General features: G+C 36.6%; 51 protein-coding genes and 1 long non-coding RNA gene across 96 annotated transcripts; 26 read left to right on the top strand and 26 right to left on the bottom strand.

Annotated features, from left to right (window-relative positions):
- The first annotated feature begins 4,545 nt into the window (after positions 1-4,545).
- On the top strand, positions 4,546-12,566 carry LOC140765669 (probable protein phosphatase 2C 52). The gene is made up of 8 exons (XM_073104860.1): positions 4,546-5,303; positions 9,158-9,285; positions 9,369-9,467; positions 9,589-9,747; positions 10,569-10,655; positions 11,043-11,134; positions 11,597-11,671; positions 12,142-12,566. Exons 1-8 carry the CDS (start codon positions 5,026-5,028, stop codon positions 12,310-12,312), a joined length of 1,089 nt encoding a protein of 362 aa, XP_072960961.1. The 5' UTR covers positions 4,546-5,025; the 3' UTR covers positions 12,313-12,566.
- A 561-nt stretch (positions 12,567-13,127) lies between these two features.
- Positions 13,128-19,177, top strand: LOC140765668 (DEAD-box ATP-dependent RNA helicase 31-like). The gene is made up of 10 exons (XM_073104859.1): positions 13,128-14,216; positions 15,383-15,489; positions 15,994-16,049; positions 16,161-16,385; positions 16,485-16,691; positions 16,764-16,850; positions 16,940-17,035; positions 17,121-17,336; positions 18,255-18,437; positions 18,793-19,177. Exons 1-10 carry the CDS (start codon positions 13,258-13,260, stop codon positions 19,018-19,020), a joined length of 2,364 nt encoding a protein of 787 aa, XP_072960960.1. The 5' UTR covers positions 13,128-13,257; the 3' UTR covers positions 19,021-19,177.
- Positions 19,178-19,321: 144 nt separating this feature from the next.
- Positions 19,322-25,279, top strand: LOC140765670 (zinc finger CCCH domain-containing protein 15). Its single transcript, XM_073104861.1, has 2 exons — positions 19,322-20,309; positions 24,899-25,279. The coding sequence occupies exons 1-2, from the start codon at positions 19,464-19,466 to the stop codon at positions 24,998-25,000; spliced, it is 948 nt and encodes a 315-aa protein (XP_072960962.1). The 5' UTR covers positions 19,322-19,463; the 3' UTR covers positions 25,001-25,279.
- An 8,601-nt stretch (positions 25,280-33,880) lies between these two features.
- On the top strand, positions 33,881-36,461 carry LOC140765904 (abscisic acid receptor PYL8-like). Of its 3 annotated transcripts, none has more exons than XM_073105207.1 (4): positions 33,881-34,186; positions 34,586-34,801; positions 34,916-34,979; positions 35,063-35,893. In XM_073105207.1, exons 1-4 carry the CDS (start codon positions 34,010-34,012, stop codon positions 35,134-35,136), a joined length of 531 nt encoding a protein of 176 aa, XP_072961308.1. In that variant the 5' UTR covers positions 33,881-34,009; the 3' UTR covers positions 35,137-35,893. The 3 variants fall into 3 exon arrangements, with proteins under 3 accessions (XP_072961308.1, XP_072961309.1, XP_072961307.1); XM_073105208.1 differs by lacking the exon at positions 35,063-35,893 and adding an exon at positions 35,900-36,074 and having other exon boundaries at positions 33,882-34,186; XM_073105206.1 differs by lacking the exons at positions 34,916-34,979; positions 35,063-35,893 and adding an exon at positions 35,900-36,461 and having other exon boundaries at positions 33,887-34,186.
- A 3,050-nt stretch (positions 36,462-39,511) lies between these two features.
- Positions 39,512-42,068, top strand: LOC140765335 (probable polygalacturonase). The gene is made up of 5 exons (XM_073104369.1): positions 39,512-40,115; positions 40,221-40,341; positions 40,780-40,954; positions 41,040-41,110; positions 41,249-42,068. Exons 1-5 carry the CDS (start codon positions 39,771-39,773, stop codon positions 41,878-41,880), a joined length of 1,344 nt encoding a protein of 447 aa, XP_072960470.1. The 5' UTR covers positions 39,512-39,770; the 3' UTR covers positions 41,881-42,068.
- Positions 42,069-45,852: 3,784 nt separating this feature from the next.
- On the bottom strand, positions 45,853-47,164 carry LOC140765884 (uncharacterized). Of its 2 annotated transcripts, none has more exons than XM_073105181.1 (3): positions 46,771-47,164; positions 46,446-46,694; positions 45,853-46,234 (listed from the first exon to the last, which is right to left on the bottom strand). In XM_073105181.1, exons 1-3 carry the CDS (start codon positions 47,134-47,136, stop codon positions 45,932-45,934), a joined length of 918 nt encoding a protein of 305 aa, XP_072961282.1. In that variant the 5' UTR covers positions 47,137-47,164; the 3' UTR covers positions 45,853-45,931. The 2 variants fall into 2 exon arrangements, with proteins under 2 accessions (XP_072961282.1, XP_072961283.1); XM_073105182.1 differs by having other exon boundaries at positions 45,853-46,225.
- A 2,566-nt stretch (positions 47,165-49,730) lies between these two features.
- On the top strand, positions 49,731-54,210 carry LOC140764840 (rhodanese-like domain-containing protein 4, chloroplastic). 2 transcript variants are annotated; one of them, XM_073103643.1, is made up of 8 exons: positions 49,731-50,592; positions 51,376-51,478; positions 51,577-51,657; positions 51,912-51,986; positions 52,074-52,148; positions 52,258-52,338; positions 52,750-52,986; positions 54,052-54,210. In XM_073103643.1, the coding sequence occupies exons 1-8, from the start codon at positions 49,967-49,969 to the stop codon at positions 54,070-54,072; spliced, it is 1,299 nt and encodes a 432-aa protein (XP_072959744.1). In that variant the 5' UTR covers positions 49,731-49,966; the 3' UTR covers positions 54,073-54,210. The 2 variants fall into 2 exon arrangements, with proteins under 2 accessions (XP_072959744.1, XP_072959743.1); XM_073103642.1 differs by lacking the exon at positions 54,052-54,210 and adding an exon at positions 53,452-53,802 and having other exon boundaries at positions 49,742-50,592.
- LOC140764841 (bidirectional sugar transporter SWEET3b) lies at positions 53,953-55,769 on the bottom strand. 2 transcript variants are annotated; one of them, XM_073103644.1, is made up of 6 exons: positions 55,541-55,743; positions 55,415-55,451; positions 55,094-55,316; positions 54,429-54,590; positions 54,187-54,306; positions 53,953-54,107 (listed from the first exon to the last, which is right to left on the bottom strand). In XM_073103644.1, exons 1-6 carry the CDS (start codon positions 55,575-55,577, stop codon positions 54,033-54,035), a joined length of 654 nt encoding a protein of 217 aa, XP_072959745.1. In that variant the 5' UTR covers positions 55,578-55,743; the 3' UTR covers positions 53,953-54,032. The 2 variants fall into 2 exon arrangements, with proteins under 2 accessions (XP_072959745.1, XP_072959746.1); XM_073103645.1 differs by lacking the exon at positions 54,187-54,306 and having other exon boundaries at positions 55,541-55,769.
- A 1,555-nt stretch (positions 55,770-57,324) lies between these two features.
- Positions 57,325-58,896, bottom strand: LOC140765547 (transcription factor TRY-like). The gene is made up of 3 exons (XM_073104689.1): positions 58,726-58,896; positions 58,522-58,612; positions 57,325-57,781 (listed from the first exon to the last, which is right to left on the bottom strand). The coding sequence occupies exons 1-3, from the start codon at positions 58,775-58,777 to the stop codon at positions 57,673-57,675; spliced, it is 252 nt and encodes an 83-aa protein (XP_072960790.1). The 5' UTR covers positions 58,778-58,896; the 3' UTR covers positions 57,325-57,672.
- Positions 58,897-63,346: 4,450 nt separating this feature from the next.
- Positions 63,347-65,895, bottom strand: LOC140765664 (transcription factor MUTE-like). Of its 2 annotated transcripts, XM_073104854.1 has the most exons (4): positions 65,393-65,895; positions 65,044-65,284; positions 64,784-64,953; positions 63,347-63,800 (listed from the first exon to the last, which is right to left on the bottom strand). In XM_073104854.1, exons 1-4 carry the CDS (start codon positions 65,735-65,737, stop codon positions 63,735-63,737), a joined length of 822 nt encoding a protein of 273 aa, XP_072960955.1. In that variant the 5' UTR covers positions 65,738-65,895; the 3' UTR covers positions 63,347-63,734. The 2 variants fall into 2 exon arrangements, with proteins under 2 accessions (XP_072960955.1, XP_072960954.1); XM_073104853.1 differs by having other exon boundaries at positions 63,348-63,800; positions 64,784-65,284.
- Positions 65,896-71,920: 6,025 nt separating this feature from the next.
- Positions 71,921-73,094, bottom strand: LOC140765417 (uncharacterized). Its single transcript, XM_073104494.1, has 2 exons — positions 72,831-73,094; positions 71,921-72,743 (listed from the first exon to the last, which is right to left on the bottom strand). The coding sequence occupies exon 2, from the start codon at positions 72,729-72,731 to the stop codon at positions 72,276-72,278; it is 456 nt and encodes a 151-aa protein (XP_072960595.1). The 5' UTR covers positions 72,732-72,743; positions 72,831-73,094; the 3' UTR covers positions 71,921-72,275.
- Positions 73,095-76,375: 3,281 nt separating this feature from the next.
- LOC140766192 (uncharacterized) lies at positions 76,376-82,247 on the top strand. The gene is made up of 2 exons (XM_073105653.1): positions 76,376-76,790; positions 82,082-82,247. Exons 1-2 carry the CDS (start codon positions 76,444-76,446, stop codon positions 82,083-82,085), a joined length of 351 nt encoding a protein of 116 aa, XP_072961754.1. The 5' UTR covers positions 76,376-76,443; the 3' UTR covers positions 82,086-82,247.
- Positions 82,248-82,434: 187 nt separating this feature from the next.
- On the bottom strand, positions 82,435-84,919 carry LOC140766190 (high mobility group B protein 6-like). The gene is made up of 10 exons (XM_073105652.1): positions 84,499-84,919; positions 84,268-84,402; positions 83,910-84,181; positions 83,717-83,822; positions 83,567-83,632; positions 83,413-83,478; positions 83,224-83,328; positions 83,035-83,132; positions 82,868-82,952; positions 82,435-82,774 (listed from the first exon to the last, which is right to left on the bottom strand). The coding sequence occupies exons 1-10, from the start codon at positions 84,886-84,888 to the stop codon at positions 82,640-82,642; spliced, it is 1,458 nt and encodes a 485-aa protein (XP_072961753.1). The 5' UTR covers positions 84,889-84,919; the 3' UTR covers positions 82,435-82,639.
- Positions 84,920-89,136: 4,217 nt separating this feature from the next.
- On the bottom strand, positions 89,137-93,894 carry LOC140764186 (uncharacterized). The gene is made up of 5 exons (XM_073102608.1): positions 93,469-93,894; positions 90,879-93,000; positions 90,502-90,562; positions 90,200-90,423; positions 89,137-89,571 (listed from the first exon to the last, which is right to left on the bottom strand). The coding sequence occupies exons 1-5, from the start codon at positions 93,599-93,601 to the stop codon at positions 89,517-89,519; spliced, it is 2,595 nt and encodes an 864-aa protein (XP_072958709.1). The 5' UTR covers positions 93,602-93,894; the 3' UTR covers positions 89,137-89,516.
- Positions 93,895-98,688: 4,794 nt separating this feature from the next.
- Positions 98,689-100,226, bottom strand: LOC140765038 (uncharacterized). Its single transcript, XM_073103955.1, has 2 exons — positions 98,821-100,226; positions 98,689-98,704 (listed from the first exon to the last, which is right to left on the bottom strand). The coding sequence occupies exons 1-2, from the start codon at positions 100,224-100,226 to the stop codon at positions 98,689-98,691; spliced, it is 1,422 nt and encodes a 473-aa protein (XP_072960056.1).
- Positions 100,227-101,876: 1,650 nt separating this feature from the next.
- Positions 101,877-109,396, top strand: LOC140766176 (CMP-sialic acid transporter 1). 2 transcript variants are annotated; one of them, XM_073105638.1, is made up of 9 exons: positions 101,910-102,034; positions 102,122-102,197; positions 104,450-104,533; positions 104,840-105,054; positions 106,137-106,215; positions 107,346-107,515; positions 107,649-107,835; positions 108,663-108,740; positions 108,868-109,396. In XM_073105638.1, exons 4-9 carry the CDS (start codon positions 104,897-104,899, stop codon positions 109,009-109,011), a joined length of 816 nt encoding a protein of 271 aa, XP_072961739.1. In that variant the 5' UTR covers positions 101,910-102,034; positions 102,122-102,197; positions 104,450-104,533; positions 104,840-104,896; the 3' UTR covers positions 109,012-109,396. The 2 variants fall into 2 exon arrangements, with proteins under 2 accessions (XP_072961738.1, XP_072961739.1); XM_073105637.1 differs by lacking the exon at positions 102,122-102,197 and having other exon boundaries at positions 101,877-102,034.
- Positions 109,397-110,855: 1,459 nt separating this feature from the next.
- On the bottom strand, positions 110,856-116,792 carry LOC140764749 (uncharacterized). Of its 3 annotated transcripts, XM_073103480.1 has the most exons (3): positions 116,600-116,792; positions 115,896-115,933; positions 110,856-113,475 (listed from the first exon to the last, which is right to left on the bottom strand). In XM_073103480.1, exon 3 carries the CDS (start codon positions 113,213-113,215, stop codon positions 111,212-111,214), a length of 2,004 nt encoding a protein of 667 aa, XP_072959581.1. In that variant the 5' UTR covers positions 113,216-113,475; positions 115,896-115,933; positions 116,600-116,792; the 3' UTR covers positions 110,856-111,211. The 3 variants fall into 3 exon arrangements, with proteins under 3 accessions (XP_072959581.1, XP_072959582.1, XP_072959584.1); XM_073103481.1 differs by lacking the exon at positions 115,896-115,933; XM_073103483.1 differs by lacking the exon at positions 116,600-116,792 and having other exon boundaries at positions 115,896-115,949.
- A 3,713-nt stretch (positions 116,793-120,505) lies between these two features.
- Positions 120,506-124,411, bottom strand: LOC140766232 (large ribosomal subunit protein bL21c). The gene is made up of 5 exons (XM_073105716.1): positions 124,051-124,411; positions 123,827-123,907; positions 121,118-121,219; positions 120,961-121,035; positions 120,506-120,831 (listed from the first exon to the last, which is right to left on the bottom strand). Exons 1-5 carry the CDS (start codon positions 124,366-124,368, stop codon positions 120,748-120,750), a joined length of 660 nt encoding a protein of 219 aa, XP_072961817.1. The 5' UTR covers positions 124,369-124,411; the 3' UTR covers positions 120,506-120,747.
- Positions 124,412-133,794: 9,383 nt separating this feature from the next.
- LOC140764179 (F-box/kelch-repeat protein At3g61590-like) lies at positions 133,795-137,732 on the top strand. 8 transcript variants are annotated; one of them, XR_012104996.1, is made up of 3 exons: positions 133,795-134,064; positions 135,127-136,497; positions 137,319-137,732. XR_012104996.1 is itself a non-coding variant. In XM_073102598.1 (2 exons), exon 2 carries the CDS (start codon positions 135,167-135,169, stop codon positions 136,376-136,378), a length of 1,212 nt encoding a protein of 403 aa, XP_072958699.1. In that variant the 5' UTR covers positions 133,795-134,064; positions 135,127-135,166; the 3' UTR covers positions 136,379-137,732. The 8 variants fall into 8 exon arrangements, 2 of the variants coding, with proteins under 2 accessions (XP_072958699.1, XP_072958701.1); XR_012104993.1 differs by having other exon boundaries at positions 137,210-137,732; XR_012104995.1 differs by having other exon boundaries at positions 135,127-136,611.
- A 5,085-nt stretch (positions 137,733-142,817) lies between these two features.
- Positions 142,818-157,129, top strand: LOC140766097 (uncharacterized). 5 transcript variants are annotated; one of them, XR_012105282.1, is made up of 4 exons: positions 142,836-143,086; positions 156,235-156,309; positions 156,596-156,712; positions 156,862-157,129. It is a non-coding gene; the product is annotated as an uncharacterized lncRNA (long non-coding RNA). The 5 variants fall into 5 exon arrangements; XR_012105285.1 differs by having other exon boundaries at positions 156,617-157,129; XR_012105283.1 differs by lacking the exon at positions 156,235-156,309 and having other exon boundaries at positions 142,837-143,086.
- Positions 157,130-161,385: 4,256 nt separating this feature from the next.
- On the top strand, positions 161,386-169,599 carry LOC140766248 (uncharacterized protein At5g41620-like). Of its 2 annotated transcripts, XM_073105737.1 has the most exons (4): positions 161,386-161,863; positions 166,518-166,643; positions 167,616-168,681; positions 168,766-169,599. In XM_073105737.1, the coding sequence occupies exons 1-4, from the start codon at positions 161,534-161,536 to the stop codon at positions 169,185-169,187; spliced, it is 1,944 nt and encodes a 647-aa protein (XP_072961838.1). In that variant the 5' UTR covers positions 161,386-161,533; the 3' UTR covers positions 169,188-169,599. The 2 variants fall into 2 exon arrangements, with proteins under 2 accessions (XP_072961838.1, XP_072961837.1); XM_073105736.1 differs by having other exon boundaries at positions 167,616-169,599.
- Positions 169,600-182,709: 13,110 nt separating this feature from the next.
- Positions 182,710-194,452, bottom strand: LOC140764794 (BTB/POZ domain-containing protein POB1-like). Of its 4 annotated transcripts, none has more exons than XM_073103550.1 (6): positions 193,893-194,452; positions 192,260-192,391; positions 184,858-184,994; positions 184,702-184,765; positions 183,931-184,210; positions 182,710-183,843 (listed from the first exon to the last, which is right to left on the bottom strand). In XM_073103550.1, exons 1-6 carry the CDS (start codon positions 194,137-194,139, stop codon positions 183,033-183,035), a joined length of 1,671 nt encoding a protein of 556 aa, XP_072959651.1. In that variant the 5' UTR covers positions 194,140-194,452; the 3' UTR covers positions 182,710-183,032. The 4 variants fall into 4 exon arrangements, with proteins under 4 accessions (XP_072959651.1, XP_072959650.1, XP_072959653.1 ...); XM_073103549.1 differs by having other exon boundaries at positions 192,260-192,397; positions 193,893-194,450; XM_073103552.1 differs by having other exon boundaries at positions 184,858-184,976; positions 192,260-192,397; positions 193,893-194,450.
- A 4,945-nt stretch (positions 194,453-199,397) lies between these two features.
- LOC140765250 (uncharacterized) lies at positions 199,398-203,427 on the top strand. 7 transcript variants are annotated; one of them, XR_012105167.1, is made up of 5 exons: positions 199,399-200,521; positions 202,063-202,130; positions 202,339-202,353; positions 202,447-202,586; positions 202,994-203,427. XR_012105167.1 is itself a non-coding variant. In XM_073104231.1 (2 exons), the coding sequence occupies exons 1-2, from the start codon at positions 199,770-199,772 to the stop codon at positions 203,007-203,009; spliced, it is 768 nt and encodes a 255-aa protein (XP_072960332.1). In that variant the 5' UTR covers positions 199,406-199,769; the 3' UTR covers positions 203,010-203,427. The 7 variants fall into 7 exon arrangements, 1 of the variants encoding a protein (XP_072960332.1); XR_012105168.1 differs by having other exon boundaries at positions 202,444-202,586; XR_012105165.1 differs by having other exon boundaries at positions 199,398-200,521; positions 202,063-202,353.
- A 3,282-nt stretch (positions 203,428-206,709) lies between these two features.
- LOC140765231 (ubiquitin-conjugating enzyme E2 10) lies at positions 206,710-210,227 on the top strand. Its single transcript, XM_073104206.1, has 5 exons — positions 206,710-206,842; positions 206,935-207,018; positions 208,351-208,478; positions 209,312-209,416; positions 209,891-210,227. Exons 2-5 carry the CDS (start codon positions 206,949-206,951, stop codon positions 210,032-210,034), a joined length of 447 nt encoding a protein of 148 aa, XP_072960307.1. The 5' UTR covers positions 206,710-206,842; positions 206,935-206,948; the 3' UTR covers positions 210,035-210,227.
- A 1,911-nt stretch (positions 210,228-212,138) lies between these two features.
- Positions 212,139-214,674, bottom strand: LOC140765280 (plastid division protein PDV1-like). The gene is made up of 2 exons (XM_073104274.1): positions 214,191-214,674; positions 212,139-212,818 (listed from the first exon to the last, which is right to left on the bottom strand). The coding sequence occupies exons 1-2, from the start codon at positions 214,521-214,523 to the stop codon at positions 212,300-212,302; spliced, it is 852 nt and encodes a 283-aa protein (XP_072960375.1). The 5' UTR covers positions 214,524-214,674; the 3' UTR covers positions 212,139-212,299.
- A 6,319-nt stretch (positions 214,675-220,993) lies between these two features.
- On the bottom strand, positions 220,994-223,111 carry LOC140765490 (arabinogalactan protein 16-like). The gene is made up of 2 exons (XM_073104608.1): positions 222,848-223,111; positions 220,994-221,325 (listed from the first exon to the last, which is right to left on the bottom strand). The coding sequence occupies exons 1-2, from the start codon at positions 222,957-222,959 to the stop codon at positions 221,219-221,221; spliced, it is 219 nt and encodes a 72-aa protein (XP_072960709.1). The 5' UTR covers positions 222,960-223,111; the 3' UTR covers positions 220,994-221,218.
- Positions 223,112-230,989: 7,878 nt separating this feature from the next.
- Positions 230,990-240,654, top strand: LOC140766249 (indole-3-pyruvate monooxygenase YUCCA2-like). 2 transcript variants are annotated; one of them, XM_073105739.1, is made up of 8 exons: positions 230,990-231,147; positions 231,247-231,353; positions 233,992-234,083; positions 234,245-234,346; positions 235,557-237,580; positions 238,704-238,952; positions 239,983-240,105; positions 240,247-240,654. In XM_073105739.1, the coding sequence occupies exons 5-8, from the start codon at positions 236,903-236,905 to the stop codon at positions 240,460-240,462; spliced, it is 1,266 nt and encodes a 421-aa protein (XP_072961840.1). In that variant the 5' UTR covers positions 230,990-231,147; positions 231,247-231,353; positions 233,992-234,083; positions 234,245-234,346; positions 235,557-236,902; the 3' UTR covers positions 240,463-240,654. The 2 variants fall into 2 exon arrangements, with proteins under 2 accessions (XP_072961840.1, XP_072961841.1); XM_073105740.1 differs by having other exon boundaries at positions 231,236-231,353.
- A 549-nt stretch (positions 240,655-241,203) lies between these two features.
- Positions 241,204-254,276, top strand: LOC140766250 (BURP domain-containing protein 6-like). The gene is made up of 3 exons (XM_073105741.1): positions 241,204-241,264; positions 241,617-241,731; positions 253,327-254,276. The coding sequence occupies exons 1-3, from the start codon at positions 241,238-241,240 to the stop codon at positions 253,998-254,000; spliced, it is 816 nt and encodes a 271-aa protein (XP_072961842.1). The 5' UTR covers positions 241,204-241,237; the 3' UTR covers positions 254,001-254,276.
- A 2,746-nt stretch (positions 254,277-257,022) lies between these two features.
- Positions 257,023-262,254, bottom strand: LOC140765546 (kinesin-like protein KIN-13B). The gene is made up of 12 exons (XM_073104688.1): positions 262,077-262,254; positions 261,814-261,969; positions 261,411-261,557; positions 261,127-261,234; positions 260,413-260,490; positions 260,248-260,333; positions 259,106-259,261; positions 258,727-259,029; positions 258,428-258,646; positions 257,854-258,337; positions 257,706-257,771; positions 257,023-257,628 (listed from the first exon to the last, which is right to left on the bottom strand). Exons 1-12 carry the CDS (start codon positions 262,149-262,151, stop codon positions 257,449-257,451), a joined length of 2,058 nt encoding a protein of 685 aa, XP_072960789.1. The 5' UTR covers positions 262,152-262,254; the 3' UTR covers positions 257,023-257,448.
- A 5,129-nt stretch (positions 262,255-267,383) lies between these two features.
- LOC140766073 (protein SWEETIE) lies at positions 267,384-332,778 on the top strand. Of its 3 annotated transcripts, none has more exons than XM_073105482.1 (48): positions 267,392-267,777; positions 269,238-269,445; positions 274,060-274,166; positions 276,277-276,513; positions 276,645-276,734; positions 276,816-276,903; positions 278,812-278,876; positions 279,441-279,545; positions 280,235-280,324; positions 280,397-280,477; positions 281,410-281,478; positions 283,744-283,869; positions 286,407-286,510; positions 288,271-288,403; positions 288,478-288,584; positions 290,113-290,229; positions 290,345-290,512; positions 290,689-290,775; positions 290,963-291,056; positions 295,572-295,640; positions 295,742-295,864; positions 295,972-296,040; positions 296,143-296,247; positions 298,430-298,518; positions 303,986-304,142; positions 309,424-309,573; positions 309,758-309,807; positions 309,979-310,078; positions 310,158-310,214; positions 311,020-311,087; positions 316,443-316,536; positions 321,230-321,447; positions 322,892-323,039; positions 323,136-323,204; positions 323,702-323,758; positions 323,972-324,058; positions 324,141-324,269; positions 324,403-324,603; positions 324,699-325,157; positions 325,519-325,572; positions 326,033-326,130; positions 326,301-326,394; positions 326,557-326,692; positions 329,023-329,333; positions 329,415-329,561; positions 329,626-329,790; positions 329,874-329,999; positions 331,022-332,778. In XM_073105482.1, the coding sequence occupies exons 1-48, from the start codon at positions 267,616-267,618 to the stop codon at positions 332,171-332,173; spliced, it is 7,020 nt and encodes a 2,339-aa protein (XP_072961583.1). In that variant the 5' UTR covers positions 267,392-267,615; the 3' UTR covers positions 332,174-332,778. The 3 variants fall into 3 exon arrangements, 2 of the variants coding, with proteins under 2 accessions (XP_072961583.1, XP_072961582.1); XM_073105481.1 differs by having other exon boundaries at positions 326,554-326,692; XR_012105275.1 differs by lacking the exons at positions 329,023-329,333; positions 329,874-329,999; positions 331,022-332,778 and having other exon boundaries at positions 267,384-267,777; positions 326,554-326,692; positions 329,626-329,765.
- Positions 332,779-334,690: 1,912 nt separating this feature from the next.
- On the bottom strand, positions 334,691-337,879 carry LOC140766047 (mitochondrial arginine transporter BAC2). 2 transcript variants are annotated; one of them, XM_073105444.1, is made up of 2 exons: positions 337,337-337,879; positions 334,691-335,593 (listed from the first exon to the last, which is right to left on the bottom strand). In XM_073105444.1, exons 1-2 carry the CDS (start codon positions 337,481-337,483, stop codon positions 334,898-334,900), a joined length of 843 nt encoding a protein of 280 aa, XP_072961545.1. In that variant the 5' UTR covers positions 337,484-337,879; the 3' UTR covers positions 334,691-334,897. The 2 variants fall into 2 exon arrangements, with proteins under 2 accessions (XP_072961545.1, XP_072961543.1); XM_073105442.1 differs by having other exon boundaries at positions 337,238-337,875.
- Positions 337,880-354,468: 16,589 nt separating this feature from the next.
- On the top strand, positions 354,469-356,158 carry LOC140765302 (WRKY transcription factor 22-like). The gene is made up of 3 exons (XM_073104309.1): positions 354,469-354,964; positions 355,062-355,175; positions 355,279-356,158. Exons 1-3 carry the CDS (start codon positions 354,621-354,623, stop codon positions 355,841-355,843), a joined length of 1,023 nt encoding a protein of 340 aa, XP_072960410.1. The 5' UTR covers positions 354,469-354,620; the 3' UTR covers positions 355,844-356,158.
- Positions 356,159-359,477: 3,319 nt separating this feature from the next.
- On the bottom strand, positions 359,478-378,132 carry LOC140764667 (uncharacterized). Of its 2 annotated transcripts, XM_073103351.1 has the most exons (10): positions 376,049-378,132; positions 375,363-375,961; positions 375,179-375,282; positions 373,986-374,055; positions 372,295-373,095; positions 371,350-371,552; positions 370,216-370,339; positions 361,476-361,682; positions 360,760-361,012; positions 359,478-359,940 (listed from the first exon to the last, which is right to left on the bottom strand). In XM_073103351.1, the coding sequence occupies exons 1-9, from the start codon at positions 378,087-378,089 to the stop codon at positions 360,872-360,874; spliced, it is 4,290 nt and encodes a 1,429-aa protein (XP_072959452.1). In that variant the 5' UTR covers positions 378,090-378,132; the 3' UTR covers positions 359,478-359,940; positions 360,760-360,871. The 2 variants fall into 2 exon arrangements, with proteins under 2 accessions (XP_072959452.1, XP_072959451.1); XM_073103350.1 differs by having other exon boundaries at positions 375,363-378,132.
- A 2,674-nt stretch (positions 378,133-380,806) lies between these two features.
- LOC140764818 (serine/threonine-protein phosphatase PP1) lies at positions 380,807-389,803 on the bottom strand. Its single transcript, XM_073103606.1, has 4 exons — positions 389,340-389,803; positions 386,017-386,576; positions 385,497-385,709; positions 380,807-381,128 (listed from the first exon to the last, which is right to left on the bottom strand). Exons 1-4 carry the CDS (start codon positions 389,521-389,523, stop codon positions 381,114-381,116), a joined length of 972 nt encoding a protein of 323 aa, XP_072959707.1. The 5' UTR covers positions 389,524-389,803; the 3' UTR covers positions 380,807-381,113.
- A 4,288-nt stretch (positions 389,804-394,091) lies between these two features.
- LOC140764943 (UDP-glycosyltransferase 88B1-like) lies at positions 394,092-395,932 on the bottom strand. Its single transcript, XM_073103815.1, has one exon. The coding sequence runs from the start codon at positions 395,742-395,744 to the stop codon at positions 394,317-394,319; it is 1,428 nt and encodes a 475-aa protein (XP_072959916.1). The 5' UTR covers positions 395,745-395,932; the 3' UTR covers positions 394,092-394,316.
- A 5,743-nt stretch (positions 395,933-401,675) lies between these two features.
- LOC140764257 (ABC transporter G family member 4-like) lies at positions 401,676-403,767 on the bottom strand. Its single transcript, XM_073102726.1, has one exon. The coding sequence runs from the start codon at positions 403,560-403,562 to the stop codon at positions 401,805-401,807; it is 1,758 nt and encodes a 585-aa protein (XP_072958827.1). The 5' UTR covers positions 403,563-403,767; the 3' UTR covers positions 401,676-401,804.
- A 10,704-nt stretch (positions 403,768-414,471) lies between these two features.
- Positions 414,472-415,517, top strand: LOC140765429 (late embryogenesis abundant protein At1g64065). Its single transcript, XM_073104516.1, has one exon. It carries the CDS (start codon positions 414,687-414,689, stop codon positions 415,353-415,355), a length of 669 nt encoding a protein of 222 aa, XP_072960617.1. The 5' UTR covers positions 414,472-414,686; the 3' UTR covers positions 415,356-415,517.
- A 3,523-nt stretch (positions 415,518-419,040) lies between these two features.
- LOC140765644 (probable membrane-associated kinase regulator 2) lies at positions 419,041-420,717 on the bottom strand. 2 transcript variants are annotated; one of them, XM_073104822.1, is made up of 2 exons: positions 419,586-420,717; positions 419,041-419,438 (listed from the first exon to the last, which is right to left on the bottom strand). In XM_073104822.1, exon 1 carries the CDS (start codon positions 420,625-420,627, stop codon positions 419,587-419,589), a length of 1,041 nt encoding a protein of 346 aa, XP_072960923.1. In that variant the 5' UTR covers positions 420,628-420,717; the 3' UTR covers positions 419,041-419,438; position 419,586. The 2 variants fall into 2 exon arrangements, with proteins under 2 accessions (XP_072960923.1, XP_072960922.1); XM_073104821.1 differs by having other exon boundaries at positions 419,045-419,428; positions 419,586-420,716.
- Positions 420,718-426,897: 6,180 nt separating this feature from the next.
- LOC140765018 (reticulon-like protein B2) lies at positions 426,898-428,965 on the top strand. The gene is made up of 5 exons (XM_073103931.1): positions 426,898-427,206; positions 427,857-428,037; positions 428,131-428,272; positions 428,369-428,438; positions 428,526-428,965. Exons 1-5 carry the CDS (start codon positions 426,996-426,998, stop codon positions 428,690-428,692), a joined length of 771 nt encoding a protein of 256 aa, XP_072960032.1. The 5' UTR covers positions 426,898-426,995; the 3' UTR covers positions 428,693-428,965.
- A 2,213-nt stretch (positions 428,966-431,178) lies between these two features.
- LOC140765941 (U11/U12 small nuclear ribonucleoprotein 59 kDa protein) lies at positions 431,179-442,535 on the top strand. Of its 3 annotated transcripts, XR_012105249.1 has the most exons (12): positions 431,179-431,466; positions 432,399-432,448; positions 432,540-432,620; positions 433,177-433,371; positions 433,468-433,882; positions 434,028-434,111; positions 434,527-434,592; positions 437,765-437,837; positions 438,818-439,206; positions 441,111-441,151; positions 441,860-442,007; positions 442,132-442,535. XR_012105249.1 is itself a non-coding variant. In XM_073105281.1 (11 exons), exons 3-11 carry the CDS (start codon positions 432,610-432,612, stop codon positions 441,936-441,938), a joined length of 1,353 nt encoding a protein of 450 aa, XP_072961382.1. In that variant the 5' UTR covers positions 431,179-431,454; positions 432,399-432,448; positions 432,540-432,609; the 3' UTR covers positions 441,939-442,037. The 3 variants fall into 3 exon arrangements, 2 of the variants coding, with proteins under 2 accessions (XP_072961382.1, XP_072961381.1); XM_073105281.1 differs by lacking the exon at positions 442,132-442,535 and having other exon boundaries at positions 431,179-431,454; positions 441,860-442,037; XM_073105280.1 differs by lacking the exon at positions 442,132-442,535 and having other exon boundaries at positions 441,860-442,037.
- Positions 442,536-445,700: 3,165 nt separating this feature from the next.
- LOC140766110 (S-type anion channel SLAH2-like) lies at positions 445,701-451,502 on the top strand. Of its 3 annotated transcripts, none has more exons than XM_073105537.1 (6): positions 445,701-445,933; positions 447,865-448,016; positions 448,376-448,903; positions 449,349-450,119; positions 450,597-450,628; positions 450,725-451,502. In XM_073105537.1, exons 2-6 carry the CDS (start codon positions 447,876-447,878, stop codon positions 451,071-451,073), a joined length of 1,821 nt encoding a protein of 606 aa, XP_072961638.1. In that variant the 5' UTR covers positions 445,701-445,933; positions 447,865-447,875; the 3' UTR covers positions 451,074-451,502. The 3 variants fall into 3 exon arrangements, with proteins under 3 accessions (XP_072961638.1, XP_072961637.1, XP_072961639.1); XM_073105536.1 differs by lacking the exon at positions 445,701-445,933 and adding an exon at positions 446,403-446,946; XM_073105538.1 differs by lacking the exon at positions 445,701-445,933 and adding an exon at positions 446,403-447,593.
- A 3,193-nt stretch (positions 451,503-454,695) lies between these two features.
- On the bottom strand, positions 454,696-455,948 carry LOC140765639 (uncharacterized). The gene has a single exon (XM_073104814.1). It carries the CDS (start codon positions 455,913-455,915, stop codon positions 454,857-454,859), a length of 1,059 nt encoding a protein of 352 aa, XP_072960915.1. The 5' UTR covers positions 455,916-455,948; the 3' UTR covers positions 454,696-454,856.
- Positions 455,949-463,188: 7,240 nt separating this feature from the next.
- Positions 463,189-466,551, top strand: LOC140764392 (pentatricopeptide repeat-containing protein At3g16010). Its single transcript, XM_073102947.1, has 2 exons — positions 463,189-463,396; positions 463,677-466,551. The coding sequence occupies exons 1-2, from the start codon at positions 463,282-463,284 to the stop codon at positions 465,506-465,508; spliced, it is 1,947 nt and encodes a 648-aa protein (XP_072959048.1). The 5' UTR covers positions 463,189-463,281; the 3' UTR covers positions 465,509-466,551.
- Positions 466,552-466,622: 71 nt separating this feature from the next.
- LOC140764393 (probable chlorophyll(ide) b reductase NYC1, chloroplastic) lies at positions 466,623-473,892 on the bottom strand. The gene is made up of 10 exons (XM_073102948.1): positions 473,520-473,892; positions 472,667-472,745; positions 472,419-472,554; positions 471,756-471,826; positions 471,427-471,626; positions 470,548-470,616; positions 469,816-469,955; positions 468,997-469,119; positions 467,924-468,116; positions 466,623-467,074 (listed from the first exon to the last, which is right to left on the bottom strand). The coding sequence occupies exons 1-10, from the start codon at positions 473,844-473,846 to the stop codon at positions 466,889-466,891; spliced, it is 1,524 nt and encodes a 507-aa protein (XP_072959049.1). The 5' UTR covers positions 473,847-473,892; the 3' UTR covers positions 466,623-466,888.
- Positions 473,893-478,551: 4,659 nt separating this feature from the next.
- On the bottom strand, positions 478,552-490,497 carry LOC140766087 (proline-rich receptor-like protein kinase PERK15). The gene is made up of 9 exons (XM_073105499.1): positions 490,275-490,497; positions 490,056-490,153; positions 486,257-486,823; positions 485,789-485,875; positions 485,602-485,672; positions 480,076-480,152; positions 479,724-479,883; positions 479,484-479,645; positions 478,552-479,205 (listed from the first exon to the last, which is right to left on the bottom strand). Exons 1-9 carry the CDS (start codon positions 490,379-490,381, stop codon positions 479,089-479,091), a joined length of 1,446 nt encoding a protein of 481 aa, XP_072961600.1. The 5' UTR covers positions 490,382-490,497; the 3' UTR covers positions 478,552-479,088.
- A 7,857-nt stretch (positions 490,498-498,354) lies between these two features.
- On the top strand, positions 498,355-503,828 carry LOC140764267 (proline-rich receptor-like protein kinase PERK15). The gene is made up of 8 exons (XM_073102737.1): positions 498,355-498,991; positions 500,133-500,693; positions 501,088-501,174; positions 501,258-501,328; positions 501,795-501,871; positions 502,217-502,364; positions 502,685-502,846; positions 503,328-503,828. The coding sequence occupies exons 1-8, from the start codon at positions 498,469-498,471 to the stop codon at positions 503,631-503,633; spliced, it is 1,935 nt and encodes a 644-aa protein (XP_072958838.1). The 5' UTR covers positions 498,355-498,468; the 3' UTR covers positions 503,634-503,828.
- Positions 503,829-507,120: 3,292 nt separating this feature from the next.
- On the bottom strand, positions 507,121-515,628 carry LOC140764268 (protein disulfide isomerase-like 1-5). The gene is made up of 13 exons (XM_073102738.1): positions 514,162-515,628; positions 513,620-513,749; positions 511,995-512,160; positions 511,342-511,460; positions 510,128-510,208; positions 509,950-510,036; positions 509,627-509,698; positions 509,472-509,540; positions 508,679-508,756; positions 508,427-508,561; positions 507,795-507,848; positions 507,552-507,704; positions 507,121-507,457 (listed from the first exon to the last, which is right to left on the bottom strand). The coding sequence occupies exons 1-12, from the start codon at positions 514,653-514,655 to the stop codon at positions 507,588-507,590; spliced, it is 1,602 nt and encodes a 533-aa protein (XP_072958839.1). The 5' UTR covers positions 514,656-515,628; the 3' UTR covers positions 507,121-507,457; positions 507,552-507,587.
- Positions 515,629-515,759: 131 nt separating this feature from the next.
- LOC140764269 (protein CONTINUOUS VASCULAR RING 1-like) lies at positions 515,760-523,031 on the bottom strand. Its single transcript, XM_073102739.1, has 7 exons — positions 522,696-523,031; positions 520,817-520,869; positions 519,057-519,166; positions 517,360-517,527; positions 517,188-517,285; positions 516,251-516,377; positions 515,760-516,082 (listed from the first exon to the last, which is right to left on the bottom strand). Exons 1-7 carry the CDS (start codon positions 522,834-522,836, stop codon positions 515,985-515,987), a joined length of 795 nt encoding a protein of 264 aa, XP_072958840.1. The 5' UTR covers positions 522,837-523,031; the 3' UTR covers positions 515,760-515,984.
- Positions 523,032-526,830: 3,799 nt separating this feature from the next.
- Positions 526,831-531,642, bottom strand: LOC140765947 (pentatricopeptide repeat-containing protein At2g13600-like). Of its 5 annotated transcripts, none has more exons than XM_073105288.1 (3): positions 528,707-531,642; positions 527,735-528,632; positions 526,831-526,982 (listed from the first exon to the last, which is right to left on the bottom strand). In XM_073105288.1, exon 1 carries the CDS (start codon positions 531,185-531,187, stop codon positions 528,881-528,883), a length of 2,307 nt encoding a protein of 768 aa, XP_072961389.1. In that variant the 5' UTR covers positions 531,188-531,642; the 3' UTR covers positions 526,831-526,982; positions 527,735-528,632; positions 528,707-528,880. The 5 variants fall into 5 exon arrangements, with proteins under 5 accessions (XP_072961389.1, XP_072961393.1, XP_072961388.1 ...); XM_073105291.1 differs by lacking the exon at positions 526,831-526,982 and having other exon boundaries at positions 527,006-527,875; positions 528,471-528,632; XM_073105289.1 differs by lacking the exon at positions 526,831-526,982 and having other exon boundaries at positions 527,006-527,866; positions 528,471-528,632.
- A 7,128-nt stretch (positions 531,643-538,770) lies between these two features.
- Positions 538,771-539,639, top strand: LOC140764227 (dynein light chain 1, cytoplasmic-like). Its single transcript, XM_073102680.1, has 2 exons — positions 538,771-538,998; positions 539,308-539,639. The coding sequence occupies exons 1-2, from the start codon at positions 538,861-538,863 to the stop codon at positions 539,452-539,454; spliced, it is 285 nt and encodes a 94-aa protein (XP_072958781.1). The 5' UTR covers positions 538,771-538,860; the 3' UTR covers positions 539,455-539,639.
- A 3,034-nt stretch (positions 539,640-542,673) lies between these two features.
- On the top strand, positions 542,674-545,544 carry LOC140765037 (probable disease resistance protein At1g61300). The gene has a single exon (XM_073103954.1). It carries the CDS (start codon positions 542,674-542,676, stop codon positions 545,443-545,445), a length of 2,772 nt encoding a protein of 923 aa, XP_072960055.1. The 3' UTR covers positions 545,446-545,544.
- A 3,257-nt stretch (positions 545,545-548,801) lies between these two features.
- Positions 548,802-552,002, top strand: LOC140764226 (rho guanine nucleotide exchange factor 8-like). Its single transcript, XM_073102679.1, has 7 exons — positions 548,802-549,259; positions 549,347-549,463; positions 549,572-549,726; positions 549,840-549,914; positions 550,010-550,279; positions 550,813-551,133; positions 551,242-552,002. The coding sequence occupies exons 1-7, from the start codon at positions 548,992-548,994 to the stop codon at positions 551,641-551,643; spliced, it is 1,608 nt and encodes a 535-aa protein (XP_072958780.1). The 5' UTR covers positions 548,802-548,991; the 3' UTR covers positions 551,644-552,002.
- Positions 552,003-553,506: the final 1,504 nt, after the last annotated feature.

Raw genomic sequence — 553,506 nt, 5'->3', positions numbered from 1 at the left:
CGGACTCAGGGGAAATAAGTTTCTCAGATCTTGATGCACTTGCAACTTGCAACTTGCTTTTCTTACTATAATACATGAATTAATATAGCTCTTCTTCAACAAATAATTGAGCTATAATTTTTGTTAGTTATTGCCTATTATTAGACGAGATAATGAAACCAATAAATCGATATCATTCTATTCAATTAAGATGAATATGTTAAAAGAATCTCGCATTATTTGAGTATGTATAACTAGAACTATGAATGTGCATATTAAGTAGCTACGTAGATTATTTTAACAAGGAGTTAATTACGCTGACACACTTTGTATTATACTTGATTTTCATAAAGATCCTCTAAACTTTTTTAGATTATAATATCACTCCTAAACTTTAGGAAATTTTAATGTCATCCTACTATTTAGGGAATTTCAATGTCATTCTACTATTAGCATGCCGTAAGAAAATTAGGCGAGTCAACTTACGTGGCAATTATATTTTCCTGAAATGATCTAGATGTCGTCGTTATATATTTTGACTAAATTAATAGAGATTTAAATATGTATTTCAATTAAATTAATAGAGATTTAAATACAATTTTATTTAAACCCTTTAATTATATTAGGATAAAAGATTTAATTATGCTCCCATCCTCCCCCTTCCCCGTCTTATCGTCAATAGCATTGGGTGTGAGCAAGCCAAAAAGGTGGTGCCAAAGCATTGTCCGTCAGCCTTGAGGAGCAGCTTCCGCTTGTAGCGGCCGAGAAAGGCGAGGGTGAGGGTAGCCATGGGCATTGAAGGTGAGGGCAAGGGCAGCCACAGGTGGTGAGGGCACGGGTGGCCGAGGATGATGGCACAGCATGGGTGAGGTTGGTGGAGGAATTGAATCAGACAGAGGAGAAGGGTGGCCAAAAATGACAGCGAGGATGGTGGTGAAGGTGACGACGATTAGAGTAAGGGTGGTGAGGGCAAGGGTGAGCGTGCTGAGAGTGAGAGCAATGAGAGCAAGTTTGCCTTCTTGTGGCTTGTGAAGGCTCTTAGTCATTGTGTCGTTGAAAGGACCATGTGCGCCACCAAAAGGGCCATGTGTGCTAGCGAGGAGGGCAGGGGTTCGAGGAGGAAGATGATAGTGGTTTGGGGGGAAGAGATGATGGTTTGTAATTTAATTATTTTTTTTGCTGGTTATGACTAAATTGATGACTTGTTAATTTATCAGGGATATAGTTGATCATTATGTATTTTTCATCACCGTCATTACCTGTTTTAGTTTGTCCTAAAGTTTAACGGTGACAATACAACCTAAAAAAAGTTTAGAGAATTTATGTGAAAACCAAGTATATCAAGGGGTGATAGTGTAATTAACCCTTTTAAATAAGTAGCTTTCTAGTTTATAAAGTTGCTCTCTCAGTTGGCAATTTCTATTACTTTAGGACACATTTTTAAGTCAAGATTCTCTTCTTCCTATAAAAATATGTCTTTGAAACTGATTTATCACTTTCTAAAATAGTGACTTATCTCTATGATGCGGCGCTTACAGAACAATAATAGTAGTAGTTCTGTAAATAGTACAAAAAATAATAGTAGAGTGGAATTTTTTACAGTTACTTATATTTTGATTCACTCAAATACCACTTTATATTATTTTCACTACTTAGGAAAAAGGTGGACATATACATTAGGGGTGTAAATGAGCCGAGCTGGGCCTAGATCGACTTAGCTCGAGAGGTGGAAAAAGCTCGGCCTTGCTCAAGCTGGAAAAGCTAAGCTCTGCTCGGCTCATCTCCAGCTCGATAAGGCTCAAGAGCATTGATGGGACAGTGAAGGAGGGATATGGCCTCAACATCGTCATTGTCTTCATTTTGACCTCGTTGGAAGAAGCCCTAGTGGCTGGGAGAGCTTGCGCCACGGCCCCGCTAAGGCTTCTGTCATGGCCTTGCAGAAGCTTTCACTACATCCCTACAAAGGCTTCCATCATGGTCGAAGAAGAGCTCTCACACCACCAAAATGGGCTTCATCCTCAACAACACCAATCACGCCCCACTACTGCTTCGATGAGGGTGCTCGGTGATGGCGCTCGGTGATGGCGTTCGGTGTGGCTCTGATGAAGACGCTGAGCGGTGGAGATGAGTTTTGGGTTTCGGTGGTGAGTGGTGATCGGTGAGGCAGGGAAGATGGGTTTTGGGTTTCAGTGGAGAGGGTTTAGGGTCTAGGGATGATAGGTTTAGGGAGATGAAGATTGGATTGAGATTTTTTTCTTACATTTATAGATATCATATAAATTGTTGAATCTAAAATCTAATAGTTCTAAACCTTATATATATTATACGAGTCTAATTGAGCCGAGCCTAAGTGGGCCAGTGCTGGCTCGGTTCAACTATAATTCTTCTGAGCCAATTCTAAACCTTAGTAAAGATTTTAAAATTATTTTTGTCAGAATAATTTACATGATGTTTACATGGAGCTTACATAGTCTATATGTCTAGTTCTTTGAGTGGGTGAAAGTGGTATAAAACAATAGTTAAAGAGGGTCAAGAAGTAATTAATTCTTTTTAACTCGAGAATAGTAGATTGGTCAAAATCACTGTATATTGCATCAAAACACTAACAAATAGAAAAGTCAATAACAAAGGATGTAAAGCCACCATAATATACATAGAGGATTAGTTTTGCCCCTATGCAAAATGGAAGAAAAATCAGCATGAACATGGGAGTTCCTCAAAAAAATTGGAAGCACCTAGACAGCCAATAGTGGTAAGCTAATTAGCTGACTGGTTATATTTGTGATAATTGTGGATAGAGAAGGATGATTAGAACTCAAAGAAAATGTAATATATGTTTTCAATTATGTACAAGTGGTGCCATGTATATTGCTCAATGTTGAGGATGATGAGCCAAATGGTTGAGAAGTTAACTTCGGCAATGAGATAATAGATATGAAGGTCAGCATCCAATTGAACGCCAAAGAGGAGAGCAGCTGCTTCAGTTGTCAGAAGATCATCATAAGCTAAAAGATCAAGCATAGCAGCAATGAGGTGACCAAGGTGATTACGAAGAATTATACCAATATCATCCTAGCCGGAGGCAGGCGGCATTGAACGCGCCGTCCATATTCAATTTAATAGCATTTTGAGGCAGTGGAGTCGAGAAACACATACTAATTGAAGGAATTGCAGGATGAGGTTGTTAGGATTTGTTAAGATAGTCATGCATCATCATCAAGATTTGTCGGAAGACGACGACGACGACAACAACAGGAGAAAGTTTATCATATATAGAGCAGCAATTTTATGCTTTTCAACTGCCATATGACACTAGCAATAAAAGCATGCATAAAGACAATGAAATCTTCTGGAAGTATGTCATCTACTATCAACCACTAACCAACAATCACCTCTCAAAAAAAGAAAATCAAAAGCCTAAGGTGGTTATGTAAACATCCCAAAATTGGTACTAGAATATACTTATGCCATTGGTGAAATCATTAACATCCATCAACATTCTATCATAATACTAGAATATACACTATCTAACGAGAATGAGAAAGCTTCCTATTGCATTTCTCCATCAAGTCTCTTATGCGCTTTTCTATGGGATTGTTGACAATGCCTAACAGAGAGATTTATTTGTAATGTCGTCATCCTATCTTTTCAACTTATTTATTTGAACGAGTACTTAATGTTGTTATTTACGTGATATTTTATTTCATTATTGTTTGATTAATATTCATTCAACTGTGAATTTGTTTTTATAACTATCACTTTACCACTTCTTTTTCCATAGTTAGCAGTTGATTTGTGCATAAGGGACATTTATTCATGAATTAGATTTTTTTAAAAATAGATTTTAGAACCAAACGTTCATTTATGTATATTTTTATCAAACCTTATATAAGATAAGTTACGTGACAAGTTATGCACAAAATCTTCTCACAAATGAGACAGTACAAATAAGCAAAATATTCTACCATAATTAACATATTTATTTATAATCAGTAATACAAAACACAATTCTTATATAAACTTATACAAGATAATAATCATACTGTATAACTAAATAATAAGAATAAAGTTATAAATATATCTAATTTATATTTAAGAGGTGTGCATATAATTATATTAGAGAAAATTTATACATAAACCAAACGATGTCTTAGCATAACATAACCATTTGCTTGACATAATAAATTATTTATCTACACATTTTCTTATGTTAAATACATTTTACTTCTTGTACTTTAAAATATTTTAAATTATTTTATAGACTTATGACTAAGATAAGACTGTTAATTTTTTTATTAAATTTAACCGAGTATTATTATAGTAATTTAGTTGTATTATCTCAAAATCTGTCTAATAAATATGATAGAGACATTTTAATTATTTTAATATTATTTAGTTAAATTTAACAGAAAAAATAGAAATTTTAGTTCAGTTATAAGTATAGCGATTAATATGAGAATTTTTAAAATGCAACGAGTACGGTAATTTTGGGCACAGGTAAATTAACCTAATTTTCTTAAATAAATAGGGAAGAGAGAGGCATAGAAAATCACATGGTCGTAGATAGGGAGAGAGAAATAGATCCACTCGCATCCTTCACTGCAGTGACACGTTCCGTGCTGCCTCGTGCCAGCCTCGGACGCTGCCTCCTCCACTCTCTACCACCTTTGTCGTTTCCCTTCTCCCTTCCATCTTCCAGGGCTCTAAGCCCTGCGACCCCGATCTCTTCCGATCTCGTCCGATCTATTGATCTCCTAAGTTTCAATATTTTCGGGTTAATAAACCCACTTTTGCTCGTTTCTGATCGATAAGGTTTCACCGTTATTAAAAAAAGATCGGTTATTTCTTTATCTCGCGCAAGATCTTGGTTTTTGGCACCCTAAATTTCGTCCAGAATCGCCAAAGGAAGCAACTTTATCAAGTTTTACTATTTTATTTGCTGACAAGATCCGATCCTTGTTACGGATTCTCTTTTCTTTTCTCCTCCCAAACGATATTATTGAGTGCGATACTGGCATTCTCGGCCAGGATCTACAACTAATTTAGATGGTATGCATCGCTAGTATAAGAGATTTCATCGTTCGGGCGACGAGTCTGAGGGGCTTCTCTTATAGCAAATTCGGGAGTTTTAAGATTTGTGGAAGGGATGTGGATGTAAAACCTGGGGTCTATTTTCCTCATAGTCGGCGCAAGTTTAGGGCAGCTGTAAAGATGATGGTCGACTCGGGTGCATCCCCATCGCCGGAGCAACGTGCTGTGGTCAATGTTTTGCCCGAGAAAGATCAGGTGGAAGATGGAAGTTATGCTAGTGGGGGATGGAAAAGGTAGTTTCTTTTTCGTGAATCATCTGGTTCTCATTTGTCCAGGGATTTTTTGATGTTTCAATGTAGCCACATTTGTACTTTGAAGATAGAAAATTATAGTACCTTCTGTGGCGGTTCCTGATAGCCAGTGATGGCATTTATTAGAATTTAGAATTTTCTGAATGAAGTTGCATGACATAAACTGAAACCAAAAATTTGATTTATGTACTTGATTCTTAGTGACGAATTTGTTAATCGCCTGTTGATATTAAAATTGGGTAGGAATATGTAGTTGATCCAGGCGATTAGCATATTTGTTTGAGTCATTAAAAGTAATATATATTCATCATGCCTGACTAATATGAACTGTCTGTTGCACAGATGATCTTTATCGAGTCCTCCAAGAAAATATTACGTGTGAAGATTGGTATTGTTTCCTCAATCATCAATTGATTGCTTCTTATTGTAGATCAATCAGTTGTATGTTGATTCAGGACATCTTATGATATTTACCTTGTTTTATAAATATGTGAAAATTTGGTGTCTCAATGTCTATTGATCACCTTTCTGGAGTGGAATGACATTGATAAGAAATGACCTCCTAATTACTAATGGAAATATCATTTTGAGAATCGAGATGCTTATTTATATTGTCTGAAATGTGGATGATCTACTGTTAAAGAATTGTACACTCGGTGCAAGAATTGATATTTGACCATCTTTGTAATATAGCAATCTGTCTTTGATAAATATGCTCATAAAAGGCTAAAGATTTTGAACTATGTGTTTGCCATTTACATTTCTAACCGAAAATGATATTCTTTGTTAGTAGCAGCATGCCTGCAGTTGGAGATTTAGTAGTCTAGGATCGTGCCTGCTTAAGGAAGTATAGCCAGAAACATTCTATGATCATCCTGCAGTATTTAGTCATTAAGGATAATACAATCGTACTTTGACTACTTGAGACAAACATGAAGACTAGAGAAATTGCATGCCAGATATGTGTCTCTATTATAGCTTATTCCTTTGTTGTTCTATAGAAACTTGAACTCGAGTTGCCTATATTTTAAGTTGATCAGTTTTAGTTGCTAGATGGAAAAATATCTAAGTAGGACAGATATGGAAAAGCTCATTAAACTTTATGGAACGACAGGATAGGCAACTAGATGTCTGAATGAAAGTATCTCTGCTGCACTATCTGACTAATTATCAGTTGAGATAAAGTCACCTTAACTTTAGTAATTAAGAAAAGAATGAGTAGAATATATATGTACTGTATCTTTCGGAAAAAGAAAGAAGTGAATTATAGAAAGATGGATTATTATTATGAGCAACTAATGAGGTGACATCAGTAGAGACTAAATATGGTATCGGATACTTAGCCAATGTGAATTAGACAAGAGTATAACCTATCTGGAGGCCTATATGGTTTGGCAGTAGGAAGTTCTCCTTTATGTATTTGGAGTTTAGTCTTATATAATTAAGAAAGCTCTCCAGAAGATGTAATTTGTTTTGGAACAGCATGCGGACTCAGTCAATTGTAGAAATTCTTGAAAATTTGTCATGTTCCTGAGTGTTTTATGTAGTAATTATTTTTAACATTTTATAGAAGACGAGAGGTATATATGTGTGTACGTACTTCTATAGAAATTCTTGAATAGTATCTATCAATTTGACCACTGCATGCTGTCAAGTGAGTTCAAAATTTAGTAATATCTATAAATTTGAACATACAGATACATTCATCCATGCACTCATACCATGCATGCTCATGTATATATGCTCCTGAAAATTGAAATATTAAAAATGTCAGAACTATTTGGGACAATTTCTCTATGACCTAGGAAACAAGGATCCTTTCATATTCTTACCGTATCCGTATCGGATACCGTATTGGATGTGATAGTCGTCATATCTGGTACTTCCTTAAAGTATCCAAATTTTTAAAATAAAATTATTGTTGTGGATATTGCTAGGATGCTTCTTAGATACTTCTTGTATATTTTCTGTTTTTTTGTTCTATTTTTTATCTTCTGTTTTGTAAAGAGATTGATAGGATAGAGATAGAGACAGATGCCAATTGTGAAAAGATTGAGTTTTTTTTTATGATCTATATTAAGAAATCATGTTACCATGGTCAATTTATTTTAATTTGTATAAATAACAATAATATATAATTCCTTAATTAAGAAAATTTATGTACAAAGAAATTCCCTAATATATATATCATACGTGTATCGTATCCTTATTTTCAGGATTTGTCATGTCGGCGTATCTATATCCATGCTTCATATTATATGGCTGTTAGCAAACTAGTCACTTTGAAACTAGTCAATTTGACCGCTTCTGTTGACAAGTTGAGAAGAGGAGTTATGCATGAAATGGACTTTTTTAGACATTTTCACACACCACAAGCATGTGCACACATATATTCACACATATAGTTAACAATTCACTTTGGTATTCTTTTTCTAGACTGGTCCTTTTCTTGTTAAAAGTGGCAATTCGATCTAAAGCAAGGAAATAGATTCAATGACAAGATGGCAACTTTTTGGTATTGAGATGCCTAGTTGTAAATTGCCCTTCCAAAACTTCTAAAGCCAATCTAGGGCATGCCTTTTGAATATTCTGGGATATATGATACCAGATCACTAGATCCTTGTTCACATTCTCTACCAGATATGAAATATTCTGGGAACAAAAGCTTTTCTCTCTCTCTGTTCAATCTTGTTATTATCTACATTCTACCTTTGTGAGGTTAAGGTTTCCTTATAGGAGATATCTTTCCCTTGAACATAACTTTCTATAATTGAAAACTGTTTGTTTCCTTGTGAAACCTTCTCCAAAGGATCTTTCAAATTTCATGGAAAAATCGAGCCGGTCCGGTCCTAGGAAGGTTTAGAGCTCTACCAAAGTAATTGGACTTTATTTGAAATCTTTATGTGCTTCCAAAATTTTTTATTCTGAGAGCAAATATTCCGGAACACTTTCTTGTTTCTAGCTTGCTAAAATTCTATTTAACTCAGGTATCTGGTAGTCAGGATGAGGCATGTGTTGTGGTACAGGCATTGTTTGAAGTATCAGTTTCAGCTTCTATCCCTAGAAAAAAAAATGCAAAAGAGTTGAAACAAATTGATTTCAACTGGTAGTGGTCCAAAACCGAGACTACAAGATTTTGCTGGTTTCGGCCTTTGAAAAATGAGTTCCTGCTTTAGCTATCAATGATTTTTGGTTATTACTGTTCTCTCTCGGTTAAACTTCAAACTGCACAGTGCATGTTGTCACTCAGCATGGATGCTTTATATGGCACCCTTTCTGTTTGATGGCGCAGAACAGTCTGCTGCATATCTGTTGTTACAGTTTGGATGGTAGTCTGTCTTTCAGTACCACCAATTGTCCACAAAAGGCAGTTTAAACCTCTGATTCAGTTTTCTAACAAAGTTCAACTGATCTGCCACAAGATTCTTTTAGTCACTAGTTGGGTAAAATGGTATGGTTATATTATTTGCTCTGAGAGCATTTTCCTGTAGATGATTTGTGCAGCACTCCTATCTGACTGGAATAATTTCAACCTAAAATTATCAGGTCTATTATCATGTAGTTGGTATGGTTAAGTGTCTCCACAAGGGTCAGATATTTGGAATTCAGAAAGTTTGCTGAGGCTTTAGAAACTTTCTAGCAAAAGTTATAACCTATGGTGGAAAGCCTATGAGAAATGTGTCAATGATGTTAGACAGAACTAGCATTACTAGCCAGTAACAAGGCGAAAATTATTATGACTTGATAATTAATGAGTATCCTTGCTTACTGTACTATATTTTACATGCAATGCATCCTAAGTTATTATTGCATGGTTTTCTTTGGCTGATTGGCAGTGAGGATGGAAAATTAAGTTGTGGATATTCAAGTTTTAGAGGGAAAAGAGCAAGCATGGAGGACTTCTATGATGTAAAAACATCAAAAATTGATGGGCAAACAGTCAGTCTCTTTGGGGTATTTGATGGTAGGATTTGCATCATATCTTAGTTTCCCTTGCAAATTTTTATGTCAATTTTGATTGATTCTTTCATTGACTTGGTACAACAGGTCATGGTGGTTCACGTGCTGCTGAATATTTGAAGGACCATTTATTTGAAAACTTAATGAAACATCCGGAATTTAGGATTGATACAAAGTTGGCTATAAGTATACTCATCTTTTCATTTTTATTAGTTTGATGCTTCCTTTCCAGTTCTGCACCTCTGTTAGAGGTGGACGAATAACTGCTTTTCTCATTTCCTTTGATTTTTTTTTTGACAAAATACAGGTGAAACATATAGGAAAACTGATTCGAACTTTTTAGATTCTGAAACTAATACTTTCAGAGATGATGGCTCAACAGCTTCAACAGCTGTTTTGGTTGGGAACCATCTGTATGTAGCAAATGTTGGAGACTCACGGGCTGTTGTATCAAAGGCAGGCAAAGGTAGCATTAGAAAATATACTCTATAGTATTTCCATTTTCTGAAGATACACTTTCTCCAAGATCTTGACTGAGGCCATAGTCTATGTTCTCATGCTTCTGTTCATACTCAAAACAAGCCCAGTCCAACTATTTGAGAATTGTCATTTTGTGTTTTTTACATTGTGAATATTGATATATGCTGCTATAATATTCAGCATACTGAGCATGTAATTGATTCATCCATTATTTGCTGTCCTTTTAAAGTATCATGACAAATTTCTACTTTACTGTTTACAGTTTGTAGTTGGAAATTTGTGTCTTCATTCCTAATAACTAACCAGTGTAGAACTGTAGATTAGACTCTATATTGGTTCCTCACTCTTCTCTAGCCAAAATCTAATTCATTGGCATATACTTGTATGTCAGAAGAAGCTGCAGATGGCGGAATTATATATTACATGAGAGAATTAAATTTTCTATATGTAGGAAAAACTTATCATATTTTGATCTCATTTAGGTGTATTCTCACGGTACAATGTACCAGTAAATTTTATAAGATTTCTTTCTATAAGGAGGATTCACTGACATTGGGAACACACAATTCCAGTTTTTCATGTTGCTTGTTTATTCTGTAACAAAGAAACCGCATAAGTCATTCACTCTGTTAGCTAGCAGGATGACCCAAAATTTGCTCTTTTTTGGTGTTTGCTTTTTCCTGCCATATTGATTCAAGTTTGTAGCTGCTTGTCAACTCTTCAAACTTTCATTAGCCTTGCTTGGTTACTGTAGTTTGCAAGTGATTTTGAAGCTTTATAGTACTTACTGGTTTTTCTTACTTCTAGCCATTCCTCTGTCTAATGACCACAAACCAAACAGAAGTGATGAGCGAAAGAGAATAGAGAATGCCGGGGGTGTTGTTATGTGGGCTGGTAAGTTTCTCTTTCATGGATACATATTACCTTTTGCAACATTCTCTGGCTAAAATCTACAACTTGCAAAAAGGTCCATGGATGGCATTGTCAAACTTTCCAATTTTATGCAAATTACAAGTGATGGGATTTTAACATGAAGCTAGGAACTGTTTATTAGTTGATTTTCCTGGGGCCAGTCTATATAATACAATACAAATCCAGCATTTTTTTCTGGGTGGTTGGTAGTAACTTACTATGATAAAATGTTCTAATTTTTAATGAAACACATGAGCAAGCTGGAAAATGAAATGTGACTACCTAATTAGTAAACAAGGTGATTTCAGGATATATTATGTTCAGAACTAATGTTGATTGTCAACTGAATATTTCTTACTAATTTTGCAGGCACCTGGAGGGTAGGGGGTGTATTAGCAATGTCGCGTGCATTTGGCAACCGCCTCTTGAAGCAATATGTAGTGGCAGACCCTGAAATTCAGGTTTCTAATTGTAGTACCTCGATAATTGGGTTATTTATCTTTGAGAATATTTACATGGGGCTAGCAATTATGAGGTTTTCTGGAACTGCTAATGAATAATGTAGATAGTAATCATATTTCACTGGAGCGACAAGTTCAAATTCATACTCTTTATAATATGAAAAGACCTTACATTTAAGTTTTTGTATGGTATGTATTTAAAACTCATATTTATGCCACCTTCCACCTACACTTTTTATCAGACTCTCAAGATATGCCATAAGACTAGCAGATTTAAAATATAGGTCTGCATGCATGCATCTTATTCATTCATGAAATTATTCACATTTGGAAGAATGGAACTTTTTCCATATAGAGGTGTGTAGGCTGGAGATAATACATCAGTTGTAAAGGACTCCATTTATCTAATATAAGAAATTTGTTTTGTATATGTCTTTTAAGCAATAGTTATACCTTTTATAGGAGGAAGTGATCGACAATGAATTGGAGTTCTTGGTTCTTGCAACTGATGGATTGTGGGATGTAGTGCCAAATGAGGTATGACCTTACTTACTTTACCCTTCAATAGTTTGCTATGATTTTACAACATATTTGATAATGTGTTAATTTTTTCAATAGATTAATTTGAAATATTTTGTCACGTTATTATGGAAATGCGGAGCTCATGGTAATCGCGTAGCTTTTTGTGAGACCATCAGTTGGTTAATTTCACAAACAAAATAACTTTCTTTGTACCTGATTACCTGTTTACAATATATAATTGCCAAATATTATAGATCCTATTGATAAACTACAACTGCATTAATTTACCATCCTCTATGTGAAGTTGGTAATTCAAATGTGACATCTATATCGAGGGCAAATTATGTCACCTCGCTTATCCCTTGATCCTACGAGTTAGATTGACCTTTATAGTCACATTTTATCAGAAATACCAGACTACTACGACATTTAAGTTGCTCTGCTGAGTGCTGACTTGTATTTTATCCTATGTCTTACTCAACGAGGATGCTGTATCCCTTGCGAGAATGGAAGAAGTACCCGAGGCTGCTGCCAGGAAGCTAACAGAGACTGCCTTCTCTCGAGGCAGCGCAGACAACATTACATGCATTGTGGTGAGATTTCACCATGACAAAATGGATGTAGAAGTCTCTCCGAAGACGAGTGATGAGGGTTGATTCAAAGGTATTCATGCTTCCATGTCACCTGGAACTATGATGACCTTGTTGCTGCTGTCAGAGATCAGCGTGTGGATCTGACTCTTTTTGCTGTTCTAGATATGAAGCTGTCTTCTTGGATGTTTTCTTAGTAATTTGGCTTCTTGCTGTGACTGCATTTGCTTCTTCCATTTCGAAAAGAATCAGTAGAGCTCTCACTCTAGGTTGATTTGTACTGTCAAATTATTAGAGCGGTTATAAATATTCATTTTGCACCTCTAAGTTAGTTTATGGAGTTACTGGCATCTACTCTGTCTTCCTGAGACTCATTCTGAGGAGGAAATTTAGATCTGATCAGGAGTTTTTTGCACAAACGATCTTTAGATTCATTCATATGGCTCGCATTTTTTAGCTGGATTCTGCAGAGTTCCATCTTCCAAATCGCAGGGAAAGTAAAAGGGAAATTATATTTTACTATAAATTTTATCTTCAATAGTTTATTTGTATCACGTTACTTTTTTATGATTATATTCAATTAAAATTAATTTTTTTATCATATTTGATCATTGAATTTGAAAATATTCACATAGTTGGATAAACTTTATAACTGCATTCTCTTAAAAAAGAAGAAATTAAAAACAACCAATACTAACTATCACTTCATATGCAACATTTATGCCCAAAGTAACACTCGGTAATAAAAAATAAATAAATAAATAAAATAAATAAAATAAAAGAAAAACCATCCTTCAGAAGCGGCGACGACAATTGGATCTTACCGACTTCTGTGTTCGTTGCTGCCCCGCTTAAACCCTCCTAAAACCTACGCCAACAAAACCCCCTCCTCACTTCCTCATTCCTCCGTCTTTTCTCTTTCGGAGCTCCCTTTCTCTTGCTTCCTGCAAATCTCTCTCTTCCTTTCAGGGTTAGGATCAAGGTTACTGCTTGGTCTCAGACTCGATAGCGATGCCGGGTCATCTCCTCTCTCTCCGCCTCCTTCGTTCTACAAGACTCCTCCGCTCCACTCCCTGGGTTTCTTCGATACGTGAACACCTCCCATTCCTTTCAGAAATCTCTTCTCCCGCCTCGAATCAGAGCCGATCAGACGATTACTCCCATTTCCGGTTCTTCTCAAGCCGTCCGACGAGGTCCCGCGCAGGAATTGGGTCGCGGGACTCCCGTCCGGCGAGCGCCGCTGGAAAGGGTAAGAGCTTGATCGAGGACGAGGCTGAGCTCAGCGATTGGATCAGCGACCTCAAGACCGATTCTTTCCGGTTGGGATTGAGCAGTGATGGCGAGGATTCAGACCCTGATAGGTCGAGAAGTAGTAGTAGCAAAGGAAGTGGTAGAAGCAGGAATAGGGATGACTTTAGGGGACGGGGTAGGGGGGATAGGGATAGCGATAGAGATAGATATTCTTTGTCGAGTAGGAAATTGGGATCTTTGAGGAGGCAGAGGGACAGTGATTCGGATGAGTTCTCAGGATTCTCACGCAGGGGAAAGTCGAGGAATTTGAGAGATTCAGTGTCAAAGAGGAGCTTTGACAGCGATCCAGAGGAGGATGAGGATGATGAAGAAGACGAGGTTAGATTTTCTTCAAGAGGAAGAAGGGAGCGTGGGGGCCGAGGTGGTTCATCTTCAGCGTTGACTCGGAGAGGAGGGAGAAATGGTGGTTTTAGTAGTAGACCGTCTGGAAGTGGGAGAAAATTAGATTTTAGTATATCAGATGAGGAAGAAGCAGAAGATAGTGAGGATGATGAGGTTGATGGGTTTGAAGATGATGTTTTTGGTGACAAGGTAGAGAAGAAGGGAGATACTGTATCAGACGCAGTTATGGGTCTTGGTTCCATGGGATCAGTGAAAGGAGATACTGCAGTGAGAAGAAGTTCGACAGGAGAAGGTGACTCTTACCTGAGCCAGACCAGGTAACTCTCTGATATATTCCATATGGTACATAACTACATATTGAAAAAAAAAAAATATTAGTTTGGCTTTTGAAATTAGGAGTTGGAAGTATAGGCTATGCTTCTGTCTGTGCGAATAGTTGTATTATTCTGTACTGAGTTTCTTCCTTTTAACTTTTAATCTCAATGATTTTTTTAATGGCCTCTTACGTTCTGGTGAAATTCTACACACATACATGACAATGAGTACTTAAGTCTGCAAACATGGGAAGAAATTTTTACCTTGGGTCACTGATTAATTGCTAAATGATTCAGATAAATGACAAACAATAGATATGCTGTTAATGATCTTATTATACCGTATGTGTAAAGGACGGGAGGAAGCCTTAAGAAGTTGACCTTCGAAATGAGGATCTTCTCACTTTGACTCACAACTCTGAAGATGGAGAAGGCAGAGAAGGGGGAGAAGATGAAATTGTGTTAACAGGGTTCTTCATATTGACTTCAGAGGAGCAGGTGGCTGGTGTTGGAATTGTAATGCATAGTTTTGTCCTTGAGAAACAAAGTCAATTCGAACTGTTTAGACTTCAGTGTGAACTAAATTGGACTTGAGAAACAAGTTATTGTATCTTAACAAAAAGCTGAAATGTTTCAAGAATGAAGCCAATACCAAGATAAACATGAGTTGCTTGCAAGAATTGCAATGCATAGTTTGAGAAATAGAGTTAGGCTGAACTGCTTAGACTTCAGACAGAAATTAGATTGAATTTGAGAAACAGGGCGAATTTAGTAAAAAGCTTAAATGTTTCGAGAGTGAAGCCAGCGCCAAGATGAAATTGAATTGCCAGCTTGCTTGTCTGAGAAACCTAGTAAAAAGATAGGTGTTTTAACACAAGCATTTTTATAATCACCTAATTATGTTTATGCTTTACCTATTAAGGTTTGTCTCTTCTGGTCACCTTTGTTTATAATTTTTCCCATGCTGTTGTTTCATATTGTGAGAAAGCCCTCGAGTATATGAGGATTGTCTATGCATGATGAATGAACTGGCACAAACTTGCATGGAGGAAGTAGGTTTAAACTGAGAAAATAATTCTTAGAATAATCCTGTGCCTTTTGAAAGTAACCTTTCAGAGAGTACCAAATTGTTCTCATGCAGCAGTCAAACTGTTACTTATGTTCCCCAGGTTTGATGACTGCTCTATCTCTCCTTTGACACTGAAAGGAGTTAAAGCTGCTGGATATGAAAGGATGACTGTAGTGCAAGAAGCTACCCTTCCGTTGATCCTCAAAGGTACATTCCTTTGTCATCTGTATTTCTCTTTTATCTCGTCAATATGTGCATCGGTTTTAAACTTAGATCGTTTGTTTACTGTCTACACTTCTTTAGTTGGATAAGCAGTCTAATTGTCTGACCTTTTGTAATCTAGTCAGAGAGACATGTCTATCTTTGGAAAAGCTGTGGTTGTTTCGCTTTTTTTTTTGTGTGGTTTGGTTCATGTTTCTCTACATACTTTATGCCACTAAGATTTCTTATGAAGTAACAGAGGCTCTAAACTCTAAAGCATGGGCATCTTAATTATTTAAGATGCTTGCTACCAAATTATTTTCTCTTAGACTCTTACTCTTTTAGTTCATCAATGAAATGGAAGTATTAGTCTTTGTGCTTGTACTTAACTGTATTCTGATTTTGAATATCATTCAAAGCCTTTTCCTGTTTTTTCTTATTGTTAAAAGTAATGTCATGCATTACAGAAAACCTCTGTTGGAAAACTTTATGCCATTCATCTGTTTGCAGGTAAGGATGTTCTCGCGAAGGCAAGGACAGGAACTGGAAAAACTGTAGCATTTTTGGTGAATATCTCCATCTGATTTTGCATCCTTGCAGTGGATTTCAGAAACTTAGTATTTTTCTTCTACTGCTTTTTGTTTAAATGTAATGTAGAACCTCCTTTTGTTTTTCAGCTTCCAGCAATTGAGGTAGTCACCAAATTGCCTCCTGTTGATCGTGATCAAAGAAGGCCCCCGATAAACGTCTTAGTTGTGTGCCCCACTCGTGAGCTTGCAGATCAAGCTGCTGCAGAAGCTGGCAAGCTTCTAAAATTTCATCCATCAATTGGAGTACAACTTGTAATAGGTGGAACAAGATTAGCTCTAGAACAGAAACGCATGCAAACTAACCCTTGCCAGGTAAATTGTTTTATTTTGTATTGCTGATTACTGATATGTATTGCTATATTTTTACGTTAGAGCATCTCGTGTCTATAATGTTGAAGTATGATTCTACAGATTCTTGTAGCCACACCTGGAAGGCTAAAAGATCATATTGAGAACACCCCAGGATTTGCTACAAGGTTGATGGGTGTGAAAGTTCTTGTTCTTGATGAAGCTGATCGCTTGCTAGATATGGGCTTCCGGAACGATATTGAGAAAATAGTTGCTGCTCTTCCAAAACAACGCCAAACACTTCTCTTTTCAGCTACAGTTCCAGATGAGGTATCTTTTAATTTCATGTAGTGTGCACTCAGGTTTTCTGGAGAATGGTGTAAATTCTTGTATTTCATTTAGGTCCGTCAAATATGTCACATCGCTATGAAAAGGGACCTTGAATTCATTAATACTGTTGAAGAAGGGAGTGAGGAGACGCACTCACAGGTAAAGCTGCATTATGTACTCAAACACTTTGATCAGTCTTTGCATCAATAACTAGCAGTCAGAATTATTAATGTTTTATTGTGTTTCAGGTTAAACAAATGCATTTAGTTGCACCACTAGAAAAACACTTTTCAATACTATATGGTGTTCTGACAGACCATATTTCGGAAAATGTTGATTACAAGGTAAGTTGTATTGTCTGCACATGAAGCAAATCTTTTTTTTTTCCTATATTCAATTGCAATGAGGTTTATGATGATAAATATGCAGGTTATTGTGTTTTGTACTACTGCAATGGTGACAAGACTTGTTGCTGATCTTCTTTCTGAACTAAAGTTGAACATACGGGAGATCCACTCCAGAAAACCACAGACTTACAGAACCAGGGTATCCAAAGAGTTTAAGGAGTCAAAAGGCCTTATTCTTGTGAGTTCAGATGTATCTGCAAGAGGAGTTGATTACCCTAATGTCACACTTGTTGTACAGGTAATTTTGGCACCATTTTACTCGAATAAACTTAAGGAATGAAACCCATTAATTTATTGTTAGTTTTTCTATGGTTGAAGTTACAAAGGTTCTATAGTGCGGTGTACTTGGTCCTTAAAATTATAAATTTTGGAGGTAAAATAATAATTTGTCTAGGTATACTTAATCTCGATAAGAAGATTACCTACATGCTACAGTAGATTGTTTATTACTACATAGTGCATTTCTCCAATAAAGAAAGATCAGACAAAATCCTGATGAGGTTTTCTTGGTTGCCAGATATCTTTTCATGGTTTGGAAGTGATCAAGTATTTCATCTGTCCCTTTGTTAGTAAGATATAGGCCAAAATATCTCTGTATTGTGTCTCATGTTTGTACATGCCTTGAAAAAACCTAGAATAAGATGGGGAATAGAGATGTAAGACACAACATTAAAGTGATAAACACTTCTTTGTTGATTAATATTCATATGATGATTGCAAATTAATTTCATTCTAATTGCTTCTTACTTTTTGTGTTCAATAAGCATTGGTATTGAACTTTTGGAATTGTCACCAAATTTTGTACCTATAGAGCTTTTTGGAAACATGTAAGAAAATACAGAAGGCAGGCAAATTTTCTTTTAACGTTTGTGACACCGAGTGTGCATACGCATGGATGCACAAGCACATGTCTGTGCAATATGTGTGCAATGAGTGTGTTCGTGTGCATGCATGTGTTCGTGCATGCGTGTGCATGTGCATGTGCATGTGCAGTTGTATAGTCATGAAACCATTTGGAATGCTTTTGGATGATAGTGGGATTAATCTTATTTTGTAGTAGTTCTGATGAGCTGTAACATGATATACCTTATCTTCTCTTACTGTGGATTTTCTCACTTCTCTAAGTGGTCGTGGAATGATTTTTGTTTATATACAGTTGGGAGTGCCTGCTGACAGAGAACAATATATACATCGACTTGGGAGAACTGGCAGGAAAGGTAAAGAGGGTTTAGGCATATTGATGTTGGCACCGTGGGAAGAATTTTTCCTGAGAAGCATCAAGGACTTGCCAATTACAGAGGCATCATTACCATTAATTGATCCTGACACCAGAAAGAAGGTATTTTGTGGGGGCCCTTTGGACTCTTGTAGCTGTATGTTTCAGTTGTTTGCATATTAATTCCACCTAATAAATATTTAAAAGACAAAGCCTTTAGTGGGTTAGCTATATAAATCCTTCTCCACTCAGTTCTGATTCTAGATTCTTCGACCAATATAGATGGTTTCCTATCTTGGTGAAATCCTATAATTAACATAATGTCCCAAACACCCACCCAAATCCTGACCTGTTATAGTGGACGTTGATTTCATATCTTGAATGTTTTGTATTTTTCGTTGTCGAAGTATTTGAACTATATGTTCAAATATGTTAACAGTATTTGATGTGTTATTTGTCCTTTGCTTGGTTTATGTAGGTTGAAAGAGCTCTAACACATGTTGAGATAAAGAACAAAGAATCAGCATATCAAGCATGGCTTGGCTATTATAATTCCAATAAAAATATTGGGCGAGACAAACATCAGCTTGTGGCATTGGCTAATGAGTTCAGTCAAAGCATGGGGCTCAACAATCCTCCTGCCGTATCGAAACTTGTGCTAAGGAAGATGGGGCTTAACAACGTTCCTGGTCTACGATCGAAGTAGTCCTCAGCACACATCCAGAATTCAGTTATAGTTGCACGTAACTTTGTCTTAGCTTAAAATTTGAGAAATATTCTTCTTAACCCCTCCAAGGAGGAGTCAGGAGGAGTGACATTATTAATCGATGCCTATTTTTATAGTGGTTTAACTCGGTTTATTTGGCTATCGTAGTACTATCTTTCTTCAGCCTAATGCAAAATCTTGCAAAGTTGATATCAGGGAAATTAGAGCTTTGAATTATGGCGAAGTCTGCCGACTTTAATTGCTGAAGTCGGTGGCGAAGCTATTAAGAAAGAGCTTTCAGTAAAGAAACCGATGCCGACTTTGAAAGCGGTATTGTCGTTATACAAACTCGGACTTATTTAAACCTAATTTTCCCGTCTTCTATTCACTTTCTCCCAAATCCCCATCTCCAAACCCCAGACACACCTCCTTCTTCCTTGGCTATGGCGGATCCCGGCGATGTCTGCACCTTCTTCCGGAAGCCAACTAAGAACAAGAACATCCGCAAGCGCAAAACTGCCTCCGACGACGACGACGACGACGACGAAGCCGAACCCTCCCAACCATCCTCCACCAAATCAAAGAAACCCATCACCTCCGACAATAAGCTCCACTTCTCCTCTTCTACGTCGTCCGCTAAAAAACCCGACGTCTTCCACTTCGACTCCTCCAAATCCATCCAAACCGACCACGACAGTCGCGCCACAGCCACCCTCGAGACCGAGACCGCGTTCGACCGCGACACCCGTGCCATCCGCGAGCGCGTCCTCAAGCAAGCTGAGGAGTCCCTGAAAGGAAACCCTAAACAACCGTCAAGCGACGAGAAACTATACAAAGGTATCCATGGGTACAAAGATTACAAAGCTGGGTTTAGGCGGGAGCAGACGGTAGCCAGCGAGAAGGCGGGAGGCTCGCACGGGCCGCTGCGGGCGTCCGCGCACATCCGGGTGTCGGCGAGGTTCGACTACCAGCCAGATATTTGTAAGGATTACAAGGAAACAGGGTATTGCGGTTATGGGGATTCGTGCAAGTTTATGCATGATAGAGGGGATTATAAGTCTGGGTGGCAGATGGAGAAGGAGTGGGAGGAGGCAGAGAAGGCGAGGAAGAGGAGGATGGCGATGGGGAGCGGGGACGGCGATGAGGATGATGGTGGAGGCCATGGTGGTGCTGATGATTCTGATGATGAGGATGAGTTGCCCTTTGCTTGTTTCATATGTAGGCAGCCGTTTGAGGATCCGGTGGTGACGAAGTGCAAGCACTACTTTTGCGAGCATTGTGCATTGAAGGTCTGTCTTTTGTCCTTTTCTTACTATGTTCATTACTTTTGCATTCTGAGAATTAGTGTTTCTGTTTGCCTTTTTTCAGGCGCTGAGACTATAAATTTATGCTGTTGCTTTTTATCTTGTCATATGTTTAGGGAAAATTAGATGTTATTCCTAGGTATCGCTCGAGTGTATGTTGCCTTATTTCTCACGCTGTCTCATTATGCCAAATTTGTGTTAAGACAGCATCTTTAGCAACTTTTGCTATATTCACTTTTTACGTGCATGGTAATGCACTCTTTGGCCTCTAGTTTCCATTGATCTTGAAGTTCTGACTATTTGGTACGGTGTCTTCTGTGATTGGGCTCTTTAGGTTTTCTTACTTGGCAAAAGCCTATTTTCTGACTTTTATTTTGTAGGAAGACATTTCTAAGGTATTCAAATGACTCATTTTCAGTGAGATATGTAGAAGGGAGTGGTTTCATTGGACAGCCCTTCGTGGTAAAATTCATCAAATAAGGGCAAAGGTGAGAGGGGAATGAGGGGACCAGGACGGGGTTCCGAGGGTACGGGGATGGTTTTGGATAATGGTGCAATCGATGTTGACATGAGAGGTCTTATGTGAGACATTTGAGAGGATTTGAATATAAGTTGTCCATTAAATTATGGTTTTATATTCATGGTTCTTATGATCTATCAATTGTGTCCAATAGTCTGCCCAAAATTTTGGAATTTTAGTTCTAGCAGTTCCATTAGTTTTTGGTTCATCTTTTGTCTTGGTTGGAAAATCCCATAAATTGGAATAGACTTCAGAAAGAAATATGGAAAACTAGGACCATGACATTAGGGGTGGCAAAACTTGACCCGACCCGATAACCCGACACGATAACCCGACTGTTAATCGGGTTTGGGTTTAGATTAATCGGGTTCGGGTCATAAACGGGTCAACCCGCCTAATCCGATTATTAATTGGGTCGTGTTCGGGTTTATGCCTTTGACCCGCTTGACCCGTTTAACCCGTTTAAGTAAACGGGTCGGGCGGGTTAGGTGGGTCGGGTGACCCGTTTAACCCGTTTAGTTTTAATATTGTATGAATTATTAGGATTGTATTTGTGTAATACACCATTTATATATAATAAATCAGTAAATATTAAATTTTATATATGATTTGTATTAAACGGGTTAGACGGGTCGTGTTAGCGTGTCGTGTTAACTTGACCCGTTTATTAAACGGGTTAGGCGGGTCGATAAACGGGTCGTGTTCGTGTTTACTAAATGCAACCCGTTTATTAATCGGGTCGTGTTCGTGTCAAGGTAATGTTGACCCGACCCGAATCTGACCCGACCCGAACCCGCTTAACCCGACCCGATTGCCACCCCTACATGACATAAATTTCACAATTCTCTAATATATTTTAGTTGATGGTTTAGGTCATTTCTATGTAAAGGATAGTGATTGAATGTTCACGTCGATCAGATTAGAATATTATTAGGTACCTTTATCACTAAAATCAACCAGCATTAATTCATAGGCCCTATTATAAGATTTCTATAAATCAATGAGTAACGTATGCAATTATCTACTTCATCACTCAAATACAAAATGCTTTTTTTGGTAGATCTTCCTCTTACTGAACTTAATTAGTTTGAGGTTTATTAGTTATGCACCTTAACCATTATTTTGCTAGTCGCTTCAAAAGTTTGATGCAGTAAATTTTAAGTTTGATTCCATGATTGTTTTGCAACCATACATTTTCTTTTACAGTGATACAGTTGTGTTCTTTCTCCACTCATCAGAAATCATTTGCCTTATGCAGCTTTGTGGAATAGACTAGTAAACTAAATCAATGTCATATGTTGTAAGTATCAAGATTTTAAGTATTGAGATCAAAATCAGTCGTCTAAAAAAAACGATACGTATTAGTCGTATGGGTGGTATCCGTAGTATCAGTCATTCATATCAGTTTGTATTTCAAACTAATTTTTAAAATATTAAAAATTCTAAAAATTTAAAAGAAAATAATAAGATATGAATATTTTATATATAAAATATAAAAATCAACAAATAGATACTATTTCTCAATCTCTATCTTTTTCTAGCACTCACACACTCTCCCTTATATAACTAAAAAAAATTTCTTACCCTCTCTCTCACTAACTCTCCTATCAAACTCTCTCCTACTCTTTCTCTTTTATTAATTACTTTCTCTCACTAACTCTCTCTCCCGCTCTCTTTCTTTTATTAATCTTCTCTCTTATTAACTCTCCCACTCTCTTTCTCCACCATCTCTCCCTTACCAACTCCCCTCTCTCTCATTAACCCTCTTGCTCCTCTCTTACCAACTCCTTTCTCTTAATCTCTCTCTTGCTCCTCTCTTACCAACTCCTTTCTCTTAATCTCTCCCTCTCCAATTCTCTCCTCTCTCTCCCACTAACTTTCTCTCACTGACTCCCTTTTCCCTCGTTCTCTCTACAATTTCTTCATCTCTCTCTCTCTCTCTCTCTCTCTCTCTCTCTCTCTCTCTTTCTCTGATTCTTTTCCGGCGATGCTTCTTTGATAAGCTCTGGCGAGGTATTTTCTCCTTTTTTCTCACTCCCTTCGATGAGCTCCCTTTATCCCTCATTCTCCTCTTTTTTTTTTCTTTTTTTCTCTTACTCTCCTCCCTCTCTTTCTTCCTTTCTCTCTAGATCAAGTATCGATTGATATGGCCGATCTCGACGCGAAACGGATTGAGTATTGGCCGATCTAGCCGAAACCTGGATCGGGATTGATCGAAACTTGGAATCATGGTAAGTACCTCCAGGTCTCAACATTGTTACAATCAATGCCCCAAAGGCTTATTGATCATCTACTTTCGTCTTATCTAAATTATTTTTAACCTCTCTTGATCTTTCCACAACTTTTTTAAGTTCCATCTTATTGGAAACAACTTTACCTTATCTCTCATGTTGACGGTATATAACTTTATATTCATGTACTGCCTACTCTAGATCTTTGGTGATCTTCATGGTTTTTTCATCAATTAAAGATGGTAAAAACCCATCTACCTTTCATTAACATCTATAGCATACAAATTTGCATAATTAGGATTAATGGATTTAATCTCGTGCCAAGCTCTTACCTTTGTAGTTTTTGTTCTCTTCCCCAATTGGTACAAATGTAATTTGACAAAATCTCATGCTCTCTTGGTCCCTGAGCATGTTTCTTTTTAGTCTCATTCTCCGAGTGGTTTCAAGTACTACCTATCTTTTATTTTGATCACTGTTAAGAGTCTTTTGTTGATATCAATGAAGCATAGATACGAGATTCATATACAATACGATATAGATACAGGAATATAGCAAATTTTAAATGTATAGGATACGATACGTCTATGATATGGGAATAAAGAACATTAAATAAAAAAATATACATTTATATTCTAATGACAATCTATTCATGTATATGTGCAAAAAGTAAAAGATAATATAAATATGTAGGATAAAAAGCGTAATATTACATTCAGTATATTTATTATCTACATAAGCAATTAATAGCATAAATTTTTTTATAACGGAGTATCAAAGAGTATATCAACATTTAACAATTAATAAACCAAAATGAGAATAGTAGATATCATTGTATACAACATGAGCAACTCATAGCACTTAAGTTTGTAAAGTAAAATCAACCAAATATCAAAGTTTACATCAACATTTCACAATTTACATAACACCAACATGAGAGTACTTAGTAGTGTAATTGGCTTTAATAATTTATCTCCTTCTAAGTCATCCTCATTGTGTTCATCAATGAACATGAATAATGATGGACTCTAAATCTGGTTCATCAAACGAGAGGTCAGCAAATTCTAAAATTTCCACTCTATTGAATGAATCTAATGAATCTCCGTAGTATCCCACATTTTGATCTTCCCTAACATATACTCGGCCGATTTTCTAGAGGGACTATTGCAATAGAAGAAAACAAAATAGAGAAGGGATTGAATGCAATTTAGAGAAGAAAATCCATTGAGAGGCGGGACTGATGCAAATCAACAAACAGAGATGAGAACAAAATAGAAATCAGAGAAAACGAAAGGGAAATTTCATATGATGAGAGGAGAAAGGAGGGAAAAATGGACAAGGGAAGCCAAGGGAGGAGGAGAAGCATACCTTCTCTAAGAAGCTTGATGTAGAAGCAGTCGATGCCCTATCCAGTCATATCCGGCAATGAAATTGATTTATTTTTAATTCAGATACTCGGGATACTTCTTTGGAGCAAATATGACCAGTGTACGTATCCAATATGTATCGGATGCGGATGCGAATATGTGGGTGTTTTGTGCCTATCGGAGGTTGAGAGGTTGATATTATATCTATTATTTTTCCCTAGTGATTTCTTCTCCAAGGACTGATTATGCTGGTCTTAAAGTTGGTTTTTCTCATCTTTTTTAGTTTTTACACTAATGATTCATTTTAGCTTTATCATTTTTTCTTCATCCAATAGTGATTCCTATTTCCCTAAATACAGTGTCTTTTGCATGTTGTTTCGTTAATTTTTAATTATTCCTTTTGGATTGATATATCACTTGAAGTAACTCTTAAAAGTTTTTGGCTACTTGTCTTTGCAGCATCACTCAAAGAACAAGAAGTGCTTTGTGTGCAACAAACCAACCCTTGGCATCTTCAATACGGCCCATGAGATCCGTAAAAGGAAGACACAAGAGAAATAGGGCCTCATCTGGGTACTTAATTGTGTTTGTTCCTCAACTGTAATGGGCACCTGTTTTATTTTGCCCTACATTTGTGCAATCATGAAATCCAAGCCTTTTTAGTCTTGTACTTGTTAAGAAGCTCTTGGCTACCATCTTTTTGAACAGCTAGTTCTTCAGTGACCATTGTTGGATACTTGGATACATAAAGTAGGCCAGTGCAGCCTGTGTAATTGTGGCTGGGTTCATGCAAGATCTTAATTCTTCATGAACAATAAGATCCTAATTATGCTTTTTGAATTCTTCTGTCGTTTACTACCCATTTATACCCATTTAACTCGGCGACAAATTTATTTTGACCATTCACTCTGTTGATCTTGCATTACTTGGACCGGTAATAGGATTGTTGTGCTGATAACCTGTATTCCAATGATTATTTTAACTTTCAACTGTGAATACTAATTATGATTAGCATCCAAAAAGCCTGGTGATAATCAATGAATTGAGGTGCTGCAGCATATTGGCAGTCTTTTTTGGTTTTAATGTTTAACGAGTGTAGATGGTGTCCAACAAATGCTTTGCAACGAAATTTTGGTCTGCCATCGTTCTATTGAAATTGTGATTAATAATTTAGTCTTCAACTGGACCAACAAAAATAATATTTGAAGACTTAAATATATGCTACAAATGGTCTTTAAAGCTCTGCATTCTGTAGAGAAGACATGATGGTGTTAATAGATAACCAAGGTTCTCTCTTCCATATTTGGAGTCTCACATCCGAAATTTGGAATAGGATATAACCTGGAATTGGGGTGGGCATAATTTGTTGGAGACGTATGACCTGGAATGGGAGTGATCATGTTTAATGGGTGCATGCAGAAGTATTGAAGGAAGTCAGAAACCATCGGTCTGAATATATAAGATTGAGGACTAAATTTGACTTACATGTAACTTTTGAAAATTTTTAAGGGAATGATTTTGGTAAAAGAGAGAAGAGTTTCTTTTCTGTCAGTAGTTGCTTCACTAATCTGCAGGATTATTCAACAATTCAATAGTATTTTTTGCACTATATTTATAGTTAAGTAAGTTAATGTTGCCAAATGCTCCAACTTTATTGCTCTAGTTGCATCACCTTGTTATCACATGAATGTACATTTTTGAGTTGCTACTCATGCATATAGACTTGTGGAAAACTATACACTGATAAAAGGAACTGTACTCTCTTTCATTTGCAAAACAAAAGCTGCAGGTTGTTTATAATTTCGTGCGGTAGTAGGTATTTTTAATAAGCTGAATTGAGTTTGTTTACTGACTCATTTCCAATATCATTGGTTTGACAATCTTTTCCTTTTTACTATAGAGTAATATTAGTAATTCCTGTTCTTGTTATTATATGTAATGCCAGTCTTCATCACTTGGTTTGTCTTTTAAAATATTGTTTGCATGGATACATCATATTCTGTATCGAAACTTGTGGTTTTCTGATGTCCGGATGTAGGCCGACATGCTTGATGGTATTCCACATATATATACTTGCTTTATGTTATTTGTGATCAACTTTCGGTGAGGGTGCTATGCATTCATACATATGCATTACTTTAAAAAATTTCTTCCTTTAATGAGTAGGCTCCCATCTTAGATAAATATATCTGGACTCTGTTTAGGTCCCCCATAGATGACCACCTTAGCATCTTATATCATATTTTAATATGTAGATTGACTGTAAAATTTAAAATTATTATATATGGTGATGAGTTAGTGGAGTTGAATAGCTTAAGATAGTTCTTAACATGAATACATTATCTTTTTGTTTGGATTGTAAGTTTTAATTTAATTTAATTTTTTTTTTCTCTAACGATTATTTTTTTTAATCTATTAATCATCTTGAATTCTGGGTGCCCACCTAACATCTAGGCGCTACATAATTCCTTGTCCCCTGTCCACTGCCTACTGTCTTTTAAAACCTTGCGCAGATAAATAATGTACAGTGATTCTTTTGCTGAGAAGAAGTACGGATTATATCACTAGACAAAAACTTCATTTGTTTGTTCCATTTGAGCAACTATTTCAGATTTCAACTGGCATCTATTTCCTAATACAAATTCTCTGTGACATGATTGAGTATGACCAGTTGGTAAATTTGAAGAGGTGGAGCAGTAGCAGTTTGTTTCATGCACACTATATAATACACTCGAATTTGCACATGCACGTGATTCTTATTTGATAGAATGAAACTTTGTCTGCTAGATGGTGATGCTTCATTTATAAGTTCTTATTTTTAATATGCCCCTTACTTTCTCAGTGATTCAAGTAAAGTAAAGGAGTGCAAGTAGGAATGTGATAGGGTGAATGTGGCATGCATTTGGCATTTGGTTCCATGTTCAGATCACATGAAAAGATGACTTGTTTTTGTGGCAGGTACATGCCTCCTGGTCCTGCTTGGTGGTCCGAGTTTGGATGGTGTGATTAACTTTGGACTAAGTTCATTGAAAGAGTGACGTCTGCGTATCTTTCATCACACCAAGATGTTGGAGGTGCTCTTTCTCTCTCTCTCTTTCTCTTCCTCTTAGTCTTATCTTCTTCTTCTTTTCAAATATATTTGCTAAAATATATTATCTTCCAGCAGTTCATAAAGAATTTATAAGTATATCGAAATAATATCTTCCCTAAGGTGTCCAAAACCATCTGAAGAGTATCCTAGTCAGGAGAAAGGGTATATACGTACCAAGAATATTCGTAATGCATATGAGACTTGTTCAATGATGCTGAACGATCTTTATACAAAGAAATTAGACAATCTTTAGCTTATTTCATCTTTGAATGAGCTTTTGCAAATCTTAGTGGCCACGAAAGTATAAATCTTTTTCCTTCTTTCTTTTCCTCCTTTTGAATGACTAAAAGAAGTGTTTGAAGCTTGTTCTGAAGGGTTTCAGGGCAGAGTTTGTATAATTAGGATGCAGTGTTATCCTTTCAGGAGCTCAGTAGGGACAAGAAGAAGGTCCAAATCCGAAAATTGAACTGCCATTCCAAACTACATCTAATTCAACGTATGCCATTTGTTCTGAATCCAAATTATACGAGTGAGTGAAGATGTCCCACATTCTCTTTTGGATCAATGAGTGGCCTTTTCCCAAAGAAAAAAACAAGTCACTGGAGATAGATAGTCTTTTACTACATGTCATGCCCTTCCTAGGAACAGAAAGCCGCCACCCAATTTTGGCTGCGGAAATGTGCGAGAGACCACTCAAGTTGCTGACTTATTTACAAGGTTGGGGGAAAGCCACTAATTTGAAGAACAGGGTGGTAGAAAAGGTGATCCTTTGCAGTATATGCCTAGCTAATGTCTACCTAAGAAGGTGAGGAGAATTCTTTTATGAAAGTTATAACATTGCAAGTTATGATGAACTTATACTTAGTTAAACCGACGTCGATAATAATCTTTTTAACCGTCTGATCACTATTTCATTGATCGTTTTCATTATTTATAAGTGATTGGTTTTATTTAGCTTTGTGTGGGACTATAATAGTTGCCCATGAATTTGTAATAGTGCATTCAATGCACCAATAGAGAGAGGTAGATTATGCATTTAGATGGCCGTTTGGTTTGTTAGCTTAAAACTCACTATTTGGTTTAGTGTATTAATTGATATCAACACATTGTGGTGTTTGGTTGAGGGTAAGGTGAAATCTAGTTTAGCTATTTTTATTTTCTTATTCTTAGTATTATTTGCTTTGAGATTAAGAAAAATCAAAAATAATTATTGGGTAAGTTACAAATCGCCCTTATGTAATTAAACCTATCATCAAACTATTTCCTAACCTTTTTTTATCACTTTGTCCACCATGTGATTTAAATTAGTGCAAAGTATTTGAGAGAAGAAAGAATAAAAAAATATTTGAACATATATTAGAGAGAATTTTCTCAGCATAATAAATACTATAATATCATAACTGGGCTTCTCATTCTATTTAAGATAAATACACTTTCGACAAAGAGATTTATATGAAAATGAATAATAATTCAAGGGGTTTAGACATATCTTTAGACATGTTATCTATATCCGAATTCATATACTAATGATAATGCATGTTTATCTTAAGATGTATTCACCTCGCATGGCTTAATCAATCATCGTCATTTCCCTCCTAGTTTCTTTGCTACCATAATATCTCCTGTCATTTTCCTTATAATTTCTTTGCTCCTATAATATTCCCTTCAAGCAGTCATGGCATCAATGAAGAAGACTGATTTTTCTTTTCTTGTGGACTTTTTAAGTCTCCTGAATTTTTACATCACGTGTCTAATTTATCCCGAACTAGTATATAAAACTAGATGAGTTAAAAAATTACTGACCAGAAATAAAGGTTTTCAGTTGCCGACTAGATAAGTGACATATTTGAAATTCTAAAAACATTAAGAAAGTTGCTAAGTATAAGAGAGAGCATTTCTATACTTAAAAGGTCGTTAACCATAAAAGAATTTATATAGAAATATTTTTATCTCACGATTAGTGATTTTTATAGCGGTTTTTAAATTTTTCATATAAATCGTTGATTCAGTCAGTTAAAAATTGCCATCCTAGTCAGTGAATTTTTTTTAACTCATTTAGTCTCGTATTTAAATTTTAAAATACACTACCGTGTAAAATAAATAAATAAAAAAGAAATTTGAGAGGGCTAGCTTGGTCAAAAACTCAAAAAAAGAGCTCTTTCTTCATTGTCATAGGAAGAGAAAGATGAAGGAAAGTAGCAAACAAAATTGATTAGGGAAATGGGAAGACAATTAGAATGAATTTGCAATGAGAAGGATATGAAAGAGATGGATGAAGGTGACATAATATGGAATGGAGTGGAAGCCGTCATGTTCATGGCCATCTTATTCTTTAGGACAAATTAAAGTTACTCTATAGATATGACTCCATGAAAAAGAAAAAAAAAGTTACTCTATAGATACCCCTTTTTAGGTTTTATAACCTAAGACTGGGTTTGCAAGGGAGATAAAGTTAATTGTCAAGGTTATTTCAAGCATCTTGTTAATCTTTTTTGAGATTAGTAGCCTAGAAAGTTGAAAAGAAGTATATATATTTTAACTCCGCGTGCTAGTTTGGCCAAAATTTGAAATGCCTTTCATACTTTTTATTTGTGTCATTTATCTCTTTTGAAGTTCTGATCCATTTGCGATTGTCTAATAACTATTATTTCAAAATGCTCTTTATAGTTAATCATACTTAGGTTTCTTAATTATTACTATTTTTCACACTCTTTGTATGCTTTGTCATGATACATAAACTTGAACCATTGAAAGCATTTTAAACATTCCTTTCGTTTAATTTTTGGTTATTTTTCTCATTTATAGCTATACAATAGGTTTAGCTTTAAATTTTACAGAGAAGAAAAAGGAGGAATTTCAGTCTATCAAAATACTCTTATCTCTTTATGACATTGGGGGTAAGATATTTTCAATAGTTTAAAAGAAAGTATGCAAAATAATAATAATTCAGGGGTCTAAATAATTATCTTAAAATTAAAACTATAAGGTCATTAAGTGTGACAGCTTATTGTTACAAAGGACACTTTCAATTTATATATATATAGAGTAAAGGGGAACTGTATGCGGCTACAAAACCCATCAGTTTACACCAACCGCTGATAGGTCTACACCCACTAGCTCACGGAGCTCAATTGGGAGCTCCTCATAAGCCTCCGATAAAAACGACATTGACATCATTTTGCCATGGTTAGCTACTCAATCAGTGACCTTGTTTTCCCACAAGGTGGCCAAAGGCGGCCTAGCATTCCTCCATCAAGGATTTGATCCTCCACAAACATCCCCTTTTTTTCTGGAGCACCCTAGCCAATTCAAGGGAGTCCACCTCAACCTCTAGTATGATGATCCTTTTATCTCACACAAGCCTGAGGCCTAGACGAAGGACCTAAGCTTCAATCACTAGTGTAGACGATGTCGAGCACGGCTCTCCAACAAGTGCCACCAGCACCCAGCATCCATCCAGATCACTGCACTTGCCCCTCATCAAGAGCTTATCTACGAGTAAGCATCGTAGGTGTTGAGCTTGTACCGGCCTTACAATGGCGGTCTCCACTAGGCCTAGCTTTAGCCTCGCTCTATCAACTTCGAGCTAGCCATTTTGGCATACTCCTTAGCGAGCCCAGTAACCGCTTGTGGTGGTTTCGCCTCCCTGCCAAAAACCCTCTTGTTACGTTGCTTCTAGATGCCCCATAAGGTGGTGGCACTATCCTTACCCTAGTTTGTGATAATCCAATCTAGGCTGATCTTTTCCTCCAGGTTTTGAGGGTACATCATGGCAGCTCTAACCAGCTCCCACACCTGACCACTATACTTGCAGCCAAACATAAGATGTTCGGCTGACTTGCTATGAATACCACTAAGCCCACAAAACTCTGGCTAACAGAGCTTAAGATGGCTCAATAGTTCCCTTGTAGGTATTCGATTCCAAAGAAGTTTCTAACAAAAAGTCCGAATTCTGAGTGCAACCTTTAGCTCCACAGCTCCCTCCAACCTGACCAATCCTCGCTTGCCGGCGATACGAAGGAAAGAATAAATCGGGCTCGCCTTGTCCACTCCCTTTGGGTGACAGCCACAACAAATTATAATATGAGAATAAAATATATGTTTTTTTCTAAAAGGAAAAGTACTTTTATCCTCTATCTTAATCAGCATACCTACATAGAATATTATGGTTGATCCAAACTCAGCTAAGGTATAGGCTTAGATTGACACAGCACCAAACACGAGGCTTTTTTAATCCAAAGATATTGGATTTAGACGTACTCTAAGTACTTTAATCTACGTCTCCATTAGCATAACTAAATTTGTTAATCCAATTTGCACTGAGATACATGGACATCAATGTCAGCGCGAAACACGAGGCTCTAATCCCCCTACATGTCTTGATGGCACTCATAAGTGACTTATCTTTTAAAATTAGATAAATTTATAAACAAAAATACAATCTTTATCTTCACTCAAAAAAAAAAAAAAAAAAAAAAAATCCAATCTTGCCTTGTAGACATCCTATCTGTTTGAATATTTATCATTCGATATGTTTTAATGTCTTAATAGGCACTTAGACTATAGTTTTCATAACAAGCAGTTACTGTGTAGATAAGTTAAATTAACTCTTAATAAATTTGAGTAAGATTTTTAAGATCAGATTAAAAAAAAATAGGGGAACTAAATTTTAAGGTTAAATAGGAAGTATTTTGATATTTGAGTGCTTTTGAGGCATTAAAAGTAAAATATAAATTTATTTATTTATTTTTTAAACTATAATTTTTGTTGTAATCCAACCAATAAAATATAGGGTTAACTTGAATGATAAATATTTTTATGTAATAGAGAGTGAATAATAATAAATACTTTTGTATGATATAGAGTAAATAAATAAATAAATAAATAAAAGCAAAATTTATAGTGCTTTTAATTATTTTTTCTATGAAACAAAATATAACCGATAGGTAATGATTAAAGCATGTTTTGACTTCGCTTTCCATGTTTATCAGCGTGAACTGTGTCATAGCGGCAACTAACTCTAAGGTTTTGTCACTAAGGAACATGATGGTCTATTTTCTTATTGAGGCATATGCTCTCTATGCGATGGACCCATTGCACATTGAACCGAACGCAGTTAAGTTTTGCTTTGCTCAAAGCTTGGGGTCATCACCTTTATTCGTTTAGAATTGAATTGGACTTTTCCAACCTCATCAAAATTCCATCTTCAAAGCAACTGCCATCGTGGAGGCAGCATCACACCGGGTCGGATATTCTACGCTTATACTACAACCATACTCCCTCTTAGGGCAGGAGCAGAATTTTACTTCTACTTGGGTAGAAGTGATACATATACTGCATAGGAATATCCCGGTATCTGTCTAGATACCCGAGATATTTTTTTAATTTTTTATAATAATATAATTACTTCTTTTTTTTTGTTGCAAAAAGAAAATTATTTAGATGAATAGGTGACTGACTATCTTTTGTCAAGGGCAGTGAATAAGCTTTTGACCCTTTATAGACGGAAGCTTTTCTTTTTAATTTTTACTACTTGTCACATATTTTTGTCAAATAGTTTCAAAAGCACCTAGTTTTGTAATACTAAATATTAGATGGCGGTCCACCACGACTGCGCCACGTGTATTGTTCCTGCCCGTTGATGGGCTGTGTCCCCCACGAATCGCAGCCGTCCGCAGGCGAGGGGTCTCCTCCGTCTCAGCGAGCTCCTCACCAAAAAATAAAAAGAAATTATTTTAATTTTGAAAGCTTCGGAAGTGCTCCTTTTTTTCTTAACTAGAGTATAGCCTCTTCTTGTTCTCTCTAATTCTACCACCCAAAGACACCAAAATAACGGAATTGCCACAGCCGACAATCTAGAACGCAGACACCGCCATGGGAAGGAATACCTTTCTGTACTCCCCCAATGGGAAATGGGACGACTGACGAGACTCTGAGAGCAAATGCTTTGCGATACCTTTCGATGTACCCCATCCCCATGGAACGAGAGGGGATATTATTCTATTGCATTACCCTCGCCCTCTTAGGATGTAGAAAGTTCTAGTCGTTACGAAAAGTTGGGGTACAGTTTTGGATTAGCTTATCAAACTAGGTGACAAGTGGGCCCGAAGCGTCCTGGTAACGAAACCCCATCCAAGTGTTGGCGTCCTCATGCCAACAATTTAACGCAGTAATTTAATTTAGTAACGCCGTGAGGGGCGTAGGTGGTAAGCTCACCGTAACAGATGGGGGTTCGACGGTGGCATTTGCGTAGATAAGGAACTGGATGAGGAGCATAAACGACAAAACGAACCTAGGCGGGACCCACCTCCCTCGCGAATTTGGAGTTTTCTCCGGCCTGCTATCGCATCAGACGAGAGAGCGAGCTATCGAGGTGGAGAAGGACAAAGGAGAGAAAATCGGGATAAGGGCGAGAATAGTGTGCGATAACTCCCCGGGAATCGGAATAGCGGGTCGGGGGGAAAGTGAGGTAAGAGTGGATGGTTGGAATGAAGAGTGGGGATCGTGGCGGGTGTTGGAGGTTGATGGATGAGACGGACGGGAGCGGGAGCAGGGCGATAGAGTCGGAGTACGTGAGGAAGCTCCATCGTCATGAGCCCAGGGAGAATCAGTGCAGCTCTACGCTTGTTAAGCGGATCAAGGCCCCCGTCCACCTCGTAAGATCTCTTCTTCCCCGAAACATTAAGTGGCCCGCTCTAGTTTTTGTTGGATTCTTTAGTTCGGATTCGATTTCCGACTGGTTCTTTGGGTTTCCTCATTTGGGCTTTGACTGGTTGGTGGGGCGATTTGGGTTTTTTTGGGGAAAGATGGCGTCTTTCGTACTCGATGAACTTATTTTGGGTAAAGTTTGCTTCTTTTTTCTAAGCTGTATGAAAAATTTTCTTCCGCGATCCATTTTTTTCTATCTAACTGTCCAAAAAACAAGCAGAGATCGACTGGTAAATGTCCTTTTTTTTCTTTCTATTATTTGTAGCAGGTTTAGTCTTTGGTAAGGAATTCTGCAATTGTCGGGAGTGGGAAATTGATGATGTTCTTTGTGATGATTTTGTTTGCAGGTTTGGTCTTTGGTAAGGAGGTTTGATCAGCCGCAAAAGTACAAGCCCTTTATCAGTAGATGTGTGGTAAGGGGTGATTTAGAGATTGGTAGTGTGAGGGAAGTTAATGTGAAATCTGGGTTGCCAGCCACTACTAGTACTGAGAGGTTGGAACTGCTTGATGACAATGAGCACATTCTCAGCGTCAGGATTGTTGGAGGGGATCATAGGCTTAAGGTATTCTATTCTTTCATCTCCTCCTATTAATATTGTTCTTGACTTCTTATCTTGGAACCTTCTTGTTGATCAAATCATATTATGATGTAAGTTGGCTCTTTCTGCTCGTTACAGCTAGCTTTGTCTGGAATTTTCAAGACCATTAATGCTTTCTCCATGATCGACTTTGTCTTATTCAGTAAGCTATATGTTGTGAAAGAATTTGTTCATTTTTTTAGCCACTGATGCCAAGCTCATACCTGGATGATCTTTGTCACTTAGGAACTGTCATGTCGACACGCCAACCTGTTCCATTTTCATTGGGAAAATCAAGACGATGTCGTCCCAGTTTATAATTTGGTTGTTTTTTTTGTTAGTTGCTGTCTTTGTGACTGGATTTTTACGGATCATTGATTCAATGAGTTGATGCTATTTTGAGATCTGTCTTTTCTTCTCATTTTTTTGATATGTATCTTACATTTTTACTGGTGAGTTGGATATTCACTTTGTCTAGATATTTATGACCCTTTCCATTTTGCATCGCTTCTCATTTTTCCTTTTATAATGATGGAATTTTCATAGTTTTACTGGTAAACAGAGAAGCAATGTGGATATTTCCGTTAATCAGGTGTGATGGAATTTTCAGAGTTTTACCTCAGTTTTATTAGCAAAAGTTGTTTAGTGCATTAAAAACTGTAAGCTTCATGTTGTACGGCATTATTCTTCTTTTGCTGTTCGTAGCTTTGTTCTTCGTCTGTTAGAAATAAATTTTGATTTCTGATGAGCTAGTTGCAACTGTACATTTTCTGATTTAATCTGGGAATCTTACATAGTAGTGTTATTCAAATGCTATGCATGTGGATCATAAAGGGAATGCACTAGCTTACCTTGGTGTGGTCTGACCGGCCCCTTGTTTCTGGGTGGGGTTCACAGTGACGGCCCTTTGTTTCCTATTGTAGCAATAGGAGACTCAGAAGATAATGGCATGGACTTCTATACCACAGCCAATATCCTGCCTAGTCCTAAAATGTTCTGTTAAGAACAAATATTATTATTTTATTCTTGTTTTTATCTTACTGAATTGTTTTATAATTAAGTAATCACCCTTTTATCTTGCAGAACTATTCATCAATCCTTTCAGTCCATCCTGAGAGCATCGATGGGAGGCCCGGAACACTGGTGATAGAGTCCTTTGTGGTGGACGTTCCCGAGGGTAACACAAAGGACGAGACTTGCTTCTTTGTGGAGGCTCTGATCAAATGCAACCTTAAGTCACTAGCTGATGTATCGGAACGCCTAGCAGTTCAGGACCGGACGGAACCCATCGATCTTTAACCGAATTTGGTTACACATGCATACACAAGATTGCCATGGATAAAAGCTTCAAAGGTCGAAGAATATGGAAGGTTTTGAGACCGTCCTAGTATCTCAGTTTACATTTCTTGCTCTCCTTCCTCTCTTATGTTGTTATTTGCTTCTTTACCCATATTGCTGAATCAGAAGCAATAGTAGTTTTGGTTTCTAGTGTCCAGCTAGTTCAAGAGGTCCTCAAACCTCTACTGTATGTCTTATATTGCTGTGTATAATGCTCCTGTCCCAAAATTGTGTGCATGGTTTTGCCCCACAACAGCCACACTAGTTGCAGTAAAGGTAGAAGTATTGATAGCCATTTGACTTGTTACTTGGAAACTTGTTTGAACCTTGTTTGCAGTTTGGAAGCATTGTATAAATCTGACCACTTCTATTATATTTAGATAGAGCGAGACTTTCTCCTGTCACTTTTGTTGCAATGGATTTCCATATTTCACACACATATCTTCTATTTCGGCAGCCAGTCGTCATCGCCGTCTTCATTTTCTTTGGCGTGTAAAATTAGGGGTTTGTTTTCAAGTCTTTCCTGAAGTAGTAGTAATAGTAGTAGTAGTAGTAGTAGTAGTAGTAGTAGTAGTAGTAGTAATAGTAGTAATAGACTCTCTACCAGATAGTAGAGACAAGTGAAAGGGACTTTGGGACTTTCTCCTACCCACAAGTATGACCAAGGAAGAGGAGAACTTCCTATTGCTTGCTTTCCTCTTTGTTGCTCCCTAAACTTGTGAGGTTAATAGTTGCAGTCGTAGTCATGGATTGGTGCTTTCATGTGATGCTTTTCAAGAACTCCCCTCACTGCTCACATATAGTTTTTGAGACAGATATGGTAGATGTGGTCTAAATAATTGGTGAGCCACAAAGTTTATCTGGCTCCTGTTACATTTAGTTGTCTTCTTCTAGTCCACAGATGTGATCAATTAGAGGAAAACATTTGGCTTATTGCTATGTGGCATCTTTTGGGTATATACAGAGCCTGGAAGAAAACATTTGGCTCGTTGCTATGTGACATCTTTTGGGTATATTCAGAGCACGGAAGGAGGAGGTGACGTATAAGAAAACAACCATAGTTGACCCAGATGTTCTAGAAAAGGATTTCGATACCATTTGCTACTTTGCTGATAAGTATAACTCGGGTTGTTATAATGACAGGGCTAAAAAAAACAAGAACAGAGTAATATTTTTCAAAGGTAAATAGGATTGAGATAAATTACTATTTAGATATTAAACTTGTATAGATCTTACCATACTATAATAAACTTTTGCTTATTCCACAAAGAAACAGAGATACAGAATAGATTAATTATAATCATTGCAAGTGTTAACTCTAACCCTGTTTAATTTAACATTTTTGTTGGATTAAGTTCTCTTTAACCAAAATTAGACTAAGTTTTTCTTGGTCCCTTAAAAAGGCGGATTTTCCTTTTCCTTTGTATCCATTACGGGTTTTGATGAAGCAGTTTGGTGGCTCCTAAAAAAAGTAGATGAAATCTTCCGATGATTCTCCACCCATCTACGTCTCTATCTTTTTAGAATGCTTCACTAGATATTGGCGGCCATTATTGGGGGAGGTTTGGGAATCCCCATACTGACATTAAGCGATGCATGGATTTGGCTGCTGACCCCCATGGGCGCCTCAATGCCCATCAAACTTAAATACCTAAATAGGTCTCTGTTCAATGTGTTAACGGGTAGAAAATGCCAACAGGCCCGACACCAACATGATCAGATTTTTTTATTTTTATTTATTTATGATAGATGATACGATCCGACTCCTAATCTAATACTAGTTTATCCGATTGTAATGGAATATATCCCTATAGTTTATTTGATTATAATATAATTTTTTGGGACAGCTGGTATGTCCGAAAGTAGAGGTTATTATAGCCGGGCTTTTTGGGTTGATCGGACTTTAAATGCCTGACCCACTAATCACTCGGGCCGGATCGAGTCCGGCCGGGCCAAATTAAAAAAGTATTACATCTTATTGAAGCGAGCGTAATAGACATCTATGAAGATACTTTTGTTTTCTTTCATTTGAACATATTTATATATTGATAACTAGCACTGGATTTTTTATTTGAGACTAAAAAGTAATGGGTCGAGCCACAAGTGGGATTAGTGAGTTGGCTTTCGGGCCTAGTTGGGCGGGCAAAATCCTAGCCGCGTCTCGAGCCTCAAATCGAGTTGGGCTTAGCCCAATCAAAATTGGGTGAGTTAGGACTGAACTTTGGCGGATCAAGCCTAATGATCACTTCTATCGGAAAGCCAATTTATGTACCAATGTTCTACCTAAGGAGACCTAGTTTTAGTAAAATACTTAGATTAATAATGAAAGATAGCTATATCAAACTGAGGGGAAGAAAAACTTTAAAAAGAAAATCAATTGTTTACTGGAGATCCCCACAAATGAAATAATTGAGTTAAAGAAGAAACGAAGAAAACTCTATCTGGATGGATTGAATTGAAGAGAGATGCCAATCATCTCAGCTTAAGCTTGTGAAGGCTGCCATCCTTCATATTCCATTGCACCACTTGTTCTCTTCTTTGTCCTTTCCCTGTGTAAACATGGTGTCCTTATGTATGGACAAACAAAGCCAATGCAGTCCCAAAAATTCATCAAACAAAAACAAAAATCTAAGTCCGTGCCAAGATTTGTCCAGTATCTAATCCGTGACTCTCCAATCTGGGAGAGCAAATGATCCATCTCCTCGCTCAAAGGCCACTTTAGCATCTCCACTGTTCAAATGTTCTCATCTTGATCTCTGATCAATTAAGAGGAAAATGAGCTGTTTGCTGTGTATAGTAGTAGTCATCCAACCTTTTGTAACTAGTAGCATGTGATATGTTGGTCAGCACTAACATACTAAATATCTTGCTTTATTTCTTTTTTAACGGTACTATTTTTATCCTCTCAACCATCTAATATCTCTTATCTGTCAACTTCCACTGTTTTTCTTTTCTTTGAAATAAAAGTAAAACAGTCCTCGGAACACCTAAAGTTGACATTTTAGAGAACTATCAAACCAGCAAAAGGGCATTTGAGATGTAATTATCCTTCTTTTTTCTATCACACAAACTAGAAAGACCCATCACTGAATCCACTCATAACAGCACGGTTTCCTGGTCCCTCCCAATACAAAATGCATCAATGGCATGACTCATGAACCAACCTCATCCTTTTCCAACACAAAAAGTGAAAAAATGAACAAGAAGATTCTCCACACCACTATCCCTCCACTCTCCTCTCTCTCTCTCTCTCTCTCTCTCTCTCTCTCTCTCTCTCTCTCTCTCTCTCTCTCTCTCTCTCTCTCTCTATATATATATATATATATATATATATTCTTTTCTTAGTCTAAGCAGCAGTCCTTGACATTCTATCTACCGATACCAGTGTGGCAGTGGGCTACTTCTAGCTGCCCTGACAAATTACCCCTCTGCTTGCGCTGGAGCCTTGTGGTTGTCCACATTCTTCTCTTTTCTACACCTCTAGTCTTTTCTTTCAGGGCTTCCTCTGTTTTGTATCCTTCCCCTTGGATCCTCCTCAAATCTCAAGAGTAAGTATCTATCTTCTCCACCCAACCCACCAAAAAGCTCTTCTTGGATCCGCCCGTTTGGACTTCTCATGCTTACTGCAAAGATGGTGTCGAGAATTCCGCTAGCACTAGTAGTTCTGCTGCCGTTCCTATGGCATTGCCAAATGGGGCTTGCAGAGGTGACATGCGCCGGCATTGTGCCGATGAAGCAGCGAAGAGAGGTGATATCGATCGTCGACTTCGGAGGGGTCGGCAACGGGAGAACGCTCAACACTTGGCCGTTCCGCAAGGCGATATATAGGATTCAGCATCTGAGGAGGAGGGGTGGAACAATGCTCTATGTTCCTCCTGGAGTTTGGCTCACTGGAAGCTTCAATCTCACTAGCCACATGACTCTGTACCTGGCCAGGGGAGCTGTTATTAAAGCCACACAGGTACTTGTTAATGGAGTTCAAGTTGTACTATTATATTGGGATTTTGAAGTAGAGATGTAATATAATTAGACTAGTTTCTAATTCTCACTGTCGACTGGTGTGTAGGATTCATGGCATTGGCCCCTGATGGATCCATTGCCATCTTATGGAAGAGGAAGGGAGCTACCAGGAGGGAGATATACTAGCTTCATTCATGGCAATGGAATTCGAGATGTCATTATAACAGGTAAAATTCCTACCATGATGCCATTGCTTGAATGTTACATTTTCTTTTACTGCCAACTTTAACTGTGTGACAATAAATATATATGGTTATAAGAGGATACCAGTATGGTGGAAACCTTTTTTTAAACCTTAGCATGAGGTACCTTTATTATGACTCAGAAAACAACAAGCAGAAACAGCGAAGGCAACAACTTTTTTGAGTAAAATACAAGTGGAGCCCCTGCTTTCTCCCTTGCGGGTCTCTGAGAATGCTGTGATCTGTGAAGCGTATTGCTCATAATAAGCTCAAATAATTCTTTCAAAATAAGACTCTCTTTGACAAGAATCTCTACTAGCAGAATTCTAATCCTAACCTATGTTTCTGTGTGCATGCATGTGTATCTTGACTGTTGAATTGGCTTGTAGATAATTACTTTACTAGACTGCTATCCTCTCGCAGGTGAGAATGGGACCATTGATGGCCAAGGTGAAGTATGGTGGAATATGTGGAGGCAAAGGACTCTTCGCTTTACAAGGCCAAACCTATTAGAATTCATGCATTCTAGTGACATTATCATCTCCAATGTGGTATTTCGCAACTCGCCATTTTGGAATATTCACCCAGTTTATTGCAGGTGAGGGAATTCATCCCAATTGGAATTTTAATTTTCGTACTATTGTTCTACTCTTATCCTATCTAATTAGTGTTCTTTCTTCCAGCAACGTAGTCATAAAGGATGTGACAATTTTGGCTCCTCATGATTCACCTAACACTGATGGAATTGATCCGGGTATATGTTGAACACTCTAAATTCATTTCTGTTCTAAATTTTCATGACTACTTGATGTAAGACTTGGTAGCCGTTCATAATAGTCTGGAAATTGTTTTCAATCTTCTGACCTTCCTAGATACTACTAATCACTGCCAGATTCTAGCTCCAACGTTTGCATTGAGGATTCCTTCATCTCAACCGGAGACGATCTGGTTGCGATCAAGAGCGGTTGGGACGAGTACGGCATCGCCTACGGCCGCCCCAGCTCAGGCATCACCATCCGAAGAATAGCAGGCTCCTCCCCGTTCAGCGGCATCGCAATCGGGAGCGAAGCCTCAGGAGGTGTGAATAATGTCTTGGTAGAAGACATCAACATCCACAACACTGGCATTGGCATCCATATAAAGACTAACGTAGGCAGGGGAGGCTACATCCGAAACATAACATTCAGTAACGTCTACATGAACAACGTCCGCAAGGGGGTACGAATCGCAGGGGACGTCGGCGACCACCCTGACGGCGACTTCAACCGGTACGCAATCCCGATGGTCGAGGACGTGACGATCAAGAACGTGTGGGGCGTTCATATCCAGCAACCAGGGTCGATACAAGGCATCAGGAACTCGCCCTTCACCCGGATATGCCTCGCCAATGTGAAGCTCTGGGGTTCATGGAACACACCGTGGAAGTGCACAGATGTGAATGGGGCTGCCATTGGAGTGCATCCATGGCCTTGTGCGCAGCTAACTGATAACTTCTCAAGAGGCTTCTGTTCAACTTCTCTCTAGTAGTTATTAATTCGTTTGAGCACACTGTCGTTGTTGTTTGCCAGGAAATATGCATTTTGCTCATCTTTTTTTTTTGGTTTTGAGGTTTCCTACTTAGTGCTCTGAGTGCATTGGTGAGGTTTTCTACCTATTTTGCTTTACTTTACTGTGTTTCAGCTTAATTCTAAATTCTATCCAATCGTTTATAATTTGATCTTTTTAATAGCGATGTTCAAAATAATAAATTTTAAGTAAGGTACAATTTTTACTGTTTCAGAAGATCATAAATATAGCAAAGCTAAAGAAAGATGCACACAATTTTTATCTAAAATGCTAAAAGATTAATAGATTTATTCAATTATAAGCGGCAAGGTTAATCCTAACACAAGATCTAGAGCAAACATAGCAAAATTAAATCTAAACATCGCACCATAAATAATCCAAACGTAATACTAGATATTTCCACCGAGAAGGATGACATCAGATGACTAAAATTGCTTCACGAGATTCCGTAACCGCTTCATGAAACCGCCTTCCTCCCTCTCAGTGGGCATCATAGGCTCGATCGGGATCCGACCGGAGAACTTGAACGCGTTGTTGCCGAAGGGGGACTCTATCTCCTGCAGGTCGTCGTCGTGGTGGCGTCCGAAGGGGTCGTGGTCGAAGGGGTGCTCCGGAAAGGGATGGGGTATGGATAAGCCAATACCGCGGATGGTATCGTCGGACGAGCTCCAGACATCAAACAATTTGTCGAGTGGGACGGTGATCGTCGTCGGACTGGCGGGTTTCGGCGAGTCCCGCTTGGATTCCCCGGTGGATTCGGGGGCGGCGAACCTCCTTCCGAGGAGTCGGGCGTCGGAGAGGGCAAAGAGCGCGAAGAGAACGACGAAGGTAACTGCGATCCGTGCCATGGTTAGGGTTTCCGACTCCCAAGGAGGTGGGTGTTTGGGGATTTGTAGGTGGAGAGAAATCTTTGCTTCGCGAAAGATGAAGTCGATGGATGGGCAGGTAAGAAATTTATAGGGATTATATTTCGATTTTATTTCGGAATCCACATGATTGACGGGATTTGTATGTTTGATCTTAATCAATTAACGTCCGAATCGAATATAAAGGAGTTCGATTCCACCTTAAATTCGGATAAAACCTATGTTGAAGTTCGAATAGGAAACAAATTAAATTAACCAGAATTTGAGTAGAAGTATCCTAGCAGAACATTAATCTATAATGCTATAGTAAAAAGAATATCTAGTAAATAATAACCATAATATCTATCATAAGCTAGTGATACCCAACGCTCCTACCTTCTCATAGCTGGGGGTGTTGGTAGGAAGTCTTATCTGTGATACGTGTGAAGGAAGTAGGATGTTTATATTTTAACATTTTATTAAGTCTAATCCATACCCTTCTCTGTCACGCTTAGTTCTCCTGTGCACAACTCCCTCAATAATAATGTCAGGTTGAGAGTAGAGAATTATGGATAATTGAATCAATTCTTCTCAGATAAATAGATTAGACTATTGGGACAATTCTTCAATATAAACTGCCTACTATTGGGACCTTAATTACTAGTGCTAATAGGTGAAACTATAAAAATAATTGATATAATTAGTTATAGAACTAAGCTTAATCTTGATTATAGCTGTAATCGAGGCAAAGTATTAGAAAATAACATATAAAATTATCATTCACCGATAGAGTTAGATAACTAATTGATTCAAAAACTTAAACCGAACACTTTAAACTCGTACCCTTTAAGGAAACTAGTTTCCAAATGACATAAGATTTTAGACTAATTTGTGTATGATATCCTAAATTTCTCCTTTAAAAAAAAAAGAAGCTAATCAATTAAATAAAAAAATTAAAAAAAAAAAGCTAATCGGCCAACTATTGGATTGTTCTTCCACAAGAATAATTTACCAACTTCTTATATTTTATTTCATCCATCACCTGAATTTTCTTGTGATCAGATAAATAGTAGATAGCGATGTATCTCTCTACCAAATATTCTAGAAGAACCTTCTTTTCTTCTTCTCTACGTACGTTTATTATTAATTTTTACTTGATTGTTAAGAGGTACATATAGACCAAGGATAGATAAAGAGATAGAGAGATAAAGTACAAATCTTACCAAACTATTATGAGATAAAGCTTTTGATTAATTTGCAAAAGGATACACATAAATTTGGTAATATTAGCAAACCAGTTATGGATTGTGATCTATATTATTTAATCCAATGTATGCAGTTGTTTAATAAAAAGAGGAAATTATAGTATTATCCCGCTATAATAGTTTGGTTAGATTTTTTTTTTTTTCATAATACTTTAAAACTTAATCTGTGACGTAGACGAAATTTTAACTATTAATTAGAACATAAAAAAAAACTTAATTACTTTCATATTTAAAAAAATAGTTCACTAATAAAATATTATTAAATTTAGATGAAAAATCTGACGTAAGTTAAATGGAGAATCTGCTCTAAAAAAGCTTGGAATTTCTTTTTCTTTGTTTAAAAAGTTGGACAATATGGAGACTATTGGGTGGGGTTCTCTCATGAGGATGACCTAATTCAACTAGAACTTGAATACCCTGTTTGGGATCACCAAATCGGTGGATTTTATCAAATATGTAGATTAAAACCGCTAAGTGATGAAATTTTAATTAATATCGTTGGATTTGAGGACTTCTAACTAGGAGAAGAAGTACTTTTCTTGCAAGAATCCTTGGCCTGGAGGCCTGTGAAGGTGATTGATGCTAGAGAGATATTGTTGATTGTAGTCTATTTTTATGAGAAGAGTTTTGTGATAGATTCCTGTTTTGGTTAGTTGGTTTTATATGAGAGATTTATGTGAGTTCATAGATTATGTACTCTTGGTATTTGAATTTGAGTTGGATCTAATGATTTCCGGTGAGTTTTTCCCTAAAGGAGATGTTTTTACACAAATTTTGTATTTCTTTTTATTCTTTATCCCTTTATGTAATTTTGCTCCTATCATGCAACATCCAACTGATTGGACGGAGAGATTAGTCCTCCTTAAATACAATGCCACTAGTTCAATATTTTGCAATCAATAAGGCTAACCGCCTCCTAGCGTCAACCCTAGCAAACCGTCTGCTAGGGTTTTCTCATTCTTCCCTTCTATGCTGCTCTCTACACCGTCATCATTAGTATTCTCCCTCTTCCCTCTACTTGTAAGAGGTCTTCCTCCTCGTGAGGCCACCTTCCTCTCTTTCGCTCCTTCTCTTCTTCCATCTTTTCTGAGTTCGACAATGGGTGGGTGCTTGAGCAAATCCCCACCATTAAGGCCACTAAGTCGGCTGCTTAGGGCTCCTGGCCCAACTAGTAATTATTAGCACATACATTGGGGCCCTAGTCCCAGTTTTTCATATTACTAATATACTATAGCCCAAAGTCTCACAATTTACCCTTTCAATAATTAAATATCATGTATATTCATGCAATAATCCACCTAGGGCCTCAATTCCTGTTGACACAGGCCTGCTCTCCTCCCTCCTCGTCATTCTTCATTACATTGCTACATGAGTGTGTTATTATATGTGTTGTTGCTTCGAGCTCTCTTGTGCATGTATTCCTACCGGAGGTAAATATTCTTTGATCTTTTGTGCCCATTGAACTTAGTGCCATGTCACTTTTTTACTTTTATTTAATGTGTGTTATATCCAAAATTATGGGAGCTTGTCCATTAGGTCATCACCCTACCTCCCTTATTTGTTGTTAAGCATTATGCTTACTTAAAACATTTTCCTTTGTTATGCTATCTTTTCTAGACAAGTGGGTGACTTCGCTTAACATTTCACCTATACCAGGATTAACACCCTTTCTTTTGTTATGATGTTATTGAGTGAAAAAGAAAAAGAAAAGACTAATCTATGTTCTTTAGCAAAGGCAAGCAATTGACATATATATATATATATATATATATATATATATATATAAGCTAGTTTATGTAAATTGAATCATCTAAAAACAAGAGTCAAAAGAATAAGAACATTTTTAAGAACCAATACTAGCTCATGACTACAAAAGGATCAAACTAATTCAATCCTCGGTTAAGCTTGGCTACTACCAAGAAGAACATCCTTGTACGGAGTAGCGACGGGCGGTGCGGCGGCGCCGGCCGCCGCCGTCCTCTCCTCCTCGTTCCTCCTTCTCCTGCTGCCTTCCAAGATCAGGGGAACTTGGCCTTCCCTTTCTATTTCTAACCTCTCCTGCGCTCTTCCTCGGAGCTTCTCGAGCTGCGTTCCATCCATTTGCTGCATCTTGAAGACCTTAACCAGATTCAAAAATCCTCCTACAAAGAATAGGAGGCTTCCTGACAGACAAAACCAAGCCCAATTCTTCCCCTGCATGGACTTATATTTGAATTAGCCACATCATTACAAGTATAATCAGCAACAAAGTTTTTAATACAGTGGACCAAACATCGTATTTTCCTACTAACCCTTCGTCTATAGCTGTAAATGATATAATAAAAATCAATTAAAAGATGTCTGAATTCAATAAATTGAGGTTATAGTACAATAATACAACCAATTAGGCTACTGTGTATCATATTTGACTTACTAGTATCTTGATGCTAGAATGGACCGACCCATAGATATCGATCCTATTATGAATTCCAGCAACCAAGAAGAGCAAGCTGCCCATGAGCAATGGGATCTGCACACTCTTTTGTAGGATCTGTACATGGCCATTGGCACTCTCGTAGATCTGGCACACATTGTGGATCGACCCAACTAGCCATAACACCGGTCCTGCGATCATCAGGTTGAGCCCATGCTTCTCCAATCTGTAACGATATCCTCTCTCCATCTGCATCACCCAAAGTGAAATAACTAAGACTATAAGATACATTAATTATAATATGTAGAAGTAAGCGTATCCAAACCTGGATCTCGAAGAAGAGGATGGCAACAAATGTGAGAACAGTCCCAACGCTCTGCACGACCGGAACGGCGAACTCGACGAGTGCAAGCTGGGCGTCGAACTCGACCAAGGCCAAGCAGTAGTCCACCGCAGCCAAGTGGGCGAAGAGGTCATGAACGTTGACAACTAGAAGTAATAGCAATCCTATAAGCACAAGGGCGAGGCCAGACTTCTCGTGTAGATGGATAGGCGAGAGCTGAGCTGCAAAGCCGCCGATTAGGAGAATGGAGGCCAAGAGGTAGATGCCGGAGTTGATGTACTCCCACCTATTACGAGCTGGGTATGGGCCATAACTACGAGCTTCTCGAGCAGTGGCAAGCTTAACCATGGTGCATATGGAAGGATTAGCCGATGGATCTTTGAGAGATGGAGAGGGATTTGGATTGCTGAGAGGAAGTAATTGAAGGGAGAAAGGAGAGAGAGCGAGAAGAGAGGTGGGGGACAGTGGCGTGGCAGGTAGAGAGGGAGAAGTGGGGAGGGAGAGAAGGGGAAGTGGGGGGTAGCTACGTGGCTACGTGCATGGGGTTCCAGGTAGTATACCAGTATATGATACATGGCTGTGGTTTTTTTTTTTCTTTGTATTTTGAGACTACCTCTCTTGGATGCCAGAAATGTAATAAACAGTTGAGAATTAAACATTTTCTCAAAGCTTTTAATATATAATTTTAGTCTAATTCTATGTGTATTTATAAATATATGTTTACGTGTGTATATATGACTCAACTCACTCAAAAGTGATTCTACTCTTAATGGAACCCGTAGATGTAGCTTGATAGAAAGTAGTTTTTAAGTGATTTAAACAAATTGCCACTGGAATAGGTGGGTTAAAAGGGTTCATATTATATTATAGTGTTATTGTTTTCAAATTTTATGACACTAAAATTTTTGAAGGAAAAAAATATATATACTATCTTCCACGATTATAAAAAATTCAATTAAAATTGAAAGCCAAAAACTATAGAAAGTTAGAAGGAAAGGATCCGGTCCAAGTACAATCATAACCTATAATTTTATTTTAATTAGCAAGCTAATCAGCAACACAATTAGCCTCTTTGAAGATATAAATAATTTTATAATTTTAAAAATTGCTAGTTAGTATTTCTATATCATCAATAAGAACATGAACTATCCAATGAATTTTTAACCTTGCTTTTAAGCAAGTCACTGGCAGGAGAGAGAGTTAGATTCGACGATAATGTTGAAGATGCTCTTGTTTCAGAAGAAGGAAAGTAGCGTATGAACAACTATTGCTTTTGCAATTAATATCGATGGGTAGAAGTCACACATTAACCTTGCATAGATATGAGCACAGGAAGCTATTGAACCACAAAATCAGCCCCTTCGATCTCATCTTTGTTAATGAAGGATCCATTAGTTTTAGCTTCGAATCACCTTGGGGATGGTGGTTAATGACACCGATTTAATTACCCTTTTATTAACTTATCTTAAATAGCCTTCTAAATTATAAAGCCTAATGAGTCATAATTTTGCATATCCTACATTTCTATAATTTATACATGGGGCCGGAGCTTCAAAATTATTAAATTTTACCACTAGGATACCATCTTAATGAGGACTATAAAAAGGGCATGGCATAGAAGATTTTGGTATGACTTTTTTTGAAGTAAACAATAAGATCAAGGCCATGAGTTTGAATCCCCCACCGACATTAGGGATATACTACTTCATGGATTTTTCATATGAATATTATATACATATTATTTGGGTTCATTAAACTCATATTATCCATCTCTTACTTGTATTTCTCTTTTCTTTCTCTCGCCTATTTCAACTTGTATGCACTCTTATTCGAGAGCACACCACATATCCTCAACTATGAATATTCTCCAATGAGGTTTTCCCCTAAGGTTCTTAATACTTGCAAGTTAAGATGAGACGGGACGAAGAGATGAGAGATGCTAAAAAGAAAGGAACACAAGTAATTAAGATGAAAAATGGATGAGGGAGGGGAGATAGTGTAGTCCATAGGAGAGGAAAGAGAAAAGTGAGAAGGTTGAGGGTGGAGTTAGGAGATAGAGAGGAGGGGTCGAGTTGATCATTGGGCCCAACTCGTCCAAACCCACTCAATTTCAAGCAGGCTAAGTCAAGCCAAGACCATTTTGGGCCCGACGCAAAAGCCCTTCTATGGCTCGGTCCATTATGTCTATTTATTTTTATAAGATAGACATTTTTTTATCAAACCTAGCCTCCTAGGTTAGTGAGTGATAATATATTATAATATTCTAGCCTGATCCGAGTAAAGTGATTACTGGGCTGAGCTATAAACAAACATTTAAGTCCGATTGGCCTAAAAAACCTAGGCAAAGTAATATTCTTGGCTTGGGCTATAAATATATACTTAAGTCTAATTGGCTCAAAAAGTATCTGTGACTTTACTTGAATGAGTTGTTTAGTCCACCGTTACTTTAATTTATTTACCTTACATAATAATTATGGATTATAAAAATTATAATATGGTATCTTTGATGTATTAGATCTATATTGAATGATAAATATCATAAGATACGATAAAAATGATAACAAAATAAAATATATTAGTATTTTTGATCAATTAAAAAAAAAGTACTATTCTTTGTCCGCAACTGGATCAAATATCATGCCAATGTACTGCAAAAGAGCTATCACGAGTAATCCCAAGCTTTCCTACCGACTACTAGAAAATTTGAAGCCACAAATCTTCACCCGGAAACTAAAATATCAAACGCCCATGTCTAACATCACACACTATAAGACACTCCTCTACAACTATTCTATAATTTACAATGCACTTTTTTCTAATGAATTGCTAATGTACTTCAAGAAAGGCTGCAGACTGCAGTACGTACTACCTAAAATAAAAATAGAAACCCAAATCTTCTACCCATCGCAAGGAAATTTTGAAGCCACATAAAGTTTCTAAGCCTTAGCTACAAGAAAAATATGGCCTTCATAAACTACGAGCCTTGGGAACCATTTCCATCCGCAAAAAGACCATCTCATCCTGCTGTTCAACTTGTCGAGCTCCCAGTTGCTCCTTACCCACCTCTTTCCACGCAATCCTATTGAAAAGCTTCAAGAATCCACTGAACCCAGTCGAAACCAATGTCTCTCCATTGATTTCTTGAAGACCCAACTCCCATTTCTTGTAGAATTATGCCATGGAGGTCCTTAATGCAGCAGGCGTGACTCCAGTCGCACTCCACAAGGCCACCTTCTCCTCTGAGAGGAGAACAGAACCCAGAAAGCTCTTTCCTTTCCGGTTCCCGAGGCCTTCTACTTCCAGCGTGCAAGTTCCGGCCTTCGCTGCTCTCTCCTCGGCTCTTGCTCTTGCTAATGGTGCCCTGGCCAAGGCTTTAACCTATGAGGAAGCTCTGGAGCAAAGTGCGAGCGGTGATTACTCATCGGAAGGCTTTCTGGACTTCGATATCGGGCAGTTCTTTGATGGGTTCGTGAAATTTGCATTGGAGAATCCTCTGGTCGTCGGCGGAGGGGCTGCGGTGGCGGTAGTTCCTCTACTTCTATCTCAAATTCTACAAAAGCCGAAGCCTTGGGGAGCTGGCTCTGCGAGAAATGCTTACGCCAAGTTATCTGAGGATGCCGAGGCCCAATTGCTTGATATAAGAGAAGGGAGGGACTTTAAGGAGGTGGGTAGCCCGGATGTTCGATCATTGAAGAAGAAGGCGGTTTCTATTACCTATAGAGGGGACGACAAGCAAGGGTTCTTAAAGAAACTTGCTCTGAAGTTTAAGGATCCTGGGAGTACTACATTGTTCATTCTTGACAAGTAAGTACCTGAGATGGTTGTCATTGAATCACACTTCATTTGATTCCTTTCTGTCCTTGCGAGATAAAATAGACTAGGGTAGATAATTCATAAACTACACTTTAACAAATGCCTTGTTCTAAAATAGACTAGGGAACTTCTTCTTTTTTACAATGGATCTACATTTTTGCAGCGTAACGAGACATTTGGGTTGATATAAGCAACGCATACCATTTTTAGGTAGTGTTATTATGTGCGTTGTAGTGTGTCAATTTGTCAAAGCATCCAAAAGTTCTAGGAATTTAAAGTGCCGTGGCAAAATATTGTTACCTAGTATTCCTGAAAACTAAACAAATATCTTTTGATTATGAATCAAGTTAAATCACCAACTCTTGTCTTTCCTGTTATTTCCGCTTCCAATACATTTTAGCATTTGCATATAATTCTCTGTTGTTTTTTTAACAATATAATGGCAGTAAGCATATAACATGGTTACGGTAGTTTAACATTGCAATTGCACATGTTCTATGATTCATATGAAGAGTGCATATGAAACCAAAAAAAAAAAAAAAAAAACTTCGTAGATAAACCAGATTCAGCAGTTTATATTGGGGCTTTAATACCTAGTTGCCCATTAAAAATTTCCAACTTCTTGCAGTAAAAAGAAAAAGAAAAAACCAATGTTTTCTCCATCTGAACATTAACTAGCTATAACCTTCACTTTTCTGATACACTTTAAGTGCTAGTGCACATGAAATCCTTTACCAACAGTTGTATTCTAAATTCATTATGATGATAAAACAGGTTTGATGGAAACTCTGAATTTGTCGCTGAACTCGTCACCGCCAATGGTTTCAAGGGTGCTTTTGCTATCAAGGATGGTGCAGAGGGAACTCGAGGATGGATGGTCCTTATTTCATAGTGCTTCTTTTAGTGTGTAATTTACACTCTTCATTCAATTTATGACCTACCGAAATTTTACTATGTGAAGTTATTCCTTTGCAGAATAGTGGGCTTCCTTGGTCTCCACCTAAGAAGGCTCTGAGTGTTGATGGTTTAAAGGATGCAATTGCAGGCGCATTTGGAGTAAGTTTGCCTGGTGTTGTTCTTAGATGAGTTCATTTATCTGATTTTCTATATTAGAGCTTCTCATCTTCCAATTCTTTTTAAAACCATTAATATACTATTTCTTTTGTATTATTTTTTCTCACCTATTTATGTTCTACAAATAATGTATATATTAATACTAAGCATTTAGCTTTGAAATCCGAAATGTATGCTTGGTAATGTGATATTTTAGTATGTCATTACCTACATATTAATAAATTATCTATTTACAGGAGAGTTCAGATGGTTTGCCTGTTACACTTGGATTAGCAGCAGCTGCTGGTTTAAGTATATTTGCATTTGCAGAGGTAAGTAGCAATTTCCATACTGATCTTGTAGGTAACAGCAGGAACTATTTAGACACTGTGATCCACTAATACAAAAGTCTGATGCAGATAGAGACTGTGCTCCAGCTTCTAGGATCGGCAGCTATTATTCAGCTAGTCACAAAAAAAGTTTTGTTTGCTGAAGTTAGTATCTGACACTTTGTGAATGAAATCCTCTATTTCCTCAGCAGTAGTTAGTAATGAGCAGTGATCCTCTAATTATGTTTCTTACTCCTGTTTATTCTGCTGGCAGGATCGAAAGGTAACTTTCCAACAGGTCGATGAGTTCTTGAACAACAAGATTGCTCCTAAAGAACTTGTTGATGAGATAAAGGTATTTCTCTCCTTGTTGTTATGAGGCCATCCGAATTAACCCTTCTGTTTTTGCAGATGAATCACATGTTCTGATCAATTAAGTCACACCAGCAATCCGTGGACTGGAACTATATGCTGATATACTAATTGCCACATGACATATACAAGCTGATCTGTTAATTTTTGAACTGTGTCATCATTTTCCATTATTGTTTAGCATTTCTTGGAAAGAAATTATGTCACATCAGTAATATTTGATCATAGCAGCTGAGGGACGAAAATCTATCTAAATTAAGCTATTAATTTTTTTTTTATATACTAGACTAGAATTGCATGTGCATGTTCTTTAGATATCAAGAAGATTTGGCAAAGGGTAATACATCTTTTTCTGCTGTACTGGTTAACTAATATGTTGATAAATTAACTTTAGATGATTGGCAAGGCTTTCCTACCTGCACCTAGTAGTGTCAAGACTCTACCTGCCCCAGCAGAAGGAAAGTCAGATGCTTCTACGCTCTCTGCACCAGTACAGAAAGCTGATGCGGTACTTGAAACTAAACCTGACCTGAAAGAGGAGAAAGTCGCCGATCCGCCTGCACAAGTCAATTCAGTTCCCAAAGCAGAAGTCAGCAATGGAATACCCAGAGCTCTTTCGCCTTTCCCTTACGTAAGCCTCAGCCCTATTCCGCAACTTTACATCCTTATGGACCCGTTCAACCTATTTGTCTTCTTATTGAAGCCATATGCATCTTTATCTGAGATAGAGAGTACAAACTGCTCGTCATAATAATAAAGACCCTTAATTGGCTTGCACAAACTTTTTCCAGGTTAAGCATTGCTGAATGTAAATTGTTAAGCACACCCAAATTTGATGACAAATAAAAGAAAGAAAAGAAAAAGAAACTGCAAATTTGTTTTAAATTGGTAGAAGGATCTTTTGTCATCTCATATTTTGCAATAGGAATAAGAGAAACAAGGAATTTCAGTTTAGTGTTACAAATAAAGAATTGCCATCTTTATTTATTACAGAATTTCTGCTTGCACTTTCTAATTTCTTGCTTTTTAATAATGCTGCAATTTTTCATTAAATTTTGTTTTCTCTTACTATTTGTGCATTCATTTATCTGTGCAGTATCCAGATTTTAAACCTCCATCCTCCCCTTCTCCATCACCACCATAGACACTTTCCTGCACCACGTAGAACTTGCTGGCTTGTCATTCTTGCATTGGGGTGCCAAGTAGGATGCCATTCAGCCGCATTTGCACAAGAAGAGTATGAGAATGCTAGAAAATACTGATATTTTTACAAGAGATGGTCTCTTCAAATCTGTAGAACTTACAGGTCTTCTGTATTTGAGTAAATTCTAGTGTGACTATATATTTTGTTTCTCTGCCAGGATTGGGACTCTGATTCATTTTTTTCCCTACATTTTGATCATGTAAATCTGGAATTCACATCAATAAAGCTCTGCACTTGCACTTCTTTGTTTGTTCCATCAGCATATATGAATCTGAATACAAAACACTTACTAGCTACATTTAATTTCATCTAACACGATTACGTAGTTCATCACTGGTTGTCATCTGTGCCAAGTGCGTTCTTTTATTATGGAAAAAGGATCTAAGTTCGGCTCTAAACTTCAAGATTTTGTTCAGTAACATGAATCTCAATCCACTCTTCTCCAAATCCATTTTATTGTGTTGTTCATGAGATTACTTTCTTTCCCTGTAGATGCAGTACAGAACCAATTGAAGGAGACCTATGGGGCAACCAAGGAGATTGGGTGCCTGCAAACAAAGAAACAAGATCATTAGTGCCATAAATGTTGTCTCTTATGTTCACGGTGCATAAATTTAGATTACAAACTGCGAGGAATAGATCCCTCTCCAGAAGTCCATATGCCATCCACAGAGAGCTGGTTAAGAAGGAGAAGAAAGATAAGTAGAATGGCATGAACTCCACGCTTTTGGTCTTTATCACTCGCTTCTGCGATTTTAGGGCATCAGTTGGAAGAAGTTCTTAGTCATACACATATATTCATACTCAGAGCTAATGTTGTTAAGAAAGGACAATGTTCTTAACCACAAGGACATGAGAAAAGAACCCACCACAGCTACTAATGGAGAACTGTACATGGATATAGAGGCCACTAAGCCAATGCTGCCAACAAATACTTTGCGTTGATGATGATCATGCAGCGCAGTGCTTGAGACAAGTGCAGTTGTACTGAACACTACTAATGCTGCCGCCATCATCAGAATAACTAACTTCTGCACCAGATGAGGGAAATAACAAATTGATAGTGATAACTATTCAGCTTAGCAAACAAATCAGAGTTCTTTCTTTTTCATTAAATACGATGCTATTCATGTGTACTTCAAATTGGAGGCTTCATGATAATTGCAGGTGAAACTAGAGTGATGATCAATATCGCAAGTCAGTGGAAAAATGTCATTAGGATATATCAATTGATATGAATGGCTAAAAAAGATGCCATACAGAACACATAATTTGAATTTGTTGATACTGAATGTACTCTTCATAAATATGCTTATCCTATCAAGTTTACTAGTTTTGGATACATAGTTTGCGACAGGCTGATCAAAATTCCCAGACAAAACTATTTTCTGTGTTCAATCTATTCGTTAGGTTGATGCTTGTTGCTTAATTTTTTGAAATGTCTTTCTTTCTGTAGTGTTCTTTTCAGTGCTAACTGCATGAAGGCATTTACAGAAATATAGCAGAAGGCTAAAAGGTAAAATAGTAAGCTTGCCTTTTGTACTGGCAGTGCAAACGATATGTATATGACAATGAATGAGGTCTCAAGAAGTATCCCTAAGCCATTGATGGTAACTACAGGAAGGTTTTCCCATTGGCAGCTTACTACTGGCAGACCATACCAGGTATACAAGAGGCAATTTAATAGAGCTACAGCGTAAGGAATGCAAGAGAATTCTTCTGTGCTTCCCTTCTTTATCACCCTTTTGAAAGTTAATCTGAGGAAGAATATTGTAAATGGTAATTTGGTTATATGATCAAAGCTTTCTACTTATTGCAGGAGAAAAACTAAAAGAGAAGAAGAAAGGATGAGTACATGGGTGCTGCATAAAGGAGCAAAGAAGCTCCATTTCCTGCAAAATTATTCAGGTAACTAACTATCAGGAAAAAAAAATGTTCTAATTTTTACTCTTTTTCTACAAAATGCAGAAGAGAAAATTACCCATTATTCCTACGATTATATGAATAGTATCAACCATCCTTTTTTCCCTCAAGAATGCTTCTATCGCCTGGTATAATGCTGCATGAGTTACATGATATGATGCTATTTATAGTGGCCACAGAGTGGATTAGTAAAATGTAAGAGAATGAGAATTTAGTTGCAGTAGCATGATCAGCAGCATATGGTTTCATAAAACCAGGAAGATCTTTAAATTAATATAGTTGGAGATCCACTTGGTGCCCTCTTCCTATTAAATAATACACGTTTTCTAAGCATGCCAAGAATATTTCTCTTTTTAAGTGTTTTAGGTTCCTCTTTTGTTTGCAGCTTGTTACATATGACTTCCACTAAAACAAAAGTTCCACTGTTTTCAACCGAGATAACCATGAAAACCCTTTAATCTATTGTTAAGTCTCATTGATTCTGCTGGAAGACTAGATTACAGATATGAATTGTGGGTCCTAATCTATTAAGAAATTGTTCTAAGTGGATGTGTGATGTTGGTAGGATATGTGATAAAACTATTGAGATGTAAAGAGTTGGGTTGGTGGAGGTTTGTGATTGGGAAAACCATGAAAGTAGAGATGAAAAGGGAAGTAACCTATCTAATTTATTTGGTTATCCATGAAATCCATGTGAACAAGTAAACTGCCCCTTAACATGAATTTCATCTGCCACATCTACATTATCACCAACTGTTAAAGTACTTGAAATGCATAGGATTAGGCAGGTAGATTGTCCTTTTCACATGATCATTTACTTAACTTGGGGTTTAAGTCAAGCTTGATAAGAATCTAATTAGTTAGATACGTATTGTTATCACCATCAAACATAAATCTCTTACCGTATATTTCTTTTATCTTCTTATGGTGAGCAGTGGATTTTAGAGACACATTACGTAATTACATCAAACTTTATGCATTATTTAACTAAGTGACAAAGTCTTCAGTGACTTTTTATCCTCACTTTGGCATCTACAAGTGAAAAGGTTCTCCAAAACTGGACGTCAATACCAACCTATCAAAACAACCTTGGTAAAGTTCTTTAAAAGATCTAAGAGCCAATAAAATACTTATTTGGATCCACGTCACACCACTAACTCGAGCAAATTCGATCTTAGTTAATTAGAAATGCTGAGACTGCAAGCAATCTTCTTTGGGAATAAAATGATATGCATAGGTGGTAAAATTTAGTGGATACCTCTTTGACTTTTGCCCAAAAGAACTCTACTTACTTCTTTTCTAAGCCCAACAAATAGAATTCTTATGTCCACCTTTGGAAAGAGCTAATATTAATATAAATTATTTTATTGTTTAGTTGAAGGCTAATATAAAAAGTAACAGTTACATTTAATATACTATAACTTTGATATTAAAGTAATAAAAAAATAGTAAATTTGTATATTTGATAAAAATAAATCATCAATTTGATATAAAATAGTAGTAATTAGGTGTTGTCTAATCTAGCGACAAAATAATAATTTTAAGTTATAGTATACTACAATAATCTCCGTATTAAGCATTTGCAGACATGCATTCTATTTTTTTTAAAGTATCTTGGTAAATTATAGCTTTAACCCCTCCTAATTTTCTTTAATTTCAACTTACTTTTTGTTATTCAAACTTACAACATCTAACTCGTGTGTGTGTATATATATAATCAACACTAAATTGCAACCGTTAACAGAGATATGAAGGAGACTTAATGATCTGGACGTAGATATAGTTTGACTTGTCGCTGATAAACAGGATTAATTGTACCATATTGCTTATTAATCACTATTTTGGATCAGTAAGGATGATGATTTTGGACTAATTTGGATAAGAGTTAGATGAAAAAATTAGGTACACCTCCTGTCAACTGAGATAGGATTGCTCATAGACATGCATGCCTACAGCCTACAGCCTACCTCAAAATCTAGACAGAGAGCGGACAAAATCTCTATCCCAATTACACATCACTGCCTAAAGACATTACATGAAAGACAAAAAGACTAATCTAACCCAAAAAAAAATAAAAATAAAAATAAAAATAAAAATAAAAATAAAAATAAAAATAAAAATAAAAGAAAGAAAGAGAGAGTGGGGGGGGTTGATCTTTTATCCAGAGAACTGATGAAGAAGAGCTTGATGTCATTTCTTCTTCTTCTTCTCAGTAAAACCTTCTCCATTTCTCATTATCCAAAACCTCTCTATTTCCTCTGGCTTCCGCCCTGGGATGCGTCCTGCAATTAATGCCCACCTGAGAAGGAACACATCAGTTCATATGAATTCCTTTGATTTTTTTTTATGTGCATAGAAATAGCAATCGTAGAAGACAACAAAGTCCTTGTGATTTTTTAAGGAGAATATTAGTATATTTTTTAAGTTTTTAAGTCAACCGGTTACAATAGAAACTACCCCTGATTTATTTAATTTTACAATGGAATAACTTATAAATGTACTACCACCACTGAGATTATTATTATTATGCTCTTTCAATAGTATCATCATGTTAAATTAAAGTTAACTAAAACCGAACTTAGATCTTGACAAGGACTACTTTGACTTGAAAAATTATTTTAAATAGTTTAGTTAGCCTTAACAACATCCTATTTAGAATTTCCATGAACATTCTGTTAAAATTAAGCACACTGGCGATTTAAAAAGAGTCTAAAGTTTTGGCGGTAATAAACATATTATCAAAAAAATTAATAATAATCACACTTAGCCCCCTAAACATTTTTATTAAACTCAGAAAAAATAGCTATATAAAATAATAACTATATAGAATCTCTAAACTAAGAAATTAAATTTTTTTTTCAGAACAAAAGATTTATGTGCTGAAGAAAAAAAAAAAGAAAGATTCACTGGATGTGGTCTAGATATACTTAACTCACCATAATATAAAAAAAGGAACATAAAAACACTATCAGTTTAGGACCAGTTCTACTTGTTAAGGTAATCCGAGGTATTTAAACAGAGGTAGATAATGATAATTACCTGTCACCAACCAGCCGATACATTCTATAGATGAGGTCTTCTTCTTGCTCTGTCATGTTAATGATCTCCCATTCGATGCTACTAACCTCTTCTGCACATCATGCAACACAGGGTTAATCAGAAAACCACAGATTAGAGATTAACAGAACACTAAAAACTCCTCTAAACTTAATTAAGAAGGTAGCCTTAGCCTGTTCCCCATACCTTCGGAGTCATAGCCGCATAACTTGCGGTGTTTCCTCCTGGGCTCTTCCATATGTACCACGAGACTACCTACTAGTTTCCAAAGAGCTCTGGGGGAGAGGGGGAAGAGGAAGAGAGGGAGAGTTTGATAGATAGAGAGAAGAAGGGTTAAGTGGGAGTTACGGAAAGAGGAAAGGAGGAAATGGGATTTAAAGAGGCAAGTTTGGTGGGAAGTGAAAAGTCGTATAAAAGAACGGCAGGTGAAGAGAGAGGGTAGACCAGAAGCCAAAGCCTGAAGGTCTGACGAGTTGTTTCGAGTTCCGGACCCAAAGGCAGACGGACTCTCTTGGAAGCATATCCAAACGCCAACAAAACCCACCACTTTCACGGGCCAACCGATCAAGTCCACCCCCGGATGCACCAACTGCATCGTTTTAGGGCGTCTTTTTTTTTTCTTTTTTTTCCGGAAAATCCCTATCTATCATTTACTAAAAATATCAAAAAAGCCCGTGAGAATAAGTGTTGTTTATACATCGAAAGATACCCTCACCTTATTATTATTACGTACAGGGGCATAGGACCCCACCTATTTTTTATCAATTAACATATGATTTAGTTTTACGAAGAATATTCTTGGTGGATACATTATCATTTAAGGAGATGACTCGAACCGACTTTTTGCCCTAAAAATATTCTCTCTCTACGTACTCAAAGTGCACGAGATTTGAGAGACAGACAGAGAGAGAGAGAGAGAGAGCGCGCGAATTTTAGTGGCCGTACGTTCATACATTGGTATGTCTGAAGACGGACACTGTCAGGTGCACGAGATTTTTTAGGTGACGGACATTTTTATCGGTAGCTAACCATGAGACCAGGATTTTTCCTATTACACCATCTCCCTTCTTTAGAGTTTAGAGACTCTGAAACAGGTGAACTCTTTTTAAATTGATTTTAGTAATTAAATATTTTCTAACTCCTTTTATATACAATTAAGTTTACTTTTTTAGCTTAGAGCTATATGGTCTTTAATTAACTCTATGATTCTTTAATTAAAAAACTATTTCGAAGTGTTAGATATGTGAAGAATAAAAAATCAGTAGACATTTTGAGTCAGAATTGCGAGTGTTAGATAAATCATTTTCTGAGGAAGTAAAACCGGTTGTATGGCCGATAAATCCCTCCACTCAAGTGGCCTTTTATGAGATTTTATTAATAGTTTTGGGGATCTGATTAAGTCAGTGAGAAGTCTAGAAATTTATTATTGTTGGAACTATATTATGATTTGTCTAATCCTGAAAAAGCTAGATGCTGAGGAGATCAGTGAATATAGGCTTATAAATTTCATTAGTTGTAGCTTCAAAATTTTAAATGAAGGGTTTAACAAACAAGTATAATAGTGTGATTGATAAAAAAAAAAAACTGGCATTGCTTATAAAAACCTGTTTTTATTACAAATTGATACATCATGGACTGTATAGCTAATTCTCATGAAGTGTCATTTCATGCTAAGAAAGGAAAAAGGAAATGGCTGATGTTAAGATTAGATTTTGAGAAGACTTATGATACTTCTTTCAATAGATTATCTTATTGAAACATTAAGGGGGTGAGAAGGCTATCTCTTCTAGCTCTATTGCTGTAAATTTTAATGGAAACTTAGAAAATTATTTTAAACGCAGTGAGTGGACACATACATACACATTTTCTATTCGTTATTGTAGCAGATAGGCTTAAAATAATGCTGGAGAAAGCTAAACATAATGGTCTAATTGCTGGGCCAAGTGATGATATTCTAAATGGAAGCCAATAATTAATCTTACAATATGCAGATGATACATTATTGGGCTATCCTCAAATATCTGTTCTATTGTTTTGACATATTTCAAGTCTGAGGATTAACTTTAATAAGATTTCTCAAGTGTATTTTGGGAGTATTGCATAAAAAACAAATGCAAAGTTTGCTTAACTGTAGACTTGAGAAGTTACCTGTCAAGTACTTGGGATTACCATTACATAAAAGAACTTTCAAAAGTAGGCATGACTAGTACCTGTGGTTGAAAAAATGGGAAAACAAACCTGACCAGTTAGAGCTCTATTCCATTTTACTACTTGTTCTTTTTAAGTATTCATAAATAAGTAGTTGAGAGAATTGATCAGTTAAGAAGTAAGTTTCTATGGAGAAGTGGTGATGATAATGTTGCTAGAGTTTGGTTGTTTGAATCATTTAAATTTGTAAGAAATGAATGTGGAAACTTAGGGAAGAGAGGCATTCACCTACCCACATATTCTTCTAAAGCTTAATATTTTTACATCATCCATATTTTACAATTGTCAGATCTAATGGAGTGCCCCATTTGAAAGATCCCTCTCTAGAAATGTGATATTTAATAATTGAAACTCTATCTTTCTTTTCTTTTTTTAATCTCTATAGTATCTTCTGCACACAATGTCTGTCTAGATTTTTTTATTAAAAGAGAGAAGTTTCCATCACTACTCTCCAAAAAGAGCTAATCTTTTGTTGCATATTTTCCTTGCATTTGAATACTGAAATTTTTTTCTTTCAGGACATTTTTGTGAAAATAAGAGCATTGATATTTTGTAGAAAATTTTATATCTAAAGATGCACCTCTCGCTAAATTTAGCGAGTTTGCTAAATTTCTTTATTATACGATATATCCATAGCCTCAGCAAATTAGTTTATCCTAACATCTATATATCCATCTTATAGTATTCATTTTTTTTTTTCACTAGATTTACAGTATCATTATAATAAATTAAATTATTTTCATATAGTAAGGTAGTAATCAAATTTTCAATAAGCAAATTGCTTTATCCTCATCACATCTAAATTTTGTAAATCTATACCTTAGTTTAATTGTTTTTACGCTCAGTTAGAGAAGTACCTTCCTTAGACTGGAAATGAATGAAAAAGTTTCTTCATTCAGACAAAATAGAGAGATTAGCACAAACAAAAAGAGAAAATATAATATCTATGTAGTTTGGTGATTAGCCTACATAACTGATGGCGAAAGGATTAATCCACTAAGAAGTTTCAAAGTTAAACGAGATTACAAATCCCAAATCTCTCTCTCCCTCTCCCTCTCCCTCTCTCCCTCTCCCTCTACCCCTTTCAATAAAGAAAAGCAACTAAGAACACAGATGTCTGCTTCGATGAGAATGATTCACATGAAGCTTCTGGCTGCCGTACGTGCTAAGCTTTTTATTAATCCCATTACCTAATTGGGTTAGTCTTTTATAATGGTATCTCGGTAATCTAATAGGTCTAGTATCTAATAAGATTTAATCCAATAAAGAAAAGAACTAATCCAACTAGGACTAAGAATTTTTATGTGTTTAGTTGATGAGAAGCGGTGAAAGAAAAAATTGTAAAAGTTTTTAGGAAATGTACTTCTAATAAGTAATTATAACTTATTAGTGTTTAATAAATATTAAAAAAAATTAAAATGAGTAGTTATTATAACTAATGATAATATTAATTAATATAAAAAGGTGGAGAGTATAATTATCTATTTTTAGAGTAAAAAGTGAAATGAGACAAGTTTGCGATGTTAGAGAAGTAAATAATTTTCTACTTTATTTTTTAATCCAAACACTACGTGGACTTTAAGAAAAAATTATCACTTTATTTCTCTATTTTCGATTAATTAAGTCATATCTCAACATCTTCAAATTATTATCTAACTAAATATAAATGTATACTCAATATATTGTTAATGGATCCTTGCTTTTGTTATATGTAACACAAACATAAATGACAAAAAATATGCATAAGATGGGTCTTGATGAGATTTTTTTTTGAAAAAAAAAAATCTTGATGAGATTTGGACTCATGAACTCCTTTTGGTAGGGATCAAAGCCAGTTTGGAGAGATGTCTCGTCAAGCTTTATTTAATCACTATTTTTTATGCAGCAAAGGGCATCACCAATATACCAACTACCAGTATTAGGCTCAAATTTAGCACCGATGAGTCGAGAAAATCAACGGCCTGACTTTGTGGTTCGATAATTTAATTATGCTCCTATCTACTTAGTATCAAGATATGATTTCTTTACCTCGATACTAGCAACTGAAGCAACGGTTGTGCATAAGGCTCTCACCTTTCTCCAGAATAAAATTTTTCTCAATGTTACTGTTGAAACTAATTCGCTCTTAGTGGTCAACTACTTAGCGGTCAAAGACTCCTTAGACCGTTAAGGTCTTTATTAATGATATAAAATTCTAACTAGTAATTTTTAAAATTATAAAGTTATTCATGTCCTTAGAGAGACTAATCGGGCTGCTGACTGACTTACTAATTGAGGTAGAACTATAGGTTATGATTGTACCTGGACTGAATCTTTTTCTTCTGATCTTTTGTAGTTTTTAGTTTTTATTTCTAATAAAAAGTTTTGTAACCATGGAAGCTAATAAATATCTCTCGTAAAATATATATATATATATATATTCTCTGGTCCTCTCTCGTTTCTAATGGAATGGAACACCTCCAGTCAAATCAAAGAGTGAGCAAGAATAACCTAAACAATCGATACAGCGACAAATCAACATTCATTGATTCATTAAATTAGTATCGATTTGATATTTACGTAGCAAAGGACACCATCGATATACCAACTATTGCCCATTAATTTTCTTCCAATGCAGAACACGTCCAGTTAGTATCATACAAAGAAATAAAATCGACAGTACTCTTAGGAATTAAACAAAAAGGAGTGTCACATAAAGGGAGCTACGTACGTACTAATGCATGGTGTCATGCTCTGAGTCAATTACTTGGAGTAAAAAGCAAATCAAACTCCTGATCAATTGCGTAGTTGAAGCTCGTGATATATGGACTATATATAGTGCCCATGTACACACTGGGCTCAATTCTGGTCTGGATAAGTAGATATAAATGCCTCTCACAATATTCTCCTCGATTCTGCAGCATTATTCATTACATATAACTTTATTGTGAAAAAGCTGGGATAGCTGTTAGGAATTAATGTTGCTGATGCTGTGCCTGCAAGTATGTTTACGAGAAGGTCTGCTGGATTTCTTGTACGAGTTCTTCCAGACTAATTTTGCACTCTATTCCTATCTGTGAAACAAATGAAAGAAAACAAATAGTCTTAATCATATGAATATTGACTCTAGTAAAATAAGTAGTTGTTGATAAACATATAAGAAAATAAATAGTCTCAATCATATGAATAACCAAATACAAGACGATACCAACGAATGGCATAATTGATGTACCTTTTGATCATGTTAAATACGATCAAAGTATAAGAAGCATGTTTCCAGGAAGACCATCAGTCTCAACATGCAATATTCTCAAGTACCATCACATGTTTCAAAGGAAAAAAAAAAGTACCGTCACATGATATAAGTACTTTTTGGTAGGTGAGATTTCTGATTAATTCTGGTTGCATGTGTCAAGTTCATTGAACAGCACAAGTTCTCATTATAATTAATTAATGTCAAGTATCTGAGATTTAAAGGGGTATAGACCTTACCACTAAATAATTTTCCAAGTGCATGAGTACATAGCTGCCAATCAAGGGATTTGTGAAGCTAGATCGTAGTAAAATCCAGGGACTTTTACATAATAGATATTTCACACTTCAAAAGATGTTTGTTAACTTTAATAATAATCTGTTAGAAATATTTCATTGAAAACTAATCATAATGACACTTCAAAAGAGCCACAAAAATTTTAACACCAATTATGATATTTTTAAAGAATGTAATGATAATTATTACATTTTGAATATTTTCAGTTCAATTATGTAAGGGAAACCCTGAAATCTATACTTCATATATATATATATATATATATATATATATATATATTCTTATATTATTCTGCTCCGAGAAAAGCTAGGTTTATCGAGCTCGCCTTGTTTAAACCCTTAATATAGTAACTTTGCGAATGCTATTTCCTGCTAGAATCTAGTAGGTATTTATTTGAGTCTAGTGTTCATAACTGTAAGGAAAAAAGAATGAAAAGAATCATAAAAGAGAAAGTAACAGCAGAAAGAATCCAGATAGAAAAAAGAAGAAGATAGGTATACTACATACCTTAATGGTGAAGCAGTTCATCATAGTATCATCAACAGTATTGATGCTCAGATGAAGTATTTCCAGTTCAAGGTTTTCAAGAACAGCAGCCATCTTCACAACTTGGCCAGCGGTGCGATTCGACACGGTCTCCAATACGACGTTCGACCCAGAGAACTTCACCTTCACATCTACTAATGGCGACTTGGAATTATCCACGGAAGTAGAGGATTCAAGAGAAGTTGTCATTGTGGGATACAAGTGACTTTGAAGCATCATACTTGGCTTGTAAGGGCTCCTTTGCTGTGGAGTTCTTGGGCTAATTGGCGAAGTAGTCAGTCTTGGACTCAAAGGTAGTGGCTTTGGGCTCAGTGGTGGTCTAGGACTACTCGATGCTGCACCTCTTGGGCTAAGTACTTCGCTATAAGCTTTTCTTTGCTTCTTGGCCTCTAATGACTGTAGAACTTGTTGCAACTCCTTGATGTAATCAACTACTCCTCCTATGATGGACGCTTGATCTCCCTGAAAGCAAACAAGCCATGAAGAAGATTGAAATCAGCGAACTAATTCAATAAACCTATAAACCATATAATCAGATATCTATGCCAAGTGTTTGACGAAATGCCCTACTCGTTTGACGTAAAAGTTTGGCATCAGTGAGCGTAGCACCACAAGATGCTCGTTCATTTGCTTCCTCCGGCTCCGCTCCACCGCGATGTGTGTCGTCTTGTTGTGCTGCCCTAACACCGCTCGTTCCGACGAAGCCGAGCACTTTGTCTTCTTTCGCTGTCGGCCATCGTCTTCGCCGGGCTCATGATCGATCTCACGAGTCCTCTTGTTCCCTAGGTGTGCAGGTGTGGCATCTTCCCATGATTCCAAGAGGGTGAAGAGGTCATCTTGAGAGGTGGGTCGGCTCAAATTTGACGGTCTAAAATGTGGGTTCTCGAAGAGGATCGATAGGCCGTCTCCTCCCATGTTACTAGAAAAGCTAAGAGTAAGTTGCTAAACTTCTAGCTGTATAGCGAAAGGATGGTAGAAATTAAGTGAGGAGTAAGGAGAGGAGAGAAGAAAACGACCGTTTGAGCTCATGAAACGAGCAGATAGACAGACAGACAAATAGATAGAAAGATAGATAGATAGATACTATTGAAGACTTGGCGAGGAATATTATATTATTTTGGCACCATCGCGTCGGCGCCGATGCTTAAATGGCGAGAGTTCTTGCCACCGCACACGTGGCGTTTCCGGCTGACAAAATAACGAACATTATTTGGCACACAATGTAGAAATTAATAATGTTTTTTTTAATATCCACCGCAATCCCTTATTTATATATATACTATTCAGTTTATGTCGAGTATCTCTTAAAATCTTTGTTTCTGCATATATGCCTATGAAAACTAAACAATAATTATATTTTAAATCTATTTAATAGTTAAAAAGATTAAAAAAGAAACTCAATCTTGTTTAATAATTGCTTAGAAATAAACAATATGCTTTCAGAGTATTTAGGTAAATGGCAAATTTAGAGATGTATATATAAGCAAATAAGTAGCTTTTATTACATTTTTTGACACCCTTTTTTTTAAAAAAAATCCGTAAGCTGTTCATATCATTCCATTCAGACAACCAATTATAAGTGACACAAAGAGAGAGAAGAGAAATAGGGCAAAATCTCAAGAAACAAGTCTCACAATTGGCTGTATTACAAACTGAACAATAATTAAAGTAGTATTTAAGCAAGCATTTAGGCTTATACAGAGGAGATAGAGCAAATGCTTTGAAAGCAAGCCTCCCGCTTGGCTAGCTAGCAGCACTACGCGAAGAATAGTATGAGTCTTGACAAACCGAGCACTCTATAAGGAGTAAACTCAAATAGGAATTCAGGCCCATTAGTGACAGAGTTTTGTGACTTTAATAACAAATCACTTAGAAGACCCTATTTGAGAAATTGTGAGAAACCAGAACCAGAACTTAAAGCAAAGAAAAAGAAAGGAAAAAATGGAGAGTGGTGGAGGGTAGTCGATCTACCTAATACATCATTGATACAACCTCTTAGGGCAATTAATCTTATAAAAAGAAAACAACCCCAATGCGGCAATACCATGGCAAATCTAAGCCACCAACGAAGCTGGAATCTAGATGGTGAAGTTAGAGGAGGTGAGGTGGAACTAAAAGCTGCAGAGTAGGAAACAGTGGAGCCAGAAGCAATGCGGCGAAACTAGAAGCGAAGCGACAAGCTAGAAGCAGAATAGGAGCAGCTAGGCATGGAGCGGGGTGTGAATGGGGTGAAATCAGACCAGCAATTGTTGCAGGTGGGGAGAGGCCAGGATCTGGCGAGATCCATAACACTCGGCCCAGTCTGTGGCAACAAGGAGGACCGAGGGGGGGGGATCAAGGCCATATCAACGTGCTTAGCTCCGGCAATGATGATGTGGATGGCCAGCTAGGGATTCGACGTGAGAAGGTCATCCGCAAATGGTGGTAATGGGGGGTGAAAAGAGGTAGGGTAATAGAGGAAAGAGGAGAGGGGAAAAAAAAGAAAAAGAAGGGAGGGGAGCTAGTAAACCCCTTAAAGGGGAGAGAATAGTTCTCCCATCTGCGTAGCGCTTAGCTAAGCGAAGGGAGAGGACATACACCGCCGAGACGATGGAGAAGCCCTCTTGGTGAGAGGAGAAGCTCACAAGAGGAGAGAGAAGCAGGATATAAAGGTCACCGGAGATAGCGGGGACTCGGCGAGGGAAGAGGAAAGCACCAAACCCTAGCATAGGTCTCTGCTAAGGTCGGCGCTCCTTTAAACTATCACTTTTATCATTTCACTCCTCAAATGAAGTACCTAAGTTTATTACTAAAAATCTTTATTAATATTCTATTAGTGTAGAAACCACTAATAGAGAAGAAAGAAGAATACAAAAGGAAGACAAGAGTATTTTTATCTATTGATTTAGTTACTTAAAAAAAATTTAATTATTTCTTAAGGAATTTTTTAAATAAAATAATAACTGAGGGTGCTTAATGATACCCTAAGGTGTTCATTACAAATTCTATGAAATACGAGCAAGATCCGACTGCAAATAGTGGAAATAGAGGGTTTCAACTTTCAAAACCGCTTAAACTGTAGGGTAGTATATGCAAATATGTATGTATCTCCCTAACACCTCTGCTTCTCATTTAAAGTGATCAGCCGTCATCTTCCAACGCAACTTCGTCCGGCCCCTCCTCTCCCCCTCCATTGAATTTGACATTAACGTATCTCAACTACTATAATGGCTTCTCCGTATCATTGTCGTGAATAATTATAAAAGATGCCGGTACCTTCGTTCTCGCCAATGGCTCATACAATCCTGACAACTTAATTGCTATAATATCTCCGGATCCATGCATGGAAAATAATCAATAGGGTCATGCATTTTATAGGAGTTTCAGGACAGCAACTAGCTAGATTCTTTTTTAAAAAAATATATTTCTCAATGACCTCGTGGCATTTAGAATATCATAAGGTTATTCAGGTTTAAAGGAAAAAAAAGAAGAAAAAAACTGATTGATTGAGCATATCATAGGGTTTATCTTTGGTCAAATTAATGTACTGCAACTGTGATACCAATTGTTGAAAAGGGTGTTTAATATTGGTTCAGAAAGAATCCTAAAAAGATTCTAACTTCAATTAATCTGTCAGCTTAATAAGAAGAACAATTCAAACTAGCCTAAAACCCAATCAATAACAGCAACCACTTGTTTGTAACGTATAATGCTAGCATTAATTGTAATGCATTTGTAATGTACAGCATTATATATTTTCTCATGGGCCTCATTAATATCACTCGGTGAGCAAGGCGTTATTGATGTCATCCCCAAGGCATTAAATGGCACCACGAAAGAGGTATGAGTATTAGTGTATGTCACAGAGGGAGAGAGATAAGCTATGAATCTTAGAGACAAGGCCCATCAAATACAAACACAGACAGGTTCTGAATTCTGAATCCCACCTTAAATGGGAAGAAGAGAAGGGAAGAGAGATTGGATCAATGAGTAGGGAATTGTGCGTCTGTGGATCTTGGATTCATAGGGCCCTCCTAAACTTGATGGCTGCCTGCTGGTTTTCGCTGCTTTGAGTGGTTGCTCTCTTCTCTCATATGTATATTGTTGAGTGTTGCTTGTCTTCTCTCTCTTAAATCTTTAGTTTTTTTAATAGATTATAAACTCAATAGAATAATTACAAGACAAAGAGTTTAGTCTTTCTCGATATATAAGTTATACAACTTGCTAAAAAAAATATGGTACAATGGCCCTAAATCATATGCATATAGTACTCCAATGAATAACTAGTTCCACAGACAACAAGTTCATATAGATTTGAATCTCGTTTGATTTTAGACATTTTGAAAATTTCATCCTTAACATATTTGAACGATTTTCAATATCCCAACATTTTGAAAATCTCAATTTGACAACAATCGAACTTCGTTTTCGTAGCTCTTTGTGCGGATCGATCGATCCAATCGAATACTTAGAGAGGAGGACATTTAAATGACATTTGTAGATAAGAAAAAGAAAAACCTCCCATGAACTTCTATTGCTACGAAACAACCCGTGATCTTCATAAAAATATGTGCCACTACTAAATAATTTTATTTAATTACAAATTATCAATTAAATAAACACTTACAAAAATAGTTTTTTTTTCAAAACAAATATAATTTAAGATAACAAGAATAATTAATTTTGGACGATATAAATTTAATAATTATAACTTACTCAAAAGTGTAAGGAGGTATCCTGATACAAAACAAAATTCAAATTTTCTTTCAAGATACAAAAGATAAAATATATTCTAACCGGAAAGTGTGTTTATTTTATAAATAATAATTTAAATTTTAGGTAAATTTAAAAAAATACTTTTCCTTTTAAATTTTACGAATCCAACTCCTCATTCTTGGTCGGATAGATTTGTTACAAGAACTGGCCTCTGTCTTTTTGTAACCCTAAAAGTTAATTTCTAATATAATTTTTTTTTCTAAATATATAAGGAGGTGATTACAAATAAATGAATAATACACCTAAAAAGGAGTAAATTTGCAAATATCCAAAACGTAGGTGGCGTATTGCGAAAAAAGAAATAGTCTAGCACTAGCAGAGAGAAACAAACGGGACATGGGGGGGGGGGGGGGGGGGGGGGGAGCTTTTATTATATTACGTCGGCCAACCTTTTTTTTTTTATCACGTGTTTAATTAACTTTAACATTTTAATATGAGTCTAGATAAAATTTAAAAAAAAAATAGCTGAGTAGAACAATAATTATCAAAATTAAAAATTAATCCGGTATGCCACTTATATACAAAATTAAAATATTAAAAAAATACTAAGCATGTGAAAAAAATTATAACGGTCCCGACATCATTTTATCTTTCTATACTAAAAAAGTGTATAAATATCAACTAGGCTTTTGAAAATCTATGATCCTTAGATTTTATTAGATAATAAGTTAAAATTGTTTATCTACTCTTAGACAGTATTGATTGGAGATTCTAAGAATAATTTTTATTCCACAGTGACAAAACACATCTTAGTTGATTTGGTGTTGCTATTCTTCCTACTAAAAACTACATGAGAAAAGATTGATCGATGGCTTAGGAAATAAGAGGGCGAGGCTTTTTTTAAGTTCAGTCTTAAGAATGGGAATTTTATAAAAGTAATTTAGTCTATATGAAAATAACTTATCAATCACGTTCTTAGCATGTGATTTTTAATTCATGGAAGGCTAATAAATAGATTTATTTATAGCTTTTCGAAAATTTAACTCCGAGACGCTACTATTGATTTTATAACTCACCTAGTCTATTATATAAATTTTAAAGTGTACTAAACTCGTAATAAAAACAAATAAAAATTGAGGAGGGCTAATTTGGTCAAAAAATCCTCATCTCTCTCAAGAAGCATGGTAGGAATAAGTGAGGTGGGGTCTATATTATTATATTCCAAAACCTGAGCCAGGCCTGTCCTTTGATTTGACAAGCCATCATGTACTTGTGAAAATAATTAAATGCAATTAAGAGGCATTCCCAGTGAGCTATTATTATTCACTTATTCAGGGTCTGTACAATAGTTCTTCAGCAAAGTAGCCCTCCTTATTTTTATTCCTTTTATTTTCCTTTTTACAGTGGAATATAATTCGAAATTTGAATATGAAACTAATTGTATTCTATACCATCAGCAAGTTCAATGATATAAGATGCTGATTCAATGACTTATATAATAATTTTAAGTTGTTAAGTATTAGAATTTTTTTTATATATATAAGCTAATCTTTTTATTCCATTTTATATTTAAAAGTCGATGAATTGGAAGATATATATCTCAAAGAAATCATTTAACTTTGTCATTCAAACTTTTAGGCAATCTATATTCATCAAGTCCTAAATCATGACTATTATACGATTAAATTAAAATTAAATATACCATCTAAATAAGAATATTGATGAGGGTGTTAAGGTGTGGAGACGAATCAGACTCATCTCAGTTGGTAATTCGAATAATCCTTCTTGACGTTTGAACGAAACCTAATGTACTATATTTTTGGATAAGTTTACTGTTCCAAGTGTTCGAACAGTCATCTAGACATTCAAATAATATGCTCAAATGGAGTACTTTGATTTCCAGATAGCTGTCGTTCTAGAATTGTTTGAGGGGGATTGCAACATTCTAAAGACGTTCAAATGCATCGAGAAATCCTAACGAGTTATTTTAGGTTTTCTTGAAAGACCTATATAAGGTTTGTATCGTATCTCTAAGGTGGTGTATTTGTGTAGAAATATCGTAAAAGACCTGGAGAGTTTGTAGAGAGAGAAAAGAGACGAAGAATACCAAGTTGTTAGCTTGGGTTGAAAGAGTTCTGCTAGTACTCATCACATCCACATTTATTATTGTTATTGATATGTACGTAGTACATTTTACTCATCTGGGGAATTTACAAGGACACTACAAAGTCTGCAGACGCCTTTGATCATGCCTTGAGTGAGTAGAACAAGCCCTGGCTCATTAATCTTTTATTAGATTTCTTTTGTTTTCAAGTAGTTAATAAAACAACGGCCCAATAAAACTTTGGCCCATACAAATCGCATTGACATACAATGCCACCATTATTTACAAAGCTTCCTTCGTTATAGTACTCTACAAAAGCCACAGCGTTACAAACCAAACATTATAACATTTGAAGTTTAATAACCCCATTCACATATTAACTTCTACCAGGGTTTACTTGAGAGAGACGATAGAGATTGGCTTAACAAAACCACTCTGAAGTATATATATATCCTATTAACCCCACATCCTATGTACGTAAAACTTTCATACTCGGATCCATCTCAAGCTACGTTGGCCCCACCAACTACTCCAACCCGGAGGAACCGGCACCATTTACGTAACTCTAATAGCTACAATTCAAACTCCCCTCATTTGAAGCAACCCCACCACCATAGCCAACTAATCTAATGGAGAACTCCACTTCCAATCCCATCACAACACAACCTTGAGCTGCACCACGGTGTTGGAGCTCGTAAACCGCTCCGACACGGTCCTCCTCACGACCGAGCTAATCTCCGGTGAGCCCTTCTCCGATGCCTCCGGTATAGCAGATAGACCACCCAAACTCGTACATGCACCATAGCCATACCCACCGATGTTGTGATCACTGATATAAGGTGGAAATGACTTGGCACGCTTAGGCTTTAAGCGTAACATCATGTGTAAGAGTCTGTGCAGTGCACTGGATAGTTTGGAGCGCTTCTTTGCGGCGTCGGAATAAGTCGGCAGAGACGGCTCGGATAAATGAGGCATGGATAGAGATCTCGTAGAGGCGATAGCGGAGTCGAGCTGGCTCTCGAAGGAGTCGAGCTCGAAGGAGTCGTAGAGAGAGCTACCGCAGTCCCATATAAGGGTGTTCTTTTGGATGGGATTGGAATCTTTCTGCATGCTGACTTATTCCTGCACAGATTAAGAATAGAGAAGAATAGAAAGGATGAGAGGAGAGGAAGAGAAGTATATGGGTGGGTGTAGTAGAAGAAGCTTTACAAGTGGACGGATGCGAGTTAAGACGCGTTTGTAATGGTAAAGAAGCATCACGACGATCGCACCACCACCGTTGAAATAGTGGCTACCTAGTGTAGAAAGGAAGGCGATAGGATGAGTTGAAATGGTGAATGTATTTATTAGGGTTACACCTACTTGTTTGGTGGTTGAGTGGATAAGTTTGTTAGTTGTTGGTTTTAGATCTAAAAATAATTGGAGGTTGTAACTACCTGAACATGTTGACTAATATTTTTTGTGATCATGAGGGTGTTGACCAGCTGTTCTGCATCCGGGTTACGTGCAAACAGAGTATTCCACTAGTTGCAGGAATCCAATCCAGCCACATCCCTAAAGGTGGATGTTTTGACCGCCAATTACCAAGTAATTGCAGGAAATTCCTGCACTAGGGACTGCAGAAAATCTGCACCCTGTTTCATACAATGTGTTGCTTGAGTTTAAGTAGCTAGCTATTTGCAAGTGGGTGAACAAGGATAAGTGGGAGCTATTCTTGCCGGGTTGGCTACGGTAAGATTTGGTGGAGCATATGTGCGCCACCCCTCGGGCTTAGAACTGGGAAGTTGTTGTTCACTTACCCAGGTGTGCAAATCTCAGGTCAGCATATCAGAGTAGATGAACACTGAGGGCCGGTGGAGCGTGTTAGCAAGAAACTAGGGGGTGGAAATGCAACTTTTTGTCCACAGTCAGGAGGCTAATATTGATAAAGTCCACCCTAGTCACTATCTCGATTTACTGGATGGGTTGTACATGACTCTCGGACATTGAGGCTATCTCCAAATTAGACAGGAATTTTCTATGGAGCTATGAGAAGGGCCGCCTCCACCTCCTAAGCTAGGACGTGGTCACCAGTGCTACTAAGGAGGGTGGTCTAGGAGTTCAAAGGCTAAAGGTGACTTGCACTACTCTCATGGGGAAGCTTGTTCTCAGGATACTCAATGGTAATGGAGCCCCGTGGGTGAGGATCCTAAGAAGCAAGTATGAGATTTTGGATCCCTGGTACACCAGCAGCTCGTGGATGTGGAAGACTCTTAGTAGAGCGACGGACTGCATGAAGTTGGGCTGCAGAAAATTGGTAAGAGATCGACGGCCAGACCATGCGTGCTGCTACTGAGCCATGGGTCTCCTCAATACCTTGGTGAATGCAGCCTAGAGAAATCCATTTGACCCTGCTTGATGGAACCCTACTGGTTGCGGACCTTACCTCTAGCAGCTAGTGGCAGACAGATAGGTTATTAAGCGCAGGGGGTTTTGTCCTGGCTTTTTGACGTTGCAGCACTCCTTTGGGAGATGCCACCACTTCTGATTAATGGATATAGTGGCCTCACCCAAAGGGAAGGCATGCAGCTAGCTCCATTTATGGGTTTCTTCTCCCCTCAAATGGGGACTCGTGAGATGGTTGGAGGGATCTTTGGAAGATCCATGTCATCCCTAGGGTTCCAATGTTATGTTAAACTAGCCTAAAGTCAAAAGTTGGATTCCAACCTCGGCATACCTTGCCAACCTTAACATGGGTATTTGAAGACTGTTGCAACCTATGTTGGCTTGGTAGTGAGATGGCTGCTCATCTCCTTTTCTTGTGCCATCTTAGCCGGGAGGTGTGGGTGCAGGTGGACACGACGCTGGGGTGCTCCATGGCGTTGGCCACCTCGGTGGACATGGGCTAGCTGGCAAAAACTTGGTAGTTGGCTAACCATAGGGATCTGTAGGTCAAGGAGGTGATTGCGGCAACCCTACAGGGAATTTGGAAACAATGAAATCGATTGGTGTTCAGTAGGGACTCTCTACCACCGAGGACGGTGGCTCGTCGGGCACTTCGTCTTGGTAGAGTGGAGAGCAGACCATCTCCTCAGCGTCATTCCATCCAAGTTGAGAAAATCTATGCACCTATGTATCTAAATCATAGACAATAATATTAACCTTTGCTTAAATAAATATAGGATAAATATTAAAAAGTATTTTAATATTTTTGGAAGTCTTAAAACTTGCATGTTATGCTGGTGTATTTGAACGGGCAAAACGTGTTATCTACTTTTGCGAACACCTGATTTTGCGTTTAAACACGATATGAATGGCTACATGGTGCATTCGAACGAGACTAGAGTGCGTTCGAACGTCCTGTTTAAACCACAGACTAGACAGTTGAATGCAGAGTGCTTGTTGTTACGTATTTAAGAAAAATTTCACACTTGTTCTACAATTCTAAAATCGTTTTAAATATTTAAACTTCAAAATTAATCTTCTAATTTCATATTCTTTATATTTTGTAACTTCTGCATATGTTCATACATAAAATCTAAAACACATTACATAAATAAAATTATATTTTAAAATATAATTTATCAAATATATTATTATAAATAAAACCTAACTCGGGTTGGACCAAGCTCAACTCTGATAGGGTGTGGATGTGGGACAACCGGCAAGGGGTTGCTAGAGTAGTTCTGCCGGCTAAGAATGGCAGCTAAATTGCCATTCCATGGGATCCAACACCAGGTGGCTCGGTGGTTCCGACCGAAGTGTAAGCTCATTGCATAGGCCTAAGGATGGCCTTGGCTAATGGTTGCACTAAGATAAAGGTGGAGCTTGAGTTTCTCTACTTGTCTAGATCTGTTGTAAAAAAACTGCATGCCCCTAGAGAATTAGGATGTTAGTTGGCGAGTGCTTTAGGCTTTTTTGGAGGGTTTTGTTGAGACTATTCCTATATGTATATCGAGAAGGGAACATGGTGGCGAATTGGGCTACCAACCAAGGAAAGTGTGCATCTGGTTTGCACTTGATGGGGTACAGTTAGCTAGTCTACCTAATTCAATAATTATTACTTTTAATGCGATATAAAAAAGTAAAAAGATATTAATAGACCAAAAAGCCCTCTGACTTTGATGATGGTGCTCATTTAACAAACTAAATATTAAAAATACTGCTCACCATGGTTTTGAGGATGCCGTTGGATTTACAGGCTTGTGTGGTTGTTTGGTTGTTAATATTTTTTTTAATTTTTTGAAGCTATCATATACTGTAAATTTAGAGTGCAGCCTTACGGCCTTTTAAGCCCACATAAGTCATTGTAAAGTGGGCTCTTTTAAAAAAATATTAAAAAAACTCTACCTTTACATTTTTACGGTGAGAGACAATATTGACTTACCCCTGAGATCCATTTGAATTCAAACTTAGATTTCTCTTTATTGGAGAGTGGATTTGGTTAGAGATAATCTAGAATAGTAGTATAATAATTATTTTTTATGTGTTATAAAATATAAACAAAATTATAAATAATAATTAGAAATTGACTCAAATACTCTTAATTTGACATTGAAATTTAGAATTTTTAGTAGTAAGAGAGAGAATTTTAAAATAATTCTAGTCAGATTAATAAAATTATAATTGGATTTACTAATGTAATAATTTTAGCGAATTTCTACTGTAGAGTATGAATAATTTGATGTTCTTTTTTTAATTAGAATAGCATCTGTAATCTAAATTAAAGAAAAAGATAATCATGAAAGTAACACAATTTGAAATATTAAGTCGGAGAACAAAAAAGTAGTGTTCATCGCGTCACCGAACAAACCGCGACGGAGAAGAGAGGGGTTCGAGGGGGATGCCGGACCAGCAGATGACCAAACCGGCGGCGAAGGAGCCGCCACCACCAAAACCATCTCCGCCGCCTTCGTCGTTTGCCTCGGCCGAGGCGGCGGCGAGGAATCGAGCCCACTACCCGAACCCACCTGATCTGGTAAACCCCGACGCGGCGACGCTTCGCGACCAATGGCGCTTCGCCATCCGGCAGTATAGCCGCTGGTACTCGCAAGCGTGGGGGACCGCCATCCTTGCCGGGGTCTCCTTCTTCGCCCTCGGGTGGCTCATCAAGGGCTCCAACCCACTCCCTTCTCGGTCGGAGCACCACGAGGAGAAGCCGCCTCACGCCGACGCCGCGGGAAACGAAAGGTAACAGCTCAAATCTTGATCGATTTCTTTAATTTTGCGTTTTATTGCTGTTTGCGTCAAAAGAAAAAAAATAGGGATCTTGGACGAATTGTTGCTGTTTGTGTCTCTAAAAGATGGAATCTTGGTTTGAGATTATTTCATTTGTGGTCATTTACTTGTAATTTTTGATTTATTGATATTCTTTTCTTTGGTCTTTAGAGGGTATTGTTAGAACATAACATGTTAGAATTACCTTTTAATTAAAATCCAGTGGAATTTTTGGAGCATAAAAGATTAAAACCACTCTCTATCAGCTGAAGCTTGTAGAGAAGATGGTGAGTTCACAATGGAAACCTTATTAAGGAGTGCAAGAACTGATAAATCTTGATTGAGAACTATTTTCGAGCATTAAATAGTGATGATGGAGCTCCAAGAAAGAGCTGGCCGAGGTATGGTCTTAATCTGAAGGGTGACAAAAGATAAGGAAGAACTGATCTGGAGAGTAGACTGATACTTTGCAGAGTGGCTAAATATTTCTCGTTTCCTACTAATTTGACATGCATAGTTATCAGAATCTGACCGGATATTAACATGGTCAGAGGTCTGGTCATTGGGTTATTAGTTTAACCAGTGGTTCACCCGGTCGGATTACTGATTTTTTAAAAATATTTAAATAATATATAGATAGTTCTATATAATTCTAAAAAAAAAAATCTATGGAAGTAGTATAATTGTATGTATATCCTTAAAATATATGATATCAAAGTTACTTTCAAATTAAGTCTAGAAAAGATAAAAATATTATTAACTAAGAGAAATACTTGAAAACTAAAATAAGGATATTTTTTCTTTTTTTACATTTAAATTATTCAAATTTTAATGAAAATTTATTCCAAAGAGTATTCATATAAAAAATAAGGATTTTAAAATATATATAGTTAAAAACTATGAATTTTGAGCAATATACCTATAAATATGAGCTTTAGAGGGACATAATGCAAATATCTACCTTTTTAAGGGTATATATGTAAAAAAACTAATTTTATAACACAACTATATTATAAACTAAATATTTTTAATTTTTAGGACTAGAATACCATTAGGATATTGAATAGAATAATTAAATATTAAGGATGATTGAGTAATTTTGTGAAAATACTTGACCCGGTTGATTCACCAAAAAACAGCTGGGTTGCACGGGTCACTGGTTCAACTGTCAGGTTTGTCTATTTTTAATTTTTAGGACTAGAATACCATTAGGATATGAAATAAAATAATTAAATATTAAGGATGATTGAGTAATTTTGTGAAAATACTTGATCCGACTGATTCACCAAAAAACAGCTGGGTTGCACGGGTCATTGGTTCAACCGCTAGGTTTGTTGGTTTTGCCCGGGTCGATTGCTTATTCGGTCTAATAACAAAACCGAACCATCCGACCACCCGGTCCCGTCCAGCTCGGTTCTGATAAAGATAATGGGTTATACTTACAATTATAGAGCCGTACATTAAAACAATTCTCAATTTGGCTTGAGAATATTACGATAAAAATGAGTACTAGTTGGAGCATCTTAGTTATGTTGAAAGCTGAGGTTTCCAGTTAGTTAGATTATATTACTAATATTTGTTTAAAATACTGGACTTTCAAAATAGTGTTATCTAGAACATAAGTAGTTTTCTTGTAACTTCATTTTAAGCTCTAGTACTACATGACCAATATACAATCTGCTTAAAGAACAATAGGGGATAGGCTTTTTACTACTTGTATCAATCTTCAGTTTCTATGGGAAATTATTGGTTAATCTCTGGCTAAGAGAGGTAGCGTAAGTCCCTCTTGGAACATTTGATACTTGAGTAGTTGAATTCTACAGACCTCCTTACGTTTTGGTGAATTGTGATTGTCCTGTCTACTCAAGGTGGATCATGTTGCTCATAAGCTAATCATTTTAGATGCAGTAAGCAGTAACAATAATGAGTGGATTTTTAAACAAGGTTTAAGTGCAGCAGTATATATTAGGTCCTAGCTTCCTAGGGGTACGAATCTGTGTATCTGACTGTAAAAGACACAAGGTATTCTATATTGCAACTGTGTACCATGTTTTAAAAATCGGTCGAAATTGATTCATTTCAGGCAAGACGGATCGATTTAACTAACTGGTTTCAGCCTGCTACAGTTGGTTTTAGTTGAATGGGAAAAACTTACCTGACAACAGTTTAATTGTTGTCAGGCTGAGTAATGGTTCTATCTTGTCCCATTTTTAACCCTTTTGACCTGATCATTAGCTCATCACCACCAAAATATTAAGTTTTGGGTAGTAAGATATTGTCAAAAATAAAAGATGTATTGTACAGGGCAACTCTCCCTCCCGATCCTAAGTTGTGAATAGCTAAAGGATAGTTACACTAAGATCTTCTGAACTATTCCTATTTCCATATGCGCCCCCTCATCTCTCTCACTCTCTAAAATAGAAACATGCACACAGTTTTCTGAACTATTTATATGAGCCCATTGTTTGCCCACAAATGTTTATCTTAGGCGAATTTCATGTGCCACATGATGGGTACCTAAGCAATTTATCCATTGACCTAATGTTTGTAGCAGGACATAAGCCAAATAAGTCTACAATATAGATATCTAGGTACTAAACATTCTAGTAACTTTCTGTGTTGGTTAAGTCCCTGTAAAAATGATAAATAAGTGAGCTACTATAACAGTTCAGTCATCTAAATATTTTTTATGCGTCATGTGATATCTTTGTTTTCCCATTTTTCTGGCACTCTAAAAGCATGTAGATGTTTTACATGTATGCAACACAACGGGCTCCATTTGGGAAGGGATCCAATTACTTTGTTTCAAAACCAGCACTTGGGAAACATCTTTGTGTGTTTATTAGCAATAGGGATCCATTAGGCTGTAATGAAATATAAGGTATATTTCATGGTAGAAATCAAAGTTCGAAAAATCAGAATCGGGATCGGGATCGGGATCGGCCTTCAAAAAAAATGATACGTATCGGCCATATTGGTTGCCTGGATCGGATCGGACTTTTTAATTACGTAAAATTCTAAATATTATTTAAAAATATAAAAAAAATTTAAAAATTTATTAAAAAGTTTACTAAAAATAAGAAAATAAAGAAAGAAAACTATGGTGCAATAAAAATTGGAAAGAAAAAGAGATTAGAAAGAGAGTGAGGGGAAGAAAATCAAACAAAAAAAAGAAAAACCATAGTATGGCGAAGAAGAAGAAGAAGAAGAAGAAGAAGAAGAAGAAGAAGAAAAAAGAAAAAAAGAAAAAGGAGAGAGTGGAATAAATAAAAAAAATTGAGAGAGAAATAAATTAGAAAATTATATACCAGAGTTCGCGAAGTTTGCCAAAGTTAAATTTCTCCGTAAGAGAAACAATGGTTATGTGGTAAGGAGAGAGAAAAAAAAAGAGTAAAAAAAAAAGAAAGTAAGAAAGGGTGAAAAGAATGAGTGAGTGAGAGAGAGTTCGGATCATGCTTGGATCGTTATCGAGTTCGGCCGATCCAGCGAAGCGTGGTAGAAATGTGCATAAATCTTCCAATTAGATTCCAAGATAACCGATTGCATCAATCATTGTGTCCTATACATATCGTATCATCTTCAAGATTTTCTGCAAGATTTTTACTATTGAATCATATTGACTATAGCACAATCTTTGGTGGTGATTTATATTGATTTTGCATATTTCTAGGTAAGTTAACATGAGAATGTGCTTTTGTGATAATCTACCATTTTACAAATTATAAACAAGGAAAATTTTTAATTCGCCCCACCTTTTTGCTTTATTTTTGTTTCGACCCCTCCTTGTTTTGCCTATCTAAATTCATCCTTGTATTTTTACATTTGTTATCTATTAAACCTCCTGCTGTTAGTTTTCGTCATGGAGACTAACTAGACTTCAAGTTAAACTAACCCACGATGCTCAAATTACTAGTATACCCTTAGATATTTATATCCATACCCATTAGTAAACCCAATCTGTTTACTAAAGTAAAAAAGAAGCTCTCAAGTCCTTCCCCATCCAGCTGTTCTCCTCTCAAAACCCCATATTTTTCCTAAACCCAATAAAAGCAGCAATCATCCCAAAACCCCATTTTTTCGTTTCATGAATGAGATAAAAGCCAAGGAAAAAACTAACTTTAGTAGAATACTAATGTAGAATCCACCTTTAAAAGAGAAATTTCAATTTTACAAGGCGGGGAAATGATCTTCTTCTTATTTTCCTTAAAGAGAGAAAATAGCATAGATGACCCATGGTATGGGTGAAAAATTAGGACCACTATATTAGGAAAGTATGAAGAGCATTTTTGACATTTTAGGAAGTTATATTTAAAAACAAAAAAATATTCAAAAATAGTATTTCGTCTTGTTCCATCGAGTTAAAGCTAACTTGGGGGCTTATCTAAAGACTTATAATAAAATGAATGATCGATTTAGATAGGCAAAAAAAGGAGGGCTCGAAACGGAAATAAGGCAAAAAGGAGAGAACAAATTAAAATTTTCCTTAGAAACAAATATTTTCTCTCTATTCCAATTTCGGCCTATATTTCTAGCCTCTTTGAAGGGCAAGAAACATGCTATCTTTGGACTTGCATCATTTTTGGAAGTTTCTCTTTGAAATTTCCAACTATCAAAAATTCATTAAGCATTTCTCAAAGCTAAAAGATAAAACCAGAAATAGAATGCTTATTGTGGAAGGGATTCTTATCTATGTATTTCCATCTCTCTTTATTAAATCAGCTAATTGTTCCAACTTTCTTTTGTTTTCTGCTGAGCTCATCCATTTATAATGTTTATTGCTTGCGTATCCTAGATAAATATTCCATAAGTATGATGATCTATATTAAGATTTTTTTTTTTCAATGGCCAATTTTTACCTTCATTTAATTCAACTGATATTAAATCAAAATACTGGTTGGTTTATTGGTAATCAAATGTGGTGTCTGCCTTACAAGGAAAAGAAATCATTTTTTATTTATTGATGGTCTCTGAATATAGGTAGATAAATTTTGATCAGTAAGCAGGAAATTCCAAAGAGACACTTTAGGAGATTCACATGTGACATATTATCTTTTGTTGCTATATAAGTTGTTAATAACAAGAAAATGACTTCTATGTTGCCATGTTTTTGTTATTTCTATCATGTTGTATAGAAATCCGTTCTGCATGCTTGAAAGTCTGAGTTCTTGGGTATGTTTGCATAAAGTTCATAACTTGGATTGAAATATTACTATCATCAATTTTGCACTTCCTTTAGATACTGAAAATACTTATTTTTCATATAGATAATCGGTAATCGGTGGTATGTCCACAAGCATATTTTACAAAGAGGAGTACTGTGACTGAAGTGGATCAGAGAGAAGTTGGAGGGACTCATGTGTTCTGCTGTAGAAAAATGTATATATTTGAGCAATCTAACACAACAGACTGCTTGGAAACATGACGTTTTTTTTTTCCCTGTTTCTTCCTTGCAATAAATTTTTTACATTTCCACAAATAAATATTTTTTTCTCCTTGCCAACTTGCAATAGGTGGTTCAAAATATGTAATGTATCACAAATATATCTTCTTTGTCACTCATAGCTTAGTGAGGAATCAATCACGGACTCAAAGACATCAATTTACTTTACTAAGAAGCATCACGTAAGAAGCCTCAGGATAAGAAGTGTTACAAAGAAACTATTAAGCCTATTGCAGAATCAAGACAGATTGGAAAAAAGAAGTTAAGCATCATTATCTAGGCTCCAATTCAGCAGCCACAAAAGACTATCTAATTCTAAATGTTACAAGAACCAGTCAGATGCCAAGGTGAGTTCAACAGGAACTGATTGAACTGCACAAGCTCATGACACATTGTTGGAAGTCATGCCGTTAGACATAGAAACTGTTTTGTTGTATTCCTCCATCTCCCTTTTGTAAGCTGCCATGCTCTGAGCAGCCTTGTCATTCCAGATTTGCTTCTCAGTGTCGCTTAATTCCTATGAAAAACAATATGAAATGTTATCAGGAATACAACAGAAGAAAAATCTTGTGAAGAGTGAACAAGGAAATGAACAGAACATTGTTAATACCTTCCATTTGACTGAGATAAGAGCATTTAGTGTGGAATTGCAAATGCCCGACCGCTCCTCTGCCAGTTGTTTTCTTGCTTCTTTGCTGAAATGTGATACAAGTAAAGACCACTTAGTTTTCATTCTTGCACAGAAGAACCCACTTGGAAACACCATCCAAATTTTACCTGAAGAGAAAGAAAGAAGAGGCTGGCTTCTTTGGTTTGTTTGGGTCCACGTTCTGTTCTTCCTTCTGCTTCTTCTTCTGGCGATTTTCTTTTGTTTTCTGATTCAGAAAAGCCATTAAATTTTGCATTAGAAATGGATTTAGAGAACCCACTAAGTAAATCAATGGATGCCCAAGTTTTCTTATGCACCTTAATTATGTTCTCTGTCTTCTCCTTCTTCTTAAGCAACTGAAGAGCTTCCTGCTTCATAACTTTCTTCTGTTCCTCCTCTTCCTTCTCCACGGTTGCAGCTTCCTAGATCAAATTTCAGCTTTACAGTTAAAATTTCAATCAAGTAAATAACTTTAATTCTAAAGAGACAGTTGACGAAATTCTTGCCTCAAGCTTCTTCTGCTTGTAAACTTCCATTTGTCTGGCATACTCTTCCTTCTGCTCCTTAGCAATCTGCAAGAAGGCATAACAAAACTTTAGCAAATAACCAAATGGCAGTGCTCCCTTGTACAACTTCAACAGGAAAGAGTAGTATCTTTACCTCTTCATAATGTGCTTTCTGTTCTTCTGTCATGTTCTTCCATTCCTCCCCTGCTATCTTAGCAATCTGTAAGGTAGAGGGAAACAGGAATTTAGTATATCAATATGTCTGTTAAGTTCTAGCAACAATGATTATTCTGGATTCTTTTACCTCAAGAATATTGTTGCTTTCTTTGAGCAAAGTTGTGCGGCGTTCTTTTGAGAACAGGAAGAAAGCAGACATAGGCTGCTTTGGCTTCAGAGGATCCTTCTCCTTCCTGAATATAAGAGTAAGAATTTGTATCATTTGTCTGAAGGGCATGAAGAATCCTAGAACTCGTAAAATTTTGGGAGAAAAAATTTACTTTGATTTCTTGTTCCCACTGTCAGCTTCCTGTTTGAACTGCAGATACTGTTCTAAGAGCTCCATTGCAGTCCTCTGCATCTGCTCTTCCTCGAGAAGCTTCATCGCCACATTCTCGCGCTTCTCCTGCCCAACGATCTGCAAGTAGGCTTCCTTCTCTTGCTGGTACTTCTCTTCGTAAGGCTTCCTCTCTTCAGCACTCAGGGTCTTCCACTTCGCCCCGAGGGCATTCGAGGTTTCTATGAAATCTGCATCTGGGTTCTCTTTTTTCATCTGAAACAAGAAAAAGCCCACATCAAGATTTGGACAACCCCTTGGCTTAAAGGCAAGAAAACCCACACAGTTTCTTCTCCATTTACCTCGTTCCACTGATCTTTGCACCAGAGTATGTACGCTGGAAGCGGCTTCTTCCTCTCATGGCCATTCTTGTTCTTGTTCTTCTTCGCCTTTCCTTCTTGCTCCTTCTCTCTTAGAGACATAAGAAGAGGAAGGCTCTGCAATCGCAAAGAAAAAGAAAGAAATAAGAATATAATATAAATTTACCCAAATATACGAAAAAGAAGACAATATAAGAGTAAAGAAAAATATACCACTGTGGGCTTAAACTCCTTTATCTTTTGCATCTTCTTGAGCTCCCCTTGAAGCCTTTCTTGTTCCTTCCCTCGGTTCTCGATTTCTTCCTCTTTCTCCTTGAGCATCTCATCCCTTTGCTTCAGGAGCTCCTCGGCGTTTGCCTTCTCGAGCTGCAGTTGCTCTAATCTCGCTTGCAAGTTGAGCAGCTCATCAGCGAAGGAGGTATCGGCGGCGGAAGCCGGAGCTTTGTTTTTAGAGACTACTCTCTTGGGTTTCTTAGGGGAAAGGATGGCTGCGAGGTCGCTCGCCTTCTCAGAGGAGACCTTCCCGGCCGAGATGTTCGTGTCGTTGTCGGAGACGGCATTGAGAGCCTTCCGCCCTCTTCCTTTCTTGGTCACTGCTGCCATGGCTGGTTGAGGGGAGAGATAGAGAACAAACAGGAGGGGTTTTATGTTTGTTGAAGAAGGTGAAGAGGTAAGTTTTATAAGGGGGGTGGGGAAGTTGGATGTCAACGGTAACATTTTTTCAAATTTCAAACGACCAAGAATTATAGAGCAAATTTAAGGATTGGGTTTGAGTTCCGTTAACCGTTGGGGAGGCGAGTGGTTTGGTGAGATGTACTCGCCTAGTACAGGGAAGAAAATTCTAACGAATGAATATATGCCAATTCAAAGTCTATGCCATAAAAAGAAAAAAAGAATCTTATTTGCCGGGTCTATCTAGTAAAAAAAAAGGTTAACAAGATATATGTAAAAATTGGTAATAATTTGAGGGGCTAAGTATAATTATCTTATTAATAAAAGAGCTGAAAATTAGCTCTACACTGAATAAATATATTTTTTGACTACTCTAAAAGCATAACATGTTGCCTCACAAGTCACAACCTAATAAGATTCGAACTCAAAAACTCTTCTTCTCTAATATATTAACTCACTAATTCCTCTAAAAATACAAGTTATCAGATACTTCATATTTTAAGTGAAAAATGAATTTGATAGGATTCTCAAATCTGATTTAATTTATATGCTAACAAATAAGTCTAGTGGTATAAATATTTCAAAATTCAGTGTTGTGGGATTAGATCTCAACTTGTGCACTTAAATTAATCTCATTTGAGATTTTAATTCAAAAATACTCATACGATATAGTTTGTTTTAACTAATTGAGTATCATTGAGGAATTGTCCCGAGTTAGGTACTTTAACAATCTAATCATAGTTGTCAGTTCACCCCAGCTCACGGTCTTCACCAAGGCTGCCCATTATCCCCCTTCCTATACGTTATCGGATCAAATCTCCTCTAAATCTTTCTATTTGAGGCCTAAAAGCTCAAACGCTACAGAGGCATTAAGCCGATCAGAGGAGGCCCGTTTTAATGCACATTCTATTTGATGACCTTCTCCTCTTCAACAAGGCCACTATAGTAGAGGCGGCTCATTTAAACGTCATTCTAGTCAATTACAATGAACTCCCAGGACAGAAATTAAACCTGAAAAAATCAGCCATCATATTTAGCAGGCATGCTTCCTCTCAAAGCAGAGTCGAGGTCACACAACTCTTCAAGGCTAGACCTTTAGCTCGAGGTGACAAGCATCTGCGTAGCCCGCTCTGGTCTCGGCGATCAAATTTCAAGCTCTTTCCATTGTTTTGGATAAGGCCGTAACCAAGCTTGCTAGTTGGAAATCTCAAATCATGTCCCAATCTAGAAGAATGATAATGCTTAAATCAATTCTAAGTTCTATACCAGTGTTCTTCATGGCGGCTACTACATTTCCTAAAGCTCTCTCAAGAAAAACTACTAAGTTCTGTTAAATTTCTGGTGTACGCATGGAAAAGGCTCTCATTCTTTCCATCTCAGACGGTGGGAGCTCCTATGTAAATACCTCCCGCGGCGGTTGGGGGTTCAGAAACTTAGAGATCGTAAACAAGAGCTTAATACTCAAACTTGGTTGGAGGCTATTAACAGAACCAAACAGCTTGTGGGTAATACTCCTCAAAGCAAAATATTTTCCAAACTACTCCTTTTGGGAAGCAAATACACCGAGTCGAGCATCCTAGACATGGCTGGCCATCCAAAGCATCAAAGACGAGCTTAGACACTTTTTGGGAGGTGGGCGAGGGAGACACTATACACCCCTGTTCGGATCCTTGGCTCCCTCTAGCCTGGTGCAAACTCCACCCTAACATCTCTCCAAGCCTCACGATTAAAGACCTTATAGTCAACCAAGAATGGAACCAAATTTTGATCACCTCTCTTTTAGACACTAAAGAAGTGGCCTAAATAATAAGAATCAACCCAGAGGTTGTTCACTTAGGTAGGAAAGATCGACTCATCTAGAAGCTGAGGGCTAATGGCATCTTCACTACTAAGTTAGCCTTCTGTTCCCTCTCCAAGGTAGCTAGTTAAGTTCTTCCTCTCTCGATCTCGATGGAGAGAAGCTTTGGAAGTTCATATGGGAATGCAACACCTCTCCTCTGTGTCAAAACTTTTATCTGGGAATGTGTTGTAGGTGCCCTCTCTATTAGAGTTGCGCTTCATCGTCGGCTGAAGGAGATAAACACTAACTACCCTTTATGTGGAGACGAACCGAAATCCATTGAACACGCACTCCTTTGCAACTTGGCCAGGGCAGTTTGGTTTAGCAATCGCCTGGGGTTAAGAATGGAGAACGAAGCACAAAGCTTAGAAAAGTGGCTACTGACCACTTGCTCAGCTCTTCCAAATCAAAATGATATCATCTATTAATTTTGCATACTTTGGAGCTTATGGAAAACTAGAAACAACCTCATATTCAAAGGTGAGAAGCCCTCCCCGAGGAAAGTTTTGCTATTGGCAGAGTCTCCAACAATATCATCTTAGCGCTCTCCTCGAACCCCCGGGACAATTTTGACTCCTCTTCACCCTGGGATAATTTTTTCGAAACCAATATTCAACCCAGGGACTTAGTGGGCTAGTCAGATGCAGCTTGGAGAGGCACTAGCGTTGGCGGTATTAAGCTTGCCATAGCAACATAACCCTTAGAGTACCGACCGGGCAAAGCTATCTTCCCAGAACACTGTAGCAGTGCTCTACATGGAGAATCTTTAGCTCTTTTGGAGTTAATAAAGGAGGTGAAGAGAATTGTCGGGGAAAAGAAATCTTGGCTTTTCTCGGACTGTCAGAGGTTGGTATGCATGGTTGGGGGAACGAGTAAAGTTGATGATGACCGGTCAGTTGCTTTCGTAATTAGAGAATGTCCATGCATTCTATCTGATACCCCTAGTCTAAAAGTTTGTTACACCGGCAGAAACAATAATTTTATTGCTAATCGACTAGCATCTTTCGGTTATGTCAAGAAAGTTTGTAAGGAGTGGGTTAATCACCTCCCTAAGTTTTATTGTTAACATTTTCTTTGATTAATTGAATAAGTCTGTTCAACCTCTCTCTCAAAAAAAAAAAAAAAAAAAAAACAATCCAACCGTAGGATCTTCCAAATCATAGAGAAATTGTAAAAGAAATTTTCGCTGAATATTTAATACCTGGACATAGTATAGGTCCTATGAAATGAATAATGTTGGGGGATTTGTACGTAAATACAAATATATCTGCAGTATTAACTATTTTCACAGGATGAAGTAAAGACCATATCTAATTTCTTGATGCAGTCATATAAATGTGTAACTTTGTATAGTTTGTATAAGCATATGCATAAATATTACGAAGATTGATGAAAAAAAAAAAAGGGACCCAAAATATATATATATTTCAGCCAACTTCATGGATTATTTTTAGGGCTTTTAGGACTTTATTTGAAAGAGTTATTTAAGGAGGTTCGTAGCCTAATCATAGGGAGTCATTTTGATTATTCTCGGAGAGATTTTTGATTTGATTATTGTTGGAGAGATTTTTGAAAATTAGGTTTAGACAGAACACGATGAATTAATTTTTATTCTGCGTATCTATATCAAATTCAAAAGAACTTTATTTCAAGAGTCACTGAGATAAAAGAAAACCTAAACAGTCACCTTATTTGATTATCCAAAATAAACGAGAAGTCAGGGACAAGATTGCGAAAAACAATGAAACATAGAATTGAGAAAACAAGACCTTATAAGACAATTAGTAAATCTACTTTAAAACTGCTACAATTTTACCTAAGGTTGGAGTGTTTTCACTTAAATTTTTTTGTATTTGTGATTGTCTCTCTACACTATACTTTACATTCTATTACTAATAGCATACCGTAAATCCTATCTTCTAGCACGTAACCAGAATTTTTCAAGATGGATATAAAAAGAATTGTCTAAAACTCCTTTGGCACGGCTTGCCCTGAGACCCTAACTTCGACTTATGATGAGCAAATGTGAGCTAGCCCTGCAACAAAACCGAGTTTTCAACCTCACCTTACATCCAGATTTAGCAAATTAAAGGTATCCCATTTGAGAATTGAATCAAATTCAAGCTATATTGACCATTCTAATACGCCACAGTGCCAAAAGTGGAGGTTATATTGACCAAATCTGTGCATTTCAAGAATACTTGAACCTTAGAAGAGGTATGTTAGAGAATCACTACCAGTTCAGTCTTCCTTCTTTAATTTCCTAACTGTAAGTTCTATGTGCTGTAGCTAATAAATCTTGGGCAATTCAACAAAGCAACATTATGAGATATTAGCAATCATTGCAGTTACATTGCAGTAAAGGAATTCTCCAGGGAATCAAATTCTTATAGATCAGAAAGGTTAACAACTCATACTAACATACTCACTTGGAGTAAACTCAGACGGACGGAACAAATGCGCACAATTTATAAACAAACCACTGCTTTTCGCCTCAAGTATACAACAAAAGCACTCCAAAAGATTTAAGCAGATGCAGAATAAGAAAACTTTAGCAGAAGCAAATGCAGACCATGAGAGAATATCGCCTTCCCTTGCCTGTAACAAACAGAGCTAGACTTCCCAGAAGAGCAGTAACAGCATGGGTGCAAAAAGTTTTCTTTGTGTCTCCACAACCTTCAGTGAAATGATAGATAAAAATAAGTGCAGTCACTTGGCACTATGCAATGACTCTTGGAACCCGCATGCCAAATCCATGTTTCATTCTCTCAACACTGTTTGAGGAGTTGATCATTAGAACATTTATATAAATGCTAAACCTATAAAAACAGCTCATTTAAATGAACAGTTGAGTAGAAAAATTAAGTTAAAACCATGTGAATATGCCAGTAGATCTACTAATCTACTGGTCCAGATCTTGCAGCCTTCCTGTCTTGACATGTAATAAATAGTTCATCGGACTAGAAAATTTTCATTAACATATCCAAACATCCTTAAGAACTAATTTATATGGTTGGAAAAGTGCTAATACTGATAACTACAATATTTGAATAACTAATTGTAAATTTAGTACGTGTGCTGGCATTGTGTCTTTCTTGTGTATAACTCGTTAATGTGTCTTACCGATCTCATTGATGGGCCAGTTTGATATGTTCACCAGATACTCAAGCGAAGCAAATCAGCAGACTATGCAACACATTGTAGCATAGAATTATTAATTCACAGCTTCTACTTGGTCCTAGTTAAAGTTAATTTATGAGATAACTGCTGCTAGGAGTGATTCATATGAGATTGGAATAGAAAAATACAAGTAAATGCAGCTACTTTAGTAGGAAGAACAGAACTACTGTTTCATCAAAAAAGAAAACAAAGTAGCATGCATAAAGAAATTGTGGCACTCACGTTGGTGCAAGCTTGCCAAGACTATCCAGTTCTTCTCCAGAAACCTCATCCCAAACTTTCCCAGAGATTTCAATTCTATATGATTGACCAGGAGTATCTGGGAGACCTCGACCAACAAGTAGATCAAGATCTTTCTGATGAAGCTCTCTTCCATTAACAAGAACACCAGTATTCCCACCAGAGCAATTCATGGGCATAGGATAATTCAACTCGTCAATAAATGGCTGCAAAATGGAGTTTCATCAGAAAGTATGATCATGCAATGGCACATATTTAACTAAATTAAGTGCACTCGCTCTTACTGGAATTATGCCAAGACAGTGGTGGCCCATAACACCCCAGAATCCAGCACGGTAATCATACCTAAATAAGACAACGGAGAAACATTAAACAAATATGCTCAAAAAAGGAATGCCACTTACTAATTCGTTCAGTAGATTACTGTGTACATCTAGATAGCAGCTAAATCAATGTCAAATGTGACTTGTGAGGACTCCGCAGTTCCTAAATTTTTTTTAACTAGATAGCAGCATGTCCTGCATTAGGCTTCTCTTTTGCAAATATTAAGTTGTTTTAGTAACCATTAGACCATTAGACAGTAATTAACCATAAACTCTAGTTGAAGTGTATGCATAAAAAAAATGAGGTGAAGAGTATGCAGCAGTAAAAAATAACTAACCAATATTCTCCAGGATAGATAGGCCCAGCTTGCTTTTCTGCCTTCTTAGCTACACGATCAGGAATAGAATAACCATTAACAAAAATTCTGGGTCTGCCATTTCCATTTGAATGGTTAAACCTGGGGAAATCTTTAAAGCTCTTTTTGATAAGGTTGCTGAGGAACGAATCGCCTCCCTTTGTTGTCCTAGGTTGATCTTCGTCCATCTCAAATGAATCTTGTGATAATCCAGGATCTGGGTACTCATCAGATGAGAAGTCCATCTCAGTTGCCACTGGTACATCTCTGACTGAGTTCTGCTTGAAATTTTCAGTCAACACGATCTTCTCTTGCTCAGACCGATTACTTCTGCTTCCTTTTCCAGAACCAATAGTCAGTTGGTCAGAGAGTGAGTATCCAAAGTGTTCACGAAGTGGTAAACTTGGGATACGGGAGATTACTTCAGATTCTGGAGGAATCTCTGAGGACCTGTAAACATCTTTCTGAGAATTCGCACTATCCAGGCTCTCTGCATGTCTGGACATGCTAGATGATGAAGAAAGGCCTTGCATTTTCTCTGTATCACTTAAATTTAATTGCTGCTCCTTTTCTAGCAGTTCATGATTACTGCTAGAAAAATTATAAGGTGGAAGCAGCTTCTCATCCATACTCAGCACATCATTATCCATGCTGCCATTGGAATTGTCATTTTTCCCTGTAGAACTATGTGAGATTGCTGCAGGTGCAGAGATGTCTAATCTACTTCCATCAAGTTTGACCAAGATTGCATGTGAGCATGACCCACAACGCATCTTAAATTGGTTGTTCTCCAGCAAGGAAGATTTTTCTGGTAGCTGCAACAATTCAGAACAATTATAGCATATAGTAAAAGGAGCTGCATTAGCAATTGGCTGACAAGTACGCCCCATTGTCTTGCTGAACATGGTCCTTTGGTGATCCTGGGGGAAAGTAGCATTTGTCTTTTTTGGAATATATCCTTGTGGACCAAAGATTGAGGGACCATTCATGGGGTACATCTGATGATTGTTCATAAGACACGGAGCCCTTCGATGATTGAAAACTGTTGATGCACTTTGCACAGGCATGGAGAATTCTCTATGATAGCAATACAAACATGAACAGGCAGGCTGATGGTAGAAACCTTCATGATGATAAGATACGAGAGGATCAGGATCAAGATGTCCATAAAAGTAGTTGTTCAATTGCCTCTGTGCATGAGTAGGAGGATGAAGGGGGACTGCTCTCCCATGTGTAAATAGTTCCCCATATCCAGGAATCTCATGTTGTGCAGGCATGGAAGGATAAAAGTTCGGCAGGCTTGCACTATGTCCATTAAATGGTGTTGGAGATCGCTGCGAAGTATTTCTGTTCAAGAACGACGACCCCTGTGGCAACCAATTAACTCGATCACGAGGGCTGTGGGAACTCGAAGGGGTTGTCACTCCATTCGCCGGAACACTTGCATTTGGTTTGTCCCTGACCTCACAGGATCGCTGTACCTGATCCCGCAACTCATCGAGCATTCTCAGAAGCTCTGCTCGGTCTTGTTCAAGATGCCCAACTCTGGTCGGCCCATCCATATTTCTCTTGTCATCATGCTCCCCGACGGCATGTTTATATCTTGAATTCAGATGGAAGTCAGATGGGCCCTCATCAGGGTTGGAAAAATGTCGAATGTCTTCATTTGTTCTGTTTTGCACATCAATGGGTGATCTTGTTTCCCCTTTCTCTTCTCCAGCATTCATCTTCCCCAAATCATTGAAATTGTTGCTGGCGTTACTAATGGGCGCTTTTGAGACACGCCTATATTTAGCCTCCCTCCTCTCAATACAATTTTCTCGGAAAAGATCGTCAAGCTTTGAGGAGCTGGGCTGCTTCAGAACAGCAACGTCTTCACTTTCGGGGACAGAATTATTAAGGGAAATTGCAGCTATATCTGGAAGAGATCTCTCTTCTCTCCTATGTTCGACTCTATCAACTTCCGGATTAGTTCCCTTGTTTGCCTCGGAAATCACTCCCTTCTTCTCAGAGCCATTCTCCAAAACCTCGAGGTATTTTACATTTTCTCCATCGGATTTCTCCGGCGAAGCCTCAGCCTCGGAGACTAGAGTTTCCTTTCTTGCTGAAAAATTGCCGAGAAATTACCTTAGTTCCTACTGCCTAATTAATTAATGAAAGAAGAAAGCTCGACAAAATTGATTGTTTTCTCAACTGACATCTAACATTTGTCGTTTAAGTACCTAAATAGGACTCAGAATAGTAGGATTAAGGAAGAACAACATGAATCATGGAAAAAAAAAAAGCTTTCTTTATTTCAAATGGCGCCGCAAAAATTGTTAGAAACGAATGGTACATCAAAAAAGATCGATTTTTCCAAATGAAAACCAAAATCTAGGACCAAATCACCAAAAACTCGCAAAAGAACGAAATCATAAACAGTAGAATCAAAGAAACACAACGATAGTTAGGAAAAAGCTTCCTTGTTCAAATTGAGCCGCTAAAATCTCTAGAAAAGTAGAACAAAATCCAAAAATTCCTGCTCCAAATAACCAGAACAAAAAAAAAGAAACAAAGATCAAGAAGCACGCACTTGGGTTGCCTTGAAGAGTAGCGCCACAGCCTCCACAAAGATAAACCGAGAAATTGGGCAGCTCGGGGAGAAGCTTCTCACACTTGGGGCACCTCACTACTCTAATCTTCGCCTTTCCTCCCTCATCCGCCATCGTTTCCAGAAGAGAACCCCACTAATCCTTTTAACGAGTGACGATCAAACCACCCTTAAAATTCTTGTCCTCTACCACTCCTGTGTACTACTGACTGCCCTTGTCACTTCAAGAGGAACCGATGCGAACAAATTCTCGCATTTCCTTCTCCCTCTTTATTCTGTCACGCACCCGGCATTAGAGGAGAGAGACGGTACGGAAAAGGAGGCAGAAGAGAGAGAAAGAGGGAGAAATGGGAGGGAGGAAGAGAGAGAGAGAGAAAAGGCGGGCTGTTGACAGACGTTGGGGGTAATCATAAGAGCTAAAGAGACGGGGTTTCTGCGCAGCAACTGAGGCGTTTTTATCCTTAAGAGTAGTTTTACTCGGCGACTAAATCGGGGAATAGGGTCCCGTACTAGAGAGGCAAAAGTTAATCACCCGATTAAATCGACGAGATTATCTTACTTACAGGTTTTAAAGAGTTAAACCGATTGTATTCTATAATTTATTACTTCAATTTTTTTTAAATAAAATGTATCACTCGATAATCCGTATATAATAATCTGTTTAATAACTTAAATTCATATTTAAAATTTCTGACTCATTTAATAAATAAATCGTGTTTAATCTTTCTTTTTAAAAAAAAATAAAAATAAAAAGAGAGAAGAAATGAGCTGGATGTGCTACTACTGCTCGCCAGCCCAACGGGCAAGGCGGAGTGCTCGCGAGTTAGTCGGCGATCTCTTCTGCTCCTTATCTTTTTCTTTTGTCGCATTTAATCCAATATTCCCGTAGTCTCGCTTTTGCCCTCCCCGTCCAAAAAGCAAAGGGGAGAGAGACCAAAACAAAAGCGCGGTTTCTTGCGAATCGCAGCATCCCACCTACGACGATTCGGCGGGATAACCCCCCTAATTAAAGCAGTGGGCCCCCAAAGACCCAGGCATAGGCCCAGGTTTCGCTTTTAGGAAAAGGGTTAGTGGTGGCAGACCGCAAAGACCAAACCGCCCTTCTTCCTGTTCAAGAATCGCCGTGTCGGAGGGGGTTATTTTGGGCATTGTGAGGGAGGCCAGGGAGAAAGAGGACATGGCGTTGCTTTTGTGCTCTTTTTCTTTTCCTTCTTTCTTTAATATTAGACGTGTTATTGTTTACTAGTGCTCGAGGAGGACTGAGGACTGAGGAGTACGCTGGTGGGAAGTGCAGGGCACGTGATCGGTAGAGTGAGTTTGGAGAATGCGGCCATGCACAGTGCGGAGTTGTACCACTCCAAATTAAAAGTGAAGACTGTTTGTTACACACACTCGATCTATCGATCATGCATCACGATTGTATGCCACTATTCGTATGATCAGTTGTAATAAATGCAATTCATGTGTACCTCAAAGGGTTAGGACTTAGGAAGATGCCATGCCAGGCATTGAGATTCGCGCTCATGTTTTGTCGTCCAATGCCACCTCACGTATAACATTTATGCTCAGTATCACATTATACCCCATTTTTTTAAATTTTTAAAAGAAAAACATACTATTCCATGTCAGAATATTATATATATAATAACTTGTTTTTTTTTAAGAGAAGTACAAATTCAATGGTGTGTGTGTTTGGTGTGTAGTGGAGACTGAGGGTGTTACACCATCTGTTTTAGAAGCTTAAACCAGTAGATAGAATGAAGTGAATAGATCTTCTCCTATAGAGTGGAAAAACTGTGATTTTGAAGAATCTCCATTGTGCTGAACTAACTACATGAAAGCAATACAATTAATTGCTCAGAATTTTAATCTTTCCTGGATGATGTCTATACGCAGATGCCCAGTTCTCCAGTCAAAAGAAAAAGTGGAAAAAGAAGAATAAAGTGTGGGCTCCAAGCTTAGATTGCATTGCAAATGCACCAGTAGAATTTGACAGCAGAGTGCCTGGTAGAGGAGTAGTTGATCCAAATAGCCTTTACAAAAAAGCTGGCCACTATTACCTCATCTTTTGTCAGGAGCTGGGTCTTTCCTCTTTCCCTAACTCTGCTCGAAATAGAAGAGGAGGGCCAGGAGGCAATTGAAGGAGATCTACGTGGGGGGAATTCGGAATTCCATCCACGTAAAAGGAAAAGTTCCAATAATCCTGCACGGATAACAAGGCAATGTTGGTCTTAAAAGAGTTAAAGGGAGATGAGATATAGCCAAAGTATCCTTTGTCACCTTTAGCTTTGGCCTGCAGCAGCTTTGTTAAAAGCCATTGTTAGACTGCTAGCTTTCAAGGCTGTGGAAGATGAGGTTGACCCACTGCTTTATTACCCTCGGTCCATTGATAAAAGAGATGGTAGCTTTCCGGGCATGTCTTTGTGGTGATGCCTAATGGAAGTTTCGAAGTAAACAACCAGGAAGTTTACCTCTTTCTAAGTTGATCTTCCTAGTAACTACTACAAAGAGATGTGTGAAATTAACTTTGATCTTAACTAGGCAATTAATGGTACTAGAGATCAAATGGTCAATCTATGGATCTCTAGATTTGACAAGATCTAACGTTCCTTTTGGTGTCAGTAGACTAGCTGGCTGCACTTATTCTATATAGTCTATGGATGTCTGTAGACTAGTTTGCTTTGATCCACTGGAGTGCAACTAAGAGAGTATTGATCAAATATCTCAAAGTTAGCATAGACTGTGGACTAGACTTTTAAAAATGAAATTTTGAATTGATAGATAAGACAAGGTGCTCGTAGTTTTTATTTAGCTAAATAATTTTCTCACTAAGATACAAATAAACTCTTGAAGTTCTATCTTGGGAATATAATGTCTGTACTATAAGTCTTTAAAGATTGTATGTCTAAAAATTTTGGGGCCAATCATCAACTCAACGATAAAAGTGATTAAAATAAATAATTTTGTACGAAGGAAAGATAAATCAATGAGTATGTGTTATTATTCTTTTTTAGATACTCTCTTCTTCTTTATTTACAAAACTTTAGAGATGAAATATTAAAAAAAAAAATCGTAATACGATACATCATACATGTCATCCGGAATGATAATCTTGGAACCATTTTTCTAATAAAGAGATTGTTTTTATAAAATATATTCAAACGGAACTTCAAGCATTACATAAAGTTTACTCTTGAGAAAAATTGGTTCTAATAGATCTATCTCGTTCTAATAGAATCAGATCTCGTTCAAATAAATTTCCAACAAATTTTTAATAATACTACTTTCTAATAAAAATATCTCTTTTATACATATTTTGTTAAAAATTAATAAATGATGCTAGGAATAGATCCTCCCTCACACACAAGATGGATTTCCTAATAGGATGTAAAATTACATTAAGTTACCGAGGAGATTATATGATCAACTTTAATCCAAATAATTAATGTGAGGAAAATTGTTTGCTGGCTTGGTGACGTGTGACTTGGCTCAACAATTCGGTTCAGTTTATGACTTGATGATACGATTATTTTATAGAAGTAGCTCAGTAGTGTGGCAGTTTGGAGCATTGTCTTAACGGTGTTTAATTAGGCGACACATACTACATCAATTAAATGTCTCTGTATTTAGAGAGATTAACTCCTTGTCTAACTTATATTTATTCTTAGGGCTCTTGAATGACAAAAAAAAATTGCGTTCAATTAAAGATTCTTCTAAGCGCGCGAGACTGAAACCTATTTGGAGAGTTCCCAATCTATGCAAATCCAATCTAGTTATCCAATATCACATGCATTAAGCTAAACTTGTAAGAACGGGCTATAAGAGTAGTTGCAAAAAAAATGCTGAAATGGATTAGAGGATGATCGTATGCTATAAGACCAATAGAGTGGAAAATCTGCTGCAGCAAACCTTACAGTGCTCACTCCTTTGCTCCAAAAACTTCAACAGCAGCATTAGTCTAAGAGAATTTTTGATAGATGGAAATGCCGCAGTCAGAAATTTATCAAGAGTTCGACGATATGAAGTTTATCATGCATGTTGTAGTTTGAGAAAGGACCTTGACAATATGATAACTTCATTTTTGTAGCGTTTGTACAGCAGGAGAAAAATTTCACAATAGAAGTGTTACATTAAGCAATGGTATCTTGGTACCTCTCTCACAAGTATAGTTACAAGAACTATGCTAGCTCTGAGTCTGATGCATGCCCAGTTAACCTTCGAAGTCCTCGACTCACCCGAATCCGGTTCTCAGAGTTGATCCTCAGGGTGCGTCCCTGGAGTGTTCGCTGCAGTGGTCTTATTGTTCCAGCTTTCTGAAGATCTCCTGCAATATAAAGTAGAGGAGACGTGCATTATATCTTGGTTGAAAATTTTCTCTGAGCAATTGTAACTGTGAGTATATAATGCCCCTTACAGTTTTAGAAGATTAGATTTCAGGAATTTTCTGGTGGATCACCACAGATGACATTTTACTAGGTATCATCATATTGCAGCATTTCAGGACTAACTAAAGATTAATGTGATAGTTGATGTGTTCAGTGTAATACTAGCTTAATGAAATTGTTGATGACATCCTAATTACACAAAAAAAGGAACATTTGTATGGAAAGATTAGTTCAGTTTAGTATGGCAAACATTTGAAAAGCTTCTTTGATCTGATGACAACATTCTTGGTTGCAGACTTTAGTACCCAAATTAGTATCTTTGGAGACTAATCCAATCTAAAACAAGAACGATAACTTATTGAATTAGTTTATAAGTAAATCATTGGCACTATGCATACAAAAACAGGCATATCAAGTTTCACTTCAAGAAGTAAGCAGTATTTTCACCTCCCCTATTGCCCACATACCATTTTGCATTTTGGCTTTTGAATCCATCTTCTTGGGAGTTGCTTTCTTCCTATTCTCAGAAGTAACTCGAGGCGATGACGCCTTGGAAGAAGCCGCAGGAGAAGATAAAGAATCCTCTTGAATCAAGAACAATCCATTATCATCTCCACATATTGATGCCTCCTCACTTCCTGACTCAGAACTTTTCTCCCTGAGGTTTAAACTAGTCCTGTCCCTCTCTGTAAGTCTATAAACAAACATCTGAAAGGGGATCTCAGAGACCCTAAGAGCCTCCGTCGTTGTCCATGTTGCGAATATCTTTGAAAGGCTCGTATCAAGATCGAAGTAGTCCACTGGTGGAGTCGGTGTATCAGGCTGGTTGTGATCTGGGTTCAGGACTAACAGGCGTTTGATATACCGCAGCATTCTGCATATAGAAGAGAAGGTCGGGCGATGCGAAGGATCGGTCTGCCAGCATCTTCTTATGAGGTTTGTGAGGTACTTTGGAGATGGAAATGGAAACAATGGCCTCTCGCCTCCCCTTATGTTTCTACTTGTCTTGTCCTCTTGAAGGACATCTTCTTCGAACGGCATCTTCCCCGTCAGTAGCTCGAAACAAATCATCGCGAAGCTGTACACATCTGCCTTCTCAGTGAATTTGGAAATACTAGTGTCTGGTGATTGCTCTTGCTCAGCAAGTACCTCAGGTGCATACCATGTACATGAATGAATCCGTGTTGTTTGATTTGTCGATGCTGTCACGTTCTTCGCACCCAAAAACTTCAAAACCTTGATCTTAACATGCAAATATCCTTCATTCGTAGCATTCCTCGACTTCACAAGAATATTGGAAGGATTCAGATCTCCATGATAAATCTTCCGAGAGTGAAGATATTCCATTCCTCTCGCAATTTGTATCATTGTGTCCACTGCCACCAGGAGAGTAAACGGAAGCCGCTTTTTCGCAGAGCACATCTCTTTGATATAACTGGAAAGAGCTTTGTTCATGAGCTCCGTGACCAGAAAGCACTCCTTTCGCTCTTCGTCAAAGAATGCATACATGACTTGCATTACATTTGGGTGCCTGAGTGAAGATAGGAGACATATGTCTGTTGTCAACTGTTCAATATTCTCAACAACGACGAAATGTTTAAGATAAAAACTCTCCCCCATCCACTGGATCTCCTTGCAATGGCTTCCGTTCCCTAAACGCCGCTTCACTCGGTAGTCCTTCGAGCCAACCAAAACCGAACTCGGAAGTATCTTCTTCCCCTTTGGAGCTAGGAGAAGCTCATCAAGCTGACTTTCTTGTTCAGACGCAATACCAGATACAGTTTCAGATAGAATCCATTGGTCCTCCTTCCAAACACTATCCAATCTACTGCACATCTCTTTGGAAACCAAGTACTGCCCTCCAAACTTCTGCTGAAAAAGTTGACGATCCAACCAATCTCGGTCGTACTTCTTCGTGAATACCAACCTTTTATTTTGGATCGCCTCTTGGTCAAAACCAGAGGATATCTCGCCAACACTCTCGATGGCCTCGAGCACGACAGGGAGACACCATAACAAGTTGTGCAGATGGAAATCGACGCAGTCGGTGCTCTGATTGAGAGAGATGGCTTTGGCCCACCAATCCTTTGTTTCCAAGCATCGCCTGATGTATTGCTCACCTTCTCTGAAGATCCTGCAAAGCTCTCTCAGTGGAACCTCGAGCGCATTCCATTTCGTGGATTTCTCGTTGAACTTGAGATTCTGCCGCATCTCCTCTGCGATTCCCTCGAACGCGAGGCAAAAAGATTCCACCAAGAGAAGACACTGGCATCGGTTGATTCTTATATTATCCTGGAACACCATCAAAGCATTGAGGCTGCCTAAAACCTCTGCAATCTGCCGGAACTGCTCCATTGCGAAGAGAGGGATATCTTTCTACCTATCTGAGATTAAAGAAGGCAAATTGAGTGCAGGAGAAAGAGTGGCAATCGGAATCGTGCAGTAAAGCTGGAGATGGATCAAATTGGTTGGTGGTGAAGGGAGAGCTAATTTTGGAAAGAGATTAGGTCAAAGGTTCTATTGACCACAATTACTAGCTACTATTCTTGGATAGAGGAACCGGCTATGCGTTGTTTTGCGGTTGGGAAACAAGCAAAGTTCTTCCCGGGGATTTCGAATTTTTGAATCTTTGTTTCAACGGCTATTTAAGTCCTACTCAGTGAAAAGTGGACTATTGCCACAATACTATAATTCCCCTTATCTGGGTAGAAGTAATAGTTGGGCCCCAACACCTGATTTAAACCGGGCTAAACTTCACCCACGATCCAACCCGAGCTCGAAATAGTAATTTGAATGAGCAAGACATTTGCCTATCCAACTCGTTATGCTTGCCTATAGCCCGGCTTACTATGCTCGCTCATATCCTAGCACATCAACGTTTTTACTATTATTTTTTCTTCCTACACCCACTCTCCCTTCTATGTCTCTCTCTCTCACTCTCTTATCACCGTTCGTTCTCCTCTCCTCCACCCACCACCACCAACTCATACTCCTCCTCGTCCTCCTCCACCCACTACCTCTTACCCCTCATCCTCCTTCCTACAACCATAACTACAATCAGCACCACTCCATTCCCATCTCTCTTCTCTCCTTTTTTTTTTCTCTCAAAATTTACTAAACTATACAAACATACGTTAAATTAAGCCAATTCAAGGAAAAATAGACCCATAGGATCTATTTTTCAATTCCTACGTACTAAAATTTATATACTATATATATATATATAAATGAAAGTTCTACTTCACATATCCTGTATTCCTATAAGATTATTAATTCTATATTACAAATTTAGTTTATTATTTATTTTATACTACTAAGTCTATATATGGATATCTAAATAAAATTGTATTATTATCTTTGATAAAAAAAAGTAATTTTAATGACTATTTAAAACTATTATTGATTATCTCAAACTTAAATTATATCACTAAATAACATCAAATTATATTATGTTAATTACCAAAAGTATTCCCGTTCAATTCAAAATAAACAGAAATAAAACCAAAAGTAATACAAATAATAGAATAAATTAAGGTATAATAATAGAAGAAATAAAAATGTAAACGTTTTCCAATATAAGCCTTAAATAAATTTCAAACATAAAATACTAATGAAAAGATTAAAAAAAAATCAATCTAGTAAGTAACATTGTTAGTTTGTTATAGATCCTTATTTCTCCTCCACTCTGGTGGGACGTTAATATACCCTATTTTGAGAGATATAATATTAAATTAAGACTCTTAATATTATCTATTAATTTTATACTAAATATGAGATTATATGAGATCAGCAAAGTCTTAAAACTAAATGCATCGTAGAAGTATATAAAAGTAGCGTATGGAGCTGAAGCAGCACCGACACGGTCAAAGAGAGGTCTTTTTGACAAATGCACTCACTACATCGGACTTAGTTATAGAAAATCTTATTTATAAGGCTAATTAGAAATTCCATTATTACGAGATTAGCCATTATAGAAAAATTTCCATGGTATATTTTCCCGATCCTCTCGTATTCCTATTCGATACGACCGTCTTTTCTTCCCACTATCCCATCTTGCTATTTCTTTTCCTCTTTCCGAGATTTTGTTTCCGAAGAGGAAAAGGAATAGAAGGATGCACTGGTACTTCGTCGCTGCGCTTCTCACTCTCCTCACCAGTTCCCAGGTTTGCACGAAACCCTAGCCTTTGATTTCTTCCTCCGTTCTCTTAGATTTTGCCCAGAATACGATCTTATGTTAAGGAGCTCTCCAGATCCATCCTTGAGTCGGCGTTGAGACGATGGGATCGTTGATGGAATTCATGAAACCACCCCTCTGTGATCGACGAAGTAGAACTAAGTTCTTCATTTTAGTGTTTCTTGCTCTGGTTGTTATGTTTACACTGATGATCTGAAAGAGTGAACCTTAGATACTGGGAAACTTCGTGTCCTTGATTGATGCTACTGTGGTTGAAATTTATTTGGCAATTTCTAGAGAGATGCATCAGTGGTGAGCTATAGATTAAGACTTAGACGCTTAGATAATAATGCTTACCGAGATTACCAAACGATGATAGGAAAGAAATGGATATAAACCTGAGTTAAATAAAATGATGATCAAAGCCAGATCATCCCAACCAAATACTTTGAAAATTTTATCTTCAGTAAATGGAGGGCGGATGGTTGAAATTGAAAGTGGAAAATAAGGGTATCATCTCCCAACCAAATACTCTAATTTAGTCTCCCAACCAAATACTCTAATTTAGTTTAAGAAAATGAAGGATGTATGGTCAAATTTGAAAGGGAGAAATAAAGCAATGTTGGGGATCACAAATGATTCATTTTCAAAAAAATATTGTACCCTTTTGTCAAGAGCTGTTAGGTTAACTTGGCCAAGGCATTATCTGAATCAAGACAATGGGGTTTGGTTCAGAAATGGTAAAACAGTAGGTCTGAACTAGAATTAGTTAATAATGTGGGAGCATGAAAGCAAATTTTCAAAAATTTTGTTATCAAAGTTAAAAACAAATCTAGCCAACTGGGATGGTTGGTTCGTGGGAGTTGGAATATATGCTCGTAAAACATACATAATGGTAGTTTTGAAAACCATTTGATTCCTTCGAATGCAGTTATGAGGGCATGAACTAATGCTTAGGTATTACTGGGTTACGCTATCCGATATTCCATGTTACTATTTAATATGGCACTAGAAAAGGTGATAATGCCTATGCTTTTTAAGTGGCTTTGTTTAAATCACCATCCTTTTGTATTTCTGTGCTATAAAATATTTCATCATGTAAAGAATGCCAATGAGCTGCTCCCTTGATAATCAAATGGAAGTCCATATATAAACACTGGCTAGGAAAAAGAAGGGAAATTTCTTTCTTCCAACATAAAAAGGAACTTGGTGTTGACTTTAAAATAACGCATAGATTTTATCAGGTTTTATGAATAATTGCAAGGGAATAATTCATGTATAATTTGTGACAAGAGGGTAGGGCTTATTGGGCTGTAAGGCAATGCAGAGGACTAAAGCAGTGAGGTTGCCTGGTGGAGCTTGTGCCACCTTATACAAAAAGCTCTCTGCATTTTTACTTCTGCAATTGTAGAAGTCCCAGTCATGTGAGCTCTCCTTGTTTGCCTAGAGTCCCGCAAGAGAGGTGGGTCATGCTGGTAGGTTTTGGGGACATGATTTAATTATATAGCACCAGATGGTAGGATGTTTAAAACTTTTTTTACTCTACTCTCACTAGATTATATGTTGACTTGACTTCAAACCTTGAATACTCCGTGATATCTGTGGAGTTTGTTGGAGGAAGTGGCTGCTTCCTTTGAAGCATTCTGCATTTTATTCTGATACTTCTTGGTATGTAAAGTGCTTACGTTCTCCAATCTCCATTTCTAGTTACTTCTGGTTTAAAGAAAAAGGAAGATACAACTTTCCATGGGTGAACCTTTTTTATAATTATTGTATTTTATGTCTTGTCTATCATCTTGTTTATTACGACATTTCATTAGCTATCTTTCTGGACAAAGTCAATTCTTTCATCTTCATGCTGGGAAAGAGGAATTGTCAAAATTAGTAGTACTACTTGATTTAATTGTTTTGGTTGCAGTTCATCTCTCTCTCTCTCTCTCTCTCTCTCTCTCTCTCTCTCTCTCTCTCTCTCTCTCTCTCTAAGTCCACCTCCAAAACTAGAGCTTCATATTGATCACCATCCTAGAGCTTTCTGAATTGCTACAAATGTCATGTAGGACTCTGACAACATTTCCTTTCGACATGTTAATTGGTAATAATGTATTAGTGTTAGTATTGTGTTTAGTCTATTATTCCTTTTCCTTTGTTGCTTCAGGAGAATACTATTTCTTATTGCAGTTATGGTTTCATATTTCATTTTTTTCAGAAAGTGTTTGATTATTATGTTGCCAATATTTTATATGCTTGAGTTGTGGCCATTGAGAGTTTGATACTATCATCTATGCAATTTCTGTATGATATCTTTCTGTCTGTTTCTGTTGCTCAGAATTGCTAATGTTTATGCGGACTTAATTTGTAAATTTCTTGATTGGTGCAACTCAGAGTAACTTGGTTTACATGCCAGGGAATTTTGACTACTCTTTCACAAAGTAATGGCAGATACAAATATGATTATGCAACCATTCCATTTCTTGCAGAAATCTTTAAGGTATTTTCTCAGTGAGGGTTCTGCTTTGTCTGCTAGTTGCTATTCATGGATCTAGACTTCATCATCTTGACAATGAATCCATGTGATCCTTATATTGAACTGTCTGGAAATTCCATTATTTCTTCCTAAGAATGTATTACAAGTTTACAACACTTCAATTGATCATCTTGACAATAAATCCATGTGATCCCTATATTGAACTGTCTGGGAATTCTATTATTCTTCCTAAGAACATATTACAAGTTTACAACACTTAAATTGCATCATTGTACTTGTGACATTGTTATTTCTTTCTCTGGAGTGCAGCTTTTGGTATCTAGTTTCTTTCTTTGGAAAGAGTCCCAGTCATCGTCTCCTCCAAGAATGACTACAGAGTGGAAAAGTGTGCGGCTATTTCCCATCCCCTCTATCATATATCTTGTCCACAACAATGTACAGTTTGCTACCTTAACCTATGTTGATCCATCTACATATCAGATAATGGGAAATCTGAAAATTGTCACAACTGGCATTTTGTTCAGGTTGGATCATTGATTTGATGATTTCTTTATATTGATCAGTTAATGCAATATACCTCTATTATCTCAAGATAATAGAACCACTAATTTCTTTACTGCATTGACTTTATTTTTATGCATTATTGATTCTTTAAGTTAATAGTCAGATGTATGCACTGTAATATCCCCAAGAATAAACTGGTTGAATCTAGTTTAGAGAAAATCAATTAATTAGAAAAGCAAGCTTGATTTTTCCAGTTTACTCAAGGATTGGGACTTCCTTTCCTGGCTTAAGTTGGATGTCGATTTGTAGAAAATTCCAACTAGGACGGCAAAATCGTTCATATGGCCATTCTGACATACCTCAGCACTCTCAATAATATCTTTCTCATTCTTCTAATTTACAGACTTTTGAATATATATAGATATGAATGTATTTCTCATTTCTTCTGCAGAGGCAGACAAATGCACGCATTTAACTAAGCATATGAAAAAAGTACAGAGGCACTTTACACTGTGAACAAGAAAAGGGGAAAAAACTACAAGAGGATTTGATCATGTGTCCTGCATACACAATAAGAATCCACTGACCTGATTCTTGTTACAATACCTAGCAGACTTAGAAATCACCATTGAATGTCCAACTATTTCCTCAATCAGCCATCTAGATTTTCAACTTTTCATGGAAAAGAGGCATTTACTAAACCTTCACACCTTATTCTGTCATAAATGACCATGTTATGCTTTAGAAGGCTTATTAGACATTATAATTGTGCAAATTGTAGACTATGATGTTATAGATTCTGAATCTTGGTACTTCCTGATATTGACAGTTATAGGCTTTTGGCTCAAACAGTTTGAAGTTTTATTCTATATTTTTTACAGAACATATCGGTCTGTTTTGTTTTTTCTTGCTAGAACAATGTTGACTCGTAATTGTGTATATCATCAAGTTGCTGCTGTTGTTTTTGTCATCTCAATATCTATCTTACCAATCTGATGTGTTGTACTTGTATATTCTATAAGCTAAAGTATATGTAGTAGACCAATATTATCATTATCCAATTGTTTTTGAGTAATATTTACTTTTTGTTTTGATATTATAGGCTGTTTCTAAAAAGGAAGTTGTCAAATCTACAGTGGATGGCGATTGTGTTGTTAGCTGTTGGAACAACAACTAGCCAGGTTCCTTTGTCATTCGAAAACTTTTTGCTGTTGTTACTATAAAAGGAGCTTGTGCCTTTGAATTATCAGATCTTGATCCTAGCATGTTTTGGATTGATAACCATTTGCTAAGCATATAACCTATTAAATATCGAATCAATCTGTGATAGTTCTGCTGTTATTTTGGACTTTTTTTTTTGAGGAAAATTGACATCTTTTACTTGACTATTATGTATACTACATGCAAACCTGCTCCATTTACCTTTTCTGAACTAGTGATGGGACGATTGGTACTTAGGCAACTGGAAATTTTTAGAATAGTTGTCTATGCTCATATAGCATGAATATTGCCATATGCAACACCAAATTGCTTCCCTAGTATATAGAAATTGAATTTGTTTGGCCTATTTTGCATTTTCCCTGCTCTTCCTTACATATTGGATGAAGCAGTAGTCAATGTCCAAAAACTGTGTACTCTGTAATGAATGCTATATTCTTTTATCTTTGAATATAATTTTCAAACTCTTGAACCATATTGCACAAGAATGTTACACTAAATATTTGAAGTAAAAAGAGAAAATCTCAGCGATTGCCCGCTTTCGACAATATTATTACTGATTCACAGGTCAATGCTGTTTACAGCGTATGCTGGGATTCAGAGCTTGGATGAAACTGTATTATAGAATTAGAATTACATATATATATATATATATATTAGCCACCTTTCTTCTCTGAAAACTTATTTCTCTATAGCAGCATACTATTAGACAGAACAAGGACCATTGACAAACAAGTTACCTTCATAAGAAGTTAAAAACCAAAGCATCATGTAATGTCAATGCTCATTGTTGCTTATACTAGAAACCTGTCCACTCTTCCTTGGTAGGATCATTTAATTGAATGTTATTTCAGAGAACACATATTATGAAATCAAATTTAGAAGTTCTCTTTTATTCACCTGCTTTGCGAGAATGGCTTGACCGCTTGACTATTTTGTTTTCATTTTCAGAAGGAAAAATGTTTTCATTTGTCATACCATGATTAGCAGATAGTCAGATATGCGATTGCAATTACCTTTTTGAATGTTTTGGAACTTGCAAGTAAAAAAAGTGAAGTTTAGAACGAGATTTATTTTCCTCTACTTGTTACAGGTGAAAGGATGTGGAGAGAAGTCGTGTGATTCCCTGTTCTCTGCTCCTATACAGGGTTATTTGCTGGGACTATTGTCTGCCTGCCTTTCAGCCTTAGCTGGTGTCTACACAGAATACCTAATGAAGAAGAACAATGATAGTTTATACTGGCAGAATTTGCAATTATATACGTAGGTCTTTCCATCTGCTTCTTGTACTTTGACATCATCACTAACTTCTTTTTCTAGGCATTGGAATGTAGGGTTTGAGTGGTGGACATTATGAGATAATTATAATAAATCCTGATCTTAAAAATGCTCTCAGGTGTGGTTCTATCTTTAACATGGCATGGCTTATATTCGGTGATTTTAAAGGTGGATTTGAGAATGGACCATGGTGGCAGCGACTATTTAATGGGTATTCTATCACAACATGGATGGTTGTATTAAATTTAGGATCTACTGGCTTGCTAGTCTCGTGGTTGATGAAATATGCAGACAACATTGTGAAGGTTAGTCTACATCTTTTGTTAATTAGTAATGACTCATTTTAAGACATTCTCCTTACCGCTTTATGAGTTGCTATATCATTCATATGTTTATGAGTTTCCCTGGAGTGTGCTCTTGTTGCTATTATATCAGACACAACTTGATGATCTTCCTAAAAGTATATGATCATCTAGTTGGTCGCACTGCTGAATATGGATATACTTGAATGCAGCTGGTTGCTTATCTTAAATTCTAGAGTTCCTTTTAGACTGAATTTGCTTATTACATATCTAAATAGAATTGTCAACTTATGTTCCTAATTGTTACCTTATATTCCTCTGAGCTTCATTTCTCCTGATAATTCCCCCCTAAATTCTTTTGATTATATATCAGCAGAATATGTTTAGTAAAGGAGGCAACAAGAGCAATTTTCAAACTCATTAATCTTCTGTCTTAAATTTTAACCACAATGTCATATGTGTTCCAATAAGTATGTTTACAGTAATCTGCCTAGATGGGATGACCCTACAGTTTTCAAATATAACCCTTTTGTTTTCCTTCTTCAGTGGCAAGAACTCCCAAAGCTTACGAAGGATATCTTATCGTTTGTAAATTAATGGAAGTCTTTCTTATAAATCAAGTTCTTTTAGTGAAATATCTGTAGTATTTGGCTATTTGCAAAAAAATAGAAGTTAGCTTAGTCTTTCCTTCATGACAGTATTGACATGCCGGATCTTACTCTCTTATGTAATCCTTTGGCATACTTATATTCTGTGAATTTGAAGTCTTGACTCCCATTGTGAACTTTCTCATATGGAATTCAACTAACCTCAACTATCCTTACTTCCAGGTGTACTCAACTTCAATGGCATTGCTGCTTACGATGGTTATATCAATATACCTGTTCAATTTCAAGCCCACTATACAGGTAGTTATTGCGTTTTCAGGTTCTCCCTGAATTCTTTGATTCAAATGTCAATATAGTTGTTTATACTGTTTCTACTCGGTGATAAAGATGTCTCTTATTTCCTATTCTGTTTCCACTTCTTTTGCAGCTTTTCTTGGGCATTATTATCTGTATGATTTCCTTGCATATGTACTTTGCTCCTGTGCATATGCTTGTGGATTTGCCAGCAACATCGAAGGGACCATCTGGTAGTTTAACTGAAATTTCTGTTAGACGAGCAGTGGATTCATGATATATTCCCTACTACGAATTTGTAAATTTAAGTAACAGATATCTTCTACATTGTCCACCTTTTGGAATCATAAGAATGGAATAGGGAGATAATGTAGTTCGTAATATCAGATTTGATACAGAGTAGGTGACTTCATAGGCAAGTTTCTATCCTGCAAACATGAAGCTCCTGGAAAGTGGAGAACACTGCGATTGATTTGAAGAATGATAGTCCGGCTATTATGAAGGATTGCTGCAGAAGTTGAGTTGAAACCTTTTTTGTTCCTCGTTGTCATTGATTTACTTGTATGCTTTCAATTCTCAACAGATCTTCTTTGAGCAAATTGTTGATCGATGTCCATCAATTTCATCGTTTATGATATAGTATCAATAATTAGACCTCTGGACATCACATTGACATGCCAAGGATGGCATATGAGTCAATATCTAGATTTTCTTTTGCTACCCATCAATCCAATCCACCTGAATTTGGCTTGGGGCATAGTTTTCTCTCTTGTGCTTGGCATGCTTCTCAGAAGATGCTTAATGATGACATCAAAATTTTAGACTTAGAAAAATTAATAATAATTCTTCTTTGTCAACTTATTATCTTTGTAGTTTACCTCGAGGTTATCATCGAGCGTTATTTTGCGCACAACCTATTCTCGACCAAGTACACGTGAACACACCTAAACTTGATCAAAGCTTAGGTGGTTAATTATGATTTGAGTTTAATTTCAAGCCTATTTCATTTCAAGCTTGAAGCTATTTTTGCACCAAGCTTGATTTGTCTGCTTTCATCATGGAAAATATTCTGGATTTAGAATGGGCGCACAAGGTTAATCTTAAATTCTAGTTATACAGAAATTTACAGGTTAATCTGTAACTTTTGGGTTGGTGTAGTCCTTTGATTACCACCTTTTTAAGTTTCAAATTACAGGAATTTTGTAATTATAATTATTTTAACTCATCTGAATGTAGGGTCTAATGGTCGAACATCTAGGATGTGTGAGAATAAAGACAAAATGTGCGGTGGTTTTGATAAATTTTTCAAGAAGAGATAACAAGATTGAAAAAGAAGTCTCTATCAAATTCAAGATTTCTCGGATGTCAGCCTAACCTGCTTGAAGAAGCTAATCTCGAACTATGATTATCTTCGAGAAAAATAGGGCCAATGCTGATTGGTGATTACTTGCTCAAGAAACAGGAAATTTTGGCCGTCTCAGTGCAGATAGGAGATAATATTAACGTGTCAAAAAAATATAAAGAAACTGATAATTGCCTGCCCCAAACTTGCCAGGGCAAGAAACAAGGCCATCAAAAGAGTTTACTACCATGCCACCACACCTATCCGCTTGAACATTTCCAGAAAATTCCCCTCTTATCTCACAACTAGTCCTAAATCCTAATGTGAGATGAGATTACGTGAGAAAGTACCAGAATGCTTCATCAGAAGACTCTTTCAGAGAACATGTACAGATTGAATGAGAAGAAATATTCTGGAAGAACAAAACAAACACACATATTCCCTGTAAGGCAGAAATAATTTATGAACTGCTATAAGCTAGAAGAAATATAGGGTAGAGAGATACATCGACCAACCAGAGTAAGCTCAAAACTGGCTTCTGTCAATGACTTTTCTGATAGTGTTACGGACCTGCATTTGTTTGAAGAACCATCCAGTCGCAGCATCTGGCAACTATCTGATCAACTCACGAGCTTTCTTGAACTTGATCAACTCCGAATAGCATCAGCGAATAGGTTAATTTGATCTGAATATTCAGAATACAAAAAGATACCATGGTTATGATATATAAAGCAAACCCAGTAAAAAAGTTGGCCTAATTCCCCAAGTATTCACAAAAGTTCTTCAAAGTAACCGTGTATTCACAGGAAAGAATATTTACAATATTGTTTGTCAGAACAACATAACCTACATAACCTACATATAAGCACCTAAGGTTTAATATACTGGGCATTTCATAGCACACACCGCCCACACACTTCTTTCCCCGCTTATTTATTTCATAACTGGGGACTTATATGAATTACATACAAGTTCTAGCCAACACATAAAGAATGAGGAAAAGTTGCTTCCTCATTTAGACACAAAGGAGTTACCAAACGAGAAACATGAAGAAACAGCGAGAATGAGACGACATTTGCCAGAAATAAATGAAACAAAAGGCAGGGAGATACACAAAGCATTTTTCTTCAGTGTTCTACAGCCACTTCTGAGGCAAAGGATAGGTCATTATTCCCTGCTTAGATGTACTACTGCCTTCACCTTGGCCTCCAGTGTGGGTTCGAGGACTTCCGCTGGTAGCTAGCTGTGCCATTAAACTTCCTCCATGCACCCTACCTTCTGGAAGAGAAACCAAAGGAGAATGTGGAGTACTCGCAGGATGCATCCATTTGGTCTTGTCAAATCCAGTCCAACCTAAGAGAATGTCCCTGCCATTTCCCACATTTGCAAGTGGATTTTCCTGAACAACAACCTCTTTCATCTTCTCAGAATTACTAGGTGGTGCAAACTCAATCATGCCAGTCCTCAGTGTGTACCCTCCATGGACACGTTGGTCTCCTACCGATGCAGTATGTGCAGCACAAAGGCCAATTTTCCCCCTAGCAAACCGATCACAAGGAGGGTGGCCAGCACCAAGATATGATCCTAGTTGTCCCCAGGAGCAACGTTTGCCTCCTCCATGTGCCTTGCAGAAATCAGTGCTCCCTTGTGCACTCTTGCCACACCCCTCGAACTTACAACGCTTTCCCCCACCATGACGGACGCAAAAATTTGTCCGGCCTCTTGCACTCCTAGTGCACTCTGGTGCAGCGCACCTTTTGCCACCACCATGAGCTACACAAAACTGAGTTCCGCCATGAACACTCTTTGTGCAACCATCTGGGAATGAGCAACGCTTCCCTCCACCATGCCCCTTGCAGAAGGGTGTGCTTCCTTCAGCCCCCTTGGTGCAGCCCAAAAAAGTACATCTCTTTCCTCCACCATGTGCCTTGCAATACATTGTGCTGCCCTGAGCACCCTTTGTGCACTCAGGATATTGGCAGCGCCGGCCACCTCCATGAGAGATGCATAGGCCAGAATGTCCTTCTGCACTCTTTTTACAGCCCTCTCTCCTGCACCTCTTGCCTCCACCATGCCTGATGCAACGACCAGATTTTCCTCGTGCAGCTTTAGCGCAGCCTTCAAAGCTGCAGCGACGACCACCGCCATGAGCTATACAGTAATTAGTGCGGCCTTCAGCACTCTTTGTGCATCCAAGGTGCTGGCATCGTCTACCGCCTCCATGGGCTTTACAGAAGATGGTCTTGCCCTCAGCTCCCTTGCTGCATCCTTCTTTTTGGCACCTCCGCCCCCCACCATGAGCTATGCAGAGTCTAGAAGCACCTCTGGCTCCTTTTCTACATCCTTGGAACTGACAGGTTTTGCTACTGCTACGCTGCTGCGGACGAGCAACCCCGGAAGTAGAGGCAACTGGATGTTTCTGTGTTTGCACCGTTTTTGGTATGAGATCTGAAACTTGAGGCTGATTGGAACAGCACTGAATCATATGCTTAGTAGCAAAATCAATGTTCATTTCTGATGCATACAGATATGGTAATAGATTGCTCCCACGTTTCCAACGAGAAGATGTTGACCCTTCATCAACAATTGGCACTGAAACAAAACTCATTGATGTCTCCGAAATATCATGGTATTGGGTTGATGCTGGAAAAGCATTAGTAACAGTAGATTTAGATGGGCCAACAGATAGACTTAACTGAAGGTCACACTTAGGTTCACTTTCCAATTCCTTTGGAGAAGCAACAAAATGTTTATTTGGGCTAGGAGCATTTTCATTGCCAAGACTAAGCTGAAATTTCAAACCAAGATCCATAGTAGACCCATTACCAGTTTCCTTAGCTGAAGACATGGAGCAAGGTGTAGCTGAGTTCTGCTTAATGCTATCAGAGGAACTCGATGAACAGCCCAAACACAGTGACAATGAAGCGTTTGTTAGAGATTCACCTCCAATGAAATCACCCCACTTCCTTTTTGTCCCATTCGTGGGGAAGCTGCACAAATTGGAGGTGAGTAGGGAACCACGTCGTACAGTTTTATCTGCTTGATATCCAGCCACCGTTGTAATTGTGCCGCAACTTCCAAAAGCAATTGAAGAAGATATATTGGCAGAAAATCTCAATTTTCCTGATCTGTTGTCCATGAATAGTTTGAAATTCAAACCAAATATTTTTGCCAAGTACCAGTAGCCTGACTTCTGGGTTAGACAAAATTAGCAAAACTAAGCTAAGGTTATGTCTTCCTTGCAGAAGTCCTTCCCACCTCCACTGAAAACTCCAAAGGTATCACGAAGATTCATTTGAATGAAATCATTGTACTATACACTGCTGGGTGAAAAAAGACTACAACTGGAAAGATCAGCAACCACTAGTGCCACCACACAAAGTTATTCGCAGACACCTCCTACAGTAAAATTTATAAATAAGCATATGACATAGAGAAACCAAGGAAATCAACATGAAACTAAATAATGCATAGGACAACTGCATGCTCCATGAAAACTGAAAACCAAAGTCTTAATTATGTCTGAAAACAAACTTGACATTACAAAAAGGAAAGGAGAATGAATTAACTACTCGAAAAAGTCTAAGTGAAGGATTTTGAAAACTTAGACAAGCTTGGGACCTCTGAACTTTGTGTGTGCTCTATATGCATGGCCATCTTCAGTAAAAGTAGACAAAATATTATCTCATGACAACATGTGAAACATCAGGAAGTACAAAGCAATATACTAGCCTATAAAAAGCTGATGCACAGATTACCATGCACAGAGGTGGTAATAATGCATTAATGACTAATGTAATACACAAGAGCAGTAAAATTACATATACAAATTAGAACCACACAAGATCATAAGGTGATGATCTGAGAGGTAAACATTTCATGCAATGACTAAGGAAAAACAAAAGTCATGCAAAAGCCTGTAAACCAAGCAAGGACCATAAAAGTCATACTAAAGAGGGCAACTTAACTAGCCCCAACAGGGTGGCTAACAATTTAGAATACACAGCAATTATAAGAACATATACAAAACATGAGGACAGTCTGCATAGACGAAATTGGTTGATCATATGTCTATACACTTCTTCTTGTTTAGTCTTTATATGTCAATCAAACTCTTTTAACCACTGAACTGGATATAAGGTCCCAAGGAATTAAATTCAAATAGTTTATCGAAAGTAAGTCTGTCCTGTATAGCTCATAACAATTAGCTCATCATTAACAAACCAACTAGCAAGGTAAATATTGGCTTCTATATAAACATGTCAAGCTTGAATAGAATCACATAAATCAAACCAATCATAACAGCCTCTGAGCAGCAGTTTTCCTTATTGAATTAGCTTACTAAGGTTCACAAATATTGAATTATATATTGAACTTAAGTCTTGCCACATATCCAAAAAGTTGTCGGTTCTAGTCTTGGAAGCAATCTCCTTAAATGAAGGTAATACTTCAGTTACATTTCTGATTTCCCCTCCCGTCCACCTCTGTTGGGATGCCCTTTATTCTTGGAAACAATCTCTTCAGAAATGAATTAAGGTTGTTTACATCCTCTTCCCCTTGTACTGTGTCACGTTGGTGCGAATGTAATGCTTGCCCCATGTATCCAAGAGGTTAAGTTACAGAAACAACATTCTTAAAATAAGAGTAAGGCTTACATATCCCCTCCCCAAGCGATGCATAAGAAAGAGCATCATACATTGGACACCCTTTTTATTTTTTGTGCCCAATATGAGGGTATCACATAGTATGATATTCAAGACTTTTATCATGCATTCTGATAGCATGTAGCATTGCTTCAAGTCACAGAAACCTACGCTCCAATAATGAAATAAGGTTTGCGTACATCTAGTTCTCTTTGATCAATGGAATTCAAGATTAATTGAACTTAACACAAGTCAAGAAAAGATAAACCTTAAATCATCTTCAAATCAACTAATTTAAAGAGATACTAATCCAAATTTCCAGTTGGATACTAGCAAGTACACAAATATCTTGCTTGCTAGACATCTGTGATGATTTGATCCTATCCATCCTTCCCATGTAAAAAAACATCACATAAACATGGATTCAAAGTTTCAAACAGCTCCCTGTTTCCTTCTCAACAACACAGAGGAAGCAAAACTAATAGCAAAGAAGACTAAATGAGTAATTGTGACAATTATCATGCAGTAACGAACAATTTGCTGAAAAACGAGCAAAAAATGTTGCACTTTTATCCTACAAGGGAGGAGAAATTTGTTTCAAGTGTTCTTCTCAAATCCTACTTTGTTGGATGATGAAATTTGCCAGATAGACTTGCTTTCTTGTTGATGTAATACTTTGATACTGTTGAAAAATATTCTGGCTTTATCAGGCAAAAAACCATTGAAGCATAACAGCAGGAAAAGTTTGGTAGCATTATAAGTAGATTTAAACAAAATTAGTCCAAAAGAAAACAGATAAAGACATACTAACAAAATGATGCATATAAATCTTTTGACAAATTATAGAAGACTCAAATTCCAGACAGGAAAAACTGAAAAGTAAAAAGGGGCATTATATGGATAATTAAATTCCCTACCCGAACTCAAAGTTGTCCTGTTCTATTTCAATGTTCCAATTGGGAAATGAACTTAGATTAACACTGCACCACTTAGTTAATTGCTATCAGATACGTAGACATAACACAAAATATACAGACCACAGTACCTTTCATTTAACCACAGAAACTAAAATCAACAATAGTAAAACAGCAACTGGAGAGGACTTAACATATAGTACGACAGCATACAAGCAAAGCAGATAACTATAACCATATATGCGCTAGAAGCAAAACACACCTGAGCACACTGTCGATATTGAAAACAAAGCCAACCAACTGATGAGGAGATTTATTGTACATGGAACAACAAGACAGTTAGAATTTCAAAAATCTTTACACTGCTATATATAATATAACAGTAACATAATATTTTACACAGTATTTGCTCCAAATAAACGAAATTATTAGATCAGATCCTTTAATTAATCATGAAAGTACTTCTTTAAAAGGCAATCCAACAACAAAAGATACTTCTTTTCGTAAAAAGCATCAGATCAACAGCCACAAGTACCAACATATACCTCACTCCCGAACCTAGACCATCAGATATTCTAAAATCTCCAATCAATTCAAAATAAATAAATAAATAAATAAAATATCGAGAGAAGAAGGTTGTTCCACGTTCCAGCAACAAAGAACACTCATTTCCGCTACGAATAATTCGATACTGTTCGTATTTCCAAATCTCGAACCACAAGAGTTTAAAAGCACACGAATCTTAAGAAAACAATAGAAAATTATGTATAGACCGATTACTTTTCACTTTAACGAAGGGTTCCACACCTAATAACCAATAACAACGAAATATCCTGCTCTATGGGTACAGAGCAAGCAAAACAACATAAGGAATCACTATATCCCTTTGGATAAAAAGATAAATCGGGAGGAAAGATCAAACGAGAGAAGGCCCCAGTATACAAGAGAAAGAGACAAACGCCGCACCTAGATCGAGGATTCCAAAGAACAAGGGAATCCATTTAAGATCCCAGGACCGCGATGGAGAATAGGGATAGGGTTTCTCTCTCCCTCTCTCTCCCTCTCTCTCTCTCTCTCTCTCTCTCTCTCTCTCTCTCTCTCTCTGTGTGTGTGTGTTGGAAGAGGCGACGAGAAAGCAAGGGGTGCCTAGGACGCGAGAAGAGGACGAAGTGGACGACAAGAGGTTGATAAAAACGGGGAAATTTGCATACCACCACCTAAACTATGGTCTTATTGTGTCGACATAATTGCAGAATAACCACTACCTTGAAGGCATATTTGCAGAAAAGCACCTAATACTTGCAGAACAATAGAACATCCCTGTCGACATATATGCAACAAACTCCTCCCAGAAGTTATATTTCGCGAAAGAGAACCAACCATTCATAAACGAAATTGAGCCATTGTACTCACGAAAAATCGAGTAGACTGACAATATTAATTATAACAAAGTGAGGAGTCTTTCTACAAAGTGTCAAAATAAAAATAAAAAGACGTTTCTCCGCAATAAAGCTAAAATGGTTGGTGGGGGGGATATGCAAAAGGCCCACGAAAAGAGAGAAAAAGATCGAAGCCGAGAGGTGAGGAGAGGTGGGGAATCTGGCGCACGTTAGAGTTAGAGTTAGCGGCGCAGGGTACGGGAGTGGCGATGCGGTCCGGTTGTGGGTGGAGGGATGCCACGTACGAGTGTGCTGGATATTAGGATGCGCGGGTCCCACATATATTGGGGGGCAAGATTCCTCTGTTAGATTCCTAGGATCTGATTAATTCGCACCATAAATTATGATGTATGATATCTCCACGAAATAAGAGTGATTTGGACCAATAATGCTTTTTATTGCTTTTTTTTTTATTTTTTTGTTAACTTTGAACTCATTAATTTTTTAATAAAATATCTTTACAAATCTTACACTATATTTTATCTATTTTGTTATTCACACCCATCTTTAAGTATTTTGTAACCTCACCCATATTTTTACCCTATAATTCTTATTTAACACTTTGAAGTTATTTTGACCGACTAACATCAATCAAATTATTAAAATACCTCCATCATTTTCTCTCATTTTCTTTATCCTTTCACTATCTTCCTCACTTACCTCTCATCTGCTACCACATTTCCTTGTCTTCTCTCCTTCCTCCTCATTTTCTTCTTTTCCTTCTTTTTTGAAAAGAAAAAAAGATGACAGATAGAGGTAATTTAGTTATTTATAAATTATTTTCTATATTATAACATAATATTCTTTTTTTAATAAGGAAACGAGTAACAAAATCTTTAAAGACTGGATATAAATCACAAAATAGATAAAATTTATGGTGTAATTTATAAAAAATCACCACAGTTATAAAGAGTCTCATTGAGATCACAAGCAAGTAGTTTCAAATTAAGGGCATAGTTGCCCATGGTCCGGGTGCAACAATAGCCCTAAGAATGCCCCCAAATTTGCAAATTTGAGAAATTTTATATTATTAATATTTGTGAAGGTAAACATGAAAATTAGCTACTGAAAATTACATCGCCCACTTCAAGATTAAAATTATTTATGATACCGATCAAAATGTGAGAGTCAGTCTAAAACATGTAAGTCTTCGCAGACAACGATAGTTTTAGTAGTAAAAATAGACTGAAATATGAAGCATCCTAGGAAACTTAAACCACAAACCTTATTACCTCCTATGAACTTAGGCATCAACATTTGTCTTCATTTAATTTGGACTGACTTTATTTCTATCTATGCACTATTCTATTAATTTTATCTTAGGAAGATGTGAACAACAATAAATATTTGTCATCTCTCACATTTATTGTATGTAATACATACAATACCCTCATATGGCTCCCAGGAAAATTAAAAGAAAATAGTAGGAAAAGTAAACCTAACTTTCACTCAATTGGAATCTTGTAGTAGTGACCAAGCATATTCTAAGGTACTTTGGATGTCAAAGACCAGCCTGATGGATAGGTTAAGCATCTCCTCTGATTTAAGTACTTTAATTATTCATTAATTAATTAACATAAAGTTAGATTCTTACAAGTAAAAGAAGTATAATTATGCATTTGGTATCAAACCCATTAGACTACTCCTCTATGTTTTTGACTTTAATTGAATTGAGATAATGATGGAAAATGAAGTTGGTTTTTTTAATTAATAAAAGAAAAGGGTCATTAGAGTTTTCAAAGGACAATTTCAAGATAGACAAATTAGTTAAAGTGTTAAGAAGTAGGTGATTGATGGACTATCATATAATAATTTAAGTATCATTATTATTTTCTTAAGTCAGACAAGCAGAGAAGTCTATGTGCTTCTCAATTAAGATCTAAACTAATCTATTATGAGGAAAAATGGTGACTACAAATAGAACTATGGATAATTAAACAAAAATATATAAATAAATTCATCAAAAAAAATAAAGACCGGAAATGAATACTTATGGCGTTCCAATTTAACCAGTGTTACTAAAATTTGAATCTGAGAATACTTATTTATTCAATAGATTATGAGCATGTAAGTTTCTGATATATAAATCAGATAACCAAATCATTCTTTCTAAGAAATATACCACAATAAGTTCAAGTCATACATATATATCGCTATAGATGAATACATATGAGGCGATAGAATTTATGATCTATGTCATGGGCTGACCGGACCTAATCATTTGTAGAGAACATCAAGGCAAATTCCTCCGAGAAATATTCATGGAATATTATTCCACCCACTACTTAAAAGATCACTTTCGTGGATATTTCCCATATTTCCTTGGAGTCCTTTGTGGAAGGTGCTACCTTCCTTCCCATGAATTGAAGGAAGATAAAATTAATCTAGTCTTCGTAGACTACTAGCATATATCTTGTAAATGTGTTTATAGACAAATTAATCTTAGTATTACCTTTTAATCACGAGGGATAATGGCAGTCTATTACCTAATCTAATATAAAAAAAAACCCAATATTGACCAGTATCTAAGTCTAGCAAGTAAGCGAGTATAGAATCTGAGTTTATTGGAGTCTACCTTAAAATTTATTAATTCAATTAAACTTTTTTTTAAGAATAAATTCCCACCATTTCATTTTAATCTTGCATATAATTTTCGATAATTAATTTCAAGATATAATTAAATAAAAATAGAGAGTTAATTACACCTAAACCAGTCAATAATGTGAAATATAATTAAGGGCTTATATGTAAATGAGCAATAGTCTGGGGTGCTATATGAGAGATTGCAAACTAGGGCAGTTAAGAATGATAAGAACAAAGTACCTATCTCTATTATATTTTAAAAAATGAGACCACATTGACTAAATAACTTTGACCACACATATATTTTGAGATGTCGAGGATACACGTGGAATATAATAAAAGTAGAGATTAAGATGGTCTTAGTCTTGTTTAACTATGTGTTGTGGACTAATGGACTTTGTTGTCGTTTAGAGGGAAGAGAGGCCCTGACAAGTGCTCCTCTGTAGGGCCCACGAAAGCTAACGTGGTCTTCTCGTGTACTTTGTTTAACTAACACGAAATCACGGTTAGATGCGATTAACAACAACGTATCTAGCATTGTAATTGACCATGCAGACAGAGAAAGATCTAATATATTTTTGAGCAGGTGATGTTCCCTTAACCACTTATTAAGCAAAGTAGAACTTTGAAGCTTGGGGATAATTGCATCTAGATGGTATCATGAGCTAATGCCTAATATATATAATGAAAGAGGAGGATGAAAACAACTAAGAATATATAATGATCTATTACATTGTATCAACCAATCATTTGAACTTTAATGAATCTTTATATACTCTGCAAGCTGCATGCAGGGAAAAGAAAAAGGGAACAGAGAGGCTATACTGGAGCATACGGGTAGAAGCAAAACTTTGGTTGCTCAACAATTCCTTCCACTAACAAAGCGAAAGCATTACATATAAAAAAAATAAGAGTACATGCAGCTACATGACATACACGGGAACAACCTGAATAGGATGTCCTTTTGACCAGAGAAGAGAAACCAATAATATGGTAAAATGAACCTTCAACCATTCTTGTAAACTGGCAAGCGGTTGGCGCAGTAGTAGCTTCGAGTGACATCAAGGCGTGCTACGGAGTCTTACGATTGCCCTATGCAGGGACTGTCTCAGGCATTGTCTCGGCTGGAAAGTCTTGATATCCAGTGATGCCTGTGATCCGTATCCGTGTGTTTGGCTGCAAATAGACTCAGGAACTTCAATAGAATATTTTACATCATGGACATCACAAAATGAGCGAACCAGAGTTTCAGGAGAACTCTCCTATAATGAGAATAATATATTGACAAATAATGTAAACAAGTACCTGTCGGTGTCCAATTGTCCTCCGGTAGTTCTTCTTCTTCTTGTACTTGAAGATTATCACTTTTTTATCCAGTCCCTGTGTGAGAATTGTCAGAAAAACAACAATGTCAAGCAGTTAATTGCAAGTAGGATTCCTCAAGAAATTGGAAGAGGAATACCTGTTCTTCAACAACCGCATGTACAGCAGCATTCGTTACAACTGGCTGTCCAATATATGCCTTTGTTCTAGTTCCAACCAGTAATACCTTGCTCAATATAATCTGTTGCATTATGGAGTCAAATGGGTTATGACATTTACGAGTTAGCAGGCAATACTTCGACTATATCAGGCAGAAATAAACCAATATATGTTCTATGGAGATCATAAGATGTTATAGTTACTGCTTGGAGATCGACGGTCAAAACGAGATTGATGGTCAAACGAAATAACGTAAGGCATTACTGTAGGAGCCATAAACAGCAAGGATGGCCGTGCCGAAAATTACCAACTGGCACGACACTACACAGCACATGCCGCAAGAGGGAGAGAAAAAGATAAGGGAGACTACTCACCTTCACTTTTTACTGCTCATCATTGCTGAGCTCAACTGTGAGGTTAATGGTGAGCAGTGAAGCCGCTAGGAAGGGTGCCGTGTGGGCAACCTTCATACCACATGCCGGTACACTACTGGCACGTCGTGTGCAAGTCGGCACGACCATTGTTGATAAAATGTATCGATCTTGATTGTGCAACATTGTAATGCTTTACTAAAAAATATACTAATATTGTGTCACATCATAGACTGGAAATATTAGATTCTTTTAGTTAATCTGAATTTCTTTTAGGAAATGCATGCAGATTGTACCATTGTCAATATTGCATCTGTTATCTTGACATTAAAAGGATAAAGGTTGGTGATAGGTGCCAAGGTGGTCATATGAATCTCACAGCATCTCTAAGAGATGCAAGAGAATTAGACTATAAGAATGATTTGAAACAGGGTAATAGAATCCTTCAAATTAGGTTTTTCTGAATATCGCGTGAACCAAATTCTCAAGTATTTAGTCAGAAGCATGATCATAATCCTTGCCATATTCTATAGCAATAGTAATAGGCATTATCATAAATATATGAGTGATATGGACTTGTATCAAAGGATATAAATATAACAATTCATTCCATGATACAGCAATTTAAGAGGCATGAAAATTAGACTAATAAGGATGGATGATTGACAGGAAGATCATAACAGAATCTTTCAAATTAGGTTTTTCTAGAAAAGGACTACCGTATATTGGATTACACTGATGGATATTGTGTGAACCAAAATCTCAAGTATTTAGTCAGTAGTGTGATCATAATCCTCGCCATAGTCCTATAGCAATAGTGATAGGCACTATTATGAATATATGAGTAATGTGGACTTGAATCAATGGATAAAAATATAACGATTCATACCGTTGATAAAGCAATTTAAGTATGCTTTAGATAAATTTTCTTCTTACTTGTTTATTTATATTGAGCCCACATCCAACTCAAAGCGAGAATCATGATATGATCCACAAACTACTCGAACAAAAATTTAGATAAAAAATAGTACCATTCAATTAATCAATAGAATGCTAAGTGGTAAAGTATCTTGAAGCCATTTAAAAATCTTATACAGCTAGACAATATTTAGCATTTAAACTTAAGAATAGCTTACTTGAACTATCTCAATATAACTTTCAAATCATGAAATGAAGTAGAATTTAGATCAAAAGGTTTTAACAAATAACAAAATGTATCATACTGATGAATAAAATGATCAAGTAACAAAGATGCATACTAATGAAAATAGCTAGGATAGAATCATGTGACAAGTTATTAGTATATCAGCTTATGTCTTTTGCCTATTTCTTGCAGCAAGAATTCACTCTCAGGAGTGATTTTATGTCAAGAAAGTTGAAGTATTCTCAATCAAAAATAGAACATCATACTTGCAAGTAATGATGTAAAAGGTTCAATGCTTCCGTCAGCTGGGTTGGATACTGGGGCATAATTATTGTGGAGTTTTCTCTTACCTCAGCGTAGATATAGTTTATAACCTAGGGCATTAGGAACATGGATTTCTCTCTAGAATCTTGAATTGGTGTAAATAATTCTTTGGTCATATACTAATTATATTAGTAGAGTTGGCAACCAATTGTCCACAACATATTGATCCCAGCCAACTTATCCAACAAGGTTAAAAAAAAAGTCAGGAAGCTACTTTGAGTGATATGAGACTGGAGAACTCGACATGTCTAAGCAAGAGTCAACATTACACAGTTATGAGCCAGCTAACTTTTCTCAATGTATGGAATAAGGATGCTGAACAATAATTTAGCCATTAGACGTCTACTAAGTATATTGCATCTCTAATAGAGTTTATGCTAATACTTGAACTGTGCCTTTTCCTCTTAATTTTGTCTTCAGAAATACATTTCATTTAAATATATCATAATCTTATACTGAGACTGCATCACTCCGGAAAATTATGCTGCAGAACTGAATCAACATTTGAGCAACACTTGTTTCATTAAACACTTGTTAGGGAGCGGAGCAATTAGCCCTAAGTAGTCAGGCTATCAACCAACAATTACATCATGCCCAAACAAATTGATACGGGATCCATTGGCAAGGTTTTAATTCATAATATCTCAATATTTGGATTTGGCTATGACACCATGTTAGATAATCAATTAACCCAAAAGCATAAGCAGTTATGTAGTGAACCAACAATATTAATCATGCTTTAAACAACATTCATATATGTTGTAAGGAACTTCTGTGGGAGATTCAAAATTAACAGTAAAAGACAATTGCACAACATAAACAAAACAAGGGAATATTGCAGATGCCTAACCTTATCATTCACATTGGCACCTTTCAACCTTTGTGTATAAATATATCGTCCAGGAAACACAATGTACTGTCGTGAACCTATCTGAAATTAAGAGAAAAGAAGAAGAAAAATATTCTTGAAATCCACCACAGATGAGAAAAATTCATGATCGAACACAAGAATAGAATCATAAAAAAAACCAAATTCCCAAAGAGCCAGATGCAAAATCCCAGCTTTGAGCTCACCATGACCACCGCGAAGACGTCTTCACCCTTGGCCGCCTCACTCGAAGCGGCTATCTGGGCTTCGACGGGCTCCGGCAACTGGGCCTCGACGGGCTCCAAAACCTCCTCGGTGGCAGCGGAGAGCTTCCATTTGCGGGAATGGAGAGGGGACGGGGAAGGGAAGGGAGCAGTGGAGAGGAGAGAGGGGGAAGGAGACGAGGAGTGGTGAGAGGGAAGAGAGGAGAAGGGTCGAGGCTTGTGGAGCAAAGGTAGGGTTAGGGTTTGCTTGGGGAGAGAGAGGTGGGTCGAGGAGAGCGCGGTAGCCACAGTGGAAGCCATGGCTGGGTTTCTTTTTCTCTTCTCCTTTCCGGTGGTGGATTGCGGGATAATATGGATAGCGTTTTGGATAGAGGACCAGGGGAAACAACGGTTCGGATCCCAATCGGGTCATTACAGTGCCCGCGTTTTGAATCCGATAGGGGCCATACCACTGAAATCTTTTACTAAATTATTAGAATAACCATTATGTCCTTCAAAATATATAAATTCAACATTTCAAAACTATTATCCCGTTAATTAAATATAACTTATTTAAAATAATTTTAAATCCGTATAATGTTACCAATATCATAGTACAAGAAATAAAAATTCTTATTACCTTATTATTTGTATATATTTTTTACTTTAATAAAAATATGTTAGAAATATTCTATGAATATTCGATCAAAAGATTTGATTTATTATAACATTTAAGAAGTTTTCAGCAGCAGATATGTAAAAAGAAAAAGAAAAATATATATATCATGAAAGGTAAACTATTTTGGCAAACATACCAAAAGATTAAATATATATATATATATTATATATATATATATATATATATATATATATATATATATATTGCATAAAATGAGTATCCAAAGCAGTAAATTAACTTGGGCCTATGGCCCATCCCATCTCAGCCCAGTAGCCTGCCTACATCTAGTGGAAACTTGGTTCTAAGCAATAATTTATAAACTTTTCTATAAAGCATTAGATATGAAGATTACTATCATTATATATTAGGATTAAATACATTTTAAACCCACTTCTGCCTAAAATTATTTTACCTCCATGTACTTTAAAAGGTCTCAAATTAGTCCAACTAAAGTGAGACGGATAGTTTTTTTTATCAAACCTAGTCTAACTAAAGCACACCCAAAAAAATTTAACAATTAAATGGAGCACTGAATTCATTCAATTTTTAATTTTTAATAGATAAAAATATCATTCTACATATATATATATAAGTATTTCTTTTTTTTAAAAAAATACCTACATATTTCTTCTATTACCTTTTAAATTGTGTCAAATATATAGTTTATTAAACCTGATTTTTATAAAGTCTAAAAAGTTATATTACGTCTAGAAACAAGGACAAATATAAATTTAAAAAAATTAGATAAAAAATTTATTTATTTTGCCTAATAAACATAAAGGGATATTTTGATCATTTGGGCACTCTTTGTTTGTTACAAGTGGAGAGTAAAATAATTTTAAACATAAGCACCATAAGGATAAGATAGTATTTAACCCTATATATATAAAGTAGGGCAAGAAAACTTCTCATACACGTGAAATGAATGTAACTTGCTTGGTACTGGAACTATGGAATTTCGAATGCTAATAATAATTTTGAATGAGAGTAGGTGATTGGTGGCCCGGAATTGACGCCGGTGGCAAAGCCCACGGCCCAGTCTCTGGGCTTAAGAAGCGCACGTGCGGGGGGGCGGAGCAGGTGAGGAATGGGCCGTACAGGGTTTTGGGTTTGAGGGCCCAGCCGTACTTTTCTAGAAGTCGTGAGATCAAATCAAGATCATTTCGAGATCAAATCCACTGGGGGGGGGGGGTCACCAAAGCTTGCTGGATTGGACATCATCATATCTTTTCATTCACTCCCTCCCTCTCCCCTCCTCCCCTTCGATATGACTTGATTTGAAATATATATATATATTCTTTTGAAAAAAAAATAAAAACTAGACGTCTTAAACGGCACGAATATTAAAGTCTCTTTTATTTATTTATTTACTTATAGTAATTTGTGCAGAGACCATTTAGAAAAAAAGAAGGGTAAAGTGGTTAAGTGGGGTTGGTTTAATTAGATTAGTGGAGAGATGACCACACAAACGTCATCCGTCATCCCCCTTTGGGTGGGGTTTATATTTTTGAGTTTATAGTCAGTCGTCCATTGGTTCAGAGTCCAGACTTAACTTAATAGGGAGGAGAGAATAGAGATTGTGGCCTTGGAAACATAACTCTCGAGTACATGCCATGTCTCCTTCCTCTTTTACTACTTTCTCTGAAATCAACTTCCCCACTTCAATTATCTCAACTACCGAGCCCGAGGTGGCTTTGTATTCACATCTCACCCCCACTTACCCGGCTTCTATCTTTTCCTTTTCTTTTTCTTTTATGTGCACATTTTTTATTTATTTATTTATTTATGGGACTATTGCCTATTTATATATTTATATATATATATATATATATATTGATCCTCTAAATTGTACGAAAAATCTCTCAAATGCACTGTGTGTTTCATTTATTTCATTCTTATTTTAGAGAAAAAAATAAGTAAAGTATTAAAGATAAAACAGTCATTTATTTTTTTCATGTGTAATTATCTTTAAAAAAAATAAAGTTTAGGAGATCTCGGTGTGATTAATCCTAATGTTAGCTTATATTCTGAAGAGTATATAAGTGAAAAAATATTCTATCAAAATTTCTAAAAGCTATGATATGTTGATAACTTTTTTCTTTTTAAGTAGTTAGAAAATTAGTTAGAAGAGGGAATTTGTATTTATGTTTGAAAAATTATGGAGTAGATTTATAAAAATATAAATAACTAAGAAAGTGTATCATTGAAATAAGACCAGTGGGCTATGGTATGCAAAATGTTGCTGTCGACCTAGAGTACCATAATCTAGTTAATTTGATTGATTTTGACTGGCTAGAGTTTTGAAGGTGTTTCATGTCTTTTTTGGTGTGAATTTAGGTTTTCCACTTGATTAGATGATGGTTATAGTTTTAGTGAGATGTGGCTACGAAAAATGCTCGATAATGTAGCTAGGAAATAAGTCAAATGGGCGAAAGCAACTGATCGGACTATCTTGAGATTTGGCTAGGAGATAGGTCAAATAGGCAAAATCTTTGCACAATTCAGACTCTAGAACTTTGGGTTGGTTCGGGCTTTTAGAGATGCACTATGGGGCTAAAATTTGGTATGAAAATGGGTTAGGCTCTTAGCCCTTGTGGGTTAGGTTGAGGGTGGAGATGTGATGACTTAGCAATAAATGATTTTAAAGCTAAGCCGACCATATATATGGCGGCTCAGTAGAAAGGTGGAGCTTAGATTAAGCCAAACGAGAGCTGAGCTCAAGCCGACTATATTATTTTAACAACCCTAATTGCAGAGCTATCCCTGAATGCAAAAAGATAAACTAGATAAACAATAAGCACGAAAAGTGTTCATTTTTCAAATTGACTCAACTGCACAATGGGAAAGGCAATAAAAACCCTGCTGACCCATCTGCTAGTGTTTTTAGAGCAATATAACAGAGACACCTCTGCTTACCTTTTTTTGTTGGTATGTTTTAATATCTATCATGCGACGATGATACGTTTGATATCGACTTCATAATTCGTATCTCTTTGCCCCCCTTTCTTAGTAACAAATCTATGCCACCAACCATTATCTTCTATTTTGGTCTTAATGGCAAGTATCTTTCTCTCCCCCATCCCCATTGAATCCTCTGTCCACCATCAAGATGCATGCATGGATGGGTGTTCCCCATTGGCCATTGGGTTTCTCGAGTGATGGGCTGTGGCACTCTCCACCTTTCATACTTTACAATGATTCTCTTCATTGTGATGGGCTTCTTTCTCTTTACTCATAGAGTTCACATTTACACATGTTCGTACCTCCTTCGTTAATGGTTGTAGCATTGCACCCACTACCCTTGGGACTGTTGCATATATTTCCTTCATGAAGTTAACCATTATGGAAGATAACATATTAATTAATCATTGAGGAATATTAGCCACCATCATATTAAGTTAACTTCAATTATTGAGGGGATATTAAGGGCATTCTATAATCTGTAGTTAATTATACTAAAAGAACTGACATGAGAATGTTTTTGATGTATTCAAGATAAACTACATGAGTCAAAAAATAATAAATATTTGTTTGGTAGGGTATTAATAATAATAAAGATAAAATATAAAGGTATTCTAATCCTATTCCTTTGTATGGTATAATAAATAAGAAGAGTTGTTCCCATCCCTATCCCTATTAGTACTGACAGTGCCATTAGAATTATTTAAGTGTAGAAAGTGAAGCGTGTCTGAGAGGCAATAGGCTTAGGCTAAAAAGGAACTGAGTGGATTAGTGGAAAAGCCACTACTTAGTAATGAGCCTTTCCTGTTTGAATGCCACATTTGATGGCCTCTGTTCAACCTTAATGCAATAACTCATGAATTAAGCGTAATGGTGGTTGAAATGGTTATCTTTGTTGTACACTTAATTTTGTCTCCATTTTATGTTTACCAATTAGTTAACACTCAAGCCTAATGGCATGCTTCAAAAACAACATTATATCAATATACATAATAGAAATCAGGGAGTCTTTGTTGCATGATTCATTTATCTTTCTTTGTGAATGTTGTTGATATTGTAGGGCCAAAATCCAATTTCAATAGCTAAGCACATTAAGCTTGGTGCATTAACACAGTTATTTTTCCTACAAAGTGTGTATGTTGTTTTGTTACATGGGCTCTACCTCTGGGGGGGATGAGCCATTTTATTATAATTTTTTGTGTTAATTGGCCATTTAATATGTCTATGGATGCCATAGATTTTCTTAGATGAGATAATTTTTCATATAAATCTTTAATTGTTTTTTAAAAATATTAACTCATCAACTATTATAGAAGTATATAAGATAAGTAAAAATTATATTTAAAACAACAGATAGATAGGGTTCAAATTAAACACCGTCCGCTCTAGCACCATATTAACTCACTAATATCTCTAAAATTTAAATCGATAAAAAAGAAATATAAATTTTTATATTTTTATATTTTAACAATTTAAAATATTTGCTTGGACAATACTTCTTGAGCACTGCCCTACCATAGTGATGACATTTGTTGCTCTCTTACACATGCTTGGAATGATACCACCATGCATGGAAAAGGTTTGCAAGCCACCAAGACACACTCATGAGCATATATGGGGCTAGTAGAAGAAACCATACACAAAATATGCAACAAGAGTTGGCATGTACCTAAAGTATGGCAAACACTCATTGCCACTCTAGAACCCATCTGCCCCCCCTGATCTCTAACTCCTCCTATCTAATAAGTCTCTCTCTTCTCTCTCATTCCTCAACTATTGATGAACAGTAGAAGGACACTGTGGTGAAAGAGCAGCCTCATGGGTGATGAGTGTGATGCATGAGGAGGATATGGGAGAAGGGCATGTTATGATGTAAACAAATAAACGTGAGCCACCTAATTTGAGGAATTGGTGAGTAGTAGTAGCAATGGTAGTTGTGGCCATATATCTTATGTAGGTTAGGTAAAGGGTGGTGGTGCCCCCTCCACCAATCAGAAAAGGAACCCAATCCAACCAACTCCATAGCCCCACTTTTGCCCGTCCATAAAAGGGGTGGAGAACATTAGGATACATTCATACCCCACCTCTCTCTCTAGCTTGCTTGCTGACTTTTATCTATATATATTTCTTTTCTTTTTTGTTTTAATAGATTAGAAGTCTATATGTTATATATGAAAACAGTTTGTAGATTGAGGGAAAATCTGGAAGTCAAAAACCATCCTCAGCCAGACCTTTCACAACCACCAAGCTTTCTCCACGAGATTATATATATAGGTCTCTACTTTAGTGACAATTGAGTGCTTGCTTGTAGTTTACTCTAAAAAGAGCTGAACTTGGTCTAACTCTTTTAACTTTCTCATGTTCAGTTTAATTAGTAAAATGTACAAAAGGTAACAGTTTTCGTGGCCTTGATGAGTGCACCCTAAAAAAGAGCTAATTGGTTTCAAGGTGCATACAAAGGTGTACCCTAAATGTACCTCTATATGTACCTCTATTTGTTGAAGCTGATATCTATAAAGCCAAAACATTGTACAATAATAACAACCACAGATTATTTCAAACTAAATCGTAGTAATCATATATTCTAATATTATATACATCCTCCAAGCTACCAATCTAATTTTTCCGTTGCAGAAACTTCTCCACCGCATGGTACAATAGTTAGTACTAATTCATGAGTTCACATAAAAAACTCAACGAGATGAGGTTATCATCTCTAAACCTTATGACCTCATTTGGTTTGAGGCTAACCTCCGAACTCGATTAGTTAGTTTTATTTTTCAGTCTTTGATTTTTGAAAAATAAATTTGATTAGATATAAAAAGGATAAAAACATGTTTGATTACCGAAACAATTTAGGGATCTCTGAACCAGTTCATAAAGGATCTACGTGCGAGTGCTAACATGTTGGACTTTCGTGCTGAGCTAGGTGGGCAAAGGCCTAGCACGTTACCATCTGGGCTTAGTCAGGTGACCAAATTAGTCTCAAGTTCAGCTTACTTGGTTAAAACTAGGCAAGTTTTGGCTAAACCTAAGAGAGTAGGGCCGAATGATCAATTCAACTCTCAAGTCTAATCTACTAATCTTAATCAAGTCTTATAATAATTTTTCTTCCGATCATCCACCAGCCTCAAGAGATTCTTTCTTTAAATACCATAAATTGCTCTTCATAAGCACTACAAATGCACTTATCTAAGCTCTATTCGCTAATTCTAAGCATGTTTATTCTAAACCAAGATGTTTACTTTATTGAGTGTAATCGAGCTTGCACACCAAGTCTGTGTGTTTGAGCTGTGCTCCACTAGCCGCACCACTCTATGACTATCATGTTATCATGACTCTTCTAAAAAGAGCATGCATGTCTATTACAGTCACCACATTGGCTACACCAAATTGCTTTGGTTAGTCTAGGAATGTTGAATCATTAACTCTGATACCACTTGTTGGGGGTAATAAGGGAGTCATAGTCTATGTAAAATATAATTTGACACAAACATTAGAAGCTATTAAGTGAAGGCCCAATTATCTATATAAACCTTTTCACTTTTTCTCTCTTTCTAACACATGTAATACCCGACAATCTCTCCCTTCACATTTAAATCCAACATCAACAGCTCTTTGTTGAGTGTAATTTACTATTCTTAACTAAGCCTTTTAACCAAATTTTCTCCCAGTCAGTCACCCATCGGTCTTAAGAGTTCGTCTCTTTCAATTCTATCAATTGCTCTTCATAAGTCACCGCAAACCTACTAATTTGAGCTTCATGTGCTAATTCTTCTCACATTTGTCCTAAATCTCTAGGAGTTGCACCACTTTGCAATTATCACGGTATCATGACTCTTCTAGAAGAACCTTCATTTCCATTAGAGTCATCAAATTGCCTTGTGTAGTTTATGATTGCCAAACCATCGACTCTCATACTACTCAAGAGAATCATAGTCTAAGTGAAATAAAGTTTGACACAAATCTTAATCGAACTCTTTCGCCTTTTTATACTCATTTTAATGTGGGACTATCTCGCCCTCACATGCGATACTCAACAATGCATTATAGGCTCAATAATATTATACTAAATACATAGATAATTATCACGTCCTTTTTTCCAATAAATTATGTATTAATATTCCATATATTTGATGTCATTCTGGATAGTAGAAAAAAAGATAGCTTTACCAAAACATCACAATCTTTATCATTCGATGCCATGGCCTTGTGCAGCAAGATGTCATCTGCACCCTATCCATTTTTCCTTTTCAGATTCTTATAAGATCAAGTTTCTCTCAGATATTTTTTTTAACATAAAGCTTGATTAATCTATTCTCGGTCGTCAGCTTCCAATCCTTCAATATTTCATTCCAAGCATTGGGGAAACAGTGTTGAATCTTGATTTATAATTTAAAGAAATAATGGAACCACAATTAATTACCTTATAATTAACTTTGTTTTCTATCTAATCTATAGCTATGATGCACTACCAATAAAGAAAAAACCATAATAAAAGAGATTAGATATTTTAAGCGAGACAGGCGGATTATAGAAGATGTGTGTGTGTCAAAAAGAAGGATTACTTTTTGATGATCAAAGGTCTCGGAGACACTACAATTGGTAGAGAAGATGATGCTCATTTAACATGATAAGTGTTTAAAATTATTAACGTGGTCGGAGACTTGGTACTGAAAGGAGAGCAAGGGGAATAAGGATTTGCCGTTGAATATAGTTGTAGTTATTTGGACAGAGGAGAGAGGGACATGAATAAGATTATAAAATGAAAAGTAAGTGCATATCATTTTAGCTCTACTTATTTGAATCTTCGAACTTATACCCATTTTGATTTTTTTTTTCTTCTCAATTTTTAAACTTGATTAAAAATAAATTACAGGCCTCGTAAGCCAGAAATCAATTATATTTCACTTTTGTAATTTTTTTTTTTAAAAGATGGTTTAAAGGCTCGTTTTTAAGAGCTTGGGGTTTAGGGTTTTGCGGGCGTATAAGCCACAAGCTGCATTCTAAATAGTGATTGTATTTTAAACGTATTTGTAGTCTTTTGTATTTGTACTGAAACTGGTATGTGGACTTGTAACCTTGCAATTAGCTTACAATTTCTCAACAGACACGTAAGCTCCTTCAGCCGATTTTGTAAGCCAACAAACAATCATGTTTTAAGCTGGTTAAAAGCATTTTATTTAATGTAAAATTTGAAATTAACACTCTATCTTCTAATAATTGTCATCTACACCATACATTTTTACTATTTATAAATTGAGCTCTATGATTTAGTGAATATGTACAGAAAATATTATGTTGTTAGATCAGTTACTTAAACTTAACTAAATCTCTAAGTTAAGTTAACTATACTAAAAAAATTATAAAAATACTTTCAAATAAATTATACTAAGAGCATTTTAGTTATTTTAAAAATAAAATATCTCTATTTCTTAACATAATATTCTCACGGTGTTATTAGTTTAAATTTAATCCAGAGCATTTTCTGCATATGTTTGCTAAATCAAAATGTTTAATTTGTAAATTATAAAAATATAGGATATAAACTATAATTATATTATAAAATAGGGTGCTATATACAAATTTCTTTATTTTAAACTTATTTGGGGCTTATAACTACAAGGTTTATAGGCTTACAGCTACATTGGGGTAAGCCATTTCGTTTTTTGGAATAGTGCACCCAGTAAGTAGTTATGCTTGCTTTTTATATAGTCTATCGGTCATAAATAAAGACTACTAGCAGAATAAGAGAGAAGATATAGATAATATACCAGGAAAAAAAAAGATGATATAAATAATAGATTAATATTAGAGAAACTTCTTTATCATTACTGAAACTAATTTAAGTTCCGATCCGTTTTAATTTTCCGTTTCCTCTCTCAACCGGAGTCAAACACGGCCTTGATAATTTTGAGATTTTAATTTATGAATTTTTAGATGAGGGAAATAAAAAAAAAAGTTTTCTCCTTTTTCTTTTTTCCAGCTGTAAGAGGGGAAGGGCACGACTTTGCGAGAACATCGAGCTTTTATTCTTCCACAATAAATGAGCGGTTCAGGGGAGGTAGCCATCACTTCCTTAATAAATGAGCCCAAAGAAGCTTAGGCGTCAAAGAGCAACAGCTATATATATTACTAGCCTTCACCCAAAACCTTCTCTCTCTCTCTCTCTCTCCTCTCTCCTCTCTCCTCTCTAAAACTGCCTTCCCTGACCTCTCTGCCTCCTCTGTCGTTTGGGAACTATATATTGCGTCCAAACCAACCCTACTGTTTCATCTATCCATCTGTGAATCCTTTCTTTGAGAGCAAAAGGGCCTTATACTTGGTTGTTTTGCCAATCTACTGCTTAAAATCTGAAGGAGTAGACGATTTTGGAGGTACCCATTTGGTCTTTTTTTTTTTTTTTTGGTTTCTTTTTTGCTTGGTGTGGTGGGATTTGTGTAGAATGGCCTCTTTGGTTGACACCCACATGCCCTGGCGACCATCTTCGTGCTAAATCTGGCGTTCTTTTTTAATGGATATCGAGAACCCAAATGTTTTATGAAGGGACATAGGGGTTTCTGATTGAGGAAAAGGGGAAGGGGAGCAAAACGTTTGGATTTTTGGTGTGTTTCTTTCTGTGTGCGCTGCTATTGAGGTAGAACAAAGGAAATCGTCTCTCATTCTCTAATGTTGCTAAAGATTTTTTTTTTTTTTGTTGATCTTTCTGATTTTTTTTTTACTTCATAATTTGTGGTGCTAGCGAGGTTGGTGTGGGGGTGCTATCTTGGTTTTTTTTTTTTTTAATATAATCTTTTCTTATTCGTTTGAAACAATAATGGGTCTTGGCCTCTTGGACGTATATATTAAATGCGAAAAGGTCAGCGTTAGCATTTTGCAGCTTTTTGTCGATTGAGTGGTGTTTCTAAGCTTTTTCTGCTTTTTTTCCCGTCACGTCTTGAGGTGTGGTTTTAGATGTTGGATTTTATTCCAATGTGAATGATTTCGACTTTCTAGTTTGATGATATTTTAGATGTAACAGTTATTTTAGAGGGTGTTGTTCGGTTATGGAGGTAGCGGTTTCATTTTAGTACTGTTGATTTCTCCCATCTGTATGAATGCTTCAGTGTTTGTTATATGTGATGATCGGTGTTTAATCCTTTATTTCCATGTCTTTTATTTTATTACGTTTCTTGTCGTAGTGTTCTTCCCATATCTTTGTCCTCTTTAAAGTTTTTGTTTTCTATCATTCCTTTTTTTTTCTTAGCATTACATGAGTGAAGTTTTATATGGTTTCAGTAGCTTGGATGTTCGATTTATGATTCTGTCATTTACCTTGAAGATCTAGATATTAAACCCATTTGCTGATATTTGAGTGCAGCTTTGATTCTGGTGATTTTTTTTTCCCTTTTCCTTTTGTTTCCATGTTGCATCTTCACCATTTCATCACATTCTTTCAGGTTGCTACTTTTGTTTCTGCTGGACAATCTTATCTTCCTAATGGAAAGTGAGGAGTGGGAATTCTATCCTGCTGTCTCCCATGGAGGTGAGGTTGCAGCATATAGGCTAGTTTCTGAGGACAGTGATGACCAGGATGGAGGCACATCAGTTTCCTTGGATGCCATTCTGCCTGATGACCTCCTAGAAAAAGTTCTTTCCTCTCTGCCCATTGTGAGTATAATTAGATCAGGGTCTGTGTGCAAAAGATGGTATGAAGCCGTGCATTCTGGGAGGTATACATGGAGCAACATGGTACCACAGAAGCCATGGTACTTCATGTTCACTTGCAGCGAGGAGGCCGTGTCTGGTTACGCTTATGACCCAAGTCTTCGGAAATGGTATGGGTTTGATTTCCCTTGCATTGAGAAGAGCAACTGGTCTACCTCTTCTTCCTGTGGATTGGTATGTTTGATGGATAGCGAGAATAGAAGCCGGATCTTTGTGTGTAACCCAATCACCAGAGACTGGAGGAGGCTTCTTGATGCTCCTGGTGGAAAGTCACCAGATTACTGTGCGCTTGCTGTATCTGTGAATAGGAAATCCCACAATTACAGTGTAGTTGTGGCAAAATGTAAGCAAGTGCCCGAAGAATATTACCAGTGGAACTTCTCTATCCATATTTATGAGTCAGATGGCGCATCATGGGTCACTCCCTACAATGACATTCTAGTAGGGTGGAGAGGAGGCGATGAATGTGTTATTTGTGATGGAGTTCTGTACTACTTAATTTATTCTACTGGTGTTCTGGGGAGTATTGAGCCCCGCCATTGTCTTGTAATGTATGATCTCTCAACAAGGCCGGCTCATACATCTCTGATGAATATGGCAATACCAGTGCCATGCTCTCTTACCTGCGGCCGGCTGATGAACCTTAAAGATAGGCTTGTTATGGTTGGTGGCATTGGAAAGCAAGATCGGCCTGGTATTATTAAAGGGATTGGCATTTGGGAGCTTCATAGAAAGGAATGGCGTGAGGTTGCTCGAATGCCTCATAAGTTTTTTCAAGGATTTGGAGAATTCGACGATGTTTTTGCAAGCAGTGGTACTGATGATCTGATTTACATACAAAGTTATGGATCCCCCGCTCTTCTCACTTTCGACATGAGCCAAAAACTGTGGAAGTGGGCTGCGAAAAGCCCGGTGATGAAGAGATTTCCCCTCCAGCTATTCACTGGTTTCTGTTTCGAGCCGAGACTGGAAATTGCTTCCTAGTTCTTTGTTTCCAAGAAATCACATTTACTTTTCTTTTTGGAGCCATTGAAGAATGAATCTGTGGAACACCATGAATACAAGAGAATAGTTCAATTTACAGAGAACGATTTTGTTGCTGGGTATATCTTTTTCTTTTGTTTTCCAAAATGTCGGATTGATAATTTATATAGGTGTTTTGGAGAGTTGATCCATAGAAGCAAAAGTTGAGCTTGCTGGCTCATGTTTCCTGAGAGGTCCATACCTTCATTGCTTTTTTCCTGTTACAAAGTTATGTTTCTTTTGCTCTCTTAAAGCTTCTTCTTTTGCATTACTATACTCGTTCCATCGATCCGTATGATTTGGTTGTATTCCTTTTGCTGTCTTCTTTTACTTTTAGGACATTTACGATTTACTTTACCTACTTTCTTGCACATTATGTAAGTGTAGTGGTTCTTCTTAAGTACCAGTTCTTTTTACTGACTAATTTAGGTCACATTTATCCACAAGATCATCGCTTTACGGATCTTTTTCATTAGGTTTCTAACTTATTTCATGCAAATCCAAATCAAAGAGAATTCAAAGTTTACAGTCTTCCATCCTTAGATTGGCCTGATTTTGTGGATATTGATAATGTTCCATGGACTTGTGTCAGCTGTATACTTAACTGAGATTAAAATTTTCTCAACTTACAAGTTTTAGAATCTTGCTTGAAGTCATTTGTAGCTTTAAATTACTAATTTTTGCCACCTAATGTATATCATATTATCAATCTTCAAGATGATATGCTATGAGAAAATTTTCCTTGGATTATATTTCTTCTTTTGTTTTTTAGCCTTGTTGCATATTATGTAGGCCGGAGGAGAAGTGATCAGGCTTGTGTACCCACCAGGAGTAAAATGGGTCTTCTTGCCATTAGCTGATCAGCAGCACTCATCAGTGGTTTTGGTTTTGTTCTTGACAGTGACAAGTTGTAGCAATATCTGCTGTGTTGGATTGCGTTGGCGCTCCCTGTGACTCCTCTACAGCTCCCCCCACTTCTCTGCAGGAAGAAGAGGCGTCAGCTTGGTGGCTAATGCCAGGCCAGGCCATGCCATGCCATCCCATGCCATGCCATGCCATTGTCTTTGTAGTAGACCCAAAGGTCTTCTTGTGCAGCTTGGTTTGCTGCCTTTGCTTTGTGAGCAGCCTTTTAGCATGTTTGGTTCCAGTTTGGAGGCAGAGTTAATAAGAAGGCCTCCTGTCTTTGATTAAAAGCTGTGCTGTCTCAGTTGTGTGCAATCTTTTAAGCACAAATCTTTGTGCTGTCATTGTTTGCAGATGCTCACTTCATTTATTAAAGTAGCATAAGCTAATCATATGTCATTTTCTTTAGGTATGTATGCTCTTTTGCTTTGGTGCTTTGGTGTGTTGTCTTATGTTGTCCCTTTCACTGTCCCACAGCTAAGGTTGGATGGTGTTGGTGGTTATAAATACTGTTGCCTTCTCAGATAGCATTAGACCTACCCTTGATGTTAACCATCAGGCTTGGAAGATGCCTTCTGACAAAAGAATGGTGTGTCTTTATATGCTATTTTTTAATTCTATCTCAATTTACTCTTTTTATCTACCTAATGTTAAATTTATGCCAGACTTTTACACGCTACTCTCCCTCTCTCTCTCTTTCTGTTTTTTAAAGAACAGAGAAAATTGTACATGAAAAGTTCTGAAGCTTGACTTGGTTCATTTTTGCACGTATGCCCTAAAAAGTATCTTATTTTCTTCTATGTTGTTACATGTAACATATCTCTCAAATCCAATTAAGAACTAATATATGAGCCATTAGAAAGTTAAATGATAAAAAGAAGTAGTCATGTTCGTTTTTTACATGTATAAACCTCAACTAAGGGCATTTTCTACCTTGTTACTTCAAAGTAAATTTCATAAAAAATACACTACAAATAAGTTGGGTAATTTGCAGATCGCCTCATTAGCTTAGTAAAAAACAAAAAATCTAAATACAACTTAAGAATAATTACACTAAGATCTCTAAATTATTGCCTAATTCTATGTGCGCCTCTCTTCATTTTATAGTACATATTGATCTTCTAAATTATGAGAAATCTCTTACCTCTCTAACTATGTTAACATAAACTGTCAAACTTTGCTATCTTTTTCTTTTTAAAAATAAGGGTAAAATAGTTTCCTAAATTTGATTTCGAAAGCACTAAATGTGATTGAGTGCATAGGGTAAGTGACTTTTCTATTTACAAACTTTAAATGAAGAGTAGTTTGGACTACTCTTAGAGGACATGTATAAAAGTTTTAGACCCGTAATATCTTGTAACAAAAGAACCAAATGCACATGCTAAGCACATGAGTGACCTTCACTTCTGTCCTCTTTTATTTTTCTCTCTCTTCTCTTTTCAGGTAGTCGCTCTATTTCCCCCTTTCTTCTCACTACAATGAAATATCACCGGGGTACTGCTGAAGCAAGTCAACCTCATTTTTTTGAACCGTTGATGAATGTATAGATAGTGATATTCTTTCAATTCTTGTATTTTAGCTTTATAACAGCGTTGGTTGGCTGGTGACCTTGTGTCGATGCTTTATCTTATGAAGTTCTTTCGATTGGTGGCCTTTCTGATTCTTCTTGCCCTTAAGAGAGATTATACTAAACAATTATTCTCATCGAGCCTTCAAGGATATGAACATGAAGGAGGAGTTTTCTTTTCAAATATCTTGAGGCTAACAATTTCCTCTAAAAGGTTTCTTATTGAGAATCATGAAATTATTTTAGATAATTGAAGATAGTAGCTAGCTGGAAATGCTCCACACTTATTTAAGACGGACATATTACCGCCATTAACTCTCTTTTAAATTCGATGCAAGTTCATTTCCTTTCTTCTTTTTGGACTCTAGTTTTTTCCCATGATAGGATTGCTAAATTTTCTAGAATATTTTTTTTTTGGATAAAAGAAGAGGGTTTCAAGGTTTACACCTAGTTGGGTGGGACACTACCACCCACCTTTGGCTGGATGGTGATTTGGCCATCCACCATCTTGAAATTGTTCGAATCTTCATTATAACTAAAGAACTATGCCCCAAATTCCTAATTGATATTGATATCGGACAAGTATGACTCTCCACGCCATTGAAATGCTTGGCCACACTATTGTACTTGGAGTTGGCGTATGATTTTAAGCTTGCTTATGGCCATTAGGGAAGGTGTAACATCTCTTAACAAAAAATTGGAGCGCACATACCCGCATGTGTGCCCCCGTCTCTCTCTCTCTCTCTCTCTCTATATATATATATATATATCTCACTTCTTCTTCTTCTCTTTTCCTTCTTTTTTTCTTCCTTCTCCCCGCTAACTATCTTTTTCCCTTTTTAGGATGCCGTCGTGCTAGAGCACTGCCGAGCTCGCCAACCCCAGGGATCGAAGCGTCGAAGCTCCCTCTCTCGTCAAGTAACTTTAATTTAAAATTGTGTTATTTGATCCCCATGTGGTCTTGCTGGGGATTCAACTGGCCGACAACCTCGTGCCTCACCACACTGGTCCCATTTGCTTTCCCTCATCCTTTCCAATGGTGCCTTATGTGGGCCGTTCCAACCTTGTGGAGGCTACACGTGGTAGCCTCCCCTTATCGAGTTTCGGGTGGTTTTTTTACCACTATTGTCATCGACTAGGCTACTTGACTAGCTAGCGGGTTAGCTTTAGTGGTAGGTATTTGTGTTTATATTTTTTTATTACTTTTCTTATCTAGATGGATTCCATATCCTATTAGTATTAGAAAAATGATGTCAGGCAAGTGAAACTTGTATAATCTAAAAATAGTATAAATAATGCAATGTCTTACTTTATGACATCATTGCATCCATATCATGTATGTTCATACGTTTTTTTACTATTTGTAATATATGTTGTGTGTATTAATTTTATTTGATATGTAGTAAGATTACGTGTATTATGATTTCTATGCATATATATATTGGGCATGATCATGTATAATAATATATAAGACATGATAATGATGTGTATTGCATTATGCTCATTGTGTTGTATAATACAATACCACTTGCACACATCTATAATCATAAAGAGGGTCACTTCTGCGCCTCCACAATACCAACACCTCCCCAGCTAGGTTAGGGGCGAATAATATTATTATATTTATATATTATGGCCCATGCTTAAAGTTTTAGTATATTGATCATAGATAATCAGGCAGTCATTTTACCAGACGATAGACGATTTACTATCGATTGACGAGAGTCATACCCTTTAGGGTATTTAATTTAGAAAGTGAAGGTAAAATGAAGTATACCTAGCGGTACCCGATAATGCAAGATGAGGGCACCCATAAGTGATGGCTTATGATTTTCGCATGATAGTGTGATGATGTAGAGTTGATGACTTGGATGGTAGTATCGCTGTGCGATACTAACTAAAGTGATGAGCTTACGACTGAGGTTCTTAGTTTGTAATGGTAAATAATCTACCATGTTGTTCGTCACGTGATGAGTTAGCTAATTACCGCTAGAATCTATCTTTTTTATAAGTATTGTATGATTGGGTGTAAGTATTATTGTGGCTTACGGGCATGACTCTGTATGAGCCTATATTAAAGGTTTGATTGTATAAAAAGATGTATATATATATATTCTGATGTATATTGTTGACATAGCCTATAGGCAAAGCTTGGTGTGAGCTCGAGTTTGATGACATATTAGTTTGGATTGATGCATACCATACTATAGATTACTAATACATGTGCACATTGGATGAACATGATGAGTATGTGGTATTGATGCATTGATTTGATCATAATATACATATTCATATTTACCTATTATGACATCATTATTTGCGTTACTTTTAAACTATAGTAGTAGACACTTGTTGAGCTTTATACTCATCACTTTCTGGTGCAATTATTTTTAGATTTGTAGATGGCCCCGAGCCCATAGAGGATCTAGCAAAAACTAGTTGTTATTTTTTATTTATTTTATATAAATTAAGCAATATGACTTGTAGCTCCTACGTGGGCAATTGTATATGTCTATGATTTTGTATTTTAAGGCTTGTTGTAGCCTACGGTTTTAAATGCTTCTTTTTATTTTGTATCATTTATAAAAATATGAGTTTTCCTCCTGTTTATTATGTTGAAATCTTGACCAATATGTTACTTGAAAATCATGTGGGTTCCTCCCATGTGAGTGACGTGTGTATTTGATAGTGGGTGTTACAGAATAACCACTTAAACTTATTGGTAGTAGCAAGACCACTAACATTTGGTCTAATATCTAGATTACCTTTATTTTCTTAAACAATGCCTATATTTTTTAATATCACTTACTCCTTTCCTAATAACACAATATATGAATTGATTATTAATAATGTGTGAAAAAGATGATAAAATCTTTGTTATTAATTTACCTCTCTCCACTGTGGATGGCTTTTAGGTTTGGCAGCCTCACCCATTTAAAGTTGGCACCTCTAAGTCTCTCTATTGTTTCCTGAGCTACAATTCACTGACTCCCGCACCACGCTGAGATGGATGGAGATGCCTGTAGGCACTTGGGACAGGTTATCCATTGATGATCTCCTTTTTAGGCTGCACATTGGTTCAGCTACAGCATACCCAAAATGTGGGATTGAGGAAGAATCCATCAGCTATCTTTTCTATAGCTGTAATTTGGTCACCCAACTTTGGGATCTCGTCCTAGCTCATTTTATATCAAAAACTAAGTACAACAATAGGAATTTGGGGCTTGGTTGGCCATTGGCAACTTCATATGAAGCGAAAGATTCTTCTTTCCTTGATTAAAATTCTGCACTGGCTAATCTAGAATAAGAGTCATATGGTTTTCAATGACATCAACAATAGCCCATCTAAGATTTAGAAACGTGCTTTATGCCTTATGAATATTTCGAACAGCTATATATTAGTACTACTAAGCAAACACCCCATGTTATTCTGATCATATAGGAACCACCGATGGTTTCTTCACATCCTGCCTCTGAAATATGGTTGTCGTCTTTGTGGCCTAGTGGGCTAATGGATCTCCTTTTAATTTTAAGAGTCCTTGTACAAAAATTCATCTCTGTCATAAAAGTCAAAGCTTGAGCAATTCGTGAAGCTCTCTTTGTTTCAGATAGATAACCAAACCTCCCATTTGAATTGAAACTAACTCACTTTTGTTTGCCAACACCATCAATAGGGTTCAAGACATTGGATGGTCTACCCAAAGAATTATAAATAATATTTTCCTTTTTACAAAATATTTCTCCAACTATAAAATCTTTCATGTATTACGTGTAGCTAATTGTGTGGCTAGTTGACACAAAGTGCTTATTAGGTTTTGAGCTTTTCCCGGCACCACTTTTGTAGCTTTTGATCGTTGATGTCAGTAGGGCTTATTATAATTGTGAGGTCTGAAAGATGAGTGTGAATTATATCATAGATAAATATAAGATGTTATATATAAAATTCACCAATTAATATATTTTTCTTTTCTCAGAAGAAATTGTGTTGGTTTTGAGTACGTTTTACTCCCTTTGGTTCGACAACTGTACTCTCAATCTTGGCGCAGCAACCCCTTCCCCTACCTGCAATGCAAAACACCCGATTCCTCTCTCTTTCTGCATCCTTCGACATTGCTTTGGTCTTAAGCAGGCTTTAAATGGCCATCCTTTACTCCACCAGCTACTCCTGCGGTCCTCTCTCGCTATTCTGGCATTGAAAGGTACCTCCTTTATTCAAATACTTTGATGGGTCTCTCTTACTTTTTCCTACCATCCATGATTCTTGCTACGATTAAATTCCGATTACCCATTTGGGTATTCTGCAACTAGCCTCAATTCGAGGTTTGGAGATCTTTGAATGGAAAAAGATATCTTCTTTGGTTGAAATGTGTCGTAGATTCCGTCTTTTTAATGGGAAAGGAGGGATTGATTGGAAGGGAACAGCTGTTTGCAGCTGTTGGGGAAGGAGGAGAAAAGAGGAGAAGGAGCAGGTTTAAGGCTAAGAGGGATTTGGGTGCCCTCAAGTTGCTGTTTTGGTGTTGGGTTGTATCTTTTATTCCTTCTTTTTATGGGAGATATTCTCGGCTCTTCTTTATATCTGTTGGAGTTCTTACTCTCCTCCATCCATTGCTTGTTGAATTAAATTAGCTCAAATCCAAAACTGCAGTCTGTTATTCAAGGATGAATGAGAAATGGGTATGATCTAATTAATGTCCGCTTACTCTTTTCTCAAGAACCAGCTATCTTTGGAAAACTGGATCATAATATGGTGATGGTTTTTAGATAGTTGAAAGGAATATCTAGAAACTAGAAACGGAATGCAGGGTTTACTTTCTGATTTGTTAGGTATTGAATGTTCTGCCGATTGTGACCTCGTCTAATTGACTCCTTTGGCTTTTAAATGTCTTCACAAGATTGGGTGTAATTTGATTTTGTATTTATTTATCTTGTATCTAATGTAATTTGAGCTGGGGAGCCTCAAGTAATCAACGCTTTAGATATAATTTCCACTATTAATGGTTGTTTCCGATTTTTCTTCATATGTATTATTGTGAACAATAAACATTGTTTCTTTGGAGGGCCTCATTTCATGGGAGGTTTAAAACCTGATTCATGTGCCATGTTGGCATAAATTTGAGTTATGAAAACAACTTTCTTATTAACTAGGGTAAGATAAGTGTATATGGCTGAACCTTCCTGAATACTGCACTAGTAGGAGAATGATGTACTTGATCACTGCTTTTAAAAACATTGTCTGGAGAGACAAGATAAAGTGTTGTATAGTTTCCAAGAGACCATTCTGAGCATCATAATAAATATTACTAACTCAAGAAGAGCTATTCAAAGCTTTTCTGGCTGACACCTCTAGCCCAAGTGGGAAGTAATTTTATTTAATGAGACTAATTTGATGCAGTTTGATTAGGAAGAGTTCTTGCTGAATTCGATTTGTTGGAGGCATTAAAGAATGAAATGAAAGTGATAGGTCAAGTGAGTCCTGCTTTGTGGTTTGGAACAGAATAATACCATTGAGCAGATTTGTTACTATTTCTTCTCATCCAACTTATAATGGGTGAGACCAAATAACTCAGAGACCCTGTGGATCAATTAAAACCTCAGATTCATAAATTTTTGTTGACATTACCTGGGACAAAATATCAAGAGATGGCAAGATTTTCTGGCCTTAGTTAGATTATGTCATAATAGACACTGATCCTTTATGTCAAGGACCTCTGTTTGTCTCGAAAGGTTTAAAAGGACGTGTAGTTAAGGGTCATAAAAACCTAGGGCTTATATGCTTATGGATCTCATCACGTGTTTATTCCCATAAACTGGTTGTTTTTGAAGCATTGTTTATTATAAGTGGATCCTTATAAAAAAACCGTGTTTTGCTTTTTCCTGTTTCCAGGAGGTAGATACTGTGGAACATATGCATACTAATAGGTTCGAAAAGGCAAACTCCTAGTAGAATATCATGATATGTGTCCTATATCAAATTTCTCAAAGGGTTATCTTGCATTCCTTAAGGTGGTATTTGATTTGAGTTAAGGGCTTGTCCTTGAACTCTGTTGGGGACTTCTAATCGTGTTAAGTAACCAAACACTACTTTATCAAATTATAATTTACCTTGAAATAGTTTGCATTTATATTTTACAAATTTAATAATAATATTTTGGTACTATTTGGATAACACATACTCAATTTTCCTAAAAAAGAAAACACTTTTCTTGTCACATCAAAATAATAATGATACCCTTATTTCAAAATAATAATAATAAAGATATTTCCTACTCGAAAAAATTTAAAACTTATTAAATTCATAATAAATTATATAGTGGTTGTTGGCTTGTGAGTAGGGGTGAAAACGGATCCGATACGGATCGGATAGTGCTCAACCTATATCCGGATCCATATTTTTAGTTCGGATACGGATATTGGACGGATAGTAAAAATTAAAACTATATCCTAACTAAATGGATACGGATAATTTTCGAATAGAGGATCGGATCTTAAACGGATATTAATTAAATTTAAAAGAATTATAATATTTTATTTAGATATAATTAACACAAAAATATTAAGAGTTTTACAACAATTAATTTTTTTGTATGTCAAATATGTAAAATTAGAGAAATTTATCTCTATAAATAATATATAAGGTATTATTAGTAATAATATTAATATTTACTATTTAAATAAGCAAAATAAAAACTGTAAATCATTCAAAATAATATGCGGGTAAACGGATATCCGATATCCGTATCCGAATCCGAAAAATATATCCGACCCGTATTCGAATCTGTATCCGAATTTTTTTCAAAAACTCTATCCGTATCAGAATCGAATAGAAATTTTCTATCCGAATCCTATCCGATTCGGGTCGGATTGCGAGTCGGATCGGAGTTAATCCGACCCGTTTTCACCCCTACTTGTGAGCTTTTAAGCCCGCAAGAGGTTTTAAGCTTGCAATAACTTACTTTCTTTTATAAAGTTTGCAATACTAATAACATCTTAAAAAAATAATGTAGCCTTACACGCGGGTTTATAATAAAGAGTAGAAAAAATAAAAGAAAAACAAAATTGGTAATTTTACATTATTATTTAAAAAAGAAACAATAGTAACCTTATGTTATTTTAGAAAAATAAAAAAAATACAAAAATACAAAAGAATATGTAAGCTCACTTGGCACTTGTGGGCTTACAACATGTAAGCTTGCAATGAAAAGTTCTTTATTGATAAAAGTATAATAATTTTAAATTTTAGGGCATTTTGGTCCATTAATTTTATATATTATTTATTTCCCACCAAAACCAATATATTTTTTCACTTTTTTACATCATATCAAATTTAATAATTATACTTTAGCCTAGTTCACAACCAAATACCATATTTTCTTTCTTTACTTCAAGTTACCTAAATCATGACTAAGAAATAGGGCCTAGCTATGTTCAGGACTTAGCCTCAAACTAGACACACCCTAGAGAACTTGATTCACTTGGCTTTTATAATTATCTTTCCTAGTGTAACTCTTCTTCTCAACGACACTTGCTGAATTTGATGTATTTTTTACGCTTCTTCAATCTCTTATGAATGCCCGTCAAAAAAATCTTTTTCAATGTTGTGAACTGAAAATCTAGCTAATTTCAATTTTTATTGTCGCATTATTGAACGAAAGTAAACTTTATCTCTACCGGACGTAATATATTTTGGCTATTGAGTTGAAGATAAAAATTCCCAAGAAATTGTTACTCTTTTGTTGTGACGGGCACTATGTGTAACAGAAGCAAAGCGATCCAAATCAACGATCATAAGATAGATATCTCAAAAAGAATAATCTGGGCTGTTAGCAACCAAATACAAGCAATGCAAATAAGAACAGAGTATATATGGAGATGACGAGAAGATCCACTAATAATAAAACCGAGTACAATTAGAGAGAATCACTCAAATTCACCAGATCAACAATAATCGCCCCTAAGGAAGAGCAGACCCTAACGGTAGAATCATTTATCATTATCTAACAGTAGTTGACTGATTATCTACCACTACAAACTACGGATCTCAGTCGTAAGTCCATCATCAAGAGTCAACATCACTCGATGCTATCCACCTGAGCCCTTGATTCAACATCTTCGCACCACTTGTGCAAAAATCATGAGCCACCATTTACGGATGTTCTTACTCTACGTCATCGGTTATTGTTAGGTCTACATCTTATCTTTTGATATCCAACTTAAATATGCTAAAAATTTTGACTTATTAGTCGACAGTATAATCGTTCATCTAAGCTCGATGAATGGTATGCTTGATTATTTAGGATGTATAAATTGGGACCTCAAGTGTGGGCCATACTATATTATAATATAATATAATTTTTCTGCCCCTTATCTTAGTTAGCAATGTTTCTAGTAATGTCGAGATGTGGAGGCTACATTCTTAATAGTAGTGCACGTGTACTAGTGACATAATATTATATACAACACAATTAAGCATAATAAAGAAATATCATCATTGTAAAGTAACATGGGTTATCATACATGAGCATGCTAATAGTGATATGTAAAAATTATGGTAAAGGCAGTCATATCAACCATTATGCTAAATCATCATGTGCAACTACAAATGCTAAAGCTACCATATCATATGTGAGCTATTCTAGTGTACAATCTAGCACATCATATCAATCAATAACAGTAAGGGAAGATAGTTCATTTGCTTGGATACTCTAAATTTTTCTTAGTGACCAGAATGTTCCACTTTAATTCTAATCTATCTAGGGGTGGACACTAGTTCTGAAGGGATCTGCAATAAATACTAAGTCAATATAGAGAAAACCTACAAGGTGCTTGGGCTCGGGCTTGGGCTTATCCAGGCCAGCCTAACTTACATTGGCTCGAGCTTGGCTAGGCTAGGACGGACTAGCCCAACCTGCATGGGTTTGTGCTAGCTCGACTCACCCACCCCAACTCGAACAGCTTAGGCTCATCTAGCCCGAGCCATATTGTTGGGGCTCGAGCTCGCCAACCCAACTTCCATTCCCATCTGGCACACTACAGTGATTGGAAAGCGAAAAAAATTCTCCGACCTCTTATTATTAGCCTGACAATAAGGTGTCAGTCGTGACTCACCGGAGGTTTGACGACTGCCCAACAATAGCTGGTAGGGAGAATAAGGCGATGGTAGATGACTTCTATGTCGTTGTAGGATAAAACAACTTAGTGAGGTGTCGAGCAGGGGCGATGGATGTCAGAAAATTTGCACAGTGGATTTCTGCGGTCCAGGAAGGGCCAGGGAAAGGTCCCCGATAGTCCAATAGGTGTCAAGCAAGGCACCCATTAGGGGTGTAAACGAGCCGAGCCTGAGCGAGCCGGCTCCAACTCAGGCTCATGCTTGACTCAACTCAATTCGAGTCAAGCTTAAGCCAAGCTAGATCGAGCCCGAGCTGAAATCGAGCTTGAATTGAGCCTATTATCAAGCCGAGCCGGATCGACAAACCCAAGCCCGAGCTCGAGCCTGAGCCCGAGCCCAAGCCGAGCCAAGCCTATCGAGCCAAGGCGGCACCCTGAAGGGCAATGCCGGAAACGAGGCTAAGATCGTCGGATCTTGGTTGGGTTTCCCGACGTTGAAGGAGGACAAGATGGTGTTGCAGCGGAGAGGGCGGTGGCAGAGTCAAAAAGAGATGAAGTGGAGGAGATCACGGAGGAGGAAGATGGAGAAAAAGAAAAGGAGGATGAAGAAGAGGGGGAAGACATGGAAGAGCATTGAGAGGGACCGGAACAGGGGGGAGAAAGTTGAGGACGACTTTGAAGGGATGGTAGTGGACCAGGCAGAGGTGGCGTAGCCAGAGAAGAGATCAGGCAACAGAAGAGTTGCCATCGTCGGATAAATAAGGTTCTAGCCGGTGAGCGGCCATAGATTTGTGGTCGGGATAGAGAGGGTTACGCACAAGGGAGGGCTGGAGGACGAGGATGAGCCTCGGAGGAGGAGGCTTGCTGACAGTGGAAGACTAGAGGAGAAGGCTTGCCGACGGTGGAAGACTAGAGGAGGAGGAGGAGGAGGAGAAGGCGGCGGAGGAAGTAGAGAAAAACTATCACCACTCACTAAGAGTCTAAGAGAAAGAAGAAGCTTTTTTTTTTTGAACGGTTGGTTATTTGAGGAGTTAAGTTGTGTCTGGGAAATAGGATTGATGATTAATGGGAAAGAGGAGTAATGGAGTAATGATCTATAATTATGAGGCTAGGCAAGTAGGTAGGACGCATGAAGGTTTTCCTCTTAGCCATGTGTCAAATAGAGAGAAAAAAAATATTACTATATTATATATATAGATAGATAATTTTGAGTTTCTCGAGACGAGCCTGAGCGAGCTGGCTCCAGCTCAGGCTCGACCCAATGTTATTTTTGAGCCGGATTCGATGGCTCGGGCTCGTCTCAACGCAAACCAAGCTAAGCCGAACTCGAGCTTCAGTTGAGTCGAGCCCGAGCCGCTTGTTTATTTTGACAGCCCTAGCACCCACAGATAAGACCAATTGAGCCTTGCCAAAGGTGGGGGAGGAGTCCATGCTGAAGCCCACTACACTGAGATGCTCATTGACCTCAAGGGTAAGTGGTTCGGTCGCCATTGGTCGATGGAGCTACACTTACACTCTCGCTGGTGATAGTGGCCACAACACACCCATGCCTTGGCTATGATCGAAATAAAGGAGGGGAAAGGGAAGATCACCGAGAAGATAGTCGAGGAGTCACCGTCAAGGGGAGGAAGAAGATTGCACTTGACTCGGCCACGACAAGGGTGAGGTAGAGTAAGGAGGGAGATGGGGAGAACTTCAGCCCTACCGAGGGAAGGAGAGAGATACGGTGGAAGATAAAAAAAAAAGGGTTTGCCCTCTACCGGAGGTCGAGCACCATACATGCACACTAGCTCATTGCCAGTGGCATGTGTAGGGTGGTTTCTAGGCTCTATCATGATCATAAGATCTTCTGTCGAGCAAGTAGGAAGAGGAGGAAGAAAGAAGGCGGCAGCACGTGCTTTGCACATGCTGACCTTTTTTTTTTCTTGGTGTTACAACTCCACCCATCATAAATAAATTTTGACCCAAACTTTACTTACTCGCTAGCCACATCAAATAAGAAAGGGTACATAGCCCTCACCTTCTCGTCATGCTCCCATGAGGCCTCTTACACTAGCACCTTGACTAAAGGTATGGTTTTAGCCCTCACATTCTTCACTTCTCAATCAAGAATCTGAATTGACCGTTCCTCATAACTCAGGTCCTTTAGAAGGTGAATAGATTTATACTGAAGCACATGGGAAGTGTAACAACCCAACATTAAAAATAAAAGTTAAACTTAAAAATCAAAATTTGGGCATAACTAGGCTGAATAATGTGGTCGGGCCAGCCTCATGCCAATGCAACATTGTAAACCGGGCACGCGTGCTCCCATATTCGTTGGCCCAACCAACTAGATCGAGCCAAGTGGGCGCGGGGAGCACCGTTGTGGCCGCCGTCGCCACAAATCCCTGCCCCCACCGCCTTTATCTTTCTCTCTCTCCTTATATCTCTCTCTTTTTCCCAACCTCTTGTTCCCATCTCTCCTCAAACTATCTCCTTGATTTGCTCACGCTGTCTACCTTGGACCACCGCCGTCTCTTCCATTGTCGTGCTACAAACATCGGTGAGCCTTCTCTTCTCCCTTCTTGTCGCATCCCTTCTCTCTCTCTCTCTCTCTCTCTCTCTCTCCTTTGGGCTTGGGTTCGCTGGAATCGAGCCGCCAACGAAAGGCCTATCGCTGGCTGGCTAGCAACGATCGATCCCTTCCCTGGCAGCCCGAATCCCTCTCCCCTTCCCTCTCTCTTTTGTTCTTTTTTTTCTCTTCATTTTCTTTTTCTTATTTTTCTTTCTCCTTCCTACTGCCGCAGTAGTGTTGGGTCAATTTTTGGGTTGAGCCTAGCGTTGTAGAAGTGGGGTTTGCTCCTCCTTTTATTTCAACAGCTTATTTTTATTAATGTAAATTAGATTAATTGGACAATTAAGTATTGTTAAATAATATATATGCTCATTAACATAGTTATTAGCTAAGTTTAATTAGTATAATAATTGATTAATTTTAATTATAGGTATTTGCACACACACACACACACACACACATATATATATATATTGTTTTATTGATATAATCTTATATTCATGTTCATGTTCATATCGTGTATAACTATTTTTAACATTTTATTATTCTATACCATTTTGTATAAAATGAAATACTAAGTTGAGGCAATTGAGGGTGAGACTGGAGTAGCATACAATGTCGACAGTGATTGCAAAGATGATTCAATTAACCGCAATGGTAACAGTAGTTTGAGCAACACGGTTGAGGACAGTTCCTCACAATATGGCCCTCATAGCCACAATTGTAAGCTAATCTCAATTGAAAGGAGTAGCCACCTAATTCCGAGTTCACCCAAAAAGATTCGTGTCCCTACCTTAGCCGTGCCAACTACAATCTCTCCTTATTCTGGTTTGATGCCCTCCACTCCAAAAGTTTACCTCCACGAGTAATGCTCATTCAATCAATGTGGAATAAAAAAGTGGGCCTAAAATAGACGATCATTTCTTGATATTGTCTCAAACCTTGTTGAAAATGTTCCACCTTAATATCATTACCTGGGACATAGTACGCGGTAAAATAGGAAAGTTTGTCAAAGGTTGCCTCATATTGTGCAATGGTTGTGGCTGCCTACTTTAATTCAGAGAAATCAATCTGCAGCTTGTATTTCATTGCCTTGAGAAAATATTACTTATTGAAGGCCTTTGTGAGCATAGTCCAAGTGAACTCGCATTTTGGTGTCATCCGAATCAACCTCTTTGTAGCTTGCCACTACTGCTCGGCGTCACTCTGGAATAAGAAGGTGGTGAAGGTGACATATATGGTTAGTTAGATCGGCCGATCCGAATCAGTATCAAGATCGGCTAAACCCAATCCCGATCCTAGTAAATTGACTAGGATCGGGCAAATTTGCCTTGGATTAGCATTGAGAGAGATAACGACTAAAGCAGTGAGATGAACCATATATGGACCGATTTGTTTGTAAGAAAATTATAATATTTTTATGAGTGGTAGCCTCATGAATTAAGGTTCCCTTGGCTTTAGTTTGACATGATACTGAGGTCGGGGTGAAAACTAAAATTAAAACAGTGAAGGAAGATCGAAACTGATATATTTGTAATAATCCTATGTTTCGACGATCCTCGGAGGGTGGCGAACGACCAAGGGTGGTAGAGGACGACCGTAAAGTAGAATGGCTCGTGGAGGAAGATGGTGGCTAATGTTTGAAAACTTGGAAAGGTTCTAGGGTTGGGATGTACAGATAAAAACAATCTAATGACTATAAAAGATAAAGATAAAATAATAAATTGATTATACTCAATTTTCATTCCACACCCCCAAAATAATCGATGACCTCTCTTATTTATAAGTCGTAGTGTGTGGGATCTAATTCGCCCTATTAAGTTTACATCCACTTTAATTTAAAATTAAATACAATCATCAAGATTAACTAACTAGATTTGACTTGACCCTCGTGGTCGAATCATAACAAGCAGAGGTCAGTACAAGTCATTCAACAACAAGAAATAGTATAACCATCAATACTAGCTATAACCCTGATAATCCTGATGATCCCCAGTGGTGAGATCATCTCTTTCACGTTTGCTGAGAAAAGTCAAAAATGTATAGAAATTGAAAACAGAGAAATTGAGGATATACATACATATCAGCAATCTTGTTATGAGAATGTTTCTCCCCATGATTATGGTTCATTAAATATTTATTGTTTGGAATCATTATAAAATTTATATGCTGGTTATTATCCTCAATATTCTTAGACATAAGATCCATATATTGATTATTGTTTTTCTCAGATACAACAAAATTTATTCTGATATGACTAGTACAATGTAATCATTTTTAGAGCACCAAGCCCTAAACATCATTATTTATAAACTTATGATGATAATGATGACAACGACGACTATAGAAATTTACAAGAGTCAGCTCGGTATTCTTTAAGTTTTTACTTTTGAGTAAGTATTCTCTTTTAAGTTTTTAGGGCTCATATGAGTAATATTTATTTTCTTTTTTTTCTAAATTTTTGTATTTTTAAATAATATTTAAAATGTCACGTAATTAAAAAAGTCTAATATGATCCGAGCAACTAATCTGGCCGATACGTATCATTTTCTAGAAGGCCAATTTAGATCCTGATTTTTCGAACCTTGGTGACATACTGATGCTAAGGACACTCAAAAATGTTTAAGATGTTCATGACATCAATTATCCATCTGCTGGCTTCTAAAGGTTCGGTGGTGCTACTGAACAAGGAAGGGTCTAGTTGCATAAACCAATTCACTAACGTCCCTGCTCTATTGCTATTGAGATGGTTAGGTGCCTCATTAATGCATAATGAGGCCATGTGAACATGGAGAACCTCCTCGATTATTCGCTCCTGTTGTTGGATTACACGCACAAAATCTCTATGTCAACCGTTGGTGAGTGCATATTGAAATTTCCTGCAGGGCCGATGCTCTCTCCGAAATAATGGCGTAATAATGATGAGGCGTCATCTTGGATTAGCAAAAGACATCCTAATTATTCATCTAAAAGTTGGTGTCTATTTAATGATATTGTGATTAACATTACATCAATATGTATATAGTATTCATGGGTTTGCCCAATTTTGATAACCGAACTCTTTTGCTACTATGTTGAAACATTCTCAACCCACTATGTGCCTTCTACATAAGGTTGCCCTCACATGAGATTCACATGGAGGTTAGGAGAGGTAGTAGCATACAATCAATACCGGATAAGACCAAAATAGCGGGAAACAGAAGAAGGGCATGCCACAAGTTCATTCATAATATAAAAATGGGTATAATATCTGAATACAAGAGTATATACTGAAAAGTAAGATGCAATAAGTTCATCCATGCTGAAGCCCGCTATATTGAGATGCTCACCAACCTCGAGGGTCATCAGTTCGATCACAATTGGGGAACAAAGTTGGAGCCGCACTCACACTCCTCTAGTGACAAATTGTGGCATCACCCACACCTTGGCTTTGATCGAAATAAGGGAGGAGAGGAAAGGAAAGTCACTAAGAAGATAGTCGAGGGGTTACTGATAAGGTGAGAAAGAATATTGCGCTAGATCTGACCACGGCAAGGTTGAGGCAGAGTAGGACGAGGGATGGGAACTCAAGTGCTGCCAAGAGGGAGATAATGAGGGAGGAGGCTGTCCTCTGCTTGAGGTTGGCTACCCTGCACACACGCTAGCTCATCATCGGTGATGTGTGTAACGTGATTGATAAGCTCTGCCATGATAGAAGATAACATCCTCTATTGGGCAAGTGAGGAGAGGAGAAAAGAAGATGGCAGAATTTGCTTAGCTCATGCCGACCATTTTTTCCCTAGGGCAAGATGATCCCCTCAGAATATTTCGATGAAAGAGAATATTTGGCAAAGAAGATACCAAATGGAGAGATGAATCCAATTGAAAAGCTCATCGGAATCAATGTGGTCATTTCACTTCCATATCTCATCTTTCGTGATAATGTAATGTTCCTTAACACTAGAAGGGGTGAAAGGTATAAACACTATTTCCAAGTAAGACTTTAAGTTGAAACTAGTTCATTGGGGGCGTTCATATGCTCTCGGGGGGCCATTCGAGTGCCCATGGCACCTATCTGGTTTGCCTAGGATCATTTTATTGCACTTTAAAAGATGGATCGTAGAGAGTCGCTTTGTGGAGCTGTTCGAAAACCAAATTAGCTATTCGAATGGGCTGCCCAAAACTTGGGAGTGCAAATCACTTCACAAGTTAGTTGTTGAGTATCACAATTGAAGGTTTACTCCCATGTTGGAAAATAAGAAAAATGTGAAATAGTTTATATAGACTCTTGTGCCCTCACCTAATATCTTAAGCTTTTGGGTTGAATTAAGTTCTATGGTTTGTACTAAATCATGTTTCACTTGAAATAAGACTCTTCTATCCCCTAATAAGTAGCATTAGACTTGATGGTTTGGCAATCCTAGACTACTCTTTGAAGCGGTCTGGTGCAATCAATTTGATGACTCTAATGTACATATAGACTCTTATGGATGAGTCATATTAATGCGGTAGTCTTTAGTTAGTGTGACTAGTGGAGCTAAGCCTTGAGATTAGGGTCAGGCACACGGGATTGGTGTGCAAGCTTGATTACATTCAATGGAGCGAGAATTTTGATTTCATGGAATTGATACATGGGCTCAAAAGAGTGGATTCATGGTTACTCATGAAAAACAGTTGATGGTATTAAAGAGCTGAACTCTTGGGACCTGTAATTGTTTAGAAAAAAAAAATGGCTATAAGGCCTGGTTATAAATAGTATATTGGATTTTATAGGGCCCAATTAATGTTGGGCTCATATGTGAAGGGAGAGATTGTTGAGTATCACATGGAGGGTTTAGTCTCATATTGAAAAATGAGAAAAAAAAATGAGAGGGTTTATATAGTCTTTTGGATCTTCACCTAATAGCTTAAGCTTTGTATTAAATTGAGTTCTAAAGTTTGTATTAAGCTTTGTTTCTATTTGAATAAGACTTCCCTATCTCCCAACATTCTTCGCTGAGTGTCTGAGATTGAGGGGATCCTTTTATTTTCAAGGTATCACACAAAAAGGATAAATAAATTGCTCATGATGAGTGGGAAAATCTAAAATCTATTGCTCTCCTTTAACAAACTAACACAGACTTTCTTGCTGTGAAAGCCTGGCTTTGTCATCAGAGTTAGGGAAATTATTTAAGTAAAGAATTTCTCAGATATGCTGAAGAAGCCATCATGGAACCCATAACTTGAGAATGGTGAACCACTGATACATCGGCAAGTGTATTATAGTTGACCAATGCTTAACTGAAGCAATCGTTAAGGTCTTTTGCATTGAATAGGTTAACATGTTAGCCCATGGATTGAAAAACATTTGAGCAGCCACCATTCACTCATAGAGTAGCTTTTTCTAACACTTCTACTAAGTTAGACACTCAAGAGTACTCATGCTTATGTTAGCCATGCTGCAAAATCAGAATCTGATAGTCTATTTGATCTGTTGATTTGTCTTTGTGCTTATTCAAATTGTTGGCCTTTGTGTTTATTCACTTTATTGAGACCTAATATTTCTTTGTAATGTTTTGATAAGTTATTTGAAATATCCATTCCATGAGTTCTAGATCTGGATATCTTCTGAAAAAAGAATGTATTTTGTCGTGAAATATCAACCCTTATTGGTGAAAAGATAAGCTTACTGCTGCCCCGTGCTGTACACTTGCCTCTGTAAAGCAGATTTATTTTCAGTGCTGTGTAATTACGGAAGGTGGGTGAATAGAAGGTGTAAATCCATCTCTTTCACTGAAGCAGGTGTGTCTTTACGCTTCTGTTGATGACAGTTCTAGACAATTTGAGTTACATGCATTTCACAATTCAGGATATTATCTATGAGCCCAGAGTAGCTCAATGTCTCACACACTAGCTCCTGAACCATGAACAGGGCACCCTGTTGCTGATTTAACTTGTAATTTACTTGGAACATTCTCTTCAGACATAGATTGAAACTTGACATTTTTCTATGCATTTTGTGCAAACATTATGTAGCTTCATGTCTTATATCAATAAGTTTTATTTTAAATTCTTGCTTTCCAAGTAGGCTTTTCACCTGGGAGAATAGGCTGTTTCTTTTGGTGCAGTTTCTAGTCCTTATTTGTTCGACCTCAAGGATTCCAAGTCAATGATGACTACCAACATTGCAACTGGTATTGGATAAGTAAGACATCAGTAAGCCACATTTCAAGGTCCTCTCCTTTGTGTTTTTCCATATTAAACTTTCATTGCTAGACTGTTCTTTACAAATTCATTGAAAAAAAATAATAATACTCTTCTCAAGACTTTCTTATAGTTTGTTCACGTGTACAGGGCTATTGGATTCTAATGCAGGTTATTAACTGATCGCAAGAGGAAGAATCCCGATGGTGGCGTCTCCGCACAGCATGATTCATACTGAGTTTTAGTTTATGATAATAGTGAATAATCATCCTCTCATATAAGGTAAACAATCTCTAGCTGAAAAGCGAAAAACAGAATGCCTTTGCATAGCTTTTTTGAAGCGCCAATTTGTGTGTCTATTAATTGTCTATTGTAAGGAAATTGATGTGCATATCTATTTTTATATCATTTTACCGCAGTTCTGCAGCAAGTTGTTTTCATCTGTAAGCTTTTGTTTGTTTTAGCCTTCTTGGAAAGCTATTCTGATTAGTTCCCGGCATGACAGTGACGTAGTTTGAGGATGCCAATGCCTAAAAATTATGTGTATTTTAAGAAGATTGTGTTGTGCAAAATACTCAAATGGGTGAAGGAAGCGGAAGCAAGACCTTCACCCCCAAATAACTCAACTGGGAATAGTGAAAGAAAAAACAATGCAATGTTTGAAAAAACTCCAAAGAGATGTTAATGGTGATAGAAAAGCCCTAAGCAAGTTCTAATCATAGATTAACACCCTAATGTAAACAATCATCAACAATGGAAACAATAGAGACAATAGAGAGAGACAAGATTTGCGTGGTTCGGCGATGTGCCTATATTCACGGGCGGAGCAATCTTCTTTACTATGCAAATCTTTCACTTACAAGGAGTTTAATAACTCTAATCACTCTCAATACAATGGTGGCTCAACCCTCATAAATGTTCTTCTAACAACAACTCTAAAAAATCCATTATAGTATTTATAGTCAGGTTTAAATTTGAGAATTTTTCATGTCGCATTCGAACGCCCTCGGGGGCGCATTTGAACGCGTCCAATGTCAATACAGCAGAACCAAAGGGGCGTTCGAATGCAGGAGGGATCCGTTCGAATGCTTACAGAAACAGCTGCTTTCGGGTTGGTCCGCATTCGAATGCAGCTGGGGCCGTTCGAACGCCTACAGAAAGTCTGCTCTCAGGTTGGCTCACGTTCAAATGCGGCTGGGCCGTTCGAACGCCTGCATCACAGACTGCTCTCTGTCTGGAGCCCGCGTTCGAACGCCCCTTAGGGCCCGTTCAAACGTGCGACACAGAAATACTGATACATGCTGAAGTTTTTGCTAAAACTGAATTTTAGCTAATTTTTAACAGATTGTACCAGATGGTGATGATTTGAACCTATGCTAAAACTTTTAGCAATTCAAATTAGTCCGCCCTATTATGGTTTATTTAATAGAACAACATTGAGAAATGCCAGAATACATTTGAAGACAAACCTACACCACTAGGATTCAACTTCTATTTTCTTTACTTCTTATTCTTCTTTCTCTAGTGTCTCTCTTTTCATTATTCAGCTAGTTCAGATGCAGCATTAGATCCAAGAAAGTCCCTAGAAGACCAAAAACCATGGACTTCCCCTAAATTTATATGTTTCATGCAATCCATATGGTTAAATATTTATCATCTTGTAATTAACCAATGCAGGAGTCTGACTGTATAAAACAAGTCACATGGAGTCATCATTCCTTAAACTTCTTGACATACTTAGATTAAATAAATCCTTAACGAAGAGATTGCATGGATTATGAGAATTTGGATTGTTAAATTGAAAAATCATATATAAGTGAGCCATCCTTTTGAGTTTAATGGCTCCAACTCATCATTTGTCTATGACTGAAAGAGATTTTTATATTAGGATATTCTAATTGTTTGAAGGTAAAATTTCATGAAATTTTATTCTTGACCCTAAGAATCTTTTACCTTGGCAAGATTTCATCTGTCCATAGTCTTAGAAAGATAAAGGAGTTCTCAAACATGCCAATAGCTGTGTTACTCTTAGTTTGTGACTTTTAGCCCATGGACATGGATACTGTGAAGTGATCTAGAGAAGCTACCTCCCAACTCATCTTGGATAAATGATGAATGCTATTTTATGGAGGTGAAGTTGCTGATGAGTCTCTTCTCTTGCCCCTCATTTGTAAGCTAGTTGGTGTTGCCATCTGCTTCAATAGATGTTCACTTGAGATAACTAACAAGAGATCTATTGTTATAAGCTTTTTCTTTTCTTTTGAGACTACTAAGTAGACTATTATCAGAGGAAGTTATAGCTCTTTCTACTCCTATTTCTGGTTCCTCTTTCAAGAAGGGTGAGTTATATTATATGATGTAGTTAATATTGTTTCACACCATGCTTGCAATTTCTTAGTATTCCTTGAAAGGAGGTGCAGAGCCATGTGCCAAGGTGAGCATTCATGCAGGAGTTTGGTGATTAAAAAAGATATAACACTACTTTTGACTGCTATATCCTAATGCACATTGATCATTGTATAGCATACACCATTGATGCACTTTTCTAGTTTGTCCAGCATAGAACAGATGGCAATTCATGCTCTTCAATGCAATCCCTCTTCTCAATGACAAGAGCTGGAGCAAAATGAATGGGATTATTTTCCCTATAATTCACTTCTTGGAACTAGAAAATAAAAGCTACTTATTAGTCTGTGCCATGTAGAGAAAAGAGAAGATGAATTATTATTATTATTATTATTTTTCCTTCCAATCTTGAGAGAAGGGAAGGTAATTTGCAATATGTCTGCAAAAGAGGTTAGCATGGCATGGAACAGCATCCTTCCAATTAATTTGACCTTAAAATGTGCCTTCTTTTAACCCCCTTTGACAAAAGGTCTTTTTGCCAACGTTTCATTTAGAAACTTAATTGGTTCACCGAATGCAAAACAGAGCCAATGAACATGAACCCCAAGGAGTTCAGATAACTATAGACCCCACACTTTGAGAAGAAGAAGAGCATTCTATGTATAATTAACTCACTCAGCTAACTACAACCAACTATACCAACCAAAACAATGAGGAAATTACAAGTCACAAGTAGTTGGCCAAAAGAGCAACTAAGAAGTATTTCAAGGGTGTAGAATAGCTTCAAATAATCATAACATTGACCACTAAATTTAAAATACCTTCAAAAGCAACTAAGTAATTGTTTCTATTAGAAACCCATCAAGCTTAATACCACTGGTATTTATCATGCTTATCAGTAGTTGTTCCTCTTTTATATTTCAGAATTTACTCCGGTCTATTCCAAACCTCCTTGAGATACACATCTTCAACCCACACAATGTGAAACAAGCATAGAAAAACAGTAGTCACCTTTCAGAGCTACCCCAATTTAAATCAACCTTGAAAACCCTATCGAGTCGAAGAACACCCTTCCAGAAAGACCCGAAAATGTTAAAGTTATTTGACGGATTGAGTAAGTATGCGCACTTTTCGTCATTGTCACATCCATTTTCAGCCAAGTCGGTGGCTGAAATTTTTACGAGGGATGTTGCTCGGTTATATGGCATGCCACGCATGATTGTCTCGGATCGTGATCGTGTATTTATGAATGACTTTTGGACGGAGTTTTTCAGATTGCAGGAGACTCGATTAGACTTCAATTCGGTCTATCATCTACAAACGAACAGTCAAACCGAGGTAGTCAATCGAGACATTGAGCAGTATTTGAGGTGCTTTGTTGGTATAGCCTATTAATCAAAGCATTAAAAAGTAGACGGCAGATTTTAAATGTAATGTAAAGTATTCTTAATAAACTTTCCTTTTTTTCTTTTCTAGGTACTTCCATAGTAACTTTGTAACACTCAAGAATTTAATTCTCTCTTTACAAAAAATATTATTATTATTATTATTATTATTATTATTATTTTATATATGGGAGAGCCATTCTAGTTTTATTCAGAATCCGGTTGGCAAGGCTCTCTCAATATGGAGACAGGAGAGTGTGGTGAACTGGTGCTAGGCTAAAAGGCTCCAAGACTGTATTCCTTTCGTTGTCTGACACTTTGGGCACAAAAGTGCAACGACCACTCCACTTCACCCACCCACCCACGTCAAATCGCGTTCACACCCAAAGCTATTCTAATAAATAAATTAAAATTTAAATATATTTTGATCATCTTCTTAACAACATATCATACTTTTAAAATAGACTATCAATTAAAAAGTTATATTATGCGAGAAAATAAAGTGTTCTTATAAGACATTATAAAACATTAATTCTATCAATATTTTACGTAAAAAAAAGCTAAATATGATCATCATTTTATTCTTGGTTAAGGTAAATCGCTTAACAATTGTATAGCTACAGTAAATACATCGCTTTTGGTATGTAATATATTATGATAAATAAAACCTTAAAGAGTCGAGTGTGGTCAAAACCTCAACTAGAAGGGCCCAAGTAAAATCAGGAAGTACCCCCCATAACTGCAACGAATACAGTGCCCAAGAAAGGGTATCTTCGTCTTTTAATTATTATATTGTTTGACAGTTATTAACCGCACAAGTCATCGAGTTCTGAGAGAACTTCCCAAGCAGAAACATGACGTGTAAAGAAGAAAAAAAGAAATAATATTAAATTTTGGAGGTGTTATGTAAAAATAAGAGAAAAGGAAAACCTTCTACATCTCTCTTCTCTTTTACCTCCTCGCTCTGCTCCCTAACGAAAGGAGACGCCTTTCTCGCTTTTTTGCACTCCTTCCATCCTCCTCACTTGCTGCTACAGAAGAGAGGGAAGGTTACTTGTATAAAAGGAAGAGAAGAGAGAGGAGATTACTGGATGGAAGAGAGAAATGGAGTACCAATTGATGGAGGTGGTAACGAAAAGGAGTCTTTGGGGTTAAAACTGAAGAGAGGAATAGCTTTGAGCAAGAAGGGAGGGCCTTGCACTCCAGTGCCCACATGGAAACTGGAGGAGTCCAGTGATCCTTCGGAGCTGGACGGCCTCGCGAAGGCGCCCGTGGCGGCGCCGAGGAGGAGCTCCGTGTCGGCGCGACAGCTCGGCGCCAATCTCTGGGAGATCCAGGAACCCCGGCCCCTCAATAAGATGGGCCGAAGGGGTCACCGGACCCACCGCCATGGAGAGGGCAAGGAACCCCACGACGAGACAGTAAGATTTTGACGGATTTGTGTCTTTGCGGTTTTTGGTTGATGGGTTTTCTTGGTTTTCGATTTTGGATCCTTTGCGCGTTTGGGTTTTGGTCAATTTTACGGTTTCTATTGTAGGTTATGAGATTTGGATGCTTTCCTAATTAGAGAAAAGTTATAGCTAAAATGGAAATGATGGATGACTACAGAATAAATAAAGGCATTTTTTCTCTTTGAGAACAATTAACATCCTGAGGTTAAACAAAATTGTATTAATCTCATGACTGTCTCTGGATCTCGAAGACATTAGAATGTACGTAAGAAGACCAAGTTACTTATTCTAAAAACAATAGAAATCTGTAGAAAAGGTACTATTTTGATTCAATATAAGTATGATGAACTTGCATTTCTTAAAACAGCAACACTATTGGATAACAGGGTTGTGGTATAATGTTATGCTTCATCTAAGAGACTGAATAAAGTCTGAGGCATTGTTCATAAGGATTTTATCTTTACCTTTAGCTCCTCTGCATCTGTCCATTTGTCCTGTATTCTTTAATTGTTCCCTAGTTGTCTCTTTAGACTACTAATCAATTCTGAATAGGCTCTTGGTATGGTGCAGAGTTTGATTTTTAAGTTGATCATCATTTTATATAGCACATTTCTGTGAGAATTAAATCAGTTGCATCTAGATTTGTATGAGTTTTACAATATATTTCTGTGAAAATTTCCAGCAAGCTTACTTTCAAGAAATCACAAGCTCTACTTGAAAGTTTCTCAAGTTGTTTTTTCATACTACATGATATTGAGTTATTGTTGGATCCTGGACAATTCAATCTTGGTTCCATTTCTTTAGAATTGTGGCTAGATTTGAACATACATATTTCTTCTCTCATTACTTGCAACTTGAAGATCCACCATCATAGTCCAACCATGAGAACTCAAATCTTCCTATGAGGGAAAATTCAGCAGCAGTGATCTGGTCTGGGCAAGCGCGCAAGGCTGATGGTGAACAGGGGTACATCTCAGGCTATGGGGGAGAGACCGTGGATGGGTGGTGGCTGACCGGTGGTGGAAGGACCCTAGGTAGGATTAGGTTTGGGGTCAGCTTAGTGGTTAGGGCAGACAGGGCTTGGACATTGGTGGTGCTCCCAGGCAACTAGGGTGTTGCTCGGAAGGTGGAGCTCAGCTAGGATCAACCAGTGCTGGTGATTGAGGATGGTGGCTGAGAGGATTTGGTCTAGCCAAGTAGGGCAGATGGGAGGTAATGAGCTTAGAAACGATGTGGGGATCTTGGCTGGTTGGTGGATGCAGCCAAGGGGTGGCTACGGCTGGGAGGAAGCTAGGCTGAGAACAATGGCTCTCAGCTTGGACAGATTTGGTCTTGCCAAAGATGGAGATTGTGTGAGGTTAGCCAGAGTAGGCTAAGCAAGGAAGGTAAAGAAGGAGGCCAAGACAATGGGGAGAATTCAACTAGGGATTAGAGGGGCCAACAACTAGGTTAAGGTTAGGTTGAAAGGGAGGAGGAGAGAAAGAGAGAATTGAAATAGATCAGACTAATTCAGATTCCAACTATCCTTGACTAGTTTACCATCCACATTTACATAGAGGCTAATCTGGCTAAATTGAACGAACTAGTTGACTCCACTAGGATTTGACCATCATAAAGCATAAATTGGTTCAAACTGAACCATAAATGGACTGGAACTAATACAAATAGCAAATGATTAATTTAAAATATAATAAATTAAGAACTCGACTCAATTAACCTTAAGACTCAGGCTAACTAACACTCAGACTTGACCCGAATTATAACATTCCACTGTGCTTCCCTATACTTTGTCCAAGGTGGGAACTCAGAAAACTGAGACATGTAGTTCGGCTCAACCATCCAAGTCACACAATCCTTAGAATCAGTTACATCTTACTCCTCTATCAACATGATAGCAACCGATCTTATGCACTAGTGCTATGAGACGAACTTGTTGTCACAATAATAGTGTAGGCCCTTTGTCTATTGCTCTTGACTTAGGCTACTGCACGGCACATATAGGAGGTCGTGGCTGCCCTCAAAAGTTCATGGGCCCCTTTGGATCAAATCTAGCCATGGGTGGCTGCTAGCCCGTGCATATCTGTCATGGCGTCAGGTGGGGCCACGAGTAGCTGAGGCAGCCCCTGTATGTTCATTGTTGTCCATAATGGCTTCACCCATCTTTAAATCCAAAGCTTCTCCATTGTCACCAGAGTTGTGTGTAAGACATCCGCAAGTGAACCGGGTCAGACTGCCTTCAACTTGCTTGGACATCGTGACAAAGTCCGCTAATGAATGTACTCTAAAAGGTGGAGCCTGGCCATCCTTGAACTCAATTCGAGACCCCTCAAACTCCTCTTGATAGGCTTGAACAAAGGTTGCCCAAGTGACCTTTAAAAGGATGGCCTTCAAGTTCTTGTACCTAGAGAGTTCAAATCATTGGCAAAGATCTTTCGTGAACTCATCCCACATTTGAAATGGACGATTCATTTGGGCTGATTGGAATCATCGTATTACGACGTCCTCCAAATGAAAGGAGACAGCATTCCCTGTAGTCCTCCAATATGCCTTGGTTTGATATAAGCTACTTTGTGTGATAGATCTAATTAAGTGGGTTTTCATCACTGAATTAATACATGCACATGATTCGACCTTGGGTCACTAGTCCTCATGCATCCCTGTGTGCAAACTCTTAGTAATGATAGGGCTCCTCTACTGTCCTCTAGTATAGCTGCCATAGGTCTAGTTTTTCAGTCCATAGATCGTGCATAAGATGGCACAAGTCCACGGGTGCACAGTATCTACTCATGGGTGCCGGTTGTTCCCAATCATGTGTGCTTGTGATAGCTGCTCGTGGGCGGAAGGGTCATGTCTTTATGTTAAGATAATAGTTGAGAGCGACATAGGACTTGTACTTGCGGTAGCCATGATCAGCGATTCGCTAGTAGGTTTGAATCTGCTTCCATTCATCTCAAGGAGAACATAAATGTTCTTTGAAACGGTCATCGTCAATTTGGTGGGGTTAGAGCACATCATTGTTGCTAGAGACGATAGATTAGGGGCTTTGGTGGTTGACATCTCCTCGTGGAAGCCCTCAATCTTGAGTTCCATTAGTGGCTCAAGTGGCGCCATGTTTGACATCAAAGAACTCATCTTCATGGTCTTTTTCACTGCCATGGAACAAGTGGTAGGCATGCTGAGAAACGCTGGCTCTAATACCTTTGATATGACTCGGTGATTGAGGGGATCCAATGTACAGTTGGATCAAGATCAGAAGGGGTTTAAGGCTCGGATCTAGTATGGGTGTGTGCAAAGCTGATGGCAAGGTCGTGTCTTGGGCTCTGGGGGTCGAGTCCGTAGATGGGTGGTGGAAGGACTCTAGGTAGGATTAGGGCAAAAGTCTACTCAGTGGTGTTGGTGAGGCTAAAAATGAGGTGGGACGTGGTATGAAAGGTAGGGTGGAGGTTGAGAGCAAGTGGGGGGCTTTTGGCTGGTTGGTGGGAGTGGCCAATAGGTGCTGACGAAGAGGAGGCTAGGCTTTGGGGAGGTGGCTCTTGGTCTGGACGGGTCTAGTCTTGGCTGAAAGGTGGGGATGGTGTGAGGTCAACCACAAGTAGGTTGAAGCAAGGGGGAGAGCTGGGCTTGGGAGGGGAGGGGCTGATAGCTAGGAAGGGAGGTCGGGAGCTGGGTTTGGATCAAGGTTAGATAGAGAGAGAGAGAGAGAGACTAGGCTAATTCAGATTCCAACTATCCTTGGTGACTAACTTGATTAGCCAACTCATCTAGGACCTGACCAACATAACGCATAAATTGGTTCGAACTGAATCGTGCATGGACTCGAACTAATACAAATAGCAAATGACTAATTTGAAATATGTTAAATCAAAGACCCGACTTGAACTCGATTAAATCAACCTCGGACTCACGTAACTAAGATTTGAACCTAGCTGGATAGTAACAAGAGTGAACTCAATATGCCATTAATGAGATTTGGTTTGAACAACATGTAGGATGTATTTAGTTTGATAGCTATCCAATAAAATAGATTTGGTAGGATTTTAGTATAATGTTGAAGAAAATCATGCTTTTCTTTCCTGTACGTTCTTCACCATTAGAAATATCTGGAGAATGGGCTCAATCTAGCAAGGAGAAGTTGAATGGGATTAAGCTTTCAATGAGGTTCATCTCCTTGGCCTTGCCAATGCACAAGGTCTCGCACATGAAGAATTGTTGGGGAAGATAGAAGATTTTTTTTCAAGTAAAATGTTCAATTAATGCTACAAATTATAAACTGTACAAGGTATGCTCACTTTGTTTAAGAGAAACTGACACTAAACAAACAGATCTTTGTTTTCCATTGTTATGTTCTATGCTGTCTTGTGAATCTTCAGCCAACCATGCAATATCTTGTTGTATTATCCATCATTTATGCTTTCTCTGAAATTCATCCTGCCACTAGTTTAGAACCAGTTTGTCAACTAAACTAAACAATTTAGGTTTTTGGTTTCCACTGTCAATAACTTTGAGTTAATTAAGCTCTGATTGTAAATTCAAATCTGCCACTAGTAATTATATCTCGGAGACACTCATATCCATTTCAAATTATTAAAATCACACTAAACTATTATTTTGTTCATTGTCTCAGCTCCAGAATTATGGTAGATTAAGGAGGCATGCCACGGCTTCATTGATCGATCATCATACGATGAATAGAAGGAGTAGTCAAGCTGTACAAGATCTATCTTCTGCAAGTTATTGTAGCTCAATGGGGGTAATTGTGCACAACTTCTTTCATCTTATGCAGATTACTTGACATCTCACCAGATTGTGCCAGGGCTTTCTTGTCAATTTATTATAATTTTGATATGTTCTTGGTTATGATTTGAATAAGGGATATACTAATTAATGAACTAGGTGGACGTGACTCATGAGCCAGTAGGCTATTTAATTATGTTACAGGTAATGTCCTTAAAAATGTTAGGTGGACAACATCTACATCCCAATCAAACTTTTTAGGGATGCGTCAATATGCGATGCTGTAAGATACAAGTTAACTTCAGTTTTTTTTCCTTGTAACTTCAGTTTTTTTCATTGCTAGCTGCTCTATGTTATAGTTTGGAGCATTTATAAGAAGTATGATCTTAGCAATAATATTCACACTTCATACAATGTGTAAAATGTCCAGTAGGATGTTCCTTTTGAAAATATTGAGAGATAATTAGCTCCTTGTTTTGCTAGTCTTTCTCTTTTAGATTTACAGACTTGTTGTGCAGTGTTACAGTACTAACAGTTCTACATAAAACAAGATTCTGTCATCACTTAAGATCATCAAGTATGTCAATAATGTATTAGAACTACTCTGTTGAAAATGAACATCAAAAGTAAGTCAAGTTATGAAGTCCAATATACTTTTATGAGTGAATGAATCACAACATATTTATTACTGTAAAATAGAAGTACCTCTGATATATTTTCTGGTCTTCTACAATTATCTTTGTATACCTGACTACTTGTGTTCTATGATAGAGAGAACAACTGTAACACTACAATTTAGTCAAAGCTGTTATTTCTTTCATTCCAGGTGCTTATATATGCATTTGAATTGAACTGTCATACTAGAATGCAGACAAACATTTGCATAGTATAGTTTTATATGCTGGTTTAGGGGCCTTTCTTTCTAATAGGACTTCTTGTCTCACTGAACAGTTTTGTAAGTTTGTTCATATGTCTTTTGAATTAGCAGGTTGCTGCTAACCAAGCTGTCACCCCAAGTAGTTCTTTGGATCTTAAGACAATGCCTGGGGAAGCAAGTTTTAGCATTACAACATCAACTGAATTATTGAAAGTCCTCAATCGCATTTGGAGCCTAGAGGAACAACATGCAACCAATGTATCATTGGTGAAAGCATTGAAGGTGGAATTACAGAAAGCACTGGAACGTGTTCAGGATCTTAAGCATGAGCGGCAAGAATATCATGATGAAATGGAAGCGTTGATGAGGCAAGCTTCAGAGGAGAAAGTGATTAGGAAGAACAAAGAGCAAGAAAGAATTAAGGCAGCAGTACAGTCCATAAAAGATGAACTTCAGGACGAGAGATACTTGAGAAAACGCTCTGAGAGCCTCCATAGGAAGCTAGGAAAAGAGGTATCTGAATTAAAAGCAGCATTGTTGAAAGCTGTAAAAGATTTGGAGAAAGAGAAGAAAGTAAATTGGCTCCTGGAAGATCTTTGTGATGAATTTGCAAAGGGAATTAAGAATTACGAGGTGGAAGTTAGGGAGTTGAAGCAAAGGTCTGTAAAGGATTATGCCCATAAATTTGAGAGCTTTACACTTCATATTGCGGAAGCATGGTTAGATGAGAGAATGCAAATACAAATTGCCAAAGCTAGAGGAGATTTGGCAGAGCAATGTGCAATCAGAGAAAGGTTAAGTGGTGAAATCCAGACTTTCCTTCAATCAAGGTTGTCATGTATCTCTAAGAATGATGATACATACAAGGCTAATGGAAACCGAGATGGTAACTTACGGCGCCAATCTCTTGAGTCCGTTCATTTGAATGGAACAGCTAGTGCACCTCAGGATGCGGAAGATAATGATTCTGAATCCAGTGATTTCCAGTGCTTTGAACTTAACATGGGTGCACATGATACTAAGAGCCATGACCAACTAAAAATACCTCATGAAAATGGCATAGAAAATTTTGGCTCGACAAGGAAATCAAATTTTATAGGGAAAATAATGGAATATTCTGAAAATACCAACTGTCACAGTTCATCCAGCATGCATGTGAAATTTGTCACTGGAAAAGGTAGGACAAAATCAAGTGACAACAACATGCAGCTTGTAGATGGAGCAGAGGGAGCTAATACGCTTGGTGATTCTGAACTTGCAGGATTGGGAGCAGCTCAAAGTGAAATTGCTGAGGCCCAGGAATATGAAAACTGCCATGTTCAGGAAATTGAAAAGTTCACACAACCAGAGAGTGATGGCATGCTCTCATTGAAGAACAACTCAGAATATTCTGAAGTTCATAATGGTGGTTATCTAGGGAAGTCTCAGAATCATTTTTCATGGAGGGGTCAATGCAATGAAGGCTTTCCTTCAGGAGAATTACACAATCTTTCAAGCCCAATGCAGCAAAGGAATTACCAGCGTGCATCTTTGGATATTGAGATAACTGAATGCTCTCCAAAACAACAACGAGGTGTGGAAGAAAATACTTTGAAGGCCAAACTACTTGAAGCAAGGTTAGAGGGACGGCATGCTCGATTGAGAGCTTCAAGGGTTTCCTCAACTGGAAGAATAAGGAAATGAACATGCAGCTGGTAAAATTTCAGTTTCAAGGAATTCAATGCCAATGTCTCGAGGCGGCAGACGTCTCGTGCTTTTCTCTTTTATTCCTCATGGTTTTAGGTTCTATATATCACGGATGCAGGATTTTTGAGAGAGTACCGATCTTGACTTTCTTAATATATGTTAGAAGTCTACTTCTATGAGAAATTTTGACTATTTCTGTATGTATAGGGTTGCGGAACTACGTATATAGAGCTCTTTTATGCGAATGCCACCCATCTCCTATGTATGTTGGCAAATCTTGCTTGATGCTGTCTACATGTTCGGACACTACCTTGTATTAGTCGATTTGATCTAACCATCCATTCCAATTCATTGTAATTTTTACTACATTCGGTGCAAAGAATAGTTTTGAGTTGTTTCTATGTTTGGATAACTGGGTGCCAAGAATAAGATTTCTTTCACAAGAATGTTTACTGAAAAGAACTAAAGGTCTTCAGTTAACTAGTTCTCTTTGGTCCTGTGATAGATCCTGTAGAAATCTGATCATCTTTGCAAACTATGAACTCATCACTAATTTCCTGAGAATTTTTCTAATATTGCTCGCATGAATATTTTGAGAACTCTAAATATGCATGCTGGGAGACATTTCATTTTAAATACCACACGTTCTAAGATTTATTCGTCGCAGATTTTCTCATTAGAGACCACGGAAGAGTATAAGGGTATGATAGGTCTACTGGTATTTGGAGATATCTATGATCTCTTCTACCCCTTTGGATAAATAGCCTACTTGCGAGGTGAGAATATTTCAATATCTCTATCCCCTTGAGGGATGGGATAGGGGGGGATCCATGGATATGGAAATTGCACCCCTCTGGAATTTCTATCTCTAAGTTGGCTTACTATTTTCTTTGCAAGTCTAATGGGCTCATAGTTAGCGAGGAAGGTTTGGTCCCTCCTTCCAGTTATCAAAATCTTTATGTGGAAGTTAATGCTGAAGAAAATTGCCCACCAAAATGCACTTACACGACATTTGTCTTTCCACTAATTCTGGTCGTCCCATTTGCTTCCTTGTCGTCCGTCGACGAGTCTATATCCCACTTCTTCCATTGCAGGTGGCCTTCGCCTGGTTAAATTTTGTGAGGACCTATCTTTCAGGGGACAATTGGGGTGAAGGGTTTCTTGAACCAAAAGGTTGGTTGGTTGCCTTGTTAGTTGTCATCCTTTGGCAAATCTAGAGATACCTACAATACTATTGTTTCAATGCTGAAAGGGAAGACATTGAAAAGGTTTAGACTCACCTCCATCATATTTGTTGTATGGATATCTAATTCTACTCACTTCCAAATAAAAATTAGCTTTGAATAATAACTAGACAACCACTTAGACTTATCTCATTTCACACATTCGAATTATTTTATCCCTCGATGAGATAACACCCATTAGCTTTATCACTTCATATTTTCTCTCCCATCTCTTCCATCCAAAGCATGCCTTGATAAGACAACACTTCATCTCTTCCATCCAAAGCATGCCTTGATGAGACGACACTTAATAGTAATTTATTATTTTCCATGCGGACGTGCAGAAGTTAAGATAGTACAGGAAAAATACTTCTCTTTGTATTTATATCTCTAATTTCTAATACAATTTTACTATTCGATATTATTAGTACATTAAATATACTTATCACTAATATACAACTAAATATTAAAATAAATTATACCGATATCAATATTCTTCTTCAAACATAAAAAATTAGACACTAACAGGCCTATAATTCCTCATTGCAATAGTGATTAGCTTTAAAAAAGATTCCCAAATTCACCGATTTCTCTAATAATTTAAACTTATTAAAATAGACACTACTTTCTAGAAAAAGTCGATAGGAGGAATCTAGTAACCTGGTAAAGCTACAAATTTGACGTGAAAGGGCATCAGAGCCCCTATAAATACCCTTTTAACGTTACCCATGTTACTCGGAACTAAAGCCCACTTCCAAACCACTGGGGAGGTGACGCGTGCTGTGCAAAGCTATCTTAGAGCGAATAAATCTTATTTTAAGCGACTAAGTTACAGGATTACTGGCTCCCTCAGTGGGGTAGTACTGTACAATACTCGCAGATATCGAAGACACCATTGTTTTTTTAATGGGAAAGGAGCAAAGTTAGCGGTGGATAGTATGACACCATAACTATATATACATATACATGGAGAGAGAGAGAGAGAGAGAGAGAGAGAGATTACTGCTGTACCAGTTCTATAACACCGTCAACCTGATGAATAAATGAGAGCTTGTGGAATTTATAGAGAGCTAATAAAGTTCATATATAATATATTTATGCGTCTCTCTAGTGCTTTCTATTCTGCAGGAAGAGTGATGTTTAACAAGTGCAGTGACGAAGGAGAAAGTCGTGTATTGACCAGCGTTCATTTGGTTGGAAAGTATCTGGACGCATTATATGGCATTACACAGAGATTTCATCTCGAAAGATGGATCATATTCTTTTCCATCAAAAGATCTAGGGTTGTTCAGATACATGGAAAACAATTTGGAAACACAGGTCACTGCAGCTGGTTATAGTTTACATGATTATGATGGATGTCTGTACAAGGACAAGAACACCAGATAAGCCTTCCTTTCCTCCCACCTGGAACAATGGAAAAGGCTGCAAAGGATATGATTAAAAGCGTTAATAAAGGAATAAAAAATCTAAAGATACAGGTTTAATGAGTGAAATAAAAAGCTAGCTGAAAGAATGACTAATATATAACTGAAAGAACAAGATGATCCTTATTAAAATCATAGCCATTCAGACATGAATAGAGTATAATATTTTTGGCTAAATATTAAAGCATTTATATTTATAATAAAGCTTATACAGCGTTTTTTAAGCATATGTAACAAACTTGAATAAATGACAAGCGCAAGTACCCTAGAAGAACTCTGGAAGATTTGAATGGAAACCCTAATAACTCCATTAAAGATGGTAATCAGAAGCTCAGAGAGAGGAACACTCAAAAGAGTAACAGTGGCTAGATTATCAACTGGCAAAAATTTCAGCTACAAGTTGCCCTGATAGAAGAAATTGTTCATTTAATCTATGCATCACCTCATATAGTAGATGAGAAAGGCCTGCATTCACATGAAAATAGATAACCTTTGTAATAAAATTGTAAGAACTAAAAAGAGACTTGAGAGAGACAGTAGCAGTAATGTGTCAAATATTGAGTGAAGTTTAAGCCACAAAGCACAAGGTTAGGTTAGTTGAAAATTTACAACTGCTGACAAAACATGCATAGGAACTTGAACTAAGAGCATTCCCCAAAAACTTTGGCTAAATTTTGTCGGTCTAATGTGCTGGAGATTCATGAAGTCTACTAGTACTACACTTTAGGGTTTGAAGCACTAAAAACGCAAGTGCTACTTAAGAACCGTTTATGAAGGTATATAATATTACCAAGTGGTAGATTACGCCATTAAGGAGAATCACAAAGAAAGTGAATTTATAAAACATAAAAAGACAACCAAATAAAAAGATTTTGAGACGAGAGTAAGGTGGTGGAAGCAAGGATTGAAGTAATAAAGCAGCAATAATAAGATCATGTTAAAACAAGCATATCACATACAATCTTGCAAGTTGCTCTATTATAAGAAACTAGAGACTGGAGGCTTACTTGCTTGTACGAGACTGCATGGAGGAGATTTTGGGTTACCATTCTTGTTACAAGTTTATATCCTAAAACCTAAAGAAGAAGAATGTCCAAATGATAAACGCAAGTCAGCAATTAGAGAGAATCACACACTATAGATAGACCTTATAGTTAGCAGCTAAGCACCTTAAGGATCCAACTTTTACAAAATACAAGTAGAGCAAAGTCAACAACTATGATGCAGGGCTCAAATAACACTAAGAGGAAAACCCATGAGAATAGATTTAGAGAGTCTCACTTGGCAAGACCTAGTCAAGGAAAATTAGATTCAATTAAAGTTAGACGTTCTTGTTAATATACAAGAAATCAAACCACAAGTAAACAAAACATTCAAGTCTAAAGCAAGAAAAGAATAAAGATTGGAGATCTTTATGTTACACGGGCTAGTAGAGAGAAGGGAGCTCCCTTCAGTCCAAGCAAAGATAGTGCAAGATCCAACTCATCTCCCGCATCATTCACTCATCTACCAAGTAGAGCTCAAAACTTTTAACTCCCATTCACTTGGCATATAAATGAATGAGTCGGCAGCTAATTTGATCCCACAACCACCCATGAGTGGACTGAAGGAAGCTCTCTTAGCAAATCCCATGCTCAAAAGAGAACATAACACCGCATCAAAACAAAAAGATCAAACGCTTGCACAAAATCATGGGAAAAATAAAAACAAATATTACGCAACAACAGCAACACCAAAAGAAGAGTAGGGAACTTGATGTTGGTGTCACAGTCATGCGTTGTGAGGATATATAACAAGATCTAATAGAGAGGCCATCCTCTATATTTGCTAGCTGTAGGTGTATGGTCTTCTTTCGTTCTCTCAGTCTATGGCGATAATAGAAATGAGAACAGCTATGCAAGAAGACCCTTAAATAGCTACAAGGCAAGCTGATATCACATCATGCAGGAAAATTTTGTTTTAGAAATGATATGGGTCATTCAAAGTCATGTTCTCGGTTTCTTCGATGCATAATCTAAGCCTTACCGACTACGGGAATAATTTCCTTTTTATTCTAAATATAATATTTTTGTATTTTAAAATATAAATATTATTTATTAAAATTATATTTGATACTGCACAATAATTCTATGATTAATTTATACTTTATATCTATCCAATCAACTTATTTTATATTAAATAAAGTATTTATACTAATTTTATAACAAATAATTTATTATTTATTTTATATCATATCAAAAATAATTATTATATATTTATTTCTAAAACATAAATAAATATAAAAATAATTATTCCTAAAATAAAGATCTCATCTTAATTAAAAAAAAATCTATTTTAGAACTGACGTTTATAAGGTACACTTTCTTTCCTATTAACTAAGGGTACTTTCTTCTAAGGTATCATTCCATGATATGAAGATAGTAGGACTCCCTTTTAGCAGTTTTTGACCAAACTAAACCTATCATAAAGTTAAATATCTGAATAAGTTATCCCAAATTTAATGTTTAAATAGGTTTTTACTCTTTGACAGGTCAGGTGGCAGAAATTAAAATGCTAGCATGTTCATGTCATTATATTTTGTAGTATTTTATCTAGAACACCTATTTTGTGAGTGCTTTAATTACTCATTAAAATAATGTAACGATTTTTCACTTTTTAAACTCATTCCAAATTTGATTACTTAGGACAAATTACTATTCAGTCTTTTCCTTTGGTTTAATTTATAAAATTCTTGTCTTAGTTCAGAGGTTAATTTCAGAGGGGTGCAATATGATATTAAATATCTCTCTTTAGTGTTTCAAATGCAGTATGATATCTTTAACATGAATGGCTTTTCACCTCTCTTTAGTGTTTCAAATGCAGTATGATATTACGTTGTAACTTTAACATGAATGGCTTTTCACCTCTCGATCCGAGTCTATTTCGCTAGATTGGATTTATGTAAATATGATCTTTAAATGATTTCGATATATTGGCATTCTTTCAAATAAAAAATGGGGAACTTCTAGCTTTTCAATATAATTGCCACCGAAAGTTTTGAGAATATTATAATTGTCACTATTTTTTTCTTAAATTTCAAAATTATTACTAAAATCTCTTAACTCTTTCATAATTAAAATTATTAAATATATATAAATGACTCAAACACTCTCCTTTTTAAAGTTTAGAATGTAAAAATTATTAATAATTTTGTCCCACGTAAAATAAGATACATTTCTTTGTATTATGATATTAAGTATAATCTTGAAAAAATTTTAGACTGAGGGATATTTTAATCGTGATTAGTTAGATTTAACTAATGAAAAAGTACAGTGATTCCGGTGGTAATTATATAAAAATTCTTTTAAATTGTGGATTAAAGATGGTATGAGTTTGTCAAAAATAAAATCGTAAATCTTATTTTTCTTCGAAGGATTCACCCACCTAATAGGAAGAGATAATACTTTTTGAGGAAGATGGTCAAAACCTCTATTATATTTTCAATTTCTTATTCATTTTATTAACTTGTAATTCGCTTCGTCTGTCTTGAATTGGTTTAGATAATAATTAATAGAAGATAACGATAGAAGAAGAATTATTATAATTCGTTACATTTGTACTCACATAATTGATAAATTAAGTTTTAAAATAGAATTTTATTTATATAACATGTCTAAATTTTATATACGACCATATGCAAAAATTATAAAATATTTAATAGAAAATATTAAAGTGAAATATTGATTGTGAAGTCAAGTAATTTATATATGTAAAGTGATTTAAAGATTTAAATTGAATATTTTAAGTTATGGAAGATTTTTTAAGTAAGATATTTTGAATGGAAGTTATTCAAAAGTATAGAGTCACTGTATTTTGAGAGCTCAAGTATTTAAACAAGACTATAAAGAAAAAAAAATGCACAAGTCTAAGTCCTTTAAATGGCTATTACATCGTTTGAATGACATAGGGAATTCTTTAAAGATACATTATTTTTATGAAATATTTTTACAAAATTCATGAAGAATCTTTAAAAGAATATAAGAGAATTTAATATAACCATAAGAAAGTGATTTGTGATTTTTTTTTTATATCTTTTGAAGGTTATTGGAGATCACCTCCTAACTTTAAATAAAATATGTTGAATCTCTTTTAACTTAATGCATTTACATTAGATTTAGAAAAACTATGTCTCGATAATCATTCAGATGAAAGGATTAGCCTCACAGTCACTAAGGTTTATAAATCTTTTATGAGAAACTGTGTATCTTGGGTCTAGTGAGCAGAGTTATTATAAATTAAGTCATTGAGATCGTCAGGTAATTTATAAGCTTCTTATAGCTGCTATGAATTTTAGTTATTGATTTCGATCCAAGTACGAATGCGTTATTATTTTTCTACGCGGTCTTGAGTTTTCTATGTAAATTTTTTTTACTTTTAGTATCACTGCATATATATATTAATTATCAATATGCTAGCAAATTAGGTAATAGTCATCCAAATCAAGACAACCAAAATATAAAGGAAAGGATGGTAGAACCGAGGGTCAAACTTATCGCTTGGACTTTATCCCTAACTTGCGTGGCCAATATGAACTCCTCATGCAATTAATTCACACATAAATTCTTACTATAATCCTAGCATTTGTTTGAAAATCAAACAAGCTAAAGTTCGATCATTGTGGTGTAATGAAATTTCTAATTCAACTCATTTGGAAGTTTCGATAACATTTTTGCCATGAATTTTGAGAATATTTGTGCATTGGAATTTTTATTAAAGTTAGATTGCAAATTCATCCAATTCTACATTTATGAATTCTTTTGCGGTACCCACAGACTATAACAAATAGAATTCCCTTCTTAGGCCCTTGAAGGGGATAGTGTATTTAAATACTTGAGTAGTATAAAATTTTACATTTGGATCCTCTTGAAATATGATTGGGTATTACTTATATCTCATAAGGAAAAGAAAAGAAAAGCAATACTAAGATCCCTTATACTATTATAATATAGAAAATAATAATAATTTTAACAAGTTGTCTTTCATCTTTATATATATTTAGACTGGAAAAAGAACGATAGTGGATAAAGATTGGGAGATACTGAGATTGTGAGGTATTAAAGGTACGAAGAGATTAAAGTAATATCACCTTAGAGAGGGGAAGGAGAAAGAAGAGTAATAGAAATCATGGAGGTAGCTAATAGGAGAGATAAATGTTAGAAAACGAGAGAGAAAAATAGAGAGAACCGACAAAGATTTGAAAAAAAAAAGGAGTATAAATGTATTGGTATAAGTTTGAGAGGAAAACGATAACAATTTCGATACAAATAGGAGGAAAATTCTGTGATATGTCAGTTCTGAGCAAAAAAACAAACTAATAGAGTCTTTTAATTAAAATAGTTCAATAGTCTTAATCAAAAAATATATGTGATTTTGGGTCATATTATAGGTTTAGGTATAATTTAATTATACTTCTCGTCGGGCAAGCCCTAGCCTAGTGGCAAAAGGGGAAGACGGAATTTTTCTTTATAGTTTTCTTCTCTACTCTTCTCCCTCTTTTATGTCTCTTTTGTTCTCTTGTCTTTCTTTTCCTTCTCTCATTTGGGTTTTTTCCTTCGCTCTTGTTATAGCCCCAAGTAGTAAGGTCTGTCGGTGATTCCTAATTCTTCTTTAATTTTTATTTTCTCTCTTTGTTGTAGCTCTCTTAGTTTCCCTCTCCATTTTAAGTCTCTGCTTGTCCCTTTCTTTGCAGTGTTGCCTCCTTCTTCACTTTTGCAATGTCGTCATTTTGTCATTCTGTCGTCTATTGCTGCTCTATCTTGTTTATTATAACTTGTCACATCGTAACTTTACGACACTATGCCACCCTCTCGGTCCTAGCTGGAGATTTTGGAGGAGATAGTGTTCTCTTAGTGCCTTTTTACCATATTGACAGCTATCATCAACTCTCCTTCATTGTTACATTGAGATTTTGTGGAGTGCTCTTTTGTTGTAATTATTGTGCTGCCTATGTTGTTGGCGCTTTGATCTGTTGACTACTATTCCCTCTTTCATGATGCATCACCTTCTTTCCATCCCTCATTGCTCGAATCTAATATTTTATGAGATTTTATATTTGATTTCTTTCTTTAGCTCCGCTATAGGATTAGTGTGTCGTATGTTTCTCTTCCCCTTTCTATCTAGTGTAGGTTGATCTTAGATCCTCGTGTATTTAGGGATTCTTAATATCGTGTCTGATCCGCTAGTCTTACGGAACCTGCATGCTGACTCAGGACTCTCTGCTCGTAGTGAATCTATCTGGGTTATATTTTATTTTTATATTTATTTATACTCGCGGGCTTCATAATCTATTAGACTAATTTAATATTATCTTAAAAGTTAATAATTATTCTAGCCTATGGGCTTACCCCAAACAAAATAGGAGCACGTCATTTAATCAGAACTTTATTCGTTAATGTACGATTGAAGTGCCTCAAAATTACACTCGGCGGACTCGGCGATTCACATAAGAGAAGAATTAAAATAACAAGTGTTGTTAACAGAGTTTCTTCTAAAATTATTATTGATAGTTGATGCAGCTAAGAAGATGTGGTTGGTGGTATCCTTGAGGTTGATTGACATATTACATTGCTTTGGCAATAAAAATTGAGAGTAAAACAAGATGTACAGCCAGAAATGGTCGTCTATTTAGTAGTTTGGAGCTCAAACTGATTCCCTTTGTCTCCGTAGAGACGTCAGTCCAAAAATATATCCTGTCAAGTACTCTGTACATTCTCCCAACTTTTGTTTTTTTATACCAAATTATCCTCCCCAAACTTTGTTTTTCTTTCATCAGTTTGGTGGTATCTTTATAATTTAAAAACACAGTTGCCTATATTTTACCACATCAGCAAAATCTCTCACCGATACTTCAATTTACAAATTTAAATTACAATTGCCTATATTTTTAATTTTCAAATATGTATATAACACTCTATATTTAATAATTTATGTGGTTGATAAGAATAACTATGTGTTCTTACGCTAGCTTGATCGCTCGGCACTCTCCCGAGCCGGAGAGGCTAGAAAATCATCTAGGGCATCTTAGTTTCAACTAAAATTAAGAATTTTTGTTCAAAGTTGTGTTAGACAAACTTCAAATTTGTATTACTTTACACTGTATCGAGTTGGGTCGGGTTTAAACCTCGTATATCTTGTTTGTGGGCTTCATAATGAATCAAACAAGCATCTTTTTTTACTACAAAGGATAGGTTAATTATGTTCTATGAATTATATTTAAGGGTTGCAAATTAGAAAAAATAAAAACAGTAAACTATAAAAATAATAACTATAAACTATTGAAATAAAATTTGAGGACTATAAGAGTAACGATTACACTGGAATATTATCTATTTTCCATCCACTACTAATGCTTTTTTGTTTTAACTTTTTCACATCGCATTAAAAATAATAACTATATTTTAATATAGTCAACAACCAAATATTATATTTTCTTAGTCTAATTTAAATTTGGAGCTTAGCCTTAATCCAAACTCAGCCCAAAACTCTACCAGAATAAAGATGGAATAAATCTAATATTAGGATAGCTTGTCAAATTTTTTATATCAGTAAAAGATAATTTGTATTATTATAAATTATTTTAGTATTTAGTTATATACTATTATATAATATGTAATTATATTTAATATGGTATAAAGTTGATATTAAATTAAAAAAATAAAATAAAATTGTATTTTAAATCAAAGATCAAAATACTCTTGAGTGGACAACTAGTGTGCTATGTAAGAAGACAGGAGACATCTTATCTGCACTGTGGATATATGTTTTCATAGTGCTTCTTCTAACCTCGCACTGCTAAGAACATACCCCACAATGCTAATGCTACCCTATTACAATGCACTGCTTATAAATTTCTCCACATTTATAACATATCAAATATACACAATGACGTTAAATAACGAGTGCAATATGTTCTTCTTTTTATTAATTGCACCTTCTATTAAGAGGAGAAAAGAATTGAACTGAATGATCTTGCTCAAAGAGGTGGAAGAGGAGTGTTCTTGCAATCAAGAGTGTCTACGAGCAGACTTTGTTGGAGAAGTATGGTGGGATTTAGTAGGAGTATGAGAGATCTTAGTTTAATCATCCATGGAGCTAAACCTCAACATATAAAATGAATTGATTAAAAAAACACACACACACACACGTACTGTCGTACACATACAAACACGATCCGTTCAGTAATCGAATTCATTCAATTAGATTTAAATTCGTTTAAAAATTTTCAAAATCGGGTCAAATTATGGGATCAGATCAAAAATTGAAACGGAGTATGATCAGGATATCAATAATATCTAAAAAAGATAAGTTTTGATATTCCTCATGGCCATCAACACGCAGCACAGTTCACAGCCCAGCAATAGCCTGTTCAAATGTCTAATCACCCATCAAAAGACCTTTGAAATGCCATGCCATGCCATGGCATGCCGAGAAAGAAAGAAACCCACTTGACCAAATTAGCCCCATCTAAAACTTAATACTAGTAGATCGGCATGTTTCACTATAGCCATTTAATGTTATCAGATTAGAAGAAGCTGAAATTATTAACTATTTTTTAAAATAAAATATACTAAAAAATTTAGCATTTTATTAATAGCTATAAAGAAACATATATTTGTTTATATTCGGTGGAAGAGAGGTTTAGAAGAGGGTTAGCTTGGTAAAAGAAAAGGAAAAAAAGAGTCCTAGCAAACGACGTGATCTCACTGCATAGTTTCCACAGGGAATGAAGGAAGGAAGGAAGGACGATAATAATTCGAGAGGAGTAGAGATCAAATCAAAACTTTATTGCACGGTTTTATTTTAATCTTTTCCTTCCCATCACCATCACCACCATCACCGCCACCACCACCACTACCACCCCCTCATGACCCTCGTGAGACAAAAGAAAGAAAAGATTCTCACAAGCAGACTGGAAGCCGTCGTTTCAAACTCAAAAGCTCTCAATATATCTGAAAGCTATTTAATAGTACTCGTTTTTTTTTTTTAATGAAAGAAAACTAGTATTAGTAGTAGTAGTATCTGTGACTTGCCTCACTCCACGTCCAATCCAAACTTTGTGGTCTCTTGGACTCCTCCTTTTTTAATGGATGGAATTAAGAAATCCCACCGCTTAGTGCTTGGAGTTGACAGGACAAGCACTCCACGTCTTTTGAGTCCAGCTCTTGGGTTTTAATTTATTTTTAATGGCGATGGTGGTGGTGGGGTGGGAATTTTCCCACGCTTGATTGGTTGGTGGTAGGGCAGTGGACAGTGGAGGAGGTGAGGATTTTTTTTTCTTTCTTTTCTTTGGACGTTCTCACGAGAGGACGTGGCAGATTTGGATGCAAGTGAAGTGGTGGTAGTATTGTTTCTATGCACTAGAAAATAGTCCATCATCTTGATGTTCATCTGGAAGAAACTTTCACGTAGTGGCTGTTAATTAGTATTATTATTATTTGGACTCGGCTTTTGAATAGATTTTTATATGCATTCTGGGTTGTTTGGTTGCGAGTATCAGGTCTGCAGCAGATACATGAAGCAATATAGTATCCATTTTTTTTATTATTCATTGCTAGTTTCAAGGTGCATCAGTTCACCTCGTTATTTAAACGATTTACAACTATATTTACAACCAAACAGTTTGGTGAAGATTAAACCATAGTTATATTCAAATATGATGAGATCTATAAGAGTGTGCAAGAATAAACCACTTGTAGTTTTTGGACCTGGAGTTTGCTCTGGGAAAATTATTAAGGTTTGCAATGGAGGAAATAAAGAGATTCTTGTATTTGCTGAACCCTCCCACTTAAGATGGTGATAGAGTTACGTATCGTTGTTGAATTAAGGATCAGGGAAGTTGTAGGTCAACTACTTGACAACAACTATAGATAAATGAAACAAATTAGTAGTGGGTTGTATTAATTCATATATATTTGGTGACCAACCCTTTGAGAAACTAATCATCTTGTGGTAAGTTGACATTAGTCGTTGCCCACGTTCTCAAATTCTTAGTAAGAATAGTTATTCTTATTTATTATTTTTGAAATGAGGTTTTTATTTTAGAAATAGTTATTCTTATGTTCACTGGTATTATTGAATAAGTATGTAATAATTAATTTTAATGTGATATAAAGTGAGGAAAAATAATGTAATTTAATATAATAGGATATATATCAAGAGTAAATTAGTAATTGAGTGAATGCGTGATATATAATATAATTTTAATAAATAATATTTTTATTTTAGAATATGGTTAATATAATATTTGACTATTATTTTAGAATAAGAAAAAAAAAATTTCTGAAGTGAATAGGTTCATAAGTTTTATATTGGTGTAGTTATGCAAATTTATTATACTTGTATAAGAAATGTTATATTGATATAAACTAATTTCTTTATAAAGTAGTATAATATTTAATAATTATTTTTGATATGATATAAATTAAAATAATAATTTAGCAAATAATTAAAATACTATTCATAATTGATAAGTGAGAAAAGAAAAAAAGAGAGACCGATCAAAATGATAATCAATTGCAGTAATTTCTTTTAAAATTAAAATTGTAGTTAACAAATATAAAAATATTAAGAAATAACTAGTATTAAGACAAATGATTATTTACTTGTTAAATCAGAATAAAAGCTACCGAAATCCATAAGATAAATGATTATTTACTTGGTATATTAGAATAAAAGCTACCGAAATCCACTCATTAAAGGAAATCATATGGTATTATATTGGAAGCTTATATTCATCATCCAGTCTAGAATCACATTCATCAAAGATGTCACACATCTGTTACTTCTTCTGTTACATCACTACCAATTTTAGACAAAGAACTCAGATCCTAATTTTGCAGAATTCACTTTCATTAAGTTCTATATATCTAAAACCAGGAGAGGGATTCTTTTGCCATGAACAAGATTACACAAAATGAGGTCAGTAAGCATGTGCAGATCATCAGAAGTTAGATGATCACAGTCAATTTTTTACAATTCCCCTTGAGCTGAACATATCTTTCAAGACAAACAAACAAACTAATGACAAAATACCCTTAGGTTTTCTTCTTTCTTTTCCAAACTGTCAAGGCAGGTATCAATAGCATCTATGGCCACAATCAAAGCCTTGGAGCTGTATGTCTGCATAGGCAATGCAGCACTGCCGCAGCTAATTTCTAAGGTTGCTTTATAGTCAATTCAGCTCTCAAATGTAGCACGCCATCAATGAAAAAGAGGCTATCGTCGGCCATAAAAGATGTCCATGGAGTCGCAAAGAGATTCCTGTATCCAACTGCCTTTCCCCCTGTGAAAGTGTAGTAGCCTTTGTACTTGCTCGCAAACTCCCCTGATGGCCTTGTCCTTGCAGCAAACTCGTAATCTACTGTAAAGCTTGTGGAGCCTTTCTCTTGCATCCCTAAGAAAAGACCAAAACAATGTAAAGAGTTTTGCTGATCCACATTGCAGTGGGCGGAGAGAAAGAAACCCTGTCCCCCAAGGTGGAAGGCCTGGGAATATACCCGGCCTGATGGGAAAAGTTTGGCACACTCATCCCGCTTCAGGTCGAGGTAAACAATGCATTGTGGATAGGGCCTATCAAACTCAACCACCTTCAGAGGGCGATACTTGTAAGCCCGCTCTACAAACCGCCGGTTGGTTGACTCATCTGCGGCAAGGGTGCGTTGTCGATGGGGTGCATCTGCTTTGAATAGAAGTGCCTCAGTGACAGCTTTGGCAGCAATTTCATGGTCCAGATCATTGCATGTAAGGACTTTCTTCAGTTTCCTGCAGGTCATATGAGAGAAGCGTATAAGGCGAAGCAGGCGAGAACCCAAGATCTCACGCCTTTCTTCCAACTTTGGGTACTGAGCACGAGCCCACTTGAGCACACAATCATATATCGCATCCTCCGATGCCACCTGGAGATCATTGCTTGAGAGGATAGCTTCAAACGCAGAGAGGGGGAGATTCAACACTTCATCTTGGAACCTAGAATGGGAAGAATGGCTTAGTTTTAAACTCATCATTCTAAGACTTTTAAAGTTTAATTCCAATAGTCAGTTAAAATTAACTCACTTGGTTAGATCCTTGTACTTATTAGCAAGGAACTCCTTGGCTGCATCAGTTAGTGGCTGGACTGCAGCAGCAATTGAAACACTGGAAGGGAGATCTAGGTATAGCAGTGCGGAATCCGTGGTCATAGGCAAGCTTCTAAGAACCTGACTGCAGTGCCTCATGCAAGAAACAACCTCAAACTTATCAGCAGCTAGCAAGATATCCAACAGAAGGGGAGGTGAGGTGGTTGACAACTTCCCGCTGTACATAAAACTTAAGAGCTCCATAAGAGCAGCTTCCTCTGTTGCAAGCAGAAATAAATCATAAATAATATACCAAGTGCCAAGGTAGGGCTAACCAGATCGTACTGTACAAAGCAAATTTGTCTATGCTTGTCAAGTTAACATTCAATAAAATGCTAGTTCAACATTGACTAAATATGGAGATTTCTGATGATATAGAAGTACTAAAGAGTGAATTATTGGAGCATTCGGTACAAATGAATCAATCATCTGTAAAGAAAACTTCTGTGAGTTTATGAATCTGTCACCTCAGATTTGCACAATTTATCAACGGTTTGTGGAGTCACAAGGTCAAATATAACATGCAAATCTTGTGAATAAAGAAACTTGAATTTCCTTCGATTTTTTACAACAGCAGAGTAACAATGGATTGAAGATAAAACACTTGTATATTATGAGCTTTATGATTCAACATACAATCAAAAAAATCAAAAAGGAAAAAAAAAACATAGTCACAGAGCCAAAGCTACAGAAAACCATTTCAATTTACCTGAAGCATAAATTCTTAGTGTGGCATGTCGCTGGTCAGATTCTCTCATTCCATTTGAAAAAAGCTAAAAATCAGACATGCAGAAAACTCAATTAAGAGGAAGTGGATAGAATCTCCTCTACATGCATAAAGTGAAAAACAAAGGGAATTTCATACCTTGAAGAAAAATGGGCTCTTTGCAGCCAGAATAGCAGAGCTTATATAGATTGATTTCACTCTCAGAGCCTTGGAGGATTCCGTACTCCATGATAACTCATTACTTTCTGAATCATCACCTACAGAATTATTGAGTCCTATATTTAATTAAAAGCACAAACAAAAGTAAACTACCAGGTCGAGGTAAGTTTCAGCACAAAAGTACCAGAAAAGCATATTACTAATAATTATTCTTTTACGCAAGTATTCAAGCTTCTTAGGTTGCATGTAGCAGAGATTGCCGTCACTACACTTGAAACAGAAGCACATAAGGAAGGATATTAACTTTGATTGAAGCCTATCAGGTTAAAATAGGCATAGAATCTATAAAGAAATACAGACTCATTGTCTGTTCTTCTAGGAAATTATTTAATTATGCACTAAGAAAAAATGCTTGGGGTACTTAATTGCCTTGATTTTATTGATGCATAGAATTTTCTGTGGTAGAGATTGTGACTGCAAATATGCCATAATTAATACCTACTATCTTCACATATATTACACTTTTACCTCGACTAAACACCCCACTATCTTCCCTGTTTCATAGTTTACTATGTTGAATATTGCTGTATGCAAAAGGTTAAGACTTAAAAGAGCACTTGGGACCTCCAAAGGTGAAATGAGGGGAGAAAAGGAGAGAAAAACAGACTCCCGAGTGAAGATAGAAAATTAAAGATAACAGAGAAGTATAAAGACTTTGAAGGAAGATGACACAAAAGAAAGAAGCACTTCTACATACCAGCAAGCCTATTGCAGTAGCATAAATCTTACCACATAATACTTAGGGGTGGCAAAATTTGACCTTATCTAGTAACTCAATATGATTATCTGGCTTTTAAATGGGTTTGAGTTTAGGGGTGGCAAAATTTGACCTCATCTGATATCCCAATATGATTATCCGATAACTCAATATGATTCCATCAGATCTACCATTGTATCCTCATGAAATTTGGATATGTCGTTGCTTTTGAAGAAAGCTTTTCAATAAATCCAAGATCAATGTTTGATTGGTTAGATCTTGAGATATCAACCAAGCAGTGGTCATAGGTCAGCATAATTTTTGGACAATAATGTAAATTAATGGATGACTAAGAGGAAGAGAAGATGAGTTAGAGGAGACCGACCCTTAAGAACAAGGGTGGTGCGGCCAGACGAAGAGGGTTTTGACGGCCAAAAATGGCAGTCTAGAAGAAGACGAGATCAATCCAACAGAAAAGGCAACGGCGGTCAATGAGAGGAAGGAGAAGTTGAGGACAGTGGCCAAGTTGAGAGAGGAGAAAGTAGGGGTGGCAAGGCTTGAGCCAAATAATTCTTAAATAATTCAATTAGGGTTGCGCTCCACATATATATATAGAGGCTTAACTGACTCGAACTAGGAGTTATCTTAAAGGGTTACATAACTTAACTATAACTTACCTTAAGGGCTTACATGACTTAACTAAACCAGTCTCCTCATCTTCACCAATTCAATTCTTTAAATTTGCTATTGATAGAGTTCAAATCGAAAGAAACTTTGAATATGAAAGTTCTAGATCATAACATCACTGATTTTATTTAACTGGTTTCATATTATTTGAACTTCAGATGAATATATTCTTAATATTCTCTTGAAATTGCATAACACTTAAGTTAATTTCACTTAGCTAATTAAATAAAATACAGTCTACTAGATTGTAACTAAATCACATAAGCAGATAATGTCTCAATTATGCGCTCTGACCTGACCCGAACGCATCAATCCACCATACTTCTGATCACCTTATTCTCAAGGTGTTCATGATGGTTTCCAAACTTTCCCTAGTTACCGAATCATTTCCTCCAAATCCAAGCTAAGTCCAACAGCGCAAGGATTGTGGAGGAGGCTATGACTCGGCTAAGTGTAGTCCAATGTAGCATGTTAATTGGTGCTCGATCACATAGTCTTGAGCTAGAATTAGATTCACCTACAATCCAAGGTGGACTTGGGTTTGGCCTAGGCCACACGTGCGACTGGCTTATTGGGACTTTGGCATGTCAAGGGTCAAAGGAGGCGACCGATCAGATCGGAAGGGCCCTGATAACCAATCATGACCATAGGATCGGGCCGTCGAGGCATTAGACTCTAAAATCTTTCAAATCTTTGATGTCGTCAATCGATGGCTCAAGTGGTGATCGATAGTGACCGACGGCCACTTCGGGATTCCTAGCTATTGGTGTGGGTAGGGCTTTCAAAAAAAGCCTGTGGGTTCATGAGCCCCACGGACTCGGCTTGTTAAGAGCCCGACTCGAGCTCGGCTCGAGCTGGAGCTAGCTCGCTCGAGCTTGGGTCGATTAGGCTTGACATTGTAGCTCTATATATATATCTTTCACTGTCTAAAAGGTTTTTTTTTTAGCCTCTTCACTCTCATCTTCAATCAAAGCAACTCTCGTCATGTCTTGTTTATGGGCTTCATAATAGGTGAAAGCTACAGTTAGCATCATCCTCACATTTTCCCCAATTCAGATGGCATCATCCTTATCCCCAAACCTTAACCTCTCTCTCACTCTAACACACCTCTCTCCCTCTCTTCAATCCCCTTCTCTTTCATCCCCCCCCCCCCCCCTCTAATCTCCCATTAGGATTTTGGCGCCGCCCCACCTCTTTCTCCTCATTCTTCGACAAAGCACGATTGTGGGTTTGTGCGGACTGAGAAGCAAATCTAATCTATGACGAGATGCTGAAGCTATTCCCAAAGGAAGATCCTCACGATGTTTAGCTCACACGCATGCTTCATTCTTTGTTTGATTTTTTATTTTCCCTTTGGATTGGTTTGTCTTGATTTAGAATCATTTTTTATTTGGTAAATACTTTCGGGAATTAAGGACTCGAAAATGTTCCTTGAGTAGAAACTGAGTAGATTAGCGCAAGAGCAAGAGCAAGATAATTTTTCTTTCATTTCACCATGCCAATGAAAGGGAATCTTACATCAATGCCCCCATTTGCCTCTTTTGCTCTCCATCAAGCTGTCGAGCCGAGCTCGAGCCTCATCAAGCTGAAGAAGAGCTGAGCCAAGCTAAACTTTTCCAGCTCGAATCGAGCTCCAGCTAGAAAAATCCAGTAATTGAGCCAAGCCGAGCTCGGCCCAGCTCGCTCAAGCTTGGCTCGTTTACACCCCTAGGTGTGGGCATCAAAGGCTCCCTTGGCGATGGTGTAAGCCTCAATGGTCCTCCATCATGTAGTGGAGTCCTCTGAATTGATTGTCCACGCATGGAGAACGAGGATTCAACCCTAGTTTGTCGCGGCACATTTTTAACCAGTGACTGATGTCACTGATTGAGGACCTGTAAGTGTCTCAATGTTTCGCTGGGTCTCCACCATGCTCAGCATAATTTATTGTTGATACACCTTCATCGGCTCCAAAATCTAATCTGTAGAAATGGAAGCCGGATCCGCCTCTATAGGTGTCGTGATTGTCCACGACCGCTTGGTGGAGAATAGGTGGGTGCCATGGCTGTCATGTCAGATTGTTAGGATGTCGATAATTGCGTTTTGGCCATTGTTCACAGCCAAGGACTAGCTCCAATATCAATTCATATGAATCGACTTGATCCGATTCGTAATGATTTCATAACAGATTCGAGGACGAAACTTATGAGCGCAATTCCATCATATATCTATTTGTTAGATTCTCTTAAAATTTGAATATGTTGTCGTTCTTGAAAAAAGTTTTTCAACAAATTCAAGATATCAAGGTTTAGCCGATTAGATCCTGAGATATCTACCAAACAGTGACCGAAGTTCAGGATATGCTTTGGGCAGTTATGCGAATTGAAGGATAACCGAGAGAAAGAGAAGATGGAGAGAAGGTCGACCATTAGGGACAAAAGTGGTGTGGCTAGACGAAGGAGGGTTTCGACAACTAAGGATGGCGGTCTAGAAGGAGACGAGATCAATCTGACGGAAGAGGCGGCAACAATTGAAGAGAGGAAGGGAGAGAATTTGAGGCTGCGGCCAAGTTAAAAGATAGGGGACAACAAGGCTTGAGCTAAATAATTTATATAAATTCAATAAAGGTTGCACTCCACATGTATATAGAGGCTAACTCTAAACTGAGTCAAACTAATATTAGCCTTAAAGACTTATAAAACTTAACTGAGATTTGTCTTAAAAGCTTACATGACTTAACTAAATCAGTCTCCTTATCTTTTCTTGGATTATTCTCCATTTCATATTATTTAGACTTCAAATGAATATCTTTTATATATATTTCCATCTGAAATTGTGCAGAACTTAAGTTAACTAGACTTAGCTAATTAAATAAATTTTGGCCTACTAGGAGTTTGACTAAACCACATAAGCTGATAAGATAAATAGACTCAATCTATCAAGCCCAATGTCTCCATGATGTAATTCGACCTGACTTGGATCACATCACTTTCTCATTTTCTCTCTATTGGTTTTGGTTTATTGCAGTTGAAACGACCAAAACTCGCCCAATCCAAATCAGGTATTGGTCAATCTAGTTTATACCCATCGGAACTAGTCAGGAGATCAAGGGCCAATTTGGGTCAGGATTGAGATCGACCGAGATTGGGAACCTTAGTTATGATACATTGATACTAGTAATTTGATAGCATCCAATAGCACGACAAGCATATGCAGCTAGTTCTTTAAACATTATAACTTGCTAGAAATGTACATAGTATAAACCTCTAAAGCTTCTAAGAAAATACCCCAAAAAATTTGAGCAAAGTCTAGTCATAGAAATTTATTTAAGTGTGTGCATTCAAAATGAGTTGTATTCGGGTCCCCCATGAGGAAAAAGGGAGACAAGTACTAGTGGTTAAAATGGACCGAAGTAATTTAAAAAGTATAATAACATTTGATTCGACATATGTTAGTATTCAATATACTGAACACATGCTGCAAGGAACATCTCTGTTATTTAATGAACATATGCTGGTATTCAATATATTAGATAACAATTTTACAGCTACAAGGATTCATACAGCATCAGCATGGATTAAGCATGGGCAATAGATGCTTGATTTATCTATTTATAGCTGAAATGTTAATTATAAATTTAACTCATGATGCATTTGCAGGGTGTTTCTAAATAAACTTAATTAATTTTTGTCTTAGTTTTTTTTCTTTTTTTTTCTTTTTTCTTTTTTTTTGCATGTTGGCCGGTTATGATCTTTGTACAATTGCCGGCTTGGAGCGATGTTGTTTGCTTTTGTTCAAAATATTTTTAAGTTTGTAATAGACTATGACCTTGAAACTATGCTGTATTTGTAATGAAGTTATTGTTAGTTGAAAATTGGAACTAGACTAGTACTTAGATTTATTACCTAATGGTGGCAGTTAGTGCCACTAGAATTGGCACAATATCTATATTTTAATTAATAATTAATGTTCTTTTGTATGCTTTTTATTAAATTTATGGTTGAATTGGTGAATGGAATATCATTTTTGTGTTGTATAAGTTTTTTTATCGTGATAATCATGTTGTGTTATCATGTTACCATTTTGTATTAACATGTTGCATATACTAACTCGTTTATTAAATGGGCTACATGAGTCGTGTCGTGTAATACGTCTAATAATCGAGTCGTGTTTGTATTTTCTAAATTTAAACTGTTTAATAATCGGGTCATATCTTTGTTAGAGTGAAGTTGTCCTGACCCGAATTTGACCCGACATAAACCCATCTAACTTGACTCAATTGCCATACCTAATTATACTAGTAGAATTGATGAAACGCAAGAGTCTGAGCACAAAGAGAAAAAGAGTGTATACCTTTCGAGTCACCTCCTACACTAAAATGGTGCATGCCAAGGAGTTCCTTAACCAAAAGCTATGAAGCTCAAAAGCACATATATATAAACATGTATGCAGTTGAGTCTAAGCCATGTTGCAAAGAAGCAATCTATCTCTAAGGAGAATCAAGCATTGGTTATGGAATACGACTTGAAATATGTAGGTGCTGATAGTATAGCAAGGCTAGTGTCAACAAGATCAAGAAATCACATCGTTATAGTTTTCCTTTAATACAGCAAATTGTGATGCAGCCTACCTGCTAAACACCACATAGGAGACCATATGTTTCGTTGTCAAGGACACATTACATCTAGGTCTACAGATTGGTCCTCCACAATTAGACCCAAATATGAACGGATGACTCAAGGATAGAATCTCAATCTAAAATCTGAGCCTAACTGACCCCCCTCAACCCAATCAGGTGGAGATTTATGCTTAGAATGAATTTGCCAACTCCACACCTGCTCCCGACCAAAGCAGACCTGGTAGACTTGGTTTATAAGAACATGCTTATACCATTCAATCTCTTACATTTTCCCATGCTAAGGGCTACAATCTAAGATTCTAAATCTTAAAGTATATAAAACGATTCATTTTTCTTTAATGTTCAAGATACAAAGATTTTTAGGCAATACGTTCTCTTTCATATGCATTACAGTATTTCAGGGATGAAGGCTAATAAAATTTAGCATAACTTGTATAACTTTTAAACAAATTCTTAATCCTTTACGTGGTCATTGCATCTGCAGTTTTCTTATCTAGATTTACCTACCTTTAGCCCAACAAAATTAACATGTGCTAATCCAATGTCCCACATGTTCAATCTTTTTCGACTTCAACATGATCCCAACCAAAACCCATATAAACATGTCGATCTTTTACACACGGTCAATCCAAACCAACCTGAATATCCCACCAATGGACCAAACTCGATGTACTACTATTTCATGAGTGGCGTAATAACTGTAGCTTAGTGAACACTAATCCATGGATAATATATAGATTATCCATCACCAACTAGATATCAGTCAAAGGGAACAATTGTAAAGGTGAAGCTGCTATCCATATATGCCATCAGTCATCACAGCGCATCAACAAGGTTAATGATGATTATTATATGCTTTTGCTAATTCTACATGAAGGACTCTATCAAGTAATAATATTTGCATGCATATACAATTTCTGATTAGTGGAATTGGACGAGGTGAGCGAAGTGGAAATTGTGAGTTGACAATTGATGGAAGAGTGAGCAAACTAAAAAATGTAGAGGTCAACCACATAACTCAATATGAATGGTTGACCTAAAATATTAACTATACCAAAGTTTTCTTATTTGTCAAAATAGTTCAAAGAATTTTAATTTTTGAACCTTAAAAGGAGGTTGCTTAGGCATAATTATGCATTTGTGTCTAAAATGAAAACAATATCATGAAGGGCAAATTAATTAGTAATATAAGCTAGAAATACCAAACTTCACAAATAACTTCCAGCAGAGGATCATATGAAAATAAACTAAGGAATCTTTGCTATCTTAGCAACCAGGATGTAGCATAAACAGCCAAACAGGTGATCGATTATACTGACCTTCTTGATTGAGATCCAGTGGAGATTCTTCAATCATAGCTACAGCCTCCTCGTCATGGTTTTCTTCATAGTCGTCACATTCCTCAGTTTCAGGTTGCATAAATACATGCTCTCCCATGCACTTCCCAGATTCTGTAGCTAAAGATAAAATGCAGGAACAATTACACTAGGTGTAAACAGTTTAAAGATTTTGCACTGTAAATTTTCTTTCCAGGCATGTAGAATGCATAAACCAGATTACAACAAAGTTGTACTTAAGTAGCAAAGAAACTTGTAACCATTGTAAGAACATGAACAAAAATTTAAGCACAAACAGAAAAAGTATAAAGCATTAGGTCATAGTAACAATTCTGTGGATAGGGTCTTTTGGAGGCCAAAAAATTGAAGCCATATTAACAAATAAAACAAACTAGATAGTATAAAATTCATATGCAAGCAAAACTGACAAAAATTGTGACCACAAATGTAGCTTTAAATCAATACATGATATAGGTAAACAACAGAGATGACACAGTTATTACAGATTACCATCGAGCAACACCAATAACTAAAAGTTGCACAAAGTTATGGCTTAACAGAAACAGCATAATCTAAGAAGAAAAACAATCAGGAGTAGAACAGACTTAATTATCTGAGTGCAAACTATGGCATAAACATATATGTTCATTATTGTGAATGAAATAGTACAACCTGCTATAGCAGCAAAATTAAAAGAAAAAAATTTATTCATGTTATGAAAAATCCCTGAAAGTGTAACTATTACCTCATCTACACGACTCTACACAAGAAAACTTCTCCAGCTCCAATGTTAATCATTGCATAGGTGCATAGCTGACAAAAAGGCTTCAGAAAACCTTCCAATATGTGTCTTCAAATTGTAGTCCTTGATTCACTTGGCATGTGCATTTGTCCATAATTACTTGTGTTAATCCATGTAATATACTGCTCCAATAACTATGATTGAACAAAATTGAATATTCATTCTCTTGTACGATAACTGTTGGCACTCTAGTGTCTCTGGTGGTACAACCTAGAATGTACATTATAATGTACTCATTACACATTTAATTACCAGTCTTTCAAGCGTACTCACATCAACGTCCTGACTTCACTACAATCATCCAATCCTCAGGAGCTGTTCAAGCATCCAAGAAAGGCACTAATCTAGGAAGCAATTTATATTGCTAACGTCTGGATTAGCAGTCCAAAAAATGAACTTCAAGCCAGAAAAAACCAAGGTGCCTTTTATGAAAGGTTAGAGCATTCCCACATGAAAAATGTAAATGGCAACGTTCGCACTTACAACATGGTGATGGCAAAATGCTTAATAAACCTTACTAAAATATCTCTGCACAAAGATCATTCTCCTTGTAGGTTATTTCGCAATGCTACTGCATTATTAAAAAAGCAAGAAAAGAATCAAGGAAGTAATGAACTAATTTCAATAGCCAAACGAACATTAGTAACATCACAAAGCAAGGAATATTTTAAACACTAATCCAGAAATTCGAAATCAACGAAACGTATATAATAAATAAAATCATTAGAAAAAATAATAATAGTAACCATAAGAAATTAATCAATATCAATAGCCAAAAGGAACAAAATTTCACAAAACTGAAACAGATTCTACCTTTCTCCTTCCTAATCTCCCCTCTCGGCCGCTTCCTATGCCGGGCCCAATCAGCCAGTGTTTCGCACCCGTGTCCAGCAACCCTACTCCCCGGCGGGTCCTCCATGATCTCGATCCGGAGCACGCGGTCGGAGAAGTTGACAGAGTTGAAGGCGAACTCGAAGTTGGGGCTCCCGCTGGCGCGGGAGAAGTCGGGGTCCATGATCAACAAGGGATCGAACAGGTCGCCGCCGGAGGAATCCCTCATTCCCCTCGCCCGAAGGCGCAACGCATGGGGAAAGCGCGAGAGAGGAGACCGCGAACACGAGAGTTCGGAGGAAACCCTAACCCAGTAACCCTAGCTTTGTGGTTTCATCTATCGCGAGCGACGAGATGAAGGGGAGAAAGAGAGAGAGAGAGAGAGAGAGGAGGAGGAGGAGGAGGAGAGCGTTTTAAAACGCGGAGGAATTAATTGTTAACTTATCGGGAAGGTGAAGAAGAGGAGGGATGGAGAAGAAATTCCCCGGGCGGCCGGGCAGTTGCTGGAAATGGACTCGTTCGCTTTTCTTTCTTTTTTTTTTTTCCTTTTTTATTTATTTTTCCCCCTTCCTTATTTGGTTTTGAAGAGGAGACGCTTTTTTACACAAAAACCATCGAATTTTTCTTTATTTTATTTTAATTAATTTATTTATTTTAATTTTTAATTTTGTCTCACTGGTTGTCATTTGATTAAGTTTAGCTCAAAAATATAAATAAAAAAAAATATATATATATATATATAGATAAGTTGGAAATGGAAGGAATATAGAACATAATAAATATCCCAAGTACTTCAATATCCAATTGTAATTTTTAATATTAATCCTACAAATAATATTATCCTTTTCTCTCTCATTTTAATCTCTAGTGCTAGTTTCCAATAACTATTTAATTATAAATTTAAGTACTAGAAAGTCATTAAGAAGTTGTTGCATCTATTTTCTCCATTTGAAACCTCTCTCTAATTAATATAAATTTCTTGTGTCCCATGATATATATATATATATATATATATATATATATTTCATATATATAGATAAATATTGAAAGATAGGATTCAAATGCAATATATTGAGTCAAAATCAATAGAGAGTTTAAATTAAATATGTTCACCTCTTTCTAAATATTCTCTTTAGCTTCTCCTTCTAATTCGTTTAGGAGGTAATTAGTGCAAAGTCTCCTTTACAACCTTAGATCAATCACAACTAGGGCCAAATTAAATAATATGAAAATAATAGAAAGTATACTTGTAACAATTTGTATTACTTTATGGTTAATTTAATTAAGAATTAGTCACTATGACCAAATCCATATATATATATATACACACAGAAAATTGGTTGTCCCTAGGTTGTCCTGATCTATGTGCAAGGATCAAATGAAACAGAACCCAAAATTATTCTTGCTAATGGTTTATAAGATTTTACTTTTCATATGAACTATTAACTCCGCAAGTATATTCTAGGGTTAATTATATTTTCACCTCCGATACATTGCCTTAGTATCACATTACATTCCTAAAAATATATAAAACTATACAATTTAAACATTTTAAATACTAAATGATAGTTTTGAATAAGTACACAAGGGAGTGGAATGTAAAGCTTTACACTTGTCTGCAAATTGACATAGATCTCTATCAAAGCTGCTACTTTCTATCTTCTTCAAGTAAGGCATCTTGGTTAACATATGGCAACTCTTATTAGTGATTAATTAAAAGGGTTTGCTTAAGGAATTAGATGTATTTGAGTACCTTTACCTCTAAGAAATCTTTCTCAATTTATCAAATATCTTATTGTCTCTTTGTATTAAAGTCAAACCTTCTACCTTTTAATTGTAGAGCATTGACCATTAAAATAAAAACCCAACCTTAATTAATCACCAACTTCCCAAGTCCATGTCCACCTTGATGCTTAGACTTTATAATGTTGTCAATTTTGGTAGGAGATTTTTCACATAAACATATGAAAAATAAAACATTATAAAATGTATACCTTGCAACTGGATAACTTGAAGAAGAAAAGAAAAGGTATTTGAGATAAGTGAATGCTATTCACCATTGGTATTGCAAATTATACTATAACAAATATTCCACATCACAATTTGGCCAGGGCCCTAAGTAAAAATAAATGGGCCTTCTAGATTTGTGATAATAAAAAGGGGCCCATTTAGATGACATGAAAATTCCTAGGCTAATCTAATGTGGAAGTTTGATTAGCTAAATATTAGAGATTTTTACATTATTGATGCAGAAAAATTAATATGAGAGAATGTAATTTTGTTATGCAAGACAAAAATATTGATAGATAGTTTATATTAAAATTATTCTTTTGAAAAATAACCATAATGACAACATTTGAAATAATATAGCAGTGATTATGACTTTCAAAAATTGGAGTGTTACAATTATTTAAACAACTCTAATAATTAAGAATTATTTTGGGGGTATTTCTTCAAATAACAATTGAATCTAAAACTCGAGGAATTGTGGCACTTAAGCGAAATTAGTGGCATTCATAAAAATGTAACTAAAACATAACTTACTCTGGTGCAATGAAACTTAATATTAGTGGCATTTTTTTGACTGTCGGAGTAATAAATACTGCTAACGGCTAAATTTCTTATAGTTTAGGAGGCTTCATTCTAAGATAAGCAACTTATTCCATTTCAATAGATATATTATGTTCATATTAAGTTGAAAGTTGAATTTCTTTCAAATTCAAGGAAGTCCAACCTCCTTTAGAATTAGGATTAGGTAAGATGTACTGTTACTAGTTGATAAACTGCAAGAGAACAAAGCCCATATGACTCCAAAACTAGAATTACTAGAACACCATACAAGACGGATATTTAACCATTCAGAATGGTCTATGGTAATGTTTTTAAAATTAACTATAATAACATATAAAGTAATTATAGACTCAAAAAACTGGATTATGGTGGAGACGTTAGTTTAAATGAAGTGATCAAATGACGTATTACCATCCTCCCAAACAACTACAGATCACCAAAGAAAAGAACAAAAAAAAAGGAGGCCCAGGTCAAATTAGGCAGCTAGGATTAAGACGTTGCAAGGCACTAACACTGTTGAATGAATTGAAAACGCTTACACCACCACCACCACCACCACTCCCAGATCCCTCCCTTAAAAGGAAGTCGAGGTGTGAGTTTTTAATCGACCCAAACGACTTGCCATCTTATGACAGCGAAACTCTATCCTCTTCCACCTTTAGATTAATCAAATATTTAAAAATAATAATAATAATTACGTAGTTAAAAGAGTATAAAAATAGATACAGTGAAAAGAAAAATAAGACATAAAAATTTATCCGTTGGTTAATGCAAGAAGACAAGGGAGGAGGAGGGAGATGAGATCACGTGGGAGAACATGGGCCGTCGCTCTCCCACGAGATAAAAGATAAGAGTTTTAAATGGATAGATGGATAGATAGGGGGATCACAAGTTTGTAATCTAACGGATAGTTCATTAATTTATCCACCCAACGATGGAGAATAGCTTGTCGTGGTTCCCCAAGCCAATGGTTAAATTGTAATTAGGATCGTAATGGTCCACAAGGGTCTTTGAGCTTGACTTGTGTATGGAGAGACACAATATTCTTGATAGCTCTCCATCTCCAAACCTTTTATTATTGGGCACCAGTGTGGTTGGGTTGTCATGTCTGAGCTCTAAGTTGGAGTGTGGATCATGTGGTTATATATAAACTATGCCCATTTCTTAAAACTTGAATAAGATAGCTTTAAATTTAAAGGTAATAAGTTGTATTTGGATTAATTGGATATAAATTCTAGTAGTTATGTTAAGCCCCACAACTACTGAACCCTATGATTTACTATTAACGTTACAATAGTAAATATTAGAGTCAAATTCGACGAACCCTAGTCTTCTTTGAAGTTAAATTTTTTAACTGCTTAAGATTTTCGAGTAGTTGGTGAGTTTATATTTAGTGATATTATGTTAATATTTGGTGAGCTAATAGTTTATAATTATATTGCTTAGAAAACACGTGTCAATTTGGTTGCATTGAATTGAATCCCATATTAATAAATGACCCTTTCGTTAATTTAGTGGGACTTGTGATTAGAATCATTGGATACCTATAAGGATATGTGCTTTGCCGACATTAACTCTTGCAAGTAGATTAATTATTTCACTAATTTTATTTTATAATTAACTCATTTAAAAATAAAAATTTTCTGGTAGATTCACCGTTACCCTTACACACAAAAACTAGTTGTTGCACATAAGTAAAAACTACAAAGGGATTAAATGTCACAAATGAAAGGAACGCTTTGAATTTTCATTAATCCATGTTAGATATAATATTTCTCCAATTTTAATACTGCATCTAACTCTAATAATCCGAAATTGATGTTTAACGCTATTAATAGTTGCAAGTGGAGCCTGAAAATTATAGGTAAGTGTTGGGTAGATTCTTAGCCCATCTTTTATCCATGCATGATTTTAAAGGAGAGTTATTTTCATTTATGTTATTTTCTATGTTTGGTTATTAAAATATGAATAAGGAGAAGGATTAAGGCCATCAAAAGTACACCTAATACTTTTAAAAAAGTATTAGCGTTCTTTATATACCAGCGTCTAATCTACAAGCTAGCTTTGCCATGCACACCTAAAAATTTATTATAAGACTATTATAAGTCTATAAAACTGTTATCTAAACTAGATTTATCAATTACTAAATCTAAAAGGAAAAAATCATAATTTTATAAATAAATTATTTTTAATCTCATCTTATTATTCAAAGAAAATGATCATTTTTACGATTTTCCACGTGGCGTTGAGCTAACATAAAAGTTATAATAATTCTAGAATAAGTTTAGAAACGGCAGCATTCAAGGGCTTCTTTACTGTAGCAACATAGTGTGGTCAAAAGCTCAGTTATCTTCTGCACTCCTAGTACGAATAGTACGCAAATAATTTTATCCGGCTGGAAATTTAGAGTAAAAGGTACAGACAAGCCATGTAGCTTAAATCCCATGCAGGCTTATGCTGCTTCCGGTCCACTGCTACGATATCAAAGCCGAGCCCACTCCACAGCACTTGTTTTTCTATCCCACATGAGTCAAATACTAGCCATGCATCGGGTACAGTGAATTTAAGCTAATCTAAGTCCAACTCACCTAATTAGATCACTTATTACGTGACAAACCAGTGTCACTAGTTCCTACGTCCACGTAGAATTTTTCATGATAATTATTCTCTATTCTTAATTGTCTTTGTTGTCGTATTTGTATTCAAATTATTTATATGATTTTAAAATACTATAAAAATAGTAATTGTTGTGGTTATCGCATCGTTATCACTCGCTGTCCCGACTTCTGTCGACCATTAATTAAATAATTAATTAATTAATCTCCGTTGCTCCCATAACAACATCACTAATCCTTCGTCCCGGAGTGTCATAATAAATGATTCCATTATTGGATATCCAGTGCCGACGAAAGCACTTGGGCCCCTCGTCGGGCCCCGCTTCTCGACCAACGCAACGCTCCGCGTGAAGATCCCGCACCTTCAAATGATTTAAATCCATTTCTCTTCCTCCGAAATCCTCGTCTTTCTTTTTCCCTTGCTTTCTTCTCCGATCATCGAGTGGATTTCCCGCCATTTCTAACAGGAATCCTCGACATTTGATACATTCGTTTCAGTTTCGAATTGTTTTATAATATAGTTTTCTTGCTTTCTACCCAATTCCCCCATTTTTATTTGTCTATTGTGGTTCAAGGATTTCTCCACCCTGTGATTCAGGATTTCGATTTATTGATCTTTTCTCAATTTCGTAAGCGGAAAGATTTGAACTAGACGGAGAGAGAAACGAGAAGAATGGCGGAGAAGGCTACCTTGAAACCAGCGCTTCAAAAACCACCGGGCTACCGAAATCCGGCTATGCCGCCGGCTAAGGCTCCTCCGCCGGCGCTCCGCCGCCCGGCGCAGCTCCCTCCGGCGTTTCGGCACCCCGGTAAGCCCCTCCGCCGCCGCCGGCGGAGCTGCCGCCTCCGCATCTGCTGCTGGCTCATCCTCTTCATCCTCGTCCTCGCCTTACTCCTCGCCATCGCGGGCGCCCTCGCCTACTTCTACTACCAACCCCGCCTCCCCACCTTCCACATCCAATCCCTCAACGCCACCCGCCTCCACGTCAGCACCGCCGGAGCCGGCACCGCCGTCGACGCTGCGACGGTCGTCACCGTCCTCGCCTGGAACCCTAACGGCAAGATCGGTATCGACTACGGCGATTGGGAGGGGAGGGTCGCCGTGGTGGATGAGGACGGCGACGTCGGGTTTGGGGAGGCGACGATCGCCGGATTCCGGCAGGGGAGGAAGAACGCGACGGCGGTGAGGTTTCAGGCGGCGGCGAAGGGAGTGGTGGTGGACGACGCGGTGGCTTCGAGGATGCGGTCGCGGTACCGGAGCAAGGAGATGAGGTTGAAGGTGGAGGTGAGGACGAGAGTTGGGTTGGTGGTGGGCGGTAAGAGTACCTGGAAGGTGCCGATAAGGATTAGTTGTGGGGCAGTAAAATTGAAGCAAGCCAAGAGTGGTGGCGAGATGCCCAAATGCCGCGTCTTCTTGTTTGGATGGTTAGTCTCCTCTCCTCTCGTTCTAACGTTTCAATTTTCTACTAAAATTTTCATATAAAAACCCTTTTGCTGTTTTTTCTCCATAAAATAAGCTAATAACACCTTGCCATTACGTTAATTGATACAAGTTAACCCTCGTCCTGCGTTAAAGGTAATCGTACTATTTGCCGTTTCATCATTATGAGGTAATTATGCTGTTCCAATTTTCATAATTTCTTTAATTTTTTTTTAAACAAGGGTGCGATCTATTAATATTAAGGACAATAAGGTTCGAACTGCAAAATCTGTGTTAATTTTAAAGCTAATGATTGATACGATGGATTTTTACATAGTTGCTGCTAAAAGCTTTTAAATATTATGATTACCATTATACTCTTCAAAATCTCATAATTATCATCAAAACCATATGACTCTTTCACAAATTTTATTCCATTAGTTAAATTAACTAGTCATGATTAAAACATAATTTAGATTTGAAAAATAACTATTTTTCTCTTGCATAAATTATTTAAAATAATTTATACTAGATACATATTATTAATAAATATTTTACACTCTAAACTCACAAAGAGAAATAATATTTTAGTCACTTATTAGTGATTTTAACTTTTAATAATATGTTAGGTATATTATGTTAAAAATTAACTGCAATAGTAATTCTGATATTTTAAAGAATATAATGATAATCTAATTTGAAAATTTTCAGTGGCAATTATTAAAAAAAAAACTTGATATGAAGCAAAATATGAATCCGTGCACATGGATTTTGTCTTGAGCTTTACTTAGTTACAGTGTAAGTAGAGATGCAATAATTTAGGTCTAATTAAAAATCCATCACTAGCATAAATTTACCAAAATTCCAAAATAGACAGACTAAGGGATTGAGATTTTGTGTGCATCAGTTTAATCAGTCCAAGTGATTGATGTGCATCAATGTATTAATCATATGCATCGGATAGTTATGACTGTGAATCATATGGATTTTTATATCTGATTTCAAGTGTGATTATAATTGTTAAATATACACAATCTATGCGCTGGTACATCTGCTGACGCATAAGGCCATAAGGGTTATTCGGAACGGATCGACTCAGGTAGAGATTTGTGACTCAAAGAATGATTGGACTAGAGACGAAGAGCCTTGAGGATAAGTTACTTACACGTCTGTTTAAGCCACTTGTGCTACTTGAAAATTGTTGTCACATTGTACCCTTCGTTTATTTGGACAATGAGATGGGCCTATTTTTCTCTACCTGGCTAACTACAGAGAGGGATACTCGACTTGGGATTCATAGATTAAGGTGTATTCGTTTCCCTGCGTCTTGTGGAAAATCACTAGAGAAATGAATGGCAAGAATCACAATAATGTGATACTAAAGTGATTGAAGACATTTCCATTTCAACCCTATCTGCTTGTTGGTTTATTCTAGTTTATGCCACTTGTGTTTTTCTTTTATCATAGTTGTCATCGTTTATGGTCCCATTACTCATTCGGTGATCTGTTTACTCTTTGTTGTCCGACTTATTTCACTCCATTAAAGGTACTGGTCCGCTGTGCGTCTTGAAGCCAATAAAGAATTAGATGGCAACTGGCAACACTTGCAATAATGTGAGACTATAGTAGAGGAAATTCCATTTTGCACCTCATATTATTGGCTTGCTCTTTGATAGAATTGGCTAAATTATACAGTTTTTTTTTTAAAAAAAAATTAGAATAAAGTACTTGGTAGGGTTTGGATTGAATTCTTTCTAATATAATAAATTCCCACCATCCCTGTGGCTCTGCATTTTCATCCATATCTCGGAGGGGAGGGCAGCCAATTTGGAATTTGGTGAGTAGTTGTTTAGGCTCTATCACTGACAACTGGTGGATCAATTAGTAAATACAGGCTCAATCATTTGCTTATTTATTTATTCCATAGCAGAAGCTTTAAGGTCAGCTGCATGCATCTGAATTGTGAACCATTCGGCCCCATGGGACGTGCATGGTGGGTTACTGCAGGACATAATGCCTTGGCTGGATCCTCTAAGTCGGTTAGAGTTGCTAGCCGTCGTTGAAGCATAGGTGGGTCCATTGCGGTGCTCGTACGTACATATCTTCTACATGATTGGATCTTATCATCATTCTGATTGAAATCAGAAAAAAATAGAAAAAAGAGCTTGCTTCAACACATGAATGTGTTTATTACAGAGGTTAAAATGTCAAAATTACCGTCCTTGGTTCCTTGCGGTTTAGGGAGAAATGTGTTTATTACATATAAATTGCTTCACCTCCTAAACTTATTAAGATCATATTTTTGTCTTTTCTAACACTGCCCATTAACCAACACACATTTGGACTAAAACTTAGTTGTTCTTTGTTATACTTATTTGATTTAGCCCATTGCGCGCTCTCTTTCCTTACTCTCTCCACTCCTTTTTCTTTAATGCTTCTACTTGTCACTTATTTTTTCTTTCGTCCAATGATTTCAGGTTCAATCTCAAGTGAAATGTGAAGCAAGTCCCCTACATTGCATTTTACTATTTTGGAAGAGCTATCAGTGCTAACATGTAGAAGGAATTTGTCTCTTTGTTGCTGCCTATCTTATTACAGCTGATGATTATATTTTAGTCACGTCGGTAAGGAGATTGAAGTCAATATGCATCGCTTTGCTGGATATGCTACAATCATGCATTGATCTAAATTATCTTACATGGTTTTATCATATGTGAAGCATCTGAGAAGTTTGTAATTACACCTTACGCAAAATTTCAATTCTTTTCTTGTACAATAAGGAGGTACTAATGTGTAAAATAAGATTTATGAGTTTGAATTCTGCTACTGATGTATATTTTTAATTGGGATCGGTTCTTGTTTGTATATCTTTGTAGTTGTTAATAAAGTTGAAGTTACCAAATTTTAAGCAGTCGGGTATCAATCTATGTCCATTGCTGCATATATAGTTTCTCCAACTATATTTTCAGAACTTTCTAAACGAGCAAGAGCTAATTTTCCTTTTTCTTTTTTCTTATTTGATCGTTGGAGGTTGAAAAGCTCTGACTTTGATGATTGGGTTTTAGCATTTTTTGTTTTGTTCCAGATTAATATTGTGAAAGGAAGAAGAACAAGCCTTGGCATCAAATTTTACACTACATACCATCTAACTCTTAAAGGCTCAGTGATTTTAAAGTGCCAACCTTTTCAATTGTTTTATTTTATTTGTTCTTATGTCTTGCTCTAGTGGGTTCCTGGATTGCCCAAGGGGAGGATTTTCCTCTGTGAAGGTTTTATTTTCGTTCTTTTATCTTTTCTATAATTTTGTTCTCACCCTGTGGTATTTGGCTGCGTTAATATTCGACTAACATCCACCTATTGGTCAATGTTTTGAGACATCTAGGAAAGTTCCAAAAGAGTGGTTCTAGATCCTTCGTACCAGTGAGCTGGAAAATTTGTTCCATTACTGGGTAGGAGCTAAACTCTATTATCAACTAGAACTAGAGTTGTTGACCAAAATAAATTTATTTTTTGATTTAATTACTAAAAAATAGGTTTATTTTTCTATAGCCCTAATGTACTTAAAATGTTGATCTTATTATTGTTTTCTTAAATAAAATACTAATTTTATCAGCGTTTTTATTGAAACTTTTAGATAATACTTTATATCCTAAGAAGTTAAAAGGTAAAAAAATGTTTAACAGCTAAACATTTTACTAAAAGGCATAACAATTAAGTGTACTAAAACACTTAGCAGTTATTAGTAAAATTATATTTGTATTGATATATATATATATATATACTAGTCTGAATTCAAGTAGTGAAAATAATTACTATATCTGCTAAGTACAACTACATATATAAGTCAAATATTAGATATATTCATATTATTTTCTTCGACATGTATAAAACTAATCGATAGATAATTAGTATATATATAAACTAGGTTAAAATTTATAAAAGTATAAAAAATTTGTTTACACTATCATTTTCTAATATTCTAACTAAATGATATATGATGATCGATTCAGATAATATTTTAGAAAAATTAGGGAAAGGCTAATTATATTTATGGGGGAGTCTTTATGGTTCTCTTGCTTCCTTGAAGATTTGAAGGTATAAGAAGGTGAGATTTTGTCACTGAAAATTCATCGATTGCGCTAATTCTGCAAGACCTGCCATAGTAGGTTGAGGAGGTGGTTGCTTGCCTTGCTAAGATAGATAGAAATGGATGCTCACCTCCAATAAACCTAATATGTGAAAATGACTAAGGACGTAAGAGAACCCCTAAAGGCAGGAGAAATGGATGCACACCTCTAAGAATTTTGGTACCTCATCCCAGAAAGGGCATGAGAACGATCCATAAATCTTTTCTTAGCTAAGAGATCCCGGTGTGAACTCTGTTAAAAATAGCCAATCTAATGATCGTCTTGGTATTTGCCAATAGCGATGAACTCTGCAAACTAGGGGCGTAATCTAATCTAGATGAACCCACCACCAGCGAAGAGTTGAGAGAGGTAAGGAAGAACTTAGAAAGGGAGAAACCTTCAAAACACCCTACTAAATTTGTTAGAGAGTACAAACGAGGAAAGATCGATGCAAAGATTATTAATTTAGTTGATCCCAATTGTAGTGGGCTAGTCGAGGCACCTAGGCCATCTAAGATTTTGAACATCTCAAAAGAGGACCATCTAATGAAGGGAAGTGTTGAAGGCAGACACAAATCTAAATTGGAGGGAGGCATCCTCATTGATCGATTCAACCAAAACTGTAACCAATTCTTACTTTGTAGAGAAATGAATATCTAGTTGAGACATCCCTAAGAGGGACATGACACTTATAGTAAAGGTGCATGAGCACCCTCCACAACGATAAGAGGTCTGCAAATCAATAGCTTTCACTACCAGTTGAGTAAGAGATTGTAAGTGGTTGTTCAGAGGTCTTAGATGCCCAATCGACTTAACCTTTTAGGAAGGCAGTTGAGGCCTAATTAATCTTTTAATGAAAGCCCTCGATAGAGAATTCTCCTTTGTAAAGAAAAACCTACCCGATGTAGTCTAGCCCCTTGATGATAAACTCGGGTTTAAAACACCAAGAGAAAGTAGGTTAATATGGCATAAAAAAACTAATTTGATAAGAGTCACCTTGCCCTAGTGGACGAGGTTCAAGCTTATTTAAACATTAGTCTTTCCTCGTATCTATTAATGATGAGCTGCTAACCGTGGGTTGAAAGAGGATCGTTCGATTAGTTAGAATAAACTTCTTTATTTCAAAATAAGTATACCAAAGCATGTGATAGAATTTTAGAATAGAAAAATAGAATAAATAGTCTTATTTTGAATATATGTATTTCTTGTTTTGGTTCAGATAACAAAATTCAGGATAACTCATCCACTTATTCAAAACCATGTGACCCATTTGCCATCTTTGAAATATATTATAATATTATGATATATTGTGATTTAGATTGAACAATATAACACGACTATAATATATTTATTGATATATTTAAACATGTTTGCAGTGAAAAATATTTTAATATAAGATCAACTTTTGTAATACTATGTGTGATAGTATATATATTGCATAAATTACGATGAACTAAGTTAAATTATCTTTTAGCCAAGAGTTATAAACATAACCAAGAGAAAATAATATAATAGTTGTAAAATAAAATTACATTTTTTTAAATTTAAACCTAATTTCTATCTTTTTTTTAAAAAAAATAAGAAATAAAAAATATATAACTAAATACTAACTTAGAATTGGAATAAAGTTTTTGTTTTATTATAAAATAAGTTATCCTTTTATTCCAATTCGTAGATGTCTCGTTATCAGGTGTAAGAACTACTACGAACTGGAAAAATAGCTAAAGTGGAACGATTGAGAAATAATAAAATCTTATTTCACTATGAATTGTCGCAATATAAACCTAATATAGGAGGTTATTTGCTAAATTCGACTTAGTCCCTTTGGTGGCCAGAAATAAATTATAAATCCTCGCTTTTGCAAATACCCCCCTGTATATTAGGGTAATATTGCGGATACACCCCTGGAATAAAGTACCTTCCTATCGGCTTTACGGCTTATCGGGGTGTATTTCTAGAAACAACCCTGATAATATTCAAATATAACTTACCTTTCCTCGCCTGCTATGATATAACTATGTCTCCATTTCCTTCTCTGGTCCCGATTCTTTCCCCCAAATTTTTTGTCTCGTTATCGTTAAATATTATTAATTACCACTAATTACGAACAATAAAAAGACCGAAGCTTTCCTCACCTTTCCTTTCCCTTTTCCTCTCTTTCTCCGATCTTTCGAGGCTTCTTCCATCTCGGCTCCTCGGGTGATTTTGCTTTCGATGTCTCTTTATATTCTCTTCTTCTTGTTCGTGGACTGTTTCCTAACGATCTTTGCGTTCTCTTGAGTTGGATCCAGGTCTTGTTACCGCCATGGCTTCGAAGCGGATCTTGAAGGAGCTCAAGGATTTGCAGAAGGATCCGCCCACCTCTTGCAGCGCAGGTCTGTTTAATTCGATTTCTGATCTGTTTTGTGATCTATTTCGTTCTATACGTGGTTGCCAGCGATCGATGCTTGTTATTTGGTTGAGTTTTTATCTGGATTCGTAATGTTTGACTTCGATTTGTTGTACAATGGTGAGATTTTTTTTGGAAAGATCGGATTTTTGCATTTGCATATATTATGTTATTCACGAACAAAACAGAGCCTAAGTTATTATCTGTAGATCCGGATCTACTCCTTTATTCACTTGTATTTTCTCCTGAAATAATTCTAATTTATTATGCTTTGGGGCTTCCATTCTTCATACTACCGAGTAGTTCAACCATAAATCTGAAGCAGCAGGGTCATTTTCTGTTCTCTTTTTCCGAAAATTTGATGTCATCTAGTCAAATAGTTGTTAAGTAGTCCTGCTCCTTATCATTTCAACTTCTCTCCAGTGTCATGAATCGTACTTACTTTAGGTAACCGTAAAGGGAATTCACTTACCTTTTTCATTATGAAGGGTTTTTTTTTAATCAAATGTGAATTATCTTCTAAGTGGTTCTCCTTTTACATGGATATTTTTCATTGAAATTTTATGTGGTGAACTCAGTCTATATGGTTTGTTGATAGAGCTTTTAAACTAAACTTTTGTTTTGTTTTGTTTTTTTTCTTTGGTTTCTGATTTATGCCTCGATGGTTTCGTTGCTTATCCGGTATTTTGGTCTTGGTCTGAATCAGGCCGAGTGTGTATAGTTTACAGGATATCTGTCCCTTAAGCTGTGTTGCAAGTCTAGGACTCTAGATGCCTAGTTCTGGACAGTATATGAACACATTTGAACTTATGGATGCATGGAGTTATGTCCCTAGTTTCTTGAGAGTTCTATATCTTGTATTCAAATTGTTTGTGCATGACTGATGAGATACTGCATCACTGCACTGTGATTAGGCGATTGTCGAAGTTTGACTGTAACTTGAGAACATGCATAGATTTAGGTTCGCATCTACGAGAATTTTATAGTACAATAAAATGGTAGGGAATCATGCTTAGGCTATCATAAGTTGTTAAGATACGCTGACACATGCTAATATTATATGAGGTTTTTAGCTTTAAATCACAATTAAACTGTTTTCAGATATAATTCTTTTCCTCTAAAAAGTTCCATGCTTAGTGAAACAATGCCACTAGTTTTTGATAAATATGAAAAATCAAAGTGTGCTTCTGAGGGAATTCCAACAAACTATCAGATAAGTTCCAACTGAAATTACCTACACTTTAAGTTACAGTGTGCCAACATGGAGTCATCGTTTTCAGTATCATTGATCTGCTACTTCTTTTTCCCCATTTAACAGGCCCTGTTGCGGAAGACATGTTCCACTGGCAGGCAACAATTATGGGTCCCCCAGATAGTCCTTATGCAGGAGGAGTCTTTTTGGTTACAATCCACTTCCCTCCAGATTATCCATTTAAGCCACCTAAGGTACTAAATGAAAACAATTTTAGTTTACATGATTAAGCTTCTTTTCCATGATTTGCTTCTATGAACAAAATATTTTTCCTTTTTCAAAGACTGTTCCATCTTATAAATAATTTGTCGAGATATCTACTTGAATTGCCTTCCCTTATCCCTTATACCAATCTGCATGTATTATTGTAAGAATCATATTCTCATTGACTGTCTTAATATAGTGTCATGCAACTTATAAGTCAACTTGTCCATAGGATTTTTTACAATAGCTGGTGTAGTTAGGTTTATGTTTATCCTTGAACATTTTGTGTGATTATAACATTCAACATATTTTTTTTTGGACATTATCTTGTGTAATCAGTTGGAGACATTCTTGATCTGTCACTGTCTTCGTTCAGTGACTAGTGAGTATCAACTTTTAGAACCTAGATCCTTCTTTTTTTGATACGCATTGTTCATAGTTCCAATCTAGCAATTCCTTTTGTAGTTATTGTATATATTACTCTAGTTGTTTTGATCTCATAGTAAATTATAGGTTGTCACTTCAGCTAGTTTAGTGAAGTTCATAGTCACTTTTTTGTTTCCCACTGTTTCCTGTAGTGTACCAATCGGGCAATGTTATGCCATACTCTCATGCTGGCTTATGAAATCAGGGCTAGGAGTTAGATTTTTGATTTGCCGTCTGAAGTTATACTTCTCTTCAAGGCTAAATTTGCACATGGCATTGCCAAGGTTCTAAAATGCTTTGTCATGACCATCTGTTACTGTAATGACTATTAATTGGCTATGGTTACAATTAAGAAAGGAATGATTTATCCACCATATTGGAGAACATGATTTTGCAGGTAGCATTTAGGACAAAAGTCTTTCATCCAAATATTAACAGCAACGGAAGCATTTGCCTGGATATCTTAAAGGAGCAATGGAGCCCTGCATTGACTATTTCCAAGGTATCTTTTCTTGCATATTTCATCAAATTAAGTTACATAGATGCAATGTAATATTATGCCTGGGATTTCGTACAATAAGAGAGCTCATAGCAAATTATTCTTCAGTAATATTCTCTGGACAATTTGTACAATAGCTGCAAGTTTCCAGTGCCTTTTATGGTTGGACTGGGTCTTAGCCTCTATAAGAAGTCTAGATGGGTCACAACAATTTGATGCCTCCTAGTTTTGGTTATCTCGGATGAGGAGTTTGTCCAACAGTGTGCATCCTATTAATAGTGAAACGAAGTCTAATTACTAAAAGGTCACACTTAAGAACTCAGTAATAGAGTAGTAATGAGATAACCTATTATATACCTTTTTTTACAATGAGCATCCACGAGCTCTACTTGCCCCTCTTTGTAGTCATGTAAATTCTGATACTAGTAAATGGCCTTCTTTCTTTGCTTTCTGATTGTTCTCTTGTGCTACACGTAGGTACTTCTTTCAATTTGTTCCTTGTTGACGGACCCAAACCCAGATGATCCTTTGGTTCCGGAGATTGCACACATGTACAAGACTGATAGGAACAAATATGAGACCACCGCAAGGAGTTGGACCCAGAAGTATGCAATGGGTTAATGTCGGAGGATCGGAGGTTGTGGAGGCCATTTTCCTTCCTTCTTATGTTTATGTTCCATGGTGTCTTTGCTTCTGCTGTGGTGTAATGTGTAAGATGTGGCTTTATAACTCTACTTTCTCAACTGAAGGATTGGAAAGGCCTCAATCATGCACCAAAGTATTGAAAAATGAAAAATATTGTTGCTATTCTCCATTTTCTGCTTTAAAATTTGATATCTAGATCATTGCCTCTCAATTCCTTTCTTAGCTTTATACTTATATCTGTCAGTGCATGCAAGTACTGGAATAGGTATGGACCAAATTGCTTGCAATCTTCAAGAGCTTAGGCATACATCTTATGCAAAATAATTGAGAATTTGATAGCTTATGTCCTTGTTTTGTTATTTCTCTCATGTCAACAAGAGTTGGCACCTTTTTCGTTGGTAATATATCTATACTTGACTATTATTTTCTAAGGTAAGTTTTGCTCTCAGATTAGTGTATAAGATTTTGGGATAATTATATCTAGACCCTCAAATTATCTTTCATGTTTATAGACATTTTGATTTACTTTGCGATACATTGATCCATCAACTGTGTAAAACTTCAAAACTACTCATTCCATTAGTTATCCATTATATATATATTTTTTTTTGTGTAAAAAAAGAATCATTTGACTATCCCATAATTAATTTAAAGTTTTTTAAGAATTATTTTATCCTTATTTGATAGGAAAGAAAGATGATTATTTGATGTTTCACATTAATACCTTTAGAGTAATGGATATTATTTAGCCGAGGGGGTCTTAATATCACAAAACATAAACAAAGGGGTTATATAAAACTAGGCAATAGTTTTAAGATATAAGTGTAATTAACCATAAGGTTTTTAGCACTCGGCTGGCTTAGTACCTACTAACAAATCACCAACTCTACTAATACTAATTTACATTGGCCTTTAAAAAGAGTGCAACTATTCATTAGCTTCTTTTTTTTTCATTAGCCTTTTGAGAGTGAGGCCAAGAGCCATAATCATAAATGAGTTCGTTCATTAAAGTCATTATTCTGATCGTAATTCGTCGGGTTTAGGTTATAAATAATAGACTTTGCAATAAGAAAAGGACCAGAGATTCCGAAGGCATATATGCAAATCAAAATGATTTTGTTCTAAAACTAAATTACTTACCTTTTTAGTGAAAGCCATTGGGATGCTAAAAAGATCATCTCTTTTCCTTTTGTTAACTAAAGTTGAAAGATGTAGCTTCTTTCCTTCTTTAAATTTATTCTCTTATCCTTTTCTATATTCTAAACGTGTTGTGGGTGTACCACATTTTTGTTCAGCATACTGTCTTTAGTTTTTTTTTTCCTAAAAGAAAGAAAATTAATGGAACAAAACTTTTGTTACTCATGACTAGTAAACTTGATTATGGCAAAGATAATCTATGGAAAAACCTTGGGATGGTTAGACATATTCGTATAATAATGCCAGTTTCTCAATTTTCTGCTACAGTTTAAGGGTTTTCTATCAAGAGATTAGGCTACTAACAGCAATAGATTAACGTTGCCTGCGAGATGCTTATTGGGAACTAAAATGGTGCTTTCAAACTGTATTTTGACACGAAGCTGATGAATAAAACTAATAATAGAAGGGATATATAAGCCAGAGGATACAAGTGTTAGAAATGCTAATAAAAAGAAGAATAATTAAAGCATGCCAAAGAAAGAGCTTGAGTTTGAGCTTAAGAAACGAATAAAGGGAGCAGGTGCTGTCAATGTCCGACATATTATAATATCATAGTTTGGATAGGGTGAGAAACTCCTATTCCATTTGCAAGTTTAGAAGAAGAGAATAAGAAAACCTCTAACCTCAGAATATGCTAGCAATCTCAGTAGACAAGCTCAAATAATTTGAGAAGCGAAGCACTTTTAAGTTCATAAACAGTAATCACCACCAACTGCAACGATAACGTGCATTCAGTGCTAAAAGGAGAATAACTAGTGCTTACCGTTACCTAGGACCGCAAGAGGGCACTTTCTGTGGCTTCTTTCCTTTTTTTGGAGTCCAAGTACTTACAGAAACAACCATTCTCAACTTAATTCCATGTATACAAAGTGCCAAAAAGGAATGAAAGGTAACCTAAATCATTTACAAATTTCCTGGTACAACATTTAGAAGCTAGTCCAGTCAAAAAGGGAAAGCGAAAAGAGAACAAAAGGCCAAAACATTAATTCCCTAAACGAAAAACAAAAACATGTACAAGCATCAAAGAAATAAATTCCTCAAAGCCTAACCTCTAGCTAATAGAACATCAAGATTCTTCATCTTGTTATTCCGTGGAGAACTCTCCAAGTAAGAGGTTCCCTTGGCATCTTTCCTCTGATAGAATGATTGACCTTGTACTATTGGAGTTTCACTCCTAAAACTCACTTGATGCAGCTGCAGCAAAGCAAGCATACTTACAGCAAACACCGCAGCATTTCCTAGCACACCACCAATACTCTCTAATCTGAACGAGTTCCTAGCTAAAGCCAAACTGGACAACAACATCCGTGTAAAGACACTCAAGCTCTGACCCTTGTCATCTTTCACCATCTGACCTGACTGACTTCTTGGTACACTATAACCATTTTCTTGCGAGACAAATCGGTTAACATCATGGACATCTCCAACAAAAGCTAAAGCCTCTTCGATCACTCTGTACTTTTTTCCCTGATGGTCAGCTAACCTCATTGCAAGAATAATGCGGCTTTGCTCTAGCCTTGCTATTGCAGCATCTCGTTCAGCTCGCTGTTGTGATTGCACAGTCTGCAGGGCGCCATACACATAGAATTAAATAATTGACAAATGTAGCAGTAGAGAAGTATAACATGGAATATTGAGATTGGGACTAAGCTTGTAATCAGCATCCAAACATTTGTGCAGGTCTTACTTCTTTGAAAACTATATTGAGTTGAGCTCCATTAACAGGCACATTAATGAATAAATCCTACATGCTATCACTGAATACCAAGTTTTTTCATAGCAACTTTTTAAGTCATCCAAAAATGTAATGCAGTACAAATAGGAAAAATGAGTCAAAATTATCAGTCGACCAATATGTAACACATATAGTTAATATTTCGAGTTGAGTTCATATGCAACACCAGGATAGTTCCCAAAAGCTACTATTGAGGCTTCATAGATACGTGAGCATTATACAGTGATCTTAACAAAAAAGAGGAAGAAAATAAGAGCAGATTTGCATAAGCATTTATAATTGGTTTATTAATAGCTGGTGCATAAAAACAGGGCAATAAATGATTGAACTTGGGCAGCTTACTGGATTGAGTTTTCCTCTCAATTGCAGTATGAGAATATGATAATTGTGCAGGATAAGAAGACAATCTAATCAATAGATGTCCAATCCTTGTTGGTAAGAGATACATATAATGTGTACCAAAAGTTTGTGGAGGTTTTGATTGTCTTAACAAATAAGATAGACATTAGAAGTGTATTTTCTTTCTAAAGTGAACACTGTAAAGAAGAGAAATATATGAACTCCAGACAACTGTTCAATTATTAGTACAATCATAACAATAATTTATAAAAATGCATAATTGGGCCCTCCTAACAAATTGAAAGAAACCATCCGCATGGACTTTGTTTTATGCTGATGCTCAAAGATAATAGTAAAAACAAATCAAGCAAAGGTTTGCAAGCAAGCGCCAAGCCAAATTTATACTACAAACATATTGCATCAAAATTAAGCCTTCATGGCATCTTAATATCACCAATAAACGAGCAAACATATCAACATCATGACAGCTGAGAGAATATTTCACAAGTCGTGTAATTCCCCTCACAGTTGTTAAACCGTAGATATCATGCCATCATTACATGTAGGATATGCAACCAACATCCGTCTTCCTCTATCTGGGGATACTAGTAGGGCCATTCACAGCTTCCTACCTTCAAATTTTTAGCTACCTGTTGTTTAAATTCTACATTCTAAAATGATAAAACATCTCCAGAAGGAAAAGAAAAATGAATCGTCTCAAATGATCTAAACATGGCAAAAACTATTATTTATACGAAGCTAAAAATTGCTCGCAAATTATGAATCATCCTCAAATTAGATATATATGAACAGATTAAGAGCTGCAGAAAAAAAATAAAGGAAAAATCTATAGGAACTCACATGGAAGAACTCGAGCTGGTCCTCAAGATTCTCAAGCGCGGTCCTGATCGCGTTGAGGCTCTTCGCCTCCGCCATGGCGGCGTCGTCGTCCACCTCCCCCGCCCTGAAATCCTTAACGAAGACGAACCCATTCCTCCCATCCCTGCCATCCTTCGCCGCCCCCGCCGCCGGATCCGTCTTTCCTCCGGCCTTCTCACGGAAGGGTTTGTCGGCCGCCCTGACAGACTCAAGGAAATGGGCGCGGGAGATGGCGTGGATGGCGTCGCTGATCTTATCATGTAGGTCCCAGATCCTCTCGAGAACCGCCTCCACCTCCTCCATCTCCCATCTCATGGGTTGGATTCTTCTAGGGTTAGGGTTTCGGTACTCGTTTGTTCTCGATAGAGGAGGAAGAGGAAGAGGAGGAAGCGGTGGTGGTGTTTCCGGAGAAGGAAAAGAGAGGGAAAAGAACAAAAACCGATGCAGGACAGCAGAGAGAAAAGGAAATAAAAAATTAAAAAAAAATTAAAAGAAAAAAGAAAAAAAAGGAGAGGAGAGGAGAGGAGTGGAAGGGAAGGGTCGCGAGCACGGAGATCCGCAGTAAGAGGATCGATCTCGGCCGTTCATCTCTTGTGAGCTCCCGTATTTGTCTGTAGACTGTGGACCCATTCGGATCCGATCTGTACACAAGTAATAGCCTCTCATAAAGAAAATTAGCTATAATTACTCTTAAACCTCTAAACTATTGTTATTTCTCACATCTACTCTTTTAATTTTGTTTAATTAAACACGTACATTATTTTAATTAATAAAAATATTTATATATACCCACTTGGAATTTTTTAAAAAAATGTACGGATATCTAAATTAATTATTATTTCTTTTTAGTTCAGACGATGTATGCGATAGAAAAAATTTAATAAATATATGTGCAAAATTAGTGATAAATAATTTATAGGGTATAAGTAAAATTATTTTGAAAAAACTATGGGTGATTTGCATAAAACTACATATTGTTTTCGTTTTTATCATGTGAGCCCCGTCTTTTTTTATTTTAATTTTATTTTTTCTATTTATTTTTGCTTTCAAATTTAACTTTCTGTCGCCTAGCATATTGTTAAAAGACATGATTTTGTATTTTATATTCTAATATATTTTTTGTTTTCAATTTCAATTGCTATCAGTCTTTGTACATAGAGAGGGCTTTAACTATAATTTATAAAAAAGAAGAGATTATATACTATTCCAGAAGAAAAATAAATAGATACCCCTGAGTAGTGAGTGCTAAATAATTATGAATTAAAAAAATTAATAATTGTAAATTTGTAAGATAAAATTAAATTAGCCGTCAAGTTTTTAGAATTATTTTACTTGTCTCTATTTTATGGGTATTCATCTTTCTAATCGTATCAATATTTTTCTTGGTAATATTTAATTATTGTTAGAAATAAATTAATACTAGGTAGTAGTAAAGAATTTCTTTTTCAAAAGTTGTAATTCATAGTTATTTTATATAACTCATAGTCATTTACGTAATTCATAGCTATATAAGTTTTTTGGTGTGTCGCCCTACTTCACGACGAAGGTAGATTTTACTTAAGTGAAGATGATACTTGTGGTTTTAGACGAGATTTAAGAATTTTGCCATTTACTTTTACAAAGGTTTTTCCTCCGACGAGACTATATCAGGCTTCTCTGGTTGGCCACCTAATATATTTTTTATCTTTCATATTTTGTTTCTCTTTCCCTCTTTTATAGTGTTTAAGATGTTATTGTTGTGCTTTAGAAAGATGTTAACGACTTAAAATTACTACCAACAATAACTCTTTTATGTTGGTTTTTGGGATGTGATCACCTTTATTAGTTCCATATAATGATTATCATCATAGCTTATTACGACAAAGTGCTAAGAGTTATAACAGAATTAAGGGATCATTATATTTAGCCTCCTAAACTATCATAGTTTTTCATATATATTTTTAATTTATTTTAAATATTTTTATGTAGAATCTCTGAACTAATAAATATATCCTCATAAACCTCTCAACTATGAATATTCAATTAAGAATATTTAAATCACCTTCTACAATAATAATAATATTATTCCCTTTCCTTTTCTTTTATTTTTTTAATATAGTAGTTTCTAAAATACTCTCGCCAAAAGTATCATTACAAAATTCAAGCACTTATTCTTAAAATATTCTTACTAAGGTATTTAGTATATTCCATCAAATAAAATATAGCATAGAGTTAAATAATAATTAGTAGGATATCATATAAGAACTATAAGGCAAAAAAAAGGACTAGATTATAAATCTAATATAAAAAAAATTCTCTAATTAATATGGGCTCACAAACAAGAACAGCCACTCGATATCAACGCCTCCAAGAAAGAAATAAAAGAGAAAGAAAAATAAAATAAAATAAAATAAAAATAAAATAAAAAGATAAGGTTGCTTAAGTTGATATGCTGGTCCAAAACTATATCCATTTCTTTTATCAACAGCAACGTGTGAGGTTAGGAAAATAACTCCTAATTCAAGCTTAATAGCCAACTTCTTCTAATCCAAACTCCCCGTAGATCTAGAGATTGCTGATGGACGTGCATGGCTCCAAAGTCCTCGTATCTGACTCCCTCTCCTTCACCACGTCGTCAGTTTGAACTATATCATCACACACCACCAACCAAGTCCAAACTATCTAAACAAACAACTTTATTCTTTGTGATTCTTTAATCACCTTAACTATCTAGTATCTATAGTTTTTAATGATGTTAATAGGAAACATCAAATAACTATCTTATTTTTAATTTTAATCTCTTTTTTTAAATAAAAATAAAATAGTTTCTAGAGCGTCTAAAATTAATCACATGATATTTTTTACTAGATAAATTAAAAATTATAGACTCAGAAGAGGCATTTTGAAGGCTTTACAATAAGGGATCTATGTAAAAATGGGTAATAATTCGAGGGTTATATTTAATTTTATATGCTAAATTAAAAAATCAAAAGCATATTAAATTGCAAAAGCCTCCCCTAAAAACGTTCGGCCCAATCGTGCAAACAATTAGTCATATGGCCCAAATATACCAAGCCGGGCCCAATTAGAACGGCCCCAGGTTTTCTTGCGCCGCAAGCTCCACCCACCGGAATCGGCGACCCGAAGCCTTCATTGAGTCGCCATCAGGTGCGTGCGCCGCCGCCGACTTCGTCTCTCCGCATCCGTCTTTCGTCTCTGAGTACTCTCTCAACGGTGCACACGTTGGTTAGGGTTTGGTTTCTTCTCTTGCGATGGAGACGACGACGCCGGAACCCGTCTGCGCCAAGGAAGCTCTCGATCTCCTCAACTGCGCCGTCGACTCCTCCTCTTTCGATCGGGACAAGTGCCTCCGGTTCCTGGATGCCCTGCGCAATTGCGTGCTGGAAAAGGTAAATTTAGACTGAGATCGATGTTGTGGTGCTTATGATCGGAGATTATTTTTGTAGTAGCATTCAGTTTTTGGTAGGAGAATAGAAATGTCCGCTTGCTTGCTTCTAGCTAATTGGTAGATGCAATGTCTTTTGAAACAATTGGTATCAAGGTTTAGGGTTTAGAAGGTATAGAGATATAAAATTCTTTGACATCAGCTTGAAAGTATTGCTCGCAGAGCTACCATATATGTCCTTATAAGAAAGATCGTGAAGGACTATCATGCTAAACGAATCTAATCAAGTTGCTGATTCAGAAAAGGATCTAATTGTGGAATTGTGTGGATCTACCGCCATTATGTTAGAATGGCTGAATGATATGGGAAATGAGAAGTAGGATTAATTTAACTTCCTAGATAAGCCAATGAGAAGTAGAAAATAATTTTTAATAACAGGTTAAGAATGGTAACAACAAAAATGAAATGTAATCGGCAATTGGCACTGCGAGAGAGAATACAGAAGCATAGAGCTTGACAACTATCGATCCTCAGTAGGATCTCAGGGTGACTTTCCTATGGGAAAGCTCTTAAATAGATCTTGCACATCATAGGAGTAGGATTTCTCTGTGCTGAGAAGTACTTTTGTGGAGTCAAGCCAGAACTTTTTCTAAAGAGTAGAGTGGTTTCTACCTTGGTGTAATTGTTTTGATAAGCATGCGACTTTATGTGTATGTGATTGCTAATTGACACATTGAGGACTTATTTTCTTGTGTACCGGTTATCATTGACACAACAATCTTTTGATTTCCTGAACTTGTCAATAATGTGCATGTTTTCCTGATCTCATCTGATTTGGATGAATTGGTTTTACATATATTTATAAAGCTTTTAGCTTTTCTGCAAAAAATATCTTTCCACCAATTGAATTTAAACTTTTATTTCCTTGATAATTCTTCTCTAATAGATTTTGATGGAACTTGGATGGTGTGCTGCTCTTCCAGTAAAATAGAACAGTAAAGAAACACTCATGGTGAAGAAAGAAGGAAAAGCAACATTAAGTAGACATGTGCAAATATTTTAGTTAGTTTACTCAAAATGTTCTCTCTTAACATTCATCTATCACATACCTTGAAATAATCTCATTTCTTGTGATGTTCATAAACCTTTGATGAATCGGTGACACAGCAAAGGTTTTGTTTTGCAAATTTAAATAGAGTAGCAGTGATACTAAAATAAATGAAAAGAAATAATATTTCCTGTTTTCTCTCTATGATGGAACCAGTATAGAGTTAGTTAAGGTCTTAAGGACCTTCTATAGTTAGGCTAGTTGTTTTGTGAATTCTCGTAACGGGGATTGTTTAAACATTATTTTGTTTTCTTGGGTAGTATTTCTTATTGGGTGGGTGGGCGGTATTACATAATTAGCATTACAGAAAATCCTTTTTCCGAAAAGTTTGACTGAAATCAAATATATTATATATGCAACTATATGAATTAGCCTGATTGGCAAGACTAGTCTCTTGGCTTTCTTGTCACTTAAGTGAATCAGCCACCAAGAATTTGTGGTGAGATGCATATGTTCATGTGCTCTTATGATTTGAACAGATTGTTTAATATCTCCATATAATTAGTTCGTTTTAAGTTTTTCCATATCAAATGGATATATTATATCGATTAATGATTACTGTCTTTTCTTTTGTCCAGAAAGTGAAGAAATTCTCACTCTCTGAAAGGAGCAGCCCTGCCCCTGAGGTGGCAAAAAGCAAGGACAATGCTTGAATACTCTGACATGACCCCAAGAATTATTGTGACATTTCCACGCATGCCTAAATTCTGTTTTCTTGTTATGAGCTCATGAAAGGAGTATCACTACCAAGCTTTTGATGAAGATTTTTGTAGTCAGATAACAGGACAATGTTGCTTACTCATATCTATACCTTCTACTGTTTCATCATGAGATCGCTTTCTGACAATTTATTCCACTCCTTCAATCCAAATGTGATGCTAGGCTAGGCTGGAATATCTGAAAGTGGATATTTGGAATTATTAACTGTGGATTGATAGATATATGTTGGATATTATATGGCATGCAGGTTCATAACTTATGGTTTCTTCTCATTTTACTTTATATTTCTGGTAAGGCATTATTGGGTTCCCCCTTTTTTTTTCTTTTATCTGAAAGAAAGATTAAATAACATTGTAGGTGGATAGGGGTGCAAAAATAAATAAGTTGCTTGAGCTCGAGCTCGGGCTTAGCTTGAGCCAAGCTGAGTTTGAGACTTAGCTTTAGGCTAAATTTGAACTTTAAGCCGAGTGGAGCCGAGCCAACTAGATAGGCTTGATATAATCATCTTCTAAATTCCAAGCCCTAACTTAGCATTCACAAACTCTTATCTCTAAACTAATCCTTTTCTCCTCGTCAAGCCCACCACTTTCTCCTCCTCCACCGTTGATAAGCGTCCTCCACTATGTCCTCCTATCTCCTCATTCGTTGGCAAACATCCTCCACCACCTCCTCCCCCTAAAGTCGTGCCGGCTCCGCGGTTGGAAAGCCTCTTTCACCTCCTCACCTTCCTTGCTCAGTTTATGCACTAGAGCTACTCTGCACCATTCTCTGTATTCTCTAGTACTGAATACTAGGTAGCCTAGTTACTAAGAGCATTTTTAACTTTAATTTGAATTCTACAAAAGAGATTGAGATTGACACAAGATCATGACTCTATCCTCTTAGTTGTTTTAAATGGCTTGCTGTTGTTTGTTTGTGTCAATTGTGAGAAAAAAAGCAACGTGTGATATTCTTTGAAAAAGATGAGGGCAAATATCAAGAAACGGTTTTAGTTGTTTAGCTGCTGCTGCTTTGCACTCCTTCCTCTTCTCCTCCTCCACCTCCACCTCGTCGTCGTCGATTGATTTTAAGCTTGGGCTTGACTCTTGCTCGATCAAACTAAGCTAGTGTATAGCTTAATAACAAGATTCATTCAAGATGGAGCTTCACTCAGGCACAGTGGCTCCGCTTGAGTTGAATTGAACCTAGCCTGATTCTCAAAATAAGCTCAAAATTAATACTGCTAGTTAATCCGATTCTGCTAGTTCTGGCCGGTTAAATTTATATTTTATATTGCCTTTTTAAAATAATAATAGTAGTAATTAGAAGGCACTAATTCTGCTGATTTTTTTTAATCAAAGTGAATACACTTAGAAACTTACTTACTTAAAAGGGAGTCTATTTTAGGTGGCAGATATGCCACCTGCTGCCATCTCATAAACTCCATACAAAATGGTGAGGAGATTATAACGAGGGTGTTTCGAAGATGATTAATTTAGTAATACCAAACTAGTAAGATCTTCACGGGGCCTCTGAACTATCCATAGAATGCGAATGAATCCTCGACGAGCGAGTCCAAACTTACATTACAGAGCAAAACAAGCCATATCATCTCTTTAAGAGTTGCATGGTTAATTAACCAATCAAGTGAACACGAGAGGGAGAAAGGAATAACAATGAAACAACGAGAGCAAACAAGAAAGAATCAAACAGTACTAGCGATCATTAAAAGCAATCCGATTCAGACAAGAACAACAAACTCAACCCCACCCCCACTACTACTTTCCTCACAACTAACTATTAAAGACCATGGACGACTTAAAAGAGCTTGTACGGAGAGGAGGCATCCAGAGGGTGGATGAGGTAGGTGAGGACTAAGGCTACCAGCATCAACACATAAGCAATCCCTTGGTCAATAGATGTTCCTGAAGGAAAGCAAAACATATGGTTATCAAACAAAGTAACGGAAGTGATTAAAAATTATTCAAATTACTAACAAAAGTCAACACCAGGAAACAAAGAAAAAGCCAACGCTTCTCCTTTGCGGTTCTGAGCAATTAGTATGAAGCACTCACAGTTGGCAACTCGTTGCACACACAATGACATGTGAAAAATTCAGACAAATTGCCTGGTTCGTACAAAAATGGATACTTGTTTATAAATTATATTTTATAACTAACATTCACTTAAGTATATTTTAGTGAAACTTTGTATAAAGTAAATGACTTGACAAAATAATATACTTATTCACAGTTTAATAATTAAATGCAAATATTTATGCGATCTTATTTGAGGTAATTATCACATTTTACAACCAAACAATAAATTATAAGTAGAATTTTAAATGTATCTCATTTATATTTAAAATGTGCATAAAGTTATTCTTAACAGAGTTCATTCACAAACCACAACGACCCTACTGTCTCAGTCATTTCTATCTTACACCATGTATTATTAAGTATTATGATTCAAATCCCTATCTTTCACTCTTTAAAAATTGATTCCTGCGTCTTAGTAAGAATATTTAAAGTTTAACACACTGCAACCAGTCTTTTTCTTGGGCAAACCTACCAAGTTGCCAAAAAAGACTCCAAACCAAACCGGGGGAACCAAATAAGAGCATCTCCAACCTTTCGCTCCAAATTTTAAAATTTGGAGCACCGTTTGCTCCAATAGAGCTTCAAATCAAGCTCCAGATTTGGAGCTTACTATAGCTTGAAATTTAGAAGTTGAGAGGGAGTTTTAGAGCCTAGCTCTAAATTACCGTTATATTTTAAATTACAATATTCTATCTATATTCTTTTCTTTCATTCATTAATTATTTAAATTGTATATTTTAAAAAAAAAATTACTGGGAAGAGAGGCCTTCAAAAATGAATCTAATATTAAATTATTTTAAAGTTAAAAATTAATTTATAAATTAAAAATGATAAAAATAATTATTTTTACATAATAAAATATTTAATTCTTTTACTTTTTTAAGGATCTGTAAGTGTCCCAGAATATTATATTATTTAATAATAAATAATTAAAGATAGAGCTCGGATGCATTGGAGTCCATCGGTCTCTAAAATGTGATTTGCTCCAATCCATTGGAGATGATCTAAGAGATACAAATATTAGTTAAATCAAAATTGATAAACAATCTCATCCATTTCGAGCGAGCAATCTAAGTCGGCTGTTTGAGGGGGAAGCGCAGATTAAGGATTATAAATATTCTTTTTTGAATGCCTGAAATTATGGGGCCCAGTTAAGAAATAATGAGGAAGGGATATATGAATAACTCGATAATGCAAGAAAAAGGAGTTCATCTGAGAAAAAACTACGAAGTGATGAGGAAAAAGAAGGGTTAAATCAAGAATATAGACCCCTTCAAGAAATGAAAGGAATTTAAAAAAAAAGAAACAAAAAGTACAAGTGAAAAGATCAAGAAACATGGATACTGACCATCGCTCGACGGCGCCGGTGCCGGTGCTTGTGCCGCCGCGGGGAGAACAATGGCGAGGACGACGACCGCGACGGCAACCAAAGCGAAGGGGACTCTCGGGATCACCGCCATCTCCGCCTCTCAAATGCCACCAAAACAACTACCCCGACGAGACGAGAGGAGGAAGCGGTGCGCGAATAAGAGCCCTAGTCCTCTCTCCTCTCTACCTCTCTCCTCCCTTCCAATGAAACCGTATAATTTTTAGGGTTCGGGAGAAGAGGACGGACTCTATATATAGAGAGAGAGAGAGGAAGGAATCAAGGATTACGAATTCCAAGTCGGGGCGAGAATACCGCTGCGCTTCGCTGGAGAGAGAGAGAGAGAGAGAGAGAGAGGAGAGTATATTGAGGGCCCCACCCACGTGAAGGACCAGATTGGCTGTTCGGCCCTTCCAGCCTGGACTTACTTGGTTGGTTGTATGCCCGCTCCATTGGGAAAATATTACGCAATCAGAATTTTAATTTTTCAAATATTATAATTGCCAATAAAATTATTATTCTTTCAGTTAAAATCTAACTAATCAAATTGTTAAAAATAAAATTATAGATTAATCATTTGAAATGGTTCAATTTCAATTTATGCAAAGTAATTGAAACTGTTTTAAAAGAAATTTAGCATTTATTTTTTTATATTTGGTATGTGATGAGTTGGTCCTCCAGCCCGACTAAGTTGGCTAAGAAATGGAAGGGATTAGGATCATTTTGGTAAATATAGTAAATAATTAAATATCTATTTATAGTAGTGTATAAATGATAATAGAAATAAATTTGCTACCTTTTCTTATTTAATATCATTGCAAATCACGGTGATAAAAGTTAAAAAAGATAGGAAGAGGGACAGGAGTTGGTGCAGGGCCACAACTTATTATGGAAAGTTGGAAACGCTTCTCAAAATAATATGAACGATCCAACTCATTCGCCCGTATCATTCAGATCGACGGCTATTTCCAGACACGGCAACAATCCATTATTATTAACCCTCCACAACATCCCTCCAAATTTATTCAAAACAAAGTTGCATGAGTTCCTGTCGTCCATCTATTGAGATGGCTTTTAATGTACTTTAAAAGTTTTACAGCTGGAATTATTTATATATCTGAAGAATTTTACTTTGAACACTTTGAAAATTATGGTGGTTGACGACGTTTTGGATGCATTCTAAGGCACCCAAGAGTTGGGCACAAGCAATTTTCTCCATTATTTACTCACCAATTAAATTTAGATTTTTCTATTTTATATTATAATTTATTTTTTTTGTTTCTAGGCTGAAGCATTTTGATTTAAATAAGTGAAGATTATTTTATTTTAAAATGATAGATTGATCTCCCTGCTTTGATAAAAAAAATTAATTTATTTTATATTCTGAATACTAAAAATTAAGATTTAAAGGCATCTGGTGCAAACTTCACATGGGAGATAGGGAAGTGATACTTTAACGAAGCAACCTCCAAAGTAGTTAGTTTAGCAATACTGACGGGTGGGGCAAGAAACAAAAGAAACTGCTGCCAGTTAATAAGGAATCCTATCAGGCTTCTTCTGCTCACCGCTCAATTAATGGAGCAGCAGTTTGAGGAATCTTTCTGGCTTCTATAATGAATGGCGGATTCAAGCTTGTCAGATAGAAAGCCTGCTGTTGATGAACCCAGGATAGGGGTGAAAACGGGTCGGATTAGCTGATCTGACCCGCTATCCGACCCGACTCGGATCGGATTGGGATAAAAAATTTCTATCCGATTCGGATACGGGTTGGATATATTTTTCGGATTCGGATACGGATATCGGATATCCGTTTACCTGCATATTTTTTTAAATGATTTACAGTTTTTAATTTGCTTATTTAAATAGTAAATATTAATATTGTTATTAGTAATACTTTATATATTATTTATAGAGATTATTTGTTGTAAAACTCTTAATAATTTTGTGTTAATTATATCTAAATAAAATACTATAATTGTTTTAAATTCAATTAATATCCGTTTAAGATCCGATCATTTATCCAAAAATTATCCGTATCCGTTTAGTTAGGATACGGTTTTAAATTTTACTATCCGTCCAATATCCGTATCCGAATCCATATCCGGACTAAAAATATGGATCTGGATATGAGTTGAGTACTATCCGATCCGTATCCGATCTGTTTTTACCCCTAGCCCAGGAGGATACCTATGTTAATGTTAGGGGTATTAATATTATTCCGCATGATATGATCTCTTATTAGAGTTTGATAATAGTCTAAGGAAGTCTTTTTTAGCCTCAAACTAAATAAAGCTTAAATGTATAATAAAATGATAATTATACTAATATCGTTTGAACTACTTGATATTTCCACGTATACTCTCTTACTATTTTTTGGCACAATTTGACCATTTAATTTAAGAAGTATTTCTCAACTTAATAACAAATATATTAAATAGCTATATTATCCTTAACTTTTATTCCTTTTTTTCTTCTCTAAAATAAGGATGAAATAACCATCGGGGCCTAAAACTAATCACACAAACGTTCGCATGTCATTTTTAATCAGATGATATGTCAGAGAATTTTTTTTTATATAGTTAATGGGTTAATATGCTAAGAAAAATAAATAAGTGGGTCTATATGAAAATGTGTAGAAGTTTAGAAAGTCCAGGTGTAGTTATCCCATATGGAAAAATGCTTTGCTCTCACATACTTTACAAAAATTCTCGGGCTTCATTGCATCATCCAATATATTGTAAAGTGTTTGTAAGCATATCAGTCTTTTGATCCTATTAAATTATCATCTATAAAGAAAATATCCTCGAGTCTATATAAAGAACACTGCTATGTATACAAATACTTTACAAATATTTTTGTTATGAACTAGATTTGAACAGAACTATTCATATAAAATTATGATGAGAGGTAGTCTCGTGAGTTAGGAATCTAATAGATATAGTTTGACGTGATTTTAAGATCGAGGTGAAAAGATATAATTACATGAGTGAAAAAATATCGAAATTGGACAGATTGGTAAATATCCGACGTTGTGGCGATCATTTGAGGGTGACGGACAACCAAGGGTGGTGATGGACGGCTGTAAGATAAGATGGCTTGTGGAAGAAGATTGTGGCTTGGGTTTGAAAGTTTGGTAGGATTCTATGGTTAAGATCAACTCCTACGAAATTAAAGATGATTTAATGGTTATGATAAAAGATAAAGATAATAATAATAAATTGGCCAAACTCAATATTCATTCTACAATGATAATTAATCTATGACCGCTCCTATTTATAGGAGTAGGGGTGTCAAAATAAATGAGCGGCTCGGGCTCGACTCGGCTTGGTTCAACTTGAGCCGAGCCTAAGCTTATTTTGAGGCTCGATTTAAATTACACCCTTGTTTTCAAGGGCTTTAGTGTTAATTACCTAATTAAGATTTGAAACATTCCTTCCATCTTTTGAATCCAAAGAAGGGTGAAGAAGATGAGCACCACTGCCACCGAATAGTGAACGCCGAACCCTAAATGCCACTCCCTCTACCTCTGCGACCTCGCCTCCCTTACCATTAATTTCCCGTTGCTTCGCCACTCTAAGCCAAGTCGTCGCCGTCTTCGTCCTTCATCGAGGCCACAACCTTCTCCACATTCTCTCATCCGCCTTCTATCCTCTTCCTCGATGGCCCCCATGACTTCTCCCCCGATCCTCTCCTCGACCGCCCGACTGCCTCCCAAAGTCTTTTCAAAACCCCAGGCCTTCTCTTTCCTCCACTCGCCAAGAGCTACCTCTTCTCTTCTCTGTCTCCTATCAAAATTAGGTCCAATTTTGGTGCATCTAGCGAAAATGAAATACTTCAGCAGCAAATCTCTAAAAGTAGGAGTTGGTGGTCGCTAGGGAAGAGTGGGTTGGAGGTGAGGAGAGGGTGATGTAGTAGAGGGTGCTGATCACATATCTGTCGTCGAGGGAGGTGGCAAGGCCGGAGATGAGAAGAGATTGCTTGCCCATCGGATAGATTGATGAGGAAGAGTGTGTTACTGTTTACGAGTATTGTTGTAGCAGAGGGTGCTGATCGCATTGCTGTCGCCGAGGGAGGTGGCTAGGCTGGAGATGTGAAGGGATTGCTTGCCCATCGGATATATCGACGGGGAAGAGTGTGTTACTATTTACAAGTATGGTTTCGATCAAATTTCTTGTTTATTGGCCTTCTTGCTACAACTTTGAGAAGGGATTGCTGCTGCCTCCTCCTCCTCCTCTTTCTTCGCAATTGGTCGTCGCCTTCTCCTCCTCCATTGGTCTCCTCGTTTTACTTCCGTAACCTGCCATCCTCATCGCCTCCTCCTTTGATTATGCTCGAACTTGGCTTAGGCTTGGCTCGAACTCAATTTGGATTGGCTCGAGTTGAGTTGAGGTGAGACTAAACATCAAAGTATGACTCAAAATTAATTTAGAGCTAAGCTTGAGATGGAGCCAACTCAGTTTATTTACACCCCTATATAGGAGTAGAGTCATAGCGGATCGGATACACATACGGATTACCCGCTTTATTTTAAATTAAAGGCAACAAGCAAATTAGACTAACTAGACTTAACTCGACCGACTCAACTGACTCGACCTACGTTGTTGAATCATAATAATCCACCACACTTCTGACTCTTTGTCATCAAGGTGACTAATAATAATCCACCCAATAGCCTAGTTTGTGTCACGCTAGGGCTTCATGCGAGTCCGACTTAGTCAACTAACACGAGCCCACTGGATCGTTCCACCAATCACCCTCGGGCTCCAAGCCACGCTTATTGGTTCCAACTGTATCGTGTGAGGTGATCGAGTCGGTTCACAAAAATTTAGCATATCATGAGATTCATGCACTTCATCTCTTCCACCTAATAGCTCAAACCCTAACCTTATGGCTAAAAATATTTTTCACCCTAGTGGCACCGCCACAGGCTGCATGGGCGATGTTGGTTGGGTTAGGTAGTGGGTCGCCAGCAATTGATTTGCAAGTTGTGCGAGTGGCGATGGAACGATGACGATCGGCGGTGGAGGCTAAAAATTGAACTCGGGGTTCGATCTGCTATAATGGTGACGATGGTGTGTTGCCGACATGTCCACCAACCCCTAATGGTTGTGGTTGGTAGTCATGGCCCAACTATAGTGGAGCTGCGGTAGCGACAGTCATGATTTTTTGGCAACGAGAATGACTTTCGATCTTCGCCATCATGAATAGCAGCCATGATTCTAGTGCAGGAGGTCTAAGGAAAGTGTTGGTGGTGGTGGCTTGGACCGAGAGGGCCTAGATCAGTCGGTGGAAAACTAGGATTTCAACCATTGTTCTCCTCCATGGCTAGAGAAGATCATGTCGAGGCCTTTGCTGGGGGCATCTCTAGCATTGAGTCGGTGGCATGAAAGGGTTCTAGAGATGCCAAAAGTTCCAGTGCTGTTAGAGGTGGTGCTTTGGCCGTGGTGTGACTAGCTCTTCTATTTCCTCATGGGTTGAGTTTGTCTCACCGTGGAGGACAGATTCCACTATGGTCGACGATGTTGATGGCAAATGGGGTCCTTTAGAGGTGGCATGGACTCCATTGTGACTAGAGGGATTTTGACAGTACTTTGGGGTTTTACTCTACCTCCCTTATGAGTTGAGGATAATGACTAAGATAGTAGTAGTTTTGCAGCAGCCAGTGGTGACGCAGGGGGGTGGTGCTGGGTCATGATAGCTACCATCAAGGCTTGGATAGCACTCTGCGGCGGATCTAGCGACCTCCTACGAATTTTTTTAAAATATTCGCCACCACGCATGTTGGTGACTCATCATCAGTGATGACTAGTGGTGGTGGTGGCATCAAAAAAATTTCCATATGGATGGAGATGAGTTCTTGGTCCTCCATGACAGTGATCTTCCTTGGGTTAGTTTTAGATCACGTGTTCACTATCGTTCAAGAAAGTCGGCTCTAATACCACAATTACAAACTAGATATAGAACAATTTATGTAAAAATTATGATATTTTTATAGGTGGTAGCATTATGAGTTAGAGAGCTAATGGCTCTAATTTGATATGATTCCGAGGTTGAGGTGAAAAAATAAAATCAAAATAGTGAAGAAATAACAAAATTGGATAGATTGATAATTATCCGACCAACATTGCGGTGGTCGTTAGAGGGTGGCAGATGGCCAAAGATGGTGGTAGATGATAGTAAAATAGGGCGGCTCGTGGAGGAAGATGGTGGCTAAGGTTTCGAAGCTTGGTAGGGTTGTATAGTTAAATCTACTTCTATAAAGATAAAGACGATTTAACGGTTACGATAAAAGAGAAAAATAATAATAATAAATTGACTAAACTTAATATTCATTCCACTACATAACCACTTCTATTTATAAGAGTAGAATCTTAGCGGATTTGATTCATATACGGATTATTCGTTTTAAATCAAAATTAAAAATAATAAGTAAATTAGACTAACTAGACTCGACTCGACTGACTCGATCCACGTAGTTGGATCGTAATAATTTTTATAAACAATGATAATTTGGAATAATTTTGTGCATTGGTTTTTCTCTTGCACCTCATTTGTTAAGTCTTTACGAACGAGGCATTCTGTCCTACATAAATCCTTACGCCCTTGTATAAGATAGTCAACACATTGCATGTCTTACATAGAAAATTTACACTGTATAAGTTTGAGGTTCCCCTAGCGGCAAAAGGTGGAAGTTTTGATATCTCGATCGTAGATCCAAATCTTCTTGCAATAAGAGTCTTGTAGAAAAGTAACCCAACTACTTGGTTATAAGTTGCACAAGATATTAATATGGCTAGAAAGACATTCCTTTCTAGGATTTGGTAGAAGCGACGTTGATAGTGTGACTATGATACACTTGCTACCATGCATGCAATTGCCAGTCCCCATGCACTGAACGAATCATAGTGTCCATAATTGCATCAAACTGCACGTCGGCATGGATATGTTATTATTCCTAGCTTATGATATCATTTACAATGGTTAGAAATGGCCAGTCCATAAGGTACTTATCCAATTAAGACAACCACTTGCAATTCTTGTAGGTTGACCTTGAAAGAGACTTGACATTGGTCGATAAGCTCAGGTCCATAAGGTACTTGTTAATATGGTATCTATTTTATATGGTATCTATAATAATAATTTGCGAATTTAAATATATATTTATTGATTTCTATAGTGTAGAGAGAGGAGAGTGACTCGATTGAACATGATTTATATAAAATATGAATATATTAAAGAAATAAAAAGAGAGATGAGAAATAAAATTGATAAGATATAAAATTAATTGCTTTAAATCATGCCAATCCTCTCTCAAACTCGACCACTAACCTAACTTTAATTATGACATTGAAATGGTTGCTGCAGCAGGGTTAAAAATAACACAGGCCCCCAACAAATAAATTGGTCTAGAATTATCTTAGTTGTGGACCAGCCTCAACAATTCACAACCTAACTAGCTCTCTCCATAGAACCAAGTTTTCCATAGCCTCCAACAAATAGATGCACTCCCAAATCACGGGTTAAGTTGTTGGCTTAAGAGATAAGACTGATACCCCATGAAGTAGATTGTCAAAGAATTGATGAATAATTTAATAAGCTAGTCTGTTTGTTGCCTCTTGCCTCCCTCTACTTCCTCAGGCACTAATGTTACTCATTCTTTGATCATGGGCGAGACTTTCTTTGTTAGGTTGACACCTCTTAGCATGGGGTCACAATGGCAGAGTTAGTATCTACATTAAGTGAATTTCCCTCTAGCCTCTTATCAAGTATTATTCATGAGCAGGTGTAACAACATAATCACTCATAATTTGGATAGTCTTGGATCTTGAGATTAATATTGTAAGACTTGGATTTTGATTTATATCAGGCTGACTTTTAAATGATAGGGGCTTTTGTAATTTAAATATATATATATATATATATAGTATATATATTATAAAACTGAGGGTATATATTTTTTATAGTAGAATGCACATACTTTACATTTGCAGTGCACGTTATAATTTTTAAAAAAAATGTAATTAAATTACAAAAGTCGAAAAAAAAAGGAGAGGGGGAAAAATGACCTAATTTTGCAATAGAAATTAGTTTCAGTCCAAAATTGCCAGATGGAGATAGGGCAAGTCTTCCAGGTCTGGAGAAGACATCGACCTGATTCGATTTCGGATTAATTTGGATCCGAATCGAGCGGTCAAAGCTAATTCCTCTATAAATCGTACGGAAACTAATCATCGTTTGCATTTGGTCAGTATTTCTCATGGGGATGTGTCGAAAAACATCAGGTAATTTTCCAGCACTCTCTTCTTTAGATCTCTTTCTTTTCTTTTCTTTTCCTTCAATTTGGCTCGTGAATTCTAATGGATGGATCAGTTACGGTGCAGAAATATTCTCTCCTCAAAAAGGGGCATAGTAGGCCAATGTACATCTTGATCTCCCCAAAACTAAAATTACGGGCCATCAGGATATCCGAAGGAATTGGAAGAAAGAGGTTTGATTTTAGATTTTTAGCCTCTTTTTATAACTTATTTACTTTTCAGTAATTTTGGAGTTTACAAAGTCATTATCTTTGAACAGTCTTCCTCTCTCTGTCAGTAAGATTATTCATATCCTTTTGGATTGATAGAAAAGTGAATAAAGTTTCTGTTATCAAAATCCATTGAAAACATATCATATGCTTGCTAAAATTAAATAAGTTTATTCAACAATTTGTTAACAAATACAGAGGATGCCCATGTTGTGTTCTAGCAAAATACTCCTGCAGCATTCCTCCAATATTATGAACTTTAAGTCATGCTAATGTATCTTTCTTTGGGATGAAGTATGCTTTAAGAATCCAAATGATTTCTAACGTCCGAGCAAAGTTAGAACCTGCTTGTCTATCCCACAGTAGACAAATCGATAATTTCTGAGAAATAGAGTTGTATCCTCAGATTTAAAAAGGCTTATGCTTATGGCATGCACATTGTTGTAGATTGTCAGGGATTTCACGTGTTAAAAGAAATTCTCAAAGATTATTATGATGTGCATTTCATTGCAATGATTTACTAGAAATTATCGACTTGAAGGAATCCTTATATGTCTAAGGACTTGCGAAAGAAGTTGTTTACACTACATATTTGATCTTTACCCGGAATTTGCATATGTTGGTCATTTTGAAGTAGTATTCCCGTTAGAGAACAATTTGTTTGTTTTGTCCAAAAATGCTTTTATGCACTCATTAAGAGGTTCTTGTTAGTTTTAACTGGTATCTTCACTATATAGAGGCCTATCTATTCCCTACATCTGGGCTTCTGGTTCGTCACATACTGTTTTAATATTGATTCAGTAGAATATATACTATCTTAATGCTTCGCATAGTTATGATCTGCATGAATGCATCCTTCCTGTGATTCTAATGCTAGCTATTTTCTCCCACATATATCTACAAAGAGGCATTTGTAAAAGCCCAGTGTCCCTGGTGACTCTATGGACCTTCGGATAGACTTATTTTCCTTTCCCTAAACACCAGATGCACGTCGTGTTTCAGTTAGGAATCTAGAAATTTTCAAAATTGAGAACCAATTAATTTTTAAGGGAAGCATAAAGACATTGTGATGTCGAGAATAGCAACCTTCTGAACATAAAAACTTAGTATAGCTAGATTTTAAAAAAAAAATTCTGAAAAATCTTTATTTTCATTAGACAGCCATTTGTGTTCCGCAAATATCAATTTAAACAGCTTGGTTTTCAAGTATCTGACAAACTAAATGGAAACAATGTAAAAGGAGACAGCCGCCGTCCTCTTACTCAAGTCTATTATCTTTATTTGTATAGACTTCCCTACCTATAACCATGTAACGTGTGTTCTAATATTGGATACTTCTACTGGGTTTATGTTACTAATTTAGGGTCTCTGTTTGTTTATCTGTTCATCGTTCAATTGATATTGCCATTTCATCTCAGTTTCTGTATTTTTTAAGACCTTGCTTCTCAATTTACTGTTTCATGGAATGCAACATCCCTTCTCCGTTGTAGGAAAAAGTGTAAAGGCCTACCCTTGCTACTTTCATATCAAAAGGCACTTACAGAAAAATCTTTGCGCAAGGTTCCATTAATATCTACATGTTTTTGCCTATTGTCCTATTTTGACTTGCCTCCATGATTTATAGGCATGCCATGTTTACTACACAAAGATTTACAAGCATTTAGCTGCTTTACTTGACAGTACCTGATATGTAAGTTGTATCTCAGAAGTGATACAAAACTCCGGGAAATATTTCCATAGGAATCCAAATCAGTAGCTTCATTATAAATAGATTCCCTTGTATTTCTTTTTGAAATATTTTATTATTGCACATATGAATTTTATTGGCATTATTTGTTGTTTCCCTATCATCATTTTCTATTTGAATTTGCATTATATATCAGGTGATCCACATACCAGAAAGTGTAAAGTTGAGGATAAATCCCTGTATTATTTTACGTTATGAATTTTATTTTGTATCATTATATCTCCATGCATTTTTAACTAAGTTGTAGCATTTAGGTTTTTCATCCAAAGTTAGCGATGTTCGTACCTTTTTTTATTTTCTTTTTTAAAAATTATTTACCGATTTGAACAAAAAATACTTTATTTTACTATAGTTTTGTTTTGTATCTCTACGTTACTCCATAATTTCTCTTTGATACATATTTATTTAACAAAAGCTGGGCATTTAGGTCATTTTGCCATCTCTATTAAAATATTTATTTTTTATAATTTAGTCAAAAGGAGGCATAGTGATACAAAACAAAGTTTATGGAGATAAATGATTTTAGTCGAAAGTACAAGCGATAAAATGTATTATGCCTTAGAAAGTTAATTATATATTGCGTTGAGAATTGAGACACCACATATAATGGATTGAGCCCCATTACTAGAAGACCTAACTTAGCCATATCTAGTTTCTGCTCAAGGTAGTGTGGGAAGCACTAGTTCCTGCCTTAGTTTTATGTCAAAATGTTGTAAAGCTTGAACTAATGGCCCTTAAGAAGTACATTATAGTGGAAGCTGCTTCTTTGAATTGAGAATAGCTGGTTAACTTATGACCTAACCTAGTTATACTTTTGTACTGATGCTGATTCTGTGCTTGGTCTGCTCAAAGCAGTACTCAGATATGGATATTGCAACGACCATTTTTATGGAGCACCACTGCATGTCAACGTCCTCTTTTTCAATCATCTCCATGGAACTTGAGAGGTAAATTTTGATTAGGAATCTAGGGAATCAACTTTAACTATCTGACAGTTCACATTTTACACACACACACAATTATGTTCACCAAAAGCTTTATAGAATTCTAATTCAATGGAGGAAATTGATTAAAAATTACTTATGTTCTCTCTCTTTTTTTTTGGCAGGTTGTTATTTGACTTATTTCACTGAAGCAGGGCAATTCATGCATGATAGATCCAACTAAAATTACACTTAATTGAAGCCATTTCAAACTTGACACTGGCAAGGTACTTTGAATTTGTTTCAGTTATGTTAAATGAGTAGAGCGTTCATACTCTTTCTTATACTAGTCTCTTATGTTGTTTCTTAACTCTAGTGCTAAATCACTTATTTCTTCAGCAATAATAGGATGCCTGTTATTTCTTTTCATAGGAAAATAGTCATAAGTTGATGCATTACTTTATCGATCATTCAATCTTTTCTAACTAAAAAAAATATTTGACGATCACATCGCTCTTCTTAACTTTGTTTTGGAAAGTATCCATAAATATATGTTTTAGTCGTCAAATGCTTAACTTTTCTAATATCTTTGAAGGCGACATGCATCAACATGCGCTAGTTAAGCTTTTCGTCCTTTAGAAATGCTATCACATATGTCAAAAGATTTTGAACAACAATTTCTTTACTCTACATATTTGTGCTATCGTGGGACGGAAAAGTTTCAAGTTTCAAACTCCCACAACTTCTCTCTTTAATTTCTATTGGACAAAGGAAGCCTTTCATCGACTTGATTTTTGTTTCTCTATTGTTCTTAACTTTTGTGATTTAGCAAGTGAATCCTTTTACCTATTGGATTTCCCATGTCAGACCTAGTCTTACATGCTATAGACCATAAAAGTTGAGAGAATTAGTTTAGACTATTTAATGGTAATCAAACAAGACAACTTTATTACTTACTGTATAATTCCTTTTCCATCATTTGCGCTAACAAATGTACATCACTACTACTATTTTTAAATATCGAAAAGCATGAGAATAACTTTCTTAAGTCAAACTTGATAACTTAGTTTTATCTCTTGATCCCCTCAACTTAAAGAAAGCATTAACTATTTAAGTTTGTGATACAAACATCAAGAAATCATTAAAAAAAACCTAACCACTCATAGAAGTGATTATTATGCACTAAGCATGCTCTATTTTTTTTAATTATTTTAACAAGATGGGCCTTTCAAAGGGGAGGTATATTATTACTAATTGGGAAGCTGGGCAGCATACACGTATCGTGATTCCACTAATCCTAGTTAATGCTTGAGGTTAGTGCTGTCTTGGTCGAAGAGTGACAAAACTGAGAAGATCTGACCTTTTTTTATTTATTAATGTTTGGTCACAATTTGATTGGTCGAGTAGCCAATATTTTTATGGTTCTACATGATAGGATAATAATCATTGTATTGTATAATATACTACTAATTTTCTTCTAAATTCTATCAATTTCAGTCTTGTAAGGTGAAATTATAATCCGCGGGGAGGATCAAGTTGCTTAGCTTTCTTGTGCTGGGCCTAAGAGCACTTATGATGCAGGGAAGCGTTGAGACAGAAGAACAAACTTCAATTCTGTTGATTCGCGAATGAATACAGGAAGAAAGGTTTGATCCTTATATCAGATCAAACACACCAACTTTTGAGAAACATGAAAGTCAAATACTTGAGATAGTTCTTAAATTTTCATTAAGAAGAGACCCACCAAAACTCTAGTTCCACAAAGTCATAAATTAAAAAATGTGAGCTAGATTCATAGATAGCAATCTTAACTCTGCCCAATCACACTAGAATGAAATGAATTGAACTACGAGTTCTAAACAGCATGATATAAGCATAATACCTCATTTAAATCTGAGCTCATGCCTGCATCTTATTTAAAGTTTAATATCTTCTCTTTTCAAGTATATATATATATATATATATATCCATGATTCTTCTTCTTTTTTTGTGTGACGTGTTTAGAATATATCTGATCATTATTTCTTGAACAAGTAAATAATATTTTGATTAGATCTAATTAATTTGTTTTTCCTCTACCAACTTGGACTAAAAATGTTCAAGTATATGGATGAAGTATTCTCATTATTGTTGACTCATCATGAAGTAAAATTTAGAGCAGAATACTGTAATGAGAGTAGATTCTATCTGAAGAGGCCGTGTTAAATAATTTAACTGAGCTTTAGTTACATATGAGGACCACATCGTGGTGGCTTAATACAATATCCAAGCTATGAGGACGTTAGGTTTAAAAATAACTTGGGGAGTGTTTCATTAGGTCGCTTTTAAGCTATGTCTATGTTTTTAACTATTTACTTTATCTTAAATATGTCGTACACTTGTACTTTTGGTTTTCCAGGACTTGGGTATAGTTCCCTTCTCTCTTGGGGATTAAAAAAAACCCCCTCAAGAGAAAAGGGAATCAAATTTGTAACAAAAAAATATAAAGATTTCAGGCTTAAATATCCATGTTAGGGAGGGGCATTTGCTGCATAAGAGATAATCGTGGGTGCAAAATATAAATAACCCAACGGCATAAGAAGGCTTTTAGCCGTTGCCCTCTCCTCAGTTCTCGTCTCAATCCTTTCATTACTCCCTCCGTTTCCTCCACCCGACCGAATTTTCCGACTCCAAACGGCTTAACTAAGCAAATTAGGAGAAAGCCGCATATATATTTCAGACTAATCCAATTCCGGATAAGTCCTAAATTATCCATTCCCAGAGGAATACATTACCATTAGTGAAAGTTTACAACTACTGCTAGTGAGTGTGCAACAAATTAAACAGACACTGTCATCGAGTCTATGTGTATGGATTGTAACAAAGAATCTGACTGCAAGCTAGTCCATGACCCCGTAGCTAATGCCAAGGAGTGCGTCCCCGTTGAAGGGCCCGTCATCGTCGGCGCCGGTCCGTCAGGGTTGGCGGTCGCCGCATGCCTCAAAGCAAAAGGCATCCCTAGCCTCCTCCTTGAGCGATCCACTTGCGTGGCCTCGCTGTGGCAGCTCAAGACCTACGACCGCCTGCGCCTCCACCTCCCGAAGCAATTCTGCGAGCTCCCGCTCATGCCGTTCCCTGCCGGGCTCCCGACGTACCCGACTAAACCACAGTTCGTCGAGTACCTCGAGGCGTATGCCGAGAATTTTGACATTCGACCGCTTTTTAACATGTTGGTGGTCAGTGCAGAATACGATGCTGGCTTCTGGCGGGTGATAGCAGAGGGGCCCAATAAAGGTGAGAGGTTTGAATATATCTGTAGGTGGCTGGTGGCAGCCACCGGAGAGAATGCGGAGGCCGTCGTGCCGGAGATCAACGGCATGGAGGAGTTCAAGGGGCCTGTCATGCACACGAGCTTGTATCGGAGCGGCGAGGCTTATTCTGAGAAGAAGGTGCTCGTCGTCGGCTGTGGCAATTCGGGAATGGAGGTGTGTTTGGATCTCTGCAATCACAATGCTCGCCCTTCCATCGTCGTCAGAGATACGGTGAGCTACAGCTTTAGAATCATATTTCGTACATAACCATTTTATCAACCTTTAGCTGAAGTTAGAGTTGTGGAGCTCTACTGTTATATCCAATATATTAACCACCCAAAGAAAGAGGAACTCATCATTATATATATGTTATTATTTTGATCGATCGTTATTGGCGTGAGCACTTAGAGACAAGTAAACGACAAATGCTTGTCTTCTCTAAAGCATTAGTTTCTCAATATATATACTTTTTTCTTTTAAATGTTCATGGAATTAAAAAAGGCCGGTGGATAGTTGTGGCATGCGAAGAAAGATGAATGGATTCGCCATGGCGAAGTCTTTTGTTGGTTAAAACATAAATGGAGTAGTATATTGGATTGGATCTTCAAGGAATCTTCTGTTGGTCATCCTAAGATGCGGTTTCCAATATCATACGAAGATGAGCTATATATTCTTAATAAGAAATGCAAATCTAGCCGCTCAAGAACCAAACGGTTTTAAAAGAGATTTTATACAGAGGGATTAAAGTAATATTATTTTGAATACTGAGAGATGAATATATTTAATTAAACTATCTATTGATTTTGAATCAGTATATAAGTATATTAGATTTGAATTCCATCTTTCCAAACGAAAACAAATATGGGACAAAAGAGATTTATATTAATTGGAGGATTAGTCTAGATCTGATCATTTCGAATTAACTAGATTAGATCGATTCAAATCTAATATCTTGTTAAATGATAATCTTTTATATTTAAACGAAGAAAGAAGATATGTTTCTAAAAAGAAAACATGTATGCAACTATTTCTCAATGACTTTCTACTCCTTAAATCTATAATTAAAGGGGTATTAAGAAACTGTTACCAGATATATATAAAGAAATGGGTCTGGTAGTATTCCTGCGAAGATAGGAATATTTTAGATTACTTTTTACCTGTTCCATGTTCATCAACTTGTCAGAATATATAAATTTCCTGCAGGCTGTTTCTTCTCAATAGATATCATAGATATTATATGCCAATTAAGTATTTGAGCTAATTGATGCACCAACTTGGAGTCCGCAGCAATCCACAACTCATTTGCTTTCATCTCTTTTTGGTTAACTCATGCACCAATACGTGAGATGTTCAGGTGCATGTCCTCCCACGAGATATGCTCGGCGGCTCCACTTTCCGGCTATCCATGTGGCTCCTCAAGTGGCTACCGGTGCGGACGGTGGACCGCCTCCTTCTGCTTGTCGCCCGCCTGACGCTCGGTGACACGAAGCAGTTGGGTCTCGTGAGGCCAAACCTCGGCCCACTGGAGCATAAGTCGCTCTCCGGGAAGACACCGGTCCTCGACGTCGGCACCCTTGCTAAGATCAAATCCGGCGACGTCAAGGTTTGTAATAGTGTAGCTTAGTCACTCATTACTCCAGAAAAAACTTGAAACCTTGTCTTCTTTGAGTTTCATGGGTGTCCTTTTAACTTGGCCACAGATTCCTAGCTAAGTTTACTAACCAAATAAATTTTTTTAATCTTTTTTTAATTCATAATTAAGTTCACTCTCTAATAAATAAAATATAATTTTTACTTAATTTCAATTTTCTCTCTATCTCTCCCTCTCTCTCTCTCCCGTTCTCTCATTTCTCTCCTCTCTCTCTTCCACCCAAACACATAAATTTTTATCATTAAAGAACTCACCTTTCACAATGTTTTAATTAGAGAATTCATTTTCTAAGTTTGATAATAATATTTTATACATACTCAATTTCTTTAATAAATAAATATTTTTACTTTTTCAGTCAATAATTATACCCTATTTCAAATTTTCCTCCAATTTTTTAAAATTTATTAAGTATACCATAAATTATAGACCCACTTCTTTTTTTTTTAATAAAAGTTTGCAATACAAATAATTTCTGAAAAAATATTAGAAAATTAATTTATTAAAAAAAATAATACATATTAAAAACATTGTATCGCGTGCTTATAACAAAAAACAAAAGAAAATAAAAACCAATAATCTTATATTATTATTTAAAAAAAATAACTTTATATTATTCTAAAATAATAATAGTAATAATAATAATAATATGCAGGCTTGCAAATAGATTTACACACGGCATGTAAGTCATTTGTGGGCATATACATGTAAGCCATTAATTGATTAAACAATAATATTTTAAAGTCAAAGGGTATTTTAATTCTTTAATTTTATATATTATTTATTTTCTTATAAAATCAATATATTTTTTTAACTTTTTAACTTTGCATCAAAAGTAATAATTATATTTTATCCTAATTCTCAACTAAAAATAATATTTTCTTAGCCTAATTTAAGATACCTAAACAAAAATTAAGAATTACAGTCGACTAGCTAATTAAATTCTGAGCTTAATCTCAAACCGAGATGCTACGTGGCTACGTAGGTGTTCCCTGCAATACAACGATTCACCAAACATGGTGCTGCGTTTGTGGACGGACGATCAGAGGATTTCGACGCTGTCCTTCTAGCAACCGGCTACGAGAGTAATGTGCCATCTTGGCTAAAGGTACACTCAAACTAATAAGTCATACCGCTATCAAACAGTTATCTAATATGAACAGAGTAATTAATTAGTGAGTTAACAAACTACTTCACTTAGTCTGATTTATACTATTGCTTATTAGAGTGAGTTTATTTTGATTGTTAGGAGAGGGAGATCTTCTCAGAGAAAGATGGCTTACAACGGAGGCCATTCCCCGGCGGATGGAAAGGGAAGAATGGGCTCTACGCCGTCGGGTTCAGCAAGCTTGGGTTGTTGGGTGTATCCATGGATGCAACGAGGATTGCTAACGACATTGAGAAGTTCTGGAAAGCCAACGATAGCATGCTCTTCAATCTAACACACCTCAAAGTGAGAATTTAACGAACTGTAGGTCGCGGTTTTGTTTCTCTATTTCTTTCTTTCTTCTTCTTTTTTTCCGGTTGGTAATGTACTGGATGAATTATTTGCCCGGGAGGGGAAGGTATGCTCCGTTTCTATCTATTCAATTAGATCGAATATTGGGACGTGAGATATGATGTGTTTAAGTCTTTCAAGTATTCTCTCGGATTTTGGAACCAGTGAGTTCTGGGCTTCTCTTGGGCAATTTGGTGAGTGTAGTGGATGCTCGGCCCATTAGGCCTAATCAAAATGCTAGTGGCCCGTAAGGAGATGAAACAACTATCTCCTCTCGTAGGATTCCACCGGAGTCTGGAGAATTAATAGGCAACAGTGAAGGTTGTCCTTTACCGGAGTTTGGATTCAATAACACGTGGACTCCTATAGACCGGAGAGAGATAAGGCTGCCCCAACATAATTGGATCGTTTCATAATCTGGCACGTGCTCATTAATATTGGGTAGGTAAATTAAACGTTATTATTGCTCCATAGCAGTTTCTTTTGGGTCTTTACTGCCTGAATCGAGATGCAGGGTGCATGGTTTTAGACAGTAAGAAAGATTAATATTCCTTTCGTGTCTCAATGTGCCACGTTGTTTGTCTGTTGCAGTATTGCTTTCTCTCCCCCCATAATTTTTTCTCTGAGGTGATAACCTACCTCCCTCTGTCTTCTCCCTCACTGACCTCTATAAATTCCCACAGCCTTCCTGCCGTTGTATGCATAAGCTAAGGTTTCTTCTTTAGTTCCCTGCAAGTCACCCATGGCTCGCTTTCTTGTCATCCTTTTGGTGAGCAATTAGACATTCGAAAGTCCCTCAGACTCCTTTCAGAGGAACAAAATTTATCAAGAACTTCACCTTTTTCTTACTTACTTTCTTTCTTTTTTAAAAATATATATTGGCCTTGTTGGTGAAACTAGATAGCTAGCAAAAGATCATCTGCTGCTCTAGTTGCAGGAATTTGCTGCAGCATGGCCTGTGGTTTGCCAAACGGCAAGGACTAGAATTTATTAATCTCTTGATAAAAATGTAGCGTGCAAGAGTTACTAGTCTTGGCTTTTATTATTCTCGTTATATTTTTGGTTGCTTCTTATTTCAAGGAGTTTGATGTCTAACCTCCAATGGAAACACTTGATTTCAGCTTGCCGTCTCAGCAGTAGCAAGCCATGCTGCTGCTTCACCCGCCCAGGAGTTCTGGGACGAAGTCCTCCCTAACTCTCCTATGCCAAGTGCCATCCGCGACCTCCTTTACCCTGGTCTCTCTCTCTCTCTCTCTCTCTCTCTCTCTCTCTCTCTCTCTCTCTCTCTCTCTCTCTCTCTCTCTCTCTCTCTATCTCGCTCCCTTTCTGTGTGTGTGTGTGTGTGTGTGTATATTAAACTTCTTGCAGAATTATTATTATTATTATTTTTCTCAAAATTTATTGGAGGAACGGTTGAATTTCCAAACCATTGGGAGAAATAGATGTATGTGTGCTTAGCGTGCCTAGGAAATGCTATCACCATTAGCGATTCACTTTTTTCGATTTTGCTCGCCGGTGTTCTTCAGTAATCTCGGTTATGTGGAGTTCTTCGGTACTCTAGGTGGTTTTCTCTGGTTGTAGCAACATACAGAAAAAACGGTGATGAGATTAGTGATTATTTAAGCGGCAACTAGTAAAATGTTTGAAAGTTAAACCACCATATATATATATATATATATATATATATATATATATATATCTGATACATTGAAAATGTAGACCTGCTTTCTATTAGATAACTGAGTTTGATCCAAAACTAGACAGCTGTAACACCCGTTAAAAAAAAAAAAAAAAAAAAAAAAAAAAAAAAATTTGGCGCACGCGCGTACCGCAGCGCACGCGCCAAGCGCGTGCGCTGACTCCTTCTTCCCCTTCCCCCACCTCTCGCAGTTAGTTGCGAGAGGTGGGAGAGAAGATCGCCGGAGTGGAGTAACTCCACTCCGATTCTCTCTCCCCTCTCCTCTATTTAACCCCCTTCTCCCCTAGGGTTCTCTTCTTTTGCGGAATCTCCCCATCTTCATTATTTCTCTACTCTCTTTTCCTCTTCCGAGCCGCCGAGGTCTTCGTCACGGGCAACGAGCCACCGGAACGCCGGCAACCGACCAAAACCCTCCCTCTTCGATCGCCAGGTCAGCCTTCAGCCCCTAGTTAGTTTAATTCAAAAATAGTTTAGTAAGCATGCGTATTTAGGATTTTATTTTAGTTTACCTTCGCCGGGAAATTCGCCGGCCGGCGACCTCGGGTCGACAAACCACCGGTTCGGGAAGCTTCCCGGTCTCTTCCCCTAGCTGTAGGTACCCAAATTGGGTACCCACGGGGCGCGTGGGAGGCGATGCCATGTCGCCTCCCACCGTCGGAATCCCTTGGCACTAGCGGCCACCACCGGTGGTGGTGGCCTCGCTCTTCGTTCTCGGCTGATCCACCTCTTCACTTACAAGGGTTGGGTATCCGAGGATCGGGCTTCGAGCCCATCTCGCACTAGGTTGAGAACCCCATGGCCGCCGGCCATGAAGTCCTTCAACTCACACCTCCGGCCGCACTAGCCGGAGGTTCTTTCCTCTTCTGCGCCCAAGCCGACACAGTCGACTTGGGGGTGATGCTGCTAGAGCCGGGGGAGGGGGTCTGCCGGCGACAGGGAACGCCGGCAGCATGACCCCTCTCCTCTGTTTTCTCCTTCACGGTTGTGGAGATGAGGAGAGGGTGGGGGGTTGGGTCCCCCACCGTTCTCTCTCTCTCTTTCTCTTGGACTGTGGCATGGGCTGCGTTGCAGCCCAAGCCCACAGTCCCTTATGACTTTCATAAGGGTCTCGGTGGGCTGGGCTCTCGAGCCCAATCCACCACCTTCCCTTAGCTTCTGGTAGGCTGCGGAGGGCCCCGCAGCCCACCTCTTTTTTTTGTTGTCGGACTGGGCTCTGGAGCCCAGTCCACCAACTCCCCCTGCCTGGCTGGGCTCTGGAGCCCAGCCCATTACTTCTGGTCCAGTGGGCTGCAGGTGGGTCTGCAGCCCACTCTCTCCCTCTCACCCTCACTTAAATTGCTGGGCCTTGGGCTCAGCCCAACCTTTAACATTTTTCTTTAACCCTAGTCTAATTAATTTTGAGTCTGTTATTTTCTTAAATTCTGATAGCTGCACAATTTGTAATTATTATAATTTCTCAATCATGTCATTAAGGAAATTAGTGATTTTCGCAAGATCAAAATAATATTGAATATTAAGTCTTCTCTATTATCTTCACATTTACAATGTGAACCGCTCTAATGACCATTATTATAGTAATTAGGACAAATAATATCTCGGACCTAGAAAATCAAATTTAATATACATAACAACACGATTAGTTATAAGTCCATTAACTTTATGTTTATTTATAAATTATTAGATTCAGCATTGTGCGGGAAGGATCTTGAAATTCAGGAAGAGCCGACTGATTAGGAAAGTAAGACAAATTCCAGAGATACCCCAGGCGAGTAGAATTTTATAATAGTCTTTGAAAATGCATGCTTATATCATATCTTACCTGTGATAGTTAAATGTCGTTTTCTTATGAAACTTATATGACGTCACATATTTGCATTTAATTACTTGTCAGTTTCTACCTGTATTATTTATCACTTAATGCACATGTATGATAGACGCTATGATTGTTTATAATATCTGCTATTGTGATGATCATGTTAAATAAATAATAGAAGTCATGGCACCACGTGCACATATCACAATTAGTCAAGTCCCAGTTAGGCAGTGCCCTTTTACCTACTCAACCCGGGGTTAGGGGTAGAGTGTATATTATATAGTATCATATTAGCGGCCTACACCTGAGGTCGATAGCAGGTGGAGCATTCAGGTGATTACACTGCCATAGTTGGAGACTTGACTAGTATGATATTAGAAAAGATGATTGAGAGGAAGGGATTGTAGTTCTAGCGGTACCCGAGGACGCAGGGTCAGGGCGTCTATTGAGCTGTGTGCTCTTACTAGCCGTAGGTGATGATTTCGCTCTGTGCGATAATTACTAGAACGGTGTTGATGGGCCTACGACTGGGGTCCTTAGTCTGATGGCCACAGACAACCGGTCATATGCAGCGTCGCCAGGCATGTATGGGCGATAATACCGCTAGTTGACTAGTCCCCCTCGATTTTATGATGCTATGCGAGATATGATATTGTGACTAGACTCCTGTGTGGATTTCTATGTAAAATAAGCTGTAATGATGAAAGCTATTAAAAGTCATAATGTACATTTTCCCTGACAAGTTATGAGTTGCATTTTTAATTATCATGTATTATTCTTAGATTATTATTAGACTTTACTTGCTGGGCCCTGTGCTCACCGCCATTTTTGGTGGAAATATTTCAGAGATGATTATAGAGGATGCGGACATCGAGGAGTAGCAGATTCATTCCTTATTTTTAGCATTGTTTATTCTATTATTTCAGTTGGACTTAACCCCTGCGAGGGTATTTATGTTTTAGCAAATTTGTGATGGACTTGTATTCCTAGAGGCTTGTTGAGGCCTGTGATATTATAATTCAAGATTATTTGTTGGATTATTATGGTATTTCTTGACTTATTCAGATACTTGGTGAGATTAATTCACTGACCGATCACGTGGGAATCACGTGGACATGCTCCATGTGAAGAACACGTGAATTTTGGAAGTGGGTGTTTCAACTTGGTATCAGAGCCAGGTTTACCATAATCCGGCAAGTTCTCTAGGGTATAGTCCACATATTGATTTAGGGAGTTTAAAGACCATGATAGTTGGACATAAGAATGTTAGAGACATGTAGGTGTAATTTTGAAAATTTTAAATAAATTATCTTGAACTTAACAGGAATGCCGCCTAAACGCACTAGATCGATCCGTGCAACTGTTTCTGAGGGAGCTTCTGCTCCAGTTGATGAGCCGACCGTTGATGCTTCAGCCAGCAGCGTAGAGGCCCTCGGGCGTTTGGTCAGACAGCAGGAGAGGTTCATTGAGGAACTAATTCGCGAACGCACGATGGCGGCCAGGACAAACCCGTTGAGTGGATCGTCTGAGCATCTCTCTATAGCCGATCAAGCTGGAGGGGGGTCCTCGTGGCCACTAAACCGGTTTATGCAGCTAAATCCTCCGGTGTTTAGTGGCACGACTGATCCCATGGAGGCGAACCGGTGGCTTATGGACGTGAAGAAGATCCTGACTGCTTTCAGATGTCCAGAGGATCAGCAGGTGACCTTCGCCACTTTTCTTCTTCGTGGGGAAGCGGAAGAGTGGTGGAAGGCCACTGAGCGCTTGATGCCAGATCGGCCTATGGGAGAGTACATCACATGGAAGGCGTTCACTGATGCCTTCGACCAGAAATACTTTCCAGCATCCCTCCGAGTTGAGCTGACACGGGAGTTTACCCAGTTAAAACAGGGGAATATGACTGTAGCTCAGTACGAGGAAAGGTTTAATACCTTGTCCCGCTTTTGCCCTAGAGTTGTACCAGATGATGCTGCCAGAGCTGAGCAATTCAAGATGGGGTTACGGATTGAGGTTCGTAAACAGGTGAACATGGCAAGGAACCTGACTTATGCGGAGCTAGTAGAGAACGCAGGGATAGCCGAGAGAGATCTACTGGAGGAGTATTCTCAGCGACAGGAGCGAGTGGCCAGACGTCCGGGTCGCTTGGATGGACATCCGCGAGGAGGTGGTTCGAGTTGGAGTGGACCCTCTGGATCTTATCGACCGAGGTTTCACCCCTATGCTGGTGGTGCCAGTTCTGGTGCAGCTCCGAGCAGATCCGGCTCACAGAGTTCGGGTGGACCTAGTAAGGCATCACCTTCTGTCAGCACCGGGAGGCCAGCAGCGATTTCAGGCAGCACTAGTAGCGGAGGATCTACTCGACGGCCTACCTTGGAGGAAAGAACTTGCTATTCATGTGGTCGAAAAGGACATCTATCTCGGGATTGTCCTGGTACTCAGGAGGTGACCTGTCATCATTGTGGACAGGCTGGACATATTCGACCCCGTTGTCCTCTGTTAGCTGGTGGGTCGGTCACTACCACTACGCCAGCTATTTCTGGAGCCTCAGGAGCTAGTACTGCTGCGAGTAGAGGACGTGGCGGGGTGCGATCCAGGACCTCTAACAGGGGTAGAGGCGGACGTACTGGACGAGTATTTGCCATGACGGAGCAGGATGCGGAGGCATCTAATGATGTGGCGACAGGTAACAATTAAAATATACTTCTTCTTCTTTTTTTTATTTTTATTTAGAATTTAGAATTTCTGTTTAAATAGAAGTTCAATTATTCCTTAATCCTTCTATTAATAGGAAATGATGTCATAATTATAGAAGAAGTTTTGTTTATAACTATTTATATAATGGCAGGCACTATGACATTATTTTCTCATACTGCTAAGATTTTATTCGATCCTGGGGCTACACATTCTTTCATTTCTACCTCATTTCTGAGATATGCTGATATGACCCCAGAGCCTCTTGATGAACCTCTGTTCATAGCTACCCCGATGGGTGATTCTTTGGAAATTCGTCAAATTTATAGTCCTTGCATTTTGACTTTTGGCGAATGGGAATTTAGGGCAGATCTTTTACCCCTTGAGATGCATGATTTTGACTTGATTTTGGGTATGGATTGGTTAGCCGCTTATCATGCCAGCATTAACTGCTACAGCAAGGAAGTTATTCTGCAGCTTAATGATGGCATGGAGTGTCGATTATTCAAGAATCGACAGGTGGACCACCCGCAGTTAGTGGCGATCATGTCTGATGAGTCTAGTGGGGCTCAAGCTTTAACTAACTTACTGGTGGTTCGGGAGTTTCCGGATGTTTTTCCTGAGGACATTCGAGGGCTTCCACCAAATAGGGGAGTTGAGTTTACCATTGATCTGATTCCGGGAGCAGGACCAGTCTCCAAGGCTCCTTATCGCATGGCTCCAAAAGAAATGGAGGAACTTAGAGGACAAATTGATGATTTGCTGGATCGGGGATTTATCAGGCCTAGTACATCACCTTGGGGAGCTCCAGTTCTCTTTGTTAAGAAGAAAGATGGCACTCTTCGTCTTTGCATTGATTATCGGCAACTGAACCAGCTAACTGTGAAGAATAAATATCCCCTACCTCGTATTGAGGACCTTTTTGATCAGTTGCGTGGAGCTCGAGTCTTTTCGAAGATTGATCTGAGGTCTGGATACCATCAGCTGAGGATTAGAGAAGCGGATGTCCCCAAAACCGCTTTTCGCACTCGCTATGGTTTGTATGAATTCTTGGTTATGCCTTTCGGGCTAACTAATGCTCCAGCTGTTTTCATGGACCTAATGAACCGAGTCTTTCGCCCTTTCCTAGATCGGTTTGTCGTGGTCTTCATTGATGATATTTTGATATATTCAGCCTCAGAGCAGGAGCATGAAGAGCATCTTCGAGTAGTACTAGAGACTCTGAGGAAAGAAAGATTTTTTGCCAAACTCTCAAAATGTGAATTCTGGTTGAACGAGGTGGTGTTCCTAGGGCATGTGGTGTCAGGGGAAGGCATCCGAGTTGATCAATCCAAGATCACAGCAGTCTTGGGGTGGAAGCAGCCAAGCTCTGTGGCAGAGGTGCGCAGTTTTCTTGGGTTAGCTGGATATTATCGACGCTTTGTGGAAGGATTTTCAAAAATCTCAAGTCCTCTTACCAAGCTGACCCGGAAGAACCAGCGTTTTGTGTGGTCGGGTGATTGTGAAGAGAGCTTCCAGGAGCTGAAGAGAAGGCTTACTTCGGCACCTATTCTCATAGTGCCTCGTAGTGGGGTAGGATATCAGGTCTATGTGATGCGTCACACATGGGCCTGGGCTGCGTGTTGATGCAGGAAGGCAGAGTTGTCGCTTATGCCTCGCGGCAACTCAAGAATTATGAGCGTAATTATCCCACCCATGACCTAGAGCTGGCAGCGGTGGTCTTTGCATTAAAAATTTGGAGGCACTATCTGTATGGGGAAAAGTGCGAGATTTTCACTGATCACAAAAGCTTGAAGTACCTTTTCACCCAAAAGGAACTGAATTTAAGGCAGCGCAGATGGATTGAATTGGTAAATGATTATGACTGTACTATTAGCTATCATCCAGGAAAGGCAAATGTGGTAGCTGATGCCCTGAGCCGGAAGTCTACAGGCAACTTGGCATATTTGATCACTCAGCAGGTGGACATCTTAAAGGATCTACAGAGGATTGATATCCCTATCATTTCTAGCAGAGCGAGCTCAGGACTTTTTGCTCATTTGGTGGTGAGACCGACTCTAGCTGAGAGGATCCGAATTGCACAGGCGGAGGATCCTCACTTTCTACAAATATTTCAGCAAGTCCAAGGGTCGGGTAAAGGAGGTTTTCGTATTGATGATTCAGGAGCCTTGAGGTTTGGAGATAGATTTTGCGTACCAGATGTGGGTGAACTTCGAAAGGAAATCTTGGAGGAAGCTCATCAGACTTCTTACAACATTCACCCTGGGGAGACGAAGATGTATCATGATGTTCGCAGGTCTTTTTGGTGGCCAGGACTGAAGAGGAACATAGCAGAATTCGTATCCCGATGCCTGACATGCCAGCAGGTAAAGATTGAGCACCAAAGACCTGCCGGGACTCTCAGACCTCTACCCATTCCCGAGTGGAAATGGGAGCATATTACTATGGATTTTGTGGTTGGATTGCCGAAGACTATAAAGAAGAAAGATTCCATATGGGTAATTGTTGATCGGTTGACCAAGTCTGCTCATTTTCTTCCAGTTAACACCACAGATTCCATGGAGCAACGGGCTACCTTATTTCGAGATGAGATCTTTGCTCGCCACGGGGCTCCTGTATCCATCACCTCTGATCGGGACCCTAGATTTACATCTAGATTGTGGCAGCAATTTGCTAAATCTCTGGGTACCAAATTGCAATTCAGCACGGCTTATCATCCTCAGACCGACGGCCAGTCAGAGCGGACGATCCAGACATTGGAGGACATGTTACGTGCTTCAGTTGCTGATTTTGGACTTAGCTGGGATAGACATCTTCCTTTGGTTGAATTTGCCTATAATAATAGTTACCACTCCAGCATCGGGATGCCCCCTTATGAGGCTTTATATGGTCGAAAATGCCGGACACCTATCAGCTGGGATGAAGTGGGGGAGCGGAAGATAGAGAACTCAGAGTTGATCCAGGAAACCATTGACAAGGTCCGAAAGGTACGTGAACACTTGCGGACAGCCCAGAGTCGACAAAAGAGCTATGCTGATCGTCGGCGTCGAGTTCTAGAATTTCAGGTTGGAGATAGAGTTTTTCTCAAGGTTTCACCTTGGAAAGGAGTTGTCCGATTTGGAAGGAAGGGCAAATTGAGCCCTCGATACATTGGACCTTATGAGATACTGGAACGGATAGGGTCAGTTGCTTATCGTGTGGATCTACCTTCAGAGTTGTCTCAAATCCATAATGTCTTCCATGTGTCAGTATTGAAGAAATATTTACACGATCCCTCCCATGTGTTGAAAGAGGAACATATTCAGCTAAAGAAGGATCTGTCTTATGAGGAGAAACCTATACGGATCGTTGATAGATGCGTGAAGGTTCTTCGGAGAAGGAAGGTACCGCTGGTCAAAGTTCTTTGGCGAAATCATGGAGTAGAGGAAGCTACTTGGGAGCTTGAGGAGGAGATCCAGTCCACTTATCCTCACTTACTAGATAACTCCGGTACGTAATTTCGAGGACGAAATTTTTATTTTGTTGGGAGTAATTGTAACACCCGTAAAAAAAAAAAAAAAAAAAAAAAAAAAAAAAAAAAATTTGGCGCACGCGCGTACCGCAGCGCACGCGCCAAGCGCGTGCGCTGACTCCTTCTTCCCCTTCCCCCACCTCTCGCAGTTAGTTGCGAGAGGTGGGAGAGAAGATCGCCGGAGTGGAGTAACTCCACTCCGATTCTCTCTCCCCTCTCCTCTATTTAACCCCCTTCTCCCCTAGGGTTCTCTTCTTTTGCGGAATCTCCCCATCTTCATTATTTCTCTACTCTCTTTTCCTCTTCCGAGCCGCCGAGGTCTTCGTCACGGGCAACGAGCCACCGGAACGCCGGCAACCGACCAAAACCCTCCCTCTTCGATCGCCAGGTCAGCCTTCAGCCCCTAGTTAGTTTAATTCAAAAATAGTTTAGTAAGCATGCGTATTTAGGATTTTATTTTAGTTTACCTTCGCCGGGAAATTCGCCGGCCGGCGACCTCGGGTCGACAAACCACCGGTTCGGGAAGCTTCCCGGTCTCTTCCCCTAGCTGTAGGTACCCAAATTGGGTACCCACGGGGCGCGTGGGAGGCGATGCCATGTCGCCTCCCACCGTCGGAATCCCTTGGCACTAGCGGCCACCACCGGTGGTGGTGGCCTCGCTCTTCGTTCTCGGCTGATCCACCTCTTCACTTACAAGGGTTGGGTATCCGAGGATCGGGCTTCGAGCCCATCTCGCACTAGGTTGAGAACCCCATGGCCGCCGGCCATGAAGTCCTTCAACTCACACCTCCGGCCGCACTAGCCGGAGGTTCTTTCCTCTTCTGCGCCCAAGCCGACACAGTCGACTTGGGGGTGATGCTGCTAGAGCCGGGGGAGGGGGTCTGCCGGCGACAGGGAACGCCGGCAGCATGACCCCTCTCCTCTGTTTTCTCCTTCACGGTTGTGGAGATGAGGAGAGGGTGGGGGGTTGGGTCCCCCACCGTTCTCTCTCTCTCTTTCTCTTGGACTGTGGCATGGGCTGCGTTGCAGCCCAAGCCCACAGTCCCTTATGACTTTCATAAGGGTCTCGGTGGGCTGGGCTCTCGAGCCCAGTCCACCACCTTCCCTTAGCTTCTGGTAGGCTGCGGAGGGCCCCGCAGCCCACCTCTTTTTTTTGTTGTCGGACTGGGCTCTGGAGCCCAGTCCACCAACTCCCCCTGCCTGGCTGGGCTCTGGAGCCCAGCCCATTACTTCTGGTCCAGTGGGCTGCAGGTGGGTCTGCAGCCCACTCTCTCCCTCTCACCCTCACTTAAATTGCTGGGCCTTGGGCTCAGCCCAACCTTTAACATTTTTCTTTAACCCTAGTCTAATTAATTTTGAGTCTGTTATTTTCTTAAATTCTGATAGCTGCACAATTTGTAATTATTATAATTTCTCAATCATGTCATTAAGGAAATTAGTGATTTTCGCAAGATCAAAATAATATTGAATATTAAGTCTTCTCTATTATCTTCACATTTACAATGTGAACCGCTCTAATGACCATTATTATAGTAATTAGGACAAATAATATCTCGGACCTAGAAAATCAAATTTAATATACATAACAACACGATTAGTTATAAGTCCATTAACTTTATGTTTATTTATAAATTATTAGATTCAGCATTGTGCGGGAAGGATCTTGAAATTCAGGAAGAGCCGACTGATTAGGAAAGTAAGACAAATTCCAGAGATACACCAGGCGAGTAGAATTTTATAATAGTCTTTGAAAATGCATGCTTATATCATATCTTACCTGTGATAGTTAAATGTCGTTTTCTTATGAAACTTATATGACGTCACATATTTGCATTTAATTACTTGTCAGTTTCTACCTGTATTATTTATCACTTAATGCACATGTATGATAGACGCTATGATTGTTTATAATATCTGCTATTGTGATGATCATGTTAAATAAATAATAGAAGTCATGGCACCACGTGCACATATCACAATTAGTCAAGTCCCAGTTAGGCAGTGCCCTTTTACCTACTCAACCCGGGGTTAGGGGTAGAGTGTATATTATATAGTATCATATTAGCGGCCTACACCTGAGGTCGATAGCAGGTGGAGCATTCAGGTGATTACACTGCCATAGTTGGAGACTTGACTAGTATGATATTAGAAAAGATGATTGAGAGGAAGGGATTGTAGTTCTAGCGGTACCCGAGGACGCAGGGTCAGGGCGTCTATTGAGCTGTGTGCTCTTACTAGCCGTAGGTGATGATTTCGCTCTGTGCGATAATTACTAGAACGGTGTTGATGGGCCTACGACTGGGGTCCTTAGTCTGATGGCCACAGACAACCGGTCATATGCAGCGTCGCCAGGCATGTATGGGCGATAATACCGCTAGTTGACTAGTCCCCCTCGATTTTATGATGCTATGCGAGATATGATATTGTGACTAGACTCCTGTGTGGATTTCTATGTAAAATAAGCTGTAATGATGAAAGCTATTAAAAGTCATAATGTACATTTTCCCTGACAAGTTATGAGTTGCATTTTTAATTATCATGTATTATTCTTAGATTATTATTAGACTTTACTTGCTGGGCCCTGTGCTCACCGCCATTTTTGGTGGAAATATTTCAGAGATGATTATAGAGGATGCGGACATCGAGGAGTAGCAGATTCATTCCTTATTTTTAGCATTGTTTATTCTATTATTTCAGTTGGACTTAACCCCTGCGAGGGTATTTATGTTTTAGCAAATTTGTGATGGACTTGTATTCCTAGAGGCTTGTTGAGGCCTGTGATATTATAATTCAAGATTATTTGTTGGATTATTATGGTATTTCTTGACTTATTCAGATACTTGGTGAGATTAATTCACTGACCGATCACGTGGGAATCACGTGGACATGCTCCATGTGAAGAACACGTGAATTTTAGAAGTGGGTGTTTCAACAGCAGTATTAAAAGCATCAGATGTTAGGCAAGAGACTTTAACACTTTCTACTAGTTTAATTATTTAAAGAAGATGGTAGTCGTGTAAATTACACGGTATGCATGCATTTTAAAAGTTTCACACACCATTATACGCCTATTTTATGCTTTGATATATAAATTAGCTTCTAGACTGCTAATTATAGGCAAGATGATCAAGTCGGCCAACGAAGACACAGTCGGCGGCGTCTTCTTCCTCGCGAAGAACTTGCACCCCGGCTCCAAGATGACGCTGCACTTAACCCGAACGACTTCCTCCGCCACCCTCCTCCCTCGCCGCGTCTCCGACTCCATCCCCTTCTCCTCCACCCAGCTCCCAACCATCCTCTCCCGCCTCTCCGTCGAGCCCAACTCCGCCAAGGCTGAGGCCATCAAGAAAACCCTCTCGGAGTGCGAGGAACCTGCCTTCGCCGGCGAGACCAAGCTCTGCGCCACCTCTCTCGAGTCCATGGTGGAGTTCGCCATGTCCAGCCTCAAGACACGCAGCATCCAAGCCATGTCCACTAAGGTCAGCAAAGAGGGCACACCGAAGCAGGAGTACACCATACTTAGCCTGCGGAAGATGCCGGCCTCGGAGCTCGTGGCGTGCCACGGCGCGAGCTACGCGTACGCCGTGTTCCACTGCCACACGACGAGCGCGTCGGCGTACACGGCGTCGATGGTGGGGATGGACGGTTCGAAGGTGGAGGCTTTGGCGGCGTGCCACACAGACAAGGCGGCCGGCGTCGAGGAGGCGTTCAAGAAGTTCGGCGTCGAGCCCGGGACCGTGCCGGTCTGCCACTTCCTGCCTCAGGATGACCTCCTCTGGGCTCGGAACTAATTGGATTTGGATGCCATGTACGTGGCGTTCATCCTTGGAGCAATAGCTGGAAGTGGCCATCTCACCATATCTATTGCTAGAATCTGTTGTCTGTGTGATATCTACGCTTTTGTCTTTTTTCGTTGGTTGTGGTCGTAAGGGATGTGTTGTAGCCTTATAAGGCCTGTCAGATGTTTGTGTTTCCTTCCTGTCATATTAATAAGGGAACATGCTAGTATGCACCGCAAGGCCAATCTAATTAAATAATAACTTATCTTGTTATGATATATTATTTCATATTCTTTGTCATCTTATTCTATATAATTTTTAATAAAATATTAAATAATAATTCATAATTATTAATTACATATCATCTCAGCTACGGTTAAAATTCTTTATTTCTTTCTTTCACCACTATCTATTCTCTTAAGTACCAGCCATCTCAACTACAGTTAAGATTTTCTCTCTCATTTACCTCTTCTTTTAAATATTAGTTATCTCACCTACAATTGAAATTCTATCTTTTTCTGGACTAGTAAGTTTTGCAAAAATAAAAAGGAATATTAAATTTGCACACTTTTTTCTTAGTGCGAGCTTATAATCTCACATTACTCCATAATGCGGAATTATAACCCACATTACTTTGTAGTCCCTCTCTATATCCTCTAGTGGATGGTTATTTTACATAGAGTGTATACTTATAACTTCGCATTACTCCGCAGTGACACAATCCAAAATTGGAATCATAACCGACCATATACCTCAATACAATTGAGATACATGAAACCTTGTTAATAATAATAATGTCATTTGTCTCATTTGGATTTATATCTTATGGATCTATATCAACTAGAAGTCACATCGAAATGATGCTTGGATCTTTTTCTCATAACTAATCTGGTTAGAATCACTAGGAGGTGTCACCATGTGATAAATCACATCTTATCTCTTCTACTAGCCATTGAGAGAGATTCGGCCACCTCATGATGTCTTTTGATCTAATCTAGGACTATTCTCTAACACCGCCAGAGTGACCTAAGAAAGTCATAGCAGTGATCTAAAATAGAATTTTTTCTTGAACTTCTAATTAGACTTGAGTCACCACGGAAAGTCACAAGCAATCTATACCGGGACAGTTCTCTAAGTCATACCAAATATCAGTTATGTTTTTCCCCATTAAATTCTATAATTTGCATGAAGTATAGCAATGCATTTAATTATATATTTTGCACACAGAATTATAATAATTAAATTGCACACAAAAATATAACAAATTAATTTGTACACAAAGAAATATATGGTTTGATAAAAAGTACGAAATATTATACGAATAAATATGTTAGTGAACCTACTCACCTGTGTCTAGGTAAAACAATTGAAATATCTAATCTCTAGTCCACATGCTAAAAATAACCACCTTTAATAATAAATAACAATAAAATTTTAAATTTAATAATATTATGATTTTTAAATTTAAAGCTAAATAAATTGTTCAAACGGGCCAAATCAAGCCCAATTAGTTGGGCTGGGCTGCGACTAGCCCGCAGCCTCTTTTTATATTTAAAATAATCGGGTTTGGCCAAGGCCCAACCTAATATATATAAAGGACTAAGCTGCGAGCTAACTCACGGCCCATGACCAAATACTTAGGATCGAGTCAGGTCTTCGGGTCTAAAACCCAAACCTGAACCCGGTATCTCTCTCAATGAGAACGATGAGGGAGAAAAAGAATAGAGAGGGATATGGGAGGGAGAAAGAAGATCGTTGGTGATCACGGTCGCCGACAGTTTGCCTACCTCACCAAAGCCCTCCTTAGGATCACGCGAGGTGGAGGAGAAGCCACTAGCGATGACACACAACCTTAACCCTTGGCCAGTGGCAATTCGAGCAGCGAAGGCTCCCCCATAAGGCAACCATGGCACGAGGCTAATGACGTCAAGCTCCTAAGAACGAGTGGGACCCAAAGCCGTCAGTCGACTTGATTTGTCGACGAAACAGCAAGCACCAAATTAGGTATTTCTAATCTACCTATTAAACTTAAATTAAATTTTAGGGGTGGGATAGGGTTTACTAACGACTCGCATGGTGATCTCCGATTGTTTCGACAGTCCAATTCCATGATGATGATTCTGACGGTAAAAAAAGAAGTAGAAGATGAAAAGAGAAAAGAAAGGGATTGGGGTGGGTGGATAAGAAAGGATTTAGGAATTTTTTTTATATGTTAGGTTTTAAATTCTAATTCGAATTTGATTTAGAGTGGTCGGAAATCTCGCAGCCACCCTTCCGTTGCGTGACAGAGGAGACAGGAGAGAGGTTGCACGTGCAATACATGTGCGTCCTCTTCTCTCAATTTCTTTGTTCAGTTCTTACACGTAATGACTATTTATATCGTCTAATATGTAGTTATTTTACATAAAATGAAGACTTATAACCCTGCACTATCTCTTTATTTTCTCTAGTGCATAGTTATTTTACGTAGAATGCAGACTTATAATCTCGTATTACTTCTTTATTTTTTCTAGTGTAATAATTTTATATAGAGTACAAGCTTATAACCCCCCATTACCATGCAATGTCTTTTTATATCCTCTAATACGTAGTTATTTTACATAGAGATCAGAATTATTTTCTTGTAATGCAAACTTATAGTCTGACATTACCCTACAGTGCATCTTTATTTTTTCTTATAATGTGAGTATATAAAATATTTTAAGTCCAAATTTATAATAAAAAATATTATTATTTTAAAAAATTACTATTTATTACTATTACTTTAACATATACTCAAAGTTATTTTTATTATTTGGTTTAAAACATCACCAATTTCTAATACAATTTTATTATTCTTTAATATTTTAATACCAACTTTATATCACATTAAATATAATTATTACTTCTTATACTAGTTTTGAACTAAATATTATAATAGCTTATACTAGTATTAGCTCAATTCTTTTGGTATTAAAAATTAGAATAGTTATATCTATTCTACTTTATTTCACAAGTGAACACAACCTAAGATAAACAAGTTTGCCTACACTAATTTAGCATTCCAATCTAGCCAGAATAAATCAAGCTAGCATCTTTAGAAAATAAGTGTTACAATACCAAATGCAAATCCATAAAAGCACTCCGAGACTGAGTGCTTTTGATCACTGAACGACCATAGCTTCAAGAGCTTTACAAAAACACAGCCAAGAGCTTTTAGAGTAGCAAACGTTAACAAATGGGAAAAAAAAATCACGTATAATGGTTCTTCAAGCAAAAGCAACTTTGCCAAAGTTACTGATTCACCCGAGAAAAGCTTCAGGTTTGATGGCCATGGCACTACAAACGTGCCAGCATTTTGCTTCTCAATCATGCGACTTGGAAGAAGATTTACGAAGGCTGATGGCATGATCTCACAACAGCATCAGCAATGACAGCAATACTGAGTGACCTTTGTGCGGGACAATTTGCCTGATAAAGCTCATACAGCCATGGAGGATACTAGAACATTATGTTCAGCCAAGCGCCGCTGAAACTGTGTCAAACGTGACTGCAGATTCATAATTCCTGCTGCCTTCTGGGAGAGGATGGTATTCAGCCTAATTATGTAATTATCTAGCTGATTGCCAGGTTGATCTGCTTCCTCCAATAACTTCATCTCCTGCATAGAGAAATAGTACATAATCCTCTGGCATAATAAATTACTAAGTACAGTACGAGGAATGCAATTGCTTGTACCTCCCTGACGATGTTTATTGTCTCCTCAACTTGTTCTCGATGTGCCATCACCAGATCTTCCTCTTCCTGAAATAGTGCCACTTATCATATGCCCGATTGCTTTCAGTAATGAAGCAACAAATGAACATAATTTGGATAATACTCTCACCTGCAAAAGGGCATTGAGATCATCATCTGAATTTGAACCATTGACATGTGCACTTGACAAATCGTTCCATTGCATCTGTGAACTGACACTTCTTCCCCTATCATCAATAGGTGAAGCTGAAAATGAATTTCCAGCTCCTTTTTGTCGAGATGGTTTGTCTTGCTCATATTCCCACTGGGAGAAATTAGACACATCCATCCCTGAGACACCCCTAGTCTGTTGTTTGAAATAAGTAGGATATGGAGGAGGTACACGCAACTCTTCTCTCCCACTGGATACACGGTTTATGTTAAAAGGTAAAGAAGTTTCTTTTTCAATTTGCTTGGGCCGGCCAAATCTTTGGGACTCACAAGCAAAGCCAACATTATTGCCATCAAAGCTAAGAAAAGGTGAGACAGAAGATAAGGGTGCTGGATTGGATTCTCGATTAAAGGATGCTGAAAAAAGATCCTTCTTAGAGCTACCTCTTGAAAGGCTCTTTACTCTGCACAAACAGTAAATCCGTTGTTCAGGAGATAAAAGTACTCCAATGTAATTGCTTATCCATACATGGTCAACTGAACTATCGTATTACCTATCAGCATATCTCAATGTATTGAGAGTGTGTTCGCATGAGCCAGAGTTCGGAGAAATGCATGAAATCATCACTGTGCGCGAGTCTCCAATAAATGAATCCCTCAGTACTTCAGTCAGCTTGCTCCCTCTGAAAGGAATATGAACTTGGTCGCTGTCGAGGGCTCTAATACATTCTTTCAAGGCAAGCAGACTTTTGTTGATCTCAGCACCTTCTATTCTGCAGAGAGAGAAAGATTTGCTTGTTAAAATGATCAAAATGGTTCATTGTTTAACTAACAGAAGGCAAATTTGTATCACCTCGTCTGCTTATCATTATCTGTAGTGTCTGCACCACGCTCACTACCAGCAAGGTCTATGAAGGATAACTTGCCAACAACTCGGGCTGGTTTTGACTCATTGCCTTCAACCAATTTTTTAATAGCAAGCTGAAGTATGGCATGGGATCGTGAAGATTCCTCATTAGCACCTGTTGTTCCTGTACTCCTGCTAGCATTACCTTTCTCAATGAGCTCTCTTATGATGTCAACATTTGACACTCTAAACTCTTGTAGACCAACAATGCAGACTTGTTGTTTACCATCCTCCCTCATGCAAAGTTTTCTGCAGAAAGCCAACACCTAATTATGAGTAAATTTAACAAATTTTTGCACCTTAAAAGTCAAGAATGTCTACAGACCTCTTTTCATTCAGCAGATCAAATAGCTTTCCACCATATATCTCAAAAAAGCTGACAAATAATTGAAAGCCTTGATTCTTGTATGTGTGATGCATTAATCTCAGAATATCTTGCGATGCTTTAAGAGGAAGTGGTTGCATAGTGTATGTCTTTCCACTACCTAAAATAATCACATAAAGGCAAGAAAAAGTCTTTCAGAACTCAAAATTTGATTTATTTACTCGACATTGCAAAGATCCCAGGTAAATTTATCGGCATTTATAAATAAATGTCTTCAGGTGTAGTCGTGTTAGAGTTTCCTTTAGACAACAAAATAAGCACCCTCGTGAAAAAGGCAGCTTGGCTTCGGAGATGTAACCCTCAGCCAACCTTACAAATAAGCAACATCCTCTTCACATAAATGGATATCTGTATATGTTTATCCCAACATCTAAATGAAATTGAAATGATTACAGTTGCAAATGTAGTAGTAGCACTCTCAATTGTAAAGCAAATTCGATACTGTTATTGTAATGGATATTATTTCAGTACTGAGCAATGTGACAATTTAAGTCTGCAAGTTACAGCTGATCAAAGTTGATTCACTTACACATTAAAATATAAGCAGGAAAAAGCAGCATGAAGCTTGATAAAAAATGAAAAATGTATGTTTGTCATGCTCTGAGCCCTTTATCAATATAAAATCTCAGATTTATAGTTAGTAGATAAGTTAGTTACTAAAAATATCATCATTTATGTACTGACTAACAAGCGCATGAGACAGTCAATCAGTAGTAAGAGAGAGCTAGCTGATGCCAAATACAAAATGCACTTAAATCCTAAACAGCATCCTTTCAGCAGAGCCCATCTCCTACTTATGAATAAACATGTTATTCATTCTTGTCTGATAAAGCATCTGTAAGTTAACCAAGAGTTACATAAATTAAGAAGTTAAGGATAGTTCATAACATAAATTAAGAAGTTATTAAAGAACACTGTAAATTAACCAGCATGCATATGATGCCAATTAGACTCATGCAACATGGCTATTCAAATGTATATTAAAATGTTTCTACATGATATAGATATGTAGACATGTACAAGGTCCAGGAAACTAACTGCTAAAAGTGATTCTCATCTCAGAATATCAAGTAAATGGATACTTGCCTGTTTGTCCATATGCAAAACAAGTTGCTTTTGTCCGTTGGAAAATAGCAGGGACAATGGGCTCTACAGTTTCACGATATACCTTAAAGAAGAAAGAAACACAAAGAATGATAAAGATATTACTGGCTAGTAACCTGTGTACTTTTTAATCTTGCACTTACTTCATCATTCGAAACATCCTCATCTAGCACAGCGTTGAATATAAATTCATGCTTTTCCACATACTCCGTTAAGTCAACCTGATGGAAGAAACAGCATTTGAGGATGATGTGCATTACAATATCTGTGAATTTGTATGATTGAATGGAAGTATGAAAAAGTTAATATGTAAATGCCAGAATGAAGATCTTATGCCACCCCAAAACTCAAAGCAGAGACCATGTGATTCTTATAATCATTCTAAATGCATCAAGATAGTAGGCCATATTAAAGTACAGTGGGCAGCGAATACAAGTTAAAATTTGAACTACAATTTGAAACTATCTAGTTCTAAAAAACTTATTCACTCCTTTTGAGTTTGCCTTATTTGACAAAGGCAGAAATAATGAATTAGCAGTTAAGAAATCAATTTTTAATGGTAAATCCAAAACAAGCTTCATTCTGGCATTAATCCAAAGTATAATCTATGCTGCTAAGCTAGACAATATGGCATCGTACTAATGATATTAATCACGGATTGTGGCATTAACTACAAGAAGGTAGGATATTCCAATTTAATGGTAGTTGGCCTAGCTCCCTTTCTTGAACTTCTAGATTCAATGTAGACGTGTACTGAACGATATTAGTACCTACAGGTTATAAATCTTGAACCCCTTAACATTACTGGATCGAAGCATTCACACAAAAGATCAGCAAATCACCCACTTGGCACTTACCTTGAGTTTAGTCTCATGAACAGTAAGCGAGTTGGAACTTGGTTCTATGGTGATAATATCTTCCTCTTTCTTGGATAACTCCTTTTTGTTTAGTGGCCTCTTCCTCACCTGCATTAAAAGATCAAAGTTTGCCTTCCTGAATCTCTTTAGACCATATAAATGATTTATATTCTTTTGTTCCTCAGTTCACACTTACAGGACTACTACTCATACAAGGTAACCATTGCCATTCTCGTCTAGACTAGTAAACAGTAAAACTCTACTAGCAAGGTATGAGACTGTACCACTACTTTTATCTTAGCAACCGAGCTAGCCTTCTCTTTATCAGCAGAAAAGCTCTTGGTCATCTGCTTATTTGTAAAAATGCTTGGTTCTAAATCACTAAAATTTTGGCCCCTCCCATAACTGTCGTAAGACCCTGGAATCGACATCTGCCAACATCACCAGATGAGGTTAAGACTAAGAAGTCATCAAGAATTAACATTCGTAAGTAATGTACATCAGAAATAATCTAGACAAATCCATGCTTAGGCATTCAACTTCTGAAATCAATAACGAGGAAATTAACAGAACCCATTTGCCGGGAGAAGAACATCATGCTTACAAACCAGAAATTATTCCACTAGTTTATGTATTGATTCCATGTAAGAATCTTGACTCCGACAAAAATAAGGATAGGAATTTTACTTCCGGGAGGAGCTCGGTATCAAAAGACTGGAGATCCAAAATCCCAGGACTAAGCTCACCCAGCGACAAATCCTCCACGTTCCACCTCTGGCTCGACGACGGTGTGGGCGCCCTCGACGGCTCACGCGAACTCCGCATCGTCCTCAAATTCTCCCCCTACCACCGCCACAACCAATAAAAAAAATCCAACTTTAACTCAAGAAACGACTCGGGCCGATCCATTTCCCCACCAAATCAAGATGGGTCGTCCTCAAATAGCTCACCTGCTGCGGCGATGACGAGTAAACACTAGACCGAAGCCACCTATTACTCCCTCCCATCGCTGCGCTGCCGTTCATCTCCTGCTCCTCTCAAAGCTTTGACGGCGAAGAGGAGAAGAAGAGCAAGAAGGGAGCCGGTCGTTAGGAGGGAACTTATTACGGGAATAGTAGTAATTTTGTATTAGTAGAAGAGCCAAGTGGAAAAATCGAAGCAATAAAGAAAGAAACGTGAGAGAGTTTGATAAAAAAATAAAATTAAAATTAAAAAAAACTAGAGAGAGAGAGAGAGAGAGAGAGAGAGATTTCAAATGTTTAAATGGCAGGCCGGGGGGAGGTCGTAATCGTAACTCGCACAAGAGAAGAGTAGGTGCACACAAATAGGGAAGAGACACGTGGCATAGAGAGGGGTCGCAGCCTCCGGGGGATGGGGCAATGGGTTGAGGACGTGGAGGGGAGTCATGGATTCGGATGTTTTCGGGGATTTTAATTTGTATCTATTTGTGGTTTATTGGTAGGGTCATCGCACATTTATGTACGGATAAGGATTTGAGTTTGGCTAGTCGGGTATAGTTGCTCGACTCGATTCGATGCAAGCATAGCTAAGTCTGAGCTTATTTTGAAGTTTGATTTAAATTTGTGAGGCGTGAGCTTGAGTTGAAGCTGACTCGTTTAGGCTTAGCTCAATAGACTCATTGCTTTTCTTTTTTTTTATCCAAATATAAAATAATTATACCTACTTACAAAAAATGACGTTCTCTTCTCCTACGATGTACTTGAGTCTTACCTATCCCGCCCCGTATTAGTTGCATCAACTTAGTAAGCTCAATTTCCACCACTCTCACATCCAATTCCCCTTCACTTCCTCCCACACCACCTTTTCATTCTCTCGCTCCCACAATAAAAAATACTTAGAGAGATAGAGCTTAGTAGGCTCGACTTGTGAAGAGTAGGTTTTAATGAGAAAGAGTGTTCTCACCATCTTCTCATCCTCCTACTCCGACCTCCTACTCCTTTGGCAAGCCACCGCCTCCTCTTTTGGAAGCCATCGTAGCCATTAGCTCCTCCTTCTCCTACTCCATCGGCCTCCTTCTCCTTTGGCAAGTCGTCGCGACTACCTTCTCTTCCAATCAGGCTCGACTTAAGATTGGGCTCGTCTCAAGCTGGCTTCGCTTAATTTGAGGTGAGTCGAGCCTAAAAATCAAACTAGGCTTGAAATTAATTTTGAGTCCCCCCCAGGAAGTTAATACATTAGATTATCTCAAATATGATATTTCTAGTTTATAAGATTGCAACATAATATCTCTCTAATTTATCTTATTGTAACGTATTATTTCTCAACTTATCAAATTTGAACATGTTAATCGCTAATTCAGTAAACGTTTTATTATTAGGACTGGATTGTTAGCTTTTTTACATCTCACATGTAGAACGCCAATTATGTTAACAGCTTCTTCTTTTTTCTTAACTGATGAGGTGATTAGCTGATTTTGTCCACAAGATGCCTATTTGAGTATTGTATTTGGGAGTTGTCTATTTAGATATTTAGGATGTCTAGTTTGGTTCAATACTCGAATGTATAATTTAATTTAAATTCATTTAGTAGTATCCCTATTAAAATGTCTCAAAGTTCAAACAAATCATCACCCCCACCCCCAATAATTTACACAAAATGGTGAGTTTATGACTTCTTTGCTAGTATTTTATTTTTTGCCCTTCTTTTGAGTTGGTGAAGAGTATGATATGATATAATTTCCCTTGCTATTTGAATAGTTTGAGTTCCATGTTCATGCTAAACTTCTATAGGAAGTCAACTAGGAGCAAAGCTTTTGAAAATAAACAGTCTCTCTCTTGCCATGGTGCACAAGGACGTGATTGGCAAGAGTGCAAGACTTCAGAGATTTATGACTTTGATGGCAATATATATAGATTATAACCCTGGTATTAAGGCTAAATGAGCCTTCTTAAAAATTAGTTCACCCACCAAAGTTATTATAAAATGGGAGCTATTTTTGCTAACTCAAAGGTCATGCCATAGGTCGTCTAAAGAATATTAAATTATTTAAAAAATTATATAGAAGAGAAATTATTGAATAGTTTAGCACTTTTATAAATGATAAAAATATAACTAACCTGATTAAAGAAAAAACACTTAATTGTTCGGTGTTTTACTTTGTAAATGCTAGAGGGAACATTTTACTTTTAGTAGTGCGTTGAACTCAATAACAGTTTACTTAGCACCTCAACTAATCATTCTCTTCTGAAACAAAATTTAAAAAAAAAATCATTACCTTTCCTACTTTCTTTTCATTTCCCTCCCGATACTAAAAACCCTAGCTCCTGCTTAGGTTGTTGGTAATTAGGTTGAGGGTGAGCACTAATTTGGAGATCAGCCAACCTAGTTCGCCTAGCCAACCAATGCTTTCGGTATCAAGTGGTTGTGTCATTGATCATATAAAGTTAACAGTCATGCTCCACTATTATAGTTTTATCAAGATCAACTAGACCAATAGTGCGATAATCAGATAATATTTAATTTTAATAGTAACTTGTAATATGTGTATTTACTCTGTTATATTTATAACTTTAAGAGTTACTATTTGTAGATGATATGAGAGCTATATACATAGGAAATTTTAGTTGAACTACTTGTTATATGCACAAAAGATAACCAATAAATGGAGGACAAGGATATCGTCTAACCAATAATTGAATCATTTTTCAAACCGTGTTATGCATAAGTTTTGATAGAGAAAGGAGATTTACAGATTATATAAACAAATTATATAATACAAATGATAATCTTTAATTAATTATTAAAAATGGGAAGAATATTTATGATTGACAGACTCACTATGTATATTATATTGCCATATGGAAGCAATGCGGTGCCAAGCTAGTGGATGGAAAGCACCGGTGATCATACATATGATATATTAATATCTATATGGAATAACATAAAAGGATCACACGACATTTCATTTTTCCACTTTCAGATGGGCCACAAACGTGATTTTGTTCTTCTGACATAATTAATGAGATTATGGTATGTTTATATTATGTTCTTATTTATTGTTTTTGAAAACTTGTACTTTACTAATTGATGTGGTTCGACTCAATCGAGTCACCTTATAAGGGATATTTGATTCGTTGGATCGAATCAGGTTATCATTGAGTTTTTTTTTCAACAATAGCAGTTTCAGGCTATGGCATTCAAATGATCACAACTCGACATTCAAATGCCACAGGCCCATTGAAAAATAAGTGCTCTTAGGTTTCGGCGTTCGAACGGCTGTTGCACGACGTTCAAATAATTGTCGCATGGCGTTTGAACACCACTCTCTTATTGAAGAATAAGTGCTTTCGAGTTCGAACGGTTATGGCACATTGTTTGAATATTTGAACTTATGAGTGTAGTTTGTCAAACGATATTAGAACGCTGAACACTAAAATCGTTGTGTTAGGTTTAATTTGAATTAATTTTGGATTTTAGTTTGCCTTTAGAAGTGTGGAAGATATCCATTTTGGAGATTTTTTTCGCTATTTTCTTCTTCTTCCTCTAGTTTCATTCCATTCCTTGTCTCTCTCCATCTCCTTATCTCTCAATCTCTCAATCTAGCCTGTCGTCATCTTAAAGGTCATCGTCGTCCCTCCCTCCTCATTTGCCGCACCTCCCTAGACCCGTAGGGCCAGCCCTTCCTCCCTCATCTTCCTTTCTCAATTTACCAAATCTATCAATACCACCCTCATCACCACTTTCATAGATTTGTTGTCGCCATCATGACCACCATCTATCGACCACCTATTCAATCTTAGCCAGGGACACAACACTATATATTTTGTATATGTCCATATTTTATCTGATATTCATTGTACTAGCACGAATACAATAGCTAGGAGTAGCAGTGGTGGCACAGATGATTAGTAAGGGTAATATCACATATGTGCATATTACTGCATCTCAGATGATTAATGAAACATAAAATTTATATAGAGCTGCTAAACAACCAACTCAACTTAAAGTGCATCGTCCCCTACAACCATCACCGCCTCCCATAGTTGATGTATATTCACCATATCCATTAGTGCTATCAATACCTTGCACAATCATTGTAGAGATAAAAGTAGAATATATATATATATATATATATATAGAGAGAGAGAGAGAGAGAGAGAGAGAGAGAGAGAGAGAGAGAGAGAGAGAGAGAGAGAGAGAGAGAGAGAGAGAGAGAGAGAGAGAGAGTCCGTGGAGCTGTCTTCTAAATTATCCGAACTAGACAAGAGGATATGCAAAGGAGCATGCCATAGCTTATATTGAGAAAGATTTCTTTCTCCTCGTATTCTATTCTGGAAAAGATTTCCTTTTATACATTAATACTGAGTATAAGTTGACATTTTATCCATTTAAATATATGTGCTCCTGTTCACTATATGAATAATTCTTTTTTCATTTTAAAATACAACTTCTTATTCTAAATAACAGTTAAATATTATAATAACTTTATTTTAGAATATAAATACTATTTATCAAAATTATGTCTTATATTACACACTAACCAAATTACTAATTTATCTTTAATATCTATCCCATCAAAAGATTAATAATAAAATAAAACATCTTTTTTCTCATTTTCTTTGCTTAATATAACATCAAACATAATTATTACATTATTATTTTAGAATATAAGCGAACATAAAAAAAATGATTCCTAATATAAATTTTTTATTTTTGAGAATAATAAAATAAAATATCTATTATAAAATTGACTTACTCCTAAAGTATAGGAGGCCGCACTTCAACATTTCTAAGCACAACATGTACTATATTTACTTAAAACAAGTTTATTTCAAAATTCATTACAAAGATGATTTTAAGTGTGGATAGAAGTGAATATCCTAACTTGTGGCAAAAAATTATGAACACTCTAGCTATCATGTTATACACGTAAATTCCCAATTCACACTCCCCTTTTTCTTTAACCTATATCCTTAAGTGTTTTACGAAAAGGAAAAATAGATTATAAATGCAACCGAAAACTAAGTTCCAATCTCTAGATTGAGCAATGGTTCCAAATAAAGCGACAAAAGAAGGGGTGGCCATCTATGGGAGAAAGAGGATCTATTGAAATTTTAGAACATAGATTTCCCTACTTCTATGATTTATAAAGTTCTTTTTTTTTTTTGGGGTCTAAATAGTGAATTAAGTATAGATAAATTCTAATGATACGTATTATTTTCAGGCCCAAGTAATTGAAGATCCAAGAAAATGATATGTATTATTGTTGTGGGCATCAAGAATTAAACTCAGTTATAACTTTTATTAGCAGAAAGAAATAAAATGGCCATCCTTTGAGAAATTATCAGACGATCCAAGTAGAAGATCTTAATCTTTGTTAGAACTGCAACCGATCATACTAGACAGCCCAAATCCAAGATCCAAGATCCAAAATCCAAGAGCCGAGCACGTCGTGCCGACCGCCATTCCCTCTCGAAGGCCGTTCTCGTAGATCCGAGAAGGGAAAGCTTTCTCCGCTCGTCGCCCTCCATGGCGAAGCGCGACGCCGGCGCCATGTCGCTCTCAAGATTCGGCGTCTTGGTCGCGCAGCTCGAGTCCATCGTCGCCTCCGCGGCGCAGCAGCCGCCCGACGCGCTCCTCTGCTTCGATCTCCTCTCCGAGCTCGTCGCCGCCATAGACGAGGAGCCCAAGGTCTCTTCTCTCCCCTCGCGGGATCTCTTCTTGATTTTTAAATTTGTGACGGAAACCACGGAGAGATGTTCCCATGAGATGTCCTTTTTTTTGTTGAATAGCTCCAGAGTTGAGAGAGTTCGGGTGTCTTGGATAGCAAGTGTCGAAGATTCTTGAACTAGGAATTCACATTTCTTGATACGGGTGTGGGAGAGACTAGAACGAATTAATTGGATTGTAGGGTAAACTTTCTCAGTATGATCTGCTCTTGATTTCTGTAGTCTAATTGAAACCCTGAAAATATGGCTTGGATCTTGCTGAATTCAGGTGAAGATAGAGTTCTTGAGACCTTTTTGTTTGAATACGTTCAGGATTATAGTTTTCCAGTATCTTGCATTGCAAGTGTTGGAGATTCTTGAACTTGGAATGCACATTTCTTGATGCAAAGTGGGATTTCGGCTTGTTTCTATCGTTTGATGGAGTGTAAGAGAATATAAAGAGTTATTTGGACTGCACTGTGACTTTCTCCGATCTGATTTCTTCTTCATCTCTAAATACTGATGGAAACCCTTGAGAGACGCCTCAGATCTTGATAAATTGGGAGAAGATAAGAGTTCTTGGGATCTTTTTGTTGAATAGGTATGAAATTAGAGTGTTCCAGTGTCTGGCATAGCAAGTGATGGGGATACTTGAAATTTATATTTCTTGATATGAGAGTGAGATTTGTGCTTGTTTACTATTGTTTGATGGAATGTTAAAGTTTGCAATGCATTAGTTGGGTTATAGTGTGGAAAATTTTATCATCATGTTCTCTTTGGGTTCTCTAAATTCTGATGGGAACTACCCTAGAAGGATATCTCTTACCTTCTCAACTTGGTTTAGATCTTGGGATGTTGTATCACGAAGACAGAGTTGTTCTTGAGTTCTTTTTGTTGAATATCTTCAGAACTAAAGTGCCTTGGTAGGGCTTTTGTTTTTTCCCTTGTGTAGAGTAGGTGCTTGTCGTAGCAAGCTTTTATAATTCTTGAACTCCAAATTCCCATTACTTGATACATGAGTGAGCTTGAGTTCTGACTGATAAAGTTTATGCAAATAAAGCTACTGTGATGCGAGTGGTTCAATTTGTTTGATCTTTCTAGCCTCCACTTGTATGAAGATGCATGCATAAATGGACCCGCCCTTTTTTTCTTATATTTTTAGGACAAGACCCTATCCTCCAAATCCCCATTTCTTGATATTGGAGAGGACTTTGAATTTATTTTCTATCTTTTATGCAATATCAAATAGCTCAATGAGATAACTAATTTGCAAAGAGTAAACAACTTCATCATATTCTTGGCCATCTTAGCGTTTTAGCATGATTAGCTGTATACTTGGAGACATTTTCTTCTTAATGTTGTGATCTCTGTAGAAGTGGTGCATTATGATTAGCTAGATGGAACTTGACTTGATCTTAGTTTATTGCTTCTGTTGCATTGTAGGAATCGATACAACTGTCACAGAGGAAGTGTGAGGATGCTCTCTGTTCTTTGCTTATTCTTGGTGCACGTCGCCCTGTCCGGCGCCTTGCATCGTCAGCAATGGGAAAGGTTATTGCAAAAGGTGATGGAATATCCATATACGCAAGAGCTAGCAACCTTCAGGGGTGGCTGGCTGATGGCAAAAGAAGTGATCCGCTATCTTGCGCAGGTTAGGGTGCAGAACTCTTGATCATGATGATGTCTTCTGTTGTTCTCATTTGATAGTTTAGCAGAAAATGTTGAATTTTGATTTGTTTTTCCTGTATGAACCATGACATTTATTTGCCAATAAAGACCTTATTGGTAGACTGTCATAGAGCTAAACACTTAGCAGTAAAAAGCTAAAATCTGATTCACCCAAAAGTACTTTAAGGTTTACACTCCAGAAACAACTTTTACAAAAACAGTTTGCAGGCCAAAGCTACAGCAACCCAAATTGTCACCTTGTTAGGCACATCAAAAGTCAAACAAACCCAAGAGCTACTTTTGGTGACAATTTGATGTGCATAGGGCTAAAAAACATGATCTCGGTTTGAGTTTAAAATAAACACCAAGTGAAAATGCTCAAATATGATCCTTTGACTGTTTTGTCATATAGGAGGTGATGAGTATCGTGATACTAATGTATTCCAGCAATTTATTAGCTTGCTTTCCAAAAAAAAAAGGTTCCCTAAAGAAAACTAGTATCACATGTGAGGTTTGGTCTCTCTAGGCAATTGGAGCTCAAGTGAAAATCTTTGAATATAAGCATTTGGGCCAATACATATTGACTTAAAATTTTGAGTTGGATAATCGTCTAATTTGTCCATCAATACCTCTTTCACTACAACTGGATTTACTTGTCTCCCAGTAAGTGTTTTCGAAGCCCATAATTTGACAATCAGAGACTACTTTTTAAAGCTGTTATATAGTTGATTTGGAAGCTATTGTGGAAATACAGACCTTCGTCGGATTCTGGAGTCATGGTAATGATATGGTTACAATGTAGTACAACTGGTGGAGCCAAACCTTAGTTATGTATCTGAGTATGTGGACTGGCATGCTTACTCAGTTACATGATGGTTTAAGTGTCTTGGGTTGGAATAAATGTGTTTCTAGTTGACACATTAAGTTAGACAAGTGGGTTCATGATGACTCATGACTCATGAACAACAATTAATGTGATGTAATCATGGAAGAGTTAGATTCTTTGGGAGGTGCATATTAGAAGCATGTGCTTTTCGAATAGTATTTGCACCTACAGGAACTGCTTGATTGAGAGTGGTGGATTGGCCTCAAGGGGGAGTAATTGATGTTGCCTCTCACGAGCTTGTTGAGTAATGCAAGTTTACTCCCAAATGAAGAGAGAACTAAGATGAAATAAATAGGGTATGGGGTTCAAGTATAATGGCTTGAGCTTTTGGGTTGAATAGAGTTCCAAAGTTTCTGTTCGTTAGGTTCTCTTTCGTTGAAATTCATTTCTCATCTTCCAACAAAAAAATCACAAGATGGGTTCAGTAAAGAGCCAAAAATAGATTAGCCGAAAAAGTTAAAAGAAAAGATAATCCTGTTCTTCACTATGAATATCCTAAGTAGGATAACTATTGCTGTAGAAATATTATGCAGAAATCACATATTAGTGCATCAAATAAAATTAATATCATAGTAGTCGAAAAATGACAGATTTGCATGTTCCATCCACTATAGTAGTACTATGCAGTCTTACAACCTGTAAATTTAATATGTAAAGAGAAAAATGATATAATTATTTATTATTATAAATTTATAATATTGAATTGATTGTCATGTATTAGCATTATCATTTGTGACTTGTTATGGTATCTTTGTGGTACCGTGCGCATTTCTCTTATGAACATATTATGCATGCTTGTGTTCTTACCTTATAAGTTAGATAAATGTTTATTAGATGTATCAATAACATAATTATATAAATAATGTCTTATTTATTTATTTTGCTGTGTTATATACATAGTTCTCACACTTGGGATCAGCCGAAACGGATGGGTATCGGCCCTAGTCGATCTCGATTTGACCGACGCTGGGGTATCGATTGTTTTTGCCGATCCTGCCCGAAACTGGCAGGAACGGGTGGGATCCAACCCAGACCCCACTCCACTTGCTTCTCTTTCTCTCTCTCTCTCTCTATTTTGTTTCTTTCTTTCTTTTCTCTTTATCTTTTTCTCTTCTTACTCACTTCTTCCACCGGCGACCGAGTAGATCTTCGACGACCTCGATCTCTGGCGACATTTTTCTGTCCCTATTTGGGTATGGTTCCCTCGGCTCGGGCTCCACATCTGGTCATCCAATATTATAGGAAGGATTGCCAGTAGTCCAATCCATCTGAGGAACCAACGAGTTAATTGGTACAATATAACCACTGTGGAGGGATAATTCTTCATGGAGCTTCCTGATGGGTTAGAGTGTTTGCGAACTAGAAAGGGGAAAAACCCATCTTCCAATGTTGTGAACAAAGATTCGACGATCTCGACCTCCGGCGACCTCGGATGAGTTTTTTTAATTATTTTTCAGTTTTAAATTCCTCTTATTCCCTTTCTCTTTCTCTTCCTACACCGAGTAGATTCGATGATTTCTACTGTTGTTGCTGTGGTAAAGTAGCAGCACCAGTTGCTGAGTGCCTTAGAGAGAGAGAGAGAGGAGGGAAAAGAAAGAGAGAGGGGGGAAGAAGTAAAGAAAAAATAGAAACCTTATCTATGTGAGTAATTTTTGAGTAAATTTTGAAATTTGAGAGGGGGAAGGGGAGAGAGAGAGCTCGATATTCATTAAAATTTTAAATTTTAAGTAAGTTAATACATTTTTTAAAATTTTAGGCTTTATATGTGAGTAATTTTTATTTTCTTATTTTTCTCTCATTTTTTTTTAAAATTTTAAATAATATTAGAATTTTACGTTATTAAAAAATAGTCCGATCTAATACGAGTAACCAATATAGCCGATGCATATCGTTTTTCCGGACAGCTAATATCGATTTTGATCCCAATACTAGGAGCTTTGGTTGTATATGTTTTGTATCCTATTTTTTCAAGAGATTCCCGCATCATTGTATCTGTACAGTGTCGTATCTGTGTTTTGTGTCCACATCTACTCATCTTAGGCTGCATAACCTTTAACCTGATATGTAATCCCCTTCCTCATTTTGTTATTTGCTTGGTTAAAAGAATAAGCATAAAAGATGCATGTTAGAATTTTCTAAAGCTATTTTGAGAGTCCTGTTTCTTTTTCATTTTCAGGTTATTGGACAATTCAAAATTATTACTGTAATTAAAATTATGTCAGGCTAATTTCTATTCCTTGAGATCTTGACTCCTTTATTGTCACAAGGAACTCTTGCAGATAATGCAGGGACTGAGCTGTTGCCATAGTTTTAGTCATACTGGGGTCACTAATTTTGAACAGACATGTCTCCTTTCTCTTTTGAGATACTGTAGAGCTCTGAAATTCTGGACAGAGATGTCACAGCTAGTATAAATTTGATGTCTTTTACTTAAAATTATCACTAAACCATTATAACAATCCAATCTCAATGACCAATTATGAAGTAGTTCTTAGTCTTTCATAAATTCAGTGTTCTGTTGGTCCATTATGAACCAGTGATGCTTCTAAATTACTTCTAAGATGTAAAACCACCTGAGAACCTACTCCAACTTCTGGTCCTCTAGAAAATCAGGGTGCGAAGGAAAAGAGATGGTAAAGAGAATGATGTTCTTCGTGTTTCTTCACCTTGGCGTAGGTTTCCTCTCAGATCAGATTTTGACAGACATGAAATCTTGAACATATTTGGAGGAGTTGGTTTTTTCTTTTAGGACGTTAAATATCTAAAAGTAATATTGTCTTCTTCATAGTGTAGTACAAGAAAGCTAAAGCCTACCTTTTTAGGGAAAAATAAAGAAGCCTAGTCAGTTTTATATCTTTGTTCTGATCATCCATCCTCTATGTGGGACTTTTTGTTCTGAATAATCATGGGTTTGGGCTCTGCTTGAATTTAGTGGATTTCTGAGAGTTTGTCACCAGACCTATAATTATATTGAACATGGAATGGGATCCAGAGTATTCCCCTATGACTTTTATTATTCTGTACTTGTTTCTGATAGTATCAGGTCTTCATGTTATTTCTGTTCATTGCAGTTGTCCAAACTGTTCACTGATACTTGGGTTTTCACAGATTATTAGCACTCTTGTGCAAATTTGTACCAACTTCTTAATATGCAGTGTGCGTCTAATATTTTCATTGCACTGTATAATTATTTTATTCGCAGATATGTGTTAATTCTTCATAGAATATTAGGATATTCAGATGGTCACATATAATTTACAATTAGAATAGCTGGAAAAGCTCTGATTGTCAAATGTCAATTACAACATTTGTCCCCATGTACATGCAAGCTATTCAGTCAAGATAAGTTATAAGAGGTTGAAAAGGCTGTATGCATTTTGTTTGTAACATTAGGGCCACAATTTGCAATAATTCTTACCACATACCAAAAGTTTGATCATGAATATTCTCTTCGTACCTGCTACATACAAGACAATAGATCAGGATAACTAGTATCTGTTTTGCTTTGAGTAGGTTGCCTTCCTACTTGTAACTTTTGGGGCATACCTTCCAATTTTGATCCATGCCCTAAGATTGGAGAATATTCCTCTCGGGTTTATTGTTATTAATTACACAGATCCAGATTCCAGTTAAATTTGTAATTGATGTTTCACTTTTTTCCCTAGGGTTTTGTAGTTTAATTTAATTTTTTAATCTTGTATTGGCTAATAGGTGCAGCACAATGCTTGGGTGAACTGTATCGCTTATTTGGAAGTAGGATTACTTCAGGATTGATAGAAACAACAAATATCACGGCAAAACTAATGAAGTTTCATGAGGTAATATGTTTAATTTGTTTTGACTTGCTATCTTCTATTCTTTCTTTGATAATTACTTTTATGTTTTAATATTTTATCAACATTATGTACTAGATATTAAATAGAAGCAATGAATTCCTGATCCTTTAGAAGCTGTACTTTGTAAAGTATTAGATAAGTTAACATACTTGTTCTTTGCAGTGAGCACTTGTATCTAATAACCCTGGTAATCTACACATTTCTTTTTCACATTCTCTTGTTCTTTGAAATTTTTAATTGTTAATTTCATTCGTAATAAAAACCGTCTTCTTAAATCAGATTCTTATATTTTATTTAATTCGTGGTCTTTTTATTTCTAACACGCTATATCCGCAATTTTAAGTATTCCCTGATTAAAGGTGACTTGATTTATATGCGACCCTTTTTTTTTAATATATACATAAAATTAATTGGCTGCTTTTTGTGGTCATAGTCTGAGAAAGTCACCTCAACTTCTTGTGCATACTATGCATATGCCAGTGTTGCATCACTATCTAATGGTCTTATTTAACAGACCATATAAAACAGATCTTGGTTAATGATCTTTCTTTTATTTTTCATGATGCCTAACAAATCTTTAAATGCATAGTGAGTTAATCTAGTTATTGGACCACAATGTTTCTATTCTTCCTTTCAACAGAGTGTGATTGTAACTTGTAATTTTTCCTTAATTCTTTGTCATCCTGAAATCACAACGTCTCAAACTAGGCTTGTTTAGCTTATTTCCACTTGTTTAATCGACATAGATCGCTAGGTAAAAATTAGAGTTCTTAACTCAGTTTTGATACCTTAATCTGAGTACTTAGTTTAACAGAGCTCTTGATGAATATTTGTTAATTAAATCTCTCAAAGGTCAAACCCTGTGGTTGAGCCTTGTCAGCTCTTTTATTTTCTAGATTGTTTGAAATTCCATCACGCACTAGGAAGGTACCTCCTTGCTTGCTAAGGGGAGAAAAGGTATACATTCTCCCTCTTGCTAGTTGTCCTTCACATTTTCATGGGAAGCCCTTTACTTGCCAAAAATTGCTTTTTAAGATTTGTACCATTGTTAGAAGTAGCATTAGATTTGAAACAAAATTGTTAAGTCTTCTTGATAATTCTACTATACATCTTTACGTATCCCTTTGTAATTGATTTCCCAGTATAGCTGAAATTATTGCATGACATTTATTTGATTCTTTTTTTTTTCTATTTCTTTTATTTATGTTGTGATATAGAATCATTCTTTAAACCGATTTTCTAATTCTGAATTTGCAATGAACATTTAGTTGATCAATCTCAGCAATGAAATTTTTGTCCTCATGTGGTACTAAGGAAAATGAAGCTTGATAAACTTGGATCCATGCTTTGTAACTGATCTCCCAGTATAGCTGAAATTATTGCATGACATTTATTTGATTCTTCTTTTTCTTTCTATTTCTCTTATTTATGTTGTGATATAGAATCATTCTTTAAACCGATTTTCTAACTCTGAATTTGCAATGAACATTTAGTTGATCAATGTCAGCAATGAAATTTCTGTGCTCATGTGGTACTAAGGAAAACTGAAGCTCGATAAACTTGGATCCATGCTTTTTTAATTAGAAGTCATTGGATTTACTTGCACTTACCCAACCATATTTTTTTTAAAACTTGGATGAAGTCCTATGGATTTTGGATGCATAATTATTTTAGCTGTTGCAGATATTATAGTGATTTCAACTATATGTTATATCTTGTGAAGTCTATGTCTATCTTTGTTTTGTTTCTTGACCACCAACATATCCTTTTCATTATGAATACCTGATGAGAAGGTAAATGTTCCACTGCAGTCACATTCCTGATAATGATACTCTGTCTTAGAAGTCTTAAGAAGTTAAATTCTCAGGCAGCAATTTCCTGTACATGCATGGTGGCATCACCACTTCAGGCATTTATGCAATTCTCTTATTATACATACCCATGATGTTGTATGCTGTTGCTTGCTGATTCTTGCAAACTACCAGTGAGTGTATTGTCCTTTCCATCTGCTTGCTTTTATCCTTCTCGAAGTATTCTTGCTTTCTATTTTTTAGCCTAGACTTGACCTTTTTTTTTAATTTTGTGAACTTAGGAATTTGTGAGACAAGATGCATTGCTATTACTTGAGAATGCATTAGAAGGATGTGGTGGGACTGGTGCCTTTGCAGCTTATTCGGAAGCTTATCGCATCATTATGCGCATTGGAATAAGTGATAAATCATTCATTGTAAGACTAGCTGCAGCAAGATGCTTGAAGACCTTTGCTAGTATAGGTGGGCCCGGATTAGGAATCACTGAACTTGAAAATTCGATGTCTTGTTGTGTCAAGGTATGCCTCCTCTTCTCCTTGTCATCGTAACACATCTCTTCATTTCTTGTACTCTCTTTATTTGGTATCATTGTTTTATTGTGATTCTCCACTTTGACTATATATTTACCACCCTTGTTGTTGCCAATTAGGGGTTGGAAGACCATATTTCATCTGTTAGGGATGCCTTTGCTGAGGCCCTTGGTGCCTTGCTTGCTCTTGCAATGAATCCTGAAGCACAGGTCTTTGACTTCTCATGACCCCCATTTCTTTAACAATTATATCTTTTGACAATTGTCCCGTATTGTTGGTTCTGTACATAGGTGAAGAAAAGAGGAAAGAGCCAACCTGTCCCTGCAAGAAAATTGGAGAATGGTTTACAGAAGCATCTGATCATGCCATTCATAAAAGGTTAAAGCTGTGGGATCTAAATCAGTAAATCCTTTGTTAAATACACTTCAAACAGTTTAGAAACCTAATTTCTCTAGTAGTAAAATTTTCATCTCATGTGTTTGTATGTTGTGTCATTTTTTGTTAGATGCATTAATCTTGACTTTTTTTTTTGTTGCATTTATTGGATTCACATGAGAGAGCTTTTAAGCACCGGATGAAATCATACTCCAAGCTTCAAGTCTTCAGCATATATAGTTATTACTTTATTCGAATTAGCATTATTTGGTTTCTCGTTAACTTTGGAAACATAAGAATTGTCATTTATGCGTATTGGAATCGAAACCGGGTTAGGTCGAATCACATCATGAGGACATTTGACTTTGATAAATCGAGTGTATTTATCTTTTAATTAGTTTATGCTTATCTCTTATATAAGTCCTTAAGACAGTTCTAGTTAAGTTATGTAAGCTACTAAGACAAGTTTAATTAAGTCATGTAAGCCTCTAAGGCAAGTCTTAGTTAAGCTTTTAGGACTAGTCCTAGTATGACTCATTGTACCTGATCTCTATATATATGAGGGGTTGGTTTTTCTATTTATCATCCGAACATCTATTGAAGAATTAAAAATTATATTTTAATCGTTGACTGATAGTATTACTTTTTGAGGGGTTGGTTTTTCTATTTATCATCCTAATTTCTCTACTGATCTCCCAGTAGAAGTAAATTAATTATAGCTGTTTATTTTCCTAGGAGTAAATCGAACTTAGAACCCTAATTCTACCTCAAAATTTTAGTCATCATCTTTCTTCACGAGTCACCTTATCTTATGGCTATCTACCACCACCTTTGGGGCCGTCCATCACCACCCTTGGCCATCCGCCACACTCTGACGACCGCTGCAACATCGAACAATTAATTAATTGCTAATCTGTCCAGTTCTGATATTCTACTATTTTAATTTTATCTTTTCACTCCAACTTCGGAATCACGTGAATTTTAGCCAAAGTTATTAGATTCGTAAGTTTTGAAGCTTTCTCTCATAATATGACTTATTAAAATCTACATTATAGCATTTTATTTTTAGATTATTTTTATAAATGACCTATTTTATTAAAGATAAAACAACTGTTAAATATTAAGATTATTCAACACATCATATAATTGAATACATGAATACATTTATTAAAACTAATATTAATGATTGAACACTTCATAATATTATTGAATATTCCATAATATAATTGAACACATAATATTAATTGATAATACTTTAATAATTAAAACAAATATCTAGTGAAAAGTAGCATGATGAAGGGGATCAAAAGCTTTATTTACCGGCACAAGAATAACATGAAAATATTACACTAAATACTATCGATAATTTTTAAAACTCATCCACTGATAGTATTACTTTTTGTAATATTTCACATAGTTTTCATATAAATATGAATTTTACAATTATTTTATGATATGATATAAATATTGAATATATACGAAAACTCAAGTTTATTTGATGATGATCGATGAAAATATATTTTTTATTTTAAAAAAGGGCTCCACATGCTGTATCGGATCAACATGGCTCAGCACGGAGGTGTGTCACTGGCACACCATTTATTATTATTTTTGTTAGACCAAGCAAATTATTGCCTGAACTGAGGGAATCGTATTTCTCCTTTCATTATAATTCAATACCTCTTTTCATTATAAATAGTATGTATAGGATGGTTTATTCATGAATCATCAAATAAAAGAATTCTATGAAATCATAACATAAAAGTAGGAAAGACTCTTTGAAACACTCTCTGCTAAATGTTGTGCTACTACTTACACGCAATGCCATCCTTGGTTAAAATAAAAAGAATATAAAAAATTACTATTTTTTTATCAGCTTAAGCTTTTACTGACAATTACTTTTAATTGCAGGAAGTGGAGCTAATACAAAGAACATACGCATTGGATTGACTTTCTCGTGGGTATTTTTTCTACAGGTATGCAGATATAAAGTTATCTGCATAGATTTTTGTATGCTTATAGTCTGGAACATTTTAATTACTAATCATACTGCTGATTACTCTTTACTTTGTGTCTAGCCAGCCTAATTATGTATGATACTTTGAAATGAGTGTTAACATGTGATCTCCTTTCTGCTTTCCATTTCTAGTTTATTGAATTGCATTTTCTTATTCCCTGATAATTTGTCATCAGATGTCCCAGCTCTGATATCTTCCTTATTCTCAAGAGAAGGAAAATCATTTTTGTCATTCATAGATACGAGTTTTAATATTCTTTTTTGCCTTTAGTCATTGTTGACTTGATACTAACAGTCCACTTAATTCACCTGTCATATTGTCTCTCAATATAAGTTTCAGAAACTACAATTATGGTGGTTTTTGTTCATTGTGCAAATCTTTACACTACATATTGTTTGAATAGATACTAGATGTCTACAGATAGTTTCAGGAACATTATACAAGTCACTTAACCTCCACACTTTTATGTATTTTAATTTGTTTTAATATTTTATAAAAAATGTTTAATTCTGATTTTTGCAGGTGATTCATCTGAAGTATCATTTCCCAGATAGTGAACTTCCAAACTTTGCCTTACAAGCCATGGATATGCTTCAAGGAAATGGTTCTCTGGATCCACATGCATTGGTATTCATTTTATTGATTTAGGTTTGAATTTGTCTGTTTAATTTTCATATGCTTTATGCCTTCAGAATAATATATTTATATGTTGGCTTAGTTACATTTTGCTCCCTTGAAATTTGACTCACTATCACATTGTACCCTGAAAATTAAAAGCATACACGTTGCTCCCTGAACTATTTAAAATGTTATATTATCTACTCTTATAAAATGGTGCTGAGTATTACACTTATGATATTATAAGGGATAATTTGTATGCTTTTATAGTTGAGGAGAGACAAAATAATACTGAGTCAAATTACATGTGGGCAAAGTGTCATTTTTATATGTTTGAACTAAGTTGTTTATATCTTAGTTCTCTATAACACATGTTGAATTTTTAGTTATTCTTTCAAATGAAGACTGATTATGTTGAAACCTGAAGATACTTATAGTGATTTTTAACCTTTGATCACTTGAGAATCATCCACCTCTGGCACTTGCTTCAATTAAGTTGCTTCTTGCTGTTTTATAGTATGTGTAAATATTTTAAATATCAAATACTTTGTTGATTTCTATATTATATATATTTTATAATATTCCTTTTCTTGAGATGAAGAGAATGGAAATAGAGTTAATACTTTACTAATTTTTTGTTGTTGTTTGTCTTGAAGAACCTTACAAACGCTTCTTTTTTTTATTTTTTTTATCTGAAGGCATGTGTCCTGTATGTTCTTCGGGTTGGTGTTGCTGACCAAATGACAGAGCCAACGCAGCGTAGTTTTTTGGTTCTTCTTGGAAGAAAGGTTTGTTTTGTGCTGCTGAGCTTAGAACAAATGGAGGTTCTTTTGCAGTATCTGAAAATTTTCTACTTGCAGCTGGAATCTTCTGATTGCATTCCACCAATGAGAGTTGCAATACTGCGAATCCTCTCTTACCTCTTAATAAGCTTGGGAGAGGTATCGAAGTTAAAAGATCTTTCTTCCTTGTGTTTTTAAATATATTTTCCTGATGATTTAGATGCTCTGTTTGGCCAACCCAAATTGAATGTAATGTGACATTCAATTTATTTCACAACATACATATGATGACATGTATATCAGTATCTTGCATTGAGCATATATATTTCTAACTGTCCACAGAGAACTAACTTTCTGCACAATCATCTTCTGCATTTTTTTCATGTCAATAACTAAAATAATCTGAGAGCTATCAGTGCTTGAAAGCTGGATATTTTGCATCTAGATATTCGTAGTTTGTAATGAACCTAATGTAAGTTGCAAGAATCAAGTAGCAAAATGTAATGAACCTAATGGAAGTTACAAAATCAATTTTGTAACAAAATCATTGTCTTTTTATCTACATGAAGTAGCGTAGTCAAGTACTGATGTTCTTCTATATTGTTAGAGTGATGATCCACATCTCTTCTCACAATATTATATTAAAAGCTACAGAGAGCAACCAAAGTCATTGATAGCATTTGCCTATATAAGGTACTTTGAGCCAGGGCCAAGGAATACTAAAGTTACACAGTTCTTGTTTACATTGTGCAGTAGTGCATCTGTTGTTCTTCATTTGTATTTTTTTAATAAAAGGCAACAACCAGTTTCAAATTGGAATAGATGGATGTTTGACAACCGAGGCTGTTGTATCTTATGATATGTTAAATTATTAATAGTGACCAATGAGGAAATACCTGATTGCAAGTCTCCAAATTTCATGGTTACAATGATTAATATTGTTTGTACTCTTAAGATAAATATAACTATTACCCAGTACCCTTTAACACATGATTTGGAATTTATCTCTTCCCTATTAAATTAGTTATTATGTACTTACCTCTGGGCCACATGTGTCAAAGTGATGCAGTTCATGATTTGCAATCTTGCAGGTACCAGCTGAATTCAAGGATGTTCTTGATAACACAGTTGTGGCAGCATTATCTCATTCTTCGTTACACGTATGTCATGTCTATGCTAAATTGCTAATTGTCCTGTGTTTTTCCTTCAATTCCAATTTTTTAGCTGGTTCTATTGGTAAGGTAGATTAACTAATTGAATCATATATAATTTCCAATGGACAACTCTCAGTACCTTGTATGAATGTTAAGATCTCCCTCAATTTCGATATCCCATACGAGTTTTAGTGACAGCTCTACCTCCTTTAGTGCACTTGTGCATATTTAAGTATTATTACTGTCTAAGTATAATAATAGTGAATTCTAACTATTGTTATCCTGTTAGTTACATCAGTTATCTGTTGGTTCTTCTTTGCCTTTATCTTTAACTCATGGAACTTTTAATCAAGGTTCCAAAAATCGGTATCGGGATCGGCCGTCCGAAAAAACGATACGTATCGGCTGTATCGGCCGTATCGGCCGTATCGGCTGCCTGTATCGGATTGGATTATTTTAATTAAATAAAATTCTAAATATTATTAAAAATGTTAGAGAAATTTCTAAAAATTTAGAAAAAATTATAAGAAAATAAGAAATAATAATTACTCACATATAAAGCCTAAAAAGTAAAAATATCTGTTTCTCCTTCTCTTCTTTTCTATTCATTCTCTCCCACATTCTTTTTTTTTATCTTTTTCTCTCTTTCTTTCTCACCTTTTTTTTTTAATCTTTCCCTCTCCCACACTCTCTCTTCCATTTTCTCTCTCTCATGCCCCATTTTTTTTAATCTTTCCTCTCTCTCTCTCACTCTCTCTCTTGCTCTTTCCCTCTCTCTCTCCTTTTCTCTCCCTTCCTCTCTCTCCCTCACTCTCTCTCCCTCTCTCTCTACTGCTGCTGACAGCAGCAGTTGTCAGCACAGCAGACAGCTGTCTGCTGCCTGCTGCAGCCACCTGCAGCAGGCAGCTGTTTGCAAGCAGCCACCTGTAGCAGACCAGGCCGAAACCGAGTGGTTTCGGCCTGGATCGGGATCGGCCGAAACTCAAATCCTTGCTTTTAATAGTTTCGTAACTATACTAATTTTTTAATTGTTATTTTTTTTAGCTAGCAATGTCATGAAATTGACATGCATATGAACTCAGATAACCACAGTGAGACATACCAATTTCAGGAGTTAATTTCCTCCGCTATTGTTGCAAGTCTTGTGGTCTTAACCTCTTGCATTAATAGATGAGCCGGTATAGTTGACCCAAAATAGTTGATGCTATAGCCTTGCTTCTTGTTATTTTATGAGATAAATGATTGAGAAGGATCCGTATAGGATCGAGATCTGATTTCTTTATGAACCTGGGAATATCTTCCGATACTCAAATTTGATCCAGGATCCTAGTTTATGGCTTATTCCATGCCAAAATCTAACAACTGTGGATAATCTCCATATCTAGGCAACTAAATGGAAGGTTGGCTACCTTGATGTATTGCTATCAGATCAGTTAACTCAAATTAAGTTAAATGTGGAACAAAATCATTTATAGTGAAGCAACAGAACAAAGTTGGGTGTGGTAGATCATTGATGTCTGCAATTGACATCTCTTACTAGTTACTATTGCTAGAATAATATGATCTTTCTGAAGTACTTCCACTATTTGTAACTTGTAAATCACCCAAATCAAGTCTAGGAAAGTAGCAAAAAGTTGGTATATTGTATAAAAATAAATTTCACTACTTTCTATACAAATGTGAAAAATCGAATAAGATTTAGCTTCAAGAAGTGAAATTATTTATTATTGAAGCCTTAGATGGTAATCTCTTTGAAGTTCCTCTATTTTGGCCTTTTGGGGCAAAATTTCTAGTCAAATTGGGAAAGTCTAGATTAAGAATGTACACTTGTACTATTCTGTTTTAGCCAAGCCAAGCTGGTACAAACATGAAATTCAGACGGCTGTAGGTGCACTTTGCCTGCCATGATGGCATTGTGCCAACAACACTGCAGGTTGTGTTACTGCTATGTGTCAGCATGGCACATCCTGTTGGTGCATGGTTGGTAGGTCCTTGTGGCATGATGTGGCAATCCTTGATAGTATTCTTTGGTTATTTGTCATCTCATAGTTGGTGGAAGGGAGATTTTTAGGATGCTTGATCATCAACACACTACTGAAAATAATGCATTTAAGTTTGTTAAATTGAACTAATGATATGGTGGTATTTATATGTTAGTTTCCAAGTACTTTTGCAAAGTCCTAGAAATGCGGGTCCTTTTCAGAATGATCTCAACTTTTTTCATAATCAGTATGCTAATCTACTATTTTGTATTATCTGGTGATGGTGTAGGTACGTGTTGAGGCTGCTTTAACATTGCGTGCACTGGCAGAAGTTGATCCTACTTGTGTTGGTGGTTTAATTTCGTATGGTGTGACGACATTACATGCTCTAAGAGAAAGTGCATTTTTTGACAAGGTATAGCCAGATGTACGTTAAATTTACTTATCCCATACTTCCATTGCTATTGGACTATATTGGGGCTCTGTTGGATATGAGAGTGCTTCATGGTAGTTGAACTTTATTTTATACAGAGTATCTACTATACTCTATGTACCTCCAATTTATAAGTTATTCTATTCAAAGAATATAAGCAACGAAGGAGAGTACTTATGAGTTATGACTGTTATAACCTCAGGACTATGCATTTAAGACAAATACCTGGCCATTTGTCAGACATGTCTAATGTGTATCTGACTTGCTATCTTAGTAGTCTAAATAGACGTGTGTGATTATGTTCATTTACTCTTAAGTCTTAATGTCATTTACTCTTTAAGTCTTAAGGAATGATGTCTCAGATACTATGTAGACAGGGAAAATTTATTTTACTATTTTAGAATCTTGGGCTTTCTGCTCCTTCTGATTGTTGTATCTGTTGAAATCATATCCTGGATGTCCTGGAAAAATATGTCCTGGCAATAACCACATTTATAGATGAGAAGAATTACTTTGGTGAAGTTTATATGTAAGTTTTTTCTAAAGATTAAATTATAAGCAGCTTTTCACGAAAAACTGATGTCAAAGATCTGGGTATTTAGTCTAGCACTACACTGCAGAAGTTGTGCTGCTGCAGCATTTTCATGTGATGGCCTATGCAATTGAGGGATAAAAAGGAAGAAAAGGGAAGAAAATAATAGAGATAGCAGGATGACTGGATAATTTTGCATTGAGAAATTGAACTCTGACACTTGCCAGGCCTCTGCCGGGCTTTTGCTGCACAGAGTGAGAACAGGACCTCACAAGCATGGATAGAGATCCATCATTTAATTAATACAAATTCATAATAAGTCCAGCGGTATGGCTATTTGCAAAAGATGGACAGGGAAATGATTCATACCTAACTTGAAAGTTCAGAATATTTATGGTTTAAAGGTTCTAAAATTTTCCTGCACAAGTGACCAGTGGTAGCAAAGTCTAAAACTATTAAGTTGGTTGTTGGCCATGGATATGTGTAATGACTGTGAAGCTAGCATTAATTAAAAAAAAAAGCTTAATTATACTTTGCACTCCTGTAATTCCCTCTTGTATTATACAAGTGTCTAAATATTTCTCTAGACTTTTAAAAAACTACAATCTCTTAGGCGTCATTAACAGATATCCTAAAATTACCTTTCTATCCCTCCGTTGTTGGTTATAACTTAAAATTATTTATCTACCCTTACCTGTTTCACTGTCTTCTTCCTCTTCTCATCCGATCTTTTTCCTCTCTTCTTTCCTTCTTTTTTCCTCTTTAATCCGCCACTTCCATTCCAAAACTTCCATCTAAATTTTTTCCTCTCAATTTAAAAGAATGCTAAGGTATAATTCACGCATCAGAGAAGACACAGAAGTACTAGCAACCATGAGGAAGATGTAAAGAGATCAGTTGCCTTTGGTGTTGCTGCTATTTATGTCAGAAGCCATGTGGGAAAGATGTAGAGAGATAGGATGAAGAAATTTAGGCCTTGGAGAAGAAGATGGCTTAGGAAAGAAGAGAAAGCTTTTTGTAGTTCAGCTTAAGGAATGAGGGCAAAATTGTCCAATTTTTTTTTCTTAATCTTCATGAGGGTAACGGATAAATTTAGTTGTACCTTTTTACATGCTTGGCATGTGAGTTTTAACTCATGGAAGGCTAATAGATGAATTTAATCGTACCTTTTCAGAAATCTAGGAAAATATTTAGATATCAGGCCAAAGTACAGGAGAGTAAAGCGTAACTAAGCTAATAAAAAACTGAAAAATTAGTAAATTAAATGTGCATCATAATCTCAGATTGGATCAACTTCATTCTTCTTCCTTTGACCTTGTATGTCTTGAACCAAGGTACAATTCATTATGTCTGAGTTCATATTGAACCTTGTCCAACTTTATGCTTTTGTATCATGGTCTTCATTCCTGACTAATACTTTCCCCAGTGCACTAGTTAGCAATTATTTTTGATGGTCGATTTGCTTTCTTGACCTCTTCTAGTCCCAGTGGGGTTGATTGTGCTGGCTTCCTTGAACTTAATTGTCAGGTTTTTCCACTTGCTATCTTGTATTAGTATCATTTTTGGATACATTTATCTGTCAACAGTCAACACATGTTTGCTTTTAATTGGCAGTCTTTTAGACTTAATTGTTTTCTTTCTTTTTGCTAATGCTTTTATTAGGAGTTCAATATTTCTTGTTTGATATTATGAATACTCGAGTGGTCTTGTCAGGTTTGATAGAGATAATTCTTTAAAAGGATATGTTGAACCATTCAATGGAACTTTATTTTCTTAGTTGTGCTCCCTATTGATGGGGAAACAAATTGTGAATGACATGCACAGAATATTTAATGGACTATTGTGTTTTATTACAATTTTGGGCTTGTGTTTGCTGTACTTGAAGTGCATTATCATTAGTTTGTTTGCATCAAGTTTTTTAATGTACTGCATAGATCATAATTCACGACATTTATATTATGCCTCTAATTTAACTTATTGTAAATAGGGAAATGATTTGCACCTTGAGCTTGACTCCTTGCATGGGCAAGCTACAGTTCTTGCGGCCCTTGTTGCAATCTCGCCAAAGCTTCTTCTTGGGTATCCTGCTAGGTTTGATCTCTTATGCTCTCCCTGCAATGTATTCAAGCCTTCAAGGTTGCTTCTTTTCTTAAATTGCTATAGTCCCAAATAATATCACATCGTGGAACTAGCTTAGCACTAGTTTTCCCTAAACCAGTCCGTTGTTTTTCTAATTTCTTATAATATATGATTTCAAGAACAAGAGCTTTTAAATAAATTACGTTGTTCATGTCACTCACGTTATAAATTTTCTTGCACCTCCATAATGAACTTTTCTCTCATCACTATGCTTATCATGTGGCTTGTGTTAAGAGTATAAAGAATAAAATCACCATTATCTAATTGTGTGAGTTTTGGAGTAGTTGGTGACTTAACATGGTACTAGAGCAAGAGGTCTGAAATTCAAATCCCACTAGCCCTACCTTGTCAATTAAATAGAAACCCTGAATTGTTTAGTCAAGTTTACTTCTGAGGCATATTAAAACGTTTTGAGCCTAGAAGTGATCGGTAGTGTTGAAGTATAAAAAGAATAAAAGCATAATTCTCTAATAGCTTAAGCTTTTACGGTAGTAGTTGGGAAGTTAACGTTGTGTTGATAAGCCTCTTAGATAGTCAAATAACTTTTACTTTTTATTTAGTGAACATGTATCTTTAGGTTTGTAAAATAGGAAAAGGAGCAACTCTACAGTCTACACATTAACTAGTCAATTTTTTTCTCTTGCTTTGTATCTTCCAAATAAGAATTGTTTCACTATGCTCTTTTGAGTTTTTGACCAAATTTACCCTTCCAAATATTTATTTTATGTGTCTACTACATTTTAAAACTTAATTATGAGACTAAGGGCTTTTAAAAACCACTTACTTAATTAGCAACTTCCAAATATAAGTTGCTGACTAGATTAACGACTTATGTGAAAAATAAATTGTTAAGTCTGAGTGAGAAGTTTCTATATCATTGCTGATTCAGTCAGCAGCTTATAATTTGGAAGTCATTGAATTGGAAGAAAACTTATATAAAAAATTTTTCTTAAAATTTCACAAACTTTGTAGAGGATTTGAAATTTTTATATAACTCGCTAATTCAGTCAACAACTTATATTTGTAAGTTTTTGGCTGGGTTAGCGGTTTCTAAGCACACTTAGTTTCCTATTTAAGTTTTGAAATGAATTAGACATGTAAAAGAAATTAGCGGCCAATTGAAAATATTCAAAAGCTCTGCTCTTCTTGTTTGATTAACAAGGACCTATATTAGGATCTTTAATAAATTTGGCTTCAGCTTTTACCTGTCAAGAACTTTGAAGTAATTTCTGATGTATTTCCAGATTTTGGACAACATAGTGGCACACTGTCTCAATGTCCAATCTGGTTTTCTCTGTGGGTCCACCAATGGATATATCTTTGGGTTACTCCAGATTTGAGTTCTCCTTTTGTGTGATGGTGGTGAGAGAGAAGGGATCTAGGGATTAGTTAGCCCAGCGAGTTGCAGAATGCAGACTGTTAAAAGAATTAAAGTATAAGACATGGGACTTGTTTCAAACTTAAACGTTAATAGTTGATCAGTGGCGCATAAGTTTTCAACTTGTGTGGAGCGAAAATTTTTCCTGCAAATTTTTTGAAACCACCATTGGAGCGTGAATGAACCCAACTTGATCATTCTATTATTGTAGAATATAGATCTGGTGTTAACTGAAAGTTATTCCAGAAGTCAAAACTTGTTAAGTCCAATGATCTAGAAACATGCTAATAATGCTATTTAATTAGTTATATTAATGATCCAGTACTTTTTGCAGGCTGCCCAAATCGGTCTTTGAAGTATCAAAGAAAATGTTGAGTGAATTTAGTAGGAACCCTGTGGCTGCTACTGTAGAGAGAGAATCTGGTTGGCTACTTTTGGCTTCTCTTTTAGCCTCTATGCCGAAAGAGGTGTGAATTCTTCTTGAAAACTTTAACTTGAATTCCTTTTCCTTCATTGTCATGACTCTTCTATGATAAACCAGGAGCTTGAAGACCAGGTTTTTGATGTTCTTTTACTCTGGGCTGATCCTTTTGCTGGAAATCCTGAGTCATACTTTCGTCAGATGCAGGATTGGGCATCTGAATTACGGTGGGTCTGTTTGGTAATTTGAATGTGCTTAATTTTTATTGATGTCCAGTATATAAATGATGTTGTAATTATTTTCTTGGAATGACAACCTCTTTGCATGCAAAAATACTTGTAGTCCTTTCTTGTCGTAGTTATCTTTGGAATTCGTATCAATCCTTTTGTTAATCATCTTTTATTTTTTTCAAATTAAAATGAACATTATCTTACACTCTTCTCATATTGTGTGCCTGCAACGGCAAGTGAGGTAAGAGTGATTTGATACCCATTAAATGTGCAGCATAGAATTTTACCTTTAATAATACCCATGATATCATGCTAGCTGAAGGGGCTGAGGAATCAGTTCTATACTTCATTTTAAAAATGATGGCTAGTTAAGAAATGAGGGAAGAATTATCTTAACAGACACGACACATCCTTCTTCGCAATGGAAGTTCTCTTTGCTATTTTGGCTAACCATCAGGATCTATATTATCATGATACACATGCTATACACCAGGAATTTGCTATACTTCGCCACAAAATAAGAAAAACATGTGCATCATTACTACTGGATAGTGAAATGAGATGCCTGAAGACGGAACTAAAGATATTTATTAACTATGCTCTAAGGAACTGTAGTTTCATGTATCCTGTGATATATTCTTCTTAGTTAAGCAACACATTCAAATAGTTATTATGAAGAGTATGGAGAATTCTGAAATATAGTGCTCCCTCTTTTTAGTTCTTTCATGAATCCATTCAGCAATAAACCAGAAGACAATGTGACATCTTGATGTAACCTGAGATGTCAATTGATGGAGGAGCAGAATAATTTATGATGGTGCTGTTTTCATGGTCTTACTTTCCAGATAAATCATTACAGTTTTATCTGCAACATAGTATTGGATACTACACTCTAATTTATTCTTTTGAAACTGTTAATTTTTACTATTTAGGATCTAATTCTATATTTTCATTATCTTATACACTCTAACTGCCTACCTGGAAGGCTGGAACCATCTTGTATGTGCATAGACTATATGTATCAATTTTTGTATGCCAAAGTTTCTTGTGATGATGAAGGATGAAAAGTGCAACTAAATACTAAATCCTCCCTGCCCCCCCAACATACACACACACAGAGGGGAAGATCTCCAATGATCTATAACTTAAGTTTGCAAGCATGTAATTTGTCTTTTGATTTCCAGCTGGTTTCCTGGAAGACAATATTTGACTTCAGTATTTCATGTGAAATTCCATTGATGTTATGAAGTTGACTTCAGGCACTCAATATAATTTTATCAATCCCCTGTTCTTCAAAGGTTTCTTTATATGAAGAGTGTAACACTAAATATCTAACTCAGCCCCTTGCTCCTCTCCTCCAAAGATGCCATCCCATGCATGCACTATTAACTTCAGTTCACCAGAATGTAACGCTACCTTTCTTTTGATTTGCTTCTTTCAACTGGTTTCCTGGAAAAATTATGATTTGATTTCAGTGAGTTGTCTTGAATCTGTTTTTGTAATATCTTCTTTGCTGTTCTTTTAGTGTTCTGTCTGTTGCAATTGAGGCACTTACTGCCTTCATAAGGAGCTTTATTTCTCCAACAGTAGCAGATTCTAATGGAGGAATCCTACTTCACCCTGTGTTGGCATACCTTAGCGGGTGAGTACAACATTCTCAAATTTGCTTCTCCTTTTCCTGTGTTATCTGTGCTTGCGAAAACTGAACTTAGAATTTATAATATGGAGACTGCACTTTACTAACTGATATTTGGCAGAGCATTGTTCTTAATATCTTCCTTATCTTCGAAGAAACTACCGAATGTAAAAGCTGCATTAGACCTATTCACGAGCAGAACAATAATGGCATATCAGTCTGTTTGCAATCCAATGGCATACAAGTCTGAACATGCACAGCTTATTCAGATTTGTACTAGCCCATTCAGGTAAGCTGTCTCATTCATCACTTATGCTTATTGTTGAATCTGAAATCTTGAATTGTACATTAAACATTGTTAAATATTGCACTTCCTTTTTTAATTGTCAATTCTCTAGATTATGTGTCATGTATATCTTCATCTTGATTTATCATTCTTCTCCTGGTTGATTTGCAAATGAAAAGTGATCCTTCTGGATATGAAGAAAGCTCGTGTTTGAGGTTCCTGTTAGATAAGAGGGATGCTTGGTTGGGCCCTTGGATACCTGGAAGGTATGCCTATTGTATGTTTTTAACCACTGTGAAACATTCTTCATGTAGCAGCAGCTAGTGATACTTTATAATGTAGTCGGAATACCTAAAAGTTGTAGGTATATGGATAGTTGTGGTTGCTATGTATTATATTTATATAACTTGTTTTGTTCTACATTTTAATCTTCTTCTAATTACAAATGCTCAGGGATTGGTTTGAAGATGAGCTTCGAGCTTTTGATGGTGGTAGAGATGGACTTTTACCATGTGTATGGGATGATGAGGTTTGCAGCTTTCCGCAGGTAATAATGACTCATGATGCTTTAACCCAATTTTCTTTCATAACCTTTTGCAAGATTTTTCTCAGCCTACATGCTCAAATAATTTATGCTCCTTTGACACAAATATAGCTTGACAATTGTTTCCATGACTTAGTACAACTATATTAGTGCCAATAAGGCAGTACTGCAATTCAGAATGCCAAACATGAGCAAATTTATCCTTAACTAGAGGAAATAATGTTTTTCTATTGACTCCTTATTCAAAGACCTTACTGTCATGACTTGAAATCTGAGTCATGACCGGTCGTGTACACTTGAGATACATGAAGTTTTAACAACTAATTTTTTAAGTCCACAATAACAATAAATTCAATATGAATTACTAGCTCCGAATAAATATACTAAAAAAATAACAATAATCAAATGTCACCACTAATGTTTTATACATTAGCGGTGGTGGTAGGGTCCCAGATAGGGGTGTAAAAGAGCCGAGCCTGAGCGAGCCGGCTCTGGCTCAGGCTCGGCTCGAAATTACTTTTGAGCCTCATAATGTTGCTTTAGAGGATGAGGCGGTGGCGGCGTGGGCGGTGGCGACATGGACGGCGGCTTGCCGAAGGAGTCGGAAACGGATGGAGGAGGCGACGACGAGGAGATAGTGAATAAAGGAGGAGGAAGAGGAGGAAGTCGACGGAGTGGACGAGGAGGCCAACGGAGGAGGAGGAGGAGGCCGACGGAGAGGAAGGCGTCGCGCCGTGGTGGTGGCTTGCCGCCGTTGCCGATGGAGGCCGACGGGGAGGGAGGAGGTGGCAGCGCGTGGGGTGAGGTTAGGAGTGGTGATCAGGTGGGTGAGGGTGAGGGTGAGGGTGAGGGTGGGGTAGGTGAGGGAATTGAGGATGGGGAAGGTGACGTGATGGGCAAGGTGAAGTGATGGATGAGGGTGGGGTAGGTGAGGGTGATGAATATTGAATGGGTTACGGGTGAGGATGGGTTAGTGAGAGACACGTGACAATATTTCTTTATGCCATGTGTTCTTAGTTATAGCTAGTCAGGCTATCGAGGCTATCGAGCCAAGCCTGAGCAAGCTGGCTCCAGCTCAGGCTTGGCTTGATATTAATTTTGAGCCGATTATGATAGCTTGGGCTCGGCTCAGCTCTGACCGAGCCGAGCCGGACTCGAGCTTCACCCGAGCTGCTCATCAAGCCTGACAGCCCTAGTCCCAGAGCATCTCGCTCAGTCACAATAACAATAAATTCAATATGAATTACCAGCTCCAAATAAATATACTAAAAAAAATAACAATAATCAAATGTCACCACTAATGTATGACTAATGTTTTATACATTAGTGGTGGCAGTAGGGTCCTAGAGCATCTTGTTCAGTCACTACAGCAATTATATGTTAAGGAAGATTTTATGAGCTAACAATTATAGCTTAATAAGTAGAATCTACTCTAAAGCAAACTAAATCCGAAATTCATAGACATGACTTTAAAATAAATCTTCAAATTCAATAATATACAAAATAAACAATTACACTAAGCATGCTTATAACAACAATAATAATAACTACACATGGAATAATAATGCAAGTCATATCTCATAATAGGCTTATTATTAATATGCTAGAATTTCTCAATATCAATAATGCCATATGTTTCAATTAAGTCTATGTTTTGTGCATCCACATCAATTAGAAGCCATCTTGAGATAATGCTTTGGTCTTGTCCTTATAATTGATTTGGTTATGATCACTAGGAGGTGTTACTATGTGATAAACTCACTCAATCTTTTCTACTAATTATTGAGAGAGATTATAGTCACCATAAAAAGTCATTCGATCTAGTTTAGAGCTATTTTCTAATTCCAGTAGAGTCATTTAAGAAAGTCATCCTAGTGATTTAAAATATGATTGTCCATGGATTTTCAGATAGACTTGAGTTACATGGAAAGTCGCGAAACGATATATGCCAAGACTATTCTCTAGTTATACTAATCACTGATTATGTTTTTTCACTAATGCACATAATAAATTAAATTGCTATTGCACGAATTATAGAAATGCACTAAGTCAAATAATTTGCACACAGACTATGATATTTAAATTACACACAAAACGGTATATGTATAGATTCCAGTTTCGACCGATCCCAAGTGGAATTAACCGAAACAGATCGGAATCGGCCATAGCCGATCTTGGCATCTCCTCCTTATTGTGTAATGGGCAAGAGGAGGGTGAAAGGTAGGTCATGTGCACCCCACATGGCAAAATTTTTTTCCTGGTTATTACACTTACAATCTTTGAGAAAGCAAAATTATGTGCTTGGACTATTTAATGCAGAAAGCCAAAAATATCTCGAGATTAATGTTTTTAAATTGTCTTTGAGCTTCATGATTCTTGCAGTTACTGCTTTGAAATTATGTTTGTAAATTATTAGGGTAAATTACAAAGTGCCCCCTAGTTATGCCTAAAATCAAATTACCTATAACTTTTATTTGTACTGTTGTATAAACTAACGTGAACCCATTATGTTTCCCACGTGGGTTGAAATTTCAGCTGATCCTAACCCATAAATAATACCTTCATGGCTTTTATCTCTCTCTCTCTCTCCACCCCTCTTGATTTGATGACAATGAGCGATGGCGAGTAATTTTCCGGCGCTGTCGACCTTCGGCTATGGTTTGAAGTTTCACTTGAGACAGAACAGTAATGGCTGAAACTTAATTAAAATTAAGGCTGAGACTCATTAGTTAAGGCCAAAACTATCAAGGTTTCTGGTTTTGACATTTATGTTGGACCACAATTGGCTAAAAACATTCTATTTCAGCCTAAAATATTCATTTTTCTAGGGGGTTGAAACCAAAACCAACTGAAACTGAATCTTCAAACCATGCCTCCAGCAAGTAATTTTTCGATAAAATGAGGAGTTTTTCTTTCTTTTCTTTGGTTAGGATTTTTCCCCTTTTTTTCATCTCTGTCCCTCTCTATTCCCTATCTATTCCCTCTTTCCCCTCTCCCTCCTCCCCCTCTCGTCCTTTCTCTTTATTGCTGCAGTTGCGCTGCCTTCGCTGCTACAATAGCGTAGAGAGAGAGAGATGAGTGATTTTTAATTTTTCTATTAGTTTTAGGATTTTTGCTACATTTTTTTATCAAAGTTTAAAATTTTATATAATTAAAAAATAGTTCAACCCCAAAATGTCTAATATGATGGTTGACACTACCGATACATATCATTTCTTAGTGGCCGATCCGTATTGCAAAAATGATTTTTAAACCTTGGTTTCCATCCAAATTGAATGGATAAGGTATTAGAAATTTAGAAAAAATTTGGAGGCATTTTTCTGCTAGAACGAACATTGGAATTCATCAAAATAGTCACTGTATCTTATTCTTCAAATCTGCAACATAATGCATTTTCTCCCTCTTCTATCCTCTACTTCCTATGATTACAAGCTAAAAATCTTAGTTATCTTCTCTCTATGACCGTATACCTCTTTTCAAATATATGATCATGGAATGAAATATCTCAATCATCTTAAAAATATGAGTAGAAGATTCATAATTTTTCAAACAATGGAATGATTAATATCATAGGGGTATTATGGTAATTTGATGGCTCCACTAACTGTTGTTCAACTTTTTATATTAGTCTAGACCACAACGGAACAAAGTGACACAAATAAAAGATTTCTGGTGTAGTTTGACACATAACCATGGGGGGGGGGGGGGGGGGTTAGTAATTTGTGATTTAGCCTTAATGTTAATTTTTGACTAATTAACATTGTTTGCTTTATTTGATCTAGGCAATGCTAAATTTTTGTTTCTTTACATATTTTGGTTGAACTTTCAAACTTGCAATTCATCTTGCCTGAACTTCATGTTAACTTTTGCATCTTGTCTATTTGCCATATTTTCTCTATGGCTTTTAAAAGCATAATATTTAGCATAACTCAAAGTGATGGGTTGTCAATGACCCAGTGTTTCCATAGAAGAGGACAAATATTTAGCTGCTAGAGTTCTAGTGGCATTTTACCTCGTCTTCTAAGAATTGCATTAGAAGGGCCTGTACATGGAGATTGGATTACCATCTCTGTAATTCTTCATCTTTTAGCGGGCGTATTGGATGGTTCTTGCCTGGGAAAGTAGTTTTTGTCTTCTTGAGTCGGCAGAAAAACCTTTTGTGCTTTATCTCTTCCTTCATTCGTAATTTTTTCTACTCCTGCCAATGTAACCTGGGATCTCGACGGTTGCTTCATCTATCCATTTCTTCTGGTAAGTAAAGAAGTAGTTATTTCATGTTTTGCTGATGGCTATGGCATATTTGTTTATTGGTTATTTCTGCAATCATTGTTCTTGCTTGATGCTTCTATTTTCATTAATTTCTTGTCTCTGTCTTTCTTAAGAAACTTATTTATTTGTTATATAATACTATTCTAACTTTGAAGAAGCTTCATACTGTCATTGCTATTCCAGTTTATCTAGTTCAATTATTATCAATTGAATCGTGACCCTTACTTCATTTCCTCTTTTTTTCTGAAGCCGGAGTCTATTAGCAGAATGTTAGTCAACCAGATGCTTTTATGCTTTGGTACCATTTTTGCATGTCAGGTGTGTTACTTGATTTTAACAACTTCATTTCCCTTTGAATTCTACATTTTCTTTTTCGTGTTGGTTGATCATTTGTTGTCTTAAACTATGTTTGTATACAGGATAATCGTGGGAAGTTGATACTTCTTAACAAAATTGATCAGTGCCTGAAGTCTGGTAAGAAGCAGTCTTGGCATATGACATGTATTACAAATGCATGTGTTGGCCTGTTGTCTGGGTTAAAGGTAATCTCTACCATCTTCTTGAACTGATCAATAGTAGCACAATTTCTTTGGTGCTACTTGATGGTTATGGTTATGAGTCTTGTGACATTTTATTTGTTCGTGTTCAGGCTGTGCTTGCTTTACGTCCTCAGGCATTGGCAGCTGATATATTAAGTACTATTCAGTCCATCTTTCAGGTGACTCATTTTACATCACATTGGGTGATGGTTATATAATTTAATTCTTCAATTAGAAATTTGCAACTTTATAATTTTGATTCTTGCCATCTTCTATATCAGGGTATTATGGCAGAGACTGAAATTTCTTCAGCACAACGAAGAGCAGTATCTGAGGGTCTTGGTCTATTAGCTCGTGTTGGGAATGATGTTTTCACTGCAAGGATGGTTTGTTTCTTGGATAAATCTTTTCTGAGACAACCTTTTGAGCATTATCTTTCTTGCTTATTTTGAAAATTGTCGCATTAACATGAGGAACACACCTTATATTTGATTTTTGGTCGGCTTTGCAAGTTTGCAGATCCTATCATATAAATAAATTTCCTAATTTGTAATAGTATCTTTCTTATTGTTAGAAGAACTTCCACCATCGGTGCTAATGCTATCCAAGTCATATGTTCATCCGGCTTCTTAATTTGTTTGTCTTTTTATTAGGGCTTGTTTTGGATGATATTGTGAATACATTATCACATACTCCAAATCACATTTTATCTTTCCTTAATTTCCACTTGATGGTCAGTTTTCACATTTACTGGATTGGATATACTAATATAAATTGATAGCAAGGTAGAAAGCTTCTAACTAATAGCTATATGTGTTATAGTGTATGTCTTAGACTCTTAATTTCTAAATAGATGAGCCTAATGCTAGTGATAAGAGCTTGCTTTTCACATAATTTTAATGTTTACTCTAGATGAGCAACAAGTGGTAGGTTTTGCTCAATGCTGAAATACCACTAACCGTGAAGCATGGTATGGTTCCAGATATATGGTGCTGCCTGGAGGATCTATGAACCAGTTCAGTTAAAAGATATTCCATCGAGTCAATTAAAATTTTAAAGTTGACGAGTGTGAAACAATGTTTGCCTAATAGGCTTTTCTGTTGTTGAGCTAAATGGTTAGTCGAAACTTTGTTAGCTGCTGCATCATATCCTATTAGGTCAATTAAACCGAAGAAACCAAAAACATGAACTAGTTTTAGGTTCTTCTAAATATTTTCTTGCTTTATTAGTAATTTATCTACAGTGCTTGCATTCCTTGCATATCAAGAAGTTTGATCCTCAATTTTTTATTAGTTCGATTCTTTCTGTAGAATGTTTTCAAATTTAAGTAATTCTAATTTCTAGGTACTTGTATGACTAAACTAATGAATAATTGCTTGAATTCTGTACGTCTTAGTCAGGAAAAGTCGTGAAGGCTTAGGTGCAATACCTATTGGGCTAGGCGGGATCCTTCAAATTTTTGTTGACCTATAGTGCTACGAAAGATAAAAAAGTTATCATGGAAATATACCTGGTTCAAAATTTTCCCAGAATTTAGAGGAACTTTTTGGGAAGACTCATCAAAGGGTTAATTTACATGATCTAATGTTTTTTTCACTTGTAATGTTTTTCAGAATACTAACTTTTGGCTGAGAATTTGGAAAGTTCCTTTTTCCTTAATTAACCATAATTGTAACCCTAAAGTTGGATACTTGGATCAACATACATCTGTGAGATGATGACCCATCTAAGAATAGATCTTGTTCTTCCTTGCAATGATCACCCAAGCTTGTATGACACCATGGAATTAGAGGACCCAATCAGTTGTTAATCATGGATGTATTTGTGGCTTTGTGCTAATACATGAGGTCAAACCGTCAAAGTATGCATTAGCTCATCATGATATCTAACATGCCTAGCAAAATATTTCATGACATATGTGTTTATAAGTCTCTATTTAGTAAATATAATACTAGCACGCATGATGATATAATGCAATATAAATTAATAAAAGTAAATGTCACAATAAAGTAGTGTCATTTAAATTTGCCAAACATATAAGTGTTAATTTCAGCAACAAACATAACAGTATGCCAGGTTTTGGGGCTTATGTAGGTAATATTTTCATAGCTGGTCGGAAACTATCTAGTTATCTCGTTTAGTTGTTAAAGCATTCTGAGGGAATTGGTCATGTTGGGCTGCTTTCCGTAGCAACATTGCTATTTGGGTGGAGATGTGCTAATGTTTTTGTTTGTTCGTCTGGTACCTTTAATACATAGGCTATATATTATGGTGAAAGAAACAAAAACTATGGTGTACTTTAGATTGGAAGTACCACCCTTGGAGGTTTGGTGATTGAAAAGTCATTTCCAATGACAACAAATCATGCAAAGCTATGTACACCTACTTAGGTGTCAACAAGTTGTTCTTGTTGACAGAGCAACTTTATTCATATTTAAGGTAACATTGGAAAGAGAAAAGGAAAATAAATTACATGTTTGGGAAAAAGAACTGATGGTGCACAAATTATTCTGTTTTTTGTACAGTTATATTCACTTCTGTCTAATGATATATTCTTTTGTTTCTTAGACCAGAGTTCTTCTTGGAGAGCTAACTGTAGCAACAGATCCAAACTATATTGGGACTATTGCACTTTCATTGGGCTGCATCCATCGCAGGTAGGCTCTTCATATAGCAAGGTTTCTAATAACCTATACTTTGTCTTGGAAATGCAGTTTCAATTTTGATTCTTGATTAATGTACTAATAATTGGAACTATTTGTCTTTTTGTTTAGAGTACTCCAGGTTCATGAAGGGTGCTACTGTTTATGTTGCCCTGTTTAAGCCTTTTAATCTTTGGTCGACGAATGTCATTACCTACAAGTTGTTCCTATCTTGAAATGTCTTGCAGAGTTATCATGTAACCAAAATATCTAGTTGGGAAAACTTTGATCCATAAGTTCTTTGAGATTTCATGGGAGATAGTAGTCCTAGTCCGATCATGTATCGGCAGATATGGAAAGAGAAAACCAAGTCCGAGTATGAAAACTAAAGTTGGAAACAAGAAGGAAAAAGAAACATGACAAAGACCACGACATAATTTTTTTTACATGGAAAACCTCTTTTTATCGTGGAAAAAACCATGGACTCATTCAGATTTACCATGATGCAAAAAAAGATTACTTACAACTCCTCCCAACATTCTGAACGTTTAAATCTTCTCTTGCATGTCCCAATGAATTACTCTAGTGAAGTAGAAAGCCTCAGTCTGGTTCACCCTTGAGCTACAAATTGATCTCTAGAACAAATGTTGTTGTAGATGGACAATGAAATAATTCAGCCCCTTTGATGCTTTAGATCAATAGCTGATGTTGGACAAGTGCTCAGACATACGAAGGTAGCTCTCCTCACAATAATCATAAAATATGCTTTGTGAGGGAAGCTAGAACTCTCTAAGTGTAGTACTTTGATTTCGCTTGAGTTTAGTGAAGTCTTAGCCTTTGTTCTTCTTTTATAGGCATTGGAATCATTTTTGGTTCATTCTAGGTGATTTAGATTAGGAAAATTCGAGCAAAGAACTGTTTCTAAATCTTCTTTAATCAGTTTTTGCACAGTAGGTCCCCAACCGACTTACCCGATCCACACCCAGACTAGTTACTATTTGAGAATACATGCATTGGTTGTGTTCGGGATGCCCACCACAATGTTTTGGGTGGCATCGAGTTGAAGTACTAAATTACACTTTTTGACTTGATTTTGATTTTCATTCTTTGGTTCTCATTGTACATACACTTTTTCACAAGTCATGTGTCTTAATTGTATACTAATCCTAGGTTGTACAATATATTTCTAATTGTTCTATGTCCATGAAATTCCATAAAATTGCACTAACATTCTTTTTAAGACTGATGCCATATAATAAACTAATGCTAATTTTATGGCTTGGTTATATTTTATCGCCTACTTTCTTATGTTGATAATCGCAACAAGCAATGTCAGGACATGAAATCAGAATTATAACCGGTCATATACTCCAATAAAATTTGAGATACGTGAAGCCTTGATGTTAGATTCCAAAAATCCATAATAGAAAAGAAACTCAATATAAATCAATAATTCTAAGTCGATTAATAAACTCGTTCAAAGTTTGGAACCAATATCTTTCAAAATTATACTAAAACAACTAATGCGACTAATGGAAAAAACCAAAGTCTTAAGTGGAGATGAAAGAATCCTGGTGCACCATGTTCACTCATCACATCGATTAACATCTGAAAGGTTAAAAGAGTTTTATGACTTTAGCTTAGTGGGTGAATACACCCTAACCAAATAACAAGTGAAAACCATAATCTGTAAAGTAGGATTTTAAAAATCCAAAACTCAGCAATCAATAATACGCAGACTATACCTAGTATGCTAAAATAAATAAATAATAAGATACAAGTAATAATAATGTGAGTAATAAACTGATAACATACACAAATTTCATTATGTGGATTTTCTCAATCTCAAAGAAATGCCATATTTCTTATTTTGGATTTGTGCTTGTGCATCCATATCAATTACAAGTCACCAACGATGGCCGTGCCAGTGGCACGTGCCGTGCCGTGCCACCATCGGCACGCCTCGGCATGCCCCGCCGTGCCCGTGGCACGTATTTAAAATACTTTTAATAAACTTTTTTAGGATATTTAAAGATGTTTTTTGATTTTTGATATATCAATTTTTAGTTTTTAGTTGAAATATATATATTATAATGTTTTATCTTTAAATTATTTTTGTAAATAACATATTTATTAAAGATAAATTAATAGTTAAATATAAATATTATTTAACACATACTATGATTGAAGACATTCATTAAAACTAATATTAATGATTGAACACTTCATAATATAATTGAATATATAATATTAATTGATAATAGTTTAATAATTAAAATTAATATCTAGCTAAACATAAAATGACGAAGAGAATTAAATATTTTATTTGTCAGCATAAGAATAATACGAGAATGTTGCATTAAATACTGTTAATATATTTTAAAACTCATTTACTGATAGTATTGTTCGTTGTAACGTTTTACATAGTCTTCATACAAATAGAAATTTTATAATTCTCCTATGATATGATATAATATGAATATTGAACATGCACGGGAATGAACGGCACCGACATAGGCACAGATACACCATAAGCATATGTAGATGATAGATATGGAGTATAATAATGGTGTTCTAGCTCTGGTGAGTGTGATTGATATAATGATAATTATGATGAACTTATATCATTCTATGGGTTCACCTCTTCTAATGTCCTGCTAACTACAAACTCAAGTCCTCTGTAAAAAAAAATACCTCTATGAAAATGTTGTGTAATAGAGACCTATGTCTCATCTCTATTATCACTGCTACCAAACTGAGTTTCGTTATTATCACTATCACCATTATCATCGTTATCATTTCTAATCTCATTATCATTAATTTTATCTAAGCCTTCTAAATGATCAATTGATCAGTTAATTTGATAATGACTGATGAAAATAAAAAAAAATTTAAAAAATGGCTCCATATGGCACAATGACTGGCACGGGGCTGTGCTGAACGGCACACAGCCGTGCCAACCCGGCACAGCTCGGCATGGCTTGGCACGGATCGGCACGGGGGTGTGCCAGTGGCACACCCTGTGCTAAATGCCGTGCCAGTCCATGGAAGTCACCCTCGATAGTGTAGATGATAGTTGGGTCTTTTCTTTATAGCTGGTCCGGTTAGAGTCACCATAATGTGTGACTAAGTAATAAACACGTTGTATTTTCTTAATTGTTGAGAGACATTTAAGTTACCTTAGAAAGTTTTTCAATTTAGTCTAGTAGTGTAATTTAACATTGTTAGAGTCATCTAAAAAAGTTATAATAGTGATCTAAATTATGTCTATTTTTTGGACATTAAGTAATCTCGAATCACCATAGAAAGTTGTAGAGCGATCTACACCGAAATTATTCTCTAGTCCAACCTATGTCATAATTTAAGTTTCGCTAGTTACTCATGATCAATATATTTACAATTTTGCACGAAGGATAACAATGCATGAAGAATAATGTTGCACAAAGACTGACATTGTTGAAGGTAACATAATAATAGAATATATATATTTTTAAGAAATATGAGACAAATAAAATCGTAAGTGAATTTACTCACTTGTGTCCATGTGGAGTACCCCAAATCAATAATCTGAGTGAGAAAACATCGCCATCTTAATTCATAAAAATAATATTTAATTTAAGAACATACTAGAATTTCTAAAATTAAAACTAAATAAGTTTGGGCCAAAGTGAAGCTCAAGAACTTGGGCTCGACTGTGACTAGCCCATAGCCCACTCAATTTAGCAACTCGCTACAACCAACCCCAATACGGCAATGGGGTTGAGCCCTCACCATTGGAGATAACCACTACAACAATCCTATGATAGCCAGAAAATTAGCAAAGGCACCACACTGAAGGGTAGAGGGAGTCTAGGGAAAGAAAAGAAGAGGAAGCGATTTCTCGGCCTGAGTAGTCGACGATGAACAATCCAAGCTCCATGGTTGGCAACCACGGAGATCTCCACTTTTGCAATCTGAGAGACAGGGGCTCCCCCTCAAGACATCAACAGCATAAGGCCATCAACACGATGAGATAATAATTTGAAGCCAAATTGTCCTTGATGTGGATGGTATAAATGCAAATGGTAATTGTAATTGTAAACTCCGACGATCTGACCCCTCTACTTATAATTTTTAAATATACCAAAAAGAAATCCTTTTACTTCTTCCAAGCATGAATCAATCCCATGGAGAATTGAACAGCCACCTTTAGGATTCCAAAAAGGATAAATGTTTGTATGATTGTACTCTTTTTAGGAACTCTACTTATGTAGCATATTTGCAAGACAAGCCATGCACAAATAGAATCGGGCTTGTCCTTGATCGACTTCCAGCAATGTATACTGCATAAAGATAATTTTATATTTGGATAGAGTGGAGCAAGTGAGTTATGTCTAACTACCACACTTGGATGTTTCAAAAATAAATAACAAAGGAGATAGAATAATGTGGAAAAGTAGATGTTTTCAGCCATTTTATTTTCCCTGGAAACTTTTTGCATCTTATACAGAAAGTTCAAGGCCATAATTTTATTAATAGGAGATTTTTAACTGGGAAAGAATCCTTTACTTAGTTTATCAATGGAAAAATATTAGGATGGCCATTAGTGTGGGACAGTATGTTGCCAATTGCTGTTGATTGCCTCTTATTGATGACAAGGACAGATGGTGCCACTGACACTCCTCGTGCCACATGCTAACACCTACTGATGGGGCTTGTGTTGATCGGCATTATTATCCTTGAAATATATATATATATATATATATAGAATACAAAAAAAATTCAAAACTCCCTTAGTAGGTGGATATCTAAGCTTGCATCAATTTTGTTTCTTGCAGTGCTTCAATTTCTTTTGGATCAATAGGTACCACCCAAAATTTTCATAAATACCAAAAAAGGGTTTGCCCTGGTGCTTTAATGTCTAAAGTCTAAATGACTTTAGAATGGCTCAGTTGGAGCTGCAATGAATTACACGTCTTCGTCATGCTGTAGATCTTTTCAAGCTACACAACTAAATTGAAATTAGTAACAGTATCATTCTCCACCTTGCAAAACAGTAAGCATGCAATGTAGAAGAACAGCTGTCTTCTTCATGCTAGCAGCTCCAGTCCCATAAGCCATTTCTTGTTGTTAAGTAGTGTGATTTATTTTTGTTAAGCTGTGTAGCAGCATATTTTAAAGGGAAGTAAAGGAAGGGAGTTGGAAAGAACTTGGGCATTTCTTATCATTCTTGCCTCCCCATTTTGTTGAACTTATTTATACTTCTTTCCATCTTGCCGCAATTTCAATTTCTGAAAGTTCTTTCATGGAACTGCTTACCTATTAAAGTATAGGATTATAGGAGCAGAAAATCAGTTTGATTAGATAATTAATCTGTTAATATATACCCTACTAGCTTTACCTACATATCCTTATATGAATTTATTGAGTCAACCTTTCTGTACTATTCTACATTTTCCTTTTTGCAGTATTACAAGTTTTATCTGTGGTTTTCGGTTTGCAGTGCCGGAGGAATGGCATTATCTACTTTGGTTCCTGCAACTGTGAGCTCAATTTCTCTATTGGGTAAAAATTCAAATGCTAGTGTACAACTGTGGTCATTACATGCTCTTCTTTTAACCATTGAAGCTGCTGGCTTATCGTATGTCTCACAAGTTCAGGTACCTATATGTTTATTTATGTACTTGCATAGGTGCCCTATAAATATCGAATAACTTGTTTTCATTATTAATGTCTTTCTTCGTTCCTTTGCTAATCCTTCCTTTCTCTTTGTTGATTGTTCTTTTCTAAGTTTCTTCTAGTAAGTTAATTCAAAAGATGCTGCTAAGCCAGCCATCTCACTACTGAATTTTCTAGTATGCATAATTTACTTCTACAATGCTAAGAAAGTTTCCAATCATGGCATATCCTAGGAATTCCAAGGAATGAAGTATTGTGTTAAAAGTTAACTTATACAGGAGCTGCAGTTGAATGAATTTTTCTCAAGAAACCAAGTTTGAGCTGAGCTATTCCTCACGTGATCCCAAGATCTTCATATATGGCATGGTTCCTGTCATGCCTACGTAGGAAATCACAACTAACATAGTAATTTCTGAAAAAAACAGACAATAAAGATCTGCTCATTGCTCATGACAAAGTCTATGCATATATTCTGAGAACCTAAGATATTGTTTTTTTTTAGAGATAATTAATTTTTTTACCCCTTAAACTACAATGACTATAAATCTTTTTTGGTATGCAGTGACCTTCTGAACTATTAAAATATCTCATCCTCTTGATGTCGTTGATGGAATTGGTGAACTTGCCAAATTGCCCTTCCACTTATAATAATAGAATAATTAAGTGACTTAGATAATATTAAATATTAATTTTGAAATTCTTTCATTGCCCTGACTAATGTTAGAGAGAGAAAGAGTAGGTCCCAAGCCTTCACTCTTCATTGTTTATTTATCCCTCTATATTCTCAAGCCCCTATCTTTTTCTACTTTTCTCATTTGCCCTCTGTTGAAGTGCTTGCCAAAAGGATGAATCTTGATGGAGTAACTCGAATCTCGGGGGAAAGAGGAGGAAACAAAGGTTTGGAAAGCTACTAGCTTTCTTTTGTTTTGGGTTCTCCTTCTAGTTGGTTTTTTTTAAGGTTCTCTTATGTGGGTTGGTCGGTGGGGGGGGATTAGGAGCTCAATTGGGGTGCTCTAATGGTGGAAAAGAAAGTTTGGGGCCAAAATTATTGAGAGAAAAAAAGAAGCATTTGAGGTCTATATGATTGACCCAATTGTAACTCTTTTTATTTTTCTTAGGTTTCTTGTAGATTTATTGGTTCTCTTAGTGTTTGACTTTTATCTATACTTGAGCTCGATTCTCTTGAAAACCTTATTTGGAGTTAGGGTCATGACAATACTTATCCGCAGTTTCCTCATGGCAGCATTATCAGGTAGCTCACGCCCATTGATTGAGTTGCATGTCACTGAAATTGTTTTATGGTCTGAGGCCTTCAAGGACTTGCAAGCTGCCATCATTGAGGAAGCTAGGGGACACTTTTTTTATTGGAAAGGTTACAGCAGTGAAAGAGTTGGAAGAAATTGAAACATATGTGAATAGGTTGCATGTTTTGACTTGTTATGTTGGCTGCAAATCTATCTTTTATACTCTCGTATCCATGTCCATTGGAGAATATGGTGGGATCGGGTCAACTTTCATTTGACAATTTAAGAGGAGATAGGAGAAGGGTTCTATATTTTATTCTATAGCTTGAAGAATGAAAGAAGAGGTTTTTAATGAAGGTGGGAGGTTGGAAAGATTAAAGAAGGGGTTGAGATGCAGCAGAAAGTTGGAGAAGATGGTGGGTTTTATTTGACAGTCTAAGTATATTTTTGTCATTATAAAAGCCTCTATTGAGTTGCACATGAGTTACACATGCATATGAAGGTATTTTCGTCATATTGTTATCGCATGACCATCACGTAACAATTATGGACAAAAATAGATAATATAATCTTAATGGAAGGGGTCAAATGAGATATTTTTAATAATTTAAATAGTCATCGTGGTTTAAAAAAAAGTTTAGGAGGCTATTGTAAAAATTGATGATAGTTCAAAGGGTAAAAAGAAAATTATCCCTTTTATTCTATTATCAGCCATGTTTTGACTTTTGAGGTCAGGAGAGTTCAAATATGTGTGCATTCATTGTACTTAGCTACCCAAAAAAATTGACAGAAGCATATCTATCGTCTGGTTGGTTTTGGTCAAACTGAGAGCAGTGTTTTTATATTGCTTCTCTAGATCTAAACTATGTAATGACTAACAACAATGAAAAAATTATGTTTTATGGAAACCAACAGAGTGACGCTTTATAATAATAAACTATCTATATGCTTTATTCAGTCAAGCCCTAATGAGGTCTTCAGTGCCTGTTTCTTCTCTTCTTTTTCTCTGATGGGTCTGGCAAATATGATCCTAATCTCTCTTAGTAGGCCCAAATATGCACATTTAATAAGCTTTGCAATAGATAGTAACTTACAATGCAAAAATAATTTTGTCTGACTTTTAATCTAATCTATGTTGTTCATAAGCAATCGAAATATAAAATTATCTTACGAAGAATGTACAAGCTAGTAACTCTAAGCTTTTAACATCTCGTAAAACAGTAAAAGTCATTTTGTTTCCCTATGTAGAATATTAAACATTCGTCAATTTCAAGCTTTAGAAAGATATTGTTGTAAGACTTTTAGGTTAAAGCAATATTTCTATAGAATAATGTAGAATTAGATATCTAATAAACTAAGGGTAATGCTATTCTTCTGCTTATATCATGAAACATTAGAGGAGCCTAGGCTCCTACTATATACAATTACAATTGTGTAGGCTGCAGCTCTGTGCCTCTGGTTATGCTTCTTAAGGAACAAATGTGTATTTGAACAAAAATTGAATTACTTATGGTGCTCATAAAACATGAGAAAACTCAGGAAAGTGACCTTTGTAGTGAAGCTAACCTTTACTTGGTAATTGATGTAGGTTGTGAGTGCTTCCCTGTTTGGTTTACTTACTAGTTACACTACACTGCTTAATTTGAATTAGCCTGATCTGAAGATTGCTCACATTGAATAATGTTCTCTCTTTTATTTGGAAATATAAGGTCTACTTCTAAAAAAGGGCAATCCTAGATCAGGCTACTCTGAAAATTGGCTTCTCTAAATAGTTATTAATCTCTCTATATCTTAACATGAGAGAAGCTGAATGATATTACATGTTGACAGTATTAAATGGTAGTGCTTTTGAAGTAGATATTAAGCTTTAGGTTCATTTTGTTGATCTCTATTATTTTGGCCGCAACTATCAGAAGCAAAAAAAAGTCCCTTAGATTAACGTCAATGAAATATCTTTTGCTTGAACCTCCATAGTTTTGGCATGAATTTAGAACAGATACTATTCCTCATCCAACTACATCAAAAATGTATTCTAGAACTTTCTTTCACTCTTCCCAAGAAACTAAATATTGCAGTTAAGCATTGGTTCTACTTTCATAATTTCATTTGTAACAACTCGAACATGCCATGTGCCTCCCACGAGGGGTTACCTCTCCTGGGAGCGTCACGTGGGGATTAGGAGTCTAACAACATACTAGCAATATCGAAGAAGACCAAAAATAACGGAAATAGAAAGGGGCCCATAGGCCACAGCAAATTCATCCAAATACAACAATATAGGTAAGGTCCCCCATAAAAGAGTACATACCAAAAGAAAGATACATGGGGCAACATAAAAGCCCCACACAAATAGTACAATATGAAATGAGAAAGAAAATGGGGCTTAATACGCTACGAAATAAACTGCTACTGAGCTCCCGTTAGAGTATCAATCAATTTGCATCATATATCAATTAGGAATGTACCTAACGTTCAGCAAGTGACACTATCAGTAGTTAAATATTATGGATAAAAATATACCCGTCATGGAGAATGCATGAATATCTACACAATTGATCATCGTGATAGTAAAATGAATCACGCATGTATTTAGTTAGCCGGTTTGACCTGACCCCTACTAACCCTATCCACCCCATATGCGTAGTGCACCTCATACAGACCCTACTAGCCACCATCCATACTTAACAAACATAAAAACCACCAAGTGAAGGTAGATTCTAACGGTAGAACCGTTTGCCTATTATCCGGCAAACAGCATGACCAGTTGTCCACCATCGCACACTAAGGATCACAGTCGTAAGCCCACCACATGAGTTAACATTATATACTAATACTGCCCTTCGAGCCCTCGACTCCATCACACTGCTGTGCGGCAAATTATGAGATGTCACTTAGGGACGTCCTCACCCTATGCCATCGAATATCTCTAGATCTACATTATCTAACCCTTTTGCTCTACAACTTAATATCATAAAAGATTTGACTCTCGTCGATCGATAGTAAATCTTCCATAGCCCGGCGGAACGGCTGCCTGATTGTTTGTAATCCATATATGAAGACCTCAGGCATGGACCCTACTATATAATAATAATATAAATATACTTCACCCTTATCTTTAGCTAGAGAGGTGTTGTATATTGTCGAGACGTAGAGATCACTCCTTTTACGGCAGTACATGTGTGCAAGTGACATAATATTATACAACACGAATAAATAAATGAAATAGTGTGTCATCATGTCTAAGCATGCTAATGCATAACGATCAAAATGATAGCAATTATGTTAGATAGCATGTTAAAACAAGTAGATATCCTTATGGTATTCAAGTTATCATGTCATAGACAATTATTTAGATTTTAACACATCATACCAAGCAATAACAAAAAAGGTGGACAGTCCACTTGCCAAATCTTGCTAAAATTCCTTGGGGATAAATGGTGTTACACTAATCCCAGTGGTTAGGTAGGGGGCATCATCGGCTCTGGCCATGGCAAGGGGAGAATCCCATCGATGGTCAAATGGTGAGGGAGGGCTCAGTATGTGGGAATGAGAAGAGAGAGAAAAGGAGGGGGAGGGGGAAATAAAGAGGGGAGAGGGCGGCAGCCCTCCGCCCGAGGGGTCGGACACCTTGCACGCCGTCGGTGGCGTGCGTAGGGGGCCTCTAGGCCTGCCCGTCCTCGCCCTCTGTTTGTCTATCAAGCAGGGAGGGGAGGTAAGGGGTGGCACATGCTCTGCATGTGCTAGTATATTTTTGTTTTTTAGGTTGTTACATCATTGCTAAGTGATACTCTCTACTGTTTCTCCTTATTAAATTCCATATTTTGTACTGAATATGTGTTTGCCATTGTTGTTGATTTACTCTCATTTACTTATTATTTATTAAAACATTTTTAAGGACAAAAGGCTGTTTCTTCCTAGACCACAAAAATCTATTTGACACCAGTTCAATAGATGAATGGGATTATCTGTTTATGCTTAATTCTGACCATATATTTCTTCTTTCTTCTGTGCTCCATAGGCAACACTCTTCCTTGCTATGGAACTTCTTTTGTTGGAAGAGAATGGCTATCTTGATCTCAGACAGGAGATAGGTCATCTTATAAATGTGATAGTTGCTGTTCTTGGTCCTGAGCTTGCTCCTGGGAGTACATTCTTTTCACGTTGCAAGGTTTAGCTATGAATGAACTAATAGTTTTAATGGCTTGCTCTTCTCTCCCCTAGTCAGTTCTTGTGGTATTTATGTTGTTGAGCAAGTGCTTCTTGCTTAGCTTAGAAGTGATCTGGCTTTGATCTTTGCTCTTCTAATTTCTTCAAATAGTGAAATTTGTGTTAACTTGAACTTTTTATTGCAGTCTGTTATTGCAGAAATAAGCTCCTGCAAAGAGACAGCAACCCTTCTTGAGTATGTCATTATCTCATTATCTGTAACTATTGTTTTGGATAGGGGAGTGACTGTTTTTGTTTCTTTTACATTTCTGCTCTTTCTGTATTTTATGTGCTGTAGGGTGTTTAAAATGTCAAAAAAAAAATTGTACGGTACTATGTAATAAATGACCATATGTTGTTCTTGCAGGTCTGTTAGGTTCACCCAACAGCTTGTTATTTTTGCTCCCCAAGCTATCCCTGTGCATTATCATGTTATAAGTCTTCTTCCAACGCTCTCCTCAAAACAAGTAATGTTTAACTATAATTGATATACTTGGTAGTTATGTTTCTCTTTTTTTCTTTAACTCTAATTTCTCATTGGAACAGCCAAGCCTTAGGTATCTTGCTGTATCAACGCTGCACCATCTGATTGAAAAGGATCCGGTAAAATTGCTTAATGATATGCACTTGTCTCTTTTTATATATTCTATATCACTGGCAAACCATTTTTTGTATTATCTACACTGATTGCTATCATTAATGTGACCCAATTATTTTGTAAACCTACAGATGTGTCAAAGGATGCAATGCTCTCACATAGTTAAGACTTAAATATCTAGTCAGTAGTCAAAAAGAACAGTAGAATCATTAATAGAACTGTTCAAGATCTGTCTAGTGACCCTTTAGATTTACTCTGTCAAACTCAAATATATGCCATTGGGTATGTTTCTCTGCTACTCCCATTAATTTTGGGCAGGTTTCAAAGTTTTCCATTTGTTGGTTCATAATTGTGAACTAGTGCTCTTAAAAATTCCTCTCGTAGGATAATTTTGAATGGATAGTACGATATTTGTCTTAATTATATGGTGACTACAGTATGCTGCTCTTCAACTGAGAAGTAGTGATCATTTAAGTGAGATCATTTTCCTAGTAAAGTATCTTAAGAGAAATGTTCACCCTAACAAATCATTTATTTCTTCTCTTCTGGTTGGAGATAGTCTGCAAAATTTGGACATGCAGATGGTTTAGTGTAATCTAAGCTTTTCTACTTAAAAATTAAAATAAATCAAACTTTTTCCATGGCGTATTGTACTAGTTGTGTTATGCACTAATTTCTGATGTTCACTTTGAATTAATTTATCTTTCCAAAACATGCAACTTTTTATGATTTTAATTAGCTATCTTACATGTGAAATATAATTGTGATCTTTTTGTTCATTGCTTATTTGGTCGCAAATTTGTTTGACAGATTTCTGTGATTGAGGAGAACATTGAAGAGAACCTGTTCAGTATGCTTGATGAGGAAACCGATTCTGAGTATGTATCTTGTTGGCATTCTCAATATGCAAAAAATTTCATGTATATCTTTAATTCCTTTATTTTTGAGAAGCACCATGCTAGAAAATTGAGATATAAAATAATACTCCTAGCAAGTAAAACAGGAAAAATAGGGTGTCCCAGTGTATGAGGCTTCTGCCAAGGTAGGGTCTAAGGAGGGGAGATTTGCCCAACCTTACCTCATTTTTGAAGAGGCTATTTCTAAGACTGAACATGTAATCTCTTAGATACAAAGGGAAAATGCCCTATAAGATTTCAAACTAGAACTAAGTATTTGATTACCTCACTATTCTAACTATTGTAAAATAAATCAACCAATACCAATCCAATACTAGGCATTTCAGTCTCCTCTCTTTCTTCTCTTTTTCTTGCCTTTTCTTATCTTCCTCCCACTCTTTGTTATGTGGGCATCATCTTCAATTTGACCAAAATAAAATTGCTTGAGTCTAATTTTGGTCTAATTGTTGATTTTTAATTCAAATAATCAATTGAATTAGTCAATTAATAGATATGGTAGCCTATATGCGGGAGATGTCCGCATTGAGTTATTACCTAAATTGGGTTAGTCAATTTAGGTAAGAATTAATCAATTAGGATCTTATTAGGAAATAAATTTCTATTAGAATCTTAATTTATAGTTATGGTAAGCTTATATATGGGGGATGCCCATATTAATTTATTATCTAAATTGGTTAGTCAATTTAGATAAGATGATCAATTAGAGTCCTATTAGGAAATAAGTTCCTATTAGAATTAGGTAGAATCAAAATTGTTAACCTATTTAAGAGTTATTGCATGAGAAATAAGGACAAGTTGGAACAAGATTTATTTGAGATCTCTCACTTTCTCCCTTGTGGTCTTTTTCTTCTCTCTCCCTTGCTCTCCCTTTCTCCTACTCCATCATAAGATTCTCTTCTACTTCCTCTCTAAACCTCTCTTCTTCTTCAATCTCTACTTTTTCGTTGGTTACTGTTACTATCCAGAAGATTCCAGTAGCGAAAGAGAATCTTTGAATGCCCGGACGTGAAGAGAAGGATTTGGTTTCAAAGTAAAAGCACTACTATTTCATTTATTGGTAAACCTAAACTCTAAAGTCTTTCCTTACACCATATTTTAGGCCTTCCTACTATCAATATACCTATTTGAGAGTTGAGGAAACTACTACCTTATCTGAGTGGTTTTCTCTCCTTCCATCTAGTAGTGATCTTTTTAATCAATTAACTTCTTATCAGTTATTGCTTACTTTATTTTTCTTTAATTATTTGTTTGTTTGGGTCGTTTGTTCTCTAAAACATTGCATTCATACTATATTTGCATCACTTTGTTTGGTAAAGGTTCTGCCACAAAGAACCATTTTGGCTTAAGTTTATTGGTTTCAAACGGCACATAATGGGTGCTGCTTGATACTATGCCTGTATCTCTCGATACGGGTGATACATGGCTCGTCATGGATTGGCACAATGCATGTCGATTGGCACGAGGCTTGCTGACCGACGCAACATCCTCTCTCACTAGTTTAAGTGAGTAATTTGAATCCTCTTATTGTTTGATCATTTATACTAAATTTTTTAGAATTTTCCTGCATTCTATGATTTTTTTTAGAATTCTATCTAATTTAAAAATAGCTTGATACCAAAACGGCAGCCGATATATCTCATATTTCTAGTGGCCAATACCGATACTGATATATTTGGAACTTTGTTTCTAACAAGCTCTTATTCTGGCAACTTAAGACGCATGAGAGGGGGGCAGAGCAGTAGGGAGGGCCAATTAGAGATTTTTAATGTGATTAGATTGGGTTAACTCCACTATTAGGCCTGATGAATACTCGATTATGTTAGTTAAGATTTCTCAGATATCAGTCAGCTAAAGTGTTACTATCTAGGCTGAATTGAATTGATTTACTTAAAGCTAAAAATCCCTAACTCTAAATCCCCACTCTATCATGAAGACTCGTCACCTCTCCCAATGTTGAACCATAAGTGCTATGATGGTGAATGGTGATGATAGAGGTGGATTTGGGCAATGTACAAGGGTGAAAGGCGAAGGAGGAGGTGCATTTGGATGGACATCAAGTGCTACTATCACCACTTATATATACCACAAATAGACCCCACTTAACTGTCAGCACCATGTTGGCACAAGATGTGTCGAGCTGTGCACATACTGTCATCTGAGTTGTCCAAGATGATGAACTAATAACATCATTTCTTACATGGTGGTTTTCAAAAATCTTTCTTGATAAGGATTTAAGATCCATTTCATATGGGTGGAGTGGCATCTTGTCAGCACAGACTTCCGTGAATCATATTGATACCCTACTGTCCGGCACAAAGAGAGGTTAGGGAGAGGAATGGAGGGAGAGAAGGGCACATACCTTGAGAAGTGGCATTTGAAATGGCATGTATAGCAGTGATAGGTGATTTAGTTTAAATTACAGATTGTCAGGGAAAAATTATCTTAAATTACAAGGAACTCTGACTTTGCATGTGACGACATGCTCTACTAGGATGTATTTATTGGAAAAATGATTTTTCTAATTTTAATCTCTAATGATCTAATCTAAACAGCACAGGAAACACTAATATATGTCTAATGGTAAAACAGCAGTACACAAAGGACAGGTTCTCAGGGTCTGGTTTCACATCAAGGTCCTGATTTGGTATAATTTGCAAATTTGCAATGACAAGATTGACTTAAATTTTAGCGAGTTAACTCCGTCTCTCAAAGCATATCACCATAGAATATCAAACGTCAACAGCATGTAATATCTTTTAATTGTAATTACCGAGTTTTTTTGTGAATAGTAGTAAAATATGTTGAATTTGGTAAAGATTTGTTTGAGTTTTGAATATTGAATATTCTTAAGATTTGTATTTTGTTATGTTTGTATGGATTAGTTAGTTGTTGAGCGGCAGACATATTTTCTGTCAAGACCCAAAATAGGAATCATGACCGGCCATGCATCTCAATATGCTTGAGATGCACGAAGCCTTAATAATACTCTCTACGTATACGATGACAAGATAAATAAATAAAATGAGAATGTGCTTTATTAAAATTTTATTACTAAATGTAATTGAAATAAAATAAACAATGTTAATATTTTTGAGTCTCTAAACTAAAATAAAATAAAATAAAATCTTCTAATCTAAAGCACAAAATCTAAAAGAGCAGAAAGGTAAATAGGTGAATCCTAAGTGGAGGTGGAATCCGGGTACATCACGCTCTGTCGCCCCGCTGACTATTACCTGAAATAAATAAACAAATACAAAAACAATAGAACTCGTGAGCCAACAACTATAGCTCAGTGAGTGGAATCCACTCGAACCAAATAAATTTTAAAACATATTAATGCTGAATAAATTAACTAAAAGCAACAATATCCATCATAGTATGCAATAGGCATGCTTTCTACATAATAACAATGGTAACAATCGAGAAATGTCACAACTTGTAACCTTGCACGTTTTCCAACATATTACATCTTTTTGATATTTATACTGTCATATGTCTCAATGGGTCTAAACCCTGTGGATCCACATCAACTAGAAGTCACCTCGAGATGACGCTCGGGACTTTTCTTCATAGCTGATCCGGTTAGGGTCATCAGAGGGTATCACCCTGTGATCAACACACTCTGTCTTTTCCTCTAACCGTTGAGAGAAGTTAGAGTTACCTAGGAAGTTTTCTCATTTTTCCTAAGACTGTTCCCTAACTCCGCCAGAGTCACCTAAGAAAGTCACCGCAGTGATCTAACTTAGGACTTTCCCCTGGACTTCCAGATAGACTTGAGTCACCACGGAAAAATCGCAACGATTTATACCGAGACTGTTCTCTAAGTCATATTAATACTAATCTCATTTTTCTTTTCACAAATTTCAATATTAGCACTAAGTATAGTGATGCACTGAATATAATAATAAAATGCACACAGAAAATAAAACAATTAAATTTTTGCACGTATGGATGAAATAAATAGACTTGCACACAGAAATTGCAATAATTTAATTTTTACACATGAGAGTGAAATAACTAATTTGCATATAGAAAATTTACATGGTCTGACAAAAATACAAAATACAATAAAATAAACACGTGAGTGAACCCACTCACCTGAGTCTAGGCAAGACAACCAAAATCTCAAATCTCTAGCCCACGTACTAAAAATCACCACCTTAAATAATAAATAACAATAATATTTTTTTAATCAAAACAATTATTAAAAATGTTTATTCAATTTAACTTAAGAATAATTAGTTTGGGCTAAAATAAGCCCAAATCAATTGGGCTGGGCTGCAATTGGCCCGCAGCCCACCCAATTAAATTCTTAAATGGATTGGGCCAAGGCCCAATCCAATTAGATAATGGAACCGGGTCGGGTTCCTTGGATTCGGATCCAACCCGACCCGAACCCATCACTAAAAGGGAGAAGATCAGACTCGGGCAACCCGAGTCTGTCTTCCCCAAACCGAAGAGAGAGAGAGAAAAAGAGAGGAAAAGAAAGAAGCAGAAGAAGAAGAAGAAAAAGAAAAAGAAGGCGACGCCGGCGGCCGCCACGGCGGAGGTTCGCCGGCACACTCTCAGTTCCTGACGGGATCCGGAGGTAGCGGCCGCGACTCGAAGCCACCGGCCGGCCAAATTACCGATGAGGCCGAAAACCCTCAAAAATTAGGTAAGTTCACTAAACCCTATATTTCTTAAATTAACTTTGAGGGGAGAGAGAGGGCTTACGGGGGAATCGAGTGGTAGTCTCCGCTGGTTCCGACGACGCGACTCCGTCGGTGAAGGAGGAAGAGAAGAGAGAGAGAGAGAGAGAGAGAGAGAGAGAGAGAATTAAGCAGAGAGAGAGAGATAATTAAGGTCCAATTTATAGATTAGAAGAGAAAAATCTAGACCTAATCCGATCCGGATTAGGCGTGATTTTTCTTTTTTCTCTCTCTGCGCCACGATGCGTGCTGGAGAGGGAGAGGGGAGGGCTGCACGTGCAGAGCACGTGCACCCTCCTCTCTCTCAACCCCTTTTTTTTTTTTATATTCTGGTTCTGATATTTTCTATCATTGGAATATTTTCGGAGTGGTAGTTTGAAGTGAGTGAAATTAAACAAGAGGGAGGTCATTACGAGTTGCCAGTTTTTCACTTTGTCATGTTCAAAGATAATATCCTTTTTCTTGATTCATATTTATTGTTCTTTTTTATGTTTTTCACTTTATCTGTTTCTGTTGGAATATCATTTTCCTGGCTTTTAGTGCTACATGATCTGTGGTAATAATATCTTATGTTAGCATGTTGTTGTGAATTTGTGATCTCACTAGCTAAGTTTGTTGTTTATAGGATTGCAAGTTTGGTTCGTGCAACGATCAACAAGTTGCTTTATGCTTCATGTCCTTTATGTCCATCACGATGGTTGAGAATATTGCGGAGTATGGTATGTAGATTACCCTTTATTTATACTTATAAACCTGAGGACATTGTCTTCTATATATTACTATTCTTGATCACTTGTATACAGAATTCAGTGTTTTCCCAATTGAAGACAAACAAACTAATATTATTTTATTGTTATTGCATGCAAGTCGCATTACATTATTAAAATTTTCTCATATAGTCAATGTTTTATTTCATTTTATATTTTCTGCTATTGGACAACCCAGCCATCCTAAGGAAACATACACTAACACATGGAAAGAAAAGAAGGTTGCAAAAGGAGGAAAACAATGGACTTAAATCTTGTTACTTGTTCTAAACTTCGAATGTCTATGATTAAGGACTTCTTTTTTTGGTCTTCTATAATTTCACCTAATCCATTCTTTTCTGCACTTCCATTGAAATTGTACAAGTACCTTTTTTTTTTCCGTGAGATGAAATATGTACATGAAAAAGTCAGCTAGCAATATGATATTATAAAGTGCTCGAAAAGTCAGCCACTTGCCTACTTGCATAAATAGGTACTTCAAAAAGTCACAGAGACCCCTCTAGTTTGCAAATTTCTATCCTTATGGTCTTGTCTTTAAAATAGTGATTCTATACAAGGATGGCCGTGCTGGTCGGCATGCACTATGCCGGTAGTGGCACGGCACAACAAATGGAGCCATTTTTATAAAAAAAATTTCTATATTCATTAATCATTATTAAATTAACTTTTAATTTTCATGCGTATTCAATATCTATATCATATCATAGAAGAATTATAAAATTTTTGTTTGTATGAAGATTAGGTGAACATTACAATAAGCAATACTATTAGTATTTAAGTTTTGAAGATTGTTGACAGTTTTAGTGCAATATTCTCGTGTTATTTTTATGTCGAAAAATGAAGTCTTTAATCCTTTTCGTCATGCTACATTCAACTAGGTATTAATTTTAATTGTTAAACTATTATCAATTAATATTATGTTTTGAATATTATTATGTGTTCAATTATATTATGGAGTATTCAATTATATTATGAAGTATTCAATCATTAATATTAGTTTTAATAAATGTATTCAATTATATTATATATTAAATAATATTATATTTATTTTATCTTTAATAAAATTGGTCATTTATAAAAATATTGTAAAGATAAAACCAAGGTTCCCAGTTTCGGCCGATCCCGATCCTAGTTGACTGGTTTCGGCTGCGGTTTCGGCCGAAACGGGTGGGAACGGGTCGGATCCGACCCGGGGGACATCAATAATTGATGTCCCCACCCCCCCACCTGCCTCTCTCCCTTTTCTCTCTCTCTTTCTCTCTTTTCCTCTCTTTCCTCTCTTTCTCTCTTTTCTTTCTTTCTCTCTTTTCTTTCTTTCTCTCTTTCTCACGGATCTCTTACTCTCTTTCTCACCGGTGACTGAATAATGAGTAGATCTCCATCTCTCTGGTGATCTCGACCTCCGTCGACGTTATCCGACGACCTCGATCTCCGGCGACCTTCGGTAAGTTTTTTTTTCAGTTTTTTTTTTTTTCCATTGTGCTTGCACTGCACCTGCAGCAGGTGCTACCGCGCACCTGCAGGCTGCAGCTTGCTGCTGCAGCAACTGCAGCAAGCATGCTGCTGCTGTGAGCTGCAGCAGAGACTTCTCTGCTGCTGCTGCAGTAGAGAGTAGAGACTATATTTTATTTTAATTTTTATTTATGTTTCTTAGTTGCAGAGCTAAAATATAAATGGCTCCAAAAGAGAAGTCATATGATACCGACATTGGGTGGCAACATTGCAGCACTATTGGGCAAGATAAAAGACGCGTTAAATGCAACTGGTGTGGAAAGGAAATGAGTGGTGGTGTCAGCCATTTGAAAGAACATTTAGCTGGAAGACAAGGAAATGTAGCAGCTTGCACTCAAGTGTCTTTGGAAGTTAGAAAGCAGATGTTGGCTCATTTAATTGGCAAAAAGAAGGATAAACAATCTGCACAACAAAGAGAATCAATGATTCGTGAAGAATTGATGCATAATCCTGTACACATTGATGATAATAGCAGTGAGCAAAGTGAGGAGGATGAGGATGACAGACAGATGAGGAGGGCACTGAAAGAGAGCAGAAATATGCATAGAGAAGAGGAAGAGATGAGAAGAAGCACTGGTGGTAATTTTCAGAGATCTAGATCAGAAATATCCCACTCGGGATCGGCCGAAACTCGAATCCTTGGATAATACTGATACATATCCTCCTCAACTTTAGTTTCATCCCAGCTTTTATGTACCACAATTACAATTAGCCTCTAAATCCAAGTTAATGGGGGGAAGGGGGACTATCTGGATGCTGTTATCCTTCTTTCTCTTTCTCTTTCTCTTTCTCTTCAAGTTATTCTTTCCCACTAGTTCTAGAAGTGGCAGTGGCAGTGGCAGCAACCGCGGCGAGCTTGAGGAAGTTGAAGGTGATGATGGTAGTTTTATTCCTTCATTTAGAATTGCCACCTCAATAGGCACTTAACTCCCTTATATTTCGTATCACTTTATAAGAATTTCATATGCTAGAAGCGTTGTACTATCTTGACGCCAGTGTGTCTCACATAAAGCTATACCTATGGATCAAATTGCCTCTAGGTTCTGCAAAAACACCATTAATGGCTATTATGAGCTTAGCTAGAATGAAGATTCTGAAACTCGGTATTGGTCAGTATCGACCATTAGAAACAACATTACGTATCGGTCATATCGGCCACCCATATTGGATCGGATTATTTTTTACTATGTAAAACTCTAAATATTATTTAGAAATGTAGAAAATTTTATAAAAAATTAGAAAAAGTAACAGAAAAATGAGAAAATAAGAATTAGTCACATATTAAGCCCAAAAACTTTAAAAAAAAACTCACTAAAAAATGATGAATTCCAACTTGAATCTTGTAGAATTTATACTCGTAAATTACTATTGCAAAACAATAGTAAAGAGAGAGATGAGAGATCTATCTCTTCATTTTTGTTCTATAGTAGTAAGAAAAGATAAAAGAGTGGGTGAGAAAATGAGAGAAGAGAAATGAGAGAAAAAACACTCATCTAAGTTCACCAGCATACGGAGTAGGCAGAGGGGCTCATCGAGTCGGTGATGAGTTAAGTGAAGTGTGAGGATAAGAATAGAATGTGTGAGAGAGATAGAGGATAAAAATTAAAACTTGGAAAGATGGCAGTTTAGAACATCAATTATAGGTTAAATATATTTTAGATTCAAATTGACTCTTAAAAAAGTTTAGTTTCTATCAATACAGCTGAGTTCCAATCGATACGATTGAGACGAGCTAATCGATCCGGTTGATATGACCAAAATTGGTCAATCTCATACAAAACCCAGTCACTTTGTTTTGGTCTAGATCAGGATTGGTTGTGGTCGATCTCGATCGGCCAATCCAACTCGGGATCAGCCAATTTTGGAAACCATGGTTAGAATATAAAAGAAAAAAATCTTTAACTTCCATCACCTCCTATATAACCTATACGAACCTATCTCCTCCCTTGTTCCTGTCTTGCTTTTGATACTACTCTAACTTGCCTCAGTTAGTGGATCTCAGCAAGCTATATTGGTGATTCTTAATGGCATCCCCTATCTCTTATTGCCCTCTCCCTTCTACAGGAAGGGGAGATTCCTAGGTCCTTAACTACTGCCGAATTGGGATTGGGAAGAGCTTAGGCTTTGCTGAGGTAACAATAGGAGGAGGAAGGTATTGGGGTTGCAATTAGGAGCAAAACTGGATTTGACAAAATAATAGGAGGACGGGAATGTGATTGGGATTAGGATTTGGATACAGCCTTGGGATTTAGCAATGGGATGGGAAAAGGTCTGGGATTGAGATCTAGATAGTGCTTGGGCTTTGGCAAGGGTGTTCTCATAATTGGAGTCTGTTAAGATGCAATAGTGAGATGATGGGTAATGGTGCCATTTGGCATCTTTCTTGTCAGCTATCAAATGGTTGTAAAATGGTATGGACTATAGAAGGGCTAAGTTCTTAAGTTGAAAGTCCAGTGTACCTTGATATCGGGCCTAACTATAGGGGGTAAAGTGTATTTTTCTTTTAATTCTTTTCTGTCAGAATGTAAATTTTAATCCCTAATTTCTTGTTTGCTCCGCACATTAAAGGTTGTGCGGAGTGTGGACACCGTACCATCATGTGCCTCTCATTACAAAATGATTTTCATTCACTATCTCATCATTATTATACAATGGCAAGAAACTAAGGAGTTTAAATAGTAGCGAAATGAACTCTCAAATAATGGTTGCTGCATGAATTTGGATATAAATATTTATTATAAATATTGCGAGGAAGACATTTTGATTATATTATTCCAACCTGTTTTAATGTACCATGAGTGAGTCCTTTTACCTGCATTCATCTCTTTTGAGCGAATCGTCTCTTGCATTTTTCTGTATAATAAACATTATAAGGAAAATATTTTTCTGTTGTAACTGCTATTAATAGTTCATAATACAAGGACTAATCAAGTTAAGTCTGGTTGTAATGTGTCTACGTGAACTTCTATGACAAGTCAAGAGGTGTGTACAGTTTGGTCAAACCATTTTGTTATGCCTGGTAGGTGGTAGTGTGATACATGAATACTTAATTTTGATCCTTCCATGCTTATCGAAAGAGCTACTTTTGCCAATATGTCAATACTTGTACAATTACATAGGGTGCTATGTCTAGGTTCTGGCAACATCACTAGGAAGGAATGCTTCTGTGAGTCTTTCAAGTTCAGGCCATGGTGTCTTTGAAGGTGAAACAACAGTATCTTATGGAGAAGATGATGAAGACATGATTACTAGCTCTAAAGGGGAGCAAATAAAGGGGCTTGCTTCTAGCATCAATGATTTTGCTAGGAGAAATAAACATCTTAGATATCGGACGAAGGTTTTTGCTGCAGAGTATGTCTCTTTAACTTGCTATTGTTGACTGTCAATTTGTACAAACTTTCTTCTTTTCTTGTTTCTCTGTTATGCAGTAACGTGTTAGCAAACATTGGCATGCTATTATGGATAGATAACACATGATTTACTTTAATTTGGAATTTGGAATGCAAGAGACAGATCTTTCATTCAACTATGTTCGCTTCTAGCCTTTTGCCTTCTGCTTTCTTTCTTCTCTTTTTATGATTTCCATGTCATATATTCTGACTGCATTCCTTTGTACTCTAGGACGAGGATAGACTTCCCTAATAAATAACAAAAAGGAGTGTATTACAGAAGTCCTTTTAGAACTATGTTTTGGATTTATGACTTGTGAGCTTTCATCTGATAATCCCTCAAGAAATTGAAGAATACACGGGTTGATAACTTTATAGATTATCATAAAATATATTGTCAGAACTGTTATGATGCTGACAAGGACTATTTGTCTAAGAATTTACATGTTACAGCATGCTTTCTTGCTGATACCATGTTCATATTAATCTTGTTGCTGCACATGCTTGCTGACACTTGTCGTAGTGGATATGGTCTTTGAAACAGCGCAACCTATAATAGCATGTCTTTTGCATGGCTTGGAGTTCTCTTGTTCTTTTATTTTGGTACATGTATACAGATCCTTTGTGCATGTACTTCTATAGTAACAACCATAATTGCCGACCCTTGGGCACATGTCTTAAGATGGTCTTTATTAAGGGTGTCACGGAAGCTTCTGAGCCACTCAAGCTTCGGTCATTTGCAGCTTAGCTTGAGTTTTGGTCTCATTTAATAAAGAGCGAAGCTCAAGCTGGCAATGGCCAGCTCAAACTTGAGTCAGTGTAGCTCAAATAGATAAGATACTTTTAATCGTGAACCTGATTGCATTGAATTTGAAAGTTGAAACTAATCACACTGAATTGGCTGGGTTAGGCTTGGTTTGGTACATGGTTGACACAGCTTAATATTGGACATCTATATGTAAATTCATGCATAAAAGGTGTATATCATTTAGAAAATTGCTGAATTGAATTTCAGTGAGGAAGTGACTTAAAGATAAAAAGATAATATTTAGTTTCATTCTGACAGCTGCCATATAACAGATAGGACCTGTAATTGTCAAAATAGAAAAAAATCATGCTCATTTTTTATCGTAAGGTAAGCTGGACTTTGCAATTCCCGTTTATCTATATAACCTGTATTAACCTAACTTCAAATCAGGGGCTTTGTTCACAAAGATAGTTTATTATCACTAATAAACTGTCTGATTGTATGCTGCTAATTTAGTATGTTTGGGTTTTCTGGTTACTTTTTTCTCTCATCATGAGGTTCTATCTTTTGTTAGTTTGAATTCTGAGTTGTGTGCTATGAATATATAGTTTCACCGGAAAAAAATTTGGGTCATTGTTGCAACATTTCTGTGAAATAGGTGTTTGAGTTTTCTACCAACTGCCGTTGGAACAGATCCTGCACATTTTGATCTCTCTTTAGCAAGGACCCAGATAGCTAAAGGGAACAGTATCTCAAATGATTGGCTAGTGCTTAACCTGCAAGAGCTGGTCTCACTTTCTTATCAGGTGCTACATTTTAGTTTATATTGAGTGAAAACTGCTTCCTGTTGCAAAACATGGCATAGTCATATATGAAAAGTTGACTAATATTCTGTACTACAGATAAGCACTGGAAAATTCGAAGGTATGCAACCAATAGGCTTGAGGCTTCTGAGTATCATAATGGACAAGGTATTGGATAACAAAGCCTGGAATGACCTTGTTAAACATTTTATTTAGTACTCTTATATTTATATATTGTGTGATTATGATGTTGCTTGGGCTATGACTGATATAGTATTGCAGACCAGAAATATCTATATTTTCAGTTAATGCTAGTGGTTTCACTTTCTTGCGTACTTTCGAATTGTAAAACATAAGGGTATATTATAGTGAATTCAAATGCTTCTGTTTTATAGCTTGTCCTTCATGCTTTCTAATCTCAAGTTGTGTTTTACTGTTTATATATTTGTTTATGCTGGACTTGGTGTGAATTATTATTTATTATTTGGTTCTCAAAGTACAACTTTTTAGTATATCAAATATTTTTAGGTTTTAGAGAAAAAGTTAAATTGTTGGGTCATAGTGGAAATTTCTTTTTTTTATATACTGTTGTATCTATTTGGTGGCATTCAATAATCAAAGTTTCTGGGAGATACTTCTTACTTAGTACTTAATGTACCTTTCAGTTTGGCAAGATGCCAGATCCAGAATTTCCTGGGCACATCTTATTGGAACAGTATCAGGTCAGTCCCAGATCTCTTGACTTTATGAAATGCCAATTGCTTTTGCCAGTGAGTTGTGTATTTTATATGACTTGTAGCATTTCCTGCTCTTTTAAAGAAGCACTGGCAGGTTAAACCAAGATGAATATATAACGGAAAATAGTAGGATACTTTCATATTTTCATACTTGTATAGTTGAATTTATATATTGATGTTAAGTTCGTTGAAATGCAGGCTCAGCTTGCTTCAGCTGTTCGATCTGCTATCAGCACTGCCTCTGGCCCTCTTCTCTTGGAGGCTGGTCTTGAGCTGGCTACAAAGGTCCATAGTCTCTCCTTTTATTTTTGAATTTTTTAGTCTTGCAGCTGGAAGGTTACATAAACTCTACTTTTTAAAAATTTAGATTTTGACGAGCAGAATCATTGGTGGGGATCGGGTTGCTCTTAATCGCCTATTTTCATTAATTTCACGCCCACTAAGTGATATGAAAGACCTGTATTATCCATCATTTGCTGAGTGGGTTGCTTGCAAGGTATTGGTGATCTTCTAGTAGAATTTACTGGAACTGTACTAGTTAGGCATTTTTTATTTTCTTACATTTATCATAACTCTTCAACTAGATTGTAGAGGATTTATCTTACATACACATGCATCCTATATGATAGATCAAAGTACGACTTCTGGCTGCCCATGCCTCCATAAAATGCTATGTATATCAATTCCTGAGGGAACAGAAAAATGTTCCAGATGAGTATCTGCAGTTGACACCTCTCCTCGCTAATAGCTCAACCGTCTTAGGCAAGTACTGGATCAGTCTTCTCAAGGACTACTGTTATATCTGCTTTGGCTTACATTTGAAATTTAATGTAAGATATTCTATGAACCTTCAAGTTGTGTTCTCCAATATATTTCTTTTAAAGTTAATTTTTCTTTTTTATGGCTATTTTCTTCTTTCTTGCAGCACAAGCCATTTCTTGATGGAATTCAGTCAATTTTGGTTTCATCCAAGGTTCAGAAAAATCTCGATGAATCTTGGCCATTAATTCTGCAGGCAACTGCATTAGATGCAGTTCCAGGGGAGTCTGAAATGAACAAATCTATGAACTATGATGCTGATGATCTAGGCGAGACTTCATTAATTTCTGGGCGCAGCATGGTCAAATTGGAAAGCAATGAATTTCATTTACTTTGGGGGCTGTCACTGCTTGTTCTATTTAATTTTCAGGAACCAATAGTGGATGAGCCAGCTAAGATGGTTCTTCCTCACAATAAGGAGAAACTTTGTCAATATTTATTGATCCACGGGCCAAATGATGTGAAATCATGTGAGATTGCCTTGCCGGTATTTCTATCGCTTTCAAAGGAAGTATTTTTCAGCCAGGAATTTCTTCAATTGGATATCTGCAAAGAACTCCTTCAGGTAAGATATTTTCAGGTTAAATACCTTTTGGGGAACATTTTCTTTAGCATTTTTATTTTCTGTAACTTTCCCTCATACACTATACATATATTATGAAAATGAGTCCTTTGCAAAATATAGTGCAAATTACATTTTGTATGTAGGATATGAAAACTGAGTTAAATTAAAAATATTTAGTTGCTTCATTTTTTTCTGTATCCATCTTTTACAGTGAGCAAAATTCTTGTATGATCCATATTCTATCTTTTGTAACTTTGTTGCTTCACTGTGCAAGAATCTTGTATGATTCAATACCAAACATTCTATCTTTTAGTGCTTTTTAGAATGAGTTCTTATCCTAATATTGGATCATTTGTTGCAGGTTCTTGTATATGCTGATTGTTCTGGTGGCCTTGCCCTAAATTTAGTATCTCAGGTAAACTACTATTGAGGCTTGAATAAAACTTTAGTAGTAAAAGCAGCAATTAAGAAGTTGGAAGGCTTGTTTACTATCAATGTGTTTTATATATAGCAGAACAAGGATAACATAAACAAACTCCTTATGCTTAATCTTGGAATCAGTTGGTACTCATCTTGATATATATAGTTTTTGCTGTGAGAAAGAGTTCTGTAGAATTTTATGTCTGTATAGTTGTGTGCTTGTGTAAGACCTAGGACCCCAAAATGTGAGCCCGCACTTGGACTTAATTAGATTGGATCTGCAGGGGATGGAGCTAACCCAATTCATTGCCTTTAGTAGTAATAGTTCCAAGTCTTCATTGTTTTAGTATGATGTTATTGCAAGTTATCTGCTGTATTATTACTTATTTAGGCACATCTATCTTATATCATTTCTTAGAAAATTGTTCTGGCCTAATATCCACCTTTTTGAACAGGTTGCTCAGTTGTGTCCTGAGAATTATTTTGGGGTGGAAGACTTTGCATTTGCAGTGATTGAACTATGTACCCATTACCTCATCTTGGCATTTCAAAGGTTATTTTCTTTGTATGGTATTTCCTATATATGTGTCACAGGAATAATGTCATTGACATGACGTTGTAATGATCCTTCCTGTTGGCTGCTTGCAATTTATGGTTTCATACCCCTTAAACGTAAGTCATAAAGGATTAAACTCAGCTACTTGTTTATGATTATTGATGCAGTACTAATGCGAGTTCTCAAGATTATTCAAGTGGTGCTTTGCTTTCTGAATTATCTATTACAGCTGAGATAATGGCTTGTCGAATGAAAAATAAGGTGCGTCAAAGCCAATAGCTTTCTCAGAAATACTCTCCTGCCTTTAATCTGCTTTAAAATTTGAGGTTCTCATATTTTTAGAAGGACAAGATAAGTTTTTACGTGTTACTTGTCTTTTATCTTACCATCATATCTTAGGGGATGTTCTTTTGTCTATAGCAGCACCAATGGAAATTGGCAGCATCACTTGTATCAGTCTGTTACCAATCATTCAAAAGAGCTTCAAGTAACCTATACTTGTCAAAAATAATCTCTTTTCTCCAGAATATAGCACCATTTTTGAAGAAATGTTTCAAAGGTAATTCCGATTATCATTGCTCTTCTAGTCATCATAACGTGTTATATTATTATTTTTCTTTTTATTCTAAAGCAATTTCTTTATGTTAATCCTAAACTAGGTCCTAAAGAAATATAGTCTACCTTAAATTTAATTTCATTTGTAGCAAATCGTATGGTTTCATTTGATAAAAGATATTACACTTATAAATGATGCTCAAAAGTGGCAAGGTATCACTTGACTAATTTGGTAAGTTTTATATTCCCTAAAATCAAAGGTCTTTGATGTCACCTGCAACAAACTTAACCTTTCAACGAAAAGATCATGTAGTATTGTAATGTTGTCAATTTGTGCATTTTAGCATGATTGCTATTGTCACAACATAGAGGATGCCTCACACCATTAGACCAAATAGATATGGAAATGGAAAATAAAAAGGAAGTCAATATGAAAAGGGATTGGAAGATTAGATGGAGGAATTTATAGATCTCACAGTTGCATACATATGGAGGAAAGAGAGAAACCCACTTAAGATCATACTTTGCTTAGCTAGTAGGTTGAACACCAATTCATCATATACAGCTTACATGGAAATCAGGAAAGGAAATTTGTGATTTTCTTCCTTTAACAAGATCCATCTATTCCCACAAAGTGCACCTTTTGCAGTAGTTTAGTGTGGATCACAATCGAATTAAGCATCTTTGGTGCTATTTTGCTAGGAGATTAAGAGAAATGTGCTACATGAAAGTAAGGTTCCTAGTATCGAAATCGGGATTAGTACCTATCGTCCGAAAAAACGATATGTATTGGCTGTATTAGTCGCTCATAGCAGATCAGACTATTTTATAATTACATAAAATTTAAAATATTATTTAAAAATACACAATTTTTTAAAAATTTAGAAAAAATGATAAGAAAATAAAAATTACTCATATATGAAGTTTAGAAACTTAAAAAATATATTAACTTATTCAAAATTCAAAACTATAATAAATACCAAGCTGGCTCTAGTAAATTTTTATGGTTTTCATCATCATAATCACCGTAGCAGCACTAACTGCAAACGCATGCTGTTGCTTCACCGCAACAACAGTAGAGGTTGTTAATGGATCTACTTGGTGCAGGAAGAGAAATAGTGAGGGAATGAGAGAGGAATTAGAAATTGAAAAATAAAAATAAAAATTTAAACTCACTTGGGTTCTCCAGAGATTTACTTGGTCGCCGGTGGAAGAGGTGAGAAAGAGAGAAGAAAAGAGAGAGAAAGAGAGGTAGACGGGGGTGACATCACTGATGTCGCCTGGGTTGGAACCGACCTGTTCCCGCTCATTTTGGCGGATCAGCTGATCTCATCCGAAACAATCGAAACCAGCCAACCTGCTTTCGGCCAGGATTGGGATCGTCTAAAACTGAGAACCTTACATGAAAGCATAAAGCATAATTGCTGCTTTATTGTAGCTGTTTATATCTCAGCAGCATTCCTCTTATTTTCACCATTACAAATGTGGGCATAGTGTAAATTTGATTTATGTGCTGTTGAATGGTTCTGGTTTGGCCTTATATTAGAATTTTCTTTGGCCACAGTTTTCTTTTATATATACATATTGATTAACTAGAAAAGTTTATCCAAAATTCCTTATTTCTAAGTTCGTCTGAAGTGGACCCTAAATTATGCACTGCAAGATTCTAGAAAACTGTTCAATCATGTTTCATTAATCTTATGAGCAAATATATCTAGAGCAACAACACATGAGTACATGTGAGGTGCTAGAAAATGTTCAAAAAAAGATTTCCCATGGATTGTTGTGCAGAGCAGCACCATAAGCATGAACTAATGGAACTGATACATGGGGAGGATCTTGACACCACATATAGACCCATGCTGACCTGTTTCAGACTCATGCCAACACCTTAATTCTTATCCATTCACTGAACTGGCACATATTTCTCAATACGGAGATGTGGCCTCTTTGGCGATCATGGCAGTCGACATGTATCATGCCCATGGCTAAACAATACTCCCAATGCCACTAGCGATAATCTTTCTCCTCTTCCACTTTGTACATAAATGCTATCTTGTTGCATCTACAGGACTGAGTAATATGGAGTTATATGTATCCTATTCTTCTTCTTCATTCTCTTTTTCTAATGTAAGCAAACATGTTAGTCCACCCTAATTCCTAGCTAGTCTTTTGGTTTTCCAATGAGAAGAAAGAGAAATCCTTTACATTTATGTCAAAATTTTCTTTGATTATATCCTCTAAAAAAATACTAAACGATCTATATAATTGGGATTTTGACAAAAGAAATTCTAGGAGTTCTAATAAGAAACTATATGTATTGTGGATCTGCAGATGGAGCTGAACTTAATGATGACTATACCCATAAAAAAGCAGCCTTAGGAGCTTGGACTAGTACACTTGCAAATATTTCTTCAGAGTGCACTGAGAGGATGTGCATCCTGGAGAATAAGATGAGTGACTCCTATAAACTTGTGGCAAAGATATTTGTCTTTTCTCTAGAAGAAATTGTTGCTCTTGCCAAACTTGTTCATGTAAGTGACTATCTTAGACAAAAAGAGGCAAATGGTCATGTGTTAATGTCTATTATATTCAGACATTGCATAGAGAGCATCAGTGCGGCTTTTCATGATGCCAACATACAGGTATAAGTATGTTAAATTTACTCTCTGTAAGAAATTCAGATAATCACCTTGTGAATAACTATGTCAAAGTACCTTATGCAGGTGCAAATGTTAGGACTTCATGTACTGAAAGACACTGCGCAGAGAGAACTTGTTGAAGATTCACATGAAAGGAGTCCTTCCTTTTTTCTTCTTTTAGCTGGAGAATTATTGGGAGATATATTTTATCTGATACAACTTACACTGAAGGTATTTCTCTTATTTAAATTCTTGCAGAAAAGGATATTCAGCTTTTGACAATGCTTTTTTGCAGAAATGTATATGCAGAGCATCGATCACAGTTATTAATGAATGCTTGAAATTGCTCTTCCTGGTTCACACACTGGCACAAACTAGCAATTGCAAACAAGCTGTTACAGTTCTGCTTTTGGAAGCCTTACTTATGGCTTTCTTTCTTTCCTGTGATAGTCATTCGCAGGTAGCTACAATGTGGTTATTATCTAAATATCATGCACAAATAAATTGATTGTTCTGATCCTTTTCTGATTTTGAGAATTTCAGGAACTAAGTGAGGTTAACTCTATTACAAGGAGATTGGTTTCTCATCTCGTTCAGATTCCTTCATCTGCATCACAAATCAAAGATGTGATGTTATCAGCTTCAGTCACACGAAGACAGCAACTTCAGGTATGGTGTGAGCACATCACAACAGATACCGTCTTACATCAGAAACTAATGCTTCAGTTCCTAACTACTATGGTGTGAGCATATTGCTTTTCATAAAGTTCAGGTTTGTCGTATTGTCTGCAATCTTTGACCTCTGAAATATGGTGTTACATGTATAGGACCTGCATTGATCATGTCATGTGTACAATGATAACTATTTTCTGCATTCTAATTAAATATTTAAATCTAGGAAAAATTATATTTAACACCATATATTATACCGTTTTTACCGTTTACATTCTTCGTTTTTTGACTTATCCAGTTTGAACCCTATATTTTGAATTTATTAACGAAAAAACACCCCGAGTTAAATTTAACCCAATAACTATTACCCTTACTATTTCCCTTCTTCTCATAGCCCTATTCCTACATACTCTTGCAAAAGCCTATCAGGCTACCATCCATATTCTTCTTCTTCCCCCACCATTCTTATTTTTTCTTCCCTCTCACCATCTCTGCTCTTCTTCTTCTTCTTCCCCCACCATTCCTATTCTTTTTCTTCTTCCCTCCCACCATCTCTGCTCTTCTTCTTCTTCCCCCACTGTTTCTATTCTTCTTCTTCAACTCCTAGCATATGGAGGTGATCGTTGGGTCCGGTGATCATTGACTCCAATGAGGACAAAAATACAGATCCCAAAAATCCGTTTACGTATCAAAACCCATTTGTCATTAATGGGATTTAGTCAAACAAATTGAGGGCATTTTTGTAACTTTGTACTTATGGTTAACTAAACCAGGTACTATGGTTATTTTCTATGTGGCTAACAAATATCAGAGTGTTTTTTGGTGAATAAATCCAAAATATAGGTTTCGAACTGGTAGGTAAAAAATGTAGGGTGTAAACTGTAATAACTGCATAATGTATGGTGTTAAAATTAATTTCCCCTTAAATTATTTCCTCTGATTACCTGCTAGACCTTACCATCTATTGTGGTGTTTTCACTTGCATATTGAGATAGGACTAATACTCTATGTACTTTCAGGATATGATTCGTGCTTCTGTCAATCAGAGTCAGATGCCAATGCAGGTAAATTCAAGTATGCAATCAAAGCCAAATGCTAAAGATGGTGAGATCCAATCTTCGGACTTCATGGTGACACATTCTGAACCCCATGACATCCAAGCGAAAGATGAAGATAGAAAAAGCAATAGTGGTAATGATGATGATGATAATGATGATTGGGATGCTTTTCAATCTTTGCCTGCTAGCAATGCATCTGCTTCCACAAATAATGCACATATTGGCATTGAAAAAATGGATGTTGTTATAGTTGCTGATTCTTCAAATGTGGATGATCACATGTATGAAAGTAGTCCTTTTCAGCGTAGCACATCAGATGATAGTGTGTATGAAGAGGTTGGTGATACAGAGGACTCAGCAGAAGATGCTGGTGAAGCTACAACTAGTCAAAATGAACATGATGAACCCTTAGCTTGCCGACATTCTGTTAGTGATAAAATAATAGAATGTGATAGGAATGTTGAAGAGTTACCTAAGTTGTCTAGTGAGGCTGGAGACAGAATTACAAGAAGCCATCTAGATGATGATATCATTGGCTCATTCAATCAGTTACCCGGAGATGATGAAGAGCTGGTCAGGGAAAAAGGTTTTGACGGTGATGCTTTGAGAAGAAATAAAGATCATAAAGCTGGCCCTGAGTCCCATTCTGATGATCTATTTACTCCAGCCAAAAATAATGAAGAGAAGAGTAATAACCAGGTCCTGCTTAATGAGTGTTGTGACAAATCAATCACAGCTAACAAAGATCACTTGGAAAACCATTCCAATGTTGTGAGAGATACTCTCAAGGTTGAGGTAGAGGATGAGAACCTAATTGACCATCAAGTGGGTGATGCACTAGATGAAGGTGGTGAAGGTGGCTGTGACAAGCATTTCCATTATGTTATTTCTTCCCCCCAAGGTTTTGAAGAGCATAGTGATGGTACTTGCAAGGTCAATGTAGAGGGTGACAACCTACTTCTTGATCGTCAAGATAGAGATGCATCAAGCAAAATCGATGAAGGTGGCCATGACAAGAATTTCCGTGATGTGATTGCTTCTCCCCAAGGTCATGAAGAGCACAGCTATGACACACTCAAGGTGAACATACAGGGTGATAACCTGGACCAATGAAATGGAGGTCCACTGAACGGCGGTGAAGAAAGCTGCTGCAACAAGCATTTCCATGCTGTCATTCCTTCTTCCCAAGGTTATGAAAAGCAGAGCGATGATAAACATATGAACGATATATATGGGCTGTGAATCACAGGGACGATGTGAAGATGATATGTCGAAATAACCTTCTGGCAGTTCATTAAGATCTCCCAAGGACATCGTTTAGGAGATTGGCTTCCAGAATCTGAGAGATGAACCAGAAAGTGATTGTGAATTCCAAGAACATGTAACTACTTTATGATGGCTCCGGATCTATACTAGTAGCTGCTTCACTTCCAAAAGTAGCTAGCAGAATACACTTCAGGATACCAGATTTTTGACTGACCATAGCTTGTGTTCTAGGTAAGAAGACTTTTGTATAAAACAGCTTTACTTATGTTCCACAATTTTGACATTCTCCTGGCATCTGCTAAAACCCTTCTGGAATTTGGAGCCTCAGCATCAAGTAAGTTATCGAATCATAATAGAGGCCAGCCAGGGGCACTGTTACTTTCTTCAATGTAATTTGTATTGAGGGTAGATCTTTTTGATGTTTATAAAAAAAAAAATGTGAAAGTGATATATGCAAGGTATTATTTCCAGAGGAATTCATCATCTGGCTGCAAAAAATCCTTTCATATGCAAAAGATAAATCTTCTTTTTGGAGCCAGAGACAGATCATTATCTCTGTACGAGGTTCTGAATGGCATAGGTCTGAAAAGGAATGGGGGGTAGTTAAAGACTTAAAGCCACCTTTCTAGGTCGGTTTGAGCACATTATCTATGTAAGTCAATATATTGATTACGCACATTTGGTAGTTTCGATGATGCTCGAGGGCAAATATAAAAGAAGCTGAAAATTTCAGCAAGCACATTTGAAATCTCAGATGCCCTTGAATTGATGTGGCTGCGTGTATCCTGCAAGGAGTCGGTACACAACGAATCCCAATTTGGTGTTAAAAAGTGACTTGCTTTACCCGACCTTGCTCGATGTTGAATCTGCTTGCTGGTCTCGGACTGCGTCAATGGTATGACACCATTTTGCACCCAGCCTGGTGGAATTAGTCTTGTGGTTCACTGTTGCAGTCCTTGATATTTTAAGCTGTCAATTTGAACTGTCATAAAAGATCATTTATTAAATATATTGCATCTTGAACCATTAGATAATTGTGAAGAGATGCACCATTAGATAACTGAGACGGATTGTTAAACCTTGGACTTGGTAATATTGCCTGCTCAACTTTCTAATAAATCTCTGAGTGATAGGAGAGTATATAGGGCAAGTTGGTCTGGTATTTTACAGTAAAACCTTATTCAGTAAATAATTATTAAAAAAAAAACTTAAGCCTACATATTGCAAGTCCAACAGCACAAAATTAACCCCTTTAATTTGATTTGTTATTTCATATATCTAAAGCTGGCAAAAAAATTGCTAACTGTGGGTAAAAACATTTCCTTATAAGTCGACTTTCTAGTTTACGTTCAATATGAAAATTTTCTTTTTCGTTCGTACTTAGCAATTTTTTAGCAGTTTAAAATTTTTATATAAGTTATATTGAGAAATCATTATCTCAGTTAATAAAATTTTAATACCGGGAAGAGAGCCAATATTACTATAGGCTATTATATTATTTAGTTGAATAATAGTGTAAAGAATAATAATTATATTTGATGCCGTATAAAGTTGATATTAAAGTATTAGTAAATAATGAATTTGTATTGAAAATTAGTGAGGTTTTATACTAAATTACTTTGATTGGATGGATGTAAAGTAGTAGTAATAATATATTTTTAAAATTATAATATTTTTTATCATAAATGTGACTTAAAATGCTCCAAAGTCTCTAGGACAAATACATGGCAAGTGTAAATATATAGCCAATTAGTGTATGACAATACTGACACATAACTATATAATACATAGCAGTGCAAATATATAGTTATGTATATATAACCATATAATACATGATAGTACGGACATATAGCCATATAATGTGTAGTAGTATAGATATATATATATATAATTATGTAATGCGTCACAGTACGGACACATAATCATGAAATGTGTAACAGTGCAAACATCCGACATATAACCATGTATTGCATTGCAGTGCTGACATATAACTATACAATGCGTGGCAATGTAGATTTATATCCTTTATACTGTGTTGTAGTATGAATATAATAATATATTTATATGATATAATTGCTTTTCGAAAGAAAAGAGATTGAAAAAGAGAAGTAATCTCAACTATAGCTAAGATAATATGTAATTATGTGATATCTAATATAGAGACAATATAGTAATTTTAAATTATTTTTAAAAAAACTAATGGTATAAGACGAGAAAATTATTAATTAGTATACTAGAAGAATCTAAGTTATTTAAAATTTAAAATAAAACTATTCATGTTTCACAAGTGAACAGGATCTAGTTTTTTTTTTTAAATTTGGAAGTGAATTCAACATGTGATAATGTAAATAGGCTGGCTTAAAATAATCAAAAGCTCCCCAATGGGACCATAGCACTTTCCAATAAGATCAAAGTTGAAAGAATGATCTATAAGTTATATATTTACAACCCAATCATACAGCTACATAAACCTGCTTCAAAGTATTCCTAGTGTACTGAAACATATGAATCTACTTCTTCATGTGTGAATCTGTAAATTGGGATGATATTACTGACCCACAAGAAGGCATCTCAGTTCTCCTCCATCACAACCCTCTGGTTGTTACTGCCCAGGAACCTTAAAGCCAATTCATAGGCCGAGAATATGGCTCCATTGACGACAAAGGCTCGCGCAACGGCCGTTCCAAGTCCGCGCCAAAGCACCGGGAAGCCCTCTTCTCGAACACTTCTGCGGAAGCAATCGATAATACCAGAGTACTTTAGTCCTGCCTTGTTGACATGAGAATTTGTTTGTGCTTGTATTCTGGACTTCACCACATCTAAAGGGTAGCAGCAGACCCAACTGGCTACTCCTGCCAACCCCCCTGCAACAAGCATTGTCCCCAGGGTCTCCTGGCCAGTCTTCCTGCAGCCTGGATGAAGATGCTCTCGTGCAAACTCGTAAGTCAGAAAGTAGACCCCATGGGCCGGAGCATCTCTAAGGACAGTAATGGAAAGGCCTCTGTATATCCCACGTAATCCTTCCATCCTAAGGATATTCTTGGCCATGCAAACTGGTCCTATGTGATCCTTTCCATAATGCTTATTGCCTACTGTCTGTAATTGAAGTCGAATTTTTACTAGCTCCACTGGGCTTAGCATCAAACTCTGCAGTGCACCGGTTCCAACGCCAGCCAGTGCAACACTTCCGTATGAAGGAGGTTCGTTCCTGTTCCCTGAATCAAAAGCCCTTGACAAGATTGCATACACTTGGAAAACCATAGCATTCTGCATCAAAATGTGGAATAAAGGAATAACCAAAAAGATCTTTGTGCTCCATAATTTCTAGAGACAAAAGCAAGAGTAAAGTTGACAGTATAGGAGTGGAAATTGTAGCTCATGTTATCAAATTGTATGGATTAGCACACCTCTCTGCAAGGAAACCTTTATTAACTCCATATATCTATTGTCAAAGCTCAGTTATTAATCATATCATATACACATCTTTAACTTTGAAGTTAAGATGAACATCTCTCTTTTGTTGAAAGTGAAGACAGCAATGTCCTCCATTTTACACAATATACTACTGGCAGGACTTGAGAATGTACTATTACTGCATTCTGGTAAAGCAAATTTGCATGATGGATCTCCTTCTGTTTTTGCAACTTTAAAATATGAATAAAAGATCTTTCACATTTGCTACTCAATTAGCATATATGAATACTACAGAAGTCGACATTTCAAAAGAATTCTCATTTCTCGATAACAATGTATGGAGTGCAGAGTTTGAGTATTTTTCTATTCTTAACATCACTTAACTATAAAGCAAGACAAAATTTATACAAGCAACTGCGAATTCAGACAGGATACAGTTGTCAAACAAGAAGATCACAATTCAAAACAAATTTCAAGAGCTCGGTAGAAGATGCTTGCGAATGTGGAAGCCTAAATAATATCCGAATCATACAACCAATAGGACCTCTAACGAATTCCAGTCGAATATTATCTAGAAACTAAAATCATGTTTTGTATCTAAGTAACAAGTTTCAGAGAATCTAGGTATTATAATCTAAAACATGAATATCTGATAATTGATAATTCGTCAATACGTTTTCCATATATTCAACAAAAGAAATAACAGAACATCTATATAGGTCCAGGAAGCAGGGTATATTAACTGAAGAATATGAGAAGCTTCCACTGACACCCTCTTCCGCTGTCTCAATGAAATACTTCAGTCTAAGAGACAAGTTGGTAATCCAGACTCAAGTCAATCCCTCAATGGTAGCTTCGAGAAATTTACCAAGGGACCATCCTATTTTTCTGCAATAGAATCTGAACTAAAAATTTCTCTGAAAATGACCTACCTGATTAGCTGCAAGATGCGAAGTGCAGCAATCTGAGTATTCTGAATTCTTTAAGAGGAAAACCCTTTATAGCATGATCAATACATTATATATGTACTTGCTTTACACACCTATTGATTGAAGAGAGAAGCCCAAGATTCAGGAGTCAAAACATTCTAATTTGTGTCAAAGAAGCAAGTCAGACAATTAAAGACACTTAGATGATGTTCCACAGAGTTGCATACCCATAACGTAGTCACCTAATCTGTAACTAATAACCATTTATCCAACTTGGGCCTTCAATTCTTTGGATCATCTAGCTTTCTGCTAAAGATAATTTTAATTTTGACGCAAGATGTGTTTTTGGGCCTCTGTGATCTCTGGAATTACTCAAATCAACCCAACCAACTTATAGTTATCCAACATGACTACAGACTAATCTAAAGCTATTATACATTCCAACAGATCCATGAACGATTGGAACTCCCAGCCACATCCAGTGTGATCTTGGGAGGATTCTCTAACCAAGAATCACGACATAAACTACGCAATCCATGAGTTCACGGAAGAATTCAACAACACAGACCTGGAAAGTAACGGACGCGAGCGGCGCCGCCATGCCGCGGTAGAGGGCCGCGGGCCCCTCCGCCGAGACGATGCTTCGAAGTAGGCCAACGGCAGTTACCCGGCGATGAGATAAACTGGGCTGCTGTAAACGGATCCGGAGGGTATCTAGCGGGTAGCCGGAGATAACTCCGGCCATGCCGCCCACGCCGCCGGCAAAGAACTCGCGCCCCCAGCTGCTCGCCAAGAACTCAGGCCAGAACTCCATCTAGCCCTCACCACTACCATTCCAGGGCTACCCACCTCGGCCAAATTTCTGGAAACAACCTCTCTCTCTTGTTATATTTCCAAAAAGATGTCTCTTTTAATAAAATAAAATAAAAATAGGAAGGAAGGAAGGAAGGAAACAAAAAGCTCCGAACTGAAACGTCCAGAAATGGAACTCTAAAGGCGGATGGATATCTAGGAAGAGGTGGTTACAGTTCTTGGTTATGAAGCTGAGAAGGTACTACGTATGATCGTATGGGCAATAGGAAGGAAAATAAGAGGAAGAGAAAGAAAGAGAGGAAAAAAACATAAGAAAGTACAGATCTTTGCCACAGAGGGAGGGAGATTGAGAACAGTTCTTGGCTAGAAATGCTTACGGGATTCATGTGGTATTTTGTAGATACTATTACTACCGGATAGAAAATATTGCGGATACCCCCCTACATCATTACGTATTTACGTGTTGGCGCAGAATTCTGTATTACGCTTTTTTACGTAAATGCCCCTGACACTTACTAGTAGTCTTTTAGAATTACTGTAGTGTTTGAATTTTGTCATTGGTTGAGTAGTGATGATAGAGAATCTTGCTATATATTAAAATAAAATTACATATGTAAGTAATATAATAAAATAAGTCTTCAAAATTTTGAACATGAGTATCCCAGTGAGTTCTCTGATTGTAATTCACAATTATCTTATGCAAAGTATTTTTTATATATTTTGTAGTTATATATGTATACATTTTTGCATTACTCACTTTGCAGTTATTTTTATTAGATATTGGGTAAATTCACAGTAATACATAGTGTCAATTATTTTATTTTAAAGTAACAAAAGAAAGGAAGAATTTCTACATCAGTAACACTAATAACACTAACAAAGAAGGGAGAGAGAGAGGTACAGAACTGCAGAGTGGGTGGGGGGGACTGACGGCACTGTCTAATTTGTTGGGTTTGGAGGGGCTTCTGGGTAAAGTTGCAGCGGGGCCGACCCACTGAGGGCGCGAAAGAAACGGCCAAAGATGCGCTTCCCGAGGGCGGGGCGGCGGGCGAGCCTCTGGTTGTTGTTGCATCTACCGAGAATCACTCTCTCTCTCTCTCTCTCTCTCTCTCTCTCTCCTCCACTACTCTAATGAATGTAAACAGTAAATACACCTCTGCTCTGCTCTGCTCTGCTCTGCTCTGCTCTGTCTCTGGTCTCCACTCAATGCATGCCACCTCCCTTCCCCCCCAAATGCTCCCATGCTCCTCATACATCATTCCTCGTTTCAGGATTAACAAACATTTATCTGCCATTTGAATACTTATCCCTCCGATATATCTTAGTACTACTGACTAACAAAGAGGTAATAAGATAGACTTCAATATTAAATAATTATTATAAAAAGAATTATTTAATAATTTAATGGCTTAGTGGTTTAATAATACGGTTAACTTAGAGAAGCAGTTTGGCAGCATAACGGTTTAGAATTAAGTCTCAATGGTATTTAGTTCGAAACAATTAATTAGTATCGCATATGATTTAAAAGCTAGACGATGCAATTTATTATATTTACTAAAGTTTGATATAACCTAAATATTTTTATATTTAGAGAGATTGATATTTTGTCTATTTAGTTACCGAACTCATAAATAATCAATATATATATATATATATCAATATTAATATAAGTTAGAAATTTTATCTCAAGAACTTATAATTTACTGACTTTCTATGATTCAGAGAGTTAGTCATCTTGCTAGTTCTCCGTGATGAGAGATACTGGCGTCAATGAAACACCATTAATATTGAATGAAAAAGTTAAACAGTTATAATTTGATATGGACAACAGATGAGTTAAGTACTTAGATTTGAAGTATAAAAACTTAAGTTAAAATCAAGCTAAAAATATGAAAGGAGTTAAACTATAATTTACCCTGTTATCTTATTCAATATTGAGATTTGAGTCAATAGCATTTGTATTATGATGGTTCTGCAAATCAATTACTGCCAAGTTTACCATTCGTTTAGTATCTGTATTCGTATTCAGATAAAAGAAAAATGGATACCAGAATATGAGATGGTGGATGAGAAGCAGTAACCATTTAGGATAAGACTAGAGTAGCAGAAGTTGATAAGGGAACTACAAGCTCATATAAGAGACCAACATAGCAAGCTATTATATTGGAGGATTTTGTAGAGGTAGGTGAACTTTGACTAGTAGCATGAGTCATTTTGGATAGGTTGGCCTTTCGTCTCACTCTTTCCTATTTTTATACTACCAAATGATACTATGATATGATGCCTTGGATTACAAATTGACCCCATTAACTTGTCTCAATTCCCATTCATATGTACTTTTATTCCTTATAGATTACTAGGTGTATCACCGAACTGACGTGTATGTATATCCTGCTTAGAGGATGTCACACTTTTATTATAGTTCTCAGGATACCACTCTTTTATTATAGTTCCAAGGGAATTACATTTAGACGTCTCAACTATCATCATTTTTTATATATATTATCTAAATTCTTTTATCACGTATATCTCTTGATTCAAATAGTTCTTAATTTAGAGGTTCATATAATTATTATTTTTTCTTAATTTAAAAAGATATATAAGAATATTTCTCATAATTTAGGAATGTATATGAGTAATAAAAAATTAGATAATATCACTCTTTTCTACAGTGACTATCTTAGTTGTAATATATTTGATCTTAAAAGATAGTCTCTTTTTTATGAAATTATTTTAAGTCATATATTAAGAGAACTCGTCATTGAGTGAGCAATTTTATAATTTAGTTTATAGTTTTAAAATATAATAAAATGATAATTAAGTTTGGAGAAGAATAATCGATTAGTTTATATATATATTCATAGTATTTGCAACGATAGTTTCTTCATCGCATAGGAGATCAATGCAGTATTTGTGAAATAAAGAACCGTAAGTCATACTATGTGATTAAGATCGATCTTGAGAAAGCTTACGATAAAATGTTCTAGGCAATGATCACAATGGCTCCGAGTACTACTTTTGTTGTTCGACGCTACCCTATGGAAAGTTAATCAAAAATACACTTGTTCTTTTTTATTTTAATTTTTTTCTTGATACGGGTTCAAATCTGGTTTGGTTCGGGGTCGAAGTGGTGTGTCAAGCCTGTTTACCTCTATAAGAGCATCTCCAATGCTTGCTCCATATTTGGAGCCTTTTGGGCTCCAAATATGGAGCCAAAAATGGAGCAAGAGCCCGGTGCATTGAAAATAAGCATTCGAAATGCACTAATTGAACACTTATGGAAGAGGCACGGAAATGAAGGAATATAAATTTTAATGTAATTTTTATTTGATGTATTTCATTTTTAATGTATTTCATGTTTGATGTATTTCATATCTAATGTATTTTAATTTTTAATATTTACATTGGGGATAATTTTGAGTAATTATATTTTAGGATACATAATTTATTAGACTTATTTTTATAAATAATAAAAAAATTTAAATTTAAATTAACTCAAAAATAATTTAATATTAGACTCATTTTTATAAATAATAGAAAAATTAAAATTAAAATTAACTCAAAAGTAATTTAATATTAGACTCATTTTAAAGGTCTCGGTGAGACTTTTCCAATGGTATTATTTTTGTTAAAAACCGATTAGTAAAACTAATTATATACTTAGTTTAACTAACTAAATTATTTAACAAAGGATACAAATGGAATTAAAATTATTGAATATAATACTTATTGGGCAATTTTGGCATTTTCAAAAAGTTGATGTGACAAATGGAGCCCAGCTCCATTTTCATGGTGGGGCTCCAAATTTGGAGCCCCACTATTCATGGCTCCAAATTTGGAGCCCTATATAGAGCCCGGTTGGAGATGCTCTAAATAGGTTGTCAGTCTGCATAATTAAACACAACATCAGAGAAGAAAACTTGGTTCATTTCTTCTAGAGTCGAGTCTGCATCCGAAAGAGAGTACAGCACAGTTCTGGTTCAATCAAGGCATTAGAAAGCAGGAGATCGACGTCCACTGTTCCAGAAGCAATCGGTGGAGGGCGAATTGATCTTAAGAAGATAGTGTCCAACACTAGACTCGACTATTCAGAATTCTATATTCTGTAATCTGTAAGTTATTTATATTATTTTGATCGAATTTATTGTGACTCTTTGGAATCAGATTGTTACCGCCAACAATAATCACAATCGCTACGTAGGAAATGAATTTCCCTTGACTCTTTATTATGGTTGCGCAAATCCTCACTTGCAACCGATAGTCACTTCGATCTCTTCCAATCACCACTTTCTATTAAAGCCGCCGGCCTCAAAATAGGCTGCTCACACTTCGAAAGATGAGCATATCATACTTTGAAGTTGAATCAGACTCCCAACTGCTCATTATAATATAAAGCATATTTTGCGAAAAGCTAACTTGAATAGACGTACAAGCTTCGAATGCAACCGGCAAGAGACCTAACCTGGACTCTCACTCTCCGAGTACTACTTTTGTTGTTCGACACTACCCTATGAAAGTTAATCAAAAATACACTCGTTCTTTTTTATTAAAAAAACTATATATATATATATATATATATATAACGTAGGTGCCCCTGACCGTCACGCAATTGTCTTTAAGCATTTAGATGTCCAATTCGAACACGAGAGTTCGATGTTAGAAAGAGATGGAAGACAACAAGGACAAGAGAGACATGTGAAAGAGTACTCTGTTTGTTCCCAAGGTTCCGCTTAGTCGAAAAGGATGGTCCCGAGGTTCGTAACTGTACTGTGATTGATACATGTAAATAGGTGAGTTGTAAATGTATTAATCTCACTAGGTTATTTTATCTACGTACGTATATGTCACGTTCACGTAAGATAACATACACACGTGTTAGAAACTATCATTATCTATCCTTTTCTTAACGATTTTGTTATCCTTATTCATGAAAGGAAAGAAAACCCTCTACGAAAGCTATTTCGCCCAAATGGGTAAACGAATTATATTGTATCTTTTTCTAATTTATTACACCTAAGTGAGTTGGGAAAACCAATTCTCATTAAGCATTAATATATCTGGAGCCTTTTTTGATTTGATTGAAGAATATGATAATTTATTAATAGTATTATACTTATTTTTTTAGGAATTTTGAAATTTTTTAAATATTTTCCCTTATACAAATTATTAAGAATGGTTTAAAAATTAACCAAGCATATACCCATTAATATAGTACCAGGAAGTATATCTTATTTTGTATAAGGTTAAAATTATTGATAAATGTTTTATACTCAACTTAAAAAGGGGAGAAATTTTAGTCATTGATATGTGTATATTAAATTTAATAATATCAGCTCTAATATTTTAAAGAATGTAGCAACAATTATGATTTTTTTAACAAGTTTTTAGTGGCAATTATGTAAAAATTCTTATTTTCTATCTAAAATTTATAAAAGAGCTATATATATATATATATATATATATTTTAGTATTTGATTTCAATACTAGGATAAAGAGTTCTCTCCCTTATTCAAACTATACCTAGGAATAAAAGTGTAAACAGACCGAACTTGAGTGAGGGCTCAGCTCGAGAATTGGATTTTTTTCAACTCGAGCTCGATTCAAGCTCAAAATGCCCAGCTCGACTTGCCTCGATTTATCTCCAGCTCGATAAGACTTGAGCTCGGCTCAATAGCTTAAGGGGTTAGTGGGATAAGCCTGACACATAATAAAGATAAATAATTAAAAATATAAATCCTAAAATATAAAATTAGCACATCTAACACAGAAGCAGTAAATAATTAACATAAAATATCATAATTATTTATGTGAATATATATTATAATGCATCCAACTTGGATTTAAGCTCGAGTGAGCCAATGCTAACTCAGCTCATTTAGAGCTCGAGCCGAGATCTAAACAAGCTGAGCCAACGGCCTATTTTGACGGCCCGTGGGCTCAACTTATTTGTTAGAAAAAAAATCAAGGCAATTTATTAGGAGTTCCGTAATTTGTGAAATAATGAACGAGGAGGGCAAAAGTTATACCACAGTCGGTTGGAAAGTGGCAACTTGCACCGAAATATATGAGAATTTAATAATTTAAGGTGGCGTTTGATCAATTCAAAACAATGACACTGTCTGCTACTTGTATCCTCATGCAACTTTATTGTTTAAAAATATGTGCATATAATATTGAAATCACTGGCCATCAACATTAATATCTTCTCTCTTGATTTATTTTTTATTTTTGTCGGAAAAAAAAATCCATTCAATTCTTAAAGAATAGCCTCATGAGTAGCATAAGAAGAGGAATAGTAAACATCATGGATCATCCAAACTATTGGTGATGCCACCCAGTCAAAATTTGAGCTCCATCCGAGTCAATTCGATTGCATACTGATGCACATCAGCTCATCGATTATACATCATAAGATAATTCTTACACTTAATTACGCTCACTCTTGGAAATAGTGATTTGATTGGTATACAAGTGTGTCAAAACTATGCTGTTTAAGTTTGCTAAGTGAAGGTGTTTCATTGTCCCATTAGTCGTCTGTTTTGAGATACTTGGAGAGCTATTAAAATGAGGTTTCTATGATATTTTTCTTGGAAATTATGTTTATATGTTGAAGTGGTGGATAGTATAGATGTTGGGAGAAAAATATCATAGAAACCTCATTTTTAATAGCTCTCCAAGGATCTCAAAACAGACGACTATGGGACAATGAAACACCTTCACTTAGCAATCTAGAGTAATACTTTTTTAATGGGCCATGGCTAATTCTTGAAGGATGGTTATTGAAGTTTAGAGTAGAAAGATGATGTAGATACATTAATGAGTTGCTTCACGGTTGTCTAAAACTTTGTTTTTGGAATCACTGTGTGCTTAGTGGTTTTTTTTTTTTTTTTTTGATTATTTATAAGTCCGAAGGCTAGATATGGATTGAACAAAGGGTCAACCATCTCTAGATACAGAGACATTTTTAGACCCCACCGAGCTTTTAGTTGTCTAGTCTAAGCTTCAAGCCATATGCGTTGCTAAAAAATTGTTTCGAACCAAACGTCACTGAAACTTACTCCAAGTCGTTGCATTGTCAAGTTGTTCTTCCGAGCTAACCGCACTGCCGAGTAATCAACTGAATCGAGCCAAGCCACCAAACCATCAACCACCAAATAATTTCTCCACAATATTATTTAGGATTAGAATTGAACTCATAACCACAAGGTATCGACCAACTCTACTAGAGTTGGTCGGTACCGTGTGCTTAGTGGTTAGTATACTTATTTCAAACAAGTCTTAGTCAAGGGATTTACGGATTGTATGAATCATGAGTCCTAGTTAGTGGACTTCATTATAAATAACTAAGTGGGCATTTAGTTTGCCAAGGTTATTTAGAGGAATTTAGTTAGTGAACTTCATATTTTATTTATTTCTTTTCCTTTTTTTTTGTTTCCATTAAAAAGTCCAATTTGATTTTCCTTCGAATCATGGTAAATCAAATATGTTTTTAATCGTAAGATTTCCACACTCCTTTTTCATGCAAAATGCCTTCCTCAAAGTAAGCTTAGTTTTTGGCCACCTATAATTAAAGTTTGTTGTCTTTCTCTTTTAATGTATCTCTATACAGTAAAGGATCTAATCAGAGGGGAAGAATGAAGGCATGCAATGAAGGAGAGATATGTGACTGATGATCTCTACTGAAGAAATGGCAGAGGAGATTTGGGCCATGAGCTTCTTTGAACCTCCAGAGGTGTCTTCTCTTATTTCTGTGAATGCTTCTTAGAACCCATTTTGTTCACAGATCAACTGTAGACAGTGCTTATTCTTATCTGTAATTAACATATAATCAATCTACAGGTGTTTTGCTTACCTTTTTCCTTTTACTTACAGTTAATCTCTTTTAAAATTATAAGCACTTTAATCACTCATACAGCTTCAAGAAGTGCTGCATGAAAAGCATAGTATTGGAACGCCACTTGATGTCATATTTAAAGCTGCTGTGTTTCAGTTCCTTGATGTTCTAGGTAACAAATGGTTTGGAAAAAATAGAAGACTACTCCTATTTAGCCAAAGTTTCCTTATCTGTGGACTAAAATGGTTGAGGAGAAAGTATATTCAACATTGCACTGAGGTATCAACTGACCAAGGTGGTTAATTTCTTTGCAGAGGCTTCCTAAGCTTGCCATTCAAGACTAAATAAATGTGGGCATTCATTGTTATACCTTTAGTAGTATGTAATTTCTCAGTTGATGCACTAATTATTTTTAAATAAGTGAATGTTATCCTGTCCAAATGTTTGATGGTCAAATTATTTGCTTACGATTGAGATTTTTGGAAGATTCAATACACAATAAATCTAAGTAAAATTGGCTGTTATGATCTTTGTTCAAACTTTTGCTGTGCACCAAAAGAAATAAGCTGGCCGGCCTATGTGGATCAACACATGATATTTTACAAGTTCTGAATGCAGGTTGACAAAAAGATTATTTATATCTTCCCTTTGATAAAGAAGCATCTGAATGCTTATAAACATGGTGCCTATTCTTGATGACATGAATTGTACAGTTGACTACCTTTAGATTGGGTTTCTAATCTTATCTCTATGACCTTTTTCCTGCCATCAGAGAGCTCAGAGATTCTTTCTCTTCTATGTGACTTGATTTAAAGGAGTAAAATCTTTGGAAAGTTCCCCAAATATACATCTAGAAGAACCAAAATAACCAAGGAGAAAATCTCTGCATAAGCAAAGTAGGACCAATCAAAGTCATCACTAGATAACTAGAAGCAATTTCCGCACATATATGGTGATACTTAATCAAATCCCATTGTCTGAAGCCTGAGGAAAGAAGAATTTCTACCTTGGTATCATCACATAAGCTAATCAGGCTGTGTGAAGGATGATGGCGTAGGTCAACCTTAAGCCAGATGAAGCGAGTGAAAGTTTTGCTGTAGAAAGTCCTCTTCTCATAAATCATCAAGAATCTTAATTAGTTTGTTAGTTGAACTCAAGTACAGTTCTTGACAATTATCAGATCCTTTTAATCCTCTAAATTTTCTACTAGCGGCTACATATCTAAGTGCTATTGATTAAAACTCATGAGTCATGTTATGCCCTGTCAACCATGAGTACTTAATCAAACTAGTGGATTCAGGAAACATAGTTTTTTTTTTTTTCACTTTACCTATGGAATTTGCTTATTTGTTCAATGATCTCCACAGCTCATCATACTGTAGTCATATGCTTATGTTTTTTCAGTACAGTAGTATGATTAGATAGTTGGAAATAAGATCCTTGTACTTTCACTCTGTTTTAGAGTTTCTTGAGATTGCCCATTTATGATGAGAGGAAAAGAAAAGATTCAATGAAAGAAGGTAAATTACACTTACTCGATGAGGATTGCTGACTAAGGTTTATTTTTATTTTTATTCTGGCAGATGGCCTGCAAATATTTGATCAGGACAACATGGGAAACAGAAAAAATGAGAAAGCTGGATTCCTCACCTGTTGGGTTTTCTTGGAGTTCCATTTAGTCTGGGTGACATACAAGTCAAGGTAAAGAATATATATATGTGTGTGTGTGCATCTGAAAGGCATGAAAGCTACATTATTGAACTTCTCAAAACAGAGCGAAACATATGCATGTTCTCTGACAGTGTAACTTGATAGTGGTGAACAGTGCAGCCAAATGCAGTTGCCGGCCGGTCGTTTTCTGTGCTTTCGGGACAGATCAGTGCATGGTGGAATCCATACTATAAATGGTGTTCGTGTTGTTCGATTCCTCGCCACCACCTAATTTTAAATCAGATGCCTGCTTCCAGAGAATAAGAGTGTTTAAACTACTGTTAAACAGTGGAGTGATCATCTGGGTCTTGATGTTCCTGGGCTTGATTCTCCCATAAGCCATGTTTTGTGGAATCTTACTCTATAGTTTATATAAAGGGATAACTACACTTAGACCTTCGTTCTACCATCATTTTTCACACATCTCCTTTCAATTACAGGATTCTCTTAGAAGAAGGTAAAGATGTTTATAAACTAAACTTTTTCTCTTTTTTTTTCTCTAAAATATAAAGGTAAATATATTATAAAGAGCTACTTACATAATTTGCGGGCGACAATTTATGGATAGAAAAGTAAATGAAACCTAACACAAGGACTATAAAATCTTTTTATAAGTTCAGGGGTCTGTATGTCACAAAAAAACTTGAAGGAGAATTATTCGGAGGAATATAAACAATGATGATAGTTCAGGGGCTCTGATAGTAATCAACCCATATATAAATTATGCAGGGTGATATGAGTATGTTTGGGGACTTTAAGGGTGGCTGGAAAGGGCTTCAACAGTCCCCTGCACCGAGATCATATTCTCTGCTTTCTGTGATGCAATGATTCCAATTTGGTGTTGTTATGCTGCTATCAGAACAGCATGGATGGAGGGGAAATTTGAAAACTATATAGATTATAGAAGATCTTGGGGTTTCATGGGCCCATACCCACAACATCACAACATGTATGTGTGGGGAATAAAGGGCTTAAACATTTGTTGGGTAGAATGGATGGTGGGTCTCATCTACACTTCTGATACGGCTATTGATGGAGTGGATTCTCCTTCCCTCTCTTCCTCTCATTTAATTTTTAGGCAGAAGCCCACTAGGAAGTGGTGTGCACTTTTTGATGATGAATGGATGAATGGATTAGAAAGTGATTGGTTGGCCTGTTTTTTCCATTGGAAAAAAATATATTTGGGAACATAATTTTACTAAGAAGATGCAGTGTGTTGTTGTAAAGAGATGAAAAGGAGATCAATATCTTAACATCTAGCTGAATAAAAATTGCCCGAGTTCCAACTTGAAGCCAATAATGTAACAGCCTCCTCTCATTTATTTTCTTGGAATTATCTGGTCTCTATTATTCCCAAAAGCATTCAATGGAATCTGAGTAACTCTTATATCTAAAGGGATCCATAGATGAGACCAAAGTAATCCTAATAAAATCACAGTTGATAGAAAATGCTGAGCTGATTCAATCATCCAGTATGATGATTCCTTTCTTCGCAGAATAGAAACTTTGTAGAAATCATCGATGCCCAAATGGAAAGTGCTTGGGTTCATTGCAACCTTTGAATATTTATCTAGAGAATTATTATATATCTACTGTTGCTTTCCCAATTACTTTTTCTCCGTGCAACCTCGTCGTTTTCCTTAGATTTTTCTTTTTCTTTTTCTTTAACTCTATTACGTGAAATCTAGCTACAGTAGACAACAAAGTCTTCTGCGATCTGTAACAAAAATACCACTGTAGAATCTTTTCCAAATCCTAATGGCCTTCATGCTCAAACTCTTGTTCTTGCTGCTTTGGTTGGTAGCTGGTATGAGCCTAGGCTATACTATATAGTCTGGTCCTGTCTACCTACCAATTAGAGAGTATGGCCACAGTCTGGGCGACCTGACTATAGATAAGGGCTATCCAAATTCCCAGCAAAGACTGGAATGGACCCTTGGCTGCTCGCTCGCTGTCAAAACTGATGAATTCATGGGAAATTGAGGAGCCAAAGGAGGTTTTCTTGTACCACCTCTGCCCTCTGTAATCTTAGCTTCACCCCAACACGTTAACAAGTACACCATGCAGTCAGTACACTGTGTACATATACATACGCCTGCCTCAAAATAGTCCCCAAAGCCACCCTCGTTTAGTGCCCTAAATGGAGCCTGGAGCTCTCGAGTCCCAACTATGACACTCCCAGCTCTGAACACTGGAACTGATATTATATATCATATCTCTACAGAATCAATGCCAGGACGACTCCGGCAACCCGAAGACTCCAGGGACTCCAGGGATGGTGTTATTCAATATTAGTGTACTCTTCTAAATTTACCATTTCAAAGTATAACTTTTTATATTTGTACTATATAAGTATATTTTTATCTTCTTCTTTTCTTGTTAAATGGATAAAATACTTACTCTTGGTTAATAACTTCTACACTGATCAAAAACAGAGAATGTTGCGAAGTACTCTGAGCAGTTTCCTAATTATTTTAATTTAAGATAAGTCGTAATAATGTTTTCTTTCTTCTCTCTTTTGACCATATTGGATCATGGTCCTGCGTGTGGATGTATTAAATGCCACTCTATTATTATCCTTGTATTATTGTGAATGGTAGAATCCCGAAAGAGATGGATGGATGGATGGATGGATGGATGGATGGATGCTTATGGGAGTCAGCTAGCTAATATATAGGCCATTGATCGAGTGCGTTTAGTCCTTCAACGATAACATATAAATACCAGTATCTTGAGGATATACATGTTCAAAGGTAGTTTGGATGTGGCCCTACTCAGCAATTCATTCTCGGATATTTTTGCTTATTACCACTCAGCAATCGACTCCTCCTCCAAGGTGTTAAACATATAAATCCAGAAATTGGGGGTGTTAAAAGCAAAAAAAAGAAAGAAATCCTTTTTTTTTTATATAAGAGTTTAATAGTGAAATTGCAATAGCTCAACTGTCCAGTACTTAGACAAGCCAGCACGCGTGCGAGGTCATTACTCTTTCTTTAAACACGTAAAGGAAAATAAATATTCCTTGCCGATATTTCTAACAACTAGCTTATTGGAAACATTCAAAAGGAGGAGTACGGTGAGACGCGACCCAACTGTACATCGACTGAGAGTTTTCAACACCGAGGACGTGGAGAGAGACCTACGTTTCTGTAAATAAAAGTAGAAAAGGTCTAATTGCTTTTCTTTTATATATTAATTATATGCTCGGAGACTAATTATGAACTATAAAAGAAGTTTTTTTTTTTTATCAGAATCAACCCTAATAATCAAATCCATTATCAAATTATAGTGTTCTTTATATATAGCTCAGAGTCAGAGGACCGCTGTGCCGACCAATCCTCTGAGCAATTGCACCGTAGAGTAACCGAGAGCTGAGGTTGGTTGTAAGGTAACCTCTAATTATAGTTGACCAAGTTTGTGTATTTTTATTTTTCATTTTTAATTATTTTTGAGGGATAGAGAGAGAGAAAGAGAGAGATGTGAGATGGAGGGGTGGGGCCCATGAGATCTGCGACAAAGGCTGCCTTGGCGCGTGTGTTTTACTTAATTGCCCTTTTGCCTGTGGCCTATGGGGTGGGGGTGGGGGTGGGAGGGAGGGGGGGGGGCCTTCAAAGTAGGTGTCGTGTCCCATTCCTTTCACGTCTCTCTCGAATCCTCGTTGTGCGCACGCTTAATAGTGGGCGTATCGTATTCCTACGCATCCGTGGGCCGTCGAGATTGCCGTATCTCACCGGCATCGCTACTACTATACCACGTACACGCCCATTTATAGAACCCTGTGCACGTGCAGCTGATGGTCTGCAACCCCTGTTCCGATAACTTGCTGGAGTTGGATGAGCTGCCATCCTTGACTGGAAGGGGCCATGGCTGTTGAAAGTTCCTGCTATCGCTGCTGTAGAGGAACACGCTCTTTCTCATAGAGGAAGACTAACTCTCTAAGCATAACCGACCAACTAGAATTAGTAGTAGGTATCGTTTTCATGACAGTATTTAGTTCGCAACAATAGTTCAGTGTAATTTAAAGTCTAAACTATACAGCTTAGTATATTGACTAAAAGCTTAATAAAACTTTAGTATCTTTATATCCATAGAAAATTAGCTCTTTATCTAATTTATATCTATTTAGGTCCTCGAATGATTAAAAAAAAGATATTGGAGGACAAGTTTTAATTATTTCTTATCTTAAAATTTACTGTTTCACATTAAAAACGAATAGCATATATATATACTTGCTAAATGATGATTATATCTTTTCTAAAATAGGATGAATAAATTATAAATTATATATATTTTATCTTCTTATCAATATATGTTTTTTTTTTTTTTTGAAAAGATAGTTCATAGATTCACACATTTTTATAATTTAATACAAAGATACAAAGAAAAAAAATAGAATATCAATCCTTTAACAAGCCCTACATTTGGGTGATAAGCGGACTAACCAAACAAGTAAGTACATTATCAAACCTTAAATATAACCCAAGCAATCTTGGAAAAAAACAGAGGAGATATAAAATCCATCCTAGAAACAAGCATCTCACATGGCCAAATTCAAGCAGCACTACAAGGAGGAACATCAAAAAGCTTAGGAGAAGACACAAAAATAAGTGATTCAACATCTTATGGCAAAATCAGTACCACAATAGAGCTAAAATAGCAACTTGCATAACAAACTAAATCCTTAAAAATAAAAGGGGAGCTCAACTCAATAGCAAAACCAGCTTCTCATAAGCATAGAAAACCCATAACAAGTGTGGCTAAAATAGAAATATGCAGAAAATGTAAAAGAAAGGCAAAAAGAGCTTAGCTTGACAAAAAAGATAAAAAAACCAAGACGACATCAGTGATAGCTGTCGTCACTAGCATCCTCAATGGTGGGCCCGTCCGTAGTCAAGCGTGCGATGGAAGGGCCAAGAGCTGTGTGCAATTGGGAGTAGATTCGAAATGTGGGCGGTGTGGCAGAAATCGGCAGCACAAAGGGGTGAAGGTGCAACTGCAGTTGAGTTAGCCAGTATCGAAAGCGGCTATGTCGAGGGAGTATGCTAGCTTGATCATGACTAAGAGCGGTTTGGGGGAGTGGAGAGGCGAAGGTGTCGTTGACGCACAATAGTGACGAGGGAGAAGATAGATGGATGTGGGGAGCAGCAATGGAGCTACAAAAACAACATATTTTGTGGGAGAAGAACGAAAAGCGAGATAGGGAAAGGGAAAAGGAAATAGGGATTTGCTCCACTCCCCTGGCCCATGGCTAGTTGGGGAAGAGAAAATCTCGCCGACGACACGATGAGGAAAATCCTTTTTAGAGGGAAGGGAAAAGCTCCTACGCTAAACCTTAGCAGAGCTAGGGCCAGCACAAGGAAGGCAAAGATTGAATACTCTCTCTCTCTATATATATATAAGGGATGTTGCTCGGTTGATTTGCCCTTTAGTTTTTTAATTGGCAGAAATAGGCCACTCTATTATCAAATTAGAAATTCAAACATTTTTTTAACTAATTTACCTTTTCTGTAACTCAACCCAACCGTTTAATTTCGATGCACACATTGTTAAAAATTAAAGCGTACATTTTGTATAAACGATGCATATAAATTATATAGGTGATGTGTGACATTTTTTTTAAAAAATCTTGATACGCACATCGTTGAAAATTGTAACGTATATTTTATATAGGCAATATGTATATATTATATAAGTGATTCATCATGTTTTTAAAAAAAAATTAAAATATACACTTTGCATAGACGATGCGTATAACTTACACAGGTAATGAGTTGACCTTTTTTTTTCAAAAAAACTCTATACGTATATTGTTAAAAATTAGAGCGCATATTTTGCATATGAGATGAGTATAAATTACATAAGTAATGCATAGTATTTTTTAGGACACTAGAGGTTTTTTAAAATTTGTTAGGGCTAAATTAGTAAAAAAATATCTGAAATTATAATTTGATAATTGAGGGTCTATTTTTGATAATTAAAAAACTAAAAGATTTTTTTGCTGCAAATCGGATGTTGCTCATTGATACAATATATTATAAAAGTATTTGGCAAGAACAAATTTAGGGATCCATATCCCCGCACGAAAACTGTATCTGGTTTTAAATTATTTTCAATTTATTGATCATATTCTCGTATGCAAACTGTGGGTCTAGATTCAAATAAAATACTTCGAGCATACTGAATATGGAATATGGAATATGGATACATTAAAATATTGGACAAGCAATTCTAAATTTATATTGGATTCTATTTTTTAATTCATCCTTGTTAAATTCTATAATTATATTGTAATGGAACCTTTATATCACACTATGCATTTGTTATACACTTGAATATAATATTCAATTTGAATATCGGAATTTAATATCCAATTAGAAATATTTTGAATAGATATTTCTAATGTACATATATTATAATAAAGTAAGTATATAAAATGGCGAACAATAAATATATATATTAAAATTTAAATATGAAATAAATGTAGCAATCTTTCTGCTTCTAATATTCTCAACCATCTGATAGTTTATGAATAAAGACAAGTTCAATTGTGGTTTCTATATCCCGGTAGAAAGAAAAGATTTCATAAGAAACTATTTATAATTATCTTTATTATTATTATTATTATTATTATTGGAGTGATAAATTTAAAAATTATTTGCAAAATTCTAAAAGAAAACCTTTGACTAATTCAAAAGAAAGAGGGGGAAAACAAAATAAAAGATAGTTTGAACTCTTTGATTTCATACAATACTCTGAACTGTGATTTGTATAGACAACTACATATGTGGGTTGTTGGGATGCATATGATTCGGTAGAAGCAAAATATGAATAGGTAATGGTTTTGATTTCACTTTAGTAATTAATATTTCTGGGATCCCAAATTTCTGGAGTCAATTTCTTTTTCTTTTTTTTTTAACAGAGAAAGAGGAAGGCTAATAGCAACAAAATTCTCACTGAGATTGAATCAGAACTTGCCATGTTACTAAAATATAGAAAATTAATTAGCGAGGTTAATAACATTAGGATATAATTAAGACACACGAGATTGTCTAATGTAATTAAGAACATTGGGCCTCTTCATTAAGCACAGTCACGTTGGATGCACGTGTTGCTCGGTTTGGATCGACCAGTCGAGAGTCCACCACGTGTTGCCTTCGCAGCTGCTGCTGCAGCAGCGTGTCTCCACTTTAGTTTCGCTGCAACGTGGACAGTTGCATTTCGGTCCCTCCTAAACTCCGTTATTATTTATTTATCTCTCCTTTTGTGGGCTCTAGAGAGAGAGAGAGAGAGAGAGAGAGAGACTTTTCTTTTTTGCTCTTCTCGCCCCTTTGACATTTTCCCAAAGTCAAGTGGGAAACCCGAAACCGCTTTCCGAAACCCGACGGTTTTTTTAGAAATTATAATTCCCTCTTTGTGACCCCTTTTTTAGGAGGAGGATCCAATGCCACCCCCACCCTTCCACACACACCATTTACCCACCAACCTCATACCGCTTAAGTAGTTTTCCCAATCTCTCTCTCTCTCTTGCGAAACAAAAAGTCAGCGCCTCTGCCTTATCTCTACTCCTCCCCTTTTCCTCTGAGCTCTTCAAGCCATGGAGGATAGCGGAAACAACTGGGATCTACAAGCAGTGGTGCGTGGCTACCGGGTAATGGCGAAAGATCCCTTCTCTTCTTTCCCACCTCTTCTTTCTTCTGTCCACAAGGAGGAGGAAGCAGAGGTGGGAGGAGATGGGTGGTGCTTTCCTAATCTAATGATGGAGAGCAAGAGCGGCCTTGAGGAATTAGAAGAGCTTTATAAGCCCTTCTTCTCCAAAACCCAACAGCCTTCTTCTTCCTCCACCACCACGGTGGCGGCGGCGCCTAAGGTGCGTCTGGTTCAACAGCCGCAGCAGCAAAATCGACAGCCAAACCCGCAGGTGCCAAGATCGAAAAGGAGGTAAGTAGTTAATGTTTGCTAATTTTCTTGGGTAATTCACCAACTTAGGAAGTACCCATTTGGTTAAACACTCGAATTTTTGGTTGAAATTTTGCAGAAAGAACCAGCAGAAGAAGGTGGTGTGCCATGTTCCTGCGGATGGGGTCTCTTCTGATATGTGGGCTTGGCGCAAGTATGGTCAAAAACCCATCAAGGGCTCTCCTTACCCGAGGTAAATATCAATCCTTTTTCATCTCTAATAAAAGTAGAGATTAGAAACAAGCCCAGAGATCTAAATCTAACAAAAGAATTTACTTTGGTTGCAAATGGAGCAGGGGATACTATAGATGTAGTAGCTCAAAGGGATGCTTAGCAAGAAAGCAAGTGGAGCGTAGCAGAGCCGATCCGGCGATGTTTATAATCACCTACACCGCCGAGCACAACCACGCCGTCCCCACCCACCGCAACTCCCTCGCCGGAAGCACTCGGAACAAGTCTCCCACGACCCAAACCACCACCACCACCACCGCCGCCGCCGCCACCGACAACGCCTCGGGAGGCGGAGACGAGGAGAACCCACCTCCCAAAAAGGCCGGTTTCTCGCCCACTACCCCGCTCGCCGCGTCCTGGAGGCAGAAGGGGGAGGAGGGGGAGGAGGAAGACGAGGCCGACGACGAGGAGGAAGAGGAGGGGATGCTATTAGTGGAGGACATGGAGGTAATGGGCGAAGACGAGTTGCTCTTCATGGGCAGCGGCGACAAAGCCAATGGAGTCTCCACCACCACCCAAGTGGCGCTCTCGGGCTTCTTCGATTACGAGGGCGGTTTAGAAGAGCCATTCTTTAATCCGCCATGGATGGCTAACAGTAACAACACGGCCGCCGCCGCCGGAGGCAGTTGACCACCCACTCTGTCTGTTCTTCTATTCGAGAAAAAAAAAAAGAGTTTAGATAGAGAGATCATCAGGAGAGAGGAAGAGTGGGAGAGAGCATCTCCTCCATCATTTCACATATATATTAATTACCCATCACTTTTAGTTTGCCTTGTTTTTGTTCTTTACATTGTATAAAAGAGTAAAAAAAAGAAAAAAAAATCAAGCTAAAGAGAGTACTCCACGCTTCAATTCCAAATATATGCGCTGGTCTTCTTTGTTAGCCGTTCGCGCAACAGAGCAGTGGCTGTCTTATTTGAGCAATAATTTATTAACGTTTCTATCTCTTCTGACCTTACTGCTGTTATGTTCATGGATTCCACGAGAGAGAGAGAGAGAGAGAGAGAGAGAGAGAGATGGGAGGGGAGAAGAGAGATTAGTCAACGCGTTTTGGTCAAAACGCTAAAAACCAATTCATTAGCTTTGTTGGACTACGAGTTCTAAAGACATTGCACTCTTCCAACTCCTCTCCCTTTCTTTGAATTCTTCTTTGTCATCCTTATCTCATGCTCCTCCGGGGATATATTAATAAGGCAGGCACTAATAGGCATACCATCTTAAACAGTGACCGATTAGTTTAATTAGGTCGCATTAAAGAATGTGGTTATCTTAATGTCCTTTTTTTTGTTTAAAAAATTGGGATTCGAGCTTCTCGTGTCAGAAGGGGGCGGGGGGGTGACAGTTGTCCCACTTTTGGCGGGGACCACGTGGGAGGGACTCCTCTCCTCAAAATTCGTGCTTATACGGAGAGCCGGATAGATAGATAGATGGGGGGGATGGGAAAAGATAGTGGCCCTCGATAATTCGCAGGAGCACGGAGATAAATACTTATTCCCCGACCAGAAAAGGTAAATTTATTATTAGTATAGTTGATTTATTGGCCACTAATCTTTAAGGTGGTGGTACGTAGTGGTAAAACGTGAAAATATTTTTAAGCCCTTCCTTTATAGATTGGAATATTCTTACAATAAATGCACAGGAGAGAATTATATGGATTTTGGGCCTCAGTTATATATGGTATATAATTTTATTTATTCATTTATTTATCTTATATGCGAATTAACTCTCTTATTTATAGATAACACCTAAACACTGTTCTCTCTCTCTCTCTCTTTTTCTCTCAAATTATAGTCAACTTTTATGATCTTAGATGATGCACGGTGAGAAATTTGTCACACCTATTTTCTTATCAAGATATGCATGAACTTCTATTCACATTTAAGACTTATATATACTAATCAAACTGGGCATTAATATTGAATAGTTGCTTTGATTTGATCAGTTCTTTTATCACAGTTTCTTTTTCGTAATTAAACATGCATAAAAGTATGGTATGAAAAAGGATTTAGAGGATATCATAGTTTTATTATGAAAAAGGAGCATAAAATAATGAGTTATGCATTTCTTTTTTTTATTTTAAAAAAAAAGAGATTAATATTTAGTTCTTGTGTGTAAATAAAAGAGGATTAATATTAAATAAGGGGATGGACATCTCATATAATAATATACATATCATAGTACTGTAGAAGAGAGTGGTAAAATAATCTTATCAACTGCCTTTCTTCTCTTCCTCTTTCATCAGATTTGACGTCTAGATATCTATATGAATGATAGATCGCCTTCTCCACTCAATAAAAATTACTTTTGATTAAAAGAAAGGAAAAAAAAAAATTAAAAAGCTAGTTGTGAGTGTTTAAGGTCCATAATCGATATACATTAGTTAACATAATGTTGATGAGAATATGATGGAATCCCACAGCAGTCAGAATATGACTTGGAATCCAGAAAAGTTAGAATGCGTGATGACTAAGTGTTAGTAGCACATCAAACTATCATACAAAGAAGGAGAGACATTTCATAAGTTTTTCTCTGTCATCTTTGGTGTACTCCACGCTGCATTCATATGTCAATTAACTGTAAACAACTAGGAATAAAGTCAAAAGGATATTATATATATATATATATATTTATATGTATACATATAGTGCAACTGTGGCAGTAGGAGCTTAAACTCCATAGTGCACATGGCTTTGAATGGCATCATGCATGATCAGTAGAACATGGCAGTACCCATCCCATCTTCACATAAGCTTGCATGGATATAGTCTTCTGGAGCAGGAGATTAGCACATTTTAAAAATGGTTGTGCCATTAGAGTCGGTAATTCACACTAATGATGTGTAGACTAATTATATCAAAGTCAATGGAAACAGTGAGTTGATACATGTGATGGAATTTAATGGGCATGAAGAAGTAAACGCTTTCGACTGTAGCTAACCAGCACTGCGTCCAGCTTTGAGCATTTAAAAAAGCTGGGATAATTACACCAAATCTTTGAACTATATATATTGCTCATCATTTTTCTTTAGGATAGGTGCACTCTGATTACTTAACCTCTCAGCTAACACTTGGCTATGATCACTTTATTTTATTTTAAGAAAGAAAGAGATGAAAATAATATGATTATTTGATGTTTTTCGACTACATCGATCATAGAGGAGTGGGAGCTATTCATTAGAGAAGTGTAATTGTCTCTTAAAAGCTTGGCGTGGTGTGGTACCGCAGGACCATTTGCATGAGAAAGGAAGACAAAAATGGGGAGAAGGAGGATGTTTGCTATGGGAGAGGAACACTCTTTTTTTCCTACAAAATATTCACTTACCACCATTGTCTACAGCCCAATAGAGGGCTCACTTAAAAAGATAATTTCTGGACTGAGTTATGCTCATTCACACAAGATGATAACTTACCATGATGCGTATACCGTGATTACAACCAGGTGAGGAAACGGATTGGATAATGCTTAATCTATATCTGAATTCATATTTTTTGTTCGGATTTAGATATGGATATTGGATGGATAACAAAATTTAAAATCATATCCTAATTAAATATATTGAGATAGTTTTCAAATAGAGAATTGGATAGATTGAATTTTACCGAATTATGATATTTTATTTAGAGATAATTATTAACATAAAATATTAAGAGTTTCAAAAAAATTTATTGCATGTCAAATACATATAAGATTAGCAAAATTAATCCCTACAAATAATATATAACATATCATTAGTAGTAATATCATTATTTCCTATTTAAATAAGTAAATTAAAAATTATAAGTCATTCAAAAAAAAATGTGAATAAATAAATATCCATATCTGAATCCAAAAATTATATCCGAATCCAATCCAAATATTTTCAAAAATTCTATTCGTATTCGAATCAGATAAATTTTCTTTATCTAAATCCGAAGAACAGAGAGAGCATGTTCCTTTCTTAGATCCAATGGATTGATAAATACACCTCTCCGAGGGATAAAAAGAAGAAGAAATTAATCAACTAATTCTAATTCTATCCAAGTTCTTCTCAATTGGTTTTTCCAATATGCCTCTCCTTTAGCTTCGGCAGGGAGATGATAATATCAAAATTTTCCATCGATTTGCTAATGGAAGAAGTCCTTTTTTCTCAAGGACTTGGACAAGTCCTTTTGTAAAATAGACAAGTCTTTCAAATAGATTCGAAGAAGATGTTGTGCCCAGATGGCTGTCATTTTTCTACATGACTTGGAAAAAAAAGGACAGGATATTGGGCCTCGTGTTATACTGGTAAGATGCACAACCTTTTTTATTTAGGGGTTCTTCCCCAATTTCCTAAGAAGATGCATAACCTTGTTACATAAGAGCCGAATATCAAAAAATTAATCAAAAAGCCCGTCCAACCAAACCTATACATCCACCTGTTACATATGATTACATTCTATCTGAGAAAGATAAAATAAAATAAATATAATGATGAGTGGAAAATCTCTATGAATTGCTTCTCCACAGCCAAAGTAGCACCAGCAAATTTCTTGTTCTGTATGGAGTTTACTCAAGCCTCCTGTAGATCTTCTACTTTCAGAAACACAGGCTTTGGAATCTGTAGGATGAATTGCAGAGCCGAGATTTCTGAAGCCATTTTTGTCCGGAGTACTTGATAATTTTACTCCATATGCATGTCAACTCTTTCTTGTGAAGCATATCATGCAGACTTTGTTTCTTAAGCTTTCTTCGATTGCTCCATTTTCCTGCATAGAATAGCAATTAAATTGCAGTTTTGTTGTCAAATTTGCTGATAAATAAGCTACTTTTGATACATATAGCATACATGTGATGCGAAGAGGGGCAAGTCCAGAATGTAACAAATACAAGCATCATATACAATCGAGGGAGTCGTAACCATCTGTGTGTGATATACTGACTGGTACTCCAATTACTCCCCTCAATCAAATGCATTTCTTTCAGATCTAAATTTACTCACTTAGCTGGGACTGCCAGGACGATCATTCATTTTCTTCAGATACCATAATTTGGCCAATAGGAGAGCAATGAAAAGTTGAAAAGGTTAAATAGTATTGAGCTTGCAATGTTTCAGGAGTCATGAACAGAGAAGAATTCAATAACCGCTGTTCACATTGTTTGCTAGGTCTATAATATCTATCTTCCTTCTCACATTCTTATGGTTAATCTATTTGGAGTTGAAAAGGTTAAATAGTTGAAGGCATGCATTATGGTTAATCTATTTGGAGTTGAGAAGTTTAGTGATACAAATGCCTCATTAATCTTGAGAAAAGTAAGAGATATTCTGTTGGCTTATGTGAAATTGCGATGCTTAATTAGTATATCATAACAAGGAATACTATGATTAGATCTAGGCTGCTACTATAAGAAAGTGAGTGTACTCCAGCTTCACTGAAGCAGGCAATGCAGAGAACTCAGGTACTAACTATCAAAATATTCATGGACTAGGTTGCCCTGAAATGCCACTCGGTTAATAAAACTGTAATACAATGTCATGCCATGCATTGGTGACTGAATAGATCTAATCATACAAAAGGAGCTCTTACCTCGTACATTGATCACAATCACAGAGCTCTCAAACTTTATATCTGTCATTATTGAGTTCATTGCACAGCTTCATCAAAAAAGTTAATCAACAAATTCAGCCAACTTTGACGATCACAACTGAAATATACCCAACTCCTGGCCATGCCTTGTTAGTTTAATAGTCCTTCCTCCAATCCATTGAAGGCAATAAGACAGATCAAGATTATGTAACATTTTCAGATTATCAGCATCTTCAAGTTCCCTCTTCTTATCCTGCATAGATTAAAACATGGAAGGTGCCTTAGAGCTGGAAAATAAGGCTATTGATCGCAATTGCCCTGCAGATGGCACATGACTTTCTAGAGACTATGTAGCAGAAAGTTACATTATAGAGAAAATAACGACTTCTAATAAGAAACTTATTATGAAATTAGAGGATAGCTAATAATTTAGGACTCAGAAGAAGCAACAGTTTATAGCAGATAAAATTATGGTTACTCAATAAAAACAACAGATGGAGAATAAAGGGGCAAGTATGACACATAGGAAGAATGATAAGGAAGTGTTGATAACATATCAATCAAGACGCATCAAAGGTGCACATACTAACTATAGTTTATCAATTGCTGCTTGTAAAAAACCTGACATATTACAGTCCGTGACTATTAATTGTACATGTTAAGACTTTCTGAACATCAACAAAGCAAGCATTCTAACATTCCATAGGAGAAGGTACCTCAGAATTTGCAGATTTATCATGGCTTAAAACATTTGCCATTATACTCAAACGAGAAGACTTGGGTGAAAACCCTTCCCACGGAGGAACAAGAATGAGTTTGGTGCATTGGACAGGAACAAGACTTCTGCTGAGCCTCTCCCACCAGGCAGTTCCCAGCGACCACCATCTAATCATAAATCCATTCTCAGAGAAAGCAACCAACCCCTGTTTCAATAGAGGCATTGTTATAATGTCTATCAAAGGAACATCCTAGATTAACTATTTATGAAGGTAAATAAACTGTTAGCCCCTGTTTGGTTCTATGTTTATCTTTTTGCATATTCTAAATTGAGGAACACTATTCTATATTTTTAACCAAACATCAAATTATTCATACTCTATATCAGAAACACTATTCAAATTATTCTACACATAAGTCCAATTATAGATTTTATAATTGATTTAACTAAAATTATTTCAAAAGTCATCTCGCATCTCTACTATCGCCCACCTATCTTATTCAATAAACCAAAACTTCCCACTCAATTTTTCCATCTATCTCCTCTCTTCTCTCACTCGCATATCTTTTTTCTTACTCAAGTATACAATGTATCCTATATAAGTATCCATTACATGCCTCCAAGAAAAAAGAACATTTAATTAAGATTTATATATCAAATCAAGGGTATTTGAGACAATTTTTACTTCTTATTTGTACCTTTACCTCTACTTTATGTCACACCAAAAATAATTATTACACTATTATTCTAGTTTATAACCAAACATCAAGTTACACTACTCTAAATTATATGTACAATTTTAAGAGTAACAAATTAGAATAGCAACTCTATATTTTCTTTTAACCATAAACCAATAGGGCCTTAGGCTCCATGGATCAAAATGTTATTTTGGTGTTGACACCATTATTTGTCACGTTTATTCTCGTAGGTATAAGATGACTGCATCCGTGGTCCTTTGGCTTAACGAGAGTTTTGACTAGCCTTCTAGGGCTATTATCGTCTTTTATCTTTTACTTTGTTTTGCATATATAAAGGCTTGTAGTCATCTTTTATTAGTTAATAAATATTTTAAGAGTTCACATATTGAGTATTTGTTGGTAGATTCCAATGTAGGTAGATTTCGATATCCCGGTTAGTGAATTCCCCGAATTTGATTATTTCCTACTTGTTCTTCTTAAATCTGCAATCAAAATGTTGTCTTACATCAGCTTTGGTATCAAAGTCAATTGTTTCCCGGTTTATAGATGCTCCAACGCGCCACATCTTTTCTTCATCAGATCAATCACAACAGGAACACCAGAGCGCTACGAAATCTATCGTCCGTCAATATTAAAATCTAAATCCGAGTTACACAAAGAGATAACCCTCGGGGAGGAAAACAAGAAACCATTACCATCACCAAATTTTCACATAAAGTTAGGAAATCATCAAAAGTAAGTTTTATCCAATAGATCATTTTCCGTTATAGATCCAAAAAAAGAAAAAAAAGAAAAAAAAAGAAGAGAATGTCTCTGTTGAAAAAAATCAAAATTCTAAAATTTAGTTTATTTGTTTACTTTTCTATCTCTAGTTTTGAATTTCAAAATTTTGAAATTTTGATATTCAGATTTAGAAGATAATTTTTCTTTATTTATCTTAATTAGTTTCCATAATTTTAGGGATTAATACCTATTTTATCATAACTTCCTAAGTTTTTTCGAACTTCCTAAATAGCCTTTTCGAACTCTAAATTCTGATATACTTTCCCTCCAAATCAAACACACAACCTACACCCAGTAACCCATCAACTAAACCAAACCCTTTTAAACCCAATTCATTAACATAAACCAAACTCATCATTCCAAAACCAAAGCCCACTAGCCAACTAAGCCCACCAGCTCAAACCAACCTTTCTTCCTTTAACCATAGTGGATCGACATTCTCAACCCCCCAAAAAAAATCGACCCACTTACCCATAACCCACATCTGTTTAACTTAACCCATTCCTCACAAAATCTTCTCCTAGCCGATTCCACCTCCAAATCTACTCATCTTCTCTCTCCCTAGCCCTCACCTCCACCTTCACTGACATCTTCACCATCATCGCTTCATTCGACGATTCTGCTACTGATCTCCACGGATGACACCACAGCCGATCGCCACGAATACCACCGCTGCCGATCTCCACAGACATCGCCACCCTCCACCAAGAGGGCTGATTGTCTTCCTTGGCCCTTCCACTCTGTTGCACCCTCCGACCTCTATCACCTCACCAACGCACTACCACCTTCACTATCATGCCACTGCTTCACTGCCAATGCTGCAACCTCCTACAGCCTTCACCGCCGCCGTCATCACCACCACCTCTACTATTGTCACTATCGCCACGACCACTACCATTGACGCTGCTGCTGTCGTTGACATTGTTGCCACCGTTGCCGTAGCTGCCATCTGTCGCAACCACTGCTGTCGTTGCCGCCGCCTGCTATTGTCGTCACTGTAGCCCCTACACTGCCCTGCTGCTACCACTGTAGCCCCTACAATCCCTGCCGCTATTGCTACCACAATCACTGCCACTATCACTACCATCGTTGGAGCTGCTGCCTTTCAGATCTCGTCGCCCTGCAACCCCTACCATTGCTGCTGCTGTCGCCGTCACTATTGCTGTCGGGTTACAGCTATCACTGTCACTACCACCATCTTTCAATGGACTCACAAAATTTAGTAACATCCATCCTTTCTTTAGTATTATTTGTTAATTTTTAAATAGCAACTGTCTTTCTTTTGGTGTAGATCATAATCCTATTGAGCCTGCTATTACGTACATACTTATATTCCTTAGCTAATCTATTTCATTGAGACAAATGCTTGAGTTTGCTATTGCTTATCTATTTATATCATTTGTTAAAATCAAAATAATTAATATTAATAGTAGAACTAGCTAGGTTAGAGGAAAAATCTTGACATATCTAAAGTATCCGTCTCAATCTCGGGAGCTTATACTACTGGTTTGCGACTTTCTGCTAAGTCTAACCGGCTCTTATTAAAAACTTTATAAGTGGTTGTAGGTTATTCTGTCTATTATGTTCTTATTGTTCGTTGCGATCTTTTAGTTTGCATATCATTATTCATTTATTACATTTATCCCTTTAGTAGTAAAAACACATTACATGAATCTTCATAGTGGTAGGGTAGCCTCGAACACACCATCCTAGTCTGTTATAGAACCCAATACCATGAAAGATTTACGTCGAGTTTTACAAGAGTCTCTTGAAACTATTACGAGGCTATTGATATGGGTCGTGAATAACATGAGAACAAGTGTAACATCGGTGCATCCAACACGGATGTCACGCGTACCACTCTTAATGTCAATACCCATCGACAGGCCCTACACTATCCTCACCATGGGAGATGTCATGAAAGAGACCCATAGACAAAATTATCGTGATGATGTATTCAATCTTCACAATAATAGGGGTTTTAGAGGCAATGCTGCTTTTAGAGAATTTCAAAACCACGAAGATCAAATTATTAAAAATATTAAGATTGATACCCCATTTTTGACGGCCGTTTAGATCCTGCTGTGTTTATTGACCGGCTCAGTGAGATGAACCACTTCTTTGAGTTGTATGATCTATCAGAAAAATGACAAATTAGATTTGTCCAAATGAAACTAGTCGGTCGAGGCAAATTGTTTTGGCAAAGTACAAAGTAAATTTTAGTGCGACGAAATCAACCTCCCATTATACATTAGCATGAAATGAAAAGTACTTGCCACATTCTTATCTTGGTGACCTTTTGGATGAATAGAATAATTTTAGATAAAGAATAGATCTGTGAGCAATTACGTCTCTTAATTTGATGAGTACATGTTGAGCTATAATGTTGTAGAGGATGAGAGGATAATGCTGAGTTTTAAGCATGGCCTTAATGACGACATCCGGAGAGAGTATTCCAGAAGATTACTTCCTTGGATCAGGCTTACACTTTTGCGTTAAACTACGAAATGGTTAGTAGGCAATATTTGCCTAGGTGACCAATTAGGCGACACTTCTCAATTACACACCTGCTGGCGTAAAAGCTCCAACAACAACAGTACTTGCCAAAGTACCTAAACTGTTGCACTTGTCCAACTTGACAAAGAAAAAGGGCTCCTACATGAAACTGCCCATGTCAATGACCCTCGTCGATGTTAGAAATGTAGAGCAGTTGGTTGTGTAGCCTCAAACTGTCTTTGAAATGCCCTTTACCTTGGGGAACAGGATGAGACAATCGAGGGAGACGAGTTCAACAAACGAGTTTATAAATCTGACCTTGATGACGTCCAAGATAGTAACGATGACCGTAGATATGAAAATCATACTATCGGTGTTATTCGTTGCGCTTTAACGCAATCTTGAGAGATCGATGATTGGTGAAGGAATACAATATTCCACACTTACATTAAATATAGGGCCAAAGATTGTAAGGTGATCATCGATAATGGAAGCTGTATTAATGCCTTCTCTTCTAGCGTTGTATCTCGCTTAGCATTAAAATTCACATCTCATCCGAACTCTTATATGGTATCTTAGGTCATAATTCCTCAATTGCTATAAATAAGAGATGCCTAATTCCTATCACATTCCTTTCTTATAAGGAAGACGTATGTGACATTGTGCCAATAGATATAAAGCATATTATTTTGAGCCGCTCTTGATTATTTGATCATGATATTAGCATTTTTGGATGTTCCAACTCGTGCTCCTTCACTTTTGAAGACAAGAAGATTAAGATAAATTCTATGCATCCTAAAATAATTAACAAAGATAACAAGAAACATGCTTCTAGTAAAAATGATTCGCACATAATAAATTTCAAAGAATTTGAAAAGGAAATAAACCGAGCCTCTATTGTGTTTGCCTTAGTAGCTCGTAAAGTTGGGAGCACTACCCTCATTTAGTCATTCGAAGAAGCTACTCCTATACTAAATAAGTTTCAAAATGCGTTACCAAATAATCTTTCGGATCAATTGCCTCATTTGCGCGATATCCAACATGCAATTGACTTGGTCCTAGGGACTTCTCTCCTAAGCTTGCCATACTATCAAATGAGCCCCAAAGAACATGCTGAACTACAACGTCAAGTGAATGAACTTCTTATAAAAGATTTCATCCACGAGAGCCTAAGCCCTTATGCTGTTACTGCCTTGCTCACGACAAAGAAGGATGAGTCTTGGCGTATATGTATCGATAGTCGAACCATCAATAGAATAACGACAAAATATTGTTTCCCTATTCCGCGGCTTGATGACATGCTTAACATGATGGCGAGAGCTTCAATTTTCTCTAAGATTGATTTTAAAAGTGGTTATCATCAAATTGGAATTCGTCGAGATGATGAATAGAATACCACTTTTAAGACGAAAGACGGATTGTATGAATGGTTGGTGATGCCTTTCAGTCTATCTAATGCCCCAAGCACTTTCATATATATTATGACACAAGTGCTTCGACCATTTATGAGAAATTTTTTTGTGGTCTATTTGACATTTTGATTTATAGTCGATCAAAAAAGCTTCATTTGAACTATTTGCGTCAGGTTTGTTTAGCACTTTGTGCTGCTCAACTCTATAGCAATAGGAAGAAGTGTTCTTTTCTTGTGGATTAAGTCATCTTCTTAGGGTTTGTGATTACTTCTAAAGAAATCCACGCCAACCCTAAAAAAATTAAGGCAATTATTGATTGGCTGAAACCACGAAACATTCATGATGTGCATAGCTTTCATGGCCTCGCTACTTTTTATCGACAATTCGAGGGTTTAACACTATCATGTCCCCAATCACTGCCTGAAGAAAGGGTATTTTCATTAAAATAAGTCAGCAAATAAGGCTTTTGAAAAAATTAAAAGGAAAATGATAATAGCGTCTTCCTGACTTTTCTAAAGCCTTCGAGGTGGAATGTGATGCCTCAAGCATTGAGATTGACGGTGTTCTTAGCTAGATATGCCATCCTATTGTCTATTTCAGCGAGAAACTAAATGAGGCCAAATAAAAGTACTCCACTTACGATATTCTATACGGTTATTTAAGCTTTGCGCTATTGGCGTCATTATTTACTCCCGCATGAATTTGTGCTTTATTCCGACCATGAAGCTTTTTGATTCCTAAATTCTCAAAAGAAACTAAATTAGAGACATGCTCGTTGGATTGCATTTTTACAGGAGTACATTTTTGTACTTAAACATAAAGTTAGGGTTGAGAATAAGGCGACTGATGCGCTTAGCCGACGGGTTAACCTTCTTTCTGCCATTAGCATCAAAGTCACTAGATTTGACAAAATAAAGGACCATATGACTTGCCCAGACTTTGAAGAAATCGTTCTCACTTTGTTGAATGATCCAAACATAATTTTGGACAGTTATTCCCTCCAAGATGATTACTTGTTTAAGGCTAACAAGCTCTGTGTTCCCTGTACGTCCGTACGTGACTTCCTAGTTTGGGAGATCCATGCCGGTGGCCTGTCGGGTCATTTTGGATTTGATAAGACCATCGAAGAAGTTGAGCATCAATTCTATAGGCCAAGTCTTAAGTGTGACGTAGAAAAAGTAGTTGGCCAATATAGGACTTACCAATTAGTAAATCACAAAAAACAAACACTAGACTTTACACCCCGTTACCTGTGCCTGATCACTTGTGGCAGAACATAAGTATGAATTTTGTCTTGGGATTACCTCGCACCTTTGAAAAAGATGATTCGATCTTCGTGGTTGTGAATCGCTTCTGTAAGATGGCCTATTTCATTCCTTGTGCCAAGACCTTTGATGCGTCACATATAGCAAAATTATATCTTGCTCATATAGTCAAGTTATATGGTCTTCCAAAAACTATTGTATCCGACCGAGATGTTCACTTTATGAGCTATTTTTGGATAACTTTATGGCATATGGTTGGCAGAAAATTAAAATTCTCTACGTCCTATAATCCTCAAAACCAACGGTCAAACGAGGTCATTAATCGTAGTCTTGAAAATCTTTTGTGATGTCTCGTGGGTAATCATAACAAATTGGGATGGCATTCTTCCTATAGCCCAATTTGCATATAATAACTTCATCAATAGGTTTATAGGCATGAGTCAATTTGAAGTTGTTCATGATTTTAAAGCACTAAACCTTTAGATCTGTTGCCCACGTCATCTCATGCTAAAATCTCTGAGTCTGTCGAAACATTTGCACATCAGTATAAATACATGCCGACTTGCACAAACGTGCTAAGGAGTTCAATGTTGGAGATTATGTTATGATTGTGTCAGATCCAAACGATTCCCTTCAAGCACTATTCGGAAATTGCATGCTCGTAGTGCAGAACTTTTCTAAGTTTTGAAACGTGTAGGCACTAATGTTTATGTCATTAATATTCCCCATAATTACGGCATTATTTGTACTTTTAATATTGATGATTTAGCAGCCTACCAATCGCCTATAAACATCCTCACTGAACCATATGCTACATCCACTACTCTTCCAGACATATTTAATATACCACATACTACTTCTCATTTCCTATCAACATCACAAGAAAAGATAAATGTTATTTTAGATGATCAAATAACATCTACTGTAGAAGGAGGGGTTCACTGTTTTCTTGTTCGATAGCACGGTCGATCATAGTCTGATTATACGTGGATCACTCGCGAGGAGTTACAGCAACTTGACCTTGGCATCTTGAATTACTATTAGAGCCGTTCACACCCCCACTCGACTGGATTGAGTTTCTTCCACCCCATGAGAGTTGGTGTAAACACCACTATTCATCACATTTATCCATATAGGCACAAAAGGGCTGCATCCGTAGCTCTTTGGCTTAAAGAGGGTTTTGACTAGCCTTCTAGGGCTATTCTCTATTCTGTCTTTTACTTTGTTTGCTTAAATAAAGACTTGTAATCCTCTTTTATTACTTAACGAATATTTTGAAAATTTTCACATATTAAGTGTGATGGATTCCAACGTAGGTGGATTTCGACACCCCAATTGGTGGATTCTTCGGGTTTGATTATTTCTCTACTTGTTCTTCTCAAATCTGCAATCAAGACATTGTTCTACATCATATTTCAAAAGAAGCGATGTTGCAGTTCACATGTCTATCAAAAAAGGCAGAATATTCTAATACAACTAGTGAATCTGGTAGGAAGAAAAGGAAATTAAATTTAAAATATAAAAAGGCCATATATATACACATGCTGGTGTAGACCTAAATTAAAATCACACTTGTACTTATAGTTGTTCTAAAATATAGCTAGATGATCTATTGAGTTTTCTTTCCATAACATCCAGAGGGAGCCTAGTCAATAGCAAAACATATTGTAGCCTTCTGCAATACTGTGAATTGACATCATGGTTTACTGCAATATGCAGAAAATATAATATAATGAGATATTTGAAGCATGGAAGAGAGAAAAAGGAATATTAATCTATAGCTACGAATTAGAACAAGTGATTAGAGTAGCCAGAACACAATAAAATCATAAACATGTAACTATGTAAGTGGTATATCTTAATAAAATTCCCAAAGCTAAATTAATATGGAATTTATATGACAAGATATGGATGCCAGAAATCCAATTTGGATAACAACTACATGGGCAATAGTTACTGAAAGAATAACAAACCTGCTGTAAAGTTGATGCGTGACAAATCTAGAATTTTGGTTATTGAATCATAAAGTAAAATTGAATTACTAGTTATAAGTTTTGTACAATGTAAAGAGCGGTTTAGCACACCTCTCCATCTGGGGAAAAACTCAAAGCTGAAATGATAATAGTAATTTTGGTATTTGATGCTCCTTCAAGTAAACTTGGCAGACCTGGTGGTCCACTTGCATCCAAAATCCTTATTTTTGTCACACTACAGAAAATGCACTGTACTATCAGCAGAGAAATCAAAATAGCAAAGAATAGTTGCCAGGCTGAAATTGAAAATAATGCATGAGCATCAGAAAGATCAAACTACATAAGGATCAGCATCTGATATCTGTGAAGAACTTCTCCATCTGGTTCCATATAATGTCCTCATATACTATCAAGTCTCAGAAATTCATAGATGTGTCATGCATGGCAATCATCTAAAAAGTCTAAATAAGAAACGGACGATCTTAAACTTTTAGCAAAATACAATCAACAATAAAAAATGCATTGTTAGAAATTCTGATACAAGAAGATCTAATAATCTTATAACTTTCACCCAAACAACCTATGCCTTTAGACTTAACCAGCAATTAGTAGATTATGCAATCCCAAGGATCTTAGCTCCCGGTGGGGTTTCGGTCCTTTAGCTGGTATTTCTTTGGTCATTCAGATAGTTACTGGTTTTGGTCCTCAAGAATATCAGTAAGTTGAAGAAGAATCTAAACTTAAACCATCTTTAAATTGAAATGGAGAAAATGCAATTTCAGGCAATAGAAAACCAGTGATGGAAAAAGAAAAAGAAGCCACTTGGTCAGTGGAGAGGATGTATCTAAATGGCAACACTCCCAGGTTCATCTAAAATTAGACGTGGTCCACAATTTGCAAATGCAAATCTAATCACCAGTTGAGATATATAGAGTGTAGAGATAGATAAGCAAGCCACATCAGAATCCAATATTTAATGGACCTCTAAAAGTAATAAGTACTATATAAACATTGCCTATATTAGACACTTCCACACAATCATTGAATAAGCTAAATTCTGTTTTGTTAGTTAACTGATAATTTAATGTTAGTAGCTACCTAATTACGATAATTAGTTCATTACAAGCTGAGGTAGCTTTATTTGATATTGCACCCATAAAGATGATCAGTGTGGCTAATATGATTTGAAAAACCAAATATGTTAATCAACATTTGCCCAAGAAGGACGACTTTTAAACCACATACCTTTCTATGTCGTATACTCGAATGGTACTACTTTGAATATCTCCGATCGCATCTCCAACAGCCAACCGTGTAAAAGATTTATTGATAGAAACCATCGGAAATGCACGTGCAATTTCTCTTAAAGCAATGATAGAGCTGCTAAGGCAAGCCTTACGCATGACCAGATTGCTAGGATCCATAGTCTGTAAAACATAACTTACTGCCTGCAAAAATATACTCGTCATAAGAGATATGGCCCATCAAGTAGGATAAATAATTTATTTTTCTTTGACAATGTTTACTTTCAGAAAAAAGAAGTTAATCATGTCTAAAGTCTAATTGATATATGGTAATTTATCCACATGTAGGAAGGAAGAGAATTACCTACAAAGTCTTCAACGAAATGAAGTACTACATCCAATACTCAGACTCCCATTAGAATGTTACAATAATATAATACAACAATGCATTCAACAACTTACATATGCATCTCCTACCTACGAAGTAAGTCTGAAGGTTGTAGCTATGCAATTATCTGGTCACAAATCTGCGTTTGTGCAGATTACATGCAGAACCATACACATTGGATAGAGGAAAAAAAATCTCAGCATGTCAAATCCTAGTTGACAAATTGCTAGCCAAGAAATCAACAAGTTGCTCAATGACTCCACAAAGAGAAGTACAAATTATTCTTATAGATCTGTCAGGTGGTTCATTGATGGACACCCTTAAACCATGTTTGGATAGAAGGAATAGGAGAGAAGAGGAGAAATTTAGGAGAATGATTTTCTCCTATTTGGATAGAACTTTTAGGAGGAAAATGGAGAATGGGAGAGAAAAGGAGAGATGGAGTCAAATACAAGATGGAAGTTAGCAAGTAATAAATGAGAATATAGCTACAACTATACAAGATTAATGCCAATAAAACATCTGTATTCATTGCTTTAAGCAAGTAGTGATACAAACCTTATCAAGATATGGAGCCAAGTGCTTCGGAGAGCCACGGACTACTCTAATAAGAGTTTTTAGCGATATCAGATGAACAGGAGAATCAGAGGAAGTAGCCCAAATTTGCCTTTCTACTATACCAAAATATCCCATTATATCAGCCACAGCTAAGCTTGGTAGAAGGATCCCAATCAAAGCCTCTCGGATAGTAACAGCCACTGCCTGATTATGTATTCCATTGCCAGTAGGTGTGCTACTTAAGCATTCAATTTGAAAAAGTACATCCCCAATGAGACGAGGGACTTCAGTACCTAAGCATGCTTTCCAACTGCTCTCCATTCCCTCTGCTAGCAGCTCTGCTGCAGTTGAACTGTACCGATCGTTCATGGACATAACTAACTTGATTAGTTGATTAACAACCAGACTTGCAAGCATATCATCAACAATGCTAGGATACCAAACAACTAAAGCTGCTGCAACAATTATATTGGAGGCCACCGCATCCTGACTTGTTCCTCTAATCCAAGATACCCATTCCTGAATCTCAAATGATTCCAACCATGAAGAAATACCAGATGGTGCACATTCATCTCTATCAATACTTCCATTTTTCATTTCAGACTTGCTAGTTAGAGATGCATTATGCATATTTGAGAAAAAATTCTCTACATGATAGGAGGGAGTTGAAGAAGAACCAGATGATTTGATTTTCTGACCACAAAGGGGACGCGGAACAGCACGTGGAGCTGCACAATGGAACAAAGAACGAGCAGCCATGCGCACATGTTCACAAGGATGCTGCCAGAAGCTCACCAAAAGCTGTTGACATGGTAGGACACAAATACTTTCATTATCACAACTAGTGAATCCATACAGAAGAAGCTACATCCACAAATATTATCAAACTCAATAAAATATACTACTATATTTGAAATGTGGGATAGCAAAGAAATGAGAGATTGTGGACATCCACGTCAAAGTTTTACTCCAGGAGTATCTGTGTTTTCCAGGTAGATTTTGTTACTTGAACTAGTACTCACATGTACTCATCTCACAGTACATGATAGATAAAAACAGTTGCACAGAACTGTAGCCTAAAAAGTGAACGATACTTAAGAAGTAAATCTGTTCCAATATGGCAGCAGCTAAATTCAAGCTATTTTGACCATGATTTAAGTTCGTCTACGAGTTGTGACCACTAATTCTCAATTTGGCTATTGACTTCATTTCCCAAAAAATTATAATTTTCAAAATATTGTCTCAGCCATTGTGACATATAACTAACCAAAACCACCCCATTCATATCTTATGTTGAAGAAATGTTTTTAGATCAAAGATTACAGAACTCACCTAAATCATCAGATGCAAATGTAAAGTGGCATTTAGACAAATCATTTGACTCATTCATTTAAAGATATATTTAACAGTTATGATGCAAATAGTGCAATTTATGATTAAACAGTCAAACACCAATTTTATGTATTGCAGACATCAGTCATGGATAAGATGACTCTTATCTATTCACAGATCTTTTTCAAAATAAAATATTTTTTCCTACATTTAATTTTACTACACCCACAAGAAACTAAGTTTGTAACAGTCAATGATAATAAGATACAGAATATAGACCCTAATCTATCACATGGCACATACTAGATTCACTAGTAAAAATACGGAAAATATGCCAAACAATAAGCACATGACGCAACCTGGAGTAAAGGAGGCTTTATATCTGGAACTTTCTCTGCAAATTTCCGTGTGTAAAATGCTGCCAGGGCACTGTGAAAAAGCAAACATGACATGAGCAATATCCAAATTATTAAACAGTAACCTTTTTTCCTGAAATTGTGAAATAAAATGGTGCAAATTATGATTGTACACTATATTATCAATTTTACATATTTACGGTCATCAGTAGTGGAACAGTAAGTTCATTTCACATTCCATTAGCAATAAGTGAAGCAAAGAAAAGTCCATATATCATAATTCATTTTGCAGACTTCAAGTTAACTAACTCCAAAGCATGAAATGGTTGTAGTATCAACAGATCATTACCTGAAGATATCCCATTAACTGTTGCATGTAATAATTACCTCAAGGCAGAGAGCAAGTAATGGATGAGATATAGTAAATCTGCAACTTCACTAACGCGATACAATGCAATAGCAAAAACTTGCGCTCATTAAACTCATGAACGTAAAAAACAGAAAGTACATATTCATAGTTTGGCTAACTAATAATCATTTTTATCCATAGCAACAATTTCAAACTAAGTGCTGAAAAGGACTATAGCTCAGTAGAAAGTCGAAATTACTATAGTACCAAATAGTAATAGAGCATGTAACTGATGCTAGAACATTTGCAAGAAGGATGCAAGTTAATAAAACCAATATATCAGCAACATCAGTAAATTGTTTTGACCTGATCCATCTCTTTGTCCATCAAGACAAATTAGAACTCCAAATATACAACTTAACATACTGAAAAGATATAGCAATGGGTGTGATGTCATGTTATAAAGAATCTGCAGAGTCAGCGACCACCCTTGTTCTACTAAGCAATAAAACGGTCCTCAACCTCACCATTAACGAAGAATACAACATTGACTCCAGGAGCCAAATGTCCTTGTGGCACCAAAGTTTGCTCCACAAGGTACATTTACAGGAACTAACTATGCTCAGAAAATATGCACTTGAAATTGTGAGCTAAAATTTCACAATTAAAAGAGAAAATACTAGGCCAGCTCAAAATTAGTGACTAAGACAACTTGAATAATTCTTGGCAAACTACAAGGTCTTTGACTAAAGGTCTGCCAATAATATAGTATATGAATCATCATATAAAACTTATCTGATCTAATCTGGAATAGTATCTGTGGAGTAGAAAAATAAGGAGACTTTACCTGCTAGCAGTTGAACAGGAATGCGATAAACTGATCATATGTTGGGCAAGAGAAACTATAGTCAGGGATCTCATTGCACAGAATTCTGATGAGGATTTCCAAAGCTGAAAGATAAAGTGTATCTAAGAATTTTTGCAAGTACCATTCATATAACAAGTGAAGCTACAGTTAGCAAAACACCTACCTCGAGAGTAGCCTGCATACCAGGAAACATCAATGTAATTGAGCCTCTATCTCCTGGCACACCAGGAGCTATACAAAAGCCTTCTGGCTTGCAAATATCCATCTCATCTACGAGTAATTTGTCAAGCTCATGATCAACATCCCATAAATGTAAAAAACATAAGCTGAACCGAAGCAAACGTCCTTCAAGTGATGTTTTAGAAGGACTATCAATTGGTTGGACATCAGAGATATCATTCAGAGTTCCATCTTGAAAAGTAGCTCCTTTAGATCCATGATCAGAAACATGAGCCTTCACCTGCTTGTCACAGTTCAGCATGGCAGGTGGAGACATAAGAGCTGAAAGGTCAAATCTCAAACTTGCAATGCCAGGAAATGGGCAAGAACATTTCACAGGAAGTTTTTTCTTCTGATGAATCCTCTCAGAAGAGGCATCCTTAGCAGCATTATTCCCTAACATATCATTGTGAACCTCTTGGACACCTATCTCTGGTACCTTCCCCTTACTGCTCTGTGCTAGCGAAGCACTCAACTGGAGGTTATCCTTACCTCTATGAGAATTGCCAGCTGCAGATGACATGCTTATTTCCTTCTTGTTCTCTGTTGAATGAAATTGTGAAAAGCTTTTGTCACTTATTAAAGGAAGAAGCAATGATGACGCTGAAGTAGTGCCTCCCAAAATACTACCTGTAATAGCATTTTTGCTTATTCCCCTACAGAAATGGTCGAACATTGAGAGAGAAGCCGTCCCCCGAATAATCCGTTCTCGAGCACCTGTTTTGACATCCCAAAGGTATAAAACACTAACTGTATCATCTGAAGAATGGGGACTTCTGCACAAACAAGCTATGTACCCTTTCTTGCTGTCCCAAGCTACCATCAATGGATAACTAGGATGCCCAGGAAACATTCTCTCCACCTGCATTGTATGAAGGGAAACAAGGGCCACACAGTCATCATCCCCTACAGAGAGAAAACAGTCATTCCATGGACAGTGTGTCCAAGGTGGCGGCAGAATAATCTGCCTAACTGGAGCTACATGATGGTGCATCACTGATAGAAGACTGCCTGTGTCCAGATCCCATATACGGATAGTACAATCCAGGCTTCCTGATATCAGTGCTCGACTGAACCTTTGTTCTTCTGCACGTGCATGCATGCGATGTGCTGCCAAGCAAAGAACTGCACCTGTGTGTCCTGGAAAGAATCGTTCAAAGATGTGTGGATAAGTGCCTTCGCTACCAGATTTCGCTTCAGGGAATACATTCACAAACTGAATTACTTCTATTTCACCACTGTAGAAGCCGCAAACTACAGCATATGGAGCATAAAAATCTTCAGAAAGTACCATCGAAGATGATACAATCCTTTTGCTCATTCCCAAATAGCTGTTCTCTGGTTCAACATGTAACTCATCAAAATCTACTGGGCATTTCTTGTTTACCTCTTTTGCCTCATTAACACAGCAAGAGGGCCATGTCCTATATTCTTCACCTGGCAAACCCCCTTCTGCAAGGAGCGCGCTCAGAGGAGGACTGCCCAAGCTGTCAAACACATTTGATTCCAATTTTGGAACAGCCCATCTGGACACATAAGGTTTCCACAACAATGACTCCCCAATTGCAAAGCAGTGCGAGTCCATACGAACGAGATCACTGTTCAACTGGCAAAAACGAATGTCTGCTTTCCCTTCTGGCATGGAAGTCATTGCTGGAATCTCACATAGAGGCTCAAATTCAAATATAGTACAAGAAGCCGAAATTCTATACACTATCCCTGCGCCATTAGTACTCCAGAAAGCAACGAATTTTACTGTGCTATCATCTGAATTTCCAGTTCCCAGCTCACTACCTTGAAGGAAAAAGCCACCAATGAGCCGATCCTTCGACATAGACTCCGCTTCACAAAGTGAACTGCCAACCAAAGAGATCTCACCAACAGTAATTCCATCAGATACACGTTTAAACAAACACCTAGACTCCGAAACGAGCACCAGGAGCTTCCCATCCGCAGAAACCGCCACGGCCCGAACCCCTTCGCCTGAATTCTCCCCAATAGAAGGGAAAGACGAGCTACTGTTCGAAAAGATCCCATCTTGGCCGTCTTGATCAGATTCCGAAACCTCCAAAACCTGTATCCGCCCATGCCCATCAACCAAGATCGCATCTTTTGTCTTCCTCTCTGCCTCCTCCGACGCGGCGACCACCACCAAAGCCTTCGGAGGACCAATTGATAGGATCCCATGGAACGCGGTCTTCACCACGTTAAGGCTATAAGAGTCAATGATGACCACGGCGCACCTCGGAGACCTCTTCCCAAAATCGTCGCCGTCCGCCGCCGCTGAGCTACACACCAGACACACGTGGCGCAGTGACGAAGGGAGACTCGACAAATGGGTGGGTATTCCTACCCAAGATGGTAGCTTCCTCCGGCGGCGGCAACGGCCGGCACCGGAGCTCCAGGCGCAGAGGACGCCGGCGGTGCAGACGCTGACAATAGAGGAGGCAGAAGCGCCACCGACGACGGCAAGGCCGGAGATGGCAGCGGCATGACCGCATAGGATAGCAACGGGGCGAATCTCGGAGGAGGAGAGGTCCCACCAGATAATGGAGCCGTCGGATCCCCCAGTGTAGAGGGCAGCGGGATGGTGAGGTATAACGGCGGATGCGGTGACGTGGTGCGGCGGAGCCGCCCCCGGCCATAGGCATGCGACGGAGGGGCACTTCATGCGCGCCACCACCGTGGGGTTTGGTTTCACCGAGTTCGATGGGAAGTTGAATCCGTTGTTTGCGTTGGTATAAGTAAGGTGTAAGAGAAGAGTTCGAGGTTTGGGTTGGATCCGTTAACCCCCGGATCCGAGTTATCGGGTGCGAATTTAGTAACCCGGTAGCCGACGGATCCAATTTATCCATAGATCACTTCTTTTTCTTCCGGAAAGCTTCCAAAGAAATAAATGGCAATTTATATGCTTAAAACGTGAAGTTTGTCCTCTTTTTAAGGAAATTGAAGAAAACAACAACATATCCTTAAGGATTTTATAACTCAATCCCTTATTTTCTCTTATAATTCTTATTTAATATTTTAGAAAAAATATATATTTCATCATAATATACAAATTATTTATAAATACTTAAATTATTCTGATCTTCTTTATTTTTTTTTTCTCTTCCCAATAAAGAACAACAAGAACAAGAAAAGGAGAAAAAGGAGGAAGAGAATGGGAGATGAAAAGATGAGGAAAGGTGGTGGCAGTGATGATGGTGACAGTAATGGTGGGGGGATATAGAAAATAAGGAGGAATGGTGAAGATATTTTAGTAACATGGCCGACGTTAATTAGTCAAAATAACATCAGAGTGTTAAATAAGAATTATAGAAAAATAAAAGAGATCAAGTTATAAAATCCTTAAAAACAAAATATGAATCACAAAATAAGTTAAATATAGGGTGTGATTTATAAAAATCTTTAGATTATAAAGCATATCATTTTCTATAAGCCATCTCATCATCTTCTTCATCAACACTACTTGGATCTTTCTCTCATCCTTTCACACTCTACTATTTTCCTTTCCCTTCTCTAACCTTCCACACTTTACTAATTTTGGATATCCAGAATATTATTTTAATAGGGTGGAGGATGAGCAAGAAAAAATTAGACTAGGAATAGGGGTGTAAATGAGCCAAGCCTGAGCAAGCTGGCTCCGGCTTAGGCTCAGCTTAAAATTACTTCAAGCTCTACTTTCAAGCCTAACCAAGCTTGAGCCGAGCCCGAGACGAGCTTGGGCTTGATTAGAGGATGAGGAGGCGACGGTGGCATGGACGACGACGGCTTGCCGAAGGCGGATTAGGAGACTGATGAAGGAGGAAACTAACAGAAAGGAGGAGGCGACGGCTTACTGATGGAGGAGGAGGCTGATGGAGTGGAGGAAGAAAAGGAGGTGGACATTGAGCCCAACACCAATAGAGGAGGAGGTCACCGAAAAAGGCTAGAGGAGATGGTCAATGGAGGAGAAGGAGGTTGATGGAGAGGATGAGGTGTCAGGCAGCTTGTCGATGAAGGCTGACACAGAGGGAGAAGGTGGCAGTGGCTTGCCAATGGAGGCTGATAGAGAGGAGAAAGTGGAGGCGGCTTGCCGGCAAAGGCCAATAGAAAGAAGGAGGTGGCAAGGGTTTGCTGATGGAGGCCATCGGAGAGAAGGCTGTATAGGTGAGGGTGGGCTAAAGGCAAGGGTGATGGGTGATGAGTGAGGGATGGAGGGTGAAGCGATCGGTTGGGGTGAGGGCTATGAGCGGTGGATAGGGCTATGAGCGGTGGATAAGGGTGATGGTCTATGTACCCTTTCACGAGGGTGGTGTATGTAGATCCTCAGTCAGGAACATAGTGTCTATTGATATCGAGCCGAACTGGCTCTAGTTCAGGCTCAGCTCAATATTAATTTTGAGTTGGTTTCAACGGCTCAGGTCGGCTCGACTCTAATTGAGCCGAACTCGAGCTTCAGCCAAGCCAAACTCGAGCTTTAGCCAAGTCGAGCTCGAACCAAGTCCGAGCTGCTCGTCAAGCTTGTCTACCTTAGCTAGGAAAGAAGATGATGAGATGACTTTTAAATAATATTTTAGATATTTTATTTTTTAAAATTAACTGAATATTCTATATTCAATCCACCGTTGAGTTAAATTTCACTCATTCTGATTTTGAGACATCAAACTCAAAACATAGCAGTCAAACGATAATTACCTATAAAGTATAATGTCAACAATAATAAAGTCAAAATGTAGAATATTTTTAATTAATTTTCCTTCTTTTTATGATGGATAAAAGCAAACTGATGGCAAAATATTTTGACTTTAAAAGTAAAATACAGTGTTCCAATAATAAATATCCACAAGTATAAGACATTTAAAATAATAACAAAATATAAATATAAAGTATTTAATAAATTCTCTCTTCCTTTCCTGATTACCAATGAGAAACTGGTAATAAGTTCGTACACTTTTAAGCTTGATAAGAAGTCAATCATTCACGATGCAAGAAGTAGGGGTGTAATCCTTAATCCAGCCGAGCTCAATTCAACCCATTTTCACTGAGCTTAATCGAGCTTAATCGAGCCGAGCTACGGCCAGCTTGATTGTTTTGACTGCCCTGGCAAGAAGCAGTCCGTGGGCCCATGACGCGATGGCACGTCTCTCCAAAATCGCAATCATCAGGACAGAAACAGCTCCCTAAAGTCAATTTACTATGCTACAGAAGCACAGATAAACTTACACACGCAAGATTTTACCAAAAGAAAGAGAAAAAAAAAATAAAGAGAAAAAATTGTACCTTAGTACATTGAGGTTAATTAGTTATTTAATTGGGTCTGCAAACACATCAATTAGAACAAATTAGGTTATACTCTCTGGAACAGTGGAGCTACTAATAGAGTGATAAGTCTTAGCATTCGACGAGTAAGTGAAACTTGAAACGTTAACTGATAGATTGTGCTGGATTACCAAAACCTACAAACTTCTATATGAACCAATATAAACACAGTATCATTAGCGGAAAGAAAAAAAAAAGATCATCTGACTTCCAGAATAACTTTACAAATTCTGGCCATAGCTTCAGATTGTTGGCCAAATAGAGAAAAAACACCAACCCCTCCCAGTTCTCTTGAATCGCATGACCAAGGACTAATATGCCCGATAGCTGAACCTTGATTCCACCAAACTCATGAAGAGATCCCAGAAATGCTGTCACCTCGTTCACCTTCTTGTTATCCTTTCCCACCCTAATGAAGTTAAAATTATGAAATCAGCACAATCCCCACATGTAGTACACATGCAGCACAACTTAAGACTCCAGAACCAACTTTCCAAATGTATAACATATTAACTAGAGAAAAAGGAAGGAGGGAGAGAGAGATCCGAAGTAAAGGAATGGTAAAAACACAAGGAAAAAAAATTACACTTAAACTCTTTAAACTATTGCCTATTTTCACTATACCGTCACATTTATTTTTTATCGCACATTGACTCTCTTAGCTATGTAATATTTTCGAAGTCTATTAAAATTTTCTATTAAAAGATAAGATAATTCCACTAAGATAATTCTGCTTAGACCCTGAACTTACACTATTCTACACATACACTCCCTAAACTTTTTAATTACCCACACCTCCTAAACTAAAAAAGTTATCCGCATATACCTCTTTAAACTGAAAAGGAAGATAACTGTATAGATCTCTAAACTTAAAAACTTTTTAGATCAATTGGTGTACGTGGTAAAATAAATTCAAAAAGTATATACAAAAAATAATAATAATTCGTAACGTCTAAGTAAAATTATCCCTTAAAAGATATCACATAATTATTCACTCTAGAGACTATTTTACTATTATTTTAGATGAAAGAAAGAAAAATTTAGGATAAGATGACTGCAATATTTTTTCATTAACACCATCAGATGGTGAGAAACATTAGATAGTTGAGAAGGTCAAATTATCACAAAAAAAATAATAAAAGAATCTATATGAAAATATAGCTATATTTAAGGATCTAGGTGTTAGCCTGTTAGGTGTTCTTGATCCAAAAGATAACTATAAAGGACAACTTGTGGAAGTATCAAAAAGAATCTCTTTAGCAGCTCGTGGAAATAAATGACAATCTACACTGAGAGAAAGTACTCTGTTCCCAATAAAAATAAAAGAATCTATATGAAAAAATAAGCTATAGTTAAGGGTCTAGGTGTTAGGTGTTATCGATCCAAAAGATAACTCTAAAGGACAACTTGTGGAAGTATCAAAAAGAATCTCTTAGCAGCTCGTGGAAATAAATGACAATCTACACTTCTTTAAAGACCAATCACCCAGGAATGAATTAAACTTAATGTACATCCATTTATGAGATGGCGCAATTAAGTGACAGCTCCAGGTCATGTCTGCAATTCGATAACTTTCCAAATTTTGACACATTTAATGGAAAATAACTAGTTGCCATTAGAATAATTATGCATAGCAACCGAAGCCTGTACAAGCCATTGTTTAAAGTAATATGGATGACATGGAGTATATTACTTAGCATCTAGTAAGACCTCACCAAGAGCCTAAAAGCTTGTTCCAAGAGAAGAAGCTAAAAAGACAAGGATGAAGCAAGAGCAACAAGAGAAGAGAAAATGCATGAAGAAGCAAGGAATCTAATAAACTTAGACGCACCTACAACCTATTTATATGGTCAATTCTGTAATTCAAGAAAGCATGCACAATTTTGAACTATCAATTATAAATATCAGACGATCCTCTGATGTGAAAAAACATGACCATTAGAATTCTGAAAACGATAATGGTTAGAAAGAGAGAAAAAAAGTGATTTCACATCTTCATTCTCAACTTAGGTTTCACATTGGAGATAAATCTAAAAAAAAAAAAAGTTCTTCATTAAAGTAAAAAAGAAATGGCATATATATCCTATATTTAGACCTTATAAATAACCATAAGCAAATAACACCCTGAAGAATTACAAAAAAATATACATATAGAACCCTAAACACCATAAAAGCAAATATATAATAAAACAACTGACTTAATACTAATTTCTTAAAGGACTGCACTGATACATGTGCCTATGTAATATGTCATTGATGTCCGCATCATTCTCCCCGAGTGGGAGAGAATTTGACTATGTCAAGTGTGTCCTTTGCAGTATTCATATTGCTCCAGTCCTACGATTTCCTAACACTCCAAATCACTTCATTCAAGTTAAATATTATCAGATTCAGGAATAGGTTTCACACCTCCACCCTCAAACAAGAGTTTCATGCTCAAGTTTTTTCTAATAATAAGATTTGTCCTTAGTGACTTTGAGCAGTGAAGACTTTCCTCATACTATTTTAGCATGTCGAGCTCTTACCACTCTAAGTCACTTCACTCAAGCCAAATATCATCATGCTTAGGGATAGATTTCACACCTTCACCCTCAAGCTAGAGTTTCACACTCAAGTCTTCCTGATGCAAAAAAGTTTTAAAAAGGGCACCGATCATAAGGATAAGAGAAGAAGTCATGGAGATTCAATAGGTTAGGGATTGGAGGTTATAAGCAAACGACAATAGGTAGTGGAGTTCAGAGAAGATGGCATTGGCGGTGGTGGAGAGCAACTCTGGCGATGTCACCATCGATAAAGAGTGACACTAGCGATGACAGCATCAACAGAGAGCACAATTGGCGGCGACAACATCAATAGAGAAGTTGCTAGCTGTGGAGAATTTGATGAAGAAATTGGGCTAGGGATAAGGTAGGTTTAGATATGTTGAAGTCGAAGATGACTTAAGGCTAATTGGTCGGATTAGGTTGGGTGCTAATAGATTTGAAGATTGAGTGTTGGTAAGTTGAATTAGTTTGGGTTTTAGGCTTGAGTTCAGGTGAGTTTGAGTTTAATAGATTGGAGAAGGTGAGGAAATTTTGATATTTTGAAGGAAGTGAAAATTCAAAATGTTGGTAAATATAGTAAGAAAGAAAACACATTTTGATATTTTCGAGGAAAAATTTAAATTTCAAATTTCGGGAGGTAGTCTTTGGATAGTTAGGATTTCTTAGGAGGGTTAGGAAAAAAATATTCATTGTAATCCAAGGAAAAGATAATCCATTAGAATTTGCAAATTGAAATTCAAATTTCAAAATTCATGAAATTCAAAAATTCAAAACTTTAAATTCACAAAATTCAAAACTTCGAAATACATGAATTTCAAAATTTTAAAATATCAAAATTCTCAAAATTCTTTGATATTTGTTTCTTTTTTGTTGCTCACCTATGGTAGAGAAAAAGATTGATCTAATAACGATGAATTATTGGATGATGCACGAACACACCACATCTGGCCAGATTTTGCTTCGCAACTTTGTAATGATGATTAGTTCTTTTCGTTCGTCCACAACAGTGATCTCATGCAAATGTAGTAAAGTTTGTGATAATCTGGAAGGCAGGCCATCTATACCCAGTGGAAATGGTGATAAAAGTTGAGGAAGATGGGTAGCACGAGTAAATTAATGGGCGACTAAAAGAGAAAAGATGGTTTGGAGAAGATTTGAATCCTAAAATAACCGTTGCTCTGATACCAAAATGATGTGAAACAACAGATCATCAGAATTCTAAGAACGATGATGGTTAGAAAGAAAAAACGAATGAGATTTCACACCTCCGTTCTCAACTAGGTTTTATACTCAAAACTTACATTGAGGATAAATCTCAAAAAATTTCATCTCTTGATTAACCTTGATTGAGAAAAAGATGACCTATATATAAACACAATAAGTAAATAACACCCTAAACAAAAGCAAAAAAGCAAATATAACCTAAACATCATAAATAACAAATATATAATAAAGATGATTAACATAAGACTAATTTTCTAAAAAAAGAAACTATACTGATAGATATGCCCGTGTAATATGTTATTGATGTCTGCATCATACTCAGCAATACAGAATAGGATATTTGGTAATGGATGTGCAAAAACCAAAAAGTAATAATAGCATAAGCTGGCATAGATATGGGATCTCTAAGGTGCCATTAGATAGCAATTTTGTCTTATGAGTAAGAAATCCACTCTTTGCATCACAAAAATAAGGCTGTTTATCATCACTAGACTCTAGAAAAGAGAATCAATTTCATATATTTGATCCATTAGTTAGCATCAACGCATTCAAATTGTTATGAACCTCAAATTCTATCAAATACTTTTCAAATGCTATGTGTCAAATTTCACAAATAGTTGATCAGCATTACAAGATTATTTACTTTACAAGATTAAGAAACACAAAACTGTAATTCAGCAAATAAGCTAGGTGCATTTGATCACAAGAGAGAAATGGTCATGAACTTGAAATAAACTCACATTAGACGACTGGAAGAAAAATCTAAAAAGTAAAATGGAAGATGCATTTTCATCTCCACAAGAAGAAAAGCACAAGGATTCCACATTGCAAATATATATAAAATAACCAATAAATTTTAAAGAAGAATGCAAACAGAATTTTTTTTCACCCAGTCTCAATTTTAACTAACCATCATCATGATAATGCTGTTTTAGCACTTAAAAGTAGATGGATGCTCTTATACCTTACACAGTCTTATAACAGATGAGAAGGGAATGCTAACTTATTACCTTTCTAGGAGGTGTTCCTGGTTTCAATAAATTATTGCCAAATCCCATTTTCCCTTTTTTATCAGATGGTTTGAGAATTTGAAATGAACATGTTAGAGTATCATCTATGCTCATCATGGCACCGGCATTATCAAACTCGCCACAATAGTTAGGGGCAGAAAATATGGTCACCAGCTGTCGCTTAGCAAAAAATTCATAACCATCTTCAACAACCTGTCCAAAAAGGTCATCCATGAATCACTGATATAGATATCATATTGCTAGAAATAAATGAAATAAACAGATATTCATTCATGCCTCGTGATTGACATTTTAATAAATAGGAACAAAAGCACCAGACCTATCAATTTCTTAATCACACACTGTAAGATGCTAATCTAGAGGGCGACTTGATACAACCAGCAGAGTCATTATCTCAAGGAAAGAGTAGGTCATTGTATAACCACATCATCATGTTAAAAGCATTTTACTAGAAGGTTCAATTGTGCAGAAACAAATAATGAAGGATGTTATGAAGAACCTGGTGAGCTCTGCAGATGAGGTCTAAGTCATGCTTCTGAAGGAACTCAGCGACTTTGTCAGCTCCAAAGGTAAAAGAAACACCTCTATCATTTTCACCCCATCCATCAATATCTTTATCAGGGTCTGACCATAGCAGATCACAAAGCAAACCTTGATCAGGAACATCCATAGGACGAGCAATATTCCGTATCTGATCCAAGTTCTTCAAATCTGGAGATAGCCCCCCATGCATGCAAAGGATCTTTTCATCAATAAGTGCAGCCACAGGAAGGCAGTTAAAACAATCTGTGAAAACCTTCCACAGGCGAACACTAAACCTCCTCTTGCACTCATCGTAGAACCCATAGATACGATTGATGGAAGCACATTCATGGTTGCCTCTCAGAAGAAAGAAGTTTTCTGGGTACTTTATCTTATATGCAAGGAGAAGGCATATGGTTTCTATGCTTTGCTTACCACGATCAACATAATCCCCAAGGAACAAATAGTTAGCTTCTGGTGGGAATCCACCATATTCAAATAAGCGAAGAAGATCCGAATACTGGCCATGAATATCTCCTGTATCCCAAAAAGATAAGGTCACATACACTCCATGCTCCACTAGACATTATAACCAACAAAGGCATAATATGGTTCCCGGGAATATTGAAACAAAATTGAGAGAGAGAGAGAGAGGTGCACCAATATGAATGCTAGAGGAAATTTTCTTCTCTAAAACAGTTCTTACATGCAATGAGAATGATGTGCTTGGTTCAAAGATAGAGAGACCTCCATACTAAGCTCCTTATTTTGAGTGTCAAAAGCCCTAGAATTACCTATACACTTTCTTTGCATCAGCAAATAAGAAAATAAATTCTCTCTATGTATAATATATCATACAATATAATGCCAATAAGTGGACAATGTGACTTTTAGGACCAAGAAAATTTACATATGCCTACTAATGGACATCAATGAAATTGGTCATTAAATGTCATCAGTTGAGCAGCATAGGAAAATTATTTTAAAGAAGAAACAAAGTTTGGATATGAGAAGCACATTTGTGAGCTGTCAATTTTATGCTTCATTATAGTGAAAATAACTTTAGAATCAATTTAAGGGTTTAAGTTTACAATAGTAACGAGAAATAGCTAGATTACCTTTTTGCCCCAATTGTAGACCCTTCTATTAGTTGATGAAGAGAGACAATGTAAATGTACTGAGAGAGAATTGGCCGTTGGGCATCCATTCCCGTGCATGGCCTAAAATGTCTCTGTCGGATTGTTGGGTTTTAGGGATTTTGGTTGTAAATGTAAAATTTAAATTTGTTTCCGTGAGTTTAGTTGATGCGTTGGCTATTCATTATCTTCTAGACCTTTCTTCTTCTCTAGTCTTCTGCCCTCAATAGTTACACTTCCCATTAAATCTTAAAGCAGCAATAAACTTCTCCTGCTCACAGTGTCCTAAAATCTAGAATAATCAGCAACTTATCAATTTACTGCAGTACACCACCTGACAGCGCCCCGGAAAAGTGACATTCACCAATGTACTTGTGTATTCTGGAGGATGAAAGCAGAAAGTTTCCCACTTGTGTGCGCAATCATACTTAAAAGGAGAGGTACTGATTGAAATACATACAGAAATAAAGGGTTGAATTACCACAAAAAAAAAAAGATTCTTCTTACTAAAAGATAATGATTTGATCAGGCACATTTTGGGGAAAAAGGAATGGTCTTCTTTAATTGATCATAAATAGGTTTATTTGATTAGAACATGGGAACATGAATAGTAGTGGTGGCGAATAAGAGGGGAAATTCTTGAAAGACAAAAGAAAAAAAAAATTACTTCAAAGGAGCTGCACAAATGTAAATCTGTATATAGGAAACACCTTCAAAAGAATGGAAGACGAATTTTACATAGAGAAATACATACACATGTTTGTTTCTACCTATAAAACAACTTATTATTGCTCAGCTTATACCATTGCAAATCATAGATAGAGCCAGGTATATGCATCTTCATTTATATATTTGTCATATATACACTAATGTATGTTTACTACAAAAATAAGAGTTTGATTGAATATATCATTTGCAGCAAGGCCTTAAATATGAATTTTAGTTATCATTTCATGCATAACATAAAAAAAATAGAGTATTATCCAAAGGCTTTGAGCAGGAACGTAAAACCATTTTGCATACAGAACCACTACGCATGTCAAAAACATGATTAGAGAAGAAACCATAAACTGAAGTATCCCTCCCTACTTACTGCAATCAAGAGAACTATTGAGAAATACTTAAAATTAATATGAGAGTAACACCTAGCAAATAGGGTTAATTACATTTTGACCCCCTCAACTATATTATTTTCACTGCTGCAAGAAAAAAATGGACAAATATATCCCAAGAACTATCTAAATGTATAACTATACCCCCCATAGAAAATATTTCATTAGAAATCTCGTTAGAAATAATCTTAAAAATTTACCTAACTCAATAGATAGACAAAAATGCCCTTATAGAATCTTCTTTCAATATCTCTTCATCTTCTCTTTTAATAGCCTCTACAATAACTTTTCCAAATATCAAACTCTAAACCAATCTTCTCTAATTTACTAATCTTCTCTAATTCCTTTAAAATCCACTTCTAGGAGAAGGGATGAGAAAGCAAAGACAATTTTTACCATCTAATTAGTTACTTATAATCTTTTAATATTTTCTATCAAAATGTGTAATGGAGGAAATATAGTGATACAATTAGATAATTCAGGGGGTGTATGCACTTTTTTCTTGACGGGTGAAACTGATACATTCTTGAAGAGGTGAAAGTGATTAAGAGTGATAATTGTGTGTGTTGGTGGGGGGGGGGGGGGGCGGGGGTCAAAATGTAATTGACCCTATAAAATATTATTAAACATTAGAGACGTTCGAAGAACCAAGATGGTAATTGAGTTCCTCATCAAGATTTACTTGCCCGTATTGTTGCCTCAACATACTACTGTGAAAAGATTATTTCGTAGAAGGTTAACACGTCCGAAGACCAACTAACTAGTAACAAAGGCTTGCAACTTAATCCATATCAGTTAGAAAAATACACCCCAAAAGTAATATAACAGAGCATCAAAAATAAGAAAACAAATTATTGAAGATGATCTTTCACAAACCCAACAAAAGATGATAACATAAACATAATGATAGCACTTACTGAGTAGTAGCCAAACACCTAAACCCAGGTCAAAATCCTACTTCTTCAATCGAGAACGCTTCTTGAATTGAAACACAAATTGTGACAAAACGGCACGAAGAAAAACAGAAAAATCGAATGTTATCTAATTCTTACCACAGATCTTGATCGGGGCTTCGAGCTCCAATAGATTTGGCTGGTTGAGGAAGATCTCCTTTGATGTGGCGCACAGCTGCCGGATCTCGTCGTCCTTGAGCTGCACCTGCCTCGTCGTCCTCCCATTCCTCGCGTTGACGAGCCGCCGGATGATCTCATCCAACGCCTCCTGGTCCATCGTCATCTCTAAAACCCAAATCCAAACCCTAACCCTAGCTCTCCTCTCCGACGATCAAAGGGAAGAAAGAAAACGAGACCGGAGAAAAAGGAGCGGATGATAAGTGCACTCCTCTTTTTTTATTCTCCGATAAGTGGTCAAAATGGCAACAAGGGAAGAGTATTGGAGGTGTAGGCGCGCGGGTTCGGCTCTTACCCTATGCGCGTTCCTTCCCGCCTTCGTCCGCAGGGGAAATGGAGGAGTGGTGATATCTACGGAGCGGTCATCATCCGGTTGAACCTTGGAGGCCCCAGGAGCAGATAGCATGGCACCGGCCCTAAATAAAATCCTAATCACAAATAACTCCAGAATTGACACGTTCGAATCCGTCAGAGACACGTGGCAATTTGTCTAACGATAGGGACATTGGGCCACCGGCAGTGGATCTTCCAATAGGAGCCCGATTTTTTTTGTTATAATCGCATGAACAAATGGTAAGCAGAAAGTAAGTTCACCTTGCTTTATTGATTAAGCCTAGCTAAACTTGATACTTCTTCTCCATATCCCATATATCTTTGATTTTTAAAATGTCTGTCACTAGAGCAGCTTTTCTTTTTCTTTTTCTTTTTTCTCTTTTCTCCTCTTTTAAAGTGTATGTGTTATATAATATTCTGGACTTTTGCTCATTTTTCCTATAAGACTATTTTTTTTATTTATTTTTGGGACACTTTTGACCCTTTTAACTATATAAAATCTCTCAAATACTTATTTTTCTAGTTGTCTATTTATTTATTTTTATTACAAATAATTATGAGAATATGATATCATCTTTAGGCCCCATGAAACTATTTTGCCTTTATATAAAGGAAAGAAAGTGTAAAAATTTGACAATAAAATTGTTTTGCACTTATATGTAAGTATTCTATTTATGCGCTCTGCAACACTGTTCTACTCTGATATCTCTAAAACAATCTTCTTCCTTCTTATTTCATTATTTATGTACAACTCTTAAGTTAGATATTCACTTTTATTGTCTAACTTAGATATTTTAATTTAAATTGTATCTCATTTTTAACTAAAACTTTCTACTTTTTAAATACCTCAAATCAAAAGTTTTCTAACTGAATATATCATATATGAAATTAACATAATAAAGAGTTACTAAGAGAATATAACTGAGTTAGTCCTAAATATCAACAAGTTCCAGTTTCAAGACTTTGGTGTCCTTCCAATATTTGTTGTTAAATTGATATTTTTTTCTACTTCTCAAAAATGCAATATGAGACCATTTAATTTTCGTTTGATATCATCATTTTTGTCTTTTATGTGCCCAAGTCTATTATGTCACGTCATAGTGTATATTGTGCAAATAGTCGAATAGGTGAGGAAACCGAAACAAAATCCTTCGCCCTTAAACAAATATAAATGAAATAGCAATAATTTGGGGCAAACTAAATATTAGCAAAACTAATATTAATATGAGAACTCCAAATCTAAGATGCTGGTTGTAGAGAACTTCTAATATCCAAGCTAACCACAAATAAGAACACCAAATAGATGCAAACCACAAAGAGAAAAGAAGGAGAGACAAAATTTACGTGGTTCGACGATGTGCCTACGTCCACGGGCGGAGCAATCTTCAATCCACTATACAAATCTCCAAATACAAAGAGTTTATAACTCTAATTCACTCTAAACAATGGTGGCTCTCTCCTACAAGTTTTTCTCTTTTGTAAAACACCCACACTAAACCCTAAAATCCAATATTTCTATTCATAAGACTAGTTCAAATTGGGGATTTTCGCATGGCATTCGAACACCCACAGAACGCGTTCGAACACGCCTAGGAATTCTAATGCAAAATGCAGACTGACATTCGAACGCCAAGGCCCCATTTGAACACCTACATCAAGTTTGCTCTTGGGTTCATATTCACATTCGAAGGTGGCTAGGCCATTCGAACGCCTGCATCGATAGCCTCTGTCTGGAAACTGCGTTCAAACGCCCCCAAGGCCCATTCGAACGCACTGGCACAACAAGTCTGCAAAATGCTAAAATCTGGATTTGAACCAAACTTCAACAGTATCATTAACTCCAAATAATGTTAATGCAATTACATTGTTATTAGATATCGTGTATAAGGTCCATTTATAATTGTCTTGGGCTATGACCACATATCCTTTTATGAGCTTCCATAAGTCATTAGTAAATATTATGATATGTCTTAAGTCTGACAACTGACCGATAGAAATTAAATATTTAGCTAATTTAACACATATCTTACATCTTTGTAATTCATATCTAACCCATTAGCTATCTTAACATAGTGTATCACTCTTTTAAGTGATATCACATAGTTTATCATTACTAAGACATATTTTTTTATACTTTTCCTATAGAAAGTTATAAAGTAAAGATATGTTTAACATAAGATAAAAGGATGTAGCTAAATCTAAAGTTCAAGATTCACTTTGTTTATTACAAGAAAGAATTAGTACATCATGATTTAAAGAGGATTCATTAGTTAGAATTATTGAACTCTTTTTCTAACTATATTTTGAATTGTTCTTTCTCGGTTAGGCTTCGTATGCATTGTTCCACTCTTTCTCTTTTCTCACATATTTTTTTGGTGCCCCATAGTCATCCTTGATATGCACTTTTTTGTCAAAGTTTTAACACCCTTGCAAAGGTCTTAAAAACTCTTCATTGATTTTAACAGTCTTGTGTCATTATCATTTTTCTTTATGGATCTTCCTTCATTTCAATGTTCAAAGTATTTTCTAACAACGAGATATTTTTTCTTCTGGACTCTATTAATAAAACTGTCACTATGTCACATTTCAAGCTACATAATCCTAATGAGTTACTCACTGTCATAACCATATAGTCCCAACTATTTAGTAGACCAAATAATGACAGGGCCATAACTTCCTTACCAAACTTGATATCAACTGATTTATGACAGTACATTTGGATGTTTCATTACACTACCACCTTTAGACATCTTTATGTTGAACAATTTCTTAAACTAAAGTCAAATATTTTTTATGCATCCCCATCAAAATCGTCATAAGATCTATAGTTGTTTTCCCCTTAGAGATGTTGACGCCACCAATGTTGCAATCGTAAGTCGGATTGCCACTAAAGCCTTTTGATCTAATATGTTGAAGCTCAACTTTGTATTGTCCATGTTTTTGGATTTATTTGCAATTTCATCTAAAAGGCAAATACATATCATTCAGATAGAAGTAATCTTCCATAAGCATTTTCCACAAAGCAAGGTTGGTCCATTGAACTTCTCAATTTGAGACTTTCCTTGTTCTATCATTGCTTTCACTTGAACTACAATCCAACCACTTATACTGGCTATTGGGAGACAAAATACGGAACACGAGAAAAAAAAAATAAAGTAAATAAGAATATATTGATTTTATGTGGTTCACTCAACTAGGGCTAGGAGAAATCGTCTCAATTGGAAACCTATGACTTTATGTTCTTACTCTCCTTTTCTCTTTACATTTATATTACATTGTCATTTTATAGTTTTAGACTAATGTGAAATTATCAAATTTTGTATCCAAACTTAACCAAAAAAAAAAACTTTAAATTTTTTTTTATAAAATATTAGAGGAATTTTTTCACTATAATATATTAAAATTATCATAACTACCCTATCCCTCTCTTAAATTTACTTACTATATCTTATTTTTTGAATTTTAATAAGGAAAAAAATTACACTTTACCTCCCAGTTTAAGCTCAATTTCATAAAACTAAAGGGTGTAAATGAACCAAGCCTGGACAAGCTAGCCCTAGCTTAGGCTTAGTTCAGCTCAACTCTAGTCGAGCCTGAGCTCGAGTCCGAGCTTGATTGGTGAAGGAGAAGGCGGCACAATTGTAGCTTGTTTATGTTGGAAGAGAATGCGACAATAATTACAACTTGTTAGTGTTGGAGGAGGAAGTCGAAAGAGGAGGATGTTGGAGGAAGAGGTTGGGTTTGTTGGATAAAATATTATTAGACTTAGGATTAGATAGAGATAGTGGCCATTGAATCAAAGAACTAATGGATATAAATATATAGTATATAGAAACAAATATATATTATAAATAAATATTATATTTGAAAACCTAGGTGATATGGCCTAATTTAGGCTCAGCTCAAAATTCAAATTGCGTCTTAAAATAAGCTCATGCTCGCCTCAGTTTCAGTCAAACCGAGTCGAGCTCGAACTTTAGCCGAGGCGAGTCCATATCGGCCTTTTGGTTAAGTTTAAAGTTTTTGCCTTGAGTATATCTCTTCTTATATGCAACATGTATATCAACTCTGATTTTGAGCATAAAACCTACTGTTCTCTTTGAAAAGAAGGAAAAGTTACGATTCATTAGAATTTAAGGTTCTCATACTTTTGGAAGCAAAAGGGTGCATATATCATTAATTTAAATGTTCTAAAAGTAATCATGGTAATCAAGCAGCCGAGGGACCGAGTAGTGTTTTTGTGCATGAATGTTCATAGTAGAAATAATTTTTTTTAAAAAATAGAATAATTTAGAGTATTTTCTATATATAATATGGTGGATATAAAATAAAATTCAAAAGGGGTAAATGTTATTTTGGTCTAAAGTACTTGAATAAATACGAGGGATACATTTAACTTATTTTCTCATATTTGCCCTGTATAATCAAACTAACTATTCTCTCACCTCACTATTCCAATGTTCCATTCTTATTCCTAGTATTAAATCAAACAAATCTTATTCTCCGCAAAGGACAAGGAATAAGGTATGCTTATCACATTAATAAACACAGCTGAGAACATTGCACTTATCCTACTAACCCTTTCCACTTATCAGCTACCTCCTTCAACGCCCTGTACGAGGAGCCCCCCTCCTCCATCGCAGCCCTCGCCGCCGACTTCATCCTCGCCGTCCGATCCCTCAACCGTCTCCCCTCCTCCGACTCCATCAGCCATCGGATCTTCCTCTCCACCTCCTCCGCCCCCACCACCGCTCTCTCGTACCCTTCGATCCCCACCCCGATCCCCAACTCCTCCTCCATCACCACCTTATTCATGCGCTGCTCCGCATACAGCGGCCATGCGACCATCGGCACCCCGGCCCAGATCCCCTCCAAAACCGAGTTCCACCCCGCGTGTGTCACGAACCCCCCGACCGCCACGTGTCCCAGCACCTCCACCTGCGGGGCCCACGTCTTCAACACCAGGCCCCTCCCCTTCGTCCGCTCCACGAACCCCTCCGGTAAGACCCGGTCGAGGTCCGGCTCGGCCGGCCTGTCGTAGAGCCGGGTGGTGTCGGCCGCCACCCTCACCACCCACAGGAACCGGTGCCCGCTGTTCTCCAACCCGCGCGCGATCTCTCTGATCTGCTCCTCCGTGAACACGCCCAGGCTCCCGAAGCAGAGGAACACGACGCTGCCACATGGCTGGGCGTCCAGCCACTGGGCCGACTCGTGCCGGGTCTCACGTTTACCATCGCGTATCACCGGTCCGACGCAATAAACCGGCGGAATCGTCCGGTCCGGGAGGCAACTCCCGGTTCGGATAGCTTCGAGCGCCCTCGGCTCGAGCGACTCGAAGGAGTTGACGAGGATTCCGTCGGCCAAAGGCAAGCGGGAGAAATGGCGGATAAATCCCTTATACGCAGAATCCTCGCGGTCCAATAGCGGGAGCAGCATATCCGAGGCAGGGATAGGGGGGAGGCCGGGGAATATGATGGGGGTCTTATCCATGTCCTTGAAGCTGGATGAGATTCGGGCGTGGAGGATAGGGAAGTGGAGGAAGGAGGCGAGGGCGGAGGCGTTGGAGGTGTAGAAGAAGTAGGCGGGGATGGAGAGCTGCTCGGCGACGTCGAGGGCGTCGGTGCAGAAGAAGTCGAGGATAAGTGCGCGGATAGGGGAGGATGATGAAGCGGATAAGTTTTTAAGAGTGGATAGGAGGTTGGGGTTGGATAAGCGGAGGAGGTCGAAGGCGAGGGCCTCGTGGTTGGGGGAGTTGTTTGGGGGAAGCTTGGTGATGGAAGGGAGGCGGACGAAGGAGATGGATGGGTTGGAGGAGATGGCTTTGGGGATGAATCCAGCGGTGGCGGCGCCGGTGTGGAAGGGGGGCTCGAGGACGAGGACGACGACGGAGAGGCCGTGGCGGTGGGTTAAGAGGTTGCCGAGCTCCACCATAGAGACAAGGTGGCCCATCCCCGGGGATGGGAAGAGGACCACCGTGGAATTGGTATTAGCCATTGGACTGATTCGTTGGTCTTTGCTTTCATCGAGACGGAGACGGGGTTTTCTTTTATAGGAATTTCTTGGCGCGCAAAAGTTTCGATTAATTCATTTTCTTTCGCTTAATTTATATTTAAAACTGCTACCTACCTTATCTCCTGTAGAATTATTACCGCTAGTCATAGATCCAAATTTTATGTTCCACTCTCTCTATCTCGAATAAGACGATAAAATTAAGAATTACTCACCATTTGTGATTAAATTTTAAAATTTTTATATATCACACCCTATATTTTATCTATTTTATGATTAGTACTCCATCTTTGGGGATTTTATAACGCGTCCCCTCATTTTTTTTCTATAATATTCATTTAACATTATAATATTACTTTAGCTAACTGACATTAACCATGTTATATGGTTTATGTGACTCTAGTTCAAAGATTACTAAAATATTTCTGATTTAACCTAAATCCCGACAAAATCCTTCTTCCCCAAACTAAATCCTAACCCCGTAAAATCTAAACCTCTTATCTATAACTAAACCCTACCTCACAAAATTATAATATCAAAACCCACAAGAATCCCCCAAAAATTTTACCACGTATAAATCTTAGAAGCTTCCCCCAACTTTACATATTTTTCTCCATCTCTCCGGCTCAAACCCTTTTTTTCTCTATCATTCTCTAAATTTTCTTCATCTCCCTCCCCATTTTCGAGGTCGCAAGCAACAAAATTGACTTGGCATTTAAGGAACTCTAAGATCTCCATGGCTCGGAGTTTGGAAGCTCTAAGATTGGCTTGGCATTTAGGTGGTGTTCTCCATGATTTGAAAAAAAAAATAAAAAGTATGAATGTTCGAGTTATAAATAAAATTAGAGATAAGTACAAAAATAATTTAGGAATGTTATAAATTATATAGTGAATTATAACATAATATTCTCTTTCTAGTATCATTCAGTTTAATTATGGTTAGGTTAAGTTAACTCAGGGTGTTAAATAAATATTATAAGAAAATGGAGGGGCTAAAATATATAAAATATAGTGAGTGATCGGTAAAAAATTGTTTTTAAGTTTTATATATTTAGTAGACAGTGAACGTGAAAGTGCCGCGAATCAAGGGAAAATGCATGAAACGATTGCTCTCTCTCTCTCTCTCTCTCTCTCACACACACGGAAGCAATGACGTTTCCAGAGATGAGCTTCTCACTTAGGCCCAAAGTGTCACATTCTTGTATTAGGTGAAAAAAATATTGTATTGACTATTGAAGTCCCCGCCCTTCTCCCTTCGATTGGCTTTTTATGTGGGATAAATTGGTCGTCACACCAGCATGAAGCATGAGTTTTAATTAGCCAAATTACTGGCACAGGTAGCTATGTTGCTATCTTCTCAATTCTCTTGAATTCATAGGAACTCCACTGGTATAATCCAATACTAGAATAAGTTGTCAGAAAAGTTAATGCACTATTGAGATGTTCTACCTAATTTGTCACATAATTTCAATTATCAAAAGTGACGCCGACGTTCGAACGCCAACTAAAATTAGGTCCAATTAGAACACCAACTTTTCTCTCTTTGCTCCTCAATTTCTTCATAGTGTATCTAAAAATCCAACAACAAACAGAGACTTCAGTTAATCAAAATCAACCCCAGCCAGCAAGAGTCCTCGTTGCATAAAGAAAAGGGGACCAATGCATATTAACAGAGATGGAGAAAAAAAAAATAGCTACTATTCATTTGGACCAAGAAAATTTCAATAGAAATTTACTCGGTCAAACCTCGACGTTATAATTTAATTCCATGATAAATTGGCAGATCAACTAAGTGAGAATTATAGCCCCCAATTGCATCTTGTAGATTTTCTTTTCCAACGGCAACTCCTGAGAAAGGCTTTCGTGAGTTTAAATTATACGTAATATTATTAAATATCAATTCATGATGTTTGTCATAAGCTGGGCTAGTAAGTCTCAACCGATAGCCTTCAAGATGGCTTATAAATACTATAGTTGTTAATTAAGATATTTAGGACATCATATGTCTCATAATTAATCCCAGTTTCTTTAATGAGTTATTTCGAAGGCACTTCTGTAGCTCAGCAACATCAAGAGGTTGAAACTTGGTTCATAGTTATGTGGATTTTGAAGGGCCGTTATTCCTTAAAAGTCAATTTGATAGCCTAAAATACCAGTTAGGAAATTGTTAGAACTATATATTGGGCTTCTTGGCCCATTCCTAACCCAAAATCCCTCGCTCTTGCAATCCCCAATCATTATTTTTTCTTCAAATTTATAAAATTAATTATACTTAGATCTTCTAAATTATAACTTTATATATATATATATATGTAACTCTCTTAAATAATTTTTTTGTGACACTCCTAAATTATTAAAAATGTAGGTGGAAAAGCTAGAAAAGACTAACGTTTAGGGTATATATATATATATATAATTTTCAGTTCGTGGGCCTAAAGGATACTTGAAGTTGATCAAGTATCCCAACTGAAGGAAATTCCTATATATACTTGAAGACAGCAGACGTATGCATCCTTTCAAGTTCGTCCTTCCGGATGTACACAATTCTTTCACTGCCTCACTGGCAGCAGCAACAAATTGTTTCATTCTGACACTGAGATCGATAAAATAGTCTCTTCGTGATTTGATAATTGATATACAGCACCACTACTGCAGGCATCTTTTGCATCCATCCAGCTTCCATTTGCAATAGCTTGTTAAATGGCATCCACCTGGCTATAACTATGAGAATATCAATTTGCATCCCTCGGAACAACTTGTCCTACCAATAGGATTAGATATCCTAATCTCACAGAAGGTTAGGAATACTTCCTTAAGGCAGTATTTAACTACGTAAGAAACCTAATCCTAATATGATTGCTCTGGATGCAAGTCCTACTTTAATTCTCGAAGGAGAGTTTAGCAATTTAGTAAGGGATTGGGATTCAGTGCAGTTGGTCGCTTTGATCGTGCATGTTCAAATTCTACGAACCTTTTAATAAATTGTTGGCATAAGTAGAACAGTTATATGTCAACAAGGAGGGCTAACGGGTTCAGGGCGAGATCAATTGTGGATCTCAGCCTCTTCTCACTCACAACAGTTGCTGATCTAATTTTACCCCATCCACACCTCGCTCTATGCCTAACTGTGCCTACCTTGCTTCCAATTCCACCGCCCCGCTTCCAACTCCGCCAGTGGCTTAGATCTAACTTGGTTTTGCCGCATTGAGATTTTTTTCTTTTCTAAGATTAATTGCCCTAAGATATTGTATCTAGGATGTATTAGGTAGATCTGCTACCCTCCACCACTGCTCGTTTGTTTCTTTTCTTTTTTCCTTTACTCTAGGTTCTAGTCGTGGTTTTTTAGGATTTCTCAAATGGGATCTTCTATGTGATTTGTTGTTAAAGTCACTAAACTATATCACTGATGAGCTTGAATTTTTGCCTGAGTTTACTCCTTATTAAAGTGCTCAGTATGCTAAGACTCATGCTGTTATTCATGTAGTGTTGTCGGCCGGCCAATCGGGAGACTTACTTCTAAAGCGTCTAATCTATCTCTTTTGTATTATTATGCTTAAATGTTTGCTTAAATGTTTATTTTAATTATTGTTTAGTCTATAATACAATCAAATATAAGGCTTGTCTCTAGGGCTTTTGTCTTATTTTTCCTCTTTCTCTCTTTGTATCATTTTGTAATTGGTTGTCTAAATTGAATGATATGATCAGCCTACGAACTTTCTTTAAAAAAAATTAGAACCATTTTGTATGTGATTGATTTATTAATTAACTTAATTAGCAGTAAATAACTTCCTATGGAATAGTATACTACTTGTCAAGAACTACGTTAGACTAGTTTAGACTTCCTTTTTCTTCTTAAGAGAGAGATTCTCATGCAATAAGTGGACTTTGTTGGATAGATACATGGGGAACATGCATGCCGGCAGCTTGCATGAAAGATGTCATGCTTTCCAGCTCCCATGGAATACTTGCATGTTGTGAGGTGGCAACTTTATCTCTCTTTAAATTTTGCATGTAATATAAGAAATTATTTTGTGTAAGTACCAATGAGTAGAATATCCTACATAATAGATGTATAACTAACTACATAGATAGTTTAAATAGTTATCATCACCTTATCCATTTCAATGCAATCACCTCAAACGGATCATATAGTTAACCAAAATTTATATGCAGGGTGTTATACGTAAATTCTCCTTCTCTTTCTTCTAAGACCCTATATATATATATATATAGAGCCAGCTCTTTAACAATGGAAGTATTCCTTTTATCTATTAGCCATTGGCATATATAGTATGCAAATCTTTCTGATCTGAAGACAAGCAGAGTTCACGTGAGACAGAAACCCCCAAGACCCGTGAAGAAGAGAGAGAGACGAGAGAGACGAGACGATCGAGAGAACGTCCAAAGCTCCAACTCCTCCGACATGATCACCTCATATCACCGATCCACCCACCACTCCACGACGAATGACACCTTGGATTATATTATTTTCATCTTATATTTATCCTTCCTCTTGTTCCTGTTCTTCTTGTTCTTGTTCTTCTCCGCATCTAAAAGCTAGCTCTTGTCAGTGCTGTTAATTAGCCTTTGCCTTTTAAGCTTCATGAGTACTTCATGCTGTAAGCAAAGCAGCAGCGGTGGCATTTCCAGCAGTCACTCATGGAAAAGGTTTAACTATATGTACAGGAATTTATAATTTAAAGTGAAAAATACTTGTGTACACCCTATTATATATAAATATTTATTATTCGATCTTGCATTATGATTACAATAATACAATGTTGTTAATTTTCGTAATAGCAAGTTATCATATAGATGAGTTAAAGTTATTATAAATGCAAAATAACCTAAAAGAAATTATAAATATTTGAGTTATTTTAACTTATTAAAATGATTCTCTATTGTTGCTTAATTAATATTAACTCAGGATGATTTTGAATAATTAGAAGCAAAATGACGGAGTCCAATTATATTTATATATATATGATGTGAATAATAATAAAAGTAAAATGTATTTGATAAATAATTATATAACATACGGAAAGGATTCCTGTTGCTTTCTTTCCCATCATAAACTTGATTTTACTTATAGCATGTCGAGATTATCTTAAAATGCGATGCAAATCATTGGCACTTAAAGAATTCTGCCATGAGTGGGTGCACCAAGTACTACGACTAGCTAGACACAGTTAAATAATGGAGACTAGATCAGTGGCCCACTTAGTCCTGACAAGAACATTGGAGAAAAATATTGTCTTCCATTATTGCAAACTTCAAATATAATTTGTCCTATGGGGAATTTTCAAACAGTTGAGTCACGAACTTAGGAGTACCCAAAATGGTTCACTGAGCAAGTAATTTATATTACATCTGTACTTCACCTAATTAGATTAACTGTTTAATGAGCAGAATTGGTCAAAAACTCTTATGCATGGGGGAGCACCCAAGTTGATACAAGTTTTAGAGGGGACTCTTTCACACCCAAAGTTGATAAAAGCTTCACATCCAAAGTTGATAAAGAGATCAGTACGTACGTTAACGTAAGATGGGCTCCTGTATTATTATTTTTTTACCTGCATCCACATCAATTATTATTTAGAGGACCCTGGGTCTAATATTCCTAGGTACATTATCGTGAATTAGATAGCTATAGGTGTATATATATTTACGAGTTGATATGACTGTCACGTGTAAAAGTGAAAACAAACTTGAAAGTCACACGATGTCAAAACGAGAAAGTTTTACTTAGATTTACATAGAATCTCTTTGATCACAAAGCTAGAAATCGAGTGGAATCACTAGTATATCAATCTCTTATTTAGTTGACAAATATATGGAGCGAGAGGAGGAATCAGAGATATACCTCGATGCAATAATTCCCGAGTTCTATGGGATGTTTGAAGACGAGATCAGAGATTAGACAATATATATATGTCAATAATTTTGTTAAGAACACCAGTAACTTACATGTTAAACCACTCGAATCAAAAGTATAGCTCACATTACTATTCCACAACGTCACCTTCTTCTCCGATCACCTTCGTCTCACTTCTTGGACCTCGAAGCTCTTCTCGTGAGAACGACCCAGTAGAGGACTCTATAGAGCACGAAGAACCCGAACAACACCTGCAGCCCCGTCCATTTATCCCCCTCTCTCAACCCTTTTCTCTCTAACACATCCTTTCCCTTCACCTCGCACTCTTCTCCTTCCCCCCATCCGAAGCACCTCTCCTTCGCGCATCCGTACTCGTTCGCCAGCAACGCATCCAATGCGTACTTGTACGGGGATAAGTAATGCATGAACACCCAATACGTCGGCATGCTCTCCTTAGTCAGGAAGTAGCCGGAGAAGAGGAAGAACCCCGCCAAGAACACCGTGACCAGCGACGTTCCGGCGATGTAGTCCGGCGTGAAGGAGCTGATCAGTAGAACGAATGAGTTGGCCGTGAGCACGACGAGCCATACGATGAGCACGAAGGATGCGAAGGCGGCCGGCGACGAGCAGAGCCCTACGAGGAAGTAGACGGAGGCGGAGTAGATGATGGCGACGGCGAGGAGGTAGGGGAGGAACACGAGGGTGGCGGCGGCGACGTGGGAGGAGAGGCGGTAGAGCCCCGACGAGGCCTCCCGGAGGAGGATGGGGCGTTCTAAGACAAATATGGGCAAAGTCTCGGTGGTGGAGGAGAGGAGGAAGGTGAGGGAGAAGGCGAAGAGGCCGAACCGCTTCTGCACTCCGGCGTCGCTGTACCCGGCGTTGATGTAGATGGTACCGAGGAGGAAGCCAACAATGAGAGATTCGAGAAAGTTGGTGAGGAGGAGCTGCTTGGTTCTGTACACGATCTTCCAAGAACGGCGGTAGAGAGTTACTAACTCGTTAACTCGCGAGCTATATTCGTCTGGTTTTAATGAAATCTCTTGCATCTTCTCTTCTTTGGTTTGCGGAGGTGGTGGTAGAGGAGGAGGGGAGGTGGGTTTGGGAGCAGGGAGATGGTGGAGGACCTCCATTGCGTACTCGAGAGGGTTGAGGTGGGAGGGGACGGAGAAGCCATGAGTAAGGAGGAAGGCGTCCAGGGAGGGGAGCGAGCCGTGGTGGAGGACGGAGCCCTTCGAGAGGAGGAGGAGCGAGTCGATGGCGGAGAGGAGGCGCGAGCTCGGCTGGTGGATGGAGATGATGATGGTAGTTTTATTCTTGGCGGCGACTGAGCGGAGGGTCTGGAGAACGATGTGCGCCGACGAAGAGTCTAATCCCGAGGTGGGCTCGTCGAGAAGTAGAACGCCGGGATTACGGAGAAGAGATAAGCCGATGGATACGCGGCGGCGTTCGCCACCGGAGAGCCCGCCGGAGAGACGTGTGTGCGCAACGTGGGATAGTCGGAGGTCGGAGAGGAGTCCAGAGACGGTGGCGGAGGGGGAGGGTTCCGAGGAGGAGGGAAGGAGGAGGGAGGCGGCGAAGGCGAAGGTTTCCGAAACGGTGAGCTGGGGGAGAAATGCGTCTAACTGGGGGACGTGAGAGGATTGTTTCCGATAGGAGGAAGGGTGGAGAGGGGCGGAGTTGAGGAGGAGGTGGCCGTGGGTGGGGGCGAGGCGGGCGGCGAGGATGTCGAGGATGGTTGACTTGCCAGCGCCGCTGGGGCCAACGATGGCGAGGACCTCACCGGGCTTGGCGGAGAAGGAAACGTCGCGGAGGATGTAGTTTGGGGGTTTGGGAGGGAGGCAAGGGTGGAGGAGGAGGTTGAGGTTGAGGTTGAGGGTGGGCTTGGAGTAGTAGATGGAGATGGCGGTGAGCTCATAATTGGAAGACATTGTGGTTGTGGTTGTAGTGGTACTGGTACTGGAAGGGTAGGAGAAGGAGAGGTTTGGGAGAAGGGAAGGTGGGGTTGGCACTTGGCAGGAGTTGGAGCATGCCCCTTGGGGTTTCTTGGATGAGAGAGAGAGAGAGAGAGAGGAGAATAATTGAATGGGTTTAGCTTCGCTAATAAAAGAAATGGAATCGAAGGTGGTGGGGGGAGAGAGATGGCAGATGCATGTGTTATGTGTCTGCATGCAAGGATATATAGAACGCATAGGGACAGATCGGTCCGGCCCGAATTTTTAGTTTATTAGTACAGGATTTTTTATAAGAATTTTTTTAAATCGCACCCAATAGTTTATCTATTTCATTATTCTCCGACTTTTTTTTTTTTCTATAATTCTCATCTAACACCTTAACATTATTATGATTAATTAATATAGATCAAATTACTAAAATACCTCCACTATTCTCTCTTATTTCCTATCTTCCCATCTATCTGTTCCACCGTCACCATCTCCTCTTCCTCCTCCTTATATTCTTCTTCTTTGAGAAGAGAGAGAAGATAAAGATAGGGATAATTTAAATATTTATAAATTAATTTTTATATTGTAAAAAATATTCTCTTTTTAATATTGTCTAAGTTAACGTAAAATGTTAAATGAGAATTATAAAGGAAAAGAATGAATCGTATTATAAAATCCTCAATGATATAGTGTAAATCACAAAGTATGTAAAATGTAGGACGTGATTTATAAAATTTCCTTTCTTTTTATAAAAGCCCCAAAACTATATATTAATTTTTTTATAATAATTATTTAGGATTAAAATGGACTTGGTGAACGCTTTGGTCGTAAGAGTTTACTAGTTTTACTAAGTAATTTTTTTTTTATCATTTATGAGCCCAAATGCTAAATATGTGCTAAACAAAAGGCCAACTCTCCTTAAATATAGAGAGAATTAGGCTTCACCATGTCATATTTGTTGTCGAACAGTTGCTTTGAATTAAATCAAGACTTGCTCTAAGCCGTCGCGCTGCCAAGTTGCTCTTCCAAATAAACCACACCGTCGAATCAAAGCCTTCGAGCCAAGCTATTAAATCACAAAAAAAAATATTTTCGTAATAATTATTTAGGATTGGAGTCGAATCTATAACCTTGTTGATAAGGAGAATGGATACCTATCAACTCTACTGGAAGCACAAAAAAAAAAAAAAAAGAAGAAATTGCTAGGTTGTAGGAAATTCTTACAGCCTGAGTAGTTAATAGAGTCTCAGCAGCTGGCGATGAAGATACGCAGAGACATGCATCCCGTTTTCTTTTTCCTTTTTACAGCAAGACTATTCGGTATTATCTAGTAATTTGGCTTTATATATCTTGTCACGTTGCGCGGAAGTGATCTATTATTTCTGAGAGCAATCAGGGTTGGCAACTGTTGCACATAGTTAATTCTTGGACGGACGATGTGCAATAGTGATCACTATTTTGCCCAGGGACTCGATCTGGTATCAATTTACACAGTTTATTGATCTAATGTTTAAATTATTAGTGTTTGATAACCTGTTAGATCTAAAAGCTTAAATCGTAACACGCCTCTCTCACATGCAAGCTTATTGTATATATATGTATGTGGACAAATTATAAATGATATGCCGCGCAAGGCTAACCCTACCATCTTTGGTCGTTCACTGTCATTCTACGATCGTCGTAATATCGTATATTTACTGTTCTATCTTATTCTGATTTTATTTTATTATTTTAATTATATCTTTTCACTCAGACATTCGATTGATGTGAAATTATCTAAATTTTATAATTTTCTTACTTCTTGATAGGTCCAGATTTGATTCGTAAAGTTGGTGTCAAAACTAACCATCCGATCTTCATACAATTTTTTGAATATATTTTCTAATCTAGCCATATGATTTATAAAAAGTTAGATTTATTAAAAAGATATTTTCCGGAGCCTTATCGTATTGCAAAACTAAGAATTAGGGCAATAATTAAAGATGAGCTATTGAGGTATAAACTTATAACCTCTATGTTAGTCAATCAATTAATTGAAAAACTTAAACTATAACATGCTCTCATATATGCATCCCTAGCATGGAACATAGACGTATCGATAATTGATAATAAGATGAGTGACCCATTGTATCACAATATTAAGAGTTACAAAACAATTAAAAATGAGCTATTGAAGTATAAATTGATGGCTTTCAAATAAAATATCTCTAATACCATGTTAAGATAACTAGTTAACCTAAAATTTTAAATTGCTAGGTAATTTAACAAACTTAAATTGCTAGGTAATACCATGTGTCCGATAAGCAATATCATATCTTTAACAAATTTATTTTGTTTTGTTCTTTCCATTTTAGAGATGGACACAAGTTGTACTAGGCTACATAGACACACTAATATCTATCATGACATGCATATGCTGGTAGTTCCTTCAATCATGAACTAGGCAGCTTGTTAGTTTGGCTGCCAATTAACAGTTAATAGCCAATCATATAAAGCCAAATACAGAGCATGAAGCTTAGTTTAGAGGGATGCGCAATGATTCTGAAGCATTTCATTAAGCTTTAATCTTGTCAAATTATTAGAGAATGATGTAAATTAAACAGCACTAGTTTTATCTTTTTTTCATATTAATTATAACAAGGATTTTTTATATTGTGACTAATAGATAGTTTTCTCTTGATTCAAACTATATATATATATATCCCATGGGAAAAGTTCTTAAGTATTATATATAATATTCAGTATCTTAGATGATACTTTACTCTCATTTAATAATTTATGCTTTTGAGTTGAAAAGATATTATGATGTTAACTAAAAGTTAGGGTCGAAGCTATTAGTAACTCAGACTAACACCAGGGTGCTGTTACATTATTTTCTTGTTAATAGAGTCCTCGTATTATAAATAGTATGAAAATCTATAACAAAACAATCTATATTTTATTTATTATTATTATTATTATTCACATTCTACCATATTAATACTTACAAGAATAGTTCAATTAAAATATGTAAAATATTTATAAATTATAGATCTTAGAATTTCGTTTCTCTCAATTTTAATTTTATCTTAATATTTACAAAGTAATAATAAAAATATGCTTATGTGATTTAACAGTACTCCTTGCTCTATAAATATCAATATTTTATAATTAATTTAACTTATCTATAAGATAGCTTAAAAGAAATAATGACATAATGCTTTTTTTGTATTGTATCAAAAGTAAAATGCATGGTCGACTGATGATAAAAACAAGACACTTGGGGTGTTTGTGATAAATACTGTTAGATAATCAAATGGTTGGTTAATATGAACCACAATAAATAATAAAATGGTTGATTAATTTGAACCACAATAAATCAATAAACTCCGTGGCTATATCTACTTCCACTACTATAATAGAATAATATTGTTTGCATGCATGCATGCATGGCTCACAGATCGGTTCAGAACCTCCATCGTCGTGAGGTTCTACAAGTGAAGCTCCGATCTATGGCCAACTTTCCCCTGTTTGAAAGCAACGAGTAGTGCTTCCAGGTATGAACATTTCGTGGTCTTTATCTCCACACCAAAAGCAAGAGCTTTGGAAGGAAGAAGGTGTAGGAGGGAAGCTTAGTGGAGAGGACAAAGATTGATATATTTCTTCGCCATTAATGGCGATGAGAGTGATGATCTTTTCAGTCGGAATGTTCTCGACCGAATCCTCTCGCATATATGGGGAGGACCCATGGAGTTCTCTTCAATACCTTATAATTAAACATGCTATAATTAATTAAACTTATCCATGCAGGAACTAAACTTAAAAGAAATAACGACAAAGTGCTCTTAATTATCTTATCGTATTAAAAGTGCCCTTAAATAAGGAAACGATGGGTTAATTTTAGACCACAAGAAATAATAAAAAAGGATGATTAATTTGAACCACAAAAATTCATTAAACTGTCACCACTAGCTACGATGAAATAATATTATTGTTTGCATGGCTCACGGATTGCATGGAAGTGGAGATGGAAGTGGAAATGGCTAGGGCCACAGGGACCATCGTACGAGCTTTGCTTATACTTAACAAGAGGTGGGCCCAAGCTAAGTTAAAGTGTGAAGACCTGTGAGTCCTTTTGTCGGGTTGGATGGTGTAAACAGTCACGTGACTACTTTTGTCCTCCCCCTTACGTCCATCGATGATCGATCTGCCTCACTCACTCACTCACTCACTCACTCACTCACGAGTCTACTGTTAGGGGCTGTGATTTTTTATTTCATTTAAATTAAAAAATATCAAAAAATAAAAATTATATGGAGCTTGGCCTGTAAATTTAAATCTTCTTTTATGTGATCAAAAATTGAAATTTAAAGAGTTTATATAAAAAACAGTGATCGTATGTAAGACTAGTTAACTAGGTCGATAGTTAGCTAACTTTTTTATATGATGGGGGCACACCCAAAAAGGACTTCTTCCTTTGGTGCACCGTACGCGTCAGTCAGTGTTACCGTGTACCTTATATTGATAGGGATATATATAAGGCGAGGTCGAAGACGCCCATCATGTATGATGAGAGTTCGCTATCACTTGTGTATGTGAATATGTGTGTGTGTGTGTGTATATGTATATGTGATCTGCTAATGATGATGGTGATAAAAGGAGGTTGTTACTTGGGAAATTAAAGGCCTTAGCTCTTGCACACATCTGTTAGTATTGTCGTGAAGTTTCATACCGGTAAGTAGAGGTGACTTATAACCTAACTCGCCCATGCCTGGCTCAGCTCTCAAACACAATTTGAGCCCGGCCAGGCTAGAGCTTGAATTGTCTATGGGCGGCAGGCTATCCAACCATTAGCCCACCAGTTGGCTAGACCTAATATTCCGACTTGAAACTTGCAACCATAGTTAGGCCACAACTCACATGTCTACAGTGATAATTATATTTTAATCACTAAGTAGAGGGCTAAAAGAGAAGAATCCTCTTCTTCTTCTTCTTCTTCTTTCCAACCAAATCACTCTTTCCAACTAAATAATTCTTTCCATTCTCACCGACGTCCTCACAAATCTCCATAAACAACAATTCCAAAACCTAAAGCAAATCAATGATTCCTTATAGATCCCACCACAGATCACGGCGAGCTGGTGAGTGGGATAAGAAGCAAGCAGAATACGAAGATGAACACCACGGCAACAAAAAGCCTCCACTTTTGCTGCTTTAGAGATCGCTCATGACCCCCTACTACTTCCTTATTTTTTTTCTATTTACTTCTTCCCAATTTTTTTTATCTCCACCAATGAAGACCACCCAAACCCCCACTGCCGATGCGACCTTCAGCCACCAACAAGTTGCGACCACGTGGGCTCCTAAGCCATAGTTGCTAACCCATTTCCATGCTTGGTCTTGGTGCTAGTAATTTGTAGACAAAGACAAAAATGAAGAAAGAGCTATAGAGGAATAAGGATGGCTAGTTTAAGCATCTCACTTGACCTAGCCATTAAGCTCGGCCTGACCAGCTCGTTCTCTCACAGGCCAACAAACGGTGACATGCTAGACTATTCTAGCTTGACTCGACCATAGTGCCCAATTCTATTGGCTTGGTACGTCCAACCTAAACTCAGCTCTGCCCGTCTAATGAGTACCTCTATTTTTCAATAAATATTTAAATAATATATATAGTCCTAAATAATTCAAATATTATAACCCCCAAACATATATTATTTATATAAATATCCTTCAAGCTCCTTTTCATATTAAGTTATTTAAATAGAATAAGATAAACTTACCATGAACCAACAGAAATACTTGAAAAGTAAAATAAGATTATTTTTATATTTGTTCAAATTTTAATGGTGTTTACTCCACGGAATAATCATAATATATATATTTAAAAAGTAACATATAGAAATTGTGTATTTAAAACTATATAGATGTAAATAAGATATTTAGAGAGAGGTATAAGCAAATAAGGATCGTTTAAGGATATATGTGCCAAAAAAAAATAATTTCAAAACACAAATATTATAAACTGAATATTTTCAAAAATGTTGGACAAAAATATATATTTAGGATATAAATCATATTTTTTATATTTTTACACTATTTTGTGATTCGCACTCTGTTTTTAATGATTTTAGTACCACAACCCCTCATTTTTTTTTTATAATTCTCATTTAATACTTTGAGTTAATTTAGACGGTACTAAAAAAAATATTTCACTATAATATATAAAATAATTTATAGATATCTAAATGGGTCCGGTCCTCTTTATCTTTTTTTTTTTCTTTCCAAAGAAAAAGAAGAGAAGGAGAAAAAGGAGGAAAGGCAACGGTGGTGGCAACGACGGTGGAGGAGGTAGGTGGAAAAGATTGTGAAGAAATATAAAACATAAAATAAAATAGTAGAGGTATTTTAATAACTTTATCGACGTTAGTCAAAATAATATCAAAGTGTTAAATAAGATATGAATAACAAAATAGATAAAATATAAGATATGATTTATAAAAATCTCATAATTAAATATTAAAAATAATTAGATAACTTCATAAAAGTAATTGAAACCAGCCAGAGGTGCATGGGGGCACAAATTCAACTGCCGGGTTACTTGATTTTTATGGGATGAATTACACTTATTCGATCAGATAATAAATTTGAACCGATTTTCTTGTCTCTTTTTTTTCTTTTTCGTTATAAAAACCTTTCCAAAGTTTGATAGAAAGTCCGTGCACACAATAAAGTTTGGATAACAACATACCATGGATGGCCAAAGAGCACTTTGCACTCTATATATATACTTAATAGGTTATTTTAATATTAATATTTTTAATAAAAAATATATGTTAAAAAACTCTCATCTAGATCTTTAAAATAAGATTAATATTTAATAATTTTAAAAATAATTTTAAATTATTATTTTTTAATTAAATGTATTAAAATTATATTACTGAAATAAATATCAAAATAAGCATTATATGAAATAAGTCGGTTGATGCATCAAAATTACATTACAGAAATAAATATTAAAATAAACATTACACTTTATTACTTAAAAATATTAAAATTATTTTACACAAAATAAGCAGAAGATTAATATGAGTATTTAATAGTCACACAAGGAAATAATAATTAAATATTATACTCATTTCTTGATGAGACGTTTTTAAGATACTATTATTATTAAACCGATCAGTAAAACTAATTATATATATCAGTTTAACCAATTATATTATTTGAAGTTGGGCTCTAAAATATTCGAATATCAAATGCCATTGCTCATTTTAATAGAATGGAACAAAATAAATATATACATTAAATCAAACTCAAATCATACTAATAGAATACTGCAATCGTTATGTGAAGCAACAAGGATGATGTAATACAGTAATCGACAGGTTGATTTGCAAAAGGAAATTCGAATCTATTTGGGGATTACGAACAGTAATATTTAGATATTCTGAATAAATTGTTAGAAGAACACTAGGCCCTATTTCAATTATGCCCCAAGCTGGCCCAAATACAAGGCACACTAATCAAGCCCAAGGGTATTAAGTCCCCTTTCACTTCATAGAATAAGAGTCAATTTATTCTGGAATAGATATTTTTATGCTAGTATAGTAAATAAATAATCACTTTGATCTGTACCAATATTAGTGATACATACTTCTCTCTCCTCTCCTCTTTCATCTAATATTTTTTATATTTATCAATTATAATTTTACTCATAGAAAGGTATCACTTCAATCACTCTCTTTCTTTTCTCTCTTTTCTTCATTATAAAGAATACTTTAACCATATGCTAAACTATCATCTTAATTATATGTCACATCGAGTGTATTTATTACAAACTATATTAGAATACAGTTAAACACTAGAATAACTTATACCGGTACAAACTCTCTTATGCTAGTATAAAAAAATAAAATAACTATACTAATATGGGCTTTATCCTCTAAAGTTTTTCCAATTTAGATCAAATACTTAAGATATTATTAAGTGTATCTTTTGCATGTATACTATCAAAAGCTACTAATTTGTCCATATTTTTACCCTTTAAAGTCTATTCTTGTCCATAACTGAGAGGAAATCTATATAGAAAAGAATAAGCTTATTCTGTTATCCTTTTACTTTTAAATGGATGAAAATTTAACTAATGGTCAACTGTCATGGGTATTTATACAAAAACAAAGGTTTTAAAGGCTATTCATATACAAATAAAATGTTCTGAGATGTATGCTAATAATACCTAAGTTTCTTGACATCTAAATAGCATCTATAAGAACACTATAAAGACCTTAGCAGTAGTACTCACTAAGTCAACAAGCCAGTGCCTCATTAATATGGATTGCTATCATCTTGTGCAAAAGAGTTTGATTTCTTCTGGTTGTAAGCTCTTTTCATGTATCATTTATTAGTTGGGCAATGAATCCCAAACAGCATGACAGATGCCCCAACAACTTTACTGCAATATTTCAATTAATTCATTAATGTGAAGTGCTTGTTTCACATTAGAGTGGTTGAAATTTGTATTATTGGATGAAATACTCCCAACATATTTCTATAGCTTAATTCACTTCATTGATGTTGGCTAGAAAGAAAGCTGCTATCTGCCCTCCACTCTAATGCAATGGCCAATTGACATTGGTAACCTAATATTATCCTACCTTCTCTGGAGATGAATTAATTATTCTTTGTAAATCAGGTTGACAAGTCATGATCTAGCTAAAGCATTATTTATTGCAAATAGAAGATGTAGGGTTTTATTTAATTTATAATATGCTTTAAAATATTTTTAATGTGTATATATATTAGAATTTTTGTATAGGCGTATGCATAAGTATTACGAAGGTTTACGAAGAAATTTAGGGTAGACAATTTTAGAAAGTGGTTCTAACCACTGTGAAAGTGATTCAAATTATAAAGTTCAAAATTTTTCTATGTACATATATAAGAAGATTAGTTCTAGTCATTATCACAATAAAAATCAAGAGAAAACGATTTAGCCATAAGGTCATTTAATGGCATTCAAATACACATATGTTGATGAACAATGCTCAATGAACAGTTCTACATGAACAATAGAATGAATAGTGTCATCTTGGAATAATGAATAGAGCGTTCAAATGCGCTTACTATCAATTTTGTGGATAATTTTTAGGGTTATCTAGATTCTATGTGGCCAAGGTATGTATATTAACCTTGGAGTATTATCTCTTCCTACATTATTTGAGAGATTTTTGAAGATCAAATAATGGTTTAGGGAATCTCCATAATAGAACATGTTGAAGAAATTTTTACTTATTCCATCTTCTTCATATTAGAAATCGATAATAAGAAACAGTATATACTGGGTTCAAATTAGTAAAACTTTATAGATATTATCATGAATATCCGTGGGCAATTTGTAAGTCAATCATATTCCTGTTATAATTATTTTAGGGATTGCTAAGATCTAATTTTGGATCCATAATTTTTTATTCTAGCTTCGGGGGATTTTTAATGTAAAAATTCATGTATTAATTTCTGCACACTTTTTTTGTATTATTTTTCATTGATAGTATGCAGTACATCAACCTCCTAAGACATTTTAAAATTTTCAGAAGTTATTAAATAGAAAACTATAATTTATACTTCTGTAGTTGGGCCAATTCTTTTACTATGTTTGGTTTTCGGCTAACTTATTTAGTTAGCCTAATTCTTTGGTCTTGATTTAGGTATCTAAAACTAGGCTAAGAAAATATAATATTTGGCTATGAACTAGGCTAAATATAATTATTATTTGAAATATGATATGAAAAAGTATAATAAAAAATTTAGAAGGAAATTATATATATTATCATGGATCAAAATGCCCCTGGAATTTAATGATAAAAGTTAAACGGGACTTACATACAATATGCAGGCATATTTGCTGGCTAGTATATAATTATTACTTTCTAAAATAATATAAGGTTAATAATTTTTTAAAATAATAATATAAGATTATTGTTGTCTAATTTTCAGTACTCTATAAATTATTTTAATAATTTTTTATAAAGTCTATAAATGATATTTTTTTTATTTTACTTATTTTATTATCCATATCCCGTCTTTAACGATTTTAATCCAACATTTTATTTTTCGTATAATTTGTATTTATCACCTTCATTTCACTGTACCCACAAAAAATATTTTATTATTAAAAAATATATTATATATTTTATTAAACGTTCAAATTACTCTTGTTATCTTCATCTTCTCATTCTCTCTCATTTTTCTTATGAAATTTGTAAAGAGAGAATAACGAAGAAGAGAGGAAGACGGTGACAACGGTGACGACGGTGACCACAAAGAGAAGGTGGTTGAAGTAAAGAATGTATACTTCTACTTGAATGCTTTCTGGGCCCAAAGTTTTCCCCCAGGAGACTTCACAACGCTGCTTTAATTTCTTCCCATCTTATCTAGCATGTAATGTAAATTCCAAGGAATATAATCGACATATCCCCAGCTGTAGGAATTTATTATGAAAGCACTGCTACCGATTCAATGTCGCCCTAAAAGGTTAGAGGTGTATTAGAATACTGATGTTGTAAGGAGAAAACTTAATGCGAGTGAAAATTTGGCAGTGATAGGATACCAACACATCTACTGGTTCAAATTGTGAAGGGATTATTACCACCAGAAAACAAAATAGTTCAATAGATTAAGCCTTAATTTGGATGTAATATTTTGGTTAATTTACAGATACCTTTTAAATTACTCTTTGTGATTAAGCTTAAAATTAAACTATCCTTAAACTTTTATTTGGATAAAGTTTAGAGAAATAATTTAATTTTAGATAAATTCAAGTATGAACAATTTGTAATTTACACTGAAAAGTTACAAGAAATTTCTTGTAATCTGGGATGGAGAGGATCTGCTGCTCTACTTTCATGGTTGACTGATGATGCCCACCAAAGTCTAAGACACACCTACCAATTCGTCTAATCAATTGGGAGAGAAAAAAAAGAAAAAAAGAGAGAGAAAATATTAAAAAATAATAAAATAGAAGAAAACACACATAAGGGGTCAACTATATCAAACCCTCTTTCCACTATTCCTCTCCCCCAAATTTCCGATCACTGGATTCACTCCTCTCCCTCCTCAAGTGCTTCAATCGTCATGTCCTCCTCCGACCGCGACCACGTCGTCCCCTTAGCCATCGCCACCGACCAAGAAGACAAAACCCCACCCCCTTCTCATCCTCCCCTCCGCCCCAACAGCCACCGGCGGCCCCGGCGCCGCCGTGTTCTCTGCTGCGCCGCAGCCACGATCGCCGTCTTCGCCGTTATCGTCGCCATCCTCGTGACCGTCACCTTCACGGTCTACAAGGTCAAAGACCCCGTCATGACCATGAACTCCGTCTCCGTGAAGAACCTCAACGTCAGCAACCTCCTCTCCGCGAACCTGACGCTGCTCGCCGACGTCTCCGTCAAGAACCCCAACGCCGCCCCCTTCCGCTTCGGGCCGAGCACCACCGCGCTCTTCTACCGGGCCAATCAGGTGGGCCAGGCCTTGGGCCCGCCCGGTATTGCCCGGGCCCACGGGACCGTGCGGATGAACGTGTCCGTGGACGTCATGGCCGGGAGGGTGCTCGGAGATTCGGGATTCGCGGGGGATCTGACGGCGGGGGAGGTCGGGGTTGCCACGTCGACGAGGGTCGGGGGCAGGGTCAGGCTCTTCGGCGTGATCAAGCGACACGTGGACTTGGAGATGAACTGCTCGTTCGCGATCGACGTCTCGAGCGTGTCGATCCGGAACCAGAGTTGCTGGCAGCACGTGTGGCTTTAATTTTCGATAATTTACATATATATATATATATATATATCTATCTATATATCTTCGTCATTATGGAGATAGATATATTTTCTATGGAATAGAATGGATAGACAACCTGTAGCTTTTTATTTTTCTAATATATTTTTGATGACAAAATTGATATCAATTTCCAAGGAGAGGTAGAAGAAGAAATGAACTTGGGGACAGCTACATCTCTATTTCCCATGAAAGGCCACTGGCTAACAACCAGAAGGAATAAATTGGCCAGTGGGGATATACAATACAAGTACAACTAATAAACAGTGCTTCACAGAAGTGATATGAAACCAAACTATGTAAGGGAGAAGGTTAGGTTTAGGTATGAATCTATAAAGTGGAGAAGGTAGCGAGGATGATGAGAGTGATGAGACTACATTAACTCCTGACTTGGGTCCATTTAGGCACAGTAATTTGGTAGTCCGATGAGCTTAAGAGCTTCGGATTATTTGCATCAAGATTGGTGACATCGACGTACACTTGCAAAGAGGATAGTTTCGTACTGGTACGAAAGCTAAAGAAATTTGCAAAGAGCACCCTGCTTTAGTACCTTTTGCTGATTTTTCTGTTAGAGCACAATATTAAAAATATTTACAGATTGGTCCCCGCGTTAGTTCATTTGTACGGAAACTTTGAAAAGTAGTCAGTGTTATCATAACCGGATTACTTGGTTATTGGTTCAATTTATTCGATCGGATTGCTGATTTTTAAAATATCTAAATAATATATAAATAGATCTAAATAATTTAAAATAATGATAATTATAAATCTATTTATATCTATATATCCCTCAAAATAGATATTATTTATATAGATATCCTCACTATTATTTTCGAGTTAAGTTATTAAAGGAGAGAGGGGGCCAGACTAAAGATAGACTTATCCTCATTAGATGCATCATTGCACATGGGTTTTGGCTCCTACAGAAGAGATGCAACAATATGGTTTTCCAATCAAAGCGGGCCTCCACCAAATAAGTTCTGTTTCAAGTCGTTGCAATGGCTGAGACCTTTCAGTTCAAAACTAAACCTAGGAAAGACCTAACTACAAGAAGGTGTGCAACGAAGTGGATCCCTGATAACAAAGGGATCAAACTGAATATTGACAAGGCTTTCTCTCCTAGTGATGGCTTATTTAGCTATGGCTTCACTTTTAGGGATTAGATGGGTAGAAACTTACTAGCTTGTGCTGTGAAAGGATCCTCAACTAAGCCATTCCTAGTTGAGATTCAAGCTCTTCAGGTTGCGTTGGTTCAAGCAAAGCAACACAACATATCATCTTTCTCCACTGAATTTGATTATCAAATGTTGATCAATATCTTGCAAAACAAAACTCTATGCCCGTGGAAATGACATCCTCTATTCTTAGATATTTTCTGTGCACTCAAAATCTTTTAATATTTCTTTCTTCTCCCATTGCTACAGGGAGGCGAATCTTGTTGCACATGAATTAGCCATCATTGGGAGAACTTAAAGGCTTTCTTCAAATTAGGTCCATATGACCCCGCTGTTTTGGCCAATGTATTTGCTAAGGACACTCTAGATATTGCTTTGAATACCGAAAGTGTTTTTTGTGCCCTTTTTGAGGTAATGAAGTTGCCTGTTTAACCAAAAAAAAGGTAAAAAAGGTTAAGTTATTTAATATAAAAGAATAAAAATATTATTAACTAAGAGAAATATTTAAAATAATAGTAATAATAATAATTTTATCTTTACATTTAAATTGTTCAAATTTTAATGATAGTTTATTCCAAATAGTATTCATGAAAAAAAAAGAATTTTAAAATATATACCAAACTCTTTGTATTTTGAGAGATATACATATTTTAGATATAACAAGCAAATAAGTGACTTTTAAAGGGTATATGTGCAAAAATAAAAATAAAAATTTAAAAATAGCAGATAAGTTTTAAACTAGATATTCTTAAAATTTTAGAACTAAAATACTATATAAAATAATTAAATATTAAGAATAATTATGTAACTTTACAAAAATAGTCGACCAGGCCGATTCGCTAAAGATAAACTTGGTTGCACAGTTCACCTATTCAATAGGACATTTGCCTCTTTACTCGAACTCCAAAGTGAGATTACAGAGCACCATCTTCCTCGGCTGTGAGCTAACCCGAGCAGCCTAGTTCGCAGGCAGGTTTGCTTTTAACTCTCTACAACATCCTAGACCCCCCTAACTCCGGGCTGCTCGATCTCCCCAAGGACCCCAACCAAGCTCGCGTATGTGTTTAGTATCATACGCTGTCATTTGGAAAGCAAGAAATGGAAAAGCTTTTAGATGTGAGGAGGCTAGCTAGCCCTCTCCAGATTACTGAAGCTCCTGCAAACCTTACCTGGCCTCCCCCACCAACCTCTACTAGCCGTTTGGCGAGGGAGTATACATTGAATAGCAAGCATGAAAACCCTGCTCCTGGGGGGGTTCACGAGGGGTGGCGATATTACTGCTGCATGCTTGGTGGGGTCAGATTGGCAACTTTTGTGCCTCCTTATGAGGTCTACACGAGTATGGCAATATTCCCTCCTTTTTGCAGCAGCACTCTCTTCAGGGAAGCTTACTTTTCTTTCTTTTTCTTTCTAAAGTGATAAGCATATACCAATACTGCTTACCTTTTCGGTGATTCGTTAACAAATTGTTAATGATATTAATGGTCTTAGCAAACCTGTGGACTAGTCCATCTTAGCTCCAAACTGAAGAATGCAACTTGCGTATGTGTAGGCATCTATGGATCAAAATTTGTTTCGCAAGCTGGAGTAACAATACCAACAAAGAAACAAAAAAAAGGGATAAGGATTAGGCGTTGTGGTCCTCATCTCCTGGCAGTTCCCTAATCATAGCACGTCAGCTAATCATATCTGTGGCTGCCCCACAGTTGAAGCCAGGATTATCCTAAAGCAATCTAAACTAACGATGAAGACAAACCTACTATTTTGTTGGTTCTTTTGATTCCGGAATCATGAGGACAAGGTGTCACTGTCACCTCCATGTTACAGAACTGGATTTTAAATTGCATGAGCAGTGATCATATCTTAATCTAAAAAGGAAATATGTCTACGGCCCCACATAACGCCCTTTGCCGTGCTACCTGTCACTATATGTCCATCTAGTCTATATATTGAGACTTTATGCCTGCCTTCGCATATATATATATATATATATAACACTTATTATTAAACAATAATCACAGTTTGTGGAACATTGGATCCGGTCTGGCGCGTAAAGTAGCGTTGAATTGAGCGCAAGGCGACACTGGCGCACTGCCCCGAGGCAGATACGGCGACTGTCTTTGCAACGTGTGCGCAGCCCCATGCGACAAGGTTACCAGTCGATTCGCATATCGTTGGTTCCAGTTTCTGCAGCCGCGTGCATGCATAGAGCCAGAGGTAAAAAAAAAAAAGAGAAAGAAAAAGAAAAGAGAAAGAGAAAGAGAGTTGTAGCAGTAGGCCAGTAGTTAGCAGAAGCTTTAATTCACACGGTAAAAGGATGAGAGAGAAGCAACAGTCAAAACTCCAATGCTTTAAAGTTTTTAGGAGGCTCTGATAAATAGAAGTGCTTTCATTAGAGGGGGCGTGGAAGCTAGAAAAGGTGTGTCAGTGTGATGCGTTACCTTCTTTAATCGTGTCAGTATATTTCTCAAAGCTCTTGGTCTAAGGTAGTTGCTCTTTTACTCGCCCAGAAAGACGAGAAAGGTAAGATGAGGTAATTATGTATACATGCATGCACAGGGCTCTGCAGGCTACAGCGTAGCAGCAGTTGGATGGCCCAGGCATTTGAAGCTGATGGGAGGAAAAAGTGCAAACTAACGATTGGAGAATGGGATTACGAATTAACACCTACATCACCAAGCTCATATAATTTACATAGCAAATGCTGAGCAACGAAAAGAAAAGGAGCTAAGAAGGTACAACAAACTTAATTTATTGCGCCTACGGGAGATGCTCCGCCGCTCATCCTTAATCGAACGGTTGAGAAGAGGGAACAGCAGCTGTAGCTCTCGCACATCTCCTTTTCTCTTGGTTCGTTTAGCTATTACTCGGATCCTGCGAGAGACTAAAAATCATAAATTTTAAAAAGAATATATTATCTTTTTTTTTACCTTTGAGTATAATGTAATATTTTGAAGAGTAACATGCAAATGTAGCAACTTTAGAGGGTCTATTTTGCATAAAATCTGAAAAAAACTTGAGTAATAATTACCTTAGGAAGCATTAAACGAGCGCTTGCAGTGCGCGATGGCGCTCTGGATTCCATCCTCTTGTTGTAGGAGAGAGTCGTCCCGCCTCTGCGCGGCCGGCGACGTGACGGCAGCGACGGTAGCCGTCGCCGGCCTGCTCTTCCCGAGCCGTTTGCACACGACCTTCAACACCGCCGGCACGCTTGCCTTCGGTCCCTTCACCCCGCACGTCACTACCGCCGTATTCGGCGGTGCAGCCTTGATCTCGTCGTCGTCCTCCGCAGCCGCCGCCCCGCTGTCGTCCTCCGCCGCCGCCTCGTTCGCTACTGCCTTCGAGAACCGAAGCTTCTCGATGTACGCCTTCGAAACCCTAACATACAACGGCTTGATCTTGCCCAGATACTTTTGGATCGCTTCTTTGACATGTCTCCTCTCCTCTTCTTCCTCCTCTTCCTCTCCCGTTGCCTTGGACTCGGAAACCCTTGAGCTGTTGTCTCGGGCGAAGAGCGAGATGATCGGGACATCGCCGACCTTGAATTTGATCAGGAAACTGCCCGAATCTTGTTGCTTCGGAGATCCTGGCACCATCACGGGCTTCGACTTCCGGAGCCCTAGCATAAACACGCCGTACTTGGTGGCGGATTTGAGGAAGGAGACGAGAAATTGAGGCTTCGTATCTTCCTCCGAAGAGGCAATGACGATGGAGGCCGGATCCAAGGGGACTAGATCCCCCTTGAAGAAGAGCTCGTCGGCGACATCTGAGCCGCCGGCGGAGATCTCGTCGGAGGACAACGCGAAGTTGAACTCTTCCTCCTCCCCGTCTCCGTGGTCATCGCCATCCTCTCCTTCAACGTGGCCATCTCCGTCCTCCCCGTCTACGTGGCCATCGCCGTCCTCCCCGTCCACGTGGCCCTCGCCGTCCTCGGGGACGGCGAAATCGAGATCGAAGAAGGGACCCTCGTCGTCCCCATTCGTATCGGCGGCGACGGCCGTGACGGTGGTGGCTCCGCCGCCGCCACCCCCGGCGGCGCGGCGCAAGTACTTGAGGAGGCTGAAGGATTCCATTGTTGGGCGAGCAAGAGGAGTGGAGCGATGGTGGAGATAATAGAAAGAGTTAAAAAAGGCGGGAAGCAGTGCTGCTGTGCTCCGTACGTGTCTCAGAGGAATGGACCCTTTGCTTTTGGGTTCGGGCTCAACTCTATTCAATAATCTCTTTGGAGTCCGGTGAGGGGGTATTCACTAACACTCCGTTTGGACGGAGAGAGTAAGAGAAAAACCAAACGAAAGGAAAAAAGAAACAGGAGAATATATATATATATATATATATATATATATTATTTATCTTATATATATATATATTTTATAAAGGGAACGAAAAAGAGAAAATAACATATTTACCATTATGCTCTATATTTAATATTTAATTATTAAAATAAATCAGTATAAACTTAAATATTTATTAGATTATTCTTTAAAGTAAATAGAACGAATAATAATATCAACAAGCTATACCATCTTGCACAAACCATAATAACATTTAATCATTCTCGTTTTGATTTATTTATAGAATCTTAAAAGGCTAAATAAATAGTAATAATAGCATATGAGCATATTTATAATATTAACATATAAAAAGAGTTTATATTTTCCACTTTTAGAGAGAAAAAGTGAATTGTTTGAGTTTTTTTCTCTCCTAAGAATTTAATTAAATTTTATAAAAAGTTGAGTTAATTACATTTACCTACTCGAAACTAATGTAAATTATTGAGGATTCTAAATATGAACGTTTCTAAATTATAAGTTTAATATAATACACTAGTTTTATTAGTTTAACGTCTACTATAGTAGTAAACTTACTTTTGTGATATTTATGTATACCTCTATATAAGATGTATATGTATGTGCCAAAATAATCTTTAAGATAATTTTGGGGCAAACAATAATAAACTAAAATACTAATTTTCAATCTCATCCTCAGGTCAAATAGGATTAATCAATTACTATATTCTCATATATTAGATGCCACCTCTTTATGCTCAACGAAAAAATAATAATAATAATAAGTTTGTGGGTTTTGTACGTAGTTTTAGGTGGGTGGCGCAGGAGTGCATTCAATCGTGAGAGTCACGAGCAAGGGACTTTATTAGTAATCCAGTTGGGCATGGCAAGTCTGATCAGCATCAGACGGTACGACTAGCTTTTATTTTTATTGAGGAGACAGCAAAGTCTGGTTTACAGTATCTGGGCTACAACAATCTCGGAGTTGCTGAATAAAATTGAAATCTTTGAGGGGCTTTTCTGCTGTTATGTTTTATTTTTAAATTATATAAAATTTTAATCAAGAGTACCGGAACAGCCATTTTGCATCCAACTCTACTCTGTCATTTGAGCGCACCCTAGGAAATGTTCATACATATAAAATTGCAGTTTTAGCCAAATGTATGAGGCCATTTGAATGTAGTCGCAAAACGTTACAATGTCTGAGATTTTGTGAAACCTAATTTGATTTAAATTTAATCTTATTTTTTTAAAAGGAAATTACATTATTTCTGAGAGATATATATTTTATTTCTAAGAGATATACAATCTTTGAATGAATATTCTATTAAGATAATTTTTTGGAGGCTATTAGAAATTAATTCTCAGCTTTAGACAGAATATGAATGGATCTATATCGGATCTAGAAAAACTATGTCTCGAAGGTCACTTAAACGGAGGTATCAACTTTAAGGGTCATTGAGGTTTGAAAACTTATCACGAGAAGTAGTGCATCGCGGGGTCTAACGAGAATTGATGAAAGATTTGTAAGCTTTTTGTTAATTGCTACAGTTTTTAGTGATTGGTTTCGATCTGATTTTGAATTCGTAATTTTTTTACCTGGTTTGAGGATATTCCACATAAAATTTTTTGTGTTTATAATTTTTTTTTTCACATTTTATTTTTCATATATTATTATCGATAGCGTACGGTGAATCTCATCTTTTAGGTTATTTCTTATATTTTTTAATTAGTATTATAGTATGCCTAGGAATCCAAGTAACATTATATTTTTGCCCTTTACTGTCCTGAGTTCCAAGAACCTTTTTAACTTTCAGAATATTGGCAACCCAATCTATCGTTATGTTATATTGTTTATAGACATATTACTTTAAACTCAATAAAATGGCTACGCGGTGTAATAATTAGAAGGAAAATATGGAAAAACTATGTTTTGCCTTTTTTTTAATAAAATTATCATGAATACTCTTTGATTTAATATAAAGTATAGAGATATATTTTAAGGATATATTAGTAATTTATTTGGTGTGTGGTATAAAATTTAATATTGATGAATAATGTTTGTATTTTTGAATGAAATTATTGTAATATTTAGCTTTTACTCGGAAATAAGAAAAAAGTTATTCATAAAGTTAACGGGGACTTAAAATTTTTTTATACACACTGTCTCACATAACTTAGTGTATTGTTATTGACTTATGTTTTTCAACGTTTTGACAATTCCGTGAGGCATTTCAATTTCTTCACAAGATAAAGTAAGCCCTCAAAGTAAAGTTAATATATAAATAAAAAAAAGAAAAAGAGCCTTCATTAACCCTTAAAGAAAAGCTTCTTTGATGAAGTTTCACTTTTCTTTTTCTTTTTTCCATTTACTCAAACTTTAGATCCCTTTATAAGTAGTGGGTTCAAACCCTTAGATAAGAAAAAAAACTTATCTACTAAATTACCGTATATTTCATATATATTTAGCTCTTACTCGGGAATAAGAAAAAAGTTATTCATAAAATAAACCGGGACTTAAGATTTTTTTGTACACATTGTCTCACATAAATCAGTGTATTGTTATGGACTTATGCTTTTTCAACGTTTTGGTAAGTCCGTGTAGCATTTCAACTTCCTCATAAGATAAAGTAAGCTTCAAAGTAAAATTAATATATAAGTAAAAAAAGTGAAAAGAGCCTTCATTAACGCTTAGAGAAAGCTTTCTTGATAAAGTTTCACTTTTTTTTTCCATTTACTCAAACTTTAGATCCCTTTATAAGTAATGTGTTCAAGTCTTTATATAGGAAAAAAAAAAACTTATCTACTAAGTTACGTTATATTTCATATTTATTTAGAAGGAAATTGATAAGATCAAAAAGTTGTTGTCTTTTGCCTAGATCGATCCAACAGTAGATAAACTTGATGCCTATTTAGTAGTAAATAAGCTCGAGTTGCTTAATTATCGCAGTGTCTCTTGGGTCCAACTTAGCCATTTATATTGTTTATGCCTTTGTCATTGCGGTTTCAGCTAAAATTTGGATAGGGAGTTACATTCTCTCCCACCTAATGTACGATCGTCATGGTTATGCGCTCGCAGATTTTTAGTTGCGTTTGCGGCACTTCTTACCATTGGTGTCTTGCGCATTTTGGCATGCATTGTTCTACATAACACATAACATGACTTTATTCAAGATTCTCATTGCTCCAAGATGTAGCATTAGCACAACTTTGGCAGTAATAAGGAGATTCAAACCGACGATAAGTTGAAAGTTGTCAAGGTTTGTCACTATTATGTCACTCTGCCCTTTCCATGAGCCAAGTTGGATTTCAAAGTTTTTGGCCATGTCTAAAATTGAACAAGACTTGGAGTTTATGTCCATCACTTTGCTGTTCTTATTTTCTAGCTTAAGGCCAAGTCATTTAGCCTCCGCAAGTGACATAAGGGTGTGGGTTGCACCAGTGTTGATCATCGCTTGAGTGGCTTCACCATTTACCTTCGCATTGATGTTAATTAGTCAATTCTCCTCAAGGGGCTTGTCATTCCAAGTCTGACCTTGGATGACATTGATGCGTTTAAGGACTCCAATTATCTTGTCATCGTCACTGTCCTCTTCATCCGCGAGTTGGGTAGCATACAGTTTTCTTTTGATTTGGCAAATTGTGTACCCAATGGTTATCCTCGCAAACATAGCATAGAATCTTTATATTTTTGGGTTGATATATCGACCTTTGATTCTGTTATTCAAAGTTAACATAACAAATATCTTTCCTAGATATTTCGAAAGGAATGACTAAGATTAAAGAAGTGACTTCTTTTGCTCTTATCGATACAACAGTAGATAAGCTTAAGGTTTGTCCAACAATGGATAAGCTCGAGTCCAACTTAACTATTTATATTATTGATGCGTTCGACGCTACAGCTTCGTTCAAAATTCAATGGGGGCGTCACAGTATGCTCCACTCCCTTTCATAATACGTAAGAGCTTAGGAGAGGTGGACTCCAAAATGACTCAAGCCAACTCTTCTTCTCTCACTAGTCTCAGTCCCTGTTCCCAACGCCAACTTCACTTCCACTTTCCATCTACACCAGGAGCCAAAGGTTCTCCATCAAAGTCTAATTATTCACCACACTCTACCATCGATCCGCATTTATCTTAGCCCAACCTAATAGAGGGGGAGTCCATTTAACTACAACCACCCTTTGTATGCCCATATAGCATCATGATATTTCCTAGCCATGCACAGAGTTCTGGAAGTCACCTATCTACTATCTAGACGTGACTTTGTCTCCATCTAACATCATACAGTTCCTTTGCATTCCAAATCAGCTAAAAGTTAGCTGCAATGGTAGTCTTCAGTTTGCTATCATCTGGCCATACATGGTTAGAGTTACAAGATAACCAACTTGAAATGGAGTAAGACCTAATGGTGGAGCTATTTAATGACAGTGAAAATTATAAACAATACTCTACGTTTTGAATTATATTATAAATAAAGTCATATCTTTTTTAATTTCTATAAATCAATTGGTAGGATATCTCTGACTATTTTCTCATAGCAAGTAGATGGGTCTATTTATAAATAATAAAAAGGGAGTTCTTTATTTATATTATAGTCAAATTGTAAGGTGTTAGTTGTAATTTTCTCTTAACGATAATATTGTACCTACTATACCTATTGCACCATTTATAACAAAAGCCAAATTTGAGAACCGATCCAGATTAAAGTTGACATAATCTAGTCATTAATTAACCTTAGCATGCCCATAATTTTAACACCAAATGTTTGCATTTTTAATACAATCCTACCTGCTCCATTTAAAACGAGCTATACCCTATCTAGGGTGATAACGAGTCCGATTAAATCCGACCTGACTTGCTATCCGATCTGATTTGGAAAAAAATTTCTATCCGATTCGGATGCTCATAGAATTTTTGAAACAGATTCAGGTACGAGTCGGATATAGATATCAAATATCTATTTACCTGTATATATTTTTGAATAATTTATAATTTATAATTTACTTATTTAAATAGTGCAGGTTGATATTGTTACTAATGATGTGTTATATATTATTTGTAGAGATTAATTTTTCTAATTATATATATATTTGATATAAAAAAATTTATTTTTTTTGAAAAACTCTTAATATTTTTGTATTAACTATATTTAAATAAAATATCATAATTTATTTAAACTTCGATCTAACATCCGTTTAAGATCCGATTCTCTATCTCAAAATTATCCGTATTCATTTAGTTATGATATTATTTTAAATTTTGCTATACTTGAGCACTATTCAATCTGTCCTCACCCTTACTATCTAGACATGAGTCAAAAGAGAGCCGACTCTATCATATTTAAAATAAGAATATCATTATTATCCTTGATATAATACTTTAAGTAAATTAAGTGTATGCCATCAAATAATATCAAAAATATTATTATTAAATTTGTGATTTAATAAAAAAAAAATGCTTTTTTCTCCCAATATTCTTCTTTAACTTGGCTAGAAAAAAATAACATAAAATATAGCTACTGAACAGAGATCCCTAATCAACTCCAGAAACTAAAGTTTAACAGCAAACATTTGGCATTCTTAGTAGTTAATACAATCCTACCAACTCCCCCAATTTAAAGCCACCTAACCGCTATCTAGACACGAGTCCAATTCTGAGACCCAATTATGTCTGGTTTGACGTAATCTAACTCGTCATCCTTGTATGTATAGATCACGACACGTATTAGTGTCCTAGGTGGACCCACCGATGAAGTGCGGCCCTGTGAAGCTGCCACGTGGATAGCATTTTTTAATATATTTAATTATTTTTCCTCGATAGCATTAAACTATAGTATTGATGTCCTCTGGGTACATTATAAACAAAAGCTGGCCGCTGGATATTGCCACGTCCAGTTTAACGGACGTCACCCAGAGTTTCGTACTAAAATGGGCACCGTCAGCTCTCTTGACGGTCCTTCTCCAAATATAGAATGATATCTAACGGTGCAGATTCAACTCTGATACTAAACCACTCCACGTATATAATACCCGATCGCCTACAAGGCTACAAGTGCAAGTAAGGAAGAGAGAGAGAGAGAGAGAGAGAGAGAGAGAGAGAGAGAGATCGCGAACGAAGGTGAGCTTGTTGTGGTGTTCCTGCGGAGGAGTATAGATGGCGGAGCACGCAGACGAGCCGAGCTCGGAGAGGGAGACGCTGGTGGAAAAAATCACGGAGAAGTTCGATGACCAGGATTCGTCCTCGTCGTCGTCGGGATCTGACGGCGAGAAGAAATCTCCGCCGTCCGTTCCCTCTACGGCTCCGAAGGCCAACCGCCTCTTCGGCAGGGAGAAGCCCCTACACCAAGTCCTCGGCGGCGGCAAAAGTGCGGATTTCCCCCCAATTTTTTCTTCACTAATTTCATCAATTTTTACATTTTTTTTCCGAATTATTATTTGGGTGTTTTCAATTTTCTTTCGAATTTTCGAGCAGGGCGTTCAGATTGCTTTGGTGGTATGAGCTGTGTTGATTTCTTGAAACCAGTAGTTGGTGATTAGTTTATTGGTTTGTTTACGTTTACAAGGGTTTAGAGATCGACTTTCTACTATCGGAAAGTATATTGGTTTTTGGATTTCTTGGAGGAAGTGGAGGAAAACCTATATTGTGCCATATAAAGTACTTATGGGATCTCTATGTGGTCCGCTTATACTAATTAAAATCCTAGTTGGGTTTTAATAGTACCTCCTGTTGCTATTTAATTATTTAATAAAAATGTCATTTTTGAAGTGTTTTACAAATTAGTTTTTATTAATTTGCATCGAATTGGTTGGTTTGTATCAAATTCATGTTCTCCTCGTGATCTACCGGTTAAAACTTCAGTTGGGCTTCACTTATCGAAATCTATTGGTACCATAAGTATGGAAATTTTACAACCTTCTGTAATTAGTTGCTCTACTAATTAAGTCTGACAAATTTATCTTGTTATTTAATTTATTCTAGTCTTTGCTTCTTGTAATCTAAGTCACTATCTTGCAGCTGCTGATGTGCTGTTATGGAGGAACAAGAAGATGTCTGCTGCTGTGCTTGGTGGTGCAACTGCCATTTGGGTTTTGTTTGAATTGCTTGAGTACCATCTGCTTACTCTTGTCTGCCACTGCCTCATCTTCTCTTTGGCTCTCCTGTTCCTTTGGTCCAATGCCTCCACTTTAATCAACAAGTGATTCCCCTCTCTCTGTTCATTGCTTTTTATTGCTCAAACTAACAAAATACATCAATTTAGATCCTTCACTCTTTGCCCTTTCGGTTTCAGGACGCCGCCCCAAATTCCGGACGTGAACATTCCCGAAGATGTTGCTGTAGATGTTGCGCTTTCTCTGCGTTGTGAGATCAACAGGGCACTTGCTGTTCCTAGGGACATTGCATTGCGCCGGGACCTAAAGAAGTTTCTTGCTGTATGTTGATTTCATAAAACATTCCTTGCATCGAGTCTCTGATATACTCAATGCTTGTTAACTATGATATGTTGATTGATGCCGTCGTTCTATCAGGTGATCCCCGGGCTTTGGGTTCTTTCGGTCGTAGGGAGCTGCTGCGATTTGCTGACCTTGTTTTACATTGGTAATGCATCTCTTCGACATGTGAAGTCTGTTTATACTTGTGAACTTCTTCAGATTTTAACTGAGCATTGGACTTTTTCTTCAACAGTGATTGTGTTGCTGCATTCGGTGCTGATTTTGTATGAGAAATACGAGGTCAAGGTGGATTCATGTGTCGAGAAGGCAATTGCAGCAACAAAGAAGCATTATGGAGTATTCAGTGCCAAGGTTCTAAGTAAGATTCCTAAGGGTCTAAAGAAAGATAAAGAACACTAGAAGGGCAGGAAGCATTCTGCAGTTATAGCGCTTTTTATTGGTTTGAAGTAGTATGATATAGCATAGCATATCTAATAGCCAGTGTCACCAAGTATCTCAAGGGCTTGTATATTGCATACATAGTTCCACTACATAGGTAGTTCTTGACTTGTGTTGTGTGTGTCAGGGATCAGAATATGTGTATGTAATCAGTTAATTCCTCATGACTCTTTATGTGTTCTTCAATGTGAACTCAAATGACAAGTTATACATGTCCTAGTATTTCTCTTCTTATTTTGTCACTGCAAGTTACTGCTACTCGTTGTGTAGTTTGACATACATTAAAAGTTGTGCTGATGTGTTGATGCAGTTTGATAAATTTTAATTCCTCTTTTCTCATTGGGAAATTGGTAGGTAAGTGTTAGTTGAGTAGCTATTAAAAATAGATATCTTTGATCATATAGTAGTGATATATTATTACATCTTTGGAGCCCCGCAGCTTTCAAGAAAATTTGAATTTGCTGTGTTACGTAGGATTTGATACATATTACAGTGGAGTAGTGGTCTACTTTCACTTAAGTAATACATGGTTAAATAATTATCCTTGAGAAGTCTGTTACTTGTTTGCTTTGAGTTTATGAGTTTATGGACCCTCCTTAAACTGTTTAATAACTAAACATCTATTTATTTTTTTCATATCTAATTAAGTTTACTTTAAAAAAAATTAAGGCTAAAAAATAAGATTTATTTATTAAGTTTTAAAAAATGAGATTAATTAATCGAGTTTTTAATCTCAAACCACAAACCAAACAAAAACAAAAAATTGAATTATTTTGCTACATTCATTTGTTATTTTAGTGAACTTAATCCAACAACTTTATGCTTGTTATCACACTAGTTTTATTCAAAGGAACGACATATACTTTTCCTACCTATATTGTCTTTCAATATTTGCCTATCTTATTGCCTTAACTGCATATTCCTACTAAAACTATAATAACATGAAAAATAACTTAACCTGCATTGGCATCGGCCCTAGCTCTTTGCTAGGGTTCGGTCTCTGCCTTCTCCTCCTCGAGTGACGAGTTTTTCGTTCAGCCTTCACTCCCCTCCCTTCCTCTAGTTGGTTGGGGCTTTTCTTCTTTTTTTTTTTTTCTCCCATTATAGTTTTCTCTTCTCTTCTCCCCTTCCTCGCTAGTCTCGAGGTTTGCCGGCCCTTGTGCGGCCAGGTGCGTGGATGTGGAGACAAGCCGTCTAGGCCAAGCCTCGTCATCGGTTTCTCCTTTGACTCCAGCCCTCTTTCGCTCCAACTCAATCGGAACATTGCTTCGCCCCTCCTTCGCCTCTGTCTTTGTCGGCACCTTCCTCTGCCTCCTTCTCCGTTGAAATCCTTCTCTTTCCTCTCAATGGCGCAGCCTCCAACTCGACCGCCCCTCTCCAATCATCATCTCTTGCAACGGTTGGGCCCATGTCCACTCATTCCAGCTCTGCTTCCTTCTACTTCACTCTCCACCGCCGCCATCAACCCCTATGTGTGGTGTCCATTGACCTCTTAGGTATGTCAGAAATTCTAGCAACATCCTCCTTCCACCATCACTGCCTTCTTTACCCGTTTGCCTATCCCCTTTGCTGGGTCTACAGTGTTGCGATTGCTACCCTGTGGAGAAGCTACCATGACTGCGGAAAGTTGGTTGCCCCTTCGCCTGGTAGTGGTCCACTTGCCGCCATAGCTAGCTGTTGTGTAGATGCTGACTTGGGGTTCTCAGTTTACTGCCTCAAGAATGATTTGGTGATTTGTTTGGCCGATGTTGTCGAGTTGGCTGGTCTCTATGCGTGTTGGATTTATTTCGAATGGGATGAGCCATAGGACGTCAACCCTTTGTTGGGAAGTGTTTTGAGTCTAAGTCTCTTGCAACTATTCTTATTTGCTGAGCCGCATCTGATAGCTAGGAGGGTGACTTGTTCTAAGGTCGATGCTCTATCCCTTTTGAAAATTTTATTTGCATGAGTACTTATATTGTTACAAGTTGATACTCTGAGTTTTATGTTGCTTAGCTTATCTTTCAGCTAAGAGGGAGGGGGGGCCCTTCACTTTTGTGTATCAAGCTGTAATTATTACTTTGAGGTTAATGAAACATCAGTGTATACATTCCGGTCAAAAAGACAAAACATGAAAAATAACTTGCTCAATTTTTTTATGGAAAAATTCTAAACGTGAAGAACTTCATTAATGCCATTGAAACTATTACTAGCCTAATACGGAATATAAAGAAAAGGAGATCATATAAATCATATATTTGTGTACTAATAAAGTTCCACCCAAATCTGTATGTATCTAATAATTTTGATTGTGATAGCTCAACTTTTATAGTCGTATAAATTCTTTTGTGTGCGATCATAATCGTTGAATTTATTTGGATGCATCGAACCGATAAGGGTGTCAAAATAAACGACCGGCTTGAGTTCGACTCAGCATAAGCTGAGCCTACCTTGAGATTTAGGCTCGATTTCAATTTTAAACTACTAAGTTCCCAACCCTTTTTCATCTAAGCGTTCGGCCGATCTCCTCCTCCCCCTCTTCCCCTTCCCTTTCCACCGTCAAGCCTCCTCCTCCTCCACCGTCGGAAAGCCTATTCCTCCTCCTCCGTCGGCAAGCCTATTTCTCGTTCTCCACCGTCGGCACGCCTCCTCCTCCTCCTCCTCGAATCAGCCTCCTCCATCGGGACCCTCAAGCCTTGTGTTGCATGTGAAGGCTTGTGTTTATCTCAATTCGTCGGCTAAAGGTAACTAATACGGTATGTTCTTTATCTCAAACTTTACTTTTTGTTTTTTCCACCAATTAAACTGAGATGATAATTTCTGTATTTTGTAAATCAAAGATCACATCGAGTGATTTCCTTTCACATGTTCAAAAATAACTGGTGCACTTCTAGGCTTCACCAGATTTTTTTTTCAACCGAAGTAATATTTTTTGCCGGATGATATTTTGATTACTTTTTAAAAATGAATGAACTTAGTGAAGGTTTAAGTTTATCAACGTAAGTTCTGTCCATTGACTTCTGATCACATTGAGTTGATTCTCTTATTCAAAAATAACTGGTGCACTTTTAGGCTTCACCAGATCTTTTCAACTAAAGTACTATTTTCTGCCAGATGATATATCGATGCTTTTGGTTAATTCTTAAAAATGAATGAAATTAGTGAAGGTTTTTTTTTTTTAACATAAGTTCTATCCAATGACTTCTGCTTTAATTTTCTTTTCGTTTAATAGAAGAATCAATGATACACGACTTACCTGCATTGGAACCTTTTTATAAAGTAAGATCTTGATGTATGCAGAATGATTCAAACTTTGCAGTTATCCCCTTAGTGAGATCTTTCCATTCATAAATTGTGAGCAATGCTTTTTTCTTTTGAGAATAAATGAGAAGTGTAGGAAGGAAAAGAGATTGAAGAAAGAACAATGATAGTGGGATTTCTGCAGCTCTACGGTAGGAACTGATCAAAATAGTGATTTGAGACTTTGGCAAGAGTTTAAACTTTTATTTGATGAATATTTTCCCTTTGCTGTAAGATGCAGAAATTTATATATAGCACACAAGAACACTATTTAGAGTTCACGTAAACTTGAAGGAAGGATTGCCAGTTTATCTGTATTCTACTATGTTGCAAGCTTTATATGTTTGTTTTTTTATTGAATCATTGTTATCTAATGTTTTGAATGCAGTGTCAGAACAAATTGAACAAATGGGGTCTTTGTTAGAAACAAATCAAAAGGTCAGAAATTTTTTGAATGCCTCTGACATATATAATATTCTGCTCCTGCTTTTTTCTAACTTTGAGTTTCCAATCTTTATTACTTTAACAGAAAATTGAGGATTTACAACAAAAGTATGATGCGGAGCTTCAACATTCTTCTGACCTAAGCAAAAAGCTTGATGTTTCAAAGGTAATGTTGCATCAATCCATCTAGTAACCTTACATGATCTATTATGGATCTTTGTTGAAGCGCTTTGGAGTTTTAAATCACTCGTACTAATGAGAGAGATAGGAATACAAATAAGAGAGACATGAGAGTCCCTAATACCAGGATAAATCCAAATGTCTTTACAGATTTCCTAGCGATTGATGCTTATAGGGATCCTAAGCGGTTCTCTCTATCAGCATAGATCCAAGATAAATGAATCCCTCCATATTTTTAACAGTAAATAGATCCAAGATAAATGGAAGGTCGGGTCATAACTATCAAATTAATTTTCATCAGACCTTGCAATTTCTACTTAATTTTCTCGCTCAATTATCTGATGAAAATTATTTTGACAGTTATGACCCGAGCTTCCATTTATCTTGGATCTATTTACTATTAAAAATATGTAGAGATTAATTTAAAATTCTGAAGGGTGAGTGAGAAGGCCTTTTAGTTCTGTCAGTCTGTACACTCTGTGTTCTATCTTGGGTCCATCCCATATCACTGATACGGTATAAGTTGTTCCTCTTGCTGGCAGGTACATTGTGTCCCATGAAGTTTCTTCTTTCTCCAGAATTGGCAGTATGATTCCAACACCATTATCATTTGGAACACCTCCTCAATTGCAAGCATGGCAACCTGCACAAACTGCTGGGACTTCCTTTTGGCACTCTGAAAATGTGCATGATCATCTTAGGAAGTTACAAGAAACGATTAACCTTTCGAAAGCAGTGTATGTGTTTCACCATCTAAATTTAGTGTTCTCTAATGGTGTTCCTCACTTTCTTAAAGATTTATTTCTTAATTCTGACATTAATCTCTATTGCAGGCTGAATGAACTAGAGGGAATTCTCCTTATAAGATCGAATAGCACTGACACTCGAGGAGATGATTTATCTGCTGATCACCACTTGGCAAGAAAACTGTCACCATCTTCAGACAATTCAATTCCTTCAGATGCCAGTCAATTTTCTCCGGATGATAGACTTCTACAATTTTTCAAGACGATTAAGGAAAAGAGAATTAGTCTAGATTCTCAGGAGTCTCTTTCAAAGGAAGCTGCTAATAATTTATATAGACATCTTAAAGATCAACTTTCCCCCCTTACTGCAATCACTAGTCAAGAAGGTCCATGGGAAGAAAGGTCGTTGGCAGCTAAGTTAGCCCAAAAGCTGCAAAAGTCCAGAAGAAATAAACGTTGGAAGAAGAGAAAGAGGAAACATGTTGCAGAACTACTCTGCAAGGTGGTTAATATCTGGTTTGGAAGATATGGGCTTTTCTGTGCTGAAATAACTAATAAGTTTATAATGCTAATCTTGTAAGGAACTTGCTGATGCTATGTTATGATGACATGATACTAATACTTTTGCATAATTCATTATTTTATAGGAGCGTGAAAATCATGAGAAAGCTGATCAGGCAGCGGATGAGTGGAGGGCTAGAGAGATTGCCAAGGACATAGCAAGACAGAAGGTACCATATCATCTATAAGTTTTAGCGGCTTACTATAATATGTTAGTGTCTTCATGTCAGTTATTAAGTACATTCATGAGATAGTAAGTCAAACACCAGGTACTTGCCATTAAGTGTAATAGATATTGCTCTGGTTGTAAGCATGAAATTTGCCCTTTTGCAACTAAAAAATCAAATACTTATGTAGCTGGCTTATATCTGAAATTGTAGTAGATTTTTGTACTCCTCTTTGCTGAAGATATGTTCTTGTTGCTGCAAATAACAGTAGCAAGTAAATCAATGTTTAGCTACATGTTCAATAAAATGAACCTTGATATGCCACAGTTCCTTGTTTTGTGCTGTCCGAAACTGTACAATCTTTAGTTGTTTGTTAGTTTGGTAAAGGTTAAATGGTTAATTAAGCATGCAAATTCAGGTTGAAAGCATGAGAGCAATAGCGAAATTGAAAGCTAATGAGGAGAAGAAGCATTTAGAGTCTGAGGTAAGGATTTCTGAGACTTTTGTTGTAATTTATTCAGGATGATCTTTCATTAATCATGTGTTGCACTGCACTATGTTACTTTTTCAATGCACTATAACTGATTAAGAAATTAAGATTAATTTAATAAATTTTTCTGGAAAAAAACAGAATTGTTTTTGACATAGAGTATCACATCCATAGCTGAGGCATGATCCTTGGAACTTGTTTTCCTTGACCAGGAAAATATTTTAGCATATAGTTTCTCTAGTATTTATCTGGTAGTTTGACTCAATTTAGTTTATATTTTGCCGCATTCAAGCAAAAGCAAGGACTAGCTGCATGGATCTTAACATTAAATCAATAATGTACAATTGGTCTTCTTCGATTTGCTCAATCCTCTAAATCACATATTTAATCTTCTACTGATACTAGTGCTCATAAAATGTTGTAAATTTTGACTAGTAGGTTGCAGCTCAGAAAATGTGGTCCTTTCTGCATTAATAACTCACTTCTTGTCTTTGGCACGGTAGACATTTGTAAACATTGCTAGCTTATTAGGATGACTCCAAAAAGATTTTGCATTAGTTTGAAGCTGGTTTGAGGTTTTGCCTTAAATGAAAAAGTACCTGTCAAAGTACATTGAAAACTAAGACTGAACTCAATGAACAGGCTGAAACATGCAAGATTGTTGATTTTGATCTTTGTTTCAGACTATTAATCATGGATCTAAGTTTCAACCGAACCCGACCTATGCCTAGTTTCGAGAAGGAACTGGACAGATTGGTCAAAATAGGTGTTTTTCCGCCAGGTTAGGCCAAAATAGTTGAAAGTCACTTAAAATATCGTGTCGGACCCAGATTCAAAATCCAAGCAAGATTAATTTTCCCTCGTCTCTCCATGCTCTCTTCTCCTTTTTGTCTCTCAGTCTCCCGATGCATCCCATCTCTTCCTATCGGATGACAACAAGCGATGATAACAGACAACAAGTAATGACAAGTATTCTTTAGGCGATTTCAACCTCTGGCAAGCTGTTCATTGCTAAAGAGATGTGTTTTTTTTTACCCTCTCTTTCTTTGGTTAGGGTTTTCCTTTTCTTTTACTATCTCCCCCTCTCCCTTCCTCCCCTCTCCTTTCCTCCCCTCTCCCTCTCTCCGTCTTTCCCCTCTCCCTATCTCTTCATTGCAGCAGTAGGGATAAGGCTTGCTATTGCAGCAAGGAGAAAGGAAGAGGGGGTGGAGAGAGAGATAGAGAAAGAAAAAGAAAACATCTTTGCTACTGCACACACAGAGAGAGAGAGAGAGAGAGAGAGAGAGAGAGAGAGAGAGAGAAGAGAGAGAGAGAGTAAAAAATAATTATTTTTTGTTCCTCCTAATGTTCAAACACATGGGTGTCATTTTTTATCTACTGTTTTTTTTCTCTGAATTTTTAGATATTTTTATGCATTTTATAATAGTTTTAATTTTTTATAATTAAAAAAAGTTCAATACCAAAACAGCTAACCTATGACTTACGGATATTTCATTTGCCTCTTTGTACCAGTATTTGATACATATCAGATACCAATATGGCGTTGATATGGCCTAATACGTATCGAATACGGCTGGAGTAATATTCAAATTAAAAAAATAATTTTAATTTCTGATACAACAGGATACGGCTCTGATACATTTCTTGATCATCCAATTCTTTTTCTTTTTTAATGCTAAAAGATGATATAATAATATATACTTTATATGTATATATAGTTATCCAATCCTTCACGATACTTTAAGGCTTTATGAATTAAACATATAACTTGAAAGCCATTTAATAATCCAAATTAATTGTAGATTAATAGTTGAATTTGGTTTCAATGTTTCACTAACATTTTAGGTTATTTATTAGTTTCTATTATAATATTATTCTAAAATTTTAGATATGTAGATACTAAATCTGTAGCTTTCTTTTATTTTATTTTATTTGTGATAATAATTTTTTATCATATGTTATATTGGTTGACAACAAAATTTATTTATTTATTTATTTTATGGCATATACATATTGTATCCATATCCTACTTTTAAGAATTTATTGTATCCTCGTATTTGTATTGTCATATCCCCATATTTTGTATTCGTATCCGTGCTTCATAGCAGCTGACCATTCTTGTCGATACAACCAAAATATATTACTTTTCTCGGGTGGCCAATCCTGATCCTGATGTGGATGCTCGGAACCTTGTGACTATTGGTAAAAAGACAATCCATTTTATCCCAATTTTTATATTTTATCTAGGGGTCCAAACCAAAATTGAATCTTCTTATGATAGTGTTTCATTAACTGAAAATCATGAACTGCATTAACAATTGTAATGCTGAAATCTTAAATATGAGACTCTGCCTTCTTGACAGGATTCAAATTTGCTTAAGTTAATTACTGTTTGAAATATGGCCAGTAGAAGATACCAGGTGCTCAAAGTTTATATGATGCTGCTTTCATATAAAGTTACCACATAATTGAACTGCTAGGACTATAACTTAGCTACAGTGATGAACTCTCATTCTGTGATTTAAGAATTGGTCTTCAACAATTTTGTAATGCATATATTTTTTGTAATCGATTGATGATAACTTTTCCAAGTGTTTGTGATCAAATGCTTGGGGTTGTGGTTGCAGTATGTAACTTCATTTCTTGACCTTTTTCTCACTTACAAGATCAATCTTCCTTGCACTAATTTTAAATCAAATGGTCCTTCAGAGAAGGAATTTGATTACAGCCTTGCACCTATTTCTAGAGGCTGTTTCCATGATGGATCCATCAACATCATGAACCCATGACCTTATGAGCATGAGAATGTATTCCTTGTTTGACTTCTAGGATTTCTTTTTTTAACCTTTCTAATGTGCATTACGTTTCGCTTTTCTTTACATGCTTAAAGTTGCAGTCTAAGTGCAGTTGTTGAAGGATGCAACGAAATATGACAAAGTTGCTAATATGTTCATTTTCTTCTTTGCTATATGTGCCTATATATTTCAATTTATTCTGTATTCATTGCAAGAGAATGGATAGGAATGTTGAAGGGTAGCTACTTGGCATCCTATTTAGTAAAGCTTGTGATTTCCTCTTTAGTAAGTGTGTGATGGGAAGAACTAAAAGAAACTATTTTTGGTCTTGAGGACAATCAGCTTTTCTTATGTGGGATTTTTCATTTCAGCTTGAGCTCGTGTTAGTTGTCGAGAAGTTACAAGAGCTTCGATCCATCAGAATTCAGAAGTTGAAGAAACAAGGCAAGATCTTTTTTGCTCTCATCAATTGTTCTTCCTCATTCATGTTTCAAGACTTTCTTAGCTTAGCTAGGTAGCTCTTTTTTTCATTGTTGCGTGATTTCTGTCTTATTCTTTATAGTATTTAATTTCAGATATAAGACATTTTTACTTTGCTTAAACCAATTCCATCAAGGCAGATTATTGTTGGCTCGTAGCTTCAAATCATAATCTTTTCTTCTTTCCGGGAGCCTGTTTTGATGTCATGAAACAGGCAAGGATACCACTGCATTTGACTTCTTGAACAGGATAAACTACTGATGTTTCTAATGCCAAATAATAGGAGATTTCACTTTTGGGAAATGTGTGAGAAACAAACTAATTGGTGCGTGTTTGTCTCGGATAGATTGATTTTCAATCTTGTTACAGATAGTTCATGTAGTCCTAGGGCATTAGAGAGGTTGCTCCGTTGGATGTCAGAGTTCAAATTTTGACTCAGTGATAGTTTTAACTTTCATAGATCGCTAGAAATTGTTTTGGTAGAGTTCTCTTGCTGTTAGATAGTACAGACCAGAATGGTCTTCTGCAGCAGGAGAGATGGGGAGAGGTCAAACCAGAAAAAAGAAAGGAGGGGAAAAAACAACCAAAGAGACAGGGGAGGGACAGGGTCAGGGACATGTGTTGAAGTGGAAACAACCATCCGCATGTTCCTAGTGGCTAAACATTGAGAAATGTTGCTTCCCATTTGAGATTTTTTAAGTTTTGAGTCTTGAGTAGACACCATGTGAAGTAGATAAGGGTGAACATGGATGAACAGCATCCTCTCCTTTTCTCCTCCATTTCTTTTTGCATTTTCCTTGGCATGGCCATTCCAAGTAGTGACTAGTGGGCTCCGTTACCCAGACTCCCACATGCTATCCACAGATATATAGGAAAGTGAATCAGTGGTAAGATAAGAAGAAATGATGAATAAGCTAAATAACTATATTTCATACCGCCTGCAGGTCACTTTCTTCCTGAAGAGGATGATAGTTTTCTTGACCGAGTCAGAGCTGCTGTTGAGGAGGAGGAAAGGGAAGTTATTGCTGCTGCTGACAGAGATGCTGCCAAGGATGCTATAGCAATAGCTGAGGAATCAAGAAAAGCTGTCCACATTACGAGCACTGATGTGAATGAAATCAACCACAATAGTGGTGAGGCATCGAAGCAACAAGACAAATTAAATTTGATTGAAAGTGAAACAAGTTCAAAGTCAAGTGAGAAACTGGAACACGAAGAACAAAAAGTTGACAGGAAAGGGTCTGGTGGAGGTTATGATGCTGTTGCCAATCTACCGTTTGAGTTCTACCACTATTATCATGGAAGCAACAATGATATGGGAACACTAATCGAGGTAACATGCTTCAACTCCTGAAATTACCTGTAATACTACTATAGACATTGTTTGCTTGCTTTTGGTCATACCAATATGTAAAATTCAGCATATAAATAATTTTATAAAAATCAATTTGTTAGTTATTTAGCTGAGAGTTGAGATAGTTATGACGTGGCTAAGATTTAACTGTAGGAATCTTAAAATTGTCAAAGCATCTATACGGTATATGTTAAAATTGGCAGCTTCTGGAAATCATCTTATGCAAAATCATTCTTCATTGTTTTCTTTGGTTTAGTGGAGCATCTATTTGCTTTTCAAATATAAAATCTCCTGTATTATATGATTTTTCTTGTTTCAAGTTGATGGCATCTCTTTGATCCTGCTTACAGTGGTAGATCTTTTCATGAAGGTCATATAACTACAAGAGAGTTTTAGTTTCCTTTTTGCTGAAAATTTTTAAATAGCAGCTCCCATTAGAAATTTGAAATGGAGGTTTAAGTGAAAAAGATCTTGGAGTAGGTGGAACTGCTGCTCATTGTTTCCAGGCATTGACACAATGATACATCACCTCAACTCTTTTTCTCTCAGATTTATTGTTGAAAGTTATGGTTTTAATATAAATAAGTTAGGTGACAGATAAGGTTATAATAATTTGTTTGACTCCATAGTTCATTCTTTTACAAATTTTAAATCTGGAATTTTCTCAATGTAAGATACCATTTTTTTTTCCCCAATAGGGTTGATGGACAGACTTAAGGCAAAAGAATTACCAGAAATTAAATATATTGGTGCCATATGTGCAGTCGACATTCTAGATTTTTATTTTTGTTATATTCTTCTAACTTCTGCTTCATGCCTCTTAAGTTAGATTTAATTAAAGAAGTCCTGAAGTCCTGGATCTTATAAGAGATTGAAATTAGAATACGAGAATCATTAAAGATGATGCCTTTTGTGTTATTCCTTCCAAGTAATTTCTTGCGAAGATTTTATTTTTCTTGTAAGGATCTCGTGCTCTGTAGATTTTATCAAGGGTTGTCTCGGCCTTGGCTCAGCAAAGGCATGTATTGACACATTCAATGCTAAGCAGATGAAGTGCTGACATAATGAATGACCTCAATATTGCCAGAAGACAATCCTTAAACATTTTTAGAACTTTAAAATATGTTTTAAGGGTTAAATTAATATCTTCGCATGAGTGTGGTTTTAACACATGCAAGTTCTCATAGAAAGTACTGTATCTATTTTAATCATACAATAAATTCTAATTTGATGATTTTCCCCAAATTTTCAGATCTTTTAAAATTTGGGGTAAATAACTCGTAGAAAATCACAATTGCCCTTGGATTCCTAAAATTTGAAATGCAATTTGTGTAGATCAAGGACCAAATAATAGAGTAGTACCAAAAAGGATGAAAGAGATCCCAAATCAAATCTTTTTGAAGTAAGATATGTTCAATATCTAGTGGCTCAGGTTGGCACAGGTAGGAATAATGAGTATCAAGATACACTCTGACTGGCATGACAAATTTATGGATTTCATATTAAGTATTTGGTTCACTATAATAGGTTAGAGTGCTTATTTGATAATATTATAATAATTTAATAAGTACTCCATGGAATGGGGTTGGAGCAAATATCACTAGCTGTTAATGGAAAAGTCCATTAGAATATCTAGAGCATGTGAGAATTGCTGAAATGTTCCTTCAGTTTAGTTTTATCCATTTATAACCTTTTCTTAATGTCCATTTATGACTTAATGAAGCTAACTTCTCTAAGGTCATACCTGCTAAAAGTAACACATGACATATTGATTCATTTAGATCAATTCCTATTTACATCCATACTCCTCTTTTTGTCTTTTCCTTTCCTTTTATTGTGGTTTAATGCTTATGTAGATTGATGCCATTTGATTATCATTGCAGGTTCGACGAAGATGGGATTCTTACATCAGACCTCGAGGAAGGTGAGATATAGCTTTCACTTGCTAAAAGTTAGATTTGTCGAACAGATATTATAGCAAAGAGTTCCTTTTTAGTTTATGAATCAACCAATTTCTTCAATATCAAACTAATGAGATTATGCGCTTCATTGTTTGTATATAATCAACATCCATTCAGTCATTTGCTTGGTTTTGATTTGATTATGTTTTATATATTTTTGAGAGCCATTGAAATCAGGCACGTAACTCTTTCTGCTGCATCATGTTGAAGGCTTAGTGTCACAAACCAACTTCTGCAGGATCCAACGCTCTCATTTATTTGGACACGCTCTTTTTTAAATATACATTTTTTGAAAAAAAAAAACACATCCTAGTTCATGAGGCTCCCACCTACTTGGAGTCTGGACAGTCCTTTGTAATTGTCAGTATTATTTTGTTGAATTCAGGGCTTTCAAGCATATCTTCCTTTTCTCCTGTTTGATCAGGATAACTATGTTTGTTGGTTTGAGCATCTTGTCTGGTCATTGTTCAAACATAAATCTGAGCAACGTAAGCTTGTACTCAACTTTTTTATTGATCAATCTCAAACCTTGAGTTAAGCTCGCTCATTTAGTTATTGAATGAATAAGCTCAAATTGTTGCTATTAAAAAAACGACAGTTTTCCTTTTCTTTTGCTTTCATGCAACAACTTTTTTTTTAACTGAGTTTCTAATCCTGGTATATTAATGCAGCCGAATTCCAGGGCACTGGATCCAGCCACCACCACCTGCCAATGAGGTGTGGGCATCCTATCTCGTACGTCCAAAGTAGTGGCTTATTGGATCTAGTAATGGTGTTTTCCTCACAGATGGCTTTGTGATCTTGAGCAACTTGAACAAGGTTAAATAAATTTCCAGCCTTCCGTTTGTAGATGTACTGTTCAGTTCTCCTATTGTTACTCGTGGATGTACCGGTTCTTATGGTCTTGTGGCTTGACTGATGCATCTTACTTTCTTTCCAACAGGCTTTAACTTCACAAAACCTGATGAATATTTGCTGCATCTGTTAAGTCAAGTCTTAATCATTTTAACAAGATTCTCAATATATTACAGAGATTTTTATCCAGCACTGTGCTTTTCTTAGCATCATTTGGGGCAAGGCTTGCTTCAATAGTTGAGTCATAAAAAACCTCTTAAAAGATGAGGGAAAGATTGCTTACTTCTTCCCTCCTCCAGTCCTGCCTTGGGTGAGAATCCTGTGCATCAAGATGCCCTTTTACTCTATTTTCGTAATGTAATTATAGAAAAAAAGAAATCCTTCCTACTGCTCTGAGCTTGTGAGATAAAAACCCATAATTGTGATACTAATGCAGGGAATAGATTTATCTGTAAGATTATTATAGTACTATATATATGATACACTACATTTAGAGAATATATGTCAACAACATTGCAGTTCTCCCATTGAATATTTGTTGTGTGATCAGTTAAAAAAGGGGCTTGCTCTCTTACTAATAAATCCTTTCAGAGGAAGGAATCTACCAAAGAAGGTATTACTCATTCCTTTCTCTAGAAAAGATCAAAACACTTCTTTGATGACTGGATTCCTCCTTGTAGCTTTCAGATAGAAAAGGCAAAGACTTCTCACAGGAATACTGGAAACTTTCGGTGTTCCATTAAGAACGATGCCTTCCAGACGGTACATGAATTCGTAGAAGTAAATAAGGGTTAGTGGTGAACAATAGAATCTTCCCTATTCCCATCTCTTCCCCTCTGTTTTCTCTTCTGAGTGCTACTTTCTGAGGAAGCCTAAGGTTATTTCATATTTATATTTTCTCACGTCATGATCACCAAGTTAGCCACTCACTCTGTGTTTTATTAGTATCAGAATATGTCGATAGAGGAATAGATTTGCCCATATCTCAGATCCAACACGCATCATGACATCTCTGCTTTCTTTTCTTTCAAGGCTTTTTGACTTCAAATTGAAAAAAAAGTTCACGAGCAAGCAATATTTGCTTCTCTTTTTCTTTGTCTATTTATTAAATTTTCTACGGACCATCATTTCGATCCAATGGCTTCATATCTGTCATTCCTCTGCACACTAATAAAGGCACATCTTGTAGAACAAATTTTGCTAAATAATACTGAGGATTTAAACCCTTCAAGGCTACCAACCAACGTAATCTCCCAGGAAGAAGTTGAACTAGATGTACTTCGATCACATCTTTCTGAATCATCGTTTCAACTTACGTTCAATCAGCAAATTAAAAAAAAATAGAGAATTTTATAAATCACACCTTATATTTTGCCTATTTTATGATTTGGTGTCTTTGAGGATTTCATAACGCCACCTCCCTTTTTTCTATAATGTTCATTTAACACCCTGAATTAATTTAACCATAATCAAACTGAATGATACTAGAAAGAGAATATTCTGTTATAATCTAAGCCAATCTTAGAACTTTTAAACTCCAAGTCATGGAGATCTTAAAGCTCTTTAAATGCCAAGCCGATTTTGTTGCTTGCGACCTAAAAGATAGGGAGGGAGATAAAGAAAATTTAGGGAAAGATGAAGAAAAAAATAGTTTGAGTTAAAGATATGAAGAAAAATAGATAAAGTTGGGGAAAGCTTCTAATGCTTGTATGTCATTAGGATTTTGGGGGATTCTTGTGGATTGTGGGTTTTGATATAATTTTGTGAGGTGAGGTTTAGTTATAGATAAGAGGATTTAGATTTTATGGGATTATGATTTAGTTTGGGAAAGAAGGATTTTGTGGGGATTTATGTTAGGTCAGGAACTTTTAAAGGTATTTTAGTAATCTTCAAACTAGAGTCACATAAACTATATAACATTGTTAATGTCAGTTAGTTAAAGTAACGTTAGGGTATTAAATGAACATTATAGAAAAAATGAGTGGCCGCATTACAAAATCCCCACAGACGGAGTGCTAATCACAAAATATATAAAATATAGGGTGTGATTTATAAAAGTCCAAAAAAAAAATGATCCCCAATCCACTTGGCATCAGCTACTTACTAGACTAGTATCATGGATTAAGACAGATCTTCCCCTCCTTTCGCCCAAAATAATAATAAAGAAAGATTTTAACTTGTAAACTCAAACTTCAAACCTTCATTGAACCTAGTTTCTCTGGGTATAATTCAAGGCATGACATCCTAAATATTAGCATCTTTCCTACTCTATTACGTCTTTTAGGTGTTAAAACAATCTCAGGGATAGAACAACTTCTTCTGCTCTTCGTTCTTCCTAATCTTCTCTTCTCTTAAATTGTCCACTTCAAGTTGACTATACTTCTGTCTCTTTCTGTGTTTCTATTCTTTCAAAAACAGAAACAAAAAGTCACCCTTTGAACTCATAACTTGTGGATGAATATTACGTCGTCGCCAATTTGTTTTTGGGCTCATCTTGTCTCATTCCACATATATATACTCTTAGCTGGTCACCTTCCATGTCCCAGATGAGCGTATGAAAACTACAGTTTGCGTATCAAGTTCGTATTCATAATACTTTTATTCAGACTTCCCAGTTTGACAAATGTGGTCTTCTTTCAGTGATTCATCGAGCTTGCCAGCTTTGCTACCATACCTTCACAAAGTTAGTAGGTCAGCGAGAACAATTAATAGTTTAGTGTATCTGATGTTTAACCATTATAATATTAGTTATGTGAATAGCTTAAGTTATCATACTAGTATGAAGTTATGCTGATTTGAGTGACATTTTGTCTCCTTCTAATAACAAAACCTCTATCATTTTTTAAGATATGATATATATATTGTTAGTCCGTTAATCTAGCCAACACCTTAAGTTTTTAGATCAATCGATAATTACTATATTATTAGTAGTTTTTAGAGTTCAAATCTTACTCAGATTGTTTTAATCTACTGGTTGGCTGTAAACAAGCAAAGGAATATTAATTAATAATTTTTCTCGGCCTTTTGGTTTCCCACTTGATGTCTAAATATAGCTGGATGTGGATTTCATTTATTTCAAAGGGAAGGTTCTCAGCTAGTGGTATCACGAGGAAAATTAAATAAAGATTGGAATGGGTAGGCTAGGCTTAATTATTAATCGAACACAACGGATCATAATGAGGAGTAGCACTATCTCTCATCTAGTAGTGCATGGCGGTGATGCTTATGCTATTGAGGCTGTTTATTATAAACTAATCACTGCCTTAATCTCTCGTCATAACTAGTGAGACACGGGCATTGTCTAAGGGTTAACATTTCCTCACGCAATTTGACCCATGCATCAAGTTATCATGCGAATTAAATGCATAAATTTGGTTTTAGAAAAGAGAAGAAATTACTCATAAAATATTGGGCTCTTTATACTAGATCTGTTGCACTTGAATTAGGATTCTCCAGTCTCCCAACAAAATTAATACATAATAAATAAAAAGAAAAGAAAAGAAAAGAAAATTACATCATCAATAATACAAAAAAGAAGAAAAAGTGGTTTAGTCTTCATTGCTAGAAGAAGCGTGGATGGCCCCAAAACAATGCCATATATATATATATATAAAAGAAAAGGAGAAAGGTATGGAAGAGGGCTACGCGATATATAAATGGTGGCGTTGGGCTAATTGATATATATATTGTGGCTTGTGGTTGTGGGACTTGACTTCCTTTTCCTCTTTCTCTGGAACCAGCTGTGGTTGGAGAATTCCTCTCTATATATTGCTACAATCCCCTCCTCTTCATCATTTGCTTGCTACCTACCTCTCTTTGCTTGCTTGAGAGAGAGAGAGAGAGAGAGTCCATTGGTTGTCTACAAGATCGATCCAAGAAAACACTAAGTGGTAAGTTTAGCTTCGACTCATGAGTATTTGTTTTGATTTACCTGGTGATATTAATGCTTGTAAGATTTCATACTTTCATACATATAGTTTACTACTTCACATATATATATTCTTCTTCTTCTTCTTTCTTTTGTTGATCTCTCTCACTGGCCTCCATCTTTGTCTTTCTCCTCCTTGTCTCTTCGCGAGCTATTTCCTTCCCTATTCCTCCAACCTGTCCTTTTCTCTTTGTTTGGATTCCAGAAGAGAAGGATACTTATGGCATCTCTATTCTCTCACCACCATTGCCATTGGCATCAACTGGGAGCAAATTAGATCCCCCTGGAAATTACATCTTACTACTTCCCATTTTTCACCTTTCCCTTCTTATTTTTAATGATCAGCTTTGTTCCCTTTTCTTTCTTTCAATTTTGTTTTTCCTCTGAGCATCAAGATTCGTGCACCAGAACAGTTGCTACTTACGCCAGCACAGTTGGCATGTGGTGTGGGAAAAGTGTGACCTCTGACGTGACAATCGTTTTCGGCAAATCGTAGCCGTACACTTGTCGCGTAAGGAAGGGTCCCGCCACGTGCCATCCCATTACCAACGCAGGGCTTTAACGGCTAACCTCCGCTGCTCGCTCGAGGTGTCCTCTTCCCCTCTGCTTCTTCCCTCCCCGTCTCCGCGCTAATCGTAATCGAACTGCGTACAAAATTTAGGGCTGGGTCTCCTGCGCAATCCGATCCATCGCCCGGGCACCGAGAAGCCCGCGCGAGAATCGCGAGACAGCGCTAGATTTGAGATGCGAGGGAAAAAGAAAAAGGAAAATTCGATTCTAAAGGGAATCGAAGCCGACCTCGTGGTAGATTTCTTTCCCTATAGAGTAAGGAAAATGACAATTATTTCCGAATCCTTCGAGGCCTCTCGACGATCTCGGTGTTATCCCTTGCTAGGAATCTCCTTTGGCTGTAGCAATATCGTTTACAAGCGCGTTTCTTGTATGTTGGATATATTTCTCGGAACTCAATTTGAGGTAATTCGGTTTATTTACCGTTGCTTTCAATCTTTTGGTTTTCATATGGAGCAATTATCTTTGGCTAAAAGTCCCACCTTGGGAGTTGATTGATAGAAAAGATGGTTCTTTGGGTGGATTAGGATATGGGTGTGTTTAGTTTGTGAGGAAAAGAGGCTTCTGCAGATGTTTGGGTTGAGTGAATCGATGTTGCATTTTCTACTTCGTGCATGTTAGGTGGTTGATATATTTTCTCTACGAGGAAGAATTTGTTTGTTTTATTGTGGTCCTGCTATTGTTTTAAATATGACATTAAGATATCCTTCCAACTCAGACAATGGCTGGCACATGCTCCTGTTTTATAGTTTATGTATCCCTATGTCACCTAGTTTAAAAGCATCTGAACTTTTTCCTTGGAATTTAAATTAGTCAAGGCTGATGTGTAGAATACCATTGTTTAGAGACAAACGTTTCTTAGGTGTAGCAAAGTTGATCTGAAGCACATGGTCACTAATTACTCTGAGATTCGGTGGCATGTAGTGTTTCTATACTTGTCAAGGTGTCCGGACAAGTGGGCCACTTTGGCTCAAGAACTAAGAGAAGCTCTACTTCCCTCATTGTCTTGAAATGCTTTTCTGTTTTTGTACCAAAGGACTGTATCATTCCAGGTATGACTTGCTGTTATATCTTCAAAGAGATTATTACTTCTGGCTTTCATTATGAGTTTGTTCAATGTCAACAGAACCAGTATACAGAACTTTGAAGAAACAATTGGTTTTTCTTTTTTTCTTAATATTCTACTAGTCTTAACATACGAATCATAAGTCTGGTTAGTTAAGAGAAACAAATTAACTTGATGTTTCTTTTTCTATGTTTTCACTTTCCAGTCCCTTAATGAATCACTTATCGGATGTTTTTTTTTTTTTTGGTGTGGCGTAGGGCAATTTGTTATGGTGGAAAACAAAGAGTTTCAAGCCTCAGCTATGCAGGGTTTCCAAGAAGAACTTCCATCTCTTCTCACAGCTGTCCAATCAAAAGTTGATGGATTTGATACCATTCCCATCCCGCGGCCAGAAAATGCAACTTCTATAGTAGGTTTACTGTCTTTCTGTTGAGATATCAAGTTTTCATACCCTAATGGCTATTGATGAACATACCTATGTACATATGTAATTTGCCAAATGATTATGTATTTTGGAAATAGTCTATCTTTCATTGAGTCATTTTTTCTCTTGAACTCAAGGTGCCTTAAAAATTTGTGAACTTTTGGGGGCCTTACTCTTTGCATATATGATATTCATGAATATTCTTCCCCTTTTTGGACATTCTTTATCTCCAGTTCACTTGTAAGAAAATTTCTAGCTAAATGTTAGAGAGTATTTTTTTTCTTGAACTATATTTTATTTTTATTCACGGCCTTGTTTGACATATGTTTTTGCACTTTATTCAGGGGCTAGAGATTAAAGACATTGAAAGTCAGATTAACGTAATTGATATTCCTTCACCAGATTCACCAGTTCAAGTGATCAAATCTCATCATGCTCATTCTCTGTCCATTAGCATGCCATCATCACCTTCCGGGCTTTACATAGAACAGGATCAGGGAGATCTAATTAGCCAGAGATCTATTGCTAATGGTACAAATGGACAACCAAATCTCCCTATTAATTTCAAGGTTGTAAGCTTTGAACAGCCAAAGCAAGGAATCTTTCATTCTCAACCCATGCCATTACGAAACGCACACGACAAGGCAACTCCTGATCAGCAAAGGATGCTGCGGAGCAGTAGGCTGAGAGATAAACGTTATGATTCTTTTAAGACATGGTCTGGTAAGCTTGAAAGACAAATATCAAACTTACGTGGAAAATCACAGGAAACAGAAGAGATTATTGCTGCAGAAGCTCCTGAACCGGAGCCTCTACCGCCAGTGGATCGTTATTTTGATGCTTTAGCAGGACCTGAGCTTGAGACTCTCAGGGTGAGTAATACGTCAGTCTCTTGACTCTCTTGCTTCTTGTTTTTCCTTTTTCTAATTTAATAACTAACTTCTGCAATGAGTTGTTAATATTTCAATAGTAAGATATAGTAGTCAATGCTCAATAGATACTGTTGTGGACCATACAGAAGCAGGATATGTTATGTGGTCTTGCAAAAGGTTTTAAGTTAATTTACAGGGCTGTGGTATCAAATATTTGCAAAGGATTTTTATGAACCCAAACATCAATATTACCCAATACCCAACTCCCACTTCCTCAAAAATGTCAATTTTGCAATGTGATTTGGCTAGCTGATACTTGTGTTTTAACTGAGGACCAACAAGATAACTTAATTATTTGCAGTATGTCCTGCTGAAGGTTAAGAGTTATCTCTTCTTTTAGTTTCACAATTTGGCTAGTTGTCTTACTTAGAGGAGTCTTTTGCAGGAATCAGAGCAGTTGATTCTTCCGGAAGACAAGAAATGGCCTTTCCTTCTTCGCTTCCCAATATCCTCTTTTGGTATGTGTCTTGGTGTAAGCAGCCAAGCTATCCTGTGGAAGAATATAGCTTCATCTCCTTCCACAAGCTTTCTGCATGTTACGTCGGAAATCAATATTATTCTCTGGTGCATCTCACTTGTGTTAATGAGCATCGTATCTTTGATCTACTTTCTGAAAATTATATTATACTTTGAAGCCGTCCGCAGGGAGTACTATCATCCCATTCGAGTCAATTTCTTCTTTGCTCCATGGATAGCCTGCCTATTTTTAGCACTTGGAGTGCCACCATCTGTGGCAGTTAATCTGCATGGTGCTCTGTGGTATGTGCTCATGACGCCAATCTTGTGCCTTGAGCTTAAGATTTATGGCCAATGGATGTCTGGAGGTCAAAGGAGACTTTCAAAAGTTGCTAACCCTTCAAATCATTTATCTATTGTGGGTAACTTTGTTGGTGCATTGCTGGGTGCATCCATGGGACTTAAAGAAGGGCCCATCTTCTTCTTTGCCATTGGACTTGCTCACTATTCTGTACTATTTGTAACTTTATACCAGAGGCTTCCAACAAATGAGACCCTACCAAAGGAGCTTCATCCAGTCTTCTTTTTATTTGTAGCAGCACCTAGTGTTGCTTGCATGGCATGGGCAAAGATCACAGGGGAATTCGGATATGGATCAAGGATTTCCTATTTCATTGCTCTGTTCCTCTATGTTTCTCTTGTAAGTATCTAAGCTGTTCGAAAATACCTAATGTTTTTTTTTCTTCTTTTTTTCTATTCTCTATAGCAAATATACCGGAAATGGTGTATAGAGTATAAATAGTTAGTCCAACAATGCAAGAGACAGAACTTATTAAACTAGAAAAAGTTGGAACATTATTCCTTTTAAGAGAATCAAATTTCCAGTCCATTTTAAGTATACATATGGAAGTATTGTTAATTTTATCTTGTCTTTACTTCAAATGTCCTGACTTTAGCTTTAAAGTACATTTTCATACTTAGTAGCTACTTGTTTGTTGGAAGATTTGTTGAACTATGCAGCTTCTCAATCAGTACTCAAATAGATTGTCAAACTGTCAATTTAATACCTGGACTCAGTTATTGTAGTGTTAACGAGTAAATTCAGAAATTATCTTAGTTTCTGTGGTAACTTTTTGGCATCTAAAATTTTTGTGCATTGTCATGTGTTCATTTGCAGGCTGTTAGGATCAACTTTTTTCGAGGATTCAGGTAAAGTGATACTTTCTTTTTATCCTTTGGAAGGAATCTTGCTTGGAAATGCCTTAGCTATGTGGCACATTCTAAAATCTTCTATAATCTCTGTAGGTTTTCACTGGCATGGTGGGCATATACTTTCCCAATGACTGGGGCATCAATTGCAACAATTAGATATGCATCAGAAGTGGATAATCCGTTTACTCAGTCATTGTCAGTTGCACTCTCAGGGATATCGACTATAACTGTAACAGGTTTGTTGCTGTCCACAGTTATTCATGCATTCGTGCTTCATGACCTTTTCCCGAATGACATCTCCATTGCCATCACTGAAAGAAGAACAAAGTCAAACAATAATTATGCGCATGCAAGGACTGCGAGTTCAGATGCTAAAGACATAGAGACGTGCCTTTCCAAACAAGACACTGAGGAAGCATTAAATAAAATGTTCGTCAAATGATTATGCTACAATGAGGGATTATTCCATATTTCAACATGCAGTTGGATCCTTGTGGAAGAGTGGTGGACTTTTTTTAGGGCTGAAACAGGAGTTGGAGATGAAGACTGCATAATAATCCAGAAGCTGTCGTGCCATATTATTTCGCTGAGAACTTTTTCATTTGTAATATCTTTGTATATGTGGATTGAGAGATGAGATATTAGGAGGCCTCTTTTCCTTGAAATAATGAGTTGTTTCTGAAGCAAATCGTATAGAGTTTGCTTCTCGTTGATAATCTAGGTGTTCCTCTAGCAGTGCTTGTAATTTCTAAGGAGAAAGTTCCTTGTGTTGTCTTCTCTGCAAGCATTTGATGATTACCACTCTATTGTTGGATTTTACCTGTAAATCAACTACTTCTTAGCAAGACAGCTCTGTCGTAATGTAACGGTAGCAAGAGGTATATAAAGACTTGCTTGATTGTGGTCAGTTATTAAATCTTATGTATGAACTACATGTATTAGAACTTAACGTCGAGAGGCATGAGATAAATGAGATGTCTAGTTTAAAATCCATGTCATCTGATTCGATGATCATTTGCCTGGTTTGCTATGACTTTCTTTCTTAATGACACAAAAAAGTTATTAGTCATCAAAGACGATCTGATGTACTAATATTTAATTAGTGCTATAAATAAGTTGCTAAATGATCAAACTACTACTATTAAGTTCTCAAAGTCCATGTTAATGTCTGAGTAAAAAATCAGAGATGCAAATGCATATCCTTTCAATGGTGATTGCAAAAACTCTTGGTTTCACTTCACTGATGCTTCTTCTGCAGTTAATCAAGCATGAACATAACCCTTGGAGAATTGCAAATCTGGTGGAAGAATGTAGTTCAAAACACATAGAGAGAAGTAAATCAGGCTGCAAAATTAATTTTTTTTTCCTTTTCTTTTTCTGTTCTTCCCCTTTTATGCTCAGATAGGCAGATGAATTGGATCGAATTATTTTAGCATGTGAATTTGTCTTATATATGCATGTAATAGGTTGAGCATATGTTAAAATATAAAAAATATTTAGAATCTTTACATGATCATATGCACAAACACTATGAATGTGTAAAGAAATTCAAAAGAAAGACATACTTTTAGGAAGTGGTTTGAATCACTTTGAGAGTAGTTCAAACTATTAGAAAAAATAAAGAATTTTTTATGCATAGGCATTTTGAAGAATAGTCCTAACCACTTGGGGGAATGAAAATGACTTGGAATGAATTTTCATGATAGGGAACTATGGTTTGAATGCATTGGTTTGAAGGGCAGTTTGGACTATTATTGGAGGTGTATAAGGGATCCAATCCCTAAGGCATCTCTTTGGAATATTTTTTTTTTGAGCCACCATTTTGAAGTTATTGAAAATATCAAGATCTCCGCTTTCGGAGAATCCGCGGTGGAATGTGCTGAATAGATTCTACCTATCTCATATTCTTTAGATTAGGAAAAACTTTAACTCGAGGGTCACTATGACGGAGATATTAATATCGAGGGTCACCGAGATTGAAAATCAATCAAAGGAAGCCGCACATTACAAGTTTGAGTGAGTAAGAGCTTTATCTAGCCGTGAGGATCAGCGCGGAGCCGATAAATTTATCTTGTAAGTGCTATAATTATTTAATAATTGTTTCGATCTTGAATTAGATCTGTATAGTTGTAATTATCTTTCTACACTTATTGTTACACGATTATTATTATATTAAGCAAGTATGAGATGGATCCAATCTCCTTAGAGTGGTTTAAGATATTTTCAACATACATGTTCAACAGTTGTCTTAAATTAATTGTTTGGCATCTAGAGTTTGACTTGGGATACTTATGGTGGTCATAAATACTAAGAACCTCTCTATAGTTAGGTAGCATGCTATATAAAATATAATCCACTAGTTGAAAAAAAAGAAGAAGACCTTTTGGTTGGAAATCTGATGTGGAGAATTAACTAATTGGAAATTTTTGTTTTGATTCCTGAAAAAGTAAAACCACATCAGAGAATAGAAAGTACGGGCTCATATTTATGATCATTTTCCAGTTTAAATTTTAGCTACATGAGATGACACTATTTAAGTGTCGGCTTTTCTCTGAATAATAACAGAGAGAAGAAAATAAATAGGTCTCTGTAATCTTAAATCGTTTTTATAGAATATTATAGGAAGAAATTAGAGATAAGTACTGAAAGATATATCTAAGAAGGAACCATAGTTTCCAAGGTGGTCAAAGCTAGAAACAGAGACATATCCTCATACCCAGCCATGGCTTAGTATTAAGTAAAGCCTGGCCTACTATTGCCTGCAAAATGCATTGTTCATTCGTTGGTAACAGAGTTGCCTTTATGTTGGTAGTTGCATGATGGGATCTCTTACCAAACCCTCTCCTCCCCTCCATTAAAACCCTCTCCTGCTACAAATGCAGCAATGAGATGCTTATGCTGCAGCTACAGAGCATGCAGGAAAGGAATTCTCTTCCTTCTAGGCTACCCTTTTCTTTTCCTGGCAGAGTTACATTCTATGTATACTTATCCTGCCAAAATTACATCTACCATCTTAGATCTATATCTATATCTATAACTATAACTATATCTATATATATAGTTAGGTATCTAAATGTATATATCTCTGGACTCTGTCTATCTTTGCTGCAGAATGGACCACCTTTTACCAATTGGGTGCTGCGCCGCTGGATCCTCTGACATCGTAACAGAGAGTGGCAGCTTTTGATTGAGACTCTAAGCCCTTGCTCTCAGATATCTAAGCTTAGATGTTAGAAGGCCAGCCATTTTAAGTTTAAGTGGTTCACTAGATTCAAGTTTGAACTCGTGGGGAATTTTGCCATCCCTTCCACGGAGTCTTTGGTTTGATGCCACTTGTTATATTGCATTCAATGAAGTAATAATATACATTAATGGGACTACTGGATTCGCGAGAGCAATTTGACCATAGTGTGCGATTAATTCCCCGAACCACGTGGAGATCTCTACTTCTTAGTAAGTGGCGAGTTTCACTCTCTGTTTTTATCTTGTTCCATTAAGCTTCGCAGAGTACATACGTTTAATCTAGTCTATGATTAGACTATAAACTCATGAGTTATTAATATAAACGTTGGCAATAAAATAAGCATGCAGAATATATGGCTGTGAGTTTCACTCTCTCTCGTCAATAAATCCTCCTATCATTCAATCAAATCTGGGAACAAGAATCGAAGTGAATAGCTGGTCAAGAAGACTCCCAGCGACGTCGCGTACAAGGGAGAGAATCGAGCTTGCTTCAAGCTACAGACAAGCAAAAGGAAAATAGCCTAGTGGCTGCTAATTCTTCCTAAGTAGAAGAGAGACAAATCTTAGGTGCATCCCACTTACTTTTTGAAAAGTTAGTGCCACAACCTAATCCCATCAACATATTGTTAAACAAAACAAAAGAAGAAAGAAATCCACTTGTCTCATGAAAATTGCACGATCACACTCGAAGTTTCAAACAAATATTAGTGAATAGACTTCATTCCTAAGTTTCAACAGTATCCCAAATCCCAAGTTAGTGATGTACTACTTAAATTAGATTCTCCACTTTTGACTTTTAAGTATCGGGAGGGTTGGGAGTTTAACTTAATTTCCTCTTATGATTGGATTAGAACGCTATGAGTTCTTATTATCTTCTCTTCAAAAAGAAGCACTGAGTTAAGATTTTTGATGAAAGAAGCTTACAAGAACTAGACTAAATTAGACTTACACTAATTAGTAAGAGAAACCAAGAACATAGCATTTAATTAGCAAACAAAACGACCCAGATGTCGGAGAAGGCTTGAAGGATAACAGGGTGATGGTGAGGTGAGTTCAAGGAGTAGTAGGAATGGAGAAGCCGCTCCAAATCCTTGGCTCCAAAGATTTGCCGCTCGACGATCATCTCCACCATCGACGTCCGGAAGTCGTTGTAGGGATCGCTCGATCGCTTCACGACGGCGAATCCTTTCTTCGTCTCCTTCGCAGCCACCGTCGACACCAACGGGCGGAAGCCTTCTCTCACCTTGCAGCCATCGCAGCTCGACGCCAATCTCCGCGGCGGCAGACGCCGAGAAGAGTTGCTCTTCTTCTTCTTCTTGCTATGCTTGCACTGCTTCCGTTTAGAACTACTCTTCTTGGAAGAGTTGGACAGTGGACGCTGGTAGAACTCGGAGGAGTCGGAGGAGAAGCTTCTCGATGAGAAGAAGGTCTCTTTCTCGCCTTTGACTACTTCCTCTTCGCTGCTAAAGAAGCCATAGCCGTCGTCGCTCTCCAGAGAGGAAGAAGAGCTGAACCCATAAGCGTTGGTTAAGAGCTTCTTGCTCTTCTTCTTCTTGTTGTTGTTCTTCTTCTTCTCGTAATAAGAAGAATGCATGGAAGGAGAAGAGGGTGGACACGTCCTCCCCTCCCCCTCGCCGTTCACATAAAACCCACCGTTCTCTCTAATCCTCCTCTCCTTCTTTAAACCCTTCGAATCCTTCGTCTTCACATTTTTCACCACCAGAGGAGGTGGAAGCGCGTCGCGGTTAGGCCGGCAGCCGCCGCAATCTACCGAGAAATTGCGGCGATGGCTGTCGACGGCCGAGAAGGATTTGGACCGGCCGAGGCCAACAAGGTTAGTGTCGGCGTGGACACGACGGCGGCGGGGGACGACGGCGACGTCCGAGAGAAGTGTTTGGCTTGAGGAGTTTGCGGTGCTCCGCGCGACGGAGGCGGCGGAGGAGGTGGAAGCTTTGCAGGATGAGCGGAGAAGAGACTTAGGCTGGAATATTTTTGCTACCCTCTCTTTAAGCCTACTACTACTTCTACTCTTCTCCTCCATTTGGCTTTCTTTCTCTAGCTCTTTCTATCTTAGTTTTGAATTGGATAACAGGAAGTCGTATACGGCATATATATATATATATATATATATATATTTTTTTTTGAAAAGAGGGAGAGAAACTAAGTTAGAAGTGGAATTATTGGGTAATTATTATAGGTGGAGTGGTAGCTTGTCGTTTGAGCACTTGAGAGAATAAAGTTGGTGATCTAGGGGGCAAATAGAACGAGGGGAATGTTATTGTGAACAGATTGTCTGTAGCACAGACTATAGGAGTTTCCTGTATTCAGGTACTTGGCAGCTATTAATTTGCTACGGTAGCAAGTAAAAGAGTTTAAACATTCTAATTGTTTATTAGCAACCAACCACAAGATGCCAATGTACGTGGTGCAGCAGATTAACTGACACTGGGGTGTCTGCAAATCACCACCTACATTTTAATCTCTTTTTTTTTTATCATTTATGAGCCCGAAGGCTAGGTCGGACAAAGGGCTAACCCTCCCTAGATACAGAGACACTTTAGGCCCCACCGGATTTTTAGCTGTCTAGTCTAGGCTTCAAAGTCATATGCATCGTCGAACAACTGTTTCGAATCAAACGCCGTCGAGACCTACTCCAAGTCATTGCGTTGCCAAGCTGTTCTTTCAAGCTAACCGCACTATCGAGCTATCAATCGAATTGAGCCAAGCTACCAAACCACCAACCACCAAATAATTTCTCTACAATATTGTTTGGAGTCGGAGTTGAACTCATAACCACCTTGGTCATGAGCAATAGAGTTGGTTGGTACCTATATTTTAATCTCATTGCAAACAATCTATCTTTCCTAGTTCACACTCCCGATAGAATTCATATTCATAAATAGTTCCTTTAAGCTACCAAATAATTTTATATATAATAATTATTTAGAATTAGAGTCGATCCGATGACCTTATTACCGATCTGATATTTTAATCGGAGTCCCGTGCGTTTTTACATGTATAAAACTACATGGGATTGGGTAAGAAGAAGTTTTGTTGCATGGCCCACGGTCCGACTCAAGTACTCTGAATACACGTGGAGAGAAACCGTGGTCAGGTGTATCATATATCAATAATATCTCATGAAGACAAAATATATTTGATTCTTTCTTTTTTTAATATCTTACTGTTGCTACTATCTGTGTGTCTTTTAATTGTACATACTGTGTAATTTTGGTTTCCCTTTCCCTAGACAAGCCTTTCTTTTGTTTCCCTTTTTCTCTTTCTTTTTTATTCTTACATCTAACTTCACTTTATCAAAGCCCCTGAAAGTGTGGTTAATTTGAATTCAAGTAGTGTTGGATTTTTTTACAGTTTATTTTTCTCTTTTTTATTCCATTTTTCAGAAGTTGGGGCCCTGAAAGGCTTAAAGTTTTTTATTTCTAATTTTAAAAAGTATATATTTGACTGTCTCAAACTATGTAAACCATTTTTATATATGCATTTTTTTAAATATTGGCTTAAAATTAATATCACAGGATCATATTAGTTTTTATTTAAGATAGTTATTTGATTTATTAAACAGTTAAATATATATGATAATTGATGGTGTACTTAAACCTCTTATTTTAAGAGCATTGTTATGTATGCTTACAAACACTCTACCAATAAAATAATCATGGCAACTTATTAGTCATAGTTTCATTCTCTATCTAACTACCTACTCTTTATATTGATGCATAGGATGATGATGATGCTGCATATGCACGAAATTCATAGAATGTTTGTATCTCTAATTCATAGAATGGGTAAGATTAATTTTAATTTTATTTGGATCTCTAATTTAACTACAAAAATGGACATAAATTCCTATAACGATCGAAATAAATGGCGAGCATGTGGGCAAACAGCGTTTGCATCACTCTACATGCTCGATTTATTGCAAAACTCCAAACACTAGTTAAAGCCATCCTGCACTAGATCCCAAAATAAGGAGGCAGCCACTATTAAAGCAAGCAAACAAAGAAAGGACTCAGAGTGCCTAGCTAGGCTTGGTTTTATTTAATTCATTTGTTGCACTCCAACCCAGAAACCGAAGGAAAGAGACGACCTTTTAGGATTTATAAAAAGAAAAACTGGCAAAGGTTTTGCCGCATCTCTAGCAAACAGGATGTTTCTCATGTCATATCACTATCTCCTTTGTTCTTCTACCTATCTATCTATCTATAGATATATATAGTGCATATATTAATTGTATCTGGATGACAACACTGTCCATGCATGCTCACCTCTCGCATTAATGCATTAATGGTGTGTGTGGGGGGGGGGGTGTGGGGGGGGGGGGTCTGGCAATTCTTTGTTCGTTCTTCAATATGCATGCATGCTTGAAAGTGATAACACAACCAACGTTGGGGTGATATACCCTGTGACCATCTACATTGTAGGAAGGAAGGAAATAATAAATTTGGTTGCTTCGAAGAGTACACAATAAAGAGATTGATGTCTTTATACAATAGGTAGTTTGGGCTTTCTGTAAAGTATTTCTGTCTTCTTTTGGGATTATCTGCTACTGCCATGGACATGCATCACGTGTGATGCTTGCCATGCATGCATCCTCAATGAGTCAGAAGTTTTGTTCTTTTTTTCTTAATGTTGTTGATCAATAAGGAGTTGTTTGTATATCTCTCATACTAAGAGATGAAGTTCTTATAAAGTTATCCTCTTTCTCTATTATATATTTTTATTCTATGTGGGATGATTAAACCTCACAGTGGTATGCTAATCTTAAAAAGAAAAAAAAAGGAAAAGAAGAAAGGTACTTTGGATCTTGAACAAGCTACAAAAGACAAAGTAATTGGTAATTATTCCAGACTCCCAAGCCGACAATGTGCTACTACACTTCTCCAAGGACATTCAACAAGGCATCGTCCTTTGGAATTCTGGGTTCATATATGTGTCTCTTGCTATGTTTTGAAATCTTTTTATGGAGGGAAGAGAGGGAGAGGGAGAGGGAGAGAGAGGAAAGTAATAGCATTAGGAAATTGGTTTTCTTTTTGTCCTCAGTGAATAGTGGGCTCACTATAGGCCAATAGGATGAACCCCAAATTACTGCGACCCAATGGATTTTTTTTCTCATTTTTCATATCTGTCTCTCTCTCTCTCTCTCTCTCTCTCTCTCTCTCAAAGAAGACAGACAAGAGTCCAAAAGCCACAGTAGGTAGAAGAAATAAAAGGAAAGAACAAAGAGGAGGTTGACGAGCAGGGCCTGGATGGTCTGATTAATAATTATAATCATATATTTAAGGAGCACAAGACTAATTTTTTTAAAGCCTCAAGTTAAATTTGCAAGTCCCAAGAACCCATCAGTGAACTAATACATGCACCACAATTAATTAGTTGTGATTTCGTTTTCCTTCATAACATGATTTTATTGTCTATTGAACATATTAATTGCCTTTTTGCAATTGTAACACATTAGTCTTTCACCACAAAATCTCATATGTAATCTCAACTTGAATATAAATGATATATAGCTTGCTCTCTTTTAACTCTCTCTAAGTTAAAGAGTGATCCTCTCTCTCACTAACCACCACCTAGCATTACTGACCACCATTAATTCGCAAGACGGTGGATCGGAGACGATGATGCCGTTGCCTAACCGACATCAGACCGCTAACCGACATGGCTGCCCGGCATACGATAATGCCTCCGATATGATCTATGTTCACAGTCCAACGACCGCTAGTCATTGGATCGATGCTGACTCCTTTAGCTTTAGTAGATCCTTGCTGTCTCACCACCACTCATCATCCGACTCATGGTACCACCCCCAACTCCGTCGATGCTTATTTCATAAGACAAGAACAATATTTAGATAAATAATCTATTTATATTAACTTTAAAAGAGCCCCATTTAATATATTTGCCTAGCGTCTCATTTCGTGCTAAGACTTCCCTACTGATGAGTCTTTGCATCTGATCCTGGCGAGGATAATATATGGCATTAAAGCATAAATCTTATTTGAATGTTGTCATTTGAAATCTAAAGCCTCTTACTTTAGTTCAAATACATTTGGTAGGCATATTAAAATATCTCGGGCTAGAAATACACATGAGTGTTAGAATATAAAAGATTAAAAACTACAGTTCGACTCTAAAAAGACTCTACAATGGAGGTTTAATTTCCTCGCTCAGTTGTTGTAACCTCAATGGAGGGTTTTACAACAGTGGTGGTTAATTAATGACTGTTCTTTTTTCTTTTTTCCCTTTTCAAACAAAAGGAAGCAAAAGACTCTACAATGTTGCCTTTCTTTCTTAATCGACCACGTAGGAAATCCTATTCAACAACTTATCAGGTAACCTTAGCATTACTATTTTGGCATAGATCCCTCGCCCAAAAGGCTCCAATGGCACTCCAACAGCTTGCAATCAGCTTTGGTTAGGGAGGAAGAATAACTGACAAGGCCAAATTGCCAGCCATGCTATTGCACTTCGCCACCTTTAATTTGCTGGCCATTTCATGTGATTTAAGTGTCTTCTTCTCAATTGACTTCTTCTGTTTCTCTTGTTTGAATCCAGCTATCTATCTATCTATGTAAGTAGGCAGACCACAAGGAACTGCAGGCTTGCAGTGGTCAGTGATTAGATAAGCGAGGAGCTTTTGGGGAAGCTTCCCTTGGTGTTTGTTCTAATTTGGCTCCTTGTGTCACAGGCAAACAGTTTGCAGATGGTGGCCTTGGCCAATGGAAGAGGAGAAGCAAGTAGTTTGTTGGAATACCATGTAGACAAGTTGACCTGTGAAAGCTATACGCCATGCTCCATCTATCAAATCAAACACTGAGTTCAAAGCTAGCCCATTGGAAGCTCCACTTCAGGTGGGTCTAGCTAGCTAGTTCTTTGGCAAGTCCGACCTCTTAGATTTGTTATTTTTTTGTATTAGTTTATAGTTTTAATAGGGTATGTGGATCTGAGAAGACTGGGAATTCAGATCATATGGCAGCATTTATCAGAAAAGGGGTAAAAAGAAAGTCAGAAAAAGAAGAGGTACAAAGAAATGATCTCCATTAAGCATAGGGGAGGCCTCATGGCGGCTGCATGAGAGCCTACCTCTTGGGTCGGCATTGCTGACGGAGGTACGAGTGATCCCTGTGGGGCTGCGGTTAGTAAGATCGGGTAGCAGGGTTGTGCTTGAATCTGACTCGACGAAGATAGTGAAGATTCTCCAATTGGGGGACTTCGTAGTCTTGGTGCATTCGAAAACATAGTATTTGGGTGTTTTTCTATTTTGAATTCCTTCTTAGATGTAAGGATACAGTATATATTTAGAGAAGACAATAGGGCAACAGATTGGGGTGCTAGCCAGGGTAGAAATGCCTCTCGCTGCTAGGTGATGGGGTCGAGTGATCCATTTCCCCCTGATCTTTTGTAACCTTATGTCTTTGGACTCTTCTACTTGCTAATACAACTCTCTTCCTCACAAAGAGTTCTCGATTCAAAGCTGCTACCTGAGCTCTTGCTTCAGTGTCTGTATGTTCAGCTCAAACAAAACTTACGTGATTGAGAAAGACACATTATATATCAACCTTAAAAATAAATATAAACTCTAGGAGATGAGATCTTTCGCAAGCTATTAATATAATAATCTAGAAAATAAAAATGTTGGGGTCAAACAATTATATCTCATTTAAAACTAAGGACCGATGTATGTCAAAATATATTTGAATCATAAATTATTTGAGTGAGAAACTTTACCTGAATCTATGGAAGTTCCCATGAATCAACCCAATCTTTAGAGAAATCGTAAGACTCGTCTCTGATGGCAAAAGACTCTTTTTATTAAATCACAATAATAGATCTTCCAAGGTTTTAAGATATTGTCCTTGAGAAATCCTCTCTAAATTTTCTTATGGATCTCTCTTCTTTCTCTCTTAGATGGTGTAAAGAAAAAAAGAGGGTAACAGATAAGTTGACTCCCTTTATTTGCAAATTTCATAATCAGCTCATCAATGATTATAGTTTTGCCCAAATAGGTCTACACATATATGGACCACACCTTAATGAATATATAGAATGTTAAATAACTCTTAATCCAAATTGATCATTTTAGTAAGACAATCATATATGACAATATGTAATTCATAATTATATTATATATTTGCCGAACGTTGGATACATAAAAATTAAAGATTCAATCGTAAACACATGAATTTTTATGTAGAAAAATATTAATCTAAAATAAAAGAAAACTATGGATAATCAATTAAAACCAAACATAGAAGTTATAAAATAGCCTTACGGTTTACCCATAAGACCTCGCTCCACCATGTATTGCTTTTTGTGTTGTGATTCATTTTTAACCTCAGTGACCTTTTAGGGTGATACTATTGTCTTAGTGACTTTCGATATGAAATCCTTTAGGATGCAACGAAGATAAGATCTTTGAGAATATTCCAACAACTTCCATCGCGAACCCTCCCATAACTGTGATTTTTTATCTCTCTAAACTTCAAAGTGGAAGGCTCATAACACTAAAGAGAACTTATGGTTAGGTTTTAAATCCTTATATAGCTACTCCATAAAATTTCAAAATTACTCGGAAAATAATACATGTCAACCTTAGGAAAATTGCAATTTATATGTGCATTAGAAAGCCGCCCTAGAAAGAATTTTCTCTACCATATTTGATCTTAATCCTCTAAAACTATCTTCAAGCGCTTGCTACACCAAAGTGAGTTCAAACCACTACTATAAAGTTAGAATGACAATATTCTAAATCAAACACAATTTTACCAATTGCATGAGTATAAAAACAACCTTACAAACCCGTTAGGTAAATTACAATTTATCCTATTATCGTCTAGCTTGATTTTAACCTACTCATTGTACTACAAATTTAAAGCACTTTGTAATCGTTATATTTTTCATCCAAAACTAACGGTGTTCTATTGATGTTAATATTTCTTACCATAAATAAATAATAAAATAATCAAACTATCCCTCTATGTACAAATCAGACTAAATTTCCATGGAGGTAATTCAGTAATTTGGTCTCGGGGGAGTTAATTGCTTAATTTTAGGTGTAAATTTTTCCTAAGCAAAAGCTGGGCAATTATGAGATACAATCATACAAGTGTTAGAATCCATTGATGTTTATATACAAATCTAGCCCATCCTGGCCCAAACATAGTTCGATCCGACATGACACATATATAGGTCCGAACCGAAGATAGTGGATTCGGTTCGCGGGTTATCGGATTCACTAGTTAAATTGCGGCACACCAAAATAAATTGCCATTCTTAGACTTAAGAGTGGTGACCAAGGCTTGGCGCCAATAAAGCCTCCCGAGTCTCGCCGGCTTCCCTCTTCCTATCAGCACGGGGATATCCAATCCTTTTCTCTTATTCCTCTCATGAGTCGTTGGCGTTTAAGAAGAAGAGGGGCTTTGCCTTCCAGTTTGGTTGTTCTCCTCTCCAAGCGGCTCGTGTCATCCTCGCCTCAGCTCAGTAGGAGATTAAAACAAACAGGTGATATGCATAACATTTTCCTGCTATATCATCAATTATATTTAGTATCTTCCTTCGTTTTTGGTTAGAGGAAAGCTTATTCCTTGTTGGGTTTTCTTGTGAGAACTCTCTAAAATGGTGTTTGTACTTATATCTTATCTGGAGCATATTTACTGGTGGTATAGACCAACATTACTTTCTAACACAATTGAAACCGATCTGAGATAGTAGCATCTCCAATCTTTCTTCATATGTTTATTTGATGAGCTTCTTATTGATTCTGACAATATGGATCGCGTAGAGAATGAAATTGTTCAGATGTTCCGGCTTCCGAATCCTAGAGATGAGACTGCGACCTCGACAATGGCTCCGAGATATGCGCGATCTGCCCGACCATTGGATGAGAGGTTTGTCAGAATATTGAAGATATTTAAGTGGGGGCCCGATGCGGAGAAGGCTTTAGAGGTTCTCATGCTAAGAGTCGATCACCGGTTGGTTCGTGAGGTCCTCAAGACAGATGTTGATATTAATGTGAAGATCCAGTTCTTCAGATGGGCTGGGAAAAGAAAGAACTTTGAGCATGATTCGTACACATACATGGCTTTGATACATTGTTTGGATGAAGCAGGACTAGTTGGTGAGATGTGGAAGACAATTCTGGACATGGTTCGAAGCCCTTGTATAATTACACCTGTGGAGTTATCTGATATAATCAGGTTATTGGGCAGGGCCAAGATGGTGAACAAGGCATGCTCAATCTTTTATCAGATAAAGACGCGGAAATGTCAACCATCTTCTAATGCTTATAATAGCATGATCATTATGCTGATGCAGGAGGGCCATCATGAGAAGGTGCATGAGCTTTACAATGAGATGTGTAATGATGGCCATTGTTTCCCGGATACAGTTACATACACTGCACTCGTTTCAACTTTCTGTAAATTGGGTCGTGCGGATTCTGCAGTTAGGTTGTTTGAAGAGATGAAAGAGAATAGGATGCAACCTCCTGCAAGAATGTATACCACTCTGATCAGCATGTTTTTCAAATCAGAAAATGTCGAGGAGGCATTGAGTTTGTTCCGTGAGATGAGAGATCAGTGTTGCATCCCAAATGTCTTTACTTACACTGAGTTGATCAAGGGCCTAGGTAAAGCTGGAAGAGTTGATGAGGCTTATGATTTCTTTCTTGAAATGCAACAGGAGGGTTGTAGGCCAGACACAGTGCTCATGAATAATATGATAAACATCTTAGGCAAGGCTGGCCGTTTGGATGATGCCATAAGACTGTTTGAGGAGATGGAGACCCTGCAATGTATCCCCACTGTGGTTACATACAATACTGTCATCAAAGCGCTTTTTGAGTCAAAATCCCATGCATCAGATGTTGCCTCATGGTTTGAGAAAATGAAGCAAAAAGGAATTGCTCCCAGTTCCTTCACTTACTCAATTCTCATTGATGGATTTTGCAAAACCAATAGAGTGGAGAAAGCCTTGATGTTGCTCGAGGAGATGGATGAGAAGGGCTTTCCTCCATGCCCAGCAGCCTATTGTAGCCTAATCGATGCTCTTGGAAAAGCTAAACGTTATGAAGCAGCAAGCGAGCTATTCCAAGAATTAAAAGAAAATTGTGGTTCTTCCACTGCTCGAGTATACGCTGTGATGATCAAACATTTAGGCAAGGGGGGACGACTTAATGATGCTATGGATCTTTTTGATGAGATGAAGAAACTTGGATGCAATCCTAACATTTATGCCTACAATGCTCTCATGTCTGGAATGGTAAGGGTCGGCATGATAGATGAACCTCTTTCCATACTTAGAACAATGCAAGAACAAGGCTGTGTTCCTGATATCAATTCTTATAATATCATCTTGAATGGATTGGGGAAGACAGGTGGCCCACAACGTGCAATGGAGATGCTTTCCAACATGAAACAGTCTAAGATAAAACCAGATGCTGTCTCCTACAACACAGTTCTTGGTGCTTTAAGTCATGCCGGTATGTTTGAGGAGGCAGCTAAGCTGATGAAAGAGATGAACACAATGGGATTTGAGTATGATTTGATTACATACTCATCAATACTTGAGGCCATCGGCAAGATCGATGATGAGCCAACTGATTCAGTTCGATGACTGTCTAGGTATGAGTTCCCTTTCTATGAGTGTTTGATAGATAATAAATCAGTCATTCTACCTATTTATCTGGAGTAGTTTCTTTCCTGCCATTGTGAATTGTAAAATATGTAGAGAAATATGCACCTCGCTTTAAATCTGACTAATTAATATTGATTGTTGGCATCTTCATGTACAGTTCATAAAATACATGCAAGTTGTTGTAAGGTAAATACGATTAATCCAGATAAACAAGCCAAAATTGGGGCTAACCAGGGTAGCATTATAATCTATAGAAAATTATTGAATGCCAGAAGCATTGAGACTTCAAAAATTTCTATGGATACTTGTCTAGATACAGTTTAAGGCTCATCCAGCATATGTTTCTCCCTTTAAAAAGAGCACTTCATACCAACATTTTGCTATGTCACGAATATTTTACCTCATGAATGTTGAGTTACTGAACCTTCCTTCCGGAAGAACTCCTCCAAAAGGATTATAAGGTTCTTTTATGATATAGGTAGTGAACAGAAAAACCATTAGATTTTTCACTCTAGTTATCTTCACGAATGGAAAATTCAATGCACTTTTTGGAGAACCATGAATTGCATATTAGAAGAAATATTTTGGATTTGCCAGAGATCCAAGGAGAGATATGTAACAAGATAATAAGATTTTAAATAAAGAAATTGTCCAAGCCGTGTAAAAGTATCAATCATCTTTTAGCAGGATCATGTTATAGTTTCATTATGGTGTCAGTATCTACCATATTTTTTTTTGCTGCTTCATGAGATTAAAAAAGAATAATGCATGGAAAAGAGGCTCATAAATTATTCGACTCAGCCTAATCAAGCTTAGATCAAGCTGGATTAGATCATATTCTTGCAATAAGGAAACAGATTTATAAGCATCAAATTAGTTACCTTCAAAGTTTCATATTTTCTTAATCTAAACTGGATTCATATCTGCTGTGTCCTCTTAATACAGCCCGGCTCCAACAAGCTTTTATATGCCAATAGCTTGTGAGCAACAATAGTTTTTCTTTATACCACTGGCAAATTAATGTCATTCAAACTGAAGACTTTTATATGCCAAATGGAACATATATGTTTTAGCAGTCTATAACTTCAAGATGGGAGTAAAAATGTGAGCTTGCTATTATGGATTGGCCAAACTAATTACAACTTGCAGGAGAGCTTATCAACAGTGGAATGCCCACTCCTCCTGCATGTAAAACCTAGATCTACATGGTTAGCTTGGATTACTAGATTGGTGACTCCCCTTGCTTCTTTTTGGCGTCATTTCTCTGAGTTTGCCATTGTCAAGCCTGGGTATCATATCCTTGCTTTCCACAAGAAAGATATGTGTATTAAGTTTCTTGTTTGATGAATTCAACGGAATTTATGTGCCTGGAAAAGCACCGCTTGAACTGGAGAGTATTATGAAGGCGCAAACAACCGAGAGTGAGAAAACGGAGACCCAAGTACTATCTGCATACATTTCCATGGCATCTGTGAATGAGAACTGTGCACGGCTTTCAGCCCAGTTTCGTATTCTGTCTGCCTCAGCTGCATAGAGTGCTCTCCCCTTGATAGGAAAAACAACCAAGGAAAAGCTATCAGCTTCTATCCAAATGACAATAATAACAAAGAACCAAGATGAAGACCTTATTAAATATGGAGAGAAACTAGTCTTTTGCTGATGAATGCTGTGTAAAGATGAAAAGACAGTTCTGTTTATCTTTGGTTTTACTTTCAAAATACAGATGGTGTAAACTTTGTTGGAAGCATTTAATTTCACTGGAAGAGCTGATAAACGTCAGAATACTTGTTTCTAAACTAGTGTAGCATGTTTAAAAGGTTGTTTTATTAGTTCTTTCAGTTTTCCTCTTCGGCTTAACACTCATCCTATAGCATTTGACTGGTGAAAACTAGACCCATATAAATGTCTGCTTTACAACTACAGAAATATCCCAACGTCGAATTCGCCACAATCCTCCTTGTACATGAGAAATATATTTTCCTTGCATATTACCTCTTTTCTTGGTTAGCTAGGAATAGAATCAGAAAAGAAAACAAAAGGAAAACAAGAAAGAAAGAAAATAACTGTATGGTACTAAGGGAGACCAGTCAACCAATAGTGTTATAGATTGAAAAGACAAGCTAGTAAAAACAGAGAAATAAATGAACATATTGGGGAATCACATAGCAGTTTATAAGCACATGAGAATCACATGTTAGTTGAGAACTTATAGTAAGTAGAGTCTGTGCTAGTACTTCATCAACTCATTGTGACTGTGTATTTATTATTTTATTATTTCTGATTAGTCAGAGCTGACTGCAAGTTACATCTGCAACCTAATTGCTTCAACTAAGAATGGATATCATAGGATAAAACTAAAACCGAGTTTTTTTATAACCAAAAGAGTGACCATACCTGCTCATCAAACCATCGTCCACGGCGAAGCCATGCAGTAACTAAAGCAAGCAATATTCGGGGTGGTGTCAAGTAGTTGATCGCCTTTCCGTTTCCTTTTACAACTTGCATCCGGGGAACCAATGTTCTTGCAACTGTTTCTGGGAGCTCGCAGATAATGTTGAACATCTGTTTGTTCCTCAGAGATGAACCACTGCATAAGTTGGAAACACAGGTTAACCATGTAAGATAATGAGTTCACCAGGCATATATTTATTATAGCGCAGCAGATCTGATAGAACTTGCATTAAACCAATACTAGGATACAAAATAAAAAGAAAAGTAGCATATATATTTTACACCCAACCATGCGCCCACTTACGTAGACCACTCATGTGCTAGCTACACGTAAAGCCATTATGGCAAGATATATTTGTTAGGTTGGTCAATTGAACATCATCAACTTAGAGATAGTAGTAACTCTTTTAGAAAAACAGTTTCAAGATAAAATACTAAAGATCTGCAAGTTTCTTGAGATAAGATAACTTTCTCCTGATCATCATGCAGACATTTAGCCCACAAAATATCATGTTGACTAGAAGCACAAAGAAAATAAAGAATAAGATGCCTCTAAATATTTAACAAATTTTGCAATCAGATCTTGACCTACATCCAATTATACAATCACCCACGAAATGAAGCCAAACTAAAGGCAAAGTCATACTAAAGGAGGGCCTGCCTATTGCCTGACAATTATAACAAGCTCACTGACTAGAGAAACAACTGTCTAAAACTCCCTAAGATATTGAAAGAATCTAGGAGGAGGAAAGATGATTTCCCACAAGGGTCGAGCTCATTTTCAGTGTACTAAAATGACCAATAGAAACACTATCCAGATAAAATGCCGTTCATGTTAGCCAACAATTTGGCCACACTCCCTAATTCTAAAATAGAATCACATATTCTTAATCATTTGTCACCGTGCAAGTAAAACTGTAAAAGGTCTTGTTGCAGAGCGTTAAAATGCAGAAGACGAAAGTTTCCAAACTTTTTTCAGAACAATAATTATTCAAATGAAGTGCATCTATTGTTACCTCAATAGTAAGTCTGTAAGGACCATTCCAGGAGATGCCGTATGCACACCAACATTTGATCGCTTGCACTCCTTCAGAAGCGATGCTTGGAGCTGTCTAAGACCACATTTTGTTGATCCATAACTACAAAATAAGAAAGATCAAAATGTGATTAAAGTTAGTAATGAATGGCAAAAGTCCATACTAGGTAAAATACTAATCTAGATAAAGGTGAACGTGAATTATCAGTATTCTGGAGTCTGGATACTTGCAAGTTAGCCAGGAATATAGCATCTTAGCAGTTATGTTTGCATCTAAGGCTCTTAGTTACATAGTATCTATACTTGGAATGATTATTCTATATCGCATATCAAGAGAACTAACATTCAAATACAACATGACTAAAGGGAAAGAAGAGGTTCCAAAGGACAGCTTGAAAAGACAGATGACTCTTATTGTACAAATAAAATATCCATGATACAACAACCAAGGCTTCAGTCAAAATTATCTGGGTGGGTATGTGGATCCTTTTCATTTATTCATCTATATTTCGTGTATCTGTTTGGGTCAAATATATGTAGCTGACCATGAATATTGTTGCTACATCAAAACTTAAGCTCAGTTCAGTAGACTTAAGGATTCGACAAAGTTCCTTGTTGTAATTTATAATCAAACACATTGTAAAATCAGTATGCATAATTCTTCCTCTTACATTTATGCTGGCTTCAGAAATATAGACCCAAAAAATATGAGCGGAAGATACTGTTTCATGTACTAGTCATAAACTTTTCTGCTCTCTAAACAATTAGCAGGTTTTGTACACCATCCAGTAAAACTTACACAGCTGTCAATGGTGTACTTGATCCCCCAGAACCTGCTCCATCCATGTTGAATATGTGACCCCCTTTTTCCTGAGATCTCATGACACGCATAGCTTCTTTTGTACAGAGCAGAGAGCCAACCAGGTTTGTTGAGACAATCTAGTCACAAAGTAGCATGATATTAAAATCCAGGAAAAAGATTGACTTAAACAAATCAAAGCAAAGACATGATTTTATATGAAACCTGAGGTAATTATGAGAACAAAAAAACTACCCAGAAAAAACTATGAAGTTGGAAAAGCAAGCAATTGAAGACTTCAAACATGGCATATGCAATGCGAACAGAACATGAAGCCCTGGAAGAAGCTCATATTGAATTTGAACTCAATTCTGAAAAATAGGACTATAAAGTCGCCTAAGAGTAAATAAATAACTAGTACAAAGCGTGCACGAAACAGGAAGTGTCCCTTGTTTCAAAGAAAGGTGAAAGGGTTCTTCACATAATAACCATAGGCATGTTGAAAGTTAACCAGTGGTTTCAGAGGAGAAATATGAATACTTTTCCTTTTAACTTGATTTCAGAAGGGACAAATAACCAAAAATAATCAGAAAAATGATGTGTCTAGAGCAATGCATAGCGATATCTTGAATAGATGAATAACCAATGAAGTGCCTAGGACAAATTAATTGAAACACAAAATGCATTACCAGTACAACATATGTTCACAATCATACATTAGAAAGGACTAACCTGATCAATGTCCTCATCCGTGAACTGCAATAATGGTCTAAAACCTTTATTTGTGCCAGCATTGTTTATCTGCACGTAGGATCAAAGAAATGTATTGTAAATGACTAGGATTAGAAAAATAAAATAAAAATAAAGAAACAAGCCGAGGTACATTTGCCATTAAATTTAAGTTTAAAAAATGAACAGGATAATGTGTTGCAATTTTGCATCCTAAATAGTGCAATTCAAATTCTAAACTATCACCAAAATTAAAGCAAAGCATTAATCATGTTTGAGAGCTTCCCACAGTTATTGCTGCATCATTAAGAAAGTGCCCTCATCTTATAATCATTCACAATTTGATATGGATTTCATAAGTGAGAATGTGAGATGCAATGATTATCATGCACTATGACTCAGTCATCCTAATTTGTGTAGATGCACATAGGGACAAATGCAGAACGACAGGAACATGAATGAGTAACCCAACATAGATTGTGAGTGGGAAGGGAAGCAATATATGCATCATATCTTATGATAACTCAGGACAATCACCAAATTTCCCAAGTGCAATAGTTGCAAGTTAATTCTGCAAGCGGGAAAGACTAATTACAGAGGTTCTCTGGATCTCTCACTTTACGCTTACCTTATGCTTAACAGATCTTGTAAAGTGAACTTAAATGAGACCTAAGCTTTCCTAATTTCATGCAAAAAACGCCCAGCCATGACCTTATTAGCCTATGGGAACAGTTGGGAAAGAAATGTAATCTTGCAACTCCAAATATTAAAACAGGCATACAAGTAAAGATGAAAATTAATTCCATCTTCTCTTCTTCTTTTTTTTCTCTTTTTCTTTTTGAGAAAAAAGTTAACTCCATCTTCAGTTAGATCATTACTTACCCAAATATCTATCGATCCAAGTTTATCAACAGCAAATTTTGCCAATTTCTGCACATCTTCAGGTTTGCAAACATCGCATGCAATACCGACAACTCTAGCATTAGAGAGATTTGCTCTTGCTTTACTTTTAGAAACTGATAGACCATCCTTTATGTTCTCTTTCAGTTCTTCCACAGTTTGATCTACCGATTCAGGGCTGCCTTCAAAAGAAGAAAGTGGAGGTGGTGAGGCACAAGAGAGATATGTAAGACAATGGCGAAAGGAAAATAGGAATCTTAACAGGATAGGAGTAAACAGAGGACAAGAGGTCAAAGAACTGAAACCCTTACGGGAAGCAACAACAACATGGTTTCCTGAAAGAAGAAACTCGCGAGCAAGTGCTTTGCCTAGCCCTCTTGTGCTGCAGAAACAATATGAAAGGAGACATCAACAAAATGAGATAGAGATAACATCTTCAGTTCAGTCACAGATCTATCGACCCCTGTATACTTGCAAACAGAAAACTTCTACAGAAGAATATTGATCCAGTACACTGAAATAATCAAATGTGTCCCCCTATATTATTAATGTTTAAGATCTTCCCACAGTCATTGCTACATCATTAAGAAAGTGCCCCTCATCTTATAATCATTCACAATTTGATATGGATTTCATAAGTGAGAATGTGAGATGCAATGATTATCATGCACTATGACTTAGTCATCCTAATTTGTGTAGATGCACATAGAGACAAATCCAGAATGACAGAAACATGAATGAGTAACCCGCATATAGATTGTGACTGGGAAGGGAATGAATATATGCACCATATCTTATGACAACTCAGGACAATTTCTGCACGATCATTTTCTCACATTATAAATCTCAATCCTAGTTTGAACAGAGTCTAATTGTTTCCAGATGCAAGAGAGCCATCCAAAGATGACCTGAATAAGAATGAACAGCAGTTCCAGATAGTGCCACTGATCAAAATGAGTTGATTAATGTTTTACCTTCCTGTTATAACAATATTGCGTGGTCCAGCTTTGCAGTGTTCTTCTAAAACCAAATTTGCCCCGATCATTGTGCCGATAATAATCCCACCAAGCCAGCTATACCAGATTAATGTGTTCATCTGACTGTCTCCACCTTCAAAATTTCAATGCAGATAGAGAGAATTAGATGTTGCATATCACTAGAACAGACAGAAGGGGCAAAGTAGAAACAAAGAAAGCTTTATACCATTGAAACACTCACAAACCTGATAACTGAAATCCGATTGTAAGTATAACACCAGTGCTCATCATAGTTACAAGATATCTTCCTATCTGCGTCGCAGACTGAAGAGGAAAGAGAGTTTGATGAGAAATGCAGTAGTACTCGCACAATATTAGTCAGTTAAAGCTTTACTGCAAAGAACTGTTGTGAAAAAATGTTGTAATTTCAGTAGCACATACTATATAAATAACTTATAGGGAAGAAAATATAAAAGGACAATAATATATTACACTATCTATTAATCATCTGTCTTTCCTTTGCTTCCTGCAACTGAGAGTGCACTCCCAGACTAAATAAGTTAGAATCCTCTTAAAATCAACCTTGCCATATAAGTAGTCTACAAGAAAGTAACAACCTTTATATATGTTGACATTCTCATCTTATCATTGCAATAAATAAAACCCATTTACCTAGGGATATTTCTGGAACCTTCATCAAAAGTCAGCATCCTTTCACATACAAAATCCTTGTTTAAAGCAAGTTTTTTGTTTCCCAAAAAATTCAATCAAACCTCGAGCGATGTAATTTTTGAAAATTATAAGAACCCTATCCACAACACATTTCCAACTAAAGCTGCGTTCAGAAGTTTTCGTTCCAATATTTTTGCTAGTGCCACCTCCAGTAATCTATAATTGACTATATATTAAACTGTTTGAAGAAACTCTATAATATCTACAACACTTCCTCAAGTCGAATACAAATATTCCGAAATATTTATCCCCTCCTTCCCTATAAAACGAAAAATTAGAATTCTTCTTTCTTTTCTTTTCTTTTCCTTTGATAAATCGATACCAAAACCTTATAATCGCCAAAGAGGATCCGGGAAGACATCTCACCGCGAAAAAGATCTCTTCCGCCCTCTCCACCGCCTTCTTGTACTGGCCCTCGTAAACCGATTTCGACCCGGAAACCCCAAGAATAATCGATTTAAGAGAATAGAGAGCCCCCTTCCTCTTCAAATTAACCGATCCATTCTTCTTCCTCTCACCTCCCTCGGATTCGGATTCCCCTTCCCCTCCGCCTCCGCCCTCCGATCTGAAGGACCGACACGTGAGCGTCGGAAGACCTCGCCGGCGGTGGGATATAGGAGTACTCCGGCGAGCATCCGGCCGCAGGTGGAAGCCATGGACGGAGAGGTGGAACTTAGCGAGGGCAGCAGCCATGGCGCCAACGAGAAGGGAAGTTGCTACAAAGATGGAAGTGGGGGAGTTTGGGGGGGGGCTTAAAATATCTCGGATGCAATGTGATAACCACACGTTTAAGAAACCTCATCTCCACCTACTGATCGCCACGTGGGCCTTCGTCCACGTCGACCGTAGTTCGTAGCTTCTTCCTGTACTTCAAGGAAGAGTTTTTGGAGTAAAAGCAATAAGCTGACACCGTACATACCAGAAAAGGACGAAATGGGAAACTATTCATTTGCAAGCTCAAATTTGTGGATTTGTTAGGGCTATTTTTATAAATAATTTATTTTAGCAATCAAATTTAATTAAATCGATCAGTAGTTGCTGATCCATAAGATTCTACCACCGAGCTATATTAATAATTCTTAATTTTAAATTATCATTCAATATGACAATTCGGATTTTATAATAGCAACCCATGTAAAGGCATTTTAAAAGTTAAATAAAAGGGAAAATAAAGAAGGTAATTTAGACATTTTAAAAGGTAAACTTAGTGTCCTAATGGAATATTGCTGTATAGATGTTATGTTGCTTTCTAGAGATGAGATGGGTTAGTTTAAGCCAACATAAGATTTGATGTGAAAATTAGGGTGTTATTATGGGGGGAGTTATCTTTGGTTAGCGTAGCAGGAATAGGTTGGTTTTGTAAGAAGGGAGTATTGGGGTGGGGTAGTCTACGGTGGAAGTGATACGTGCACGAAACCATACAAGAATTCTGGAACCAGGGAAGGGGTTATCCATAGCAAATATGTGGAAATATTGTATGCAATATATATATATATATATATATATATATATAAAGAAGCCAAATAGAAGAAGAGAAGAGCCCTCTCTCTAAGCCTCAAGACAAGCCAAATTTTACACCCAAAAATAGAAGAAGAAGAAGAAGAAGAAGAAGAAGAAGAAGAAGAAGAAAAACTAACTTAGGATGCTTGAGAAAAGAACAGACACCGAGAGTTAGTACTTGAGTTTTTATTTTTTTATTTTTTATTTATGTTGGGAATGTAATAACCCCTTGAAAGCAGTATATTTGCTTGAATTCCTCTTCAAAACCTATCACTTTTGCATTTTTGGGCAGATGCTCTTCCAATTACTTTCTAATAATTATAAATTAAAATCTATATTATTCTATACGTAAATTAATAAAATGTACTTATTTAAGAGCAATATATCCAAAACAAGATATTCTCTCAAAAAATGTATCCATATGGGTGGTGGACGATTCGATGGTGAAATGGATGGAAATGATTACATCTAAAATGGGGAGATTGAGAGATTAAAGGCGACGATGGAATGGGTAGATTTAGAAGAGAAGCTCAATGGAGGAGGAAGTCAGCCAACAAGTCTAGGAAAAACAAGAGCAGCAATCAAAGGATGGAGAAAGTCAGTATCATTGGCTTGAGAGAACGAGAGGAAATGAGATTGGGAGACGAGGAGATGAGGAGTAGGATAAGGTAGAATACACTCGATATTCTTCAATAATATAAAAGTGGCTTTTCACTATATATTTATTTGAAGGCTAACCCTAAGGCAGAAGATTACTAACAAATTGAGGTTTTGAGGTCCGGCGTTTAAACACTTTAATCAAGGCTGCACTTATGTTGGATTATTCAAATATTAGGCATTCCAAAGCTAGAAGTCCTCCTTTAATAATAATAAATAATTCATTCTAAATAAGTAAACTCGACCGAGCGAACCTAATACCCCCGAGGTGACTTGATCGCGCTTACATTACATCATTATTGTAAAAACAAAGATTTTAAAGGTACAAATCCAAATATCAACTTTAGAAAAATCTTTAGAAAGGTATTCGTTGACAAAATAGATAAAGAGGAAAATCAGCCTACTTAAAAAGCTTAGAGATAATGACATCTAGACTATTTGAATTATTGCTTACTTTTACAAATTACATCTAGCTATGTAAAACCTTCCAAATGTTTTGTTTTTTCTTCTAGTTGTTAGTTTAATTTATTTATTTTTTTCATCAAATGATATCATGTAGTTGCCACTGATTAATTTTAGACGTTCTGAATAACTATTTTATGTACTCTTATTCTAGAAGAAAGAAAGAAAGAAAGAAAGAAAGAGAGAGAAATTAAGAATAAAAATAGTTATTTATATAGTATTATTTCAGATAGCTTATTATATATGTGGCTGCACTTGGTTTTAGTTATGTTTAGTGGTCTAATTAAATTTAATAAATGGGCATTTCTTGGACTAACGTATAAGTAGCATATAAGTATGTGTTCATGTAACTCAATGACAGGGATTAGCTCTTAAGACTTGAGAGGAGAGATATTTATTCTGTCCTCAGGAATCTATCATTTTATGTAAAGAAAGTTTTGGCAAGATGTGGACGAGGAAAGATCTTTTTTCTCTGCCTGGCTCTTTGCTTCCCTTTCAATCTCATTGTGGCCTTTGCCTTCATCCCAATCTCTATCTTTGCCTTTGTTGTCGTCATTCTTAGGTAGTATCTACCTACTTTTATCTCTAATTAGTGATTCTTATTTTTGATCTTGGCAAAGAATTCAATTAACTTGTGAAATGATTTTGTATTTGTTAGGAAGGTATTGAGTTACATTTGTTGCCCTAGATTCACTGATTTATTTCGACAGATTGGTTATGATATGATGCATCTTATTTGTAACAAATCATAGAGAATGAGACAAGAATAAGAATCAAGTTAGCTATTATTATTGTTGTTGTTGTTGTTGTTGTTATATTGTGTTTATGCGTTTTATTTCAATCATAGTATATCCTTTGTCATCTTCTTAATGTATACGTTTGTAGTGACTGTGATTCGATCTTGGTATGAGCATCGTCTTTGAGAGTATTATCTAGATGTCCTACTTATTAGGGTGATATGTTCTGTTTGATCTTTAGTTTAAGTTTACTCTTTTAATTTTTTTTAAATTAGAAAAATTAATGAAAATTATTATAATGTGTTTAGTGTAAAAACCATCTTGTTAGAGTCCAATTTAACATAATACATAACTTATATGCGAAAGTTGCCGTTGCACTCAAGTGTCAGATTGATATATATATAAGAAAAAAAAAATTGTTAACTGAATAAGTAGAGAAGATATGTTATTTATGAATTAAGTTTTATTTAAATTTTATTAAATGTCTCCTTTTTAATGTTAGATATGTCTAAGTAGTGCTTCATGTTTCAATACTCTACTAGAATAAATTTCAAGTCACTATAAGCCTCTTTTATATTATATTTTATCTTGGATGATTGAACTCCTAAGTCTATAATATGTCAACGAGAACACTTACTGAGTCTAATTCCACCTAATTTTTAACGAGTCAGACATATATCATAAGCTAATTTATAATTCTTTAATGCATCAACAAAAAATATTTGAAATGAGTCTAACATATATTACAAGCCAATTTGAAATCTTAATGCATCAAGTAAAAGTACTTGGAATAAGATATGTGAATCAAAATGATAAATTTTGATTTGTGATCGATTTGAACTTTTGCAATACAAAATTTCTTAAATTTGAATTCATACTTTCGTTTACAAAATGAGATTCAGAATGTTCTATGCATTTTTTAGAATTTATTAGTTGAAAAATATTACGGATTGAATTATAATTTTAAGAGGGAACATAAGTCTTACAATGATTACATGTTTGCTTGACATGCATATTTATTTAATTTTATATTACATCTGCGTTTCACTTGGTATATATATTTGAGTATCTAGCGGATTATTTGATAATCTCATAAAACTTATGATAGGCTCTATTTGGAATTTATGCTCGTATAACGAGTACATTTAAACATTATATTTTAAGTGAAGAATACTTCTCACTTAAAAGTGGGAATAAGGAACTTCCATCATATAATAATATAACCACAAGATTATATATAAGAAAATAATAACAATAATATCCATACTTCTGGAGTTTGTCACTGGAAAAACCTCCTATTATACGCCATGTTACATGGAATACTATGCAATCTCTCTTCTATTTTCTCATCTTGTTCACAGGGGGGGAAAGAGACTAGTCCTTTTATTAGCTTTCTAGCCTGAAATGGTTCTCTACTTGTGCTGCCATCTTGACTTTATTCCTCAACTTAATGTGGTGCAGTTTTTCCGAGCCTTAGAAGGGCTTCTACGTCTCAAGGACCTCAGTGATGGAGTTCAATAAGATCAAAGTTAGAACATTACATAAGTCATACACAATTAGCTTAAAACTGTCATTCGGCCAGATAAAAAGAGAGAAGAACTAATGTCAATGTGCAGCAACGACATGGCCATGGGCATTTCAATGGATTTGGTTTCGATTTCAGCTCGGATGAAAAATGAGGCATTTCGATCCGTTTAAGTTCTAGTTTCATTGCGCCAATTTTAGACTTCTTTTAATGAATAATTTTCGAAGCATTATATAAAATCGAATAGCACATAAGTAATGGAGTTAGTATTGGATTAAATACAAGTTGAATTCAAGTCGAATCTAACTCAAAATCCAAATATACTTTCAAATAGATGTCTTTTTTAGAGTTATTTTAGTTGGATATTAAGTTCAAAAATAGTTTTGGTTAAGATAGCACCAAAATGGGAAACTTTAAACAGAGGAGAACTTCAAACAAATGATGTGAATAGGAACTAAGAAATAAGTAGAAATGAGGACCCTTGAAAAAAATGAAGTTAAAAAAAAGGCTCACTGTATTGGGTTGGTAAAATGTACTTGTAAAGCAACCCTTGGCAGATATAGGGAACGAAGTATCTCTTCAGATTAAAGAGTATGTATTACAAGATATCACTTACATAAAAAATTTCTTATACAAGAATAGGGTACATATACAAAGGTATCAGTTAAGGCCTAGTTTGCTTTGAATTCAGGGCCGCCCTTAAACTGGTTCAGGAATTCCCTCTTCAAGTTCAATCTTCAAAAAATCTTTTTTTATATCTAATCAAGTTCTCTTCAAAAAATCTAGACTAATAGATAAAACCAACTAATCAAGTTCGGGACTTAGCCTCAAACCAAACAAGACCTGAAAGGCCCACATTATCAACATACACTATACACAAAAATTTCCAACTTCTCTATCAACTATCTACTGCCATTTTGGACTTTATACACTTAATTTTTTCTTGATATATAAGAGGATTCCTAACAGATGCAAATGACAAACAATACTCCATTCTCAACATACTAACTTTTTTCAACATGCGTTATCAACCGCAAGATGTCTTCCAGTATTATCATGAAGTTGATTGTGTTTGTATCGATACCATGTCTGCATGTAGTGTGCTTTGACCTGATTGAAATTCCCCGCTGAGATTATCGAGAGGTAGATGCCCTTCTAAAGCCAGGACTATCTGCATCAAGATTAAGGTCATTGAGTTAACAGTGCAGCACAGGTAATTGAACAGCTGCAAAAGAAGGGATAGAATGGTTTCATTAGGCTTTACTAGGTGTTTGTGTTTCTTGCTTCACATGCAGATAGACATGGAATTGCAAAGGACTATAGTTAGGTGGGCAGGTTTTCTACAATTGCATGTCCCAGAAGGAGTTGGTTGGAACCAATAGGGCCTAGTCTTCATTTTAAGATGTTCAACATAAACATGAAAGAAAAAGAAACTGCTATGCAAAGTACTTGGCTCATTTGTGGCCGCCATCTTGCTGACTGTTGCACAGAAGCAGCAGCACAGACAATCATTCGCTTCATCTGAATAGGATCATAATTTTCTTTTAAACGCGGATCAATGAGGGCATCATATTTGTCATGTTCCAGTGCTTCTGCAAGCAAAGGTGTTGCCTGAAAAAGTTGGCAAACTTATGCGTCAAAGGCAACAAGTTGAAGCCATAGTAATCTGAAATAGGAAGTGACACCTACCCAGTCAACCAAGCCTTGAGGCATAGTAGTACCAGCTGATGTACTTGGTTGTAGAACAGGCTTTCTTCCAGTGACAAGCTCTAGAAGCATTACTCCAAAGGAGTAAACATCAGATTTCTCCGTCAGCTGTCCAGTAGAAGCATATTCTGGAGCAAGATACCTGTAATTATTGAAGCAATGCATGAACACAGCTGCAAATTTGTTGCCCTATTGATATTTCTTTCTTCTCATTCTGGTATGGTGGAAATTCTTTATTTTCACTTGTTGCCTTGTCCTCTAGTAAGTGGTTTAACATTATGCAGTCCAATACTTGCATATAGTGAAATTCAGTAACAATGAGTATCACACCTACCCGAAAGTTCCCATTACACGAGTTGAAATATGAGTCTCGTCCTCGAGAAAAAACTTTGAAATCCCAAAATCTGCAACCTAGATACAACTTCCAAAATGTAAACCATGTAAAACATTGCATAAATCTCAAAGTATTTATTAATAGTATCATACAGAAATTGCTACTATTATATCATAATGGCAAAATTGCATAATTGGTTAAAGACAGTAGAGATAGGATGAGTCAAACAATGTAACATTTTAACCATCTACCAGCCAAACCAAATGTGGTACAAGTATGCTTGGATCCTTCTTGGTTTGGCATGTTATTGCATTTTATCAACCTCACATTGCTTCAAGTATGACATAGGGTACAGGTAAAACAGGTAAAGAAGTAAACTGGAAAAGATGTCCATGTCCACCTTGATTATGAAGTCTAATGACAAGACTCATTTCCTCATCCCAGGAGGAATATTGATACTTAAATGTCATAGATCTTGATTGTCAGAACCAAAATATTAAAAAAAAAAAAGGGGGGGGGGGGGGGGGGGGGGGGGGGGGGAGGTTGAGAGAGGAGGGTGCACGTGCTCTGCACGTGCAGCCCTCCCCTCTCCCTCTCCAGCACGCATCGTGGCGCAGAGAGAGAGAGAAAATCACGCCTAATCCGGATCGGATTAGATCTAGATTTTCTCTTTAATCTATAAATTAGGCTTAATTATCTCTCTCTCTCTCTCTTTTCTTCCTCCTTCACCGACGGAGTTGTCGCCGTGGAATCGGCCAGCCGGAGCCAGCAGAGACCACCACACGACTCCCCCGTAAGCCCTCTCTCACCCCTCTAATTTAATTAAATTTTAAATGAGAAAATCCGAAATTACCTGATTTGGGGGTTTTCGGCCTCGTTGGCAAATCGGGCCGGCCGGCGGCTTCGAGTCGCGGCCGCTACCTCCGGATCCCGTCAGGAACTGAGGGTGCGCCGGCGAACCTCCGCAGTGGCGGCCGCCGGCGTCGCCTTCTTCTTCTTCTTCTTCCTTCTTTCCTCTCTTTTTCTTTCTCTCTCTTCGGTTTGGGGAAGACAGACTCGGGTTGCCCGCAACCCGAGTCTGATCTTCTCCCGTTAGTGATGGATTCGGGTCGGGTTGGATCCGAATCCAAGGAACCCGACCCGGTTCCATTATCTAATTGGATTGGGCCTTGGCCCAATCCATTTATGAAATTGTTTTGGGTGGGCTGCGGGCCAACTGCAGCCCAACCCAATTGATTTGAGTTTATTTTAGCCCAAATTAATTATTCTTAGGTTAAATTGTATAAACATTTTTAATAATTGTTTTGATTAAAAAAAATGATATTGTTATTTATTATTTAAGGTGGTGATTTTTAGTACGTGGGCTAGAGATTTGAGATTTTGGTTGTCTTGCCTAGACTCAGGTGAGTGGGTTCACTCACGTATTTATTTTATTGTATTTCGTATTTTTGTCAGACCATGTAAATTTTCTATGTGCAAATTATTTATTTCACCCCCATGTGTAAAAATTAAATTGTTGCAATTTCTGTGTGCAAGTCTATTTATTTGATCCGTACATACGAAAATTTAATTGTTTTATTTTCTGTGTGCATTTAATTATTATATTCAGTGCATCACCATACTTCGTGCTAATATTGAAATTTGTGAAAAGAAAAATGAGACTAGTATTGATATGACTTAGATAACAGTCCCGGTATAAATCGTTTGCGATTTTCCGTGGTGACTCAAGTCTATCTGGAAGTCCAGGGAAAAGTCCTAAATTAGATCACTGCGGTGACTTCCTTAGGTGACTATGACAGGGTTAGGGAACAGTCCTAGAAAAAATGAGAAAACTTTTTAGGTGACTCTAACTTCTCTCAACGGTTAGAGGAAAAGACAGAGTGTGTTGATCACAGGGTGATACCCTCTGATGACCCTAACCGGATCAGCTATGAAGAAAAATCCCGAGCGTCATCTCGAGGTGACTTCTAGTTGATGTGGATCCATAGGGTTTAGACCCATTGAGACATATGACAGTATAAATATCAAAAAGATGTAATATGTTGGAAAACGTGCAAGATTACAAGTTGTGACATTTCTATATTATTACCATTGTTATTATGTAGAGAGCATGCCTATTGCATACTATGATGGATATTGTTGCTTTTAGTTAATTTATTCAGCATTAATATGTTTTAAAATTTATTTGGTTCGAGTGGATTCCACTCACTGAGCTATAGTTGTTGGCTCACGAGTTCTATTGTTTTTTGTATTTGTTTATTTATTTCAGGTAATAGTCAGCGGGGCGACTGAGCGTGATGTACCCGGATTCCACCTCCACTTAGGATTCACCTATTTACCTTTCCGCTCTTTTAGATTTTGTGCTTTAGATTAGAAGATTTTATTTTATTTTATTTTAGTTTAGAGACTCAAAAACATTAACATTGTTTATTTTATTTCAATTGCATTTAGTAATAAAATTTTAATAAAGCACATTCTCATTTTATTTATTTATCTTGTCATCGTATACGTAGAGAGTATTATTAAGGTTTCGTGCATCTCAAGCATATTGAGATGCATGGCCGGTCATGATTCCTATTTTGGGTCGTGACATTGATTTTGGATCTAGATCAGGTCCTACTGTATTAACGATATGACTCCTTGGATTAGAGCCTTAGAGTCAAACTAGTTAGTGGATTTAGTGGTATAATTGACCCGCCTGGCCTTTGTTAGGGGGATACACCAGGTAGAGGTGTCCCTGTTGGACACGTTGTGGACATGGACACGCATCGGACACGTGTCCGACACAGGTCCAATGTATCCTTAAATAAAAAAAAATAAAAAAAATTTGGACACCGGTTGGACACGGGCGGGACACTGCAGGAGGGATCTAAACTGCATTAACGGGTCGTGTTTGGATTTTCTGTTAACCCGAAAATAATAACCAAACCCCCCTCCCAAGGAAATCTCTTTGCCCTAAATCTCTATCACCTGCGACGGACGGTGGCGACAGACAACTGGCTGTGACAAACGAGCGACTGCAACGGACAAGCGGTTGCGACGGACTAAGCACGACAAGTAGCTACGACAGTCGAGCGATTGAGCAGCTTCTTTGAGATCGAGAAGCAAGGATTCTCTCTCTTCTTCTCTCAAGCAGACCTCTCTCTCTCCTTCCTTTTCTCTCTGCAAGCATACCTCTCTCTCTCTCTCCCTTCCTCCCCGCAAGCAAATCTCTCATTTAAAGCCTTTCATTTTTTTCCTTTTTTTTTAATACCAATAGGACTTAATTTAAATTTCTAATGTCTATACATTAATCCCAATTAGTGTGATAAACTGATAACGTGATAGGTAGATAGGGTGATATTGCTTTAATGATTAATTTGATATTGCAATATTTGATTCTGTGATATAAAAGTCTGTTAAATTTGTTAATCTTCTACTACATATTTCTCTAGTAATGTAGTTTTAATGTAGTCTTATTTTTAGTTCTTATAGTTTGATGTATACTTTTTAGTTCTTATAGTTTAATGAATACTTCTTAGTTCTTATAGCTTCATGTATACTTTTCAAATCTTATAGCTTGATGTATACTTAGTATTTTGAATAATACTTTTTAGTTATTATAGCTTAATGTATGTGTATTTTACACTATTAATTACAAACTTTTGTTTTAGATGTATTAATAATTATATATTATTTTATTATTTATTTATTTCTCCGTGTCTTATGCCGTTTCTATTTTTTCAAAATTTGTCGTGTCGCCATGTTCGTATTGTGTTGTGTCCATATCTCGTATTCGTGTCCGTATCCATGCTTCATAAGATTCAAGGAGAATCTTAATTCCTCTTAATTCATTGAATCACTTTGCTTTACTAGATAATAACTGCCTGAACCAATCTAAAAGTACTTGATCATTGCTCATCATGTTTCTCTGACCTTATATTACACAGTACAGTTTTCAATCGTAGCTGTCCATACTCGACCAATGAATCATCTATTGGTTGCTAGCATTTAATACTTAAATAGGTTCTCATCTAGCATAAGGCTCAAAGAACAGTATTTTGTGCACTGATTATACAATGTCTTCATGTGATGTGGCAGGTCAGGTGGAACGCCTTCCTCTTCTGTCCTTAATAATCACAAAAAACACATACTTGATTTTTTGGATTTTTCTTGCACCCTACAGTCTGTCTTTGTCAAGGTGAAACCAAAGCAGTCCCTCGCTTGGAAGCTACTCTTTGAGTAATGCTTCCATGTTAGGTCAATATATTTTGTATTCTTATTATCACTAGTTGTGTTTTCTCCTCCTGCTATGCAAATAGTTCTGTTCTCAAACTTGAACTCCAAATCAAAGAGAATCTAAGTCAAATATCATATATTGACTTCATAATGTGATTTCTGGATAGGGATGAGATTGTCCAGTTGATATCAAACTGCAGGTAGGTGATGCAAGATCACTCACATGCTTTGTTATCAACTGATAAAGAGAAGCGTGAACTATATTTTCAAATCCATTAATTCACAGAATATGATAGAGAGTGTCTTTCTTTAGATTGTTGTCACTTTACCAAAGGGATCAATAAATAAGCACCCAAAACTCAAAGGTTGGAAAGGAAAGGAAAAATCTCAATATTATTGGAAAATAAAGGAACTAGTCTGACCACAAGATTGCAAAAGTATTTGCATAGAAAACTAAGAATCTAACCATAATTAGAGAAAGGGATGGACTTTTCTACAATATAAACTTGTGAAAAAACTTACTGAATCATATATTAAGTTATGCTAATCAAGCAGGAACAAATGGAATCAAATTCCAACTTCCATACAGAAAGTTATTTGGTAAACAATTCTTTCTAGAAATAGAAAATAACTATTTTTAAGGCCCTACACAATTGAATTTTTTTAAAAAAAAGAAAAAGACATCCTTAGTTATAGTCCTTTGGCCACAATTATTTTTACTAGTAATCGTGTTTCCTATAGTAATTAAATTTCATTCAATTCTTAGCACGTCCTACCTACTTGGTTTCCTATGCAAACTGCTAATCACGCTTCTGAATATCAATTATATTGCATTGGTTGCTCACACGGGTGGTCAGTCTTAATTTTTCGAATGTTCTCCCTACCACCAATTCTTCTTCGTTCTCATCTTGATAGATTCTTAGCTGCAACCCTATCTTTGATAATTTCATGTTTTCTGTTGCCCAATCTCTCATAAGTTTTCCTAATGAGAATCAAAGACGACCAAGTCTTGGTGAAAGAGTTCATGGGCTCTTTATTTCTACAGCTTTTATAAGATGATGAGTAACTTTTGTATAATAATAGACATATCTTACTTTGGATATAGGCTATTAAGAGACCACATAAAGTGTTATCCTCTCATCTTTTCCTTTTACTCAGATGTTCTATGTAAAACTTGTCTTGTTTCTTGTTATTTGAATTACAACCTGAGAAATCTCAACTGGTCCTTTTCTTATAAATTTCCAATGGATAGATTCCAACAGATAACAAAATGGAAAAACAAAGCAATATAGAGATAGTTGTTCGTACCTTTGCCTCAAATGAATCATTTAGTAGTATATTGGCTGACTTAACATCACGATGGATGATTTTAGGTTGACCTACGAATAAAAGCAAAGAACAGTTAAAGCATACATAATCCTCACTTATGAATGTACATAATGTAGTTGTATAATATTGATAAATGAAAAATTGAAGTTGATAGGAAGAAACTCACAGTCCTCATGCAAATAGGCAAGCCCCTTTGCAGAACCCAAAGAAACTTTATATCTCTTAGCCCAATTCAAGGCAGATTTACCATTCCCTACAAAAAGCAGATAATCACAGAACATCTCGATATAAAGTGATATGTCAAGTTACCATTCTACATTAGATTACTTAAAGATTAGTTATAAATTTTAAAATGAACTAAATGTCATCTATATTTCCCCACATTTATTTTTTGCATAATAGAGGGTTTTATCCATTCTTAAGAGTTAAGACCCTTATTTAGGTGCATATCCCTCTAAACTTATATTTATGTGTATGCTCCTCTGCTTTAAAGGAGCACATATATGTGCAATTGAATGATTCCAGAGCAATATGCATATAAGATATTGCAAAATTCATTAGCCAAGCATCATACTGTTTTAGTCTTTGCAAGAAATAATTGGTTATAAATTGAGATGTCAGATGATAGGCTTACTGTGCAGGTGGAACTCCAGGGTGTTGTTTGAAACATACTCGTATACGAGCAATCTTTTTTGGTTGTTACTGATACAATATCCAATCAGTGATACAAGGTGCTTATGATGCACATGACTAATGATATCGATCTCTGCCTGAAAGTTGTCGTTGCCAGATCTACTCTCGTCTTTCAACTTCTTAACTGCAACTTCTTTGCCATTCGCCAGCGTACCTTTGTACACCAATCCATAACCACCTTTACCTATTAGATTTACAGTTGAGAAGTCATTTGTCGCTGCTGCTAACTCTTCATAGGAGAAGCGGGTCTTGCCAAAGGAAACTGCGTCCGGGATGCGAGATTCAATTGGCAAATTCCCTCTAGCAATTTCTGAAACAAACCCAGAATGCGGGCTACTAGAAGCCACTGCTGGCAGAGAGGGAACTGATCTAGTTTGAGTACTGGAACCAGAATCTGTGACAATATAAACCACAACCGATGGATTTACTTGAGGAACTGCAACTGGAGCTGGAAGTTGAGGATTAGTATGCTGCACCTCCTTTGATTTCTCATTGTTACAAGGGCTCACTGTAGAAGAACAATAGTCTTTTAACATTAACTCTTAGAAAAGAAGGCATCTTGTTGAAGATATATAGCAGTGGTGCAAACCTCTTGTGACCTTTGGCAAATTGAATTGGTTGTTTGTTTATATTAGGGATGATCATACACATAGACCGGTGATTGAACTATAGGGTGATATAACTTAAATACTCTCAAGCAAGAAGAGAGGAAAAGAAATGACATACTAGCAGAAGCTAGCTACTGTAGAAATCGAGCGTTGGCCTTCTTCCTTCATCGCCTGGAGGAGATAGCAACAAGTGGAGTGCTAATGGAAGAAGAATTGTGGCTAGTGCTATATCAAGAGTAATAAGAAGGCATTCACTTCTGTCAGCTGATTTTGCTTCTTTTCCTTTTGTTATATATATATATATATATATATATATATATATATATATATATATATTGAGGACCATCCAAAATTCTGCATACCACATTCATCCTTTCAAACAAAAATTGGGCTTATACATCCTTTTAAATATTACGAATCAAATCTGGACCGATTTGAATATAAAAATATTATAAAAAATTTATATAATGGTAGCCTCGGAAGTTAGGGTTCTAATAGTTTTGATTTCACATAAATTGGAGGTTGGGAAGAAAAGATATAAATAAAATAGTAAAGAAATGTGAGAATTGAACAGATTAATAATTATGCGACGTTGCAACGGTTGTCGAAGGGGGGCGAACAACTATAAGGCACGGTGGCTCATAATGGTGGTTAGGGTTTGGAGGTAGAATTGTGGTTCTAAATTAGATATCCTCTTAGGAAAATAAACGGTTATGATTAATTTACTTCTGCTCCTATATTATTTTACTCTTCCTTGTAAGATAAACTCAAGACTAAACTAATTTCTCAATACTTGGATGCTTGGATTAATAAAAAAAAAAAGAAACTCAGCCTCTCTATATAAAGAGGTTGGGTACAATTAATTATAATTATACTAGTCCTAACAATTTATACGACTCGAATTAGGACTTGCTTAAGAGCATCTCCAACTGGGCTCCAAAACACTAAATTTGGAGCCCGGTGAAGAGCTTCAAATGGGGCTCCAAATTTGGAGCCCAGCTCCAATATTATTTAACTTTTAAAAATCCCAATTTTGCCTTACAAAAGCTTAATTCAAAATTTTAAATTGAATATATAATTAGTTTTACTAATCAATTTTTAACAAAAATAGTACCATTGGAAATGTCTTATCGAGATCTTTAAATGAGTCTAATATTAAATTATTTAAGTTATTTAAATTTTTTATTTTGTATAATATAATTTCAATGCGTTTAATTAAAAAATAGTAATTTAAAATTATTTTTGAAACAATTGAATATTAGTCTTATTATAAAGATATCTATGAGAGTTTTCTAACCATATAAATAAAAATAATAATATTAAGATGACTTATTAAGTGATTTAAAATATAATATATAAATATATATTATATTAATTAAATAATAAATATAGAGTCCGGTGCATTAGAGTGCACGGAGCATTTGACTCTATTTTAGAGCCTCCCTTAGAGATGCTCATAGCCTTATATGACTTAATTAGGCTTGTCTTTGAGGCTTACATGACTTAATTGAACTTGTCTTAAATATTTATATGACTTAATTAGATTTACATGACTTAACTAGACTTATTTTAAGAGCTTATATAAGAGATAAGCATAATTTAATTAAAAAATAAATAGACTCGATCCATCGAGTCCAATGACTCCATATCCGACCTGACTCGATTCACATCAATCCGCTATGCTTCCGACTACTTTGTCCTCGAGGAATCTATAGTGGGTAAATTTAACTAACAAAATGACATTTTTGAAAGAGCACAATGATTTCAATGACAATTATGATATTTTAATTTTTCATTAGAAATTTCAAGGCGGATGACCAACGACAGACGGTCGTAAAATAGGGTAGTTGTTGGAGGAAGGTGATAGCTAAGGTTTGAAAGCTCGAAAGATTTTACGACTAGGATCTACTCTTAGAAAGATAAAGACAATCTAATGGCTATAATAAAAGATAAAAACGAAAAGAATAACTTGGCTAAACTAAGATTCATTCAATGCATAATTATCAAGCCCTATTTTATAGGAGTATAAATCTCTAACATATTAGATCTACATATGGATTATCCAATTTATTTAAAATTTAAAATAAGAAGATAAAATTAACTAACTCAAGTTAACTCGACTTGACTAACCTAACCCATATGATCGGATCATAACAATCCATCACACTTCTGACACCTTATCCTTAAGGTGACTAATTTTAGATTTTATTTAGCTTAATTGATGGATAAAATTTCCTCATTCTTCTTTTTATATCCTTTTATGTTTACTTTTATAGTAGCATTTATGACAACTTTTCCAAAATAAACTATAATTCGTCTTCTTTAATACTTTCAAAACCCACTTCTATGAGAACAGGAAAAGTGAAAATAAGAGAAATTTTATTTAGTTAGTCAATTTTTTTTAATAATATTTCTAACAGAAGTTCTAATTGAGGAGGTGTTAATGATACAATTAAATAATCCAAAGATGTATGTGTCCATCTTTTCTCTTAAGTAGATGAAAATATTACTACGGAGTGATAGTTGAAGGGGTTAAAATATAATTAACCCTATTTTCTAACCCTCACATTAACGTGAGAAGGATGAATTGCTAGACTGTGCTATGACAGAGTTGGCCTCTTTCTTATGACATTGTGAGCCTATTTGTCTTATGTATTCAAGAAGAGAAGATTACATAGCCTACTAATTCTAAACTTCGTATATAATCTATAGAAATTAGTCAGTTTTGACCAGCATCGTAGACGAAAAACAAGCTTCATACTTGTACCCTTGAATATTAATTACTATCCTAAGACGAAGTGCCTTCTTTGCAGGTTTGGCTTTACCTTTGTTCGCACGTCTCTCAGTTTCCGAAAACATTTAATATGCTCGTAAGTTCCTAATTATGATTCTAAAAATCTTTGTCTGAAAGATATAATCATATCCAATTTCCCAGTAACTCCAACATATATGTATATATATATATATATATATAGGACATATTTGCAAGCTCTTCATCAGATATGCAGAAAAAAGCAATCGAAAAGAAAGAACGAAGGAAAGAAATTGTAGTAGTTCTTGAGCTTCGCCTGTTACTAAACCCACACAGCTGATAAAGAAGAGATTTTTAACGAAAAGAGGAGCTATTCGTACCACACCATGGCAGAGTGTAAGGAAATCGAATAAGCGTCCAAACTGCTGGAATACAACAATCCGCCAAACCCTTGCCCCCAAAGCAGCGGAACGCAGCCCTAGCAAAACAAATTCACCAGTTTAACAAAGAGATTATCCGAAGAAATTTAATCTCTTCTGCAAAAAGGAAAACTTGGGTATAATAAATTTTCCAGAGAGAGAGAGAGAAGTTTGCATTACACAATGATCCCCAAGCAAAGGCCGACGGCGGAGAATGGGAGCAAGACGACGGCGAAGGGAAACTGGACGAATATGATGAGCAGTGTACGGAAAATTACTTTGCACATCTTTCTTCGTTAACTTTAACCTTGCACTTGGCGGACATTCAAGAAGAGAAGCGAGCTCTCTCTATCGTTAAGTAGGTAACCAGCCGGCCCTCGACGGAAGTCAACATCGCCGTTCCTTCGGGGTCCGTTAGACTCGTGGAAGATTTGTTAAGAATAATTTTATTCTCACCTTATAAATATAAACTAGATATATCTATAACTTCAACTCATATTTTATTATTTAAATGAGTTATATAACAATTTACGTTACGTTTAATTGGAATAGAAATTTTACTTAAAATACGTGCCATAATTTTATTACATCTCACTACGTGTGATAAGATTTTATACGTAATTTATCACCTGATTTTTTTAATGGTAAATTTGACTATGTATAAGTTGCAAAATATATTTAAAAAATCTTAATTTATGAATAAATATCTCTTATTCAGGAATTAAACGCCACCTTATCTGTATCAGTAGGAATCACCAACCTTTGAATAAGTCCGATTGGCCGGGTGCACAAAATCAACAACAATTTATCAATAACACCTTATATTTTAGTGATTTTATGATTAACTTATTCTCTCTCTGAGTTATTAGTAATGTGACTAGGGGTGAAAATAGGTTCTAATTCAATTTCGTATTGGAGTTTTGACTAATACTAATATAGATTAACACTTTAACATCAGCATATTGAATCAATTTTCATAATATATATATATATATATATATATATATATATATATATATATATATATATATATATGTAACTATTTTTTTTATACCTTTACATGAATTTCTTCTCTATTTGTTTTTATATTTGTTAAATAATTGTTATCTTTTTGTATATCACTAGTTCTTATGGATTTAAATAACAAATACTACTATATGTGTATGTATTTAGCAGATATATTAATTAAGTTCACTATCCCTATCGACATGCAGAGCCGGAAAATAATATCAATACAAATATGATATTATCCAGATTTTTCTTATAACAACACCCTCTTCAGGATTTTTTTTTCAATGGTATTTTTAATAAATTTGTTTAGTAACTTTACTTGTTGATTTAACTAAACTATGGTCTAAGATTAAGAATAGTTAACTAGTGAAAGTCAAACTAGGATTAGGGGTGGCAAAAATTAGTTCAACCCAATAACCGGTCTTTAAATGGGTTTAGGTTTAATCTAATTAGGTTCGGATCATAAATAGATTAATCCGTCTAACTCAATTAATAATTGGGTCGGGCTTATAGCACTAACTTATTTGACCTAATTTGAACCGTTTAAATTATACGGGTCGGGTTAGCAGGTTGACCCGTTAACTCTTACTATATATATATATATAATATATATATAACCCTAGCCCTCTCTATTCCGTCACACTCATTCTCATCTCTTCTTCCTAATCTTCTAGCACTATCACACGACGACACCATCAAACGATCGGCTTGCCTCATCTTCCTTTGGTCTTCCTCATGCCAACAACCCTAACCTAACTTTTATCCTCTTTTCAAATCCATCAAAATCTTTCACTGCGCAATGCCAACCGTCAGCACATTTCCCTGGGCAACTATACTAACAATGGTAGCACCCAATCTAGTTTCATCCTGGCCATCAATGGCATCATGGGTTGTAGTAACTCTCCCTCATGGGAAGAGGTGAAGGGCACCATCTATCCAACAGGTTTGTTAAGGATATACACTCACATCGTTCTTTTGGGTGTTTCTTGGCTAAAGCTAGACTTTTTCAGTAATGAGTTTTGTCCTTTTGTCTTGTTTTTTTTTGTCTTTATTTTTCTGGGCCTGACTGAATTGCTTTGATGAATTCATTTGGTATTATTGATGCTCTTAAGTTTATTTTTTTCTACTAATATGCATGCTCTATCAATTAATAATATTTGACATCAAGCAAGCATAGTTTATCTTCACCTATTATTGACAATAAGAGTTTTGTTTGGTAGGATAGAGCTTGAAGAAGGACTTTGACTGAGTTGGCAAATGTTGATTAATGTTGTATTTTGTTGATTAATTTGTTAGATTTTTTATGTATAATTATCCTTATCTGTGTTGTATAAACTATGTTAAATATGCTTGTTGATAAGTGTTAGTTTTGTGTTGATTAATCAGTTAGATTTTTAAAATATAATCATCCATGTTTATGTTGTATAAAACACATTAAATATGTAATTTTATTACAATGTCTAATAAGTAGATAATCAGGTTATAGTGAAATGGGCTTTCATGTTTCGTTTGATATGATAGAAATAGTGTTAGATTGAGTTCGGTAAATATGTTATGAAAGACAACTTGTTTGTTAAATAGGTTAAATAAGTCGTGTTATGCTATATATTTAATAAACGTGTCGTGCTTATGTTAGTATGATCTTGACTTAATCTGAACCCCACTAACCCGAACCGATTACCACTCGATAGGATGACTAATAGCTGATAAGAAAAAAAAAAAGGATCGAATTGTAATAGTCCAAAGAGAGTCTTAATAATAAAATATTAAAATTTAAGGTGTTATTTAAAATATTTCCTAAATAATAAATTTAGATTATTATTTAAATTGTCAAATCCAAACATACTCTCTCTAAAAAAAAAAAGGAAAAGAAAGAGTCCAAACTTAGAGCGATGCATCTCCTTGAAAAATGGTAAAGAAAGAGTCCAAAAAAAAGGATAAAGAAAGAGTCCAAATTTAAAGCTATGATAGATGCATGCTAATTATTTACTAAATGTAATTTTCTTCGTTGACTAGATATAGGGTATAACTAACAATTTGAAAAGGGTTATTTTATGAGGAGGGGATTTGGTGTTGGTTGTAGGATGTATGTCAATGTATTGATTATATGTGTCTAAGGGCTATGACAACATTTGAAAGAGATGGACGAAAAGAATTGAGTAGATTTGATCAAAGTCATTGGATTTGCGATTGATATATAACGGTACATCTGACGATACACTTGGATTAATAGTACAAAATCAGTCAACACTGAATACCAGTTTGACCTAGTTAACTAGTTACTTATATTTATTCCTAGACATTGATCTCTATTGATGTCCCTACTGAGATGCAGCAAACCTAAGACAATCCATTGATCTCTATTGCCAAGTCTATAGTCAAGCTATCAATTACGACAAATCCATCATCTTTTTTAGCTCAAAAGTGGTCACTAGCAAAAGGAGCCATGTAATCTCCACCTTTTATGTCAAACTCCTAGAGGGGTAAGAAAAATATCTTGGCAACTCTGATCCTATCTCACTCAAAATACAATGCCTAAAAATCTTTCTTATACAAGCTCAAGAAATGTCTAGTCAGATGAAAGGTAAGACGTCTCTCACATGCTAGTCGCATGGTTCTAACCAAGGCCGTCGTAAGCACCATTCTAGTCTATTTCATATCCAACGTCTTTTTACCGAAATCCATACTCAAGTCTCTTGATACCCTAATGCAAGATTTTTGGTAGGGCTTCACAAATGAGAATAAGATCTTCTACTTAAGGTATTGAAGCTTAATATGCCGACCAATCATGCATTGAGGCCTTCACATTAGGAGGTCACAGCTAACTAATAAAGCTCTTATTGCTAAGCTAGTCTAGAGGTTTCTCAACGATGAAGACAATATTCAGGCAAATCTACTGAAAATCAAATACCTCTCTAAAGGGTCTTACTGGATATTTAAGCCCTTATGTGCTTCCTTTTGGACTTGGTGCTCCATTTCTAAAAGTCAAGCAAACTCTTGGGAAACTAGTGAGATATGAGATTGGCAATAGAGGGTCAATTTTAATTATTGAAGACCCTTGGGTCCTATTTTTTGAACTCGCAAGCTCTCCCTATCTGGCCATATCAAGAAGGTAGAGAACTTGATCAATAGGAAATATATCAACTCTTTCCTCATAAGGTTGAAGCATTATAGCCAAAGTATCCATAAGTTCAACTTTGCTCGGTAAATGGGATCGATTAATTTAGACTGCAACCACTAGCAAAAACTAAAATTAGCCTATGCTGCCCTAACGAAGAGAGCTTGAGAATCTTCTTAGGTTTCAATGCTCATAGATTTTAGAGGATTGTGTGGAAAGGATCATAAGACATTTCCAGCATAAAAATCTTCATTTGGCATTGCTTGACTGGTGCAATCCTGGTATGTGTAGCCCTTAGTAAAATGATGCTTAAGATTGACACTGTGTACCTTATGTGTTAGAGTTGTGTTGAGACAATTGAGCACTTGCTCATTTTCTATCAGTTCTGGAGAGTAGTATGATTTGCTAGAGCACTAAGGCTTCATCTGGATCAAAAGTTTGCAAGCCTTGATGAGTTGGTGACAAATCTAAGCACAAAACTCTCGCATGACCATCTAGGTTATGCCTTCACTATCATGCGGCTAATCTAGAAAGCAAAGAATGCCTTGGCATTTGAGAATGAAAAGTCATACCCTTTGAAGGTAGGGTCCCAAACCTATAGCATTTTCACTATTCTAAAAATATCATAATCTTAGTTGCTTACAGTCCCACTATCAAGTCCAGATGGAGCAAGGTCCAATAGAGCCTGATGCCGAGGATGGTTATATCTGCTAGGTGGATGCATCTTGGAAAGGAGGCTACTATGGCTGTGTGAGAGTTTTTATCTTTAATGAAAGTCTAACTATAAGCTTTACAAAAACTTCTATTTGAGTAAATATAGCAACTCTCTCATTAGAGAAGCCCATGCTTTACTACCAGGGATCAAGTAAATTCACAAATGTAAAACGTGCGAGGGTGGCATCATTTACAATGACTGCATCATTATAGTTAATGCGATTAATAACAATATGTGGAGTATTGATTGACAAATATCTCCCTATTATCCATGAATATAATAATCTAACCAAGAAGTTTTTGCCTCTCATGTGTCTCTACGCGAGTAGGATAAACAATTCGATAGCTCGTAACTTCGTTGGTCAAGCAATTCAAAATAAATAATGTATGGAATTGACTGATTATTCTCTAATTAGTGTGTAATTGTGTTTTTATGCAATGAAGATATATGTCTATGAACCTTCTATATAAAAAAGGGAGAATTAGGATCGATATTAAAAATATGAAACAATTTTATTTAGTTCCTTGAAGTATGGCACATTAAAGAATTAATCGAACGAATACTTTCAGTTATATTTGTAGAGTGTTATATAATTTTAGCAATTTAATAAAGAAAGAAAAAATAACAATAAATATTAAATAATTTATTCGGGCCTGAGTTTCTATCCATCAAGATATGATCATATGGATAAGTGGTACAAAGACTGCCATGAAGGACATCAAACAATGTTCAAAGAAAGTAGGTATTATAAAAAATTTTGAGAACATAATTATAACTCATTAAAGGTTTAGATTATTTGAATAATAGACCAATAATATATATTATGTCTTTAACATGCTCTCTCATATATGTCTCTATTATCAATAGTAGATAACATGAAAATTTACAACCAAAAACATCTACCTTATCACTATTAAAAAGACCTACTTTTTATAAAAATAAATATTCATTTAATATCTTTTCGTTAATTTTAACTCACTTTAAGATATAAAAAAAAAAATCTAGAAACGAATATTCAAACTTATTTAGGATATAAGATAGTTGTTGCAATAGTTCATTTTTGACATCTACTTAGTTAAAGTGAATGTGAAAATATTGCATATAAGCTTAACTTAGTTCTTATGAGCTAAAGATTAATATTTTTATTACACTTTATATGCGCAAATATAGGTTTTCTAAATAAAAATGAAGCTCCCTGAGTAGACCAACTCTAATTTATTAATGCCCAAGTCGTTGGGGCCTCAGTTTTGGTAACATTCAAGTACTAATACTTCAATTTTACAGCTAATCAAATTCAATAAACAATGTTATTTACTCTGATACTATGGGTGGCCATAGGCTGGGCTAGGCCGGATTTGGGCCGAAAATACTAGGTGGCCGCCATGGGGCCTAATCGGACCGGTTTGGGTTTCGGCCGAGAGATTTCTGGTCTGCGAGGCAGGACGAAACATTAGCCTGATATAGTCATCATGATTCATAAGAGCTATCAATATAGAAAATGTCGGAAATGAATCATCATATAATATAATAATAATAATAATAATAATAATAATAATAATAATAATAATAATAATAATAATAATAATAATAATAATAATAATAATAATAATAATAATAATAATAATAATAATAATAATAACAATAGCAACAACAACAATAATAGAAGCTTTCAGGGTGGGTTTAGACAGGATCATCGGGCGGGCTAGGTCGGGTCAACTAGGTTGGCCACTATGTTCACCAGCCCGCTCGCAAGTGGGTTAGGCCGGGTTGGCTTGAATTTTTAGATTTTTTTTTACTATTAACTTATTTTTTTAATATTTCTGTTCCTCTCATTTTTTAGAAAAATAATAATATGTTAAAAAAATTAATGGTACTAAACGAGCGGGCTTTCGTGCGAGGTGATGGGCAGGCTTCTGGATTGGGTTTTTAAATTGGGCTAATGGACGGGCTTTTGGACCGAGCTATGCAGGCAAAGGACTGATTCATGCCGTCCATTAGTAGTTTAGGCTTAGACCAGCCTGGGAACGAGCAGATTGAGGCGATTGATCGGGTCTAGGTGTGCTACTAGTTTGGGTTAATTAAGCTGAGTTAGGGTCCAAAAGATTTGGGCGGCCTCACAACTTAGGAGCAGTCACCTACCTGACCACACTCACGAGTCACGAGACGTTAATCGAATAGAAACAACGAGCGCTGCAGCAATCCATATAATTGCAAACCGTAACGTCTTGGATAAAAGCTCCTCAAGTTAGATCTCAAAAACTTCTTCTCCATGGTTAAACTTAAATCACAACCAACCCCTCCGGAGGGGGATTAATGCATTAATAACGTGCCGTGTTTAGTGTTGGACTCCAGCTTGGGGTCAGAGTTAATCAATTAATAATTATTGGTGTCTTAATTAAGGCTTCGAGGCTTCCTCCGATGTGGAAAGCGATGGTCGCCAACCTACGCACCAGCTTTTTACAGCAATGAAGATAATTGACTGGAAAGCGTGGGCAGACCCCGCGTGGGTCCCACCCAACCGCACCAATCTCTGGAAGCGGATTATGTGCAGAGGAAGAAGCCCTGACTGGGACTATTTACAGATCGACGCCTCAGGTTTAGGAATATTCGCAGATTATTTGGAATGAGAAAGAATCTCGACATTAAATGTTTCTTCCTATTTATTTTTTAAAGGAAAAATAAGGAACAGGCAAAAACCAGCATTTTATTGAGAGAATATAAGATATAAAAATACATTTAAGAAATTTATTAAAAATGTTTTCAACTTTATTATGTGCATTTGACTTTATTGAAAGTAAAACATAAGAGTGGAATAAATAAATATTCAAAAGAGTAGGTGTGAATAATAATAAAAATAAAGTACGGGGTGTTTTTCAGAATATTTTGGCAGTTTGAATGCGCCAATCACGCGAACTACCGATCGAAAATTGACGGGCCCACTGCTCATGTTGCCATGTGCAGCTCTGCACCGAACCGAAACACAAAGAGGTTTTTTAAAAGGGGTCCAAAAAGCATGTCGTTTCTGCAGTAAGATTAAAATATAGGTGCTGATTTGCAAAATACCGTTGGCTTCCGGCCAAAGCTCGTAGTAGATTCCTACAGTCAGAGTTGCAGGCGATCGGCTTCATTCTGTTCCATCCGTTGCCTTGAAGAATAGAGCACACCCTGTCTTCTCTAATGCAGGCCATATGAGCTAAACTAATCGGCTTGGCTGAGTTAAGCCGGCTGTTGGTTAGCCGTCGCCGTCAGATGTAACTATCAACGGGTACGATGCTTTAAGTCGGCTCTCTCTCTTTCGACGCCACGGAATTAATTTTCTTATCTCAAAATTCCATTTCTCACGCTTTCCGACGAAGTGGATGAGTATTTCTTTTTCGTTATTAAAAACTCTTTATCACTTCACATTATTAATATAGGAAGGTAAGCAGAGAGAGAGAGTGAAGCAATGGAAACCTAAAAAAGCTGCCTTTATCGCTGAAGAGGAAGAAGACGAAGAGCCAATAGAGGGACATTGAGAGAGAAGGAGGCCAATGGCGACCACACCTCCCCCGGCAGTAGCCCCAGCATCGGCTCCTCCTCCTCCGGCGAGCGCTCCGCCGCCGGCTACTCCCTCGGCACCACCGCCGGCTACTCCCTCGGCGCCACCGCCGGCACCGGCATCCTCTCCTCCTCCGGCGTCCTCACCTCCCCCAACTCCTCCGTCGATCTCCCCTCCGGCACCGGCGACCCCATCGACTTCTCCTCCAGCGCCGGTCGACCCATCTACGTCTCCTCCGGCGACGGCGACCCCTTCGTTCTCTCCTCCTACGCCAGATGCACCGTCGGGTAGATCTACGCCGACAGCGCCGTCGACGCCGAAGACGACGTCTCCGCCGTCTCCTCCGTCGTCCGGTAGCTCCGTCTCGACCTCTCTCGTGGTGGGTGTGGCTGTGGGTGGGTTGGTGGTTCTGTTGCTCGCCAGCTTTATATGCGTCTGTTGCTGGAGGAAGAAGAGGCGTCCATCGCCGCATTTTCTTCAGTACGGTGGTCCTCCGCCGCCGCCACCTTATAAGGGTACGATCTATTCTCTAATAATAATTTCCGTTACCAAAAAAAGGTTTTTTTGTATCTTTTTTTGCTTGGTGGGAGATGTTAGATCTGGAAGAATTTCATTTACCTTCAGTTGTGTAATTTTCTTTTCTTTTCTTTTTTTGAAGAAAAGAGGTGCTTTTGATTGTTGAGTTCTTGTTTTTATAGTGATCTGTTGCAAAAGTTTCTTTTTAACAAGATACGCAGGTAAATAAATTTAGGTGGTGTTTCCCTTGCATTTGAATGGTAGTGGGTCAAGGGATCTATTGTTAGATTATATCTAAGAAAGGGTTGCTATCTTGTCTTAGTTAGATTTATGTTAATTATCTTAGTTTGTGAACGTCAAATTGGGTTACTTAGTTCAACTAATGAATCCAAATATTTTAGTAGTTCAGATTGTTGTTTCCCTTGCTCGACATTGCTCACTGTCATGAATTGTGTTGATGCAGTTTCTGTGTCCAATATATGCAATTCCCATGTTTCTGTGGAGGGGTTTGAATTGAAATGTCGCTGTAAAAATTTGATTTTTCTTTTCGTGGAAGTGAGGACACATTTAGGTGGTGTTTTCTGTGCATTTGGTTAGTAACGGACCAGGGTTTCTATTGTTATATCCATGTCTAATGAAATGGTGAGTAATTTGTCTACCTTGGTTTATGGGAAGCACTTGGTTCAGCTAACGGATCCAAACATGTTAGCTGATTGGATTGTAGTTATCTCACTTTAATGTGGTGATATTTTTATGTACTGAATTGCTGATAGTTGCAGATAATATTGGACATGGTTTCACATTATGAACAATTCATCGACAATAGGTTTGCATGCTAACCAGTCTATCATATTGTGTGGTGGTGTTGTATTATATGATTTTAAATAGCTGTAATTCTAAAAGTGGAAAACAGTTAAACTGTGAGAAATATTGTTCATGTGAGTTGTTCTACAAGGCATAAATATTCACTTATGCTATGCATTCTATTTTGTTTCATCCGTGCTTTTAGATACTGCTTTCTTCAAGAAGTTCTTGTCGCGACATGGTTTATGCATTCATGTGAATGATTGCTTATTTACAAGCATTCCTATTATATAAAGATTTCTTTTAATTTGGTTCACCATTGTTATATGCTTCCAGATGATCCATATGGTGGACAACACCAGAATTGGCAGCAAAATAATCCTCCACCTGTAGATCATTTTGTCAAAATACCTCCACATCCTCCCCCTCCACCTCCATTTGCTTCGCGCCCTCCAAATTCACCTGGTCAATTTGCAGCCCCTCCGCCTCCTCCTCCACCTGTGATTAGCAGTAGTGTTGGTTCTGGTTCCAATTATTCTGGTGGCGAAGTACTCCCTCCACCATCACCTGGTACCTTCCTTGGCTTCTCAAAGAGCACCTTCACATTTGACGAATTGGCGATGGCAACTGAGGGATTCTCTGATGCCAATCTCCTTGGACAAGGTGGTTTTGGATATGTGCACAAAGGGATACTACCAAATGGCAAAGAAATTGCAGTCAAACAATTGAAAATTGGGAGTGGACAGGGTGAACGGGAATTCCAGGCAGAGGTTGAAATTATTAGTCGTGTACATCACAAACATCTGGTTTCATTGGTCGGCTACTGTATTTCTGGGGGGCAGAGGTTGCTTGTTTATGAATTTGTTCCGAATAATACACTGGAGTTTCATTTACATGGTAATAAACTAATAATAACATTCTCTTTATTGTAGTTTTTTTCCATATACATTATTACATCTTGACTGAAATTTTCTAGTTGTTTTTTTTTCTATTTTCACCCTCTAGAAAAATAAGGTGACTAAGCTTATGAAACAATTGATGTGCTATGCCTCTACCTTCCTTGAATTGGTGTTGTGTATGACTAAGCTAATCCAAATTTCATAATGAATAGAGACATTGTCATTGTCTCATATGATCACATTTAAATTTGTAGCAACTTTTGAAGTTCATTGAGGGAACCTGGATGTAATATGAGTTACTTGCTGTGTGCATGCTATTTATTGTTCACGTTATCCTTTAGCTTTCTTTTAAACATTTTCATGAACAATCAATTTTCTTCCTGGTTGTTCAGGGAAAGGCCGACCAACTATGGAGTGGCCCACAAGATTGAGAATTGCTTTGGGTGCTGCAAAGGGATTGGCGTATCTTCATGAGGATTGTGAGTTATATCTTCAGCTATTTTTATATTACTTAAATGAAAATGGTTGATATGTTCTGACAAAAGTTTATTTTCTTTAACAGGCCATCCTAAGATTATACATCGTGACATAAAGACAGCTAACATTCTTCTTGATTATAAGTTTGAAGCTAAGGTATGCCATACTCTTTCACTTTATTAAACATGAGCTTGTATTTAGTTGAAATTTTTTCTTATCAATGAACCTTGTCTGACAAGGCCCAAACCGATCAGTAAGATATGGTTGTGCTCTAGTGTTCTTAAAGTTCTAATATTTCACATCTTAAATTGGTTTATTCATCATCTGTGTATATCATTTCTATGATTTTATTTCTTTTGATTGGATAAAAATATTTAGATTTCCTTAGTTAAATTATGAGATTTACTGTTGACAATGTTGGTAGTCAAGGTTGACAAAACCAAAGGAAGTTTCATATATTTTCTGAGTTGATCTTATCTTTGGATGGTTAACTAGATGTCTTAAAAACATCCGTACATGATATTGATGATTATAATGACCATGAGGTTGCTGGACCCATAAACTCTGGTGACAAGTTTCAGTCATTTTTGATGTATGCTGGCTAACTGGAGCTTATTTGCAGGTTGCAGATTTTGGGCTAGCAAAGTTTTCTTCTGATAACAACACCCATGTTTCCACCAGAGTGATGGGCACATTCGGGTAATCACACTATTTCTTAATTCTTATACCCACAATATCTTCTGTCTCTACCCATTATTGCAGAGTGGATTTATTGCATCTCTTTTGGAGTTTGGATTTTCCAGAATGCCAAGGATGTAGTAAATGAGTAGTGAATGTGCTATTAGTTACTTGAATATTGCATAATTCATGCGCTCGAATAAAGTTATGCTGAATTTTGCTACTTTACATGCCAATATAGTGTTATGAGAATGTGCAAGCTACCTACTAGATACTATGTAGTTGAATTAATCTTATAGAATTTAGTAGTCTTATGTAGGAATCTGGAGGCTCAATTACCATCTGACAAGTAGCATATGTATTCAGGTATCTGGCACCAGAGTATGCATCCTCTGGAAAGCTCACAGATAGATCTGATGTGTTCTCTTTTGGAGTTATGCTTCTGGAGCTAATCACTGGACGACGACCTGTTGATTCGAGCCAATCTTTTATGGATGACAGCTTGGTCGACTGGGTTAGTGCCTTCTGTAATTCTTTGCTAGCGTTTTGCTTCAATTTTTTTCCACTGTCTGTTGTCCTTTCATTAACTAAGGATGGAGTAAGAAAGAGGTTTCAGTTAACAACCTTGTATCCTGATCAATTCTTTTTGAAGGAATCATTCTCATAATATGTTTCCAATGAGGCTGAGAAGGCTTTTTTTGTCTGCAGCTTGAACTTTTTATCCTCTTGAGCAATAGTCATTCTACTTAAAGAAACAACTCCTAAAAAATGTTCTTTATATTTCTTTCCCTTAGCACTACTTTATGGAAATTCAAATATTTTCCTTTACTGCAGGCAAGGCCTCTCCTTACTCGAGCTCTTGAGGATGGCAATTATGATGCCTTAGTTGATCCCCGGTTGGAAAGGAACTATAACACCAATGAGATGCCACGCATGATTGCTTGTGCTGCTGCTTGTGTACGCCACTCTGCAAAGCGTAGGCCACGGATGAGTCAGGTAACCACAATAAATAACTTTTTTTTATGTTCTGGTAATAAAGTCTTACTGTCAAATATAGGATTCTTTTCTATGTAGATTTCTCTTTGTTCGAGATGTAGTTTATTTATAAAAAGATGTGTTACTATTTTTCAAAGTTAATTGGTACATGGCTTACTTCTTGGTACTTTGATTTGGGAATTATTATGTTTGATAAAGCGTTGGTTGTACTACATTGAGTTATATTGGGATACATTTCTTAAGATCACACAGCTACTAGTTTCTGCATTTTTTGATCTATCTCCATAGTGTATTGCTTTTTAAATGTTCCTACTATCTATAAGACTAAACTCGCATTGTAGGCAACAAGCAACTCACTAGTTTTCTCCTTTGAACCTTGTAGATATTGCAGATTACCTGCGATGGCCATTTGCTTTCAGCATTGGCTTGTATGTCTAGACTAAGTTGAGTTTCTCACTCACGTTTTCTGAAAATCAATCAGGTTGTGCGGGCATTGGAAGGAGATGTGTCTCTCGAGGATCTGAATGAAGGCATGAGACCGGGACACAGCCGATTTTTTGGTTCGTATGGCAGTTCTGATTATGATTCTAGCCAGTACAATGAGGATATGAAGAAGTTCCGGAAAATGGCACTCGTAAGTCAGGATTATGCAAGCAGTCAATACAGTGCTCCAACCAGTGAATATGGTCAGAACCCATCAGGATCAAGCAGTGAGGGCCAGCACACTCAAGAAATGGAAATGGGGAAGATGAAGAAAGATAGTTACAGTTATCGTAGAGGCTCTTAAGCCTATGGCACTTTGATCAGTTGTAAAGTCACACCTTATTTAACCATTAATGCTGACTCTTTCTTCGAAAGGCCTGAAGTGTGACATAAATACCAGGTTTTGGAGACTTTGAAATGGTTCCTTTCTTCTCATTTAATTATGTATGTCCTGTTTGCCACAATACTAAGAGCTAAATGATTCTTTTCATTGTTTACACATCTAAAATTATTCTTTTCATTGTACACAAAACTTCCACTTCTTTGTAATGGATATAGTTCATACTTTCTACCAACTGAAAAATAAAACAATATGTACTATGAGTTGGAAATGATTGGAATGACAAATTTCTTCATGATAGTGAGGAGGGCTCATCAATCATGGCTTGCAAGGTAAAACAATCCAGACTCCAGTAGTTGCCACTCTGAAGAAGAAAAAAGAATTATACTTAAGAGTCCTGTTTCAATCAAGTCCAGATGATTCAATGACAGGGTAAGTTTGAAACATAATGCCAACAAGAGATGGTGTCAAAAGAACAATCTCACAGGATCCCACCCTACTGGGAGGAGAGTCTGTACTAATTAATAAGATGGGTTTCTATTGGCAGGCATAATAAATGATCTCCAAAAGCTCTAGTTCTTCTGATGAAAACAAAACTTTTACTTTGCTTTACAGCTGCCTTTTTCTTGGTCAACAAGAGGAATCATTTGTGCTCCACTGTCTGCATTCTTGATTGTAATGGAAGAAAGTCCAAACAAGTGGAGAAAAAGATAATGAGGCAGGCCTGTTAGTCTGGCACTCAAGTAAAAAAATAAATGAAAAAGAAACTTACCATGTGATTGGGTTCTCCAAGTCTCCTTCCAGCAACTCACATTTGGAATTTTGAGACCCTTTTTGCACCTCAATTTTCTATTGCCATATGGAGGCTGACCTGCTCTTCTAAACTATGTTTCTGGGAATCCTTCTTCTTTTTCTTCTGTCCTTTGGGTTTTGTTTTATACTGTTGCTGAACAAATCTGTAGCTTTCTTCTTTATTGGAGTGAAGTAGACAGCCTTCATGCCAGTTATTATTGAGTGGTACAATATCTTGCACTCCAGCGCACATCATGGACGGCCACAGTAGTACGAGATATTTTATTAGGTGCAGAAGATCTGAGATTTTATCTCAGTTACAGTGTCTCCCTCACTTACGGAACAAAGACAATTCTAGAACAGAATATGAAGTTTTATTTATCATTCCTAAAATTAGGGGCGGCAACCGGATTAGATTAGCTTTAGAGTTGGGTGAGATTTAAATGATTCCAAAATTTCTAAGTATGATCATGTTTATTAAACTACTTATACGAATCATAAATGGGTTATTAGGTAGCATAAGTTATTCAGATTGTAAGTAAATTTATTCGGGTTATAAACGAGTTAGTTGACCCATTTATGAGTTATGATCCGATTATGATTGATCTAAATCCAAACATGTTTAAAAGTTGGATTATCACGCCGCCCAAAATGAGCCTTTTATTTTAGGAATAACTATTTATATATTTATTTATATTTTAAAAAATAAGAGTGTAATAATTATGTTTGATGTGATTAATATGATAAATATCAAAGATAAATTAGTAAGAGTTAATGTGCCACATAAGATCTACTTTTATTAATGAATAATATTTATATTCTAGAATACAACTATTATGATATTTAACTGTTATTCTAAAAATAATGGTTGTACTTTTAATAAAAAAATATAATTCCCAAAGTGACTATAAATAGACGTGATTATTAAGCGGGTCGAGTCGACCTATTTAGCTAATTGGGTTGGCCATTGTGTTCACCGACTTGCTCGTGACTCTGCGAGTAGGTCGAGCCAGGCTAGAATAGTCTAATCCGTTATCGCTCGTCAAGCTCCTATAAACTAGTTGTTTAATTCTGTTAAAAGGGTAAGATGGTAAAAAATATAGAGGTCCTATTTTACTAATTTTCAGAATTATTTAGCTATTTTTAGAATTTTTTTACTGTTAGCATTTTTTAAAAATATTTTTATTCTTCCCTCCTTTAAAAAAATAATACATTAATTTTTTTTAACAATACAGACATTATTGTACATGATGGGCTGATCCGCAATGGGAGAGGTGGGCTTAAAAAATTATAAAACAATACTATAGCAGAACAGGTGGGCTAAACGATCGGCCGGGCAGACAAAGGGCTGGTCAGTGCCACCTATTGGTAGTTAGGGTTCGAGCCAGGCCGAGTCCAAACTGGGTTGGGTTCGGGCCGATCGAGCCGGGCCATTTGATCAGGTCTAGATATAAATAGTGCTAAGTACAGAAGTTGGTTTACAAGTAGTGAGTCACATCCTATTATTTGATAGTACATAATTTAACACGACCATTAAGTTAACTTAACTATAGAATCAAATTAAACCTCCAAAATAGTTCAGAGATATCTGGTGATGAATAGAATACTATATATGATAGGGTAAAAAATGTAAAATTGGTAAGCTCCAGTATTAAATAAAAGCGATTGGGGTAGGGTATACTTCAGTACGAGGGACCTTGCCATGAAGAAGAAGATAGACATAGAGCTTAAAACCGACTTCAAAAGAAGAAAAGGCGACCCAGTTGAGATAAAAGCTTGGATTTCTATCCTGAAAGCTTCATTTGGATTTTGTCAATCACTAGCAGCAAGGGGCTTCACTTTGAGAAGAGAAGAGATTAAGCTTTTTTGAACTTTATTATTGTATTTTGCTGAAAAGAATAGATGATGATGACTTCCTACAGATTAATAGCTTGGCCAGAACTTAGACAATACTTGTCGACTAACAGATTTGAACTTGGATACTTCCCCAACCATGATTAGTTTTGCCAAATAATAAAAGATCATCAGCAAACATTAAATGTGTCATTTTAATGCTAGATTCTTTCTCCGAGAGTAAGGAAAGATATTAGAACCAATAATAAACAAATAATGGAGCGAGAGGGCACCCTTGTCAAAGTCCTCTTCGAGACTTAGGACTATCACATTCTATCAAATGCGTTTAAAAGGTCATCTTTGATAACAATTTAGAGTATCTCCATGGATTTTCTTTCATATCACTCAACCCTCTTATATAGTTCTAACATATATGTAGTTGTCTAACCGATATTAATTTTAATATAAAAAGAACAAATTGCCCTTTTAATTTTACAACAATGTACCAAAAAATAATAATTTCTTTTTAAAAATCATTTTGTGCTTTTCCCATCTCAAACATTCTCACTTTTATATTTTAAACATTACAAATATTAATATATATATATATATATATATATATATATATATATATATATATATATATATATATAGAAGATAAAATAGTCAAAATTTTGACAGTTTTTCTTAAAAAATATATCTTTTTTCATTTTTTAATTTTGGGTAGAAAAAGAACGGTTTTAAACTAAAAAAAGGATTAAGCCACATAAATAAAAATTTAGAAAGTCAACTTTATATTTACCCATAAATTTAAACTTTGACTAATTGTATTTAATAAATAAAATAATATATTTAATAGAGTTCAATGATCTGAAAAGAAACAACTTTGATATGGTGGACAATCTATTGACAGTTTTGATACTTGAAAAGAAACAACTTCTGCCAACTAGGTGTGAGCTAAAAATTTCCTATTTTGTTATTATATTCATGCAGCTCCTCTATGTAGTTATATTCTTTCTTCCTACCCAAAATAGCAGAAATATCCCCTGCGTCCAAGAAATCTCTAGATCGCTAACGATAGCTTTAATCGATCCAAACTCTTGCTCCGATCGGTCTAGGGTTTTGAATTGATGGCATCACTGCAGCGGATGATTCATGTGGTTCTACAGTATTAATGGAGTTGCATGAACTGATTTCTTATAGCCAAAATTTGTATGTTCTTGAACATCTGAAAAGATGTTAAAAGTTCTTTCTGACCTACAAATGAAACTTCGGAGCAGCCAAAATGATCGATCATAGTTCATCCTTCTTCTGGTCAGCATTTGAGAGGCTTTCATCATCTTTCAGTCTCGCATTTTCTTTCACAAAGTGTATCATTTCTTTCAAGCTTGATTTCTTAGATAATTTGATCTGCAAAGTCAATAATAGTGTGACTAATGTTAAAAATACCGACATAACAGAACATACTGGAAAAAAAATCTTATATCTTCTTGTACATACCGGGTTTGATTTGTCTCCAGCAGTATAAAATAAGAGAGCTGGGAAATTATTTACCTACAAGAGACATGAAATAACTCAATAAGTCATCATAGAAGGTTGTTTTTGTTGTCAAATAATGTTCTTCTCTGTTGATCCAAGTAGATATAAATAGGAAAGAAATATGACCATGACATGCACATCTTAAAATGTAATATTACCAAAATTCTCTTTGCTCGTAGAGAAGGACACAAGAAATGGTCAATGTAACAGCTGAACAATACCTTTCAATTCTTAATTTATTTTTTTTATTTTGCAAAGAAAAAAACAAGAAAAACTAAGATTCCCCTGTTTTCAGCTTTATATGCATTACAGTACTCTATAATTTTAAGACCATGAATTCATGTCTTGTTCTTTGGGTTTCTTAATCCTAGTTTTTCTTGTGTCTGACCAGCTGCAGCATTGGTAAAGGCATCCAATTCGATCGGAGAACAGCTACCAAACAAAACAAAAATACTGAGATGACACTTCCAAGAATGCAGGAAGTCAATAAGAAAGACAGGGGCAGTCTACCAGTCATAAATCAACATCCAATAATGAGTCCACTTCTATATCAGCAATGATTTTTTTCCATTAATAATGATAGAATAACTTACCTGCAGCTTTGGGTGTTCATTAAGAGAAGCATCTATTCTTGCAAATTTTAGATTCTTCACTCCTATGAAATGGTTCGCCAACTTTTCTATCTGTTTACTTGTAGCCTCACAGTCAACGCACCATGGTGCATGCACCTTGAATGAAAGATAAAGGTTGATTATGGCCATACTAAAAGAAAAATTAGCAAGGACAAACAGAAAATGAGGTAAGATACGTCAAAGACAATCAATTGAAATAATTAGTCAAATTACCTCAAGAAAAACATTTTCAGCACTCTCCAAGACAGAAGCATTAAATGTCCTACCAACAACCTTTTCAACAAGTCCATTCTGCATTTTTCATCAGATTAGGCACCATCAGCTGGAATGGTTGTTTGAAACAGAGGATATAGAATATCAAGCAACAAGTAGTTAGTCTGACAAAGATTTTAACTAATTGAGGTGCTGAATATTTAGAGGAATTATAATTTTCTGTTGATAATGCAGCTCACTACTATATGGCCACGAATTCAATTGTGTGCATGTGTGTGTGTGTGTGTGTTTTGTATCAAAATGGATCACCTTGACAATTAGATAAGGCAGTATGGTTCAACAAATTGAGCAGCACACGTGAAAGTCAGAATGGTCTGTGTAACATTTGGTACTAAATATTAGGCTTATTTAACTTGGATCCTCAGAAATTAACCATCAGACTGTACACATTATTGATAAGGTGAAAAAAACAATCTTAGATAAGAAAAAACATTATGATTTGATAACTGCATAATGAACTGTATTCTCTATATAAGCTACCAATCACATTAAACAAACTCCAGTTACTCATGGTTGCATGAGACAGATAGTTAGCCAAAGAAAGGAAACAAGATCTTATGGGATGAGGACTTTTTTCAGTAGTGTTACTGAACAATGTAAGCTGGCTGGCTATTCTGGTTCATTTTCGATTAGTGATACAGGGACAAAGAAAATTGGATATCCCACAAACTGGTCCTGACATGTCCTCTATATTATGAATATACTACAGATTTGAAATTAATAAAATGCTTACTTCAGATGGTTTTGGTTCTGATCTGAAATATGGTGGAAGAGTTCTATGCAGTAGTCCTAAGCAAAATTCCTGCAAATTAATTGAAGCTGCAATTATTATGTCCAACCAAAAGAATTTCAAATAATATAAGGAAAAAAAAAATGTGCCAAGAGTACCTCTAATTTGCTCCGGGTAAGATCTGACTCCATCAAGTGCTTGGAAACTACTCTATTATCAAAAGCAGCAACCTGCAAACCGAGTGTAGCATCATTATCTACCTTAGTTGTGTCAGCAAAGTAGCAAACTACGTCAATAAAAGCAAGAAAGCTATGCAGAACATAAGATTGCAAGAATAGTGTAGCTAATTGCATCAAAACTGCATGAAGATAAACTAATTCAGTGATTCTTAATGAAGGGAAATATCATATGCCATGAGAAATTAAAAAAAAAAACTCTAAAATTATAGATATAAAATAGAACACTACTATAGTGAACTCACAATAGGCTTTTCTGGTTCAAGCCCAAATAAAGCCAGAAATGGCTTTGCAAGGTTATCTTCAGCAGAATTAACGAGTACAAACATCATCTGCATCAATTAGCAAAATATTGACTTAGAGAATGTAGTAGGAGATAGTAAAAAGATCAACAAGGGACCTTTTTAGCATCAGAAATCATACCTTTGTTTTATATTTTCTAGCAACCTCTTGAAGGAGTAGCTCAATGTCCTCAAATTCATCAACTTCTGCAAAGATAAAAACCTAGAAGGAATTTGGACCAAGTCAATTTCACTATAAATCTACAAGCATAGATACATTCTGTTGACCCTGCTTATGTTTCTAAGTGTGTTCAAGCTCATAAAACCGAATTCTATCAACCTTCATGTTAAAAATATGGAAAATCCAACCCAAGACAATTTCATAAGGCTTGAATTTTATCAAGATGCACTAGATCAATGATAGTGGAAAAAAAGCAAATCCTCCATTACCTTAAGGCTATATGTCATCCTTCTCTTCCTTTTAATGCCTCTCGCATGGCCTTCCTTTTCCTCACATGTACATTCTCTAATTGCATCTAGCACTCTTCTTGCTCTTCAAAAGTCATTACTTTCATCCTCAGCCTTTCATCTAAGGAAAGAGAGTCAAGGCGCCAACCACCTTAGTTGGGTGGCCGCTAAGGCGCCCCATATGTATGTCAGACAGGTGGGCTGCTCTAGTCTAGGGACCTGCCTACGCAGTCAACTGAGCACCTAGATGGTTAGTCAGTCAGTAGGCAGTAGGTAATTTGACAATTTTCTAACCCATTAGCGATAAGTATAATAGTATACGTATCAAGTATAAAGTGCCATTCTTACTTGGGTACACAGACTTTACCTATCATTCAAACTATTAGGATTCCTAATTCCTATTCAGTGGATGTTTCTGCCATAGTCTATTTTTTTCAGAAATAGGATGGAGAAGACCAAATGTTTTGACTAAAGAGGAGGTTGTTTTGGACTCTCTCTCTCCCATGATGACCTCTATAGGGAAGAGTATTGGCCAAAAGGCTATGTCTATTGCTACTTGCGGTGGAAGCAACTCCATTGCCTCCATGGCTCCATGAAAAGAATGGTAACAAGTTTTTTGTCTCTCTCTCTTACTATTCATGGATTCACATAGTTACTACTGGAAATCTAGGAGAAAATATAAATATTTCAATGCTTCACAGCATTTTCCTATGACTGTGAGGCACCTGTCTAGCAAACCCAAAAGTAAGGGGAGTGTTAGGAATTAGAATATACAAATCACCGTTCTCTAGCTTAAGCTTTTAGAGTTAAGTAACAATTTGCATCAACCAATTTATCAGTGAATAAAAGAAGCGGAAAACTGTGAAAAATTAGATAAATAATAGGAACCTGGAGCTTAATAGGGCTGGAATAGACTTTGGCAGAATTTAGTTCACTCAATACAGTAACTAAGGGGAACTTGTTATATTCCACAAACTGCAAAACTTTTCCTTCTTCAAATGTTCCCTCTGCAAATGCAAAAAATATGTAAATTATTAGATTCAATTGAATAAGGTATTTGACATCAGTCAACATATAAGCATAAAAAGAAAATAATAAGCTATAAAGTATAAAAAAAAACCAGTTTACATGAAATAGTGGTTAAGAAGAAGTAATTGAGATTGAAAATTTCCGATTCTCAGGAGTCCAAATGACATACTTAGAGCCCATATTACGGCAGTGAAGAACTAAGACAATACTAATGGCCTAATACCTCTCTAATGAAAATGAAAATCTACACAGATGAACCACAAGTACCTGAAAAATGCTAATGCCTGATATAAAAGAAGTGAATACTGAAAGTTTATCAAAGTTGAGAGGTTGAGGTCAGGAGGATGGATCCTACAATATTTTCTAATAATATTTACCAAAATATCCAATACGCTGTGTTGGTAGATTATCATTGCTCTTTCTGCATATCTTAGAACAAAATTGCTCAAACAGGATTTCCAAAGAATTGAAAAGGGCATTAAAGCAAGAAACTGGAAGCACAATAAACCCACCGAATTTTTCAAACCTCTCCGGTTCACTTTTGACAAGACCTACGAACTTGTTCTCAGTTTCAATATTGGGAAAGAGCACTACAGCAATGCTTTTGTCATTAGTTTCAACAAACTGAATCTCGTTATCCGTAACCGCTGCTTTCACAAATTCCTCATACTCAGGTCCCTGAAAATCCAATTCAAAACATATAAATGACAGAAAAATAGTTGCAAAGATGTTTGAAACTAGGGTGCTTTCCATTACCTACATAACATGTCAGCAACAAATATATAATCCAGTGTGACAGTGTAATAGGTATTTGTAACGGTATGTCAAAATTAGACCGATACAAGAAGAAAAAAAATAAAGAAGCATCGGGTTTCTGAGTCTTCTGACAGCTTGAATCCATAAGAATGAGATAAACAAAAAATACATCATATAAGCATTAAAAAACATATCTTCAAATTAACTTGAATTTTGTGGGGTTCATACAATATAAACCTAACAAGAGGAGTGGAATCAGCGATAATGATATCTAAAGGGGGAAGGGATAAAGGACAATGGATTCAAAACCAAATTATTCATAGAGAAGCAGCCATTTGGTGTTTGGGTGGTGATTCTGGTGATGGAAAGGAGGACACCAACAGAAGAAGTTTCCATCCAACTAAAAGACATGCTGCTTCCTGTTTATGACTGGTTCATGGAAGGCAAACAGCAACGAAATTATTATATTGTTTGGTGAAATGCTAGTGTCTGGTACTTATTAGATAAGTATATGTTAGGACAATGGCTATGCAACCATGCCTGAGACTAAAAGAGCTGCAAATCTCAGGATTAATGGTTGAAGTCTAAGGATCACTTAATTCTAAGAAATGGATTGGCACAAGCTAAGACTAAGCTCATCAGTTATGCAGGAAGAGCTCAAACTTCTTCTTTTACGGTGCATAATAAGTCGTACATGTAATCCACATTCACTTCGGATGTAGACCACAAGCTTGATAACTTTTATGCCCTATGTTTATTTCTGCACTTAATTTATTTCATTATCAATCATTGTGAGTGATGCCATATCTTCAGAGCCAGAACAACTACCCCAGTAGTGGTGTCTAGTGTCTAATTGCCTGCAAATGAACAAGCACAGAGTCGAATATAACAAAGAGGAATTTCTTAGTTTGAGATCTAGAAATAAATAGGTCTAGAAGTATGTATATAAATTTTATCTGCTCATGCATTATCAGAACACCAGAAGGTGCCAATTAAGTGAGGACGAAATTACTCATGCATTATCAGAACACCGGAACACCAGAAGGTGCCAATTAAGAACACTGACATGCTTGGTCTAATTTTCCCATAATTCCATGCAACCCTAGTTTCTCTGGGCACATATGACACAGTGGCTTAAGAGTACTATTTCAAGCTTCATAAGGAGGTTTGAAGGATCATCTTCAACTTCTGCAACATAGCCTGACATTGACAACTAAATCTTGTGGCTACCATAACTTCATGAACTTATTAGCAGGTAATTAACTAACCAGAAAGAATTCACAGCCATCAGATTAGCATGTTGGAACCTTTAGTACATCACATAAAAGTTTATAACTTCAAATTGAAATAAATCAGATTGATTCGATAAATAATTGTATACCTCATATCTTTCAAAAAGGCCAAGAGTAAATATATGATGCCTATGCAGGAACTCTTCAGCTGAATCTTTTGAAGATAGTCTAATAACTGAGGCACCAGTTTTCTTTCTTGCCCAGATAACTATCTCCTCCCTGTTAATAAGAAAAAGAAAAAGAAGAAAGATGGTAATGGCTTTGAGGCTTTGAGCACTTGATAGGACATAGGGGGTAAAAAAAAGTCAACAGAACAGAATTTAAAGATTTATATGAACACCATAATATTGAAAGAGAAAAGTGATACAGCATATGTATCTTTGAAAGATAGCGAATCAAAATAGATTTCTACCTCCCAAGCACCAACTGGTATAGCATGGGACATAGTCTACTATAATCCTTTTACTTACATTCAAAAGCATATGCTATTCAGCAAAATGATTGAAATAACCAATAAGATAGGGTACACCAATATACATTTTCAGAAGAAACTGATTCAGGAAATCCATACTTGTCGACAAATCCTAATGATAACAGAATGCTATTTAATGACACAGAAATAAATAGTTACCTTGTTAATCCTCCAGTATATCTCTGTGCAGTTCCATTGACAAAGAGTAATATAGTAGGAAATCCCTTGATCCCAAGAAGTGAAGCAGCCTTGGCATGGCGCTCCGCATCGAGCTTCGCGAACACGAGACGGCTTTCCATCTTCCTAAGCTCTGTCGCCGCCTCGGCAAACCGCGGCATTAGTTCCGCACTCCTGGCGCACCACGGAGTGTAACCCAGAAGCATCACCATCTCGTTCTCATCAATCACACGCTTGGCATTGTCATTCCTGAGATCAAGAACGATCTTCTGGGCTTTGCTCACCACCTCAGTATCAGATGGCTTGCCTTGGGCCGACCCACGCTTCTCCTCCTCCTCGTCAATCCTTAGCAGCTCTTCTAAGCCCTCCAAATCGTCATCCCCGTCGTCGATAATGGCAGAAGAGATAGGTGACAAGAAGAGAGACTGAAACAGGAGGATGAAGGCGAGATAGAGGAGGATTCTCGAAGTGGGCATTACGTAGATGGATTTTAACCAAAAAAAGAACAAATTTTGGGAATTGGGTTGTCTCTCAAACTTCGAAAGAAGCAGAAGAACCGAAGAAACCGGTGAATTTTGGAGGTTTGCAAGAATCTAATCTTCGGGGAAAAAAAAAATCTAATCTTGGGGTAAAGGAACAGAGAGGAGAGACGCGAGAACTACGAAAAGAAAGCTTTAAGTTTTAACATGGCCACCTTGATTTCCTATTTCAAAAACAATTAGTTAAATGCTTGTTAGTGTACATGGATAGATCGTGCATCACACTAATTTTCAGATTGGAGAGGTTCATCCGTCATGCTTCTTCTCCTTAGATCTGAAAGCAGTAGTCTCCAATACGATTGTTCGTTTGTTTATTTAATTCAAGAGATGGACATGCCACAAAATGGAATGTTCCGAGAAGAAGAAACATGCTCGTTTCACGTGGAAGAAGGAATGCCCATAATCCTCCCATGTTTTTCGAGATCATTTCAACTAAAACATATTTCCGACCCTAAATCCTAATCAAAAGGTGTTAGTGCTATGAATCTGTTCACCTTACACCTCGTTTGTTCATTTAAAAAGAACAAATTAATCATCCGACCCACTTTGCATTCTTCAAGAGTATTATTATTGTCACCAAAATCGTTGAGCTTCCCTCCATATCTTAGGTAGGCGCTCCTACATGAACAAATAAAGAGAGATGCTTTACTAAACCCTGCAGTTTGTCAACTTTTAGACTCATATCTTTATGGTCTCCTATGGAATCAAAATTAATCAATCTACTTGGAAAATTCTTAGAATTATTTCATTATGAAAAGTGAAACAAATAGTGATCCTGGAAAGTAGCAAGCTATGGGCTCTTGATGATTTAATTTACAATGGTTCTAAAAATGTTGCAACCCACCAGGATAAATAAGAGTAAAACCACAAGGTATTAGCTCATCACCAGCAAATAGTGGATTACATAAGTTGTAGAATGCAAGAGATAATGCCACCTATTAAAAAAATATCCGAGGAGCAATTAAGAAGATGTGTGATGCTAACAAGAATTGTATGCATTTCAATCTTTTTTGATAAACAGATTATCTTATAGGAGGCTCAGAAAAAGAATGCACTTGGATAAACAACCTATTCCTTGGCATGCAAGAAAACTAATACAAGAAACATATCAGATCTGCTTCACCTAAATTTTGCACAGCAAAGAAAATCTAGGAAGATTAAAAAAAAATGCCATCAGAATTTGCCTGGCCAGCACAGAAGTCTTTAACAGGAAGGAATAAACTCCTAACAGCTTAGAATAAACAACGGTAAGCAAGGCCGTTTATCTCAACTTCGATTAGATCTGGTTCTGTCCACTTGGATACCATGTGGATCCAGTGTTGAGAGAACTTGAGGCATTGACATCCCCCCTGAGACCACAATCTCTGCAATTGAAACAGGGAGAGAAGAATGTTCAAGAAAGGAAAAAAAAATTAAAACCAAAAAGGGTCCTTTGCTCTAGGAAAATATAATGATCACAACATTGAGAAGAACTATCAACAAGCAGCACAATACATCTTGCATACAACAATCACAGAAGGTCAATAGCTTACCAATCCCTTCACGAACAGATAAATTTGGTCTAATGACATCCTTGGAGTTGACGAGAAAAACATCACCAATGTAGAGATGGTTGGTTGGAACATAGACACAGCATAGCTCCTCATCTCCAGAATAGCTCTGTCAAGAGGGCAGAAAGTGAAAAAAAGAGAAGGCCAAAATTATAAAAGTAGAAAAAGAAATGGAGAAGATATGATATCAAAATTTAGCAGTAATTCCTAACATATGGCTAATTTGACTTCCAAAGGTTGATTATTGATAGCTAACATCATATCCTCCAAAATAACCCTATGAGATATATCAAACAAGTATATGAAGCTGTAGAATTATTTTTGTCCATAGACATTGACAAGAATAAGTGAAAATCATTTGCTACATTAGAGAATATTAAAACATGGTTGTAAAGCAGATGATTGGGACTACTGGAAAACATAGAAAAGAAATGATTGGACCAGACAATATAGAGGATAAGTTAAGTGAGGACCAACTAAGATGATTTATACATCTCTAACAAAGACTAAATAGTGCACATGTATGGGTCAGTGATTTTATTCTAGTAGGTGCCTGGAAAGGGGGGATAAAATAACTTTTTCCCCCATTTCCGTTTTATAGTTGTTACGGGACAAAATTGGTATTTTGGATAAAAAGTAGCTTTTGTCAAATTATTTTCATAGAATAACTATCTCCCACCAAAAAGGTGGAACTATTTTTATCCCTACTTAACCCCTCTTTGCCCCAAGCCGTTCTTGGTCAAAGCATAGTCAAAATTATAAGCTGGGAAAAAAAATTCCATAAATCTGACGGCAAAAAGTTGAATAAAACTTGGCTGTTGTTATTGCTGTTGTAATTACTGTTGTATGATATTCTGAATGGGCAATAATTGAAATGGATGACATCAAACAAAAAAAAATCACGAACAATATTCCAAACCTGAAGGACAACTGTAGAAGTGATGAATCCAAATGCATATTCTCCGATCCTGGGATGCCTTAAAATAGCCACTTCCTTGAAGGCTTGTGTGTTCTGATCTGTAATTAGAGAATGTTTAGTTATAGCAATTGAATTGCACATCAACAGAACAATATAGATGAAGGAAATTTACCAGGTGATATGGCAGCACTAATTTGCTTGGATGCATTGTAAATATGGCGAACAAATGGCATTCGCTTGATAAACCACTCTCCAAGGTTAAGGATGGATGCCCCCAGCCAAGATGACATGAACACTCCAACCAAGAAAATGAAAGTTAGAGAAGTTATGAAACCAAGTCCTGCCAAAGAGAAAGAGCTGAGGTGAGCCTTTGATCATGGAAGTAAGAATCTGGAGCAAGATAATTTTCCTAAATTGCAAAGTGCAAAGAGAAGTATTAGATATTTAGAACAAAGAAGAGATTAGAGGGTCCACGTGAAAGCAACCCATCCACCACATGAGAAGAAACAAACAAAATGAGATGAAAAAAAGGAACATGATAGCTAACATTCAGAGAACAAAGTAGAGTTTTTTATCCATGTTGATTCTGACATATCAATGTTTTGTATGTTGGACGCGGTTTACGAGCAGTCACCCCACTATATGGTGCCTAGGTAGTAGGCTGCCACCAAGACCGTCTAGAATTTTTAATATATAAAAAATGTATGATAATATAATATATATTATATGAAAAATTAATAAATAATTCCTCTAGTAGAATAGCAACTAATTTACAAACAGTAATCACAATTATAAATAATAATCAGCAGAATAGCGAACATACATACTAGCAAATAGTAATCACAGACATTAATCCACAAATATTAATTACATACTTGCAGCAAACAAATAGTGATTCACAAATAGTAATCTTTCTCGGGCTCTTAGCAGAATAGTAATTAGCAAACACACGTAATTGCTAACATACCTGCAGAAAAAAAAATAACATTTATTTTGTTGATTGAAAAAATTACACCAAAACCACCAAGGCGACCCTCCTGCTTTTGAGGGCCGCCTTCTTAATTTGTGGGGCAGCTGGGGTCTGTAATGATCCCTAGTTACACCAAAACACCAAAACAGTGCAATATATTTATATATATAAAGTGCTTATAATTTCTCCTAGTTAACCCTTAGTAAATCCTCTTCTCTTTGAATGAATTGGTAATGATGTATGCCTCTAGGTGAGGTTGGTCAGGAGTTAATTACCCTCATCTGTAAGTCTGTAATGATCGTCCCCAAGATAAACTATAATATATGCCATATCAGCTTATGCTCAACTTTAAGCCTTAATTGCCCAGTGTAACAAGGGAATGTGAGCCCCACTCAATGGCTCACATAAGCTTCTCATCTGAGATATGACTGACCCTGCTGACATATCTGGAAACACAAATATACCCCCCTTAAAATAGTAGAAATGGTCACTACTTCTGACATGCCATCTGATGAGCATTACAAAGTTTAACACAAGACACTTATGACCACTTGTTTTGTTAATAGATTTTACGGGAATAAAATTATATATTAAATGATTATAAATTACAAGAAAAATGATCGCATCTACTACAAGTTATAATCGTAGTTCTAAATACACCTCTAACTCCAGACCCATAAGATGCCCAGATGGCATTCTAACATGGATGCATATAGATGTACTTCCATGTCAGTGTGAAATCCTCAATATGTACCTGTTAACTACAGCAAGTTTCCAAGTAGGAAAATAAAAGCATTAACTTAAGAAGTAGAATTATACTAATAGATCATCCGCAGAGCAAGAAAAATCAACATAATATTCAAAAGTTCAAACCTAATGTACAAGTATGAGATGCATACCGAATATGTCAATTCCCAGCTGAGTATATATTGGAGAGAAAAATCCATCCACAAAATGAATAAACCACCATGTGATATAGAAGGTGATCGCAATTGGAAAGAGGATAAAACTGAAAATATAGAATATGAAAGAGAAATAAGGGCATTCCCAAAAAAAGAACATGATATAGCTCATTCTCTATAAGTAGATAACCAAGTCATACTTATTGATGTAGTCTCTCTGAAACACTAAACAATAGCCAATTTCCTTACTAATTTAAAGAAAACTTTATATGCAAAAGAACCAGAATAAAAATATCACAGAAAATCAAGCAGACTCGTCAAAGGGTTATATAAACAGTACCAAGGAAAATAAATTATGCAATAATAAAGAGTTAACATTACATGTGCATATACATATATTGGGCAGTATGCCAAGATCCTGATGGAGGAGATATGCAGTGTGATTAACATAATTTGTTTGGGTTTATAGTTAATCATCCAAACTTTTACTAGCAGTGACTTCAAGCACTATGCAGTGCCAAATAGTTGGACACCGCCAACTTCCTTGTCCCACTAATTTAGGTTTATCTCCACTTGACTGTGTTTTTTCACTTATTCCAGTTCAATAGCATATCCCTGTGTCATTGTTGTTATCCTTCTAATGAGCTTCAAGGAATTGCTTCTTAGTATTGGTGATATTTGTTCCAACATTTGCTTCCATTTTAAATAATCACCTCCATTAATTTGGTTCTAAAATGGATCTTGTTATACTTCTAATTTCACATTGAAGATACGACATTTTCTAGCATAAGTTTTGATCATATTTCTACTTCAGTCATTTAAGGGCATTCTTTTTAAGAATAAAAGGTGCCACACATGAGTAAGATACTCATAAACATGGATCCCAAAATCGGTCGATCTGGATCGAAATCGGCCATAACTAATCCTAATCCGGTCCCAAAACCAATCTGGTGGTCTGGGATCAACTAAATCGGCCGTATCAGCTAAAAACATCAATATTGGTTAAAATTAATTTTTTTAAGATTTAGGTCAAATCTAAAATGTATCTAATATAGAAGACATTAGTAATTAATGTCATTAACTGCCTTTTTTTTAAATTTAATTTTTATTCTCTATCTCCCACACACTCTCACACTCCACTGAGCTCACTCGGCGACAGATTCGATGAGCCCCTCTAGCTAATCCACAGTTTGGTGAACTTAAATGAGTTTTTTTTTCTCTTTTCTTACTACCATAGAACAACAGTTTAGAAAGATATCTCTCTTTATATTGTTCTGCAGTAGCAATCTACAAGTATAAAAATTTGTCTAATATAAGTCGAAATTCATTATAGTTTTTAGTGAATTTTTTCTTCAGTTTTTAGGCTTCATATGTGACTAATTTTTATTTTCTTATTTTTTCTATTATTTTTTATATAATTTTAGAATTTTTTTTGCATTTTAATAATATTTAAAATTTACGTAATTAAAAATAGTCAAATCCGATACAGGCGGCCGATACGACAAATACATATCGTTTTTACTAACAATCAATCCCGATCCCGATACCGAGTATTAGAACCTTGGTCACAAGTTCTTGAGGTCTATGAATTTCAACTGAATTAAAAAAAGCGTCAATCTACCATTGCTAATAGTTATATAGTTATATAGAACAGTACATGGAAATATATAGTAAATGTAGCTAGAGAATAATATCAGAGAAAGCATCAAAGAAAATATATGAGAGAAAGCACTAAATACTAAAAGAACAGAACTAACCATCCAGTCATGAACTTCTTGGAAGCCCAACTACGAACAACTTTATAAAATGCCTGTAAGGCATCAAATCAGTTAAAATAATATTAAACTTCTTAAGAGATCCTCTTAATGACAGTACTAGAAAAAAGAATAAATAACTAAATAAGCCTGACAAATGCATGACAATATACTACAGAAACCATGAGTAGATTAAAGATAGTTATGCAATTGTTCCATCAGCTATTGCATCAAGTTTCACGTATTGTGTCATATGACATATATGAACACAACCTCTATTACAATTTCTCATCCTTCATCTAGAATATCTTGATGTGTCATTTGGAGAGTTGATTCTCTGTTGCATAAGGGGACTGACTAAAACAATATATCATTCTTGTAAATAATTCCACAACATAATTGTGTCTTTATTTCAGGTCCGAAATGTACAGTATTCTCTAACAAATGTTTATAAAGCTTAAATGAATAAATCAAGCTTTTTTATGGAAGAGAAAATGCATACCTATCTTTGATCTACTCATGGCCTTTGCCACAAAAATATGAGTGCAACTATCAATTGGTCCCAAGAAAATCAAGATTAACTAGTAATATGCCTCTGAAATCTTAAATCCTAGTTAAGTTAAAGGACAATAGCATTTTTAGAGATCTCTCCTAGATAGACAATCAAAAAAGGAAGATCAAAATACACTGGAGATAAAAGTGCTTCCATTATATGAGAAACTACCAGGAGTCTAGGAGTTCGAAGGACGATAACGGTTTTAGAGATCTCTCCTAGATAGGCAATTAAATAAGGAAGATCAAATTACACATTTACAAGCTCAACCAATCATGCTCATGTATTTCAATAAAAGTATTAGAAACTGGAGAAAAAAGTGCTTCCATTATACGAGAAACTACCGGGAGTCTACGAGTTCGAATGTAGCTACAAATGATGGGGTTAGAAACTTAAAACAGAAATGCTAGCGAAATATTCATGAAGGCTAACTAACGTTAAAATGCTGTTTGGTTCCATGTACTTGACAATGCTGCATTGCTCCAAATGAGAAACCAGCACAGGCAACAATTTTAGATCGTCTCTTCTTTCCTTTAAGTTTTACCCCAGTTTGACAACTGTGTTTTAAAGCACACTCAATTTAACTGGATGTATAGATACTTAAGATGGTTCTAAATTGGCTATGGGAAAGACCATGTCATGAAATTTATAAACTAAAAAATGACTTTTAAAGTATCCCCTATATCTATAGGAATATTTTTTTTTCACATACATCAAGACAAATGACCCCTAACTGGATTTACAAAATTATCTTCCAGGCTATATAGAATGGATACTGAGATTTCTAGTGTTTCAAGGAAAATGTAGCATTAAACTAAATATAGTCTATGTTTTTCTTCCTTTAGAAACCTAATAAATGCAATCTTAAATACAAGATGGAGTCTTCCAAGTCCAACAACTAATAGCTTGGCCGGTAACAGCGGAAACCAATTGGTTCCTCGAATAATACTCAAAACTCGTCTAGACATCGTTCTCCAACAATAGAAAGTTGAAGCAAGAGAGAATAACTACTCCTCAAGCAACCAAAAAAAAAGGGGCTAAAGAAAACCGCCTACTGAACCAGCAAAAGAAAAAGTAGAACACCTCTGGCCATTAAACTGACCCAACTCCAACCAAAGAATCCGAAAAGGAAATCCTTTCTCTACTATCAAATGTACCTTCTCTTCAAACAGGGCTAATCAAGAAACGAACTAAAGATCAAAACACGAAACGGGATTTGCCTAAATCTATTAAGAAGCATCCTCAAAATCCAATTTTTAAAAGAACCCAGCTGACCAAAACATGAAATAAAACAAGAAATATGAGAGACAGAGAGAGAAATGGTGGAACCTCTCGGCCAGAGGCGGCGGCGGCAGATGAGGCGGAGGCCTTGACATCGGAGCCAACGGCGGGGTCACCGGCCACTGGGATCAGCAACTCGCGATCTCTCTCCCTGCTCGCCATGGCGATCGACAACTTCTCTTCTCCCATCACCTTGTATTCATCCCCTCTCTCTCTCTCTCTCTCTCTCTCTCTCTCTCTCTCTCGGATAAATTTTTAATCTTTAGTATATCTTCTACCGAAACGGAGACAGATCGAAGGCGATGGTTTCTCTATCTGTCCCAGGGATTAGCATGTGGGAGGCCAATAGCAACTGCACCACCAAACGCTCTCCTCTCTCTCTCTCTCTCTCTCTACAAATATCACATATAATTTTCTCTCTCTAGAAACATAACAACCTTATTTGGAAACCTACTAAATCCCTCCTATCATGATTTGAAATCTTAATTCTTTTTTTCCTAATTATTTGAAGCTATTAAGTTATGACATTGTAATGAATTTTATTGGAGGGACAACTTCTTAACATTCTAAGATGTTTCCTATCTTGATTCAGATCTTCTTGAAGTGAGTATACAATGAGAGCGCTATGCAAAAAAAATAAAAAATACAAGAGATTAGAACATCACATTTTGAGTTTTATAATTTGGAAAGGGATCGGTTCCATCTCATCCTAACCGTTCTAATCAATCAAGAAAGAGAAAATTATATATCAAGATGCACCATTTTTAGTCATTCGAATAAGACTGCGAATAAATAATATATATCATCTTTTAATATATTATATTGGTTAACTTATGTAGCTCAGTGGTTGAGTCCTATCATAGGCGGCCTATGATAGAGATTATAAGTTTAAATTCCCTTATAAATGTTGGAATTAATATTTAGTATATTTTTTTATTGGAGACGCATTTTTTACATTACTATTAAAATTTAGGAAACTGTTGCTTAATGAAAGATTAGATGTTCTTTCAATGCTAATATGTGCAGAACCATTAAATTCTAGTTCAAAGTTATCTTGTTTACTATAACCAATGAAATTTGGGGCTACTAGGAAAATGTTCAGTTTTGAGTTTATTTTCTTTTGAGATAATGTATGTAGACTTTTAATATTCATTTGATAAAGTGTTACATTCCACATATGTTGGTGGATTAGTTAGACTGCTTAATCTATGAGCTACCCCATTATTCGCGCGACGCATAAAACAGACTTGAATCCTAAGGTAATTAGAAATCTACTATTTAAGTTCAAACACTAGCAAGTATATAGATCAGTTGTGTTGTCAATCCATCCGTTAATAGCCTTCGCAACATTAAGAGAGGCATTGAAAAATCCAGTTGTCCTCTTGCTTCCAAAAATCTACACCATCTTCATTCATTCTAGCAGAGCAAGGGTTTCCTCATTTAAAGCACTAGAGTAAGGATCGATGAATGCTTTTAGCCATAGAAAATAGATCTAGATGCCTATAGAGCATAATACTAAGACTGCCTTTGCTAGTACTCATCCATGAGGCATTTACCCAACAAACCAAATCGTTACTTTGAGGTGTCTCCTTTGATTGTAGGCTTAGCACGACGGGTTACTCCTCTCTATGTAGAACGTTGGTGATGACTTTGCTTTTCATTGTCCCTCGATAAGTCTTATTATTTCTTATTTTTTGAATCTCCCACATCAAGGTGAATGTGTATGCGAGCTCATTTGAGGTCATCCTCTCCAACATATGCATGATCCAACTTTCCAAGCGATCTAGCTCATTGCCAATCTTGAGCTCGGGATCACTTGCAAAATAAGTGGCTCGAGCGTGCTCTATAATCTCTGAACCACATCTTCAAGCTTAGTAGATAGTGTCCATATTGGGTGGGTGTTTTGCTATAATCTCTCCTACTACTATGGCCCTATTCAAGCAACGCGATAGAAATGCTTGAACTCTTGGCAAGACCTATTTGCATCCCCAAATGGTACTCCATAACTTTTGTTTGTTCACACAAGAGGTAGAGCTGGTCCACTCACCATTTGAGAGTAGGTTGAAGGCAGTTTTGACAAAGAATTCTAATAAAGCGAAGTGCATCCAAACCAATCTATCCGGCATAGTTGTGGTTGCCGAGCTAATGAAGATCTTCCTAACAGCCAGTGCTGCATCTCTCGTAAGGAGTGCTTAGACTTTTCCTTCTTCCCAAACGTGGTCGTCCATCAGGTTTGCAACCGTGACAATGTTGAGTGGGAGCTTTACCTCAACCAGATCGTATGAGATCTAGGGCTCATCAACAATCCATCAAGATCGTCCATTGCCCACCTACCATGTAACGCTTCTCCAAAGTTGGTTGCGCATCTGTAGGATAGAATTCCACGTCCAAGAGGCCTAGGGCTTCTATCTTGTCTTCCAAAAGGATTCGTTGCGAAAGTATCTTTCCTTTAAGAGTGTGGCCCAGTCCGACGCCAGATCCTCTATTACTTTAACTTTCATGGTTACAATGTGTATCACTTTTGTTTCGGTGAGCAAAATCCATTCGAAAGGGTGTCATAGAATGATCACTCCTAGGTACATCCAAAATTTATATTTCTACTATAATTAGCAAGCCAGTCGATTGCCCCATTAATTTCATGATATACATAATTTTATTTTTTTAGAAAAAAGGTACACTAAACTTACAAAAACATAATCATCAATATCGGGAAAATTAGAACTGAGTGCTAAGTTAAGACCCTTCATAATAATCACTCAGTAGCAAGTCACACAAAAACCTCCAAAGTGAGTGATGCTTATGCTTCTCAGGTAGAGAGTGTCCCATTCTTCTCCTGGTAGTTCCTAATTTCTAGCCAAGAAGTTAAATTAAAGACATTTAGATAACGGCTAAGCTCGTGCTGTGGCCCAAGTTGCAGACTGACAGCTTCGAAGCTTGAAGATAGATTGGACTGATGGACATTTTCAAGGCATCTTTTGGGATTCGGACAATTATTTATGAAAGGATGGAAGATTCTGTGCAGAGTTCTTTTGTTTTTTTTTCTTAGTGAGAGCTCACTTGTAAGATAAAAAGAGAATTTGGGCCACACTGAAACTATTGATCTAGTTCTATTAGTCTTCACAAGATTAATAGGTTCGAATCCCAATAATAGAGTTAATTTTTAGTCAAAGAGGAACATGCACATACTATGATTTCATTTGTGGATTGTTTCTTAGAACCATGGGATTTGTTCAGGTGTCTAACTTATTCAAATAGAGAGGGTTAAATCTTTTTATCTAACCTATTATTAATTCATAAACTCACAGCTTTCAATAAATAAATAATGGTCTTAATTTCAGCTGCTCAGATAACGTAAAACCCAACTATTAAGTTGCAAGCTATAGAAATTTGCAGCAGTTGGGGAGATAGAGAGAACCTACCACCATTTCCAACAGTAGAGTGCCCCACACTTGTAGGACTTATGCCCAAGCCAGAACCAAATGTGCTGGATACAAGGAGCAAATGAGGCCATTTGGACTTATGTTTGGATGTTTCAGTACATCATATCCCCACTAATGCGATGGATCCAGTAGAGAAAGAGAGAGAGGGTTTGGAACAAAATGATCTTTTAATAGAAGAAGTTATGATAACTCAATTCTTTTCTTTCAACATATTTAGCCTCTCACAACTTCTTATTTAGTTATTTTAATGAAATTAAAAGTTAATCGAAATCTGGAGACTTCCCATTTCTCTACCATGCTCAATTTCCAAACCAAATAATAAATAATAACAATAAAAGAAGGTTTCATTTTCACCTCTACAATTATCATTATTTTTCACAATAATTCCTTGAACTATTGTTCGATACAGAACAACCTAAACTCTTGAACTATTGTTCAATTTTATGACTATTTCTGAACAGTAGGATATCAACGAAGGAATATTACGTTAAAATACAAAGAGTAATGTCTAAAATTAGTAGATTACCCCTGTTCTCATCTTCAATTTCATTCAACAGCTAATACAAGAAATATTTTATTAGGGTGGAGTATGGTTTAGAAAGAATTTAGCTAGTGGAGATCTCGATCAATACTTTTTCAATAGTATTTTAGTAATTTAACCAATAGAGTTATATAAACCACATAATAGGATTAATGTGTCACTCAGTCAAAATAACGGTAGAGTATTATATGAAAAAAAATTCACGTTACAAAATTCTGTATTAATAGTAAAAATAGTGAAAATATAGTGTGTTATTTGAAAATTTCCTTGATTATACACAAGTCTTTTACAAAAGGAACAAAAGTAATGACAACAACAATCTCAAACTTTCGCATGATCATCTTCCGAGTGCTTCTACATAATAATGTGGCAAAATAAAAACGAAACTTGATCACACATCTACAAAATAATGGTAATGATAATAATCAATAAATAATATAACAACAAATTCTCAAGCTTTGACATGATCATTTTTCAATTCATGCCTCTAAATAATAATGTTATTACTTGTTATGGCTATTGTTGTTGTAGTTGGTTCATTTCCTATACCGTACATGTCTACATTAGTCATGAGTGTCATCCATCTTGATGGTTCATGGTTGGATACAACTTTGGGAACTTCAGGATCTGAAGAGGCAGCCTCTTGAAAAATAACAGAGTGAGACTCTAATACACATAATGCAGTCTATAATTTGAGGAACATATGTTAGGAAAACTAATTGACTTGAATCATTCTTCTTTTATCCTAACCCATTACCACCTCTATTTTAGAATGAATTTTCCCCTATCCTATAATTGTAGTAACTGGGATTATATCTTTCTCCTCTTCTGTAAGCTGGACAGCAAGAAGAATCTAAATGAAAAAAGATGGCTCGAGCATGCTGTAGAAATGTAAATGATCCAAATGGTATTGAAGAGGTATAATCTCATGGAGGACACCTCGGTGGAACTCAGGGACATTAGCATATCATATAACTCTCGGAAATACTGGGGGAAGTTTAGGTTGCATATTTTGTACATGACCTAGGAACCAAACTAGTTATGCGGAAGTAAATATCATTAGAAGAATAAAAACGAAACATAATGCCTTCAACATTTATGCATACCGTGAGAACAACTGCATATCCGCTGATGTACACTTCACTATGTTTTATTCCCGACTCCGTCGTCGGATCTTCTTTATAGTCCATTGAATGAAAGTAAGGAGGAACTTGTGCACAGCAAGTCCCTAATAATATCTACAAGGTCTTCAGGATTGTTGTCAAGATATTACACAAGCTTAAGACCACAAATATAATTGCTACACTAGAACAAAATGCTAGAGAATAGATACAATATATACACTCGGCAATGTCTAGGGTGCTATTCTTGTCGTCCATGGTTGATAACCGCTCCAAGATGGGCTCACATTACCGTTGGTTCAGCTGTGCTCTATGAATGGAACTCCATGTGAAGCTTACCTCTTGAAGGAGAGGGGTTTGTCCTATGGAACATGAAGGAACTCCAAAACAAACTTAAACAGTGTTCTTCCGGCCACCTCCTTATGTGGCTCACATAAAAACTTAAATACTTCATTGAGTTTACCGGTGTAACACCATGATCTACCACCTTATAAAATCAAGTTTCTAGGTTGAAACAAGTTTCTTTTACTGAATTAGAAACGGAAGAAACTGGTAACGTGGAATCCACAATATCCCAATAAGATTTAGAATTTCATTCACTTTATGCTCCTTTTGATGGGCATAGTAGCTATATAGATATGACATCAGATAACATCATAAAACTTGCAACTAAGTTACAGTAGAACTGTAATTAGACATACAAAAGTTTTAGCATGGATACCTCAGAGAAGCTTGCACCAAGTGGGATGGGTTTCCAGTATTGCCTCCTGCCATCTACTTATCATTCTTGAATGGAAACCAACTGATATTTAACAGGCCGCTTTATTCAGTCTTCAGCTTTTTGTTGCATATCAGGCAGCTGGTCTGACCTGAATGCAAGACACTGAGTAAAAAATCGAATGTATCAGCTTCACTCTACATTTGGCTAGAAATATTCTAAAGAAAAATCATTGTCACCTTTGATCATGACAATATCTTGTAACCTAAGTGCAGAGGGCCAACATGTACATTTCTTCACATAGTGCTGGCCTCCAGTCACCTCATTCACAATAAAAACTGAATGAGCAATCTTGATGTGTTTCTGTTTACAAGTCTCCACCAAAAGCTACCAGAAAAGACAAGACACATGGCCTAATACTTCCTTGAAGGAGAAGCTGGCTCTGCTATCTCATTTCCAAGTTCTGTATGAAATAATCCAGAAGAAAATTCATTCCGTGAAAGCTCTGCAAATTTTTGATACATCTCAGTCATGGCATTGCTGACATGCTTATTCACATGATAGCCAGCTTTGACTATCTGTGCGTGAAACTGCTTCCCGTTCTCCTCCAGCAAGAAGTTGCTACAAACGGACAGCATACTAACAAAAGTTATGTGATCAGGCAGCAGACCTAATTTACTCATTTGATGGTAGTGTTGAAGTGCTTCCAAAGGAAGGCCAAGTTTAGAACATCCAGAAAGAATTGTATTCCAAGAAACTATGTTCCGCTCTGGCATCATATCAAATAGCTCCTTCGCCATATCCCACATTCCACCTCTCATATAGCACCCAATAAGTGCAGTCCAACTAACTACACTATGTTCTTGCAGTTCATTGAATGCATGTAAGGCACAGCTTAGTCTATCACATTTCCCATAGAAATTTATAAGAGCAGATCCGACAACAACATTTGAATCAAGTCCAAATTTACAAGCAAGGGCATGAATCTGTAGTCCTTCATTCAATGCTAGTAGATTTGAGCATGAGTCAAGAGCAAGTGAGAATGTGACAGCATCAGCGATTACGCCAAGAATCATCATGACACAGAATATGTTGATAATGTCAGTATCCAATTTGTTCAGTCCAAATCCAGAGATCATGGAATTCCAACACACAGTGTTTGGTTCCCCTAATAAATACAGCACCCTCTTAGCAGCTTCAGACTCTAAATTGTAACTGTACATGTCAATGAGAGCACTACCTACAAAAACAGAAGAATCAATGCCAAGCTTCAGAGTTTGCAAATGGAGTTGTTCACCATATCTGAGGCCCAGAAGATCAGCACCCATAAGGAGGCTTCCAAAGGTAAATTCATCACCCTTCATCCCATCCATCTGCATTTTCCTAAAAGCTTCAAGAGCTTCTCCATCCATACCAAGTTCGGAATAACCTCCTATAAGCGCATTCCATATTGGAATGCTCTTCACCTCCAAACTCTCAAATATTTTACGGGCATTATCTATCATACCATGCTTTGCATATTCAGCTATCAGCACACTCCATGAAAAGTCATCAACTAGTAGCATACCATCAATGACATTTATAGCATCAGTAAAATACCCACATTTGGAGTACAACATCACAAGCACACTCCCAACAATTACATCATGGCCACCACCACATTTTAGTATTAAGGAATGGATTTTAAACCCTTCTTCAAAGTCCAGCAATTCTGTGCATGCTCTTAAAGCACTAACAAGTGATGCTTTATCAGGCCGCAAGCCAACTTCCTGCATCTTGTGAAAATACAGAATTGCATCCTCATTCCTGTAATGCTGAGAGCATCCGGCGACAATTGTAGTCCAAGAAACCACATTCTTCTCAGGCATTTCTCTGAAGAATATTAGTGCCTGTTCAATCTTTGAGCACTTAATATAAGCATGTAACATAGAATTCCAAGTAAAAATCTCCTTAATGCCCATGTCATCAAAGACCTTTCTAGCAGCCTCCAATTGTATACACTTTCCGTAAAGCCCAATAAGAGCACTACCCACCTGCACATGTGAATGAAGACCCAACTTGGCCAAAAAACCATGCAGCTCTATCCCATTTCTAAGAGATCTAAGATTACTACAAGCACTAACAACGCTGGAAACACCGAAATGGTCAACCTTACAATCAGAACGTCTCATCCAAACAAAATACTGCAGAGCCTCCTCACATGGCCCATGCTGATCATAGCCCGCAATCATTGTATTCCACGAAACTGCATCCCTCTTTGGCATTTCATCGAACAGTCTCTCTGCCTCACTTAAAAATCCAAACTTGCAGTAACAAGCGAGCAAGGTGTTCCAAGAATGCAAATTCTTCTTCATCATTCCATTAAAAACCGAGTGGGCATCATCTAAGAATCCACATTTTCCATACATATGGATCAAATGGTTGCAGACAAAGGTGTCATCGACAAAACCTGAGACCACCATGTGGCCGTGGAGCTGCCGTCCTAAAATGAGTGTTTTTGGTGTGGCGCAGGGCCTAAGGATAGATATGAAGGCGTTCGGATTGACCAGCTTTCCACGGCTACGGCAGAGGACGATCAAGCGGATGGCATCGGCTACGCGGCCCACGGCGGCTAGAGATTGGATGGTTTGAGAAGTTCCAGCGGAAATAGGAGATGGGTTTTGGAAAGGAATGGCGGATGAGTTCACGCTGGTGGACAAGTGCCGGGAAGAAGCCTTCATGGAGGAAATGGGAGGCTGGGCCGGAGTCCTCTAGGGCTGAGACGGCCATGATCCAATTGGAGAAAGAAAAAATTCTTGAAAGGACGGAGCTGCTCCATGGAGAGAAAAGGAATGACTTTGCAAAGATGAGAGCCGCTCCATGTAAAGAGGGATGGTAGAGATCCAAAACTTGGTTGTAGTTGCATGAGATCTTGACATCACCCTAGAGCTGCTCTTGGATTAGGAAAAATAACACAAAAAGCGATGTAAATGCAACTCAAAGAACTATGACTTCAGGGATTGCTGCGTGCGCTATCAAATTATCGACACCATTCAGTATTGGAACTGCAACTAACCAGAGAACGCTCCGCTTAGAATGCAGCGCCGGCTGCGCTGGTGTCAAACATTTTAACAAACATCTTATATGCAATCCAAGATAACACCTACGGGAGGACGTCAAATTCGTCAAAGAACGGATCGATCAGGCCTGAAATATGGCTCGATCGAGAGGAACAAAAGTTTCCAGGTCCAGACAAATCCGAATCCGGCCCAACTGGAGCACCATTGGACTAGGCCTGGACCAACCTGAGACCATTATAGAAAATATAAGAGAGCCAAGATATTATATTCATTCTTTAACTTATATCACATTAAGTAATTATTAATATATATATATATATATTAAGGTAGATGATTTGAAAATAGAGAGGTAAGAAAGGAGTAAAATGAAGAATGGAGAGAAAATTGCTGCCATACAAACATATCACTTCCTATCTTATTAACAATAAGGAGTAAAACGGGTATTTATATTCTCTCTAATATTAACCAATAAGAATGTAGAATAATATCACGTGGATAAGAATAAAAGAGTTGTATCCTACTTTTCATTAATGTTATCAATTACATCACACCCTGATAGTTTAGGAGGTCTGATTATAGCGTTTCAAATGGTAAAGAGTTATTGTGATACTATCCTATAGTTCAAACGGTGTAGGCGTAATAACTAAATCTATATTCAAAACATGCTCATCTTAATTTGGTACTTCACTTTGTGACATGTAATTGTTTTCTCTGCTGAACTAGAGAATCTTAAGGGGTGAAAAATATAAAATGTATCTAATACATTCATCCAAGTTGGGAGAAATGAGCCAATGAATTGGGAGTCTGAGAGTGCTGGCTGCATTCATCACAGAGATGCTGTTTGAGTAGATAATATAAACTCCAATTGCATTATGCTTGTGGAGTTCCTACCGACTAAAAGGAAGTGCAAAGGCTTGTCCTTTGTGGGCATTGTCACATACCTATGAGAATATAACTTTGCGGAGCTTCAGATATTTTCCTTTTTCTTTGTTATGGAGGAAGAGTTCCACCTCTCCACAAGGGCCATCTTTCAAGCTGCTAACAAATAGAGCTGTCAAAGAGAGTCATTAGCTTTGTCTGACCTATGATTTGAGAGGTTCGTCAAGGGAGAATAATTGGATTATTTTTATTTAAAGTAAGTGTTTTTTATATCTATTTTATTCTTTTACTGATTCTATTCTTTGATGGTCATATGTTATATCAAATAATGCTTAATTTTCTCTTTCTTAAAGTTATTCTTTTCTTTTCTCAAATATGTTTTCTACTTACTGTGTTGGTGACACAGCTGCATTTATCCAACTCTTGCATGCTCATGCAGCATGATATTTACATTGGTTAATTAATTTTATTTTTATTTTCAATTGAAAAAATGACAAAATTTTATAAAATTTATTGTATGAATTGGAAGTGTTTGTAATTCAACCCTACAGTATAAAATTGATGCAAAGTACTCTTAATGAGAAGAAAATAGTTTTAATGACTATGTGTTGCACTAATTTTTTAAATCGCTGCAACGTAATATCCCAAAAATAAATAAATAGACAAATAAAAAATAAAAATAAAATAAAACAAAATTTTGGACACAGGCTGAACACGTGCACATAATTCTTCTTCTCCCTCTGTATCCTCGTCATCTTTTTTTCTTTCTTCCTTTTTTGTAGCCAAATTTTCTCTTTTGTCTTCTCGCAGTACCGGAGCGTCATTGGAGCCCACCAAACCCATGATTTGAATCATCAATGAGTCCCTTAACCCTCTTTTAAGTTAATAGTGTTTAGTGCTTGTTTAGTTTTTTTCTTCTCTTGTTTCGGCCTTGATAGAAATCAGTCGATTAGTGACCTCTTATCTCCCCATGCTGCCTAATAGCTTTCTCTCATCGTCCTTTTTTCGGTGATACCCATAGTTGGTCATTTCTCCCATTGGTTGAGGCTGCACATAGTAGCTTCCTCTTATCTTTCGAGCCCTTTTCTAGCCACCTTTGCTGGTATCTCCGCTCCACGTCTTGTTGGGAATCTTCCTTTTCGTGAGACGAAGTCTTTGATGTCACCTTTAGGGCTCTCGTAGCTCAGTGAGTGGTAGTGGAAACCTCCATGGCCGCTAACCATGGAGGGGGGCATTCCCTCGCTACCAATCACCTTAGCTAACTCATCCTTGAGCTTTGTGCTCTCCCCATAACCTTCTCATTTGTTTGGCTTGGTTCTTCAGCAATCTCCCTATTTGCGAGTTTACTTCTCCTTTAGATGTTAGGCTTCTCCTATCAAGATGAATCATGCTCCATCTCCGATCATGTTCGCACCTTGTATGCCTTTTACAGCTTGTGGATGCTGGCGGGCATGCCGGCCTCCGTTGCCAAGGGGGCAAGGGGTGGGGTTGTAACGCCCCCGCCCGACACGAGCACGTGCACTCCCACGCGCCCATACGACACGCGCGGTGCACGCAACAGGTCGGGCGGGGCCCATCACGCATAGATACACTACTGTGCATATGCAATCATGACATAATCAAATAATACATGCTGATATATCCATACTCACATAATCCAACACCAAATAAATTATATTATTAACCAAATAAATCTGTTAACATCTGAATATCCACGTCCACAATAATATACACCAGACCACTATCTAATTTGGCAGGACCCACACATGCCACAATAATAATAGCTTCCTCTTGTCTTTCAAGCCCTTTTCTAGCCACCTTTGCTGGCATCTCCGCTCCACGTCTTGTTGGGAACCTTCCTTTTCGTGAGACGAAGTCTTTGATGTCACCTTTAGGGCTCTCGTAGCTCAGTGAGTGGTAGTGGAAACCTCCATGGCCGCTAACCATGGAGGGGGGTGTTCCCTCGCTACTGATCACCCTAGCTAACTAATCCTTGGGCTTTGTGCTCTCCCCACAACCTTCTTGTTTGTTTGGCTTGGTTCTTCAGCTATCTCCCTATTTGCCAGTTTACTCCTCCTTTAGCTATTAGGCTTCTCGCATCAAGATGAATCATGCTCCATCTCCGATCGTGTTCGCACCTTGTATGCCCTTTCCGGCTTGTGGATATTGGTGGCCATGCCGACCTCGGTTGTCAGGGTAAGGGGTGGGGTTGTTGCCCAACTCGCAACTAACTTGGGCCGAGCCATAACCCACAATTGACTTGGGTTAGTTGCTTGTAGTCTAACCTAACACTTGGGTTAGCTCTTACGCTAGTTCAAGTGAATGCTCTTAATTTTGTTTTAATCTACTTTAGTCATTTAACTATGTCGACTTGAGCCCTCGAATATTAATCATCAATAGAGGACAACTTTGCTTTTTATAATATTTGTTATAATGAATATTAAATAACGTGACTGTGGTTAGAGATTACCTTTCCAATTGCTTCCAATTGCTTCTGATAAAGAATTAGTTCTAACTAGAGATTGGTAGTCATGCTGAATATGTTTTAATATTTAATAAAATAAGTTAATCAAATGCTATCCATTGTATTTTTTAAAATCGATAATAATTAATGGAACAATGAACATGATGATAGTTATATTAATTACTCTTAAGAACTTATCAGATCGTTATTATACTAATTTTACTTAAGCAATAAATATAATAATTCTTATGTGGTCCAACCTAAACCTATAGCGGAAGTCTCTGAGTTATTTAATTAGTTAGTTTTATGTAAGTTTGTGTTTATAATTCTATTACTTTTATTATTATGGTAGATTCATTACCATATGATGATGTTCTCATGTCGTAGTTAGAGTTAGTTAATTGTGAAGCATTATTAGATAAGTGAATCATCCATAGTTTAAAAATAGTGTAATATTGAAGTAATGTTTTCTTTTATGGTTTCATCGTATTCATATTATGCATGTGTAAATATTTATTGACTAGTTAGCATAATTATGTCTATTTTATTGCTTCATAATTATGCATGGATTATTGTTGTATTCTTAAAATATAATGAATGTCATATGATTGATAATATTGATTACTACACCATCTATATGTATTACTATCCAATTAAGTTACAATAGCGCCCATTTACTTGCTAAGCCTAGTGTTAACGAGTAGAATGTATATAGTATCTATATTTATATTGGCTAATGCTTGAGGTCGTGAGATCAGGATGGGACTATCAGACATCGCGTATGTCAATTTGAGTTGGCGTAACACTGTCATAAATATAGTAGCATTTGATGACGCAGCTCTAGGCGTCCTTGAGTGTGACTCATGTATTTTGTATAAGTGATACGATAATTTTGTGCCAAGGGCTAGGGTGATGTTGAGCTAGTGATGATGATGGGCCAGCGTCTAAAGTCATTAATCTGTAGTGGCAAATAATCAGTCAGTTGTTCAATGAGAAATGGGCATGGTGATATTAACATTAGATGTTCTCCTTCCTAGATGGGTGTTACTTAATATGAGCATTTGATATTGCTTATAGTTGTGGCTTAGGCTTGAGTTAGACAATTTGATGATCTAGGTGATGTGTATCATGTTTTATATTAAAAATATATATGAGTAATAAATATAGACATGATGTATATGTGGTACAAATATAATTATTTTTATATTACTTTTAGACTTTAGAGGAGTATACCTACCGGGCTTTATGCTCACCAGCTTTCAATGCAAATATTTTTAGATTAATAGATGATCTTAAATTCATGGAGGAGCTAACGAGGATTATTTATAATTTATTTACTTATTCTTATAAAATAAGTCGGTTTTTGGGCATTTATATCATATGTGTTATAGCTATGTATACTTAGGCTTGTTTTTGTCGGCGAGAAAAATTGAATAATAGATAATGTGACACTATATGGATTCTATTTATACGAAGAGTATGTGTATTTAGAAACCGGTGTTTCGTATAATATACAATGGAGTCTCATCCTATATAAATCAAGCCATTTCGGTTATAGAATAGTATAATGCTCTACCATTGGAATGGATTATAGCTGGTGTTAATTTTGAAGTTGCTAGTCATACTAGAGAAAATTAATGTCCTTCACTCTTAAACCAAATTTTTTATAACAAATCTTTCTGTTAGTAGTGGAGCTAGGATTTTTCGATCAGGGCAAGTTACTTAGAATAAATTTTTTAACTATATTTAAAAGAGAGTTAATTCTTTATTAATTAGTTTGATGAAGATCTAATAGTTAAGATCTTTAAGGGTATATCTTTAAGGGTATAATAGGAATGAAAGATATTACCGGTTCAGTAGATAATTTTTTTTAAATATATAATTTTGCATATTATTTTTTGATAATTATATTATCTTAATATTTTATCAAGTAAAAGACATATATATCATCAACTGAGAGCAATGTATATATATCAAAATAAGGATATTGATGTCTTTACAATTAACTTGATGAAAATTTAATTACATTTTATCTTTTTAATTATTTTTTATTATTTACATATATCTCCCATTAGTTTAAGATTGATTTAAATTAAATTTTAATAGATAGAGATAGAGAATTATATTTAAATTAAAGTTTATCTCCAAATAATCAAATTTAAATTATTTAATATTAAATGATATCTCCTATAATTAAGGTATAATTATATTTAAGAGAGAAATCTTAACGGAAGAAAAAAACGTTTAGAGCGCTTCTTCCGTACCGTAAGGTTAATTGTTTATCAATCAGTTTGATGAATATCTAATAGTTAAGATCTTTAAGGGTATAATAAAAAAATCGGGAAGTTAGACACACGTAATTAAATCTTCTTAACTAATATATTCTTTTTCTTACGTAATGTGGTTTTAGAACCGGCACTGATTTCACCGGTACCGGATATAAAAACCGGCTATTATAGCCGTTAGATTAAGATTATAATTTTTAAAGGTGTATTGAAGTATTTGACTATTTAAAATATAGTGTAAATATTTTTCTAGACAAAATAGATAATCGATAGGCATTTTTTAGTTTTTCTTTTAATATTTTTCTACATTAATTCCTCAAGGAAATCTTATCCAAATGTGCATATCCCATTATAGTACTCGATGGTTACAATAACACGTCTTCCTTGTAATGATTAACTGAGGTCTTATCTTATACAGTTTATAAGCTAACAAATTAAATAAACTAGAGATAAACTAAAAAGATTTATTATATTACAATCGGATAAAATAGAAAAGAAATTAGATTCAGATTAGATAAACTTCTCTACAGAGGGCATGCAGATAAGGTTAGTATTCCATATCTGAAATAGATAGCTGAAATTATATCTTTTCCTTTTGAGGCTACTATTTAAATGATTGGAAAATTTGCGTATAACGCCTGTCTTTTAATAAAATTATGATTTATATTTTATATTTTTATTATTTATATATTAAACTCTATAATTTAATAAATATGTGTGAAAAAATCTTACGATAAGATCAGTTAGTTAAATTTAACCAAATATCTGAGTTAAGTTACGAAAATACTCTCAACTAAATCATACTAAGAATATTTAAGTTATTTTAGATATAAGGATATTTAGTTATTTTAAAAATAAAATATCTCTATTTAATAAAATATTCTTATCTTATTAGTTTAAATAAAACTCTGCCATAAGACTTTATTTATAACTAATAAAATATAAATTATAATTACGTTATAAAGCCGGGTGTTATCTTTTTCCTTTGAGGCTGGTAGAGTACTATTTAAATGATAAAAAAAATTTGTATACAACGCTCTGTCTTTTAATAAAATTATAATTTATACTTTATATTTTTATTATATACAAATCAAGCTTTATAATTTAATAAATATGTACAAAAAATACACTGTTGTTAGATCGATTAGTTAAACTTAATCAAATATCTAAGTTAAGTTATGAAAATACTCTCAACTAAGTTGTACTAAGGATTTTTAAGTTATTTTAGATATAAGGGTATTTAGTTATTTTAAAAATAAATATCTTTATTTAATAAAATATTATTATCTTATTAGTTTAAATATAACTCATAAGTAGTAAAAAATATAGAATGTAAATTAGAATTCCTTTATAAATTGGGTGTTATATACAAGTAAACAATAAATATGAGATTATATGGATAAATAAGTCTTGTGAAGTTATCTAATTCGATTAGTTCCTGCAGTCCACGTTATGGGCACCGTGCAGCATAACTACTGAGCCAGGTGGAAGCATCAGACCGAGCCACCTCGGTCGACTTCTCTGCTGACTTGCGTCCCGTTCATCTCGCTCTCCTTCGTCATTTCCTATATTTACCTCAAGAAGAAGGTTGGACCTCCTGCCACCTCTTCTTTCACCATAGGTAGAAAGAGAAAGTTATATCTATATATTTATAGACATAGACATAGAGAGAGAGAAGGAAAGAGAGAGAGATAGAAAGGATAAGGATGTTGGAAGGGAAGGCTACGATCCAAGACACGGACATGCCGGCGAAGATGCAGTCGCAGGCCATGTCCTTCGCCTCCCAAGCCCTCGACCTCTTCGACGTCCTCGACTGCGAGAGCATCGCCGCCCACATCAAAGGGGTTTCTTTCTCTTCTCTTCCCTTCTCTTCTCTTTAATATTTCCTCCGATCGGGTTCTTTTTGCGTTTCGCCTCCTGCGTTTTGGTCTTATTACAGGGAACCTAAAACCTGTGTGGTACTTTTGCAGAGAAGTTTCAAAAAAAAAAAAAAAATATATATATATATATATATTTAAAATTTCATCAAAGTTATTTTTATCCTTGTTTATAATTGGATCCACCTTTTAAGCTTCAAGTATAATTTCTTCACGTTTGGAGATAATAAACGCAAAGGATAGGGAGTTATTTGTAAATTTCTGAGTTTGGTGCAGGAATTCGACAAGAGATATGGGCCCGGGTGGCAGTGCGTGGTTGGGTCCAAATTTGGGTGCTTTTTCTCGCACAAGCAGGGGACTTTTATCTACTTCTCCCTCGAAACTCTCTGCTTCCTCGTCTTCAAAGCAGCCGCTGCAGCATAGTAGAGACCTTCTAATATATATGTATGTACATATATATATATATATATATATGTACATAGAAAGCTGTGATCAGATGTAGTATGGCTCTGAAGGGTGGGAATTTTTTAATCCCTATGAAAGCTTTCTGTGCACTTATTATGCATTATGCAAAGCTTGTTCGGTTAGTGTTGGAATTGGAATTGGGCTTGGGCTTAAGTCTGATCCTAATCCGATGAGCTAGCTGTTTTCAAAACATCTACCTAACCTTATCATTAGTTCACCAACCAAAGTCAAACAAGCTTGACTGATAGGATAGCGATTGGATAATAGTTATACAAAATTAAGAAGCTAAGATTCTATAGTAGTAAAATGGCTAATCTAACCATTTGAACAAGAAAAGAATAATAAGAGAGAGATGGAGTAGTCTAGATGATGCGAAAGGTTTTGAGCTCTAATCTTTCTCAATAATGCAGCAATCTCTAATTCTTAAGAATTAGAGATATTACAAATATCATCTTATATTTTATTTATTTTGTGATTCACATTTTATCTTAGAATATTTTATAGGTTGATCTTTTATTTTTCTTTATAATTTTTTATTTAACATTCCAATAGTATTAAAAAAATAAATATTTTATTATAATATATAAAATAATTTATAAATATTTAAATTATTATATTTTTATAATCTTTTTATTTTTTCAAAACAGAAGAAGAGGAGGAGGAGAAGGGAGGGTGAAAGACGAGGAAAGGTGGTGGCTGCTGTGGTGTATGTGAGAAAAATAGTGGAGCGATATAGAAAATGAGAGAAAATCGTGAAAGTATTTTAGTAATTTGATTGATATTAATTAGTTAAAATAATATAAATATATTAAATAAAAATTATAAAAAAAATGATGTGCCGGATATTGGTAGTAACTATTTGAATATTCAGTAAAAGAAATCTGAGATCTTTTATCAAAAAGGAAATTTACATGGAAATAATTTTCCTTTTTATAGACAAATTTTAAACGGCAAGTTAGCATTGATTTATTTTTAATATTCTGCAATAACTTTAGCAAGTTGCTCATGATTTATTATTTATTTTTTTAATCTTTCTTGTGAAATAAGAAATTAACTAACTAACTAATTAATTGATTAGAAAGATGTTGCTCACCTAAGGCGTACTTTTAATTGCATTGCACCAAAAGTATGAGTTGAAGGGCCACCTGCACATTTAGAAAGATATACGACTACGTCTGCTGCATCATTACACAAAACACAAAGTGGCTCTATTGTATTAAAGGATAATTATATTTACTGAAAAAGAAGAAGGATATATAAACACGTCTCATAATAAAATTAAAGAAGTAACATAAATTAAAGGGATATGTTCATTTAAATCCTTATATAGCACCCTGCCTTTTAGCTATATATTTATACCCTACATTTTTTATTATTTATAAATCAAGCTCTATGATTTTAGTAATATGTGTAAAAAGCATCATGTTGTTAGATCTAAAAGTTAAATTTAACCCAATCTTTGAATTAAGCTAACTATACTAAAAAGTTTATAAAAATACCCTCGACTCAACCCAACTTAACCAACTAAACCCAACCCAAACCAACTAACCAATTAACACACAACCCAACCCACTAACCAATTAAACCCAACCGAACCCAACCCAAACCAACTAAACCCAGCCCTCCTCCCTCATCATCCCCATCTAACACTCCTCCCTCCTCCTACCTCCTCATTCCCTCCTCCCTCCTCATCATCCCAACCTCTCTTGTCGGGATCTCGCGTCTACGACATGATGGCCAGGAGCAGCCCTTCGCCGGGATCGGGGGTCAACCTCGTCGGGATTGGGGGTCAACCTCGAGGACTTGGGTGAGGCTCGAGGACACCGGCGAAGCTCAAGGACGCAGACAAAAGGTGAGGGCCGAAGACGCCGGATGCCCCATTGAGCGCAAAGTCTCCTCGACTACGCCGCCGGGATCGAGGGCTCTGCCGACTACTCTCCTTTCGATAGCTTTGCCAAGATCGGGGTCAACCTTGGGGACGTCGGCAAGGCTCGAGGACGTCGACAAGGGGCGAAGGTCGTGGCCGCGTTCTCCTCCTGCGGGTCAACCTCGATGTCCATCTCGAGGTCAACGGTCAACCTAAGGACATTTTAGGTATTTAAGATATTTTAAAAATAAAATATTTTTATGGTGTTAATTTAAATCTAACTCATGGTGTTTTCTACATATATTTTCTAAATCATAGGATTCGATTTGCAAACAATAAAAATGTAGGGTGTAAATGCAAATTTAGTTAAAATGCTGGGTGCTATATACAAATTTCCCTTATATTTAACATCCCATCTTTGTCGATAAATTTTATATCACATACCGGATTAACTTAATCAAATTAATCTTTAACAAAATGGTATATAAATAGGGATATTCCTCTAAGGACACTAATAAGTTTACCTTTTAAATACCAGAAATATCATTGTCTTCCTTTCTACCTTTTATTTAACTTCAAAAATAACCAACCTGAAGTGCTATTATAAAATTCAATTTTCTTCAAGAATCTCTTTTTTAGGCAACATTAAAATTTATTAGAAAGTGAATAAGGGGTACTTTTGAAACTCCATTCTTGAAGTTAAATACAAGTATGGTCTAAAATTAAGAATAGTTAATCGAAGTAATAGTAGAGGTAGTGTCATGTAAAATTTGTAGAAAAGAAAAGAAGATAGAATTACAGATAACTGAGGGGGAGTTAATCATACAATTGATAGAAATTGTGTGTTATTTAAATTTTTTTCTAAAAAACTAAAATAATGTTTAGTTGGCATCTATTTGTTGGCACTATTGCTGCATTTACTAATTTTTTTGTATAATTGCCAAATGATTGAAGAAGTCATAAGATTGTGTTGGGTGATTTGACTGCTGACTGCAACTCTTTTGTCTTATCCCAATAGGTGAGTTAGGTTGAGAATATCCCCACCATATATAGTATTTAATCTAGCAGATGAAACGGAAGTTGGACAAGAGGATGTTAGTATAGAGTAATAGAGCCCTACAGCTTCTTCTTCTTCTTCTTCTTTTTTCTGTGGGCATGATCTATGACGTACGTACTTGTGTGATTTAGAGCAACAACTCCAAAGTATCTCCTTGTTTTTAGTTTTAAAAGAAAAGGCATCTCCTTGTTGCTTCCTCATCTTCTTGGCCTCTCTCTCTCTCTCTCCCCCTCTTCCTCTCTGATTGATTTCAATGGAGTTTCTAAATAGAATTGCAGATCTCACCCTGGCTTCGTCGTTCAATTTCGTGACACGGCATCTGACGTATCTATTTAAAGCCGGCGACAACGTCAGAGCCCTCCAAAACACCACCGAGCATTTGCTCATCAAGAAGGATGATGCCAAGGAGAAGATCGAGATAGCTGAGAGGAATGACCAGAGACCAACTCATCAATTGCAAGGGTGGTTGGACGAGGTGGACGCTACCAAAACCGAAGTGGATGAGATAGTAGGGAGATATACGCAGAGATGCATGTGCTTCAAGTGTTTCTCACCCGATTGTTGTTCAACCTACAGCATCGGCAAAACTGCCGCTGAGAAGCTTTTGGACGTGCAAAGGTTATTACATGATGAAACAACGAAGGCGGTGGCGATAACATCGGTGCCGCCTCCTGTCCAGGAGGAGCCTGGACCGACATCACTTGTGGATGCGAATCCATACCTTGAAGAAGCACTCTACTCTATTAAAGAGGATCTCATGGTGGGGATGATCGGAATTTGGGGCATGGGTGGCGTAGGGAAGACTCGCCTCCTCAAACAAATCAACAACTCCTTTATTGGCGACTCTTCTTTTGACGTTGTGATCTTCGCCATAGCTTCTCAATCATGTACAACGGAAAAACTTCAAAAGGAGATAGCCCATAATCAAAAGCTGCAGTGCGATGGGGATGTGTCGAGACAAGCTAAGATCATCTTCAATTTCCTGAGGAAAAGAAGTTTCCTCTTGCTATTGGACAACCTTTGGGAGAGAATTGATCTGCAGGAAGTTGGAATCCCATTTCCACTCGGCATGGTCGACGGATGCAAGCGCAAGGTGGTCTTGAATACACGATCAACAACGGTTTGTGGTCAGATGGAGGTGAGGAAGAAGATAAAAGTGGAGTGCCTGAAGGACCACGACGCATGGAGCCTCTTCGTGGAGAAGGTTGGCGACGAGACCATCAACTCTCATCCCCGCGTTCGGAGCCTTGCAAAACACGTGGTCAAGGAGTTGGAGGGCTTGCCGCTGGCTCTTATCACAACCGGACGGGCTATGTACGAGAAGAAGGATCCAAAAGAATGGAAGCATGCCATCGATCTACTCAAGAAGTCCCAACTCGACCAGGTCGAAGAACAATCATCTGAAGGTCATGAGAAAAGTACGTTCTATCGATTAAAGTTCAGTTATGATAGCTTGAAGTCTGACACCTTGAGAGAGTGTTTCTTGTCTTGCTCCATGTGGCCGGAGGATTATTGCATCGATAAGTTCGAACTCATCGGATGCTGGATGGGATTAGGCTTGATAAAAGAGTTTGACGACTTGTCGGAGGCTTATAACACTGGATACACTCTGATCGGCGACCTGATAGCCGCATGCTTGTTAGAACCGGATCAAGAATTGGACTTTTTTGTGAGGATGCATGATGTGCTACGTGATATGGCATTGTGGATTGTCCTTAAAAACAAGAGCAAATGGATTGTCCTTAAAAATGAGGCTCCCCGTGACAAAGAAATTTGGCACAAAGCAGAAAGGTTAACGTTGATGCACAGTACAATCCGACAACTTCCTCCAATTGCACCTACACTCTCTTCATCCAAACTCACCGCTTTGATGCTTCTTCATAACCGGGAATTGCGAGCGGTTGGAGATATGGGAGCTTTAGTTGCACTCACATATCTTCAGCTCTTCGACTGTGGGTTTGTTCATTTCCCCAAAGAGATATGTGGGTTGGTCCAGCTCCGATACCTCAACCTTGCAGAGAACAACATACCGTCACTCCCTAAGGAGCTGGGATCTCTTGTCAATCTCAAGTACCTGATTCTAAGGAATACTGGAATCCGTACAATTCCTCATGGTGTCATCGCGAAACTCAAACGTTTGCTGGTTCTCGACTTACATGAAACTCGCGGCAGTAAAGGTGGAAATTTGACCTATTTGCCATCACCATTTTTGGAAGAGATAGAGTGCTTAAACGATCTAAAAGGTCTTGGAATTTGCGTAGAAGATACATCACAACTCCATAGACTTATTGCTTTGCCAAATATATCAGTTCGGTGGCTCGGTATTAGCAAGCTGGACAAATCCACGTCCTTGTCCTTGTCAGCTAGCTTCCTTGGGAACAAGCAAATCCAGACGAACTTAGCTCACATTCGTTTTTCTGAAAGCCGTGTGAGGCAACTGGTGATGGAAGGAGACTATCATCAGCCCACTTGGCATCTTGGGGCACTTGAGAGCCTTCGAATTGATCATATGCCCTGTTTAGAAGAAATAATATGGAATGGAGTGGTTCCCAAGGAGCTGTTCCATGCTCTTTGCATTTTGCGTGTAGATAATTGTGACAAGCTGAAGAATATTTCGTGGATTTTGCATCTCCCATGCCTTACGGAGCTATGGATATCTTATTGTTCTAGTATGAGGCAAATAATTACCTGTGGAGCGGGCAATCACACTCATGGAGAAAATGCTGCAGATATAGTAGAGAAAGATAGTATCCGGACCTCTACTTTGCCTTGCTTCCGTTTGATGTTTTTGAATCACCTACCAGAGATGGTTTCAATTTGCCACTCCACGTTCGCTTTTCCAGCATTGAGTATTATCTATATTGGGGATTGTCCGAATTTGAAGAAGCTCCCGTTCCGACCAGATAACTTCCCGAGCAAATTACGATGCATTGAAGGTTCGAAATCATGGTGGGAACGTTTGGAGTGGGAAGACAGCAGTGTCAGAACTTACCTCCAGCCTTTCTTCAAAGAACAGCCTCAGTGACGAAGTGGGCGATTGTTCTGCTGCTTTTCGGTGTATATCTCTGTTGCTGTTCATAATTCCTTTTCTTTTTGACACCTCTGTGTTTTTTGGTTTGAGAGATAGTAATATGTTAATTTATAAACTTTTCAAGAGTTACATCAATACAATCTAATACATAAATGTTGAGGAGAAATAGAGCGACGGCTCTTTGACACAAGCTTTATAGTTGGCCTATAAAAACTAGTTCGATAATTTAAAACAGTGCATCAAGCTCGAAGTACAATATAAAATTAAAATACATAATAGCTCTAGAAATTTTCATAAGCAAAAAGTCTTGAGTCAGCTTGTAGATTCTATCAATCCAGCAATTAAAATATAGCTATAAGAATTCATAAAGATAGAAGAATAGAAGATCACCCACCAAAGTCAGTAAATTAAAAGCAGATATACAACATCCTAAATATGCGGCAGGGCAAAACAAAATAATACAGCTCTGTGTTCACGAGAGCTAAATAGTATTTGAAAAGTAGGTGCTTATAATTCCGTACAAGTTATATGATGAAGTATTGATTGAGTGGAATTAGTATTGATTGGCGATTGTTCTGCTTTTCCATATAAGTTAGCATGGGCAGAAAAAAAAAAAGAAAGATCACCTTCAATTGTCAATTGAGAAGCCACTCATTCATTCATACGTACAAATCTCGCCATTTATACATAGTGCTGTCCATTCTTAATGCCTTCAAACCAAATAATGCAATTGAGATAGACATCAACTCTCAAGGAAAAACGTGACTAAATACATACGAGCCTAAATTTAAGATCCAATTTGAAAAACTTATGATATGCAACTATGATTCTATCCAAATCTATGATGAAGATCTTCCTATCGTCGTATTCATCTATATCCAGATATAGAGTCTTCAAGCTCTAATCTCTCTCAATAAGATAAAGCTATAGAGCTACGAAGAAAGCCTAACAATTTGCAGCAGCTAAGTAATTTTTCATTTTCCATCGGATCGTTTTCTTTTCCCTTTTCTAAACAATTATACCTGTTAATTTAATCAATACCATTAAAATTTTAGATTTTTTAAAATATGTTAGAATATATGTAAAATAGTAAAAAAGAAATTAACAAGCTCAAAGCTGTTCGAAGCGCTATTGTGGTAGAATTAGAGCAAAGTAAAAAAGAAAAGCTAACAATTTGCGGCCCCAAGTAACCTCTCATATCATTTCTGCCAATTATTATAATTAGTACATATTAAAATGTTGGATTTTTAAAAGTATGTTGGAATATCTGCACGATAACAATCTTATGCCTTTCCTTGAATTTAATTGCCTCATTGCGTGCCAATGGAAGTAAACAAAGAAACTAGTTCAGAACCTGACTCTATTCTTCTCCTTTTCTATATCATCACACTAATTTTTCATGTCTAAGTTTCGATTTTGTTTGTTTTAGAATTGCAAAGTCAAACCAGACGTATCTTAGATTTTAGAGAACCAGGTAGAGAAAACTTACTTAGGACCTTCCCCAATGCACTGAATCAACTAAGAGAAAACTAAGGGGATGAGTACCAATGTACACAATGCCTGCAACTCTTTGCTTGGCATTGAATCGTCGCCTTGTTGGCTTCCACCTTTTCCTTTGCTTGCAGTGTTTGTGATAGTGCTCGAATCCCAAGATCTACTGCTTATCTGATCAATGATGTCCACAATCATAAATATAATAAGAGCAATGATTCGGGTTCTTTGTAAAGTCCTTAATAATGTCTTCTTTCTTTTAGAGAAAGTTCTTAGAAAGATCATAGCATTAGTTTCATTTAATCAATTACAATATGATACAAAAGAAAAAATAAGAGGAAGATTGGGCGACAATCTAAGCATAAGTTTTAGACTTTTGAATGAGTGGCAATGGTGGTCAAGTATCAATTAGTATGATTGTTGATATGTGTGTTAGCGCATTATATATGGTTGATGAGTTATGACGATCCCCTACAGAGCATCAGCTAGTACCAGCTCTTGTAGTGCATCGGTTAGTAGGAGATCCTGTAGGTAAAGGTAGAGACAAAAGAAGAGAGAGGGACCATAGAGAAGCGGGCTACATTTGTTGCAGAGTAGGCTATTGAGATTGTGAAGTATGCTACATCTACTTCTAAGCAAGCTACTAAGGTTGCAAGACATGCTACATGGACTACATGGCAAGCTATAGAGGAGGTAACTATTGCAGAGGAGCAGTGAGCAACTGTAGACATGCCTAATTCTCTACTCACACAGGAGTCGTCTACTTCTCATAACCTAAGATTACTAATGAAGAAAAAAAATAATCATGGCATATTCGATTCTATGCATTGGGCGAATAGATACTTATTTATAAACTGGAATGTTTTGATGTATAAACATATTTCATTTAGTATCATTTGTGATTATCTGTTTTGATGTGTGTGAATTTAGTATTTTAGTTTAGATATGGTTTAGTGTTTATATGTTATATCTCATATTAATTTATAATATTATTGTTTGCTTCAAGCGTTTCTTATTTATTTCTAAAAGAAATGTATACATGTGAATCTCTCAGCAGTGTTTGTCCTTCAGTTTCAATTTCAGTGTTTCTATTTCAACAATTATAAATGCCAAATTGTTTCAATGTTTCATTTCAATTTCAACAATTCCAAAAGAAACACTTATCTCTTAAGCGTTTTATCAAAACTCTAAGAAGTTAGGCGTTTTACATTCAATTGAAACGCCTTTTCTATCGGTGGTTATAATTATACATTGTTTACTTATAAACGCTAAAAAGTTAAGTGTTTTATTAAACTTAAACAACTTAGTTTTTCAAATATTTACCAAAAACAAATGCATGGTTTAAGTTCTCATTTAATTTGCTTAAGTTAAGACTAAAAGTAAGTTCTCATTCAATAGACTTGTCTTGGTACTAAGCTTGATGAATACTCTATTTTGGTAAATAAAGTTTCAAATAAGGCTAGTTTGGTAAAAAAACTCACCTTATCGTCCGATGGGGCCAAGTGACAGTTATCATGGAAGCAAAAGGAGAGGGAGGGAGCGTTGTCATGCACATTTCCCGGGCTTTTTTGTTTCGCCAGCCGCAAGCAAGATCTCCCCTACCAGCAGACAAACCGCACCCATCCTTATCCCTGGGTGCACGAATTTCCTACAACCACATGCTTGGCATCTCATGGTTGGCTGCAAGCAAGCCATAACTACAGATGATGATCATCCCGTCTTTAAAAAACAAACACTGTGCGCCCCCTCCACTTTCTCATCTCCGAAAGACCACTTCCAGTTTCAATTATTCTACTTTCTCCTTTCACCATCACCACTTTCTCTTCCTCTATATCTCATCCTCCCTCCAACATGCAACCCACGTTTCAGCTCTTAAAAAAGAAACCCAGAGACATCCCCCCCAAAACTTCTCTCTCTCCTCCTTTGCTACGTTCCCAAGGAAGAAGAAGAAAAAGAAGAGCAAAAGCCCAAGCAACTAAGATGGGTTTACTCCCTTCCATCTCCTAAGTTTTTTCTTGGACTCTCGAGCTCGAAGCATCAAGCAGTGTGATGGTTCGATTCCTGCAGCGTGGCCAGACCTTTGACATGCAATCGCAGGGTTCGGAGACTTTCGAGAACCCCAGGCGCCAGTCGAAGAGCATGGTTCTTGATGGTGAGGGTGGTGGGAATTCTTCGCCGGCGGGGGGGGCGGCTGGCCGCCCTCTCCAGGGACAGCAGCAGAATGGTTGGTCGCCGGATCCCGCAGCCGACAAGGCGCCGAGGTCTCGCTTCAACAAGGATGGAGAGGCCAATGGTGGCCGGGACGGGCCGCCCTCAGGTAAATGGCATTGTTCATGCTTCTTGGAGTCGGTAATTGCTACGTTCTCGATAGTTAATCCAATATATTTGGTGTTCTGGTGCTTAGATATGGAGTTGATGAAGGATAGGTTCTCAAAGCTCCTCCTTGGAGAAGACATGTCAGGCTCTGGAAAAGGGGTTTCCTCAGCTCTGGCTCTATCCAATGCCATCACCAATCTTGCAGGTATGATTCAAAAGTACTCATTTCCACAACTATAACTCAATTCCACAGTTTTATAATGTTCGGATTCATTGATAGCTTTTTAAAATTTTCCTCCTTGTATTCATTCAGCTTCTGTCTTCGGCGAGCACCGGCGATTGGAACCGATGCCCCCTGAAATGAAGGCAAGGTGGAAGAAAGAAATCGATTGGTTTTTATCTGTCACTGACCATATTGTGGAATTTGTTCCGTCCCAACACATGGCGAAGGATGGAACAAGCATGGAGGTCATGAACAAGTTCCTTCCTAGTTTTCTAATTCATATCTTCCATTATATTACTAGGAAATATGTACAGAAAACTATAGAGGAGTCAACGTTTAACACTCATTTCTTATACAGATTATGTCAACCCAGCAACGCAAAGATCTTCAGATGAGCATTCCTGCCTTGCGCAAGCTTGACGCAATGCTCATAGTGAGAAATCTATCCCTTGATTCAGGAGACCAAACGAATTGATTTAAATCTCATTGTGGGAATTACTAATTCATACTTTTCATTTGGAAATGCAGGGTTACCTTGACAACTTTAAAGACCAGTATGAGTTCTCATATGTGTCAAGCAATGATGAGTCTGAGAAGGGGACTGCTCAGAGGAAGGATGACAAATGGTGGCTTCCAAATGTGAAAGTACCTCCTAATGGGCTCACTGAGGTCTCCAGGAAATGGCTGCAGTTCCAGAAAGAATCTGTGCACCAAGTGTTGAAAGCAGCTATGGCTATAAATGCTCAGGTTCTTATGGAAATGGAAGTCCCTGAGGTCTATATTGAATCACTTCCAAAGGTATACTACTAAATTGTGTTTTAACATAACATCAGTTACTATATTAGTTTCGTTCAATTCTACCAAGCCCCATTTTTCCAGGAAATGGATGCAGTGATGAATGAGAAGTCTTGCGTATATTGTTTGGAATTCTAGTTCAATGTCATCCATGAGTGTTCAAAATCTGGCTTTCACAAATGAGTAGCAATTTAAATGTTTCACCTCCTCTATTTGGGATAGTCAGAAGATAGATTTCTGACCCAGTTTTCTGAATTCTTTAATGATACGATTTTATGTAATCACTTACTACTTTAACCCTTCATTCCTTTTCATGTTCTTTGGATTAATCAAAGAGAAATTACTTCAACTACTTTATCACATGTGTTTCAGATTTAACTGTTGTGTTAGAAGATAGTATCAAGTGTGACACATGGTTACAACTTACAATTTTTCTGATAGCTCAGCCTTGTTACTGTCATCAGAAGGAGAAATCCCATCATCTCTTTTATGCCAAGGATGTCTGATTAGGTTGCTTGATTTCATTTTTGTTACAGAATGGGAGGGCAAGCCTTGGAGACTCAATATATAAAAGCATCACACTTGATGTTTTTGATCCAGAGCAATTCCTGGATTCAATGGACTTGTCGACGGACCACAAAGTTCTTGACCTTAAGAACCGAATTGAGGCATCGATCGTCATTTGGAAGAGGAAGATGCACAACAAGGATGGAAAATCATCTTGGGGTTCAATTGTTAGCTTGGAGAAAAGGGAGCAATTCGAGGAGCGAGCAGAGACCATCTTACTTCTTCTCAAGCAAAGATTCCCTGGCATTCCTCAATCAGCACTGGACATCAACAAGATTGAATACAATAAAGTAAGAAATAATCTAATCCTTCCTTCAACTATTCCCATCCTATCAAGAAAGAATGCAAATGGATTGAATCAATCATCAACCGACAAAAGTTTTCTATACTTTTTCCAGGATGTTGGACACTCCATTCTTGAAAGCTACTCCCGTATACTAGAAAGCTTAGCATTCAGCGTGATGTCGCGGATCGAAGACGTCCTCTATGCTGACTCTCTCACTCAGGATCCTTCCCTCAAGGAGTCAGAGAGAAGGTACTCTTTGTCAGATCCAGAGACAACAGGACCAGTGAGGAAATTGGACCCAAAGGAAGAGATGGAGAAGTTGAAAGAAGCACCCACTTCAATGACACTCTGGGATTTCATGGGATGGCAAAAGAAGGATACAAGCAAGGAAGACATCCTGAGCTCACAAGATGGAAAGTTGAAGCATCAAGACACTGCACCTGCCAAGAAATTGTCCTATATAGAGAAAGTTGAGATCTTAGGAGGCTTGCGAAGCCCCACATCTCGTCACTAAGGAAGAATTGAATGCAATACAAGTAAGTAGGTGACAAAGACCATGGAGTTGAATGTATATAGTTCAGAGGCACATTTAGAGTCATGTAGATCTTACACTGTTTGAGTTGTTCTTCCTCCCTCTTTAAGAAAGACGAAGTGTCATTTCCCTCGTTTGGTCCATTGCGTGCTTTTCTTTGCTGCAGAACCTTTGTGTATGGTTGTAGCTACTGATTTTAATTTGTAATTCCCAGATGATCCTTGAAGAAAACTAAAGATGCACACTTTCTTCTTGGTCATTTGTATTGAGTCAATGTTGTTGAGTGGCCTTGAATTCATCCTTCTGTTATTCTTTAATTGTTTTGAAAGCATACTATCATGTTGTTAGGAAATGGTATGTGCCTAAACTGGAGTTCTTATTTATGTATATGTATGTCTCTTGTATATGTGATTCAATCTCACCAAACACTAAAAAGAGATCAAACTAGTAACAACAAACTTATGCATAAAGACATACCTGAAAAATCCTCTCAACATGTAAAAACTAAGGGAAACAAATCTACTATTACGCACGATATGGAGTACGTAGACTCTGCAATATCTCGAATAAATTAGTCTAAGAAACAGAATTGCATAGACATAATCGGATAGTACAGAACTAATACACGACAGACTACGGGAAACTCTCTTATCATACTTTATTATTATCTATATATTGGCTTCTGCGCTCTAGTGCTAATCTTACACCACTCATGTGTCCCATGTTTTGCACCTCCACTTGACTTTAGGTACCATCGCATCTCCTATGCACCTCTGGCATTTTCGCACGGATTCCTAATGCTCATGTAATTAGCCTTTGTTTGCAATTTCGGAGGATAGTTCTTTATCTTTATGTATATCCTTCTCCTAGTAAAATTAGAGTACGCTCCTAATCTCGTTAAGAAACCTCTCATAATCTTCTAATTTAATTAAAAGAGTTCTCATTATCTCCTATTTCATTAAGGAAAGAGTAGATTCCTTGTGAGGAAGCCTAATCCAGCATTCTACAAGTCCAAACTTCGATCGAAGGGAGGCTCTCTTTCCGCAACTATTGTAACAGTTAATCACATAATTCATGGGTGAGACTTCTAACATCATTTCTTATTTAACTTCCGAGAGTTCAGATTTTTAGGCCTTGTTTAATTTGAGGCTAAACTCCGAACCGAATTAGTTAGTCTTGTTTCTTATTTTTAATTTTTTGAAGAGTAAACTTAATTAGATATGAAAAAGATAAAATTATATTTAGTTACTAAACCAATTTAGGGATCTCTAAACCAGTTCAAGGGGATCTTTAAACTTAACGCAAATAAGACCTTAAATCATAGAACAGTGCTTTTACCATAGGGAATTAAGCACTTAAATTTACTTGTTCTCAAGAGTTTGAACTCAATCCTAGTGGCAAATAATTCCAGCTAGGTAGAGTTAGAGTACACAGATTTTTTTTTTTTTAAATAATTCTGGCAACATTTTGAAGGTGGTAGAACTTAACCTACATCCTCTAGAATCTTTCAAGTGGCTTAGAATGGCACACTCAATAGACCACCACAGTGGAATAAACAAAATTGTGACAAACTTATCTATGCAAACACCACAAGATGTACGACTTGAAGATTGCATAGACATGGGATCCACTCCTTTGCCGTGAACTCTAAACTCTAATTGCATTACATCCTCATGTTGACACAATAATGAAAAGAAGATAATAAGATTTTGTAGTTATGCTTTGCATTGCACGGAACAGAACAACATAAAAGGTGATATTTATATGTATTTCTTGTTGGATAAAGGAGCTCTTGGAGTATTACAGCATAATATATTTGGGGAAAGATGTGATAAGCCATCCTTC

Source organism: Typha angustifolia, chromosome 8 (assembly GCF_048772165.1).
Source record: "Typha angustifolia cultivar Huaian chromosome 8, ASM4877216v1, whole genome shotgun sequence".
Taxonomy (NCBI): Eukaryota; Viridiplantae; Streptophyta; class Magnoliopsida; order Poales; family Typhaceae; genus Typha; species Typha angustifolia.
Note: the sequence above shows the minus strand (reverse complement) of the source record. Positions and strands in the feature narration are given on the sequence as shown.

Excerpts from the sequence above, each read along its gene's own strand:
- LOC140766190 (XM_073105652.1), bottom strand. The coding sequence starts at position 84,888 with ATGGCAGCAGTGACCAAGAAAGGAAGAGGGCGGAAGGCTCTCAATGCC. Across the intron at positions 83,823-83,909 it reads AGTGGGAACAAGAAATCAAA|GAAGGAGAAGGATCCTCTGA; the intron begins GTAAATTTTTTC and ends TCTTATATTCAG. Across the intron at positions 83,633-83,716 it reads AAAGCAACAATATTCTTGAG|ATTGCTAAGATAGCAGGGGA; the intron begins GTAAAAGAATCC and ends TCTACCTTACAG.
- LOC140765669 (XM_073104860.1), top strand. The coding sequence starts at position 5,026 with ATGGTATGCATCGCTAGTATAAGAGATTTCATCGTTCGGGCGACGAGT. Across the intron at positions 9,748-10,568 it reads TGTATCAAAGGCAGGCAAAG|CCATTCCTCTGTCTAATGAC; the intron begins GTAGCATTAGAA and ends TCTTACTTCTAG. Across the intron at positions 11,672-12,141 it reads GGGATGTAGTGCCAAATGAG|GATGCTGTATCCCTTGCGAG; the intron begins GTATGACCTTAC and ends TTACTCAACGAG.
- LOC140764392 (XM_073102947.1), top strand. The coding sequence starts at position 463,282 with ATGAGTCGTTGGCGTTTAAGAAGAAGAGGGGCTTTGCCTTCCAGTTTG. Across the intron at positions 463,397-463,676 it reads TAGGAGATTAAAACAAACAG|AGAATGAAATTGTTCAGATG; the intron begins GTGATATGCATA and ends TGGATCGCGTAG.
- LOC140765280 (XM_073104274.1), bottom strand. The coding sequence starts at position 214,523 with ATGAGATGGGAGATGGAGGAGGTGGAGGCGGTTCTCGAGAGGATCTGG. Across the intron at positions 212,819-214,190 it reads ACCAGCTCGAGTTCTTCCAT|ACTGTGCAATCACAACAGCG; the intron begins GTGAGTTCCTAT and ends GGCGCCCTGCAG.
- LOC140766110 (XM_073105537.1), top strand. The coding sequence starts at position 447,876 with ATGGTGGAAAACAAAGAGTTTCAAGCCTCAGCTATGCAGGGTTTCCAA. Across the intron at positions 448,017-448,375 it reads CAGAAAATGCAACTTCTATA|GGGCTAGAGATTAAAGACAT; the intron begins GTAGGTTTACTG and ends CACTTTATTCAG. Across the intron at positions 448,904-449,348 it reads CTGAGCTTGAGACTCTCAGG|GAATCAGAGCAGTTGATTCT; the intron begins GTGAGTAATACG and ends AGTCTTTTGCAG.
- LOC140765302 (XM_073104309.1), top strand. The coding sequence starts at position 354,621 with ATGGAGGATAGCGGAAACAACTGGGATCTACAAGCAGTGGTGCGTGGC. Across the intron at positions 354,965-355,061 it reads GTGCCAAGATCGAAAAGGAG|AAAGAACCAGCAGAAGAAGG; the intron begins GTAAGTAGTTAA and ends GAAATTTTGCAG. Across the intron at positions 355,176-355,278 it reads AAGGGCTCTCCTTACCCGAG|GGGATACTATAGATGTAGTA; the intron begins GTAAATATCAAT and ends CAAATGGAGCAG.
- LOC140765546 (XM_073104688.1), bottom strand. The coding sequence starts at position 262,151 with ATGAACGGCAGCGCAGCGATGGGAGGGAGTAATAGGTGGCTTCGGTCT. Across the intron at positions 261,235-261,410 it reads TTGCTAAGATAAAAGTAGTG|GTGAGGAAGAGGCCACTAAA; the intron begins GTACAGTCTCAT and ends CTTTTAATGCAG. Across the intron at positions 260,334-260,412 it reads AGGATGTTTCGAATGATGAA|GTATATCGTGAAACTGTAGA; the intron begins GTAAGTGCAAGA and ends TTCTTCTTTAAG.
- LOC140764227 (XM_073102680.1), top strand. The coding sequence starts at position 538,861 with ATGTTGGAAGGGAAGGCTACGATCCAAGACACGGACATGCCGGCGAAG. Across the intron at positions 538,999-539,307 it reads TCGCCGCCCACATCAAAGGG|GAATTCGACAAGAGATATGG; the intron begins GTTTCTTTCTCT and ends AGTTTGGTGCAG.
- LOC140764257 (XM_073102726.1), bottom strand. The coding sequence starts at position 403,562 with ATGTCTTCCAATTATGAGCTCACCGCCATCTCCATCTACTACTCCAAG.
- LOC140765038 (XM_073103955.1), bottom strand. The coding sequence starts at position 100,226 with ATGGAGCAGTTCCGGCAGATTGCAGAGGTTTTAGGCAGCCTCAATGCT.
- LOC140766250 (XM_073105741.1), top strand. The coding sequence starts at position 241,238 with ATGGCTCGCTTTCTTGTCATCCTTTTG. Across the intron at positions 241,265-241,616 it reads GCTTTCTTGTCATCCTTTTG|CTTGCCGTCTCAGCAGTAGC; the intron begins GTGAGCAATTAG and ends ACTTGATTTCAG. Across the intron at positions 241,732-253,326 it reads CCGCGACCTCCTTTACCCTG|GCAAGATGATCAAGTCGGCC; the intron begins GTCTCTCTCTCT and ends TGCTAATTATAG.
- LOC140764794 (XM_073103549.1), bottom strand. The coding sequence starts at position 194,139 with ATGAGGGATTCCTCCGGCGGCGACCTGTTCGATCCCTTGTTGATCATG. Across the intron at positions 184,766-184,857 it reads AGAGCCCATTTTTCTTCAAG|CTTTTTTCAAATGGAATGAG; the intron begins GTATGAAATTCC and ends TCTGATTTTTAG. Across the intron at positions 184,211-184,701 it reads ACTAAGAATTTATGCTTCAG|AGGAAGCTGCTCTTATGGAG; the intron begins GTAAATTGAAAT and ends TGCTTGCAACAG.
- LOC140766248 (XM_073105736.1), top strand. The coding sequence starts at position 161,534 with ATGGAAGAGAGAAATGGAGTACCAATTGATGGAGGTGGTAACGAAAAG. Across the intron at positions 161,864-166,517 it reads AGGAACCCCACGACGAGACA|CTCCAGAATTATGGTAGATT; the intron begins GTAAGATTTTGA and ends TCATTGTCTCAG. Across the intron at positions 166,644-167,615 it reads GTTATTGTAGCTCAATGGGG|GTTGCTGCTAACCAAGCTGT; the intron begins GTAATTGTGCAC and ends TTGAATTAGCAG.
- LOC140765547 (XM_073104689.1), bottom strand. The coding sequence starts at position 58,777 with ATGGAAGAGCCCAGGAGGAAACACCGCAAGTTATGCGGCTATGACTCC. Across the intron at positions 58,613-58,725 it reads ATGCGGCTATGACTCCGAAG|AAGAGGTTAGTAGCATCGAA; the intron begins GTATGGGGAACA and ends CATGATGTGCAG. Across the intron at positions 57,782-58,521 it reads TATCGGCTGGTTGGTGACAG|GTGGGCATTAATTGCAGGAC; the intron begins GTAATTATCATT and ends GTTCCTTCTCAG.
- LOC140765490 (XM_073104608.1), bottom strand. The coding sequence starts at position 222,959 with ATGGCGGTGATCCCGAGAGTCCCCTTCGCTTTGGTTGCCGTCGCGGTC. Across the intron at positions 221,326-222,847 it reads ACCGGCGCCGTCGAGCGATG|GAACATCTATTGACCAAGGG; the intron begins GTCAGTATCCAT and ends GCTTTCCTTCAG.
- LOC140764841 (XM_073103644.1), bottom strand. The coding sequence starts at position 55,577 with ATGGTTGATACTATTCATATAATCGTAGGAATAATGG. Across the intron at positions 54,591-55,093 it reads TTGCACTGCCAGTACAAAAG|AAGTTAGTTATTCTGATGAT; the intron begins GCAAGCTTACTA and ends CATCTGGTGCAG. Across the intron at positions 54,108-54,186 it reads AGAGGGATCTATTCCTCGCA|GCACCCAATCTCCTTGGTTG; the intron begins GTTTGTAATCTA and ends CTTTGTTTGCAG.
- LOC140765335 (XM_073104369.1), top strand. The coding sequence starts at position 39,771 with ATGCTTACTGCAAAGATGGTGTCGAGAATTCCGCTAGCACTAGTAGTT. Across the intron at positions 40,116-40,220 it reads CTGTTATTAAAGCCACACAG|GATTCATGGCATTGGCCCCT; the intron begins GTACTTGTTAAT and ends ACTGGTGTGTAG. Across the intron at positions 40,955-41,039 it reads ATTCACCCAGTTTATTGCAG|CAACGTAGTCATAAAGGATG; the intron begins GTGAGGGAATTC and ends TCTTTCTTCCAG.
- LOC140765947 (XM_073105288.1), bottom strand. The coding sequence starts at position 531,187 with ATGAAGGCTTCTTCCCGGCACTTGTCCACCAGCGTGAACTCATCCGCC.
- LOC140765429 (XM_073104516.1), top strand. The coding sequence starts at position 414,687 with ATGTCCTCCTCCGACCGCGACCACGTCGTCCCCTTAGCCATCGCCACC.
- LOC140765250 (XM_073104231.1), top strand. The coding sequence starts at position 199,770 with ATGGCGGAGAAGGCTACCTTGAAACCAGCGCTTCAAAAACCACCGGGC.
- LOC140764393 (XM_073102948.1), bottom strand. The coding sequence starts at position 473,846 with ATGGCTGCTGCCCTCGCTAAGTTCCACCTCTCCGTCCATGGCTTCCAC. Across the intron at positions 469,956-470,547 it reads CGGATGAGGACATTGATCAG|ATTGTCTCAACAAACCTGGT; the intron begins GTTAGTCCTTTC and ends CTTTGTGACTAG. Across the intron at positions 469,120-469,815 it reads AGTACACCATTGACAGCTGT|TTATGGATCAACAAAATGTG; the intron begins GTAAGTTTTACT and ends CTTATTTTGTAG.
- LOC140765904 (XM_073105206.1), top strand. The coding sequence starts at position 34,010 with ATGGTTGGAATGAAGAGTGGGGATCGTGGCGGGTGTTGGAGGTTGATG. Across the intron at positions 34,187-34,585 it reads TCAAGGCCCCCGTCCACCTC|GTTTGGTCTTTGGTAAGGAG; the intron begins GTAAGATCTCTT and ends TTTTGTTTGCAG. Across the intron at positions 34,802-35,899 it reads GAGGGGATCATAGGCTTAAG|AACTATTCATCAATCCTTTC; the intron begins GTATTCTATTCT and ends TTTATCTTGCAG.
- LOC140764269 (XM_073102739.1), bottom strand. The coding sequence starts at position 522,836 with ATGGGAGAAGAGAAGTTGTCGATCGCCATGGCGAGCAGGGAGAGAGAT. Across the intron at positions 520,870-522,695 it reads CCGCCGCCTCTGGCCGAGAG|GCATTTTATAAAGTTGTTCG; the intron begins GTTCCACCATTT and ends GATGCCTTACAG. Across the intron at positions 517,528-519,056 it reads GCTGGGAATTGACATATTCG|GACTTGGTTTCATAACTTCT; the intron begins GTATGCATCTCA and ends TCTCTTTGGCAG.
- LOC140765639 (XM_073104814.1), bottom strand. The coding sequence starts at position 455,915 with ATGGAGGAGAAGAGTAGAAGTAGTAGTAGGCTTAAAGAGAGGGTAGCA.
- LOC140765231 (XM_073104206.1), top strand. The coding sequence starts at position 206,949 with ATGGCTTCGAAGCGGATCTTGAAGGAGCTCAAGGATTTGCAGAAGGAT. Across the intron at positions 207,019-208,350 it reads GCCCACCTCTTGCAGCGCAG|GCCCTGTTGCGGAAGACATG; the intron begins GTCTGTTTAATT and ends CCCATTTAACAG. Across the intron at positions 208,479-209,311 it reads ATCCATTTAAGCCACCTAAG|GTAGCATTTAGGACAAAAGT; the intron begins GTACTAAATGAA and ends ATGATTTTGCAG.
- LOC140765670 (XM_073104861.1), top strand. The coding sequence starts at position 19,464 with ATGGCGGATCCCGGCGATGTCTGCACCTTCTTCCGGAAGCCAACTAAG. Across the intron at positions 20,310-24,898 it reads GCGAGCATTGTGCATTGAAG|CATCACTCAAAGAACAAGAA; the intron begins GTCTGTCTTTTG and ends TTGTCTTTGCAG.
- LOC140766073 (XM_073105481.1), top strand. The coding sequence starts at position 267,616 with ATGGCGAAGCGCGACGCCGGCGCCATGTCGCTCTCAAGATTCGGCGTC. Across the intron at positions 290,230-290,344 it reads GTGTTGGCATACCTTAGCGG|AGCATTGTTCTTAATATCTT; the intron begins GTGAGTACAACA and ends GATATTTGGCAG. Across the intron at positions 323,205-323,701 it reads TGAGTATCATAATGGACAAG|TTTGGCAAGATGCCAGATCC; the intron begins GTATTGGATAAC and ends TGTACCTTTCAG.
- LOC140765417 (XM_073104494.1), bottom strand. The coding sequence starts at position 72,731 with ATGCAGAAAGATTCCAATCCCATCCAAAAGAACACCCTTATATGGGAC.
- LOC140764667 (XM_073103350.1), bottom strand. The coding sequence starts at position 378,089 with ATGAAGTGCCCCTCCGTCGCATGCCTATGGCCGGGGGCGGCTCCGCCG. Across the intron at positions 361,683-370,215 it reads GTTTTTCCCCAGATGGAGAG|GGGTTGGTTGCTTTCTCTGA; the intron begins GTGTGCTAAACC and ends CTATTGAAACAG. Across the intron at positions 361,013-361,475 it reads ATAAATCTGCAAATTCTGAG|GATAAGAAGAGGGAACTTGA; the intron begins GTACCTTCTCCT and ends TAATCTATGCAG.
- LOC140766087 (XM_073105499.1), bottom strand. The coding sequence starts at position 490,381 with ATGTGCAAAGTAATTTTCCGTACACTGCTCATCATATTCGTCCAGTTT. Across the intron at positions 490,154-490,274 it reads CTTTGCTTGGGGATCATTGT|GGCTGCGTTCCGCTGCTTTG; the intron begins GTAATGCAAACT and ends TTGTTTTGCTAG. Across the intron at positions 479,646-479,723 it reads CTCAAGGCTTGGTTGACTGG|GCAACACCTTTGCTTGCAGA; the intron begins GTAGGTGTCACT and ends CAACTTTTTCAG.
- LOC140764943 (XM_073103815.1), bottom strand. The coding sequence starts at position 395,744 with ATGGCTAATACCAATTCCACGGTGGTCCTCTTCCCATCCCCGGGGATG.
- LOC140765644 (XM_073104822.1), bottom strand. The coding sequence starts at position 420,627 with ATGGAATCCTTCAGCCTCCTCAAGTACTTGCGCCGCGCCGCCGGGGGT.
- LOC140766192 (XM_073105653.1), top strand. The coding sequence starts at position 76,444 with ATGCCGGACCAGCAGATGACCAAACCGGCGGCGAAGGAGCCGCCACCA.
- LOC140764179 (XM_073102598.1), top strand. The coding sequence starts at position 135,167 with ATGGAAAGTGAGGAGTGGGAATTCTATCCTGCTGTCTCCCATGGAGGT.
- LOC140764267 (XM_073102737.1), top strand. The coding sequence starts at position 498,469 with ATGGCGACCACACCTCCCCCGGCAGTAGCCCCAGCATCGGCTCCTCCT. Across the intron at positions 498,992-500,132 it reads GCCGCCGCCACCTTATAAGG|ATGATCCATATGGTGGACAA; the intron begins GTACGATCTATT and ends ATATGCTTCCAG. Across the intron at positions 502,847-503,327 it reads GTAGGCCACGGATGAGTCAG|GTTGTGCGGGCATTGGAAGG; the intron begins GTAACCACAATA and ends AAAATCAATCAG.
- LOC140764268 (XM_073102738.1), bottom strand. The coding sequence starts at position 514,655 with ATGCCCACTTCGAGAATCCTCCTCTATCTCGCCTTCATCCTCCTGTTT. Across the intron at positions 511,461-511,994 it reads GGAGAGGTTTGAAAAATTCG|AGGGAACATTTGAAGAAGGA; the intron begins GTGGGTTTATTG and ends TTGCATTTGCAG. Across the intron at positions 509,699-509,949 it reads TTGAACCAGAAAAGCCTATT|GTTGCTGCTTTTGATAATAG; the intron begins GTGAGTTCACTA and ends CTCGGTTTGCAG.
- LOC140765037 (XM_073103954.1), top strand. The coding sequence starts at position 542,674 with ATGGAGTTTCTAAATAGAATTGCAGATCTCACCCTGGCTTCGTCGTTC.
- LOC140764226 (XM_073102679.1), top strand. The coding sequence starts at position 548,992 with ATGGTTCGATTCCTGCAGCGTGGCCAGACCTTTGACATGCAATCGCAG. Across the intron at positions 550,280-550,812 it reads ATATTGAATCACTTCCAAAG|AATGGGAGGGCAAGCCTTGG; the intron begins GTATACTACTAA and ends TTTTTGTTACAG. Across the intron at positions 551,134-551,241 it reads ACAAGATTGAATACAATAAA|GATGTTGGACACTCCATTCT; the intron begins GTAAGAAATAAT and ends TACTTTTTCCAG.
- LOC140765664 (XM_073104853.1), bottom strand. The coding sequence starts at position 65,737 with ATGGGAGGAGACGGCCTATCGATCCTCTTCGAGAACCCACATTTTAGA. Across the intron at positions 65,285-65,392 it reads CAAACTTTTACGTCAAACGA|GGAGATCAAGCGTCCATCAT; the intron begins GTAGGGCATTTC and ends GTTTGCTTTCAG. Across the intron at positions 63,801-64,783 it reads TGAACTGCTTCACCATTAAG|ATAGGAATAGAGTGCAAAAT; the intron begins GTATGTAGTATA and ends TTTGTTTCACAG.
- LOC140764840 (XM_073103642.1), top strand. The coding sequence starts at position 49,967 with ATGGAGGTCCTTAATGCAGCAGGCGTGACTCCAGTCGCACTCCACAAG. Across the intron at positions 50,593-51,375 it reads ACATTGTTCATTCTTGACAA|GTTTGATGGAAACTCTGAAT; the intron begins GTAAGTACCTGA and ends ATGATAAAACAG. Across the intron at positions 51,658-51,911 it reads CAATTGCAGGCGCATTTGGA|GAGAGTTCAGATGGTTTGCC; the intron begins GTAAGTTTGCCT and ends ATCTATTTACAG.
- LOC140766047 (XM_073105442.1), bottom strand. The coding sequence starts at position 337,483 with ATGGAGTTCTGGCCTGAGTTCTTGGCGAGCAGCTGGGGGCGCGAGTTC. Across the intron at positions 335,594-337,237 it reads TCGCGTCCGTTACTTTCCAG|AATGCTATGGTTTTCCAAGT; the intron begins GTCTGTGTTGTT and ends ATTTTGATGCAG.
- LOC140764818 (XM_073103606.1), bottom strand. The coding sequence starts at position 389,523 with ATGACGATGGACCAGGAGGCGTTGGATGAGATCATCCGGCGGCTCGTC. Across the intron at positions 386,577-389,339 it reads AGCCCCGATCAAGATCTGTG|GAGATATTCATGGCCAGTAT; the intron begins GTAAGAATTAGA and ends TTTGGGATACAG. Across the intron at positions 385,710-386,016 it reads TCATCTGCAGAGCTCACCAG|GTTGTTGAAGATGGTTATGA; the intron begins GTTCTTCATAAC and ends CTTTTTGGACAG.
- LOC140764749 (XM_073103480.1), bottom strand. The coding sequence starts at position 113,215 with ATGGACAACAGATCAGGAAAATTGAGATTTTCTGCCAATATATCTTCT.
- LOC140766232 (XM_073105716.1), bottom strand. The coding sequence starts at position 124,368 with ATGGCTTCCACTGTGGCTACCGCGCTCTCCTCGACCCACCTCTCTCTC. Across the intron at positions 123,908-124,050 it reads ACGTCTTCGCGGTGGTCATG|ATAGGTTCACGACAGTACAT; the intron begins GTGAGCTCAAAG and ends TCTTAATTTCAG. Across the intron at positions 120,832-120,960 it reads GGACAATTGGACACCGACAG|CCAAACACACGGATACGGAT; the intron begins GTACTTGTTTAC and ends GTCTATTTGCAG.
- LOC140765668 (XM_073104859.1), top strand. The coding sequence starts at position 13,258 with ATGCCGGGTCATCTCCTCTCTCTCCGCCTCCTTCGTTCTACAAGACTC. Across the intron at positions 14,217-15,382 it reads TCTTACCTGAGCCAGACCAG|GTTTGATGACTGCTCTATCT; the intron begins GTAACTCTCTGA and ends TATGTTCCCCAG. Across the intron at positions 17,337-18,254 it reads ATGTCACACTTGTTGTACAG|TTGGGAGTGCCTGCTGACAG; the intron begins GTAATTTTGGCA and ends GTTTATATACAG.
- LOC140766249 (XM_073105739.1), top strand. The coding sequence starts at position 236,903 with ATGTGTATGGATTGTAACAAAGAATCTGACTGCAAGCTAGTCCATGAC. Across the intron at positions 237,581-238,703 it reads CCATCGTCGTCAGAGATACG|GTGCATGTCCTCCCACGAGA; the intron begins GTGAGCTACAGC and ends TGAGATGTTCAG. Across the intron at positions 238,953-239,982 it reads TCAAATCCGGCGACGTCAAG|GTGTTCCCTGCAATACAACG; the intron begins GTTTGTAATAGT and ends GTGGCTACGTAG.
- LOC140764186 (XM_073102608.1), bottom strand. The coding sequence starts at position 93,601 with ATGGCGGATGAGGGAGGAAAGGCGAAGATTAGAGTAGTGAGGTGCCCC. Across the intron at positions 93,001-93,468 it reads TACTCTTCAAGGCAACCCAA|CAAGAAAGGAAACTCTAGTC; the intron begins GTGCGTGCTTCT and ends GCAATTTTTCAG. Across the intron at positions 90,424-90,501 it reads ACTGTCTTGGCATAATTCCA|CCATTTATTGACGAGTTGAA; the intron begins GTAAGAGCGAGT and ends TCCATTTTGCAG.
- LOC140765018 (XM_073103931.1), top strand. The coding sequence starts at position 426,996 with ATGGCGGAGCACGCAGACGAGCCGAGCTCGGAGAGGGAGACGCTGGTG. Across the intron at positions 427,207-427,856 it reads AGTCCTCGGCGGCGGCAAAA|CTGCTGATGTGCTGTTATGG; the intron begins GTGCGGATTTCC and ends ACTATCTTGCAG. Across the intron at positions 428,038-428,130 it reads GCCTCCACTTTAATCAACAA|GACGCCGCCCCAAATTCCGG; the intron begins GTGATTCCCCTC and ends TTTCGGTTTCAG.
- LOC140765884 (XM_073105181.1), bottom strand. The coding sequence starts at position 47,136 with ATGGTTAAGCTTGCCACTGCTCGAGAAGCTCGTAGTTATGGCCCATAC. Across the intron at positions 46,695-46,770 it reads TCCTCTTCTTCGAGATCCAG|ATGGAGAGAGGATATCGTTA; the intron begins GTTTGGATACGC and ends TGGGTGATGCAG. Across the intron at positions 46,235-46,445 it reads ATTCTAGCATCAAGATACTA|TCCATGCAGGGGAAGAATTG; the intron begins GTAAGTCAAATA and ends TTCAAATATAAG.
- LOC140766176 (XM_073105637.1), top strand. The coding sequence starts at position 101,984 with ATGCACTGGTACTTCGTCGCTGCGCTTCTCACTCTCCTCACCAGTTCC. Across the intron at positions 102,035-104,449 it reads CTCTCCTCACCAGTTCCCAG|GGAATTTTGACTACTCTTTC; the intron begins GTTTGCACGAAA and ends TTTACATGCCAG. Across the intron at positions 106,216-107,345 it reads TTGGAACAACAACTAGCCAG|GTGAAAGGATGTGGAGAGAA; the intron begins GTTCCTTTGTCA and ends TACTTGTTACAG.
- LOC140765941 (XM_073105281.1), top strand. Across the intron at positions 433,883-434,027 it reads TTGCAGAACTACTCTGCAAG|GAGCGTGAAAATCATGAGAA; the intron begins GTGGTTAATATC and ends ATTATTTTATAG. Across the intron at positions 439,207-441,110 it reads ATATGGGAACACTAATCGAG|GTTCGACGAAGATGGGATTC; the intron begins GTAACATGCTTC and ends TTATCATTGCAG.